This window comes from Heterocephalus glaber, unplaced genomic scaffold (assembly GCF_053883595.1).
Source record: "Heterocephalus glaber isolate CG9 unplaced genomic scaffold, H.glaber_assembly_v1.0 deba00001463, whole genome shotgun sequence".
NCBI classification, from domain to species: Eukaryota; Metazoa; Chordata; class Mammalia; order Rodentia; family Bathyergidae; genus Heterocephalus; species Heterocephalus glaber.
The window spans coordinates 14,082,346-14,659,061 of record NW_028258310.1 but is presented as its reverse complement, the minus strand read 5'-3'; the positions used below and the strand labels follow the sequence as shown (position 1 = coordinate 14,659,061).

The window sequence follows — 576,716 nt, the reverse complement described above, 5'->3', positions numbered from 1 at the left end:
CATGTGTAAATACTGAATAGTTTCTCTAGTGTGAGAAATTGAAAACGTAAATAAGAATTAAAATGATTAAAATGAATAATTGATAATTTGAAATAAGAAAAGATCTAGAGGTGTAGGGGTCGTGGGAGGGGAAGGGGAAAGGAAAGAAGGGGAAGGAAAAATTATGAGAAAAGAAAAAAAATGGAAACAATGTCTCTGTAAATAGGGAAGGGTGGAGGCAGTGAAGGATGCACAGGTAATCAGTAAAAAAAGAACCAAGACACATCATGTATAGTTACAAGTACCCAACAATAAATATAAATGTATTGTATACCTAAAATGTGCCAATAAAATAATTTAAGGGAAAACAAACAAACAAACAACAACAACAACAAAAAAGAGAAGCCTCTACAGAAGAGGCATGTGACAAAGAGACAGTTCTATGTTCCCAATGCCAGTGAGAACCATTCAAGCCTTACTCCTATTTTGATGGTGATACCCAAACTATTATCTTGTGTATTTGAGTAACATTAGTTGATCCAATTAGTTCAAAACAATTGAAGCCTCCTTTCCTTCACCAGAAGGTTTAGCCTGAATTCTTTGGATTGTTTCATCAATTTTCTTTACATAGCCCAAGTGAATCCCATTTGTTCCAAGCAGAAAGAAACAAAAGTCCAAAAACAATATCATCTTAAGGATACTTAGCATGCTGCATTGACTCCTGAGAAAAATTGAAATCATGTCACATTACTGATTTATAAATATATGATTACCTATGTGAACACCTCCTCTTCTACTTCTTTCTCTGTGAAATGCAATGCACTCAACAGCTGAGGCTGGGATGGGGACCTGAAGTCCTGTCTAACCTATACCATCCCTACCATAGGCAGCACTGATTGGACCCAGCATGAGTACATCAGGCTTGTTTCTCCCAGCAGGACAATTTGAACCCAAATGAACTTTTGGTAGCTCAAACTAAGAATATATTTGGAGCTACGGCAAAACATATTCCAGGATGAACCCATGAAAGAGATAACTTCCCCAATGGTTTGATAGAGAGAGAATAAACAGGTGTGCAGAAACAACCAGAAATACAAGTCTATGAAATCCAAAAGAAAGAATTACCAAGAAAGTAACTGTGTTAGCTCCTGATTTTTCTAGTTCCTAGGGCTAGTCACTGAGATTCCTATGACAGATTATCCTTAAAATGCTTAAGCTAGTTGCAATGCTTCTGGTACCTACAACAACAACAACAACAACAAAAAAAAAAAAAAACAAACAAAAAAAAAAAACCTGTTGACACATATGCTGGCCACAGGGGGAAAAATAAAGCAAAGACTGGGTATGGAGGAAATCACTTCGTTCCAATCGCCAGAACAAAGGAAAACAATCACCTAGGAAGGCAACGGTTCACAAGGTGTCACATCCTGGCACTCAGCAATAAGCCCTGTGCTGCTTGATGGGGAACTATGATGACCTGTGCCCAGCCTGGGCTTGGAAGGCGCTGTGCCTGTCACAGCCTTGTGATCACAGCAATTTGACAGCAGCTGCTAATGAATCCCACAGTTGGGGTTGGGATGCTTGTGCCTGCTTCAGCAATGGAGAAAGCCCAGCTGGCTTCTTCACTCAGGTACTGGGGAAAAAAGTGCACAAGAGGAAGCTGCTTCTCCAGGTCAAAAACAATTACTGAAAAATTGTATCCAGGGGCCACTTTCAAAATCATAGTGTGCACAGTAGGCAGGAGACAAGAAACCGTGTGCAAAAACTTTGGGAAATCAGTCCTCTGTAAAGATAAATTTTATCTCTATGGTAATGAAAAATTTTCTCCTTTTCCTTTGTCTCTTTTCTGAATTTTCTTGGCCACATATCGTGGCTGCTTGCTTTCTGTCTTCTGCCAGAAAGTAAACACTCTGAAAGTAGAATCCATGTCAAGTTCATTTCTACACTTGCCAAACTGCATAGCATAATGCTTTGCACAGAAAATATTCCCAATGATAAGTGGATAAGAATATTGGCTCTGTCACTTACCACCTATGTGATCTTAGGAAATTTCTTACCCTCTTCAAGTATCATTTTCTTTAATTAGAAAATAGTAAATATATTCTCTTGCTCTCTTGATTATGCTTACATAAAGATTAAGATACATGTAAAGTGCCTTGCATGACATAGGCACACTATAAGTGGTAGCTATGATTTGTAAGCTTTGGGCACAAGCTGTGACAGAACTAAACTATACCTGCATCTCTCCTATATATTCTGCTATGGCTGCCCTGGCTGACTTCTACCCGAGTCCCAGCATGCGCCAATAGGAATGATGCACTAACAGAAGGAGCTATGCTAGAAAGCAACTACACTAAGCTAACCATGATAAGTACACAGTTAATGTCTGCATCATGCCCAGCTTTCAAATGTGCAGAAATTATACCTGCTCATGCCAAATTAGAAACAGCTTCCAAGTGCCTGATGCTACATTCATTTCCATGTCCCAGAAAGATGCTGACGGAAGGTTTTCAAAAACTTCAAAAAGACTCACAATACTTGCATATTCATTAGACAAATTAGTTCTAGATTATTTTTAAATCCATAACTTGGAAAAAAGAACAACAAAGAATTGAATACAATTATGCAGGAGTGATGTTTAGAATATAAAAATGTAGAATACTATTCATTCTTTCTAAAAGCATTAAATGGGGGGAAAGTGGGGGAGGAAGCAGTAAACCTAAAAATAAAAGGCTACATAGAGAAAAAATAGTCTGTCTTTATGAAATTCAGCCCTTGGGAGATAGATAAAATTTTTCTAACAGTTTAGGTTGGGGGTAGATGTCAACTGTGTTTCCATCTCTGGTGGGAGAACATCATTGGAGAAATAATAACCACTATCATCACAATATTACACTGGCTGAAGTAGGTGATTAACACAGTGTGACCTTTAAAACAAGCATCTACCAGGATCTTGTTCATTGAGGAGCCACAATTTGGTATAGCAGATCAGGATTTATCATTTTTTAGACTACATTATTACAAAATAAGCACTCCCCCTTCACCCAGATGTTAATATGTTGGAGAGTCAGGATAAAGCAGAAAAAGCCACCAAGAAAGCATCAGGTAGCTCACAGTTTCCTGCCTTGAAGTGCAATTGAAATGGAAAAACAAGTCCTAGAACCTCCCATCCAAGAGGGCTTTTCATGACAGGAGCCCCTGAGAACAAATGCTGGCACTGCTATGTGGTGAAATTCAGTGTCAACGTGCTCCACTCTGGAGGCCGCATGTGTGCAATATTAAGGTATAAATTAAAGAGCCAAGTAGTAGTTGCTCTGGCTTGCAAATGCCCATTTCACCATATGCAAAGGGCTGGCTGGCTTTCACCTGGCAGAAAAATCAAGAAGCCTTTCAGTACTGCTTGTTCAATCCTGTCTTCATAATTTTAAGCATACCACTACACTGAGGGCTAGTGAGAAGGGCAAACACAGAAAAACACTATTATAGAATTAAACTTACAATTACAAAGTGTGACTAGTGCTCCAAAGAAAAGAAGAAGAGGTCTATGGAGGGGGGAAAAAGGAACATTATTTACAATGGGGAAAGGGAGCAGTTAAAGAAAACTAGCATTTCAAGGCAGTGTAGCACTGTGGTTAAGAAACCAGGCACTGGTGTAAGAAAGAGTTGGGTTTGAACCCAATTCAGCCCTTGTGTGGCACTGTGAATTTAGGTAAATCATGTCCTTCTCCAAACCTCAGTTTTCTCATTTTCAAAATAAGAATAAGACTAACCAGATAGTCCCTAAAGATCCAATGAAGTCATCATGCTACCTCTAGAATTTTGTAAGAACTTCATAAAATTATTATTACTAGACATGATAGTTCAAACTATATTACAACCGGAACATTAGTTTGCTATGGTTACTGTAACAAGTACCGAAGACCAGGTGCCTTAAGCAATAGAAATTTATTTTCTCTCTGTTATGGAAACTAGAAGTCCCACATCAAGGTATCAACAGGTTTTATTTCTTCTGAGGGCTTTCTCCTGAGCTTGCAGATAGGAACCTTCTCCCCATGTGCTCACATGATCTCTCCTCTCTGCACCTGCATAACTCTTTATGTGGCTGCAGTTCTCTTCTTAGAAGGAGGACACCAGTCACCTTGGATTAGAACTCATTCTAATGGCCTTATTTTAATACAGTCACCTCTTGAAAGACCCTATTCCAAAGTATTAGGGGTGAGAGCTTCAACACATGAACTGGAATTGGAAAGGAGACACAATTCAGTCCATAAACAACCAATGTGGCATGGGAGCTGACCAATGAGAGAAAATGCAGCCTGTGAGAATAGCATAATGAAGTGATTCAAGGTGGTTGTTGTTACTGCTGTGATTATTACTGAGTGCTATTAGCACTGCCTCTACTTATACAGAGTGGTACTCCAGAAGGCAAAGCAATCTTCAGCAAAGGCTGACTTCCACGTCCTCCTTGTGCCTGAACTTGGAAATGATGAGAACCTTTAGAAACTCCTTGTTAGAAGAGGCAGGAGAATAGCTGTAGAGGGAAGAATGGAAGGTGCTAAGTAAGGCCGAGATCAGGTGACTTCATATAGCATCCTGTGCTGAGCCTGTATAACTGCCTGACCCATACCCGGCAACACAAGATTTTAAATTCCCTGAAGGTAGAAACAATGTCCGAGTTACTCATTTTTAAATCCTCCTCTTAGCACAGTGCCTGGCTTATAAGTGAAGTTCAATGAATAATAGTGAATGAATATTTATAATACAAATAAACAACCCAACCATTTGTATCACTTCTCATCAATGAGACACATAATATGTGAAATTTCCCTCACTACTCAGCCCCAACATACCCTATAGCAACAAATGCTTAGTGGGAGAGGGTCTTCCCTCAGCCCCACCTAAAATCAGCCTCCTAATCCCACTTTTGGAATAGCAGCAGACAAAGTGCTCAACTAGAAGTCTGAAAACTGTGAAAAGTTCATTTAGGGCTTCTTTGGAGACTTAAAAGAAAATAACATGTGGGAAATTTTTAAAATGTATGTGTGGTCTAATTTATGAAATGGAAGACAGAACATGGGCTCAGAGCACCAATTACTTGCCCCTTTTGTCTCCCAATTTCTTGGAGAAAATTTAGCGAGCTAACTCATAGCATATCAATATAATAAAGCACCCAACATTTGGGTAAATTATAGATTAGCTGCAGCAATTGTTCAGCTTTTTAAAAGAATTTTCTAAATAAAAAGTGGATTTAAAAAAAATTTAGTGCATTTTGTTCAATGTCCTGCAGTTTTGAAGAGTACATCATAATAGAACTGAAATGGTCTTATGGCATTCTACCCGCATTTGGTCTAATTTTCCTAATGTTTTTTCCAGCTGCTTTATTAAAGTAGGACAAATTGTCACCTTGAGAGATGATGACAGAAAAGTAATAAAATAACTACAGATTTTTTTTAAATTGTCATTCAGATCTGGAGATGCTAAATAACAACCAAGAAAATAGCTAGGTTCACCTGGGTGGAGGTGTTCTCTCTGGTTACTACTACGTCAATACTGCTGCTATTTAACAAGCTGGCTGTGTTAACAGGAATGTTCTAGGGATGGAGCTATGAGGTCTTCTAACCTCCAAGTCTCATAGAAGCTTTTAAAAGAAAAGTGCACCAAAAAAAAAAAAAAAAAAAGAAAGAAAAGTGCACAACAAAAAGGGTCAAAAAAGGTGGACCCAAGTCTTAGCTCTGCCATTTGCTGGCTTTATGGCCTTAAAATGTGCATGCTTAGAAAACAATCAGACAACCCCAAATTGAGAGATATTCTACAAAATAAGTGGCATGGACTCTTCAACAAACATCAATGTCATGAAAGTCAATGAAAGGCCAAGGAGCTCCTCTTGAGTAAAGATTACTAACAGGACATGACACCTAAGTGCAATATGTGACCTAGACTGGACCCTACATCAGAAAAGAATGTAGTAAAGCACATCATTAAGTCAACTGGCAAAATTATTGTTCTTTTATTCATTGTTGTGTTTGTTGCCTTTTCAGATTGTCTCCCACCAGTAAAAACTTCATGAGGGGAAGGACATTTTCTAATTTATTTGCTTTACATCACTGGCATTTATGAGATAGATGTTCAATGATATTTTTGAATACATGAATGGGATCAGCTCTGCCAATCCAATTACTTTCTACAAACTACTAATATTTCCCAATGTGTGTTACATACTTTAAGTCAATTACCTTATTTAGTTTTAAACAAATAAATAAAGCAAAGTGGATGCTATAGGTTCCATTTCTCAGATTAATAAACAGAATTTCACCAAAGTTGCTATTTCCTGATGGAGATAAAGGTGAAGACAAGATTTGAACCAAGTCTGGACTCTCAAGTCTTTGGTTTTTTATGACATGGCACAGCCTCATAAAAGCAGGCATATTCCAAGTCTTCCCTTCAAATGCATGGCCTCTCATTAGCATCCTGAAATCATATGTGCAAGGGCTTGACAAGGCTTCATTTTCTTTTGCCACTTCCCTTCAACACAAGGCCTTCAGCTGCCATGGGTGATGGGAAGGCTTTAAACCTGATGAATCAATAGCTGATCCCTGTCCACCTTCATCACTAGAGTAACACATGGAAGCTTCAGAGACATCCCAGGTCCTTAAAGCACCTTGTTTGTTGCCTCCCACTCTCAAATTAGCAATTTTCATAATATTAGCTTGTCCTTTGGATGAGATATGAAACCCTCAGTAGTCATTTAGGGTCTGACTTGCATCCACAATAATGGTAGATGGAGTTATGTCCTTGCTCCATAAAAGTAAAAAGAAAGCATTGAAATTTTCTAAAGAAGTCCTTGTCAAATATTTATTAAAGTACCTCTTGAGTTCCAGGCACTGCTTTCAAGGAGTTTGCAGTCCAGTGAGTAAAAAAGACAAGCAAATAATGTGTGCCCTCAGAAGGGAAGTGTTACAGGAAAAGGTGAAGAAATCAAGAAAGGCTTCCAGGGAAAATAACAACTCCACTGGCACCTGGAGAATACATGAGAGCTACTCAGGTTAAAGAGGAGATGGTATCAATATTCTTAGAAGAAATAACTCACATTCAGCGGTCTGATGGTGACACAGCATTGCACACTGGAAGAACTTAAGGAAGTTTCATGCATGTAGAACATTAGAGTTAGGGTGATAGCAAGCAAGACATCTGTAAAAATCAGGCAGGGCCTGGAGGTTCAGACTTCAACCTCAGAGTAATGGAAAGTCAATATTAATTTCCATCAGAATCTTCTTGAGCTTAGCTCAAATGATTGCAGGCTGACATAGATAGACTGGCTCTGGGGTTGCCTCAATCACAATCCAGTCATGCTATTAACACCACCAACTATTTTAATGGAAATAATTAAATGTAAAGAATGAGCCTAGAAAAACTAAAAAGACCAGACACTGGAGTATCATAAATACAGTAGTTGGAGGAAATAGCTACCACTTTGAGGGCTGAGGAAACAAACAAGGTATTGATACTACTAAAATTTATAAACTTGGAGGAAGGATGCTGCAGAGAGGAAGCCCCAGCCTCTGAGGAAAGGATGATGTCTGGCAGATGCCAATTCCTCCACAACTCAGAGGATCTGGAAGGGCTGGGATTTGGACTTCCCAGGAGATACTGGCTGGAAAGTGCTAATGTCTCAGAGGGTACAAAGAGGCCAGTTCTGAGAGCCTAGAAAAACTACATACTGGAATCAACAGCTGCTACTAGAAGCAAGCATCACTGCAAAGGTGAAGAAGCATTGCTGGGTTATGTAAATAGGAAGGAACATGACCCTTCTTTCTTCTCTAGCTCCATGTCTTCTGCCTTCCCCTCCTGTATTGGCAGAGTCCAACAGGGAACCACAGAGCAAAGGAGAAATGTGGTTTGACAAGTTCCAACCCCGGTATCAAAGACCTGAGTAACAAAGATGGGCTTGGCTGTCAGACAATAGCTTAGAACAGTCTTCAGACTTTTGTCTCCTTGACCAGAAATTGAGACTTGGATGCAATGGATTTAACCAAGTTCCTTGGAGGGGGAGTGTATGGAGAAAAAGAAGCTCACTCCCTGACAGGCTGACATATGAGGGAGGAATCACATCTGAATCAGGGGCTGCCTGAGGTCACTCAGAGCCATAGTCATTTTATCCTTTAGCCTGTATATCCCCAGTAATCCACCCATCACAAAGCTCCTATCTTTCCCAAACAATGACTTTATGATGAACATGGATATTTTAATGTCATTCACTGTACTTCTGATTGCCGGTGGATCTTCTTCTCTCGGTCTTCGTACTTAGGCTTTAGTTTCAATTCAGTTTAGCAGTGAATCATGTGACCCAGGTCTAAGCCAATCAAAACTCCACATTCCCCAGGCCACCATGATTGGTACAGAATGTTCAAGTGACCCAATCTGAGTTAGGGAGATCAAGAGACACTCTATCCTTCCATCTGACACTTAAACTGAAATTGAAGAATGTGGGAAGTGCTGTGGCTATATAATAATCACAAGAGGTGAGCTTGTTTGAATATAGGCTTCTACATCAAGATGGAGATCACAGAATCCAGAAACAGGTCTTGGTAGCACCATTTAAGCTCCAAGCTGTACCTGAAGCCAAATCTTTTATCAGGAACCCTCAATTGGGTAAATTATTAAATTTTCATTTTTATTTAAGCTACCAAGAGTAAGATTTTCTTTCATTTGCCACAAAAGATACTGACACAGCACCAGTGTCTTGCACCTGTATCTCTACATTTTCCTCCATTTTAAAAATAATCCTTTTCTTTCCCTCTTTTTGGATCATGGTGCCAGCAGGAAAATGACTTCATATAAAAGAAAATAGCACTATTAAACAATGAAAATTAGGCAACCTTACTAGTAAACAAAAAAATACAAATTACAATGAGAATTATTTCATCCTGATTAAATTGCCACATTTTAAAAACCTTAAAAGTTATAATTGTTGCAACTTTAACAAAGTTATGATGAAAAAGTATGTTTATGCATTCTGTGACAGCATAAATTGGTACAAATATTTTGGAAATCTATGTTGCAACATGTGCCTAAAATTATTTATAGCCTTTGATTTAGTAAGTCTACTCAAAGAAAGTGACCTAAAGAAAATATTACATAGACCCCCACTTGTGCCTTTAGTTTATCAGTGTCCTACTTAAAACTAGTTACTAAAACTAGACACTACATTTTACAGATAGAAAAAATATTGTGTTCCTATCCATTTTTGAGACCTGAAATAATATTTCTGTGCATACTAATTAACCTTGAGTTAATTTTTTTAGAACTTACAATAATTTAGTAAATTCTGTATGCATGTAACTGTTATTCAAATTTTGCATTGTGAATCCTTTACACGTTATGGCTTATCTCTCCAAAACCAGAAGCTCCTTCAAGTAAAGTACTGGCTTTCATCTTTATAACTTTCTAGGAACACTTCAGTCAACAGATATTTACTACCTACCTACTATGAAGTGGGAACTGCATAGAAGCTAACACAATCCATGATGGAATTTGTGGTTTTCAATGATATGGAAAAAAAGCTGAAGGGAAATCATCAAGAGTGTGTACTCAGTGTTTCAAGTCAGAACATAAGATTGGGAGTTTGAGAGAAATTGGCTCAAGCTTGCTGAGACTCATTGACATATCTGCACACTGCTACCCACGTTGTCTATTGTGACAGCAGAGACAAACCCTGAAAGAGGCCCTTCATCTTCATTGTTATTTTTTATTCCCAAAATTAGTATTATTAGTTTGGGTTTTTTTTCTTTTCTTTTCTTTTGCTCCTCTTATCTTTAATTTTTTTCCCACTCTTTGCAAATATTTGTTTTTCTCTTGTTTTTTTTCTTTTCTTATCTTCTTTCTTTTCTCTTTCTTTTCTCTCTCTCTTACACTCACTCTCTTGCTCTCCCACATTGTTCATGTTCCCTTTTTGTCCCTGTTTTGGTCCTCAGTCATAGGTCTTCTTTATTTTCCTATTATTCTCTTTTTCCTTCTCACCTGTGTCCTCTGGCCACATGGCTAACCTTCCCCTATCCTTCTTCTCATCTGTCCCTCCCTCCCCAACCCCTTCTAACTCCCCATCCCAAAGGGTAAAGTTGTTATACTGAAGAGTTTATTCACTGTATGTTGGGTTGGTCCTTGATCTTGATTTAATTCACACAGCTAAAGGTGATAGATTAATAACTACCACTAAATGTCATTTTCAAAGATGTACTTGATGCAATGGTGTTGCTGATTGTATCACTTGGGCTAAGGTGTTGTTATTGATCTAGTCAATGAACCTTCCTAGTATAAGGAAAATGCGATAGCCTTAGAGTCATTAGAGACTCAAAACTTAAAGACCAGCTATATCTGGGAGACACCTCTGAGAAGCAATCATTCCATAAGGGTTCTAATTACAAGAAACAAAGATACCTACAATAAGCAATTTGAAACTATCAACCCAGCAGTTAAACCAAGGACAGTACCAAAAACAAAAATGAGAAGACATTTAAGCAAGGCACAAACTCAGACTTCCACCCCACCAAGGGTAAATCCTGGGGGAAATGAGATGGAAAAGTCCCATAACCAACCACCTGGATACCCTGAACTGATAGCACAAGAAGTAACAAAACAGATGAATGAGGCTTTAGAAAAATTCAAAGCAGAAATAATCTCCCAGATATCTATAGAGATGGTGAGCAGAGTGAAAGACATGATTAGAGGATCTAGAACACAAACAGATAAAAAAAAAAAAAAATGAGCTCAGAAACATGCTGGAACCCATGAATACTCAGCATAAGAAAGAAATGGAAACCATGATCTCCCAACATAAGAAAGAAATGGAATCCGTGAAACAGATTCAAACAGATATTTGGGAGATCAAAAACTCCATTGAAAGTATCCACAGCAGATTAAGGGAATGTGAAGATAGAATATCAGATATAGAAGACAGGATCATGGTTAGAGACCATGAAAATAGAGATTTCTTAAAAATAGTAAGGGACCATGAGAAATCAGTCCAACAACTGCTAGATGATGCAAAGAAGAATAACATAAGACTGATAGGAGTCCATGAAAAAACAGGAGAAGGCACAATTGACATAAAAAACTGTTCACAGAAGTAATAGTTAAAAACTTCCCAGACAGAGGTAGAGAATTGGACATACAGAGAAGTGAGGCATATAGAACTCCAACTAGCCATGATCAAAAAAAAATCTACATCTAGACATATAAGAGTCAAGATCCCAGAAACCCAACAGAAAAACAAAATCCTACAAGCAGTTAAGAGAAAATGAAACAAATCACCTACAAAGGAAAGTCCATCAGAATCACAGCAGACTTCTCAACACAAACCCTCAAATCAAGGAGAGCCTGGAGTGAAGTATTTCAAGCCCTAAAAGAAAATAACTTCCAACATAGACTGTTGTATCCTGCAAAATTATCTTTCAAAATCAATGGGGAAATTAGATACTTCCATGACAAAGAACACCTGAGAAATTTCATGAATACCAAACCAGCACTAAAAGCAATTCTAAACAGTAGCCTAGAAAAAAAGCAATGAAGGTCATAACTCCATGAGACCCAACAGAGGGAAGCCACCAGGCAAAGTAAGACACTAAAGGGAAAGGGGGGAAAAATAAGAAATAAAAGAGCCAACAAAAGTAAGACATCATGACAAGGATAAATCAATATCTATCAATTAAAACCTTCAATGTTAATGGCCTCAATTCACCAATCAAGAGAAATAGACTGGGTGAATGGATTAAAAAGGGAAATGCAACAATATGCTGTATACAAGAAACACACCTAACTCAAAAAGAAACTCATAGACTGAAAGTAGAAGGATGGAAAACAGTTCTCCATGCCACAGGAACCCAGAAGAAAGCAGGGGTAGCAATCTTATTTGCAGACAAAGTAGATTTTAAACCAAAGCTAATTAAGAGAGAAAAGATGGTCACTACATCCTTGTGAAGGGAACAATCCAAGAGGAAGAGATGACAATCCTAAATATATATCCACCAAATATGAATGCCCCCAACTATACAAAACAAATATTAATAGACATGAAAAACCAAATAAACACTAATGCAATTGTAGTGGGGGACCTCAATACCCCACTATCACAAACAGACAGATCATCTAGACAAAAAGTTAACAAGGAAATTCTAGAACTGAACCAAGCTATTGAACAAATGGACTTAATAGATGTTTATAGAGTGTTTCAACCAACAAAATCAGAATACACATTATGGGTGCACACGTGTCATTCTCCAAAATAGACCACATGCTAGCTCATAGGACATGTCTAAGTAAATGTACAAGAATAGAAGTTACCCCCTGTATATTACAAGGCCATAGTGAAATAAAAATGGAGATCAATAATGTAAGAAACTGCAAAACCCCAACAAACACATGGAAACTGAATAACACCCTCTTGAACAACCAATGGGTCACAGAAATAATAAAATTAGAAATTAAACTGTTTCTACAACTAAATGAAAATGCCATTACAACATACAGGAATCTATGGGACACAATGAAAGCAGTTCTACATGGGAAATTCATAGCAGTGAAAGCCCATGCTAGGAACACAGAGAAAACTCAGATAAATAACCTAATGCAGAACCTCAAGCTCCTAGAAAAAGAAGAGCATAACGAATCCAAAGCTCATACAAGAGAGGAAATTATGAAGATCAGGGCAGAAATCAATGCAATGGAGACTAAGAGAACAATACAAAAAAATCAATGAATCAAAGAGCTGGTTTTTTGAAAGAATAATTAAATCAATAAACCTTTAGCCAACCTTATCAAAAAGAGTAAAGAAAAGGCAAAAATACATGCAATTAAGAATGAAAAAGGTGAGGTCACAACAGATCCAACAAAAAACCAGAGGATCATCCATATGTACTTCGAGAACCTCTACTCCAATAAAGTGGAAAACACAGAAGAAATGGGCATATTCCTAGATACATATGAATCACCAAAGTTAAATGAAGAAGATATAGAAATTCTAAACACCCCAATTACAATGAGTGAAATTGAAAATGTAATAAAATATTTACCAACAAAGAAAAGCCCAGGTCTGGATGGCTTCACTGCTGAATTTTACAAGACATTTAAAGAAGAATTAATGCCATTACTCTTTAAACTCATCAAGGAAATTGAAAAGGAAGCAATACTGCCAAATTCATTCCTGGAAGCAATTGTTACTTTGATTCCAAAACCTGTGAAAGGCCCAGCCAAAAAATGCAACTACAGACCAATTTCCCTAATGAACATAGATGCGAAATCCTCAACAAGATACTGGCAAATAGAATACAGAGGGTCATCAAGAAGATCATACACCCTGACCAAGTCGGATTTATCCCAGGGATTCAAGGATGGTTCAACATTCATAAATCAATAAATGTAGTACACTATATTAACAGAGTCAAGGACAAAAACCTGATCATCTCAATAGATGCAGAAAAGGCATTTGACAAAATCCAACACCAAAACATGACAAAAACCCTACAGAAAATTTGAATAGAAGGTCTTTATCTCAACCTGATTAAAGCTATCTATGAAAAATCAACAGCCAACATCATACTAAATGGTAAAAAACTGAAAACTTTCACACTAAAATCAGGAACAAGACAATGATATCCACTATCGCCACTGCTGTTCAATATAGTTCTGGAGACATTAGCCACAGCAATTAGAAAAGAGAAAGAAATAAAAGGAATAAAGATAGGAAAGGAAGAAGTTAAACTGTCATGATTTGCTGATGATATGATACTTTATATAGAAGACCCAAAAAACTCTGCCAAAAGACTTGTGGACTTAATTGACAGTTTCAGTAGAGTAGCTGGATACAAGGTCAACACTTACAAATCAATAGCCTTCTTGTACAAAAATAACAGACTCACTGAGAGAGAAATTAGGAAAATAATTCCTATTACAATAGCATCCAAAAAAATGGAATATCTAGGAATCAACCTTACAAAAGGAAGCAAAAGACCTCTATACTGAAAACTACAGCACTCTGAAAAAAGAGATCAAAGAGGATATAAGAAAATGGAAAGACATCCCTTGTTCCCAGGTAGGAAGAACCAATGTAGTGAAAACGGTCATCCTTCCAAAAGTGCTAAATAGATTTAATGCAATGCAGATTGAAATTCCAACAATATATTTCACAGAACTAGAGAAAACAATCCAAAACTTCATTTGGAACCAGAAGAGACCTAGGATAACAAAAGCAATTCTAGGCAACAGAGACATGGCAGGGGTTATCACAATCCCTAATTTGAAACTACACTACAAAAATACTGTGATAAAACAGCATGGTACTGGCAAAGAAACAGACCCGAAGATCAGTGGAATAGATTTGAAGATGTAGAAGCAACTCAGACATACTCAGCCACCTCATCTTTGATGAAGGAGCCAACCACCCTTATTCCAATACTCAAAAGAACAATAGCCTTATACAAATAACAGACTCACCAAGAGAGAAATTCGGGGAATCATTCCTTTTACAATAGCATCCAAAAAAATGAAATATCTAGGAAACAATCCAACAAAGGAAGCAAAAGACCTCTACACTGAAAACTATAGCACTCTGAAAAAAGAGATTGAAGAGGATACAAGAAAATGGAAAGACATCCCTTGCTCCTGGGTAGGAAGAACCAATATAGTGAAAATGGCCATACTTCCAAAACTACTATATAGATTCAAGACATTGCCAATTGAGATTCCAACAATATACTTCACAGAACTAGAGAAAACAACCCAAAAATTCATTTGGAACCATAAGAGAGCTAGAATAGCTAAAGCAATTCTAAGCAACAGAGACATGGCTGGGGGTATCACAATCCCCAACTTGAAACTATACCACAAAGCTACTGTGGTAAAATCAGCATGGTACTGGCAAAGGAACAGACCTAAGGATCAGTGGAATAGATTAGAAGATGCAGAAACAACTCCAGACATACTCAGCCATCTCATCTTTGACAAAGGACCCAACCACCATCATTGGAGGAAAGATAGTCTATTTAATAAATGGTGCTGGAAAAACTGGATTTCAACCTGCCAAAGATTAAAACTAGACCCATACCTATCACCATGCACTAAACTAAGATCAAAGTGGATTAAAGATATAAATATTAAGACAGAAACACTAAACTTGCTGGAAGATAAGTTAGGTAGAACTCTTGAAGACATTGGCATAGGAAAAGACTTCATGAACAAAACCTCAGCCTCACAGGAACTAGCAGAAAGAATCAACAACTGGTATCCCATCTTATTAAAAAGCTTCTGCACTGCAAAAGAAACCACCAACAGAGCTAACAGGCAACCTACAATATGAGAAAAAAATTTTAGCAACTGTACCTCAGACAAAGGACTATTATCTAGAATATATAAAGAATTGAAAGAAATCAGACCCTCCAAATTCAAAGACCCAATTGAAAAATGGGCATCTGAAATGAACAGACATTTCTCAGACAAAGAAGTAAAAGCAGCAAACAAATATATGAAAAAATGTTCAACATCACTCGTCATTCGAGAGATGCAGATGAAAACAACACTGAGATTCCACCTCACCCCACAAAGAATGGCTGCTATCAAGAAATCAACAAATAACAAATGATAGTGGGGTTGTGGAGAGAAAGGAACCTTTCTCCATTTTTGGTGGAAGTACAGAGTGTTGCAATCACTGTGGAAGTCAGTATGGAGATAGCTCAAAAAACTAGGACTACAGGTCCCATTTGACCCAGCTATTGCCCTGCTGGGTATCATCCCCAAAGAATTAAAAGAATCATACCACAGTGATATATGTGCACCCATGTTCATAGCAGCACAGTTTATAATAGCTAAAGCTTGGGCACAGCCCAAGTGCCCATCAACTGGAAACTGGATAAAGAAAATGTGGTTTTTTTATAAAATGGAGTACTACTGAGCCATAAAGAATGAAAACCTAGAGTCATTTATAGCTAAATGGATGCATACTGAGGCCATACTCTTAAGTGAAATAAATAGGACACATGTATAAATACCAAATAGTTTCTCTAGTGTGAGAAACTGATAGTGTAAACAAGGGTTAAAATGATTAAAATGAATAATTGATAATTTGAAATAGGAAAAAAGGTCCAAAGATGAAGGAGTGAAGGGAGGGGAAAGGAAAAGAAGGAAAGGAAAAACTATGAGAAAAGAAAAAAAAATGGAAATGATATCTATGTAAATAGGGAAGGGCAAAGAGGGTGAAGGGTGCACAGGTAATGGGGAAAAAAATAAGAACCAAGATATGTCATGTAGAGGTACAAACACCCAATGATAAATGTAAATGAATTATATACCTAAAATGTACCAATGAACTAACAACCACAAAAAAAAAAAAGAATGGAAGTTTTTAGTTTGGTTGATTTAGGTACCAAAATTGAAAATAAAGAAATTGAAAGAAATCAAGCATTGGGAGTGAGTAAGTTTAGAGCTTTGGGAATTGTAAAGTGACTGTTGTAACTTTGGTTGTAAGTTTGTGACTTAGGAACCATTCAGATTCAATCTGCTTTGCATGAGGTCTGGTGGTTAGGTATTAGGCTGCAGTATAACTTGCTAGCTGCATCTCAGATGGTGTCTTTAGATTGGTTGAGGCTCCAGATGGTGACAGCATAGCAGCTCTTCCTGTGTCTGGCCTCTTTCAGTTGTTGGGATGCCAGTTCAGATGCTGTGGACATTCTCACAAAGAATTAGTAAGACTATAAAATATGACTTTTTAAAATTCAGGTCATGAGTGTAAAATTCTCAAATTTATGTAAAAAGTAGATGTACAACTTGATATTAAAAGAAAGGAAACTGGGGCCAGGGATTTAGGTCAGTGGTTTCAGTGCCTTCCTCAAAAGTGCAAGGTCCCAAGTTTGATCCCTGGTACCAAAAAAAAAAAAGAAAAGAAAGGAAAGGAAACTGTAGCTGCTTTTGATGTTTCTTAATCCCCATTAGAGGGCCAAAACTTTGTACCTGAACAACCCATTGAGCACTCAGTGCTTTTTGATGCCTTAGAAACAGGAAAAGTAATTTTTGTTTGACTCAAGGTAGTAAAGAGAAAGTCCATTCTACAGCTAATTAGATCTGCCTCTCAGGAAAAAGTACTAACTTGTTCTTTTTGTTCCTGGCTTTCACTTTGTGAGATTACTCTATTTTTTAATATAATTTTATTTCTTTCAATAAATCTTAAAATAAAAACTTGTGGAACAAAAAGAAAAAAGAAAAAAGAAACCATGAAAAATGTCTCTCTAGGAACATATGTTCCACAGCTAACACACAAGAAAATCAATCTAACAATAGAATCAGAAGCAGCTTCAGAAATTCTCAATAATCTCTCAGTTTTTCTCAAAGTCCTCAGTCTTAATGTAAAGATGGCCAATAGGTGACATGGTTCCCAGGACAGAGGAACAGGCTTTTAGGCCAAGGTACCACTGCTCCTAGCACACAGGAGGAGGCTTCAAGGTCAACATGCCACCACTCCCAGCACAGAGGAGGTGAGCAGCTTGGGCAACAGCAGCACACACACACCCCTCCCAGCCTCTCCCCAGTCAAAAAGAGAAGACACGTAAACAAGCCTGAAAACCATATTTCCAGATCGCCTACAGCAACTCAAAAAGGAAACAAAATGGAACAATCTGATACTCACCACCTGGACTCCCTAAACTAGCAACAAAAGAGGATCTGGAAAAAATGAAAGCAGAAATAATTTCTCAGATAACAGCAGAGATTGACCCCATAGTGCAAGAAAAGATTAATAAATTTAAAGAGCAGCCAAGGAACATGATGGAATCCCAACATAGGAATCAAATGGAATCCATAAAAGAGATGCAAACAGATTTCCAAGAGATTAAAAACTCCACAGAAAGTCTACACAGCAGAAAGAGCCAATGTGAGGACAGAATTTCAGAAATAGAAGATGAGATTGCAATTAGTGACCAGGAAAAGAAAAATTGCTTTAAAATTGTAAAGGACCATGAGAAATCAATCCAGCAGCTGCTAGACGATGCAAAGAAGAATAACATAAGATTGATGAGAGTCAATGAAGAAACAGGAGAGAGTGCAGATGACATAGAAAAACTGTTCACAGAAGTAATGGCAGAAAACTTCCCAAGCAGGGGAAAAAAACTTGACATACAGGTAAGTGAGGCATATAGGACTCTAAATAGCTTTGATCAAAAAAAATCTACACATAGGCATATAATAATTAAGATTCCAGAAACCCAACAGAAGAACAAAGTTCTACAAACAGTTAGAGAAAACAAACAAATCACATACAAAGGAAAGCCCATCAGAATCACAGCAGGCTTCTCAACACAAACCCTCAAGGCAAGAAGACTTGAAGTGATGTATTCCAAGCCCTAAAGGAAAACAGCCTCCAAGCCAGATTGATGTACCCTGCAAAATTATCTTTCAAAATTGATGGAAAAATAAGAAACTTTCACGACAAAGAGCATCTTAGGAACTTCATGCATACCAAATCAGCACTCCAAAAAATTTTAGATAATATCCTAGGAAAAGACAATGAGGGCCACAACCCCAGGAAGTCCAGCAGAATGAATCCATCAGGCATGACAAGAAATTAAATGCAAAGGGGGAGAATCCAACAAAAAGAAAGTCATGACAATGACAAGTCAATACATATCAGTTATAACAATCAACATCAATGGTCTCAACTCACCAATCAAAAGAAATAGAGTGCCAGAATGGGTCAAGAAGCAAGATCCAAAAATATGCTGCATACAAGAAACACACTTAATTCAAAAAGAAACTCATAGACTGAAAGTTAAACAATAGAAAATAATACTCCATGCAACAGGAACCCGAAAAAAAGCAGGAGTAGCTATCCTCTTTGCAGATCAACTGGATTTCAAAGCAACACTGATTAAGAGAGACAAAGAAGGACACTACATCCTTATAAAAGGAACAATCTAAGAGGAAGAGATGACAATCATAAATATCTATGCACCAAACACTAGTGCAACCAACTATATAAAACAAATACTAACGAACATGAATATTCAAATAAGCACTAATACAATAGTAGTAGGGGACCGCAATACCCCACTGTCTCAAAGAGATAGATCAACTAGACAAAAAACAAGCAGCAAAATACTAGAACTCAATCAAACTCTTGAACAAATGAACTTAACAGATGTTTACATAGTGTTCCACCCCACAAAATCAGAATACACATTTTTTTCAGCTGCACACTGGTCGTTCTCCAAAATAGACCACATACCCACCCATAGAGCATGTTTAAGTAAGTGCAAAGGAATTGAATTTATCCTCTGTATATTACCAGACCATAGTAAATGAAATTGGAGATCAATAGCAAAAGAAACCACAAAAATTTCATAAACACGTGGAAATTGAACAACACACTTCTGAATAACCAATGGATCACAGATTAAATTAAAGAAGGAATCAGACAGTTGCTTCAATTATATGACAATACAATGTATCAGAATCTACAGGACACAATGAAAGCAGTCTTATGAGGGAAATTCATAGCAGTGAATACTCACATTAGGAAAACAGAGCGAGACCAATTAAACAACCTGATGCTGAACCTCAACCTTCTAGAGAAAGAAGAGCAGGACAAAGCCAAAGCTCATACAAGATCTTTTATAAAGATCAGGACAAAAATCAATGCAATGGAGAATAAGAACAATACAAAAAAATCAATGAAGCCAAGAGTTGGTTCTTTGAAAGAATCAACAAAATTGACAAACCCTTAGCCAAGCTTATCAGAAAAAGGAAAGAAAAGGCCCAAATCCATGCAATTAGGAATGAAAAGGATGAAATTACAACGGACCCATCAGAAATCTAGAGGATCATCAATACCTAATTCCAGAACCTATATGCCAATATGATGGAAAACACAGAAGAAATGGACAGGTTCCTAGACACATATGAATCACCAAAGTTGAACGAAGAAGACCTAAAAATTCTAAACAACCCAATATCAATCAATGAAATGGAAAACATAATTAAACTTACCAACTAAGAAAAGCCCAGGTTCTGATGGCTTCACTGCTGAATTCTACAAGACATTTAGAAAGGAACTGCTGCCACTACTGTTTAAACTCTTCAATGAAATTGAAAGGGAAGCAATACTCCTGAATTCATTCCTGGAAGCAAGCATCACCTTGATCCCCAAAGCAGAGAAAGACCCAACTGAAAAGGAGAACTATAGGCCAATCTCACTAATGAATATAGATGCAAAAATCCTTAATAAGATAATGGCGAACAGAATGCAGAAGATCATCAAGAAGATCATACACCCTGATCAAGTGGGTTTCATCCCAGGGATGCAGGTATGGTTCAATATATGTAAATCAATCAATGTAATACACTATATCAATAGAGCCAAGGACCAAAACCATATGATTATCCCCATAAATGCAGAAAAAGCATTTGACAAAATCCAACATGCACTTATGATAAAAACCCTACAAAAAATTGGAACAGACGGTCACTACCTCAATCTGATAAAAGCCATCTATGAGAAACCAACAGCCAATATCATACTAAATGGTCAAAAACTGAAATCCTTCACACTAAAATCAGTAGCAAGACAAGGATGTCCACTATCACCACTCCTGTTCAATATAGTCTTCGAAACATTAGCCACAGCAACTAGACAAGAGAAAGAAATAAATGGAATAAAGATAGGAAACGAAGAAGTCAAATTGTCATTATTTGCAGATGACATGATACTCTATATGTAAGACCCCAAGAACTCCACCAAAAGTCTTCTACACTTAAGAGCGAAATTCCATAAAGAACCTGGATACAAAGTCGACACATAAAAATCAATAGCTTTCCTCTACATGAACAACAGACTTGCTGAGGGAGAAATAGGGCACACAATTCCTTTCACAATAGCATCCAAAAAACTGAAACATCTAGGAATCAACCTAACAAAAGAAATCAAAGACCTCTTCTCTGAAAACTATAGCACTCTGAAAAGAGAGATTAAAGATGATATCAGAAAATGGAAAGACATCCCTTGCTCCTGGGTAGGAATGATCAACATAGTGAAAATGTCCAGTCTTCCAAAACTGCTATATAGATTCAATGCAATCCCAATTGAAATCCCAGCAGCAGACTTCAGGGACCTTGAGAAGACAATCCAAAAATTCATTTGGAACAAGAAGAGACCCAGAATAGCAAAAGCAATTCTAGGTAACAGACACATAGCAAGGGGTATCACAATCGCCAACTTGAAAGTATACTATAAAGCTACTGTGATAATAACAGCATGGTACAGGGAAAGAAACAGACCTGAGGACCAGTGGAACAGAATAGAAGATGCTGAAACAACTCCAGAGACACTCAGCCACCTCATCTTTGAAAAAGGAGCCAACCACCCTCACTGGAGGAAAGATAGCCTCTTTAATAAATGGTGCTGGAAAAATTGGGTTTCAACTTGCCAAAGATTAAAACTAGACCTATATCTCTCACCATGCACTACACTAAAATTGAAATGCATTAAAGATCTAAATATTAAAGCAGAAACACTGAACCGGCTGGAACAGAGGTTAGGTAGAGCTCTTGAAGAAATTGGTGTAGGAAAAGATTTTATGAACAAAACCTCAGTTGCCTGTGAACTAGTACAAACAATCGACAAGTGGGATCTCTTCCTACTGAAAAGCTTTTGCACAGCAAGAGAAACCACCAACAGAGTGAAGAGACAACCCACAATGTTCAAAAAAATTTATACCTGCTCTTCCTCAGACAAATGGCTACTATCTAGAATCTACAAAGAACTTAAAAACATCAGACTTCTCGAATTTAAAGACCCAATCCAAAAATGGGCATCTGAAATGAACAGACATTTCTCACACAAAGAAATAGACATGGCAAATAAACATACGAAAAAATGTTCAACATCACTAGTCACTCGAGAGATGCAAAGGAAAACAATGGTGAGATTCCACCTCACCCCAGAAAGAATGGCTGCTATCATGAAATCAACCAATAACAAACGCTGGCAGGGCTGTGGGGAAAGAGGAACACTGCTCCACTGCTGGTGGGAGTATCAACTGGTGCAACCACTGTGGAAATCAGTATGGAGATACCTCAAAGAACTAGGACTGGAAGTCCCATTTGACCCAGCTATGCCCCTGCTGGGTATCTTCCCCAAAGAATTAAAAGAATCATATCACTGTGATATATGTGCACCCATGTTCATAGAGACACAGTTTGTAATAGCTAAAACTTGGAAACAGCCCAAATGCCCATCAACTGGAGACTGGATAAAGAAAACTATGGGGTTTTTTATAAAATGGAGTACTACTCAGCCATAAAAAATGAAAGATTAGGGACATTTATATCTAAATGGATGAACATTGAGGGCATACTCTTAAGTGAAATAAATAGGACACACATGAGTAAATACTGAATAGTTTCTCTAGTCTGAGAAACTGAAAGTATAAATAAGGACTAAAAGGTATAATAGGTAATGTGAAATAGGAAGAAAAGGGGAAAAGGGGAATGGGAAGTTGGAGAGATAGGGGAAAAGAAAGAAGGGAATGGAATTAATATGAGAAAATGAAAAAATGGAAACAATATCTTTGTAAATAGTGAGGGATGGAGGGGTTGAAGGGAGGGCAGGGGAAGGGGAAAAAATAAGAACCAAGAGAGTATGTAAAGGTGCAAATTTCCATTGATGAATGTCATTATATTGTATACCTAAAATGTACCAATAAAATAAAATTTTTTTTTAAAATGGCCAATAGAAGTCACAACTTCAGTGCCCCTTCATGAGCCCTATGGCCAGAGGAAGGGGTAACTGTGTAGCCACTCAGGCTCTTTTGACTCCAGCAGCATTCCATGACTTAAAGCAGTGATGGTCAACCTTTTAGAGTTTTCAGTGATACAAATAGCCTGCTGTGGTACACATATAGGTTCGCCACCCCAGATTTAAGGTCTCTGAATACCTCATGTTTTTTCATACTTCTGTGCTTTCAAATAATTTCTTCCCACATTAGCCACCTGATGAAGGTATCCTTCCAGACCAATGCATGTGAGCCCTTTTTTGTGATGTTTGCCCTAAATCCCCTTCCTCCCTGATCTATGCTGATTCTGTTACCTGTATTTATTATTATTGGTGACACTATCTCTAATTGCTCACTTACCTGGATAATTTTTCTACGATGACATGAACTCCTTGAGGTTCTCATTAATTTTTGTATTGCAGTGTTTAAAACAGTGCTGAGATCATCTTATGTTCAATAAATGCTCATTGAATTGATTATTGGATAAACGTTAAGCTAGTTGCACTGCAGTGTTTCTGAGAGTTGTGGTTGATGAGGCAAAAAAGGCTTACATGTATTTTGCTCAAATCTTGCATTGTGGATCCTTTAGTGCTATCTTGTCTGGCAAGCTGATGTGTGTGCACGTGAACAGACACATAAGCACATTGAGGCACACACAGGCACACACACACCACCTCGTAAGCCTCAGGTATAACTGTGCTGTGTGTTTCTGAATATCTGCAAAGGGAACACTTTACAGAGTTTCCCCCTAGAACAGCACCATGCATCCTGCAAGAGAGTTGGGCTGACACTTTCTTGAGGTAAAAGTGCTCAATGTTTTCACCCAAAGGGTGACATGTTGTTTAATGATGTTAATTTTCCAACATAAACACTTTATACTACAAAAAAAAAATCTAAGTAAGTGCCTGTCAGGTTAACAATTACAAATGGCAAAGGGAAGATAGATTAATTCCTGCAAGAGTAAACTTGAATTATTCCAAAAGACAAGTATTTAAAAAAAAAACAATTTGACATAGATTAATTAGTTCTGTGTCTCTATAAAACAAGTTCTCTGTTTGGCTTGAAATAAACTCCAATTTGCCTGTAGTGTTAAGTATACATATTTGCTGTACTTGCTTAGTTTTTGCCTGAATTTTATTCTGAATTTTCTATGATCATTTATAGCTTTTCCCACAGCCACAATGTCTCAGTTTAAGAATACATTTTCACTTGCACAGGTTACTAAATGGATTGTTAACAGAAACAGCCATTGGATAAAGAGAAGTGGAAATACAGGTGGGCCTCACAGAATTCATGAACCCAGTGGACAATATTCCAGATGCATAAAACTAGCAAACGATCCCTTATAAATTCCTTAGTTACAGATTTTTGCTGAACTTTACACACCAGTTTAAGAAATTTAACCTGAAGAAGTCATCATATAGGTGAGCAAAGATTAATTCTTCAAGGTGTTTTAGGGCAGAATTATTCATAGCAGGGAAAAAAGAGAAACAATTCTTTAAAAACAGGAGAATTCAAATATCCATGTGTTGAAATGCTACACATCCTTTACAAAAGACATTGAAAAAGAACATGTAACATTTGCGGAAGGGTTCTAATGGGGAGAAAAACAAGTTACAGAAAGATTTGGAGAGAGCAAGAATAGTGATTCTGAGCATGGATTCTGTTGCCTTGGTTCAAATCCCAATTCTGTCACTCACAAGCGATATGACTGTAAGCAAATTAGCTGATCTAACATCTGTTTCCTCACCTGAAAATGGGGATAAATGACAGGACCTAGAACGTAAAGTTGTTGTGAAAATGAAATAAATACAAATAAATATTAAAAAGCCCTTAAATGTATATAAAACCCCTAATAGACATTAGAAGGCAACATAAACATTAGTTCCTACTAAACTTCAAATAGACTTCTGTTTTCAAATACAGCGTATGAATATATTATATATAAGAAAAACTTGGAAGAATATGCCTCAAAATGTTAGCAATGATTTAAGGATAATTTCAAGGGTTTTTCTTTATGTCTGTCTTTTTACTTTCTAGAATAAAGATGCACCACTTTGAAATTTTTTAATATTGATCATTTTCAGTGAAATCCCTATTTATCATATACTTTTGCTCTTAAAATACCATTTTTTAAAGTATAATATAAGATTACAATATTATATAATGTAAAACTGCAGGTTTTACCTGAAGCTAAATAAAATTTCATTGTACCTGAAGAATTTGAAATCTATGGTATAAAGATATAACTATAGTTTTGTTGTTTTAGTTTCTAAAAATTTATTTCCGGGGATCAAATAATCCTATATAGAATTCAGAAATGTCATTCATATAATAAGGACCTAATATCTGAATAGAATACACAGAAACTCCTACCCTTAGCTAGAACAGAGGTTAGGATAGATGGATACCAACAATAAATAATGTATATGTAATTACATAAATTACATAACACACTAGAAGATAATACTTGGGTCTAAAAATTTAAAGCAGAGCCCCAGGGTTAAGTGGAGGAACAAAGGGGAAGGGAGAAGAGTTGGCTACAATTTTTAAGAGTGATCATACTAAGCCTCAGTGATCACTCATTAAATGGGAGAAGTGATACAAAGCTCTTTGAGAAATGCAAAGATAAATATTCATTCCATCACTCCACCTATAGTTATAGGAGCACCAAGAATGCACCAAGGAATGGGCTGGGTGCTATGAATGCAGTGTTCCCAAAAAGTCATAACTCCTGTCTTATTTTGCAAAGAATAAAATCTCATAATCAGAAAATAAAGTGAAAGGCACAAATGATTACAAATTGTGTTATGCTCTGAAGGAAAGAAAGAGATACAGGGAGGGGACCTAGCCCTTTAGAGCCATCAGATATGCCTTCGATGAAGAAGCCACATGTAAGCCAAGACCTGAAAAGTAGGAAGGAATCAGTCATGAGAAGAACCAAAAGAAGAGCTGCCTAAGGAGGGCAAAGAGCATGTGCAAAGGCCATGCGGCAGAAAACAATTTGATGCATTCAAAGTCCCTAAAGGAGACCTACATGATTAGAAACAACTAGACAAGGAAGAAAGAAGTAGAGTTGATACTGGTGAGGTGAAGAGGAGCCAGCTCATTCATAAACTCAGTCTATACATCACCTTGCAATAGAAGAGAATATAGTCTTGATCAATTTCCCAGTGCTGCTTCCAACATGCTCTTGTTTCTTGAGCTGACATGACATCATCCTTCCCAGGAGAATTCTCTTGGTAACTGAGAGTCTCTCATAAAGTTGAAGTCAAGCTGTAGCTGGGCTGTAGTCATCTGAAGGCTTGATTGGGTCTTGGGGATGTGCTTGCAGAATGGCTCATTTACATGGGTGTTGGAGGTTTCTCTTCCTTCCCAGGTGGGACTTTCCATGAGGCTATCTAAATGTCCTCACCACAAGTCAGCTTGTTTCTCCCCATGACCTGGAGAGAACAAGGAGGAAGCTGCTAGGTCTTTTATAACCTAGTCTCTAAAGTAACGCACCATCACTTCCATCAGAGGCAAATGGTCTACAGACTGACTCTGATACAGTTCACTGGGGCCCAAATTAGAGACTAACATATATAAACATACATGAATGTTTTATTTATAGAATGTATATCACTTAGTATAGTTTCTTGCCTATAGTGAACAACAAATAATAGCTATTTTACCATTATTGCTTGTAAGATAACCAGTGACTAGTTCAGCAACCACTTCTGAACCTCTCACTCTGCAAGAGTATTTAATCTTTTTAAAAGAGTACCTGAAGTAGACAGTGCCTAACCCCAAAATGTTACATACAAAATGTTCAGAAACTATGGTAGCTTCTAAGCACTTTTAGCTCAGAAACGTTTCATTTTTTCATTCATTCATTCAGCAATGTGTATCAGACCTATCTTATGTTCTGGATTTATTTCCTTTTCTGTACAATATGAGAATGATTGATGCAAGGGGCCGGGGATGTAGCTCTATAGTGATAGAATGCCTGCCTATCATGTATGTGGCCCCAGGTTCAATCCTCAGCACTGCCAAAAACAGCTTCATAACACTCAAGCAATTTGTAAGAACTCTAAGACTGGCTGGTAATAGAATTAATTAATTTTTAAAATAGAACATGTACAGTTTTGTCTTAGTCACTTCCCTCATCACTGAGACACAATACCCACCACCAGCAACTTAAAGGAGGAGACGTTCATTTTGGCTCACATTTCAGTCCATAGTGGGCTGGCTCCAGGGCAGGACAGAGGGGCACGTAGAGGAGAGTTGCTCACTGCCTGGCTTGGAGAAAGGAGAGAGTGGAAGAAGGAGCCATGGAAGGAGATACACCTCGGGCCACACTCCCAGTGATCCGCCTCTTCTGATCTGACCTCCTAACACCTCCTAACAATAAATCAGCAGTAAACCTCCATAATCGAATCACCTTCCAAAAGCCCCACCTATGATTGCACGAGGCTTTGAGAGGACATCTAGATATAAAGCATAACAAGTATATGCTAAAAAACTATTAATTTGGGCCTCTTTTATCAGTGAAGACTGGGAAAATGCAAGGCATAAAGAATAAGTCAGAGTCAGCAAAATATAGAGATGTGGGGCACTGTTCAAGCAACAAACTGGAAAAGAGGAAAATAACACATATTTAAATAAGTAAATATCTGATATACTGTATACCTGTATATCTGACATACTGTATATTCATGTGTTTCTATAAATCATACACAAATCATAAACATCTGTTGTATATAATATCAAAAATGTATATGTGTCACTGGTGTATATATAATAACATGCACAATATGGATAGATTGAGGCACCACTGTGCACACCTCTCACAATACTATCATGTTTCCCTCATTTGGTCTCACAACAATCCTAGGTCAGCATATTCAAGAGAAAGTACACTCAATGAGGTTAAGAAATTTGCTGAAGGTTTCAGTTTCTAAATGGTGCAGTCAGGATTTGAACCCATATATGTCTAACTCTAAAGTTTATGTGTTTAACCAGGGGCCTGCAAACTACCATGGACCCATCCTTTCCACTGCTTGTTTTTATAAAGTTTTTTGGAACAAGCCAAAAACACTTTGTAGAGTGTTTGTGTTGCTTTTATCCTAGCACAATAGAGTTGAGTATTGCAACAGAAACCAAACAGTCTGAAAAGCCTAAAATATTTGCTACCTGGCCCTTTGCAGAAAGTTTCCCAACTGCTACTCTTTACTATTATCTTATCTGAAAAACTAATTTGAAGATTTGAGAAAAACTCTCATAAATGCTGTCCATTTAGATAAGAAAGGCCCTTTGGAGATGTTTGTGTCTGTTAGTTTCAATCATCAATGAGCTGGAAATATACACTGTGCCTTTAAGGTTTAATGCATTTAATGCCTGAGAAGAATTACAAGAAGACATTTTGTGACATTTGAAGCTGTTTCAATTTCAGCTGCCTGTTATCTGACAGTCCAAAATAAAATCACTAAAAATTTGCAGCCTACTTAGTTCAAAGCTCACATATGAGACCAGTGATTCTCCTGATGGCCCTCAAATCCAAAAAGAATCATTTTAGAGATGCTATGGTTTGCAAAGCAATCAAAAATAGTCTTTTGGTATCACTATTCACTAAAAATCGCATCCAGACATTTTTGCAAGCTTCATCATATACATTTCTTTTACAAATCCACAGAAAGTTTAGATTTCAATTCCAATCCAAAAAGTTTTATTCATTCCTTCAATAAATTTTAACTGACGATCTACTGTACACCGACACTGTATTGCATAGAGAATAGTTAACAGTGACGTATCAATAACCTTATCAAATACCCCTTACCAATGATATTCTCACTTTTAAGTGAGATGAAATAACAGTTACATCCATTTTTCTTGGAGCTTATAGTCTACATAATATAACCATATACATGGCATAATATGGCACAATTATCCTAATCTGTTGAGCTGCTAAAACAAAATGCTATAAGCTAGAAAGATTATAAATAACTTGTTTCTCACAGTTCTGGAGACTGGGAAGTCCAGTGCTAAGGTGCTGGCAGACTTGGTGCCCCATGAGGGCCAATTTCCTGATTCATGGAATAGCACGTTCTCACTGTGTTCTCCCAATGAAAGGCAAGCAGCTCTCTCAGGCCGCCTTCATATAGGCACTATTTCCATTCATGAGGGCCCTGATCTGCCTTCGTGATCTAGTCCCCTTCCAAAGGCCCCCTCCTGCCAATACCATCACATTGGGAGTATGATTTCAACATATAAATTTGAGAGGAGATACTAACATCCAGTTCATAACTGCAAGGTGTATGAAGAGGGTGATCAACACAATAACAAGGCAACTTGCTCCCACTGGACTAACTGTATACTGGGAAAGCTTCATGGAGAAAGTGACATCAGAGAAGAAACCTCAAGGAGGAGCAAGGCAAAGTTATATGAACTATTTGGGGGAAGAATGCCTTTACCACGAAGTCCGAATGCTGTACTGTTGAGGATTTGGGGAAACTGGTAATAGGATACAGTATTTAACACTTGAAAGTTGAATATTAGTATTATAGTTACCATTATACACACACACACACACACACACACACACACACACAAATATATTAAAACGGGGAGTGAGAGAGCTGCAGATTTATCCATTTGCCTACCAAATGGCAAATCTGAGGGTCAAACTCAAGCTTACTCCAATGGCCAAAGCTTCTCACCACTCTATAACATACATCTCTTTCCTCCTCTGGGACATGAATGAACCCGGGAAACCTTTGCATGTGGACGGATTCCCATTTCAGTTCATGTGACATTGAGTTATTCTAAGGAAAAACTGATTTCAGAACCATATGATTTTGCTTTAAGGTTTCTAAATTGAAGGAGAAAAATGTCAAAGCTGTCATTTAAACTAAGCTAGCCCCAGACTCTAGCATTCCAGCAACTCACTCGCCCACAGACACCAGCACAGTTGCTTTACAAATTTCTTTTCTGAAAATAAAATATTGCCATCAATTCTTTGGAATATTGGAGATTCTGGAGATTCTGGAAAGAATCAGACCCTAGTGTTCAATGAAATGTAATTGCCTCTTCACCTGGTTTTCTGGTCCCAGTGAGGGGCCTAACTTCCTAGGGATGTGATACAGGCTCAGGAAGCTGGATGTAAGCACTGCAGAAACCTCTCATGCAGAAAGCCATTCTCCTTTCAAAGCAACCACAGACATGGAGAGATGCAGCCACGTTTCTGTTTGTGGTCATTTAATTCCCACTTGACAAGTGAAGAAAAATGGTCAGAGTGGAGTGGTATGAGCCCTGCAAGTCCAGCAGCACTTCTGATCAACAGCATACCCAACTTTTCCTCTATAGATATTAGCCTGTAATTATTCTAGGGCAAACAGACCTAGACTCAAATCCTAAATCCTCTACATTAACTATGTGACCTTTGGCAACTTAAGCGATGAAACTGAATCTCAATACAACATGCACAAAAAAATACTTACTTTCCTAAATCTATTTCTCCCAACTTTTAATCCCATCATTGAGGGTTTATATTCTGGTGGTTTTCACCAGCAGGACAGTAGTAATTTTTAACACTGAATATATTTGTAGTTCTAACAAATCACCACTGCTTCAAGCTCACCAAGAAACACCATCCAAGTAGCCCCAGAAACTCTCCATAATCCGGCAACAAAAGTGCTAAGAGCCAGCGTAGCTGAGACCTCCAGGACCCTACAGCTGATCTCCTTTCTCATTGTCTGATGCCTAAGAGAGTCAAAATGTCCAAAAGTATCTGTGCTTCTTCCCCAAGACTGGATCCCCAAATTCCCTAAGGCTAGCTCTGCTTCCACTGCTACCAGGCCACCCTGACTTTCACATGTGGGAGCAGACAGTCCACTCCTAATGCTAACGTCAATATCCATTTCACCTGCCAATGTGTCTTAGTCTGACAGAGGTAAAGAGGGTGATACTTTTGACAGCTGAGCAAAGCCTCAAGGCTCACCTAGACCACTAAGGCTGTGACTGCCCACCTCAGGCCAGCACTCCCTAGAATCTCCTCTGTGTGGCCACTTATGCAAACTGCAGTCACCATGAGCCAGATCCTGAGAGAACCAGAGAGTGACAAAGGCAACAAATGGCTAAGATAGGAGACAGCAAGAACCACTGGAGGCTCAAACAAGCACCTGCCACTCCAAAGTGAGAAGGGTTTCTTTTTAGGAGTTCTATAATTACCATTATTTTTCCTATTCTACAGATAAAGAAACTGAAGAACAAAGAAGTATTTAAAATGTAAGTGGAAGAGTCCAGATCCAAATACAGACATCTCAGCAGCAAATGGTGAATGCTTAACCTTCACACTGTCCCACCTCTCATTTGGCCTCAAGTATACTTTCAACTTAATTAAAAATGACATTCCAATAAATGATTTTCATGGCTTAGTTGATAAAAGAGTATTTGACCATGTGAAAATCTGAGGCAACATTATAAAACTCCGGAAAGAATTTTAATGTAATTGCTTAGTTCAGCAGAAGCTGAATGAGGTCTCAGGACCATGAATAATATGACTGATTTAGAAAGAAACTCTCTACTTTTAAGACTGCAGGTCTCCTAATGACTATCAAGTGAAAAGAGGGACTAATGGAAGAGGTTGATGTAATTCCTTATGTCAAGCCACAAGGTGTCACTTTTAGGTGACAGCCATGTCATCAAAAGATCACAGCAACAATTTCTAAAGACCAACAAATGATCTGTAAATGATTATTATTTTAATAAACCTTGTATCACTTGGTAAGCTGATCTTCAAGTTTAGAGAATAAAGAGGAATACATGGTTAATTTTCTTTATTTGTAGCTTGATTTATATATTGATTTATATTCTTATAATGCTTATTAAGGATTTTATAATACCACCCTTGCATATATTCATAAAATGTATGTTTTCATAAGTGTGTGTGAGTGTGAGCCTGTGAATTTATGACAGTCTGTAATAGCACACCAGCACCAGTAATTTGCAATAAAAGAGCCCTCCAAATCTGGCAATCACACAGACCACACCTCATCTCATCTGTGGCAGAGGCAAGAACTATACCTGCAGGATCAAGATGTCAGATAAATATAAAGGAACTCTAGTAGATATATTTTAATGTGGTTTTTCTTTCTTTTTCTTCTTTTTTAGGCTCTTTGGGTAAATCAACAATTCCCTACTTCATGTGACCCTAGCAGAATGTATTGAAATATTTCTGTGACACGAATTAGAAAGAAAAAAAGAAAAAACCCTAACAATTACTTTAAAAATCTCACATAAGAATAAGCCAAGAGGAAAAGCTATCCAAAGTATCCTGTTCTAAAGAGCTAAGAAGCCTTTCCCTGAAGCACATGTCCCCATCCCCCCTCACCAGCCAACTCCCAGTTCACATCTGTTGGCCAGGATTGGGTCATATGCACACTTCTAAGACAAATACATGCATACGCATAAAGACTGTCCTAAATCACAGATTCACCAAGACCTCTGCAACCTTCTAGACCATCCTTAATGAAACTTCATGAGCCATAACTTGGAGAAAATACCACATGGGCTTGGATTCCATATTCAGTGGAAATATTCTCAAAGGTAGACCATAAGGAGAGAAGGGAGTCATTTAACACATTGATATATAATTATTTCCCTTCCTATCAAAGACAACAAATACGGCCAAATAAAGCAATCATTCATCTCTTAACCCTGACAAAAATGTATTCTAGTCATGCAAACTGAAAGTTGGATCCATGTTAGGAGCTACATTCACCATTCTTTTACAGGTCTGTGAGGCACCCCTTTGCCATCAAGTGACAGGTTCGCTAAGCCTCTGGAAGAGGCAGGTCAAATTATCAAGCTAGCATAATCTATTCAGATAGATATTTAGTAATACTAAATATGAGGTAAGAATTGTTGTGCAAATTGTCTAAAATTCAAGGTCAAAAGGCTTAAGCGATTGATTCAGAGCTAGAGTGAGCTTTAAATGAAGTTTGTCAATTCAGCAATTCAAAACTATTACCAAGGACCCTTGGTGTCTTGTCCTCTTTCTGTTTCTAACAAATGGGGTCAGCTTCATCATCAGACTCTATATGGTGGATATGTCCCCACACATCCACAGTGGCCTGAGCTTTATGCTTATGACAATAAAATAGCTACTCCTGATTCAGGTCTCACAATCCTATCCTAAATGATCCAAGGGAAAGAATAATGTCAGTTCCAACAGCACACACCCAGATCTTAGAAGTCTACCATTGTCCTGAAATGGGTCATCTCACTACACCCACAGTAGATGCTACCAAAGAAGAAAACACAAATTGACTTAGGTAAATCATTGCTTAATCCTTGCACTGTGTGTGGGGTCAGTCTCACCCAAAACCGCATGGAAAGGGGCATGATCAGTGTATAGTTGGAGGAAAACACGGAGAAGAAAGAAGTAGGTACTGGAGTGACAAACAAATGTCCACTGCACCTGTCTCCACATCTGAATTCTTCTCTACATAAGAGAATTTTTCCAGCAAGCCTCCAGTTTTGAGGACTATTAAAGAGCTACATTTTATAAAACCACATGGCTAGTGTTATTTATTCAACTTAAGAGAAATAAATCCACAAAATTATGGCATATTTTATTCAACTGCCCGAGAATCAGAGTCATGATTCCTAGTAGGTTTTGTGGCTACAGTTCTCCCTGATGAAACATCATGTCAAAGCAGTTTTTGGATTCATGCTTATTGGGCTGTAACCATTGTTAATCGAGCTTGGAGATTTAGTTGCTGGCATTAGACGCAACATATGAGACAAAACCCTGGTTAAGTGATGAGATGCCAGCACAGATTGGCACAGATTTGCATCAGAATCATTTTCACTCAATTGCCTTCCACTGATGGATCAAAGCACACTGAGCACAACAGTCAGCCAGGAGGAAATTCCAAAATCTACATCTGTCCATCCATCTCCCAACCGTGGCCTGGAAACAAAGTAAAAGACCCAGAAGGAATTCCTACCTTCCAGTGATCTATGAAACAATGAAATAAGAAATGAGTAAAACAAGATCAGCCGCCCAAACATGATGTTACTGTTAAAACATCCCAAGACCACAACACACAATAAGCAGCAGTCTGGTGTACTCAGAACACACTTGCATTTGACAAATTACTACTTGAGCAACTCATTTGATGTCTCCAAGATTCAATTTCCTCCTCTGTAAAATAGGATCAATATAATGGAGCAGATAGTTTTTGAAGTATCTGCCTAATCCACAATTACTACTCTTAACTGCCCTCTAAGGCATAGAGGAGCCACTTTGTACATAGTTCTGTAACAGTCATTTTCCAAAGAGCTATAGTAGATTGGACTAGAAGTAAAAATCTAATCAAAGCTGAGCCAGCCATCTAGGTTTCTTTCCCTGGTAATATTTAGAACGGGGCCCAATAGAGAAAATTAGTCTCTTTCAGAGTGGTGAAACCAATAAAATGGTGACTCAAGATGTTGGCAGCCAGATTGTACAAATGGGAAGAGAAAGGCACCTATGAGAAAAGATTAAAATGCAGGCGTACAATGAGCTAGGAGACCCGGAGACTCTCCACTGCTCTGCAGGCCCCGTTGAAGCCTAGCTGATCCTGGCCCAGTGTTTCCACAGCAAACCCCATACCCTCAGAGTCAACCTTCTTCAATCCACTTTTCTTGTTTAAAATGCTCAAGCTGATTTCCATTACTTGCAAGCAGAGTTTATACAGCATCCACACCTGATGTCTAACTCATTAGATGACTGTGTGATTAAAAGAGGCAGCAATATCTTATAAATGGAAAGCACTATAAAAAGTAATAATAGGTCTGGAGAAATGTACTGTTTTTTAATAAAAGACTAAAATTATTTTGGAGAAAAATGTTTCTTGACATGGGAAGATGTTTATCATTAAGCAGATGATCAGGTTACCAAAACATAAATTGTTTATACCAAGAGTCATCAAATTTTTTAAATAAAGAGCCAGATTTAAAAATATTATAATATTTGTGGGCATAAAACTCTGTCCTATAGTCGTATTGAGGAAGTAGCCATAGGTAATATGAAAACAAATGGACCTGTTTGTATTCCAGTAAGACTTTATTTATGGACACTGACATGTAAATTTCATATAAATTTTTTTATGTCACAAAATATTCTTTTTAAAATTTTTCAACCATTAAAGTATATAAGTACAAAGTCCATTCTTAGCTGTTGGACACACACACAAAAATTGAAAAGTCTTACTACAAAATAAAAGAATAAAATAAAAATAAATAATTTATTTTAAAGTAGGAGACTTCAAGGGTATTTATTCTCTTTTTTGCTCACCTATATTTTCTATTTTTCTAGCATAGGCATATATTGCTTGTGAAATTGTTTTTAGTTAAATTTTAAAATAGAAAGAAAGAAAGTGGGGTGCAAAAAAGAGGCAGGAAAATGGTGGTGATGGGGTCCCCTCCCGAGGCCCCTGGTGCTCTGGCAGTGTACATAGGACTGTAGTGACAAACCTATGGCACACATGCTGCAGCAGCCAAGCAGAGCCCTCTCTGTTGGCATGCAAGCCAAATCACCCCAGCCGCTGAGCATTCAGGTTTAATTGCAGTGTTGTCACTTCGCAATAAATAACTGGGTTTTGGTTTTTGGTGTGGGCACTCAGTCTCTAAAAGGTTCACCATCACTGTCCTAGGAGCTAATTTGGACCTGGCTCTCACTGGAAATGATGTCTATACCACTGAAACATAGCAGGAAATCCTGTCCAAGATGAGCTTCCCATACCAACACAGAAACACTTTCTAAGTATCCTAGCTTCAGCTTTCTAGGCTTTCAATTCTAGAAGTTACAGTACCAGCCCCACACCCCAGAATCACAGTGTTTTCCAGAAGGAAATAAATAAAAATCAATAAGCCTAACTACTTCTTGGATCCAGTTGATCAATGGATTGTGAGTTTTCCTTTAGAGAAGAGAGTTCAAGGGAACATCCTTCCGAACTCTCACTACAATCTGCATGCTTGTGCATATCAGCTGTGCCTGGTCCTCTGCCAGCCTCTGCCATATGAACTCCATCTCTACAATGCAATTCAACATCTATGCCTCAACTCCTGTGTGCCATCCAAGGAGTGCGTCCCCTCTGCTAAAAGCTGGAGGTCATGCTCCGAGTGTTAATGTTGTTAATGGTTAATTTAATAAATCTGAAACCTAAAGCAAAACTAGCAATCATTATAATGGTGCTGTACTTGTGCACCCATTATCTCTTTGCCTATCTCTACTTTTCCTGTGAAACATTAATAATCCCAGTTGAGAAACTGAGGTTTGGGCACCAAAGTGTCTTGCCTAAGGTCACCCAGCAGGCAACTGGCAAAACCCAGATTCATTCACATGAGGAATCCCAAAGTGGCCAAACATTCCTGCCCTTGGACCCTGGGTCCAAGCTAACATTTGGGAGCTCTGTCAGAAATGCATCTCAGGCCCCACTTGCAAAACTGCTCAGCCTCACTTGTATTTTGACACTTCCCGAAGTGATTTGTTTGCCCTTCAGATTCTGAGGAAAGAGAAGAGAACAAGATTCATTAAGTACCTTTGAGCCAGACAGTGTACCACTTCAATGTGATTACTTTCCTTTTTATTACCACAATGATTCTGATCTCATGCCTATCATATTAACATATAGAAGAGAAACCTGAGGCTCAAAGAAGTTAAATAATTTGCCCAAGATCCACAGCAAGTGAGTGGCAGGGCCAAGATTTGATGCCAGTGATGACAGCAACTCTCTGCCTTCCTTGCCTTTGTGTCAGAGGATGAAAGAAGTGGCAGGGTCCTGGAGTGAACTTGGAAAAGGACTTGGCTGACTTTTGAGATTGGCTCTACCTCTAGTTCTGGAAAAGGGTAATTTCTATATTACTATAGTGTCCCTTTATTCATAGTTTTGCTCTCCATGGCTTAAGTTATCCATGTTCAACTGTGGTCTGAAAATACTAAATAAGAAATTCCACAAACAAATAATTTGTAACTTTTAAATTACTTTTATTATGGTATTTTGTTATTATAGTATTTCATTATGGTATAATTATTCTATTTTATTATGTTATTGTTCGTCTCTTACTGTGCTTCATTTATAAATTAAACTTTATCATAGGTGTATGTGTAGAGGGGAGAACAGAGCACTATATAGCACTATCCATAGTTTTCAGGTAAACACTGGGGTTCTAGGAGCAATTCCTCCATGAAGAGGGGAAATTACTCTGTAAACTTTAAGTCATAAAAACCAATTAGGGACAACAAGAAGAGGACATTTAATTCTCTTTATCAGTGCTGAGACTTTCTTTTTAACTTTTGTTAAATTAAGACGTTTATTTTCCTTATGAAGATATCTACAAGGTGCTAAAATGGCATCCTTTGTAACTGACAAGTTCTTCTTCTTTAATAAAAGGAGAATTAGAAATTAGTCTCAGGGTAACTACCAAGTCTACCACCAGCCAAGGAAAGATTAAATGCTCTAAAAGAACACTGAAATCCTGGATATTTCCAAAACAAAGACTAAAAAATTACTCAAATCAACTCAGGAAAAAAATTTACCAAGCATGATGGTGCAGGTCTATAATCCCAGCACTCTGGGAGGCTGAGGCAAAAGAATCACAAATACAAATTCAGCCTTAGCATCTTAGTGACTTAGCAAGACCCTGTCTCAAAATTAAAAAAAATAAAAAAAATAAGGACTGCAGATGTAGCTCAATGTGAAGGCCCTGGTTTCAAACTCTAGTCCTATTCCCCACCCCACCAGCAAAGAAAAATTTGCTGATATGGAGATTTTCAGGATGGTTTACAAAAAGTGTTGTCACTGATTCCATTTATTAGGGATATCGTAGTCTGCAAGAGAGAATGCACACAGAGCCCCTGGGCCAGCAGGATATAGACTCTAAGCAAGACAGGCATTCAGACTGCTGCAAGACCTTCTCCACAATCTCACATAGTTCTGCTTCTCCTTCTGTTTGTTTTGTTTAAAGGTGCATTCTTGTACCTCAGAAGGCTCTTGGCATATAGCAAATACTCAATAGGTAGTTATTGAAGAAATAAATGGCTGAATGGTATTATCCAATGATTATTAAGTGTATCCCATGTTGTGCCAGGAAATTTGAAGTGTTCCATGGAGTTGTCCAAACCATACTTAGAATTATGGGGGTGGGGTACACAGACTTGCACTTCCCCTCCCCACCTACTTCCCACCAACTAAAACATGTTTGTCTTATACGTTGAGCTTTTGAGTAATATTTGGCTTAAAGAAAAAGGTCCATCACAAAAAAGGAAAAAATAATTCTTTGAGAACCATTTGTACAAAGAAAAAAATTAGTAAAGAAAGAAAAAGATAAACTCTTATTATTTGCTGTGTGACCTTGAGCAAGTTGCTTAACTTTTCCAGAATCCCATTTTGTCATTGATAAAAACAGTTTGTTGAGTTAGGTTCTTTCTAAGTTCCCTTCTAGCTCTAATATAATTTTATTTCATCATTGTAATTACCACACAATATTATTTATTTATTTCTTCTTTGTTAACTGATTTGTTCTAAGTTCTTTACAATGAGCATGTATTTTCAATAGAAAGAAAAGATTTATTTTCAAAGACATATAAATTAAATTAGGGGGCACACTCACCAGCGGCCCATGGAGCCACATGAGCAGAGCTGCGAGGGCAGAGTTCCCAGGACTGACTGAGCCCAGCTCTGTCCAGCTGGCTAAGCCTATTTGCAACCAGGAGCTGGTAAGGACATCCTGGGCAAGCCCACCAGCCGACCATGGCACCGCTCCCTCAGCTGCAACAACAGAGCCCCCATCCCACCCCCCACACCCTTCTGCCACCTCTGGCCTCTTGGCTGTGCAGCTACCTGGATCCACACTACAGAGGCACAGGGGGACATAAAGGCCATTGTCCTGAGCTACAGAAGTGAACAGGAGAGAGAGGGCCTCTCTCAGGCTCCCTGATGATAACTGAAGCCCACTGGAAAAGTGAAGAGAATCTCTGCAATAAAGGCACACTAGACCACCGTATTTGGTAAGTTGGAGGGATCATCACTTCCCATCGGAACCTGGAATATCTTCAGGGGAAAGGCAGCTGGAACCTGCAACAGAACCTTGCACAGTTCAACCCTACAGGAGGACAGGGAGCTCAACTTGGGACTTGGAGCCAGAAATCTGCCTGAATCTCATGGTTTTGTGACTGGCTTGCTAAGATTCACTGACTTATAACTGCACACTGCTGCCCACGTTGTCTATTGTGACAGAAGAGACATACCCTGAAGGAGTCCCTTCATTTTTATCTTTTATTTGTTATTTTTTAAATTGCCACTATTTTTTTGCTTTTATTTTTAACTTTTTTCCTTCTTTTTCTGCTCTTTTAAAATCTTTATTTTTCTCTTTTTTTTTCTTTTCTCTTTACTCCTTCTCACATTCCCGCTCCCTTGCTGTCCCACATTGTTTATCTCCCTTTGTGTTGCTGTTCTGGCCCTAATTCATATTTCTTCTTTATTTTTCTTTTCTTCTCATTCCTTCTCTCATCTGTGCTCTCTGGCCTCACTGATAACCTTTCCCTATCCTTCTACCAACCTATCCCTTCATCTGCAACTCCTTCTAACTTCCCATTCAAGGGTAAAGTTCCTATATTGGAGAGTTTATTCACTATAAACATAGGTTGGATTGGTCCTTGATTTTGATTTAATTCACACAGTTAAAGGTGATAGGTTAATAACTACCACAAGTTGTCATTTTCTAAGAAGTACTTGATGCTATTGTGTTGCTAATTGTATCACTTGGGCTAAGGTGTTGTGATTGATCTAATCAGTTGTCCTTCCTGGTATAATGAAAATGAGACAGCCTCAGAGCCATTAGAGACTCAAAACCTAAAGACCAGCTATATCTGGAAGACACCTCTGAGAAGCAATCATTCCATAAGCATTCTAATACATCACCAAAGATACTTACAATAAGCAACTTCAAAGCATCAACCCAGGAACTAAGCCAAAGACAGTACCAAAAACAAAAATGAGAAGACATTTAAGTAAGACAAAAACTCAGACTTCCACCCCACAAAAGGAAATTCTGGGGAAAAGGAGGTGGAAAAATATGATAATCAACCATCTGGACACCCTGAACTGACAGCACAGAAAGTAACAAAACAGATGAATGAGGCTCTACAAAAATTCAAAACAGAAATAATCTCCCAGATAACTACAGAGATGGTGAGCAGAGTGAAAGACATGATTAGAGGCTCTAGAACAGAAACAGATAAAAATAGATGAGTTCAGAAACATTCTGGAAGCCAGGAATGCCCAGCATAAGAAAGAAATGGAAACCATGATTGTCCAACATAAGAAATGGAATCCATGAAACAGATTCAAACAGATATCTAGGAGATTAAAAACTCCACTGAAAGCATGCAGAGCAGATCAAGGGAATGTGAAGATAGAATATCAGATATAGAAGACAGGATTGTGGTGAAGGACCATGAAAACAGAGATTTCTTAAAAATAGTAAGGAACCATGAGAAATCAATCTAGGAGTTGCTAGATGATGCAAAGAAGAACAACATAAGACTGATAGGAGTCCATGAAAAAACAGGAGAAAGTATAATTGACATAAAAAAAAAACTGTTCACAAAAATAATAGTAGAAAACTTCCCAGACAGAGGTAGAGAATTTGACCTACAGATAAGTGAGGCATATAGAACTCCAACTAGCCATGATCAAAAAAAGTCTACATCTAGACATATAATAGTCAAGATCCCAGAAACCCAACAGAAAAACAAAATCCTACAAGCAGTTAAGAGAAAAGAAACAAATCACCTACAAAGGAAAGTCCATCAGAATCACAGCAGACTTCTCAACACAAACCCTCAAATCAAGGAGAGCCTGGACTGAAGTATTTCAAGCCCTAAAAGAAAATAACTTCCAACATAGACTGTTGTATCCTGCAAAATTATCTTTCAAAATAGATGGGGAAATTAGATACTTCCATGATACAGAACACCTGAGAAATTTCATGAACACCAAACACTCCAAATAATTCTAAACAATATCCTAGAAAAAGACAATGAAAGGCACAACTCCATGAAGCCCAACAGAGGGAAGCCACCAGGCAAGGTAAGACACTAAAGGGAAAGGGGAAAAAATAGGAAATAAAAGAGCCAACAACAGTAAAACACTATGATAAGGAGGAGTCAATATCTATCAATTATAACCATCAATGTTAATGGCCTCAATTCATCAATCAAAAGAAATAGACTGACAGAATGGATTAAGAAGCAAAATCCACCAATATGATGTATACAAGAAACACACCTAACTCAAAAGGAAATTCATAGACTGAAAGTAAAAGGAAGGAAAACAGTTCTCCACACCACAGGAACCCAGAAGGAAGCAGGGGTAGCAATCTTATTTGCAGACAAAGTAGATTTCAAACCAAAACTAATTAAGAGAGAAAAGGATGGTCACTACATTTTTGTCAAGGGAGCAATCAAAGAGGAAGAGATGACAATGCTAAACATATATGCACCAAATATGAATGCCCGCAACTACACAAAACAAATATTAATGGGCATGAAAAACCAAATAACCACTAATACAATTGTAGTGGGGGACCTCAATATCCCACTATCACAAATAGACAGATCATCTAGACAAAAAATTAACAATGAAATTCTGGAACTGAACCAAGCTATTGAACAAATGGACTTAATAGATGTTTACAGAGTGTTCCACCCCACAAAATCAGAATACACAATCTTTTTGGCTGCACACTGGTCATTCTCCAAAATAGATCACATGCTAGCTCATAGGACTTATCTAAGAAAATGTAAAAGAATTGAAGTTACCCCCTGTATATTATCAGACCATAGTGAAATAAAATTGGTGGTCAATAACATAAGAAACTGCAAAATTCCCATAAACACATGGAAATTGAGTAACACCCTCCTGAACAACCAATTGGTCACAGAGGAAATTTTTTAAAATAATTAGACAGTTTCTGCAAGTAAGTGATAATTCCAGTACAACTTACAGGAATCTATGGGACACAGTGAAAGAAGTTCTATGTGAGAAATTCATAGAAGTGAATGCCATATTAGGAAAACAGAGAGAACTCAGATAAATAAGCTAATGCAGAAACTCAAGCTCCTAGAAAAAGAAGAGCATAACAAACCCAAGGCTCATACAAGAAAGGAAATTATAATGATCAGAGCAGAAATCAATGCAATGGAGACTAAGAGAATGATACAAAAAATTAATGAATCAAAGAGTTGTTTCTTCAAAAGAATAAATAAAATCAATAAACCTTTAGCCAATCTTAACAAAAAAAAGGAAACAAAAGGCTCAAATCCATGCAATTAAGAACAAAAAAAGTGAAATCACAACAGACTCAGCAGAAATGCAGAGGATCAACAATACCTACTTCAAGAACCTGTACTCTAATAAAATGGAAAACACAGAAGTAATTGACAGATTTCTAGATACATATGAATTGCCAAAGTTAAATGAAGAAGATATATAAATTCTAAACACCTCAATTACAATAAGTGAAACTGAAAATGAAATAAAAAATTTACCAACAAAGAAAAGCCCAGGTCTTGCTGACTTCACTGCTGAATTCTACAAGACATTTAAAGAAAAACTATCTCCATTACTTTTTAAACTCATCAAGGAACTTGAAAGGGAAGCAAGGCTTCCAAATTCATTCCTGGAAGCAAGTATTACTTTGATTCCAAAACCTGTAAAAGGCCCAAACCAAAAAGATAATTACAGAACAATCTCTGTAATGAACATAGATGCAAAAATCCTCAACAAGATACTGGTAAACAGAATGCAGAGGGTCATCAAGAAGATCATACACCCTGACCAAGTCCGATTTATCCCAAGGATGCAAGGATGGTTCAACATTCATAAATCAATAAACATAATACATTATATTAACAGAGTCAAGGACAAAAACCATATGATCATCTCAGTAGATGCAGAAAAGGCATTTGACAAAATCCAACACCCATTCATGATAAAAAACGCTACCAAAAATTGGAATAGAAGGTCTTTATCTCAACCTGATTAAGGCTATCTATGAAAAACCAACAGCCAACATCATACTAAATGGTCAAAAACTGAAAACTTTCACACTAAAATCAGGAACCAGACAAGGATACCCACTATCACTGCTCCTGTTCAATACAGTTCTGGAGACATTAGCCACAGCAATTAGAAAAGAGAAAGAAATAAAAGGAATAAAGATAGGAAAGGAAGAAGTTAAACTGTCATTATTTGCCGATGATATGATACTTTACATAAAGGACCCAAAAAACTCAGTCAAAAGTATTCTAGACCTAATTGACAGCTTCAGAAGAGTAGCTGGATACAAGGTCAACACTAAAAAATGATAGCTTTCTTATACACAAATAACAGACTCATTGAGAGAAATTCAGGAAACAATTCCTTTTACAATAGCATCCAAAAAATGAAATATCTAGGAATCAATCTGACAAAGGAAGCAAAAGACCTCTACACTGAAAACTACAGCACTCTGAAAAAGGAGATCAGGGAGAATATAAGAGAATGGAAAGAAATCCCTTGTTCCTGGGTAGGAAGAACCAATATAGTGAAAATGGTCATACTTCCAAAACTACTATATAGATTTAATACAATGCCGATTGAAATTCCAACAATATACTTCACAGAACTAGAGAAAACAATCCAAAAATTCACTTGGAACCAGAAGAGACCTAGAGTATCAAAAGCAATTCTAAGCAACAGAGACATGGCTGGGGGTATTACAATTCCCAACTTGAAACTATCCTACAAAGCTACTGTGATAAAAACAGCATGGTACTGGCAAAGAAACAGACCTGAGGATCAGTGGAATAGATTAGAAGATGCAGAAACAACTCCAGACATATTCAGCCACCTCATCTTTGACAAAGGAGCCAACCACCCTTATTGGAGGAAAGATAGCCTATTTAATAAATGGTGTTGGAAAAATTGGATTTCAACCTGCCAAAGATTAAAACTAGACCCATACTTATCACCATGCACTAAACTAAGATCAAAGTGGATTAAAGATATAAATATTAAGACAGAAACACTAAATTTGTTGGAAGATAAGTTATGTAAAACTCTTGAAGCCATTGTTATAGGAAAAGACTTTATGAACAAAATCTCAGTAGCACAGGAACTAGCATAAAGAATCAATAACTGGGATCTCATCTTATTAAAAAGCTTCTACACTGCAAGAGAAACCACGAACAGAGCTAAGAGACAAACTACTATGTAGGAAACAATTTTTAGCAGCTGTACTTCAGACAAAGGTGTACTATCTAAAATATATAAAGAACTTTAAAAAATCAGACCCCCCCAAATTCAAAGACCCAATTTAAAAATGGGCATCTGAAATGAACAGACATTTCTCAGACAAAGAAGTAAAAGCAGCAAGTAAATATATGATAAAATGTTCAACATCACCGATCATTCAAGAGATGTAGATGAAAACAACACTGAGATTCCACCTCACCCCAGAAAGAATGGCTGCTATCAAGAAATCAAACAATAACAAATGCTCACGGGCTTGTGGAGAGAACGGAACCCTTCTCCATTGTTGGTGGGAGTGCAGACTGGTGCAAGCACTGTGGAAATCAGTATGGAGATACCTCAAAGAAATAGGGCTGGAGGTCCAATTTGACCCAGCTATTCCCCTGCTGAGTATCTTCCCCAAAGAATTAAAAGAATCATACCACAGTGATATATGTGCACCCATGTTTATAGTGGCACAGTTTGTAATAGCTAAAGCTTGGGCACAACCCAAGTGCCCATCAACTGGAAACTGGATAAAGAAGGTGTGATTTTTTTATAAAATAGAATACTACTCAGCCATAAAGAATGAGAAACTAGAGACATTTATAGCTAATGGATGCATATTGAGGCCATACTCTTAAGTGAAATAAATAGGACACGTGTAAATACCGAATAGTTTCTCTAGTGGGAGAAATTGAAAGTGTAAATAAGGATGAAAATGATTAAAATGAATAATTGATAATTTGAAATAGGAAAAGGTCCAAAAGTATGGGGGTGGTAGGAGGGGAAGGGGAAGGGGAAAGCAAAGAAGGGAAAGAAAAAATTATGAGAAAAGAAAAAAAAATGGAAATGAAATCTATGTAAATAGGGAAGGGTGGAAGGGGTGAAGGGCACACAGGTAATGGGGAAAAAAATAAGAATAAGATACATCGTGTACAGGTACAAGCACCCAATGATAAATGTAAATGTAATGTATACCTAAAATGTACCAATAAAATAATAAAAAATTAATTAATTAATTTAATTTAAAAACAACCAAAATCCTTAAGTATTCCTTGCATTTGCATTTCTTTTAACCAAAGCTAAAAAAGATATTTTCCACATTTTTGTCTTGGAAGAACAAAATTTAAAGTCATGCCGTAGGAAGAGCTGGAGCCTTCAAAAGCAAGTAATGCTTAATCTGTTCTATTTCTGAAGCACAAAATAAAACCAAACAAAAAAGAAAATAAGCTACCGCTTCACCCATGCCAAGTTTCCTCACGCATAAACGATGATCCAGCCAGATCAACAGCATTCTCAGTCGGGTGGGACAAACCCCTGTGTCCTTTTGTGGAAAATTCCCCCCTCAAGCTGGCATCAGGGGCACTGTCTACAGCTGCCTCCATTTGTGGCCAGCATACTACAGAAAGGCTGTGAGATGCCAGAAGCTCTGCAGAAACAAGTGCTTGGATGAGAGTGTTGCTTCTCTCTTCTACACAGTTCCTTGGAGTAAGCATGGCTGGTGTCCTAAAGCTGATTGAAAAATCACCCTGTGCAAAACTAGTAGCCCATAAAAGGAGGTCAAGTTTTCAATCCCAATCTCCATTCTCACATCTTTTTCTGACCCATCAACCAACCCTCACTTCAGTCCCACCTACTGTGCATCTTAATAATGCTCAGTTCCTTTTCTCCATGTCCTACAGTTAATCCTCCTCTCTCCCTTTCTTTGTCATCAATACCCCATTAAGAAGGACACAATCACTTTACATTGTGAACAATCATGTGGCTTCCTGCAAACCTCTCCCAGGTGACTACACTTTATGGAAATGGAGAAATAGCTTTCTATTTATGGGATTTCTGATCTGGGTGAGGTTGTCAGGAGGTACCCACTCCAGGGAGAACTTCTGGCTCTATCTGAAACCACAGAAGAGAGCTAGCTGCCTTGCTCAACAGGGGCAAGCTCATTGCATCGCTTGAGTCAGTGAAATGGAATGAATCCTATGATAGGGATAACACCAAAGTTTCTAGTCCTAGATCTATATTTTTGAGGACAACAAAATACATCTGCTCTTTTGAGGACAGAGAAAATTTAACATTGTTTAATAGTACTAAGATAAAAATGTTAGGACATCAAGAGAGAGGAACCAATCAGCCATCAAAAGATTTCCATACTTCCTATTTCTTTTCAAATGCAGTGCTCAGAAATTATATAGATAGTGCCCACCCTGTGATTAGTCCCAGATTGCAAAGCTGTGGCCACAGTGTGGAGGTTAGAGGAGGTGAGATTAGAGGAGTTATGTGTGATCTTATAATAAAGGCTCTGGAAGATCAGATCCAGTTTCCAAATTTCCCATTCCTGTGGCAGAAAAATTGACTTAATGTTTAAAGTGATATGCAGATTCCTTTTGCCTTATTTGGGAAAGGAAGAGACACAGAGATCTGTACTTGTCATAAGGGCAATAGAAAAAGTCTAATCCAAAGAAACTTCTTCCAAGCAATTAGTAGATACTATTAATTTATCTCCATGAAGGACTTAGAAGTCCACCAAAACTTTTTGTTTGCCTTGGTCAAGATACTATATATATATACATATATATATATATATATGTATATATATATATACATACACACATATATATATATGAAGATAGATGATTGATAGATAGATAGATAGATAGATAGATAGATATTACTGTTACCAGGCCGGCTCTAAGAAGTTTCTAAAGCTGAAATAAGGAACTTACCCATTCTTCTGTAGAACAAGTTTACAGGTTTGCTGACTTCCATCAAGGGCAAAAAATTTTCTATGAAGCAAGGGGAGGGTCTATTAAGCAAAGATTTTAGGACACACTCAAGAATGAAGTGTGGGCATTCATAGAAATGAGACACAGAGATTTTAGGATGCACTCAAAAGTGGAATGTGGAATCTCAGAAAAATGAGGTACATTACAGTTTGGAACTAAGAACATTTATGTATTTTGGCAGTGGAAATCTGTGAAATTTTATAATCTATAGTCTTGTTCTTGGTGTGGTGAGTGGGGCGAGATGGCCCACCATTAGTAAAATAATCTTTATGTGTCTGAGGTGGTGGCCTAATTTATACCTGAAAAGGTAGTCTATTCACAGCTCAAAGAGGAAGAACCTTGTACAAGAAAAAAGGGAATGACCAGTTTGAAAGGGAATTACTCAGGCTGTGTTCAGAGAGAAGAGGAAAAATAAATAAATAAACTGGACTGTGTGCTGAATCTACAGTTTTCATTTTTTTAAATATGACTTTCCTTGTCTCCTTTTTGCCTAAATTTTATTTCTTCTATCCTAACTCATTACCACATGAGGGGTCCTGTGTGGCTTCTTTCCAGCTTCTTGATGTGGCAATTAAAGAATTGGACAAGACATACACAAAAGGCAGTGAAGGTGTACAATTATTGAAGGTGGAAAAGAGGACTTAAGGCAGGAGATTAGGACATGGTCAGCCATCTGGACAAGTGGGTGTGGCCTGTCAATCATAGATACAGGACATTTGCACGGAAGACAATTCCTGTGTCCTGAACTTGAGACCAACCAGAAAAACTATCTTCAATCATTCTGGATGAGATCAAGCAGGCTTCTGATAGGACAGCCTAGCTCTGATGTCAGCCTAGTGGGAGTGGGAGATTTAAAAAACTGCAGCCATGGCCACTGCATGCTCTCTCTTTCAGTGGCCTGCTGTCACCCTGCAGAGGGTACTTCTTTTCCTACCTTTAATCTGCACTCACTCTGCAGAGCATATTTCTTTTCCTACCTTTAATAACTGTAAAACCTCACCATCTCTTTTGTGTATGTTAACCAATTCATTTTTCAGCACAAGAATCTGTAAAGCATCTCTAGAAGACCACAGCACCCTAGAGCCTCAGGAACAGTATGCTCTACAGAGTGAGAGCAGGCTGGTAAAAAGCCTCATTGTGGCCCCAACAATGAGAGCAAGGTAGTTTTTGTATCCAAAACTCCTGAGTTGGCTTCTCCCTCATGCAAACAAGGAATTGGGACATTTGTCCTATCAAAAACTCACTTAGTGTCAAGCCAGGTATAAACTGTCCTATTGAAAAATTCACTTGGCTTCCCTCCAGATGTAAGTGAAGGATCAGAAACAATGGCTTTTGATTGGTTGTGCTTACACATAAATGAACAATTGAAAATACTATGGCCTTTAAAAAAAAAACAGAAAATATCACCTTCTGACTGGTCCTGCAAACAGTGTCAGATTCAAAGGAAGAAGTGAAAGTATTGCTTGCTGATTGATTCTATTTGCAGAAGACATGAAGTCATTTTGGGTCCTGTGTTCTGTGCATGTTCTCTCCTTTAGGAAGCACCTCACTCCACTTGTTAGTCATAAGTTTTTATGACCTTTGACACTTTCTGCCCAGTTGGTTTTCCAGTGTGCCCCACCTCTAATCTCCTACTTCAGACAGATGTGATAAATATAATGATATTTACTAACTTTAATAATATCTCTGTTCCTGGGCTGGGGATTTAGCTCAGTGGCACAGTGCCTGCCTGGCAAGCACAAGGTCCTGAGTTCAATCTCCAGTACCCAAGGGAAAAAAAAAAAACAACTCTGTTCCTATAAAAAGAAAATTGTGCTACATGGTTTTACTAATGGATCCTACTCCTATTTGGGATTTTCCCATGTATTATCTAAAACAAAACTGTCACTAATCTAATAATTTCCTTAGAAAAGAAATAAGCATTTCTGGCCCTCAATATCCCATTTTTCAAAAAGAGAAAATAAAATTAAGTAATATGAAAGGATTATTCTACCTTTCATAATCTAAGATTCTGATTGCATGATTTAAGTACACCTACTGTATAAGTTAGGCTTAGGTATAAATTCATGTAAGAGGATCCCTTTTCCTCAAAACTATAGCTAACAAAACAGGAAATTAATTTCATCTCCCATGAAAGAAGTCAGAGGAAGGATAATCCAGACATTGCACAAATATCCATAGTATCATAGCTGACTCATTTTATCTTGCTGCTCCATTCTCCCAGTGGGTGGCACATTCTCTCAAGGACAATGCGTAGTCCAAAGCAAAATGAGGAAAGGATAAAGAAGGTCTAACAGGGATTTGCCATAATGTCATAAAACACCTATTCTTATATCTCAATCCACAGAACTGAGACACTTTGCTATTTTTATCTGCAAAGGAGGCTGGGAAATAGAGATTTAGCTGGTAACCATATAACCAGCTAAACATCCAGGGTCTTGTTGCTAAGGAAGAACATAATAGAATGGACAATTACTAACTTCTATCACACATACCACATAGCCATATGCCACATTTTCACTTACCTTTGTTTACATACCCTTGAATCTCAGCTCAAACAATTTTAATTTCCTGAACCAAAGCACTCAAGAAGATCTATGTCTACTCTCCCTTGCCTCTGCTTACTTTTAGTAGAAATTTGCCACAGTACTGCTACACAGTTTATCATAGCAAAAAGCCATGGTTAGAATTAAGATCAAAAAATTTTTACTCTCACATAGAAAATAGTTATAGAAGAGTGTTGTTCCTATCCTAAAAACAAGAACAGGCCAGATGGCCTGAAATATCGCCACTTTATTGAACCCATTGAAAATCCAGAGTTCCAAAGAAATCTAAAAATTGAAGTACCAAAAATGTAAGCTCCTGCCAGGAGAGAAGATACCCAGGACTGTTTTAATCCTTGGTTGAATAATAGGGCATGGAAGAAGCTGCCATCAGTGACACTAAGAAACCATCTGAGCCATTTCACATCACAAAAGACCAACTGTAGGCTGTCATGACCACTTGGTGTCCATGAGAACTCCAGTCACAAATCTGCAGCCACGTACCAACTCTTCCCTGCAGGCCTTAGTGGTTGCTTAGAGGGAAATTTGGGGAAGAGTAGAGAGTTGAGAGAGATCTTCCCAGCATACGGATTGTCTGCTGAAGGCTGGAAGCAGAGTAGGAAACTGATACAACCCCACCAGTCCCTCAGGGAGCACTTGGTAGTAGTTGCTTAAGGCTAGAGGAGAAGAGGACTGAGAGAAATCCTCACAGGTATTTAGGACTTCAAAGAAGACCCTATCATAGGCAGAGGCAAAGCAGCAGAGTGAGACACAGAGAGCTAGGGGCAGAACTGACTGTCAAAGAGAACATCCCAAGCAGTCAACTAAACTGCAAAGTAAAATGATCTCTCCTACAGATCAGAAAACTAGTAACCAACCACAAAACAAATAAACTCAAGAATTTTGTTTATTCTGAAAACTCAACCCCCACTGAATGGAAAAATCTTGTTCTGCCCAGAAAAATCTAGATATGGCCCAAAAATCACACAAATTCAGTAGTGAAATGCAGCTAACTGAAACACTAGTGAAGCCCTAACACAATCAGCTAAATGGTGGTGAGCAGGAGGTCTGTTGTATCAGCCACAAGAGGGGACTCTCAGATCTTTGGCAATTTTGTATGTTAATTGCTATAGGCACCCATTATTAAATATTAAATTGTAAAAATTTATATAAATGGATTACATTTTTAAAGTATTATGTTGTTCTTAATGATTTTATCATATTTTATTATAAATATTCATGTACAAACTTGTAATACCTAAAACTTGGAAACAGCCCAAATGCCCATCAACTGGATACTGGACAAATAAAAGGGTTTTTTTTTTTAAATGGAGTACTACTCAGCCATCAAAAATGAGAAATTAGAGACATTTATTGCCAAATGGATGCACATTGAGGTGATACACTTAAGTGAAATAAAGAGGACACACATGTGTAAATACCAAATCATTTCTCTAGTGTGAGAAAGTAAAAGTGTAAATAAGGACTAAAAGGTATAATTGATAATGTGAAATAGGAAAAAAAGGGGCAAAGGGGAGGGGGAAGTGGGAGGGGTAGGGGAAAGGAAAGAAGGGAATGGAATTAATATGAGAAACTGGAAAAATGGAAGCAAAGTCTTTATAAATAGGGAGGGATGGAGGGGTTGAAGGGAGGGCAGGGGAAGGGGGAAAAAATAAGAACCAAGAGAGTATAGAGACCATGAGAAATCAATCCAGCAGCTGCTAGATGATGCAAAGAAGAATAACATAAGACTGATCAGAGTCAGCAAAGGAACAGGAGAGAGTAGAGATGACATAAACTGTTCACAGAAGTAATGGCAGAAAATTTTCCAAGCAGGGGAAAATAACATGACATACAGATAAGTGAGGAATATAGAACTCCAAATAGCCTTGATCAAAAATAATCTACACATAGGTATGTAATTGTTAAGATTGCAGAGGCCAATAGAAGAACAAAGTTCTACAAGCAGTTAGAGAAAAGAAACAAATCGCATGCAAAGGAAAGCCCATCAGAATCACAGCAGGCTTCTCAATGGCAAGAAGAGCTTCGAGTGACATATTCCAAGCCCTAAAGGAAAACATCCTTCAACCCAGATCGATGTACCCTCCAAAACTGTCTTTCAAAATTGATGGAGAAATAAGATACTTTCATGACAAAGAGCACCTTAGGAACTTCATGAATACCAAGCCAGCACTCCAAAAAATTTTAGATAATATCTTAGGAACAGACAATGAGGATCACAACCTGAGGAAGGACAGCAGAATGAATCCATTGGGCATGACAAAAAATTAAATGTGAAGGGGGAGAATCAAACAAAAAGAAAGTCATGATAATGGTAAGTCAATACATATCAGTTATAACCATCAATGTTAATGGTCTCAATTCACCAATCAAAAGAAATAGACTGGCAGAATGGGTCAAGAAGCAAGATCCAACAATATGCTGCATACAAGAAACACACTTAATTCAAAAAGAAACCCGTAGACTGAAAGTTAAATGATGGAAAACAATACTCTATGTGACAGGAACCCAAAAAAAAGCAGGAGTAGCTACCCTCTTTGCAGATCAAGTGGATTTCAAACCAACACTGATTAAGAGAGATAAAGAAGGACACTACATCCTTGTAAAGGGAAAAATCCAAGAGGAACAGATGACAATCATAAATATCTATGTACCAAACACTAGTGTGCCCAACTACATAAAACAAATACTAAAGGACAGCTAAGAGACAACCTACAATATGAGAAGACATTTTTCATGGCTATACCTCAGACAAAGGTCTACTATCTAGAATATATAAAGAACTGAAAAAAATCAGACCCCCCAAATTCAAAGACCCAATTAAAAAATGGGCATCCGAAATGAACAGACATTTCTCAGACAAAGAAGTGAAAGCAGCAAATAAACATATGAAAAAAAGTTCAACATCACTGGTTATTCAAGAGATGCAGATGAAAACAACACTGAGATTTCACCTTACCCCAGAAAGAATGGCTGCTATCAAGAAATCAACTAATAACAAATGCTGGCAGGGGTGTGGAGAGAAAGGAACACTTCTCCATTGTTGATGGGAGTACAGACTGGTGCAACCACTGTGGAAATCTGAATGGAGCTACCTCAAAGAAATAGGACTAGAGATCCCATTTCACCCAGCTATTCCCCTACTAGGTATCTTCCCCAAAGAATTAAAAGAATCATACCACAGCAATATATGTGCACCTATGTCTATAGCGGCACAGTTTGTAATAGCTAAAGTTTGGAAACAGCCCAAGTGCCCATCACCTGGAAATGGGATAAAGAAGATGTGGGTTTTTTATATAAAATGGAGTACTACTCAGCCATAAAGAACAAGAAACTTAGAGTCATTTATAGCTAAATGGATGCATATTGAGGCCATATACTTAAGTGAAATAAATAGGACACACATGTGTAAATACCGCATAGCATCTCTAGTGTGAAAAACTGAAAGTGTAAATAAGGATGAAAATGATTAAAATGAATAATCGATAATTTGAAATAGGAAAAGGTCCAAAGGGGTAGGGGTGGTGGTAGGGGAAGGGGAAAGGGAAGAAAGGGAAGGAAAAATTATGAGAAAGAAAAAAAAAAGGAAACAAAGTCTATGTAAATAGGGAAAAGTGGAGGGGCTGAAGGGTGCATAGGTAATGGGGGAAAAAATAAGAACTAAGATACATCATGTTCAGGTACAAACACCCACTGATAAATGTAAATGTATTGTATACCTAAAATGTACCAATTAATATAGAAATTTAAAAAAAGAAAAGTCACATATGCACTAACACAATAGTAGTGGGGGACCTCAGTACCTCACTGTCACAGATAGATTAACTAGACAAAAAATAAGTAATGAGATACTACAACTCAATCTAACTCTTGAACAAATGAACTTAACAGATGTCTACAGAGTATTCCTTCCCACAAAAACAAAACACACATTCTTTTCAGCTGCACACCAGTTGTTCTCCAAAATAGACCACATACTCATTCATAGAATGTGTTTAAGTACAAAGGAATTGAAGTTATCCCCTGTATATTATCAGACCATAGTGAAATGAAATTGGAGCTCAATAGCAAAAGAAACTGGAAAAATTACATAAACACATGGAAATTGAACAACACACTTCTGAATAGCCAATGGGTCACAGAGGAAATTAAAGGAGAAATCAGAAAGTTCCTACAATTAAACAACAATGACAATACAATGTATCAGAATATAGAGGACACAATAAAAGCAGTCTCACTAGGGAAATTCATAGCGGTGAATACATATATTAGGAAAATAGAACAAGCCAGATTAAAAAACCTGGTGCTGAACCTCAAGCTTCTAGAAAAAGAAGAGCAGGACAAACCCAAAACTCATACAAGGGAGGAAATTATACAGATCAGGACAGAAATCAATTCAATGGAGACTAAGAGAATGATACAAAAAATTAATGAAGCCAAGAGTTGGTTCTTTGAAAGAATAAAATTGACAAATCTTTAGCTGATCTTATCAGAAAATGGAAAGAAAAAGCCCAAATCCATGCAATTAGGAATGAAAAGGGAGACATTACAACAGACCCAGCAGAAATCAAGAGGATCATCAATCCCTACTTCCAGAATCTATATGCCAATAAGATGGAAAACACACAAAAATGGAAAGATTTCTAGATACATATGAATTACCAAAGTTGCACAAAGAAGACCTAAAAATTCTAAACAACCCAATATCAATCAATGAAATTGAAAACATAATTAAAAACTTACCAACCAAGAAAAGCCTGGGTCCTGATGGCTTCACTGCTGAATTTGACAAGTCATTTAGAGAGGAACTACTCCCACTACTATTTAAACTCTTCAATGAAATTGAAAGGGAAGCAATACCCAAAAATTTATTCCTAGAAGCATCACTTTCATCCCCAAAGCAGAGAAAGGCCCAACCAAAAAAAGAACTATAGGTCAATCTTACTAATGAATATAGATGCAAAAATCCTTAATAAGATACTGGAAAATAGAATCCAGAAGATCATCAAGAAGATCATACACCCTGACCAAGTGGGATTCATCCCAGGGATGCAGGGATGGTTTAACATACACAGATCAACCAATGTAATACACTATATCAATAGAGCCAAGGGCAAAAACCATATGATCATCTCGATTGATGTAGAAGAAGCATTTGACAAAATATAACAAGCATTTATGATAAGAACCCCACAAAAAAATGGAATAGGCCATCTCTACCTCAATCTGATAAAAGCTATCTATGAAAAACCAACAGCCAATATCATACTAAATGGTCAAAAACTGGAATCCTTCACACTAAAATCAGGAACAAGACAAAGAAGTCCACTAACACCACTCCTGTTCAATAAATTTTTGGAAACATTAGACACAGCAATTAGACAAGAGAATGAAATAAAAGGAATAAAGATAGGAAATGAAGCAGTCAAATTGTCATTATTTGCAGATGACATGATACTCTATATAGAAGACCCCAAGAACTCCACCAAAAGTCTTCTAGATGTAATAACCAAATTCAATAATGTAGCTGGTTACAAGGTCAACACACTAAATTCAATAGCTTTCCTCTACACGAACAACAGACTCACTGAGAGAGAAATAGGGCAAACAATTCCTTTCACAAATGCATCCAAAAAACTGAAATACATAGGAATCAACCTAACAAAAGAAATCAAAGACCTCTTCTCTGAAAACTATAGCACTCTGAGAAGAGCGATTGAAGATGATATTAAAAAATGGAAAGACAGCTCTTGCTCCTGGGTAGGAAGGATCAACATAGTGAAAATGGCCATACTTCCAAAACTGCTATATAGATTCAATGCAGTCCCAACTGAAATCCCAGCAGCATACTTCACAGACCTTGAGAAAACAATCCAAAAATTCACTTGAAACAAGAAGAGACCCAGAAGAGCAAAAGCAATTCTAGGTAACAGAGACATGGCAGGGGGTATCACAATCCCCAACTTGAAACTATACTACAAAGCTACTGTGATAGAAACAGCATGGTACTGGCAAAGAAATAGACCTGTGGACCAGTGGAACATATTAGAAGATGCCGAAACAATTCTAGACACACCCAGTTATCTCATCTTCGATAAAGGAGCCAAACACCCTCACTGGAGGAAAGATAGCCTCTTTAATAAATGGTGCTGGAAAAATTGGGTTTCAACTTGCCAAAGATTAACACTAGACCTATATCTCTTACCATGCACTAAACTAAAATCAAAATGGATTAAGGATCTAAATATTAAAATAGGAATGCTGAATCTTCTGGAACATAGTTTAGGTAGAAATCTTGAAGATATTGGTGTAGGAAAACATTTTATGAACAAAACCTCAGTTGCCCAGAAACTAGCACAAACTATCAACAAGTGGGCCAGGGATTTAGCTCAGTGATTGCACCACCTGCCTCAAAAGCACAAGGTCCTGAGTTTGATCCCGGGTACCAAAAAAAAAAAAAAGACAAACTACAAACAAGTGAGATCTCTTCTTATTAAAAAGCTTCTGCACAGCAAAAGAAACCACCAACAGAGCTAAGAGACAACCCACAATATGGGAAAAAATCTTCACCTGCTGTTCATCAGACAAAGGTCTGCTATCTCAAATCTATAAAGAACTTTAAAAAATCAGACTTCCCAAATTTAAAGACCTAATCTGAAAATGGGCATCTGAAATGAACAGACATTTCTCAGACAAAGAAGTAGAAAGAGCAAATAAACACATGAAAAAATGTTCAACATCACTGGTCATTCAAGTGATGCAAATGAAAACAATTCTGAGATTCCACCTCACCCCAGAAAGAATGGCTGCTATCAAGAAATCAACCAATTACAAATGCTGGTAGGGCTGTGGTGAAAGAGGAACCCTGCTGTATTGCTGGTGGGAGTGTCAACTGGTCCAACCACTGTGGAAATCAGTATGGAGATACCTCAAAGAACTAGGACTGGAAGTCCCATTTGACCTAGCTATGCCCCTGTTGGGTATCTTCCCCAAAGAATTAAAAGAAGCATACCACAGTGATACATGTGTACCCATGTTCACAGCAGCACAATTTGTAATAGCTAAAACTTGGAACCAGCCCAATTGCCCATCAACTCCAGACTGGATAAAGAAAATGTGGGGTTTTTTATAAAATGGCATACTACTCAGCCATAAAAAATTAGAAATTAGAGACTTTTATAGCTAAATGGATGCACATTGAAGCCATACTCTTAAGTGAAATAAACAGGGCACACGTGTAAATACTGAGTAGTTTTTCTAGTGTGAGAAACTGAAAGTGTAAATAGGGACTAAATGGTATAATAGATAACGTGAAATAGGAAGAAAATGGGCAAAGGGGAAGGGGAAGTGGGAGGGGTAGGGGAAAGGAAAGAAGGGAGTGGAATTAATATGAGAAAATGAAAAACTGGAAATAAAGTCTGTGTTAATAGGGAGGGATGGAGGAGTTGAAGGGAGGGCAGGGGAAGGGGGAAAAATAAGAATCAAGAGAGATTATGTAAAGCTGCAAATTTCCACTGATGAATGTCATTATTTTGTATACTTAAATTGTACCAGTAAAATAAAATTTTTTTAAAAAAGAAATATTATACAATAGTATACTATCATGCTTCTCCAAATTCTGTTTAGTGGTTTCATATCAATAGATTAAAATTGGATACAGTAGAAATCATCAAATACTTTAACATGAGACTTCTCTTTACAGAGATACAAGTGTTAAATACGACCAGTACACCACCAATAGACTAAAGTGACCTGGCCCCCACTTTAGCAGCCTTACCCAAAAAGAAACTATCTTTTTTGAGAATTAATGTCCTTTACTTCGGCTGCTTCTGTTATTCTACCTATGATGTCTAGCACAAAATTGTTAAAAGTACAAGATATGTGAAAAAAGAAAATGTAATCCATAGTTAAGAAAGAAAAGAGTCAATAGAAATGATCCACATGTTGAAAATAAAAGAAAATTTAAGGGTTAAGATAAACAGACTAGAACTACGATTGAATAAAAGTAGGCTATTTCAGCAGAAATTAAATTTTATTTTATACATATTAAAATTTTTAACAGATATGGAATATTAATGAAAATATGAAGGATAATGGAAATATGAAATGAAACATAAAGTATCAGAGACTATTGTATTTGTATTTGATAGGCTTATTAGAAGACTGAAAAAAGGGCCGGGGATTTAGCTCAGTAGTTCCGGCAACTGCTTCGCAAGCACAAGGTCCCAAGTTCGATCCCCAGTACCAAAAAAAAAAGAAGACTGAAAAGAGTAAGAAAAATCAGTGACCTTAAGGATAAATCAATGTAAATTACTTCAATTGAAATAAAGGAAAAGTGAGATGGGCAGCAGAAAATAGCACCATACAACTGTAGGACAATATTAGATAGCTAGTAAATGGAAATGCAGTCCAAGAGATAATAAGCAAAAAGAAAGAAAGGAATGAGTAGTTCTTGAGAATCTCCTAAAATTGATGACAAACCTACAATCACATTCCAGAAATCTTAGATAATCCTAAGTAAGATAAATAACAAAAAACACAACTAGATACATTGTACTTAAACTGCTAAAAGACAACGATTCAGAGAAAATCTTAAAAGCCAGCAAAAGTTTGGAGTGAAGTGTCGTGGTTTGTGTCCAGATGTCTTCCCAAAGCCTCATGTGGTCATAGGTGGGGCTTTTCAAAAGTGGGTATATCTAGGGTGTGTAATGCTAGAATTAAGGATGTGATACTGGGATTGGTTCTTGGTACAATGCTAGGGTTAAGACTGCTCCACCCTGGTTCGAGTGCTACTTCCCCTAAGGGTGAGTAGCCTGGGTATGATATAGGGACAGAAAGAGGGTCACTGCTTGTCACTTGTCACTTTTCACTTGCTGCCTTGCTGTCTTCTGTCTGCCATGAACTATTCTCCTTTATGATGCCCCTTTGTCATAGCACCCTGCCTTGGAGCAAGCCAAGTGTGAATTGAAACCTCTACAAACCATGAGGCAAATAAACCTTTCCTCTTTTAACTTTGGGTCTTGGGAATTTTGACTTAGGAAGGGAAAAAGTAACTAAGATGAGATGGGAACATTATATACAAAAAAACAATTATAAGAATGCTATCTGGCTTCTACTAAGAAACAACAGATACTTTATATAGAAGACCCCAAGAACTGCACCAAAAGTCTTCTAGACTTAATAACCAAACTCAGTAAAGTAGCTGGATACAAGGTCAAAATACAAAAATCAATAGCATTCCTCTATATGAACAAAAGACTCACTGAGAGAGAAATAGGGCAAACAATTCCTTTCACAATAGCATCCAAAAAACTGAAATACATAGGAATCAACCTAACAAAAGAAATCAAAGACCTCTTCTCTGAAAACTATAGCACTCTGAGAAGAGCAATTGAAGATGATATTAAAAAACGGAAAGACATCCCTTGCTCCTGGGTAGGAAAGATCAACATAGTGAAAATGGCCATACTTCCAAAACTGCTATATAGATTCAATGCAGTCCCAACTGAAATCCCAGCAGCATACTTCACAGACCTTGAGAAAACAATCCAAAAATTCACTTGAAACAAGAAGAGACCCAGAAGAGCAAAAGCAATTCTAGGTAACAGAGACATGGCAGGGGGTATTACAACTCCCAAATTGAAACTATACTACAAAGCTACTGTGATAAAAATAGCATGGTCCTGGCAAAGAAACAGACCTGAGGACCAGTGGAATAGATTAGAAGATTCCGAAACAACTCCATACATACTCAGCCACCTCATCTTTGACAAAAGAGCCAAACTCCCTCACTGGAGGAAAGATAGCCTCTTTAATAAATGGTGCTGGAAAAATTGGGTTTCAACTTGCCAAAGATTAACACTAGACCTATATCTCTCACCATTCACTAAACTAAAATCAAAATGGATTAAAGATCTAAATATTAAAACAGAAACATTGAACCATCTGGAACATAGGTTAGGTAGAACTCTTGAAGACATTGTTGTAGGAAAACATTTTATGAGCAAAACCTCAGTTGCCCATGAAGTAGCCCAAATAATCAACAAGTAGGATGTCTTCTTATTAAAAATCTTCTGCACAGGGGCCGGGAATTTAGCTCAGTGGTTCCGCTGCCTGCTTCACAAGTGCAAGGACCCGAGTTCGATCCCGGGTACCAAAAAAAAAAGAAAAAGAAAAAATCTTCTGCACAGCAAGAGAAACCACCAACAGAGCTAAGAGACAACCCAAAATGTGGGAAAAAATTTTCACTTGCTTTTCCTCAGACAAAGTGCTACTATCCAGAATCTGTAAAGAATTTTAAAAAATCAGACTTCCCAAATTTAAAGGTCTAATCCAAAACTAGGCATCTGAAATGAACAGACATTTCTCACACAAAGAAGTAGAAATAGCAAATAAACACATGAAAAAATGTTCAACATTGCTGGTCATTCAAGAGATGCTAATGAAAACAATGCTGAGATTCCACCTCACTCCAGAAAGAATGGCTGCTATCATGAAATCAACCAATAACAAATGCTGGTGGGGCTGTGGGGAAAGAGGAACCCTGCTCCACTGCTGCTGGGAGTGTAGACTGGTGCAACCACTGTGGAAATCAGTATGGAGATACCTCAAAGAACTAGGACTGGAAGTCCCATTTGACCCCGCTATTCCACTGCTGGGGATCTTCCCCAAAGAATTAAAAGAATCATACCACAGTGATATATGTGTGCCCATGTTCATAGCAGCACAGTTTGTAATAGCTAAAACTTGGAAACAGCCCAAATGCCCATCAAATGGAGACTGGATCAAGAGAATGTGGGGTTTTTTATTAAATGGAGTACTACTCAGCCATAAAAAATGAAAGATTAGAGACATTTATAGCTAAATGGATGCACATTGAGGTGATACTCTTAAGTGAAATAAATAGGACATATGTGTAAATACCAAATAGGTATTCAGTTTCTCTAGTGTGAGAAACTGAAAGTGTAAATAAGGACTAAAAGGTATAATAGATAATGTGAAATAGGAAGAAAAGGGGCAGAGAGGAGGGGGAAGTGGGCAGGGTAGGGGAAAGGGAAGAAGGGAATGGAATTAATATGAGAAAATAAAAAATGGAAACAAAGTCTTTGTAAATAGGGAGGGATGTAGGGGTTGAAGGGAGGGCAGGGGAATGGGCAAAAAATAAGAACCAAGAGAGATTATGTAAAGGTACAAATTTCCAATGATGAATGCCATTATAAAATGTACCAATAACATTAAACTTTAAAAAAAACAGAAGCCAGAAGACAATAAAATTTAACCATTACATTGTTCAAAGAGGGGGTAACAGTTATCATCTAGAATTCTATATGCAGTGAAAACTTCCTTCAATTATACTTATTTCCCTCAAAAGCAAACACATTTTCACACAGACCAAAAAAATATTAGAGGAATAAAAAAGCATTTTTTTTTTGTATATCATTTTAGGTGTACAATATAATGGCATTCATCATTGGAGATATGCACCTTTACATACTCTCTTGGTTCTTATTTTTCCCCCTTCCCCTGCTCTCCTAAAAAAGCAGTTTATACCAGACATATATTATAAGAAGTCTTTAGTTTGATGGGAAATGATACTCTTTAGAAAGGAATAAAATATAATAGAATGGCTATCGTAATCTCCTAAAATTTCCCAGTAAATTCTCAAGAACTAGCTAACTAGCTGAGCTGCTATATTTGGTCAATGTTTTAATCCCAACACAAACAAGAGCTAAAAAGGGGTTTCCATGGGATCCCAAGGGGATAAGATTTCACATGTCTCCTTGATTTGGGGTAACCTTTCTGAACTCTCAACTCTTTAGGTCAATGAACCACTTTCCCTGCAGGTATGGTTTGAATATACTTTTACCTCCTTCAGAAACTCATGCCGAACTCTAAACCTCCTTGTGAAGTAGTAAGAGGTTGGAAATAATACAGTCATGATGTTTAGAGGTGATACTTTGGGAATGTAATTGGAATAGATGAGATCATTAGGGTGGAGCTTCCATACTTGAATATTGGTGGCTTTGTAAGAAAAAGGAGAGAACAGGACACACACTTATTCCCTTTCTCCTGACATGTGGTTCCCTGTTCTGCCTCAGACTCTCCCAACAAAGCCATTGTGAGATGTGGACCCTCAGCTTTTGACAAGAATCATGATCCAAAATAACCCTCCTGTTTATAATTTACCTAGTCTGTGGTATTTTGTTTTAGCAACAGATAACCAACTAAGACACTTGTATTGAGAACAAGAACCACCGGAGTTTCAGAAACAAAACAATAGGAACCAGAAACTCCAGGAGATATTCCAAAAGACCTTCCAGGAAACAATTTATTGAATGTTTACTAAATGCTAAGTAATTTCATATGTTTTAACTTATTTTAAATTTCACAGCAAGACAACTGATTCAAACTCAATCTTGTCTGGCTCCAAAATCTGTCTTCATGTTCACAAACCTCCAAAAACCTTCTATTGCTAAATTCAAATTTTATCTTCTTTCATTTTACTATACCTTTCAATAAGCACTTAACATAGTTAATTCACCTTGTTATTCTTGAAACACTTTCTTTACTTCTGTGCTCTCATTTTCTCTTGCTTTTCCTCCTACCTCCTTAGGTTTTCTTTTATGGCTCCTTTCCTGGCTCCTCATCTTCTTCCTGATCGCTCAGCATTAGAATTCAACCCTGGGCCTCTCTCTATTTTATCTGTTCACTCCCTGTAGGTGAGCCCACCCAATCCCATGGCTATGAATATCACAACTGAACTGAAGATTTCAGTATCTCTCCTAGAAATCCACATTATGTAATCAAATCTCCATTTGTTATTTCTATTTGGGTGTCTGATAGGAATCTTTAGTAAGATCAAAACAGAATCTTCTTTTCCCCTGAAATTCTTCAGGCATGTTTAAAATAAACAGCACTATTCCCGTCCTAATTACTCAAGCCCAAAATCTAGAAGTTATCTTTGGTTCCTTTATGTCCTTTATGCCCCATAATCAATTTAGTAACAAATTCAGTTAACTTATCTTCAAAAAAACCCCAACAACAATTTCTCTTCTCTACAACTACCACCCTAATCTGAACCACTGTCACCTCTTGCTTAAACCATTACTATACCATTTAACTGATCTCCCTGATCTCAGTCTCCCTGAAATCCATTTTCTGCAGAATGGCCAGAGATATATTTCAAAACACAAATGCAATAAAGTTACTCTTCTATTTAAAACCATCCAGTGTTTCCCATTTCACTTCAAATAGAATCCAAACTCTCACTCCCAGCTTACAAACCTCCACATGATCTGACACTGCCTGCTTTCTGGCCTAATTCTGCTCCCACTTCCCTCACAGATCTCCAGCCACACTGGCCTTGTTTCTGTGCTTCACACACATGCAACTAGCTTCTGCTCTAGAGCCTTTGGCCATGCTGTTCACTGTCCTAAAATGCTCATCCCTGTGATATTCCCATGGACACTTCTTATCTCAGAAGACAATTGTCACTTCTGCAGAGAAGTTCTTCTTGACCACCAATCTAGAGTAATCATCAAGTCGTGTATAATCACACCAATCATATTTTAATTATCTGTACGGCATTTGTCATTGTTTATTTTCTTATTTACTTATTTCTTTTGGTCCAAGTCTTCCTTTATAATGCAAAACTCAAGATCTTCCTGTCTTGTTCACCACTGTGTATCCAGTGCCTGACACATAGTGGGATCTCCACAAATGTCTATTAAATAGATGAATGGTTGAATAACAAAGGAGACAAACCAAAGGTGTCAACAATGAAGGGTGAGGAAAGCACCTCAAAGCCTTTACCAAGGAGATACCATAGCTAGACACAGGCATGTTAAATCCACAATTGTTTTAGGTAGAGCCTCATTCTGAAAGTACTCAGGAATTTTTTCTTGCCTTCAAAGGCAAGTCAAGATTTCTTCTTCTCTCCCTCTACATTTCTTTCTAATTTTATACTGACGCAATATTAAAGACATTCTGAAAATATAAAAAGGCAATCTATAATACCATCATCATAACAAAACAATTTTCACATATATACATCCTTTGAGTTTTTATTCATAAACAAATACAATTTTCACAAAATTGCCATTTTACTAAGTTGTTTTTTACACTTATTATGTTATAAACACTTTGTATGCTAATGGAGATCTGAATTTTTTGCAATTTTAATAATAATTAATACTTCTTGAGAGTTTGCTATACACCAGTAATTGTTCTAAATGTGCGTATTTTCTTGTTTTTTCTATGCAATAACTTTTTTAAATGAGAAGTATTACTATTTCCATTTTCTTCCATTTTCCCCTTCTAGACAAGGCACTCACACATGCATACTGTATGTCTAAGCAGTAGTGTTCAGAATGAGATTGTTGATAATATTGACTGGCATAATTCATATCCAACAGTAATGGAACGCATGAAACACTGATGCATTTGATCTGTGTAAACTAGTCTACCATTAAAGATAATCTCACAGAAATGTATAAGATGACATGGAAGAAATGGTAAGTAAAGGAAAACAGAATCAGTATAATATATTTATTATGATCCCATTAACACTTAATTTTTTAAACTGTATAGCTAAATAAAAGAATGCCACATTTTTTATTCCATTAATATGAAATGTCTTGACTGCAAATCCATAGTGACAGAAAGTAGATTAGTGGTTGTCATAGCCTGATTGAAGGTGGAAACAGATACAAGGTTTTCTTTTCAAGTGATAAAAGTGTTTGGAAATCAGTGGTAATGATTGGTGGCACAACTTTGTGACTATACTAAAAACCACTGAATTGTTCACTTCAAATGGTTAATTTTATGATATTAGTTATATTTTAATAATAAATTTTAAAGTAACTAGGAAAAAGTCATATAATACATACAGATATATATTTAAATACAAAGAAAGGCAGTAAAATGACTCAGAGAAAACTGTTGATAGTATTTAAACAAAGCTGAAAGAAGTTAACAGAAGAGTTTTATCAGTATAATTCAACATCATTTCAATCATGCTACTGGTACTGTATGTAGAATAATTTACAAATTGAGTATTTTAATTTATTATTTGTTTAATTTAAAATAATAAAGTATTTATTAATAAGAAAATAATGACATCCAGGCATGATGGTGTGCCTCTGTAGTCCCACCTACTCAGGAGGCTGAGAAAGGAGGATCACTTGAGCCCAGGAGTTTGGGACCAGCCTGGGCAACACAACAAGATACACCTATGTCTTACTGAGGTAAGTAAAATACATACTAATGTTTTATTGTGCTAGCTCACCAAGGTATTAACATCAATATTGTCAATGGATATATAAATCAAATAAGAGAATTTCAGGGTTATGTTTTTCCTTCTAATTTCATATGGCCTTCAGAAGATAAATATTTTCTCCTCCAGGATGCAAAGAATGATGTTTTAGACTCATAATAGGCTTTGATATAATACTAAATTTTAAATATTTTCTTGTTTATTTATTTCCTTTGATCCAAATCTCTCATTGTAATGCAAAACTCAAGACCTAAATTACATATATATAGCTTTCAAATAATCATACTGGATAGCAAAGGCAACTGAAGATTCTGAACAGCAAAATGCGGCCCTGACATTGCTTCATTTTCTTATTGTTATTTCACCCAAGAACCCAAAATAAGATGTTCAAAATGAGTGAGGAAGCAAAGATACTATGTTTAGATTATGTATGATAATTTACTTAGGAAAACCAAGAATCTAGAGTAAACTACAATATTAGAAAAAATGTAGTCTAGCAATTGCCAATATATGATTGACCTACAAAACTCAACAGTATTTTTTACACCTGCAACAGACAATTAGAAAATATAATAAAAGATAAGCAAAAAAACTATAAATTATCTAGTAATTAACCTAAGCGATAAAGCTCACCTCTGTAGAGAACAATTTTATTTTATTTTACTTTATTTTATTTTACTTTATTTTATTTTATTTGTACATGTTTTCAGTTCATACAGTTTACAATCATCTTGGGGAGACATTATATGTACATAAAACAGCTAGTTTCTTTTTTTTAACCCCTTCCCTCTCCCCACCCTCCTCCTCCAATTTCCCTATCTTATATTTTATTCTTGTTAATATTATTAATCTTATCTCATGTTATGACATATAATGTTTACATTAATTGAGGTTATTAGGTTCCTGTATACGGCATATCTTTATCTACTTATTTCCCTTTCCCCTCCTCCTCACCCCTTGTGCTTTTTCCCTTGACCACTTCCCTATTACAAAAGATCCATCTCTTCTAGTCCCCTTCTATCCTAATAATAATAATAATACTTTATTATTGTCTTTGTTTGTACTTTGTTTGTCTTTGTTTGTGCCTCATTCAAGTGAGAGATACCATATGGTATTTAAGCTTACATGTCTGGTTTATTTCACTCAACATTACATTTTCCAGGTGCATCAATTTTCCTACAAATATATCAAGTCTGTAATTCTTTATAGCAGAGTAGTAGTCAATTGTATATAGATACCATATTTTCTTTACACATTCATCTGTTGATGGGTATACAGGCTGTTTCCAGGATTTAGCTATTACAAATTGTGCTGCTATAAACATTGGTAACTATATCACTGTAATATGATATCTTAACCAATTTGGGCAAGATACCTAGCAGAGGGATCACTGAGTCATATGGAATTTCTAATTTCAGTTCTTTGAGAAATCTTCATACTGATGTCCATAATGGTTGTACTAGTTTACATTCCCACCAAAAATGAAAGAGATTTCCTTTTTCACCACAGCCTCACAAGTATTTGTTATTGTTGAGCATTTTTTCCATATATTTATTGACCATTTATATTTCATACTCTGTGAAGTGTCTGTTCATTTCTTTTATCCATTTTTTGAGTGGGTCTTTAATTTTAGGTGATTTAATTGGGGGGTCTTAATATATTCTAGATATTAGCCCTCTGTCTGAGGAGTAGCTAGAAAAATATTTTTCCCATTCTGTAAATGACTACTGATTGATTCTTTTTTTCTGTACAGCAGCTTTATAGTCTTATTTAATCTCATTTGTTGATTCTTGATGGTATTTCTTGTGCAATTGTTCTGTTTAGGAAATCCTTTCCTACACTTGTGTCTTCAAGTGTTTTATCTATTTTATCTTTCAGTAGATTTAATGTTTCTGTTTTAATGTTTAGATCTTTGAATCATTTGGATTTTAATTTAGTATATGCTTGTCTTACTCACTTTTCTTGTTACTAAGACAAAATACCTGACACCCAAAGTTAAAGGGGAAAAGATTTATTTTATAATTGGCTGGCTCCAGGGCAAGGTGGCACAGCAGGCAGGCATTGCAGAGGAGAAACAGTTCACTGTGGCCAAAAGGTGTCAAAGCAAGCAAGAGATAAGACAAGCTTCTTTCTGTCCCTTATATTGTATCCAGGCTACTGGGTTTAGGATGGTGCCAAACCAATCAGTGGACTGATTTAGTAATCACCCACCCTTAATCCTATCACCCTTAATTCTAGCATTGCACCACAAATCAATCACACAATCTAGATTAAGCTAACTCTGAAAGAGCCCCATCTATGACTTCATGAGGCTTTGGGAGGACATCTAGAGACAAACAATCCATGGTGAGAAATGAGTCCAGTTTCAATCTTTCAGTTAACACAGTTAACCAATTTTCCCAGCACAACTTGTTGAATAGGCTGTCTTTCCTCCAACATATGCTTTAGGTCTCTTTGTCAAAGATCAAACAGTCAAATGTGTCTGAGGGTGTTTCTGTATCCTCAATTCTGTCCCATTGATCTATGTATCTGTTTTCATTCTAGTACCATCCCATTTTTGTAACTATTGTTTTGTAGTATAATTTGAAGTCAAGTTACCTTGTGAATGGTATTATTTTTATAATTTCCTTCTCATCCCATTCATTATTGGTGTACACAGATGCTAATGATTTTTGTGTGTTGATCCTGTATCCTGCTACATTGCTGAACTTTGTTATTAATTCTAAGAGTTTGTAGTGGAGTTCTTTGGGTCTCTTATATAGAGTATCATGTCATCTGCAATTAATGGTAATTTTAATTCCTCCTTTCCTATATGTATCCCATTTATTTCTTTCTCTTGTCAAATTGCTCTGGCTAATGTTTGAAGTTCTATGTCAAATAGAAGAGGAGATAGTGGAAAGTCTTGTCTTCTTCCTGACTTTAGGAGGAATGCTTTTAGTTTTTCCCCATTTAGTACAATGCTGGCTATTTGTTTATCATATTTTTATCATATTCAGGCATGGTCCTTCTCTATCTGTTTTCTTCAGGGTTTTTACGATGAAGGGGTTTGGGATTTTGTCAAAAGCCTTTTCTGCATCTATTGATTTGGTCATATGGCTTTTTACTTTGGTTCTGTTTATGTTATGTATACACTTATTGACTTATATATGTTGAATCATTCTTGCATTTCTGGGATGAAAGCGACTTGATGATGACGTATGATCTTTTTGATAATGTTCTGCATTGTACTGCTAATATCTTGTTAAGGAGTTCTGCATCTATGTTCATTAAGGAGATTGTCCTATAGTTTTCCTTTTTAGTTGAGTTCTTATCCAGTTTTTTGTGGGGGTTTTTTTCACTTTATTACATTCTTTTGTTGGTACATTTTAGGTATACAACACAATTACATCTCTCATTGGGAATTGTACCTTTACATAATGCATCTTGGTTCTTATTTTTTCCCCATTCCTAGCCCTCCCTTCACCCCCTCCACCCTTCCTGATTTACAAAGACTTTATTTCCATTTTTTCCATTTCTCATCATTTTTCCTTTCCCTTCTTTCCTTTCCCCTGCCCCTCCCACTACCCCTACCCCTTTGGACCTTCTCTTCCTATTTTGCATTATCAATTATTCATTCTAATCATTGGTACTTTTTAGGTATACAATATAATAACATTCATCATTGGAAATTTGCACCTTTACATAGTCTCTCTTGGTTCTTATTTTTCACCCTTGCCCAGCCCTCCCTTCAACCCCTCCAGTCCTCCCTATTTACAAAGATTTTGTTCCTATTTTTCCATTTTCTCATATTAATCCCATTCCCTTCTATCCTTTCCCCTATTCCTCCCACTTCCTTCCCCTTTGCCCCTTTTCTTCCTATTTCACATTACCTATTATATATTTAGTCCTTATTTACACTTCCAGTTTCTCACACCAAAGAAACTATTTGGCATTTATACATGTGTGTCCTATTTATTTCACTTAAGAGTATCACCTCAATGTGCATCCCTTTAGCTATAAATGTCTCTAATTTCTCGTTTTTTATGGCTGAGTAGTGCTCCATTTTATAAAAAAAATACATTTTCTTTATCTAGGCTCCATTTGATGGGCATTTGGGCTGTTTCCAAGTTTTAGCTATTACAAACTGTGCTGCTATGAACATGGGCACACATATATCACTGTGGTATGATTCTTTTAATTCTTTGGGGAAGATCCCCAGCAGTGGAATAGTGGGGTCAAATGGGACTTCCAGTCCTAGTTCTTTGAGGTATCTCCATACTGATTTCCACAGTGGTTGCACCAGTCTTCACTCCCACCATCAGTGGAGCAGGGTTCCTCTTTCCCCACAGCCCCACCAGCATTTGTTATTGGTTGATTTCATGATAGCAGCCATTCTTTCTGGAGTGAAGTGGAATCTCAGCATTGTTTTCATTTGCATCTCTCAAATGACCAGTGATGGTGAACATTTTTTCATGTATTTATTTGCTATTTCTACTTCTTTGTGTGAGAAATGTCTGTTCATTTCAGATGCCCATTTTTGGATTGGGTCTTTAAATTTGGGAGTTCTGATCTTTTTAAGTTCTTTGTAGATTCGAGATAGTAGACCTTTGTCTGAGGAAGAGCAGGTGAAGATTTTTTCCCACATTGTGGGTTGTCTCTTCACACTGCTGGTGGTTTCTCTTGCTGTGCAGAAGCCTTTTAATAAGAAAAGATCCCATTTGTTGATTGTTTGTGCTAGTTCACAGGCAACTGAGGATTTGTTCATAAAATCTTTTCCTACATCGATGTCTTCAAGGGTTCTACCTAACCTCTGTTCCAACTGGTTCAGAGTTTCTATTTTAATATTTAGATCTTTAATCCATTTTGATTTTAGTTTAGTGCATGGTGAGAGATATAGGTCTAGTTTTAATCTTTGGCAAGTTGAAGCCCAACTTTTCCAGCACCATTTATTAAAGAGGTTATCTTTCCTCCAGTGAGGGTCTTATCCAGTTTTGGAACCAGGGTGATACCTGTTTCCATAAATGAGTGTGGAAGCACTCACTCCCTTTCAGTTTCTTTGAAAGAGCTTGAGGAATATTGATGATATAACATCCTTGAAGGTTTTGTAGAATTCAGCAGTGAAACCATCAGGTCCTGGATTCTTTTTAGTTGGTAGATTCTTTATTGTAGTATCAATTTCATTGCTTAAAATTGGGGCATTAAACATATTTATGTCATCTTGGGCTCATTTTGATAGTTTGTATGTGTCTAGGAGTCTGTCCACTTCTTCAAAATTAGATAATTTGTTGGAATACAATTCTTTGAAGTAGTTACTATATTCTGGATTTTCAGAATGTCTGCTGTACTTTCACTTTTTTTCATTTCTAATTGCATCAATGTGAATCTTTCCTTACTTTCTCTTGATAAATCTGAGTAGGGGATTATCTATTTTATTTATTCTTTCAAGGAAATGGCTTTTCAATTCATTCATTTTTTAAAACTTATTTTTAGTCTAAATTTCACTGGTTTGTTGTCATTTCTCAAATATCTTAAGATTTCTCATAAAGTTATCTATTTGAGCTTGCTCTACTTTCCTAATATGAGCATTGACTGTGATGAATTTTCCTCTTAGAACTGCTTTCATAGTGTCCCAGAGGTTTTGACAAGTTGTGTTGTCATTGCCATTAATTTCCAGAAATTTTTCAATTCCTTCTTTGATTTCTTCTGTGACTCACTGGTTGTTTAGGAGTATGTAGTTAATTTTCCAAGAGATTTTGCCTTTTCTGAAATTTCTTCCTTCACTAATTTCTATTTTAATTGCACAGTGGTCTGATAGTGTGAATGAGGTAATTTCTATTCTTTCATATTTACTTAAGTAGGCTTTGTGGACTAGTATGTGATCTATTTTGGAAAAAGTACTCTGTGCTGCTAGAAAGAATACATATTCATAAATAGGAAGAAAAAGGGCAAAGGGGAAGGAAGTGGGAGGGCTAGGGGAAAGGATAGAAGGGAATGGGATTAATATGGGAAAATGGAAATATAGGAACAAAATCTTTGTAAATAGGGAGGAATGGAGGGGTTGAAGGGAGGGCTGGGCAAGGGTGAAAAATAAGAACCAAGAGAGACTATGTAAAGGTGCAAATTTCCAATGATGAAATGTTATTATATTGTATACCTAAAATGTACCAATGATTAGAATGAATAATCGATAATGCAAAATAGGAAGAAAAGGTCCAAAGGGGTAGGGGTAGTGGGAGGGGCAGGGGAAAGGAAAGAAGGGAAAGGAAAAATGATGAGAAATGCAAAAAATGGAAATAAAGTCTTTGTAATTAGGGAAGAGTGAAGGGGTGAAGGGAGGGCTAGGAATGGGGAAAAAATAAGAACCAAGATGCATTATGTAAAGGTACAATTCCCAATGAGAAATGTAATTGTGTTGTATACCTAAAATGTACCAATAAAAGAATTTAACAAAAAAAAAAGAATACATACTCATAGAGGGGTGGAATACTCTGCATATATCCATTAAGTCCATATATTCAAGGGTGTGGTACAGCTCTGAAATTTCTTCATTAGATTTTTGTTTAGTTAATCTGTCTCCTTGTGAAAGAGAAGTGTTAAAATCTTCTGCTATGATTGTGTTAGTTTATTTAATCTTTTAATTCCAGCAGCTTTTGTTTTATGAAGATAGGTGCTTCAGTATTCAGTGCATATATGTTTATCAATGTTATCTCTGCTTGTTGAATTGTTCCCTTAACTAGTATGCAATGACCCTCATTGTCTCTTCAAATCAGTTTTAATTTGAAGTTTACCATGTCTGATATTAGAATTGCTATCCCTGCTTGTTGCCAGAGTCCTGGTATATGAAATGATTTTCCTCCTTAAATTTTTAGTCCATGAATATCTTTTTGGATTAGATGAGTTTCTTGAATGAAACAGATTGTTGGATTGTTTTTTGCTTCAGTCTGCCAATCTGTGTCTTTTAACTGGAGAGTGAAGCCATTAATACTGAGAGATATTACTGAGATATGTTGGTTATTTGCTGTCATTGCCTTCTTTATCTGTCAATGTATCCTTTGGGGTTTTTTCCGGATTTTTTTCTTGCTATTTACCCATTGACCTCACTAGTTTCCTTGGTGTTTTTGTCTGTGTCCAATTCATTGTTTTTGTTAAGAATATTCTTAATATTTTCTCTAGAGCTGATTTAGACCTCACATATCTTCTGAGCTGTTCTTTTTCATGTAAATACCTTATATCTTCATCTTTTGAAGGATAGCTTTCTGGGTAAGTTAATCTGTATTGGAAGTTATTTGCTCTGAGTGCTTGAAATACTTCACTCCAAGCTCTTCTGGCCTTTAGGGTTGTGTTGAGAAGTCTATTGTGATTCTAAATGGATTACTTTTATATGAGACTTTTTGTTTTTCACTGGCTGATTTTTAAATTCTGGGATTTTTATGGATATTTAAAAATTTAATAAGGATATACCTTGGTGAACTTCTACTTTCTTAATAATTGTTTGGTGTTCTATAAGTGCCACTTACTTGTATCTTAAACTCTATTCTTATATTTAGAAAATTTTCTTCCATGATTTCTGTAAGCATGTTAGTGAATCCATCCATGCTGTCTTCTAGTTTTTCTCTAACTTTGATTACCCTTATATTGGTCTTCTTGTCATCTAGCAGCTGCTGGATGGTCTTCTCTTGTTCTCTCATTTTCTTGTTGGCTTCTTTGAGCTCTTTATCATAATTTACTATTTTGTATTCAATATCAGGAACTTTGTCTTCACATTGGTCATTTCTGCAATGTTTGAATTCTACATAGTTTTTTATTTCAGGAATTTCTGTCTGAAATCTTTTTTAGGATTCCTTATTCTTGTTGAATCTGCCATTCAAATTTTGAACTGTTTTGGTTAGCTCATCCAATTTTTTACCTATTCCCTGAAATTCACACCATGGGCATTTTGACCAAAATTGCTGTGAACTTCTGGTTCATTTCCTCTTTGTACTTATCTATTTTCTTCATTCTTTTTTTATGAAGTTTTCATAGATTTCTGGTACCTGGTATTTTTTTCTTCTCTCTATATATGACCCTTTGCTTTGCCTTGAGAGAGGTGGGGTGAGGATTCAGAGATCTTTTATTTCCTTGCATATATTCTTTATATATACTTTTCTTAATTATCTATGGTTCCCTCTTTTTCCCTGCAGGTTGGTGACTAGAGAAATGAGGAGAGTTTGGGGCTTACATAGACTTTTTAATTGGATGTTGCCTCCCTGTGAATAATTTTCAGCTTTTTATGTCCAGTGTTAGTATTTCTTCCTTCTGTTATTTACTTGAAGTGATTTCAACTCTGTTCCTATATTTTTCCAAGAGAATAACTTCTAGTTATAACAGCATCCACATATTCAATCTTACAACACTTCTATATGATAGTTCTTGCAGTTATTCTTCCCCCTTTGTCTATTTTCTATGCATACTCTGACAGTTTACTATTTCTGATTGTTCTGCAATTAGTGGGTGAGGTGGTATGGGGAGAATGTGTGGTGGTTGGATAATGAGTGTTAGCCAATAAGGGGAAGGTTAGAAGGGAGTATAGTGGTAGATGAAAAGTAAAAGTTGATGTGAGGTCTGATTTTATTGGGTGATTTAAATTGAGTTAAAGGGTTAGTATTGAGAGTTTTCAGAGGGTATTTTGTAGGGACAAAGGTGAGATATGTGAGAAAGGGAATTTACTTTGTGATTGAGGAAAACTACATGGTTGTCAGAACTTGCTGATAGGAAAGACAACAAGGTAGGTAAGGTATGGAAGAGCCAAAAGCTTAGGGTGGGGAGGATTGAGGAATAATATTAGAGAAGATAGGGGTGACTGTGAAGGAGCTATGTATGGGGAATTTAAAAACATGAGAGGAAGAGAGAAACTAGATAGGGAGCTGGGACAAGAGAACCTAGATACCTAATAAAACAGAGCCAATTAAAGAACACATCCACAAAAGTAACAACCAAATAAACACAAGAAACCATAAAAGAACATAACATAACCACACATTACTAAATAAATCAAGAAATATACATAAACTTAAACCTATCAGATGTCCAGTGGGAAAACAGATCAAATATTCCAATGAGACTGTATATTAGATTCCCAATAGCTTCTTTGCCAGAGTCTGAGTGCTCACAATCTAATAACTCCTCTCATTCCTCTACTACAATACTGAAACTAACTCAGATTCAGAACTTCTTTCTGCCTACTTGCAGACATTCTTGCAGAGTCTGATCCAGCATGAGTTCTTGGGCTAGGAACTCTTGCTTTTCCTCTCCGTGTGGGTGATGGTGGATTCAATAGACAGGTTCACTGGCATGAAATTGCATACTGAGGCATATGAAATCATATGCAATTAAATCAGCTACAGCAGTAACAGGCTAGTTTGTTACAGTGGTATCTATCAGGGCTAGTTTAAAAATAGCATACCATGAGACCCTGTTTGGGGTCTCCCTTTAGCCTACTGAAAAAACCAATGGTTATAGTGTAAGGATCACAACAACCTAAGTCTTGACCCACAATTAATATACACTAAATGTGATGGCTATGTCTCATCTAATGGTGGAAAACAGTAATTTTATGGAATCAGTTATCTAAAGCCTAGGGCATCAGTGACCAGGTAATGCCAAAGGGAGGAAGAGAAGGGGAAAAAAGTTTTTTTTTTTTGTTTTCACTCTTCATCCCCTTTCTTAAGTCCTCTGCTCTGTGGTATGGGGAGAAGAAAATAGGAGGAAAGAAAAGAATCTAAAGATGTTAAGAGAATGTTATATATTTATAAGGATCTAACAGGGAAAACTGGGTACAAAATTGGTAGTAAGAAATGAGAGTGGGGAAAGATTCTATGATTGATAACACTACTAAAGAAAAATTTAAAGGGAGACAAATGAAAAAAGGGAGATGAATGAATGAAAATAAAAATTGAGAATGACTAAGAAATAGGAGAAAAAAGTCAGGTGAAGAAATGTGAATAAAAGTCAGAGAGATATAAAAGGACAAGGAAGAATTCCCTTACTCTCTATAACCAATTTTGGGAGAAAAAAAGGCAAGAGGAGGAGAAGCACACAGACACAAACATGCTCACATAAGAAAAAAGGGTAAAATAATGGGAAAAAATGTGGAGGAAAATGTACAGGAAGAACACAGCAAAGAAAACATAAATGTTTAAAAGTAAAGTAAAAATTAAAAAATAGAATAGAAAAGTGCTCTGACACATACACCTTTAAACCACTAGAAAAAAATTTTATACTTTATCTACTACTTTATGTCTTATTTGCAACCTGAATTCATAGATATTTCTGAAAGAGCTTTTGCCTAAATTATTGTGCAAATCTATTTCAGAATCCTAAAAGAGATGCCTCTTCTCTTCCTATCTTCCTGCCTGGAGTGGGTAAAATGGGTTTTCATCCTTTCATCCTCTTTCTCAGTCTTATTAAATCCAAATGACAGTCAAGGATTGTGCAGAAATTCTGATGAACTAACAGAAACAAAAAAAGGAGGAGGCTTCTGGGTAAGTGTGCCACAGCTCCGAGCCCAGAGGAGACCTCCAGATGTGCATGCCATGGCTCCAAGGCAGGAGGAGGCTTCCAGGTAGGCATTCAGTAGCTTCCAGCACAGAGGAGGTGAGCCATGCAGGTGCCAGGAACACATACCAACCCTGTCCCCCTCCCCCATGTCAAAATGAGAAGACAGGTAAACAAGCCACAAAACCAGACTTCCAGATTGCCTACAGCAATCCCAAAGGGAAAAGAGATGGAACACTCTGATACTCAACCACCTGGACTCCCTGAACTAGCAATGAAAGAGGATCTGGAAAAAATGAAACCAGAAATAATTTCTCACATAACAGCAAAGATTGTGCCCATAGTGCAAGACATGATTAATAAATCTAGAGAGGACATAGATAAAAAAAAAAATAGAGGAGCTGAGGAACATGATGGAATGCAGCATAGGAAACAAATTAAATCCATAAAACAGATGAAAATAGATTTCCAGGACATGAAAAACTCCACTGAAAGTCTACACAGCAGAATGAGCCAGTGTGAGGACAGAATTTCAGATATAGAAGATAAGATTGCAGTTAGTGACCAGGAAAAGAAAAATTGCTTCAAAATTATAAGGGAACATGAGAAATCAATCCAGCAGCTCCTAGATGATGCAAAAAAGAATACCATAAGACTGATTGGGCTCAATGAAGAAACAGGAGAGAGTGCAGATGACATAAAAAATCTCTTCACAGAAATAATCACAGAAAACTTCCCAAGCAGGGGAAAAGAATTTGACATGCAAATAAGTGAGGTACATAGGACTCCAACTAGCCTTGATCAAAAAAAAATCTAAACATAGGCATATAATTGTTAAGATTCCAGAAACCCAACAGAAGAACAAAATTCTACAAGCAAACAGAGAAAAGAAACAAATCACATACAAAGGAAAGCCCATCAGAACCACAGCAGAATTCTCGGTGCAAACCCTTAAAGCAAGAAGAGCTTGGAATGACGTGTTTCAAGCCCTAAAGGAAAACAACCTCCAACCCAGATTGATGTACCCTGCAAAACTATCTTTCAAAATTGATGGAGAAATAAGGTACTTTCATGACAAAGAGCACCTGAGGAACTTCATGAATACCAAACCAGGACTCCAAAGAATTTTAGACAATACCCTAGGAAAAGACAATGAGGATCACAACCCCAGGAAGCCCAGCAAAATGAATCTGCTGGGCACAACAAGAAATTAAAAGCAAGGGGGGAGGATCAAACAAAAAGAAAATGTCATGACAATGATAACTCAATATATATCAGTTATAACCATCAATGTTAATGATCTCAATTCACCAATAAAAAGAAATAGACTGGCAGAATGGGTCAAGAAGCAAGATCCAACCATATGTTGCATACAAGAAACACATTTAATTCAAAAAGAAACTCATAGACTGAAAGTTAAAGGGTGGAAAACAATATTCCATGCAACGGAAACCCAAAAAAAAAAACAGGAGTAGCTATCCTCTTTGCAGACCAAGTAGATTTCAAACCCACACTGATTAAGGCAGACAAAGAAGGACACTATATTTGTAAAAGGAACAATCCAAGAGGAAGAGATGACAATCATAAACATCTATGCACCAAACACTAGTGCACCCAACTATATAAAACAAATACTAATGGACATGAAAAACCATATAAGCACTAATACAATAGTAGTGGGGACCTCAATACCCCATTGTCACAAATAGATCAACTAGACAAAAAACAAGCAATGAAGTACTAGAACTCAATCAACCTGCTGAAGATATGAACCTAACAGATGTTTACAGAGTGTTTCACCCAACAAATTCAGAATACACGTTCTTTTCACCTGCACATGGGTCATTCTCCAAAAAAGATCACATACTCACTCATAGAACATATTTAGGTAAGTCCAAAGGAATTGAAGTTATCCACTGTATATTGTTAGACCATAGTGCAATGAAATTGGAGATCAACAGCAAAAGAAACTGCAAAAACGCCATAAACACATGGAAATTGAACAACACACTTCTGAATAACCAATGGGTCACAGAGGAAATTAAAGGAGAAATCAGACAGTTCCTCCAAATAAATGACAATGTCAATACAACATATCGGAATCTATGGAACACAATGAAAGCAGTCTTATGAGGGAAATTCATAGCAGTGAATACTCATATTGGGAAAACAGAGCGAGCCCAATTAAACAACCTGATGCTGAACCTCAAGCTTCTAGAAAAAGGAGAGCAAGACAAACCCAAAGCTCATACAAGGAAGGAAATTATAAAGATCAGGGCAGAAAAAATGCAATGGAGACTAAGAGAACAATAAAAAAATCAATGAAGCCAAGAGTTGGCTCTTCAAAAGAATCAACAAAATTGACAAACCCTTAGCCAACCTTATCAGAAAAAGGAAAGAAAAGGCCCAAATCCATGCAATTAGGAATGAAAAGGGTGAAATTACAACTGACCCAGCAGAAATAGAGAGAATCATCAATAACTACTTCCACATCCTATACACTAATAAGATGGAAAACACAGAAGAAATGGACAGATTCCTAGACACGTATGAACTACCAAAGTTGAATGAAAAAGACCTAAAAATTCTAAACAACCCAATATCAATCAATGAAATTGAAAACATAATTAAAACCTTACCAACCAAGAAAAGCCTGGGTCCTAATGGCTTCACCACTGAATTCTATAAGACATTTAGAGAGGAACTACTGCCACTACTGTTTAAACTCTTCAGTGAAACTGAAAGGGAAGTAATACTCCTGAATTCTTTCCTGGAAGCAAACGTCACTTTGAACCCCAAAGCAGAGAAAGACCCAACTGAAAAAGAGAACTATAGGCCAATCTCACTAATGAACATAGATGCAAAAATCCTTACTAAGATACTGACAAATAGAATGCAGAAGATCATCAAGAAGATCATACACCCTGACCAAATGGGATTCATCCCAGGGATGTAGGGATGGTTCAACATACACAGATCAATCAATGTAATACACTATATCAATAGAGCCAAGGACAAAAACCATATGATTATCCCCATAGATGCAGAAAAAGCATTTGACAAAATCCAACATGCATTTATGATAAAAACCCTACAAAAAATTGGAATAGGCCATCTCTACCTCAATCTGATAAAAGCCATCTATGAAAAACCAACAGCCAATATCATACTAAATGGTCAAAAACTGAAATCCTTTACACTAAAATCAGGAACAAGACAAGGATGTCCACTATCACCACTCTTGTTCAATATAGTTCTGGAAACATTAGCCATGGCAATTAGACAAGAGAAAGAAATAAAATGAATGAAGATAGGTAATGAAAACGTCAAATTGTCATTCTTTGCAGATGACATGATACTCTATATAGAAGACCCCAAGAACTCCACCAAAAGTCTTCTAGACTTAATAACCAAATTCAGTCAAGTAGCTGGTTACAAGGTCAACACACAAAAATCAATAGCTTTCCTCTACACAGATGACAGACTCACTGAGAGAGAAATAGGGCAAATAATTCCTTTCACAATAGCATCCAAAAAACTGAAATACCTAGGAATCATCCTAACAAAAGAAATCAAAGACCTCTTCTCTGAAAACTATGGCACTCTGAAAAGAGAGATTGAAGATGATATCAGAAAATGGACAGACATCCCCTGCTCCTGGGTAGGAAGGATTAATATAGTGAAAATGGACATACTTCCAAAACTGCTATATAGATTTAATGCAATTCCAATTGAGATCCCAGGAGCATACTTGATAGACCTTGAGATTACAATCCAAAAATTCATTTGGAGCAAGAAGAGACCCAGAATAGGAAAAGCAATTCTAGGTAACAGAGACATGGCAGGGGGTATCACAATCCCCAACCTGCAACTCTACTACAAAGTTACTGTGATAAAAACAGCATGGTACTGGCAAAGAAACAGGCTTGAGGACCAGTGGAACAGATTAGAAGATGCAGAAACAACACCAGACACACTCAGCCATCTCATCTTCAATAAAGGAGCCAAACACCCTCACTGGAGGAAAGATAGCCTCTTTAATAAATGGTGCTGGGAAAATGGGCTTCAACTGGCCAAAGATTAAAACTAGACCTATATCTCTCACCATGCACTAAACTAAAATCAAAATGGAGTAAAGATCTAAATATTAAAATAGAAACTCTGAACCAGTTGGAACAGAGGTTAGGTAGAACCCTTGAAGACATTGGTGTAGGAAAAGATTTTGTGAACAAATCCTCAGTTGCCCGTGAACTAGCACAAACAATCAACAAATGGGATCTCTACTTATTAAAAAGCTTCTGCACAGCAAGAGAAACCACCAGCAGTGTGAAGAGACAACCCACAATGTGGGAAAAAATCTTCACCTGCTCTTCCTCAGACAAAGGTCTGCTATCTCGAATCTATAAAGAACTTAAAAAGATCAGACCTCCCAAATTTAAAGACCCAATCCAAAAATGGGCATCTGAAATGAACAGACATTTCTCACACAAAGAAGTAGAAATAGCAAATAAATACATGAAAAAATGTTCAACATCACTGGTCATTCGAGAGATGCAAATGAAAACAATGCTGAGATTCCACTTCACTCCAGAAAGAATGGCTGCTATCATGAAATCAACCAATAACAAAAGCTGGTGGGGTTATGGGGAAAGAGGAACCCTGCTCCACTGCTGGTGAGGGTGTAGACTGGTGCAAGCACTGTGGAAATCAGTATGGAGATATCTCAAAGAACTAGGACTGGAAGTCCCATTTGACCCCACTATTCCACTGCTGGGGATCTTCCCCAAAGAATTAAAAGAATCATACCACAGTGATATATGTGAGCCCATGTTCATAGCAGCACAGTTTGTAATAGCTAAAACTTGGAAACAGCCCAAATGCCCATCAAATGGAGCCTAGATAAAGAAAATGCGGTTTTTTTATAAAATGGAGTACTACTCAGCCATAAAAAATGAGAAATTAGAGACATTTATAGCTAAGTGGATGCACATTGAGGCGATACTCTTAAGTGAAATAAATAGGACACACAGGTATAAATACCGAACAGTTTCTCTGGTGTGAGAAACTGGAAGTGTAAATAAGGACTAAATATATAATAGGTCATGTGAAATAGGAAGAAAAGGGGCAAAGGGGAAGGAAGTGGGAGGGCTAGGGGAAAGGATAGAAGGGAATGGGATTAATATGAGAAAAAGGAAAAATAAGAACAAAATCTTTGTAAATAGGGAGGAATGGAGGGGTTGAAGGGAGAGCTAGGCAAGGGTGAAAAATAAGAACCAAGAGAGACTATGTAAAGGTGCAAATTTCCAATGATGAATGTCATTATACTGTACCAATGATTAGAATGAATAATCGATAATGTAAAATAGGAAGAAAAGGTCCAAAGTGGTAGGGGTAGTGGGAGGGGCAGGGGAAAGGAAAGAAGGGAAAGGAAAAATGATGAGAAATGGAAAAAATGGAAATAAAGTCTTTGTAAATAGGGAAGGGTGGAGGGCGTGAAGGGAGGGCTATGAATGGGGAAAAAATAAGAACCAAGATGCATCATGTAAAGGTACAATTCTCAATGAGAAATGTAATTGTGTTGTATACCTACAATGTACCAATAAAAGAATGTAATACAAAAAAATAAAATAAAATACAAAGGTAACAGGTAAAATTATAAGATCAACTGAAGAAACTATCTCATACTTCATGAATAAACAACATAATTAAAAGTAGGATAAAAATATATGTAATATAGGAAAAATAAGATGATAGATTTAATTCCATCAAAGTTAAAGATTCTTGCTTCAGGACAGCCTGAGGATAATGTAGACTGCCTGAATCTGAATCATTCCATTTTTCCAAACTGTATTCACTAACCATGATTTTTATTATGGTCATCATCTCTTTAGTTATCTGGAAAATTATTTCTTATTTATTTTTTCTAGAACCTCATTCATCTCCTTTGTTACTTCTGCTGTTACCATTTTAGACAGTTCAGGTAGGAGGCTTTTGATTTGCTTCACCTCACTGCTCCCTGGGTTTGTCTTGGATGAGCTTGAGGTCTGGGGTTGCATCTTTCTTGTGTGTCTTCTTATTTTCTATTTTTTAAATTTATTTTCTGCATTGGTGATTTTAAATTGCTTATGGCAAGTAGCTTTATTATTAGTATCGATAACTCCTTAGGAAATGACTACTGTTCAAAGATGTCTTCTGGATGTAGCTGGCTTTTGGCTTTTGAATCTGTCACAACATCCTCCTTCTTCAATTTATTAGGGACAAGAGGTTGCTTCCTGTATGCCATAGTACCCAGTTCTTTGGTACTGGACTATGGTATAGCTTATGACACCACCACCCCCACCACCCCACCCCCGACAATCTCAGTATTGGCATACAAGGAAGAACAACTGATCACAACTATGTCACCTTGGTTAAAATAGTATAATCAGTAATAACAATAGCATAAAGGACAGTCTAGAAAATGACAGACTGTGGTAACTATTAATTTGCCACCTTTAACCATAGGAACAAAATTTATAGTTATATATAAAATCTAAAATAAACTAGAAAATTATATATAGTAAATATCCCTCAATGAATTATTTTACCCTCTAGGGAGGAAATTTAAAAGGGGTAGGAGGAAAAAATGAGAAGTAGAAGAAGAGGAAGAAACTAGAAGCAAGGTTGAAGGGCAAAGGTAAATTACCAAAGCTTTTGGAGACTGGTGAAGAAGAAAGGAAGGAAACAAAGAAGGAAGATACAAGAACTATACAAAAAAAACTAAAAACAATGTTCACAGTCATGAAAAAATAAGAATATACAATCAAAAAAGGACAGAAATTTCTGTGTGATTTCAAACCTGTGGTCATCTCCTAGAGTGTACACTTTTGTGGTAGTGTCCAATTCAGGGCATATCTCTGCTATCATCAGTAGACAAAGGAGGCAGACAGAGTCCATATCCACACTGTATGTTCCCAGTAAGCCTCAAGTAGGAGTAGGGTGGAGTGCTGATTCAACTCTGTAGAAGTTCAGGCTAATATTGATCTCTGGTTGTGGGCCTGTGACTCGAGTTGTTCAGCCCAAAACACTATGAGTGTTTCTTACTGGTTTAACCTTGGCTCCTTGACTCTGGACATCTCCCAGGGAGACATTGGGAGACATGAGATGAAGCCAACCCACAGCTTCTCAGAGTCCTAGGTTCAGCTAGCCCCACCACAAGATGGCATCCAGTCAATCACCGTCTCCTGGGAATGTTTAGATTGGAGTTACTCACCAGCTGCTGCAGCCCACAGCATCTCCTGCTCCACTCAACTGGTGTGTTTCTCTGTGGAAGCTGCCAGGGTCCCCCACCATCATCACACCTCTGTAGGCCCAAGCCTCTTCGCTCATGCCATGACCTAGTAGTCAGGGAGAATGCAGTTTTCCAATTAGCCACAGATCAGGGAGAAAGCACAGTTTGCAACCACACTCTTGTTCATTGAGATCTGTCACCTTCATCTCCCTTTGGGCTCCAATTCTCCCTTCAATACTTTCCTGAGTCTTGGGGATCCATCTCCTTCCTTCTCTTCCCCAAGTTCCTGTACTCCAGTGTCTGGTCCCCCAATCAAAATTTCATAATTTTAAAATACAATAATAAAGAAAACACTGCATACATATCAGAATCTATGGAAAACATTTAAGCAGTAATCACAAGAAAATAATTATATATTTAAAACAATAAAAAATTATTGAATTAAATTACAAACTAAAAATGTTTTAAAGAATAATAAAACATAAATAAAAGAGTAATGAATAAAAATGAAAATTATAGTAGAGAAGATAGATACAGGAAATATAATTAATTAGTCAAAAAGCTGATTCTTTAAAGAATATTAGTGAAGTAGACAAATCACTAATTTGTCTAGCAAGAAAAAAGATAATAAGCAAAAATACCTAAAATAACAAATGCTGAAATGGAAAACAACCACTGAAATTGAAGAAAACCTAAAATCACTAGATTGTTCATTTTTATGCAAATATATTTAAAAAACAATATTAAATGAATAATTGTTTAAGAAATACACCTTACCAGGGCCGGGGATTTAGCTTAGTGGTTCTGCCACCTGCCTCACTAGAGAAAGGTCCCGAGTTCAATCCCCAATACCAAAAAAAAAAGAAATACAGCTTACCAAAATTGACTCTAATCAAATTAGAAAGTTAAAATGGACTGATTTTAATAAGAAAAAAATCTATATCTCACATAAAAAGCACCAAGCCCGAAAAGTTTCAGAAGGAAATTGTACCAAACCATCAATAAACAGATAGCTCCAGTGCTACAAAAATTGTTCCAAAGCACAAAAAAGAAGAAAACTTTTTAAATCATTTTATGAACCAAATACATTATTGATACTTAAATCTGATTATTTGGATTTTGGATAATACATAAAGCCGAGATCATTTTAAGTAAAATTAATAATATAGGACCAATGGTAGGAAACAGGCCTCTTGCCACAGCCCAACTTGCCAGCTGTGTGAGTGAACTGAAGCCCAAGCCACTTTCTTGACTGCAGCATGATGAAGGAATCCTCCAGTAAGAATCACCAGCTAAGCCCGAATTCCTCGCCTATAGAAAGTGTGCAAGACAATAAAGGTTTATTGGCAGAGAGGTATAGCTCAGTGGTAGAGATGTTGTGTAGCAAGCATACAGCCAGAGTTTGATCCTCAGCAGTGGAGGAGGGGGCATATAAGTGCTTATTACTGTTCTAAGCCTCTAAGTTTAGGAGTAATCTGACATGCAGCAACAGAAATTTGTATGACAACTTAAACACTACTGAGAGACAGTAGGCATGGAAAGGTAGTCTTTGTTCTTGAGCAATTCAATGTAACATTATAAAAAGAAAACTTCTTCCTACACTGAGGCAATAATAATAAAAATACCAGTAAAATTTTTTATGAAAATATGTTGTGAAAAAGAAAAATTCATACTGAAAACAAATGCATCAATAGCTAGGAAAACACTGAAAACAAAATTATGTAAAGACTGGTCACTCAGGCACATATGCATATTGCTGAAAAAATCAAAGGAGGTCATATATTTTGGAAAAAATAGAAAGTATTTATTTGAAGCTAGCTCTGAGGAGATGGTGGAGCCCATTTGCCTCAGATCACCATCTCACCATGTAGAGGTGAGTAAGGTGGGTCTTTTGTAATGGAAATCTCTACACTTGCTTTATATCTTCTAGCTATCTTCAGCTCATTTGCCCCTGTCTTGTGGAAAGGAAACTGAGCTCTAGCCTCCTGTGGTCAACATCTGTATATTCTGCCATTTCAACTGGGCTGAGGGGAGGAGGGGTTATGGGTTATGTCCTCAGTAGGAGGAATCTTGGAGAAGTTGCTAAATTTTTTTTAAATTAACTTTTAAAGTTCCACTTGGCATTTCCAGTTACAAAGGAACTGGCCCTCCCAGGTATTAGAACATCCTATAAAGCTTCTATTGTTAAAGAAGTGTGGAAATGGATGAGAATTGGCAGAACAATCTGGTACAACAAAATAGTAGGCCTGGACAGAGACCCCAGGACATAGCATTCAAAAACAGTGGCCCTCAAAACAATAGGCAAAGATAAAATGGATAACTGGATAGTCTTAGAAAAAGACACAAATCCGTTTCTCCCATTACACATAGGAATAAACTTAATAAACACAGACATCTACATGTAAAACAATAAAAATATAGAAGTACTAAGACAGGAGATTAGGGCATGGCAAAGCTGGTGGTGAAGTAGTGTGATCTATTAAGTACAAAATCCCAGGACACATGCACAGAACATTTTCCAATCCCCTGCACATGGACTTCTTGTGAGAACTCGAGCAGGTTTTCTATACAATGGCCTAGACTTGATGTCAACCTGAAGAGTTGATGATACAAAATTGACAGTCTACATTAAGTTTTTGCCACTATGTTCTGTCTTCCATGGCAGCCCACCGTTACATTGTCGGGTACACTTTTTTTTTTCCTACTTTTACTTGACCCAAATTTGCTCTACAGAGCCTGTTTCTTTTCCTACCTTTAATAAAACTTTGCTACTGTTTGTGCTTGTCTTGACCAATTCTTTGCTCAGGACAGAAAGAACCTAGAAACCACATCCAGAAGGAGAGTCCAGCACTCTGAAATTGATAACAGTACTAGGAAAAGAATGGTTGAATTTTTCTGTAACTCAGGTATAAAAAATGTTCCTAGCTATACTGAAAATGTTTGCAAAATTTAACTACATAAAAATACAAAAAGAAACATGGTAAAAACACTACAAGCAGTGTAAAATGGCAGGCACAGTAAAAAAATATTTGAAAAATGCATCACGGATAAAAGCCATTATCTTTAATATATCTAAAAACATTTTTAAGTGAAATGTGAAATGATCAAAGCCTTAGTCAAAGAGTAAGTTAAAAGCACAAGCAAACATTTCATTTAAAAAGCATACTATGGTCCTAAATCATATGAAACTATTTCAATTTTAATCATAATAAGAGAAATGTAAATAAAATTACACTGACATATTATTGGCAAAATTTTAAAAAGCCTGGCAATATACTGTTCTGGCAGAGTTATGAGGCATTCTTATTAATTACTGGTGGGAATATAAATGATATTGTAATAGACTATACTACAGTCCAATGGATAAAAAGAAAATAGCACACACACCAAGTTAAGACCTAATTCAAGTCAGCTTGTGAAGCTTAGAAATGTAAAAGAAATCACAGGAATAAAGGGAAAAGGTAAAATTAAAATGGATAGTTAAGACTCTTCTTCCCAAGAAGAAGGTTTTAGGCAGAGGATGTATTCAGAGTTAGTTGACAGTTTCTCCTTAATCTCCAGGCTGGAAAAACTAAAAAATGTAGAGTAATCGATTTTCTTCAAACTTGGTTTCCTTTGAATTCACTCAGTTAAGTAACTGACTTTTAAAACTCTACAAGGCCTCCCTTACTCTGCTTATCTATATAAGACCAAATGCATAGCAGCAATTCTACTTCTGGAATCACCTCATGGTGGAATCCACCAAGAGCTATTTTTCTTCTTATTTCCAATAAACACTCTCCTAACTTCCTTTTGAAGGACCCTAGTTAGCGAGACAGACTCCATATTGCTGCTTGACCCACCTGCCTGCCCTTTAGATGAACTCAGAAGGAGGAAGCTTAAAAACCTCCTCCCCTTAGAAAGTCTCTTTAGAAATAACAATTAATCAACTATTGTTTTACAAATGTTCTAACAGCAGGATGTTCTGCTTCTGTACCTTTTGCTTGCTTTACTAGTTCTATCCCATAGGGGGGGCCTAAAAACTGTTGGCCTCAAAGGTGTATAGAACATGTTTGTCAACCCCCAGTCGAAGCTCGAGTCCAATGCTCGGCTCAGGTCCCGGGCGATAATAAACTCCTGTGTGGATTTAATATCGGTCTCTGGTTGGTTCTCTCTCACTGGGTGTAACACCTCTTTGTCTTCAATTTCAGTCTTCAACTTTGTGAGACAATGAGCTTGTGTTTGTGCAAAATTAACCATTTCAATATGTCTAATATTTGAGGAATTTTATCTCAATTCTAGAAATTTTCCTCTAATGATAAGAAAATATATTTGTGTTTGATTATTCATTGCAACTTTATGAGTGATAGGTCACCCAGACCCAAGATGTCTCCCTTCCCATGCAAGTCAGCCTTCTTCTTCCCATAGTCCATCATGCCCTCCCTCCACCAACCTGCACCAATCTGAACCCTCCAGGTCATGTAGCCCTCACCCAACCCTTTAAAAAAAATGCACTAAGCCTCCATGTGGCTGCTGTTTTCCCTTGGTTCAGAGGCAGCCTGGCAGCTCGCTCCCCTCTGCAATAAAGGCTTGTTTGGTTCCTGTCCTGGTTTAGGCCCTGGATTTTTCTAACATTCTGGTGCCAAAACCTGGGAGGTAGGCAACAGACTAAGCGACAATCCCCCACTTGTCGGGGTCAATTGGGCTTTCCATCACGACCTCCGAACCTTAGCTGCTGAACCAGGACCCCGCCCCCAGGACTTTCTGCCTTTGCTGGTGCTGACTCCACATCCACATTGGTCATGATTCGAGGTGAGTGCTTTGGGGTACCCTTTTCTCTCAGATCATCTTCTCATTTCCCATCCCAAAATCCCAGCACTGGGTTGGACTGATCTCCCGCCCACAAGGTTGTGATCTCTGGGGGACACCACTCTGATTCAATCCTCCTCTCTTCTATGAGGGTTGCCAAGCTAAATGAGTACACTCCTTTTCCTCACCACCCTCTCTGGGAACCTCTTGTCACTCACCTCCCTTTTCAAAATTGCCATGGGAGTCTAACAGTCCAACCACCCCACCCCACCCATTCAATGCCTCTCAGCTGCCTTTTGACTCAACTCAAACCCTTTAGACTGTTGGGACCAGATTTTCAAACCAAAAAGACTTCTTTTTTACTGCAATCAGGTCTGGCCCCAATACAAACTAGACAATGGGTCTCAGTGGCCCAAAAATGGTACTTTTGATTCCAAAGTTTTATGAGATCTATACAACTTCTATCAGTGCAGAAATCCCTTATGTACAGGTGTTTTTCTACCTTCGCTCTCACCCCTCCCTGTGTCAGACATGTTCCACTCCCCAGGTCCTCTTGGCCCAAGCCCCAATACAGTCCCCCTGAGCCCCACCCTGACACTGATACTTTTGATCCTGCTGGCCACTCTCCTCTTGCACCTCCCCCTCCCTACAACCTGCCTTCCTCTTTGGAACCCTCCAGTGCCTCCTCAGTGCCATGCCCCTCTTGTGCCACCTCTTCACCAGCCTGTTCACTGCCCCGACTACCCAGTCCTCCAGGTTTCCCACCTCACACCTGTTCCAGATACCCCATACTTCTGCCTCCAGCCCTGGCAGCCTAGTTGCCCCTTTGAGAGGTGGCTGGAACTGAAGGAATCATTCACATTTATGTTCCTTTCTCTTTCTCTGATCTCTCCCAAATTGAAAAATGGCTAGGTCCTTTCTTTTTTGAACCAGACACCTATATCAAAGAGTCTTGCTATCTCACACAGTCCTATGACATGACATGGTGAGACATTTATACTGCCCTTTCCACCACCTTTTCCCCTGAGGAGCGGCAAAGAGTCTGGCAGGCAGCCCAGGCAGCAGCAGATTTCCATGCCACAGATCCCACCAAGCTAGTAGGTACAAATGTGTTGCTGGACACCTAACCAGACTGGAATTACCAGGACAGAGATCCCAGCAGGGACCTCCACGATCATATGATCACTTGCATTATACAGGGTCTTAAACAGGTCTCCCAAAGACTGTTAACTTTGATAAGATTTGAGAAATTACTCAGGGCCCCCAAGAAAACTCAGCACAGTTTCTTTCTCACCTGGCAGAGTCCCTACAGAAATACACTAAAATTGACCCAACATCACAGGTGGGCATGATCATTATTAACACTCATTTTATCTCCCAGTCAGCCCCTGACATCAGGAAAAAGCTAAAAAGGGTTGAGGAAGAACCCCAGGCCACCCAGACTGAACTTTTAAATGTAGCCTTTAAGGCTTTTAACAACCATGAAGAGCAGGCAAAGCAACAAAAAATGACTAATTAACAGATGCTGGCAGCGGCCCTACAGCCTAAATTGCTACCTCAGAAAAAAACCTGCCAATCACGGAGGCCCTCTAGGGGCATGCTTCAAGTGTGACCAGTTTGGACACTGGGTATAAGACTGTCCCAATCCCAAACTTCCACCTGGCCCATGCCCTGAATGCAAGCTAATAGGTCATTGGAGAGTCAACTGTCCTCTTTGCCAAAAATGTAAGAGGCCATCCGTTTCTCAGACCCAAGCTGCAGATACAGGGATAGCTCTACCAGAGCTCCTTGGCCTTACTGCAGAGGACTGATGGTGCCCAGGATCGTCTTCAGGCCCCATGGTCATCACCACTGGTGAACCCAGGGTAACTGTCAGCATCTCAAGTAAGCCTATTTCATTCTTGCTCAACATGGGGGCTAAATACTCAGCCTTACCTACATATTAGGACCTACCTGTCCATCTCCAGTTACTATTGTTGGGGTCCAAGGAGTACCCTCCAACCCTCTACTTACCCAACCCCTTACATGCTCCCTCTTAGGTAGTACATTTCAATATAGCTTTTTAGTCATTCCAAACTGCCTCATCCCTATTTTAGGTAGAGATATCCTCATTAAATTCAGGGCCTCCTTAATCCTCCACCCCATCATAAATGACCCAGCCAATATTCTGCTGCTCCAGGCTGCTCCCTGGGTCTCCTCCTCTCCCGACCCTGCCTCCTCCTTCTTTCCCAATATGCTTCCCTTGACAACTGTTGATCCCTCCATCCGGGACACTTCCTCTCCCTCCATAGCAGCCCATCACCCCCCATCATTCCAATATCCACAAAGACCTGTCTCATTGTCCAAATGTTCCACAGTACCCCATCACCCTGAAATATCTGCAGAGCCTAAAACCAATTATTACTGATCTTCTAAAAAATGAGCTTCTTTGACCTGCTCACTCTCTGTTTAATATGCCCATTCTTTGGGTCTTAAAACCCAGTGGCTCTTATTGGCTAGTTCAAGACCATAGAGCCATCAATACTGCAGTTCTCCCCATTCACCCAGTGTTTCCCAACCCCTACACTTTGTTGTCCCATATCCACTCCTCCTCACACTACTTTACCATCTTAGACCCTAAAGATGCCTTCTTCATGATCCCCTTACACCCCAATTCCCAAGACCTCTTCGCATTTACATGGACAGACCCCAACATCCATCATTCCCAACAACTCACATGGAAAGTCCTTCCACAAGGCTTTAGAGACAGTCCCCATCTCTTCAGACAGGTTTTGACCTCAGACCTTACAACCCTAAACCTTTCTCCTTCTACCCTTCTCCAATATGTGGATGATCTTCTCCTATGCAGCCCATCCCTCAAATCCTCTCAAAGACAAAGAGTCTCTCTCCTTAATTTCCTGGGACAACGTGGATACTGGGTGTCCATAATAAGGCACAACTCTCCCAACTCTCAGTCCAGTATTTAGGGGTCAAGATATCACATCAAAATAGAGAGATCACGATTGACTGTAAACAAATCATCTGTGACCTCACAGTGCCTTCAATGAAGTCTGAAATCCTGTCCTTCCTGGGGCTCGCAGACTATTTCCGTCTATGGATTGCCAGCTTTAGTCATCTTGCCAAACCTTTATATGAAGCCTTCAAGGGCAACCTGTTGGAGCCCATAGACCAACAGTAATCAAGACACCCTTCGTCAAGCTCCAGGCAGCCACCCTCTCAGCCCCAGCACTCTCACTTCCTGACCTCCAGAAACCATTGTCACCGAGCAGGCAGGTCTCGAGTTGGGAGTGCTCAGTCAGGCAACTAACTCTCATTTCATACCTGTTGCTTATCTTTCCAAACAACTTGACCCCACTATCAGAGAATGGCCAACCTGCCTCCAAGCTCTGGCTTCTGCCTCCCTCTTGACCCAAGAAAGCACTAAACTTACTTTCAGCCAAGCAATGACAGTAAAATCATTCCACTGCCTACAGGACCTGCTCATTCATTGCACCCTCTCCAATCTATCTCCCTCCCACTTACAGCTTTTTCATGCTACATCCATAGAAAACCCTGCCATCACACTGCAGTTTTGCTCCTCTCTAAATCCTGCCTTCCTCCTCTCTGAAACTTCCCAGATCCTCTCTCATTCATCCACTGAGGCCCTTGAAAACTTCCTTCCTTCCTTACCCAATGTGTCTGCTGGGACCATTCTTAATCCAGATCTCACCTGGTTTATAGATGCCAGTTCCATTCCCAACTGCATCCCTGGTCAAAAGGGGGCAGGATATGCCATAGTATCCCTTATCCAGGTCATTGAGGCCAAATCATTGCCAATAAACACTACCTCCCAGCAGGCAGAATTGATCACTCTCACTCGAGCCCTTATTTTGGCACAGGATAAACAAGCTAACATTTATACAGACTCTAAATATGCTTACCACATTCTACCCTCCCACACATCCACCTGGCAAGAGAGAAGCTTTATGACAAGTAAAGGAACTCCTATTTTAAATGGTCACCTTATACACTCACTCCTGTAGGTGGCAACCCTTCCATCATGGGTAGGGGTCATCCACTGCAAGGGACATCAGTCATCCTCCACTCCTATTGCCATTGGAAACAACAAGGCAGACCAGACTGCCCATTAAGTGACACAAGCCTCCTTGCTTCAGGCCCAGATGATAGCTATCCCTCCTTTAAAACCTGAATATATCCTACAAGAAAAATACACCTACCTTGACAAGGGAGCTATAATAAAGGGTGAATGGCTACTCTTTAAGGGGTGCCACATTATCCCCAATGCCCAAGTCATGACCCTCCTAACAAACATTCATAACTCCCTCCACATAAGAACTCAACCTCTTCTACATCTTCTTCACCCCTTCATTTATCACCCCTCCCTTCAACACACATACAAAACATACAAAACACAGTCTTGCCTCATCTGCTCCACCACCACTCCTCAGGGAGGTCTCCAAACACGTACCAAGACCCATCAGTCCCAAGGACAACTCCCAGGAGAGGACTGGCAAATTGACTTCACCCACATGCCTCTGGTAAAAAAGGTCAAGTATTTGCTAACCCTGGTAGACACCTTTACAGGATGGTTCAAGGCCTTCCCGTGTACTTCTGAAGGAGCAGCCACTGTAGCTCAAATTCTCCTTGCAGAGATTATTCCCCATTTTGGCCTCTCCCACTCCCTATAGTCAGGAAATGGGCCAGCCTTTATTTCCCAAATTACTCAACAGGTAGCTGAGACATTCAACATCCAATGGAGACTCCACATTCCTTACCACCCACAATCATCAGGCAAAATAGCGCAAATGGACTGATAAAATTACACCTGACCAAATTATCCCTAGAATTAAATCTGACATGACCCTCTCTCCTACCTTTGGCACTCATGCAACTCCACACAACCCCTCAAAAGCCTTTAAATTTGAGCCCATTTGAATTGATGTATGGGCAGCCCTTCCTACTTCACAATCTACCCAATCCCTCGTCACCCCTAGCAGATTATATCCCAATGCTTAACTGTGCTCATCATCTCCTCCACACCTTAGCTGATCAAAGCCTCCCATCTCCACCCCACCTGGTGCCTTATCTCTTTCTCTCTCTCCAGGAGACCAAGTATATCCCAAAACCCTATCCCCAAAGCCTCTCCAACCACATTGGGAAGGGCCTTATATGGTCACTTTAACTACACCCACTGTGGTAAAATTACAGGAAAATGCCCCCTGGTTTCACCTCTCCAGAATAAAGAGAGCAACTTCACCATTCAAGACGAGGCAGCCCAACCAGATCCAAAATCTTCCCAGGTACTCTTCTCTTTTGACAGACCATACAAAGATCAAATTGTCTTGGATTCCTGAGAAGTCCTAACCTGACTGATGCCTTTGAGCGGACTCATTTCTCATTTCAACTCCTTTATATGAACCCTTCAACCTGACCTCATGTGGTTGGTCCCACAGGAAGACACAGTTGAGTCAATTTGTGAGTGGATAGCTGACTGCTACTTCCAGGGCTCTCTCTTCCTGACTTCCCTTCTGACAAAGCTTCTCTCCACATTTTCCTCCTACTCTGCTGGCTATCATTGCCCCCTCCACCCTAGAGCCCCTCACATTTAAGAACACTCATGGGATATTGCAGCACCCTATCATCAGGGACAACTTCTGATGTTCTCAGTCTTCTTACAACCATACTTCTTGGATTCATCTTTGGCATTGGCTTGACAGCTGTGACCCCAATGGAGTGGACTTCTTGTCAAAAGTGTCTAATTGCCTTTACTTATTACACCCTTATTTCTATCATCTGTATCCTCATCTGGTTTCATTAACATGGTCCAACTCTCCTTTCTTATCCTCGAGGGAGGACTAACCTGTTTCACCTCTCACCCTACTTGTCCGACAGCTTATAACTCCTCAGGCAGTTAAGGTCTGGATAATGAATTGGAGAGGCACCTGTCTTGCAGACAAGGGCCTACCTGGGTTTAGATATCTCACTTCCATGCACTACTCATGCTACCACTCCACTACCATATGCATACACTGAGAGAAAAAATACTAGACAGGCAGGATAATAGATTCAGCCATGACCTCCTCCTGCGGAGCAAGGCAAGGGTCCACCACTTGTTGGAGCTACCTCCCCTTGATCAGAACAAGTGGTGGGGGGGGTACACAGGACTGGGCCTTAAAAGAGGAGGTTAAAAAGGTTCAAGCCTCTTTTGAAAAGCTTTTCAAGCCCACAACCCCACCCCCATATAAAGGGATAGACTTGTCAGTTGTAAACCAGATAACCCAATCTCAAAAGAGACTTTTGTGTTTCTTCAATACTACTCTCTATAACCTCCCTGGTAACTTCTCTGACTATTGGATGTGCTTGTCTATACACCCCTGTCCTTGTACTCCAGTTCCCATTCTCCCGGACTTTTAACATTTCATTCCCAGACACCCACAGTATCTCTGTGGCCCTTGGACCCTTTGCCATTTACTTACTTCCTCCCTCCCAACCCAGAAATTTGACTTGTGCTGGTCTTCCCAATAAATCCACAAGCTTTCTATGCACCTCAGTCATCCCTGCTGACCACCCATCTGCCTCCCCTCTGGCCTATGCTTTGTTTGTAACCAGGAAGCCTTTAGGTGCCTTAACCAGTCAGAGACCTTCTGCTACATCTCGGTCCTTAGCCCCCCTTTAACAGTGTACACTGACCAGCAAATCACAGAAGCAGCCGTATTACAACTTGGCAACCACCACAAAAGGGCAGCTCCCCTTCTTATTCTTTCTTAATGGCAGCTGCGATACTAACTGACATGGCAACAGGTATAGCAGGCATCTCCACCACTCCACACTTCTATCACATACTTTCTATGGAGCTCTCTGAGGACATAGACAAAATAGTGGAATCCTTGGCCACTGTCCAGGACCAAGTCAATTCCCTGGGGTCCTACAGAACAGATATGCCCTGGACATGCTGACTGCAGCACAGGGAGGGGGACATGCCAGTTCATCAGTGAAGAATGCTGTTATTTTGTCAACCAATCAGTTATAGTTAAAACAAAGGTCAAAGAATTAAAGGAATGCATAGAAAACTGCCGGAAACAGTGGGGAACATGGGGGACACCCCAAAACTATTCACTATTCCAACAAATTATGCCCTGGTTGCTTCCTCTCTTAGGCCCACTGGCCTGCGTGTGCCTCCTAGTCCTGGTTGGGCCTTGTCTGTTTCACTGTTTTCAATTTTTCTTACAGGAATGCTTGTGGCCCTTTACCAACCAGACAGTCAGCAAACTCATCTTGGCTGGCTACCAGCCCCTCACTACTGATGCCAGCTCCACCTAATGAGACCACACCTCAGCCATCTAAAGCCCCCACCCAACAATGCTCCTTTGACAGCAGGAAGCAGCTATGGAAGAAGAGACCTTCGCCCCAGTATCCATAAAACAAAAGGCTGGAATGACAGGTCATCCAGCACCAAGATGTCTCCCTTCCCCCTCAAGTCAGCCTTCTTCCCACAATCCATCATGTTTCCACCTAAACCCAGTCCCAAAATGTCTCCCTTCCCACCCAAGTCAGGCTTCTTCTTCCCATAGTCCATCATGTCCTGCCCCTCCACCAACCTGCAACTTCCAGGAACCCCTCAGGTCACCTAGTCCTCACCCAACTCTTTAATAAACCCAACTAAGCCTCCAGGGGGCTGCTGTTTTCCCCTGGTTCAGAGGCAGCCCAGCAGCTCACTCCCCTCTACAATAAAGGCCTGTTTGGTTCCTGTCCTGGTTTCAGCCCTGGATTTTTCTAACGATGAATAAATCCAAAATACTAGAAATTCACTGGGCATGGTGGTGCATGCCTGAAATCCCAGCACTTCAGAGGCTGAAGCAGGAGGATTGACACAAGCCTGAGGATTGCCAGCCTGCACTACATAGTAAGTTCAAGGCCGGCCTGAGCCACATAGTGAGACTCTGTCTCAAAAAACAAAAACAAAACCTGGAAACAACCTAAATATCTATACTTAAGAGATTGGCAGAATAAGTTATGATACTTACAAATAATAGAATGCTATGCATTTGTAATAAAAACTAAGGGAGATTGCTATGAGCTAATGTGAACTGAGTACAATCTACAAATAACAAATGTAATATGCAAATACATATATATTTTCCAAACGTGGATGTTAAAGTAGTTTCTTACAAAAGGAAAAGTGGTCATTTGCTCATTTACCTTAACTAAGTGATCAAAATTTACACCTTCAGCAATGGTGTAAATTGGCATCCTATGCTCCCTAACACAATACCTTGAGGATACAACATTCTCTTTTTATTAGTATTTCTGCAAAAAAAAAAAAATCATAATCATGAAAAAACACAGGACAAACACAAACTTACAAACATTCTACAAAATAAAATGTTAGATGTAAGAAATAAAAGGAAGGAAAGAAAAACTTGCAGCAAGGCTAGATGTGAGAAAGGGGTGTTGGCTCCAAAGTGCCAAAAACAAGACTTTCTTAGAGAGTAAGAATGATATAGGGGAAATACTTTAACTCCAAACCTCCTAGATGTCCAACACACCAAGTTTATGTTCTCTAAAATTTAAGAATGAATTCTAGGAACAACAGAGGTTAAGATTAGAAATTATCTATTGAGAAAAAGATAGCTTTGGCCTACAAGAGTCAGAAGAGGGCCCAGAAAGTGAGTTAATTGCTGACTCTTCTCAAGGGAGTTTTCTAGAGCAAACCCATGAGGTGAGGTGGGTATAAGGTGGAACAAACAATAATACTCAAATAATACAATTACGAGTATAGTTGCTTAGGAAATATTCATCCAATGGAAAATCACAAAGTGAGTATAAGGTGGGACAGAACTATGGTGAACCAATAAGATTAAAACAAGTATAGTCACTTAGGTAATATTTATTTAATGGTGATCAAATGGGGAAGCAAGTCACGGAGCAAGCTTACATGGACCAAACAACGATTTTTCAGAAAGGAATAGACTAGGGAGGTTTTGGTTCCCCCACCCAAAGTGATGCCTATTTAGAATATTAATCACTGCTGTTCATCTCTAGGGGAAGTATGTGGGTATAGTCATTTCTCTTTGTCTGGAAGCTTGGCCTTCAGTGAATGTGCCTCCAGCCATACTCTGACTTCTCAGAGTGCCTAGCCCTGCATGACTGCCTATAATATTTCTAATTAACTTAGCTAACTACAGTAAGGGTTTATAGATATTAAAAGGAGTGAAGAAGTCAAAAGCCTGCTATTCTTGATATCGGGTCTTTGAGTCTGTGGTCACTAGTCCATCTCATGTTTGTCCAAGGTTTCCTATTGAAGAGGTTGAATGCCCCTTGATCTGGGATGTTTTGTACAGTAAACAGATTTAATGGGCTTCATAATTATGGAGCACAGAAGAATGTAGATAAAGGTCACAACCCATGGGAAAATGTCTGCTGGCTTTTCCTTTCATTAGAAGCATAAAAGATAAATAATCATGAAGGAGAGAAAAAGAAAGGAAATGAGATATTTAACCCATACAATCTTGGGTTGGAGGGGGGAAAAAGTATGAAACTCAATATCAAGACTATTGAAAAAATTTAGATATGGATAGTGGATTTGTCACTGGACAGTCTGTGGAAGTCAGTAAAGTAGAGATGGGGAACTTTGACTAACCCCACCCATAGGGCAGATTGTAGGTTCACTGACTTCCATCACAGAAACAGAATTTCATGTCAGTAAGAGACATAAAGGGATTTAGTAGGCAGAATTTTAAAGTACACACTCAAAGAAATAGAGAGCAGGCCTGGGGGAAGGGGATACACCTATGGTCTCCAACTGGGTAAATTTATGGAGGATTATAGAGGTGGAAATATGTACAACTTGTGAATCTACCTGTCCTGGCCCGCGGGTAAGTCAACGGAGACCCTAGAGGGGGAGTGAGAATGACAAAGGACAGGGGACACGAGAGATGGAGACAAGACAGGTTTCTGATCAAGTCTCGTTTATTGCGGAAGCTGCTACAGCATATATACCGTAGGGCTAGAGGGAGGGAGCAAGGGGAGGGTACTGGGGCTACTTCCTTGTTGCCGGGTAGACTTGCAGCAGGCTTAGACATGCCCGTAAAAGGCACTCAAGAGTACTAGCGGGGGAGGGGGGGGACAAGGCCCCCCACATCTACCAAAAGAGGATATTCAACTTACAGATGAAAAGTGACATCTTCTTCAGGGATAAGGTGATGGCCCATTCATTAGTAACAGTTATCACAGGTGAGAGAACTGTAGCACACCCATATGGGAAAGCCTATTTTAGAGGTGAAAAAAGGTGATCTATTTACAGGTGAAAAAAAAGGCCTATTTACAAATAAAAGAGAATGGCCAGGATCCATTGATAGGTAAAAGTAAATGGCCCAAACTTATTGTGTCTGAAGGATCTGAGGAATTTTATTTATTTTTATTTATTTATTTATTTATTTATTTGGTACCAGAGATTGAACTTGGGACCTTGCATTGTGAGGCAGGTGGTGGAAATACTGAGCTAAATCCCCAGCCCCTGAGGAATTTTTTTAACAGGGATTGTATCCTGAACTTGCAGTTTTTTATTAAAAGTGCAATTTTGAAATTATGACTTTCCTTGTCTCCTTTCTACTTATCTTTATTTCTTCTATCCTACCTCAGACTAAACAATAATATTGAATCAATGTTAAATTTTCTGACTTTGTACTTATATTCTGATTATAATATGTTCTGAGGTAACATACTGAAATGACTAGAAGAAATATGCCTGTAACTTATTTGCAAATTATTCTTTAAAATATTTTAAGTGTGCTTGTCTGTTTGTGTGTGTTTGTGAGAGAGAGACACAGAGATAGAGACAGAGAGACAGAGTGTCAAACAGAACAAATTAAAAATGGTGAGTCTAACAATATATGGGAATTCTTATCTACTATTTTTGCAACTTTTCTGTAAGTTTAAAAATAAAAAGATCATTTTTAAAATGTGAATTTCTGTTCAACAAACAATTTGAAAAAAGTTCACTGGTGCTTGAAAACATGGCAGAAAGTACTTAAAATGCCTAAAACTTACAAGTTTTTTCCTGAATGTGAAGGGAATTGCTGGAAAGCAATAAAGAAACAGCAACAATCTTAACAGAAAAAAAGACAAAAGCTACAAACGGACAATTTACAGAGGAGGAAACCCCAAAAGCTTTCAAATATATAATAAGGTGCTCAAAATTGTTGGTAGTTTGAGAATTGCAAATTTAAAAAACAATGAATATCATTGAATGCGTAGTAATGCATAAACAGGATTATGAGTGACTCCCAGAGTTTAAAGAAATGTGAGAATGAAAAAACAGTTATTCATTCCCAATAGTTATATCTGAGAATCCCTACAATAGCTGTTCTGGGAAACAAACTAGCACTGAAATAGTATTATAGACAGCTAAGTTAGGTAGATATGATGAAATGTGAAAATATTATATCTCCCAACCTGTTAGATATCTGATATGCTGAGTTCATGTTCTCTAAAAATTGAAGAATGAATTCTAGGAACAACAAAGGTTAAGAGTAGGAAAATATTTACTGAGCAGATAACTCCTGAGAGGCAGGAAGGAACCCAAATAGTTACCCCAGGACCCCACTTTACAGGGAAGTTTTATACAAAAAACCCACAAGGGTACAACATGAGTTACAGCCATGACTAACCAATAAGGTTAAAGGATAGTTGCTTAGGTAATAGTGATTCAGTGAGGAAACAAGTCGTGTAACAAGTTTGCATGAAAAAAACAAAGACTTTTCTAGGAAATGATGGGTCTGGAGGCCCAGGGTTTGTCTTTTGAAGAAGTATGCAGGCCTGGTCATTTCACCTTTACCTTGAGGCCTTGTCTCTAATAGATGTGTCTCTCACCACAGTTGTGATGTGTTTCACCTTTATCCTAACTCTCTTGAAGGCCTATCCCTAACTGACTACCTACAATACTTCTATCTAACTTAGTTGTCTATACTAGAAATATTATAGGCAGTCAGACAGGGCTAGGCCCTTGAGGGACTAGAGCGCAGAGAACGAAAACACATCACAACTGTGGCTGGAGGTGCATCCATTGAAGTCCAGGCCTCAAGATAAAGACAGAATGACCAGGCCTACAAGCCTCCCCAAGGGATAATCAATATTGTATAATTGGTATTACCTGGTTCAACAAAGCCTAGATAGACGTCAGTCGCCCAGGTGGGTGACCGGGACCTCCTGATTCATCTCTTCCTAAAAGGGTCTTTGTTTTGTCCATGTACAAGTGCTACACGATCTGCTTCCCCACTGGATCAATATTACCTAAGCGGCTATACTTGTAATTTTATTGGTTGGTCATAGTTTTGAACCACGTTGTACCCATTTCATGATTTTGCACTATAAAACTTCCTCTGTGAAGTGGGGTCAGAGGCAACACATTTTCAGATCCCCTCCTGTCTCTCAGAAGCTATCTCCATAAAGTTTTCCTATTCTTAACCTCCATTGTTCTTTAGAATTCATTCTTCTATTTTGAGGAACACAAACTCCTCCTATCTGACAATCTAACAGGTAGGGAGTTATATTTATTTCTTATAATAATAGGATAGAAGATATAAAGACAGATAGAAAGGTGACAAGGAAAATTATAATTTTAAAAATAAAAACTGCAGCTTCAGGACACAAGCCCAGCTTAAATTTACTTTTCTCCCAAGGCATAGTAAACCTGAAAAATTTCCCTTATCTGCACATGGGTTCAGCCACTCCTTTTTTCCTCCTTTCTTTCTTTTTTCCTCAAAATGGGCCTGTTTCTCCTGTGAATAAACCTCTTCTTTTCACTTATAAAATTGGCCTTTCTCTGTGAGTGGGCTACAGCAATATTACCTGTGATGGCTGTCACCTATGAATAGGCCATCACCCATTTCCCACAGAAAGAGCTGTCATCTTTCATCTGTAAATTGAATCCCCTCTCTCTAAAGTTCTACAGATTTCCACCCCAAATCTTCCATAAATATACCCATCCCCAGATGATGATATGTCTTATTTTTCTGAACATCTGAACTCTACTTCTTGGACTTTATACTTTTAAAATTCTGCCTAATAAATCCTTTTATGCCTCCTTCTGACTAGTCCTGAAAATCATTTTTCTGAGATAGGAATGAGCAAACTTGCAACTTATTCTACAGATAGGATGAGTTTAGATTCCTTCTTCCCACTTTGAGAACTTCCTAGGACCCTGTCTGGTTAGAATACCATTAGCCAAATTAAATATATGCTCCATGTTGAAGAAAAAAAAACCTGCACAGTATACTTGATCAAAATGGCAAAGTAGACTTTATTAAGCAATATTAAAATGAGAGAGTGAACTCAATTCTACTGAAAAAAAAGGAAAGAGGAGTTCTAAGTGATCCAGGAGCTAATGTAAAAGAACTATAGAACCCTAGTGGAGAAGTGGAGAGATGTGTTTAAGTCATCTGTGTTTCCTAATAGTAATTTTTTTTTGCTTAAATTCTTTTATTGGTACATTTTAGGTATATAATATGTTTACATTTATCACTGGGTGCTTGTACCTGTACATGATGTACCTTGATTCTTATTTTTTCCCCATTACCTGTGTGCCCTTCACCCCCTCCACCCTTCCCTATTTACATAGACTTTGTTTCATTTTTTTCTTTTCTCATAATTTTCTCTTTCCCTTCTTTCCTTTTCCCTTCCCCTTCCACTTCCCCTACCTCTTTGGACCTTTTCTTCCTATTTCAAACTATCAATTATTCATTTTAACCATTTTAATCCTTATTTACACTTTCAGTTTCTCACACTAGAGAAACTATTCGGTAATTTTTTTAAAAAATTAAGCTCCCAGGGGCCGGGGATTTAGCTCAGTGGTTTTGCCGCCTGCTGGGCAAGCACAAGGACCCAAGTTCCATCCCCAGTACCAAAAAAAAAAAAAGCTCCTGCTCTCCCACCGAAAATGGGAGATAGGACTTCCATCTCTGCTATGATTACATTTCCAAGGGATCGATTCAGGGTCCTTTAAAACAAGACCATTCTGGGTTGTAGATAATTTGTGTCTCAAAGAGAAGAATTTAATGATTAAGGAGTCTGGGATGTAGCTGTGTGGTAGAGGCCTTGTCTAGCATGTGAGAGGCCCTGAGTTCAATCCCCTCACTATAAAAAAAAAACAATTAGAATTAAGAAATTAAAAATTTAAATGGAAAAAATTTACAACTATATGTTAGATATGAAAAGAGTGAGGTCAGAGATCTGTAGTCAAAAAGAAACCTCTCTATAAAGTTTAGTAAAACAGAGGAAGCATTAAGGCTATTTTGGTCAGCACCTAAAGAAATCCAGTCCTGCAGATGAATACAAGCATGGGTGGATAGATAGATGATAGATAGATAGATAGATAGATAGATAGATAGATAGATAGAGACAGATACAGACAGACAGACAAGGGAATGTGTACAATTAATTCCATGGAGGCAGAACCAGGGATTAGGAGACCACTGAGATGTCTATCTCTGGGAGAAAGGATAAGAAAATGGGGATATAAACTACTAGCACAGGTAGCACAATGGGGGCTTGAAAATCACTACCCATCACCCACTGGATTTGAACAATACTGAAGGGCCAATCCTTCCATAGTTCTGAAAAAAGCAAAATATAAAACCACAGAGACTCAGGAAATTTCCAAAGCTCCAGGCCAGAACACATGCTTATTAGATCTCTTGGCTTGACCTTCAGTAACCTTTTATCCCACTCGAACCTTGTTAATGGTTCATACTTATGGGCTGTATCTCATCAGAGTGAAGTCTGGGAAAGTCTTGCACACTAGAGGCCCCTGAAGATGAATCACCATCCTGTCAATCTTAGCCAGACACCCAATGAGAGGTATTCAGGCTAGGTACACAACTTTTCAAATCTGTCAGCCTGATTTATCTGTATGCTGTGCTGAGCTTTTTTACTTTCCTGTTATCCCAGAGCCACCTTTTTTTGTTTGTGTCATATTTTTGTCAGCAGAGATCAGCTTTGAACACATCTTCCCATGATTTTCAATAAATATAGCTTCTTTTTCTTTTACCATTGAATATACACTTGCACTTCTTTGCTTGTCATGCACAAGAACTTGTGATCTATCTCTTGGGTCCATCCCATGATATCACTATGAAGATTAGCAATTTTCTTGCATCAACCCTTTTGACCTGGTTTTAACAGGTATATTTTTTATCAGTAGTATGTTTGCAATACATAATAATTATATCCATCTTGAAGAATTCATTCATACACATGTTGCTGTAATCCTTTTTACTTTCTTTCCTCTCTTCTCATTGCTATCTCCCCTCAACTCAGATCCCTTTCCTATTTAGACAAGGTCTACATACCTGTTTCTTATAACCCATCTTCAATTTTGCTGTTTATTTATATTTTGAATTTCTCATGTAAGAGAAAACACATGATATTTAATCTTCAGTGTCCAATTTATTTTATGTAGCATTATGGTCTCAAGCTGCATCCATTTTCCTACAAATGACTTAATATTATCCTCTATGACTGAGTACTACTCCACTGTGTATATATACCACATTTTCTTTATTCATTTGTTGATGGATATATAGGCCATTTCTAAGATTTAGATAATATTAGTGTGGTGCTATGAACATGAGTATGCTTGTGTAACTATATGATGCCTTTAACTCTTTGCAAAGATATCCAGAAGAGGTATAACTGAATCAAATGGAATTACTATTTTGAGTTTTTTTAGAAATCTCCATACTGATTTCCCAGGTGTTTCTACTAATTTAAATTCCCACAGGAATATAAGAGAGTTCCTTTTTCCCTACAGCCTCACCAGCATTTGCTGTTTTTTGAGTTCTTGGTAGCCATTCTTTATGGAGTAAAATTGAATCTCAGTGGTGTTTTTATTTGTATTTTTCTAAAAGCCAAAGATGCTGAACACTTTTTAATGTATTTAATAAATTTTTATTTCTTTTTCTGAGAAGTATTTATTTAGGCTGACCTCAAACTCACTATGTAACCAAGGCTGGCCTCAAACTTGTGGCAATCCTCCTGCCACCAGCCTCCTGAGTGGTAGGATTGGTGGTCTAATTTTTATTAGTTCTTTATATAGTCTAAATACTAGACTTCTGAGGAGTAGCTGGCAAAAATTTTTTCCCATTCTCTAGGTTGTCTTTGTTGTTTGTTTACTTCATTGTGCAAAAGCTTTTTAATTTGATATAATCTCATTTGTTGATGGTTGTTGTTTCTTATGTAACTGAGGTTTTGTTCAGAAAACTCTTGTCTATACCTATATCTCCAAGAGTTTTACCTTCCAGCAGAGTAAATGTTTCTGTTTTAATATTTAGGTCTGTGATGTGTTTTGATTTAGTACAGATTAAGGGATATGGGTCTAGATTTATTCTTCTTCATGTGGATAATTAGTTTTTCCAGAACTATTTGTTAAAGAAGCAATCTTTCCTCCAGCATATGCTTTGGTCCTTTTGCCAAAGATCACCTAGCTGAAGGTACCTGGGGTTGTTCTTAAATCCTCAATTCTATTCCATTGATCAATGAATCTGTTTTTTATCTGTACTATGCTTTTTTTTTTCATCACCTTAGCTTTGTATTATAACTTTAAATCCAGGATTGTGATGCTGCCTGCTTTGCTCCTGTTGCTCAGAATTGCTTTCACTATTCAGAGTCTCTTGTGATTCCATATAAATTTTAGAATTGGTTTTCCTAGTTCTGTGAGAATGTTTTTGGTATTTTGATTGGGATTTTGTTAAATCTATACATCAATTTTGGTAATATGGCCATTTTGACAATACTGGTTCTGCCTATCAAGGAACAGAGGATGAGTTTCCATTTTCTGATATCCTCTTTGATCTCCTTTTTCAGAGTACTACAGTTTCTGTTGTAGAAGTCTTTCACTTTGTTGGTTAGATTAATTCCTAGATACAGTATTTAATTTTTTGAAGCTACTGTGAATGGAACTGTTTTCCTGATTTCTTATACCATTGGTTCACTGTTGATGTACATAATGTAACTTTTTATGTTTTAATCTTATGATCTGCTACATTGCTGAATTTATTAGTTATGAGTCTTCTAGTGGAGTTCAGGAGGTGTTCTATGTAAAGGATCATATCATCTGTAAATAAGGATAGTTTGATTTCTTCCTTTCCTACATGTATCCCTTTTAATTATTGTATTTCTCTTGCCTGATGACTCTGCCTAAAGTCTCAAGTACTATCTTGAATGAAGTGTTGATAGTGGACACCTGTCTTATTTTGGATTTTAAAGGAAATGTTTTCAATTTTTCTCCACTTAGCATGATGTTAACAGTGGTTTTTATCATGAAGAGATATTGGAGTTTGTCAAGGTTTATTGTGTCTCTTGAAATGATTATGTAATGTTTGTCTTTTTATTTATGTGATGTATTATGTTTATTGACTTATGTATGTTAAACCATCCTTACATCTCTGAGATGACAACTTTGTCATTATCTATGATCATTTTAACATCTTGTTGCATTCTGTTTGACAATATCTTATTCAAGATTTTTCTGTCTAGGTTCATTAAAGAGATTGGACAGTAATTTCCTTTTTTGTTAAGTTCTTGTCTGATTTTAATATCAAGGTAATGTTAGCTTGCATGAATAAGTTGGCAGTAGGCCTTTCCTTTAGATTTCATTGAGAAATTTGAGGAGTATTGTCTTTAGATCTTCCCTGAAGTTCTTGTAGAATTCAGTAATAAATGCTTCAAATCCTGGGCTTTTCTTATTTTTTATTATCATTGTTTATTATTATTATTATTATTATTATTATTATTATTATTATTACAGCCTCAATCTCATTGCCTATTAATGGGCTGTTTGGTAGTTGTATATCTTCTTGGTCCAGTTTTAATAATTCATATGTGTCTAGAAAACTATCCATTTAATCTGGATTCTCCAGTTTATTGGGGTACAGATTTTTAAAGCAGTTCCTTTAAAATCCTCTGAGTTTAGGGTATTTTGTTGTTATTTCACCTTTTTCATTTATAATTGCATTCATATAGGTCTTTTCTTTCCTTTTGGTAAGTTTGGCTAAGGGCTTTATCCTTTTGAAGAATCAGCTCTTTAATTCATTTTTTGTAATGTGTTTTTAGTATTGGTTTCATTAATTTATGTTATGACTTTTATAATCATTCTTGTACTAGTTTTGGACTTAGACTGTTTTTGTTTTTGAAGGGCCTTGAGGTGCATCATTAGGTTATTTAGGTTTGTGATCACTCTGTTTTTCTGATGTGGGCATGCACAGCTACAATCTTCCCTCTTAGGATTGTTTTCATTGTGCCTATAGATTTTCATATGTTTTGCCTCCATTATCATCTGAATCTAGAAACTTTTAAATCTTTCCCTAAATTCTATGTTGATCCATTGTTTATTCAATAATATGCTATTTAATTTCCATGTGTTTGCATAGCTTTTGTGGGGTTTTTGCTCTTTTTAGTTTTATTCCGCCATGATCCGACAATGTGCAGTGAGTTATTTCAGTTCATTTTTTTTTCACTGAGGCATATTTTTGTAAAGTGCCTTGTGTTACTGAGAAAAATGTATATTCTGTTGTTGGATGAAGCACTCTGTAGATATCCATTAGGTCAATTTGTTCAACTGTATGGTTTAACTTTGTTATGTCTTTGGGGGAGGAGGGCTGTTGGAGTTTCTTGGGGTGGGGCAGGTCTCATTGACCTGTCTATTTGTGAAAGTAAGGTATTAAAGCCCCTTTCTATGATTATATTGTCATCTATCTGTTCTTTTATTTCTATGAGTTTTGTTTTCTGAAGGTAGGCACACCAACATCCAGTGTGCATATATTTACAATTGTTATCTGTTCCTGTAAAATTGTTCTCTTTACCAGTGTGTAATGGCCATTTTTGTCTCTTCTGATCAGTGTTGGTTGAAGTCTCCTTTGTTTGAAAATAAAAGAGCTACTCCTGCTTAAGTTTGGGCTCTGAGTGCACGGAGTATATTTTCTATCCTTTAACTTTCAGTTTATGTGTTTCTTTATGGATGAGGTATGTCTCTTGCAAGCAACACATGGTTGAGTTTTTTAGGTGTTTGTTTGTTTGTTTTGAGACAAGGTCTTGCTATGTAGTTCAGGCTGGCTGTGAACTCACTATGTACCCCAGGCTAGCCTCAAACTTTCAGTGATCCTCCTGCTTCAGCTTCCTAAATGCTGGGGTAACAGGCATGCACTACCATGTCTGGCTTGAGTTTTGTTTTTTGACCCAACCTGCCAGTTTGTGTCTTTTGACTGGGGAGGTAATACTATTGAAAATTATTATTGTGAAAAATTTACTGAATCCTGTCATGGCATTGTTTTTCCAGGGCTGTCTCCATTACTTTCTCCTCTTTGTTCAACTTCTCTTCCAATTAGATGTATTCTTTCTTTTTGCCTCTTTGGTGCTGATGGGCTCCCTGTCTCTCTCTAGGATTTCCTTAAGTATCTTCTGCAATGCTGGTTTAGTGGTCATGTATTTTTTTTTAGGACTCCTTTGTCATGGAAAGTCTTTAGTCTGTTGATTTTAAAGGCTAAATTTGTGAAATATGCAAGTGGGGTGGACAATTTTCTTTTTAGACTTGAAAAAACTTTGCTCACCTGGATTTTACAGTTTGTATAAAGAAGTCAGCTATTGTTCTGATAGGCTTGCCTTTATAGATTACTTGCTCTTTTTCTTCAACAGCTTTTAGTATTCTTTCTTTGAGCTTACTTTCTGGAATTTTTATTTTGATGTATCATGTAGAAGTTCTTTGCTGGTCATATCTATTTTGGGTTTTATATGCCTCTTATACTTGAATATTGAATACTTTCCCTAGGTTTGGAAATTTTTGTACTATGATTTCCATAAATATTTTTATTCCTTTTGTCTTCTAATTTTTCCTTTATTCTTATAATTTTTAAGATTTTTTTCAAGTAGTTGTTGGGTTCAGCTTCCATAGTGTCTTACTGTTTTTAGGTTATCACTAAGTACATGATCTACTACATCTACCTTGTCTTGAAATTCTGGTACTCTATCTTCAATTTATACTTGATTTCTTTTCATAATTTCTAATTCTTTACTGAAGTGGTCATACTATGTATTGTCTTGTTTAACTTAATCACTTTGTTGCTTCTTTCAGCTTCCTGAATTTTTTTTCCTTTTTTTTAGACTGGGTCTCATTATGTAGTTCAGGCTGGACTTGAACTCAAAATGATCCTCCTGCTACAGCCTCTTGAGTGCTGGGATTGTAGGTATTCACCACCATGCCCAGTAATCTTGCTGAAACTTTTATTAATTAAACCTATTATCTTTTTATTTAAATCCTCTTTGAACTCATTAAATATCTTATGAATGTGCTTATATGATTCTTTAATCTCTTCAAACATTTTTGACCTTCTGAGTTGTAAGTGCTTTGCCTGAAACTTCCTCTCCTTCAGCTTGCCCAAGAGATCAGCTTTCAAGGAGTTTTGGGTTTCTGGGGGCATACTGTTTCCTTGTATTTCTATGATATTTGTACTGAGGGTTAAAAATCATTTAGGGCAGAAAAACTCTGCCACTAACTCTGGAGATAACTTTTAGATAGTTTTTGTCTTTCTGTGTTATTTCTTTAGGTTTTGTTATATTTTGGTATTTCTATCCCTCTTCAACCTCCTCATCATAATACAGTCAGACAGTGTCAGTATGTTGCAAGAAAAGGACAATTATTCATTCTATCATCTACAGAACTAATGGTACTTAAACTTCTTTTTAAAATTTCACATATTTTATCCTTTGTAACCCAAGAAGACAAGGCATTGGTGCTGATGACGAATAAGCTGGGATGTCCACCTATGTTTATAGCGGCACAGTTTGTAATAGCTAAAGCTCGGAAGCAGCCCAAGTGCCCATCAACTGGAAACTAGATAAAGAAGATGTGGTTTTTTTATACAATGGAGTACTACTCAACCATAAAAAAGAGAAACTAGAGTCATTTATAGCTAAATGGATGAATATTGAGGCCATACTTTTAAGTGAAATAAATAGGACACGCATGTGTAAATACTGAATAGTTTCTCTAGTGTGAGAAACTGAAAGTGTAAATAAGGATTAAAAGGATTAATAACTAATAATTGATACTTTGAAATAGGAAAAGGGCCAAAGGGGTAAGAGTGGTGGGAGGAGATGGGGAAAGGAAAGAATGGAAAGGAAAAATTATGAGAAAAGAAAAAAAAATGGAAATGAAGTCTATGTAAATAGGGAAGGGTGGAGGGCTGAAGGGCGCACAGGTAATGGGGAAAAAATAAGAACCGAGATACATCATGTATGTACAGGTACAAGCACCCAATGATAAATGTAACCATATTGTATACCTAAAATGTACCAAAAAAAGAATTTAAGAAGAAAAAAAAAAGAAAGAAAGAAAGAAAGAAAGAAAATACCGAATAGTTTCTCTAGTGCGAGAAACAACTGAAAGTGTAAATAAGGGTAAAAATGATTAAAAAGAATAATTGATAATTTGAAATAGGAAAAAAGGTCCAAAGAGGTAGAGGTGAAGGGAAGGGAAGGGGAAAGGAAAGAAGGGAAAGGAAAAATTATGAGAAAAGAAAAAAAATGGAAATGATGTCTACGTAAATAGGGAAGGGTGGAGGGGGTGAAGCATGCACAGGTAATGGGGAAAAAATAAGAATCAAGAAACATCATGTACAGGTACAAACACCAATGATAAGTGCAAACATATTATATACCTAAAATGCAGCAATAAAAGAACTTAAGAAAAAAAAAGAGTATGGCCTCAATATGCACCCATTTAGCTATAAATGTCTCTAGTTTCTCATTCTTTATGGCTGAGTGGTACTCCATTTAATAAAAAAAAACACAACTTTATCCAGTTTCCAGTTGATGGGCACTTGGGCTGTTTCCAAGCTTAAGCTATAACGAACTGTGCTGCTATAAACGTGGGGAAAGCTGGGTCAAATGGGATCTCTAGTCCTAGTTCCTTGAGGTATCGCCATATTGATTTCTACAGTGCTTGCAACAGTCTGCAATCCCACAAACAATGGAGAAGGGTTCCATTCTCCCCACAACCCCACCAGCATGTTATTGGTTGATTTCTTGATAGCAGCCATTCTTTCTGGGGTGAGGTGGAATCTCAGTGTTGTTTTCACCTGCATCTCTTGAATGACCAGTGATTTTGAACATTTTTTCATATGTTTATTTGCTGCTTTTACTTCTTTGTTTGAGAAATGTCTGTTCATTTCAGATGCCCATGTTTTAATTGGGTCTTTGAATTTGGAAGGTCTGATTTTTTTCAATTCTTTATATATTCTACATAGTAGTCCTTTGTCTGAGGTACAGTTGCTAAAATTTTTTTCTCATATTGTAGGTTGTCTCAGCTCTGTTAGTGGTTTCTCCTGCAGTGTAGAATCTTTTTAATAAGATGAGATCCCACTTGTTGATTCTTTGTGCTAGTTCCCATGCTACTGAAGTTTTGTTCAAAGTCTTTTTCTATGACAATAACTTCAAAAGTTCTGCCTAACTTATCTTGCAGCAAGATTAGTGTTTCTGTCTTAATATTTAGATCTTTAATCCACTTCAATCTTAGTTTAGTGCATGGTGATAGATATGGAACTAGTTTTAATCTTTGGCAAGTTGAAATCCAAATTTTCCAACACCATTTATTAAATAGGCTATCTTTCCTCCAATTAGGGTGGTTGGCTCCTTTGTCAAAGATGAGGTGGCTGAGTATGTCTGGAGTTGTTTCTGCATCTTCTCATCTATTCTACTGATTTTTGGGTCTGTTTCTTTGCCAGTACCATGCTGTTTTTATCACAGTAGCTTTGTAGTATAGTTTCAAGTTGGGGATTGTGATACCCCCTGTTATGTCTCTGCTACTTAGAATTGCTTTTGCTATTCTAGGTCTCTTCTGGTTCCAAACGAGTTTTTGGATTGTTTTCTCTAGTTCTGTGAAGTATATTGTTGGAATTTCAATTGGCATTGCATTAAGTCTATATAGTAGTTTTGGAAGTATGGCCATTTTCACTATATTAGTTCTTCCAACCCAGGAACAAGGGATGTCTTTCCATTTTCTTATATCCTCTTCGATCTCTTTTTTCAGAGTGCTGTAGTTTTCAGTGTAGAGGTCTTTTGCTTCCTTTGTTGGATTGTTTCCTAGATATTTCATTTTTTTGGATGCTATTGTAAAAGGAATTGTTTCCTGAATTTCTCTCTTGGTGAGTCTGTTATTTGTATAAGGCTATTGTTCTTTTGAGTATTGGTTGACCTTGTTTCCAGCTACTCTACTGAATCTGTCAATTAATCCTAGAAGTCTTTTGGCAGAGATTTTTGGGTCTCCTATGTAAAGTGTCATATTGTCAGCAAATAAAGACAGTTTAACTTCTTCCTTTCCTATCTTTATTCCTTTTATTTCTTTCTCTTTTCTAATTGCTATGGCTAATGTTTCCAGAACTATATTGAACAGGAGTGGTGATAGTGGGCATCCTTGTCTTGTTCCTGATTTTAGTGTGAAAGTTTTCAGTTTTTGACCATTTAGTATGATGTTGGCTGTTGGTTTTTCATAGACAGCCTTAATCAGGTTGAGATAAAGACCTTCTATTCCAATTTTTGGTAGCGTTTTTATCATGAATGGATGTTGGATTTTGTCAAATGCTTTTTCTACATCTATTGAGATGATAGTATGGTTTTTGTCCTTGGCTCTGTTAATATAGTCTATTACTTTTATTGATTTACATATGTTGACCCATCCTTGCATCCCTAGGATAAACTGGACTTGGTCAGGGTGTGTGATCTTCTTGATGACCCTCTGTATTCTGTTTGCCGGTATCTTGTTGAGGATTTTTGCATCTATGTTCATTAGGGAGATTGTTCTGTAGTTATCTTTTTGGTTTGGGTCTTTCCCTGGTTTTGGAATCAAAGTAACATTTGCTTCCAGGAATGAATTTGGAAGCCTTGCTTTCCTTTCAAGTTCCTTGATGAGTTCAAAGAGTAAGGGCAATAGTTCTTCTTTAAATGTCTTGTAGAATTCAGCAGTGAAGCCGTCAGGACCTGTGCTTTTCTTTGTTTGTAAACTTTTTATTATATTTTCAATTTCACTCATTGTAATTGGGGTGTTTAGAATTTCTATATCTTCTTCATTTAAATTTGGCAATTCGTATGTATCTAGGAATCTGTCCATTTCTTCTGTGTTTTCCATTTTATTAGAGTACAGGTTCTTGAAGTAGGCATGGATGATCCTCTGAATTTCTGCTGGGTCTGTTGTGATTTCACCTTTTTCATTCTTAATTGCATGGATTTGAGCCTTTTCTTTCCTTTTTTTGATAAGGTTGGCTAAAGGTTTATCGATTTTATTTATTTCCAAAAACCAACTCTTTGATTCATTAATTTTTTTTTATCATTCTCTTAGTCTCCATTGCATTGATTTCTGCTCTAATCTTTATAATTTCCTAACTTGTATGAGCTTTGGGTTTGTTGTACTCTTTTCTAGGAGCTTGAGTTTCTGCATTAAGTTATTTATCTGAATTCTCTCTGTTTTCCTAATATGGGCATTCACTGCTATGAATTTCCCTCATAGAACTGCTTTCATTGTGTCTCATAGATTCCTGTATGTTGTACTGGCATTATCATTTACTTGTAGAAACTGTCTAATTTCTTCTTTAATTTCCTCTGTGACCCATTGGTTGTTCAGGAGGGTATTATTCAATTTTCATGTGTTTGTAGGAGTTTTGCACTTTCTTACGTTATTGTCCTCCAATTTTATTGCACTATGGTCTGATAATATACAGGGGGTAACTTCAATTATTTTACATTTACTTAGATATGTCCTGTGAGTTAACATGTGGTCTATTCTGAAGAATGACCCATGTGCAGCCAAAAAAGAATTGTGTATTCTGATTTTGTGGGGTGGAACACTCTGTAAACATCTATCAAGTCCTTCTGTTCAACAGCTTGGTTCAGTTCTAGAATTTCATTGTTAATTTTCTGTCTAGATGATCTGTCTATTTGTGATAGAGGGATATTGAGGTCCCCCACTACAATTGTATTAGTGGTTATTTGGTTTTTCATGTCCATTAATATTTGGGTTTTTTATTTGTTATTTGTGTTTTCATGATCCTGTCTGCTATATCTGATATTCTTTTTTCACATTCCCTTAATCTGCTGTGCAAACTTGAATAGAGTTTTTAATCTTCTGGCTATCTGTTTGAATCTGTTTCATGGATTCCATTCCTTTCTTACGCTGAGTGATCATGGTTTCCATTTCTTTCTTATGCTTTCTTTTGTTGGACATTCATGGCTTTCAGAATGTTTCTGAGCTCATCTACTTTTTTATCTGTTTCTATTCTAGAGCCTCTAATCATGTCTTTCACTCTGCTCACCATCTCTGTAATTATTTGGGAAATTATTTCTGCTTTGAATTTTTCTAGAGCCTCATTCATCTGTTTTGTTACTTCCTGTGCTACCAGTTCAGAGTATCCAGGTGGTTGACTATCAGACTTTTCCACCTCATTTCCCCCAGAGTTTGCCTTTTGTGTGGTGGAAGTCTTGAGTTTGTGCCTTGCTTAAATGTCTTCTCATTTTTGTTTTTGGTATTGTCCTTGTTTTAATTCCTGGGTTGATACTTCAATGTTGCTTATTGTAAGTATCTTTGTTGCTTGTAGTTAGAACCCTTATGGAATGATTGCTTCTCAGAGGTGTCTTCCAGATATAGTTGGTCTTTAGGTTTTGAGTCTCTAATGACTCTGAGGCTGTCTCATTTTCATTATATCAGGAAGGACAACTGATAAATCAATCACAACCTCTTAGCCCAAGTGATACAATTAGCAACACAATAGCATCAAGTACATCTTAGAGAATGACAATTTGTGGTAGTTATTAATCTATCATCTTTAACTGTGTGAATTAAATCAAAATTGAGGACCAACCCAACGTATATTTATAGTGAATGAACTTCATCATAGCAACTTTATCCTTCAGGATGGGGAGTTAGGAGTTGGGGAGGGAGGAATAGGTAGGTAGAAGGATAGGGGAAGGTTAGCAGTGAGGCCAGAGGGCACAGGTGAGAGAAGGAAAGACAAGAAAAGAAAAATAAAGAAAAAATAAAACTTAGGGCCAGAACAGCAACACAAAGGGAGATGAAGAACAATGTGCAACAGCTAGGGAGCAAGAAAGAGAGAGAAAGAACAGAGAAAAGAGGGGAAAAAAGAGTAAAATAAAAATTTGAAAAGAGTAAATAAATTTAAAATTAGAGGAAAAAATTACTAATAATTTTGAAAATAACAAGTAAAAGATAAAAATGAAGGGCCTCCTTCAGGGTATGTTTCTGCTGTCACAATAGACAATGTAGGCAGCAGTGTGCAGTTATAAGTCAATGAGTCTCAGCAAGTCAGTCACAAACCCATGATATTCAGGCAGATTTCTGGCTGCAAATCCCAAGTTGAGCTCCCTGTCCTCCTGCGGGGTTGAACTCTGTAAGGCTCTACTGCAGGTTCCAGGTGCCCTTCCCCTGAAAATAGTCCAGGTTCCAATGTGAGGTAATGATCCCTCCAACTTACCAAGTACAGTGGTACTTGTGCCTTTATTGCAGAGATTCTCTTCTCTTTTCCAGTGGCCTTCAGTTTTCATCAAGGTGCCTGAGAGAGGCCCTCTATCTGTTGTTCACTTCTGCAGCTCAGGACAATGGCCTTTATGCCCCACCCCCCAACACCCATCATGCCTCTGTAGGGTGGAACCAGGTAGCAACACAGGCAGGAGGTCAGAGCCCTGGGGGGGGGGGGTGCAGGTGCCTGCCTGGCTAAGCTGCTCACCAGTGGGCTGTTGAGGGGTCATCACCATCTCACTGGTCCCAGGTGGGTGTGGCAAGCTGGACAGAGCAAAGCTCCAGAAGGCCTGGGACCTCTCAGCCCCTGCATCTAAGGTGCTCTGTGTAATTACTTCTGATTTGTTTTTTCTAGAGACTCATTCATCTTCTTTGTTACTTCCACTGCAACCATTTCAAAAAGTTCAGCTGGGTGGTTTTTCATTTCTTCCTCCTCAATATCCCTGGATTTGTCTTTTGCAAGCTTGAGGTCTGGGGTTTCATCTTGCTTCTGTGTTTTCTCATTTTCTATTTTTTTTAATTTGCTTTCTGCATTAATGCTTATAAGTAGCTTATGGTATGTAGCTTGCTTACTAGTATTGAGATAGCTTTAGGAAATGACCTACTTTTCAGAGATATCTTCTAGGCATAGCTGGTTTGTGGCCTTTGAGTCTACCCCAAGATCCTGCCTCTTCACTTTATTAGGGATAAGAGGTTGCTGCCTGTTTGGCCTAGCACCCAGTTCTTTAGTAGTGGACTATGGTATTGTTTATGACCCCCAGACAATTTCGATATTGGCATACAATTGATCACAACAACTGATCACAACAACTATGCCACCTTGGCTAAAGTAGTACAATCAGTAACAATAATAGCATCAAACACAATTTAGAAAAGTGATAACTTTTAATTTCCCACCTTTAACTACAGGTACAAGATTTATAGTTATGTAACAAAATGTGAAACAAATCAGAAAATTATATACAGCAAAAATCACCTCAATAGAGTGATTTTACACTCAGGGAAGGATAAGAAGATAAAGAAATAAAAGAAGGATCTGGTCCCAGCACCTGGAAGGAAGCTACCCTGCTGCCATCCCAAGCTCCTAGGGCAGAGAAGCTGAGCCAGTCCCAGCATCTGGAAGAAAGCTCCCCTGCTGCTATCCCAAGCTCATAGGGCAGAGAATGTGAACCACAGGGGCACCAGAAGCATTCCCCCCCTCCATGAAAATGACAAGACACATAAACAAGTTTCAAAAACAGACTTCTGGATCACCTACAGCAACCCCAAAGGGAAATGAGATGGAACAATCTGATACTCAACCACCTGGACTCTCTGAACTAGCAACAAAAGAGGATCTGGGAAAAATGAAATCAGAAATAATTACTCAGATAACAGCAAAGATTGTGCTCATGGTGCAAGACATGATTAATAAATCTAGAGAAGACACAGATAAAAAAAAATAGAGGATCAGAGGAACATGATGGAATCCCAACATAGGAAACAAATGGAATGCATAAAACAGATGCAAACAGATTTCCAGGAGATTCAAAACTCCATTGAAAGTCTGTGCAACAGAATGAACCAATGTGAGGATAGAATTTCAGATATAGAAGAAAAGATTGCAATTAGTGACCAGGAAAAGAAAAATTGCTTCAAAATTGTAAAGGAACACAAGAAACCAATCCAGCAGCTGCTAGACAATGCAAAGAAGAATAACATAAGACTGATTGGAGTCAATGAAGAAGGAGGAGAGAGTGCAGATGACATAAAAAAACTGTTCACAGAAGTGATGGCAGAAAACTTCCCAAGGAGGGAAAAAGAACTTGACATACAGATAAGTGAGACATATAGGACACCAAATACCCGTGATCAAAAAAAAAATCTACACATAGGCATATAATAGTTAGGATTCCAGAAATCCAACAGAAGAACAAAATTCTACAAGCAGTGAGAGAAAAGAAACAAATCACATACAAAGGAAAGCCCATCAGAATCACAGCAGACTTCTCAATGCAAACCCTCAAGGAAAGAAGAACTTGGAGTGATGTATTTCAAGCCCTATAGGAAAACAGCCTCCAACCCAGATTGATGTACTCTGCAAAACTATCTTTCAAAACTGATGGAGAAATAAGATACTTTCATGATAAAGAGCACCTCAGGAATTTCATGAATATCAAACTGGCACTCAAAAAAATTTTAGACAAAATCCTAGGTAAAGAAAATGAGGATCACAATCCCAGGAAACCCAGCAGAATGAATCCATTGGGTGTGACAAATTAAACACAAAGAGGGAGAATACAACAAATAGAAAAAGTCATGACAAGGCTTCTTAAACTTTTAACTTCATCTCCCTAATGAGTGCATAATTCAATCTTGTTATTGTACTGATTAGTATTTTTCTGATTCTAGAGTTGCACACATTTCCTTGTGCTGTACTGGCTGTTTATCATCTTCTTATGTCTACTTTTTAATTGGGTTGTCTATTAATGAGCTCTAAGGATTCTTTATATATTCTGGTAATAAGTTATATGCATTGTAAATATGGTTTGTTTAAGGACTACTTTTCATTTTAATGATGCCATTTAAAGTTCTAAATTTTGATGGAATCTCATTTATCAATTTTTTTCTTTTATTCATCATGTCTTTTGTATCCTAGGAAGTTCTTGCCTACCCTGAATTCATAAACATTTTCCCTTATAATGTCTTCTTAAAGTTTTATATTTTAGGCTTTCATATTTAGGTTCATAGATCCCTTCAAGTTATTTTCATGTATGGAAATAAAGGGTTGAGTTTAATTTTTTATATACAGATACCAAGTGTTCTAGTGCCGTTTGCTGAAAACACTATCTCTTCCTCGGCTCTTGAATTGAGTTTATATTCTATAAAATGTTAATGTTAAATAATCTTTCAAAACTCAGTGGACCATATATGTGTGGTTCTGTTTCTAGATTCTCTGTTTTATTCCAATGATCTATATGTCTTTCCTTACACCAACACTGCCTTGATTATTGTAGCTTTAGAAGAAGTCTTAAAATTAGGTACTAAACTTCATCCAACACTGTTTTTGGGTTTTTTTGTTTGTTTGTTTTTTTACCTTTTCTAGGTCCTGTGTACTTCTACATAACTTTTAAATTTCAATATCCAATTCTTCATTTATAGCAAGTATACATAGACCTGAATTTTTATATATACCTTGAGTTTTCTAATCCTGCTAAATTCAAATACAAGTTCTAGGGGCTCCTAAAGATTTCTTAGTATTTTCTCTGTAGATGATCATTTCATCTACATATAAAGATTTTGCTTCTACCTTGCCAATCCTATCCCAATTGTGTCATTTTATTGCCAGACTATTTTGGTGGGGCCTAGGTTTCAAAGTTTAATGGACAGAGGAAGAGTAAGCATATCTACCCTTGTTCCCCACTTTAAGGAGAAAGCATTGTATCTTCTCCATTCATATAAGGCGTTCTCACTGGAAGTATGGAGTACATGTCTTTAACCTGTTGAGATGTTTCTGTTCTACTTCTAGGCTCCTGATAGCTTTTACTATGAACAGCTGTAGAATTTAGTCCAATACTTTTTCTCCAACTAGTGACAGGATCATATGGCTTTTTCCTTTCCTCTGTTAAAATGATGACTTTTGGGGGTGGATCTTCCAATGCTGAACCAACACTGCCATCCCTATAACAAAACCACTTTCTACATACTGCCAGATCTGACTTCTAAGAGTTTGTTTTGTTAAACAAATTTCTATCTATGGTCATACTTTTTTCTTCTATTTTCTTTATTCAGTTTTAGGATTAGCACAATGTTGAGCTCCTAAAATGAGGGGAGAAGTGTTCCACCTTTTTTCTGCTTTAATTGTTTGATATAATTTATCAGTTAAAACGTTTATGAGCCTGCTGTTGTCATATAGGTAGGTTTTCAAGCTAGGAATATACTTTCTTTAATAGGTGCTATTCAAATTTTATATTTCTTCCAGAGTTAGTTTCATTAATTTGTCTTCCAAGTACTTCTTAGAAGTTGTCAAATTTATTTCAAAACAGATATTTGAAATATGCTTTCTATATCCTTTTAAATTCTGTAAAATCTGTCATAATGTCTCCTAGATCTTGATATTGTAATTTTAAAAATGTATAATTGATATTGTGTAACAGGAAGTAAAGGTCTAAAGGAGCAGGGGAAGTGGGAGGGGTAGGGAAAAGGAAAAGAAAAAATATGAGAAAAGGAAGAAAATGGAAATAAAATCTTTGCAAATAGGGAAGGGTGGAGGGGGTGAAGGGAAGGCAAGGGAATGGGAAAAAACAAAAGAACCAAGAGACTCATGTAATGGTACAAGATCCCAATGATAAATGTAACTGTATTTTATACCAAAAACGTACCAATAAACTTAATGGGGAAAGAAAAAAAGAAAGAAAAGAAAAGAAAAAGATTACAAGCAAGGCTGAAGGACAAAGGAAGATTACTCAAACTTTAGGAAACTGGTGAAGAAGACAGTAGGGAAAGAAAGGGGAAAAAAACAAGAATAAAACAACAAGAAAACTAAAAACAATGTTCGCACTCATGAAAAAATAAACAATCAAGAAAAAAAAGTGATTTCTCCATGATTTCAAGCCTGTGGTTGTCTTCTCGGGTCTACAGTTGTGTGACAGTGTCCAATTCAGGGTGTGTCTCTGCTGGCACTGGTAGACAAAGGAGGCAGATAGAGCCCAGATCCATCCTGGATGATCCTAGTGAGCCTGAAGTATGATTAGGGTTGCGTGCTGATTGTGGTGCTTTCAACTTCACAGGAGTTTAAGCTGATCCTCCCCACTGGTTGTGAAGTTAGGCCCTGAGTTGTTCAGCCTACAATACTCTAGGTATGTTTGGCCAGCCTCACCTCAGTTCCTTGACTCTGGATGTCTCCCACACTTGTCCCTCTCCCACTCACTGGGAGCCCTGAGATAAAGCCATCTATGGCTGTTCTCAGTCCTGGATTCAGTTGACCCCTCCCTAAAAAGGCATCTGGCCAACCACCCTCTCCAGGGGACATGGCAGATGCTTAGACTAGAGTCACTCACCAGCTCACAGCATGCACTGCTCTGTTCCACCAGTGCATTTTTCTCTGGAGGCTTCTGGAGTCACCTGCTTTGGGAAAACTGCCTCTGTAGATTTGATCTTCTTGCTCTTGCTGCTAGCTGTGAGCTGGAGAAAGTGCAGTTTGCCCCTCCTTTTTCTGCATTTAAGTCTGTCTCTTCCCTTTCTCTGTGTGCTACAATTTTTTCTTCAGATCCTTCTTGGGTCCTAGGGATCCCCCTCATTCCTTCTCTTCTTTTCCTCCCCAAATTGTTATATTCCAGTGTCTAGATTCTGAATCTCAGAGATGTTGATGTGTTGCTATTTAATGCTCTACCTTCTTGGAATTCCTTTTTTTTGAGACAGCATACTGCTATTTAGGTCAGGTTGGCCTTGAACTCACTACATAGCCCAGGATGGCCTCAAACCTGCAACAATCATCCTGCCTTAGCCTCCTGAGTCCTGGGATTACAGGTGTGAATCACTACACCTGGCTCAGCATTAATTAATTCTTATTATGTATTTCACATATACAAATGTATGAAAGGAACCCAAGAAGAGAAATAAAAAGCTTTTAAATGAAAAAAATTAAAAATTTACAGAGACTGAAGCAGAGGCCTCTCTGGGTGGACAGAGCTCTGCTAGATTTCAGCTGAGCTCCTGTGGACATGACTAGTCAGATGTTTTGTCTCTGTCCTTTCATCAGATACTTCATTTGGTTGGCGGGGGGAGGGGGGGCAGTGACAGAGCCAGATTGGTCAAGCACTTGGTCCTCCACTGATTTCTTGGCAGAGGCTTCTCTGTGTCTACAGCCATTTATGTCTGCTACCTCTACATCACTGTGGGTCAGTGCACTGTGCCCCACCTCCTCTGTCTCTGTGCCTTCCCCAACCTCTCTGTCCACACCACTCCTAGAATCTCTATCCAACATGGAATTCAGTGAAGCCTGGAGCTTGGTGGAAAGGGACCTTCTGCACAGAACTCAGCAGTGTTCAGAAGCCAATGGGAAGTTACTTATGTAGGCTCCTAGCTTGTCAGTTTTTAGTGGTCAGTGAGATTGATCCCATATAAGTCCCAAGCTCTCAGACACTTGGAAAGCAGGTGGGAGGGCACAGAGTTTTGCAGCATTTGAAGTAGGGATGAGTATGTGCCCATGCTACCTCTGCTCCATTGTCTCTTTTCCACCCCTACATCAATCACACTAGTCAAAGCCATTGAATGTCCCTGCATGTTTCCAAAGTCCCTATCCAGAACCAAGCCTTTATTTTTTATTGCCCCAAGAACTCATTGGTCCCAACTCAGTCACCACCTTCCGGTGATTTTCTGGCCCTAGCCTTCCTTACTGCCCTTATCTGAGGAGCCTCTTTCCTTTGAATATCTCAGTTACTGGGTCCCATCTTCCACGGGGAAGGGAGGTGGAACAGGTGGGCATTTGGTATTAAATGATCAGCTAGGTGCAAGTTGCAGCTTCCTGGGCTCAAGTCACAGCCACTGGACACTGTTGTTTCAAATTATTTCCTCCCTCATCCCTCAGCTTCTTGATTCAGCAGGTTATAGACAATTTCCCAAAATGGTGTTTTCCAGAGCTGATCTCTGAGCAGTACCAAGACTGAGAAAAGACCTTGCTTTTCCTGTAGATACCATGATACTCGATATTGTCTAGTGGGCTCCTCCTTTAAGTTGCCTTCCCATGCCTGGGTTTTTGTTTCACCTCCTTCTTGGTACCTACAGATCCTGGCACACAAACTCTGAGCATGTCATGAGTGCTGATAGCTCTAATCCACTATCTTTCAATCCCAGACATCTGGTGTAGTTTTTCAGACAGACAACTTTCCACTTCAAGCCCTATCATGTACCTATTAACAGTTTAAGAGTTTCACCCAAATGGTGAGAGATTGCTTGCCCACACACATTATACATTGACTCTTATGGGGTTTGTCTGGAAGTGACTCATATATCTTCCAGTAATATTTCATTGGCCAAAGTAATTATTGTAGCCATGCTTGACCTTAAAGAAAGGAAACAAAGTGTCATTCTAACCTGTACAGAGAGCAGGGAACATTTAATGATTGATCAGCATTAATGACCGGCACAGTCTCAAAATGCCAACCTAAGGAAATATTGACTAGTCACACATGGCATGAAGATCCAAGATAAGAAATCATTCGATTTTGTTAAGGCATGAATTTGAATCCCCATAATAATGAAGATGAGGATAGCTGGAAGGAGTACAAAAGCAAGCTTCTTACCTGTGAGTAGGTCCAGATTACAACTTTGTGGTTCTTATTTTGGGCATCTGTACTGAAGCTTATAACATATACTTACATTTTATAGCAAAAAATAACTGCTGTAAATTTGGGGATTCTCAGAATTCTTGAGGCATATTTAGTTTTAAACATAAGAATCTATTCATTGATTTGTTGCTCATATCGATTGACCCTGGCAAAATATCATATTAACCCACGTTCCATTCATAGGACCTATAGTTACTAAGATGCATAGTGACAGGAATCTGATGAGTTCACTCTACCAGAGAGATAGTCATACATCAAAGTGGTCTAAGTACTGTGGAGCTCCTAACCCCACATTATTAAGAGTGTGACATGGAAAAGACCATTGGACTTGGAGTACAGACACTGTCTAAATAATTTGGTGCATGGCACTGGATCATTCTTAGCCTCAGTGTTTTCACGAGTAAAACGAAGCTAAATAAAACACAGCAGGCCATTTTTGCTTTCTTCATCTCAATTTGCTGCTTCTACCCTTCATTTGTATTGAAATTATGAGAAGTTACCAAACTTAGCAAAAAGTTTGTGTATCTCTATCCTGAAGAATCTGAAACACTAGAGGCAGAAGGGTCTACCTTTCCCTCTTCAACAAAGACCAAAACAGAGGAGTCCATGCCCCTAATTCCAGGAAAAAGACCTCTGAGGAGTACAAGGGAGAGGAGATTAAACAAATTAGGAGCTTCTGAGTGACCTCCTGGAGTAGATTGATGTGGACTGAAAGAGGGCTTAATGAGGAAAGTAAAACTTCTTTACATCACCTTCTGTTTTGTCTGGACACTGTGGTATATAACCAATGACAACTGTATTACTGTATTTACTCCATCATTAGAGGCAGTTGGAAATACATGGGTCTTGAAATTCTGGTGTTACAGTTAAATGTGAAGAACTACGCTTGTGGCCATTTTTTTTTTTTTAATCAGTGTAGAATTCTTCCTGAGGGCAACTGGTCAGGGAGACATTTTGCAGACCTTTATCTTGATAGAATCTTTGCCTACCCTTTTTTGTCCTGAGCCCTTGTCTCATCTTCTTTATCTGGGACTACCTAATACACTTCTGAGGAATTACTTAGCCACACAAGCACAGGAGAATTCTAGTAGAGAAAAGTTTTCCAACTAGAATAATCCTAGTATTAAGAGATTTTACAGATCATTTAGAACACCACTGTCCAATAAAACTTTCCACAATAATGGTCCTATCCTCTATCACCATTGTCCTATACAGTAGCAGCCACTAGTCCCATATGGCCACTAAGCACTAGAAACGTGGATAATGTGACTAGAGAACCTAATTTTAAATTTAATATAATCTTGAGTAATTTAGTTTTAATTTAAATAGTCACATGGGGCTAATGCTCACTGTATTGGATTGTACAGATTTAGGGCAAAGTTTCTTGACTCTAAACCCACAGCCCCTTCAGTGTCCAAGATTATCTTTAGAAGATGCATAAAATTACTTGATGAAGTGCTGAATATGCAAAATGGGACTATTTGTCTTTCCACAATGCATACCTATGAAAAAAAAGTATTAAATAAATTAGGGTGTGTGTCTCTAGGGAGATAAAATAGAAGGATGAAAATGAGGATGGGAGGTGAAAGTGAAAACAAAGTAAGATGAAATAAGTGGATGGTGTTGCACAAACAATGATAGTATACTAAAAACTGGAGTGTAATAATTCAATTCTTTGGACCTCAGGTACGAAAAAGAAAAAAGAAGAATTATTTATATGGGTTTCTTCAAGGTTTGTCTTAAGTTTAGTGGAATTCTCAAAGGAGGCCAAGAGTTTCGAGAATCACTGACCTAAATTTATTCTCTAACTTCAGGACAGAAAGGGTAAGAAAGAGGTGAGGATTGGATTAAATAATAGAAGCTGTGACACAACTAGGATTGGCAGTTGGCTGGTTAACCAAGAAGGTTAAAGCTTTATCTTCAAGTAAGACAAGTTAAAAAAAAAAGTATTCATATTCCTCTGCACTATTTTTCTTCCTTAAATCAAAACCATATTGAATCTTTTAATTTAGTTTGTTTCTCTAAATGGAAGAAGAATATAATGATACTTGTGAAGCAAATAGTATAGAATCCTCCAAGATTTTCAAAATTTTCCCGAACTTTTACTTATATAGCCCACATCTAATTCCAAACAAATTTTTTTCCAATTTTATGTAAGGAGTCCTTCCAAAGTAAAAAACTAGGATCCACAAAAACATCCAGAATAATCCTCCCCAAAGATGTCCATGACCCAATCTTTCAAACCTGCGAATGTGTTATTTTAAATAGCAAAAGGGCCTTTGCAGATATGATTAACTTAAGGTCCTTGACATGAAAAGATGAAGGTGGGTTATCCAATGTACCCACGGTAACCACAAGGGTCCTTATGAAAGAAAAAAGTGGAAATTCAGAGGGCAATTTGAAGGCACGATGCTGGTGGCTCTAAAGAGTTTGAAGAAAAGGGCCAGCCACAAGCAAAGAAACACACTTGGCCTCCAGAAGCTGGGGAAAGCAAGGGACAGAGTCTCCCTTAGAACTTCCAGAAAGAACACAGTCCTGCCATCACCTTGATTTTAGTGCAATGAAGCCTATTTCAGACAATAGACATCCACTAAGATAATAAATCTTAGGTCACTAAGTTTGTAGTGACTTGTTAAAGGAGCAACAGGAAATAAATGCACCAGTTTACATAATTGTTAATTAAATTAAGTGATTATAAATACAATGAGCATTAATTGCTTTGGGAATTAAAACAAGTGACTCTTAGGAAATATATAACTGAAGTTTTTAGAACAAAAGACTCCAGGTGAATAAGTGAAGTGCACTAGCAATGATTATTAAAGATGCCATAAATTGGCATGTTTTGTGGGAAAATGGAGAGTATTCACTAATCCAAACAATCAATCTCTTAATCCAGAAAGAGTATTTTAATGGCTATTTTCTTGAGTTGTCACAATATGTCAGGCATTATGCTGATCATTTTTAGAACTCTGTTCACTGATATCATCATCAATTTTATTTTACCAATGAAAAAAATTAAATTTAGAGTGCTTAGTTATCTCATTGCATAGCTAATAAATGGCAGACACTAGCGAACACCTGAACTGTGATCCAAAAGTTTTTGTATTTCCCAGATGTGAACTACATCTTATTTTATAGATGAAAAATTGAAAATAGTCTAACCCACTGCAGCTCTACCACTGTAGTAGTCAAGATCACAGCAAGAAATAGAATAATCACAGTAGATAATTTAAGAGGTACTTAACAACGGGCTTTTCACAAAGATATATTCCTATATATACTTAAAACACATAAAGTGAGTCAATATGGAGTTTACCTCAGGGAAAGAGGAAAAATGAAATCGCATGACAATGACATGACATAGTGTAATAATTTGTGATAAGGAAATATGTCAAAAGGCACACAGACATTTACCTTTTACATATTTATCATTACATGGCATTGCTATGAAATTATACTTAAACTCTGGTAAAAATAACCATGAAAAGATTCTATTCGGCTATTTACTAGCTGTGTGCTCTTGAACAAGTCACTTCCCCACTGTAAGCCTTTGGTTCCTCATCTTTAAAACATTATCACCATCTTCACAGGGCTGCTTTCAAGGATTAAATGAGCTAATGGATGCAAAATGCTTAATAAACTAAAATATCCTCTACAGACATGAGAAATTACAGTTATTTGTGAAATAAGCGAATGGGTGACCAGCATGACCAACAATACTATGACACTAAGGTGGTCTATCCCTCAGAAATAACTATTTTTACCTCATCAGAGAAACACTAGTTTTTGTTTAAAACCTTGCCGATATTACTGGGTTGTCACTGAAGACCTCGTATTGTAGCCTCTGATACCTGGGAATGCAAATCAAGCATCACCTTAAAATAAAGCATGATGACAAATTAAAGCCCAGGCAGGTTCCTTTGCAATTACAACCTAATACTGCAGTTGGCTCTTGTTCAAATGGTCCCATTCAATCCAACTGTTCAATTTCCTCTTATAATGTATTTAGCTGTTGCTATACAATGGGAGTACACATTTACTATAAAATACGATACCAACAATTACAAGCACTTTGGCCTGTATTTTGAATGCATGTTCTTCACGTTGAACTTGTCCTCTTGTTTTATTTATTCCTCATTATCAGGATAATGAGGAACACAAAGAAGGTAAGTGACTTGTCCAAGAGCACACAGCTCTACCCAGTTCAGTGACTACAAGTCTCATGTGAGTATTTAAACTCAAACGTAAATTACTTGAGATTATATAAAATTAGTGATTATGAGTAGGCTGTCTACACCAGTTCTTTGAGGAAGATGTTTTTGTTTGAATTGATGAACTGGTGAAGCAGAATATATCCTAAGTGAATTGTGAAATGGATTATTTTAATTTTACATCTCCATGCTCCTGAGCAAAATATTTGTTCAATTAACACCATAAGTGAACAGGAGGAGGGGGGCATGCAGAATAGCAACCAAGTGGAAAGGTAACTCCCAAAAGATATGTATATGATCAATAAATCTATGCAAAATTTCATGAGCTCCATGAGAACAGGGACTTGGTTTTGTAATCCATTCTCACCTCTACATTAGAGATCAGCACACAACAGGTGCTCAACAGTTATGGATGAAATGAGTAAACACTCCTATTCAAGCAAGGACAAAATGAAAACCACAATTAGATGTTACTATTCATCTAACAGATAACCACAATTTCAATTTTGTTACTCATGATAAAACCTAATGTTGGTAGGGTGGAGGAGAAAAAAATGTCGGGTGTGATTCTATTTGGGCCATTGTTTGGGTGAGTAGGCGGAGAGGAAAAGAAAAGTGAGAAAAAGAAGAGTGAAACAAAAAGTAAAAAAAGAGAATTTAAATTCATCTGTTTCAATTCATTCATTTTACAAAGGAGGGTGTCACTCATTTAGTCACAATAGGACCGATCTCTGCCCTTAAGGAGCTTAAGTAGAGGGAGTGATGTGGAACAAAGTTACTACAGGAGAGGAGCAGGTTCTGTGGAGGGTGCAACAGAGGACACCACTTCTTGTGCAGGCTCAGGGAGGGCTTCTCTGCAGAAGGAGTGCTATGGCTGAGAACAGAAGGGGCTCAAGGCCTTTGGACTCATGAAGAGTCAGCAGTGGTACAACTGAGACCCCAGAGCTTTATACATAAAACAGACTATTTACCTACTATGAAAAGTGAGGAGATAAAATGAAATAGAGCTGGTTCTTTGAAAAAATTGATACAGTTGACAAATACTTTGCATGAATAACAAAAGGAAGAGTGAAAATATAAAGCATCAGGAATAAAATGAGATATCACTAAAGACCAGACAGACATCAAAAAGTAAGGAAAATATTGTGAACAAAACTTAACATTTAGATGAACTGGATCCATTCACCTTAAATACACACACACACACACACACACACACAAAACTCATTCGATGTGAGACAGAATATTTGAATAGCCCTACAGTTATTAAGGGAGATAAATTTATAATTTAAAATTCCTCAAAACAGAAATTTCTAAGCGTAGATGGTCTCACTGGAGAACTCTACCAAATGTTTAAAGAATTTATACCAACTCTACACAACAACTTCTAGGTATTATTGAGTGTTTACTATGTGGGACTTCTTACCTCATGTAATTCTTTAAACAACCGAGTAAGCCAATCACTATTAGTATCCCCTCTTGTGTAAGGAAAATGAAACCCAGAGAGCTTCAGCAACACTGCTAGTACATTGCCTTGCTAAGCTTTCAATTTGGGTGTTTGGCCCTGACCCTCACTCCCACCTACAATGCTGTACAACTGACAAACATGCAAAGTTTGGTCTATGGCCATTGCGCAACAGATATTTGAATCAAATCAGATGCTAAAATTTTTATCTTTTACAAAATGCACTTTCAAATTTCACTTTGTGAAGGAAATTCAGATCTGACAAGGACATATTATTTCAATAAAGTTGTGGTACTACCTCACTTTCCATCCTTAATAGAGTGTCTGGGGTTTTTTTAAAATAAAAAAGAAAGTTAGTCTTGCGGGCAACTGTCATACTATTTCCATCTAAATGACAAAGTATATCTGAGAAAATAAACCAGAAAAGAAGTCTATTACTGCGAAGGGTAAGGGCTTCACTATAGCAGAGCCAGCTGCACCACTGTAATTACAAGAATCAACACACTGTTTCCTTAATTTTTCCCTGTGTTTGTTATTTTACACCATTAAGACTAATTGCACCCAATTTTAATAAGTACTTCAGATTAAACACTGCAGACTGACAGAAAATAGCAGTATATAGGTACAGTATATCTGAACTGCCTCTATTTAGGAAATTATAATATGTTACAAACACAATATTGACAAATAATATTTTCCTGACCAGAAAAACAAAAAAGTAAACATTACTGAGAACACACACACAATATACGAAAAAATAATTTATCATTTAGTGTTCAATACATGTTCTTCATATTTCATGCTTTCACAAATTTCCTTCTCAACTAAGGGCTTCAACAACTAAGAGCTCTACATTAATACAATATTTAAAATAATATTTGATGTGGCTGATGGCAATGTATACCCAAGTTTACTGGATGTTTACCCCATTTTACTTTATAAGACATTGGTAGGCAAAATTATGTGTCTGGGATGTAAGGCTGATTCTGGGAGGCATAGGATGTCTGGATGCTCCTATGACTGAAGATGTCTTTGCTCAGGGACTCCCCAGTGATTTCAGGGAAAGGCAGCTGAACACTACCATCAAAACATAGCCCTGATGCATTTGAGGATGTACTGATTGCAAATGCTTACATTACGGTGAATCATAGACAACTGCAATTCTTTTGCATGTCCATTAAATTCAGCCTACTACAACACTTAATATGTATTTGGAAGCATTATTTCTTTTAAATCTCTTTTGTTTCATTTTGTTTTCAGTTTTAATGAACAATCTATTCAGCCAAGGCTGATTACAGGCATGTGCCTGTAATCCCAGCTACTTGGTAGGCTGAGGTAGGAGGATCACAAGTTCAAGGTCAGCGTGGGCAACTTAGTGAAGCTCTGTCTCAAAACAAAAAAATAAAAAGGGCTGGGATGTAACTTAGTGAGAGTGCTTGCTAGCATGCATGAAGCCCTGGGTTCAACTCGCCAAAACAGAATCCAGTCCAACTTTACATTCTGCTAAGTTATTTGGTTTTTAAAATATAAAAAACACTTCCACCTCCAAAAGCTTTGAGGAAAAAAAATGAATGCTTCAAGAAGCTTTCCACACAATTCACAGAAATTACCCAAGTTCTCCAAATAATAAGTACCCTGTACTGAAAAACACAGTTTCAGGGGAAAATCAGAGGAAAAATAAGTGTCTCTCTGACTCTTTCCTCTTCCCCAATTTCTCTGTGTAAAATCTTTCCCTTTAATAAAGCCCCCAAAGATATTAGCATTTATTTTTTCCAAGAATAAATGATTCTCACCACAATTTGCAGAACAATTAACACCTAAGGAAACAAGTTACAATGCTAGCTTCTGACTTCACACATACAAAAAGACTGCTTTCCATGCTGGGAAGGCTCCAACTGCAATCTGATGTATATTTGTTTAATCCAATTTAAAACTGTAATTAAAAATTTCAGCTATCTAATGCCTCAAAGGTGACACTAAGTTTTCCAATGACAGCCAATCAGAAACAAAAAAGCAGAAAATCTACATTGAATGTTTTTCCTGCTGTATCCAAGGATATATTTAGAAAAAAAGGAGATCAAAAAGGGAAGGCATGAACACTCTAAACTTCCACACTATAGCCTCAAATTCCCTGAAATGTCATTTGTAAAAGAAAGTATCAGACAATAAGCTTTCCTCACAGTCACTCCTAATCAGTGACAGGTATGGCCTTCACAGGACTTTCCCTGTTCTTTTTTTCTTCTACTTGTCCCCCTATCCTATTTCCATGACAATAACTGTACTCTGAAGTCATTCATTCATATTGCATTCTTTTCTATCTCTCATAGCAAGTGCTTTTGATTTTGGTGGGAAAATAACAATTCAGAAACACATTTTGAGAACCAAAGGAGTCACAGTTTTATTTACAACTTTCTAAATGACCTTAAACTATAAGCATAATGATTCTGTATTTTTCCTTTCTGTAAAGCACCTATCCTGACAACCAGGAGGTTTTTGTTTTTCTTTTTTAACTGACTGAGAAAAGCAATTTTGATTTCCAAATATGAAACTAGTGACCATATCTTTAAGCCAAAAGAAATGACAGAGGGGGCTTCAGTCTACAAAATAAATTCTCAATCTCTAAAGGCATTGGCAATGTGGCAAATTCAAAGTTTGAGCAACTGATGAACTTTTGAATCCAGGGAGACACCAACGTTCAAAATGGGAAAACAAAAAAGTACAACTGAACAGTTAGCATTTTCTCCTTTGTCATTGGATCTAAAAGTTCATGCTGGCACCGAAACAAAAAAGTAATGACTCCATCAGCAACCTAACAGATGGCAGGCACAAAATGGCTCCAACCTTTTCTGAGAATGCTGGAGAATAGCTCCGTGGAGTTTAATTTAACAGGATGGTGGCTGCTATTTTCTCTTGGCCACCTCTTGCACAGCATGACTGGCCATAGCTCAAAGAACTACATCTTAAAGTCTGGCTGTTCAGTTACTCAGGTTAACCTTTGAGACAAGCAAGGGTCTGGAATTCTTATGAGACCCTTTCTCTGCATGGATCCTCTTCCAACATATGCAATTCAAATTTTTGGTTATAACAAAATAGGCTGCCTACGGTGGAGTATTTTCAATATCTCTTTTCTCCTATTAATATTTAAGATGAGACACTGGAGCTGTTTTTTAATGGACAATGAATTATATTTTTCGGAGGGACCAAAGGCAGAACACTAAAAAAGAGAGGTCTCTATCTCAAGTTCCCTCGCCCAGCTAGTTTCAAAAGGGTTACCACTGATAGAAGAACATTACGCTGAAGTTGGTGGGAATCACTGTCATGGCTTAAGACCATCTGGGGAGTTTTATGCAATCTTGACACAAGGGTTGCAATCCAGACCAATAAACCAAAAGAAATCTCTAGGAGTGGGACCCAGGGATCAGCACTTTTTAAAGCACCCCAGATGGTTCCAAACAGCAGTTAAAGTAGGTAATATATGCTGGACTTTAAATTTCTACAAGTTTCTGTAAATTAACTTCTATTCTGTGTCCTCATCACACTGTGTTTGTCATTCTTTGGACTCTCTCTACCTGTCTTAGTCTCTTCAAGGCTTGTGTTAAGGTTCCAGGGTTTTTAGGATTATTCCACGATAAACATGCCATCCTGTGTCCACAGAAATATCAGGGAAGCACTGAACTGATATTGCAGCTGTGGATTCAGGGGTGTCCTCAGACCAGATGTCATGGTCAAGAGTCTGAAGGTAAAAAAGTTTACATCCAAGTGTCCTGTACTCTGCAATCACTGTGCACTATGAAGTTCCTAATTGTCTCAGATAAAACAATCTCATATAGGCCCTGTTTCAGCCTTCTGACTATGAAGGTAGGCCAAATGAGAAGCTATTACCTTCCAGGAGGAATGGCAGTCCCCTCACTAATTCAGACTTTAATTATCCACAACTGTGCATCTGCTGATGAACTTTGGAACCACCGACCTATACATTTTTGGGCCGATCTCTCCATTGTGTATCCTATGCTAACCTTTTTCTTGCATCTTAGTAAGTAATTATCATTTGTTTTACTCAAGGGGTAGGTGTATCTGGTCTTACCACCCATAAGTACCCACCACTGCCACTGGTCAGTACAAAGATGATGCCAGCCTTCTAGTGACCCATTGAATCAAGTCAAAAGGAAAGAAAACCCTTTCTTTTCTCTTGCACACAGCAGATGTTTAATAAATGCTGGTTAAACTAGGGACCTTACCCCTAAATGTAAGTCATCACCACACATCAGCTCTAGACCTCTGATCCATCAGTACATGGCCCATTCAGGTCACCCAATAATGATGGTCTCTACTTATTTCTGGGAGAAACTTAATTAGCTCACCTTATGGAAGGAGGAAATAACATCATGGGGTTTGCGGTAACATTCTCACCTAGACAGCTGGAGCACATCAAGGTCATTACTACAAACAACACAAGCTATACTGAGAAATGAGATGTCCCCCAGAAACTAGGATATACACAAATATTAGTTGTAAAATCTTTATTTCAGAATGACTGTAGGGTGGAATTTCATAGGCATACAACTAATTTATAGCTCTAAATCACACTAACACTGAATTAAAAACACTTTATCTTGTATAAAAATCTGGCCTGAGAAATTTTCATTTGAATTTTAATCTACTTCTGTTTCACATTATAAAAAAGAATATATGTAAAAACACCAACACAATTGGGGGAAACAATAGCTTATACATCAAGAGAAATGATTTCTAGCTGTATGTCACTTATCTTGAGATCACAGATCTGACAGTTGCATTTAAAGATCAGGAAATAAGCCAGAGAAAGGTACGTGAACCACTAAAATAATGTCACAAATGAATGTAGCCTAGTTCATTCATTTTAATGCTAGAAAGGCCTCTCAAAGTCTCATTCAGATGCTGTTTACTGTTACTTGCTATAGAGTGTACTATTACATGATTTCCCAACCCCCTGGAAAATTAGAGGAAATCTCCTACAGGCAGGCCCAGAAATGACAGGTAACAGTGAGGGAAAAAAAAAATCTCTAAACCCCATTTAGGAAATCAAAGAGCAAACACATTTTGGGGGCTATTCAGCATAGGAGATTCAACTAACCTAAGTAGGACCTGAAAGAATTAAAAACACAAATGATGATCCTGAAGAGATTTAATTATCTTCAGTAGATTCTGTTTACAAAAAGCAAGGAAATGTATATTAAATTGAGAACTAATTCCATGTTAATGGTTGAAATAAAAAAGTACGCAAATTAAAATCTTGAATTACCTTTACCATGCACCCTGCAATGTCTGACAAATAGAAAATTATTACATATATACTGCTTCTAAAATACACAAAATAATTCATATAAAAAGAATACAGCACCTTTTTAACCCATATATGATTTAAATCATAACACCTTTTCTGGTGAAAGAATCTCAATCATGTAAGGATAAGTTAAGTCAGCTCCTCTCTGCACAAGAACTTTATATTGTGTCTTCAGCAATCAACTGTGTTGATCATTGAGCCCTAATGACTGTGAAACCTTCTTAAATAACAGGAGACATAGAGACAAAAAATATCTCCGTCAAATCAGTGTCTCTCAAAATGTGGTCTGTGAAACAGAACAACCAAATCTCCTGGAGAACTGGTTTCAAAATGCAGATCCTGTATCCCAAGTGAAACTACATGAGTCAGAATTCCAGGGGAAGGACATAAGGACCTGCATTTTTGTACCCCTCCCTAAGGGTGCCTGGTACACATGGCAGTCTGAGTCACACAGGACACCTTCACTCTGATGTGCAGCTTCAGCAACCCAGTCAGGAGGAGAATGGCCAGGTCTATGACTTAACCCTCCCTACTCTTGTCCCTAGTGTGCCCAGTAACACTCCTCTCGCTTTGACATTTCTTATGCTACACTGCAGATAATAAAGTTAAATATGAGCATCTATAAAATACATATAATTTTTTAAAAATCTAATATGCCCTAATTAATTTTTAAAAGTCTGTAAGATTTCTAAACCACATATGTGAAGCTGGACTCAATAAATGCCTGCAGGGGTAAAAATACTGAGGAAAAGTGTTTGACAAGGGTCCAGAGGATTACTTGGGAATGAGGAAGGAAATGCATTTGAAAGCAGTTGTGGAAGAAAGGCAAAATGCAGCTATGTCCAGAATACAAAAATGCAAATCTATTAAAAGTTGGCTGGGATGTTTAGCCCTGTCCTTAACACCCTAGAAGCCCAGGCTAAAAGTTCAGGCTGGCAAACATGTGTTGACAGTGTAAGGTTTCAAACAATGCCAATTTGCTGCCAACATAAAGAAATTAAGAGATTTCTTTTTTAAAAATGTTTGTCTTTTCATGGAAAATTACAGCCACATAGCCACACAGTGAGGGAGCTGGGCAGCAGCTGCTCACTTTCAGTCAGGCATGTATTCCTGGGGGTCTCCGTAGTGGCCCCAGCCTACTTCACTCATTAAACCAGCTACCAGGTCCCCGCATGCATTTGCACTGGCCACCTGGCCTTCGAGGAATCAAGCCAGAGTGTGGGTCTCTCTGTGCCTCACTCTATTTCTAGAAAAAAAAAAATCCCACTAGAAAGATCCTTTCCTACCTCAGCAGTATTAGGAAGAAATTAAATAAAGTCTGCACATTCCCTGGAATTTGTTGTAGAGTTCTCAACCTCAGCTACCCATTGGAATCAACTGGAGAGCTTAAAAAATACGATGCCTGGGATCCATCCCCAGAGATTCTGATTTCTTAGTCTGGGATGCAACCCCAACGTCAAGATAGCATAAAGTCCCCCCAAATGGACAGCAATGATGAGAACTCTGACCTTTGGAGAGAATGCAAGTTGTTGAGTATGAATGGTTACATTTATTCTATTATCAGTCTTCAAATACAAATTTTTGCCTCTCACCTCCATGACAATTCACATCACTCCTTACTTTTGGGGAAAGGCTATAATTCCAAAAACCTACCAAATGGCATTTACAAACTGGAAAAGAAGGTCAAAATGTATTCTGATTTCTACTATTCATTTTTCCCTCCAACACAACTGAGGAATAAAACACTACGGAAATAAAGGGAAATTATCCCAAGAGACAAAACTCAGGCAGCACAAATAGCTCAAACAAAATAAAAGAAGGCTTGCAGTGGCAGGTTTGTACCAAAAAGTACAATTGCTTTGAAATTCATCAATGCACTAAGTAGAAAAATTTTCAAATATTAAAAAAGAACAATTTCCCCAAGACTTTCCAGTAATGGCTCAATTTTTATCTTAAGAAGATGAATTCCAAATTATTACTTCTCAGGTAGAGTGCATTTATATTTTGGCTTCCCATCATGGGAAATGCAAGCTACTGTCATCTAATTTTCAAACAGTAATACCACTTTACATTATAGTTGAAAGGTGTATTTTCAAAATGGTTTCAAATAAAAATCTATTTACTGAACCTCTACAAGGCACCAGGAATCACACAGTTAATCCCATTATCACATTTTATAAATTTTTTAAAATGAGCTTCAGAAAGATATAAAATTATGTTTATGATCACTAAATAGTAGGTGGCAGCACTTGGATTCAAACTTATGTCTGTCTGTCTAACTCCCAAACCTGTATTCTTCAAACTAAACTATCTTATTTAGTCATCATAACTCACAGCAGAAAGATCCACACCTGAGAGCCTGATTTTCCCAGTTAAAAAGAGAGGTGAATGATATGCCCCATATCACAGAACAAGACAGAAGGAGCCAGGCAAGAGCCTGCTTTCTACTCTACGCTTCCTGTCCTTTCAGAGGACCAAGGACAGTTCATGTGTTACATTATAAAAGCAATAGGAATGGTAGTTATGCATCACTTTTGGATAGAAATAAATATAGTTTAGTTTCAGCACAGGTCTGACATAAGCCTGTCTGTCCCAGGATCCCTAGAAAATCACATATCAGGGTGAGCAACTTTATTTGTTCCAGAATCCTCTCATGAATCCTATGAGCAATGATGCTGATAACACATGAGCACAAGCACCTCTGCAGAACTTTATCCTGCCCCTGGCTGCCCTGACACCATCTCAGATGACCAGGAGGACACCCCGAGGAGGACCGGCATCATCTTATATGGGTTTTTCCTTTATTTGTAAAATCGTAAAGACACTGCACCATAAAAATCCAACTAGAAAGTCTCATTTCCATGAGTCCCACTACTTGAAGCAGGCTCCAAGGGGAATGTGTCATTTTATGTTCTGATAGGAAAGTGTCCTCTTCTTTGAGCTGCTAACACTATATCCTCAAACCTGTACTCCAGGAACTGCGCCAATGCTGTAGCCAAGAAGTGATTCTCGAAGAAGAGAAAAAAAAAAGCAAACACGATACAGCTGCCCTGCAAGAGAAAGCAAACAGGCTTTATCACCTAATAAACACGTCTTGCCAATCAATATTTATTTGCTCTCTTTTCTGAAGCAACTCCTGAGAGTCACTTGAATTCTATCACTATGGATAATTCTTGAAGAAATTGCATTCCTACCTTTTAATAATCTTCGAACAAAGCAAGCACCTTGTTTTATTAAGTCCAACTACCAGAGGAACTGGTTCAGAGAGGAATTTAAGATATAGCTAAAATTGAGGTCTTAATCATTTCAATGTGATAGAAACTCTACTGTGTTATCAAACCTTACCAAGCCCAGTCTCCCAACTGCCCAGCAGCAAGAACAAACAGATGTCAGGGCTATTTGTTTTATTCAAAAATGACAGGAAATCAAAAATCTATCAAATGGATCTGTCAGCAGCAATGCCACAAGCATATTGGTTAGTGAGATTTATGTGCCTCCATTTTGGCTCATGACAAAAATCACCTTCCTAGCTTTCTAATTTTCAAATGCCCACTTGGACATGCAGATTAGAGGAAGTTATCATTAACAATAGGTACCTAGTCATATTCTGTGACTTTATGCAAATTTGAGATGCCCTGGGACATAAAATATTAAATAATCTTTCTTCATGCACATTTGTGTAAATTCCACAAAATGTCTTTTATAAATTGAGAAATGCAAACTCCCAAAGCTGGCATATTGAGTAAATTGTAAATAGCACCCATATTATTGCTGCATCAGAGTGCCACTTTGTGTGCTAACAAAATGCCCATTTCTACTCCATTGTATATATGCATTGGACCTTGAGGAGCAATTTTAGTGACCACTGTTGCTCATACTTTAACTTCACTATTGTTATTTTAATATTTATGCATGCCTTACAGTAGCATCATCCAAATCTTCATGAAGGGATAATGTTAGAACTAATGTAGGGGAAATCAATTGTCAAACTACAAATTTTAAGATAGAGGTAAGGTGAGATTAAATGCTGTATTTTTAAAAATGCCAACTACTCGGGGGGCCAAGGCAGGAGGACCCCAAGTTTGAGACAAGTCTGAGCAACTCAGTGAGACTTTCTCTCAAAAATTAAATTAAATTAAGTTAAATTAAGAGCTGGGGATGCAGCTCAGTGGAAGAGTGCTTGCCTAGCATGTTTAAGGTCCTGGGCTTGATCCCAAGGCGTGCATGCGGGGAGATCACCACAACAATCTTAGGATGCTAACCCAGGAGACAACAAGCTTTTCCTTTAAGGATCAGACAGTAATTATCTTAGGCTTTGAAGGCTGTAAGGTATCTGTCACAAATACTCAACTCAGCTGCTATCTCTTTGAACATTATCAGAAACATAGCTGTATTCCAGTAAAACTTTATCTATAGAAGCACACAGCAGTCTGGATTTAGCTTACAGGCTACAGTTTTCCAACCCCTACTCTCTAACAGTGGAATTCCTCTTCTTTTTATGTAGCATTTCACTATTCATAAAACCAGTAGTCCCTCCATCTACAACAATCTCATCTTTTCCATGGAGCTACTTTTGAGAAACCAAAAAGTTCCATCAAAGCAGAAACATTTCAAGCTTCAAAAACTTTGTAAAAATTGTCAAAAAATAGTGGTGGGGATTATAAACTGGCAATAAAACTGCAATATGAAAGCCTCCGATGTTTCTATGTCATATTTATGATGATATGTTTGTCAAAACTCACGAAACTGTACAGTTAAAATTGGTTGATTTAAATGTATATATCTCAATGAAGTTGATTTTGAGAAGAACTTCAGGCCTCAGCGATAGCTATTAATTTACAGTAATTGTAGATTTATGTGCTTGAGTGTACATTTGCTCCTCTGAGAAAACTAATTATGAATTTTTGAGTTTGAATTATGTAAACAATTCAGGAATTCTGTGGCATTCACTGCATTAAATGCCACTGTCCTATACTAAACTCTTACTAGCATTTAGACCTCAATTACTTCACTTGAGAGAATAAGTTGCTTTTTATAAACAATGAAAAGCCCTGAATTCATGATTTAGCCCTCAACCACAGCAAAAAAAAAAAGTAAAAGGGAAGAAAGACAATCTAGACCCACAGGTAATGTTGTAAATGTGTCTAATTTACTTTCTTTACTGATACTTCAATCCAAACTAACTTAAAACACAAGTTGACATAAGTCCTGTCTCTCCATTTTTCAGTTTGTATTTGCTCTGGTTTAGAGCCTGTCAATATTCAATAACCAAAACGAAAGACAAACAAGAGGCAGAATGCTATAATATGGGAAAAGGTATCCAAAGAAAACCACTCATCCAACCAATCTAAAGTTAACCCAAGACGTACATGACAATTTTAAAACTTCAGCTACTAGCTTTCTCAGGCCGTAGCACTTCATCTGTCTTCACCCAGAGATGTGTGAACTTAAAGTTCACACATTTAAAGTCCTCCTCAAAGTGTGGTCCAGGATCCAGCAAGACTATCACCTGAGAAGTTGCTGAAAACAAAGGAGCCCACCTCAGACTCACTGAATCAGAACTCTGGAAGGGATCCTACCATTCTATGCTTACCAAATCCTCCAGATGATTCTGATGCTTGCAAGTTTCAAAACTTCTAATTTGAAGTTTGGAAACCAATAGGTATATACCTTTCCTATGTAAGTACTGGCCCCTCATTTAACATTGACTTTAGATTCCCCCCTCAAGGAAAGGTGGAATCCATGCACAAGTTCACATGCACAGGAAGCACTGAGCATCACAAATATGCCAGCCTAGAAAAGCAGGGAGACATGGCTAAGTTCTTCTCTACAATTTTAAAGAAATGGGGTAGATGTTGATCAAAAAATACGGTGAGTCTTTAAAAAAATTTTAAGTGTATTACAGTAAATGACATATTGCCACTAATCACCCTCAAAATCCCCCCACCTTGCTTCAAACGCACTTATCCCATCATTCTTGCCACTTTCTGAACCTATTCTGGAAGTCCTTTTTTTGTGAGTGTCTTTATTTGTTCTGTTATATAGCTGCCTGAATGTTCTGAATCAATTCAAATCTTTAATTGTCATTTTGGCTTTGGGGAAGTCAGAAGTTGCACAGAACCATGTCTGGTGAATCAGGTGGATGAGGACACACTTAATGTTTTTGTAAGTCTGACTTTCCATCAGATAGCACACAGCACCAGCATACACTATATTTTGTATCATACTACATGAAGATGTTCACGAAACAGGACTTCCAGAACTTCTTCAGAAAGTGGCAAGAATGGGATAAATGTATTCAAAGCAAAGGGGAATATCTTGAGGGGGCTTAATGGCAATGTGTCTTTTACTGTAATAAATTTTTAAAATTTAAATATTCACTATAAATTTTGTGCCCCATACTTAGATTAAATTCCAACATTTTATGAGCACCTGCATGTACCATGCCTGTACTAAAGGAAATTATCTCATTTAGCTTTTCAAATAATAATTAAATCTACTAATATGAAGTGTACAGAAATTTAATGTTAATCAGAATGTACTTCAACCTGAAAATAAGCAGAAATACTTTTAATTCTCCAACTGGTGTTTATTCATAGGCCTGACCAGCATGCTATGAATGCCAAGGTTCTTGTATATGAGTGTTGCTTTTGCTTTTTTCTTGTTAACTGCTCTTAAAGTTCATTGTTCATTGCAGTAATTTTAAAAGACTAACATAAGGTAATTCTGAATTACTCAAGGCAATATTTGCTATACAAAAGTTTTACCTTCTCTCAAATGTTAAAAACCCAAGTCCTATAAATTCTGTAAGATGTAAATCCATTATACTCATTCATTTTGGTGTTTATTCTTTTTTATTTAACTATAAAGATGATTCTCCTTGATGTAGACAGTAGAACTTAAGAACATGGAGAATGGCTTTACAATTTCCCACTGTTAATTCTACACTACTCGCCCTTAACTAGAGGTGAGGTGTTTTCATCCTGTGTCCATGGCAGACACTGTTAATCCATTCAAAGTGCTCTTACCTAGAGCCTAAAGATCACTCCCAAGATTCAGATCCTTCATAAATTCACTTCAGGTAGCCACCTCTGAGCAGTGGAAGTATATAAACATGTTGAATATACCTTATCCAAAATACTTGAGACCAGAAATGTTTTGGATTTCAGATTTTTTCAGAGTTTAGAATATTTGTAAATTTAAAGAGCAAAATCAAAGATAAATGATAGGAAACAGGGAGGTAGACTTTGTGGTGATTGGAAGGGCATCTAGAGATGGGGGAGACAGGACAGCTGGGAGGGGAAGGGGAAGTAAAAAATGACTAAGATGCGATATGTGTGTGGTCCAATACCCCAAGGTGAATGTAATTATATGCGTTAAAAACATATACTAATGAAAAAAAGGATAAGTATTTGTACATACTTGATGAGATATTCTAGAAATGAAACCAAAGTATAAACATGAAATTCATTTATGTTTCATGTATACTTTATACCCATAGCCTGAATGTAAGCTTATACAATATTTTTTGTGTACCGGTGTTCTAACAGCCACTCATCACATACATCAGGTATGAAATTTTCCACTTGTGGCATCCTGTTAGCATTCAGACAGTTTCAGATTTTGGAGTACTTGTTATTGAGGTTTCCAGATTAGAGATGCTCAACCTGTATGACTAATAAGATATATTTGTTTCACTGGCCAATCAACATGTTCCATTCTTCCTTCCTGCTCCACTTACAGCTTTAATCCTCTCCTTTTATTGTTCTCAGAACAATAAAAGTAAGCCTCTGTTAATCCTGAGCTGCAATCTTTACAAATCTATGCCACTTTGAGAGTCCCAATCATGGTAGATTGTGCTGAACAGTTTCAACAATTTGAATGTGGTTGTAACCCAGCACATATTACAAAACTGCTCTGAAAATCAAAGAACCAAGTAAATAAAGGCACTGAAGAGATAACAAAACACCTGTGAAATAGTATTCTGTGGATATAACTGGGAAATGGTACAGCATGAATAGCCCAGGAAGGCTGATGCATAATACCAGGTGTATAAGCATAAAAACGTAACTCAAGTAAACGATTCCGATTTTGCTTCTGGTACTCACTGATGATTCTTTATTCCACTAAGGGGGCACCACACTGTTCCTTTAGCAGCATCTCCATTATTCTAATTCCCTATGGAGAGAGAAAAGAAAAAGAAAAATGCCGTATTTCACAGACAAGCATTTTACATTTATTACAACCCTTCCCTTCAAGGAATCCAGGTTACGACATGTATTCATTTCAGTAAAGTAGGGTCACAGTTTTCCCTTATACTTTTATGATATTTTACTCAGAACTATCACATATCTTCAGATATGCTCAGACCAACTTGGGAAGACAGGCAGAGCAGAATTTAGGATCTCCACTCTTAATATAAATCAGCCCAACAGAAGTTCAGCAACTTCTTGAAAGTAGCCCAGCTCCTAAGTGGTATTGGAATAGTGGCATTGATAACATTTGCTGACCACTGGCAAATGTGCTGGTCACTGTCAAGATTTCATGTGCATTAACTTGGGTCTGGGTGCTGTGGTGCCCACTGAGATCCTCTCCAGGGGGGAAACACCCCCTCCCCCACCCACCAGGACTGTAGGCTGCAGCAGGCACACAGCCACCCTCACCCCAATACAGTTTCCCAGGTCCCTCCTAGGATGAGTCAGATTTAACAGAACTAAAGCAGGCCCCAGTGCTCTACACTTTTAACAAGAACTTATGGGATCCCCTTCTAATGAAGCTGGGCTGAGTAGGCCAATAGAAGAAAGGTAGAGACTTCCTACTGGGGTTTGTTCTGAGCCAACCAAAGGATGTGGATGGGGAGTAATCAAAGGCATTCCTAGAGAACACAATAAAATATATTTAACATCAAAGTAGCCTGAATGAGGTCTGATTCAAAAAGTTGTTCAGATTCTGCCAGAGCCATCACCCTAAATACTGCTGCTGTTTTGGAAGGAAGAAGCATTAAAGCATCTTGAGAGATGCTGAGCTGCATGGAGCACTGGCTGAACCAATGCTGCAAACTGTAGGGCCTGGCATTGTCACTAGAGCCAAGAGTTCTGGGTCCTAGCCACACTTCTACCAGTCATTCTGCTGAGTACCTTAGCTGATGACTTTCACCATGGGCACATTAGACTACAGATATCAGGGGACTACAAGGCCAGCTGGCTTAGTGTCTTCCATACCTAGCTGCACACCAGAATTAGCAGAGAACCGCACCAAAGTAAAGTTAGACTCCCCAGGCCCACCAGTGACTCAAAAAGAAATCCCAGGGCTGAGGCCTGGAATCAGCATTTACAACATGCTTTCTGTGATTCCAAAACACAACTAGTTCATATACCAGAATTTGTAAATAGCAGCTTTATACCACCTCTGAAATCCCTTGCAACTCTGCCAGACTGGAAATTGATAAAATAAGTTCTCCTTAGTAATTTCTGATGATGTAATATGTAGTATATATCTTAGAGCCACTTTCTTTTTAAAACAAATTTGGAGAAAAGACACAGGGAGATGAATCACGACCTGGATCTTGCTCTTTCTGTTCTCTTCATTCAACAACAAATCCAATTAACAAACATTTATTATGCACCTACTATAGTATGAGCATTGGAGATTAAGTGGTAACCAAAGAAGACAAATCCCTGTCTGACCTTAAAAAGCTTACAGTCTAGTAGATTCCAGGGACATTACATTCTCATTTCAATTTTTTTTCTTTTCTTCTCTTTTGTTTCAATGAACCCCTGGACAATAAATAAATTCCCTCTTTCTATTTTCATGAAGAATAAAAATCACCATAAAAATTCATTTTCAAACTTCTTTTTGTAGGGTAGGTGCATAAATCTAGATATTATCTTTAAAACAAGAAAAGCACACTCCTTACGAGGGAAGTGAGAACTCATGAACTCTCCCATCCATTTAAATTAAGACCACTACCACTTATTGAGCTGAACTCTAATTGACATAAGTGAAGACTCAGGTTTGCCTTGGGAATTGAAAGACGTTATTTATTGAATCAATTATGTTCACAATGTGACAGTTGATTTTTCTCTTCCTCTCACACCACTTTAGTCTTTTTAAGAGGAACAGTCAGAAATAGAGGGTGGAGAATGGGGGCAGAGAGAGAGTGAATTAAAATACCTAACAGGGAGGCCAGCCATTATTTAGTACCTCTCTTTGATAAAGGAGAACCAAATCAAATCCCAATCGATAGAGTTCTTTCAAATAAAGTTCGTTCCAACACTTAAATCTCAACCCCCGGAGAGCAGGCTTAAAGGGGCTAAATTTCCACCACTTATCACACAATGATGCCTGAAATGCAGAACAAACACTAAATGGAAACACCTTTATAGATATAGCTTAAAAGCTTTTTGGACTGACAAACCATAAACCAGCTTGATTTTATTATTTCTTTCCCCTCAGAGAATTTCTTTTCTCTATTACAAGGCTATCTTTCTCTATTTGTCAATGTAGAGGTAAGTAAGCTATCTCAGGCTCATTTCCCTAACACCAGAGCTGTGCTGCCCAAACTATTCCCACAAAGGAATCTCAGAGCCTTTCCGATTGAAAACACTTTACAAATTCCCACTCCGCTGCTCAGGAATAGCTAGAAATTGTGAGAAAAAAACAAAGCCTGTCTTAAGAGGAACAGAAATAAGCTAAAACCAAAGATGGCTACATCCAGGCAGTATATTTATTTTGTTATCAAAATGATGCTTCCATAAGAAGCATTGATTCACCTAGGAGGCTCCAAAGAGTAATATTAGACCTTACAAAAATTACAGAGTTCTAAAGCAGTTCTCAAAAGGCACATCCATGCAGAGCACTTAACAAAAGAAAACTGCTCACTTAATTATCACAATGACAAAAAGATCAGTGTTAAAGACATCCCCTGGAAATAATGCTTCCTTGAGGGTCATGTCTTTGGAACTAACACCATGAACAGTACCAGGCCCATTGTTTGTGTCAGGAACTGCACTGAGAGTGTGGGGCATGGGAATGCACAAAGGACCTGATACGGCTACACAAGGGTTCATCAGTCTCCTGGGAGGATATGGAGGAATGAAAAATCCCTGAGACACAAGACAGTCTCTGAGAAGTGCTACAACCTAAAAAAAGAGAAAAAAAGTACAATGGATAAAAGGAAGTAGAGACTAATCTTGCAGGAAGGGAGGACTTGGAGAAGCCCCTGAAAGAGGAGAGGAGTAGACGCTAAGTCTGATCTTGACTGTGACACACAGAGATGAAGGAGCCCAAGCAGAGGGAGGCTTAAGAAGAGGATCCAAGCCAAGAACTGCACGCCACACACTCTGGGTTAAGCAACTGACTTCCGGAAGGCTGGGAAACCAAACAGCCCAGCCGGAGACAAGACTATTACACTTCCCACCTGTCCACTCTCCCGTGCCTCACCCCAACACACCTCGATTCCCACCTTAGCTCTACTCTTACCTAGTGAGACAAGAGCACATAAAACCTCTCTGTATTTAGCCACAAATAGCACTGTAACTGAGCAATGACTCTCAGAGAGATCTGGAGTCACGTGCAAGCTAGGTGTGGGAGTCAGTGCAAGATCTTAAATTCTGTAAGCCTCAATTTTGAATTTTGAATAGAAGCAGTAGCATGGGCTTGTCCTAATGAATTAGTTAAAATAATGCATAATTTGGTTATCACAGTATCGAGTGTTAAAACACTAGTTTTTGGCAGGGTATGATGGCACACATCTGAATCCCAGCACCCTGGGAGGCAAAAGCAGAAGAATAGCTGTTGGTGTTCTCTCTAAAGGGAGACCTGAGACCCCAGAGAGCACCAACCTTTAAAGAAAGAAAAGGAGACAGCCTGGGAGATGAACAGCATTTTATTTCTCCGACACTGTTCAACAATCACAAAGGAAAGAAGTAAGGCTTTTATACATGTAGGAAAGCAGCTTAGTTATTCTGGCTATTGTCTTTCTGATTTTAACATCTGATGATAAGTGACTTTAAGTGATTCATAAAAGCTATAGGTGAATTTACAAGTCCCCCGTTTCCGTTCACCAATCCGTATATCAAAGAGCACACCGAGGCCCTCTTCTTATCAGATGGTATCAAGGAAGCAGGATGACTTCGGCAGAAATCAAGCCCACCAGCCCACTGCAAACATCACAGATGTGCATAGTGAGTTGTATCTCTCTCACCACCCGTAGAGTCATTGGGTCGAGGTCCTCTGATCCCAGGCAATGGTAAATAAGAAAACTAGGAAAACCTGTTTTTCTCTGGTGAAACTTTTACAACATCACTTAAAGTTTTCTGGCATTCTTTTAACAAACAGACTTGTGGAATTTCCCAGAAATGACTTCTTAATTTTCTCAGTTAACAAACTTCTTGTGATCAGTTCTTACAACTAGAATAACTAAATTCTACAATTTCCCACAAATAGCAAGTTAGAGTCCTGCCTGGGAAAGTTAGCTAGAACTTTTTCTCCAAAAAAAAAAAAAAAGGCTGAGGATGTAGCTCAAGGCAAAGCCCTGCATTCAGTCCTGATGACAAAAGCAAAACAAACCAAAAAAATCCCCACTGGTTTCTGGTAAACAGTCAGTAAACAAATGTTCTTCATGTAAATCTCTTCTGTAATCACCTAATACCACCAGAAAGTAAACATCATGAAGTTGGGAGCCTTCTCTATCTTGTTCAAGATGTATTCAGTAGAAGCACAAGGCCTTGGGACACAAAATGCAAGGAATAAATGTCTACTAAATAAATGACTGACTTCATCAATCAGCCAATCAATCACCAGATTACACACCTACCACTTTTTTTTTCCTGCTGTACTGAAGACTGAAGAAAGGGCCTTTGTATTGAGTGACATATGCAGTCTTTAACTTTTTGTCTGTTTGTTTTTTGAAATAGAGTCCTGAGATTACAGACATATACACACACCTAACCATATATACCACAATTAATGATAAGGTGCTGAGAAACAGGGAACAGAATTTACGTACATTTGAATCTTATTACCTACTGCAGAATCTGACACAGAGTAGCTACTCAATGTTGATGGACTGAAAAACTAGTTACCCAATCACTCCTGAATGCCAGCCAATGAATGTGAATTTCAGAATTACAGTACATTCTGCCTAGTAGTCAGCATGCCTGAAGTGTGGTTGAGAAGGTCAGTGTAACAAAAGCTGCTGTAGGAGATAAAAGAACAAAACAAGGAAAGAACAGAGAATGAAAACAAGAAAGAAAAAAGGAAGGAGAGAATGGTGCAAAAAGAGCTGACAGCAGAGGCAAGAGTTAAAGTATCCTGGGGAACCTAGCTTAGCCAACAGGCATTTAGAAAGTGAGATCCTTCCATGGATGTTGAAATTTGCATTTTAAAACCACAGACTACTTAATAAAAAGATCACTCAGTCTTAATGGTACAGGCCTATAATCTCAGTTACTCCAAAAGCTTAAGCAAGAGGATTGCAAATTTGAACCCAGTTTGGGCAATTTAGCAAGAACCTGTCTCAAAATACAAAACAAAATAAAGGGCTAGGGAGGTAGCTCAGGAGCACAAAAAAAGAAAAAAAAAATGCATCAATTTTACTTCAGAAACCTCATTCACTTTCCTTTTAATTCTAATGTTTCCCCTCACCAACTACAAGCAAACATGGCTGCTTCCTACTCAAGGAACATGTTCAGTTCCTTCTTTCTCGCTCACTGCTCTGAGAAAACATCTCCAGATCATTCCAGTGTCAAATACTGACCAAGGAGCTCCTTGAAGCCCCAGATCTATCAGCACCTCCTCAAAGAGTTACCTCCTTCACCTGGCCACACTCTGGATCACATCATCCAGGCCCCATCCCTGGTAGTAAATCCCATGCTTGTGAAATATTTTGTACTGTCTGTCACTCAGTAGAAGCTCCAGCACCTACATCAGAACCCAGCACAGACTGGGCATCATCTAGAAAGGAAGGAAGAGAGGAAAGGAGGGGGAGAGGGATGAACTTGCATCCAATTTTCTCATCAAAAGAGAAACAAGAAGCCAAAATCTGTAAGAAGAAATATCACAATAAAGCAACTTTTGATCTGATGCTGTCCAACTCTTTTAAATTCAGGGCTTCCTCATCTATAAAATTGAGATAACAGCAAATAATAACTCATTAAAATCTATTGGCATATATTGTGTCCCAAGCACTGTGTTGAGCACTTTATCTGTACTGATCTATTTCACCTTTCCACCTGCCTTAGAGCACTATTACCCTTTTTATTCTTGGATGAGACCAAGGCTCAGAGAAATTAAACATCCTGCCCAAAATCAGCCAGATGTGGTTGCACACGCCTGTAATCCCAGCACTTAGGAGACTTGAGGCAAGAGGAGCACGGTGAATTCAAGGACAGCACAGGACAGGAATTCAAGGAGTACACTGTGAGTCCAAGGCCAGCCTGGACTACATAGAGAAACCCTGTCTCAAGAGAAAAAAAAAATCAATCACACAATAACTAATCAGATGGGAGGTAATCAGATGACAGAGTCCAGAACTCAGACTCCTACCACACAAGCCACAAGCAGGGCCATCACCTGAGAATGAAAATGTGAAAATGCCTTTTAAATGCTAGGTATATAGCAAGATTTGCCTTCCTTCCCTATCAACTATGCTCAAAGATCCTGATTAACAAATCAGATACTTTAGTCCTGCTCCAAAATAAAATGGCATGAATTTGACTATATGAATCAATGGCATCTAATCACATCTTCAAATTATTTTAAATACAATACTTTTCAAGTAGAAATAGCCTGATACAATGTATGACTTCAATATGATTTTCCCATAGTGGCTAATAGACACTTGAGTAATAGTGATTCATTTTTATTTTCATTAATAACCCAGAACCTTTAGATATAACTACAGAACATTAAACTGGTAACAATAATTCCATTATCTTTGCTTCACATTATAAATTTTTCCCTCTCCTTAAGGAGGATATTTAATTCTCATAACTTGTAACAGAAAAGGCTATATCCCAGAATACAAAATCTAAAAACAGGAAAGGATCTTAGGGCATCTAATCCAGACAGGAAACACTCAGCAAATGATTGAAAGTTGTCTATCTGATTTAGAGATGTCCTGTGATCCAGAATGAACAATGACAAAGTCATTTCTATATTGCCAATTTCCCAATAAATCCTGACCTGACAGTTAAATCACTGGTATTTTTGTATTTTATAAAGTTATTTCTCCTACTCTCCATTGTGAATCAGTCTGTTTTCATTTTGGATTTCTAAAAACATAATCTGTACATAGTTTTATTTTCTCTGACTCAGACTTCCGGTAAAATATGGCTTTTTCATAGCACTAATCAAGGTCATACTCAGTGCTACACCTTATCCATGTAATTTCTGGCAAATGATCATCTGTCACTTGCTTAGAAATATCCATTCATGAGACAATTTCTACTCTACATTCTATCTATGTCAGTTCTAATTATAAGACAATTCTCCATTACTCTCAAGCAGAGCTACTCCAATGCCTGGCATCAGGGCCCCCAGTACCAACTCTCAGCTGTGACAAACTAAAACATATCAATTCCCCTTCCTTAGCCACTTTTTTACTATTCATCAAACCTAAGTTCAGTCATAATTTCTCCTTGTGTCTTCCCCATTCTGAGAAATAAAATGATGAGCAGCATGCTTGTACATTTTACCAATGAATTGTTTTTAAAAGAATAAATAAATCTAACTGATGCCCAGATGATATATAAATCCAACAGATGCCCAGATAATTCTCTTTTTATATTTTATTTCTGCCCTTCTCCCGGCTCATGCATTTCTATGAGTCAACAATGTTTCCATGCAGTCAGTTTTCTATGTCTTCAAATCAGGCGTTCCCTTTGAACAAAATACAATTTCCTAAAGCTATATTTTGGTCAAAAACCCACTTCACCAAACTTCAATAATACCGAGGCTAATGAGAATTTATTATGGCATTGTTGCATGCCAGAGCTTTACCTACATTATCTCATTTAATCCACTCAACAGCCCTATGAGGCAAGATACTTTTACTTTCACCATTTTCAGTTAAGGAAACAGTCTCAGAGAGGTGAACACCACTTAAGGTCACAGAGCCAAGCAGGTTTCAAGCATAACATTTAAACCTGGGTTTCTCCAACTCTTTCCACAATGGGTACTTTGCCTGTAAAATGGGTGGAGAGAGAATAAACATTATTTCCTTACAGAATTTCTCTTAAGAATTAAATGAGACAGCATACAAAGCTACTGGCACACAATATTACCTTCCATTCTCTCTGTGGCCAAAAACACAGCAAATGACTTTGTCACGTAACAGCTATGACACAGTGGGGCACACACCACAGGGCACTCTCCTCCCCTCAGCTGGTGGTCTATCCAAAATGTCAGTAGAAGCTCACCTCATTCTTGTTCATATTCCACAAATTGCCTTTCATATCACTTGAGAGTCACTAATGCTTTTAGAAAGCTGAAATATTAGCTTCCCTTGGTTCCAGTGGTCATCAACAAGAGAGACAGAACTGGAATCCAGGGCCATAAAAAGAACGGATTATTGAGCAGCTTCAGGCCTCCACTAGGCTGTGCTAAGCACATCACACACACACCCTCACACCTAATCTGCCCTCATCTAACCTCCGCACCCTGCCTCACACTTGATGGACTAGTCAAGACACATGAGGAAGTGAAACTCCTCTGATGTTCACACCCAGTCTCCAAGGCAGTCACACAAGGAAATGAAACCCAGAAAGGTGAAGAAACTTGACCAGCAGCACCCAGCTACTAAGTAGCAGAATCCAGATTCATTCACACTCAAATTTTTGTGACTTTAAAGCCTTCCATACACTGCCACCTTAAAAGTTGTGTTTACAGTGTTCTCTTTTCAAACTATCAAAAAATAACATGTCAATTTAGGCATGGTCCTCCTGCCATCTTGAAGTTATTTCCACCCACATCTATCTAGGTGGCTTTAATTCTATAAATTTAGTGGAACCAGAATGAGAGCAAACTACATGTAGTTCTTGAAAGTCCCCTAAGATCAAAACACCTCACCACATCTCCAACTAGACCTTCTCTTACATTTCCACCAGGCGAAGCTTGCTCACAACTGGAGAACCAAAGGACAAACAAGTCCAAAGGAAGCATTTCTGCTTGAATATACTCTCCCGATTAGAATTTCCTAGTCTACTCTCTAACACCAACTGGAAAATCTCTTTACTTCCTACTAAAGCCTTTCTGGTGCTACACATGATCATCATTTCTTGGGGATGACACTCATGGTTAGTGAACAATTTGCAGCCAGTGTGCCAGAATTGACAAACAGCAACATAAACACGCTGGCTTGCTTTTAATTCATGCTGTTCACAAAATATGTGAGGTGGCAGAACAGTAAGTCCATGGCAAGTGTAAGGAGTGATGCTTCTTTAAAAATTCCAACCATTTAACATTACAAATTAACCACTATAATTGGATTAAAAGCTACAGAAAAGAAAACTAATAAATGACTAAAAAGAATATTTTCTACACATAGGTAATAGGCTAAAGATAAACAACCTGCTGTTTTTAGGTCAACTATTTTTGCAAAGAAAAAAATGCCTTAAAGTGCTTATAAATCCAATTTTTAAAAACTCACATGCCTCATAATAAACTGGTAAATGGAAGGAAGAGATTAAAGAAGTGGACATAATGGTGACATGGTTGGTATGTAATTCACTCTACTACAACTGCTAACTAATAGGAAGTATTATTGGTTAATCCTTATAATCATATCCTTCATATTTGGTCTCAGGTATATTCTTCCATGGATTAATAACTCCCAGATGAATGATGTTCTCAATCTACCAGCTGTCTTTAATGTTAAACAGCAGAATTAAATTTTTTCCTCAACAAAAAATCTAAAGCTTATTTTTAAAAATACATTCAAACATCCTTGGTGGGACTGCTTTTAACAACCAAGCACTGTAAGCAATTCCAGCTGTTGTTTAGAATCTGATGCAAAATCCTCAAGGCTTAAGGACAGCTCTGATCTATGGCTTGTTTGGAATTTGATCAACCAATTCAAGATCTCTGAGAAATAATTTGTTACATTGGCTGAAGTAAAGGAGTGGGCTTCTGAAAAAGTAAAATGAGAGAGAATTTTAGCCATGTAGCCTGGTCATCAAGTGCTCAGACTAAGGGTCCAAATGCCTGTTTTGAATCTGGATACTACCTCTCCACACCTGTGTGATCTTGGGCAAGTCAATGCACCGATCTGTGTCTTCTCATCTTTAAAATGGGATGTGAGTGGTCATCACAGAGAACCTCTGAACACACTGAATAAGGCAATGCATGCAAAGCACTCAGAATGACATGTAGCATAGAAAGTGCTCAGTGAATATTACCTGCACTTAATAAACACTGTTACCTTCCCTCTGTCCACCTGTTCAACAAAGAGCTCCTTTACTTTTGCCATTAAAATAGATTAGAAAATAAAGAAGTCTTAGCACCTCTTGTAAATATGTTCATTTGGTCCTTAAGTCAATGTATCTTCTGAACACTGACTATGAGATAGGATGAAGTGGTGAGCCTCACAAAGAAGTCATCACTCAGAGAGGGAGACAAAGAATACACTAAAAGAATCGTGACAATAGTCACATAAAGCTAAGAGAACTTCAGGAAATCTTTGCTATGTCCATGGTACAAAACATAAAAGATTCTGTTTATGAAAATGTTTCACATTGTGTTATTTATGATCATGTAAACTGGAAATAAACTTCAATACTCAGTATCAAAGAAAAAGTGAAATAAATTATCATATAACTATGAAATATTAGGCAGTCATTAAAATGATGACTTTGAAGTTTATGTCATTTTGTGAAAAGCATTTGTGATTAAATATTACTTTAAAAAGACATAAAATTATACTAATACTGTAGTAATAATTGTTTAAAATCCACATATAAAGGATAGAAGCAAATTTGACAATTTGGGTTTTAATGAAAAGATGACAGTGATCATTCAGAGTATTTAATATGCACCAACGTATTTTAGGCACCTTACACAATCTCCTTTAGTTCTCATAAGGAACACAGTATTAGTAGTGACAGTTCATCTGGAAAGAGGTTTAGTTCATAATATCCTCTGAAGAAGACACTACAATTTAATTAAACCCAAGTCGGGTTGACTCCAACCACTAACATTTGTCTATAATGTCATAATGAGAAAAAATAAGTTTTTACTTTTAACATCCTTGCATTTTTATTTCTGAATAATGATAATACAACAAATTATCGTTTTCTGTGTGCCAAATCCTGTCCTAAGCATTTTATGTAAATAACTCATTTACTCCTCACAAATACTCTACAAAGTAGGTTCTAATATTCTCATTTTACAGGTGAGAAAAAAGCACAGAAAATTAATTGGTTTGTCCAAGGCCACATAGTTGGTTAGCACAGGTTATTCTACTGGTTTCAAAGGGAGCTGAGACAAAAAAACACAAACAGCTCTACTGAAAATACAATTTGTAAGTATGTGAAGTAGTATTTATTCAAAAAACTTTTAAAAACAAGGTTTTTTTAAAAAATTTGTTTAAACATCAGAAGAATCTTTTGGGAAGAATATAAAAGTTTCTTTACATTTGAATCATTTCAAAAACAGCGTGAGATTAGCAAATAACAGAAAAATCAGTGGGTTCTAACAAATGTTAATATCTTTTAATAATAAAACCTATATACCACTGAAGGCCACTGATCAAGAAAAAATTTAATTATAGGTTTGAAATTCTACTTAATCTGAGAATCTATATGAAAGGAGTTAATTAATTGTGCAAATGCCACCATTTTCCTTCACTAAAGAAATTCAAAGAAAAATAGATACCTAGCCAAGGAATTGGAATCAAATTCCAGACAGCAAATAGGATTCAAAAAACCCCGAAAGTGACAAAGAAAGATCACTCTGGCCAACCTGAGATCACAAACACAATGCTGCTTTTTTCCCTAACAAGAGGCAGACACTGTGGCCTTCCCATTACTTTCCTAGGGCTCTGCTCACACCCCCCCATACACACACACACACACACACACACACACACACAACATCCATCAGCAAAAGATGAAGTTCTACCACACAGTGGGAAGTCAGCATAGGCAAAAGAAGGAAAAATTACCAAAAGGGACATCAAGACACCTTAGAGAGCTGAAGGAGCTTTTAATTAGTATACAGCAAGGCTTAAGCAAACAACTGCAGTTTGACTACTGGATGTACCATTGAGAAATGAAACTACCTTTCCAGTTCAAGTAGCTCTATCCTGAATTTTGTATTAAGCTCTGAGCAGAGACAACTGAATGACATTTTCCTGGTCTTTTTGATCAAACTAAGAGACTTAAATTAGCACAAAGAGTCAGGCTAAATTCCAAGCCCAAGTAATGTTTTTGATCCACAACAGATTTTTATTTCAAATGTACTTGGTTCACACAATGTGCAAACAGCCCTCTTTTTTTAATTTTTATTTTTTGGTATTTCAATGCAGCTTGGCCAGAACTATTTCAGCTTTCAATTCTGTGCCTGCCTTAGGTTTTATACAAGATAGGTGAAGATTTATAGTGGCTACAAATTCCTTTTTTTTTTTTTCCATTGTCTTTGAATTTAACAGTGATAGAACAGGCTTGGAAAACTAATATATTGGCTGCAAATTCCATCTATCATGGTGGGGAGAACACAGTTCTCAAATCTCTGGATACCTGGTTGGTAATGAGAGTAGAAGAGCAATTAGAAAAGCAAGCATGACAAGAACCATTACGAAGAGGACACTTTCTCTACAGTCTAACAAGTGTCTACTTCAAGGTCATGTATACATCCAGTGGTGATGGACACAGGTTGGTTATTTGTCTTGTCTCTTTATCTAAGCTCTTTGAGGGACAGGAATCTGTCCTTCACAGCAGAGAGTCAAAGGAATAGCTGTCAGGAGTGTGCTCTGAGATAGGATCACCTGGATTCAAATTCGTTTTGCCACTACTTGGCTAATGACTTTGTGTGAGTAATTTAACCTTTGTGTGCCTCCATTTCCTTATCTGTAAAATGGAAAAGGGGGAACAGCAGTCTTTCTTTTGGAAGGTTACTGAGAAGACTAAATGTTTAAAACACCATAGAGTGTTTGGCTTACTGTGAACACTCATTAAATTATAGCTGCTGTTATTATTTTATCTGGTCTTCCCCATAGCTTCCAGAACAATGCATTTATAGAAGGCATGGATTAAAACTAAATCAACACATCTATTTCTGGGCAGGCTAAGAGCCAAACAAAGTCTTGGTATTTAGAGATTAGGTAAAAGGAAGAGAGGATAAAAAAAAAATCATTCAATTTCAGAGTTGAAAATGATTTACCTAGTCCAACTTGATTTTATGGAAAATGACAGCAAAGTTTAAAGCAAATAAAACAAGCAACCTTGCCTTTAAAAAGCTCTCAAGTAGCCGGGGATTTGGCTCAGTGGTTTTGCCACCTACTGCGCAAGCACAAGGACCCGAGTTCAATCCCCAGTACCAAAAAAAAAAAAAAAAGCCCTCAAGTCAGGGCCAGAGCCCAGATTCCAGAATCCTGGCTGGGTTGGCATGTTCCTTATCACACAGCATGGTGTGGTGAGGAACTTTTTCCTCACCACACACTTTCTCCCATCACCACACACACAATGACACCAACACATCTAGAGTTCAGGAAATCACTTTCTGTCAATTCAGGCCAGAGCTTAACTTCCCAGCCTTCATCTTGTTTCATAGAAAGCACGTCCCAGAATTTCAGCTGGATGATTTAAGGGATTCCCAAAAGCTTTACCACTGAGCAAAGTCTATTACAACCCGGATGAATTCAAATGAGGCATCGAGGGATTTTGGATTCTTAGGCCTCAGAGTCAAGGTAAAGACATTGATTTAAACTCAGTGGAAGGAACAAAAACTGTTATCACTCACAGAATACTCATTTTCTCCAAGATGTTTTCCTTGCAAAGGCTGTTTCATGAGACTAAAACTCTGGAGGCAACAGTATGAGCAGAGTTGATTGGGGGGAGCAGGGTAAGAAGACAGCAGCTATCATGATTTAACTAATCTAGAAATAAGTTGTTAAATTAGAATTCTTGGTAACATTCTCAGGCCATCTAATGAATAAATATCAACTAAATCAATCTATTTGAGCACTCAAGAGTGGGATTAAAAAGTATTACCGGCAGAGATAAATTTAGAGCTGGGAAATATACCCTCTGGAACTGCAGAGAGAACACATTTCATCAGTTCTTTCAAGTAGTTCAAGTAATATAAAGAATCTTAAAGGAATTCACATGGACAACCAGTCTCTAATATGTAGTCAGCATGTTATTACATCAGTGTCCTTATGTCATACTCATGACTTTTATCTATTCTGTTGAATTTGCTCTTTTCCTCTGTCTTGGAATTGCTGAATTTTGAAATGCCTGCTCCTTTCTAGGGTTGTGACTTCGCAGACATGTGTGTACATGTGACATTCAATTCACAAATAAGGACTGAGCATTGCAGAGCAGCTGGACCAGTATAACACAACATAAAAAGCCCTGGAGGGGAGCTGGGGTCAAAAACTAGATAATGGCAGAATTGGTAACTTTCAATCATCTCCAGAGCAGATAATAAGACAGGAGCTAACAATTTTGCTTCTTCTTCATAATTCTGCAAGATGAGAATAATCAGCCTTACTTTTCAATTGACAAATGGAAGTTCTAAGAGGTTAAGTCATATAACAAGATAAGTGATGATACCCAGGGCCAACAAGTGGTACATGCTGAAATTGGAAAAATTATTTTCAAAAGATATTTGGTAATAAATATCAAAGGTCTTAACTCAGAAAGCAACCAGAAGTGTATTCAATTATCTATATTTAAGGATTTATCTGAATATTACTTATATAATAGTGGAAAAATAGTAACAAAAAAATAGGTATTATGCTAATAGGATATTATTCTGACATCAAGTCGTGTTTTCAAGGAATATCTAATGATACAAAAAAATGTTGAAAGTATGCTCATAAATGAAAAAGTTGGGATAAATAATTCCAACTTCGATCTTTTTAAAAAAGACTATGTATACATATATATACAAACACAGACAATGGCAAGATCTACATCAAAATGCTAAATGAGGATACATCAAGTATTAGGATTATCATTTTTTTATTTTCATAGTACTTTAACCATAAATTCATAATGAATACTTAATACTTTTAAGAAAATGATTAAAAATAATTTTTAAATGAAGCAAAACAAACTTGCCCTTTACTGCTGTATGTCTAAAATTTTGTTGAGGTAAGCATTTGAAAGGCTATTTATTTATAAATATATTTCTTTTTTTTTGGTACCAGGGATCGAACTCGGGTCCTTGCGCTTGCGCAGCAGGTGGCGAAACCACTGAGCTAAATCCCCAGCCCTATAAATATATTTCTTAGAGAACTTCTCTTAATGCTAGTAATTATTGATGTCTTACTGTGTGCCAGATATATTTCACATATATGACCCTACTCACTCCTTTAAGAGCTCTGTGAAATAGAACCCTGATCATTCCATTTTATACAGTGAAAGTGTCTGAGAAGTGAAGTGCAACTTCTGAGAAGTGAGAAAAACACATCAGGGACCAAGAAGCCTTTCTCTAAAGCTTCACATTCAATCTCTGTTAAACATACAGCTAAGACCATGTTTCACAGTGAATAATCTTTTGAAAGGCACAATATAATATGCTTTCATTACAGGAAGAAGTTGTAGAAGAAGGTAGTTACAAATACCAGCTATAACCACATGGCCAGTTACAGAAATGAGAATTGTAATTAAAATTGTTCTCTTCTATTTTTGTTAATATGCTTGTGCATATATACATATCTATTATAAAGTTTACGTTATGAAATACTAAGAGTCAGCATTACCCAAAGGAAAACTTTGCCTTGGTATTTGATAAATAGTTGTTAGGCTTTCTATTATTTGCTTTTGTTTTAGCAAAGGCAATATAATATTAGGATGTGTGTCAGTTCAAGTCATATACCAGGTACAGTCAATTGTCCTATTGTGGGTTTCACACCCAGGTTGTCTGCAAGCATTCTAATCAGCCACCTTTCTCTCCAACAATTTCAGTTATCTTTATCTTTGAAAGACACCAAAGGCTTTGCTAATTAGAGCAATGAATGTTAAAATTGTGAATTTTCACTGGTGAAATTCGTGGCTTATTTATTAATAGATATTACACAATACATAATAGATACCAGAAATGGACTCTCGTTAATGCAATGAATGGGACATAAGAGATGTGTCCATGTTTCCAAAGAGTGTCTCTACCAAAAAAGCCCTTCATCCTTCAACTTTAGGGATGGCACCCATACTTCAGACCTAAATAGTCCATCCAGATTGGCTAATTGTTCAGAAAATGCAGATGCTACCTGTGAATCAGCTGAATCCTGCCTCTAGAATATGGTCTGCTCTGCCTTCAATGAAATGTTCTTGCAATTCACAGTCAGAGCACCCAAAAGGATGGAGGAGTAATTTAACTTATAGAACAGGTCGACAATTTTGTCTACTTATAAATAAAATAATTAATGAATGTGTAGGTGTGCTGCAGAAATTTTTAATAAATAAAAAATGACGTTTCGCGATGTAGCTGACCCTCACCAAGCTCTAATTATCATTAATTCTCCATATGTACCAAGAAGAACTTAACAGCTGTGCATACAACTTGTACAAATTGGCTTAGGTCAGTATGGCAGGCAGCTTCTGACATGGCTCCTAGTGGTACCTACCCCCTAGTATTCATGTCCTTGCATAAACTTTCATTGCGTGGTGGCTGCATCTGTGACTTGTTTTTAACAAACACAATACTAAAAATTAAAGAGATGTCACTTCTGTGATTAGATTCCAAAAACATTGTGACATTTCACCTTACTAACATTCTCTTACCCTCCCACTCACTCACTTCCATGTTGCCTGATGCTCTTATACAGAAGCAATGTGGAAAAAAAAAAACATATAGAAAGCCACATGAATCCTACCAGAAACAAGTGAATCTGGAGTGGAATTTTCCCATCGAGCCTTCAGATGAGTTTGCAGCACCAGCCAAAACCTTGATTATGTTCTTGTGAGACTTTAAAGTAGACCCAAGTAAGCTGAACCCAGACTCCTGAACCACCAAAACAGACAGAAAATAAATGTGTATTGTTAAGCTGCAAAGTTGGACAACTTTTTACACAGCAGTAAGTAACTAGTTCAGTTAGTCTACAAAAAGCATGCAACCAAATCAAAATGTAGCCAGGTTTTTTCAAATACCCCTTCGGATCACCTTTATAATATGTCTCCACATTTTTCTTCAATCTCAAGGAATTATTTTCCACTGGTAAAATGGATTTTTGTAAGGCTAAAATAGCATCATATCCCTTAAAGAACACGCTCAGATTCTTTAGCTCTAGCATGTCTAGGCCAGACTTCCTTCAAAGCAATGTTCAAATTACTTAACTTGTGCACATTGTTTAAGTGACAAATATTTCATACACTGTTATATTCAGTCTCTCTCTCCTTCAGCCTTCTGATCAACACAATAAGAATAATGATGGAACTAATAATGAGGCCTTGCTAGGAAAGTGGCTGAAATAACAAATTACTTTATCACACACTGAAAATGTATTTCACAAACTTAAAAAAAAATGCACGTCTATGCGTTGCATAATGAGAGCTCTGTATTTCTAGCATTTGTATTAGTCTCTAAACTGAGACAAACTAGGCTAAATAAAAAACACTTGTGTGACATGATTGTTATTACCCATATTATCTCCTGAGCCTTCTCAGAAGAGTAAAATGTGAAATTTGTAAGCAAGTATATGACAGTTTACCAAAAAGTTCTTTTGATTTTGGGTTGAAATTTGTTTTCATTTGGGGAGGGTGGTTATTTTGCTTTGATTTGGGGGTCTGAAGGCAAAAGCCCTAAAAGATAATTACACTCATTGTGGTGTAATTCAGATTTTCTCAACAGGAGCAATAGCAAAAGGAAGCAAAAATTTGTTCTTGGGAGCAAAAATATACTTTTATGTAAAAATCAAGACTTAGTTTACAAACAGATAATCAGGTATTAAAACTTCATAGTGAATAGAGCAATTTGAGGGGGGAAATACCTTTAAAAGCTTTTTAGGTGAGTGAGAATGATAAAAGGTTGAGAAACCTTGCCTGCCCCAGGGAGCACAGATGATCTCTCGGTTTCCCTTCTCTTTGGATGCTGAGGTTCTGAGGCCCTGACATGGCTCTAGCCAAGGTTCCTTCCGGCTCTGCTTCACACAGATATTGATATTTCCCCCCAGCTGCAGAAATAAATATGATGTCTTTCATATGCCTTTGACTGCCCTATTTTCCTTCAGATCTCTCTTTTTATTGCCTTGTCCTATATTTTTTTTTATTGCACTTGCTCACCTTAAGTCATGTTAAATAAGTACTTGGCATCCAGAACAATATTTGTCTTTGGTACATTTTCAGCACTCCCAACTCATCTACTGTTGGCCATCACAGGTCAAAACTAGCCACCAGAACATGAGATAAAGGCTACCATATAGTATGAGAGTGGCATGGGGTGGTTGGATTCCACTCAGACTGAGTGAGGAACACACTGTATGACATACTTGCTAGTTCTCACTTGCTGAGAGCTTAGTACATATGTGCTCACTCTTTTCTACAGTGTATCTTATGAAAGATACACACTAATGGTAAAATCCATTGCTGTCATATATGCAGATAGAAAGCAATATCAAAAATAGTGGCCCACTCTCATGACTTCTATTCAATATAGTTAGTACTAGAAGTCTTAATAGAGTAATTGAGCAAGAGAAATAAAAGACATTTACAGTAAAAAAAAATAAGTGAAATTCATTATATACTGATGATATAATTATATATAAAAATCTGTAAAAACTCTACAAAACATGTCAGAACTAATTAACAGATTCAGCAAAGTTTAGAAAACATAAAAAACAAAAATCAGTAGCAGGCAGGCATAGTGGTGCACCTGTAAGCACAGCACTCTAGATGATCACAAGTTTCAGCCTAACCCTTGTCACTTGGTGACTTGGCAAGAGCCTGTCTCAAAAAAAAAAATTTTTTTTAAAGGGCTGGAGATGTAGCTCAGTGCAAAGAGACTGGGTTAAATCCCCAGTTCAGGAAAAAAAAAAATCAGTAGTGCTTCTGTGCACTAATAACTACCTAAAAAGAATTTTTAAAAAGGTCAAATATCCCTGCACTTTAAACTTTGAAACACTGATAAAAGAAACTGAAGACATAAATAAGAGGAAAGATATTCTATGTTAATGGGTTGGAAGAATTAATATTATTGAAAATATCTATGTTATCCAAAGCCATCTACAGATTTAATGCAATCCCCATCAAAATTCCAAGGCCATTTTTCACAGAAATAAAAAAGAAATCCAAAATCTATATGGAACTGAGTTAGTATAAAAGAAATAAAATGTAGAAAGGAGACAAGGAAATTATAACTAAAAAGGTACTTTTAACAAAACTACTTCTTCACCACCATAACATGAGCAGCTTCACCTCTGTGATGCCATCTGGTCTGGATATGGACTGAAATCTTTACAAACTGCTCTTGCTAAGTTGCCCAAGCTGGATATGACCTTGACATCTTTCTGCCTCAGCAATCCAGAGTGGTGGTATCACAGATCTAGAGTGGAATTTTACAGAACATTCTAAAACTTCAACCATTAGACACTGGAAAATAATAAATTGGGGGAAAAAAGGAGGAAGGTGGATCCCCAGGACCCAGGAAAGATCTGAAGGGAAAACCGGAGCCCACAGAGAAAGTGAAGAGACAGACCACAATGAAGAAAAAGGAGGGACAAACTGCACTTTCTCTGGGCTCTCAGCTAGTGATGTGAGAGAGACAGCTCAAATCTAGAGACACAGTGAAGCCAGGTGACTCCAGAGGCCTCTAGGGAGAAACAAACCAGTGGAATATAGAAGTGGATATTGTGCACTACAACAGCTGGTGAGTGACTCCAGTTCAGACAACTGCTGTATCCCCTGCAGAGGGTGCTTGGCTGTAAGTCATTTTAGGGAGGGGACAACTGAACCCGGGACTCAGAGCAGCCATAGATTGGCTTCATCTCAGAGCTCCCAGTGTTCACATCCCACAGTGACTGGGTGAGGGACAACTGAGGGAGACATCCAGGGTCAGGGAGCCTTGGTCAGCCCAGCAAGAAACACCCAGTGTTGTAGGATAAACAACTCAGGCTCAATGCCACAACCAGAGGCCAACACCAGAACATGTGTGGCATTGAAAGCACCAGAATTAGCACTCTGCACTAATCCTACTGCAGGCTTGCTGGGATCATCCAACATGGATATGGGTTCTCAACCTTCTTTGTTTACTAGTGACAGAAGAGTCACTCCCTGCAATGGAAACTACCGCAAAAACTGGAGACATCAGAAAATAACTACAGGCTTGAAATTACAGAGAAATCTCTCTTCTCTCTTCATCTATATGTTTTTTGGTCCATTTGCTTTTTCTTTCTTGATTGTTTTTTCACCTGTGAACATTGTTTTTAGTTTTTTTCTTGAATTTTGCTTTTCTTTTTGTTTTTTCCTTTTTTCTTTCTCTCTTGTCTACTTCACCAGTTTCCCAAAGCTTGGATAATCTTCCTTTGTCTTAGCCTTGTTTCTAATCTCTTTCTCTTTCTCTTCTTTTATTTCTCTATTTTTTCCTCTTATCCCTTGTATTTTCCTCTCCTGAGGGTAAAATTGCTTTACTGAGGGCATATTTATTGTATATAATTTTCTGATTTGTTTCAGATTTTGTTATATAACTGTAAATCTTTTACTTATAGTAACAGGGAGAAAATTAACAATTACCACAGTTTGTCATTTTTTAGACTGTGGTTGATGTTATTGTTATTACTGATTGTACTACTTTAGTCAACATGACATAATTGTGATCAGTTGTTCTTCCTTGTATGCCAATACTGAGACTGTCTCATGGTCCAGGACTATTTTCTTTAGAACTGGGTGCTAGGCCACACAGGTAGCAACCTCTCATCCCTAATAATTGAAGAGACAGGATCTTGGGACAGACTCAAAATGCAAAAGCCAGCTATGCCTAGAAGACATCTCTGAAAAGCACTCATTTCCTAAAGAGGCTGAATACTAGTGACAAAGCTACCTACCATAAGCAATTTATAAGCACCAATGCAGAAATCAAATTCATAAAAAAATAGAAAATAAGAAGAGACAGAAGCAAAATCCAACCCCAGATCTCAAGCTCACCCAAGGCAAACCCAGGGGGCAGTGAGGTGGAAGAAATCAAAAGCCACCCAGCTGAACTTTCTGAAATGGTAGCAGTAGAAGTAAAAAAGTAGAGAAATTTCTTCTAGGGAAAAAAATCTGAAAAAAAATTACACAGATAACTAAAGAGATTATGACCATAATGAAGATCATGGTTAGTAAATCTAGAGTATATACAGATTAAAAAAAAATAGAGGAGGTTAAGGAAGTGATGGACCCCACCAACGCTAAACATAGGAAAGAAAGGGATTCCATGAAACAGATTCAAATAGATATTAATTAAAAATTCTATTGAAAGTATATGCAGCAGAATCATCCAATGTGAATATAGAATATCAGAACTAGAAGACAGGTTTGTGGTTGGTGATCATCACATGAAAGACTTCTTAAAAACAGCAAAGGACAGGGCAGAGGATTTAGCTCAGTGGTTCTGCTGCCTGCCTCGAAAACACAAGGTCCTGAGTTCGATCCCCAGTACCCCCCCGCCAAAAAAGCAAGAGATCAGGAAAAAAATCAATCCAGCAGCTGCTAGATAAATCAAAGAATAATAACATTAAGATTAATGAAAATTAATGAAAAATCAGAAGATAGCACAAAGGACATAAAAAACCTGATGGCAGAAGTAATAGCAGAAAACTTCCTAAGTATGGAAAAAAATTTCACATACAGATAAGTGAAATATATAGAACTCCAATTAACCATGATCAGAAAGAAACTACAACAAGGCATATAATAGTCAAGACTAAAGTTCTAAAGGATATTCTAAGAAAAGACAATGAAGAAAACAAATGAATCCCTATAGAATAAACCCACCAGGCAAGGCTAGCAGTTAAACGGGGGGCGGGTAACCAATAACAGGAAAATAATATGACAGGGATTAGCCAATATATATCAGTTAAAACTATCAATATAAATGGTCTCAATTCACCAATCAAAAGAAACAGATTAGCAGAATGGATCAAGAAACATGATCTAACAATATGCTACATACAAAAAACACATTGAACTCAAAAAAATTCATAGACTGAAACTTAATGAATGGAAAAAATTCTCCATGGCACAGAAAAAAGAAACCAAACAAACAAAGGTAAATATTCTGTTTGCAGACAAAGTGGATTTCAAGCCAAGACTGATTAAGAGAGACAAAGAAGGTCACTACATCCTTGTAAAAGAAAACAATCTGAGGAAGAGGTAACAATCATAAATATATACACCACATACAAGCGCACCCAACTATATAAAACAAACACTAATGGATATGAAAAATCAGATACAATTGCAATGGGGGATCTCAATACCCCACTATCACAAATAGATTGATCACTTAGACAAACATCACAAAGAAATATCAGAGCTGAACAAAACTTTTAAACAAATGAACTTAGTAGATACCTGCAGTGTTCCACCTCACAACAACAGAATACACATTCTGTTCAGCAGCACATAGTACATTCTCCAAAGCAGACCACATACTAGCTCATTGAACATGCTTAACTAAATGTAAAGGATTTGAATTTATCCCATGCATATTATCAGATCATAGTACAATGAAATTGGAAATCAATGGCAAAAGAAACCACAAAAACTATATAAACACATAGAAATTAAGTAACACCCTCTTGAAAAACCAATGGATCACAGGTGAAATAAAAGAAGAATCTAAACAGTTTCTACAATTAAACAAAAAAGCTAATACTACATACAAGAAGTTATTGGATGCAATGAAAACAGTCCTACAAGGAAAATTTATACTGGTGAAGTTCCAAATCAGAAAAACAAAGCAAGCTCAAATAAATAACCTAATTTAAGTTAAGTCTTAAGCTTCCAGAAAAAGAAGAGAAAGTTAAACCCAAAGCACATATGGGGAGGAAATTATAAAGATCAGAGCAGAAATTAATGCAATTAGGGCTAAGAAAAAAATACCAAAAAATCAATGAATCAAAGAGTTGGTTTTTTCAAAGATTAAATAGAATAGACAAACACTTAGCCAAACATCAAAAAAAGGGAAAACAAGACTCAAATCCATGCAATTAGGAATGAAAAGTGAAAAATCACAATGGATCCTGCGGAAATGCAGAAGATCATCAATACCCACTTTGAGAACCTCTATTCTAATAAGATGGAAATGCAGAAGAAATTAACAGAACCTTGATACATACAAATTACCAAATCTGAATCAAGAAGATATAAAGTCTAAATAAATGAATATTAATCAATGAAATTAAAGATGTAATTAAAAAGCTACCAACAAAGAAAAGTTCAGGTCCTGATCGATTCACAGATGAATTTTACAAGATCTTTAGAGATCTAATGCCACTACTCATCAAACTCTTTAATGAAATTGAAAAGGAAGCAATACTCCCAAACTCATTCCTGGAAGCAACCATTAGCCTGATACACAAACCAGAGAAAGATCCAACCAAAAAAGAACTACTAGCTGATCTCCTTAATGAGCACAGATGCAAAAATCCTCAATAAGTTACTGGCATACAAATGCAGCAAATTATCAAGAAGATCATACACCACAACCAAGTAGGATTCATCCCAGGCATGCAGGGATGGTTCAATATACAGAAATCAGTAAATGTAATATACCACATTAACAGAACCAAGGCCTAAAACCACATATCATCTCAACAGATTCAGGAAAAGCATTTGACAAAATCCAACACCCACTCATGATAAAAAAATAAACCCTACAGAAAATTTGAATAGAAGGTCTTTATCTTAATCTGATAAAAGCCATCTGTGACAAACCAACAACCAACATCATACTAAATGGTCAAAAACTCAAAGCTTTCACTCTAAAATCAGAAATACCACAAGATGCCTACTGTTACCACTCCTATTCAATATAGTTCTGGAAACATTAGCCAAAGCAACTGGACAAGAGAAAGAAATAAAAGTAATATTGATAGGAAAGGAAGAAGTTAAATTATCATTATATGCAGATGACATGATACTCATATAGAAGACCCCAAAAACTCCACCAAAGGCTCCTAGAATACCCAAATATGGCAGTGTAGAAGGATACAAAGTCAACATTCAAAAATCAATAGTATTCCTGTAAATGAATAAGATTCACTGAGAGAAAAATTAGAGAAACAGCACTTTTCAAAATAGCATCATTAAAAATGAAACTTACAAATCAATCTAACAAATGACAAATGAAGTGAAAGTCCTACACATTGAAAACTACAGTACAGTGGTATCTCAGTTCACGAACTTAATTTCTTTCCACAATTCTGGTTGCAAACTGAATTGGAGGAGAACCACATCAAATTCAGTGGTGAGGTTCAATGTTAAACTTAAGGGGAAATTTAATTAGTTCTTGTCCAATTTAGTTTGCAACCAGAACTATGGAAAGAATTAAGTTTGTGAACTGAGGTACCACTATACTCTAAAAAAGGAAATCAAAGTGCATATCAGAAAATGGGAAGATATCCCCTGTTTTTGGAGAGGCAGAAGAAATATAGTGAAAATGGGCATACTTCCAAAATTGTTATATAGACTTAATGCAATCTCAATCAAAGTACCAACAGCATACCTCACAGACCTAGAGATTCAATTCTAAAGTTCATATGGAACCAGAAGAGACCTATAATAGCAAAAACATTTCTGGGCAACAAGGGTAATTCAGGAGGCATCACAACCTCTGATTTGAAGTTATTCTACAATGCTACCATCATAAAAACAGCATGTACTGGCAAAAAAAAAAAAAAAAAAAAAGCAGACCCAAAGATCAATGGAACAGGAGATCCAGAAACAACTCCAAGCACATTTAACTACCTTATCTTTGACAAAGGAGATAAACACCTTCAATGGAAGAAAGATAGCCTCTTTAATAAATGGTGCTGGGTAAACTGGCTTTCCACATGCCAAAGATTAAAACTAAGCCCATATATCTCACTATGCACTAAACTAAAATCAAAATGGATCCTAATATTAAAACAGAAACACTTAATCTGCTGGAATATAGAACAGGTAAAATTCTAGAAGATATAAATATAGGCAAAGACTTTATAAACAAAACCCCAATCACACAGGAAATATTACAAAGAATCAACAACAGGGATCACATCAAGTTAAAAAAGAGTGAAGAGAAAACTCACAGAGTGGGAAAAAATTTTTACCAGCTATTTCTCAAACAAAGGATTAACAACTAGAATACATAAAGAGCTCAAAAAAAGTCAGACTTCCCAAGTTTAAAGACCCAGTCCAAAAATGGGCATCTCAAATGAATAGACATTCCTCAGATGATGAAATAGAAACAAAAAATAAATATATGAAAAAATGCTCACCATGACTGGTCAAATGCAAATTAAAATAACACTGAGATTCTATCTCACTCCAGAGAGAATGGCAATCATTAAGAAATCAAACAATAACAAACACTGGAGAGACTGTGGGGTAAAAAGAACCCTTCTCTGTTGGTGATGGGAATGTAGACTGGTACAACCACTATGGAAATCAGTATGGAGATTCCTCAAAAACCTAAAACTAGAAGTTTCATTTCACTCAGCTGTTTCCCTTCTGGGTATCTCTGTGAAGGAGTTAAAAGTACCATACCACAGTGATATATGAGTACCCATGTTTATAGCAGCTAAATCTAGGTAACAGACCATATGCCAATTAAAAGATGAACCAATAAAGAAAATGTAGTATTTATCTATAATGGAGTACTATTCTGCCATAAAGAAGCATAAACTTGAGTTATTTGTAGGAAAATAGATGGACCTCAAGACTATAATCTTAAGCAAAATAAATCAGACTCACAAGTTTAAATATCACATTGCTTCTCTTGTGTGAAGACTCCAAAGGGTAAATAAGGAGCATACTGGAAGATAGATATTGGGAAGTAGGAAGTACAAGTTCAAATGGAAAGGGGAACAAGGCAGGAGGGAGAGAAAAGGGAAGGATGGGAAAGGAATAAAAAGAGAATGGAAGAGGGCTGGGGATTTAGCTCAGTGGTTCCACCATGTGCCTTGCAAGCAGAAGGTCCTGAGTTTGATCCCCAGTACCAAAAAAAAAAAGAAAATGGAAGAAAAAAATGGAAACAAAGCTTTTGTAAATGGGAGGGGAAGAGAATAGGGAAAAAAAGAATTAGGATATATTATGTACAGGTACAAACTCCCTATGATAAATGTGATTGATATGTATGACAAATATGTATGACAAATATGTACTAAAAAAAAAGACTGGAACTTCCCAGATCCAGCCAAACTTACCCAAGGCAACCTATATCTGCATTTGTCTTAGTTAGGTTTCTCATTCTTAAGACAAAATACATGACACAAAAAGTTAAAAGAAGAAAGGTTTATTTTGGCTCACAGTTTGTAGAAGTTTCATACCATAGTCACCTGGCTCCAAGGCAGGATGGCATGCCAGAGGGAAATTGAATAGGAAAAACAGCCCATGGTAAAGCAGGGCAGGCAGAAGGAAGCCAGCAATGAAGTAGAAAGCAGCAAGTGATGACAGCCACTCTCATTCTGTCCCTTATAGTCTACCCAGGCTACCCACCCTTAAGGCAAGTAGCACTTACTCTCAGAGTAGGGGACCCTTAGTCCTAGCATCTCACTATTAATCCCAGCATCACATACCCTAGATCAAGCCACCTACAAAAAGCCCCACCTCTGACCGCATAAGGCTTTGGGAGATATCTAAGTACATATAAGCCAAAATAGCATTCTTTGGTTAAATTTAGACTCCTTCCCTACCAGATTCGTCACACCCAAAATTCCTCAGCAATACTAAAAGTCCATAAACTGGTTTAGTTGAGAAAGTAAGGAGCAGGAGCCTGATAAACAAACAAGTTGAGCAAACACAAGGGATGTTTAAATTATCAATCCCAAAACAAAACAAAAATTCCCATATTTGTAGAGTACGCTAGCCTTTGGAGAGGCACTTTTTCCCAGGCTGTCCACCATTTCAAGAGTATAAATGTTCCTTGTTATAGAAAATAATGTGCCTCATTTCTATGAGGGCCCACACTCCATTCTTTGGTGCATCCTAAAATCTCTGCCTAATAAGCCCTTCTTGTGCCTCTTACTGACACATCCTGAAAATTCTTTTTCCATGATAGGAGTTAGCAAACCTGCTACAAAGGGTTGGGATATGTTCCTTATTTCAGTTTTGGGGACTGCTCAGACACAGCTGGTAACAGAACCACAAAAGACCTCAAATAGCTAAAGTAATCTTAAGCAAAAACAAAAACCAGCTCTCTCCCTGTTGCCCTGTGAATGCCATGAACTGCCTCTCTTGTTACCTTTGCTGCCTTGCACCCAGGTTGTTTCTCCTTTGTGATGCTTGTTTGCCATCCCAGACTCGGAGCCAGCGGAATATGGACTGAAACCTCTATGGACTCTCAGGGGAAGGGGCTTCCAGGCTGCCATTTCACCACTCTCAGCACAGAGGAAGGGGCTTCTGGGCTGCCATTCCACTGCTCCCAGAACAGAGGTAGAGGCTTATGGAAGGCTGTTCCACCACACCCAGCCCAGAGGAAAGGGCTTCCAGGCTGCTGTTCCTCCACTCCCAGCCCAGAGGTAGGGGCTTCTGGGCCTCTGTTCCACCAACCCCAGCACACAGGAGGTGAGCCTCACAGATCTCAACAGCACCCACCTCTCCCCCATCGAAATGAGAAGACACATAAACAAGTCTCAAAACCAGACTTCCAGATCACCTACAGAAACCACAAAGGGAAATGAAATGGAATATACTGATACTCAACCACCTGGACTCCCTGAACTGACAACAAAAGAGGATCTGGAAAAAATGAAATCAGAAATAATTTCTCACATAACAGCAGAGACTGTGCCTATAGTCCAAGACATTATTAATAAATCTAGAGAGGACATAGATAAAAAAATAGACGAGCTGAAGAACACAATGGAATCCCAACATAGGAAACAAATGGAATCCATAAAACAGATACAACCAGATTTCCAGGAGATTAAAAACTCCATTGTAAGTCTACACAGCAGAATGACCAATGTGAGGACAGAATTTCAGATACAGAAGATAAGATTGCAATTAGTGACCAGGAAAAGAAAAATTTCTTTAAAATTGTAAGAAACCATGAGAAATCCATCCAGCACCTGCTACACAATGCAAAGAAGAATAACGTAAGACTAATTGGAGTCAATGAAATAGGAGACAGTGCAGATGACTTAAAAAAAAACTACACAAAGAAGTGATGGCAGAAAATTTCCCAAGCAGGAGAAAAGAACATGACATACAGATAAGTGAGGCAAATAGGACTCCAAATAGCCTTGATCAAAAAAAATCTACACATAAGCATATAATTGTTAAGATTCCAGAAACACAACAGATAAACAAAATTCTACAAGCAGTTAGAGAAAAGAAACAAATCACATGCAAACGAAACCCCATCAGAATCACACCAGACTTCCCAAAGCAAACCCTCAAGGGAAGAATAGATTGGAGTGACATATTTCAAGCCCTAAAGGAAAACAGCCTCCAACCCAGATTGATGTACCCTGCAAAACTATCTTTCAAAATTGATGGTGAAATAAGATACTTTCATGACAAAGAGCACCTTAGGGAATTCATGAATACCAAACCAGCACTCTAAAAAATTTTAGATAATATCCTAGGAACAGACAATGATGATCACAACCCCACGAAGCACAGCAGAATGAATCTAATAGGTGCAACAAGAAATTAAATGCAAAGAGGGAGAATCCAACAAAAAGAAAAAGCCAGAACTATGATAAGTCAATATGTATCAATTATAACCATCAATGTTAATGGTCTTAATTCACCAATCAAAAGAAATAGACTGGCAGAATGGGTCAAAAGGCAAGATGCAACAATATGCTGCATACAAGAAACACACTTAATTAAAAAAGAAACCTGAAGACTGAAAGTTAAAGGCTGGAAAACAATACTCCATGTGACAGGAACCCAAAAAAAAGCAGGAGTAGCTATCCTTTTTGCAGATCAAGTGGATTTCAAACCAACGCTGATTAAGAAAGAGACAAAGAAGGACACTACATCCTTGTAAGAGGAACAATCCAACAGGAAGAGATGACCATTATAAATAAATATGCACCAAACACTAGTGCAACCAAAAATATAAAACAAATACAAATGAACATGAAAAGTCATACATGCACTAATACAATAGTGCTGGGGGACCTCAATACCCCACTGTCACAAACAGAGAGATCAACTAGACAAAGAATAAACAACAAAATACTAGAATTCAATCGAACTCTTGAACAAATGAACTTAACAGATGTTTACATAGTGTTCCACCCACAAAATCAGAATACACATTCTTTTCAGCTGCACATGGGTCATTCTCCAAAAATAGACCACATACTCACTCATAGAACATGTTCAAGTAAATGCAAAGGAATTGAAGTTATCCCTTGTATATTATCAGACCATAGTGCGATAAAATTGGAGATGAATAGCAAAAGAAACTGCAAACTTCATAAACACATGGAAATTGAACAGCACACTTCTGAATAACCAATGGGTCACAGAGGAAATTAAAGAAGAAATCAGACAGTTCCTTCAATTAAATGACAATGACAATACAACATATCAGAATCTATGGGACACAATGAAAGCAGTCTTATGAGGGAAATTCATATCAGTGAATATACATATTAGGAAAACAGACCAAGCCAAATTAAACACCCTGATGCTGAACCTCCAGCTTGTAGAAAAAGAAGAAGAGGATGAACCCTAAGCTCATACAAGGGAGGAAATTATAAAGATCAGAGCAGAAATCAATGCAATGGACACTAAGAGAATGAGACAAAATTCAATGAATCCAAGAGTTGTTTCTTTGAAAGAATAAACAAAATTGACAAACCCTGATCCAACTTTATCAGAAAAAGGAAAGAAAAGGCCCAAATCCATGCAATTAGGAATGAAAAGGGTGAAATTACAACAGGCCCAGTCAAAATCCAGAGGATCATCAATACCTACTTCCAGAACCTATACGCCAATAAGATGGAAAACACAAAGAAATGGACAGATTCCTAGATACATATGAATTATCAAAGTTGAATGAAGAAGACATAAAAGTTCTAAATGACCCAGCATCAACCAATGAAATTGAAAATGTAATTAAAAACTTACCAAATAAGAAAAGCCCAGGTCCTGATAGCTTCACTGCTGAATTCTACAAGACATTTACAGAGGAACTACCGCCACTACTGTTTAAACTCTTCAATGAAATTGAAAGGGAAGCAATACTCCCAAATTCATTCCTGGAAGCAAGCATCACCTTGATCCCCAAGGCAGAGAAAGACCCAACTGAAAAAGAGAACTATAGGCCAATCTCACTAATGAACATAGATGTAAAAATCCTTAATAAGATAATGGCAAACAGAATGCAGAAGATCATCAAGAAGATCATACACCCTGATCAAATGGGATTCATCCCAGGGATGCAGGGATGGCTCAACATACGCAAATCAATAAATAATACACTATATCAATAGAGCCAAGGACAGAAATCATATGATCATCTCAAGAGATGCAGAAAAAGCACTTGACAAAATTCAACAGGCACTGATGATAAAAACCCTACAAAAAATTGGATTAGACCATCTCTACCTCAATCCGATAAAAGCCATCTATGAAAACCAACAGCCAATATCAAACTAAATGGTCAAAAACTGAAATCCTTCACACTAACATCAGGAACAAGACAAGCATGTCCACTATCACCACTCCTCTTCACTATAGTTTTGGAAACAATAGCCACAGCAATTAGACAAGAGAAAGAAATAAAAGGAATAAAGATAGGTAATGAAGAAGTCAAATTGTCATTCTTTGCAGATGACATGATACTCTACCTAGAAGACCCCACGAATGCCACCAAAAGACTTCTAGACTTAATAACCAAATTCAGTCAAGTAGCTGGATACAAGGTCAACACACAAAAACAAATAGCTTTCCTTTATGTGAACAACAGACTCACTGAGAGAGAAATAGGGCAAACAATTCCTTTCACAATAGCATCCAAAAAACTGAAATACCTAATGAACGAAATCAAAGACCTCTTCTCTGAAAACTATAGCACTCTGAGAAGAGAGATTGAAGATGATATCAGAAAATGACATCCCTTGCTCCTGGGTAGGAAGGATCAATATAGTGAAAATGGCCATACTTCCAAAAATGCTATATAGATTCAATGCAATCTCAATTGAAATCCCAGCAGCATACTTCACACACCTTTAGAAAACAATCCAAAAATTCATTTGGAACAAGAAGAGACCCAGAATAGCAAAAGCAATTCTAGGTAACAGAGACATGGCAGGGGGTATCACAATCCCCAACCTGCAACAATACTACAAAGCTACTGTGATTAAACAGCATGGTACTGGCAAAGAAACAGACTTGAGACAAGTGGAACAGATTAGAAGATGCAGAAACAATGCTAGACACACTCAGACATCTCATCTCCATTAAAGAGCCAAACACCTTCACTGGAGGTAAGATAGGTTCTTTAATAAATGGTGCTGGAAAAATTGGGCTTCAACTTGCCAAAGATTAAAACTAGACCTGTATCTCTCACCATGAACTAAACTAAAACCAAAATGGATTAAAGATCTAAATATTAAAGTAGAAACTCTGAACCAGTTGGAACAGAGGTTAGGTAGAACCCTTGAAGACATCGGTGTAGGACAAGATTTTATGAACAAAACCTCAGTTGCCTGTGAACTAGCACAAACAATCAACAAGTGGGATCTCTTCTTATTAAAAGGCTTCTGCACAGCAAGAGAAACCACCAGCAGTGTGAAGAGACAACCCACAATGTGGGAAAAAAATCTTCACCTGCTCTTCCTCAGACAAAGTTCTACTATCTAGAATCTATGAAGAACTTAAAAAGATCAGACCTCCCAAATTTAAAGACCCAATCCGAAAATAGGCATCTGAAATGAACAGACATTTCTCAGACAAAGAAGTAGAAATAGCAAATAAATACATGAAAAAATGTTCAACATCACTGGTCATTCGAAAGATGCAAATGAAAACAACGCTAAGATTCCACCTCACTCCAGTAAGAATGGTTGCTGTCACAAAATCAACCAATAACAAATGCTGGCAGGGCTGTGGGGAAAGAGGCCTCCTTCACTGCTGGTGGGAGTGCAGACTGGTCCAACCACTGTGGAAATCAGTATGAAAATACCTCAAAGAACTAGGACTGGAAGTCCCATTTGACCCCGTTATTCCACTGCTGGGGATCTTCCCCAAAGAATTAAAAGAATCATACCACAGTGGCATATGTGCATGCATGTTCATAGCAGCACAGTTTGTAATAGCTAAAACTTGGAAACAGCCCAAATGCCCTTCAACTGGAAACTGGATAAAGAAAATGTGTTTTTTTTATAAAATGAAGTACTACTCAGCCATAAAAAATGAGAAATTAGAGACATTTATAACTAAATGGATGCACATTGAGGCGATACTCTTAAGTGAAATAAATAGGACACACGTGTAAATATCAAATAGTTTCTCTAGAGTGAGAAACTGAAAGTGTAAATAAGGACTAAAAGGTATAATAGATAATGTGAAATAGGAAGAAAATGGACAATGGGGAAGGGGAAGTGGGAGGGGTAGGGGACAGGAAAGAAGGGAATGGAATTAATATGAGAAAGGGAAAAAAGGAAACAAAGTCTTTGTAAATAGGGAGGGATGGAGGGGTTGAAGGGAGGGCAGGGGAAGGGGGAAAAATAAGAACCAAGAGAGATTATGTAAAGGTACAAATTTCCAATGATGAATGTCATTATATTGTATGCCTAAAATTTACCAATAAAATAATTTTTAAAAAAAAACCAGAGGCATCACAATATGTGATACCCAAGTATATATTATAGACCCATAGCAATCAAAATAGCATGGTATTAGCATAAAAATAAACACATAAACAAATGGCTTGGAAGAGAGACCAGAAACAAATCTATGCATTTAGTCAAGTGATTCTTAGCAAAGATGCCAGGAATATGCAAAGAGAAGAGTCCTTCAATAAATGATGTTGGGACAAGTATATATTGATATATAGAAGGAGAAAGAAAGTACCTATATCTCACACCACACAAAGGAGTTAAATGAAGATGTATTAAAATATTAAACACAAACCCTGACACTGTAAAACTACTAGAAGTTATAGGAGAAGCTTCAAGATTGGTTTCCAGTGATAGTGAACCTTTTAGAGCTTTCAGTGATAACAAATAGCCATGTCCCATAGGATTGGCATCACTGGTTTAAGATATGAACAAAAACAAAAATAGGTAAATGGGATTGTATTTGCATAGCAAGGTCAATACTTTACAGTAAAATCATAACTTGCAGATTGGCAGAAAATATTAGCAAATCAAATCAGATAAAGGATTAATATCTAAAAGATATAAAGAAAACAAACAGTTCATTAAGAAAACAAATTACCCTGTTAAAAATGGTCAAAGGATCTGAATTGGTATTTCTCAAAAGAGGAGAAATAGACAAGAGGTATATTTTTAATTATAAGGAAGATGTAAAGTAAAAACTCAGTGACTTAACACTTCACATTTGTTAGAACAGCTGTTATTAAAAAGATGAATGTTTGGCACATGCTTCTAATTCTAGCTACCTAGCAAGCAGAGGCAGAAAGGTCACAAGTTTGAGGTCAAGATAAAAAAAAACTTTGCAAGGGCTTTTATCATGAATGAGTGTTAGACCTTGTCAAATGCTTTTTCTGAATCTATTGAGAGGATCATATGGTTTTTGTCCTTGGCTCTATTAATATAGTGTGTTACATTTAATGATTTGCATATGTTGAATCATCCCTGCATCCCTAGGATGAATCCTCCTCAGTCATGGTGTATAATCTTCTTGATGGTTTCCTGCAATCTGTTTGCACTGGCAACAGGATTTTTGTGTCCATGTTCATTAGGGAAATTGGCCTGTAGTTCTTTTTGGTTGGATCCTTCTTTGGTTTTGGTATCATGGTAATGCTTGGTTCCAGGGATGAGTTTGAGAATACCGCTTCTCTTTCTATTTCATTAAAGAGTTCAAGAAGTAGCCACATTAGGTCTTCTCTAAATTTCTGGTAGAATTCAGCAGTGAGTCCATCAGGGCCTGGACTTTTCTTTGTTGGTAGGTTTTTAATTACATCTTCAATTTTGTTGGCTGATATTGATTTAATCCTACTCGGTCATGGTGTATAATCTTCTTGATGGTTTCCTTCATTCTGTTTGCACTGGCAACAGGATTTTTGTGTCCATGTTCATTAGGGAGATTGGCCTATAGTTCTTTTTGGTTGGATCCCTCTGTGGTTTGGGTATCATGTTAATGCTTGCTTCCAGAAATGAGTTTGAGAGTACTGCTTCTCTTTCAATTTCATTAAAGAGTTTGAGAAGTAGCTGCATTAAGTCTTCTCTAAATTTCTTGTAGAATTCAGCAGTGAGTCCATGGGCCTGGACTTTTTTTTTGTTGGTAGGTTTTTAATTACATATTCAATTTCGTTGGCTGATATTGATTTAGAATTTTTATACCATCTTGATTCAGTTTTGGTAACTCATATGTATCTAGGAATCTTTCCATTTCTTCTGTGTTTTCCATCTCATTAGAATATAGGTTCTTGAAGTAGGTATTGGATGATCTAGATTTCTGCAGGACCTGTTGTGATTTCACCCTTTTCATTCCTAATTGCATGGATTTGAGTCCTTTTTTTCCTTTTTTTGATAAGGTTGGCTATGGGTTTGTCAATTTTATTTAATCTTTCAAAGAACCAACTCTTTGATTCATTTATTCTTTTTTTTTTTTTGAGTCTCCATTGCATTAATTTCTGCTCTAATTTTTATTATTTCATCAATCATATGAGCTTTGGGCTTGACTTGCTCTTCTTTTTCTAGAAGCTTGAGGTTTAATACTAGGTTATTATTTGAGCCCACTCTGTTTTTCTGATATGGGTATTCACTACTGTAAATTTCCCTCATAGGACTGCTTTCATTGCATCCCATAAGTTCTGGTATGTCATCCTGGCATTATCATTTAATTCTAGAAACTGATTTCTTCTTTAATTTCATCTGAGGCCCATTGGTTGTTCAAGAGGGTATTATTCAATTTCCATGTGTTTATGAAATTCTTGTGTGTTTTTTGCCATTGATTTCCAATTTCATTGTACTATGGTCTGATAATATGCATGGGAAAAATTTCAATTCCTTTTACTTAAGCATGTTCTGTGAGGTAGTGTGTGGCCTATTTTGGAGAACATCCTGTGTGCAGCTCAGAAGGATATGTATTCTGATGTTGTAGGGTAGAACACTCTGTAGACATCTACTAAATTCATCTGTTCAAAAGTGTGGTTCATTTCTAATATTTCATTGTTGATTTTTTGTCTAATTGATCTATTTGTGATAGTGGGGTATGAGGTGTTCCATTACAACTGTATTTGTGCTTATTTGATTTTTCATGCCCATTAATATTTGTTTTATAAAGTTGGGTGTGCTGATATTTGGTGCATATATATTTATGATTGTTTTCTCTTCCTCTTGGCTTGTTCCCTTTACAAAGATGTAGTGACCTTCTTTGTCTCTCAATCAGTCTTGGCTTGAAATTCACTTTGTCTGCAGATAGAATAGCTACCTCTGCTTTTTTCTGGGTTCCTACCACATGAAATATTGTTTTCCATCCTTTGACTTTCAGTTCATGAATTTCTTTTTTAATTAAATGTGTTTCTTGTATGTAGCATATTGTTGGATCTTGCTTCTTGATCCATTCTGGCAGTCTGTTTCTTTTGATTGGTGAATTCAGAACATTAACATTGATGGCCAATATGTACTGATTTGCTGGTGATTTAGCTCAGTGGCTTTGCCTCCTGCTGTGCAAGCGCAAGGACCCAAGTTCAATCCCCGGCACCAAAATATGTACTGACTTATCCCTGTCACATTATTTTCCTGTTGTTGGCTCCCTTCTTTCCTCTTCTGTTTAATTTCTTGCCTTGACTAGTGGATTCATTCTGTTGGGTTTCATGGAGTTGTAATCCTTGTTATCTCTTTTTAGAATATCCTTCAGGACACTTTGGAGTGCTAGTTTGGTGGTCATGAATTTCTTGAGGTGCTCTTTGTCATGAAAGTATCTCATTTCTCCATCAATTTTGAAAGATAGTTTTGCAGAGTATATCAATCTGGGTCAGAAGCAAGCCCCTGTCTCAAAAAAATTTTTTTTAAAGGGCTAAGGATGTAGCTCAGTGGTAAAGTGCTTGTCTAGCATGTGTGAGGCCCTGGTCAAACTCTAGTACTACAAGAAAATTAAAAAACTATCTGGTAAGTATATGGAGAAAAGAGAACTTCTACATACTATTGATGGGAATATAAATTAGTACAGCCATTATGCCATTATAAAAAAAACTATATGGAAGTTCCTCAAAACACTAAAAGCAGAGCTACAAATGTCACCCAGCAATCCCATTCCTAGCTATATAACCAAAGATCTGAAACCAGTATGTCAAAGAGGCACTAGTATTCACTGCAGCACTATTCCTAATAGCTGAAATGCAAAAACAATCTACATGTCCATTAACAGATGAATGATTACTGATAATAAGGCATGTATACACAATGGAATACTACTTGGCCTTAAAACAAAGTGTATTAGCCAGCTTTCTCATTGCTGAGCTACAATACTCAATACCAATAACTTAAAGGAGAAAGGATTTCATTTGCTCATGGTTTCAGTCCATGATAGGCTGGCTCCAAGGCAGAGACATCATTGCAGAATGGCATGGCAGAGCAAAGCTACTTAGTTCATGGTGGCAAGGAATCAGAGCATGGGAACAGCGCCAGAGCAGAAGAGATGAGGGACCAGACATAGACCCATGAACCTGCCAATCATACCTAGATGCATGCTCCACCAATTCCCAGGGCAGATTCCAAAGCTAATCAAATTGTAGGGGTGGGGATTTAGTTCAGTGGCACCACACCTGCCTCACAAACACAAGGTCCTGAGTTCAATCCTTGCTACCAGAAAAATAAAGCTAACCAAATTGTAACTCCACCCTAACTGTCATATAAATTCTGTCATTTGTGACTACATGGAGGAATCTGGAGGACACTATGTGTCTCACTGATTTCTCTCATCACTGAGACACAATACCCAACATCCAAAGCTGTAAGGAGGAAAGGTTTATTGTAGCTCACAATTTGTAGGTTTCAGTCCACAGGCAAGGTGGCATGGCAATGGGGCATGGCAGAGAAGAAACAGCTCATAGCAATGTGGCAGAGGCACAGAGATCAAGGGTGGTGGGAGGGAGATAAATCCTTCCAGGTGACACCTCCAGGGACCCACCTCCCCACACCAGTCTTCATCTCCCAAATCACATGTAGCTATAGATCATCAGTGATGAGTATCACATCCCCATGATCCATTCACCTACCAAAAGCCTGCCTATGACAGCATGAGATTTTGGGAATACATGTAGATATAAACCACAACACTATGATAAGTGGAATAAGCCAGGCACAAAAAGAGAAATACCACATGATTTAGTTTACATATAAAATCTGCAGAAGTCTAACTTGAAGTTGAGAGTGGAATGGTGGAGTGCATATAAATAATGCAAAAGATGCTAGAAAAAGAGTATAAAGTTAGTGTTAGACAAGCAGAGTAAGTTTTGAGATCTATTGCATAGCTGTGGTGACTATACTTAATAATTATTCATTATTGATTACTGAAAATAAATTTCAAATGCTCTCAGCACAAAAAATAATCAGTATGTGATATGATGGAATGTTAATTAGCTTGATTAAATCAATCTACATTGTATACATGTCAAAATATTATATTCTGTCTCATAAAGATACACAATTACAGTTTGTTGATTACAAATAAATTTATTTAAAAACCTATTAAGTGGTTCCTCAAGAAATCAACATACAATTACTACATAATCCAGCAATTTTCCTTCTGGGTATATTCTGGAAAGAATTGAAATCAGGGACTCAAACAAATATTTATACACCCATATTCACAGCAGCATCTACAATAAATAACCAAAGGCAGAGACAATCCAGGCATCCATCAGTGGATGATCAGACAAATAAAACATGGTATATACTTAAAATTAAATATTATTTATCCTTAAAAGATGAGGAAAATCTGACACATGCTATATGACCCCATTTATATGAAGAACCTAAACTAGAAATTCATTGAAACTAAAAGTAGAATGGTGGTTAGCAGGAGCTGGGAGATGAAGGGAATGAGGGGATGTTGTTCAATGGATACCAAGTTTCTATTTGGGAAAATAAAAATGTTCTGCAGATAGCCAGTGTGATGGCTGCACAACCATGTAAACGTAATTACTGCCACTGAACTGTATACTTCAAAATGGCTAAAGTGATCAATTTTATGTTATACATATTTTACCACATTAAAACAACTTTTAATATTATTTCTTAATATAAAGTATTTTCAAAGCAAGAGCTCAACACATCGGTGGTACACGGGAGACAAAAAAAAATAAAAGGGGAAAAAAAGGTTATGTTATAATAGAAAAATAATGCAAATGCCATTACATGCACTCTCAACCTGCCCAGCACTGTGGAATAAGAGGCAGTGAGCTCTGAATAGATGGGGACAACATTCCCTAGTCACTCAACAGCCCTTTCAAGTAGAAGGGCCCTCACTCCTCTGGTTTTTTCCAAGTCCTTCTATGGTAACTGAGTTGCTTCTTCTTGCATTCTGTCATGCTTATTGTGCACACCATATCACCTCCTTCTAGCTGCATCAGGCACACTATACATCCACAGGTGGGCAAGAGATCATGGGTGCAACCACGTGGTGTGGTGATCAAGAGCACAATCTGGAATCAGGCTTTGGTTCAAATTCCACATCCATCCCTATCTAATTCTGTAACTTTGAGAAAGTGCTTTGTTACTTGAGACCTCAGTTTCTCTATGCATAAAACAAGAGTAGCAATTTCTGCCCCAGCTGCGTTGTTTAGAAAAGCAGAGTGGGCAGTGTGTGGTAAGCACAGTGCTTAGCATCTACTAAGCCCTGATAAGCACTAGCTGTTGCTTCAATATCCTCTTCAGCACTGATCATAGTGCAGAGCGCTGCACAGCAAGCAAGGCTCAATAAATTTTCAACATCAGTAGATGTTTATGCTTTCCACCCTGAGCTAAATGTCCAGCATTAAAGTGGCATAGGGCAAGTCTCTATCTCAGACAATTTATCCTCACATGTCTCCAGCACTCTACTAGAGACAATGCCTAGTACACAATTGACACCCAAAAAGTGCCTGTAGAATCTAGTTGTGTAGATGACTTGTGTTCACATGACTCTGATGAAAAAATATATAACTGCAAATAGAAAATATATATGATTATGATTTTTTAAATCAAAACAAAGAGAACTTATTTTTTTCAGTAGTATTATGTATTCAATCCAAAGCCTTCACACTGAGCTATATTCCCAACCACTTTGTTTTGTTTTGTCGAGATAGGGTCTTATGAAGTTGCTCAAGGTGGCCTGGAATTCATGATCCTCCTGCATCAGCCTCCCAAGTAGTTGGGATTACAGTTCTGCACCACTATGCCGAGCCTATATATTTGACCTGTGCTCTTCACTGTATCGAAAGCTTGAAACATCTGTGGGAATGCATTAATATCCCCATTTTGCAGAGGAAAAACCTAGGATGAGGGGGCAAAATGACATATGCCAGGTCACAAAGGCGGTGGAAGAGAGCTCAGCAGGCTATAAGTTCAGGACTATTTCTATTTCAAGGGCACATTCATTGGCTTGATGACCAGGGGGAAATCTCCATCCCCCTCCCCAGCCCCCACAGCACATACTGCACTTCCAAATCCAAGAGGAAAGCACACATGTGAAAAGTCAGCATGTGTCCCAGAAAGGCCACAAAACTGCAAGCCACCTCAGAGTGGTGAGGGAAAGAAAAAAGCAATTGAACAAGCCCCAGAGGCACACAAACACAAGTAACCGCAGCTTGGGATCCATATCTAAGGCCTAGATTTTAATTTACAAACACAGAGATATAAAGTTTGTAAGTGCCTAGTTTTGCTTTTACTGGAAAAAAATAAGATATCAGATCTCACCTTTACCACTACTAAGCAGCCTCAGGGATAAAGTCCAAAAGTGAAAATAAAGTCACCTAAAACACTCTCACTGGGACTTCTCCAGAAGCCATTTATGCAGGCTCAGCTGTGAAGGTTTATGAGGAAATCAGGCTGACACCTGGAAACATCACCACTTGGATAAAAGGCAAAAGATACTTAAGTATGAGTGGCTCCTAAAATTGAAAAGCTAATTAAACTTAGCCTCTTTAAAAAAAAAAAAAAAAAAAGTAAAGTAAAAAAGACAAAAGCCAGCAAGAAAAATTTATTCTTACTTCTGAGCATGATTTAAAAAAAAAAAGTGAGAATAAAGAGGAGCCACTTGGGTTCATCACTTTAAAAACTTACAAGTCATTTGATTTTTTTCTCAGTTAATATTCATCAGAAATCAACTATGGCCGGGGATTTAGCTCGGTGGAGCCATGCCTGCCTGGCAAGCACAAGGTCCTAAGTTCGATCCCTGGTACCAGGAAAAAAAAGAAGAAACCAACTATGGTCCTTACTGTGCATTCTTTTTGTTTGTTTTTTGGTTTTGTTTTTGTTTTTTTTGATGCCGGGGATTGAACTTGGGTCCTTGCGCAGCAGGCGGCAAAACCACTGAGCTAAATCCCCGGCCCAACTGTGAATGTGCTTTTTTTTTTTTTTGGTACTGGGGATCAAACTCTGGACCTTGCACTTCTGAGGCAGGCACCGGAACCACTACTGGGCATTGTTTTTCCTTTGTATTTCTTTCTATGTAGACAGAGCACTGTCCAAATTAGTATTAGTGCTACAGGAATCTGAGTTAAAATTATTAAAACCATCTTTCTCCCATCAAGAAACAAAATCTACATTGAGAATGGGCCAGGGATTTAGCTCAGTGGTTCCGCCGCCTGCCTCACAAGCGCAAGGACCCGAGTTCAATCCCTGGTACCAAAAAAAAATGCATACTTAGGGCCAGGGATTTAGCTCAGTGGTTCTACCGCCTGCCTCAAGGTCCCGAGTTCAATACCCAGCACTCAAAAAAAAACTACTTGAAAATATTCCAAAAACCTTTGGTGACCTTGTTTTTAAGTGGTGGTGATTCTGGGGATCAAGACTCCAAGTATGCTAGGCAAGTGCTCTACTACTGAGCTATATCCCCAGGCCTACAGAGGTGGTGTTTTTTTAGTACTCTGACTGAATTCAGAGCCCTTCCTATGATAGACAAGTGCTCTAGTGCTGAGTTGCATCCCCTGCCCTTGCCAAAAGTCTTTCCCTCAGCCTTTTCTTGAAGAAGTGACCTCAGCCCTGATCCACATGGTCAAGGCCAAGGATGAGCCATATTTGCACAACTTTTCACCCTCCTGTTCAAGCTTGACATATAGAAGGCCAACAAAGGTACCTTCTAGAGAATTCAGAGAGAAAAGGCCTAAGAAGACAATCTTTTTGTTGGCCAGAACGCTGTATAATATGTACATTTGGACAGTGGAGACCCACATTCCACCATGTACCCTGGAGAGCAGAGAAAAATGGATGGGAAAAATTGAAAATGAAACAGACACAAAGATTCAGTTACAGAACAGAGCTGAAGAAGGTATGCCACAGGGGTGTTTGCCAGTTTCTGGCTCCTGGGGCAGACCTTTCTGAAGCCTGCCACCATCACCACCTTTATACCCTTACGTTGAGCTGGCCTCCAGTGGTTTGCTACTTGGAACTAAAGTACCCTAATAAGTACAACCTAAGTAAGAATATAACACAAATTTGTCTAGTACACAGAGCATTTGTGAAGTTCACAGTGCTTAGAATGTAGGCACTTTTGATTCATGAGGGCTACACAAAAGAGTAGCAAGAAGTAAGTCTTACTGTCAAAAGGGGTAGCTTTGAGTCCAGACTACGTTTTATTAGTTCTATAACCTTCAGTAAATCCATTTAGCCCACAAAGCACTGTGCCTAGCATAAAGCAAGTACTGAACAATTTGTAAGAAGGGAAACGAGTAAGCAGTTACTGACATATTGGTTGTACTTATCTCTTCAAGTAATTTTTCATTTAAAAAAAATGGGAATAAAGTGGACCTTTTGCATCTCATGAGATTAAAATACACAACCACAGTATGATTCAAAGTAATTAACAGGTTCAGGCTGGTCAGCAGATCAAATACAGACCCATTTGGGTTAACTGAACAATGTTGGTTTATCTAAAGCAGGGGTTGGCAAACTATAGTCCACAGGCCAAATCCAGTTCACCCTATGTTTTTATATGGCCCACAAGGTAAGAATAGTATTTACAAATGAATATTTGCAAATATTTGATTACAGGGACCACTAATTTTGAACCCTCATTCAGCTAAATGTCATCCCTCCCAAAATGGAAATTCCATTCTTCTGATTAATAGACCTATTGTGAAAAATCATATTCTTATTATTATATTTTAGTAGTTCAGGATTTATAGGATGCAGAAGTCATCAACTCAGACAGGGACAAGAAAATGACATTATTTTTGAGAGTGGAATTTTGCTGAACATAGAGGTTTTTATAAATGTATATAAATGTGATATAGAAGAAAAAAAAAGAAATAATGTTTCAGTGTGTTAAGGTGACATCAGATCTTCTATAAGTCTAGCCACTTCCTTCAAGCCCAGGCTGAAAGAGGCTGCACCAGTCTGGATATGCACCAGGAACCACCTCAAATGGCCAAGTGCACATCATCAACCCCAATGGTGTCTGTGGCACATGGAGCAGTGTCAAGTACTCATTCAGCACTCTTAGCACCCCTAGACTAATGCCTCCTGCTCCAGGTTCATTGTTGAACCTAAACTTGCAAAAATACAAAGAAGAGTCAATTACCCAGAAATCTCTGGTTTCTGTAACAGTTCAGAGCAACCATTAGCTTTATCCACAAAATAAAGTGAGGTAACATATGCGTATGTGCTCTGAAATAAGTATGATTATCATCACAATTAACGATAACAATAAAACTTTTGGAATCCCTGTCTAAAATCAACACAGCCATAACATATGAAGATGCATACAATAATAAATTCTGTCCTAAAGAAGTTTTTAAAAGAACACTATGAAGGCCAGAAAAATAGTATCTACACATTCATGTGTATTACCATATAAAACAGGTAAAAAAAAAAAACTACTTAAAACAGAGCACACAGGACCTTAAAACTCCTGTGTGGTCTCTGAAACACCTTCATGGAAGCCTGAGTTCCCTCAAGCACACAGATTACAAGATACAAGGATGGACACTTTAGATTCCTGGTTTCCATATTTTCCTCATCCATAATATAGACAATAATAGCTATTTCAAGGGTTTGTGAGAATCAAATGAGATAATAAATAAAAAATTCTTACAACAGTCAGTGGCACATAGTGCTCAATAAATACTAGTTATTATTATAATTTTTATTAAATAGTTGCCATTGTATTATATATACTATAAATATTTTTTCTGATTATTTCTCTTCATTAGACTATAAATATTCTCCATAATATCACATTCTTCATTGGCATATTTTTAATTTAATGGGCCTGAATCAGTACTTTAGTTTGACTTTGACTAGGATTTATATAATAATTATTAAGAGTAATTATTTTTGTTATACTTCTTTATTAACAGTATTTTTTCTCATTATATATGTTCATGACTTTTTCTTTCATTATGTTTTATTCAATACCCTTTTGGACTCCCCATGGTTTCTTAAAATTAATATTGGTTCAAAGTGGAAACAAGCTTACCTTCTGGGCTCCCTGTCTTAAGAATGTGCTGGCAAAAGTTTCCAAAATATAGTTGAGAAATCCAGCCCCTGTGATTGAAATCCTGCCTCTTTGAATGAACTCTGTCCTAAAAGAAAATGAACAAAAATGTATCTTTGATGTCACTCTATATTTGGATATGTAAATTTCAGACATTTCAGCAGCATAATTACCACTTATAATCAACACAAAATAATACCCAAAATAATTGAATAACTGCCTGTTGCAATAAGATTTTGTTTCAAGTTGACTTAGTTCAGGTAAATAACAGAAACTCAAATTAAAATTTTTTCACTTCATGCTGCAAAATGCCTATTTAAAAACTGAGTCTGAGACAATTAGCAGTAGGACCTTGGGTAAATTGTACAAATTCCCTATAACTCAGTTTTCTCACAAGTAAAATGAGCACAATCATAGTATCTTCCTTTTACAACTATTGAGATGCGTAACAGGGATGTGAAGGGTGACAAATATAAGCATTTACTAAATGTTACCCACAATTACTAAAGAGAGACAGACAGAGACTACAAAGCCAGAAGTCTAGAAGAACTTCTTTAACCCTCCACTGGAGGGGGCAGGTGACAGAGAATAGATCTGCAGCCATCTCTACTGATTTTAATTATCAGAAGTTCCACCAATATGATCTCATAAAACAGTTGTGGACTAAATGTGAGAGTGACATAAGTAAGATGGCTCAGCAAGACACTCCAAGCCCTCATTCCCCATAGAGACACTGACTTAACAATAATATACAAACCAAACTGGTTTTTTTGAGAACTCCAGAAACCAATAAAGAGGTGGCTGCATGTCAGGTGAGTGTAAAGCCAAGAAGAGTCACATCAAAGTAGACAACAAAGTTCATTCTATTCATCTGTAACAGCCGCTTCCCACGCAGCATAAGTATAATCAGGATAAAGCTACCAACCCTTGGCTTCTGCCTCAGGAGGAAAAGGGAAGAGCTAAACATGCATCCAACACCCTGGCTTTACAAAGCATTGTCTAAGAGCATGACTCTGGGCACTGAAGGGAACAGCAGTACACTTTGGATATCCAGTGGCCACAGAGAACAGAAACAGATGTGGCCACTTGTTATGGCAATTGAAAGTCGATAGTACCACAGACAGACCCAAAGGGAACAAGCAATCATGGGCTCCTGAAAATTGGGGCAGACTGCTTTGGCTGGGATATCACATATACAAACCCAGAAAAAGTATTTCTCTGAAAAGGTTTGAGAGGGCCCCAGACTCTGGCAAGCCTGATTGATGAAGGTCTTCTCTTGTACAAAGCCAATTTATAAAGTCTAGGAGATGTGGCTATTATTTTGATATGACCAAATCACAACAAAATATCACAATGTATATAATGAAGCAAGGAAACATGGCCTAATCAAACAACCAAATAATCTCTAGATTCTAGAGTCTAGAAATTGATCCCAAAGAAACAGAGATCTAAGAATTACCTCACAAATAATTTCATATAATCATCTTAAGGAATGCTCAATGAGCTAAAAGACATTACAGATATGCAATTAAATCAAATCAGGAAAATGATGCATGATCAAAATTAGAATATCAACAAAGGAACTTTTTTTAAAAATAAATGTTCAGGAGTTAGTTGAAGAATACAAGAATTGAAAAACTCTCTAGAGTGTTCTGACAGCAAACTTGATCAAGCACAAGAAAAAATCAGCAAACTAAAAGATAGGTCATTGGAAATCACTGAGTCATGGGGGGAAAAGGAATGAAGAAAAGTGACAAAAACCTAATAGATTTAGGGGATATCAGCAATAGATTAAATGCATACATTAGGGGTCAGAAGGAGAAATGAATGAGAATGGGACCATGAACCTATATGAAGAGATAGTCAAGTGAAATAAATAGGACACACATGTAAATACAAAACAATTTCTCCGGTATGAGAAACTGAAAGTGCAAATAGGATTAAAATGAAGAATTGAAAATGTGAAATAGGAAGAAAAGGTCCAAAGGGATGGGGAAGTAGGAGGGGTAGGGCAAAGGAATGAAGAGAAAGGAAAAAATATGAGAAAAGAAAAAAATGGAAACAAAGGCTTTGCAAATAGGGAGGGATGGAAGGGATGAAGGGAGGGCAGGGGTATGGGGGAAAAAATAAGAACCAAGATATATCATGTAAAGGTACAAGTTCCCAATGATGAATGTAAATGTATTGTATACCTAAAATGTACCAATAAAAGAATTTAAGAGGAAAAAAAAAGAGATAACAGCCAAAATTTCCCAAATTTGAAGAGGAAAATGGACATACAAATTTAAAAGCACAACAAACTTCAATGAGAATATATCCAAAAAGCTCCACATTAAGACACATTACAATTGGGAACACCATACCACTGCCCCCAGTGCCGAGGAGCAGAGCCCCCCAACCCAGCACTGAGGAGGTGGCACCACCATACCACCAGCCCCAGCACAGAGGACCAGAGCCCCCTTACCCAGTGCTGAGGAGGTGAGCCTCAAAGGCGCCAGCAAAAAAACACCCCCCACCCCACCCCACCCCATCGAAATGAGAAGACACTTAAACAAGTCTCAAAACCAGACTTCCAGATCACTAAGGCAACCCCAAAGGGAAACAAGATGGAACAATGTGATATTTAACCACCTGGATTCCATGAACTGACAACAAAAGAGGATCTGGAAAAAATTAATCAGAAATAATTTCTCAAATAACAGCAGAGATTGTGCCCATAGTGTAAGACATGATTAATAAATCTAGAGTGAACACAGATTAAAAAAAAATTGAGGAGTCAAAGAATATGATGGAATCCCAACATAAGAAACAAATGGAATCCATAAAACAAATGCAACCAGATTTCCAGATTAAAAACTCCATTGAAAGTTTACACAGCAGAATGAGCCAATGTGCGGATACAATTTCAGATACAGAAGATAAGATTGTAATGAGTGACCAGGAAAAGAAAAATTACTTTAAAATAGTAAGGGACCACAAGAAATCAATCCAGCAGCTGCTAGACAATACAAAGAAGAATAACGTAAGACTGATCAGAGTCAATGAAGAAACAGGAGAGAGTGCAGATGATGTAAAAAAAACTGTTCACAATAGTGATGGCAGAAAACTTCCCAAGCAGGAGAAAAGAACTTGACATACAGATAAGTGAGGGATATAGGATTCCAACTAGCCTTAATCAAAAAAAAAAAATCTATACATAGGCATATAATTGTTAAGATTCCAGAAACCCAGCAGGAAAACAAATTTCTACAAGCAGTTAGAGAAAAGAAACAAATCACATACAAAGGAAACCCCATCAGAATCACACCAGACTTCCCAAAGCAAACCTTCAAGGCAAGAAGAGCTTGGAGTGACCTATTTCAAGCCCTAAAGGAAAACAGCCTCCAGTCCAGATTGATGTACCCTGCAAAAAAACTATCTTTCAAAATTGATGGAGAAATAAGATACTTTCATGACAAAGGACACCTTAGGAACTTCATGAATACCAAGCCAGCACTCCAAAAAATTTTAGACAATATCCTAAGAAAAGGCAATGAGGATCACAACCCCAGGAATCCTAGCAGAATGAATCCACCACACACAACAAGAAATTAAATGCAAAGGGGGAGAATCCAACAAAAACAAAAAGTCATGACAAGGATAAGTCAATACATATCACTTATAGCCATCAATGTTAATGGTCTCAATTCACCAATCAAAAGAAATAGACTGGCAGAATGGGTCAAGAAACAAAATCCAACAATATGCTGCATACAAGAAACACACTTAATTCAAAGAGAAACTCATAGACTGAGAGTTAAAGGGTGGAAAACAATACTCCATGCCACAAGAACCTGAAAAAAAGCAGAAGTAGCTATCCACTTTGCAGATCAAGTGGATTTCAAACCAACACTGATTAAGAGAGACAAAGAAGGACACTACATCCTTGTAAAGGGAACAATCCAACAGGAAGAGATGACTATTATAAATATATATGCACCAAACACTAGTGCACCCAACAATATAAAATAAATACTAATGGACATGAAAAGTCATATATGCACTAATACAATAGTACTGGGGGACCTCAATACCCCACTGTCACAAACAGAGAGATCAACTAGACAAAAAATAAACAACAAAATACTAGAATTCACTCAAACTCCTGAACAAATGAACTTAACAGATGTTTACAGTGTTCCACCCCACAAAATCAGAATACACATTCTTCTCAGCTGCACACGGGTTCTTCTCCAAAATAGACCACATGCTCACTCATAGAACATATTTAGGTAAGTGCAAAGGAATTGAAGTTATCCCCTGTATATTATCAGACCATAGTGCAATGAAATTGGAGATCAATAGCAAAAGAAACTGCAAAAACTTCATAAACACATGGAAATTGAACAACACACTTCTGAATAACCAATGGGTCACAGAGGAAATTAAAGAAGAAATCAGACAGTTCTTCAATTAAATGACAATGACAATACAATGTATCAGAATCTATGGGACACAATGAAAGAAATCTTATGAGGGAAATTTATAGCAGTGAATACACATATTTGGAAAACAGAGTGAGCCCAATTAAACAATCTGATGCTGAACCTCCAGCTTGTAGAAAAAGAAGACCAGGAGAAACTCAAAGCTCATACAAGGGAGGAAATTATAAAGATCAGAGCAGAAATCAATGCAATGGACATTAACAGAATGATACAAAAAATCAGTGAAGCCAAGAGTTGGTTCTTTGAAAGAATGAACAAAATTGACAAACCCTTAGCCAACTTTATCAGAAAAAGGAAAGAAAAGGCCCAAATCCATGCGATTAGGAATGAAAAGGGTGAAATTGCAACAGACCCGGCAGAAATCCAGAGGATCATCAATACCTACTTCAAGAACCTATACACTAATAAAATGGACAACACAGAAGAAATGGACAGATTCCTAGATAAGTATGAATTACCAAAGTTGAATGAAGAAGACCTAAAAGTTCTAAATGACCCAGTATCATCAATGAAATTGAAAACATAATTAAAAACTTACCAACAAAAAAAAGCCCAGGTCCTGATGGCTTCACTGCTGAATTCTACAAGACATTTAGAGAGGAACTACTGCCACTACTGTTTAAACTCTTCAATGAAATTGAAAGGAAAGCAATACTCCCAAATTCATTCCTGGAAGCAATCATCACCTTGATCCCCAAAGCAGAGAAAGAACCAATCGAAAAACAGAACTATAGGCCAATCTCACTAATGAACATAGATGCAAAAATCCTTAATAAGACACATTACAATGAAATTGTTAAAAGTAACAGATTACTGAAGCAGCAAAAAAAAAAAAGCAGCTCATCATATACAAAGGAGCTTCTATAAAGTTGTCAGTGGATTTTTCAGCAGAAAGTTTGCACACTGGAAGGGGAATGGGTTATTATATTCAAAATGCTAAAAGGAAAAAATTATAAACCAAGAATTCAGCAACAGTACCCTTCAAAAATGAAAAAGAAACTGATTTTCCCAGAGACACAAAAGTATTCATCACCACTACTATTTGGATTACACTTAACTTTGCCTCATTCTGTCATTTTCAACACACTAGCTTCATGGCTACTATCTGCTAAGCACTGTACTGAGTGCTGGAAGCCACAGTGAAGGAGAGGATCTCTGTTCTCAAAGGTAGCATTGTTGGGTGGAAAACAGAAATAGACAAGGAGGTGAATGTTGGCAAAGAGGCAAAGCATTCTGCCAGAAAAAAAAAAAATCACAAAGACTGAGGCAAGAAGGCTTGAAACAAGAGAAATTATTTGAAGAGCCTTACATTATCTATTATCTGAAAATGCCTACTACAGGGTACAGGTCTTGATAAGTCTTTCCCATACTCTTCCTAGGAATGACTGGAGCAAAAGACAGATATGGGAGATTTTAAGAGATGAGGTTGAAAAGATAAGTGGAGACCAGGTTGCAAATGGTTTCAGGCTGAGAAGTAGACTTTATCCTAAAGGTAACAGGACTTCTCTTCTGTGGATACCAAGCAAAAGACACAGATTAATGATAATATGTGCATCAGTGACTAAAAAACTTGTTCATACTTATTTTTAGCCAATTCCCTATCCCCCATTTTCAGCACAGTGCTTACACACAATGAATTCAACGAACATTTGTTAAATGAATTGATTAACTTCTTGGTAATCAAAAATATTAAACAAAGAAAGTATTCTCCCTGCCTTCCTACATCCCTATAGGAATGTATACACATCCCTGTATGCATTTTTGCACATATGGGGATGCATGGTTATGTGAGCACATGCACTGACACACACAAAAAAGATATTCAGGGAAAATACTGGATCCAGCAAGCTGTGATTGGAACTTCTCTCTAATAGCAAAAATTTCTACAATTAGATCATGCATGCAGTAAAAAGAAGCCTTCAGAACTCTCCCATTCCCTCCCTCCCTTTTGTCCCTCCAATTTCTCTCTCCTTCATGAACATACACACACACACACACACACACACACACACACACACACAGAATTATCCCATCCAATCTGACATAAATACCTTCAGTCTAAGCAGCTTCTTAGATTTAAGCCTATTTTAAAATGATTTGCCCATGTAAAACTATACTAGAGTGACACTAATCTTTCCTGTCTTTATTCTGGATTACACAGAGTAGAATTTTACAGTGATTTTAATATTTAAAAATGAAAAGTTGAACAGTCTCTCGCTCTGGGGAGAGATGAACTCTTCAGTCCTCGAGGCAAGTGTAGGTGAGGGATTAATAAAATTCTTACATCACATTCTCACCAAAATTTCTTTCTGCCACTCTCAGAAGAAATGAGCCCTCAGAAAAGCACTCTCAAGATTTGTCCACATATCAGAGGATAAGCTGACAGTGAAACGGGGTCATGCCCTTGCCATCAACAAGATGAGAGTTTATCCTATTATATTTTAAGATTGTCAGACAAGAAAATGTTGCATCCTCCCTCAATAACTCATTGACAAAGCACATCAGACATTTCCTTCTTATTACATAGAGCTAACCTAAATCCCTCACAGTAGGATTAGCCTCTACTTAAGCTCCTATACAAAACACAGTAGGTTACATAACAACATGCAGTCTAATTTCAGCTCTGTAGAAATAAAAAGGAAAGGCAAGATAGAGGGATATGGGGATGAACAGATGAATGGACAGAGCTGAAATGTTAACAAACAGAATCTGTCAGTATTAGAATTATAGGTGCTGTTTACTTATTGTGTTCTTTTTCGTGGTTTACAAATTTCCTATAATATCCATTATTGTAGTAATTATAGACAAATAATATTAAGGCCTTGTGTATCATTTTGTATCACTACAACATTATTTTTCAAAAGGCTCTGTGCTACCAAAGTACAAGAATCATTTTCTGCAAAAGTACATGCTGATTTTGGGCTTGCCTTTCATTTAAAATTTCCTTAAATTACCTCTTAGCTTTCCTTTCCCCACACTATATAACCTCAGCTTGTTATGCCTTTTGCCCTAAGACTGTCTTCCCACCCAGATTTGAAGTGTATGGTGTTCCACTCAAGAGACCTAAGGATAGTTCAGGTTTCCCTACACCTGACTCTCATGTCTATTAAGCCTAACGAGAGGGCTGCATTGCATTTATGATGTTACATACTCAGGGTCATACTTACTCCTGAAGAAACTGTATAGTAGCAGTGTGTTTTATATACTAGATAATATACTATCTTAAGATTGTTATGTTTTTAAAATTATTTCTCTTTTAATACATAAGCTGTGGTAAAGGGAAGTTTTAAAAAGTACCCAAGATCATATAGCTTGACGTGATACAGGTTCATTATCTACCACCTCAAAACCCAAGTCCTCCTGTGATCTTAATGACATATCCATCCACTTGCTCCATGAGATTAGAACTCTTAGCAACATGTTTCATGGTTCTCTCTGTAATCAATCCAAATATCCAATCAGTCACCAGATTGTGTTCACCTCACTTCTAGTGACCCTAAATCCATTCATGCCATTCTCTCCCTGGCTACTAATACTCCCTGGGTTTAACATAGCACTTACTCTCTAGAGAACCATAGCAACTGCCTCCCCCTGGGGGCCTCTGTCCCAGGATAGAGTCTCTGTACTCCACAACACCCCAAATCAGCTTCCTAAGCACAGTCGTTGTGTCAGTGCTGTTTATAAAGGCACAGAAAATAAAGTCCACATGGTCAGATTTCTGTTTATGAGACTCATCCATAGTTACATGTAGCTGTTTTTTGTTCATTCATTGCTGCCATGTGTTCTACTGTTTGAAACACTCCAAATTATGTATCCACTCCACTGAGGATGACATTTAGAATGGACCCTACGTAAAGCTATTATCAACAGTACTGTTATGAAAATATTCATAATGCTTCTAGATACATATATGAAAAGTGACTAGCAATGAAGTATCTTAGCCATAGGATATGGATAATTTCAAATTTAATAGATAATGGCAAATGTTTTTCTAAGTGGCTACATCTATTTTTAGTCCATGGCATCCTCAAACTCAACTGCAGTTACTAGTGCACTGTAGGAAATCAATAATGCATGTAGGAAGGAAAGGCTAAAGGGAGGGAGGATAAGGAAGAGGAAGGAAAGAAGCAAAAGGGGAGATACTTATAACACTACATCCCAATACTTTTGTCAGGGAAATAATTCTACCTGCCAAAGTCAGTAGAGGGCACCCTTCCCCTGGCTAAGGGATAAACCCCTCAGGCTATCAAGGAGGCTCAGCAGCAGCGTCTGAATCTGAGTCACATAAAACACACTGGAAACATCACAGAAAGCACAGCTGAATCTTGGTACATCTTTGTGAACATTAATGGCATTACACAACCAGTCTCCTATTTTGAGTTCATTTGAAATTTCTTCTTTCTGGATTTGGGAAAATATGGACCAGGAATAAATACCAAGAGCACCACAGTCACTAGCTCTGAACCCTCAAAATGGCAGATTCTGAAAAAGCAAGAGCTCTTAATGAGATCCTGTCCCTGAATTACTGACTGACTAGGTATGGAAAATCTTGCCTAATTGTTTGCGTGATGGGAATTTAATTAAAGTGTCTTTGAGAGGAGGAAAAAAGGTTCACTCTTGTGATGACATCTCAGTTCTAATCATGGTGTTTTGAGCCTTCTCCTACAACCACACAGAAAGAGAGGTGCCCCAAAGGAAATGTAAGGTCTTCAGGGCAGACAGTCTCTGTATGGTTCCTAGGTCTCACACTGCTTATGTTTATGCTGCAGCCCACCAGACTATGCCATCTCCCCAGGCTGTCTAGCTAAACCCATTTATATAACTGTGCCTCCTCAGAGAAACAGTGCAGTTTACAAGGCTTTCAATACATGCTTTGTGATTATATTTATAAATACAATATAAACATATATTTTATTATAAAGCATGCTGTATATGGCCATATATATGCAATATATATATATATATATATTGCTGTAGGAGGATAAGGATTAAGGCTGTGGCTCCGGGAATTAAACAACCCACATCCACATCTGTGTTAGTTAGCTTTTCATGGCTGGGACAAAACACCTGCATACATAGTTTTAAGGAGGAAGGATTTATTTGGGGTCATCGTTTCAGAGATTTCAGTTCATAGTTGCCGGCTCCAATGCAGTAACATATCAGAGGATGTGGCAAAGGAAAATGCTTGCCTTATGGCAGCCAGGAAGCAAACAGGGCAAGGAAGAACCAGAGAGAGAGGACAGGACCAGGGACAAGAATACACCTTTCCAGGTTATGCCCCCAGAGACCTACTTCCTCCAACCAGGCCCCCACTCCTAATAGCACATTCAGCTACAAACTCATCAATGGGATGCTTTGGAATATGTGCCTCAGTTTAGTAATCCCTAATTCAAGCCTCAAACAAAGCCCTTGAACCTAAAGAATCTACATCTTTGTCCTAAGCAAATCATCTTGGATGAAGGGTTATACTAATCTACACAGAGATTCATCACACCATTATACATAGGAACAAATAACTGGAAACAATGAAAATGCCAAAAGACTAGCACATTTAATAAAACAAACTGAAATCATTTATATAGTGAATATATCTGAAGACCCATTAAAAGAAAAATGAAATATCAATAACAACAAAGAAAGTCTCAAATGTAGTGTAAAGTCAATGTAAAAGCTAGTATACTGTATACAGTACAATTCCACGTGTGTGTGTTTGGGTGATTTCCCTGAAGAATGAGTAAATAAATCGCAACAACTGCAGTATTCTTCTACAGTGGAATGCTACACGGCAACAGAAAAAGGACAAACTACTGATACACCCAAGATGCTGCTCACAGACACAATGTTGAGCAAATATAGAGCTCCAACACTGGTCATGCCATATGAAGGTTAACAGCAGGTGAAATTAATCTATATGGATGAAGGTAAGAATACTAGTTTCCTTTGGGGTCAATGGCAAGGAAGGGCACAAAACTGAAGAGAGCATGAATATATTTATATGAACATACAATAAATATTGTAAAAAAAGGGAAAAGTTATTTTAAGATATTTAATAAGGAATTCTTGGAGTAATATTCATCCCTACTAGATCTATCTACAGGCAGGACAGCTTTCCTTTGTTCAGGAAGCTGTTAAGTCATCCCAGAGGCTCAAATGTGACAAGCTAGGAATCACCAACTAAATTCCTTTCAATGCCACAATTCTATTGAGGTCAGCTGCAAAGAAAATGCAGGAGTTTCCACTTTCAACCCCTAAAACATTTCAAATATAGCCATAAATGGAAATCTGGAAATGGCTCAACTTGACGGTTTTATTCTCCAACTCTTTACTTAGCTATGAATATTAGCCCTGATGATAACCAGCTCCCAAGTGCCAAAGCTCAGCCTGACAGAGGAGATCCTAAGTGGAGGTAGGCTACCATCAGCTTCCTCTCTACTGCCTCAAGACCTTTAGGTTGCTCTGCATTATATCAATGTCTGCTTGATAAAATAGCATACTTTTTAACGCTTAATTTTTAAATTTATTGTAGATACGAAAGCTAACACAGAAAAAGAAAGAAAAAACTTAACTGGAATATTTGCTCCATAAAACCACATAATTCTGACATGAATCAGACTGACTCAAGAGTCTCCTTTCCTCCTCCCTTACTTCCAATGATCATTGCTCTCACAGTCAAGAGAGCCCTCACCTAAATTTTGCTAAACTTTTCAGCAGGATGTTTCTAATGCAAAGTGTTTACTTTTGCCAGAGAATCAGATTATCAACTGGTCATGCTCTACAAGATTAACGAGAATTTTGGAAAAAAAAAAAAAAAAGGCGCTCTAAAATGGGTGCCAATTGCAGGTTTGCTTATCACTAGGACCGCAGGACACTGACTAGTTATAAGAGGTTTCCAAACCTAGCTACTCAGAAGATTCACCTGGCACCAGCTCTAACTACACAACTAGAATCATCACAATGCATGTGTATTTTTTAACTTTCCCCTTGCACCTTGGAATAATATATATAACTCACAACCATAGGACAAAGGAGGATTAAAAGAAAATCAATAGGCATTCACTAAGATACTTTAAAAGTTCTTACTTATAAATGTCATAGAATGCTCTCTTAGCTAAAAATCATTGTTTCAGCTCAATTATCACCTGCCTTTTCAATAAAGCAACTTACTCCACTTTTCAAATGCAATGCCTTTAAAGAGCCACCCCACTTTGAAAATAACATTTATTCACCATTAGGTCCAACAATTTACATTTATTTAGTGCTTTAGTGTACAACATCCTCATTTATTATCCTATTAAACTTTCACATGACTTTGTGAAAGAGCTCAGGCCAACTTTTCCCAGTGTCAAAGAGCAGGTAGGTGACCAAAGAGAAATCAAAAGAGAGATTCCTATACAACTGGCTCAAGATTCCTTCTACACAGCATTTCCTACCAATCCTATCAGTTTTCCAGTCTGCATTTGTCCTCTTTCCAATTTCATCCCTTTTCTCTGCCCTCCCCTCATTTCTATTCATTGCAAAAGGAGCACTATCTGTATCCCTGTGAGCATTCGTCATTCTCCTGACAAATGGCCACAGAGCATCCTCTATGAGCCACATTCCAGGCCAGATACAGCCAAAAACTGTGACCTCAGGGCACAGCCACCACACCAGTAAATAAAGGATGGGAAATAAGAGAAAATCCTGATTGTGTGAACACAAACACCAAACAGCAAATGTGTGTCTTCTGAAGGACAGTCTTACTGAGCAAATGTAAGGCTGCAGCCCAAATGTCATATTTGCACAGAGATGGCCTTTTTCTCGACTTGTCATAATTAGTCATGCATTCTGTTCATTGTTTGATCACCCACTGGTGTATTGAAATAAGGTCAATATGAGCACAGGGAGTCATGTTTTGGGACCGATACAGTAGTATTTATTCAGGCTATTAGATAACTACACCCTCAAGCCCTTTAGCACCAGGATTGAGACTTAAAAAATAACACCTAAGTAAAGTGAGCAGAGCCAAAGATTTTTAATACTTAAGCAAAGCAAGTTTGGAAGTCAATCAAAGAGGCCAGTGCCAGTCTTAATAACACACAGAAGTCTCCAAACTGTCGTTTGCTCCTAGAAAGAAATACTTCATAGTCCAGAGGAAAGAAAAAGATGAATACAAAAATAAAAATGTCTAATAATTAGCCCTTGCAACATGGAAATTACACTATTTGTGATTTGTCAGGTAATTAGTTGAGACTTGGGATGTTTTAATCCAGAATTTTAAAACTTCAAAAAGTTATGTACCTATTTGTTAGAATGAAAAATATTCATATTAGTAATTTCAACAATAATGAAAATTCATTAAACTATGAATGGCTCTCCATCCAACTGATTTAAGCTGCTTATAAAATTTGATTTGGAATTTTATGTTTATTTCACTGTATTTCAGGAGGAATTTCATTGATGTTTTTATAAAAATTAAATCAACATCTGAAATATATACTCGTTGTTAATGTATACTCTTCTAGGCTGAACATATTTAATCTCAAAAGCAAGTTTGGTAACCATTAGAGGATACATAGAAGCTCTCAGACATGGAAAGGTGAAGCCATGAGCCATTGGCATGCTTTATATCTAGATGTCCCCTAAGAGCCTCATGTGCTCAGAGGCAGGGGTTCTGAAAAGTGACTGGATTATGGGGGCTTACAGCTGACTCACTATTAGGAGGTGGGATCTGATCTGAAGAGATGAGTCACTGGGGAACATGACACATATCACCCTCACTGTCTCCTCCCTTCTGGCTCTGGTTTCAGTCCACCATGAAATGAGCAGCTTCCCTCTGCCCAGGCCCTTCCACCATGCCACTAATCATGCAAGGACTGAAACCTCTAAAACATGAGACAAAATAAACCTCTCTCCCTTAAATTGTAGGGATCAGATATGGTGTCCCAGTGATAAGAAAGTGACCAAGACAGAATTTGGTACCAGAGAAGTGAGGTCATTGCTGTGACAAAACCTAACCATGTAGTTCAGATGTCTTAGGAACTGGCTTGCAGGAGGAGTTTGGAAAGATTTACAGATGCTAACTGGAGAAGCAGCCCTAGAACACTGTAGGTCAGGACTAGTGGCAGATTCTGGTTGGAGCTTAGAAGACAAGAATGCTAATAAACAGGCAGATAGTAAAGACTAGGCTCCAGAACTTTCAGTTGGGAACAAGGACTCCATTGGCAGTTGGACTCCAGGATGTGTATGTTATTCTCTGGCAGACAATTTGTCTACATTTTGCTCATGTCCTAAGACTTTGCAGTAGACTGACATTAAGGGTGGAAGATTAAGTAATCTAGCAGGCCAAATATGATGCTTTGGCACAGGTACTGTTGGGGGCCTTTTAGCCAGGTTTATACTGAAAATTGGGAGCAAAAAGCCCACTATGAAAATTTTCAGTTTCACCAGAAAGGAAATACAGGCAAAGCTACAGTAGAGGAGAGCTTAGTTGCTGAAAATATTACCATTAAAAAGAAGCCAAGTAATTTACAACAGGACAATAAAAAAATGATTTGAGAGTATGTCTGGATCCAACAAATTAAAGACTTTGCTTTGAGGAGAGCCCCAGAGTATCATGCTCCAGAATGTCTGCCTAGGTAATTGGCTTCCCAGGATTTGGTCCAAAATGCTCAGCCATCCAGGCACTAAGAGGCCTCAGCAGCCATGATGCAAGGGGGCCAGTTACTACTCGAGCTGGAAGCAGGCCTTAGGTCATCCACGTGGTCCTGGTTTTACAGGCATGCAGAAGGCAAGAGTTGTGGAGTGAGTCAGGAAGTTTCTAGCCAGATTTCAGAAGGCTTGAGAAGACAGGCAGTATGCTCCTGAGAGGGCAGTGTATGAAGCTATGAGAGTGAAGCCACAAGTACAGTGGAGACTTCAGAATGTTGGAGCAGCCAAATAGGTGGAATATCTAAGGAAAGCTGCAAGAAGTAAGAAAAAATAGCCTAGCAGAGAAGCCATGAGGGCCACAAAACCATCGGCAAAACCATAGAGGTGGGACTGCCCAAGCCATTTGGAGTTCCTATCTTGCCACAGCTTGTTCCAGGTGATGGACATGGAATTAAATGATTTAATGTTTGCCCAGCTAGGCTTCAGTCTTGCTTTGGTTCCATTTCTTTCTTCCCCCCAATTCTTCCCTTTTGGAATGGGAATGTCTACCCTGGGCCATTGTACATCAGCAATGTTTCATTTTCTTTTTTATTTTTACAGAGGCTTACAGGTAAGAGTTTTCTTTGAATCTCAGAGGAGACTTTGGACTTGAACTTTTCAGCAATACTAACATCATAATTAGTCATGCATTTTGCTAATTCTGTTAAGACTTTGGCAACTCTTAGAGATAGACTAAATGCATTTTGCATAAATACATTCACATGATGAAATAGGGAAAAAAGTTTCGAAGAGGAAATGGGAAGGGTTGGAAAAAGGAAAGAAGGAAAAGGAGTAAATATGAGAAAAGGAAAAAATGAAAACAAAGTCTTTGTAAATAGGAAGAGGTGGAGGGGTTAAAGGGAGGACAGAATGGGGAAAAAAATAAGAACCAAGATATATCATGTAAAGGTACAAATTCCCAATGATGAATAGCATCATATCGTATACCTAAAATGTACCAATAAACTTAATGAATTAAAAAAAAAAAGACATTCACATGAGTCTTTTGGGGGCCAGTGGAAGAATGTTATAGTTTATATCTAGATATTTCCCCAAACCCTCATGTGCTCAAAGGTGGGACTTTTATAAAGTGATTGTATTATGAGAACATTATAGCTGACTTGCTATTAGGAATGGGGTCTGGTCTAAACAGATGAGTTACTGGATGGCTTGATCTAGAAGGTCATAAAACCTTCCCTGGTTCCTCCCTTCTCACTCTGCTTCCTATCCGCTATGAAGTGAGCAGCTTTCCTCTGCCCAGGCCATTCCACCATGCCACCAAGCATACCAAGGCTGTTCTTTAAAAAAATTCACTTTCCTTAAGTTGTGTCAAGTATTGTATCCCAGTGACAAGAATGTGACTAAGACAGCTATGGGAAAATAATCTTGTTATTCAAAAGCAGAAAATGCAAAACAAACAAAAAAAGCTCTGCAACAACATGAAAACAGTTAAAACTCTACTAATGGGGATGACATGAAGATACCAGAAATTTTTATTTTCCACAAAAAAACACATATAGAAATGGTGAAAGGGAAAACCCTAAGGAAACGTACAAGATTATTATCTTTTATAATGACACTACCTGTGTAGAGTGTCAATTACTAAAACCAAATCAAATCCACATCAATTACATTCCACATAGTAAAATAAAGATCTGTTAGAAAGAAAAGTAGAATTAATATGAAACGAAACCAAACTAATAATTATATTTTAAAGAACAGATGGAAACACAAAATAGTAAGAAATAAGCCTATCTCCAAATATAAAATTTCAGGGAGCAGAAAGTAAAACTTTCCTCTTTCTTCTAAAACATCTAAAACAATACATTCCATTCATTTTCTAAAGTAAATGTTTGTGTCCTGCTCTACATAATAAATTAAGCACATTCCCTAAAGAGATGACTTTAATTTTTTTTTAATTTCAGATGAAGAATTCATTTTTCTGATTTGGCCAAAGGTCCTAAAGCAAAGCAACAGCCTAGGGTCTGACTCCAGACATTTAGCCTCTTCATCAACACCCCCGGTGTGACATCCCTGGACCAACAACAGCCATAGTTCCTGTAACAACCAAGAGGAGAATGAAAAATGCAGGGGAATTTGTTCCAAGCCAAATGCTTGCACTGACCCCTAAATACTACTCTCTCCATAATTAATCCACCATGGAGCTAAAATAGAACGATCCTGGTTCCATGACTCTTGAATTGAGAAGTTCATATCTCTAGAGATGCTGAACTGCGGAAATGCAAAATCTCAGGCACAGAATGTGCTCCTTTGACACAATGGTAAATAATTATAAACACTGTTTCATATTAAAACAAATGCATGATGAAGATTAGAATCAAAAGTCATGTGAAGTTTTAAAACTGACTGTAAAGTCTATGAGCCACTTTGTTTAATCCTCACAAGAACACTCTGGAATAGGAATAGCATCTCCATTATACAAGTGAAGAAACTGAAGCTTAGAGAAACCAAGTAAATTATACAAGGGCAGATAATTATTTTCAGTGGTGAGACTCTAACCCAAGAGTCTAGTTTCTGGAACACAGAACATGAGACTTCATAAGGCCTAGCACAGTCAGACTGATTATGAATAAAGCAGACCTACAAACTGCTGAATAAATGAGCTAGACCTGGAAAAACAAGGCACTATGAAGCTGCTATGGTGCTTCCTGCTTTCTAGTTCCTGGAAAGCCCTACCACTGGTACAGAGATATTCCTGTAATCATTTGCAGTAATGAGTTTCCGTTACTTCCAAAGCAAAACAAAGACAATGGGCAACATAGTGAAAAGCAAAGAGAGAGGTGAAAGGCAAAGTGTCCCCTTCCACTTGTTATTTTTGTTCAGACTCCGATATCTCTCCCACGAAGAACAGAACTACAGAGAGAGCTCATCTCATTCCCACTCCCAGGGGCAGATTCTGACTGATCAAAGCCAATCAGCTTACAACATCCCTCTGAACACTCTCACCGATCCAGGATAGAGCAGGTGATCTAAGTTGATTCAATTGGTCTCAGGCGAGAGTAGTTTTTTCTCTCTGTTTTCCTCTCATGGCTTTCCCACACTAATCACTAAACATGGCAAAGAAATATGCTGACCCTAATTGTCCTAGCAGCCCTGAGGAATTATATATATATATGATTATATAAATTATATATAATTATATATATGATTATATAAAAACTACAGGAGGAAAATGTCAGATGCAGTTAGCAAAGGAAGAAAGCATATTTGAAATACCCAGTTGTCTGAGAGTATGCCAGGGGTGGAGGCAGGTTGAGGATAATGTAGCTCTCACCACAACTGCCGAGAGGGCTGTAGAAAGCTGAAATCAGATTTCTACAAAGAGACACATAACAAGGCTAGTCAGTTCTATAGAAAACCCTTTTCAAGCCCAGCTCTGTAAAGGAGCCAACGGGCCACACAGGGACAGAGTAACATCTGGTTTCTGGTCACACACCCATACCTGCTAATCAACACAGAGTGAAAGCCTAATTTTAGGCTCAGCACCCATAATAGGTATGTGTTTTTTGTTTTCCTTTGAAAAAAAAGAAACAAGCTGTCTGTATCTCATTCTCAGGCTGCACTAACTGCACTAACATTACTCTCACTTTCCTTCAAAAGGAAGAAAATAAACATAATAATGTCTTTCTTTTTTGGATGCCCCATATTCCAACTCCCAAACTGCCCATTCATTTATAATGTCTGCCTAAATCCAACACAAGATCTAAGGGAAAACACTCTAGATTCTGGATCACAGCTTTCTGCACATCCTCTCCTGTTCAGAAACTTCCCATAGCTGAGTGTTCCTGAAAAGACAAAACCCATTGCCTATACCAAGGATCCAAAGCACCCTACAGTTTGAGACAAACCCATCATCTGTACATTTCCATATTCTTTCCTCACCACTTGTTCAAGCTGGAGTTAGGATAACTGGCTTCACATCACAGCTCAGCAGTTGACTGAATGTATCACCTGGAGCAAGTTACTTAACTTGAACCTTAAATACTGCACTTGCCATACCTAGCTTTGCCCTTGACAAAGGAGGTGTCAGTGAGGATTAGCTTGTTGTGTCAATGATAGAAAAGTGTTTTGGAAAGGATTAGAACATAAGGGACCGAAGAAGAAGAAAAAGAAGGTGTAACTGGTCAAATCTTTTTATAAACGAGTCTGGCTAAAGGTGACAAAATATAAAAAGCACATGACCTCTAAACCAGAAATCCTGTTTTACTCAATCTATCTTAAATTGAAGAAATACATAATGACAGAATTTTTCATTACAACACTTTGGAATAGCAAAAAAGTCAGAAACAACCTAAGTGTCAATTAGGAATAAACCAAGAAAATTATGTGAGCAGATACTGTGAGTTTTTTTCAGAATTGGTTTTATTTTTTTTAAACAAGCATGTCATTTATTTCTAAAATCAGAATGACTTTTAAAACTAATTTTTTAAAAGCATACAAAGTAAAAAGGTTTCTAAAGGATGTTTTCTCTGGATTCTCAGGGCTAATTATCATTTTACTATAATAAAGGTTCAGTTCAGCTTTTAAAACTAGCCAACATCTGCCAAAAAAAAAAAAAATGAAGGCTAAAATGAAGCAGATGAAATGAAAGATATTTTGGGCATAAAATCAGAAAAAGTCTACTTTTTCACTACTTCCACATATAAAGAAAGGAACTCTTTTCTCTGGCCACATCCTTTACACTTAATCTCGACTATCTTGTTGTTTGGGAGCTCTTGTCCTGAGGGAAACTAGGAAAGGAAAACTAATGGGTAGCTCCTCTGCTGCTAAGAAGACCTGATATTCTCATTCTTCCAGTGGGCAGCTGCTGGAACATCCTAGTGTTGTCACTACAGGATCACAGTTATGGGAAGCAGTGATTATCTGAAAAAATATTGGGCCTTAAGAATGAATTTTAGATTGGGGGGGTTAGTTATTTCAGCTTGAGGACTTTACTTTTTGCATCAAAATGATACATATATTTTTAAAAATCAGAAGACAAAAAACACAGTAAATTTTCCTCTGAAATCATAGTTCACAGCAGTACTTACTATTAACATGTATGGCCAGTGTTACTTTTGCATTTTGTTATTGTTTTCCTTTTCATTAGTCTGTGTTTGCTGTACATGAAGCTTATATTCCTCATGGGGAGCAGGTACATGAACCTAGCACAGCTTGTTAATGTTCCTTTAATCCCCTTCCTCTTCTTGCCCATCTCCCTCTCTCTGTCTCTAAATCCCCTTTCCCCCATTTTCATTATTATTGTTATTATTACTCTTAGCTCATGCTTATGACATAGAGTGTTTACATTCATTGTGATTATTGGGTTCCTGTAAATGGCATACCTTAATTCTCCTTACTTCCCTTTCCCCTTCCCTTCATCCTCCATCTCCTGGATCCCTTCCAATTTGCAAGACATCTATCCACTTGTTTCCTTCTATCCATCTTTTATTATGCTCTTTGTTTGTACTTTCCCTTACTCAAATGAGATATATCACATGGTATTTAAGTTCATGTGCTTGATTTATTTCACTCAACATTATATTTTCCAGGTGCATTCATTTTTCTACAAATGTCTCAAATTTATCCTTCTTTATAGCCAAGTAGTATTCTATTATGTACAGATACCACATTTTTGTTATCCATTCATCTGTTGATGGGTATATAGGCTGCTTTCAGTATTTAGCTATTATGAATTGTGCTGCCAAAAACACTGATATATCACTATAATATGATGTTTTTAGCTCTTTGGGGAAGATCTCTAGAAGAGGAATAGCTGGGTCATATGGAATTTCTAATTTTAGTTCTTTGAGAGATCTCCACAGTGATTTCCATAATGGCTGCACTAATTTACATTCCCACCAACAATGTAAGAGGGTTCCTTTTTTACTGCAGCCATCCCACCATTTGTTATTCCTTGACTTCTTGATGACTGGCATTCTTTCTGGTGTAAGATGAAATCTTAACACTGCTTTAATTTGCATTTCTCTAATGACTAGAGATGTTGAACACTCTTTTTTTTTTTTTTTTTGAGACAGGGTCTTATTATGTAAACTAGGCTGGTCTTGAACTCATGGCAATCCTCCTGCCTCAGGCTCCTGAGTGCTGGTATTACATGCATAAACCACAGGTTCAGGCTTTACTTCTGTTTTTAAAATCTGTCTCTAAAAGCAAGGCACAGTGTTGTGTGCCTGTAGCCTGGCACTCATGTAGCTGAGGTGAGAGGTCAGACTTGGGAGTCTGAGATGAGAGAAAGACAGAGAGAGAGAGAGAGAGAGAGAGAGCCCCAATCATGAGATTAGTGCCCCTATAAGAGAAAGAGACTAGAGTTCACTTTCTCCACCATGTAAGGATAGACGAGAAGACAGAAGCCATCTAAAAACTAAGAAGCAGATACTAACCAGTTCCCAGACTGTCAATGCCTACATCTTAGATTTCTTGGCCTCCAGAACTGTCCAAAATTAATGTGTGCTGTTTGAGCCACTCAGTTTATAGTATTAGTTTTAGTATTATAATACAAACTAAGACACTAAGTAATGAGAACCAACCCTTTAATTTTTAAAAATTGAGATATAATTCACATTCCATAAATTTCACCCTTTAAAGTGTAAAATTCAGTGGGATTTAGTACATTCAGTCATACAACTATCTACACTAACTCAAGACATCTTCATCATTCCCCCTTAAAAAAAAAAAAAAAAGAACTCCCCATTCATCAAGAGTCACTGTCCACTCTACCTTTCCCCTAGGCTATGGCAGCCACTAGTCTTCTTTCTCCCTGTATATATTTGTCAATTCTGAATATTTCAGATAAACATGGCCTTTTGTAACCCCCTTCTATCACTTGGGACAAGATTTTTAAGGTTTGTCTATATTGTAACATAATTCCACACACTACTCCTTTCTATGACTGCACAATATTCCATGTAATGGATACACTACATTTACTGACTGGTAGACATTTGACTTGTTTCCATATTCTGGATACTATAAATAAAGCTGCCATAAGGATTTTTATACAAGTTCTTGTATGGACATGTTTTCATGTTTCTTGGGTATATGCCAAGGAGTACAATTGTTAAGCCAAATGGTAACTCTGTGATTAACTTTCTGCACTGACAAACTGTTTTCCACAATGGCTGCATGATTTTATATTTCCACCAGTAACAGGCTTGCAATTTCTCCACATCTACACCATGTGTCTAGTTATACCCATCTTAATAGGTATGAAATGTATTTTGCTGTGGTTTTCATTTACATTTCCTTAAAAATTAATGGTGTTGAACGCTTTTCATGTGAATATTAGCTATTTGTGTATCGTCTTTTGAGAAATGTCTACTCAAATATTTTGTCTATCTTTAAAATTGGGCTGTCTTTTCATCATAAAGTTGTAACAGTTTTCTCAATATTCTGAATTCTAGATCTTTATCAGATGCATAGTTTGCAAACATTTTCTCCTATGCTCTTGATTTTCTTTTCACTTTCAACAGTGTCCTTTGAAGGCCAAGCATGGTGGTACATGCCTGTAATCCCAGCACTCAGGAGGCAGAGGCAGGAGGACTGCTATGAGTTTGAGGCTAGCCTGGGCTATATAGTGAGTTCAGGGCCAGCCTAAACTACAAAGCAATACCCTGTCTAAAAGAAAAAAAAAGTGACCTTTGAAGCACAAAAATTTTTAATAAAATCAATTTTTTTCTTTTATTGCTTAGGCTTCTGGTAGCATATCTAAGAAACCATTGCCTAATCTAAGATCACAAAATTTACACTTAAGTTTTCTTCTAAGTGTTTTACAATTTTAACTCTTTCATTTATATCTTTGATCTATTTTAAGTTAATTTTATATTTGGTGTGAGGTTGAGGTCCAACTTTATTCTTTTACGTGTAGATATCCAGTTGTTTCAGAACTGTATGTTAAAGTGGCTTTCCCCATTGAACTATCTTATAATAAACAACTTTTTAAACTATACCTCAAATGTCCAATAACTGAATTGTAGCAACAATGATAGAACAGTATATATTTATTAAAACTCACAGAGCTTTACAAGGAAGAGTAATTTTTATTGTATGCAAATAATATATCAACAACCTAACATTTAAAAATTCCACCTAGAGAAACACTCACATATAGGATGAAGTGTCATATACAAGGAACATAAGTTTCACAAGAAATGTGTTGTTTGTAATAAAAAGAAACTAGATGTCATGTGAATGTCTATCAAAAAGGAAGTAGACAAATAAAATGTAGTGTAGTCATATGATTGAATCCTATACTACAGTACAAAGGAATAAGCTAGATTCATACATATACATATATATTATCTCCAATGAATAAAGCTCAGAAATTTTTAGGTAAAAAAGAAAAGGGTCCAATAATTTACACAGCATAAAACCATGTAAAAAGAGATAAAAACCATATTACACAGGCTTAATAACTACATATGCCAATACCCAAGGTATCTGTTGAATGATCTGTAAGACTATTCAAACTGATAATATTCATTCATCTGATGTGAAAACACCAGAACTGGGCGGGGTGGTCAGAGAAGAATTGAACTCTGTCATTTTTCCTTCCAAAGGAAAATATATTCATTTTTTTCTATAATTAAAAATTAATAATGTGGAATTTGTGTGAGTTGTAAACAGAGGTCATAAGTGTAGAATCGAAGCTTTTTAATATATGTGTTCATATGTATATCATTGCACCCAAAATACACACACACACAGAGGTGATCTTACCAATTTGGATTTTCCATACTTTCCCTGAAGACAGACTCTTCCTTCATGGATGCATACTGTGTCCATGTAAGGCAGTGACTCCGTATAGCCATGTTTCTTTCCTGAAGATTGAGCCATGATTCTTCTTCTAACTGGATACTAGGAATCTTTAAAATGCTCACCTGTCCAACAGAGGAAGGATGGGTTTCTCGGTTTAGGAAAAATAAGCCACACAGGGACTGCTTCTAAGCTGCTTTCAGTCTTGACAATAAAGAGAACAAGAGTTCCTGCTTTATGGATGATGGCTCATCAATGGCCATGACTCTTGATAATCAAATATACTGTGACCTTATTGAGTGCTGGTGAGGACATGCAAATGGCCCAGGATTTATGTAGGCTATACAATCCCTGGCCTGATTTCCCAAACTGCTAAACGCTAAGCAAATTACCAGCCTCCTTCATGTCTCCTTTAAAGCTGGCTATGGCCTTCTTAAATTGATGAATTCTGATTGGGCCTACTTATAGGCTCCCATGCGGGGAGGTATCAGGTAAAATATTTTCTTTATTTTAAACTCTGTCCAATACCTAGAAATGTATGCTTTCTTAGGTGGAGAAGACATGGAAAATTACAAAGGCAAAAATTGTACAAGTCAGAAGTATTCTTAAATTATTTAAGAATTGAGATACAAGACAAAGTTGAATGTCTTTTTGAATAATAGATTCAAAGTGTGTATGTAGGGCAAAGGCAGGGGATGCACTCTGTGGAAAAAGCCAGTAATAATTTGCTGCTACAGTGCAACACATTTACCATCTGGAGAATAAAAGAAAGTTCATTTTCATTGTCATATTAGCTTTCTTTCCACTAAGAACATGACAGAGTCTTTTAATCCACGGTAAGGAAGTGATGAAAGCTGCCATTTTTCCTACATACAGCACAGCAATTTAATTTGCAAGCTAATCAGCAGGAACCAAGCTGAGTTCTACATCACACACAGAACGTCTTCCGGGTTAAAACAGCCATCTAAGACATTTTTTAAAGTGTGTACTTCCTAACAATTTTTAAAAGATTCTTGTCAAAAGTCCCTCTATGGTTTAAGCAATGCAATTAAAAATTTCCACTCACCTTTCTCCAAAAAATAATCACCAGAATGCTTAAAGGTTTCAAAGAGAAAACAATTTTCTATCATGACAATTGCATTACCAATACTATTTACTTTACAGAAACACACATAGAAAGGCTTACACAGAGTACTAAGAACATTTTAATCTCAGAAATTTCTGACAGTGAATTAGAAATTAAAACTTTTCCTTACTTCAAAATCAGACCAAATATTTATAATCTGCCAACTTCTAATCACTTTAATCTGAGAGTTATTTCTAACCATGGAAAGATTTAAAAACATGGTCATTTCATGCAAAATTCTGAAAGTATCTTTAAAATTATCATAGAACTTCTCTATGTCCATTAAGAACCCTTCACAGAACAGAGAGATGGAGACAAATTATCTCCAGTGACATGTGCCAAAACTGGGTTAGATATGAAAAAGCTTTCTTCCTCTGAAGAGCTATGAAGTGGAAGAAACAGGAAGTCCCAGTGCACCCTTACATCTAAAAATGCTCTCTGTCCATGACTATTAAAAATTAGTCAATGGTACCTCAATGTAATTACATTTTTGAAATGAATTTACCTTCCTTAAAATTTCTGGAATCACATTCTTACAGATTGCGATCCTCTTTCTGTAGATGATTCCTGTTGTTTCATCTAGAAAAAGAAATTTTTACTTAAAAAATTAATTAACAAAATGCATTTCATCTTAATGTCTCAATAAAGCTTTTAAAGTCAATATCAATTTTCTATATGCATGAGTAGAATTTCTGGAGAAAATATTTACTCAAAACTCACTTTCCTTGACCACTTTTTTGGGCCAAATCATAGATTCTCCTTATCTGTGATCAAGGAATTAGGGTAAAACTACAACACACAATGCCATGTTAAAGTCAGGGACTAAAAAAAAAAAAAAAAAATCACACTGTCCCTTACTCTGGACTGCCAGTGTCAATGCTTGAGGGACAATGGCCACTGCACTTTCTTCTCTGATCCAACAGAGAATGCTTTAACAGTGAGAAGGAGAATATGAATCTGCCACCTTCTGTACCACAAAGTTTAAATGTATAATAGCCATATTCTTGCCTCATAGCAGAGAAAACCCCTGTGACCAGAACCTGTTTTGGAGAGAAAATTCCAGAGTAATGCTAGTGATGTAAAAAATAATAATAATAAATGTGAGTTGGGGGGGTGCAGAATAAAAAAGACAGACTTCAAAGTGTTCAAAGTGCTGTCACTTGCCCTGTGAATTTATGGGACTCAGCGACTCTGCTACCCACGTTCTCAAACTCTGGATGTTGGAGTCCTGGCCCTTGTTGCAATCATCCTGACTTCCAGAAGCTGCTCAAAGGGTGCAAAATCTTCTGCTCATTCATATTCTTATCCAATATTTGCAACACACATACTTAAAATGAATTAGCCGCTACTGGAGGCAAAGATGACCTTAACAATGACAGAAATCATAATTAATTCTATACCACTTTAGAATATGCAACCATTTTCACATTTGATCTTCACATCAACACAAAAACACAATTATTTCTCCAGTTGACAGATGAAGAAACTGAGCCTCCAAAAAGTTAAGTCATGAGGGTAGTAACAAAAATCAGGTCTTGATGCCAAGTAGTAAGTTTCTCCCACACTGAGTGCAGGCACAAAATAAAATGTTTTTAAATATATTTATATAGAAAATACCCTCACAAGCAAATGGCAGTTCTATCTTTACCAAGCACAGAGAGGGCCTTGGAGTCAAGTTAACCTACAAGTTTATCTCAAGATTTATAAGAAGCCTAAAGAGTGCATTAGGTCAGGACCTGGGTGTCTCCAAAGGTCTGCACACTGATTATATGTACATGGTCTTAGCTTCCTGCGCCTTGCATTCCTCAAGTTCAAACACTGACAGTAACAACTTTTGCCCCAGGGATGAGAGTGACAACAGTAGAGATTTTCTGAAAAGGGGCGCCTGGTAAATAATTTATGTTTCATGGGCCATAAACTCTCTGTTGAAAATACTCAACTCTGCTGTTACAGAAAAAAAGGAGGCATAGATAATAAACAAATGAGTGTGACTACATTACAATAAAACTTTACTTATAAAACATGCATTATGAGTCATTATTTGTCGAGCCCTCCTCTAGTTGATACCGAACCACATTGTCAAGTTCAGTTATGACTCCGTACTGTAATCACTTTATGGTCACATCTCACATATATGCTATTATTCATACCTGTTTTGACATCTACAAATTGATTTATGAATGTATGATAGAGATATATGAGGTATGATAGAAAAATTCAGCAGAGAATGTTTAAATTAAAAACATATTTATTACTGTAAAAGACATGTTGCCATTAATCACCCTCAAAATACTCCCCCTCGTTTTGAACACACTTAGCCCATCATTCTTGACACTTTCTAAAGTGGTTCTAAAAGTCCTCTTTCATGTCTCTAGTCGCACTGTCATGGCTGCCTCAATGTCCTAAATCAATTCAAAACATTTACCTTTCACGGTCATTTTGAGTTTAAGGAAGGGTTGAAAGTCACTGGGTGCCAGCTCTCGTGAGATGAGGTGGAAGAGAACACATCATACAGTTTTCAAGGATCTGCCTCTCACTTGTATGGCACTTGGCAGCGGCATTCACCATTTTTTTTTTTTTTTTTTTTTTTTGGGTACCAGCGATGAAACTCTGGACCTTGCACTTGCAAGGCAGGTGGTGGAACCACTGAGATAAATCCCCGGCCCTCAGAATATTTTTTATCACACTTCATAAAGATACTCCCAGAACCACTTCAGAAAGAGGCAATGGAATAAGTATGTTCAAAGTGAAGAAGGCATATCTTGAGGGGAGCTAATGGCAATATGTCTTTTACTGTAATAAAAGTTCTAAATTTAAACATTCATTGTATATTTTGATCACACCTCATAACCATTGTGATCTTGACTATTTAACCTCTTTGTACATCAATTTCTTCATTCATTAAGTGGGAATAACCCTACTACCTAAATAAGAGTGCCTGTAACATATTAAATGCCCCCAAAGGTTACAGATTACAATTATATGTAGTTCAACATTATCATCAACTAGTAATTTAGAAAGTAACAAGAGAATTGTTTAAGACATAATAGATCTCATACATACAGACACATGCACATACAAGCATCTTTACAAAAACAAGTATCACTTAGTGATCAAATTGGAGTGAGGGTATATTCAAAGAACTTACCTTTTCTTTCCTCCACAATTTTTACAGAGATGACATTTTTATCCATGGGGTTGGGGTACTAAATAAAAACACATAAAGAAGAATTATCAGTCATCTTTTACTAAAGGGAATTAGTAGCAACAACAGCTATTTGCATGACCCATAAATATTTGCCAGGTAACCTCTATGTGAAGACCAGTTTTAAATCAAGATCTAATTTCATCATTAGGGCCTGAATAAGCGAGATGCCTAAACCTATATGAGAACCTAACCCAGGGTAGAGAGGCAGGAGTGACATGAAGCTAATTAATAAATAATACTATTAATATTGAACCAGCCTAACACAAATCAAGAGTGTTCTTTGAGCCACTGTGCTGTTTTAATTGCATAATCTCATCTAAATTAAACAGCCACTCTGTTGTGAATGAACCATATGATATCATTTTCTCCATTTTTCTTTTCAGAAGTGGAAAATGAATGAAGAATGGACTGCTTAGAGTCACCCAGCTGGCCCTTGCTGGAGCCAAGAAATTAAACCAGGCTGTTTGAAACTGAGCGAATTCCTTCAGTACTGTCCTATATCATGGCCTGGTGGCTGGGTTAGCATCTCAGGAGAATAATCACGGACTTAAACCATGCTAGTGAAACAGTAGATGTTAAAAAATTATTTAATTTGTTGATTAAGTTCTCTTGAAAGGCAACTGGGATGTGGCAAGGTTGATGATGGGTGTCATTTTGTCCTAAGCAATTTACATACATTGTCTCAGTTGAGTCTCAAAAATACTCCATGAAATATGTTATTTTTTCTCATTTCATGTATGAAAAATTAGGCTTTGATAATTTGCTCAAGGGCAGAGGATTTAGCTCAGTGATTCTGCCATCTGCCTCTCAAGTGCAAGGTCCCAAGTTCGATCCCCAGTACCAAAAAAAACCCCTCAGGATAATTTGCTCAAAATAGCTAACAAGTAATGTATTTTCTCTCCAGATACTGTCTGTCTCCAAAGCCTGCCATTCTAACCCATCGTGAAATCACCTCAGAGTTTCTCAAACAAAACCCTTTCCATTAGTTAGATGCAAAAAGAAGGAGCAAAGTTACCCCCTCAAAACCGCAGAAGTGGTGGCTGCTGACTCAAGCCTGATAAGCTTCCTTGGACCTTTTCCTCCAAGGTTTACTGCCTCATCCTAATCAAATCTGAAAAGGAAATGAGTAGGAAGTCCCATGCAGGACATCACAAGGTATGAGCCAGAAGCTAGAGCAAGACAAGCTGAAGGGTGGGAGAAGTGGGTCTTAGAGCCCTCTTGAGGAACTTCGAGGACTTGAGCTCCATGTTGTCTGAATCCTAGGAAATGGAATACAAAACTCTGTGAGTGTGGGTCTCCTCTATCCTACAGCAACCACACCACACGCATCCCTGTGTGACTGTCTCTGAGTGTTTGTGTTTAAGAGTTTGACTGACTTAATGATTTTCAGGGGAAAGAGTCCATCACTAATCACTGTCACAGTCACACATTCTAGTTTGGTTTTTTTTTTCCCTTAGCGGGGTGGGTCTGTTTGTTTGTGCGCAGTACTGAGGATTTAGCCCAGGACTCACACATGCTAGGCAAGCACTCTACCACTGAGTTACACCTCCAGCTCTTTTTTAATTTTTTTATTTTGAGACAGGGTCTCATTAAATTGCCCAGATTATACTTGAACTTGTAATTCTCTTGCCTCAGACTCTCAAGTAATTGGGATTACAGGTGTGTGCCACCACACCTGGCTACTTTCATACATTCTTAAAGATATCTGTGGCCCAAAAAACACATTAGAGTAAAGCTTCTCCTCTATGAAAGCAGGAATATTATCTATTTCAGTAAGTCCACCAACCAGTCCAGGGTCTGCCAGGTGGTAAGCACTCAACAACTGTTTGCTGAATCCGTGAATGATTTGGAATATAGATTTCAATGGGCTGGGGACCAATTTCGATGGCAGCAGCTCAGTCTTCAGCTGCCTCAGTACCTCATCACATTCCATGTTGGCAAATGTCACTCACACCTCCATCCTGGAACTGCAATCTTGATAACTAATGAGAAACATAGTTTCTAAAAATGCTTTGAAAACATTCATTCATTCATGTCAGCTCTAAGAAGAAGTGCTCAAAATTGTAATGACTGTTTTCTTAAAAGTTTAGCCCTTTGAAGATGCAGGTCCACTACACAGCATCAAATTTAGATATCCTGTTTCTAGCTGAGAAGACATTTATTAACCCCAGGCCTGTGAAACAGCAGAGACATCTGAGACTCACACATGTCCCTGAATCATATACATACATGTAAATTATAACGTGCACACTACAGTGAGATTGCTTCCTTTACCACATTCTATTCTGTTCACTATGTACCCATAAATGCATCCTGATTGAATATTACAAATATACTGTAAGTTGTAGGAAGATTACTAAATTATAAAGGAGGTTGGAAATGTAATCACCAGAGAAATATAGTGATAAAAGTCTTCAAATCCTGATTACTTCACTCAGTTGTCAGTGAAATTTCTAAAGATTATACATAATTTATATAACTTTTAATATTTGTTTGTTAAGACAAACGGTATTTAAATTATAGTGGAAATAGTCTCTAGTTATAGTTCATTTAAGTTTTTGAGTACATACAATAGCAGATACTGTTCTAGGCACTGAAAATATATTAATGAGACAAAATCACAGTGTCTCATAGATTTTCATGTTAGTTGGAGAAACAAACAAACAATAAATATGTCGATTTGCTCAAGACAAAATAAACCGGACTAAGACATGATGGGCAGATGGAAAATCAGGGAGGAAAGCACTGAAAAATACTTAAATGTCACCCATCAGACATTGCTTGTAAATAACAAAAGTAAAATGGAAACCACATTAGCCAAACACAAGAGACCATAAATTGTTTACTCTCGTAAATAATTATTTGCAAGATTCAAGACATTTTCCTACACAGCTACTTCTAGAGTTGAATAAACATGAGAGTCAAGTTTCCATACTAGAATGGTACAAGAAATTAGAGGTTTATGTGCAATACCTAAATACCATGAGATGAGTGGCACATATTTTAACTTTTTCTTTCAAAGATGTATTGAACTCAGGCTTTCTCTACCTGCCATAATTGGAAATAATCTGATGCCATCTTGTGGTAATTTGTATATTCATGTTCTAATCCACCAAAACCAAAAAACAAAATTTTTTGAGACAAAGTCTCTCAATGTTGTCCAGGCTGACCTTAAACTCACAATCACAATTACCCAGAAATTCATGAAAATTTATCTGAAGTCAGATTTAAAAGGCTGAAAAGAGACAAGGCTGCTCAGAAAAGATCACCACTAGGAATCCCAACCAGGGAAGACAAGAAACAGGTGGACGTATTCCTGGACAGCTTTTCAAATACATATGACCGTGGAATGGATCACACCCGATCAGGACCAAACTCACAGAAGACCTATTGAGTATCTACTGTGCCCGTGAACAGTGTTGTATTAGATAGAGGCCACCACGAACATGAAGTCATTTAGTCCTTCCCAAAGCAATGAAACATTAACTAGTAATAAGATACGGAGTCTTTCTGTTAAAAACCTAATGGTGTGACACCTCCACACAAGCAGAGTCACACTGCAATTCTCCAGTCTCTCTTCCACAGTCCTGGAAGAAAAGTGGTCTGATGACCTAAATTTCTGCTGAAAGCCTTTGTCTTCCTTGAACCTAGCTCAGCAGATCAAAAACCTCAGGTGCCTAAGAATTATCCCACAAGCTGGGTGTGGTGACGCTCATCTGTAATAACAGAAGGAAAATCTGAGTCCAATCTGGGCAACTTGGCAAGACCTATCTCAAAATAAAATTTTAAAATAGGGCTGGGGAGGGCCGGGGATTTAGCTCAGTGGTTCCACCCCCTGCCTCGCAAGCACAAGGTCCAAGTTTGATCCCCGGTACCAAAAACAAACAAACAAACAAAAATAGGGCTGGGGAAGTAGTTCAATAATTCCTAGGTTCAACCCCCAGTACTGCAAATAATAATTATCCCACAAGACCACACACATACACTGCAGATGCTATACTTGATGGGTTATTTAATGGATTTTTTTTTCAGGACACATTTGACTTATTATCTTGTTTGTTTGGGGGTTTTTGATTGTTTTTTAAAGGAAGGTTTATTTAGCTCACAATTTGTAGAGGTTTCAATCCATAATCAGCTGGCTCCAAGGCAGGGTGGCACAGCAGACAGGCATCACAGAGGAAAAACAGCTCATGATGGGCAGAAGGTACATTTGACTTCATTTTGATCTTAGTTATGATTTTACTTCCTGCACAGAATGAGAAAGCTAACTCCTTCCCTTTTCCCAAAATATAAATCAATTATAAATATCACCACGCATGTGGTATATGTGTAACAGTCTAACAAAGGTGAAATGTAGACTCTCCTAAGGTGATCATATACCCCTGCTTTCATTTATTCTTCCCACTTTAAAAAGTAAGTTGCCAAAAAATACATGGTGCTGGGTGGAAAATGTAGATTGAACACATAATTATGAAAAGTGAGAGGCCAAGAAATTGAGTCCATCTCATTACAGGAATAATATTAAATATATTTATAGGTATAGCTTGATAAAGATTTAGTATTTGTCTTTCTTACTTACTGAAGGACAAAATCATAATTCAGAAAGCCTACTGTTAAGAGTAAGGAGTTTTAAAATATCAATTTTCCAAAAATCTCAGAAGTCAATTCTTGCCTTTTATAACACTCACTCAGAGGGTCAATGGCCTCAAAGGAGTTGTTATACACCAACTTTCAAGTGGGGTTACTGAAGAGAGTACAAGGAAGCAGGTGAACTGACAGATCTCTCTGATTATGCTACAAAGAAAGCTGTCAGGACTAAAGTAAGTCTGTCATAGTAACACATACACATTTGCTTTATAAGCTTTAAGGGAATCTGCTACCAGGCTGCTTCTGAACATGTACATGCAAGGGGATGGGTCTGCTAAGAAAAGTTGGTGTTTAGTTATGCACATAAGTGTGTGTACACGCACACGTAATCACCACAGTCTGCCAAATGCCTTTTATGAGCTCCATGAAATAGTCCATCTCAGAAGAATGACAAAGTTAATTTATACCAAGAGCAAATGAGTCATTGATTAATCAAAACTTCAATGATCAAAGACCAAACATATTTAAGTCAATAGATACATTAAATGGCTTTTAATTGCTCTTTCTTGCCAATATAATGATGAAGCAGAAAGAGCAAAGAATAAGGAGCCAAGCCATGCAGACCAGGATGCCACCATCTGAGAAAACAAGGGGTAAACCCAAGATGATCACCAAAGGTTCTTCTGCCTGACACAAATTATGATTCTAAACAGCACCAGCCAATGTCCATCAGGTCCTCTCTCTTTCAAAAATAACCCAGTAGGGCCAGGGATTTAGCTCAGTGGCTCCGCCACCTGCCTCACAAGCACAAGGTCCCAAGTTCAATCCCCAGTACCAAAAAAATAAAAAAATAAAAAATAACCCAATAGAGGTCTAGGGGTATACTTAGTGATAGAGCCCTTGTCTAGCTAGCATGCACAAGGCCTTGGGTTCCTCAGCAACACGAAAAGAAAAAAAATAGTACCAATAATCAGCAATGCCATAGTGAAGTTTTTTGAAAGAACAGTAAAATGATCACAAGAGGGAGAACAGTCCTCTGATCTCAACTCCCACCCCACAATACTAAAGATTGAACCTAAAGCCTTGTGCATTCTAGGCAAGGGTGCTACCACTAGGCTACATCCCCAGGCTTTTTCTAATTTTATCTTGAGACAGGGTCTCATAAAGTTGCCAGGCTGGCTTTGAATTTGTAGGCTTCTGAATAGAGATTACAGATGTGAGCTACCATATCCAGCTATACACCCAATGCTCTTAAAGATACAACTCAAGTCTACAAGTTAACTGACTACCACTGTTCAAAAGAATCATGGTGCAGAAAGACAGAAAAACTAAGGAACTGGGCCAGGGATTTAGCTCAGTGATTCCACTGCCTGCCTCACAAGCGCAAGGTCCCAAGTTTGATCCCCGGTAACAAAAAATAAATAAATAAATAAAAAGGAACTGTACTAACCTGGAGGAGACTGAGACATGACAGTTTAATGCAACATGAGATCCTGTATCAAATCCTTAGACTACACAAAGGATATTAGAAAATTGGCAACATTGAATGAAGCCTGTAAGTTAGTTAATAGCATTGTATTAATGTTAGTGTTTTTAATATTAGAAACTGGAGATGAAGCTTAATGGTAGAACACAAACCTAACATGTACAAGGCCCTGGGTTTAATCCCTAGGACTAAATAATTAGAAAGTAAAAATTCTACTGTGGTTTGGGGAAGGTAGTGAAAGGAATTATTTGCTTTTACATTTTCTTAAGTCAAAATATTTCTACATGAAAAGGTTTTAAAATAAACCAAAATTTAAAAATATATAGAGAATGTTGAAAAACAGAATAAGCTTTAGAGTCCAAGAAACCTGAGTCTGAAATCCATCTGTGAGAGTCTTGCACAAATTACTTTGATCTAACTTAGTTTCTTCATCTTTAAAATGAAAATATCGACCTCAAAGAGTTGTTACAGAACTTAAGGGAAAGAGTCTTAAGTATAATACCAGCACCATGCAGACACTCAATAAATGGTAATTGGTTGCGATACTAAAAAATGGAGCAAAGCTTGGTATGTAGCTCGGTGGTAGGCCTTGCCTAACATGCATGATGTACTAGTTTTAATCTTCCACTGCAAAAAAATAAAAAATAAAAATAAAAAAGAAGAAATCATGATGTAGACATATAATGAATGTGTAACTATTAGTACTTTGATAGCTAGACATTTTCATAAACTAAGGCACAATATGCACTAGCTAAGTTATTAAGTACACTTTAAAATTATTTAAATGGTATTTTAAAACATAATTTGTCATTCAAATATGCACCTTTATTCATGCTTACTCTCCCCTTCACAACTCTAAGTTAGGAAAGATTTCTATAGGCTACTTCTCTAGGCTTTTTATTTTCAGATGCCTGGAATAAACATGATAAATTATTATATCTTTATTCAATAAACACTTGTAAAGTTCCTACTGTGTGCCAGTATGAAGCAAGGTATATTAATGTAAGTGTACGTATTATCCAATTTAATTACCCCAACTCCAGAAGATAATTACTATTTATTATTCTTATTTTACAGATGAGGAAACTGAGGCACAGCAAAGAGAACTGGCCTACATTCATTGAGCTGGTAGGAATTCAACCTGATGTTAGAGCCCATGCTACTCACATCTGTGCCATTCTTTTTCCTGCCATACCTCTTCTCCTAGGCAGATAAAAAGTGAAGAAGACTGGCACAACACAACAAAAAGATAAATCACCATTATGTTACACTAGACCTGTGCTTTATCAAATCATTTATTTTGGAAAGGCAGATTCACTCTAAATATTTCTGGACCTCTGCAGGGAGAGATGTTGCACACATGTAAGTGTCAGATTTGCAAGGGAGAAAAGATGGCATCAGAAATGGAAGCATTATTAATTACCCAATCAACTTTCTACTCTAGATGGAAATAGCCATTCATAAATCCCCTTTATGAGCTTAAGGGTAAACACTCAAGCCGTTTTAGTCAGCACATCAGGCTCCCGACTAGAATAAATAATATCTGACGTCATGTATTGAAGCAAAGAAATTATTTTAATCTGTTTATTTTATTACAGTATTCAAAGTATGGGCATGTTTGTGAATTATACACTGGCTTTAGTCTGAGTTATACAGGGCTAATGCCAGGAGAGTGAGCTTCATTCATTCACTGAACAAAGGATTGCTTAGTACTTACTATGTTCCAGGATCTCTTTAGGTACTTGGGATACAGTTAAAACAAATACCGAAAATCCCTGCCCATGAAGCTTATGTACTATTCAAATGACTCTTTTGCCTATAGCATACAAGGGAAGTCAACCTGAAGAACGCTAAAAATGCTTTTCATAAGAAAAGCATTAACTTCTCTGGCCTCATTCAGATATAAACAAAAAGACCCAGTCAATACATTGACTTTAAATTCCATGTGGGTGAAATGTAAGAAGTTCTCTTTGAATCCAGCTCATGAAAGCAAGCCCATTAAAAGGCCTATGTAAGCTTCCAGAAAAGTCAGATCTTCCCCACTGCTACCTTCATCTACACAACATTGTGTTCTCTTTGTAAATGTTCTTAAGTAAAAGGAAGGAAACAGCTGTAAGTGATGAGAGCTAGACATTTAAAAGTCATACAAAGAAAGAAACCAAAACACACTGTCAAGTACACTGACACTAATAGTTCATGGAAAGTACAGTTGAGCATCTGATGAATAAACCATTTTGGGTTTCATAGCACTCTTCCATGAAGAGTTCATTGAGAAACACTATATTCCATGAACAAAGAGTATTGTATCGTTTGTTTTCAAGGTGCCACTTATCTTTTGAAAGCATACAGCTAATATTTTGCCTGTGATACCCAAAAGGCAGTGTAAGAAGAGCAAACATTCTTCTGGTTTTAAAAATAGTAATGTATTGTAACTTGGAAGTCAAGTCCTAACATACCAAAAGCCATAGATCAGTAGATTCTATTTAAAATAGAACTTCCTCAGTTCCAAAGCAGCTTCAAACATACCACTGTGCAAAATCAGATCAAATACTTCCCAGAGATCCTCATGTGATTGTCCCTTCTGCCAAGTGCTTTCCTTTGAAAAAAAAAATACATAAAGATCAAAAGAAAAAGAAAAGCATATTTTGCCAAAAAGATAATTCTTACTACCTTAGGCTTATAAAAAATGCCTGCTTATCAAACTTACATTTCTGATCCTTACAACAACCTTAAGAGGTAGAGAGGGGCTAAATGGCATTACCATTTCACAGATGAGAAAATAGAGCTGCTTTCTACAGTTGTGTGTGTAGCTAGCTCACTGTATTAAGGCTCCCAGTCAAGCAGGCCAGTGGGCACAGGGCCACCTAGGAAAAGGAGCATCCTTTTCTAACTTGCATAAACAGCACCATTTACTTTCTGCTTGCCCCATGCACTATAAGTTCATGAAGCAGACCCCTAAATGATGCCTATTCAGATTTGCACAAGGACACAGTACAGTGGTGAAAAGCATTTCTCATAGTCACTCAACCTAATAGTAACTGTGACTGAACAGCACAGTGACTGAAGTCTAAGTCTACTGACTTCTGGTTCTTGATTTCAAATAACACAGTGAAAACTCACAGCAAATAGATTTATTGAAAACATATAGTCACATAGCTCCTCCCAGTGCTCTCTTTGTGAAGGGCTGCTTTATGAATGAATACAAAGAATGAAGTATAGAGTTGTCCATGTTGTTTAACATTGTCCCATTGTTAGACGTGTAGACAAACATTTGCCTCCTATTTCCTCAGCCTTGCCTTCCAAAATTCCTTCAGTTCTTACTGTGAGCCAGGCATCTGGCTAAGGATCTAATAAAAATTATACAAGACCCCACACACCTGTCATCCCAGAACTCAGGCCAAGGAAGGACAATCGTGAGTTCATGGGCAGCTTGGACTACACAGAGAAATGAGAAAGAGAGCACAACAGAGACAGAGATGGAAGGGAAGAAAGAAGGAAGGGGAAAGAAAGAAAGGAAGGGAGAAGGTGAGAGGGTAGAAAGGCAGGAAAGAAGAAAGGAGGGAGGGAGAGAGGGAAGAAGGGAAAGGCAGGGAAGGAAGGAAGGAGGGAGGGAGGGAGGGAGGGAGGATGAAAGGAGGAAGGTGAGGAGGATTATACCAGATCCTAACTGAAGACAGCCATATAAATGACCAGAGCTATTCCATGCAGCACAAAAAAAAAATCAGCCACATGAGCTCAGTCAACCCACAGAATCTTCAGAACCAAAGCTCATCACTGATTTAAGTCCCTTACTTTTGGAGTGATCTGTCATATGTCAATGGACAATTGAAATTCTATGTTCTCACCCTAACACGCATCAAAGCTATATCTTTGTATCAGACATTGCGGATCCACTCAGATGAGCAGACCCTGAGACATCAGATAAATAGAGACTGAGACTGGATAAAGAACCCGGCAGAGTTGATTCTGAAATATTTCATTCCCTCAGTTATCATCTGAGTGCTCATGATATGCAAAGCAGCACAGCCTGGTGGTCAGAGGTATGACCTTGGGCTCAGATGGATGGCAGTCCTGACTCACCACCTGCCAACTTCAGGAACTTGAGGAAGTTGCTTAAAGCTCTATGAACCTCAGTTTCTCCACACTGTGAAGTGAAAAATCAATTCTAAGGACTTCCTGAGGCTGCAGAAAGGGTTAAAGATGATACTGTGTTAGAAAGTATCACACACACAGCTTGCCTGGAAAATCCTATTCATTCTTCAGCCATCATGTCATAAATGGCACTTCTTTACGCAAGCCTTCCTGAAGATCAACCTCTGGAACTTCAGCAGCCTCCCTGCCATCTTCAGGCAGAGCTCCATGTACTTTTCTGCATAAGTACACATCATCAGTGGGACTTGTGTGTTCATTTCTTCAACATTTATTAGTGTCAGTATCATCCACCAGACACCATAAGATTCACAAGAGGAAAGTCTATCTGTTATGCCTGTTTTTCTACAACCTACCACAGAGCCTGATGCACAGAAGTATCTAAAACACTTGACAAATCAAAGAAAAACATTTCCCTGAAACTGACATGTGCTGAGTACTACATAGATGAGAGTGTAGCATTGTACTATGTAGTTCTGCAGAAGAGAGTCCTGCCCAGAAAAAGCTTACTTTAAGAACAGGACAAGACAAGTATAGAAGTGACTGTCTAACCCTGTAGGTGGTCAGTTAGGCCAAGACCAAGTGGGCCTTGAGTTCTGAGAAGGCAGAGATCGCCTAGCCATGATGACAATACAGAACAGCTTTCCAAAGGAGCAATGCTGCCATAGTTCAGATGCTGAATGCCCCCAAAGGCTCGTGTGATAAAGGCATTGTCCCAGGGTAGCACTATGGGGCCTTTAGGAGGTGGGGCCTTATGGGACATCCTTGGGTCATCAAGGGCATGTTCCTGAAGGGGACTGTATGACCCCAGACGTCTCCTCATTCTTCTTTTCTCCCTGGGTCAGATGTAAGTGGTTTGCTCCACTGTGTACTCCCCATACGTGCTGCCTTACCACAGGGTCAAACCAACAGGGCCAACTGACCATGGATCCAAAACTATGAGCCAAAACAAACCCTTTCTCTTTACAAGCTAAAAAGGTGATTGTTGCAGTTTATGTCTAGATGTCCCCCTAACTCTTCATGCAATCAGAGGTGGGACCTTTGGAAGATAACTGAATTATAGGGACATTAGAGCTAACTTGCTGCTAGGAAGCAGGCCCTGATCAGAAAAGGTGAGTCACTATGGGCAAGATGGCAAAGATTATCTCCCTTCCTGGTTCCCACCTTAGCTCCAGTTCCCCTAGACCTAAGAAGAGCAGCTGTCTTCGGCCACACCTCTCTGCCATGCTGCTCTACTAGCAGCCAGTGAACTACAGACTGAAACATGAACCAAAATAAACCTATCCTTCAGTTGCTAGTGTTGGATATTTTGTCCCAGCTACAAAAGAAGTAACTAAAACACTGATATTTCATTATCACAATGGAAAGCTGACTAACACAAGTGGCAATGAACAATCTACAGTCCAGACTGCAGTGTCCAAACAAATACTGGGCATTGGCTATACTTTTTATAATTCATTTTTTTTGTTAAATTCTTTTATTGGTACATTTTAGGTATACAACACAATTACATTTCTCATTGGGAATTGAACCTTTATATAATGCACCTTGGTTCTTATTTTTTCCCCATTCCTACACATTCCTTTACACCCTCCACCCTTCCCTATTTACAAAGACTTTATTTCCATTTTTTCCATTTCTCATCATTTTTCCTTTCCCTTCTTTCCTTTCCCCTGCCCCTCCCACTACCCCTATCCCTTTGGACCTTTTCTTCCTATTCTGCATTATTTATTATTCATTCTAATCATTGATACATTTTAGGTATACAATATAATGACATTCATCATTGGAAATTTGCACCTTTACATAGTCTCTCTTGATTCTTATTTTTCACCCTTCCCCAGCCTTCCCTTCAACCCCTCCATTCTTCCCCATTTAAAAAGATTTTATTCCTATTTTTTCCATTTTCTCATATTAACCCCATTCCCTTCTATCCTTTCCCCTAGCCCTCCCACTTCCTTCCCCTTTGCCTCTTTTCTTCCTATTTCACATTACCTATTATGCATTTTAGTCCTTATTTACCACTTTCAGGTTCTCACACCAGAGAAACTATTCAGTATTTACACATGTGTGTCCTATTTACTTCACTTAAGAGTATTGCCTCAATGTGCATCCACTTAGCTATAAATGTCTCTAATTTCTCATTTTTTAAGGTTGAGTAGTACTCCATTTTATACAAAAACCACATTTTCTTTGTCCAGTCGCCAGTTGATGGGCATTTGGGCTGTTTCTAAGTTTTAGCTACCACAAACTGTGCTGCTATGAATATGGGCACACATATATCACTGTGGTATGATTCTTTTCAATCTTTGGGGAAGATCCCCAGCAGTGGAATAGTGGGGTCAAATGGGATTTCCAGTCCTAGTGCTTTGAGGTATCTCCATACTGATTTCCACAGTGCTTGCACCAGCCTACACTCCCACCACCAGTGAAGAAGGGTTCCTCTTTTCCCACAGCCCCACCAGCATTTGTTATTGGTTGATTTCATGATAGCAGCCATTCTTTCTGGAGTGAGGTGGAAGCTCAGCTTTGTTTTCATTTGCATCTCTCAAATGACCAGGAATGTTGAACATTTTTTTATGTATTTATTTGCTATTTCTACTTCTTTGTCTGAGAAACGTCTGTTCATTTCAAATGCCCATTTTCAGAATGGGTCTTTAAATTTGGGAGGTCTGATCTTTTTAAATTCTTTAAAAATTCAAAATAGTAGACCTTTGTCTGAGAAAAAGCAGGTGAAGTTTTTTTCCCACATTGTGGGTTGTCTCTTCACACTGCTGGTGGTTTCTCTTGATATGCAGAAGCCTTTTAATAAGAAGAGATCCCACTTGTTGATTGTTTGTACTGGTTTACAGGCAACTGAGGATTTGTTCATGAAATCTTTTCCTACACCAATGTCTTCAAGAGTTCTACCTAACCTCTGTTCCAACTGGTTCACAGTTTCTATTCTAATATTTAGATCTTTAATCTATTTCGATTTTGGTTTAGTGCATGGCAAGAGATATAGGTCTAGTTTTAATCTTTGGCAAGTTGAAGCCCAAATTTTCCAGCACCATTTATTAAAGAGGCTATCTTTCCTCCAGTGAGGGTGTTTGGCTCCTTTATTGAAGATGAGATGGCTGAGTGTATCTGGCATTGTTTCTGCATCTTCTAATCTGTTCCATGGGTCCTCAGGTCTGTTTCTATGCCAGTACCATGCTGTTTTTATCACAGTAGCTTTGTAGTATAGTTGCAGGTTGCGGATTGTGATACCCCTGGCCATGTCTCTGTTACCTAGAATTGCTTTTGCTATTCTGGGTCTCTTCTTGTTCCAAATGAATTTTTGGATTGTTTTCTCAAAGTCCATGAAGGATGCTGCTGGGATCTCAATTGGAATTGCATTAAGTCTATATAGCAGTTTTGGAAGTATGGCCATTTTCACTATATTAACACTTACTACCTAGGAGCAGGGGATGTCAATCCATTTTCTGATATCATCTTCAATCTCTCTTTTCAGAGTGTCATAGTTTTCAGAGAAGAGGTCTTTGATTTCTTTTGTTAGGTTGATTCCTAGGTATTTCAGTTTTTTGGATGCTATTGTGAAAGGAATTATTTGCCCTATTTCTCTCTCAGTGAGTCTGTCATTCATGTAGAGTAAAGCTATTGATTTTTGTGTGTTGACCTTGTAACCAGCTACTTGAGTGAATTTGGTTATTAAGTCTAGAAGACTTTTGGAGGAGTTCTTGGAGTCTTCTATAGAGTATCATGTCATCTGCAAATAATGACAATTTGACTTCTTCATTTCCTGTCTTTATTCCTTTTATTTCTTCCTCTTGTCTAATTGCCATGGCTAATGTTTCCAGAACTATATTGAACAAGAGTGGTGATAGTGGACATCCTTGTCTTTTTCCTGAGTTTAGTGTAAAGGATTTCAGTTTTTGACCATTTAGTATGATATTGGCTGCTGGATTTTCATAGATGGCTTCTTTCAGTTTGAGGTAGAGACCATCTATTCCAATTTTTTCTAGGGTGTTTATCATAAATGAAGGTTGGATTTTGTCAAATGCTTTTTCTGCATTTATGGGGATAATCATGTGGTTTTTGTCCTTGGCTCTATTGATATAGTGTCTTACATTGATTGATTTGCATATATTGAACCATCCCTGCATCCCTGGGATGAATCCCACTTGATCAGGGTGTATGATCTTCTTGATGATCTTCTGCATTCTGTTTGCTAGTATCTTATTAAGGATTTTTGCATCTATGTTCATTAGTGAGATTGGCCTATAGTTCTCCTTTTCAGTTAGGTCTTTCTCTGCTTTGGGGATCAAGGTGATGCTTGCTTCCAGCAATGAATTTGGGAGTATTGCTTCCCTTTCAATTTCATTGAAGAGTTTAAACAGTAGTGGCAGCAGTTCCTCTCTAAATGTCTTGTAGAATTCAGCAGTGAAGCTACCAGGGCCCAGGCTTTTCTTAGTTGATAAGTTTTTAATTACATTTTCAATTTTATTGCTTGATATTGGGTTGTTTAGAATTTTTAGGTCTTCTTCGTTCAACTTTGGTAATTCATATGTATCTAGGAATCTGTCCATTTCTTGTGTGTTGTCCATCTTATTGGCGTATAGGTTCTGAAAGTAGGTATTGATGATCCTCTGGATTTCTGCTGGGTCTGTTGTAATTTCACCCTTTTCATGCTTAATTGCATGGATTTGGGCCTATTCTTTCCTTTTTCTGATAAGGTTGGCTAAGGGTTTGTCCATTTTGTTGATTCTTTCGAAGAACCAACTCTTGGCTTCATTGATTTTTTGTATCATTCTCTTAGTCTCCATTGTATTGATTTCTCCTCTGATCTTTATAATTTCCTCCCTTGTATGAGTTCTGGGGTTGTTCTACTCTTCTTTTTCTAGAAGCTTGAGGTGCAACATCAGGTTGTTTAATTGGGCTCCCCCACTGCCATCTCAAGCTCCTAGGGCAGAGAAGGTGAGCCACGTGGCAGCCAGAAGCACCCCCTCCCATGGAAATGAGAAGACACGCAAACAAGTCTCAAAAACAGACTTCAGAATCACCTACAGCAACCCCAAAGGGAAACAAGTGGAACAATCTGATACTCAACAACCTGGACTCCCTGAACCAGCAAGAAAAGAGGATCTGGGAAAAATGAAATCAGAAATAATTACTCAGATAACAGCAAAGATTTTGCTCATGGTGCAAGACATGATTAATAAATCTAGAAAGGACACAGATAAAAAAAATAGAGGATCTGAGGAACATGATGGAATCCCAACATAGGAAACAAATGGAATCCATAAAACAGATACAAACGGATTTCCAAGAGATTAAAAATTCCATCGAAAGTCTGCACAGCAGAATGAACCAATGTGAGGAGAGAATTTCACATAGAGAAGATAAGATTGCAATTAGTGAGGAGGAAAGGAAAAATTGCTTTACCAGGCCCTGATGGCTTCAGTGTTGAATTCTACAAGACATTTAGAGAGGAACTGCTGCCACTACTGTTTAAACTCTTCAATGAATTTGAAAGGGAAGCAATACTCCTGAATTCATTCCTGGAAGCAAGCATCACCTTGATCCCCAAAGCAGAGAAAGACCCAACTGAAAAGGAGAACTACAGACCAATCTCACTAATGAACATAGATGCAAAAATCCTTAATAAGATACTAGCAAACAGAATGCAGAAGATCATCAAGAAGATCATACACCCTGATCAAGTGGGATTCATCCCAGGGATGCAGGGATGGTTCAATATATGCAAATCAATCAATGTAATACACTATATCAATAGAGCCAAGGACAAAAACCATATGATTATCTCCATAGATGCAGAAAAAGCATTTGACAAAATCCAACATGCATTTATGATAAAAAAAAAAAAACCCTACAAAAAATTGGAATAGATGGTCTCTACCTCAAACTGAAAGAAGCCATCTATGAAAATCCAGCAGCCAATATCATACTAAATGGTCAAAAACTGAAATCCTTTACACTAAACTCAGGAAAAAGACAAGGATGCCCACTATCACCACTCTTGTTCAATATAGTTCTGGAAACATTAGCCATGGCAATTAGACAAGAGGAAGAAATAAAAGGAATAAAGATAGGAAATGAAGAAGTCAAATTGTCATTATTTGCAGATGACATGATACTCTATATAGAAGACCCCAAGAACTCCTCCAAAAGTCTTCTAGACTTAATAACCAAATTCACTCAAGTAGCTGGTTACAAGGTCAACACACAAAAATCAATAGCTTTACTCTACACGAATGACAGACTCACTGAGAGAGAAATAGGGCAAATAATTCCTTTCACAATAGCAACCAAAAAACTGAAATACCTAGGAATCATCCTAACAAAAGAAATCAAAGACCTCTTCTCTGAAAACTATGACACTCTGAAAAGAGAGATTGAAGATGATATCAGAAAATGGATTGACATCCCCTGCTCCTCGGTAGGAAGGATTAATATAGCGAAAATGGCCATACTTCCAAAACTGCTATATAGACTTAATGCAATTCCAATTGAGATCCCAGCAGCATCCTTCATGGACCTTGAGAAAACAATCCAAAAATTCATTTGGAACAAGAAGAGACCCAGAATAGCAAAAGCAATTCTAGGTAACAGAGACATGGCAGGGGGTATCACAATCCCCAACCTGCAACTATACTACAAAGCTACTGTGATAAAAACAGCATGGTACCGGCAAAGAAACAGACCTGAGGACCAGTGGAACAGATTAGAAGATGCAGAAACAACACCAGACACACTCAGCCATCTCATCTTCAATAAAGGAGCCAAACACCCTCACTGGAGGAAAGATAGCCTCTTTAATAAATGGTGCTAGAAAATTTGGGCTTCAACTTGCCAAAGATTAAAACTAGACCTATATCTCTCACTATGCACTAACCTAAAATCAAAATGGATTAAAGATCTAAATATTAAAATAGAAACTCTGAACCACTTGGAACAGAGTTTAGGTAGAACCCTTGAAGACATCAGTGTACCAAAAGATTTTATGAACAAAACCTCAGTTGCCCATGAACTAGTACAAACAATCAACAAGTGGGATCTCTTCTTATTAAAAGGCTTCTGCATATCAAGAGAAACCACCAGCAGTGTGAAGAGACAACCCACAATGTGGGAAAAAATCTTCACCTGCTCTTCCTCAGACAAAGGTCTACTATCTCGAATCTATAAAGGACTTAAAAAGATTAGACCTCCCAAATTTAAAGACCCAATCCAAAAATGGGCCTCTGAATTGAACAGACGTTTCTCAGACAAAGAAGTAGAAATAGCAAATAAATACATAAAAAAATGTTCAACATTCCTGGTCATTTGAGAGATGCAAATGAAAACAAAGCTGAGCTTCCACCTCACTCCAGAAAGAATGGCTGCTATCATGAAATCAACCAAGAACAAATACTGGCAGGGCTGTGGGGAAAGAGGAACCCTTCTTCACTGCTGGTGGGAGTGTAGACTGGTGCAAGCACTGTGGAAATCAGTATGGAGATACCTCAAAGAACTAGGACTGAAAGTCCCATTTGACCCCACTATTCCACTGCTGGGGATCTTCCCCAAAGATTGAAAAGAATCATACCACAGTGATATATGTGTGCCCATGTTCATAGCAGCACAGTTTGTGGTAGCTAAAACTTAGAAACAGCCCAAATGCCCATCAACTGGCGACTGGACAAAGAAACTGTGTTTTTTTAATAAAATGGAGTACTACTGAACCATAAAAAATGGGAAATGAGAGACATTTATAGCTAAGTGGATGCACATTGAGGCAATACTCTTAAGTGAAATACATAGGACACACATGTATAAATACTGAATAGTTTCTCTGGTGTGAGAAACCGAAAGTGTAAATAAGGACTAAATTTATAATAGGTAATGTGAAGTAGGAAGAAAAGGGGCAAAGGGGAAGGAAGTGGGAGGGCTAGGGGAAAGGATAGAAGGGAATGGGATTAATATGAGAAAATGGAAAAATAGGAACAAAATCTTTGTGAACAGGGGGGCATGGAGGGGTTGAAGGGAGGTCTGGGCAAGGGTGAAAAATAAGAACCAATAGGGCCAGGGATTTAGCTCAGTGGTTTCACCACCTCCTGTGCAAGTGCAAGGACCTGAGTTCGATCCCCGGTACCAAAAAAAAAAATAAGAAGAACAAAGAGAGATTATGTAAAGGTGTAAATTTCTAATGATGAATGTCATTATATTGTATACCTAAAATGTACCAATGATTAGAATGAATAATCGATAATGCAAAATAGGAAGAAAAGGTGCAAAGGGGTAGGGGTAGTGGGACGGGCAGGGGACAGGAAAGAGAAAGGAAAAATGATGAGAAATGGAAAAAATGGAAATAAAGTCTTTGTAAACAGGGAAGGGTGGAGAGGGTGAAGTAAGGGCTAGGAATGGGGAAAAAATAAGAACCAAGATGCATTATGTAAAGGAACAATTCCCAATGAGAAATGTAATTGTGTTGTATACCTACAATGTACCAATAAAAAAATTTAATAAAGTGCAAAAAAAAAAAAGAAAAATTGCTTTAAAATTGTAAGGGGACATGAGAAATCAATCCAGTAGCTGCTAGATGATGCAAAGAAGAATAACATAAGACTGATTGGAGTCAATGAAGAAAGAGGAGAGAGTGCAGATGACATAAAAAATCTCTTCACAGAAGTGATGGCAGAAGACTTCCCAAGGAGGGGAAAAGAACTTGACATACAGATAAGTGAGACATATAGGACTCCAGCTAACCTTAATCAAAAAAAATCTACACGTAGGCATATAATAGTTAGGATTCCAGAAACCCAACAGAAGAACAAAATTCTACAAGCAGTGAGAGAAAAGAAACAAATCACATACAAAGGAAAGTCCATCAGAATCACAGCAGATTTCTCAATGCAAACCCTCAAGGAAAGAAGAGCTTGGAGTGATGTATTTCAAGCCCTAAAGGTAAACAGCTTCCAACCCAGACTGATGTACCCTGCAAAACTGTCTTTCAAAATTGATGGAGAAATAAGATACTTTCATGATAAAGAGCACCTCAGGAACTTCAGGAATACCAAACCAGCACTCCAAAAAATTTTAGACAATACCCAAGGAAAAGACAGTGAGGATCACAACCCCAGGAAACCTAGCAGAATGAATCCATTGGACGTGACAAATTAAACACAAATGGAGAGAATCCAACAAAAAGAAAAAGTCATGACAAGGCTTTTAAAACTTTTAACTTCATCTCCCTAATGAGTGTATAATTCAATGTTATTATTGTACTGATTAGTATTTTTCTGATTCTAGAGTTGCACACCATTCCCTGTGCTATATTGGCTATTTATCATCTTCTTATGTCTACATTTTAATTGGGTTGTCTATTAATGAGCTCTAAGAATTCTTCATATATATTCTGGTCATAGGTTATGTGTATTGTAAATATGGTCTGTTTAAGGACTCCTTTTCATTTTAATGATGTCATTTAAACTTCTAAATTTTGATGGAATCTCATTTATCAATTTTTTTCTTTTATACATCATGTTTTTTGTATCTTAGGTAGTTCTTGCCTACCCTGAATTCATAAATATTTTCCCTTATAATTTCTCTTAAAGTTTTATACTTTTAGGCTTTCATATTTAGCTTCATAGATCCCTTCAAGTTATTTTCATGTATGGAAATAAAGGGTTGAGGTTAATTTTTTATATATGGGTACCAGGTGTTCTAGTGCCATTTACTGCAAACACTATCATTTCCTCTGCTCTTGAATTGAGTTTATATTCTATAAAATGTTAATGTTAAATAATCTTGCAAAACTCAGTGGACCATATATGTGTGGTTCTATTTCTAGATTCTCTGTTTTATTCCAATGATCTATATGTCTTTCCTTACACCAATACTGCCTTGATTACTGTAGCTTTAGAAGAAGTCTTAAAATTAGGTACTAAACATCTTCCAACACTGTTTTTGTTTTTAATTTTCCTAGGTCCTTTGTACTCCTACATAACTTTTAAATTTCAATATCCAATTCTTCATTTATAGCAAGTAAACATAGACCTGAATTTTTATATATACCTTGTGTTTTGTAATCCTGCTAAATTCAAGTACAAGTTCTATGGGCTCCTAGAGATTTCTTAGTATTTTCTCTGTAGATGATCATTTCATCTACATATAAAGATTTTGCTTCTGCTGTGCCAATCCTATCCTAGTTGTGTCATTTTATTGCCAGACTATTTTGGTGGGGACTAGGTTTCAAAGTTCAATGGTCAGATAAAGAGGAAGCATATCTGCCCTTGTTCCCCACCTTAAGGAGAAAGCATTGTATCTTCTCCGTTTATATAAGGCATTCTCACTGGAAGTATGGAGTACATGTCTTTAATCTGTTGAGAAGTTTCTGTTCTACTTCTAGGCTCCTGATAGCTTTTACCATGAACAGCTGTAGAATTTAGTCCAATACTCTTTCTCCAACTAGTGACAGAATCATATGGCTTTTTCCTTTCCCATTTAAATGATGACTTTTGAGGGTGGATCTTCCAATGCTGAACCAACACTGCCATCCTTATAACAAAACCACTTTCTACATACTGCCAGATCTGACTTGTAAGAGTTTGTTTTGTTTAACAAATTTCTATCTATGTTCATACTTTTTTCTTCTATTTTCTTTACCCAGTTTTAGGTTTAGCACAATGTTGAGTTCCTAAAATGAGGGGAGAAGTGTTCCTTCTTTTTTCTGCTTTAATTGTTTGATATAATTTATCAGTTAAAATGTTTATGAGCCTGCTGTTGTCATATCGGCAGGTTTTCAAGCTAGGAATATACTTTCTTTAATAGGTGCTATTCAAATTTTATATTTCCTCCAGAGTTAACTTTCATTAATTTGTCTTCTAAGTTACTTCTTCAAAGTTGTCAAATTTATTTCAAAAAAGATTTTTATAATATGCTTTCTATATCCTTTTAAATTCTGTAAAATCTGTGGTAATGTCTCCTAGATCTTAATATTGTAATTTTAAAAATGTATAACTGATATTGTGTAACAGGAAGAAAAGGTCTGAAAGACCAGGGGAATTGGGAAGGGTAGGGGAAGGGATTAAAAAGGAAAGGAAAAAATATGAAAAGAGGAAAAAAATGGAAACAAGGTCTTTGCGAATAGGGAAGGGTGGAGGGGGTGAAGGGAGGGCAGGGGAAGGGGAAAAAAATAAGAACCAAGATACTCATGTAAAGGTACAAGATCTCAATGATGAATGTAACTGTATTTTACACTGAAAATGTACCAATAAACTTAATGGGAAAAAAAATTAGGTACTAAACATCTTCCAACACTTTTTTTTTCTTTTCCTTTTTACTTTTCTAGGTCCTTTGCACTCCTACATAACTTTTAAATTTCAATATCCAATTCTTCATTTATAGCAAGTATACATAGACCTGAATTTTTATATATACCTTGTGTTTTCTTATCCTGCTAAATTCAAATACAAGTTCTAGGAGCTCCTAGATTTTTCTTAGTATTTTCTCTGTAGATGATCATTTCATCTACATATAAAGATTTTGCTTCTAACTTGCCAATCCTATCCTAGTTGTGTCATTTTATTGCCAGACTATTTTGGTTTGGCCCTAGGTTTCAAAGTTTAATGGACAGATGAAAAGTAATCATATCTGCCCTTGTTTCCCACCTTAAGGAGAAAGCATTGTATCTTCTCCATTCATATAAGGCGTTCTCACTGGAAGTGTGGAGTACATGTCTTTAATTTGTTGAGAAGGTTCTGTTCTACTTCTGGTCTCCTGATAGCTTTTACCATGAACAGCTGTGGAATTTAGTCCGATACTTTTTCTCCAACTAGTGACAGGATCATATGGCTTTTTCCTTTCCTCTGTCAAAATGTTGACTTTTGAGGGTGGATCTTCCAATGCTGAACCAACACTGCCATCCCTATAACAAAACCACTTTCTACATCCTGCCAGATCTGACTTCTAAGAGTTTGTTTTGTTAAACAAATTTCTATCTATGGTCATACTTTTTTCTTCTATTTTCTTTATCCAGTTTTAGGATTAGCACAATGTTGAGTTCCTAAAATGAGGGGAGAAGTGTTCCACCTTGTTTCTGCTTTAAATGTTTGATATAATTTATCAGTTAAAATGTGTATGAGCCTGTTGTTGTCATATAGGCAAGTTTTCAAGCTAGGAATATACTTTCTTTAATAGGTGCTATTCAAATTTTATATTTCTTCCAGAGTTAGTTTCATTAATTTGTCTTCCAAGGTACTTCTTAGAAGTTGTCAAATTTATTTCAAAACAGAATTTTGACATATGCTTTCTATATCCTTTTATATTCTGTAAAATCTGTGGTAATGTCTCCTAGGTATTGATATTTTAATTTTTAAAATGTATAATTGATATTGTGTAATGGAAGTAAAATTCTAAAGGAGCAGGGGAAGTGGGAGGGGTAGGGGAAAGGAAAGAAGGGAAAAGAAAAAATAGGAGAAAAGGAAAAAATTGGAAACAAAATATTTCCAAATAGGGAAGGGTGGAGGGGGTTAAGGGAGGGCAGGGGAAGGGGAAAAAAATAAGAACCAAGATACTCATGTAATGGCACAAGATCCCAATGATGTATATAAATATATTTATACCTAAAATGTACCAATAAACTTAATGGGGAATAAATAAAATAAAAAATAAAGGCCAAGAGGCACAAAAAAAAAAGAAAAGAAAAGAAAAAGAAAAGAAATAAAAGAGAAAAAGAACCTCCATCTTCCCAGCACCTCCCTTAGTTTGGCTTCTGGGCTGCATATATCCAGTAGCTGCTGCCTCAGGCATGTTACACCTTTTGCAGATCTTAACAATAGGAAAGCTGTGGGGTGTGATGGGCCATGCCTACAATCCCAGTACTTTGCAAGGCTGAGGCAGGCAGGTCCAAAGCAAGTTTCAGCCCAGTGATTTAGCAAAATCCTGACTCAAAATAAAAATAAAAATTATTATTACTGTCAAAAAGGTCTGAGGATGTAGCAAAGGTCCTGGGTTCAATGCCCAGTCTGGGTACTGTCGAGTTTTCAAAGGATCTTCCTTGTTCCTGAGATCACCAACCACAGCCCCAGGAGCAACCCTTGAGCTGAAGAGGGCGGCTGGTATTACGGGCAGGGTTCTCAACTGCAGTAGTACAAACAGTAACATTTTTAAAGTCCTTACTAACCACCAGTCACTGTGATGAGCACTTTACATTAATTATCTCATTTGGATCCTCACAACAACCCTATGAGTTGGCTTTATTACTATCACGTCCCCATTTTACAGACTACAACTCGAAGCCACAAGGAGGGTACTGAACCTGGCCAGTGTCCCGAGGCTGCTCAGGGACAGAGAAAGTGCGGAGGCAGTAGAAAGAGGCGCTGTGTGAACTGGCTGGTGGGTAGACAACTTTTCCTCGCTTTCAGGGGTCACCGATGAACTGCAAAGGCTCACTCGTCAGTCACCTGCAGCCCCAAATGGGGTCTGCCAGCGCCTCTCCCTTCCTGGGGGCGAAGTGTGCGCGCGAATCCCGCGCGGCGCCGCTCCCTCATTCTTGAAGGCGGCCTTCGAGGAAACGCGGTCCCCAGCCCCGCACAGCCCGGGAGTAGCAGCGGGTCCGGATTTCCGCACAGGCAGAGCAGAGGGGTGACAGGAGCAGGCCAGGCCAGAGAGGGGGATACCTTTCGGAGGAAGCTGGAGACCACTTGCTCGAAGGGGTACTGGTACACCTGGCGCACGTCCACCGTGACGCCCATTCCGCGGCGACCGCACCTGCGTGAGCTCCGGGCCTGCTCCAGGGCCGCGGGAGTCCACAGCCCGGCCACTGAGGGGGCGCGGGCTTTTCTGCTCCGTTTTCAAACTTTAGAAACTTTATTGTCCTCTCCAAGAAACAGACAGAAGGCGACGCCCACTGCAGGGCGTAGCCGGAGTTGCCACTGCCCCAGAGCTCCGCCCCGGGAGCGGTTGGTCCCCTCCCCGGCCAAGCCTGTGAGGTTTCCCGGGCCTGAGAGCCAGCCCCGGTCCACCACGCCTTGGAGGCTTGGACCACGCCTTGGAGGCCTTGGACTTCGGGTTGTGCTTTTCCGTCTCAAAGTAAGCCTACTCTGGTGCTGACAGCACTAAATTTTAAAATGTGATAACTACAACCCTGAAACTTTAAGGTGGTAATATGACCTCTTCAGTGTTGCTTAGTCTAGCGTGACAAGCTAGCAACTGCATTGCTCACAGGACCAAGACAGCTGCCTAGGGCTTGGGGGTTGGCCCTTTGTTACAGTGAAAATGCGTCTGCTCCCAGCCCAGGAGTGTCTAGGAATTAAAGAACTTGGCTTTCCAACTCTGTAGGGAAGTTCTTTGCTCACTAAAGATTAAACACCAAGGAGCAAGGAGCAAAAGAATACAAAAAGAATTTTAAGTATTCTTTACTCCAACTAAAGAAGTTACTAAATGAGCAAATTGATCCATTTTTCAATAAATTATTCAACACGTTTCTGAGCACCTACTATTTGTCAAGCACTGTGGTAGGCACTGTGGATTCGGCAGTGACTTTAACAGGATCCCTGCCACCACGTAGAATAAATAATCCAGATGATTTAGTACCCACTAAAGTAAAGAGGACAACGGGCATGGGACATGGTTGGAGCTAGCCTGAACACAGATGATGGTCTCTGAGATGCTGACTGCTACTTTAGCCCTTGCCATGCAGAGTCAGAGAGGTCTGACAAAACCCTAGCCTTGGATAAGTCTCCTCCTAATGGTCATCCAAGCAACAGAAAAAGACTGCAGGAAAATACATACTCATCCTGACAGGCCTCTTCTTAAATTCCTAACCACTAACCTCAAGGGGCCCTTTAATGGTGCCAGACCACTGCTCTACTAAAATACTAAATTTCTCTTATCCACCTATGCTCCCCACACTGTTCTCACCTCAGAACTTCAATACCTCCTTTCTCAGCCTTATTCTCTGGTGATTACTTTGCTTCCTTTTTCACTTAATAACTAGAAAACATTTCTTCATTACCAGTGCAACACCCTGCCTCCCCTTCTGTTCCTCTTAAGGAACTGTCAGCGCTTAGCTAGGGACATCTCTCCACTTGCCTACCCAATCCAGAGGTGAACTGACAAATGCTTAACAAACACCTCTCCTTTGCACACTTCAAAGCAAAGCCTCAATTTCTAAGAGTTTCTAATTATTAGGGTGCAAATACTCCTACCATGTTTCAAGCAGCCAATGTGATGTCACTATGTAGCTGGAAATAGAAGCTCAGGAGCAGATTATATAGTATTTCCACTGTTCACATGCTATGGACAGTAAAAAAACCATAAGAATTCTGGTATGAAAACATGTAGCAAAATAATTACAATAGATTGAGTTTTGAATATTTACTGCCTTCTAAAGTATAATTTATTCATTATACATTTATATAATTTAATACATAGTAATAGCTGTATTTAAGAGCCAGCTCAAGCACATCACTAGAAGTTTCTATCTTTTCTTATTCAAGGACATCTCTAACAATATCCCCCCTCTTTCTTGTATCGTCAGCATTTTTTTTTTCTTTTTGGTACGGGGGACTGAACTTGGGACCTGGCACTGGAACCACTGAGCTAAATCCCTGGCCAATCAGCATTTGCTTCTACTGGACTGTTCCAACCAGCACATAAATACAATGTAATAGGGCTGGGGATTTAGCTCAGTGGTTCCACCACCTGCTTCAAAAGCACAAGGTCCAGAGTTCGATCCCCAGTGTCAAAAAAAAAAACCCAAAAAATGTGATTTCTTTCATATAGGAAAAAAAAATGTCTTCCTCCATCTGCTCCATTTTTGCTCCTCAGAAGTGTGCCCTATAATCTTTTGAACCCATTCCAATCAGTTTTGGTCCCTACCTTTCCACTGAACTACTTAGTCAAGGTCACCAATGACTAAGTTGCTAAATCTAATAGTTAATTTTTAATCTTCACTTTACTAAACCTATAGGCAGCATTTCTCTGAAATACTGAGTGAGGATTGGAGTGAAGGATCAAGTGCCAAACCCCTACATATGTCAAATGTATATATAAACCAACTCCATTATATCACCAACCTTTCCTTACAGGAAAATCAGGCTCCCTGGGAGCCTGCCCAGGCCTACAAAAGAAAGGGATTTGCCTGTAAGAATTTATGGTATTGTTGAGTATCAGAGAATGATCCCTCCTTCAGAGTCATTTTTGGTGTGTTGAGAAATATTAATGAAATTAAAAGTCTATAAAAGCAGGCTCAGTGCCAGGCACCCTGGTGCATGCCTGTAATTCCTGCTACTTGGGAGGTTTAAGTGGGAGGATCTCAAGTTCAAGGTCAGACTGGACAATTTAGAGAAAACTTGTCTCAAAATCACAGTAGCACAATTCGTGATAGCTAAAACTCGGAAGCAACCCAATTGCTTAACAAGGAGACTGGATAAAGAAAATGTGGGGTTTTTTTATAACATGGAATATTACTCAACCATAAAGAACGAGAAACTAGAGACATTTATAGCTAAATGGATGCACATTGAGGCGATACTCTTAAGAGAAATAAATAGGACACACATGTGTAAATACGGAATAGTTTCTGTGGTGTGAGAAACTGAAAGTATAAATAAGGACTAAAAGATATAATGGATAATGTGAAATAGGAAGAAAATGTGCAAAGGAGAGGGGGAAGTGGGAGGGGTAGGGGAAAGGAAAGAAGGGAATGGAATTAATATGAGAAAGGGAAAAAATGGAAACAAATTCTTTGTAGATAGGGAGGGGTGGAAGGGTTAAAGGGAGGGCAGGGGAATGGGGAAAAAATAAGAACCAAAATGGATTTTGTAAAGGTGCAAATTTCCAGTGATGAATGTCATTATATTGTATACCTTAAATGTACCAATAAAGTTAATTTTTAATAATTAAATAAGTAAATAGGGTTGGGGATGTAGCTCAGTGGTAGAGCTCTTGCCTAGCACATGTAAGGCCCTGGGTTCAATCCCCAGTGCTGCTCCCCACCCCCCCAAAAAGTCAAAAAGAGCACAAGCAGACTCAGCATCAACATCAATTGTGGACATAACTCTTTATGCCTGCTTTAGGCATAATCAATATTATGGTCCGGTGCACTACCCCTGCTTTTTTCTACATTCCTGTCACACAAAGTATTGTTTTTCATCCTTTAACTTTCAGTCTATGAATTTCTTTTTGAGTTACATGTATTGCTTGTATGCAAGCACAAGGTCCTGAATTCAATCCCCGATACCAAAAAAAAAAAATAATAATAATAATAATAATTGCTTGTCTTGCCTGGTGGATTCAATTTATTGGGATTTGTGGAACTGTTGTCTTCGTTACTTTTTTTTTTTTGTACCAGGGATCAAACTTGAGACCTTGCGCTTTCAAGGTAGGCACTGGAACCACTGAGCTAAATCCCCAGCCCCTTTGTTATCTTCTTCTAGAATATCTTTCAGAACTTTTCTGGAGTGCTGGTTTGTTTGTCATGAATTTCTTCAGGTGCCAGGCTAACAGCCACAGGAAGATTAGCCAAGCTTCTGGAAACTGGTGAAGCCAGGAGGGAAAGAAAAAAAAAACAAAAATAAGACAGACAAAACAACAAAACTAAAAACAAAGTTCACACTCTTGAAAAAACAAAAAACAATCAAGAAAGAAAAAATCAAATGAATAAAAAAAGAGAGAGATTTCTCTGTGATTTCAAGCCTGTGGTTATCTTCTGGTATCTACAATTTGTGGTAGTGTCCAATTCAGAGCGTGTCTCTGCTGTAACTGATAGACAAAGGAGAGCCCAGATCATGCTGGTTGATCCCAGCAAGCCTGCAGTAAGATTAGGGTGGGGTGACAATACTGCCCCAAGATCCTGCCTCTTCAGTTTATTAGGGACAAGAGGCCTGTTTGGACTTGCACCCAGTTCTTTAGTACTGGACTATGGTATAGTTTATGACCCCCAGACAATCTCCTTATTGGCATACAAGGAAGAAAAATTGATCACAACAACTGTGTCACCTTGGCTAAAGTAGTACAATCCATAATAATAACATCAACCACAGTCTAGAAAATGACAAACTATGGTAACTGTTAATTTGTTCCCTTTAACCATAAGTAAAAGATTTATAGTTATATAACAAAATCTGAAACAAATCAGAAAATTATATACAATAAATATCCCCTCAATAGAGCAATTTTACCCTCAGGGGAGGAAAATAAAAAGAATAAGAGGAAAAACTAGAGAAATAAAAGAAGAGAAAGAGATTAGAAGCAAGACTAAGGTAAAAATGCAGGCAAGGCTTAACAACATGAGGCCTGTAATCTCATGATTTAGAATCACAGCCTGTTTGTAAAATAGTAATCTTACTCACTCTTGTGAGGGAGAGGGTAGAAACTCCGAGACCAATTTGCTTTGTTTTGCAATTGTGTGATTTAACTGGTCAGGGACTTGAATTTTGAAATTTGCTGGTCAGCGTTAGGATCTCATGACCTTACTTGCTCCTTAAAATATCAAATATCTTACCAAAGAGCTTTTGTAAGATCTCAGATATCTTTTGCATCTTCAAAGAGAGGCACAATGATTTGAACATAGTAAACATCCAATACATTTTAGTTGAATGAATGAATGATTCGTACTTATAAATCTGGGATATATAAGCAGACAGAGAATCCGTTCCCTCTCCTCTTTCCATTTTTTTCACCTTTCTGATGATTCAGTTCTTTCTTATGACCATCCTGACCATCTCTCTTAGTGTGTGTGTGTGTGTGTGTGTGTGTGTGTGTGTGTGTGTGTGTGTAGTACTGGGGATTGAATCCAGGATCTCTGAGCTACCTCCTCAGCCCTTTTTGTTTGGTTTTATTTTTGGTTTGAGAAGCAGTATCACTAAGTTGCCCAGACTGGCCTCAATCTTAGAATCCTCTTGCTTCAGCCTCCTGAGTAACTATGATCACAGGTGTGCACCATAGATCCAGCCATTATTGAACTTCTTTATCAAGACTGCGTGGGTCTCCAGACTGGAAAGAACTATGTGTTAGTCATTCTTTTCTATGCAGTACTTAATATAATAGCTGGCACATAGTGCACACTTAATAAGGTTATAAATGCACTTAATGTAGGGAATGGCCTTGGACTGTACCCTTCCTGACCCTACTGTACCTGAGTCTCTCTATCAACAAAAAGACTGAAGGAGCTGAGATTATCACTAAATATCCTTCTTGCAAGCCGAAATTTCAGACATTGGCTAGATCCTCTAGCAGGGCAAGCAACAAGAATATAGTTCCTGGAATCAGGGTACTAAATGGGAATTGACAGAGAGAAAAGCAGAACCTCGGAACAATTTTAATAAGAATGTGTCAGACCCGTGGCATCATTGAACCCAACTTCTCCCACTTAAGGAAGAGATTGATCATAAACTCAAAGGAAGTTCAAGAGTTTCAGTTCAGCAGAGAGGAAATACTTTAGGGCAAGGAACCAGCTGGTCATCAAACCATCCAACATGTCATAGAGACCTAAAAAGGCCTGTCAAATTCCAATTGCCAGGAAAATAAGTACATAAATACCTAACATGATAAGTAAGTATTGGTGCTGAGGAGAAAAAAAATAAAGAGGATGAAGGATAATAATTGGTGATGGGCCAATGGGGAGAGAGAGTGTGTTAAAATTTTAGAAAAGAAAACAAAAAGTGACACTTAAGTAGAAAAGTTGAAAGAAGAGTGAGAACAAGTCATGCCTGTATTGGGACCTGATTATTTTGGTGGGAGGGAATTGCAAGTTCAGACATCCTGAGACACACATGTTCCTGGTGTGTTTGAAAACTGTGAAGAAGCCAGTGTGGCTGGAGCAAAGTACTATGAGATAAAGTTAGAAAATAAAAATGCAGGTCACATAGAATCTTCTAGTTTTTTTTTCTTAATTAATTTTATTGGTACATTTTATTCGTACACTTTAGGTATACAGTTCGTTTACATTTATCATTGGGTGTTTGTACCTGTGCATAATATATCTTTGTTCTTGTTTTTTTCCCCATTTCCTGTGTGGCGTTCACCTCCTCCACCCTTCCCTATTTACATAGATTTCATTTCTATTTTTTTTTCTTTTTTCATAGCTTTTCCTTTTCCTCTTTTCCTTTCCCCTTCCCCTCCCTTCACTCCTTCGTCTTTGGACCTCTTTTCCTATTTCAAATAATCAATTATTCATTTTAATCATTTTAACTCTTGTTTACACTATCAGTTTCTCACACTAGAGAAACTATTCGGTAGTTACACATGTATGTCCTATTTATTTCACTTAAGAGTATGGCCTTGATATGAATCCATTTAGCTATAAATGACTCCAGTTTTTCATTCTTTATGGCTGAGTATTACTCCATCTTATTAAAAAAAAAAAAACCCACATCTTCTTTATCCAGTCTCCAGTTGATGGGCACTTGGGCTGCTTCCAAGCTTTAGCTATTACAAACTGTGCCGCTATGAACATGGGTGCACATATATCACTGTGGTATGATTCTTTAAATTCTTTTGGGAAGATACCCAGCAGGGGAATAGCTGGGTCAAATGGGACCTCTAAACCTAGTTCTTTGAGGTATCTCCATACCACAGAATCTTCTAGTTGACTTTGTGTGAGATGAAAAGCTATTGAGAGTTTTGATCAAGGAGGAAACCTGATCTGACAGGGAAGTTCAAATTTTCCCTCTGAAGGTTTAAATTGAGTCTTCTGACATGAACTGACAATAGAAAAATTAACAGGAGAAAAAAGACACAAATTTTATTATTGTGCCGACACATGGGAGCCATGTTGAAGTTAGGACTCCAATGTCTTCTTGGAGAACACAATTTAACTCCTTAACACTAGACATAAATGGGCAGAGATGAATAATGAAGAAAGACACTGGCACCTCCGGATCCCCAGTTCTAGCCCCCAGATTCCACGCATTACCCTGTTTCTTGCAGCCCCTTTTGGATTCTCTGAGCTTCACCAGAATCTTTCCAGTAAATCTCCTTTGGTGTTTAACTAGCATTTTCTGTTTCTTTGACCTGAGACTCCTACCTAAAATGACATGTAAGAAAAATTAGCTGGTGTAAATTTATATGTCAAAAAAAAGAAAAGAAAAAGTTCTTTATTTCCAGTTGTTTTCCATCTCCAAATCAGTCCAGCTCCTAAAACCTTTGAAAATTGAGCTGTCTTTTTCATTTTTATTTTCAATTCTGTTTTCATCTTATTTAAAAACCCAATAACAAATTTAGTCCAGTTTTTTTGCCTTGGTAAATTGCATCTTTTAAGGCCAATTCACCTCTTACTGTAAGTACAAAAGGGGACGTTTTCTTGGTAAAAGCAGTAGCAATTAATGGCATGTATTTTAAAAGCATCTATTTAAGATGCTTTTGGTCTGGAAAGACCAATTTTAAAAGACTGACCTCACATCAGATTGAAGGCCAGAAATTACTGAAGGGCAGTTGTGATCATTTCACAGATGATAATGACAAAACCGAAAGCACAGAGACTCATTCATGCTAAACCCTTACTCTGCCACTGAGCTACAGCTCAGTCTATTAAAATGATTTTAACAAGTTCTTTCCCTTTCCTTTGTGTGTGTGTCTGTGTGTGTGTGTGTGTGTGTGTGTGTGCGCGCGCGGGCGTCAGTGTTAGGCATGGCACCCAGGACTTTATGTATGCTAGGAAAACACTCTACTGCTGAGCTGTACCCTCAGTCCCTCCACATTTTTCATCAGGGAAGGAAGTAAAGTCCTAGAGGGCAAACTGGTGGGGCAAGGGAAGGAGCACAGGAGGCAACTATGAAGAGACCCAGGGCAGAGGAATAATAAGCAATTATCTTGTGACAATGACTTTGGCTAGTTGTTACACTCTTTTTCCTCAAAGGACTGATTAATAAGATTGACTGAAATGGGAATATTATTAGTCCATGAATTACCACCCAAGAATAATGACAGATATCAAACGATAAGTCTGTTTCCAAATGTAGGTGCTGCCATAAGGCTTCACATATGCTCTGTCTTTGAAACAGTCTGAAGAGATATTTACCTTAGACTGAACTCCATGAAAACAGACTGTGAGTCGTGGGATTTACATGCAGAGATCCATGAGGAGATACATCAATGGGGAAGTAAAGAAATACAGGATTGGACAGAGATATAATCTGCTCCCAAATTTTGTTTTCATCCAAGGCCTCAGCCAATCCTGTGGGAAGCTCTGGAACTGCATGGTCCCCATGAAAGCAAGGGGACTGGGTGGCCAAGTTCCCTGTGATTGATGACAGGTCTCAGTAAGCAGCACAGCTTTGAGGCAGGTAAGGAGCACTGGCCTGGAAGAGGAGATGTGGGTGTAGCACTGCCACTTTACTACCATTCTTATCCACAGTTCACAGGTGAGTAAACTGAAGCATGGAGAGGCTAATTTACTCTTCCAAAAGAAGAATCTGGTCGCCCCAAATTTTTGTCTGCAAAGGTATAATCTAATAAATGCAAGGTGCAAGAAAACTGAAATAATTTGAAGCCAGAACACACAAAATTTCTGATTAAAGGCACTGCTTTTTCTAAGGAAAGGCTAAGTCAGTCAAAAAAATGTTGATGACATATAAAATCATGAGGAACTAAAATTTAAAAAGTAAGTGTTGATACTGAACAAATTACCTCTAGAAATAGCAGATTCTTGTAAAGACTTTGAGTAATCCTTTCCCCATTGAGGGAAAAAATTCCTTTTCCTAAAATGGTAATCTCAAGATAATCCACATGCAACTATTTATTCCCACCTACGTCAGCTCCCCCAAGCAGATTGATCTTAGCAAAAGACCATTTTTAGTTGCCATAGCTGTGATGTCTTAGAATGAAATGGTTTCTGGTTTTACTTTAGCTCTCAACACCTTGAGTGACTATTGTGTGTGATAATTATGCATTGGTTGTGTGAACAAGGCTACCCTGAACCTATCCCTAACTCATGGACCATCTCTTAGTTAGAGGTGAGATAAAACAGATGCTGGATGTGAAAGTTGAAGGGTTAATTCCAAGAATGTAGCAAATTTTTATATGTAATTTGAACCCTAATATTATCTTTATATGAGAGTCTTGCTTTTCCTTACTATAGTTGTTTCCATTGTTGTGCTATATGGAGACCGAGAGACTAGGCCAGCCTATGGTTTCTGCATGAAGTAACATTCTATTAATATTCTCAGAATTACCTTGGGCAACCCATTAAGCAACTTTTAAAAGGTGAGGAGATCATTCTTAGTACCCCTAAGATGCTCATTAGTCCATTAACAGCTGCTTCCCTAACTTCAGATCTGGAATAAAGAAGAACCCTACATGTCAATTTTCTGGGCACAAATACTAAAAGTTGATTCATCTACCACAACGTATGATGTCAATGAGCCAAAAGATGCCCATGACTTTGGAATGAGTGTCACAGCTTGTGATTAATCTAAGGAAACTCCAGAAGAAAAGGCCAATGTGGACTTCCCCTCTAGCAGTCCTAAGACTAGATGGAGTTAACAAAAGAGAGGGCAATTAAACAAGGGGAAAAAATCTGGTAGTGCTAGTTCTTGAGATAAGTATTTCTAGGATTCACAGGAAAGGTTGGGCTCTCACTACATCTTCAAGGGCACATCCCCAATGACCTAAATTATTTCCACTAGAGCTCCACCTTCTAAAGGTTCCACCACCTCCCAATCACAGCATAAGCTAGTAATCAAGACTTTAACACATGGCTTTTGAGAGATATTTAAGATACAAACCATAATAGACACAGTCCCAATAAGAGAAGCCAATAATTGGAAAAAGGCTGGGCTTTCAGTGAACACTGTAGGAACCCTGGACCAGCCAGTTCTAAATATCACACTATTTTTACTGCCCTATATGTTCTCCACAATCAAGCCATAGGATGAAAAAGTATTCCATTGGAATTAGATTGTAAATTTCTCAATGGACTAGATTTAGTATTTCCTTGTATCTCTAGCACACAACAAAAATTTAAGTGCTGACTCCTCTGTGGAATTCAGACAAGATACCATATAAATAAATGTCTGAGTAGGGGAGCTGCTATTTAAATACAGGACATAAGACACTAATACAACCTCTTAATAATAGTAGCTAACATTTACTGGGCATTTAATATGTGTGCAGCGCTGCTTAGTTGATTAGAGTAATTTGCATGTATTAATTTATTGAATCCTCACCACAATATCCAGGTATTGTTGTTACTAGGTTTACAGGTGAAGAAACTGAGGCAAAACAGAGTTATTCAGATGCATATAAAAAAGTCTATTTAAGATGAAAATTCTCAGTAGTCAAACAGCTAATGACCAACAAAAATAAAATCTTAGCCTCATGTTTCAACTAACAAGACTTATCTAAGCTAGTTTATAACAAGAGTGTTTCATCTTTTGGACAGGATAAGAAAATGAAAAATACAGTTTTCCTTAGTTTTTCATAAAACCTTAATGTATTACATTGATTTCTAAATTCTTGGAAATGTGTTTTTTCAATTTGCTGCAATGTAGTTTATTGTAGAAGCTTTTGATAATCTATTTTATTAGTTCAGTCTCTTACCTGTTACTGTCTTACTAAAATGTATCTACTTGTTAACCTAGACATAACAAGCCATGTATCTTTGAGCCAACACCCTTAATATTTGAATCTGTATTAGAGAAACCAGAACCAATAGGGTATATATAGAGATATAAAAGAAGATTCATTATAGGATGGGCTAACATGGTTATGGAGGTGAGAAGTTGATCTGCCATCTACAATCCAGAGAACCAGGAAAGGCAGTGTCATAATTTATTCCTGACCCAAAGTCCTGGAGCCAGGATTCCTGATGACATAGCTCTCCATCCCAGGTCAAATGCCTGAGGACCAGGGAGTGCTCTGGTCTAAGTGCTGAAGTCTGAAGGTGGGAACCTGAGTTCTGACATTCAAAGGCAGGAGTTGATGGATATCCAGCTCCAGGGGAGAAGCAGAATTGATTCTTCTTTGCCTTTTTGTTCTCTTTGGGCCCTCAACAGATTGGATGATATTTTGGTTAGAGATCTTCTTTACTCAGTCCACTGATTCAAATGCTGAGCTTTTCCAGAAACACCTTCAAGTACACTGCCAGAAATAATTTTTAACCATCTATCTGGGTGTACATTAACCCAAACAAATTGATACATAAAATTAACCATCACATGCTCCATGTCTTTATCTTAAAATCAATAAGGAGAGAAAGAGAGGGAGGAAAGGCAGGGGAGAGGGAGATGAGAGAGAGAGAAAGAAATAATTTTAGTAAATATCAAAATATATAGCTGCTTCTTTTAATAAATAAATTTTGATAGCCTGCCTTCTGTAGCAATCTGTTATGGCTTGTGTCTAGATGTCCCCCCAAAGCCTCATGCAGTCAGTCACAGGTGGAGCTTTTCGGAGGTGGCTGGATCTAGGATATGTGATGCTGGGATCAAGGATGTGATGCTGAGATTGATTCAAGGTGTGATGTTAGGATTAAGGCTGCATAGTCCTGGGATGTGAGTGCTACACACCCAAAGGGTGGACAGCCTGGATAGGATATAAGGGACAAGAAGAGAGTTGCTGCTTACCGCTTTTCACTTGCTGCTTCTTTGCTACTTCACTGCTTTTGCTGCCTTCTGCCCACCATGAACCGTTTCTCCTCTGTGATGACCCTCTCTTGTCCCACCCTGCCTTGGGGCCAGCCAACTATGAACTGAATCCTCTACAAACTGTAAGCTGAAATACACCTTTCCTCCTTTAACTTTGGGTGTTGTGTATTTTGTCTCAGCAACAAGAAAAGGAACTCAGAAAGCATCTTTCTAGATTCTGAAGAAACAATGAACAAAACAAATCCAAAGAGCTTACCTTTTACTGAGTGAAACTGATACTAAATAAATTGACACAATGTAAATACAAATTACATATTTCACCTTGGATGAAAAGTAAAGGGAGTGTTGAGAGAGGATAAAAGAAGTATCTAATTTTGTTTGGGTGTGTGCCCAGGGAAGGATTCCTGAGGAAGTGACATCAAACATGACTTGAAAGAAATGAGTATAGATGCCTTGTGTTTTTTCCTTAACTAGACTTTTAACACATTCTTCTATAACCATAGGCCAATTATTTCTGGAAAAGATACTCTACTCACATTCTTAGCCCATGTGTTTTAGAGACAATTCTCTACACAGGGACAAACATGTATTATTAGTAGTATTTCCCCTGATTTTGTGTTTTAATTACAGAAACATCCATTAGCTTAATGTCTGTTGCTCCTGGCTTCTCACTTACTCATTCATGCCCAATTGATGAGTTTTAAGGGGAAACTAGGTATGGTCACTCCATCGTTCCCTGCTAGCCTATTTGGAATCTGACTCCTTCAGGGAGGACTATGTCTGCAGTATTCCTGTTTCTGAAATTAATGGGGCCACACTGTAGGGAAGGCCTGCTGCCGGAAATGTCTGCCAAACTGGGGTCTACTCTTAGGAAGCCCATAAGTGTCCAGTCAGTACCCAAGCCACATTTCCCAGTGCAGCTTTCACTAGTGACAAAGATTAAGATTTTGAGCTCCAAAATATGAAGAAAACAATAACAGAGGTAGTACAAAATTATGAATTTGGAAAATATGGCAAAAATATTGTGAATTATGTGAATGACAAAAGTTTGGGTATTGCTATCCCAAAGAGGGCACTGTGATATCAGGCATGTCTTGGCTTCATCCAGGACTTTCATTATATGAAAAACAAAATAAAACACCAATTGTCAATTTAGAGAAAAGTTTATAAGTTGATGAAACCTTATTTAATATGAGAAGTATGAAATAGCAGCTAATAAGTTAAATTGAAAATATCAGTGTGAAATAATAACCTTTAAAAATATTTTTCAGCTCTCAGTGACCCAGCAGCAACTTTAATAGCACTCTGGTTCAGGGCACAATCTACTGCCCTCCCTTGCTCCTGAATTTTAAAATTTATTTTCTACTGAAAATAAACAGAATCCCTTGGTGCATAGCTAATTTCATGATTCAGGATGTAAAAAATTTAGAACCTTTCTCCATCATCTTTTTGTTGCCATATACAGTGGCAAGAATGTTTTCAAGGATGAAAAGGTCAGTGTGTAAAGGAAAAGGGAGCTAACAAAAACAACCCCTACTATCTGGTGACAAAGCAGAGAAATCAAATGTATACCCAAAGCAAAAAAAAAAAAAAACTACTCTTGTAGTTCCTACCATGAAGCTTCATTCCCATCACACTTCCTTCCCTTTTTATTCACTCCTGTAGTGATAACTCCCCCTTGTCTTTTATAGTTTTATCATTCTGATGTACATTCTAAGAAATTACACAGTTTAGTCTTGCCCACTATTTTATTTAAAAAAATGATATGTCTCAGGCTGGGGATTTAGCTCAGTGGTTCTGCCGCCTGCCTCGCAAGCGAAAGGACCTGAGTTCGATTCCTGTTACCAAAAAAAAAAAAAAAAGATATGTCTCTATAATTTGGGGCATCAAAATCATCATCACAGCTCAGAAGATGAACCTTGTGAAAGTCTTTGAATTCCAAATGACTCAAAATAGAAAAGTTAGTATGAAGTCAGCCCCAAAAGTCACTGTTCTAGAAAATGGTGAGTATAATAAACCATGTGTACTTTTTATTGATTTTAATAATTAGGAATGTTAGATATTCTCCTATTAATTTTTTATTCTTATGAGACATAGTCAGTTACTTTTCACTATCTGTTTAGGAGATAAAAACACCAGAAAAACTAAACCAGATAGTCCCAGGTATCAAGAGCAGACAGGGCTATTCAGTTTGGACACTCACAATACCAGCCAGAAATGGGGTTCAGTGTTTTCCAGAGTAATTAATTACCAAATGACCTACAAAAGAATGCTAACTACCCATTCCCTCAGTTGACTCAGTCCTTCAATTCCAAGGAAATTAAATCTCAGCACTAAGAAGCAAGATGTCAGTTTTTAATGCTAAGAGACTAAATCAATATTTGATTATGACAGAAAAATCAATTATGTAACAATGGCCAAGTGATAATTTGAAAAAAACAAATTAGGGGGTAGACATTAGGTTACAAAATTAAACCCTAGGCACAAGATAAGGTCTGAAATAGTTTCACTGGCATGATGGCTATTATGTAACTATAGAAATGCTTACTATGGAAAGGTGGTTTAGGTTAGAATCACCTTGGCAGAAACGAAGAAGCCAGACCAAGAATTAATCAGTCAATACACCAAGTCCTTCAGTCTAAGCTGTTCTGATAAGATAATCTTTTCTTTGGGTCTGTAAAGAATTTTATGACCCCAAAAGGGGAAAATAAGAATACTGAAACCCTGAGGGTATATCAAAACAAGCATAGAAAGGCAAGCACAGAAATAAGAAGAGCATCAAATCCAAGATATTGACTCTTTAGAGTAGATTTAAATGAAACTATAGTAATAAATTCTGTAATTTTTGTTTTTATATGTTTGTGAGTTGGTGTTTTGAAATGTTGAAAAGGATTAGCCATTCTAAAAATATAATTGCAGCTAGTTTAACTGTTTAGAATGACTTGCTTAATAAATTTGTAGTCGATGTTTAAAGGCCTCAAGAAAAATTGGCTTTCAGTTTTGGGTATCAGATTCATGAGCTTAATAAGATAAGCATTAAGCAAAGAACAACTGATTGGGAATATTCCTCCCTATGCAGAAAGCTATTATTCCAATGCTACAAATCATCCCAAAACTTACTGACTCAAAGTATTTATTATCTCACAGTTTACCATCCCATAGAACAGAGATCTGGGCAGGGCTTGGTCAGTGTATTTGGATTCCAAGCCTCTCACAGGCTTCATTTAAGATGTCAGCTGAGGGTGCAGTCATCTTAAGCCCAACTGGGGAAAGAGTCCCTTCCAGACTCACTCCTGTGGTCACTGGCAGGACCCAGTTCCTGGATGGTTGTGGACTGAGACTTCAGCTCCTCCCCTGGCTGCTGGCTGGAGGCTACCTGCTGCTGCTTGTCCTGTAGATCTCTCCAGGAAGTACCTCATGACAGGCAGCTGGCTTCATCAGCTGAGCAAGCAACAAAAGCCGTGGAAGGAGTTGTAGGCTTTTATTACCTAATCTCAGAGGTGACATCACATCATTTTTGCCGTATTCTACTGTTAGAACTAAATCACTAGGTCCAGTCCACACTGAGGGTGGGGAAGCATTTATACAAGGTGAGGAAATCCAGGAGGTGGGGATCATTAGAAGCCATTTTAGAAGCTATTCACTTGTAAACTTTTCCTAATGTGTCAACTTATAAGACAGTAATACACAGAAAGCCCTGCAGGTGAAACCTAATATATCTCTACAAACAATAAATTACCACGTCTTCATTGAAACCCTACATGTGGTGAGATGCTGGAGATACAGTAATGGATGAGTCTTATAGCTGATGAGGGAACCCAACATTTAAAAAACAAAAAGAGTTAACTACTCTCTTCCTTTCTTTTTTTCGGGGGAGGGGCAGGGATCTAACTCGGGTCCTTTCACTTGCACAGCAGGTGGCGAAACCACTGAGCTAAATCCCCGGTCCTATCTTCCTTTCTTGACAAAAAGGTCCTATCTTCCTTTCTTGACCGTCACTTATTTTGCAAATATTTATTTAAGTCTCTGGTTCCCTGTGAATCTATGATATCTTTGAAGGAAGATGCAATGTCTCTTTCATTTTTGTGGCTGTTTGTGTCTTGTACATAACAGACACATAGGAGGCCTCCAAAAAAGGTAACACTTTGAACCTGAATAAACCAGGCATGGTCAATTATCTATAAGCCATTTATACCTTAGTGTAAAGTGATAGCCCCCATCTTCTGAGAAATAATCATTGATGGGAAAGAGGGAGCCAGATAAAACTGATACTAAGAGGTTTGCACAAAGAGGACGCTCATGATGTTAATAAATAAGGGCTGATTCTAGTTTTGTCAAACCCTGACTTAACTGTCCCCCACCTTCCCCTGACTTTTAAGCAAGGAGGAAGATCTACTGCATTATGGTTCCAGGTCTTTTCTTCTCTGGATTTTACATGTTCTTTAACACAGGGAGTAATTATATGCCACAATTTTGACACTGACATAACTCCATTTCTCTCTCACATAATTGCATGAATGTGAACTTTCTATAATTACTGTGTTTAATTAGAAAATGAGGAAATGCAACTAATGAAGACAGGTGATAAAAACAACTGCAAACATTTCTTTCAGATTTACTTTGAGTATGAAGTTCACTCTGAATAAGCTCTAGTGAACCACAGAGTTTTTTTTTTTAAAGAAATGTCACCAGCACTCATCTAAATGAATATATTACCAGGGCAACTCATATTTGTGAAAGACTTAGAGTAAGAAAACATCATCTTCTCTATGACCTAAGCTTAATTGAAGCTTTGGGCCAGTTTAATTTGGAAAGTAATTTATAGATCACAAAGTTAATGCCAAATGTTATTTTCAAAAATGTTTAAATGTGCAACTCACTCTTCAATGGATATCTTACCTGGAAGCCAAAATAAAAACAGGGTTGGTCTAGAAACAAAAGGTTTAAAGTCTCAGTACTCTTTTTTTCCTCACAACATCTCCTAGACAGACAGGGAGAGGAATACATCGCCATTTCAAACCACAAGTGTCTTCCAAGAAGGGCAGGTCTGGGAAAGGAGGAAGGGCTTAGTGTATAAGGTATAGATAGGCCTGGAGGCTGAGCTACAGGTGGTGGAAAAGGATGAGTCAGCCTGCTGACAGAAAAAGATTAGGAGTACACTAAGACTGGGAGCAGGGAGGAAGGAGGAGTCCTCTGAGTGGTTCTAGTGGGTAGCACAGACCACAAAACAAGCCTTGCTCTCTCATTACTATCATGCAATATTAGCCCCAGATATCTGTTCCATTTTCAGTGCAGTTTGACTTTTCAGTGGCCTATGAAACCCAGTATTTGTCAGATTCATGGAAAGTGCCTACCGTTCAGTCCAGATGGGTCTGGTGTCCAAAGAATACATGGAACTAAGAGGTGATCAGTGAGCTGAATTAATTTCATTGTTGAGATGATTCAAGGAGTTGGCAAGTATGAAATGTTTAAAATGTGGTCCTGCACACAATAAGGCTGATATGTGTTTGTTAAATAAATATATTTTATACACAGTCACCAAACCAAACCCAGCTAAACAAAAGCCAAGCAGAGGAAACAAAAGTCACAAGAATAAGTACCAATGATTAGCAATAGTGTTTTCCTCAAATTGTAAGGCCAAATTCATTTGACTAAAGCCCCAAGACTATAATCTCATTAATGATAAACACTAAGTCTTTTTTCATCTTTGTATTCTGAGGACCTAGTACTAATATTTGGAACATAGTAGAAATCCAGTCAGAAATTATTTGATGAATAAATGAATGGATTAATGTTACATTTTTAAAGACATGCTTCGATTTAAAAATTTTTTGAGCTTTCAAAGGGTATAGTATTATTTTTATTTGTTTGCTTATCTTTTTAAGACAGGGTTTCACTATGTAGTTGAAATTGGTCTTGAACTCACTATGTAGGCCAGTTTGACCTCAAACTAATGGCAATTCTCCTGCCACAGTCTTCTGAGTACTAGGATTATAGGCGTGACATAGTATTATTTAACTACAGCATCATTGTAATGATTTTTTAAACCTTCGTGTTTGTTTCTATCTCTAAAGGGATTCTCATATTCCTAGGAATACCAATTGGCTAACTTTGCCCTAAACTTATCTCAGTTCTCCCCATCCCACTGGCAAATATTTGTAGTTTACAAATTGGATACAGAACATTTTAGCACACACATAGCTCTCCTAGTAGGAAAGAACTCAGGTGTGTACAGTGTGCATATAGGGGGATCATGAATATTATTTCCACATGCAAAGAACTCTATACAAGCCCCATAGTTCTACGTTCAAAATACTAGATATGTATAGTTCAACAGCTTTTTACTACATTGCAATAGCAATGCAAGCACCATTGCAATAGTCTCCTAGTTGCCTTCCATGTCCGCCCTTGGCCTATAGTGTCTTCTCTCAAAACAGCAGCCAGAGTGGCCTGCTAAAAAAAATCAGATCATGATCCTCCTCTGCTCCAAACATTTCTATGAGTTGGCATCCAATCAGGAACACAGAAGCCATTCTAGATATTTCAAACATACAGAATATATTACAGGATTTGGATACAAAGATTAATAACTGCAGGAAGTCATAACCATCCCAGGTTGGAGAAACAAAAGGGAAAATGGTATAACACTGAGCCTGAAGTCAGAGCCACTAAAGTCACACTGTGTTTTAATTATTTCCCTGCTTTTCATGCTGGGTTGTAATTATTTCTTTACATATCTGTCTCCTCTCCTAAAACTGTAAGATTCATGAGATACCAGAGGGCCAGTGCCTCTCTGGGTGACTGTATAGCAAGCACCTACCAGTGTTGTCCTAAAACTGTATTGTGGTTGAACATTCCTGTTAAAAAGAAGCAAACACAGGAGCTCTGCTGAGCTGTTTCAGTCCCTGAGCTCCCTGTAAGGCTGGCCAAGGACACGCTTGCAGTTCCCTCTCAGTTCCTCTGCACTGTCCTGCTTTTCCAAGTTCATTACTGGAGTTGAATACTAATGTGATATTAGAAATGGAATCAAGAGAGAAGCAGAGGCCCCCAGAACCAAACAGTTGAGCCTTTCAGGCTGCCATACCACTGCCCCCAGCCTAGAAGACCAGAGCCCCACCCAGCAGCAAGGAGGTGAGCCAAGTGGGTGCCAGCAGCACACCCCACTCCCAAGAAATGAGAAGACAAGCAAACAAGCCTCAAAATCAGACTTCCAGATCACCTAAAGCAACCCCAAAGGGAAACAAGATGGTACAATCTAATACTTAACCATGTGGACTCCCTGAACTGGCAACCAAAGAGGATCTGGAAAAATTTAATCAGAAATAATTTCTCAAATAACAGCAGTGATTATGCCCACAGTGCAAGACATGAATAATAAATCTAGAGAGGACACAGACTAAAAAAAAATAGAGGATCTGAGGAACATGATGGAATCCCAACATAGGAAACAAATGGAATCCATAAAAGAGATGTAAACAGATTTCCAGGAGATTAAAAACTCCATTGAAAGTTTACACAGCAGAATGAGCTAATGTGAGGCCAGAATTTCAGATATAGAAGATAAGATTGCAATGAGTGACCAGGAAAAGAAAAATTACTTTAAAATGGTAAGGGACCACAAGAAATCAATCCAGCAGCTGCTAGACAATGCAAAGAAGAATAACATAAGACTGATTGGAGTCAATGAAGAAAGAGGAGAGAGTGCAGATGACATAAAAAAACTGTTCACATTAGTAATGGCAGAAAACTTCCCAAGCAGGGGAAAAGAACTTGACATACAGATAAGTGAGGCATATAGGACTCCAACTAGCCTTGATCAAAAAAAATCTACACATAGGCATATAATTGTTAAAATTCCAGAAACCCAACAGAAGAACAAAGTTCTACAAGCAGTGAGAGAAAAGAAACAAATCACATATAAAGGAAAGCCCATCAGAATCACAGCAGACTTCTCAATGCAAGAACAGCTTGGAGTGATGTATTCCAAGCACTAAAGGAAAACAGCTTCCAACCCAGATTGATGTACCCTGCAAAACTATCTTTCAAAATTGATGGAGAAATAAGATTCTTTCATGACAAATAGCACCTTAGGAACTTCATGAATACCAAACTAGCACTCCAAAAACTTTTAGACAATATACTAGGAAAGGGCAATGAGTATCATACCCCCAGGAAGCCCAGCGGAATGGATCCATTGGGCACAACAAGAAATTAAGCACAAAGGGGGAGAATCCAATGAAAACAAAAAGTCATGACAATGATAACTCAATACATATCAGTTATAACCATCAATGTTAATGATCTCAATTCACCAATCAAAAGAAATAAATTGGCAGAATGGGTCAAGAGCAAGATCCAACAATATTCTGCATACAAGAAACACATGTAATTGAAAAACAACCTCACAGACTGAAAGTTAAAAGGTGGAAAACCACATTCTATGTGACAGGAACCAAAAAAAAAAGCAGGAGTAGCTATCCTCTTGGCAGATCAAGTGGATTTCAAACCAACACTGATTAAGAGAGACAAAGAAGGACACTACATCCTTGTAAAAGGAACAATCCAAGAGGAAGAGATAACAATCATCAATATATATGCACCCAACACTAGTGTGCCCAACTATATACAACAAATACTAATGGACATGAAAAAATCATATAAGCACTAATACAATAGTAATGGGAGACCTCAATACCCCACTGTCACAAACAAAGAGATCAACTAGACAAAAAGAAAAGAATAAAATACTAGAACTCAATCAACTCCTGAAAAAATGAATTTAACAGATCTTTACAGAGTGTTCCATTCCAAAAAATCAGAATACACATTCTTTTCAGCTACACACAGGTCATGCTCCAAAATAAACCACATACTCTCTCAAAGAACATGTTTAAGTAAGAGCAAAGGAATTGAAGTTATCCCCAGTATATTATCAGACCATAGTGGAATGAAATTGGAGATCAATAGCAAAAGAAACTGCAAAAGCTTCATAAACACAATGGAAATTGAACAACACACTTCTGAATGACCAATGGGTCACAGAGGAAATTAAAGAAGAAATCAGACAGTTCCTTCAATTAAATGACGATGCCAATACAACATATCAGAATCTATGGGACACAATGAAAGAAGTCTTACAAGGGAAATTCATAGCAGTGAATACTCACATTAGGAAAACAGAGCGAGCTCAATTAAACAACCTGATGCTGAACCTCAAGCTTCTAGAAAAAGAAGAGTAGGACAAACCCAAAGCTCATACAAGGGAGGAAATTATAAAGATCAGAGCAGAAATCAAAGCCATGGAGACTAAGACAACTATACAAAAAATCAATGAATCCAAGAGTTGTTTCTTCGAAAGAATAAACAAAATTGACAAACCCTTAGCCAACCTTATCAGAAAAAGCAAAGAAAAGGCCGAAACCCATGCAATTAATAATGAAAAGGGTGAAATTACAAAAGACCCAGCAGAAATCCAGAGGATCATCAATACCTACTTCCAGAACCTATATGCCAATAAGATGGAAAACACAGAAGAAATGGACAGGTTTCTAGATTCCTAGATAACATATTACCAAAGTTGAACAAAGAAGACCTAAAAATTCTAAACACCCCAAAATCAATCAATGAAATGGAAAACTTAATTAAAAACTTACCAAATAAGAAAAGACTAGGTCCTGATGGCTTCACTGCTGAATTTCACAAGATATTTAGAGAGGAACTACTGCCACTACTGTTTAAACTCTTCAATGAAATTGAAAGGGAAGCAATATTCCCAAATTCACTCCTGGAAGCAAGCATCAGCTTGATCCCCAAAGCAGAGAAAGAACCAAGTGAAAAACAGAACTATAGGCCAAACTCACTAATGAACATAGATGCAAAAATCCTTAATAAGGTACTGGCAAATAGAATGCAGAAGATCATCAAGAAGATCATACACTTGCTCAGGAAAGTGGGATTCATCCCAGGGATGCAGAGATGGTTCAACATACACAAATCAATAAATGTAATACACCATATCAATAGAGCCAAGGACAAAAACTATATGATCATCTCAATAGATACAGAAAAAGGATTTGACAAAATCCAACACACACTTATGATAAAAACCCTACAAAAAATTGGAATAGACGATCTCTACCTCAATCTGATAAAAGCCATCTATGAAAAGCCAACAGCCAATATCATACTAAATGGTCAAAAACTGATATCCGGGCCAGGGATTTAGCTCAGTGGTTCCAGTGCCTGCCTCACAAGTGCAAGGACCCAAGTTCGATCCCTAGTACCAAAAAAAAAAAAAAAAAAAAAAAAAAACTGAAATCCTTCACACTAAAATCAAGAACAAGACAAGGATGTCCACTATCACCAGTCCATTCAACATACTTTTGGAAACATTAGCCACAGAAATTAGACAAGAGAAAGAAATAAAAGGAATAAAGATAAGAAATGAAGAAGTCAAATTGTTATTATTCACAGATGACATGATACTCTATATAGAAGACCCCAAGAACTCCACCAAAAGTCTTCTAGACTTAATAACCAAATTCAGTAAAGTAGCTAGATACAAGGTCAACACACAAAAATCAATAGCTTTTCTGTACACGAACAACAGACTCACTGAGAGAGAAATAGGGCAAACAATTCCTTTCACAGTAGCATCCAAAACACTGAAATACCTAGGAATCAACCTAACAAAAGAAATCAAAGACCTCTTCTCTGAAAACTATAGCACTCTGAAAAGAGAGATTGAAGATGATATCAGAAAATGGACAGACATCCCCTGCTCCTGGGTAGGAAGAATCAACATAGTGAAAATGGCCATACTTCCAAAACTGCTATAAAGATTCAATGCAATCTCAATTGAAATCCCAGCAGCATACTTCACAGACCTTGAGAAAACAATCCAAAACTTCATTTGGAACAAGAAGAAACCTAGAATACCAAAAGCAATTCTAGGCAACAGAGACATGGCAGGGGGTATCACAACCCCCAAATTGAAACTATACTACAAGGCTACTGTGATAAGAACAGCATGATACTGGCAAAGAAACAGACCTGAGGACCAGTGGAACAGATTAGAAGATGCAGAAACAACCCGAAATACACTCAGCCACCTCATCTTTGACAAAGGGGCCAAACACCCTCACTGGAAAGATAGCCTCTTAAATAAATGGTGCTGAAAAAGTTGGGTTTCAACTTGCCAAAGATTAAAACTAGACCTATATCTCTCTCTATGCACTAAACTAAAATGAAAATGGATTAAAGATCTAAATACGAAAACAGAAATGCTGAACCAGCTGGAACTGAGGTTAGGTAGAACTCTTGAAGACATTGGTGTAGGAAAAGATTTTATGAACAAAACCTCAGTTGCCCATGAAGTAGCATAAACAATCAACAAGTGGGATCTCTTCTTATTAAAAAGCTTCTGCACAGCAAGAGAAACAACCAACAGTGTGAAGAGACAACCCACAATGTGGGAAAAAATTTTCACCTGCTCTTCCTCAGACAAAGGTCTACTATCTAGAATCCATAAAGAACTTTAAAAAGTCATACCTTCCAAATTTAAAGACCCAATCCAAAAGTGGGTGTCTGAAATGAACAGACATTTCTCAGACAAAGAAGTAGAAATAGCAAATAAACATGTGAAAAAATGTTCAACATCACTGGTCATTCAAGAGATGCAAATGAAAACAATGCTGAGATTCCACCTCACCCCAGAAAGAGTGGCTGCTATCATGAAATCAACCAATAACAAATGCTGGCAGGGCTGTGGGGAAAGAGGAACCCTGCTCCACTGCTGGTGGTAGTGTAGACTGGTGCAACCACTATGGAAATTAGTATGGAGATACCTCAAAGAAGGTATCTGGAATGGGAAGTCCCATTTGATCCAGCTATTCCCCTGCTGGGTATCTTCTCCAAAGAATTAAAAGTATCATACCACAGTGATATATGTGTACCCATTTTCATAGCAGCACAATTTGTAATAGCTAAAACTTGGAAGCAGCCCAATTGCCCATTAACTGCAGACTGGATAAAGAAAATGTGTTTTTTTATAAAATGGAGTACTACTCAGCCATAAAAAATGAGAAATTAGAGATATTTATAGCTAAATGGATGTACATTGAGGCCATCCATACTCTTTAGTGAAATAAATAGGACACACGTGTAAATACCAAAGTTTCTCTAGTGTGAGAAACTGAATGTGTAAATAAGGACTAAAAGGTACAATAGATAATGTGAAATAGGACGAAAAGGAGCAAAGGGGAATGGAAAGTGGGAGGAATAGGGGAAAGGAAAGAAGGGAATGGAATTAATATGAGAAAATGAAAAACTGGAAACAAAGTCTTTGTAAATAGGGAGGGATGGAGGGGTTGAAGGAAGGGCAGGGGAAGGGGGAAAAATAAGAACCAAGAGAGATTATGTAAAGGTGCCAATTTCCAATGGTGAATGTCCTTATATTGTGTACCTAAAATGTACCAATAAAATTAATTTTTAAAATTCTGCAAATACATAAAGATCTCTTGACATCACTCCTTTCTGTGGAAAGGCAGAAGAGTCCATAGCTACAAGAAACGGAAATGCAGGCAGGAGATCATTATGTGCCAAAGCATAGGAAGCTGGTAAACAAGAGTGAGATGGGGCAGGCAAAATCATTGTGGCTTTGGAAAATATGTTCAGCTTTTTTATTCAAAGAATTTATATCACCCCAAAGCATTCCATTCCTGAATTATTTTAGCAGCTGAGTATTAGAGAATAATAAACAAATCTTTAAAAATTACTAAGTTATGAAATCAAAATCATTATCCCAGAAAAGCAATGTCTCAATAGAAAACAGATTTTACAGTGTTATTCTGGAGGGCTATAGGAGATAACAGATTTGCAGTATTATTCTCAAGGGATATGGGAGTGGGTGTTAGAGACACAAAAGTTCATTAACAAACGTGTTTTTTAAAATTTCCTAACCAACTTTAAGAGAAAGAATCATCCTTACTAAGTGCATCTATGAACAGTAGAAATATAACTGCCAAAAATCAGCATTGGTTAGTTTTTCTCTTAGAGGTTTCCAATAGATACCTATAAAATATCTGCAGTCCTTTATAAAGAGATCGTAACTAGATTCTCATACTTAAAACTGATTTGTTTATTTGGTAATCATTCAGGGGCTGGAAGAAGTCCTATCACACATACATACTTGAGCACCAAATTTATCATAAGTAGCTTTGACTTGGCTTATAACCTCAACTGTTAGAGGCATGCAAAATTGTCTTATCTCATCTTGACCTAAGAAGTGGTACTGCTCACTGCCTGCATGGCTATTAGCCAAGCACAGCACCCAGAAGAGACTTTAGAAGGAAGAGCCTCCTCGGCTTGCCTCTCTCCAGAATGAACATACTGTTTTGCTTGCTGTGGCCTGCCACAGTATTCAGCATTACCTCTCCCTTCCCTCTTCTGCTCAATTAAAAATTCAATTTGACCAATGACAATTTCAGATACATTATAAGCAACAGGAATTCGGTTCATCAGAAATCTGCCTTTTTATTCCTTTCTCATTGTATAATTTTGCAAAATAACTCCCAACCAGAAAATGACTTCAACCTGCTGCCTGAAGTGTACATTTATTTGTTCACTGGCACAAGGAGAAAACTGAGCTATGTCAAACAAGATATATGCACACATTCCTGGAAAGATCATTTTAGAACCAGTCTCAAAGCAGACTAATTCAGAAATCCCCCTGCTACTTAGACCCACGTGGAGATGTCACCAGCCTTGTGAAATGTCATCAAATAATTGAGTTTTGCTAGTGGTGAAAGTGATTCCAGTTGCATTGGCTTCCTTGCTGAGAGAGGGAGGAGGAGGGAGCAGTTTATTAGAAATAACATGAGGAAGGGTGCAATAAAAGTGGACATGCACAAGCCACAGCTATTGATTGCAAATCTGACAAGGCTGCAGGCCATTCTCATTGCAGGCAGGGCACCTCAGGGCCCGGTAGGACTCCTTAAATCTGTTGGCCAACATGGAGAACTTGCTGCCGTGGCACAGAGAGCAGGTGGCACTGCCAGACCCTCGGCAGTGGAAACAGTTGTCTTCAGGAAGCTCCCCATCCTGCAAAAGACAGGTCAGGGTTTAGTCAGAGCAGCAGCTCAAGTCCATTGTTCATGTGTAGATCAATATAGCACTGGGTCAGTGCAAAGTGTAGGACAAAATTAGAGAAAAATGCTTCCCCCAAATGCCAGTGAGGAAATTGGCTGGGACACAAAATAATCACAGTTACTTTATCAGAGAGGATTTCTCTGATAAACATCGGTAAGATAGCATCCTCTACTGGCACATCTAGCATTCTGAAACTTCACATTCTTCATTGCCCTTGTTACCATTTGACATGTTATGTCTGTAAGTTCCATTAGGGCAAAGATTTTATCTTCCTCATTGCCAAATACTATTAGTGAACACTTGTAGCATCCTTGGTAGGTGCCAGGTTGTTCAAAGAGCTTCCAGATATCAATTCATCTAATCCTCAGTTTCCCGGTGAGATGGTATGAGTGCTATCACCCCTGTGTTACACATAGGTAAATGAGGTACTGAGAAGCTAATTGCTAATGCTACACACACAGTATGGAAGATGAGGAGATAGATTATGATCTCAGGAGACTGAGCACCAGCATTCATGCTCCTAATTCATGCTCCTAATGTACATAATGGATGAATGAATGAATGAATGAATTACCCTTCAAAACCTAGCTCTGAAATATGAAATATTTTATTCTCTTTGAGAACTGTGTAAAGCCCAGTGATCAAGAGCTCTGTGCTCTGGAGCCAATGGACTGGGACTGCAGCTGATGTCTGAGGTAGGTTGCACAATTTGGACAATCCCCTTAGCCTCTCCTCATCTGCATCTCTACTTGTGAAATGGAAATGATAATACTTACACTTCTGAGTAGCTGGGATATTAAATTGGAGAAAATATATGTAAATGCAGTGTTCTCTGGCTTATCACATGTTCCTCATAGAATTCAGTTCCATTTTAAGCCTTGCCAATAAGTCTCTAGTCCTTGACTCTCACTCTCTAGAAAATGCCCCTTGCCTATTGTCTTCTTTTTGCTGAAGGCATCTCAATGAAACTGCCAGTTTCACACTCCTTATAAACCATGAGTCTCCCAAGAAATAAGGTTGACACCAGATCAATACCAGGTGAGTGCAGTACCAAGCCCTGTGCATTTCATCTTCTAAACATCTTCTCAAGTCCATCCTTTTCTCTCCATCCTCCACCCACAGTCCTAGGCCAGATGCCCACCTACTCTGACCTTGAATGCAGCCTGTTGTGGGATCTTCTGCCCACGGATACCAGTATCATTAAGTGCTCTACAGTAATGGAAAGTATTCAGGAAACCTCTCAATGAACACTTGTCCTGTACGTAAAACCTTAGGATGAAACTGAGTCTCCTTAGCTGATTTAAGTTTTCATCACTGTCTTCATTAAGCTCTTGTCTTTGGGCTTCTCTGTACTTGGTCTCCAGAGACACTTCCCTACCCCCAGCCCAGCCAACTCCTACTACTTCCCAGATGTTAGCTGAGCAGCTCCGCCTCCAGGAAGCCAGGCCTCTGCACCAGGAGCCCCACCCAGCATGCCCATCTCCTCTCTACTCTATCAAACTCTCCTGCTGGCTAGACAGAGTGCTCCCTGGCTAGGACCTTTTCACCACTGCTTCCTGAACATCTAACACAGTGCCTGCCACAATATTTGTTGTTCACAAGGATGTGCAGAAAACCATCTTTGTTCTTAAACTCTAGGAGCAAGTACTAGGCTTCTAGAAATAAGTAAGTTAAGCTGAAACAACTTGATGGCAAAAACTCCACAGGGCTTGTTTTCCAAAGAAAAGTATTGTTTAGAGGAATAAACTGAACTTCTTAGGAATACTGCAATGCTAATTGAAGAATAATTTGAAACAAGGCTTGTGAGTGGGGCTGGAGTGCCCAGGTCATCTGTTTTAAGAGGTAACAAATACAAATAACTTTAAAAAGTAAAAAAAAAAAAAAAAAAAAAATTCATCTGGTGTCAATTGGATAGCTCCACCCAGCTAACACACCTTTGATTTATAACCTAAGAATGAAAAAAAATGTCTGAAAAGGGAGGCATGAGTTTCAAAAATGGCTCCATCATGTTGCAAAATGCTTAGGAAGGTATTGCGTTTCATTTACACTAGAATTAGGGAATAGAAGTGATCACTCAATTGGCAAGAAATTCATATTATGTCTGTGTACTCATTTGTTAATATTTTATTGATTGTTGCCATATTTAACACATTAACAATGGAGAAATTTCTTTTCTTAAAGTATTCAAAATAAATGTATTTGCCAAAATATTCTTAAAGCAAATTGCCATGATCCATTTTTCTGCCAAATCCAGTATGTTTTATGTTTTGTGTTTGATTCCAGTGAGATATTAATGATATAAATCAATATTGTCCAAGAAAGTACAATAAACACTACTATAAGGCTATACATGTAAGCCAAAAATTCATTTGCAAAGAATGCCAGGTCAGATATTGTGAAGTAACCTGATGAGCCTTATTATAGAGAACAAAAACAAATTTTCAGTCAAATGGCATCTAATGTCACATAGTTCTAGGGTATATTATTAGAGATTTCACTGGAGTTTCCATTCTTGTCCACATTTTCTCAAATCACTTACCCTCAACATGCTCTCATTAATCATTTCATTAATTGAACAAGTATTCAAAGAGACCCCTTCTGTACAAGGCATAAAAAATATAAGCCTCTTTCTTCCCTTCTCGGTGTTTTCTAAAATTTTTCTCAGGAAATATTTAGTGGAAGGATATAGAATATAGCCACACAGCAAAGCTTAGGTTCTAGAACCCAGACAACCCAAACTACCTCTTACTGGCCCCATAACCAAAGAGGGATGTTAGCATTCATCACAGATTCAAAAGCTTATGTAGCCCATCTGGAGACTGTAAAGCTGTAGATATGATCTTGAGTCTGGTAAACAAATGGAGGTGTAAACTTCTAGCAAGTTACTGAACTTCTCTGAGCCTCAGTTTCCCCAGCCACAGACTGAGAAAATTAGTAATACCTGCTTCACAGGGCCCTTGTGAGAATAAAATGGACTATTGCATGAAATGCACTGGTTATGATACCTAGCTATTGTGAACCCTTAATACATGGCAGCTATTGTTTTAGTATATGTGCTGCCGAAGAGAGCACTAGCTATTGTTGTTATTATCATCATCATCATTATTATTATTATTATCTGAAAGGTGAGATCACATAAAGCATAACAAAGGACAGATGATTTATAGCCTCAAATCCACTGAGTTCAAAGCCAGATATTTTTCCCCATGCACATTTTACTGTGGCCCAATTCAATTATTCTTCTCCATTTCTTTGTAGTTGATGTAGAGGTTCAAGCATGTCCTGGCTTTCAGCCTTGCCCTGCTCTTTCATCAGGCTCTTGCTGTGTCTGGATTCTGTAGAACAGAACAAAGAATCTCTCTGTCAGAGGGGCTCCTTGATTTTCTTTGACCCTCTCTTTTGGAATAAAACTTGTCTGGGCATTTATTGCATGAGGGATCAGACAAACAAATAGCAATTTAAAACAGAGTTTAAAGGACAGACAAGTGAAGTATAACCTTTCTTGGAAGCCTTCTCCTGAGCAGCTCTGTCCTAGTTTACAGCACTACAGCTAAAAACACAGATCCCTCCAATTGAATTTAAAAGTAATTGTCCTATCAGGCTTGCTGTTGCTTCTTCATTCAGGTCTGCAGTGTGACTTGCATTTTACCATTTTTGGCCCTCTTCGGAAAATGTGTGCTCCTACAGGTTACAATACGGTAGGAGAAGTGATGCAATTAAAGAATTTTAAGGAAGGAAAATAATGCTTCAGATCACAATGTTCATCTGCCTGCTGTTATACTAGGTTCTTAATAATTCTGCATAGAAGGCAATAGAAAACAATAGCAGAGTACTTCGTACCAGCTGGTACCTTGGTCTCAAATACTAATATTCTTCCCACAAACATTTAACTAATATTTACTGAGCATCTATTATATGCTGAACTCTGTTTTTCTTGGTACTAGAACTACAGTGTTGCATCCAATACAAACATGGCCCCTGCCCTGACAGAGACCAAATTCTAGCAGGGAAGATCAATCATTAACCAAATAACCACACAAATGAAAGATAACAACTGTGAGGAGAGGGGCAGAGTCCCCTGACTGGCCCAGCCCAGAAGATTTTATCCTCATAGAAGCCAAGGAAGACCCTTCTGAGGAGTTTAGGCACCCACTTGACATCTGGTGCAGAAAGCAAAAGAATCTGGCAGAGAACCTAGGAACACTTCCAGGCAGAGGGGATTTGCATAGGAAAAAGCAAAAACAAAAAATACGAGGGACTGAAAGATGCACAGTGTGTCTGGGGCAGAGAACAGGAGGAGAGATGTACAAGAGACAAGGCTGGAGAGGCCAGCAGAGCTTTCTAGAAGAAATTAGGACTTCTGGTTTTATCCTGTGGCAATTAAGCTTACTTGTCAACTTGATTAGCTTGGGAGTGGCCTAGGAGATTAGTAAAGTACACTTCTGGGTGTGTCTAGGTGGGTTATACAGGTGTGACCTTGTCTGCTCCAGTATAGGTCCTTGGTCCCTTCTTCTCTGGCACTGTTCACCTGCTCTGTTTCCTGACCACCATGAACTAAGCAGCTTTGATCTGTTATACCCTTCTGCCATAATATTCCTGACTTGTAGCCAAATGGCCATGGATTACATCTTTTATAAATATAAATAAGCCTCTCCTCCTTTAAGTTGTATGTGTCAGGTGTTTCATTCAGTGACAAAGAAATGTCCAATAAAAAAGAAGACATTAAAAGCTTTGAGGAGTGAGTGGTATAAGAAGGGGTGATGGAAAAGGATAGAAGGGAATGGGATTAATATGAGAAAATGGAAAAATAGCAACAAAATCTTTATAAATAGGGAGGAATGAAGGGGTTGAAGGGAGGGCTGGGCAAGGGTGAAAAATAAGACCCAAAAGAGACTATGTAAAGATGCACATTTCCAATGATGAATGTCATTATATTGTACCAATGATTAGAATGAATAATCGATAATGTTAAATAGGAAGAAAAGGTCCAAAGGGGTAGGAGTAGTGGGAGGAGCAGGGGAAAGGAAAGAAGGGAAAGGAAAAATGATGAGAAATGGAAAAAATGGAAATAAAGTCTTTGTAAATAGGGAAGGGTGGAGGGTGTAAAGGGAGGGCTAGGAATGGGGGAAAAATAAGAACCAAGATGCATTATGTAAAGGTACAATTCCCAATGAGAAATGTAATTTTGTTGTATACCTACAATGTACCAATAAAAGAATTTAAGAAAAAAAAAAGAAGGGGTGATGGAATCAGACTTTCATGTCAAAACCATTTTATTAAGAATAATATCAAGTTGGAAAGAAACATGAACAGATGTGAACAAAACTTAAGTATATCATCTTTGGCTGGAGCCCAGGTGTCTTGTGCTGTGGTATAGGTAGGGTGAGAAGCAAAGACAAGAGAAGAAAGTGGATTCTAGAGAGGTTGTGGAGAGGTAGGTAGATTTACAAAGTAAGAGAAATGAGCTTATAGGGAGTCTTTGGTATTTTGGCCTAATGCCATCAGTCAACGCCCAGCCATAACCTCATAACCTTCCCAGAGTAGGGATATCACTCAAGGTCCAGAAAGCCCCTAGCCAATTTTTCCATACCAACCCACAAATGACGAGACTGAGTCCCATAGTATGCTTCAAATCCCAGTAGATTGAATCTAAGAGAAAGCAAATTCATTTCTCCTACTACCCAAGCTTTTACCCTTAGCCTAAATTCACCAGAATTGCCTCCCCACCCCCAGATCCCACTGTGAATGAACAACTACCAGCCCTCTTTTCCCTTGTCCTTTGTTTGAACCTGACTAAGCAATGGTTTCCAAGGTGGCATGGACTATAGGGAGAAAACTTTATAGCTATTTATATTTATTTTATCTAAAAATAGGCAAGAAAAATAAATAAATAAATAATAAAAAATAAAAATAGGCAAGAAATTTAGCTCTACTAATGTTATTAAAGAAATTTTTATACCAATTTTTAATGAACTAGTTAACACTAACACGTTCACTCAGTCAGTCAGTCACGGGACCTTGGAGTACACATTCAGTGTTGCCGATAGTAGCATCCAGATCATTTGTTCACTTTCAGTATATTGCAGCACACTGCAGTTTACTCGTGCCTAGACACATGCACCTGTGAATAATATTGCTTATTTTTAACTAAATAATCTGCAAAATAGGCATGTGGCTTCAAAAATGTCTTCAAGGAGGTTGTGGAGTGAGGATAACACCAATAATAGAAGCATGAGTGAACCAATAAGGACAAGACAGAACTGATTTTTTTTCCATCTCTAGCTCTAGCTGTTCATAAGCCACATTTTACAGTCAAAGAAAGAAAGTACCCAACCAAAACAATAAAGGTCATGAATACTTGAAATATATACTTAAACAGCTATTGCTAATGATGTACCAGTAAAATATAATAGACATTAAAATTCCTTTACATCTTTAGTATTCAAACACCTTAAGTATCTTACTCAAAAGTTTTTACTTAAGTAGTTCACAACCAAAATAATTTGGAGAACATAGTTGCAGAGCCTTCCCCACTCAGGCAGGCTGGCACCCAGACTCACCTGTGTGTACTGATTATGGGGAAATGTGTCTTCTGGCTCCTCCAAAGGCCTGTCATTCTGGTCTCTGTCTCCATAGCTTTCTTCCTTGCTCATCAGACACTCTTCTTCAGTTTCCCCTTCCTTCTGGAGAATTTTCCTCATGAAGTCCCTCTTCTCCATCGGGGTTCGAATGATTTTCAGGTTATTTGTGTAGATGATTATCTTTCCAAAATCTATAATAGGTGGGGGCTAGAGAATGGAGAATGAGCATGAAACCTTCATCACCAGTCACCACAGACAGGGTTATAGGACCTGTCCACATTCCAGGAAATAGACGAGAAGGGGTTGCTACCAGCCAGTGCTTCTCATCCCATCATCCCATGGTTTATTTATTCTTTCTGAAAGCCATGAAAACCAGCTTTCTGCTTTTCATTCATGCTAACAATCAAATCTCAACTACTCAGTGTAAGATCCTACAGGGAAAGGTCTAGAGCCTCCGCATACCACATTCCACATACCACAGCCTCAGTGCAGGGCTAGGCACAATGAGTGCTCGATAAATGCAAACACTTTATTTTATACAAACATCTCTTCCATTTTTTCTATGCATACATACTATTGGCAGACACCATTCATGGAGTACTATTTTTGTGTCAGACATCGTGCTAAGAATTTTACCAGCATTGCCTCCCTGCCCCCCTGAAATGTCCCTATGAAGTAGATGCTATGATTTCTGCATTGTACAGATGACAAGACTGAGTCTTAGTAGGGTTAAGTACCTCACTGAGGTGATGAAGTTAGTCAGGTACTACACCTGGGATTCAAACCCAATTCATACTAAAGCCCATATTCTTAACACCTATACTGTACTCTTCCCCAAATATAGGATCAATGCACATACTCTGTTGTAATCTATATAATAGAAAAATATTTTATGTCAATAAATACATCCTAAAACATAGTTATTAATAGCTCATGTTTCCTTGTATGGATTTATCTTGTGTTAGCTAGTTTTTTTGCTTGGGAACAAATTTCAGCAATATTGCAATGCAGTACAAAATCCAGGGACTGGGGTGTAGCTCAGTGGTAAGCACTTGCCTCACATACACAAGACACTGGGTTCAATCCTTATCTGTTGCAGCCTGCAGAACTAAATATTTTGGAATTACTTGTTCAAGAATACATATTTCTACCCAGAATGAGGAGAGTATGGAGAGAAACAGCTTTGGATACCAATTCTACTGTCCACCTGTGGTGTGATACGGGAGAGTTGTGTAACCTCTCAGAATACCAGGTTGCTCATCTGCGAATGAGCTGACATGTAGCTGGTAAGCACTGCTACAGAAAAGCTAGTTATTAAAATATAGACGTGTTTCCACACTGGTGGTAAACAGGAACTGTCCTGAGATTCTTAAGTGCCCTCCTGTTACCTAGATTCCCTTCAGGGAGTCTCTAACATTCCAGAACCCAGTGGATAAGAGTCAATGGGCAGGATCTCAATTTCCAGGACCCTGCCCAACCCTCCACTAGCTTCTGTGCTGATTAAGGAATGTCCCTTTATTAAATATTCTTATTCTAATCCCTGAGGCTAATGATATCAACTTCTGGAGGGGTGGGAGGTGCTGAGAAAAACATATAAAACAGGTTTGGGAAAAGCTGGAGATAATGCAAAGGTGTGCATTGTGACAGTTGTTATTATTAAAAACTGTTCTTCAGTACTACATGCACATTCATGCTATACAACTAAATACCTCAGCATGAAATATTTCACCTTATGTATAGAACTGCATAAACCAAATCTATGTAGATCCTACAGTTAAGCAGTCTTGTATTAAAAGCCTTCATGTATCAGTCAAACCTGACTTGAGCAAGACTTCAATATTCAGGTTCCCTTCCTTGAAATAGTCATGAAGTTTTCAGCGACTATTTCTTAAGCCATAAGCTTCCTATCTGGCCCTGTTTTCTCTCCCTCTCCTCAACGGATCATGTAGCAGTTTACTTTTCCTATTATTTTATGCACACTGGATTCCTATTTCACACTCTGGACTATCAGTTTCTAAACACCAGAAGATAGGATGGTGGTACTTTTGGAAGGTTTCATTTCTACTTCCACTAATAGCCAAAGAGATTCAGTTACCTTGAGCTTTCTCATGTCCACAGCAATTTTTCTTTTCTTTTCCTTTCTTTTCTTTTCTTTTTTGAGGGCAAAACTCTCAATTTGCCAAGAGAATCTAAGACCCCATGCTCCAACCCCCTGTCTCTAAGCTGCCAATATCTGAGGCACCCAGGATAATCAATATTTTTTAATGTACTTCAAAGAGAGAGGGTCCCAAATCACCCTGATGGTTTGTTTAAGTTTTACCCATCTTGGCAACCAAATTCTTCCTTATGTGTTACAAAACTCTCTGGGTGTAATTAAAGGCCACAGTATCTGGTTACATCCAATTACCCACGAGGAACATCCATTCTTGCATTATAGAGGACCAGGATGGAGCCAGGAATTTTTCAGTCCCTTCCATTGTGCCCACAGTGGTAAACTGTGATGATTGAGCATTTGTAAATACTCCTGTGTCAGTGGCAACTTGCCTAGGGATTGTTATTCAGTCTGTTAAACTTTCCCATTGCTGTATTTTCAAATGCATAGATCCTTTATTGGGTACTAGAAACTTAATGGGATTTAGAGACAGATCTGGTCTAAATTTTATTCAAATGTTGACACTGTGTAAGATTATGCAAATTGTTAACCACTATAACTTCTGTTTTAGAACTCTTTCTACAAAATATAGACATATAGCAAAGATAAAATTACATAATATGTATAACATGAGTGTTCAGTAAATGTTACCTCCCTTCCTTTCCTCTTCTATTTGTAAACTATAAATTTCAGTCCATTTTAATGCCTTAAAATATTCTGATTACTTAAAACTACTTTCTCTACTTAACACATATGATTTTTAAAAAGAGTCAACATTTCCTTGATAAGAGTCTGCTCAGTATTACAATGGTAGATAATAGTTACTGAGCACATACAAGTTGCCAGACACAATGCTAAGTGGGTATTGTTTATTATCTTTTTTTAGTCACTATAAGTAACTCATAAGAGGTACTTCTATTACCTTCATATCATGGACAAGAATACTGAAGCTCAGCAAAGTTAAAACATTTGTCCAGGTACACACAGTGAGTAGGTAGAGCTGGGTAGAGCAAGGCCAAGTTTGACTGACATCACAGCCCTTGCTTTATTATGATGATGATTATAGTGAAATATATATAACATAAAATGTACCATTTCAATCATTTCTAAGTGTAACGTTCAGTGGCATTAAGTACATTCAAATTATTATGCAGCCATCACCACCATCTGTTATTTCCAGAATGTTTTCTTCTTCTCAAACTGAAACTTTCAATCCAATAAACAATAGTTCTTTCTCCCCCAGCACTGACAACCACCATTCTACTTTATGTCTCTATGCATTTGACTACTCTAGGAACATCATGTAAAAGGAATCATAGAGTGGGTTTTTTTTGTGACTTGCTTGATTTTGCTTGCTTAATATTTTCAAGATTTATCCATGTTGCAGTGTATCAATATTTCCTTTCTTTTTTAATTCATTAAGTTTATTGGCAAATTTTAGGTATACATTATGATCATATTCATAATTGGGAATTTGTACTTGTACATTATATATCTTCATTCTTATTTTTTCCCACTCCCCTTCCCTCTCTTTCACCTGTCTACCCCTTCCTATTTACAAAAGCTTTCCATTATATGTATGTACTATATTAGGATCACCCATTCCTCAGTCATTGCACACTTAGGCAGCTTCCACTTTTAGGCAATTGTGAATTCCCATGAACATTTGTGTACAAATATAGGTGATCATGTTCAGGCACATTCCTTTGAATCACCGCACTTAGCTGCTGCTCATTGTGGTCTTACAGCTGGTATTTACTAGAGATTATTTCACAATAGGATTTGCTATTTAAAAAATAGTGACATTCAAGGTCTCATTTTTTTGTTTCTCATATCACATTACCAAACTCTTTCAGTTTGCAAAACTACAAGAATCCATCAGGACCCCTCACATCCCAGAACCTGGCTAAGATTGTGATTTGATACTTCATCAGGGAACAAAGAAAACAAGAATAATGAGAACAAGCAGGAATCAAATCTTCAAGATGGTCTCTTGAATTCCACATTTTAGACAACTGTGCCATGCTACATAAAGACTCATTTATCTGGTTTTGTAAATCCATGTGACATTATACATTTACATAAAAGCAAAGTTTGGCACATGACTTATGAAGCAACCCAAAATTATCTACCATCGCCTTGTATAAGGTTTAAATGAAGTATGAATTTGTAAGTTCTAAATATACCAGTAAGATATAGGTTGAAAGGAATACTGCAAGTATAATACATAGCTGAGTACATATAGCACAGTAAGTATTCAATAAATGGTAGTTATTATTATCATTATTATTGTGAATGATCTTGTTCTTTAAAGAGGAATGTGTCAGAGAGCAAATAGTGTGATGAATGGAAAGATCTAGATTCTCACTCTGACTCTCTGCCTAAGAATCCTGTAATATTGGGCAGATCTTTTATCAACTTGGCACTCAGTTTTTCTCATTTGCAAAATGAGAATGACTACATTTTGCCTTTCTTCACAAGATTGTGGTGAAGACCCAATAAGATAAATGGAGATAATGTATGACATTTTGCAGTGCATAGTTTATTACAATAACATGAGGAGTTGTTCATTCCAGCTCCCTTTCATATCAAAAAGAAACCTGATATTATCTTTAGTAATTGTGGACATGTCTATAAATATATTTTTACCAATGCCAGTAAGTCCAATACATTTGTCTGCAATAGATATATTACCTATTCCCTCAGGACACTAAATAAAAATGATTAGAGTAATTATCTGAATTTCACACATTAAAGATGAGAACATATCCTGGTGTTCTATTCACTAATAAACTGGATACATTATACAATTATAAATAATCTTTAAAAGGAAAAACGCATTGATGGTCCCACTGGCATAAACAAAGACATGACATCACCTATGAATTTCAGAAATCAGTATTTTCCAGGTTCTTCTAGCCTAAGAGAAAATCACGTATGGACTTTTGATTATCCATGGTACAAGGGAAGATAACTGAAATTCATAGATAAAACACATGCTTCCATTGAACCATTGTTCAAACTTCTTCCCCAGGTAACATCTCCTCTGGTTGATTTGCTTTTCACTATCTCTTCCCAGCATTCCAACCACTAAGTAATGCAAATACAAAAAAATTAATAATCAGGCAAATGTTTTTAAAAGCTGGCAGTAGGAAGGTAATAGAGGAAAAAACAAGACATGGATAAACCACAAGCTGAGTAATTGGCTGGAGTAAAATTGGTCTCCTTCAAACACCCAACTCTTTCAAGAATAAAATGACCTACTGCTGCATAACTTTCTAAAAGAGCACTCTGGCAACCTGAAAACCACTGCACCTCTATTTAATTTACACATGGAAAATATACAGCCAAAGCCCCAATTACAATATATTACTCTGGATGGAATTTGAACACTATTTATGCTCATTGCACTTTCTAATGAGCAGTCGACAAGCATGTTATTTTTGTCCTAGAAATATTATTCTAATAACAGCTTCCCATTTGGTATACCTATAACTCTTGCTGGTAGCTGAGCATAAGCAAGAAACAAATCTGAAGCATTTAGGTATTTCTCTAAACATTTTTAGGAAATCCTACTCTTAAAGCTTATAACCACACACGATACCAACCTTATGGTCATTCGCCTTGTAATCATTGAACAGAGGCTGGCTGCCAGCCAATGTGTAGGCACTACCTTCTCTGAACACACTGATCCTCTGAGCAGTCAGCCTAGGGGCATACAGCGGGGACTTGGGGGATTCCCCAGATCCGTAGACACCATCCATGGGTTCAAGAACCTCCTGGAGAAAACTATGAGGGTATTCCTCCTTTGGTGACTCTAATTCCTGCCCATCCTCAAAGACCTGCTTCAGCACTCGACCACTGTAGGAAGAGGAGATTTTAAATCGTACTTTCCGGGGTTTGCCATCACTCTTCTGATTCACCTTCTTTTCAGGGTCCTCCATTAGGAGGAACTTCACCCTGTGGTTTCCAGGCTTCTGTGTAGCCAGTGAAACTTAGGGCTCTGAGAAAAAGGCATTTTATGCTCTCTCCTCCCACATATGATTAATTAAAGTAGGTGCTGGGATGTGCTCAGTTTACAGCAACTGACACCCATGCATTAAATATTGATAGCCCCTCATGAAAAGGTAGGTAGTCATGGGTTTATGGAGTGGACAATACATAAGACAAAATTGGTTCCCCTCCTAATTTCAAGCTTACAGTAACTTCTCCAATCCTGATTTTCCTTAACCCGAGAATAAGGAAGTTTAGATCAATAAGTGCTGGCTTAATGTGTTAGCAATTTTTACCAACAACAACTATAATCTACTGAGCATATAAATAATTGCCAGAGATTTTTACATGCATTATCTTACTTTGTCCTCACAATAACCCTACAAAGAATGTATTATGTCTGTTTTACAAAGAGAAAAGTGAGGCTTGGAGTTGTTTCTTTATCTTTCTCCCTTTTTACATTTAAGGAAGAAGCAGAATAGAAGCTTTAACTCAAATCTGACTCCAAAAACTATGATCAATCCACAAAGCTGAAAATTTTCAAATTGTGTCTCATAGGGCCCTAGATACGATGGAGTTTCTTGGGTATTGCTGTTTAGAAGGGAGGAGGCCAAATGTCTTAGATTCTGAGTCTTCTACCCCTGCATTAACCAGAACATCTCAACTTTATAAGTAATTTTTATTAAAATTTCATTTGCAAACTCAGCATTAGTCCCCACTGCCTCTCAAACCCAGTAAATGCCAACATTGTGATGGTAAGTGGATGAATATCAGAGATGCATGAGCTGTGGGTCCTGAGAACAGTCCCACAATCCAGTTTAGAAAAATACCTAACATTGATGAAATAATAACTTTATGTTTAGAGAGCAAAGTGTCCAATGCTGAATCTCAGAATGGCTATCTGGTAGGGAGTGGTCTCTGAGGAGAAAGGGATGGAAAAAGAGGGTTGGTAAAGAAAAGGGCACTCACCTTGGGTCTAAAAGGGTAGATTGGATCCGAAGAGCTTGAATGGGAGAGTCTTCACTAATGTGTTTGCTAATGTCCTTGCCACTTGCTTAGTTGCCCAAAATGACCACTCTCCTACAGCCATCCCTATGTGTTCTATCTCCACTGGCTCCTTTCATCTACTCCACCACTCTGGCCCTAGAAAACCTCATCACCCCTGTCTTCAAAGTTGCAATGGCCTCCTAATGACTTCCCTACCCATTCCCAAATACATTCCTTACATTAATGCAAAAGTAAGGTTTCCCAAAAAGTCTAGAGGTATCAAACCCAATTTATAGATCTTTTCCAGGGATCCACTGCATAGTAAGTTCTAACTCTGGCATGTGACAAGATAAAATTCCTCATAACCTACCCTCATCTTTCTTTCCTTCCAGCCTCGTCCTCTGTCACACTCCCAGGTGCTCCCCGGAATTGGCATTCCAGGCACATCCACAAACTGTCTAGTTTCTCAAAACCTCAGGTTTCTGTCATTTATGCAATATTCTGTTTCCTGATCAGTGAATAAAAATTCTACTCCTCCTTCAAGTCACACCTTAAAACTCACTGCTTCTGGGAAGTGTTCCCTCCCACTGCTTTAGGGAGCATGCCAGGGAGCTATGGACCTACAACCTTTAAAGTATTTCTCATTTTCCCTTTGTAGCAGAACCCCCTGGCCAGGCTTGGGGCAGGCTGCAGTATGGAGCAGGCATTTTCCCCCCATAATTGGCTACAGTGTACTCAGAGCCAGACTGAAGCCTACATGACTCACAGGTGCATGTTGAATGGCAGGCAGGCTAGTAAAGCTTCCCCACCAATGGCTGCTGCAGAGATCTAAATCCTGATCTGTGAAGCTGTAGGGCTGCTAAGTGAGATAGCATTGTGGCCAAGGACTGCATGGCTCCAAATCACATTCCATTCCTAGAGCTATTCCTCCCTTAATTGTTTCAGTAGCTTACTAGTTAACCACAACCTACATTTGGTCTGTTCTGCTCCTTTTGCAAGAATGCCTTACCCCCCTTTTACAAGCCCTGCCTGTGTCAGCTGATACCACTGGATGCCACACGTGTCCCCCTACCCTGTTCTTACCCATGCTTGTGTAATAAATAAATACTGACAGTCCTAGTTGCTTGGGGTCCTCACCACATGCTCAGTGCAGCCAACCCAGTTCCCCACTTTCTGTTAAGTCTTGTCTCCTTGTCTTTCTTTTTACCTTGGAAGAGATCAAGACTCTAGACTGGGGTCCTCTATATGGCTTCCCATTTTTGTGTGACACATTAGAGTCAAAAGGTCTCTGTACCATCACTCTATTTCCAGTGTTGAGCAAAGTGCCTTTGTATGTACTGGAACTCATCAAATTATTGTTAAGTGAGTGACTTTAGATGAGAGAGGCTAACTAGTAAATAAAACATTGAGCATATGTTGTGGAGAATAATGAAGAGGTAGGATCAGAAGTTTAAGAAAAATATCTACCTTTCTACAGTACTAAGGAAAGGTGTCACAGTTGGAGTCTTTGATTATAAGGAAAAGGTTGGGACAAAAAAACTAGAAAAACAAATTTTTTTAAAAAGTAATGATGGGGCCGGGAATTTAGCTCAGTGGTTCTGCTGCCTGCCTCACAAGCACAAGGTCCCAAGTTCAATCCCTGGTACCAAAAAAAAAAAGTAATTATTTTCCTAACACTTCTAGGTTCCCTAGAATGCACAGCTGGCCCAGATGTACCATGATGGATTGTAGGTGTCTAAGATCTTGATTCTTCAGTCCTCAGGGCAACCAGGTGGAGCTCAGGACTATATCAGCCTCATTCATTACCCCAGAGTATAGAACAATATCATTGTTTTCTGTATGTGTCATGACATGACAAAGATTGGAAACCCCTAATTAGAAGAATATTTTCTCTATCTGTCCCAGGAAACAAATATTAATGATCAATAGCTTGACTTCATCTAGAAGGACCAGTTAGCTCACTTTCATAACTACCTGTCAACTAAGTCTAGTTCCCTCCAAAATGAACTAACAAGGGCAGCCTTTCAAAACTGTGAACTGCAGCCATACCAAAAGCCAGAGATGTTTTCCAAGTAACATTTATTCAACACTTTTTTATACCCTATCCCATATTCACAGATTTTTAGGGAGCCAAAATGAAGTTTATGGTAAGTTTTGAAATAACCATACTTACTTGATGACTTTTAGATGTTAGTGTTTTCAGATTAGTCACAATTCATATACTTCCAGAAAGAGGATCAATCGATAAACTGGAAACAATTTGGCAGTAATATCAAAAGCCTTAAAAATGTTCATATCCTTGATCCTTACTCAGAAAGAAAATAACTGCCTATATCAGAAAAAATCATGTCAAAATGCTAATAACAACTGCCTCTGGGTGGAGAATGTGGAATGCTTTTTACTTTTCTGGTTTTATTATATTTTACTTGTCAATGATAAGCTCATCTTACTTTAAGAATCAGGAGCAAAATAAATTTTAAAAATTCATTGCTTTTATTTCAATAATTTTATAAGGAAATTTTAAAAGGAGAAAAACAGTTTTCTAGATAAAGATATTCTCCATAATATTATTTATACTAGGAAAAAATTGAAACCAACCTAAATAGCAAATGGCAGGAATTCCACAATCTGAAAGACAGTCGTTATTAAAGGATTAATAAAAATTTTTAAATAATATGAAAAAATGTTTTTGGTACAAATCAAATAGGAAAAATTGTAACAGAATTTTATGTTCTGTGATATAGAAATCACCATATTACAGAGGAAAAAGACTACACTAAAATGTTAGTGGCTTTGTCTGAAAAGGAGATAGGCAGTAAATTTTGTCTTCTTTTTCCATACATTTCTGTATTTTTCACCTTTTCCAAAATGAGTACACACTAATTTTGATATTAGAAATACCTCACATTTAAAGAAACAGATAATGTATGCAATTGGCTGGAGAAAATTAAATCTTGAGCACTCTGCCATTTTTCCCTTTGGTTGAATTCAAATTAGATAGTGTTCAAACCAAAACAATCCTGATAGTGATGGGGCATATTTGCACTTATGTGGAAACAGAATGCAAGTCAGAATAAACCTACCTATGAGGTATTCAAGCCAAAAAAATCTTCAATATTTACCCAATCAAGTCTAATTTTTGACTTACAAGAATAATAAGGTATAGAATAATAATAAAATACCCAAGTGGAAACATCAGATAGACAAAGCCCCTCTGTGGGAAATCTACAGACACTGGTACAAAAAAGTCAATGTATCAGGAAAAGAATATCAGCAATAAGAGGAACACTCCAGATTTAAAGAGAGCTGAATGTAATATATGAACCTTGACTGCTTTCTGGTGAAATTTGACTCTAGAATTTCTATTAGGTGGAACTAGAGAGTTATTAATGTTCTTAGGAAAAATAATGTTATGCAATTACATGAATAGCATCCCTTTTGCAGGAGATACATGTTTAAGTATTTAAGGTAACTGTGTTACGATGCCTGCAATTTAATATGAAAAAATCTGTCCCTTAATACTTGTACATATGTGTATATTTAAATATATGTGTGTGATATAAAAATAGGAAAAATCACAATCCTCAATTATTATTATGCTGTTATTCCAATTTTTGTTCCTTTGAAATGTTTCTAATAAAAAATCAGGGAGAAATGATGCTTTTCTAAAAAGATTCACAGATGCCTAGGTTTGTTTCTGTGCATCTTGATTTAGACCCTAGTGTGTTCTAAATCTTTTTAGGAGTGTCATTTTTATCCTATCCTGTCTGATGTCATTTACTGGGCTTTATTTTCATGTGTATTTTGGGATTTGAGAGATTATATTGGATACATGTCTTGATGAAAGAAATGTGTGATTATTGCAAATTGAGTATGAAAATTATCCTTCAGCAATCTTTCTACATCTATCATTTCTAATCAGAGTAGGACTTATAAATTAAACATATCCTTTTAATCTGCTCATATATTGCTACATTCTGTTGGTATGTGTGTATTTAAACTCCAGTCCCATATTTCCCTTTGAAATATTGTTATAGTAGAAGGTTATTATAGTTATTGGTCATTTGCAGAGAGCTATGAAGGTTCATGGGACTTTATAAAATACACAACAAACAAAATCTAAGTTTATAATCTGCCCCTGCCTCACCACCACCTAAAATAGAAAGCTGGAAGGCAGTGCTTTGAGAGACTGTTAATGTCTAATGATTACTTTTTTAAAAAAATTTCCAAAGTTGTCTGAGTTCCCTTGGGAATGATTTGTCATTATGGACGTAGGTGGCACGGGACAACATCTAATGGTTTGTCCCACTTATCTCCATCCACATGACAGGAAGAATCCAGCCAATGTATAAGGTCAAGGGGCTCTGATTAGAAGGGGAGACATTTTCTCCCATGCCATTTCTCAAAGTATAAGACACAGAGCTAATAGTTATTTTTTAATCCTAATAAAGTAAGTTTGGAAAATGCTGAGCAAAACCCAGTTAAACTGATTTTTTTTTTAATGCAAGACTTCTCAGAATGCTTAATATACTAATATACTTTGTCAATTTCACTAGGGGATAGACCATTTCCAAAACACAATACCCACAAAACTCTATTTTTGGAATTTGATTTCCTGGGCCAGTATTCAAGGAAAATAGGTTGGGAGATATTCTAAAAGGCTCTTCTACTCCCCAGCTACCACTCTTGCCCCTTCACAATGAAGAGCAACCAACCTACTGGGCATTTACTATCAAAGAGATACTCAAGTTCAGAGAGGTTAAGTTACCTGTGCAGGGTCCCATAGCCGCAACATTTCAGTCATTATTCTAACCCACATCTGACCCCAAAGCTCATGCTTCTTATCATTAAATGCCCCATCTCCCTTCATGAAATTGACCACTCGGAAAAAGAGCGGTGATTCCTTAAGAATGAATTTAACTAGTCTCATCATAATCTAAAACCCATAACAGACTTTTATCTACTGTCCAGTTGGGTCTCTAAGGTCTGCCTCAGGGGACAGCCCATTGTACGCTCTAAAATGTAGCCCCCTACATTATCTGCAAATCCCCAGGTTGGAGGGAGAGGCCCTCTTCCTTGTACTTTGAAATGCCTTTCCTCATTGCCTCTGAGAAGAGCTGGCCTGAACCTTTGTATTGCAGGCCAACCCCCAGATCAGAATGCAAGGAGAGGTTCCCAGAGGATCAAGCAGAAGGTGAGTGCAGTGGAGAAATGTCAACCTTGCCAGAAACCACAAGCCAAAATCCCAGCCTTCATCAAAACATAATAGTCATTCCAGATTATTCTGACATCCAAAGGCCTAGTTTCCGGAGCCTCTGGTTTGCCTGCTAAAGGAAAGGGACTGGCCCGGCCACCATTCCACTGCTCCCAGGGCAGAGGAGATGACCCAATCCCAGTGCCCAGGAGGAGGCACCCCGGCCACCATTCCTCCGTTCCCAGGGCAGAGGAGGTGAACCATGTGGGCACCAGCAGCACCCCCCCACCCCCACCCCCACCCCGTCCAAATGAGAAGACATGTAAACAAGTCTCAAAACCAGACTTCCAGATCACCTACAGCAAACCCAAAGGGAAATGAGATGGAACACTCTCATACTCAACTACCTGGACTCCCTGAACTAGCAACAAAAAAGGATCTGGAAAAAATGAATCAGAAATAATTTCTCAAATAACAGCAGTGATTATGCCCACAGTGCAAGACATGATTAATAAATCTAGAGAGGACACAGATAAAAAAAAAAAAAATAGAGGAGCTGAGGAACATGATGGAATCCCAACATAGGAAAAATATGGAATCCATAAAACAGATGTAAACAGATTTCCAGGAGATTAAAAACTCCATTGAAAGTTTACACAGCAGAATGAGCCAATGTGAAGACAGAATTTCAGATATAGAAGATAAGATTGCAATAAGTGACCAGGAAAAGAAAAATTACTTTAAAATTATAAGGGACCACAAGAAATCAATCCAGCAGCTGCTAGACAATGCAAAGAAGAATAACATAAGATTGATTGGAATCAGTGAAGAAACAGGAGAGACAGCAGATGACATAAAAAAAACTGTTCACAGAAGTGATGGCAGAAAACTTCCCAAGGAGGGGAAAAGAACTTGACATGCAGATAAGTGAGGCATACAGGACTCCAGCTAGCCTTGATCAAAAAAAATCTACACATAGGCATATAATAGTTAGGATTCCAGAAACCCAACAGAAGAACAAAATTCTACAAGCAGTGAGAGAAAAGAAACAAATCACATACAAAAGAAAGCCCATCAGAATCACAGCAGACTTCTCAGTGCAAACCCTCAAGGCAAGAAGAGCTTGGAGTGATGTATTTCAAGCCCTATAGGAAAACAGCCTCCAACCCAGACTGATGTACCCTGCAAAACTATCTTTCAAAACTGATGGAGAAATAAGATACTTTCATGATAAAGAGCACCTTAGGAACTTCATGAATACCAAACCAGCACTCCAAAAAATTTTAGACAATATTCTATGAAAAGACAATAAGGATCACAACCCCAGGAAGCCCAACAGAATGAATCCGTTGGGCATGACAAATTAAACACAAAGGGAGAGAATCCAACAAAAAGAAAAAGTCATGACAAGGCTTTTTAAGCTTTTAACTTCATCGCCCTAATGAGTGTATAATTCAATCTTGTTATTGTACTGATTAGTATTTTTCTGATTCTAGTGTTGCACACCTTTCCTTGTGCTGTACTGGCTATCATCTTATGTCTACTTTTTAATTGGGTTGTCTATTAATGAGCTGTAAGCGTTCTTTATATATTCTGGTCATGGGTTATATGCATTGTAAATATCATCTGTTTAAGGACTACTCTTCATTTTAACGATGTCATTTAAAGTTCTAGATTTTGATGGAATCTCATTTATCAATTTTTTTCTTTTATACATCATGTCTTTAGTATCCTAGGTAGTTCTTGCCTACCCTAAATTCATAAACATTTTCCCTTATAATTTCTTCTTAAAGTTTTATAGTTTTGGTGTTTCATATTTAGGTTCACAGATCCTTTCTAGTTATTTTTATGTATGGAAATAAAGGGTTGAGGTTAATTTTTTATATACGGATACCAGGTGTTATAGAGCCATTTGCTGAAAACACTGTCTTTTCCTCTGCTCTTGAATTGAGTTTATATTATACAAAATGTTAATGTTAAATAATCTTTCAAAACTCAGTGGACCATATATTAGTGGTTCTATTTCTAGATTCTCTGTTTTATTCCAATGATCTATATGTCTTTCCTTACACCAACACTGCCTTGATTACTGTAGCTTTAGAGGAAGTCTTAAAATTAGGTACTAAATGTCTTCCAACACTGTTTTTGTTTTCTTTTGCTTTTTACTTTTCTAGGTCCTTTGTACTCCTACATAACTTTTAAATTTCAATATCCAATTCTTCATTTATAGCAAGTATACATAGACCTGAATTTTTATATATACCTTGTAATCCTAATTTCTAATCCTGCTAAATTCAAATACAAGTTCTAGGGACTCCTAAAGGTTTCTTAGTATTTTCTCTGTAGATGATCATTTCATCTACATGTAAAGATTTTCTTCTACCTTGCCAATCCTATCCTAATTGTGTCATTTTATTGCCAGCCTATTTTGCTTTAGGCCTATGTTTTAAAGTTTAATGGACAGATGAAGAGTAGGCATGTCTGCCTTTGTTCCCCACCTTAGGGAGAAAGCATTGTATCTTCTCCATTCATATAAGGTGTTTTTGCTGGAAGTATGGAGTGCATGTCTTTGATCTGTTGAGAAGGTTCTGTTCTACTTCTAGCTTCCTGATAGCTTTTACCATGAACAGCTGTGGAATTTAGTCCGATACTTTTTCTCCAACTAGTGACAGGATCATATGGCTTTTTCCTTTCCTCTGTTAAAATGATGACTTTTGGGGGTGGATCTTCCAATGCTGAACCAACACTGCCATCTCTATAATAAAACCACTTTCTACATCCTGCCAGATCTGGCTTCTAATAGTTTGTTTTGTTAAACAAATTTCTATCTATGTTCATACTTTTTTCTTCTATTATCTTTATCCAGTTTTAGGATTAGCACAATGTTGATTTCCTAAAATGAGGGGAGAAGTGTTCTTTCTTTTTTCTGCTTGAAATGTTTGATATAATTTATCAGTTGAAATGTGTACGAGCCTGTTGTTGTCATATAGGCAGGTTTTCAAGCTAGGAATATACTTTCTTTAATAGGTGCTATTCAAATTTTATATTTCTTCCAGAGTTAGTTTCATTAATTTTTCTTCCAAGTACTTCTTAGAAGTTTTCAAATTTATTTCAAAAAAAGATTTTTGAAATATGCTTTCTATATCCTTTGAAATTCTGTAAAATCTGTGGTAATGTTTCCTAGATCTTGATGTTGTAATTTTTAAAATGTATAACTGATATTGTGTAATACAAAGAAAAGGTGTAAAGGAGCAGTGGAAGTGGGAGGGGTAGGGGAAAGGAAAGAAGGGAAAAGAAAAACTATGAGAAAAGGAAAAAAATGGAAACAAAGTCTTTGCAAATAGGGAAGGGTGGAGGGGGTGAAGGGAGGGCAGGGGAAGGGGAAAAAAATAAGAACCAAGATTCTCATGTAAAGGTACAAGATCCCAGTGATGAATGTAACTGTATTTTATACCTAAAATGTACCAATAAACTTAATGGGAAATGAAAAAAATAGAAAAGGGACTGATTTTCCTCACTCGTCTCTCACATCTAACTTACTATGTATTCCTTCATCGCGGAAGCTGAAAAATTATTCTGAGTTTTCTCTATCCCAGCACTCTCCAAATAGAAACGTATTATAAACCACATATGTTTTTTGAAATTGTTCAGTTGCAACATTTAAAAGCAACAAGAATAGGTAAAATTGATTTTACTGTTTAAGCCAATATGTCCACAATTTTATCATTTCAACATATAATCCAGTGTAAGTATTCATGAGACACTTTACATTCTTTTTTCCTACTAAGCCTTCAAATTACTGTGTGTATTTTATATTTATAGAGCATCTCAATTCGTTCACCAAACTTTCAGTTAGAAATAGTTGTTCCATATTCAGATTTCATAAAATGTATAGTTGACAAAGAAGATTCATATGGTCAAATTGTTGTAAGCATACTTAAAATTTTTCCGATAACTGAATTGAGCATCAACTTTTAAATTTATATGTCAATAACATTAAATGAATATTTTGTATCTTTAATCAAACTAGCTGCATTTCAATGCCAGGAGCCATAAATCACCTGTGCCTTCTCTTTCAGCCAGTTTGTGACCACCTTCATAGTATGCAGGCATTCTTCATGAGGGCAATATTGCCCCCTAGAGGGCATCATTGAAATTTGTGGAAACATTTTTTAGTACAGTATGGTACACAGAGAGAACAAACACCACAGGCATTTAGTGATTGGGAAGGTTAGGGACACTAGACTTCCTGCAATATGTTACACAACAAAACACTGAGGCACACTTCAGACTCTCAAGGATAAAATACTCTTTTTAATGATCTAAGCCTAGACCTTAGTTGTATGTTTAATCCATTTATTTGTTTCTTTTTAGTGGGAGTGGGGAACTTAGCTTTGATATACAAGTGGTACCTCGGTTCACAAACTTAATTTTTTCCAAATTCTGATCACAAACTGAATTGGTTGCAATCCAGATCAAAATTCCCCATAATGTCAGCATTGAACCTAACCATTGAATTTGATTCAGTTTGTGACCATTTTTGGGTTTACAACCAGAATCATGGAAAGTAAATTTGTGAACCAAGGTACCACTTGTACAATACATTTGGGGGGACTGAAAATGCATTCAAATTGAGGGAAGTTTGTACTTCATTTTGTTTAGAGTCTTACTGAGAGTTGTCCACCATTTGGGAAAATTATTTCACTGCTAAAAATACTGCACAGAGGCTTAGAGACAGGTGCAGCATCTGACTGTTTTATAACTTCCAGGAAACCTCACCCATCCATGCATTTGTCATTAAAATATATAATGTTTTACTATTAATTCATTTTCTTTCACCTTTTCATTATATGATAGCAAGGTTACTGCATTATTTTGAAGTTACACTTGTATGTTGTTATTTAATGTGTTAATTTCAATCCAGAACAGTAAAGGATGTTAGAAAATGTGTTACTGAGAGTGGGCACTGTGTCTGATTTGGGTAAACTTGGTTAATCTGAGCTGATAAAGAGGACTGCCACCTGCAGGGAGGAGCGTGAACTGAGGCTGTTTAGCCCAACACACTAGGACTGAACATGGTTGGGTGAGGGGGTTGTGTGCCTGCTATGTCCAAAGCACTATGCTAGGTGAGAGGGCCAGAGAAGTGACCCCAGAATTGCAGCCCTTCTCCCAAGAAGCTCACAGTAGAGTATGGAAAACTATGTGGGTCTGGAAAGGTGTGGGTCAGGCCGGGTGGGCAAGAACAGTCAGCTGGCCAGAGGTCCTCCTGACTCATTTCAAACCTCTCTGCTAAGAACTTGCCCAGGCTAGTTGGTCCAGAAAAATGTAACAAGGATATTGGAATTCCTGGAAGATTTTTTGATTGTTTTCAAAATTTAGGAAATTACATAAAATTTAAATAAAATGGGAAATTACATAAAAACACACAAGTAAAAACATGAATATCCTTTTTTGTAAATGAATTTAAAAACTAGAGCTGGAAGTAAAGAACAAAACAGAAGGCCTCCTTCATCCTTCCTAAAAAATTACTATTACTAGCTGGGCATGGTGGTGCATGCCTGTCATCCCAGCACTCTGGGAAGCTGAGGCAGGAGGATGGCAAGTTTGAGCACAGCCTAGGTGATCTAGCAATACCCTATCTCAAAACTTAAAAAAGACTAGGGTTGTAGCTCAGTGTGAAGACCTTGGGTTCAATCTCTAGTGCTGTTTTTTTAAAAATCCCTATTACTATAAATTTAAAATATATCCTTCCCAATATTTTATGCTTCATCTTGCTCACCAATTAACTTGCAGATTATAAAATCAGAGGACACTTAATATTTTTGAGCACCTAAATGATTTGCGAGCATTATCTCTCTTTTACTCTTATCACAACACTATGAGATAAATGCTAAAGCTATACCTAATATTTAAATAAGATAAATATTTTTAAAAGACCTTGCGGAGGGAGGTGAGCACACTGCCAAGGTCACACAGGCATAGCTGATGGAACTTGGACTTGAACCTGGATATTGTGGCCCTGAAACCCACATCCTCAACCAACTTCACTAGGCAGCTTTTAGCTTTTAAATATAAGTAAACTTCTACATATCCCTATGATATTTTCCCCTAGGCACAAATTAGCATTAACTGAATATTTACAGTTTCGTTCACAGTAAGGATTGTGTCTGACCCCCTAAAAGGTAGTACAGGATAATCCCAAGAGCACGGGCTTTAGATCCTTGTAGCTGTGTGATCTTCGATAAATTGCTTAATCTCTCTAAACCACACAGGATGAATCAAGGTCCTGAGAAAATAAAACAGCATGACTAATTTTCTATGGAGAGTTCTGTGCATTCAAAACCCCCTGAAAGATGTTAGACCCATGTGTTCTATTGGTAGCTAAAGACAGGCAATGAACTCCAGGACTTCTGCTGGAGAAATCTAGATTATTCTCTTTACCCTTCAATGACCCCTTGATTTCCTTGAACATTTAACTGCTTCCCTAGCTCTCTTCCTCAAAACCTATCCTCTGTCCTGTATCACAGTTGCTACTGAAGTCACAAAAAATTTCAGGGCCATGGAAAGAGGATTTCATCCAGAGTCAAAATGAAGAAGCTCTAGTCCCAACTTAATCCATAGGAATGGCTTTGGGCCTGAAACAAGCCTCTAGCCCTCTCTGGACTTCTGTTTCCTCATCTCTAAATCATAGATTTTAAAGCTCTCTAAATTCTCTCATGATGAACATCCTACAACTCTACTCTGTCAGTAGTGGGAAGGAAGAGAATGATGGATACCGTAAAGACAAGGAATCTGACCTCCTACCTATACTTATTGATTTGTCAGAGGCCACAATTGATTGTTTTTCTCCCAGGTAGGCACAGAACTGTTGCTCATGCAGTGAAAGCCATTTTTTGCCTCATAAAGCAAAATGTTCCGGGAAATTTCACAAAAAAATGTTTTTGAATTGTCTAAAGAGCCACAAATTGATACCAAGCAAGACATTACATGAATCCTGAAGTCCCAAACATTGTCTGTCAGCACTTCTTCCCATGAAAATCTCACAGCACTTCAGAGGCACACCCTGGACTGCTTGGTGTAACAACCAGCCAAGGCAGCATGTGGTCTCTGAGTCCAGTCTGACCAATCCCAGACCCAGGCAGCTGATTTCTGTGTGTACATCCCTGCCCAGAGGGGTCCTAGGTACTGAACATGGAGCTCTTGGACAAATACATCACCCACATCAAGAAGCCTCCATCCTACTCAGGTCAGATCCCAAAAGTACACACACACACACACACACACACACTCACTCACACATGCTACTTCTACAACACTTCTGAGAACTATCATTGTTGAGGAATCAAGTAGGAGTTGTGATACCTAGGTTCTAGTCTGATAGTGTAATCTTGGTCTAGACCTTAATTTTACCATCTATAAAATAAAAGACCCGGATTTAAACTTTTAAACCTCTGATAATCTATGATTCCTTGACATGATAAATGCTTTCATGGCACACTGAGGAGGTAGGTAAGCTTTTTGCAATTTGTACCAGGCTCTGGAGCTCCCATTTTTGTTTGCCCCCACACAATTCCCCATACCCTATTTTATGGGCACTCTTCCTTTGCTCTGTGTCATCCTGGCAGGATGCAGAAGAATCCACTGCCTTGGCCACAGTGACTGGTTCAGTGTTGCACAGGATAAATCAGATGTTTGCCTGATATTTCTATAACCACTATAGGTATCAAGTTGTCCTAAAAACCTAATGGATGCAAATGACAAACTTTGTATTCTGTCTCATGATTGCATAGCTAAGGTTTCTCCCATCTAGAGGCTGGGTTGGACTGGAACATCGAGGATGCCTACTCTCTGCTGGCCTTTGATGCTGGTAGCAGCTGGGGATCATCTGGGGCTGGTAATAGGAGGATGGTTCTTCTCCAGGTGGCTTGGGCTTCTTGGGGTATGACTGCATTCTAAGAGGGACCACTCCAAGCAGGAAAGTCCCAATGTGCCAGCAACTTACCAAGCTTCTGCTTGCATCATGCTAACTGGCATCCTATTGGCCAAAACAAGTGACATAACCAAGCTCAGAGTCACTAGGGAGGGAACTACATATTTCTCCTGAAATTGAATAACAAAAAGCACAATTCTTTGGGATCATCAAGTGACCAATACAGTTTTTCTATTTTGTGCTTACACTCATTAAAGTTGCTATCACTTGTCACCAAAATATCCATGACCAATAGAGTCAATATTGGATCTGAATTCAATTCTTGCCCTTACTACTTATTAGCTTTATAGATAAGAAAAGTTACCTGACATCAGATATTCAGTTTCTTCATCCATAAAATAGAGATAATATGCAGTTTGAGATATTACTATAAAAAAATACATTTTTAAAACCCCAAATGTGCTATACAAAGAAAAATATCACCAGTAATGAAAACGGAAAACTTAAATTTTAAGCCAACTGAATTTGGTATTCATTCATTTCATTTACTACATATTGCCTATATATACAACATATTATAACTACCTGGCTGTGTAAGGGGAAGGCATTTCCAAGTCCTCAAAGAGTTTAGAGTCCAACAGGGGAAATAAATATGTGCATATATAACACTAACCTGAAGACCACCAAAAATGATGCCTTGGGAGAGGAATAAATAAATTATTATGACAGAGATGGAGAAAATAAATCATTTTGAATTGCATGAAGGGAAAGAAAGAAATGTGGGTATCTTCAAAAATATGGCACTTAATCTGGACATAAAGAATGTTTTGTATAATAGGAAAGGTGAAACACCTTCAGGAGAGCATTCATGAGGTAGATAAAGACGAGAGGCATTGTAAACACTTAATAAGTGTTATGGCTAATGACTGGATGAATGAATGAACAAATCGTCATCCAAGAATGGCATAAAGTCCTGTATTTCTGAGAAAAAAATCAAAAAGATATAGTTACCTGATACCCTATATATTTTATTTAATGATTTTGTTTATTGTCAGTCTGCACTGGTCTCTACTAGAATGTAAGCTCCATGAGGACAGGAATTCTTGTCTGTTTTTCTACTCTATTTCCAGTCCCTAGAACACTACCTGGCAGTTAGTAGGCACCTAAACATATCTGTTAGATGAATGAATGTTTGTTAAGGAATTAGAAAGCTGGAAGGGTAGATTTGAATTACATTATGATGAATTTTGAATGCTTTTGAATGGATTTTGGCATTTATTTTAATGGGTGGCCATTGAGAATTCTGGATTATAATAGTCACATGATCAAAACTATTTTTCACAAAGATCACTGTGGTAGCAAAATGGGATGAGCCTGGCAATGGCATCTGTATTTCCCTTTACAGAGGCAGTCTTCCTTTTCTCTCAGCCCATGGAGTGTGGGTGGTCCTGCTACTTCAACTCTTTCCCTTTCCTCCAGGGATGGTCAGATGATCCAGCTTGGCCAATGGAAGCATTTCATCTCACTGGATCACAGTGATTGGCCCAAGATCAGACACTTGCCTTGAACCAGACCAGTGAGATGGACTCTTACAATTTAGGCCAAAGTGTTAGAAAATAAGTGCTTCATACACATATTGGTATTGCCAGTCTGAAAATATGTGAGCCTGAAGTTGGTGGTGACAATAAAAATCTGCCTGAGAATGAAGCTGCAGGGGAAAAAAAAAACAGAGACAATAGATAAAGGGAGTCAGTGACTGATGGCCTCATTTCCATTCCTGAATAGAGCCACCCTGAAGTCAGTACTCTGAATTTTCAATAACACTGGAAGCTATCCCATCACATTTCTTTCCTGTCCAATCACATTCCCTACCTGCTCGAATTGGCTTTCATCTGTTTGTAATGGAACGGTTTCTGAGTGTAGTCTGGCAATATGCTAATCCTTTAACAGTCATCATTCATATATATCGCGGTGCCTACTCACTACCAGGTAGTGTTCTAGGCACTGAAAATAGAGTAGAAAAACAGACAAGAATTCCTGCCCTCATGGAGCTTACATTCTAGTGGAGACCAGTGCAGACAGACAATAAACAAAATTAAGTAAAATATCTCTCAGTTAACAATATGTGTTCTGGGAGAATAAAATGAGGCAGAGTGAGAACTGGGAGAACAGGCTAACAGTGGTTTTGCAGTTTTACTGAGTGTGATCAGAGGACACATGACTAAGAATGACTGATACTGCTGAGAGAATCAGCCTTTATGAGGAGAAAAGCTTTCTTTCTAGTCAAAGGGGACTTCTGTCCCCAAGGTAGGACTATGCCTGGCATATGGATGAACAGCTAAGACACAGTGTATGAAGGAAGTTCACATGAGATGAGTGTGGCATTGCAGGAGAACCACTTTAAGAATCAAACTTGCCAGGTGTGGTGGTGCACACCTGTAATCTCAGCACTCAGAAGGCTGAGGCAGGAGGACTACTGTGAGTTAGAGGCCAGCCTGGGCTACATAGTGAGTTCAAGGCCAGCCTCAACTATATGGCAAGACCCTGTCTCAAGAAAAAAAAGGAATATTCACTATGAAAGACAGGAAGCCATTAGACAGTTTTGAGCAGAGATGGGGTATACCCTGACATGTATTGGAAAGGATCACTCTGGCCACCTGTGAAGAAGGGCAGGAGTGAAAGCAGAAGGCCAGACAGGAGACCATGGAAACCAGGAAAGAGAGGAGGTAGCTTGGCTGGTGATGGGAACATCGAAGGTAGTGAGAAGTGAACAGCAACAGGACCTATTTAGAAGGTAAAGCCCAGCATGCATTGCTAATGAATCGGACGTGGAAATCACATGAAGAAAAAAGGAAGTGCTGGGGAATATTGCAACATTATCACTTGGATACCTTAAAGGATAGAGTTGTTATTAGCAGATGTGAGGAATACTGAAAGAGAAGCAAGTTTGGGAATGAAGGTCGGGTGTTTGGTTTTATTATTTTAGATTTAAGATACTTGCTAGGCATCTAAGTGAAGACACAGAATAGGTGGTGGAATAATAGAATCTCAGACCTGAAGAAAGAATCTGCACTGGAGTTGTAAAGCTGCACCAACCTCAGAGAAGGATCAGAGGGAACTTCAGCCTGATCAGTTATATTGAGGAAGATTCTCTTGCTGTGTTTCACCTTTCCTTTGTCACATCCTCTTTCTCCTATTTGCAGCTGTAATTGGCTTGCAAGGTATATTAGTCAGCTTTTTGTTGCTGTAACCAAATACCTGAGGCAAAATAACTTAAAAGAAGAAAGATTTCTTTTGGTTCACAATTTCAGAGGTTTCAGTCCATGGATAGCTGGCTCCATTGCTTGAGGCCAGTGTTGAGGAAGAGCATCATGGTGGAAGGGTGTGGTAAAGGAAAGCTCCTCACCTTATGGAATCTGAGAAGCAGAGAGGGTGGGAAAGAGACAGGAAGGGACATGGACAAAGACATGCCCTTCAGAAGCACTCCCCAAGGACCTACTTTTCAAACCAACTCCACCTTCTAATAGACAATTCAGGTGAACCCATCAATCCACTCATGAGATCAACACTCTCAAGATCCAATCACCATTCTAGACCCCACCCCTGAACTTTGGGGATTAAGCCTTCAGCACAGGGATCTTTAGGGGACATTTCATATTTGCAACGAGTTCAGATGTCCTTTCCTCATGACATGAGTTCTAAAGTTCAGTACCCCTAGCCAACAAGACTTTTTTTTAAAAGTTTTCAACTTTAAAGTTCAGCTCTTGGAATCCAAGAGGACAGGAATAACAGAGTACAAACAAACAAACAAACTCACCAGGAACAAAGATTCTTATACATGAAGTCTCAAAGAAAACTGGAAATTCCAGGGATGAGCATAAGGAGGAGCAAGGAAGGCACAGAGAGTAACACTGGAGCTGACAGGTGGCAGAGGAGGTGTTGATTCAGAATCCTGGTGGGTTTCATCAACTGATTAATACTGAAATGCTCTGCCGATTTTTTGCTTAAAATAGGAACAATGAATATGGAAAGATCTTTTAAATGTTAATAGAAGCAGTATTAAGGAAGAAAATTGGACCTATTGTTTTGCAAACAGCTGAATCTACTGAAGCAAATTTAGTATGTGTTTCTGAGGGCTCCTTTCAAAATATGCTTAATTATAATAAGCAAAACTCCAGGAGGCACACTGTAGGGAAGAGACCTGGGGATATGAAATCAGATGTGGCTTCCAGCTCCAGTTGTGTGGTAAATCACTGACTTCTGAATATCACATTCAAAAAATGTAAATTCTAAAATCACTAGTGTTTGTTGTGCAGTGGAAGAAAGGCAACATACTTAGTAATGATAGAACCAAAAGCATTGAGGGCTGCCGTGTATAGGCACCATATTAGGCACCTGATGGGTACTGAACTAAGGCTTCTACATCTGCATGATATGAAAGCAAGAGCGAACACTTTCTTTTTTTTTATTTTATTTTATTGGTACATTTAAGTTATACAATATAATGACATTCATCTTTGGAAATTTGCACTTTTACATAATCTCTCTTGGTTTTTATTTTCCCCCTTCCCCTGCCCTCCCTTCAACCCCTCCATCCCTCCCTATTTACAAAGGCTTTGTTTCCATTTTTTCCCTTTCTCATATTAATTTCATTCCCTTCTTTCTTTTCCCCTACCCCTCCCACTTCCCCTTCCCTTTTACTCCTTTTCTTCCTATTTCACATTATCTATTATACCTTTTAGTCCTTATTTACACTTTCAGTTTCTCACACCAGAGAAACTATTTGGTATTTACACGTGTGACCTATTTATTTCGCTTGAGTATGCCCTCAATGTGCATCCATTTTGTTATAAATATCTCTAATTTTTCATTTTTTATGGCTGAGTAGTACTCCATTTTATTTTTTAAAAAACAACATTTTCTTTATCCAGTCTGCAGTTGGTGGGCACTTGGGCTGCTTCTAAGTTTTAGCTATTACAAATTGTGCTGCTATGAACAGGGGAGCACATATATCACTATGCTATGATTCTTTTAATTCTTTGGGGAAGATACCCAGCAGGGGAATAGTGGGGTCAAATGGGACTTTCAGTCCTAGTTCTTTGAGGTATCTCCATACTGATTTCCACAGTGCTTGCACCAGTCTACACTCCCAACCAGCAGTGGAGCAGGGATCCTCTTTCCCCACAGCCCTGCCAGCATTTGTTATTGGTTGATTTCATGATAGCAGCCATTCTTTCTGGAGTGAGGTGGAATCTCAGCATTGTTTTCATTTACATCTCTCGAATGGCCAGTGATGTTGAACATTTTTTCATGTATTTATTTGCTATTTCTACTTTGTTTGAAAAATATGTGTTCATTTCAGATGCCCATTTTTGGATTGGGTTTTTAAATTTGGAAGGTTTTATTGTTTTAAGTTCTTCATAGATTCTAGATAGTAGACCTTTGTCTGTGGAACAGCAGGTGAAAATTTTTTCCCACCTTGTGGGTTGTCTCTTCACACTGCTGGTGGTTTCTCTTGCTGTGCAGAAGCTTTTTAGTATGAAGAGATCCCACTTGTTGATTGTTTGTGCTAGTTCACGGGCAACTGAGGTTTTGAAGATTGAACACTTTAAAGAGCACCAGTATTCAAATCCCATATTTGCCACATGTGGTGAATGTCCTAAAGCAAGGTATTCACCCTATTGGGCTCAATATCCTCATTGGCAATAATGTTTCTTAACCTCTTTGTTAAGGAGATTATGAAGATTAACATTGCTACTATATGAAGACTTAGCATAGTGCCAGCACATAATAAATAATAATTATTAGTAGTACTTATTTCTACTACATGTAATTCTTATCACAAGGCTCTGAGGTATGTAGTCATTAATCTTGCCATATTACAGCTATCAAATTGGACTGATTAAATAACTTGTCCAAGGCCACATGGCTAGTAAATTATACAAATCACTAGTAAGTAGTAAGAAAGTAGACAATAATTATTTGTATTTTAGTAACTGGAGGGGACTGAGCAATCTTTTGGCTTCTCCCTAATGTTTAGCAAATTGCAGATTTCCATTTCTCAGCTGAAGTGCTGTTAACTTCTATCTCTGTCCAGCTGTCTTCACCCAAATACCCAGTTATCACTCACATGTCACCATTTCAGAGATGACTTGCCTGATCATCCACCTAACATAATCTCCACCACCCGGATTAGTGTAGCCCTGTTGCACTGATGTTACCCAGTTTTGTTTTCTTTACAGAAATTATTGGTTAACATGCTCACTTGGTTATTGTCAGTCTCCTTCTACAGAATGTAGGCTCATGAAGGGCGAGGGCTTTGGCTTCCTCACTACTCTATCCCCCCTGCCCAGAATAGTCCCAGCACAGAAGTTGATGTCCAATAGATGGATGTTGATTGACTAATAACAATTCCCTTACCACCTGAGAAAGAGCCTTTGCACTGTGTCTGAGCCTTTACACTGTGACCTCAATTTCTTTCTCTTCTGTATCCTTTTCATTTAATATCCTATCTTGGATCTATCACCAAATGACCAAAGAGTTGGGATTAATATTCCTATTCTCTTTCTTCCCTGCAATTCCTCTCTCCCATACATTTGTTTACAAGGTTAACAGGACACTGTGATCAGACTTGATTTTCTCCTCTCCCAGAGGCGAGTGCTAAGTTGTGAAGCTTAACGAGATTCCCATTGCTCTCACTCTTTGTAACTGTCATGCTGTGGCTGAACCAATATTGGGACTCATATTGTATATCAGAGTTCATTTTGTTCCCATACTATTGTACCTGCAAGCAGAGTCTCTGGCAAGTTTGTTTTAATAACAGGATTCCAGAGGGAAAATGCCAACTGAATTCATTACAAAAATAAATCGAAACTACATGAACAGGCTGGAGTGGAAAAAGACTTCTGAGAAATTTTCTTTTCTCAAACTTGGGCCCCAATCATAAATTGGCAAGCAATGAAACATAAAACAGCACTCATTGGAAGATGAGATTCTCTTGGTCAGAGCCACCAGATGCATCTTGGTCTTTTTGAATCTGTGATACCCTCTCCATTAACCAAGAGAAGAAGACCTTGTCGCCAGGAAATTTTCTTTTATTTCTCCTTTCCTATAATATTCTTGCTGTCAACAGAAATAATGTCATGATAATGATACATATGTCCACTCTATACTACTCACTATTGCTAAGTCTGGGATGACTTTTAGCTCGACTTCCTATTCACAATCTAATTGGAAGACAACACAAAAGATCCATAAATCCGTAGGGTTCCAGTTTGACATGACTACAGCCATTTTTGTGTAACTACCTTTTGCCAGCTAGGTGTCCCTGGCACACACATCAAGCCCCATAGGACAAACAGCCATTAAGATAGCCAAGTACGTTGTACCGAATACTGGTGCCCAGAATGTTTCCTCACTGCATGTTAGTAGTTTTAGAGGAAGACCAGGTACATTATGGTTAACTGTGGCTCACCTTTACCTGGCTCAGCATATAAACTCCTTCCTCCTGCTATCTGTCTTGCTACCACCAAGGCATATTTCTGTCCCTAAGTTCCCAGTGAATTACACTTTGTGCAATTCTGAACCTGTCCACCTCTTTCATCGGTCTCTTGGCACTTTCTGCCATTGATGGTCAATTTTCATACACCAAGATCAGGTTTTTCTGAAACAAAACAATCATGAATTGTGACAAGGACTCGGAAGGACTGAAATGCAAGGTAGAAACCTACTTTAGATAAAGCAGACAAGATTTAAGCTAAAATCAAAAGAATGAGAAGGTCAGTTGTGTGAAGTGTGTGTGTATAGGAGCATATGTGTGCACTCATGTGCCTGTGTCCACCAATAGCCACACCCCAATCTGTGGTTAGGGAAGGTACATTTCTGGCCAGAGGCCACTCATATATTACAAGGAAGGGTTTTTTTGAAGAATGGGGATTTTTTGCTTTAATCTAAAAATCTATTTTCTTTTTAAATTGACACATGATAACTGTACATATTTATGTTTGATATATTACACATGTATGTATTATGTAATGATCAAATCAGAGTAATTAGCATTTCATGTCCTTAAAAATTTATCATTTCCTTCTATTGGGAACCTACCAACTCCTCCTTTTTAGTTCCTTATAAAACATTTAACAAATTATTTTCACTCTAGTGTGCTCTAGGACACTAGAACTCATGCCTCCTGTCTGTGTTTTGATACACCTTATCTAACCTTCATCTACTTTCCCTTTCTCATCCTTCCCAGCTTCTAGTAATTACTTTTCTACTCTCTAATATTTTTTGAAAGGTAAGTTAAATTGTCACATTTATTTTTTATGAAAGTATATTTTAAGTTATTTAATTGACAAAAATGTTATATATTCAAGGTGTGCGGTGTGATGATTAGACATGCACATACATTGTGTACTAATTACCACAGTCAAATTAACTGACATAACCATCATCACCCGTAGTTACATTTTTGGAACTAGTTTGATCTAACTTTGAATTACACACTCTTTCTATGGTCCTCTCCAGTTTCTCGCTTAAATCAGAGATGATGGAGGATGGGTGCCTAATTGGAGAAGGAGGTTAAATGTCTTCTTCTAGCATCCTCTGCATAGTGTGGTGATTGCTGAGTGAGCTCCCGGGGGGAGCTGGAGTGAGCCTGCAGCTCAGAAAAGACCTGACTCCGCAACAGCAGGGAGGGAGGGGTGTAGGAGAGTAATGGAAAGGAAAGCAGCACGGCCAAGAAGAGCTGTGCTGGTGGAAAGTGTGGCTGGCCAGAGGCCCAAGAAGATAAGTAGAAGAAGGAAATGTAGAAAGACCAGACCCAAGACCCAGGCAGGATGAACTTGAGTCCTCCTTTGGGCCCACTCTGTGAGCAGCATTTAGATAGTGACTGAATTCCAAAATCCATTTTGAGTCCTATAGCCAGACTGCTTTTTCCCATTTTCTCCTTTATTCATTCAGACAGTAGGTACTGAGTGTATTCTAATGCTTGGCCCTGACAATACAAAGATAAGTAAGATAGTCTGTGATTGGTCTCCTCTGAAGTAAATTCACATGGTCCTCAAAGTTTTACAGTTCGGATATGAAGTGTCACTCAAAGACTCATGTATTTAGGGCACTAACATCATCACTGAATTAATCAATTGATTAGTTTATAGCTGAATGGGCTGTTAGGAGATGGAGCCTAGTTGAAGGAAGTAGGCCGCTGGGGACTTGCCTTTGTGGCTCTTTCCCTCTGCTTCCTGGTTACCATGAGATTAAGCAGCTTACTCTATGATGCCCTTCCAACATTGGACACTTACCATGGACTGAAACCTCTGAAATTGTGAGGCAAAATAAGCATTTCCTCCTTTAACTTGTTTTCTCAGGCATTTGGTCACAAAGACAAAGAGCTAACACATCAAGTCAGCCAGCAAGTGTCAAAGGCAATGGCCCAAATGACACCTATCATGTTGAGTGCCAGTTTTGGACCAGGCAATGTGCCAGTTCAGGGAGTCCAAAGGGAAGTAAGATCATTGCACCTACCAGAGTCTAGGACTCAGTAGAGGAGACAGTCTCTCGGAACAGGAGCTGTGGGAGAGAAAATGCAGGAGGGTATGGATGCTAAAAAGACAGTTCCTAACTGATCAGGTCTAGGAAGTCTTTCTTCAGGAAATATTCCTTCTTTCATTCATTCAACAAATAATTACAGAGCCCATATGAGGGCTAGACACTGCTTCATGTGCTAGGGACCCAATGAGAATGATAAGACTCCCTATCTTCATGGAGCTGACATCCCAGGGAGAGGAGGAGACTAGAAACAAATAACAAGCAAACAAATAATTCAAATAATTTGGTAGATCAATGGCCCCCAACCTTATTGGCACCAGGAACCAGTTTTGTATAAAACAATTTTTCCACAGACTGGGGTGGAAGGCAATGGTTTCCAGATGATTCTAGCACATTACATTTGTTGTTCACTGTCTTAGTTACTTTTTCTTGTTGCTTGAGACAAAATATCTGACACTCAAAGTTAAAAGAGGAAAGGTTTCTTTAGGTCACAGTTTGTAGAAATTTCAGTTCAAAATCAGTTGGCTCAAAAGCAGGGTGACAAGGACAGACAGGCATCACAGAGGAGAAACAGTTCGTGGCAAGAAGGTAGCAAAGCAAGCAAGCAAAGTGACAAGCCTCAAGTGACCATAGCAACTTCTTTCTGCCCCTTTTATATATTCTATCTAGGCTACTTAGCTTAGGGCTGGTGCCAACCCAATCAGTGGACTAATTTAATAATCACACACCCTCAATCCTAGCACCCAGACTTACACCCTTAATCCTAGTATCTCACCATGAATCAATCCCAGCATCATGTCCTTGATCCCAGCAGCACAAATACTAGATCCAGCTCTCTCCAAAAAGCCCCACCTATGACTGCATGAGACTTTGAGGAGACATCTAGACACAAACTATAACATTCTGCCCCTGGGTTATTTTAGAGGTGTGCTATTTTCATTTGGTCTTAGCCCTTTGGCACTCTCGGAGATTTCTCCCATAAAGTTAATCATTGATAAGCCTAACCTAAATCCCTCAAAGGAGTCCAGGTGGTTGGAAATCTAAAACATTAGAGGTTCAGGGTCATGAAGCTACTCTTGACTTTCACTGCACTCTTGGAGGAAGCCTTGTGTCTTAGTTATTTGCTGAGACAAAATACCCAACACCCAAAGTTAAGGAGGAAAAGTTTATTTTGGCTCACAGTTTGTAGAGGTTTCAGTCCATAATCACCTGGCTCCAAGACAGGGTGGCAAGAGAGCATCACAGAGGAGAAACACTTCATGGTGGGCAGAAGAAAGAAGGCAGACTACAACCAATAAACCATGAACACAGAGCTTTCTGTCCCTTATATCTTACCCAGACTCAAACCCTTAATCATAGCATCAAACAAAGAATCAATCCCAGCATCATGTCCTTGATACCAGCAGCACAAATCCTAGATCCAGCCACCTTCAAAACACCCCATCTATGACCACGTGAGGCTTTGGAGGGACATCTAGATATGAGCCATAACATGCACTTTATTTTTATTATTATTGCATTATAATATATAATGAAATAAGTATATATCTCACCATAATGCAGGATCATTGGGACCCCTGAGCTTGTTTTCCTGCAACTAGGTTGTCCCATTTAGGAGTGATAGAAGGTAGTGACACTCAGTGTGTGTCCCTTGGACCCTTGACTTATGAACTCGATTCACTCACGAGGGCTGGTTGTAATTCACATTGGTCAATTGAAGGCTCAGGCTCCTCTACACAGCCTTCAAAGTCTCTCCTGTATACAGGCAGATCTCAGTGTCCTTAGAGAGACATTGTCCCGGGATTTCTCAATTAACCCCACACAGGAAAAGATGTTGTAATGTTCCTTCCAGAACTCTTTAAGGGTTAAATCTGTATCTGAGACTATCTGGAAGCACAAGTGGTCAGCATTTAGGTTGTAACTCAAGACTTTGGCCATAAGTTGAAACTAAAATTCCAGTTGTAACCAAGTTGTTCATATGTCAGGCCAGTCATAACTCGAGGGTTGATTATAAATAGTCTAATCTTGTTTTGGTTGCTGTCACTACAGAAAACCCTGCTTCACAAAGACAGAAGGTTGGAAATGGACCTCTCAGTGCTTTTATGGCAATCTCAGGATATTCTGGCTTGACTTTAATCTAAAACATATGGAGATTTGAAATTGTCTCAAACCTAATTTTAAGGCCATCATCATTTGAATTTTCAAGCAGTTGATCCTCTTCTGACATGGACAAAGTCAATTCACCTGGCTGATTCACAAATGGATTGTGGATCCATTTCCTCCCAGTTTGGGGGCCTTCTGTAGTTGGGAAGTAATGCTCAAATTCTTTTGAAAGGTGGCATAGGTAATTATGCACCAGCCAGGAGAAAGAAGACCATTGGTCAGTCTTTCAAAATCTCTGCTAAGGTTTGGATCATGTCAAAAACCCCAAGTTCAGTTGTCACCCCCATAATTACAGTTTGGCTTTGAATGTATTCCATTCACTTGCTGACTCAAGCACAGATGTCACTCTCCCCTGAAGTGACAGATTGAGTTCACTGAAAAGGTTGAATATGTCACATGAGTAAGCAAGTTTTGGGACCCATTCTGGGTCACTGAAGTGTGTTGCCAGTGGTGACTTTTTATAAAAGAAATCTCTGGAGTGGCTCTCATAACTTAGAAACTCTGGCTAGTGATATACCTTTAGAAATCCAGGCATAGTGATGCACACTTGTAATCCTGTCACTCAGGAAGCTGAGGCAGGAAGATCACCACGGGTGTGAAACCAACTCGGGCTACCTAGTGAGCTCAAGCCCAGTCTACATAGTAGGATCTTGTGTCAAGAGACAAAAAAAAACAAAGAAAAGAAAAATAAATCTGATCTCTGGAGTGGTTCACATGACTCACAAACTCTGACCAGTGATCTACCTATACACACCCATCTTGCTCCCGTGCCTAAGAAGACATGTGTGCTCTGCATCCATCTCCTCACAGAGCTGTGTGAAAAACCATGATGTAAGGGCATGTACAGTAATGTGTTTGATATTTTAATCACTTCCTCCAAAACGTTGCTAAGTTCAGGTGAGTTTTTTTGGCTAGCCAGCATTTCTCTGTGGATGGCAGAGTGCACAGATTCATATCCAGAAGCAACCTCTTTGACCCAAGTACTGAAACCAGAAAGCTTCTCAGGCATAGCAGCTGCTCTGTCTGTGCATATACCAACACAGAATGACCAATTCAGTTTTTCTGGTATGTAATCATTCCACACCTGTGGTTTTGGTTGGTAACAAAAGTGCACATCCTCCTGAAAAACAAATCTCACAAAAACAAGCATTGTTCCCTCATTGTCAACATTGGCAGACTCATCAACCTGGATTGGTATTTCATTAATCCTCTCTAATAATTATGCCTCAATATCCTTTACTATTTCATCAAATTCTGTAATTATGGTACTAGTCAAAAAAGGAACACATGCCACCTTTTAAACTGCAGCCTTTCCTAGAAATTCATGACTCATATTCTTAGCAGCAGCCAGAGTCAACTCTTTGCCAATAGTAACGGGCTTCTTAGCTTTAGCAATGTGATTAGTCACCAAAAATGATGCTGTCAGTGCAAATGTATTTGTTGAAGTAGTAGCCTTCAATAATTGCTGCTGTTCTTCACATTCACTTTTTTCCTAAAGAAAAACTCCAAAGACATGTCTTTTAATGCAGGGTGCTTTGTATCCATGTGATGAAGCAGTTTTGAAGGTTTTGTGTCTTCACTGGATAGTAGGTCACCACATGTTATGCAAAGTAGGCTTGGAGAATCTGAATCACCTGTTATAATAACCTGTAATTTAAGTAAGACGCTTGGTACAATAATACCTCAGTTCATGAACACTTCTGTTTGTGAACAGTCCGGTTTGCAAACAGAAGCATTTAGTAAAATTTTGCTTTCATTTTCAAACTCTGCAACAGGTGATGAACATGACCATGGCCATCTTCCCAGCATGAACATGAACATGGCCATCTTCCCCAGAATCATGGAACGAATTAAGTTTGTGAACCAAGATACCACTGTATTTTCTTTTAAATGTGGTTTTCTTTTTGTTGGCAGCTTTAGAGTCTCCTGCTATCTTATCATTGAGTCTTTTCAAAGAAGCTCTCCAGTGATGTTTGTTTTTTATTCATTTTGGCTAGGGTTAGCTCTTGGGCTTACCAAAACTGTGACTGAGTACACAGTCTTAGAAAGAGGCACAGGTGGAAGTGGTAAATAAAATAATGGGCATGCCATGTATGGATTAAAATAAATGTCAGATTCTAACTTAAAACCTGCCACCAGATGCACCTATACAATTGAAGTACATCAAATCCCTTGCTACTATAAGTACTGATACCAGATGAAGCTTAATTGTCACTTGCCACTCACTAATAGGGTTTTGATATGGATCTGCAAGCAATTTATTTATTAAGGTCTCTGTGCAGTCAAACCTCTCTATTAATCTCAATTTGTTTTTGCAGCCACACCCCACCACTAGTGTCACTACCTCAGCTCTACTTCAGAACATCAGGTATTAGATTTGCATAAGGAGCATGCAACCTAAATCTCTTGCATGTGCAGTTCACAGTTGGGTTCAGGCTACTATTAGAAGCCTGGCCTTAGTGTAGAGACTGTAGGAAGGACAATATGACCAAAGTGACCAATAGTGAGATAGATAGGCAGGAGATGGTAGAGTAACAAACAGGGCCAGTTTATGAGGGCCCAGTATGGATTTGAGATTCTATCCACAATGCAATGGAAGCTATTAGAAGGTTTTAAGGAGACTGATAGAATCCAGGGCCTCATACAGGCTAAGCATGTGCTCTACCACTAAAATACACCCACAGACCAATACTGATATATTCTGATTTACATTTTTAAAATATAACTCTGGCCAAGTGGATTGTTGAGCACATCTGAATAATGGTCAAAATATATGGTGACTATTTAAATGTTTTAAGTTATTACAGTAAAAGACACATCATTGTTAATCCTTCTCAATATACTCCCTCACTTCAAACACATTTATCCCATCACTCCTGCCACTTTCTGAAGCAGTTCTGAAAGTCCTCTTTTGTGAGTGGCCTAATGAGATGTGATCAAATTTCAGTGAATGCTGCTGCTAAGAGTCATCCAACAGAAAAGAAGGCTCATAAAAACATTGTCATGTGTCCTCATCCACCTTATTCACTGGATCCGGCACCATGTAACTTCTGGCTCTTCCCCAGTCAAAATAAACATGAAAAGTAAATGTTTTAAAACATCAAGGTAGCCACAACAGAGCACCTAAAAACACTCACAAAAGAGGACTTCCAGATCCATCTTAGAAAGTGGCAAGAATGATGGGATGAATATGCTCAAAGCAAAGGAGAGTATTTTCAGGAGGATTCATGGAGAAGTGTCTTTTACTATAATACATTTTAAAATTTTAAATATTCACCATATTTTTCAATCAAACCTCATAGATTAGGAGCATTTATATATTATTAGCCTTTTATTTTGGAATAATTTAATAAGTGCACAAAAGTAACAAAAATAGTACAAATATTTCCCATAACTTTCATGCAATTTTCGATATTGTTAATATCTTACCTGGCAACATCCTTCACAATTAAAACATTCTTATGAGATTATCACTGACTCATCAGTAAAACTGATTTTACCAGTTTTTCTACTAATGTCCTTTTTCTATTCTAGGGTCAAATTCAAGACAGCATATTTTATTTAAACCCATCCTATTCCAAATAGTCTTCTATATTTGAGTAAATGCCCAAATCAGCCAGAACCCACTTATGTTTCTTGTAACTAAATCTTGATAGATGGGTTTAGGCACCCATGGACATAGACAAGGAGCAGCCAGAGACTTAGGTGGGGCAGCCATAGACATAGGGATAGCCATGGCCATAGACAGGGCGGCCATGGGCATGGATAGTAAGGTACAGTCTTGAATATAGATGAGTGGCATCCATGGACACATATGGGGCAGATGTATATTTGGATAGATAAAGGGCAGTCATGGACATAGACAGGGTAGGCATGGACATGGATGGGGACAGCATGGGTGTAGAGAAGAGAAGCTGTGTACATAGATAGGGGCAGCCATGGACTCAAGAAGAACATTTCCAGAGGCTGCTTCATTCATCAAGGCAAAAAATGAGGAGCTGTTAAAGAACAGGGCAGGTTTCAACTTAGTCAAAGTAGTCACATCGATTACTATTACCTGATAAATAAAGTTAAGGTTAACACCCCAAGTTCAAGAAGAATACAGTCTTAGTCTTTTGGATCAAATAAATTTAGCTTTCTAAAAAACTTAATACATTATGTTAAATTTTCTCATTTTGTCTACGAAGAGTAAAACCTTACACATACTTCTACTGGTTCAGCACATAGATTCTCATTCAGGAAAAAATGACTTTTAAGGAAACTGTGGATTTATGGAATTATAATAACTAAATCAACAAATATACGCTGAGTACCTTCTATATGTCAAACGCTGTGAGATCCACTTGTGAAAGTTGTGCTTCCTGCCTTTGGAGAGCTTCAAGCCTATGTGACATCAGAAGAGCTCTGGTTTTAGAAGCATTTTGTGGACCAAGTGTCTTAGTTACTTTTCTCTCTTTGCTAAGACAAAATGCCCAATACCTAAAGTTAAAAGGGGAAAGGTTTATTTAACTCAGTTTGTAGAGATGTCAGTCCATAATTGGCTGGCTCCAAGGCAGGGTGGTGTGGTCAAAAATAGCAAAGCAACAAGGGACCTTAACAGTATCTTGCTGCCCCTTTTATCTTATCCAGGCCACTTAGAGTAGTATCACTCACACCCTTAATCATAGTGCCCTGAAACTAGCATTGCACCATGAATCAATTCTATCATCATGCATTCTAGATCCAGCCACCTCTGGAAAAGCCCCAACTATGACCAAGTGAGGCTTTAAGGGGGACATCTAAACGTGAGCCATAGCATCAAGGAAAATCAAATAACTACTGGCAGAGTTACCTCTTTGGAGATTTGTTATAAAGCTGGTGGAGCTGGTGATTAAAGGCAATTTGACATGTCTGTGTGGCTGAAAGATGAGTGCAGTGATGCACAGTAGATCATTATCAAGGATGGAAAAGTTAGCTACTCCTCTTTGTGGAAAAAAAAAACTTCATATCAAAGTTGAATTTTCTAAAATAATTTAATCAGAGGAAATCAAGTTTCCTGGCAATTTACCTAACCAAGCTGTTATTGTTTTAACTTGTCTTTATTGTTTTTCCTGGTCATTTCAGTTGTTCCAACAGATCCTCTGTTAGGAAATCTTGGAACAAATGATAAAGATCTTGATCCTCATTAAGAAGATTAAAAATTAATGACAAAGATTACTGAATGTCTACAATAAGCACAGCAGCTAAAGATGAGCAGCTCCTTGGCTGCACCCTGAGCAGCAGCAGAGTGGTAAAGAACAAAGAGCAACGGCAGTTGACGGATGCTGAGGTCCTGGGTTCCAAGTAAGCTCTGGGCCACCTGTGAGAGACTGTCCAAGGCAAAGTCAAGCCATTGACTAACTGTTGCTTTTTGCTTCCTTTTCCAAATCTGTAGTCAAAGAACAGTGGTTACTTTTAAATAGGAGCTTGAGCACATGCATGAAGCTCAACAGAGGAGCTTGGTAAGAATGAAAAATCCTAGGTCCCTATCCCAGGACTCCTGAATTGATTTTAGGATTGGTATTTTGTGTAGGTCCTTTAAAAGATGCTAACCTTGGGAACTGCTGTTTTCCAGGCTCCATTACTGACTATGGATGGCCAATGAGGGAGAAGGTAGGGAAAATGCAGATTACCTTGGAGGAGGTCCACAGGAGGCGGTCGGTAGAGGCAGGTGCAGGGGACCATTTCTGGTTGGGCCATTCCTGTCCTTACAAATAAGCAATGGCAATTTTTGGTAAATTTGAACAGTCTGTGGATGCTCTGTAAACTCCATTAGCTATTTTTGCTGCTTAGCGTGCCCTTTCCCAAAGCAATTGTCCACCTTAATTCTGCAGGAATCTCTGGGCTGAAAACTTCCACAGGCCAAGATTACTCTGAATCTGCCCAACTTTCACACAGAAGACTCTAAAACAACCTTAAGCAAACTAGTTGAGAAAATAAGCTCTAGCCAGGCATGTTGGCACACACCTGCACTTGAAAGGGTGATGCAGGAGGATTACTGCAAGTTTGAGGGCAGTCTGGGCTGCATAGTGAGTTCAAGGCCAGCCTGAACTAAATAATGAAACCCTGTCTCCAGAAAAAAAATGGCTCTAGAATGTAAATATTAGAGGGCTTGTGTCCTTGGACATCAACTGTGCCTCAGTTTCCTCATCTGTACAGCATGTTTACCAACAGGATCCATCTCATCCGATAGCAAATGAGATATCTAGCTAATGCCCTCAGCATGTGCCTGAAACAGAATTAATGCAACATAAATATTTTTTCAAATGTTCAACTTGTTAAAATTGCTGGGTCCCCCCAGGGGAGAAGTATCCACACACACCACACCCAGCTAACACTAAAGTCTCTGTAGTGAGGTGGGGAAAAAAGAGCTATGAACTTATTGATGGGAAAGCAGATGGTGCTCTGTGGAGAACTCAAAGAGCTGTGCATGGCTGTGTGGGAGGCAAGAGGGTGGAGGAAGGGGAGCTATTCAGGGCCCCCACTTTGCTGGGGTGGGAATCGTGTGACAGGAAAGGAAGAGAAAAGGAGGAAAGTGACAAACTCACCATGGTGTGTCTGTCATCATGGATGAGCAATAGAGATGATAAGAATCCTCAAGACAAGCTGCAGTCATTAGAGCAGGAATAAAAAGGCTCATTATTAGAGGGAAATTAACGCTCTATGAAGCCAGAGCTTTTAGAACAAAGAGAATCAGACTGACATTTTCTCCAAGCTTGGGGAGCATTGTTTTATTGTTGATAGGTGACAGGCTTTAGGGTCCTTTGCTTTCTCTTATTTTGTTTCATTCCCCCATTTTCTCGTGCAAACCCCAGGCAGAACCCTGAGGGGAGTCTAGGAAAAACCCCTCGAAGGAAGGAAGGAAGGAAGGGGAGTGTTTCTTATCACAGAGAGAAGTCTGTGCTTTGAAAGGCTTGATTTGAACTCCTTAGAAAATACTTTGGAGACCTAGCTGTAAAATCTCATCATACCCAACCTTATACTTTCCAAAGGAGGCAGCTCAGGGAGTGGAGGGGGGTATGAATGTAGCTATCAAGCCTAAATTTAAACTAGGCTTAAATTAAGGTGACTTAGTGTAGTACCTTGGCAAAATCCCTTGACCCTTCTGAACCTCAGTTTATGCATCTGTAAAATGGGATTGAGATTATAGCCAACCTTCTAGAGTTATTGTGAGAAATGCATGAATTGTCAAATTGTCATAGAGCAAAGCTCAGGGAAATTGCCCTGTCATCAACATCACCAAAGTTGATGTCACTAATTTCTAAGAGGTTATAGGAACAAGAGAAACCAACTTGAAATCAAGAAGTTGTAAGACTTTGAATCATAGAAGCATTCAGAAAAAATAAACACACAAAAACTAAAACTAGAAATTCCATTTGACCCAGCTATCCCTCTTCTGTGTATCCCCCCTAAAGAGTTAAAGACATCATATTACAGATGCAGCACAACTCATACCTAGATATTGGAATCAGTCTATATACTCACCAATAGATGAATGGATAAAGAAAATGTGGTATTGGGGGCCGGGGATTTAGCTCAGTGGTTCTGCTGCCTGCCCTGCAAGTGCAAGGACCTGAGTTCGATCTCCAGTACCAAAAAAAAAGAAAAGAAAATGTGGTATATATACAAATAGAGAGCTACTTTGCTATAAAGAAGGATAAATTTGAATCATTTGTAGGAAAATGGATACATTTTGAGACTGTAATGTTAAGGGAAATAAACAAAACACAGAACCTTAAATATCATGGTTTCTCTTATATGAGAAATCCAAAGTACAAATACAGAAAAAGTAAAAGACAGATCATAGGAAACAGTGAGATAGACTTTGTGGAGATGGGAAGGGGATCTGGGATGTGGGTAGAGGGGAGGACGGGGAAGGGAAGAGGGAGTAAAAATGGTTTGCATTTTATGTACCACAAGCATACATATATAATAAAAATAAAACTATAATCTGACTTCAACTCAAAAAGATAAAGTACACAAATCACATTTCAATTCTAGCAACCATGGAAGACAGTCAGATTTATTTTTCTTTTTGAAAAAGCAGTTATTTCCAGGGCCAGAAACCCATATCTCCCTTTAAGATAAGGACAATATTGCCATCTAAAGATAGATTCTCTCAGGATTTGCCTGTTGTTCCCACCCCACTTGCAGTGACCAGTCTCCTTCCATCCCCACCACTGATTCCCTGAGACACAAACAGCTCAGGGAGGGAGGCAGTTCTTGCACTTCTATTCTAAGTTTTCTGGTGTTCTACATTCAAATGTTTGAGCTTTCCATGTTCCATCCTCCCAAGAACTGTGGATCACTGCAAAGACACTTTAGAGAGAAAAGATACATGAGAATGAGAGTAAAAGGGTCCAGAATATAGCCAAGGACTGTGACTCAAGAAATAAAAACACATCCTCCCACTGAATTATTCCATAAAGACCCAACTGTATGTCCATGGGGGTCAGGAGCTGTGCTAGGGGCTGGATGGCATAAAAAAGAGAACACAGTCATTGATACAGGAGTTCACAGCCTGAAAGGCAGTAACAAATGCCCACAGTGGCATGGAGAGAGGCCTCCTCAGGACTGGTGCAGTGACACCTTCTGATGAGATTATTAGGCTCATGTCATGGGGACCAGCCTCAGGGATACCAGGTGAACATCCAGAGATGTCCCAAAATATCTCCCCATCACCCACTTTATTTTTTACCACACCTGAACTCTTTTCTTAATCTTCACTATTTCAGACCCATAGTCAAAAGCCAGTATCCCTCATAGTCAGTCATGCCAAAACCTTTGCCTTTAATTCCCTTGATGGAAATTTGTAGTTTCCAAAAATTGTAGGTTTAATGTATGATGGTAGATTTTGTCCCCATCTTACAGATGAGGGACTTAAATGATTGGCCAGTGGCCTCACAGCTAAAAGGTAAAAGAGCTGAGGTATAAACCAACATGTCTTGACTCTCTGTGTAGTGCTCAGTAGTTTAGCCAAGGATCATCACTATTTCTTGGTACCTAAGTCATACTCTTTCTTCTCCAAAGTAAATACTGTGTGACTCTGGGGGGAAAAATGTATTTGGACTACAGTTAATACTCTATACTGGGGACACCCAGTCGCGCAGAATACGCTGAATCAGTCCCCTGCAGACAGGCAGGTCTGAGCACGCCCTGCTGAGGTTGTGAGTCACATGGAACACGCCGAATCAGCCCGCTGCAGACAAGCAGGTCTGCAGACACCCTACCGAGGTCCGAGCAGAACACACTGAATCACCCCAAGCCCCGGCAACAATCCACTGGACACCGCCCCCCCACCCCGCTCCTCTATACAGCCACCTGGTTCCACACTACAAAGACGCAGAGGACACCAGACCACGGTACTGAGTCCCGCTGCTCCTGGCCCAGAGGTAGAGGCTTCTCAGCCGCCGTCCCACTGCTCCTGGTCCAGAGGAAGGGGCTTCCCAGTCACCATCCCTCCTGCTGCTCCCAGCCCAGAGGAAAGGGCTTTTGGGCCACCTTCTGTCCTGCTGCTCCTGGCCCAGAGGAAGGGGCTTCCAGGCCACCATCCCTCCCACTGCTCCCAGCCCACAGGAAAGGGCTTCTGAGCCTCCATCCCACTGCTCCTGGACCAGAGGAATGGGCTTCCCGGCCACCATCCCTCCCTCTGCTCCCAGCCCACAGGAAAGGGCTTTTGGGCCACCATCCCTACCTCTGCTCCTGGCCCCTGTCCCACCTCTCCCAGCTCAGAGGAGGTAATCTGTGCAGGCGCCAACAGCGGCCCCCCTCCCCAGTCTAAATGAGAAAACATGTAAATAAGTCTAAAAACCAGACTTCCAGATCACCTACAGCAACCCCAAAGGGAAATGAAATGGAACACTCTGATACTCAACCACCTGGACTCACTGAACTGGCAGCAAAAGGGGATCTGGGAAAAATGAAATCAGAAATAATTTCTCAGATAACAGGAGAAATTGTGCCCCTAGTGCAAGACATGATTAATAGATCTAGAGAGGAGCTCAGGAACATGATGGAATCCCAACATAGGAAACAAATGGAATCCATAAAACAGATGCAAATAGATTTCCAGGACATGAAAAACTCCACTGAAAGTCTACACAGCAGAATGAACCAATGTGAGGACAGAATTTCAGATATAGAAGATAAGATTGCAATTAGTGACCAGGAAAAGAAAAATTGCTTCAAAATTATAAGGGAACATGAGAAATCAATCCAGCAGCTGCTAGATGATGCAAAGAAGAATAACATAAGACTGATTGGACTCAATGAAGAAACAGGAGAGAGTGCAGATGACATAAAAAATCTCTTCATAGATATAATTGCAGAAAACTTCCCAAGCAGGGGAAAAGAACTTGACATACAGATAAGTGAGGCATATAGGACTCCAAATAGCCTTGATCAAAAAAAATCTACACATAGGCATATAATTGTTAAGATTCCAGAAACTCAACAGAAGAACAATGTTCTACAAGCAGTCAGAGAAAAGAAACAAATCACATACAAAGGAAAGCCCATCAGAATCACAGCAGACTTCTCAACACAAACCATCAAGGCAAGAAGAGCTTGGAGTGACATATTCTAAGCCCTAAAAGAAAACAGCCTCCAACCCAGATTGATGGACCCTGAAAAACTATCTTTCAAAATTGATGGAGAAATAAGATACTTTCATGGCAAAGAGCACCTTAGGAACTTCATGAATACCAAACCAGCACTCCAAAGAATTTTACACAATAGCCTAGGAACAGACATTGAGGATCACAACCCCAGGAAGCAAAGCAGAATGAACCCATCTGGCATGACAAGAAATTAAATGTAAAGGGGGAGAACCCAACAGAAAGAAAAAGTCACGACAATGACAAGTCAATATGTGTCAGTTATAACCATCAACGTTAATGGTCTCAATTCACCAATCAAAAGAAATAGACTGGCAGAATGGGTCAAGAAGCAAAATCCAATACTATGCTGCATACAAGAAACACACTTAATTCAAAAGGAAACTCATAGACTGAAAGTTAAAGGGTGGAAAACAATACTGCATGCTACAGGAACCCGAAAAAAAGCAGGAGTAGCCATCCTCTTGGCAGATCCAGTAGATTTCAAACCAACACTGATTAAGAGAGATGAAGAAGGACACTACATCCTTGTAAAGGGAAGAATCCAAGAGGAAGAGATGACAATCATAAATATCTATGCACCAAACACTACTGCACCCAACTATATAAAACAAATACTAATGGACATGAAAAGTCACATATGCACTAATACAATTGTAGTGGGGGACCTCAACACCCCACTGTCACAGATAGATCAACTAGACAAAACATAAGTAATGAAATACTAGAACTCAATCAAACTCTTGAACAAATGAACTTAACAGATGTTTACAGAGTGTTCCACCCCACAAAATCAGAATACACATTCTTCTCAGCTGCACATGGCTCATTCTCAAAAATAGACCACATACTAACACATAGAACATGTTTAAGTAAGTGCAAAGGAATTGAAGTGATCCCCTGTATATTATCAGACCATAGTGCGATGAAATTGGACATCCATAGCAAAAGAAACTCAAAAAATTTCATAAGCACGTGGAAATTGAACAACACACTTCTGAATAACCAATGGGTCACAGAGGAAATTGAAGAAATCAGACAGTTCCCTCAATTAAATGACAACGACAATACAACATATCAGATTCTATGGGACACAATGAAAGCAGTCTTACGAGGGAAATTCATAGCAGTGAATACGCACATTAGGAAAACAGAACGAGCCCAATTAAATAACCTGATGCTGCCCCTCAAGCTTCTAGAAAAAGAACAGGACAACCCCAGAGCTCATACAAGGGAGGAAATTATAAAGATCAGAGGAGAAATCAATGCAATGGAGACTAAGAGAACGATACAAAAAATCAATGAAGCCAAGAGTTGGTTCTTCAAAAGAATCAACAAAATTGACAAACCCTTAGCCAACCTTGTCAGAAAAAGGAAAGAAAAGGCCCAAATCCATGCAATTAGGAATGAAAAAGGTGAAATTACAAAAGACCCAGCAGAAATCCAGAGAATCATCAATACCTACTTCCAGAACCTATATACCAATAAGATGGACAATACAGAAGAAATGGACAGATTCCTAGATACATATGAATTACCAAAGTTGAACGAAGAAGACCTAAAAATTCTGAACAACCCAATATCAACCAATGAAATTGAAAATGGAATTAAAAACTTATCAACTAAGAAAAGCCCAGGCCCTGATGGCTTCACTGCTGAATTCTACAAGACATTTAGAGAGGAACTGCTGCCACTACTGTTTAAACTCTTCAGTGAAATTGAAAGGGAAGCAATACTCCCAAATTCATTCCTGGAAGCAAGCATCACCTTGATCCCCAAAGCAGAGAAAGACCCAACTGAAAAGGAGAACTATAGACCAATCTCATTAATGAACATAGATGCAAAAATCCTTCATAAGATACTGGCAAACAGAATGCAGAAGATCATCAAGAAGATCATACACCCTGATCAAGTGGGTTTCATCCCAGGGATGCAGGGATGGTTCGATATATGCAAATCAATCAATGTAATACACTGTATCTACAGAGCCAAAGACAAAAACCATATGAATATCTCTATAGACGCAGAAAAAGCATTTGACAAAATCCAACATGCATTTATGATAAAAACCCTACAAAAAATTGGAATAGATGGTCTCTACCTCAAACTGATAGAAGCCATCTATGAAAAACCAACAGCCAATATCATACTAAATGGTCAAAAACTGAAATCCTTCACACTAAAATCAGGAACAAGACAAGGATGTCCACTACCACCACTCTTGTTCAGTATAGTTCTGGAAACATTAGCTACAGCAATTAGACAAGAGAAAGAAATAAAAGGGATAAAGATAGGAAATGAAGGAGTCAAATTGTCATTATTTGCAGATGACATGATACTCTATATAGAAGACCCCAAGAACTCCTCCAAAAGTCTTCTAGACTTAATAACCAAATTCAATAAAGTAGCTGGTAACAAGGTTAACACACAAAAATCAATAGCTTGCCTCTACACCAATGACAGACTCACTGAGAAAGAAATAGCGCAAATAATTCCTTTCACAATAGCATCCAAAAAACTGAAATACCTAGGAATCAACCTAATGAAAGAAATCAAAGACCTCTTCTCTGAAAACTATGACACTCTGAAAAGAGAGATTGAAGATGATATCAGAAAATGGACAGACATCCCCTGCTCCTGGGTAGGAAGGATTAATATAGTGAAAATGGCCATACTTCCAAAACTGCTATATAGATTTAATGCAATTCCAATTGAGATCCCAGCAGCATACTTCATGGACCTTGAGAAAACAATCCAAAACTTCATTTGGAACAAGAAGAGACCCAGAATATCAAAAGCAATTCTAGGTAACAGAGACATGGCAGGGGGTATCACAATCCCCAACCTGCAACTCTACTACAAAGCTACTGTGATAAAAACAGCATGATACTGACAAAGAAACAGGCTTGAGGACCAGTGGCACAGATTAGAAGATGCAGAAACAACGCCAGACACACTCAGCCATCTCATCTTCAATAAAGGAGCCAAACACCCTCACTGGAGGAAATATAGCCTCTTTAATAAATGGTGCTGGAAAATTTGGGCTTCAACTTGCCAAAGATTAAAACTACACCTGTATCTCTCACCATGCACTAAACTAAAATCAAAATGGATTAAAGGTCTAAATATTAAAATAGAAACTCTGAACCAGTTGGAACAGAGGTTAGGTAGAACCCTTGAAGACATCGATGTAGGAAAAGATTTTATGAGCAAAACCTCAGTTGCCCATGAACTAGCACAAACAATCAACAAGTGGGATCTCTTCTTATTAAAAGGCTTCTGCACAGCAAGAGAAACTACCAGCAATGTGAAGAGACAACCCACAATGTGGGAAAAAATCTTTGCCTGCTCTTCCTCAGACAAAGGTCTACTATCTCGAATCTATAAAGAACTTAAAAAGATCAGACCTCCCAAATTTAAAGACCCAATCCAAAAATGGGCATCTGAAATGAACAGACATTTCTCACACAAAGAAGTAGAAATAGCAAATAAACATGAAAAAATGTTCAACATCACTTGTCATTCGAGAAATGCAAATGAAAACAACGCTGAGATTCTACTTCACTCCAGAAAGAATGGCTGCTACCATGAAATCAACCAATAACAAATGCTGGCGGGGCTGTGGGGAAAGAGGAACACTACTCCACTGCTGGTGGGAGTGTAGACTGGTGGAACCACTGTGGAAATCAGTATGGAGATACCTCAAAGAACTAGGACTGGAAGTCCCATTTGACCCCGCTATTCCACTGCTGGGGATCTTCCCCAAAGAATTAAAAGAATCATACCACAGTGATATATGGGTCCCCATGTTCATAGCAGCACAGTTTGTGATAGCTAAAACTTGGAAACAGCCCAAGTGCCCATCAACTGGAGACTGGATAAAGAAAATGTGGTTTTTTAATAAAATGGAGTACTACTCAGCCATAAAAAATGAGAAATTAGAGACATTTATAGCTAAATCAATGCACATTGAGGTGATACTCTGAAGTGAAATAAATAGGACACACATGTATAAATACCGAATAGTTTCTCTGGTGTGAGAAACTGAAAGTGTAAATAAGGACTAAAATGTATAATAGGTCATGTGAAATAGGAAGAAAAGGGGCAAAAGGGAAGGACGTGGGAGAGCTAGAGGAAAGGATAGAAGGGAATAGGATTAATATGAGAAAATGGAAAAATAGGAACAAAATCTTTGTAATTAGAGAGGAATGGAGGAGTTGAAGGGAGGGCTGGACAAGTGTGAAAAATACAAACCAAGAGAGACTATGTAAAGGTGCAAATTTCCAATGATGAATGTCATTATATTGTAAACCTAAAATGTACCAATGATTAGAATGAATGATTGATAATGCAAAATAGGAAGAAAAGACCCAAAGGGGTAGGGGTAGTGGGAGAGGCAGGGGAAAGGAAAGAAGGGAAAGGAAAAATGCTGAGAAATGGAAATAAAGTCTTTGTAAATAGGGAAGGGTGGAGGGGTTGAAGGGAGGGCTAGGAATGGGGAAAAAATAAGAACCAAGATGCATTATGTAAAGGTACAATTCCCAATGAGAAATGTAATTGTGTTGTATACCTACAATGTACCAATAAAAGGATTTAATAAAAAAAATAAAATAAAATAAAAATATACTGCATTCTTCAAAGAGCTCTGGGGAAAGAAAGCTGAAAATTTTCATGTCCTTCAAGACTTGCAGCAGAGGTTACTTCTCCTGTCCTGAGAGTATAGGGAAGGGTCAAGGAGTCAGGGAACAGCTCATAACACCTGCCAGTTCCTGGGTCCTTCCTGTGCACCCACCACCCTGCTGCCAACTTCAGCCACATGTGCCCCAGCTGCTCTGACCTCCCACCCTGCCCCTTAGGGATTCCCCACCCAGAGTGCCAACCTCAGGAACAAGTCTCCTCCTGCTGCCCATCCACGAGTCCATAGGGAATGATCTGGTAATTCTCATGGATGCTGTGCACACCAATACAGTCCTGCTTTCCTGCCTGGGGTACTTTATCCTTGGACCCCAAACCCCGGAGAAGCCATATAGACATGGTTCCTGTCTGCTCACCACATCCCTGGCACATGCCATGTATAAGCCTTTTCCCCAACTCTGCTTTGCATTTGCCATGTTGGAGCTACAAAGTCTCCTGTGTCCCCTGGGTCAACATGTCCTTGCCTCTAGCCCTTGTTTTTCAGGGACCAAGAATCTATACACAGGGTAGGCAGGAGCAGACTGCCCCCCTAGAGTTTCCACTGTCCACATCTACCCATTTCCTCCTCCAGGCCCTATACTCTTCTCCTTCAGTCCAAAGCCATATAAACAAACAGGGAAAATGGAGAGTCTGGACCCCACAAACCAACTGAACATACCTGGATAATTCTGGAAAAGTGATAGCTCAGGGAGAACTTGCAAGAATGGATCTAATAATTAACTCTTTTTTAAAACCCTGCAGTAGCAATAGTTGTCATTTATTGAGTCCTTACATTTCTAATTAACCCTCACAAAAACCTTTGAAATAAGTACTTCTATGGTCCTTGAGTTAGATCAGAAAATAGCAGTCATTGTGAAGGGTGCATTCTTCAAGCTAAAAAGTAAGAAGATGGTCCCCATATCTCTGACCCCAGAACCTTGATTTTTAAGCCTATCACAATCCTGAGTCCCAAACCTGCCCACCTTGGCTGTGTTTGGAGGGTTTGCAAATCCAGGCAGCATCTCTTGCTACTTGGTTGCTCTGAGAAACAGTGACTATGGAGGATTTAAGCAATGGGTTGGGGGGTGGGAGGAAGAGTGGAGGAGAAGCTGTTAATTTTAGATCTGTAATTCAGACTCTTCATTAAGTGGCAGAGGTGTCACTCTGCCCTTATTTATGCCATCTGCATCAAGGCCTATGATTGCCTCAGTGGGAAGATCCATCCTTCACATCCTTATACACCCTGTGATGATAGAGCTTATCACAAGTCCCCAGAGAAGATTCTAACCTTTGGCAGTCTCTGGTCATTTGCCCCAATCTCCCCAATTCATGCCCCAATATCTGGTACAGTCTTATAAGGTAGGAGAATCTTCCAGAAATTTGTTCTTTAATCCAGGCACACCACAAGGGTATCAGGATGATAAAACTACATTATGGTCATTTGGACACCATATTACTGTATGTAGGTCTCCTAGCTGCCCTCAGCAGTAATGACTTATGGATCCTATCCCCCTAGGACACTCAGTGTTTATATTAGTTCTACATAAATTGAAACTCAGGCAATTTTTGACATAAAGTAAAAACCTCAGAATTAGAGCCAGGGGATAATACTACTCCTGTTTCAAATTATAAAAGATTATAGGAGCTCACATCCACCTGGTGTTTACTATGTTCCAGGCACTATTAAAGTATGGTCCTGGACTACTGCATCAGTTTCATCTGGAAGCTGGTTAGAAATGCATATTCTCAGGCCCAATCTGGACTCACTGAGTCAGAAACCCTGGGGATAGGCCCAGAAATCTGTATTCCAAAAAACTCTTCAGGTGATTCTGATGCATTCTAAAGTTGGGAAACCTGCTTCTAAATTTAAGTTTGAAGGAAGTCCAAAGTTACTGGAACTATTGGACATTACTGTTTTCATTTTATAGAAAATAAATCTAAGTCTTAAAAATATGACATGACTTGTCCAAAGTGAGTAGTAACACCAGAACTAGAATGCAGGTCATTCTATCCCCCAAGTTCCTGCTTTCTTATCCTCCTGGTAAAAACTTAAGACAACCAAAAGCCATGAAAACAAGCAGCTATTCCTGAAGAAACTAAAAAGAGGGAGATTCATTTCAGTCAGGAAAAAAATAAACATATATTGAACATCAGTTATGTTCCAGTCACCAAATGCGATGGTTGAATGTTGGTGTTCCCCAGAATTTCTCTCTTTAAATTTCAGTCCCTGAGGTGAAGCTATCAAGAGATGGAGCCTTTTCGAGGTGGTTAAGTTAGGGGGCACAGGCTTCATGAATGGGATTTGTGCACTTATAAAAGAGACCTCAGAGGGGCCCAGGATTTAGCTCAGTGTCACTGTGCCTGCCTCACAAGCGCAAGGTCCAGAATTCAATCCACGGTACAGAGAGAGAGAGAGAGAGAGACAGAGAGGGAGGAGCGGGGGAGAGAGACCTCAGAGAAGCCCTTTGCCACCTTTCTGTCCTGTCAAGACACAGCAAAAGCACACCTACTATGAACCAAAGAACAACCCCTCGCCAAACACTGAATTGGCCAACACCTTTATCTTGGACTTCTCAGGCCTCAAAACTGTGAGGAGTAATTTTCTGTTGCTAAAAAGGCACCTAGTTTTGAAGACTTGCTATAGTAGCCCAAACAGACTGAGACACTAGGCACCAATTCTCATCTCATTTACTCCTTACAATGGGCCATGCCAGCTAAGCATTCTTAAATCAGATCAGGGAGGCTAAGCAAGTTCTCCAAGCTCTCAATAAGTTGCAGAGTAGAATTTGAATCTTGCTTAGTCTTTCTCTAAAATCCTCACAGCCTCCCTGGAGCACATTTATACATTCAGCAAATCCACGTGTTCTCATGGCAAAAAAAGAAAAAATTAAAAAAAAAAACAGGAAACTAAGGATGAATGCATATATAGCAGTAAATGAGATCACCCTGCTTCAGGGCTGAAAATCCACCTCTGAAGCAACTGTGGGACTTTCAGAGTGTCACCAGTCTATTCCACCCTCCTCTTCTTCCCCTCTCAAAGGCCACCAGCCATATCCCCCTCTCTCCTTGTGAGTAAGGAGAAGACAAGTTCTTACCAAATTGAACATGTTGATTCTCTTCCTAGTAGCTGAATATTTACCCACCTTTCTGTGGAAGCAAAGCCTTTAGTTGGTAATAATGCCAGGATTAGCACAAGTTGCCAATTGGAGCTTTAGCAATATTCAGTGAGGATTATCTTAAGGTAATGGATGCCTTTAGCCAGCTCTCCACACAGAACACATACACACCCTCAAAACTAGCTGGGGATTTATCAGCAACCTTCCAAATCAATGATTTAATTGACTTCCAGGCTTTGTGTGCCATGAAATGTCTCTACAGTCAAGCAGCACAGAAAGGTACAAACTTACATACATTTTTATATTAACTACAGTTTGCCAGCTTACTCTTTTGTAGATTTTATTCTTTTTTTTGTATTAAATTCTTTTATTGGTACATTGTAGGTATACAACACAATTACATTTCTCATTGGGAATTGTACCTTTATATAATGCATCTTGGTTCTTATTTTTTCCCCATTCCTAGCCCTCCCTTTATGCCCTCCACCCTTCCCTATTTACAAAGACTTTATTTCCATTTTTTCCATTTCTCATCATTTTTTCCTTTCCCTTCTTTCCTTTCCCCTGTGCCTCCCACCACCCCTACCCCTTTGGACCTTTTCTTCCTATTTTACATTATCGATCATTCATTCTAATAATTGGTACATTTCAGGTATACAATATAATGACATTCATCATTGGAAATTTGCACCTTTACATAGTCTCTCTTGGTTCTTATTTTTCACCCTTGTCCAGTCCTCCCTTCAACCCCTCCATTCCTCCCTATTTACAAAGATTTTGTTCCTATTTTTCCATTTTCTCATATTAATCCTATTCCCTTCTATCCTTTCCCTTAGCCCTCCCACTTCCTTCCTCTTTGCCCCTTTTCTTCCTATTTCACATGACCTATTATACATTTTAGTCCTTATTCACACTTTCAGTTTCTCACACCAGAGAAACTATTCAGTATTTACACATCTGTGTCCTATTTATTTCACTTGAGAGTATCGCCTCAATGTGCATTGATTTAGCTATAAATGTCTCTAATTTCTCATTTTTTATGGCTGAGTAGTACTCCATTTTATTAAAAAACCACATTTGCTTTATCCAGTCTCCAGTTGATGGGCATTTGGGCTGTTTCCAAGTTTTAGCTATTACGAACTGCGCTGCTATGAACATGGGTGCACATATATCACTGTGGTATGATTCTTTTAATTCTTTGGGGAAGATCCCCAGCAGTGGAATAGCGGGGTCAAATGGGATTTCCAGTCCTAGTTCTTTGAGGTATCTCCATACTGATTTCCATAGTGCTTGCACCAGTCTACACTCCCACCAGCAGTGGAGCAGGGTTCCTCTTTCCCCATAGCCCCACCAGCATTTGTTATTGGTTGATTTCATGGTAGCAGCCATTCTCTCTGGAGTGAAGTGGAATCTCAGCGTTGTTTTCATTTGCATCTCTCGAATGACCAGTGACATTGAACATTTATTCATGTATTTATTTGCTATCTCTACTTCTTTGTGTGAGAAATGTCTGTTCATTTCAGATGCCCATTTTTGGATTGGGTCTTTAAATTTGGGAGATCTGATCTTTTTAAGTTCTTTATAGATTCGAGATAGTAGACCTTTGTCTGAGGAAGAGCAGCTGAAGATTTTTTCCCACATTGTGGATTGTCTCTTCACACTGCTGGTGGTTTCTCTTGCTGTGCAGAAGCCTTTTAATAAGAAGAGATCCCATTTGTTGATTGTTTGTGCTAGTTCATGGGCAACTGAGGTTTTGTTCATAAAATCTTTTGGTACACTGATGTCTTCAAGGGTTCTACCTAACCTCTGTTCCAACTGGTTCAGAGTTTCTATTTTAATATTTAGATCTTTAATCCATTTTGATTTTAGTTTAGTGCATGGTGAGAGATACAGGTGTAGTTTTAATCTTTGGCAAGTTGAAGCCCAAATTTTCCAGCACCATTTATTAAAGAGGCTATCTTTCCTCCAATGAGGGTGTTTGGCTCCTTTGTCGAAGAGGAGATGGCTGAGTGTGTCTGGCGTTGTCTCTGCATCTTCTAATCTGTGCCACTGGTCCTCAAGCCTGTTTCTTTGTCAGTATCATGCTGTTTTTATCACAGTAGCTTTGTAGTAGAGTTGCAGGTTGGAGATTGTGATACCCCCTGCCATGTCTCTGTTACCTAGAATTGCTTTTGATATTCTGGGTCTCTTCTTGCTCCAAATGAATTTTTGGATAGTTTTCTCGAGGTCTATGAAGTATGCTGCTGGGATCTCAATTGGAATTGCATTAAGTCTATATAGCAGTTTTGGAAGTATGGCCATTTTCACTATATTAATCCTTCCTACCCAGGAGCAGGGGATGTCTGTCCATTTTCTGATATCGTCTTCAATCTCTCTTTTCAGAGTGCCATAGTTTTCAGAGAAGAGGTCTTTGATTTCTTTTGTTAGGATGATTCCTAGGTATTTCAGTTTTTTGGATGCTATTGTGAAAGGAATTATTTGCACTATTTCTTTCTCAGTGAGTCTGTCATTCGTGTAGAGGAAAGCTATTGATTTTTGTGTGTTGACCTTGTAACCAGATACTTTATTGAATTTGGTTATTAAGTCTAGAAGACTTTTGGTGGAGTTCTTGGGGTCTTCTATATAGAGTATCATGTCATCTGCAAATAATGACAGTGTGACTCCTTCATTTCCTATCTTTACTCCTTTTATTTCTTTCTCCTGTCTAATTGCCATGGCTAATGTTTCCAGAACTATATTGAACAAGAGTGGTGGTAGTGGACATCCTTGTCTTGTTCCTGATTTTAGTGTGAAGGATTTCAGTTTTTGACCATTTAGTATGATATTGGCTGTTGGTTTTTCATAGATGGCTTCTATCAGTTTGAGGTAGAGACAATCTATTCCAATTTTTTGTAGGGTTTTTATCATAAATGCATGTTGGATTTTGTTAAATGCTTTTTCTGCATCTATGGAGATAATCATATGGTTTTTGTCCTTGGTTCTATTGATATAGTGTATTACATTAATTGATTTGCGTATATCGAACCATCCCTGCATCCCTGGGATGAAACCCACTTGATCAGGGTGTATGATCTTCTTGATGATCTTCTGCATTCTGTTTGCCAGTATCTTATGAAGGATTTTTGCATCTATGTTCATTAGTGAGATTGGCCTATAGTTCTCTTTTTCAGTTGGGTCTTTCTCTGCTTTGGGGATCAAGGTGATGCTTGCTTCCAGGAATGAATTTGGGAGTATTGCTTCCCTTTCAATTTCACTGAAGAGTTTAAACAGTAGTGGCAGCAGCTCCTCTCTAAATGTCTTGTAGAATTCAGCAGTGAAGCCATCAGGGCCTGGGCTTTTCTTAGTTGATAAGTTTTTAATTATGTTTTCAATTTCATTGGTTGATATTGGGTTGTTCAGAATTTTTAGGTCTTCTTCATTCAACTTTGGTAATTCATATGTATCTAGGAATCTGTCCATTTCTTCTGTATTGTCCATCTTTTGGCCTATAGGTTCTGGAAGTAGGTATTGATGATCATCTGGATTTCAGCTGGGTCTGTTGTAGTTTCACCCTTTTCATTCCTAATTGCATGGATTTGGGCCTTTTCTTTCCTTTTTCTGACAAGGTTGACTAAAGGTTTATCAATTTTGTTGATTCTTTCAAAGAACCAACTCTTGGCTTCATTGATTTTTTGTATCGTTCTCTTAGTCTCCATTGCATTGATTTCTCCTCTGATCTTTATAATTTCTTCCCTTGTATGAGCTTTGGGGTTGTCTTGCTCTTCTTTTTCTAGAAGCTTGAGGTTCAGCATCAGGTTGTTTAATTGGGCTCGTTCTGTTTTCCTAATATGCATATTTACTGCTATGAATTTCCCTCGTAAGACTGCTTTCATTGTGTCCCATAGAATCTGATATGTTGTATTGTCGTTGTCATTTAATTGAGGGAACTGTCTGATTTCTTCTTTAATTTCCTCTGTGACCCATTGGTTATTCAGAAGTGTGTTGTTCAATTTCCACGTGCTTATGAAATTTTTTGAGTTTCTTTTGCTATGGATGTCCAATTTCATCGCACTACGGTCTGATAATATACAGGGGATCATTTCAATTCCTTTGCACTTACTTAAACATGTTCTATGTGTTAGTATGTGGTCTATTTTTGAGAATGAGCCATGTGCAGCTGAGAAGAATGTGTATTCTGATTTTGTGGGGTGGAACACTCTGTAAACATCTGTTAAGTTCATTTGTTCAAGAGTTCGATTGAGTTCTAGTATTTCATTACTTATTTTTCATCTAGTTGATCTATCTATTTGTGACAGTGGGGTGTTGAGGTCCCCCACTACAATTGTATTAGTGCATATATGGCTTTTCATGTCCATTAGTATTTGTTTTATATAGTTGGGTGCAGTAGTGTTTGGTGCATAGATATTTATGATTGCCATCTCTTCCTCTTGGATTGTTCCCTTTAAAAGCATTTAATGTCCTTCTTCATCTCTCTTAATCAGTGTTGGTTTGAAATCTACTGGATCTGCCAAGAGGATAGCTACTCCTGCTTTTTTTCGGGTTCCTGTAGCATGCAGTATTGTTTTCCACCCTTTAACTTCCAGTCTATGAGTTTCCTTTTGAATTAAATGTGTTCCTTGTATGCAGCATAGTGTTGGATTTTGCTTCTTGACCCATTCTGCCAGTCTATTTCTTTTGATTGGTGAATTGAGACCATTAACATTGATGGTTATAACTGACACATATTGACTTGTCATTGCCGTGACTTTTTCTTTCTGTTGGGTTCTCCCCCTTTACATTTAATTTCTTGTCATGCCAGATGGGTTCATTCTGCTTTGCTTCCTGGGGTTGTGATCCTCAATGTCTGTTCCTAGGCTATTGTGTAAAATTCTTTGGAGTGCTGGTTTGGTATTCATGAAGTTCCTAAGGTGCTCTTTGTCATGAAAGTATCTTATTTCTCCATCAAGTTTGAAAGATAGTTTTTCAGGGTCCATCAATCTGGGTTGGAGGCTGTTTTCTTTTAGGGCTGATAATATGTCACTCCAAGCTCTTCTTGCCTTGATGGTTTGTGCTGAGAAGTCTGCTGTGATTCTGATGGGCTTTCCTTTGTATGTGATTTGTTTCTTTTCTCTGACTGCTTGGAGAACTTTGTTCTTCTGTTGAGTTTCTGGAATCTTAACAATTATATGCCTATGTTTAGATTTTTTTTGATCAAGTCTATTTGGAGTCCTATATGCCTCACTTATCTGTATGTCAAGTTCTTTTCCCCTGCTTGGGAAGTTTTCTGCGATTATTTCTGTGAAGAGATTTTTTATGTCATCTGCACTCTCTCCTATTTCTTCATTGACTCCAATCAGTCTTATGTTATTCTTTTTGGCATCATCTAGGAGCTGCTGGATTGATTTCTCATGTTCCCTTATAATTTTGAAGCAATTTTTCTTTTCCTGGTCACTAACTGCAATCTTATCTTCTGTATCTGAAATTCTGTCCTCACACTGGCTCATTCTGCTGTGTAGACTTTCAGTGGAGTTTGTCATGTCCTGGAAATCTATTTGCATCTGTTTTATGGATTCCATTTGTTTCTTATGTTGGGATTCCATCATGTTCCTGAGCTCCTCTCTAGATTTATTAATCATGTCTTGCACTAAGGGCACAATTTCTCCTGTTATCTGAGAAATTATTTCTGATTTCATTTTTTCCAGATCCCCTTTTGTTGCCAGTTCAGTGGGTCCAGGTGGTTGAGTATCAGAGTGTTCCATCTCATTTCCCTCTGGGGTTGCTGTAGGTGGTCTGGAAGTCTGGTTTGGGGACTTATTTATGTGTTTTCGCATTTCGACTGGGGCGGGGGGCTGTTAGCGCCTGCGCGTATTACCTCCTCTGAGCTGGGTGAGGTGGGCCAGGGGCCGGGAGCAGCGGTAGGGATGGTGACCCAAAAGCCCTTTCCTGTGGGCTGGGAGCAGAGGGAGGGATCGTGGCCGGGAAACCCCTTCCTGTGGGCCAGGAGCAGCGGGACAGAAGGTGGCCCAAAAGCCCTTTCCCCTGGGCTGGGAGCAGCGGGAGGGATGGTGACCGGAAGCCCCTTCCTCTGGACCAGGAGCAGTGGGACAATGGCTCAGAAGCCCCTACCTCTGGGCCGGGAACAGTGGGACTCAGTACCTTGGTCTGGTGGTCTGGTGTCCTCTGCGCCTCGGTAATGTGGAATCAGGTGGCTGCCTGTCTGCAGTTGGGTGATTCGGTGTCTTCCGCGTGACTCAGGACCTCGGCAGGGTGTGCACAGACCTGCCTGTCTGCAGCGGGCTGATTAGGCGTCTTCGCGTAGATTTTATTCTTTAAGTAATTTGCTAATAATTTTCACCTAAAGTCATGATATTTTTACTCCTTGATTCATAGATGTAAAGAGACATAAGGTGAAAATTCTGAATGAAAATATTGTTGACGTGCATATATAAGTAGCCCCTAAATCTAAAGGCAATCTCTGTCACTTCCCAGTTTACAACTCATAATTGGCTCTCATTTGTTTTTAGGAGGGAGCCCAGGCATCCCGGCCAGCTTTGCTAAGCACTTTGTGATCAGGTGGCCAATCACACTGCAGTCCCAAAGTCTGACACACTTGCTGCATGTCTTCTGCCCTGATTAGGCAGTGCACAGCCAGTTCCTGGACGGTCACTCTCCAGGGCCGCGCATTCTCCATGTCTTTGGAAGTGTTGAGATCTCTGCCTGAGACACCCTCTTTGTTTCTTTACCAACATAATGCCTACTCTCCCTCCAAACTCAGCCCCATTGCCTTCTCTTTAGCTTAATCTTCCCTGACCTCTAGTGGCACTCCCATGGCACCATGTGCTGACCCTCACACACTTCTTTTCAGTGGGTTCATGAAAGTGTTTACTTCTGTGTCACTTCCAAAACTAGGAGGTTCATGAAGGCACCTCATCAGGGCCCAGCACAGGGCCAGGCACATAGTAAATACACATAGTGTCTTGGTTGAATGAAGAAGAGAATGAATTAAAGAATGAAGAATGCCTTGGAACCAGGGATTTAGCTCAGTGGTTCCGCTGCCTATCTCACAAGCGCAAGGTCCTGAGTTTGATCCCCAGGAACAAAAAGATTGCCTTGTATTCATTTTTAATGCAGACCCTGGATACACCAAGGAAATGAAAGATGTGATTGTTCTCTCCTAATACTCCTTAAAAAGTTGCTTCTAGGGGCCAGGGATTTACCTCAGTGGCACCGCTCCTGCCTCACAAGCACAAGGTCCTGAGTTCAATCCCCTATACTGCAAAACAAAGTTGCTTACACACACACACACACACACACACACACACACACACACACACACACCCCTGCCCCGGGGACTGCTATGGTCCAACATGGCTATAAAGATGTCAAAGATACAGAAACCTTTGTCGGAAGCACTACCTAGTTGAGCCTACTTTCAATGTTTAGATGAGCCCAGCTGTGGCAGTATCCACCAGACACTTGATATTGGTAAGAAAACCAAAGCTAGGCCAAACTCCCGGAACTAGTTTCAGCCTGGAATTATCTGGAAATTCAGTTTGGTTCAGTGTAAGTATGTTCTATGTATTTGTGGGGGATCTTAAGTATATAGTTTGTCTTATATGAGAAATTCAAAATATATACACATATAAATAAATAGCAAAATAAAAGAAGTAGGGAGAAGTTCAAATAATTCCCCAAATTCTCTATTCCATTATTTCAAAAATATTTCAATATATATGCAAATTCATTTCATTTATACTATTAGTTTCTCTTAGTCATTGGAAAGAAAGTTTCGTGCTATTGTTTGTTTCTCTTTTGTGAGAGAGTCCTTTTTGTCTATGACTTGTACTCTGAGTAACATTTAGGCCTTTCTTTTAAGATTATGGTACACAGTGTATTAACTATTGTTATCTTCTAATTATTTTGTTTTTTACAGAAGTGAGAAAAGTGTTTTTATATTTTTAATAATATCTACATATATTACATTAAAATTTTAAAAATTAAAAAATAGATGCATCGCGGAAAACTCAAACCTAAAGCAATATATCTATCTAATAAGCAGAGGAAGACTATTCCCTGATATTGGCCCATCATATGATTCTCCAAAGATAGCCAATGTTAAGAATACTGTAGAGGCTGATATGATGCAATTAGCCTGCAAGACAGTGCTAACCCACAAATGACTGCATACAGCATATTACTTGAATATTTTTATTAGTTGCCATGAAATAAAAATCAAGTTTCCCCATAACTGATATACCTTCATGGAGCTCCTAGTTTTGGAGGTGAATGCTAAGTAAACAGGTCACAACCCAGCATGAAAAATACTATGGTTCCTGCCTTTTCACAGAAAATCTAAAGGGCAGTGATTAGCTTCAGCTGACTGGTACCAGTTGCTTAACACGAGGCCTTCTCACTAGGTTGTCATAGTTCCTTCCTGGACCACAAATCAAGCCAGTTTGGCCCCTATATGCACTGAAATTTGCAATCACTGATATGTATCCTTATAAAAAAATTCTATAATGTCCTGAGGGTAATGAACACTGCCTACAGCCTTCCCTTTTCTGTTATTTCCATGTCTATTTAGACAGCTGTACCCATAGATAGTATTCCCTTGTATGATTACGTTATGGTGTATGTAACCAATCCTTTCCTGATCTATATTTATGTTAGCTCTATTTATTTTCAACTATAAACAATTTAACAGTGAATAGTTCGCATATTGTCTTTGTGAGCATTTCTCTTGACTGGACTTCTAGATGTAGAATTACTAAAGAAAAGAGAATGCACACTGAAAAACAATTTTTTTGAAGCATAGTCACTTTTAATCTTAATTTTTCAAACTTTTACTGTGTATGCAGGATGTGAGCTGGTTTGGGCCAAAGCTTTTCACAGTCCAGTGCTCAGAAAGACACACCTAACCCTAGCCCTAACCCTAACCCAACCAACAGCCAGCTGAGGCGCAGATTGGGGTGCTCCCATCTCCGTTCACCCCTGAAGTGTGGGTTCTAGTCTCAGATGTGTCACAGTCCAGGGCCAAAGCCCCTCTTCTCTCCACCACGCCCCCCCATGTCCCTGCACAAACCTGCGTCCACACAACAAACATTACACTGTGACTCTCGTGTGGCACAGGGAAAGTACAGATCCTTTTCAGCAGGAACCTCGGATCTTCCAATCAACATCTCATCATCTGCAGGGTCAATGTGGAAAAGAGTGTTCCACAAAAGCAGGTTCTGCTGAAGCAACGTTATATTCTCCTATAGTTTTAGTTAAATCAGAATGTCCATTTAAATAAATCCGGTGTGTGTGTGTGTGTGTGTGTGTGTGTGTGTAAAACTGAATAAAGCAAATACCACTAAAAAGTATCAGTGTGAACAAATATTCCAGGGGCTAGAGATATGGCTCAGGGGGAGAGCACCTGCCTACCATGTACAAGGCCATGGGTTCCATCCATAGCACAACAATGACAAAGAGCCTATTTCCTCAGTTAAGGAAATGCTAGGATTTGTTATGAGGGATATATCTCCATGATCCATAAGAACCAAAACTACAGAGTTTAGTTTCAATATTTCACCTTTCTTAAAAATGTATTTATTTTAATTGACCAAAATTATATGTATTCATGCTGTCCTACCCAATGCTTCGATTGATATTTGTACACCCTGTGGAATGGATACCCCAACGTTTCTTCCACTGATCTCACTGTTAAACCAAAGTCCAGGGACATGTGGAAAGGCAAACACCCACAGTGCAGGCAGCAGGACCCTGTGGAAGGGTGCGAGAAGCCTGCAGTACCTGGAGACAGACATGCTCGTGGCCCAGTCCACAGCACCTGGGGACACAACACACGCCCACATTCATGAGACAAACAGCAGGACCGGGGAGTCCAGAGTCCAGCCTGGTGGTGAACCGCACACCCTTCTTCCCTGCAGGGGAAAGGACCTGCCTCCCTTTCCCCATGACACCGGAGAAATGGGCCTGTAAACACTGAAAATTTTAATAGACAAGCCCAAAAGGCCGAAGGTTTAGAATCTAAACCACGATTAGCTCCAAGTAGGGACAAGGAATGATAGAAGTTGGAGAGTTACATGGAAGAGCCAGACCAAGCAAGGCAAATATATTTTAGAATTCTAGTAGAAAAGTTAATTCACAGTCATAAATTAGGCATCAAAACAAAATGAGATAATTCCAGTTATCTCTATAGGAATTTTCATTTGTTATTGAAAACCAAAAGAATTTTTGTTTAAATGTATTCATGATTCTTTATTTAATTTGTTGGCATTTTTTCATTATTTTCTCTCAGAAAGAACTTCCTTCTATATTCTGCCACTTCCTGTTTCTGGTTTATTTCCCTTTCTGCTGCTTGTAAATTAACATGATGCTACTGTGAGAGGATGATTATGTTCCCAAGGTTTGAACTTTAATGAATTAAATTAAAAATAAAAGTTTAGGATCAAAATTGCAATAAGATAGATTTAGATGGCCTCTTTTAAAAATATCATGAATGCAGCAAATGGATGACATGAAAGTTAAGGGCACAAACTTCCTGGGACTAAATCCTTGGTGCCTTGTGCACTAGCTAAAGCAAAACATAAGCTCTCGGGCCAGGAATTTAGCTCAGTGGTTTCGACACCTGCTGTGCAAGCGCAAGGACCCGAATTCGATCCCCGGTACCAAAAATAAAAAAAGAAAACATAAACTCTCTAAGGATCTGTTTCCTCTTCTGTAAGATGGGGGTAATAATAAGGTTATGTTCTTTTCACAGAATCTGGCACAAAATGATGTTAATTGTTATTATCTATTCTAGCATAATAACCACCCACCCCTCTTAAAGTTCTACAACGTGCTGCCCAAGACCACATCAGCCTCTAGGGAGCTACTTTGTGGGTTACAGTCATCAAATGGCCAAATCAGAATGAGTAACTGCTTCAGGACAAGAAACCAGGAGTTGAGCTCAGTTTTAAAGTGTACTTTAGATGCAACATGGTAGATAATAAGAGGCCTGGCAAAGGGATAATGGCTAAACTTGACTGAGTGCTTACTCTGTGTCACTCTCTTTGAAGGATTTTATAAGCATCTCTTCAGTGTATGTTCACAATAATCCTAGGAGATGAGTGCTATTATTACCATCCCCTTTTTCTCAGATGAGAAAACCAAGTACTGAGTGTGTAAGTGGCTTGCTCTATGTCACATTCCTATTAACAAGATAGCACAGGCCATCTGAGCCAGAGCTTCTGGTCTTAACAAACAAGATCAGAAAATGAGAAAAAGAAAAATGAAGATATTGTAAACTAATATCTTTGGAACACCTTCTATATACGAGGATATTGTTCTAAGTGTTGCCAACACATAGTAGGAAATTCACTCCTTGTAACAAGCCTGAGAGGTACATACTACTGATCACATTTTTATGTATGAGGCTCAGAGCTATTGCACACACAAGGTCATATAGTTGTGAGTGCCAGAGCTGAGTGTCCAAAATGTCTCCAGATTCCAAGTCCTAAGCTTTTGCCTCAGGAATTCAGTTGTGAATTCCAAACACAGATGAGTCATCCTCATCATTCATCAAATATTTATTAAGCACTTACTTGTGTCAGTCACAAATGATCAATACACAAATGGATCTCACACCATAGGACAGAGATGTGTGAAAGAGAAGAAAACTTACAATGGAGGGAATGAAGGAAATATGAAGACATGAAGGAAATAACATATAATATCATAAATTAATATATAACCAGCTTTTGCATAGGCTCTTACAAAGATATCTACTTGATTGGATAAATGTTATTTACATTCATTTGTGGAAAAATAAATCCAATTCTTAAAAAAAGAAAACATTTACTTCTCATGTATTTCATATTGTTCTAGAAGACCTGACTCTGAAGAAAGACACCTAGGAATAATCAAAGCATTTGGGGAATTACTGAGTTTTGCAATTTTTTCACTTGTGTGATCTAAAGTACAAGATTGTGGTTACCCAATAGCCTAGAAAAATTGTCAGTTTTTGCACAGACATGCTCTGTGTTTAATAAGAATTAAGGTTGCATCCTGTTTGTGGTTTGGAATCAAAATATCTACCAATTTCATCAGAAAGGAAGCAGTAAAGAAAGAGAAGGAAGACCAATTAGTAACGAAATGACTAATCACAGCCCTTTTCTTTTGTAAGGCACAGTGTCTGTTATGGATTAACATTTACTTACAGCAGTTTTGGATCTTTGATATTTATTTTTAATGGCTATTTTATTGAGTGTAATACATTGATTATTAGGACTATAGGATTTAACTCTCTCTGCTGTATGTGTTTTAGCAAATCTATAATGATTTAAGGTACTTTTATCTTTTAAAAAAGTCTTACACTAGCAATACATGTTCATTGTAGAAAAATCACAAAAGCACATAAGCAAAATGAAAAAATAAATGCCAACCAATAACTAGCACCCAGAAACAACCATTGCTAATGTTTTGCCCTACCTTCTTCTAGTGCCAATATTATACACCTGTGTGTTATCTTGTTTTGGGGGGGGGGGGTTGAGTTTTTTTGGTACCGGGGATTGAACTCAGGTCCTTGCGCTTGCGCAGCAGGCAGCAAAACCACTAAGCTAAATCCCCGGCCCTACCTGTGTGTTATCTTAAATAAACTGGACCAACTTGCAAGTTCTATGTTAACTTAATCATGAATGTCCTTCATATTATTAAATATACATTTCCCTGTTGTTTTTGATCATTGTGTAGTATTCCCAGATTGTATATATTTCGGCATTTTCCTATTATTGCATATTCAGGCTGTTTTTAACTTTTAGCTACCTAAAAAGTAATACTATGACAAACATACTTGGGTACATATCTATTACATTAGTATAAATTTTTAGAAGTGGTATTTTAGGATTAAGAGACATATTGATATAACATTGGCTATGTACTGAATTTTTTACTTATAAATAATTATAGATGCAGAAGATGTTCTAAGAATGGTACAGAGAAGTCCCTTGATCCTCTTCAACCACCTTTTCCCAATAATAACATCTCAAATAACTAAAATATGTTAATAAAAATAAACAAATAAAAGAGGAAACTGACATGAACATAATACAATCAACTACACTACAGATTTTACTCAGATTTTTACTAGATGAATTATTTTCCAGTGTTAACAGAGTGGTAAAATGCATCCTTAACCACTTTCCTACTTTCTTCGCTCACAAAGCTGCCTTTAAAACTGCCTTCTAATCTTCTGTGGAGGAAAGAAAGCAAAGATACTCCATAGGCTACTCTCTTTTATTGAAAATCAAGAAGAAGAAATGAAAGTAAGACTCTCACTAGATACAAAGATGGTAAGCCACTGTGAATACGGAAAATGGGTAGGCTTCTGTCCTCTTGTTTCTTTACAGTCATCAGAGTTCCTTTATGATACACCAGCATTTCCAAAACCTGGGGAACCTAAAAGAAAATGAATAACTCTGAGTCTCACAGTTAGAAAGTTTTTCTTTTTCCTCCACTCATCAGATCATATGGTGAAGAAAACCTCAGTTTCAAGCTAGTCCTTAATGCTTCTCCAACACTTGCTAATTTTTTTAATTGCTCAGGTCTCAAGTTTAAATCTAAGCAGGCAATAGAATTTAACTGCAATTCAATGGCAATTTATAGCTTTAATTAAATGTGTATTTATTCTCACCCTCAAATTGCAGCAAATGAAAGTGGTTCCCCATTTACAGAAGTATATTTTTAGTTTCCCTTTAAAACAAATTATTTCAATTAAAAAAGTGATTTGATTTTTTTAAAAGTGTATGACTTTTGTATTCAAAAGGCATACATGGGGCTGGGGATTTAGCTCAGTGGTTCCACCTCCTGCCTTGCAAGCGCAAGGACCCAAGTTCGATCCCTGGTACCAAAAAAAAAAAAAAAAAACCAAAAGGCATACAAGGGGGATGCAAAGGACTAAAGGTTAGAGATTCATCGTGTTTGTGCATTTTGTATATGTGCTGCTGAAGCAAGCACTGTTTGTGCATTTTGGTCAATGAAGTACACTGTACTGACTAACCCATGTACTAGAATGTTATTGTTTGAGATTGAGTGGGAACCCTCTGGCTTTTTGTTTTTTATGAGATCTGTTTACAAAAATGAAGAAAGAGGAGTTCTACAGTTATTAAACACTTATTGCATGTATTGTCTCAATTAACTTCTAAGAAAAATCTAATGAGATCCTATTATAAACCTCCTTTTATACTTGAAGGATCCGAGGAAAATAGGAATAGGGTAATTTGCTGAAGTGATCTATCTAGTAACCAGCAAAGCTGCAATTCACATCAGGTCTACTGGATTCCAAAGCCATGCTCTGGACTGCTGATTCAAACTGTTTCTCATGAAACTTACGGACAATAATTCCGCTCTAAAGGATTCATAATGACTCTTTAGTTTGGATCACTTTACTGTGGATCTAGTGATTGCATAGGAATACCCTAAAGGACCTCCTCGCCTCCACAGATCCCCAATTCCAGAGGCAATCTCACAGTTAACTTCATTCCAGGCCCATATCCTTTAAAGAAAGACAGGATGTCTAATTGCCACCCAAACTCGGCCATTCTGCCTTCCTTCACAATTCCACTGTTGGAAAGATGCCCACCTTCCTCCTATTATTCATCTCCTCAAATATTCCCAAAAGTTTCCCAGTATTACAGGGACAAATTCAATACCATGGAAACAGAGAGCATCGCTCTATGTAAATATTTAAAATATATATCCAAATTTATACTAGGTACTGAGAGAAGAGAACAAAGAAGTACAAACCAAGGTGTTAGAGCTTAAGAGTAGCTTCATGACCCTGAGCCTCTAATGCTTTAGATTTCCAAACACCTGAACTTCTTTGAGGGATTTAGGATAGGCTTATCAATGATTGGCTTTATGGCAGAGATCCCCAAGAGTATCAAAGGGCTAAGACCAAATGAAAAGAGCATAATTCTAAAATAGCACACCTCAATTCCAATAAATAGTAGATCTGAGCAACAAAAATTACCTGCACTCTTGTGATTTAATTTTAAATTCAAAAGCACTCTCTTAGTCTAAGAAAAAGGTTAGCTTCTTTGAAGTTAATTTCTTAGGGAAGAGTAGTTAAGGACAGGAGAGCAAAAGAATGAGGAAGAACTGATAAAAGGTTGAATTATTGTGTCTGTCACCCAATGGATGAATGGTGCTCATTTCACAGGACATTCTGAACAGCTTACACAATTTCATGACCAGCCAGCTGAGCATGGTGTCTCATACCTGTTATCCCAGCATTTGGGAGGCTGAGGCAAATTCAAGGCCAGCCTGGGGTTCATAGTGAGTTCAAGGCCAGCCTGAACTACATAATGAAACCCTGTCTCAAAAAAAATTTCATGGCCAGCATGGATCCATACACTGCCCATCAATCAGATCATGATCCATACTTCTGGATAATACAACTGCAAGTGGTGAGGAAGTTCCCAAGCTTTACCCCAGGTGTCAATATCAGAGAAGCTGGAGCAGGAGGCAAGAGATGTATGGCTTGAGGAGGTTTAAGGAAACACACTGCCAGGTGGCATCTACCCGAATGTGTAAAACTTCTTAGATTGAGGTGGGACTGAGAACATTCAAAGTGGTACCACAGACATGTCTGAAATGAAACCATTCTTAACAGTTTGATGTACATCTGCTCAAACACAGGTTTATTCCATCTTCCATTCATAAGCTCATTCTATAGGCACTTACTAAGCATGAACTATAGACCACTCATAAGATATGAGAATAGAACAATAACAAGACACATAAGTGCCATGCTCTCTTATAATCTAGGTGAGAGAGCTGGGTATTAAATAAATCATTAAATGACAAATACTGAGTCACAAGTATGATAACTGTTATGAAGGAGAAGGGTAGGATGACAAGCATTCTACTCATGAAAATCAAGGATGATGTCCCTGAGAACGATATTTAAGCTCAAATCTGCAAAGAGGGAGGTGAAAATAGCAGAATGAGCAAGAGGAAAAGAAGAGAGGAAGGAGGAAGAAAGAAGACCATGAACAAATACCCTACAGCAGAAAACTTAAACTTTCCTAAGAGTGAAAAGGGGAAAGCCAGTGATCTGGAGTGCAGGAAGTAAAGGGAAGATGTGTGTTTGGATAAGCCAGATCATAAAGGGTCAAGAAGGTCAGGAAAAGGATTTGAATTTTATCCTATGGTCAATAGAAACTATTGAAGTGTTTAGAACAGGGGAAGAATAAAATCAGATTTGCTGATTTTTTTAAAAATAGATTGAGATGTAAACAAGGCATAGTGGCACATACCTGTAATCCCAGTACTTTGGGAGGCTGAGGCAAGAGGATTTCAAATTTGAATCCAGCCTGAGCAACTTAACAAGATCCTGTCTCAAAAAATGAAAAAGGCTGGGGATGTAGCTCAGTGCAAAGACCTTGGGTTCAATCCCCAGTACCACAAAATTAAATAAAACTAAATTAATATATAAACACAAGCAGCAGAAACTCATAAATATTGCACAAGGATTTAAAGCTCAGCCTGTAATTGCTGCCTAACTTTCCAAATGTAAACAAGAGTGTTAAGGGGATCAGTGAAGTCGAGGGGCCTGGAGTCTAGCAAAGTATGCAGAGTTCACCTTTCTGTCTGTTTTTATGGACTAGCTGTACTTCTGTGCCAACATAGCATTTAAGTAAGGTGAAATGAAATCCTCTTTGAAACTCTCCCTCTTCGTCTAAAGCTTCAAAAGAAAATGTTTCCCCAAGACTAACCTCATATGTGGGTGGTGTTAGACCACCTACAAGTATGATTTGAGAGGTGCTAAAAGACCCCCTCTTCCACTAGTGCCTTAAATCCCAACATCACAACTCATTGGTTTGATTCCCAATTGCCAAGCATTCTGGAAAAGAGTAATCCAGTGGATCTATCTTGCCTGCTGGGACTGAGCTGGTTTGATTGTGATTTCTCAGGGATAGGAAGGATTGAAGCTTTTTGAAACCACTGCCCATGCATGGACATGAAGGAGCCATAAGACTGGATAGATGATAGGACATGAAAGGAAGAGGAGCCCACACTCCTTTTCTTGACTTCTGGGTTTTGTCTTGGGTTGGTTCTAGAATCGGCCGGTTTGCATGTGATGGACCTGTGTATAAAAGTATGTTAATGTTTACAGTAAAGTGTATACAGTTGTACTTATGGTACATACATGACTTTATAATGTGAGAAGCAAACATGGTAAGGAACACAGGTCGTTGATTTAGACCAACCTGTGTTCATATCATAAGCTTTGTAACCCTGAGATAATTTGTTTAAATTCTTAGCACTTGTCTGTGGCATGCAGCAAGTGCTCTATAAATGTTACTGTCTTTAAGATTAGTGTATTTGAGATTACTGTCTTTGAGATTAGTGCAAGCATGTAGGTGCATAAGTGGGTGTGTTAGGAAGATAATAAATATTTGAAAACAAGCAGGGACAGGCAATAGGGGGTAGATAGGAGCAAAATATATTATACGTACCAACCCTCCCCCCCAAAACAAAACAGGCAGGGCAAGGCAAAGTATGTTATGTGTATGTACAATTCTGCCACAATGAAGCCCATTAATCTACATAACCAATAAAAAAATGAGTATCGGGGGGGGGGGGGGGCAAGCAAGGGAAGAAAGGAGCATGTTGCCAGTCCCTGCAGGAGAAGTTCTAGCCCTGGAGTGGCCCTTTCTAGATGGTAGGGGAACTTCAGAGCACCTCACAGAGGAGACGCAGGTTTACCTTTAAGAGAAAAGCAGAGTAAGGAGACAGTAAAGAGTCTCAGACCACCAGTGACTTCCTTATGGTCACAGAATCGTGGAAATTACCTGAAGGAGATAGGAAGGCAGACTGAGAAGCTCAAAGGGGAGATTAAAAGAGTTAAAAGTGGTTTCTGAGATAATGTGCACAAAACTAGGATTCAGTGCTCAGAAGACAGATAACTTCATCTTCTTCTTCTGAAAGTTTTCCTTTTTGAGCTTCATGCATGTTTAATTTTTCAAAACTAACATGGAAGAACTTTTTTAAAAACATCAGTATTTTCAGGTTCCCTCTGAAGATTTTCCCACAAAGCTCTAAGTGCTGTCCACATACTAAAGAATTATTATCCTTATGTTGGAACAGAAAATGTATTTTTTAAAAAGAATATCCAGTTATAGTTTCAGTTCTGTCTGTAACTCACCAGGCAACTTCAAAGAATCTCTTGATCTCTCTGGGCATAGAACACTCATCTGCAAAGAGAAGTTGATTGGTCAATCTAGGTCATTATCTTTTGACTTCTTGCTATCCTAGGTGAGGTTTAGGCTGGATGTCATGGCACAGGCCAGCACTCAGGAGGCTGAAGCAAGAGGTTGAGGCCAGTCTGGGTTATATAATGAGACCTTGTCTCAAAAAAAAAAAAAAGAAAAAATGAGATCTTGAACCATCTCTTCTCATCTTAAAAGTTATGTCACTCTAATGACACAGTAGTTGAGAGCACAGACCTCCTGCTTTCTGCTAGCTCTGTCTGCTAGGATGAGTTATTTACCCTGTGGGTCTCCCTTTCTTCTGTACAGTGAAGGTAGAGTGCACCCTTGGGCTGCTAAAAGGGTTAAGCAGGTTAATACAGGGGAGGAATTTAAAACAATGCTTGACACAGATAAGGGTTATCCTGATGTTGGGTAATACTATTATTTACTTACTCAACTGGATACCTTTGTAATTGTATATGAGATGTATTCTTGGTAAATACAAAATGGAAGTATGAGGTGTCATTTGGGGATCTGAAATAACTAAAGTGGGTGCTGGACAAGAGGAGAGCTGGGACCATTACTTTTCCTCTTTAAAAAAAAAAAATTTCTGTGCTTTGATTTTTCAAGTGTATGTATATATGCAGTAGTCTTTATTTTCCAAAGAGATTGAGCCCAAAGATCACCACAATTCTCATTTCTAAATTCAGGGACTGACTATAGTCTTAAGGAGCAGCATTTCCTAAGTGGCTGGCTTATCCTTAAAAACGTTTAAAATAAACACAATCACTTTGGCATGTTATAACTGGGCAGGCTTCAACTTTAGATAAGAGAAAAATGGAGAAGACAGAAATATAACCTTTGTAAATCCTTAGACTTAGGGGCTGACTGCATACGTTGCCTCTGACAATCTTTTCCCGGGAACTGACTCGGTGACACACGGGAACATGCAGCAGCAGAGAGCAAACTCTGAAGAGAGCGGCTAGCAGGCAGCAGCGGCAGCGAAGGCGTTAACAGGGCGGGGTAAGGCGATCCCTTAAAGGGATTAGGTAGGACTGCGAGGTTGTTAAAGTTTTGAAGGCAGTGGCTGGCCGAGGCAGCACTCAGGAAAAGGAAGGCAGCTGGAGGAGTGCACTCCTGCCGATCCGACGACCCAGCCGAGCTGAGCTCGGCAGAGGTTACAGGCACAAGGTTAGTGGCCCCGCACCTCCCCAGCTTGCTGGCGCTGACGTCTCTGGAGAGGACTCTTAGGAAGGCGAGGCGCCATCTCCTCCTCGTGTGTCGTGTCTTCTCTGCTTACTGTGGAGTAAGTAGAGACTGGCTCTCCTGCCTGCAGGAGTGCCTGGCTGCATCGGTCACCCAAGCCTTGGCTTTCGTGAGGGCCAGCTGACTTCTTCCCAGAAGACTTTTCTAAATGGAGAATGGGCTTCAGACACTCAAAAAGAAACTTTCTAAAACAAGGATTGATTGTAGACCGCCCACACACACACACACACACACACACACACACACACACACACACACCCTACCTTACGTGTTGCTTCAGCTTGGTTTTTACAGATTGTGACCACAACCCAGAATTCCTATCAGCTTCAGTTGAAACTGAGAGCAACTGTCAAAGCAACTAAACAGGCTGCACGACTTTACCTCGTAGGAGGAAGATTGTCTCTGAGGCTAAGTTAATCAGAGGGAGGGAAAAAGAGAGAGAGAGAGAGATTGACTGACTGACTGACTTCCAAAGCTTCCAAGTACCCTGGCCTGTAATTAAGGCAAAACAATTTTTGAAAACAGATTTCTAGTAGGAGTTTTTCTAGTATATTGCTATAACAAAGTAGTAGAGGAAGACATATTGCAGACCGCATAATTCCACATCTGCATGTGGTTCAGATAAACTTATTTAAACTCAACTGCCTGTTATTCAGATAGTAAGCAAACATATCTAGGGAAGGAAGGAAGAAAGCTAGGTAGTGTCACAGAAATGACGTTCTGAATGGGCTTTGATTTGAGAATTAAGAGTGACTATCTGAGACCTTTTCCCAGGCAGGGGTAAAAAGGACTCCTTCCAGCCCCAGCTGATAGAGAGGAGAGTGTAGCCACTTCGACAGGGCAGTTTTGTCCCCCTGCTCTCGCCATCCAGGCAGAGGCAGTGAGTTGTCTGTGGCTGTGCTGAATGTTCCCTCTGATCCTTGCAGCAGGCTCAAGTGGAGGCTTATACCTGCTAGCACTGAATCAGAATGAGTCATTTGAAACTTGGGTTCTGGAAAAAAGTACTTGCAAACTGCCTTATGAGATACTGCTTCAGTGTAGGTGGGATACACCTCTCAGAGCAGTCACATTTTCCTTCCTTTCTTCTTCAAACAGGCAGGAATTCTGACTCTCTCAAGAGACCAGCTCAGGCCCTGGGCTCAACTGCCCCTACAATGTGGAACCCACTCCTCCAGGTCGGGACTGGAGCTTTAAAATAAAATGGATGATTTGACCTTACTTGATCTTCTGGAGTGCCCTGTATGCTTCGAAAAGCTTGATGTCACAGCCAGAGTCCTCCCTTGCCAGCACACTTTCTGCAAACCATGTCTTCAGAAGATTTTCAAGGCCCACAAGGAGCTAAGGTGCCCTGAATGCAGGACCCTGGTGTTTTGCAGCATCGAGGCGCTGCCAGCCAACCTGCTGCTGGTGCGTCTCCTGGAGAGCATGCGCTCTGGACAGAGGTCCTGGAGAGGGGGCTCCTTCCGTAGGCCAGGCATGCTGACCTCGAAGAACAGCAGGAAGAGCAGGACCAGCCCCAGAAGTCTGCAGGCCAACCCTTTCCGGCTGGTGCCCAATATCAGAATCCACATGGATGGGGTAAGAAAGAGCTTACTTGTTAAAATCATGTTCACTTCGTGTGTGTGCACTGGGAGCTAGAGATAATCTCCTTTTAGTTACATTTAGAGAGCCACCAATGATTCCCCAGAGGTAAGTTTCTGGGAGCAATAATCACTCTAGTGAAATTCAGTGGAATCCTGAGCCTATGTAATATGTCTGAGAGTTTTCCTCAAAACTTCTAAAGCTTCTTAGGTTCTCCTTTCTTCTTGTCCAGAAGTGGTAGAACAAAGAAAGACTTTTAGATTAGGATTTTGGTCTTTGACTTGTGCTGCTCTGAAGCCAAACCAGTGTGCCAGAAACGCCTGGGGTATTAGGTAAAGAAAGAAAATAAATTCAACTGCTGGTTGTTTTTCAGATCTCCAAGAAGTTTCCAAATGTCCAGGATTGTTTGAATTCTACTCCACTCTTTTTATCCCTAGTCATAAAGCATTATTATAGCAGTATTCATTCATAATCTGCTCGAAGCTATCAGGATACTCAACTCCCGAGATCCAGTGGGAGGCAAGCGTCTCTGTGGGTGAACTGATTGATAGCAAAGGCCAGTCCATGAAATAGGACACATTCGTATAGGAGCCCTGCACATGCATCTCACTTTACAAGATAAATAAAATGCACATGGGGGCTGCAATTAGAACACAAACAGACCTGGTAAACTTGTACAGGTGATCACTAGTCATGCCTTTTGTGTTTGGGGATTGTGAAACCTCTGTCTGGCCTTGCAAGCACACCCTGGGGACTTGGTCTGAGCTGGTGGTGAAGTGGATGTGGAACGGATCTCAAGGCCCCATCTCAAGGGAAAGATGTGATCCCTGGGGGTCCAGCAGGACTATATGCGCCATCAGCCCAGGAGACTGGGCACCAAAGTAGACACGGAAAGCTACGGCTTGTACTGTTGGGGAACCTAGAAAAATCAAAGCTGCATTCTTTCAAGTCTTGCCTAGACAGAGCTTCCATACTAGCATAAGGGTCCCACAACTCTGCTCCAAAGACGAGCAGTGGGTGGCTTTGCACAAGACGCCTTCCTCAGACAGGAAGATGCTTGTGAGGAACATCCAGCACAAGTTTCTGAACTTTTCCCTCTAAAAGTTCAGCTTTCCTTGGGTTCACTGCACCTTTAAGACACCCACATGGTAGGGATGTGTGTAAACATTTAAAAATGAGAGTGGGAAGAAGTGAGATGTTGTGTGATTTCTTCACTGCAGATTTTTTTTTATTATTGCTGTTGTGCTTGTGTGTGTGAATGCATTCCAGAAAAGGGCTCGAAACTCCATGTTACAACTCTCCATTAGTTCTGTCCTAGCCATCAATCAGAAATCCACAGGCCTGCCCAGGCAGAGTGGGGGTGGGGAGCAAGCTTTTCTCAAACATGCCTTGTTTATGGAGAAAAGGGCTCTGACTCTGGGTCAGTAAATTCCCCTTGAATTCCTAAGACTCAACAACTCCTCCTAGCAAAATCTGACTTGCCTTTCAGGAGAATATCATTAGTCACCAAGCAAATGTTCCCAGACAGAGGGAGGAGGTGAGCCTTTTATCAGCTTTGCATACTTTTCTTGGGTTTTTATCTTTTTTGCTGTGCCTGTTTTATTAAGAAAAGGTAGCAAGTTTTTCAGCCATAGAGGATTTAAAGGCCCCTCCTGGTATAGAGATTGAGATGAGAGTGGCTCATACATAAGAGAAAGCCATTAAAATACTGGGTATCCTTAGACCTCTTCTACAGGGACTTGTAACATCGCACTAAGGTGCCAGTGATACGTCCATTTTCATCCTCCAAACTGTTCTGAACCAAGGCCTGTCATGAGGCTGAAACATGGAACCAGCCTTCTAAGGGACCCTGCTTTCAGGCAGGGCCTGGCTTAGTAAAGACTTCTGCAGAAGAGTGGAGCTGGCTGCCTCGCCCCACCACCCCTAGTTCCTTCATTTCCTGAGCTATCCTTTCTTGAAGGGCTTACCTCTTCCCTTTGCCTCTCTCAATGGGAATATGAACAAATCCATCTTTGGATACAAATATGGCACCATTCTGCACCCTGTTTCTACTGCTAAAAGTGCAACTATCTTTCCTGTAAATGTGAAAACAGCCTCACCTACGAGAACTGAGAATGCTCTGGATACCACACTCTGTTCCAAGAGTCAGAGGAGTGGATTCAGTGAAATCCTCCTGAGTTACTTGCCCTTTCTGCCTCAGTTTATCCAATGTAGCCAATAGCTAGTAATACTTGCCACTCACCTGCCTTCAGGATAGTGTGGATACTATCTTTTTGACATACTGTGTCACCTTAGAAAACATCTGCCAGGTAAATGCAAACCATTGTCATTATCATTAATTTAAAGTTACTGTATGACTTTGGGCAAGCCACTTAAGGTTGCTGGGTCTCAATGTAAAATTCTGTAAGATGGGAAAATGTATTATAAAAACAGAGAGCCATTGTGAGGCTTAACTAATTAATGTTTGCAAAACACTTTGAGAATCTTAGATGAAAGGCATTTGGAAGATCACTATCATAGTAAACATTATTTTGGCTGTTTATTGTGCCCTACATGCATGAGGCATTCTACAAAACACAGAAGGAGTTATAACCCTTGCAAGAGAGTGTGATAGGATTATTATTAAACTTGAGTCTATGATGAGTTCAGACCAGAATAATACTAAGTATAAAGTACTCCCCTAAAAGGGTATAAATAACCTGTTGTTGCAGGGTACCATTTTGTAAAACACCTGTTTCAGAGGACTCACTGATAGCCTGGCACTCTAAAAGAGTTCATTTAACTTCCTGTCCATGAGCTTTTTGAGCCCAAATTCTGCTCTGCTCACCTAGGCTCATATGAAAAACAAGCTCATCAAGATCTTTTTGTTGGCTCAGAGAGGTCTGATGCATCTTGTGCCAGCCAGGATGCTAGGGTGGAACCAATAGTCACACCTCATGGTGCCAGCCCAAGAAAGAGAAAAATTAGCCTATTGTGCCTACATGTCTAAATTCCTCCCAAGCTGATTGTGTAAAAACAAAACTTGAGAAATGGCTGCAGGTTTTCACAGCATGTAATTTAATTATTTCAAACCAACAAGTAAGATCAACAGACTGGAGGTTCTCTCATACTACAAATCCCACTAGTTCTTATTCCTCCCCATAATGCAGTGAAGCCAAAGGAACTTTGCAAGCCTTCCAAAGGATTCTGAGTTCCTAAATAAGCTGATCTCTTTTCCTCTTCATTCTGTTACACTTTAGTAGTATTTCTGAATTAGGCCAGGCAGTAAAGCAGAGAAGCTAAGAATTTATAGGCTTAGGTTTAAGAAATACCAAAATTCAAAACCTGATCCTGCCCCTCAATAGTTGTGTACTTTGGATGAGTCACTTAAATTTCAGGGCATCCAATTCTTCATCTGTAAATTGAAAATAATAGTAGTACCTGCCTCGGAGGGTTGTTGTGAGAAATAAATGAGATGATTCATGTCAATTAGTTCTTGACTGGCTCGTATTAAGCACTCAATAAATGTTAGCTATGATTGTTATTGAAGTGACTCAACACTTTCTAAATTATACGCCCTCTTTCACCTCCTTGTTAATCAAGTGCCACCCTGAGATGATCCTTGATACCCTGGATTCTCGCTTGTTTTGTTTTCCTCCAAATGACCTATCACCATCATTCAGATATGTGATACTGCCCAGGATGTGCTCCTTTGCACCTGATTTATAGGGCCCTTGGGGAACTAGGAGTTGATTCTAGAAGAAAACTTCCTAACTTCACTTCCTCCAAATAGACAGTTCAAAGAAAAATCATACACAAAGTGAGAATCTGGGCCATTTTCCCAGCATCGTTGATTCTTCACTAACTTTTCCATCATTCCTTTTCTCCTGCCTCTCCCTCTGTTCCCCACCACATGTTGCCAATGTGGGTCTTGTGGGGCTGGACTTTCTTCTTACATTGTTAAGCATCATGCCAATCACATACACTCCTGTCTTACCACATATCAGCAAGAACGCACCTGCCTCCACCAGCACACAGACCAGGTGGCTTTGTCCTAGAAACTTTCTCAGCAGGTGTTGCAAGCAACTGAGGAGAGAAAATGAGGTCAGAAAGCATTTTAGGGAATTGAGGCTAAGTAGAAGCCAGCAGGTGGTCTAGCCCCTTCCTGGGCTCGGATGTATTCTGAGACCGAGCTGTGATATAGATGGTGGTTTTTGCTAAATTTTCAGGGGGATTCAAATCATCCTAGGCCCCTGAAAACAGCAGGCAGGTGCCACCTGGGATAGCACAGACCATATGCGACGGGTGGAAGAAGACAGATAGGTAAAGGCTGAAGTTGAGAAGTCAGGAGACCTAGATGATTCTCCAGTGTCACACACATTTGCAAATGTTTTTAAAAACCATATGGTCCTAAATTGGCAGTGCTGCCAACCTCTCTCAATGCACCACCTTTGTAGTTATAATCACCTCCCTTTTGTTGCTAATTGTAAATGTTTAAGGATTTAGAGTTGAATGGGGCTGTATTTGGACTGGGTTTCAGTCATTTGTTATCTGCAAGGGCTTGGGCAAGTCCCTTAACTTCTCTGATCTTCAGTTCCCGTATTTGTAAAATGGAGATAATAATAGTATGATAGTAACAGTACCGTGAGGTTAAATGAGATAATGCATATGAAGAGCTTAGAGCATGCAGTTCCTGGGAAAGACTTTGCCATCACTTAGATAACCAAGGTAATTCCTGCAGGCAGGCTCCTCCCTGTTTTAGTGAGCCAAATATTCTATTAACTTGCTTCAGTTTTTTTATTGGCTAAAGCTCTTTCCCCATGGGATAACCTGAGCTCTGAGACAGATGGGGGGGGGCCCATGATTTTCTTTACTCAACCTTAGTGATCTACCTTATGCACTGGGGGCATGTCACCTAAAGCATTAAGCAGTGCATGTGTTTATGTTGCTTTCCTTTCCCTCATAGGAAAAGTTGTTTGTCCACATGTCCCTTCACACTGTAGAGAGATTCTGCAGAGAGGGAAAATACTTGGTCAGCCTGTGGCTCATGAGGAGCATCTTCAACTGACTCATTCCAGGTTTCTTGCATGGATTTGGGCCTAGCTGAGACCAGCTCAAATAAAACTCTACTCAGTTTCTTCTCCCTTTCTTCCCCATTCTTTTACTCAAGCCTATTGGGCCAGCTTTTCACAAGGCATAGTCTATAATGTTCTACAAAGCTTCGGGGTCAAATAAACCTGATATTAAAATAAAGCTAAAATATTCTCCTAAGAATGTTGAGGGACTTTGGCTGTGGGACTTTTTTGAAACTTTTAGCATGCTAATAAATTGGTAATCTCTAAATAGAAGATTATGATAAGAAAAATGTCCCAAATTTCAGTGACACTGGCACCCTCTCTCCTCTGTTTTGTCAGCACTTTAGAAAGATCAACTGTCCATGGGACAAAAGTTTGGAAATGTTGTCTTAAACTTATGCTCAGTCACATTGCAAAAGATATTTTTAGACAACTCTGAAACTCACTGTCACCATCCTCTGCAGTATTTATTTAGTTCCTACCAATTTCCAGCTCTAGGCACTGCTATGGTAACACACAGGGTGAAGTAAAAACTTCACCTTCCAGATGCTAACTGTCCAACTCAAACTAGTCCATAAGTCAACTATTTAGCACTTATGGATACAAACATACATGTACACAGGTGTATACGTACACACACATTTACATGTCAGAAATAATGATGCTGATTGTAAGATATTATTCATTATAAGATCTAGTGTCTATTTAGTCATGGTTCTTAAGGGAAAAGCCATGTTACATGCTCACTGTAAGACACATCCAATTTTAGAAATGTTGAGATGTGAAAAAAGAAATATCTTACTAAAGAGTACATATTACCTCATTCCATTTATATAAAATTATAAACTATAGTAATTTGGGAAGTAATGGAAATGTTTTATGTGATAGCATGTAGGTTTGTCAAAATTTATCAAAGTGTACAGTGAAAATTAGAATATTTTGTGGATAAAATTATAACTTGATAGGGTTAATTAAAAAAAACAAGGCTTATTCTCAAGAAATCATGGTATATGAGAATGTTAGGTGATGAGATGATTCCCTTGGAAGGGAATGAATCTTGGTCAGTCGATAAAAAGAAGCTTTCTTAAAAATATAGTTGTTTTAAGGGTTATGAAGAATATACTCAAGACATGAGAAGACAGGGTCTGTTTGGGGGATGATGGTGCTAAGAAAGGCAGGACAGGACAGGGATATACTAAATTAGACTAGAAGGTTGAAGGGAGGGAGAAGGAAACAGATGTAGAAGAGACAGTGACTAGATACTTGCCTTCTTATCAGCGTGACTAGGTACTACCAGGAAGATGTATGTCAACTGCTCTCTGTAATAAAGTTTCTCCAATAGCCATCAGGCCAAATTGGTGATATGCTACTATGTGGCCTGTCAGCAGTATCTACAGCTACTTGGTGGATTCCATGCAGCCAAACAAGATATCTGTACTCCAAGGGAGAGGCTGAGCTTACTGGGTAGCTGAAGAGCAATTTCCATGTCACCAGCAGACAAAGCCATTCTTCTCTCATAAAATGGTCAGGTTACCTGACAACTCTAGTGCATGTGAATGCCAGCCAGAGCACCCAAAGCAAATGGTAGGACACAGGTGAGGAAAAACATGGCTTTTGACCATAAACAGCTTCCTACAATTTGATTGTGTGTCAGCCCCCGGTGTCACACTGCTTCAGACCCCCACCTCATAAGCCAGAGCACTCAACAAACCGTTCCAGGTTCCATCTTGAAGTCTCACACTCAGAGAGTAGAGGAGTTCATCTCAGGTCTCTGTCATTTTTCTGATCTTTTTTCCAGGCACCAAGACAATTTTCAACTTGTCTTGTCTTTCTATACTCTTCTCCAAGTACCTAGCCCACAGCCTAACCCATATTAAGAACCCAAACTATTTTTGGAATGGAAGAATAGAAAACAAAGACATTCATGTCTCTGGTAGACTTCATGGATTCATTAAATAATTCTTCATGATGCAGAAATGATCCCTTCATGAATTAAGCTATTAAAAAATGATGTGGGGAATGAGCACCACACTATATTAGGCTTAAAGCATGTAGTGACTGAAATACTCTTGACATGAATCACCTCATTAAGTATCTTTTTGGGTGATAAACACCACTCTGAAAAACACAGTGGACCAGGTTCAAAATTACTGGGCTCATGAATTGCTAATCCAAAGAAGATAGAAAATGCCATTCTGTATATAGCTAACCTCCTGAGTCATACACCACAAATTCTGCATGTGCTCCTTTGATCTTAAGAAAAACTCTTTATCGTGAGTTAATTGACACTTAGTCACAGGGAGACCAGTGACAAAAAGGAAGAAGCTCTAAAGAAATTGCCCCCGAGTTATGAACTGGATTGTCCTGACTTCCACCATGAAAGCAAGCCAGCATTGCAGGCAGGAACAAGGCCCCTTCATCTCATGCTGCCAAGACCCTAACTTTACCATTTTTTGAACAATTACATTTTTGTGGTGAAATATACATAGTATAAAATCTACCATTTTAGCTTTCTCTAAGTGTACAATTCAGTGGCATTACATAATTCATGTTGTTGTACAACCATCACCATTATCCACCTCCAGAACTTTCTCATCTTCTCACATGAAATTCTATACCCATTTAATGATAACTCCCCAGTCTTCCCTTCCTCCAGCACAAGGTGTGTGCATGTGTATGTGTATTTGTGTGTGTATATTTTAATTTTCTAAGAGTGATAGATGTTTGAGTATCATTTTTAAAATATGCATTCCAGTTTTCTAATGCATCTCATTAGATTTCCAGTGATCTAACTGAACATAGTAAACATGGTAATGTGATTCAGAAGACAGTCTCTACATTCACATGTGTTGGCTGTGTGCTTTTGGATAAGTTACTTAGTGACTCTAGTGCCATTGCTACAGACTGGAAATAGTAATACCTCATAGGATTATTGGGAAGATTTAATAAGATTATGTGTAATGTGCTTAACACGGAGCCTGGCACCAGATAAGTTTCTAGTAACACTAACTAGCTACTTGTGCTCATCCAGGTAGGTTTATCTTTTCAAGTGCTACCACACTTACCACAGACTGCTATTTCCCTATGCCGTACACATCAGGAAACCAGCCCCATGAAGCTAACTGCAATTCTTTCTCAGATCTCACGGTAGCCTTCATTCTTCTGGGCAGTCAGGTCAGCCTGAAATTCCCTGTCAGGCTCCAATGCTTCCCTCCAGCTTCCAGAGCACATGTTAGGCTGCACAGCACTGTGTCCTCAATCAAGTCTCTTCCAAGTGGACCATAAGCACCTTGGATAAGGAAATGTCTTGTCCTCCTCTGTACCCAGCACAGTGCCCGAAAGGCAGCCAGCACTTACTACAGATTTAATTCTAGAGTGCATAATGTTTGGCTTATTGCAGGAAACTGCACTCAGAGTCACCAGCTTTAGGAAAGGAGAGGCCCTAATATCTTCCCTCAAGGCTAGAAGAAGAGAAATGTAGCAGCCATTCTTGTCTGTGGGATTCCTACAAGCCCCTGTCTGGTTGACAAGGGAGCTTCTTGACTTAAGGCCAAGTGTGTTAGATATAACATGCAGGTGCTCACAGGAGATTCAGAGGTAATTGGGAGGTTAAAAGTCAAACCAGAATGGAGCTAGATTACAAAGAGAGCAACAATTCAGTGGCATGCTGAAGCCTTCTGAGCAGGTTGCCCCGGTTTTTGCAGAATTAAGAATTGTACTGGTGTACACTTGAAGGTATTTTAACTGGTTGCCAAGGCAATGTGGCAGAGTCACTGGGCACAGAGCAGGAATAGAATTCTGTAAGGCTATGTTCAGGAGGGTGTTTATCTGTAATTTTAATGAGCTGCCTGGATATAAGAAAGGCAAGATGATGATAAATCTTATTTGGGAATTTTGCTTAATAAACAAAAATGGCAGAGAAATGGAGGGGTGTTTCTTGGAAAAGCAAATGAGGTAATCTTTCAGATTCCAAATATCTCCTTGGGATGGCGAATTCCTATGGAGGATGGAAACCCAAGTATTTTGGCTCTATGCTTAAAGAAATGAGCAAACGGGTGAGAAAAGAGTGGATGGAGAAAGCAGTGTTCTCTTCCACTTGAGAGATTAGGTTGCAGAAGGCTACCTTTTAACAGGAAAAAAAAATCCATCTCTTCCTTTGACTTTCCTTTGTATCAGAAAAGAAAAGAGTTTGCAATTAACACTTTTCTTTTTATTACCTTATTTTTGTTTCCTTGAACGACTAGTATTTCTTCACAACCATCAGTCTTTGTAGTTGAGACATATCTTTGGCTTTCCCAGCTTCCTCCATTCCAGTTACTACCCCAAGACCTGGACAATCAGCACATTAGTCAAATGGAGTGCTTCTTCTGCTTCCCTAGGCAAGAAGGGAGAGACCAGAAAAAAAAGAAGCAAGAAAGAAGGCAGATATAGCTGTTAATCATCACCTAAAAATTACTACTAGCATGTAGCACATACCATGTGCTGTGCACTTTACAAAATGAACATGTTTTCCTTTAATCCTTAAAACAATCCTTGGAGTTCTGTGGAATTTTCCTATCTCACAGATAAGAAAACTGCTAGGAAGTGGAAGAGCCAAGACTTCACCCAGGTATGCCTAAATCCAAGGACTGAGCTCGGATCAGAACAGTCAAAGTGACCCAGACAAGCATGGTGTTTTCTTGGAAGCCCATGGAGCCCCACACTATCTGCCTTTGCTGGCCAGTTCCTGTTGGCACCCACATCACCATTTTAATGTTGTTGATAAGCTTCTGGAGCATGACTTAATCCTCACCAAATCTATCTCCATATTAATGATATGCTGTATCTTAACTAGGTACTGCTCGGTAAGAACTTTAAGGATTTAAGTTACAGAAATGAATCTACATGAATAGAGAGGGAGATGAGAAGTGAAGACATCCAGTAAGAAAAGGGTAGAAAAGAATAAAGGTAGAAAGGGTACATGAGATATGACAAAAAACAAACACCAGAAAGGAAGGAGGGTGGGGAGAGAAGCCCATCAGAAACTAAATGTGCAAGGGAGGATATTTGAAGGTGATATATTATCAGGAGCTATGACAAGCTCTGGTCTAGAACTGGTCTGCTTTTCTTGTAATATAAACAGATCAGAACAAAATATTTTTATTCCATTCCCTACAGAAACCTGCCATCTGGATAAGCAAATTGGTCCATGATACATGGGGAAAAAAGAAGCTGAAATTCTGCCTTAACAGAAAACTATGTGACATGAAATGTACCTGAGTACACCTGAGTGCTTAATAAATATTAGCAATTACTGTGACTATGGGGAGAGTCCCAAATTCTCTGCATCTCAAGAGCTCCACATTCCAAATATGATTTCCCCTCTTCATATTTTACAGGGTATGCAGAAGATACATAAATATGTACATTTGTTTTTTTAAAGAAAAAATGTAAATTTAAAAGTTTTCTGAAAAAATTACTATTTTTGAACATTTACAGTGTTCAAGGGCCTGTGCTAAAAACTTTTCCCACAAAAGCTTATGTAATCCACAGAGAACTCCCTTTTACAGATAAGAAAATTGAAGTTCAGGAAAAGTAGGTAGCTTGCCCATAGCTCCCAATACAGACTGACTCCAAGCCCATGTTCTTGACCATCACATTATGTGAATTCATCTTACAGTGCCATAGCTGCGCCTTCTCTAAGCAAAGAATATGCATAGATGATATCTTTTTCACTTAATTTGACATTAGTTTCTCTCAAGTCATGTTGCTAGTCAAAATCTTGGCACTCCAAAACTACATAGTGCCAGGCAAATTCTCCAAGAGAGTTTTAGTATGCTCCAAGCCACCCAACCACCTCTCCCATGACTCAGTCCTCTCTTTAACTTTCCAGAGAGCTCCACATAAAAGCATTCAGATCTCTGGGACCAGGACACACTGTATTTCCTCCACCTCTTGATAGCAATATCAGAAAACTTTTTTGAAATTGAGCCACACAAAACCCATCTGCCCGCTCTTTGAGGGGTCCTACAGCTTTTTGAGGCAACTCAAGATGGTTGCATCTTTGTTCTGGTTTGGAACTAAAATGTCCCGCAAAAGCCTCCTCTTCAGAGGTAGGGTGATTGGATCATGGAAGGCACTGTGCTCATCAGTGGATTAGTCCATCCATGAGTTCAAAGCCGACTATGCTGTTTGGAGGTGGGGCCTGGTCAGAAGAGGCAGCTCACGAGGAGAGTGACCTGGAAGTGTATATTATTGTCCCCAGCTCCTCCCTCCCCACCCCCGCTTCGTGGCTACCATGTGTTGAACAGCTCTCCTCTGCCATGTGATTCTACCACGCCATTTCTGTCTTGAAGCCAGACAACCATGGACTGAATCCACTGAAACCTTAAGCCAATTTAAACCTCTCCTTTAAATTGAGGGTGTAATTATTTTGTCTCAGTGATGAAAAAGTGACTAATACAGTCTTATTTTAATATCTTATTTTCTCCAGGCTGAGCACTTCACTTATTTCAGCTAATGAGCTGGTTTTAAGAATTCTTAACCCAGGGGGCAAAATAGAAGGATAGTTAAGAGCAAAGGCTCTAAAGTCATAATAGCCAGTTTCAAATCTACTATTTCTTATCATCCATATGCCTTTTTGGTAAGTCAGTTAACCACCCTGAGCCTCAGTCTTCTCATTAAGTAACATTAACCTACCCTGGACTCTGGTTCTGAGGATTAATTGACCACTCAAGAATTTTCCCATAAATGTACTTAACACATGTTAGTGGTTTTGTTATTATTTACATTATTATTGCCACTTTCTCTGTACAAGTGTCTTAGTCACTTCCTCTTCTCTGGGAAAAATACCCACCACCCACCACTTAAAGGAGGAGAGGTTCATTGTGGCTCATGCTTTCAGTCCATGGTCAGCAGACTGAAAGGCAGAAACCTTTTGGTGGAAGCGCCTGGGCAGAGGACTGCTGCTCATCCTATGGTAGCCAGGAAGCAGAAAGGGGAGGTGGGAGGCAGTGGGGAAGATATACATTTCAGGTCACACCCCTAGTGACCTGTCTCTTCCAGCCCCTACCTAAAAGCATAGTCAGTTCTGAACTCTTTAGTCGATTACTCCACTGATGAGTATGGTGCCCCCATGATCCAATCAACTTCTAAAAGCCCCACCTCGGAACTCATGAGCCTTTTGGAGGCCATTCTAGATCTAAAGCATGAGAACAAGTATCTATCATATTCCACTGAGGGCACCTGGTCCAAGGTCCAGGCACTTTCTGTTTGAATCACCACAAGTAAGCATGATGGGGTTTTGTCCCATAAAATGTCTCTGAAGTATCTCCATGCTGGGCTTCAGGTCTCTCCAGGGAGAATCACCACATTCTTAAGTGCATTCTCCTGAAATCTTTTTTCTGTAAAAAGCCCATAGCCATATCAAACCTTGCTAAAATAACAGCTTAAGGGAAAAAATTTGAGGGGGGGGTGCTTTACACTTTCGACAGAACATTTCACATTAGGTGTGTGTGTGTAGGCTATTGGTATAAACTAAACTCTGTGAAAGAAAGAAAATCTACATTTAAACAATAGTAACCACTGGCATTCATTCATTGTACTAATTTTGTGCCTGGTGCTCAGTAGGCACTGAACAGTAAACTAGACACGAGGGTACAACCACCACAAGCACAAGCAAGACAGACATATAGCATCACTCTGCTGGGATAAAAATAGTTTAAGAATTTTATTTCTCATGTGGCATTCCTGCTCCTACTTTAAATCTTATGAAACATTCTAGATATCCTTTACTTAATTTTATCATTTATACTGCCTATTTTGTATCATTTCAATTCAATAATTGGTATTTTAAAAAAAAAAAAAAAGAACAAAGTAATCCATAGTCATATTTGGTTCTCCTCAGAGGCTATCCTTAAGAAGAGGGTTCAGTGTTCCAAAATTATTTGGAATGTGTAAGGACATTATCAGGGTAGTGGGGGTGGCAGATAGGGAAGAAAGAGTGCCCAACAGAGATGTATTATGAAGCCAGTTACCACAGCAGGCATCAGAGCTTAATCCTTTGGGGAAAACTCTGGGAAATTGTAAAATTCAGGTCCCAGAATTATTCTAACCAAGAGATGAGAGAGTTGGTTATCTGTACCCCCATACCTGTCAGTCAATGGCTAAAAACTACCCTCAATGGCAAAGTAGATTCTAGAGAAAGAAGACTTCCAGTAAAATTGCAGATGCTGGCTATTGGAAATAAACTAAATTCCCCAGAAATGGTAAAGGACTCTGATGATAGAAGAACATCAAAGCATCACACATACACACACACACACACACACACAAATTACAAATTTTGCTAAGTATCTGCTGAATAAACTAACTATAAACAAGAGTGTGAAATGGAGAGTAAAAGGAAAGATCTTTGATCCAGTTGTTCAAAAAAAATCTCTCTAAACCTCTTTATGCTGATACCTGAAGAATGAAAGCAAGGCAGCCCTGTAAAGAACAGAGAATTGACTTCCAGCTTGAAGAGAACACCTTGAGCCTGATTTTCAGTTCAATATATCACTTTCACTCCTGTGTAGAAAATGAATTTTGGGGGGACAAGAACAGAAGTAAAAGATGGCCAATTCTGGTCTTCTGGATAGGTGACCTAGACTAAGAAGGTAGCAGTGATGGAGAGAAATTGATGGATTTAAGAGTAAATTGGGAATTAGAAACAGTAGGATTTACTATGAATTGGATTCTTTACATATCAGTACTCTTATTGAAAACTTAATATGTTAAGCAATTCTTTTCAAACCTTGCAACCTATGTGGCAAGTACTATTATCTTTATTCCTCACCTTATAGGTAAGCAGATAGAGGCTCAAAAAGATCAGCTTGCCGAAGGTCACACAGAGAATGGAAAAGACAAAGCTAGGCTTGGCCAAAGCTGGTACTCTGAAGATGCTATATTATTGCACTAAAACTGAGAGACAGCCAGGTGTGGTGGCACACACTCCTAGCTACTGTACTCCTAGCTACTAGGGAGGCTGAGGCAGAAGGATCACAAGTTTGAGGCCAGTGTGAGTGACTTAGCAAAACCTTCTCCTGAAATAGAATAAAAAGGCTAGGGATATAGCCCAGTGGTAGAGTGCCCCCAGGTTCAATCCCCAGTACCGCAGTGGGGCGGGGGAGACAGACAGACAGAGACAGAGAGAAATTAACCTGGTATCACCCTCTGAATATCCATCTGACCCCTCATGTTGGTGGTGTTCATCTGCAGAGTATATAGTCAGGCAGAGGGGAAGATCACAAGCATTAAAACACTGAAAGTCTGTGAATTCAGCTCCCACCAGCTAGCTAACACTAGAACTCTCAGAACCTCAGTTTCCACCTCAAGAAAATCATAACATCCATTTCAAATGGTTGCTCCTAACACAGAATGGACCCACGTAAGGCCGACTCACTAAGGTTACCCCAGAGTCAACTTAGACCACCTCCCTGGCTGCCTCCAGCTAGAGCATAATTCAGGTGAAGCCAGATTCACACCTTTGGGGAGCTGGCTCGGGAGCCTTGGCTCTAAAGACTGGGGGACAAATTTCCTTCCAAGGAGAGGTCATCTAAGCAAGTTCTTCCCATGACTACCTGAGGCCTGATCCAGACTGGGAATTGCATCAAGGGCACTCCTAAACCAAGCTCGTCCCAAACTTTCTTTTAAAATGCCACCTGGTAAGGAATCATAAAACACAGAGCTGAAAGGGGCTGCAAAAAACATCTGGTCCAATGTCTTGTAATACAAATGTGGAGCGTAACACTTAACAAGAAGAATGGACTTTTCCCAAGGTCAGTTTGCAAGGACTAAACTCCAGCTTTCCTGATTCTCAGTCCCAGCACTTTGTATTCACTATGCTGCCTTGCCTCTTGCCCAGGATGTTGTAGTGAGTTTCTCAAGCTAGGGTCAAAGGCCTCCAAACCAGAGGGCAGCCTAAAGAAGCCCATTTGAAATATGAGCACATCTACATCATGTGTGCTGTTTTGCCACAGGGCCTGTTCAGGGCACTTTCAGACCCCTCACTCAACTGCTGTTTCATCTGAAAAGCAAATAAGCATTTACATGGTCTCACAGTTTTTGCCAATTTTCAGCCTCAAAGGGCAGTTTCCCAAGATTCCAAGTAAAACACAGGGACAAGCTACATAGGCAGAATAAAAACTAAGGCAGTAATAAAGGCATCTTTAAACTGTAACACAAATGGTATAAAAAAGATGAGCATAGAATTGTCAACAAGTGCCTCTACACTCCAGGGGTATTGTTATCCAAGAACACCATTTGCTCAATTTGACCAACTCTTTTGGTTCTTGATGTGTTGGGGTTTTTTTAACATTTTGGATCATTTCCAAAGGAGGAATAAAAGATTATTGGACATTTTTGAAGCTCTTGATATTTAACATTAATTTGCTTTCATCTATATTTGTCTGCAAGTGAGAGAAACTACCTCTAGCCGAATTGTAAGTAGGACTTTGTTAGCTCAGAGAATGGGAAATGTAGAGGTAGACCTGGTCTCAGAAGCCTCCAAGGACAGATACTCCTGGCAGATCACTCTCCTCTGCCTTGACACTACCTCTCTGCATCTACAGTCACATCTTTGTACTCAACTGCTTTAAAAGTAGTCAAATTTGTACCAATAAATAAATAAATAAATAAAAGTAGTCAAGTTTGGTACACAACACATTTTAGCTTGTTTGGTACTTGACGCCCAACCTATAACTTGTCTATGTTGATTGCCTTGTGACTCAATACCTTCCCAGCCAAAACTATTTCTTTGGGACTCATTGTTTTTGCTACTTATCACACCTCCTGCAACCAATAACCATGAGTACTGAGACACCACTGTATTGGCCTCATTCTATCCCTTTGCAAATTGGCTTCTCCATGATGTGGACTGAAGAAGGTGAATCCTCCAGTGTGCTTAGCAGGCAATAGAGGCCACTGTAGAGGGGAAAAAAAACTTAACCAGACACAGAATTAATAAAAAGGGTATTAGGCAGTTCACAGAACTTCAAGGAGGGCTGGAAAGCCTGATTGAAGGCCACCATTGCCAAGAACAATTCCCCAAATGGCCAAGTGCTGTCTTCCAGCCTGACCTTCATGGCCCTGAGCACAAGGTCTCTCTTGGCCCTTTAACCTGTTGCTGCAGTTGGAGGTCAACCTGCTGTAGGCTCCACCACCTTTATACAGAGGAAAAGGAGTCTTCCTGGTCCTCTCTTTGAATTGCTAACTCCCAATTTGAAATGCAAGTCAGGTACACCTAATTGACAAAGCCTAGATCCTAGGCTGAAAACACCACTGAAAAAACTGGCACTTTCAACTTCCTAATTTTGAAGCAAATTCTAACACCTACCAAAATGTAGAAGGTGAGTGAGTTTTCAAAGACAGAAAGGGGTTCAGATGCAGGTCATTCAAAAGAATTATAAATAGATGCTATAAGAAACTTGACAGCAGAGAGCTCGGACTTAACAGTTCCAGCTCTGCCACCCCAGAAAAGAGAGTCTTTTTCATGATCACCGAGTTCAAAGCCTGACACTGAGTAAACATCTGCTGTACTGAAATGGTCCAGAGGCTCAACAAATAAGGCCTGATTCTAAGTCCTAAGACTTCTTTGTGATTAATACTGATAAAATTAAGACAGAATTAAAGTCCTATGTCTCTCCAGTTTTTTTATGTCTAATATATTTTTTCCCTGAACTTCTGTTTAATGACAGGTAGATTAACCTGCCTCACTTGTGTTTAACTTCTATGACTGTCTAATTTCTTTTTGTGAGGGGATGAATGGGGATATAATATTTCTGAAAAACGGAAACCTGGCATTTTTAGAATGGAAGTCTACTGAAATAGAAAATGAGATTCTTAGCTAGGAAGAATATTAAAAGGATATAAAATTGCTATTGACACTAAAGATACATTAGCAGGGTCAAAACCGGGATCAAAAAGAACCCAATAGGTAAGACAGCTAGCAAATACAATTCTGAAAAACAGATCAGGAATTTGAAATGCAGTGCCTCAAAGAGTTTTCACAGGTAGTGTGATATTTGATAGCAGCAAGCAGCTGATGGAAATTTTTCAATAGATGCTGAAATTAGTTTTGCTAACACATATTCCTACAGTGAACATCATTCAGACTTGACTCTTGCGAAGTTGCCCATGGAGATAAAATGGAGAGGGCAAATTGATATCATTCTTAAAAACAGTGGGATGATCCAGGAGCCACTGCCTTCCTGCATCCATCCCTCTCTATTTGCCTCAAATCAATTCCAAAGAGATTGTAGTGGGGAAACCCTGAAGGGGTCATCTTTAGTTGTCACTTAGTCACCCTTACTTGGTAACAGAAATAGGATGTAGTAACTTCAGAATTTTTTCTCATTTCTTATACTCCAACTCCTCTGTGACTACTACTGTCTGTTTCTCACCCAGGGAGAGGGAGAGAGCTGAAAAGACAGAAAATTTCAAAGGTGGATAAAGTAACTTTACTCAGGATTCTAGGTGCAGATAAACAATCTCAGGATTCTTTGGAATTCGAGATCTCAAAATACCTAAAATACAGGACATAATCATAATAAGGTGTGGTTAAAAGAATTTTAGTTGCTGTGATCTAAAACATAGAAGTCCCAGCAGCCATTTGGCCACATATGATAATTACAGTAATTTTACCATTTTAACTGCAGTAGTAGATTTGAGGCCATCAATTCAGCAAAGAAGAAAAGTTAGTCAAGTGAGATGTTAATACTGATTAGACCAACTTATCCTCCAAAGAAAATTTGCCTGTGCCTACACAATTTATCTGTTCTGTATGTAAGGACCTTTTCCATTGTAATTTGCAAAATTTCTTCTTTAAGTGGTCGGGGGGTATGCTTAGACAATTGGTAGTTTCTTGGGAATTTAAAGGGTGGACCTTGGTCACAACAGGATCCATGAGTTCACAATCATCTGGATTCTTTTTCTTTCTTTCTCTCTGTCCTGCCTGCTGTTACTTCATTCTCAGGCAGGTCCATTTCAGGAGCCAGATACTGGCAGCCAAAGCCTAAATCAGTATTTAAGCTTTTAATCTCAGAGAAATTGAGAGTATCGTCTATGGAAACTCTACCAATTAGCTTTCCTTGGCTGTTGTGTACATTTCTGAGCAATTGCTGTGCTGGAGTGTAAAGATACTCTGATTGGCTGAGACTAGGCCAAATGGCCACCCCTGAAACTGAAGGGCTGGGCTGGGTCAGTCCAATGGCACCATACGGATTGAGCAGAATTACTAGAGAACAAAGGAGAGAGGGTTCACAAAAGGAAGAGATCCTGTACAAACAGAGGTCTCAGTAAGAATACACTTATGTCCTAAGTACATTTTTAGAATTATTAACATTTTATGCACGGGAGTTAAAAGCAAAAAGGAACCAAAATTCAATGCCTTATTATTTCCCATAACCCTTTGAGTTTAAACCATGATTTTACCAACTCACAATTGGTCTATCAGAATCATGCCCACAGCTTTTAAGGCTCCATTTAAATGCTGCCCCTTTGGAAAATCTTCTCGGTTGATCCCTGTCTGAGAGTCAACCTACCTCCTTCTCTGTTCCTGTAGCAAGATTCCCTAGGCACTTACACTGTCCTCCCTTTCCATCTCATGTACATGCATGGTTTTACCTTATGTCCTCTCCCTCACCACCACCACCAGAGTCAAAGCTCAGAAAACACAGACAATAAAGAGCAAGAGAAGAAGGGAGAGTCAATAACCACCTCGGAGTGTGTATTGCCTCTGTTCTACCTGTTTCTCTCTCTCTCTCTCTCTCTCTCTCTCTCTCTCTCCCCCCCCCCTTATTTCTTGGTTTGTCTTTCTGGACTCAGAGTCCTAAGTAAAAAATAAATACTGGATCTGCAGATATTTAATGACTTTATAGAATTGATTGTAGTATCTGACATAAACTTTCCCCTTGCTCTGATAAGTAAGACTTCCAAAGAATAAAGGGATTAAGATCAGCTGTGTTGTCAGGGGAAGGGGCTTCTGGACCACCATCCATCCCACCATTCCCAGCCCAGAGGAAGAGGCTTCTAAGCCGCTGTCCCACCACTCCCAGCTCAGAGAAGGTGAGATGCGGAGGCACCACCAGCACCCTCCCCTCAGTCAAAATGAGAAGACACATAAACAAGTCTCAAAACCAGACTTCCAGATTACTTACAGCAACCCCAAAGGGAAATGAGATGGAACACTCTGATACTCAACAACCTGGACTCCCTAAACTGGCAACAAAAGAGGATCAGTAAAAAAGTAAAATAAGAAATAATTTCTCAGATAACAGGAGAAATTGTGCCCCTAGTGCAAGACACCATTAATAAATCTAGAGAGAAGCTGAGGAACATGATGAAATCCCAACATAGGAAACAAATGGAATCCATAAAAAAGATGCAAATAGATTTCCAGGAGATGTAAAACTCCATTGAAAATCTATACAGCAGAATGAGCCAATGTGAGGACAGAATTTCAAATATAGAAGATAAGATTGCAATTAGTGACCAGGAAAAGAAAAATTGCTTCAAAATTGTAAGGGACGATGAGAAATCAATCCAGCAGCTGCTACATGATGCAAAGAAGAATAAAATAAGACTGATTGGAGTCAAAGAAGAAACAAGAGAGAGTGCAGATGAAATAAAAAAACTGTTCACAAAAGTAATGGCAGAAAACTTCCCAAAAAGGGGAAAAGAATTTGACATACAGATAAGTGAGACATATAGGACACCAAATAGCCTTGATCAAAAAAAATTTACACATAGGCATATGATTGTTAGGATTCCAGAAACTCAACAGAAGAACAAAGTTCTACAAGGAGTTAGAGAAAAGAAACAAATCACATACAAAAGAAAGCCCATCAGAATCACAGCAGACTTATCAATGCAAACCATCAAGGCAAGAAGAGCTTGGAGTGACATATTTCAAGCCCTAAAGGAAAACAGCCTCCAACCCAGATTGATGGACCCTGAAAAACTGTCTTTCAAAATTGATGGAGAAATAAGATATTTTCATGAAAAAGAGCACCTTAGGAACTTCATGAATACCAAGCCAGCAATCCAAAAAATTTTAGACAATACCCTAGGAACAGACATTGAGGATCACAACCCCAGAAAGCACAGCAGAATGAACCCATCAGGCACGACAAGAAATTAAATGTAAAGGGGGAGAAACCAACAAAAAGAAAAAGTCATGACAATGATAAGTCAATATGTATCAGTTATAATCATCAATGTTAATGGTCTCAATTCACCAATCAAAAGAAATAGACTGGCAGAATGGGGCAAGAAACAAAATCCAACACTATGCTGCATACAAGAAACACCCTTAATTCAAAAGGAAACTCATAGACTGAAAGTTAAAGGGTGGAAAACAATACTCCACGCAACGGGACCCCCAAAAAAAGCAGGAGTAGCTATCCTCTTTGCAGGTCAAGTAGATTTCAAATGAACACTGATTAAGAGAGACAGAGAAGGACACTACATCCTTGTAAAGGGAGCAATCCAACAGGAAGAGATGATAATCATAAATATCTATGCACCAAACACTAGTGCACCCAACTATATAAAACAAATACTAACAGACATGAAAAGTCATATATGCACTAATACGCTTGTAGTAGGGGACCTCAACAACCCACTGTCACAAATAGATAGATCAACTAGACAAAAAATAAGTAATGAAATACTAGAACTCAGTCGAACTCTTGAACAAATGAATTTAACAGATGTTTACAGAGTGTTCCGCCCCACAAAATCAGAACACACATTCTTCTCAGATGCACACGGGTCTTTCTGCAAAGTAGACCACATACTCGCACATAGAACATGGTTAAGTAAGTGCAAAGGAATTGAAGTTATCCCCCATATATTACCAGACTATAGTGCGATGAAATTGGACATCAATAGCAAAAGAAACTGGAAAAATTCCATAAACATGTGGAAATTGAACAATACACTTCTGAATAACCAATGGGTCACAGAGGAAGTTAAAGAAGAAATCAGACAGTTCCTTCAATTAAATGACAATGGCAATACAACATATTGGAATCTATGTGACACAATGAGAGCAATCTTACGAGGGAAATTCATAGCAGTGAATACACACATTAGGAAAACAGAGTGAGCCCAATTAAACAACCTGATGCTGCCCCTCAAGCTTCTAGGAAAAGAAGAGCAGGACAAACCCAAAGCTCATACAAGGGAGGAAATTATAAAGATCAGAGCAGAAATCAATGCAATGGAGACTAAGAGAACAATACAAAAAAAATCAGTGAAGCCAAGAGTTGGTTCTTCGAAAGAATCAACAAAATTGACAAACCCTTAGCCAACCTTATCAGAGAAAGGAAAGAAAAGGCCCAAATCCATGCAATTAGGAATGAAAAGGGTGAAATTATAACAGACCCAGCAGAAATCCAGAGGATCATCAATACCTATTTCCAGAACCTATATGCAAATAAGATGGAAAACATAGAAGAAATGGACAGATTCCTAGATACATATGAATTACCAAAGTTGAATGAAGAAGATCTAAAAATTCTAAACAACTCAATATCAACCAATGAAATTGAAAATGTAATTAAAAACTTACCAATTAAGAAAAGCCCAGGCCCTGATGGCTTCACTGCTGAATTCTACAAGACATTTAGAGAGGAGCTGCTGCCACTACTGTTTAAACTCTTCAGTGAAATTGAAAGGGAAGCAATACTCCTGAATTCATTCCTGGAAGCAAGCATCACCTTGATCCCCAAAGCAGAGAAAGACCCAACTGAAAAGGAGAACTATAGGCCAATCTCACTAATGAACATAGATGCAAAAATCCTTAATAAGATACTGGCAAACAGAATGCAGAAGTTCATCAAGAAGATCACACACTTGCTCAGGTAAGTGGGATTCATCCCAGAGATGCAGGGATGGTTCAACATACACGAATCAATAAATGTAATACACCATATCAATAGAGCCAAGGACAAAAACTATACGATCATCTCAATAGATACAGAAAAAGCGTTTGACAAAATCCAACACACATTTATGATAAAACCCCTACAAAAAATTGGAATAGACAATCTCTACCTCAATCTGATAGAAGCCACCTATGAAAAACCAACAGCCAATATCATACTAAATGGTCAAAAACTGAAATCCTTCACACTAAAATCAAGAACAAGACAAGGATGTCCACTATCACCAGTCCTGTTCAACATACTTTTCAAAATATTAGCCACAGCAATTACACAAGAGAAAGAAATAAAAGGAATAAAGTTAGGAAATGAAGAAGTCAAATTGTTATTATTCACAGATGACATGGTACTCTATATAGAAGACCCCAAGAACTCCACCAAAAGTCTTCTAGACTTAATAACCAAATTCAGTAAAGTAGCTAGATACAAGGTCAACACACAAAAATCAATAGCTTTCCTCTACATGAACAACAGACTCACTGGGAGAGAAATAGGGCAAATAATTCCTTTAACAATAGGATCCAAAAAACTGAAATACCTAGGAATCAATCTAACAAAAGAAATCAAAGACCTCTTCTCTGAAAACTATGGCACTCTGAAAAGAGCGATTGAAGATGATATCAGAAAATGGACAGACATCCCCTGCTCCTGGGTAGGAAGGATCAATATAGTGAAAATGGCCATATTTCCAAAACTGCTATAAAGATTCAATGCAATTCCAATTGAGATCCCAGCAGCATACTTCACGGACCTTTAGAAAACAATCCAAAAATTCATTTGGAACAAGAAGAGACCCAGAATATCAAAAGCAATTCTAGGTAAAAGAGACATGGCAGGGGGTATCACAGTCCCCAACTGGAAACTATACTACAAAGCTACAGTGATAAAAACAGCATGGTACTGGCAAAGAAACAGACCTGAGGATCAGTGGAACAGATTACAAGATGCAGAAACAACTCCAGAGACACTCAGCTATCTCATCTTCGATAAAGGTGCCAAACACCCTCACTGGAGGAAAGATAGCTTCTTTAATAAATGGTGCTGGAAAAATTGGGTTTCAACTTGCCAAAGATTACAATTAGACCTATATCATTCATCATTCACTAAACTAAAATTGAAATGGATTAAAGATCTAAATATTAAAATAGAAACACTGAACCAGCTGGAACAGAGGTTAGGTAGAACTCTTGAAGACATTGGTATAGGAAAAGATTTTATGAACAAAACCTCAGCTGCCCATGAACTAGCACAAACAATCAAGTGGGATCTCTTCTTATTAAAAAGCTCCTGCACAGCAAGAGAAACCACCAGCAGTGTGAAGAGACAACCCACAATGTGGGAAAAAATCTTTACCTGCTGTTCCTCAGACAAAGGCCTACCATAGCAAATCTATAAAGAACTTAAAAAGATCAGACCTCCCCAATTTAAACACCCAATCCAAAAATGGGCATCTGAAATGAACAGACATTAATAGCAAATAAATACATGAAAAAATGTTCAACATCACTGGTCATTCAAGAGATGCAAATGAAAACAACACTGAGATTCCACCTCACTACAGAAAGAATGGCTGCTATAATGAAATCAACCAATAACAAATGCTGGCAGGGCTGTGGGGAAAGAGGAACACTACTCCACTGCTGGTAGGAGTGCAGACTGGTACAACCACTGTGGAAATCATTATGGAGATACCTCAAAGAACTAGGACTGGAAGTCCCATTTGATCCAGCTATTCCCCTACTGGGTATCTTCCCCAAAGAATTAAAAGAATCATACCACAGTGATATATGTGCACCCATGTTCATAGCAGCACAGTTTGTAATAGCTAAAACTTGGAAACAGCCCAAATGCCCATCAACTGGAGACTGAATAAAGAAAATGTGTTTTTTTTAATAAAATGGGGTACTGCTCAGCCATAAAAAATGAGAAATTAGAGACATTTATAGCTAAACGGTTGCACATTGAGGTGATACTCTTAAGTGAAATAAATAGGACACACATGTATAAATATCTAAGTTTCTCTAGTGTGAGAAACTGAAAGTGTAAATAAGGACTAAAAGTTATAATACATGATGTGAAATAGGAAGAAAAGGGGCAAAGCAGAAGGGGAAGTAGGAGGGGTAGGGGAAAGGAAAGAAGGGAATGGAATTAATATGAGAAAATGGAAAAATGGAAACAAAGTCTTTATATATAGGGAGGGATGGAGGGGTTGAAGGGAGGGCAGGGGAAGAGGGAAAAATAAAAGCTAAGAGAAATTATGTAAAGGTGCAATTTTCCAATGATCAGTGTCATTATATTGCATACCTAAAATGTACCAATGATTAGAAAGAATAATTGATAATGTGAAATAGGAAGAAAAAGTCCAAAGGGGTAGGGGAATTGGGAGGAGCAGGGGAAAGGAAAGAAGGGACAGGAAAAATTATGAGAAATGGAAAAAATGGAAACAAAGTCTTTGTAAATAGTGAAGAGTGGAGGGGTTGCAGGGAGGGCTGGAAATTGGGAAAAAATAAGAACCAAGATGCATCATGTAAAGGTACAAGTTCCCAATGAGAAATTTAAATGTATTGTATACCTAAAATGTACCAATAAAAGAATTTTTTTAAAAATTCAGCTGAGTTAGTGCTCAAAAATTTTATACCAGATGGAAGGTGATACATTTAAACTATTGCAAAAGAGAATTTGTTTTAACATAAACTACAATTCTGTCTGGCTTACTAGACAGTCAAGACCCTCCTACCATCATTTGTAACTGGTTTCCAAGTCCTCTGAAGATGGGGCTCTGGATTCAATGTTATCAAGTAAACTTCTCCCCCAGCTCTTTGATTTCTTGGCAGTTCCTATAGTCATTTGGGTTTTTATTGCTGCATCTCCTTATCACCAGAAGTCCATAAACTGCAATTATAATCAAGTTACATTTACAGCAAAAATGACAGGTGTACAGCTTATAGAAGTTTGCTCTGTGCCCACTTCGTGGATCTTTAACTGACCTATCACAGGGCTCCCCTTTGTTCTTATAATGCATGTTCTAAAAAGAAAGACATTTTCTTGCATGTTTTAAGGATATTTAAATGAAGTGGCCAACTCAGTTTTTAGGCTTTTGTCAATTCTGACAAGGCTATTCAAAAAGTAAAAACTAGAAGAATCATATTTCAACCACTAATTGCAATGCTTTCAGTTTTACTCCTAGCAGTGGCACTGTCCTGTTTTGTCAATGGTGTTTTTACCCTCGGGCTGTGTGTGATTCTGTAAATACACATCAAAAGAAGAGTACTGTGAGTTCACTTGATTATCCAGGGCTCTTAACCCCAGAATAAAAGATCAACTGACATGCTTTGTTATAATTTATCCTGTTCTCAACCATCACAGTTTCACTGTCCAGAGTCATTATTAGTTGAGACTAAGGTTATGGCAGTTTTCTGTAAAACTAAGAGAAAAAAAAAGAAAATGGAAGTTCAATCGAATTTATTTCAACAAACATTTTGCCTCTTTCACAGAGCACATTAGACTGGGCATTGTGGGGTTTTCAAATTTGAAAAGAACTAAGATAATTAGTGTTTACATTGACTACTGTAAGCATCATTTATCTTTTCAACAAATATTTACTTCTCAGCCATTGTGTGCCAGACATTAGATCCCATCTCTACTCTCCTGAAGAGTGCAATCTTCTCAGAGAGAGGTTAAGTAGTAAAACATACAAATGGATAGGAATGTTAACGTGGGATGGGAAATAAGAAGAAAAAGGCCTGAAAGCTCTGATCTATTTGAGGAAGGATACTTGGGACAATGTTTAAGGAAGAAGGACTTAAAACAAAGATCAAAAAATAAAATAAAATAAAATAAATTTCCTTTCCCTGTACCTCAAAAAAAAAAAAAAAAAAACAAAGATCAGGGCTCAAAAACAGTACTTCCCTGAGGGATTGAAGAATAAGTAGGGATAGTCAGCTAAAACATTGGGCAAAAGTATCTGAGGCAATTGGAGAAGCAGCTTGTGCGCAACTCTTGAGGAAGGGGAGCTGGGCATAGTGGTACATGTCTATAATCCTAACACTCAGGAAACTGAGGTAAGAGGATCACAGCAAGTTAAAGGCCAGCTGGGCTACATCGTGAGTTCAAAGCCAGCCTGAGCTATATAGTATACGGAGACCTTGTCTCAAAAGCAAAGAAAGAAAGAAAACTCTTGAGCAAGAGACATTGAACTGATAGATCTCATGAGCTTAGGCTTTTAAAGAAGGGAAAAGTAGTCAAAGGAAGGGGTGATGGGACAGGAACCCACAAATTTTAAAAACAATGGGAAGCCGCTGAATATTAAACAGGACCAGTATGGTCCAATTTACAGTGATCTAAAGATCATTCTGGCCACCTTGGTGAGAAACACAGAGTGAGGACAATGTGGAAATAGGGAAACACGGCAAAGAGACACAGAAGTGACATGTTTGAGATTTATTTTGAAGACTCAATTCCCACTATTGTGGAATCCATAATGCCTATAGAATTATGGATTCTATGGATACCTATGGAATTACAGATTATATGGATTGTATGGAATTATGGATTATATTATTATGGATAATAACTATGGAATTATGGAATTAAGTGGAATCCATAATACCTATGTCCTGGAACTATAAAAATAAAGGAAAACACGTATGTAATGAGTTCATAATGACACTTGACACACTGTAAATGTTCAATAAATGTTAACTATAATTGTTTTCATTATTTTCAGGAATCATTTGAATAAAATCTCGCTTTCTCCATATTGAGAATGTTCTAGACAGTGCATCTAGTTCACAAATTAAAGTATACATTCTCTGTCTAACACTGAACCAAATGCTGTGGGGGACACAAGATAAAGAGGAGATAGGGTTCTGGCACTCAGACAAATCCCAATTTCACAGGTGGATAAGATGAGTACTTTTAGAACAAATAGAAGTAATGCTTTAGAAAAAGGGACCCAAGCTGGGTTGGTTTATCCCAGAACTCAGGGAAGCCAAGGCAGAAAGATTGCAAATTCAAGCCCTGGGCAACTTAGTGACTTACCAAGACCATGTCACAAAAAAAAAAGTCTGGGGATGTAGCTTAGTGAGAAAGAAGGCCCTGGGTTAAATCCCCAGTACCACAAAAGGAGGGGATCCAAAGGCCCCTTAGGTAAGAATCCTCTAATTGGAATCAAAGTCCTAGTGTGAGCTGAATGCTATTTAAAACTCATGTTTAGGCAACTGCTTCAAAACAATAGATTTGTGTAAAGAAAAGCCTCCAATTTTTTTGCGGCGGGGGAGGGGGTACCAGTGACTGAACTTGCGCTTGCACAGCAGGCAGCGAAACCACTGAATTAAATCCCCGGCCCCCAACCTCCAATTTTTAAGTAAACTCTAAATAGATATTTGAATATAACTCGTCTAATTTGCACATTAATATATCCTACCTAAATCTGTTTCTGACCATTAGCTGAGCACTAAAAGCAATCTCTTAATTCTGTCAGTGAAACAAAGATGCCTCAAGAAAAATAAATTGGCAAATATGCCAAAAATAAATAATATTTGCTTAGTACCTGTTGTGTCCCAGACCCCATGACATAGGTGTTATCCTCTGTTTCATGGAGGAGGTACTGCAGCTTACTGAGCTCCGGGAATGTCTGAGTGGTTACAGAGATTGGGAGTGGCAGAGAAGGAATTTTGAATCCAGACTTGACCACTATGTGAGACTGTCTACTTTCTCTAGTCAACAATTTTTAGAAACGAAATTTATGAAGTATTTCTCTGGAAAATAGCTTAACTACTTGCAAGGAATCCATGAATGCTTGACACTATGGAAAACTATATGGATATTTGCCATATGTACAATTATGTAGAAGAGTTCATAGCCTTCGTCAAAATCTCAACAGGGCCCAGGACACCAAAATGTTAAAAAATGACCTAATTTAACAAGATTTAAAATGTATATACTTGTAGATATAATAATTTCACTTTGTGAAACTCAGTCAAGTATCTAACATAATTTTGCTCAGATACTCAGATATTGCAGCATCGTTTATAAAAGAAAACATCAGAAACATCCCCAAAACCCATCAGTGGAGATTCAGTTAAATAAACAATGATATATCTGTACAACAAAACATTATAGCTATTTTTTAAAATGAAAGTGGCTCTAAATATTCTAATATATTCACAAAGTACAGCTAAATGAAGAAAGCACGTGGCAGAACATATCTACATATTCAAAATTATATCTATACACGTGTTTGTATAGGTATATAGGTTTTTATATCTAGAAAAATCTAGAACATTATTCTACAATACAAATATAATATGAGCCCATATAAATTTTAAATTTTAGTAGTCACATTAAAAATTTAAGGAAAAGTAAAATTAATTTTAATAATATATTTTATTTAATCTAGTATATCAACATATTAGTTTAATATGTAACCAATATAAAAACTATTAATGAGATATTTTACATTGTTTTTTCATATTAATATTTTTTAAATCTCTTCAAAATCCAGTGTAGATTTTTCATTTACAATACATTATAATTCTGACTGGCCAAAATTTAAGTACTCAACAGCCACGTGGGTGGCTACCATATTGGACAGTGTAGTCTAAAATCATTTGCATCAAATTATGGACCAGGTTGTCTTGCCTAGGAAATGGAATTAAAGAAAAAAGCAAAAGAAAAATTTATATTTTCTTTATACATTCTGTAGCATGTAGCTTTCTCTTTTAAGAGGCCAGGAAGTTGAGGCTTGTAGACATTAAGTATCTTATCTGCTCAAATTCCCACTGCCAATAAGGGCTGGAGCTGGTATTTGATGCAATTTGATCCCAAACCAACATTCTTGGCCACTCTGCTATGTCTGCTTTCCTTCCTAGGGCATTAACTGGGCCCTATCTTATCCTAATGAATTAAAAAGACAGTAAAAGAAAAGGAAACATTCTTTCTGTTCCCAGGTTACTGGAAACTACATGAGTTCAGAACTATAAGAATTTTTTTTTAAAGTGAATGTTATATATTGAATGTATTTCAGAAGAGGGTCTGATAATTCAGGACTTGCAATTTTCACTGACGTGGTTACAGATGCAACTTGATCTTCATATTATTCTCAAACCAATTGAAAGGAGGAGGAGAAGCAATCTCTTTATGAAACAATGAATTATTTTCAAGTCTTGAAGAATATCAGTGAGCACCTTATTCTGAGGTTATGAGTCTTCCACATCTCCAGCCTTGAGGTTTCCTATGCACTGGACTGGTTCTCCTCTGACCAGAGCTCTACTTTCTCCTGACAGATATAAATCCAGCCTAAAGCAACCTGTGAGAATTACCTGAATGGCTGCATGTGAACTTTAGAACTCTCCAAGGAACCATATTTGTTCTATCTACAACCTGAGCCTCTAGGTTTGGAAATCTTTCCTACCCACCAAAAGCTGATCAGCTGGCTTTACATATTTGTGGATAAAGAAAGCAACAAGATGTGTCATTTAACCTTCAGAATGACTACACAAAGTTTGGATTATTATTTCCTTTTGACAGATATGGCAATTGAAGCTTAGAACAGATAGGTTTTGTTTTGGGGGGTTTTTTTGCAGTCTTCCAGTTGCTACATGATTCCAAAGTCTGTGACTATTCCTCAACACTGTGCTGCTTTCTAGGACAAGAAAGGCCAAGAATAAGTATAAAGCATCCAGATCAAAGTATGAATGAATGAAGTTCAGTCATTCTTTTAGTCCACAAGGATTGACCAGAATGCCAGCCATGACCTGCCATGTGCTAAGTGTTGCAGCAAGAGCTAAAGAAGAAAAATATATGATGTTACTTGGCCCTCACAAAGTGTTGATTATCAAAGCTATCACATCTAGAATGGCCAGGCCTAAGGTCAAGTCTAGGGACATAACATGACATAATTAGACATAACATGAGGCTTGGGACAGTCCAGGAGTAATAATAATAATGATAGTGACTAAGTTTTTGATCATTTGCCAGGTTCTAAGGATGGTATATGGACCATCTCATTTAGTCTCACAACAAGCATTTGCAGTTGGTATTATTATCATTGTAGAAAAGACTTGGCCCATTGTAGAGAAAACTGGGCCAAAGAAAAATGAAAAAGCTGGATGTGAGTCCAGATCTTTTTCTCTTCAAAGAATATCCTTTTGGGGATTTATATCCAGACTTTGTTTAAATCTTTATTTTTCTACTCATGATCTGATGACTTTGCCATGTTATTTAACTTAGCATCAATTAATCTTGAAAAGAAAAGAGAAGAAACCTTTGACACTAAATTTTTTTAAAAAGAAAAGGCTATTCTCTTAACCATAGGGAGGAGAAAGGACAGAATATTCCAGAATCTAACCCGGATAGCACAAGCTTCATTACTACTCTTCAGGAAAGATGGGTTTGTTTGCCACCTCCTAAGGAGATGAAAAGGTATTTGAAGGATGTGGCCCCCTTCCATCATCACCACTACCCACCCACAATACTTGACTTGTTTCAGGGTGCTATTCACATGGCAATCGCTGGTGACTACACAGAGACACAAGGGTCCTTTCCCAACCTGAGCTCTCTCAAGGGATGACTGTCACAGGAAGACAGGTGTCTGCCAGACCCTATCACCCCAGAGGCTGGCATCTGCTCCTCTGCAATTGCTCCTATATCTTTTTGTACCCTTCCAAGAGATACAGGGGATGGTTAAATTACATTTATCCCAATGGCCTGGCATCATAAAAAGTCACATGTCCTATCTGGGAGAAGGATTTTGAAGGAAAATGAGGTTGGCAGTGTATAATATCCTGATCCTACTTTGAGCACCATGGGGCAATACTTTCTCCTATTTGTTGCTGTCTGCACAGTGCCAGGCACACAGCTAGGCATGAGGAGCATAAGAGCACTCAAGATATGAACCCTGCCCTGACAGACATGTAAACAAGAAATTAAAATGTAATGTAATGAGGGTTATGCTTGGAGAAGGAAAGGGGTTATACAGTAAAGAGTGTATGTGCTTTGGAGTCAAGAAAGGCTTTTGACAGTATATGACATCTCACCTGGGACTTGAACAATGAGTAAAAGCCAGTTGAATAAATGTCAAAAAGATTTCAGAGTAGAAGAATCACATGTACAAAGGCTCTGAAGCAAGAGAGAATTCAGAAATCAGAAGAAGAAAGAACTAAAGAAGCTAAAGATATTGACAGTGGCCTTTAAGCCATATTAAGGAATTTGGACTTTATCTAGGGGGCACTGGAGAGACTGCTTAAGAGTTTGAGCAGAAAAATAATATGATGATTTGAGAACTGGCATTTTTAATATTAGTTTCCACAGCATCCAAGAAAGACAGTGGATCTGAAACCCGCTAAACTTCTCTCCCAAATATTTCTTTTGCAGCTTCTCCAATTTCTTAAGCTTTGCTGGTGTATGTGGTAATTGTCAAAATGTCCCTAAATAGGTTTATCCTTTTAAGAAGGAAGAGAAATTAAAATCGCTATTGGCTCTCATAGGAGGAAAGAGATGGTGCTTCCATCAGGCCATAAAAATAACTAGTCTTCCTCTACTTGAGCTCATTTAACCACACTTAGGAGTTCTTTATTTTTCATTTTGACATTAAGACAAAATTGTTACCTTCTAAATATTTCAGCAAGAGATATATGGAAGTGGTTCTGCTACATCTTAAGACATGTATATGACAATTATGGAAGCTGTGAAATACTGGGAAGGGAAGAGAAGAATTGGGGGAAAAAAGATGTATCTATTTTCTATGCTATAAAACAGTTTATCACAAATTTAGAGGCTAAGAAAACACACATGTATTATCTCAGTATCTGTGGTCAGGAGTCAAGTACAATTTAGCTAGATCCTCTGCATATAAGGGGTCAGCCAGGACTGGGCTCTCATCTGGAAGTTCAATTGAGAAAGGATTCACATCCAAGGTCATCTGTCATAATCAGAATTCAATTCCTTGTGGCTGTTATGCTAAGAGGTGAGGCTTCTTGCTGGTATAAACTGCAGGCTACCTTCAGCTCCTAAGACAGTGTCCAGGGCTCCTTGCTATATGAACCTCCTAGCATGGCGACTTACATCTTCAAAGCCACCAATGAAGAGGCCTAGCAAAGTGCCTCTGGCAAGATGGAATCCTACATATCATGAAGTAATCTCAGTAGTAATAGCTCATCACCTTTGCTGTTTTGTGGGTTACAAATAAATCACAGTTCCTGCCTACACAAGGGCACAAACAGCTTTGCTTATGACAGAGTCTGTCTGCCACAAATGGACAGGGGAACCTTAGGGAGAAAGCATTGTATCTTCTCCATTCATATAAGGTGTTTTTGCTGGAAGTATGGAGTACATGTCTGTATTCTGGTGAGAAGTTTCTGTTCTACTTCTAGTCTCCTGATAGCTTTTACCATAAACAACTATAGAATTTAGCCTGATACTTTCTCTCAAACTACTGACAGGATCATATGGCTTTCTCCTTTCCTCTGTTAAAATGATGCCTTCTAGGGGTGGATCTTCCAGTGCTCAACCAACACTACCATCCCTATAATGAAACCACTTTCTACATCCTGCCAGATCTGACTTCTAATACTTTGTTTTGTTAAACAAATTTCTATCTATGGTCATACTTTTTTCTTCTATTATCTTTATCCAGTTTTAGTATTAGCACAATGTTGATTTCCTAAAATGAGGGGAGAAGTGTTCTTTCTTTTTTCTGCTTGAAATGTTTGATATAATTTATCAGTTGAAATGTATACGAACCTGTTGTTGTCATATAGGTAGGTTTTCAAGCTAGGAATATACTTTCTTTAATAGGTGCTATTCAAATTTTATATTTCCAAAAAAACAAATTTTATATTTCCTCCAGAGTTAGTTTCATTAATTTCTCTTCCAAGGTATTTCTTAGAAGTTGTCAAATTTATTTCAAAACAGAATTTTGAAATATGCTTTCTATATCCTTTTAAATTCTGTAAAATCTGTGGTAATGTCTCCTAGATCTTGATATTTTAATTTTAAAAATGTATAATTGATATTGTGTAATAAGAAATAAAGGTCTGAAAGATCAGGGGAAGTGGGAGGGGTAGGGGAAAGGAAAGAAGAGAAAAGAAAAAATATGAGAAAAGGAAAAAAATGGAAACAAAGTCTTTGCAAATAGGGAAGGGTGGAGGGGGTGAAGGCAGGGCAGAGGAAGGGGAAAAAAATAAGAACCAAGAGACTCAAGTAATGGTACAAGATCCCAGTGATGTATGTAACTGTATTTTATACCCAAGATGTACCAATAAACTTAATGGGGAGAGGGGGAACAAATGGACAGGGGAAGGAAGGAAAAGTAATGAGCAAGAAGAAAAGAAAAATGGAGAAGGAAAATATATCTATGTATATGTAACATTTATTAACCATGTCTTGTATGTAAGTACTGTGCCAGTGACCTTTACATGCATATTATGGTTTAATCTTCTAAACCCTATGTGGTGACAAAAGAAAAATTAGCATTCAGAGAAGTAAAGCAAGTTCCCCCAAATCAGTGTAAAAAATAAAACCAGGACTGATACTTGTTTCTATTTGACACCATAGACCAAGATTTAACTACTGTGGTATAGTGTAAGAGGAGTGAGGTAGGGCCAGGGTTTTAGCTCAGTGGTTTTAACGCTTGCCTCGCAAGTGCAAGGTCCCAAGTTCGATCCCTGGTACAAAAAAAAAAAAAAAAAAGAGAGAGAGGTAAGGAAAATAGAGAATGGAAAGCAAGAGAGAGCAGAACTCTCAAACCATATGCAAATTTGTTCCTAAAGGAGTTGGCAATCAATAAGATAACCTGCAGGTCTACTATATTTTGGTTTCAGCAAGAACCACCAAATTAAAAAACATAAATTTGAAGTAAAGCCAGTAGGACCACAAATGAGTTGCATGTTTCTAAACCTTTTTCTGGCTCACCTGAGTTTTCTGGGGTGCTTTTTTTTTTTTTTGGTACTGGGAATCGAACTCTGGTCCTTACACTTGTGCAGCAGGCAGCGAAACCACTGAGCCAAATCCCAGGCCCCTCACCTGAGTTTTTCAGAACCTGTAGCCAAACCCTATAGCCAAGCTGAGCTCCAAACCTCAGAGACACCCAGCTCACCCAGGCAGATTCTTTTTTATTATCATTATTAATTTTATTGGTACATTTTAGGTATAAAATATAATGACATTCATCATTGGAAAATTGCACCTTTACATAATCTTTCTTGGTTCTTATTTTTTCCCCATTCTCCTGCCCTCCCTTCAACCCCTCCATCCCTCCCTATTTACAAAGACTTTGTTTCCAGTTTTTCATTTCTCATATTAATTCCATTCCCTTCTTTCCTTTCCCCTACCCCTCCCACTTCCCCTTCCCCTTTGCCCCTTTTCTTCCTATTTCACATTATCTATTATACCTTTTAGTCCTTATTTACACTTTCAGTTTCTCACACTAGAGAAACTACTTGGCATTTACACATGTGTGTCCTATTTATTTCACTTCAGAGTATCGCCTCAATGTGCATCCATTTAGCTATAAATGTCTCTAATTTCTCATTTTTGATGACTGGGTAGTACTCCATTTTATTTTTAAAAACCACATTTTCTTTATCCAGTCTCCAGTTCATGGGCAATTGGGCTGTTTCCAAGTTTTAGCTATTACAAACTGTGCTCAGGCAGATTCTTAAACACATGTTCTGCCAAATTCCTGTGGGAGCACATCTGGGCCCAGGCAGCCAGGTCAGGGCTTGAGTTTGTTTTTCACAGCTCATTTGTGGTGTCCCATTCTATTTCTGGACTCTGTGTCCTTCCAGATGACACTGGAGCTCAATTTCCCAATAGCTGCTTTAATGAGATGGCTCCCAAAGTGCTGCTCACTGTCAGTCCTCAGAAACCACCATTTTCCAACACCTGCTCTAAGCAGGACGGCTGGATGTGGCACACCCCTGGCTCTTCTCGGGACTGGCTGAGTCTTTTTTCTTAAAGAGACAGCTGCAAATACCAATGAAAGCCTCCCCACCCCACCCCTGCCGCAGGCACAAAGAGGAGGAAAGGAAGGTATCTGGAAATCAGATCTCTTTTGCATCAACCCAGGGCGAGCAGTTCAGCTACTCCAGTGCCTACCCCAGCTGCCTGTCCTCTGACTTGACAAAACTCCTGGCTGGCTCCATCCCTACACTTCTAGCCCACCTATGCAGGAGAGAACTAAGCAAAACCATTTTTTTTCTGTTGTTCTCAGCCAACTCTGCTATAGTCTCACCCTCCAATAAACTTATACTGAGTTGCAACTTTATGTAGAAGCACTAGGCCCTCGGCAGAGTGTCAACAGAAACAGAAAACTGTGTTCTCACACTTGGGACAGTTTTCTGGCTCCGTGTTTTCCAATTGTGAGGGTGTCCATAAATCCATGCTCTGTGCCTCAGGTGTCTTACCTGTAAAGTGTAGACAGTAAGAGTTTCTACCCCATGCACTGTTGTGAGGCTTAGACAATGCTACATTAGAACACGATCCCAATTGACCATTCACTGGGAATGGATGGTGGTAGGCTTACTCTTAGGCCATGTTTGGCCTTCTTGCGGGGCAGCTCCAGTCAAGCCTTGATGTCACATCTATTTTCCCTTTGAGGAGAGGAACTCTGACAGCCTGACAGCCTTGTTCACCAACTGGTCTTGCTATCTAGAATAGCATGGGCACATACAGGCAGTTAGTATATTTTGTTTGACTTTTATTTTACAGTTGAAGAAACTGTCAAAGAGGCTGGATGACTTACATAAAGCCACAAAGACTATAGCTGGGTTTTGTATGAAAATCACTATGTCTATAAAGCCCTTATTCTTTCCACAACCACATTCTGTCATTCATAATCATTTATTGAGTTTAACACTAATTATGTGCTCAGGAAAGTGGGTCTATAAAGATTGGTAAGATTTCATTCCTACTTTCAGGAAACTGGGATTTCAATTGTCTTCAAGAATTCATATTCTCTATATCCAATTGTTTGCAAGTATTCGTATTTCTGGAGTCATATCCCCTGACTCTGAATCTAAGCAAGTCCAATGGTATAAGTCCTTGGTAAATTTTAAGCCAGGGATACCTTTCCTATCTCCTAAATTAAGATTATATAAATGACCACTGAAGTCCACTGACCTGGTCTCTTTCCTTCCACTGCATTGGCTGAGTGTGTTCATAGGACATTGTTGCAGAAAAAAGTTAAATCTGTATGAACTTGGGATAGCCAAATTCCAGATTTAGCTTTCCTAAAACCCTTTGTCATGGTGGTCCCAAGGTGAGTCTTTATGTATAACTCCATGCCCTCCTACTCTTTCCCCTAGCTATTTGCAAAACAAACGGTGCTTAAATTAAAAAACTAGACAGGGTAAGATATTCTGAAAGCAGAAATCATTTCAGTAAATGTGTTCTGATTAGAAACATTAATTCAGAGTTTATCTCATTTTCCTTCCTGGTTTTGTTTTCTGTAATAGTCAGAGGCAAGAAGTAGTTAGAAGAGAAGGGTTGATTTTTAAAAAGAAAACTCTAAATTCACTAGCTGAATTCCACAGGACCGTGTGAGCAATCTCATAATAATCCTGGCTCGATAGGAGAGAAGTTGTAACTAGTTCACTTAGGGTAATTATAGGGCAGCTTGCTGCCAGGCTTTAAAGATAGACTTTGAAATGTTTCTTTTTTCACTTGCCTCCTGCTGTGTGTGGGGAGAGGCTCCAACTCCTGGGATGCTGGCCAGAGCTAAAGGGGACCAACTGGAGAGAGACACCAAGATTTGTTTCATGTTTTCCTATACTCAAACTACTGGGAACACAGATATTTTACCATCGCGGTCTCCTGTGGAAAACTCAAGCCCAAAGTAGGATTATGACAAGATACGTTGTACAAACCTTCAGATTTTGTGGTAGGACAGCGGTTCCAAAAGTGTAGTTCCCAAGCCATCAACATCAGCTCGCCTGGAAATGGTTAGAAAAGCAATTCTCTATGACCATACACCATACACTGGAGTTTACGGACAGGATTGTGCAGGATAATTTATGATGGTGAAGGCCTGGAAGTGGCCTAAATGCTCCTCCCTCATGGATTGGTTAAACAAATGATGGTAATTAATAATTATGGAATGCCAAATTCAGCTAGAGAGAATGAGATGGGTGTGGACTGCCATTGGAAAGATGTCTATGATGTACTCTTAGGTAACAAAGAAAAGCAAATTACAAAATATGTGTACAATATGACCCAAAAAACTACATATGTGTACAGACACATGTATGAGTACACAGAGAGAAAGCTTTGGAAAACATACATCTTGTTCATCTAGGGAAGGGAGGAGCTTATAATGACTACCATGACTCTGTGTTGCTGTGTTAACTGTGGCTTTTAGCTTCAGCTTTCATCATCTGTCACCAAGAATAATCAACAGTTGGCTGTCTCATCAAGCATTCCAGCCTGTCCACCCCCCACCCCACCCCACCCCAAAAAATAAAGGTGGCTTCTGGGGCTGAGATGTTCCAACCAGCACAAATTACATCCCTACTTCCAAAGCACCTTATTTCACTCTACCCCCATTTACTTTCCCCTTCTACTAGATTAAGCTGAGACAAAGCCCATACATCACACTCTTTCGTCTGAAAACACTTCATTGGGTACCTTTTAAAAAATAAGGATTCTGGACCAGGGACTTATTTCAGTGATGCTGCCACCTGCCTCGAAAGTGCAAGGTCCCAAGTTCAATCCCCGGTAGCAAAAAATAAATAAATAAATAAAGATTCTATATTTTTAGTATGATCTCAATAACGTTAGCACACCTGAACTTCCTTAACATCAACTATGCAGTCATTGTTCAAATGTCTCCAAAGGCCTTACAGTTTTTTACTACACTTGATCTTAGCCAAAAGGCCAAGAAGCAATGGCCTTATAATTTTTTAATAAGTGGTTTGTTTGAATCAGACTCCACCAAGATCTATAGCTGGATATTGCTGTTGGTTGATATGCCTCCTAAATCTCTTAATCTGTAGATCAGTGGTGACAAACTTATAGCATGTATACCCCAGCTGACTGTTTATCATTGAAAGCTCTAAAAGATTCACCAACACTGCTCTAGGTCTTACACACACACACACACACACACACACACACACACACACAAAAACATAATACACGTATCCCTCCTTTTTTTCATGCACTATATTTATTGGGAAACTAGATCATTTATGTTGTAGTTTCCCACTTTCTGAATTTTTCCCATTGCATTCCTGTGGTGGCATTTAATATGTTTTTCGGTCTCTGAATTTCTCATAATGCATAGATCTATGTGCTGTCTAACATAGTGGCCACTAGCTTCACATGACTATTCATATTTAAATTAATTAAAAGTAAATTAAATTTGAAATTCAGTTCCTCATTACATTAACCATGTGGCAAGTGTTCAATACATGTGGCTACTAGATTGGACAGTACAGAATAGGACATTTCCGTCATAGCAGGAAGTTCTATTGGATAGCAATGCTTCTAGAGGCATCATTGGGCCCCTCTGATGATTGTTATTTTTCTCATGTATGCCAAAGAGCTAAATGAGCACCCTGAAGTTTGTATTACTAAGCAAACTCAGGTAATGTAATGTAAAGTAGCTAGTATGTGCCAGATTCTACTCCTGCCTGTTTTAAATGGCAGTACCTGTGTTTATAGAAGATGACTAGGTGTTTGTAATGAGTGCCTGTAGTAAGTGTGAGATTCTGTGGTGAGAGAAGTTCAGCACCTCCTCAGCACACAGCACCCATGACTCTTCACTGCCTCTACAGAGGGAAATTGAGGGACTCAGTGTTAATCTATAAGGCTCAGTCTTGTGGTTATTAAAGAACATGCTGATTCCAGGATATCTCTAAACACTCGTCCTTTTCTGAAGCTGCTGTAAGTTTCTTCCTGACTGTATTTTTTGGGATATGTATGTAATAAGCACATTTCGTAGCATCCTAAAGTCTTCTCAAGTTTGCTTCTGTGACTTTGCAAAGCCCACAGGAGCCATGTCAATACAAAGTAGATGAATATTTCCAGCCAGTCAGTGAAGAAGTCTGAATAGCTGCAGAATCTAGCAGGAGCCTTCCCCAGTTCCTAAGAGAACCTCAGCCAACTTATGAGGAATTGGACAATGTGAGATTGTGATAACAGAGATATGGAAAAAATGGAGTTATGGAACCATGATTCATGGTTCCATTCATTTGAATAATACTTATTGAGCCAGATACTATGTGGGGCAGTAGGGTCAATGGTGAGCTATATAAACGTTTCTGCCCTCACTAAGTTTACAGTCTGGAAGAAGCAGACAAATAATCAGGACACTTCAGTACTATTTGACAAATACACTGACAAGAATACTAGCCAGTGTCATAAAGGCAAGTAGAAGAGATCCCTTATCCTGACATGGACATTCAAGGATGTAATGTTTACACTCATATCTAAAAGACAAGCAGCAGTTGGTCAGGAAAAGAACAGGGTTGGGTGTAGAAAGAATATTCTGGGAAGAAATTAAGAATTCAGAAAGTGTGAGGCATCGCTAGTACAAAAAGATGCTCAGAGCTGGACATGGTGGGTCATGCCTGTAATCCCAGATCTCTGAGTGGCTGAGGCAGAAGGGTCCCAAGTTTGACCTCAACCTGGGCAATTTTGCAACTTATCAAAACCCTGTGTCACAATTTAAAAGGGCTGGGGATGTAGCTCAGTGTGTAGGCTCATGGTTCAGTGTTCAGAGTAAGAGGACGATGACCAGAGACAAGTGGAGAGATAGATAAGAACAGAATAAATCCCAGCTGCATGAGCTGAAGCCAATTATGCCTTCTCATGCCTCAGGCCTCAGCCCTCTTCGCTTTCGTACCCCACCAAATGGACATAATATCATGCAATGTTGCCATTAAAGCCTAATGGCATAACAGACGCAAATATGTGTTTCAAACTGTGACTTACAATCCCAGTTGCTGGCAGTGGCGCTAGGCTGGAGTAGTCTTTTGTGTTGGGAGTGACTGAGATTGACAGGGAGTTCCGGGGTGGTGTGTTGGAACCAGCTTCTCCCAGTTCTCAAGAAGAAGTAGTGTGTACCTCTTCCTAACTCTATATTCAGTGATGTAGTATTAGTAGACAAGGAAGAAACAATGAAAATGAGCAATTGCTACAAAGCAGAGCCTTCTTTTAAGAGTTGATTTACCAGCACAGCCCAGAGTGAGGGTAAAAGCAATGAGAAGCATAGGGACCATGGGCAGCAGTAATTAGAGAATATCTACCCACGGCCAAAACCAAAAAAGATCTTGGCATGATTTTTAAAAGCATGATTATATCAACTCTTCCTGCCATATGAAAGAGGCCCACCCAAAACCAGCCTCTAGGAGTCCACTTCCTCATGCCAGCCTACTTCCTGGCATGCCAGAAGAGTGGCAGTGACACCCAGATCATGGAAATGAGACTGGAGCCTCCCAGACCGACAGCTGCCGAGACCTGCTTTCTTTGGCTCCTGTGGCTAGCAATAAATTGGGTTTCAATGCTCTGAACAAGCAGAAAAAGATAGCTCCTTGCTCTCTTCTGCTCCCTTTGCTGGAGCTGCCAGCTGGCATTATTTGTCACTCATCATGGTTGCCTGCAGCGGAGATTATACACCTCGTGTAGAAGGTATATTGGAAAAGAAATCTTCAACAAGCAGGCATCTCCAAGGCAGATACACATTGGAAAAACTAAGGTGTTGATAGAACTCAGAGCATGTTTAAAATAATGGAGCCTTTTTTCAGTACTAGAGATTGAGCCTAAGGCCTTGTGCATGTTAGGCACGCACTCGACCGCTAAGCTGTATCTCCAGTCCATAAGGGAGCCTTTTTAAATGATGGCTTAGAAAAATAAAATATTTATCTGTAGCTAGCATGCCTGAAGCTTCAAAGAAACAACTAGCTGGATATGGTATAGTTTTATGTCAAGAGTACTGTTGACAAAATATTGAAATTTGAGCTGGGTTCAATTGACATCATTTAATAATTATTCATTTGTTTAACAAATAAATGAGTGTTTACTAGGTGCTGCTACAATGTAAGTCTCACAAAGGCAGAGTTTATGTCTGCCTTATTTATTGTGGACACTCCGAAAATTTTGGCTGAACGAATGGATGGCATCCCTTTGCCAGTGTAGAGAACATGAAAGTGAGTAAGTCATAGCACCTGCTGTGACAAACCTCCCAATCTGGTGGGTAGACAGAGAAGTAAGCCAGAAATTACAGTGCAGAATGATGCATGCTATGATAGGGGAAGTATAGGGTACAGTGGCTCACAGAACAGGAGACACAACCCAGCCTTGGAAGAGATGGGAAGGAGATTGGAAAGGCCTTTTGAAGCCAAAGAAGGATAGAGGACAATGCCAAAGATACTGGCACCTATCTAGAAAGAACTAATTGTTCTGCAGTATCTTATGTTCCTAAAGAAGACTATTGGCTCTATCTCAGAGTGAAAAAGCATTGCAGATAGCTGCTGGGATACTTCTGTGGCCAATTGTTGGTGATGTTTTGCATGTCTCGGGCACTTTCAGGGATTTCTCTAAATTCAGCTGTTCTACTGAAAGAAATGATCTAATGCCCAGAGTGACATGTGGATCTTTAACACCTTTGTGGTACACAGCTGCTCACTCCTTCCACAGAGTCCAGCTCTCAGACTGGCAGGGCATTTCTTCTTCAAGATCACGCCTGCTCCATTTGTTATAAATGAGAGAAGTGCTTTGTATTTTTGTTTGAAGAAGGCAGACACACTGCAGATCTGCAGAAGCTCCTGGTCATGAAAAATCTTGGCTCCAAAGCAGCTGAACTGAGAGGGAAGAATTCTAACTTCCTGTACTTCTCTTCCCAAAAAGGGTCACGCCAGGTTTTTTCCTCCAGTATCACCAAAACATAGTACAAGTAAGTGATATTTTGCATACACACAAACCTAAATATACAAGTCTTAAAGAATGAAAACTAATTAAGAAGTAAACCATCTGAAATCAAGATGTAACTTTTTAACAACAGAGGACAATCACAGCCATGTTTGCTCTCCTCTTCAAAGTCATTTTCTCCAAAGGTCTGGGGATGTCTCCATTCCTCATCATGCTAATGGCACCTTTCTAAGAACAACATATGCAAAAGGAGGGAAAATAGCATAACAAACTGCCTTGTACCCATAATTCTTGGTAATCATGGTACTCTTCACATTTCAAAAGTTTAACCGTTATCAGTATTGCCAATTTAGTCTCATCTCATTCATTACTTTTATCTGGGAGTATTTTAAAGATGTTTCTGGAATGTTAACCTTCTACCTTAAAAACTCTGCTATCTGTAGAGCTGGAAGGAATAGTAAAAATTCCCTTTGCATTGCAATTGAGGAAACAGGCCCAGTGAAGCTTGGTGCCTCACCCAGGAACACAGTGTATAAACTGTGGATCATACCTAGGGGCCACCTCCAGCCCTGACACCAGATGTCCCCATTATCCAAAACATCCTGCAGTTTGCCTCAGTTATGTTGTCACTAGGCATTCCTCTTTCAGCTCCAGAGCCCTCCACTTTAAGGGGAAAGAGAGACAACTCAAGGGAGAAAATCTGGGTAGCACAATCCGAATATGCTTTTTCCTAAGCCAGTGGAGAGGTAGTCGTGGGAGGGTCATTTCCTCATCCTTTCTCACTCTGCAAAGTGAATTTGGCAAAGTTTTTCAAGCCATATGGAAAAAGACTCATCCACCATATACCACACCTACTGGAAAGCCTCACTCGGGAAAGGTGATAATGGAAGGGGGTAAAATTGCCTCTTGGGCCAAGCAAGATAGCACTTTCCCCTATCCTTCAGGCTCCCACAGACCTCCCACTCTCTCCACAGGTGACCTGTGCCCTCCTGGAGGAAGAGATGGTGATAGAAATGCTTTGGTTCCCCAGAGAGTTCAGTGTTATTCCGCTGAACATCTCTGGGCTTTGGTACTCTTTCCATATCAGAAAGAATCCCAAGCTATATATTGAGAACCTGCTACTGTTTGGAGCTGGGGTGGGGCAATGGGCATGTCTGGCATTATCTTCTGTGGTGTGGAAGTGAGATCACCCCAAAGCAATGGTGGAGAACTGTTTGGAGGGAAAACAGGAAAGTATGCTACTAGGAGCCCTGAAAATGTGCTGTCAATTATGAGCGGCTCTTACTCTGCCCAAATGGTAAACAGCATCCTTTATCTTATTCCTACTGCACAATCCCTGGACCTCGAGAAGTTAGGCAGAGGATCAAGGGAAGAAGACTGGCCTGTCCTAATTGTGTGATTAACATCTGCTCAGAGGAGGAAGGAAGGAATGCCTCAGAATGGCTAACTCAGAAGAGCAAGACATAGGCTCATACTCCTCTCTTCTCCTTTAGGCACAATCTCTCAGAATCCTTATTAATGGAGTATTTATTATTTGCCAGACATCTTCTTAAGTACTCTGCATAATCTGTATTATTAGTCCTGTCAACAAACCCTTGAGGAAGTCCAAGGGTCCCAAGACACCTTCAGACTCAGTGGATCACTAGAAGTGCTCACAGAACTCAGGAAACCTGGCATACTCACAGTTATGTTTTATTCCTGTTAAAGGATACAGATTAAAGTCACCAATGGAAAAAGCCACACAAGGCCAAGACAGACAAGGTACAGAGCTTCCAGGCATCTCCTCCCAGTAGAGTCCTGTGGAGAGTATTTATTTCTTCGAGCAATGATGCATGACAACATGCATGAATACTGGCAACAAGGGAAGTGCAACTCAAATTTAGTGTCCAGGATTTCTACTGGAGGCCAGTCCACCCACATAGCTGCCTTTAGTCCCTAGGCCCTTCAGAGGTCAAGATTCGACTGCGTACACCAGTGATTCCACCATAAAGCACATAGTTGCTTAAACCATCTAGTGTAACCCAAGTTCCCCAGGTAGACAAAAGCTCTGATCAAGCAGAATAGTCTAAAGGCTTACCCAGTTATCTTCCAAGGTAAATGCCAGACCTTTTGTTTTAATGTGCAAGGTTTGGATAAACCAGACTTGCTAAGTTGTACTAAGCACAGGAAAGTATTAGCATTAGACCCAATTTGCAGTAGTCTAATCTAAAGATCAGGGAAGCTTTGATTTGGCAGAAGTTAGAAAAACCAGAATGTAAACCAGTACCTTACTTGATTCCTCCCCTGCTCACTTAAAATTCTCTAAGACCAAAATTATCTTTTTTTCCAGCTTGTGCCAATAAATCTTGCTTTTGCAAAATGATCATCAATCATGTTTATGAGCCTTGTACTTCCTTTCCCTCCAGGAACAGCAATTCCTGGATGTTTCTTCATTCATTCATTCATTTACCAAGCATTTATCAAACACTTATCTGTATCCACATAAGCTCAGAGACAGAGATACAAAGGTGCTTCAGACTCAAACCCTGAATTCTCTAGCAGCAGGGAATTCATAGCCTGGTGAGTGATAATGTGAGCCAAATGTGAGTCAAGAGGGGCCGGGGATTTAGCTCAGTGGTTTCGCCACCTGCCCTGCAAGTGCAAGGACCCAAGTTCGATCCCCGGTACCAAAAAAAAAAAAAAAGATGGCTTTTTCTTGAGTCCATCTCCTGGGATGGACAATCTTATGACTAGCTCAGGGGGTAAGCAGTTTGCTCAGCATGTTGATTTTGGTTCCACCTGATGCCAGGTGTGCACAGAACCAGCCCAAAACTTTCTGAACTGAGGGAAGTGTCCCCAGTACATAGCAAAGGCCTCTTTCCTCCGTACCTGTCAAGTTCCTACACCAAGTCTCCCTTGTGTGGTCACTGTGGTGATTCTGGTCCACTTGGGCTGCTTTGCATACCATGTGGTCAATCCATACCCCTGGTATGTTTTTTTTAATTGGAAGTAATCTCAGGGCTCATCAGCAGCTGGACCTCCTGCTATTTCTGATTTCTCCTATTCGGATATTTCATTGTTATGGGATCTTGCTGTTTCTGGATTTCAAAGATATATTAGTCAGGAATTGTTCAGGTTTTCTGTTTGTTAAAAAACAAAAACATGGTCTCTCTACAACTTTAAACATTTATTTCATATTCACACTGTACACCCACCTTGGGTTAGCACAGTTGCTCCACTATCTTCTCACTTAGAGACCTGATTGAAAAACTCTTGCCCTCTGGAACCTCCCTTATCACCTTTAGGGAGGACAGGAAGAGCCTCATGGAAGTGATTCACATGCTTTCTGCTCACATTTCATTGGACAGTGGACACACGTGGCCATGCCTAAATCCCAGACATCTTCTTTGTCCTCTGGCTCAAATGCCAGGATGTTGGTCTTCTCTCTCTTCTGTGCACTTTCTATGACTATGTCTGCCTTTGTGGTTAAATGATGGGAGGAAAAAATAAATTTAAACACACACACACACACACACACACACACACACAGTGTCAGCTTCGTAACTGAGGGTTGTTTGGATCTAAGGCCTGAGAGGAAAAAGAGAAACAAAAAATAAGACAAGGAATATCCTCCAGTCTCTCTGTACCTTAAGGGAGGAATTATTCAGTTTTGATTATCAAAAAGAAACACAAAGTAGTTTAAATAATAAACAATACATTGAGAATATGTTCTCATTTAGCTGTGTATCTTTCAGGCACAGCCAGACCTGAGGGTTCAGATTTTACTGTTGAGGCTCTAGCTATCTAGTTATTTATTGCTATGGTTTGAAGGTCCCTATCAGAAGTCATATTGAAATTTAATCTCCATTATGTGGCATTAAGAAGTGGGACCTTTAAGAAGAGTTTGGGTCTTGAGGGTTATTCCCTAATGAATGGATTAATAGATGAGTGAATTAATGGTCTATTGCAAAAATGACTTTGTAATAAAAGTGAGCTCTCTGGCTTACTTGCTTTGTCTCACTACGTGATGCCCTCAGTCATGTGATTACCTAGCAACAAGGACCCCACTGGAAGCCAAGCAGATGCCAGCACCATGCTCTTAGACTTCCAGAACCATGAGCTAAATAAATTTATTTTCTTTATAAACTATCCAGTCTGTGGTATTTAGTTACAGTAGTGGAAAATAGGCTAAGGCACCTTTTCATTTCACTGTATCTCTAGCTCTGCTGCCTTTTATAGCTTCTTTCTGCAAACTGTATCCTCTGATTGAAATATGTCACTAATATTATGGCCCAATATTGGGTCTGCAGTATATTGCCCTGGGAGCCCAAAGCTTAAGGCTATGATCCAAAAGTAACAGTCATTCTTTCTCAGTATCTATTGTGTCACATATCAAGGAAGACACTATTTGGCCCTGAATGCATATACCTTGTGAGTTCCTGTCTGGTACCAATCATTATGCTAGGGATATTTGGGTTCCTTAACTGGCAGGCTTGAGGCCATGTAACCTTGTGTGTGGTACAACCAGAGTGAATGACATACCAATCAGAAAATGAAGAGAGAACGGGGGTTCCTCAGAGAAAGAGTTGCTTAGAAAAGCAAGAAAATAATTCCCCACTGATATCTCTGAATACCCCTGTTCCTTGTTTCTGGGTTGTATGCATTATCCCTCTATCAATACCATTGCTCTTACAGCTTCAAGACCCTACTGAGGAGATAAATGAATAGACAAATTACAGGAGCACTAAAGTCCTGAGCTTTTCAAATCTCAGAAAAGGAATGCTTTTTAGGCACAGATAATCCAAGTTCACATTTGAATTATCTGCCTTTCTGAATAACACAAAGCAAAAGACTTTGGTAATGATCTGACTGCGAGAGTTCCACACTCACTTTATCCCCCACCCCCTCACCCCTGCACCTGTACTGACAGAAAACAATTATGAGTGATAAAAGCTTCCACCAGCAATACAATGGATAATAGGTGATGTGGAACTTGGAATCATTTTCCCTGGAGAGAACAGTTGAAGACTGGATAGAATCAACCAGCTGAGTCTCTTCAGGTGGTTAACTTTTATGTGAGGGCTCTGGAGTTCAATAATTCATGTTAACACAGCCAGCAGCAACCAAATTGCATTCACACTCTATTCAGATTTTGATTACAAAACAGCCTGAATGAGTTTTATGATGAAACAATATTCTAGGTGACTTCAACTGGATGGCAGACAGTGAATTTGATTAGAGGCTGCAGGGCTCTGAGGTCAGATAAGCCTAAGCCCATCTTGTGTCTTCCATACACTGGCTGTGTGACTTTGTCTGGTGACATTTATCACCTCAGAACTTCTCTTTCCTAGTCAATAAAATAGGATACTACTCCTTACTTCATAGGATTTTGAAATCATATGAATGAGATAATAGATGAAAAGTTCAGTAGTACAAAAATGTCTGTGGCCTGGCAGAACCCCAGTTATGTTAGTTTCCTTCTTTCTTCATTCACTGTCTCAGGCATCCTCTCTCACCTTCTTCCTCCTCCCTCTCCCTTACTCCATCCCTCTCTGCCCTCCTCTGCTCTTGTTTGCACATGGAAGTCAATGTTATCTTTAAGTATGAGTAGAAAATTGAGATACCAGGAAAGGGATTAATCAAAATAAAGAGAAAGAAGATAAAGAGGGTCTCTGTGTTAAAATAGAATTTATAAGTCATTTCTGCAATACAGTACTTAGCTATGCAGAGAGGAAATGGAGGAAAAATGATGATGAAGATGAAGACAGTCGGACAATTAGTACCATCTCAAGATTTCAAAGTTTAAGAATCTTCAAAGGACTTTAAACACAATACATAGTTTTGACTTAATATATATTCTCAGTGCTCATTAAAATATGTAATCCACGTGCCCTGGAAATATCTTCCAGAAATGAAGAGAAGAAAGCAGGTTAGCAATTACAAAATTTACATCAAAACACCATTACCCAAATTTGAGTTCAAGTGATGGCTCAAACCAGGAGCATCACACTTGGGTGGCAGGGGAGCTTAAGAAAACCAAAGCTACTTAAATCACATTCCATCTCCAGGATTCTGGTACATGTAAACCATAAGCTTCCTTTTGAAGAATACTGGCTTAGTGGTTAAGAGATTGGTCTTAACTTAAGTTCTGAGTTCAAATCTTAAAACCACCATCTTCTAGCTTTACAAATGTGAGGAACTTTCTGACTTTTCTGGTCCTCATTTTTCTAATCTTTGAAATTAGATATAATACACATTTCAGATGTTGTGATAATTCAACAAAGTACATTGTACAAAGTCCATTTATTGTTTCTTAGCACAGTATCTGGCACATAAGAAGAAACAATAAATGTTAGCTACTGATATTATCATTAGGCAAAGCAAAAGTGGCTTGGATAGTTTTTTCTGTATGTTTTCATTCTTCTTTCCTTTCCATTTTATAAATCTAAAAATAATACATTAAGCAAGATGGAAGATTATATAGCTTTCAGACAAAAGTCAGGAGGTAAAGTGGTCCAGGATGAGTATGGCAGCAATGCAAGCTGGGCCTTTCCTTCTAAGAGTGGCTGTGGTCCTCTTTATTCAAGATGGCAGCCAGAGCGCCAGGAACCATGCCTGCATTCCACAGCATAGAACAGAGGAAAGAAGGGAGCATCAGTCTCTCAATAAGGACCTTTCCTAAAGGTTGCTTACATTCCATTAGCCAGAACTTGGCTGCCAGGCAGACTGGAAAATGTGACCATTATTCCAAGCAGTCATATACCCAGAAAAATGCAGCCTGTATTACAATGGAAAATTGGGGAGAAGAAATATGAAAGGGCAACTATTGTTTCCTTATGTACGCGACTTTGAGAGTCCTGCCGGTTTGAGTCATTCCCCAGAAATCCGCTCCTCTTATTCTACTTCTATCTGCTTGTGTCTCAGGTGAAGAATATCTTCCTTAAAAAAAAATTTTAAAAGTTACATAGTTTGCTTATCTTACCCAGTTTGGTTTATTTTCTTCCTAAATTCTTTCCATACCTTTCACTCCTTAGCTCCCAGCTTCATTCATTTTCTTTTTCACCGGTTTTACCCAATTTTCAGAAGCAATACAATTGTTTCATTGAAGAAAAGTTAGAAACACAGTTCAACACCCAGGAATTTTTTTAATGTTCAAAAATCTCACTACTTAGAAATAATCATTCGATGTGCTCCTGTGGTTTTCTAGTACCTGAGCTCTCTTCACTGTACCCACAACTCCATCTCATCAGCACAATTATGGGAGATCTTGTCTCTATTCCTGAGCTGCTTGGAATTCCCTTTTCAAGTGAACTTTGCAGAGTTGGAAGATGCTTAAAGACCTGATTTAATGCTCCCCTAAATCCCATTATAAATACCAGGACTACCACAATGAGAAGAGACTACTATTTCAGGAAAGTGCAAATAAAATATACTATTTCAATTAAACCTAAGTTGTTAGAACTTTTAATTTGCCATGCTGACTTCAGGCAAGACCAGAATAAAGCCATTTTCATGTGGACAAACCAGTTTCAATTAGAAAATAAATGCATTTCAGTAAATTAACTACTTAAACAGGCAACTGCTTGACAGACAATTTTTTTTTAAACTGATGATTGACTTCTGACTAGTTATTTCTTTGTCTTATTCGAGCTTCCTAATGATTTAAACATTCATGGAGTTTACAATTTCTACAGAAGGCTGAAGACAAACTACATTCCACCGTTCTCATGAATGGTAGCACTTTCTATTTTCAGGTGGTTCTTTCTTCTCATTTTTCTTCCTAAAAACACTGAGGAGCAGGTAGAACTGATATCATTAGCTTTCCATTAAAAATAGTGATAATACTTCTAGACTAAATTGACAGATTCAGTACAGTAGCTGGGTACAAGGTCAACACTCAAAAAACAATAGCCTTCTTGTACACAAATAACAGACTCATTGAGAGAGAAATTAGAGAAACAATTCCTTTTACAATAACATCCAAAAAAATGAAATATCTAAGAATCAATCTAACAAAGAAAGCAAAAGACCTCTACACTGAAAACTACAGCACTCTGAAAAAAGAGATCGAAGAGGATACAAGAAAGTGGAAAGACATCCCTTGCTCCTGGGTAGGAAGAACCAATATAGTGAAAATGGCCATACTTCCAAAACTACTATATAGATTCAATGCAATGCCAATTGAAATTCCAACAACATACTTCACAGAACTAGAGAAAGCAATCCAAAAATTCATTTGGAACAAGAAGAGACCCAGAATAGCAAAAGTAATTCTAAGCAACAGAGACATGGCAGGGGGTATCACAATCCCCAACTTGAAACTATACTGCAAAGCTACTGTGATAAAAACAGCATGGTACTGGCAAAAGAACAGACCTGAGGATCAGTGGAATAGATTAGAAGATGCAGAAGCATCTCCAGACATACTCAGCCACCTCATCATTGACAAAAGACCCAACCACCCTAACTGGAGGAAAGATAGCCTATTTAATAAATGGTGTTGGAAAAACTAGATTTCAACCTGCCAAAGATTAAAACTAGACCCATACCTATCACCATGCACCAAACTAAGATCGAGGTGGATTAAAGATATAAATATTAAAACAGAAACACTAAACTTACTGGAAGATAAGTTAGGTAGAACTCTTGAATACATTGCCATAGGAAAAGACTTTATGAACAAAACCTTAGTAGCACAGGAACTAGCACAAAGAATCAACAGCTGGGATCTCATCTTATTAAAAAGCTTCTGCACTGCAAAAGAAACCACCAACAGAGCTAAGGGACAACCTACAATGTGGGAAAAAAATTTTAGCAGCTGTACCTCATACAAAGGACTATCTAGAATATATAAAGAACTGAAAAAAATCAGACCACCCTAAATTCAAAGACCCAATTCAAAAATGGGCATCTGAAAAAAAAAGGGGGCATCTGAAATGAACAGACGTTTCTCAGACAAAGAAGTAAAAGCAGCAAATAAATATATGAAAAACTGTTCAACATCACTGGTCATTCAAGAGATGCAGATGAAAACAACGCTGAGATTCCACCTCACCCCAGAAAGAATGGCTGCTATCAAGAAATCTACCAATAATAAATGCTGGCAGGGATGTGGGGAGAAAGGAACCCTTCTCCATTGCTAGTGGGAGTGTAGACTGGTGCAAGCACTATGGAAATCAGTATGGAGATACCTCAAAGAACTAGGATTAGAGGTCCCATTTGACCCAGCTATTCCCCTGCTGGGTATTTTCCCCAAAGAATTAAAAGAATCATACCACAGGGATATATGTGCACCCATGTTTATAGTGGCACAGTTTGTAATAGCTAAAGCTTGGAAGCAGCCCAAGTGCCCATCAACTGGAAACTGGATAAAGAAGATGTGGTTTTGTTATAAAATGGAATACTATTCAGCCATAAAGAATGAGAAACTAGAGTCATTTATAGCTAAATGGATGCATACTGAGGCCATACTCTTCAGTGAAATAAATAGGACACACGTGTAAATATTGAATTCTCTAGTGTGAGAAATTCTCTAGTGTGAGAAACTGAAAGTGTAAATAAGGGTTAAAATGTTTAAAATGAATAATTGATAATTTGAAATAGGAAAAAAGGTCCAAAGAGGTAGGGGTGGTGGGAGGGGAAGGGGAAAGGAAAGAAGGGAAAGGAAAAATTATGAGAAAAGAAAAAAATGGAAATGATGTCTATGTAAATAGGGAAGAGTGGAGGGGGGTGAAGGGCACACAGGTAATGGGGAAAAAATGAGAATCAAGATACATCATGTACAGGTACAAGCACCCAATGATAAATGTAAACGTATTGTATACCTAAAATGTACCAATAAAAGAACTTAAGAATAAAAAAATGTTGATAATAAGGAAGCCATTTATTGAGTACATATTGTGTGGTAAGCAAGCTGTTAGATGCATTATAGATATTTTTATTGCTCACAACAACCCTAATGAGGTAGGTATTCTATTAATATCTCATTTCATAAATGAATACAGTTTAAAAAAGAGTAACTATAATCACACAAGTGGAAAAAGGTGAGACTAGAATTCAAAATCAGTACAGGCTCAGAGTCACTGACTCAGAAAGAGTCACTCAAGTTCACATAGTTGAAGGTCAAGCCCAAAACTTTGTTCCTGGCTCTAGAATCAGGTAGCCTGAGTTAAGATTCTACATCTGCCATTTTTCAACTGTGTCACCTTATGCAAATTACTAAACCACCCTGGGTCCCAGTCACCCTATCTGATAAGTAGGGATAATGACTGTCTATCTCAAAGAACTACCTAGATTAAATAAGTTCATACACAAATACAATTAGCACATGGCTTGTGCTTTGCAGCTAGTTATTAATGTTATATTTTCAGCCCCTCCAGCCTCTAAGCTAAGTATATATTTTATTCATCTGGGCCACTGCAGGTGCCTCGAGCAAAGGCCTTATGCAACTACCGAGGTCAGAATCCTGGTGACCTGAGGTTTAATAAGGGAGATGTCATCCTGCTCCGGAGACAGCTGGACAAGAACTGGTACCTTGGAGAGATCAATGGAGTCAATGGGATCTTCCCGGCCAGCTCCGTGGAAGTCATCAAGCAGCTGCCCCAGCCACCTCCACTCTGCAGGGCCCTCTACAACTTCGACCTACGAAACAAGGACAAGAATGACAACCAGGATTGCCTGACCTTCCTCAAGGTAAGATTCTGGGTGGCCACAAAAGTCACTGGGGACCACATAGAGACTATGGCAGAACACAGAGTTGATTAATATTTGCTGATTTTTAAAAGATAGATGTATTTTATACATGATGTGTATGTGTAGTGTTTAATATGTGTGTGCACATATGTATGTTATATGTGCAGATAATTCAAACTACATAAAAATGAAATCTGTAGAGCAGTCTAATTAAGTATTTAGGAGAAATCTTTAAGCCTTTTCTATTGCAACTTCAAAAACAAGTATTTTTTGAGCACTAATGCAGGCATTGAGGACAAAGCATGAAGAAGTCACATTTCCTGTCCTCCTGGGAGAGTAGCAAGAGAAACAAATATGTGGACAGAGCATTACAAACATAGTTTGATTTCATGCTAAGCAAAGCAACAGCACTACCTCATAATAATGTACCTGCAAGGCCATTCTTGCTCCCTAAGTTATGGTCACCTAATTCTACTCATCCACAACCTTCTATTTTGTTGAAAACATAGTATTCAAAACACTCAAAACATAGCATAATCATACCTTTATACATAGATAACCTCCTTCAATATATATTTTTCAAGCACATTAATTATCCTGAGGTGTTTTTTTTTTTTGCTTCTCCTTTTCATTGGATGATTCTTCACCATTTGCCAAGTAATGATAGTTCTACTAAATCTAGACTACTTTAACTCTATGGATTTAGTATGTATTATTCCATAGACATTCAAATTCTCTCATAGAAACCAATATTGGAGTTATTTTCACTGTTTACTACTTATGACAAATAGATAAATATAAATATAAGAAGTACCACTGCTATAATAGCTCAAGAAAGGTTTTCTATTTTATAAAATATGTGTGTTCTACTAATAACAGAAATGAGATTTACTTCAGAGTCCCTCAAACCAGAAAAACACACTGCCTTCTATATTTCAAAGTAATGATCTACATTAATTTGTAAACAGTGGCACTTACTCCCCACTCATTCATTCCTTGACCCCATCTATGTGCCAAGTTGGCCACTTGGATAAGATAATAAATTAGTGTCCCTACCTTCATGGAGCCAGCAGTCTAATGGCAGAAACAGATGGACTCATAAATGAAAAATAATGTCAAAAGTGCCAGAAAGAAGATTTGGTCCCTTCTGGCAGGCTATGGAATGCTAAGGCTTCACTAGGAAATCTCACAGTCTTCCTAAATTCAACATGTCCATATTAAACTCAAGATCCTCCCTCCCAAGGCTGCTCTTTTCCTAGTGCTTTCTATCTTCATAAGTTGTACATTTATTCATACATTCATGTCTTCATTTATGCATGCCCATGCTCAAGGAATATTTATTGGATACCTGTTAAGTAAAATCATTGTGTTAGGTGCTGGAAACACCAGAGATAAACAAAATAGCCACAAGTCTTGCACATATAGAGTTTATGGTCTGATAGGAAGGGCAGGCATTAAAAAGATAATAACCTACCAATGTGTGATCACAAATTATGAGGACACAGAAAGCTAAGAAGGCACAGTACAAAAGCAAATTTAGATTTGAATTAATCTAAAATATTTAGGAGTATGGAACATGGGTAGAAAGTCCAGAAGGGCTCCAGTGGACGAATATGCTGATGAACATGTATGAACATGGAAAAATGATCTTGATGTGATATTAAGCAAGTAATCTGTGTCCTGTATGACTTTGTTTGTATGAAGAATAGACAAAATGAATGTACAGTACTAGAAATAAGAATATTGATTACCTTTTGCTGGGGGCTGAGAAAGGGCATGAAGGAGTCTTCTGGGTACTGAGTGAGTTCTGTATCTTAAATTAGATGCGGAGTTTATGGCTTTAGCCAAATGTAAAATTTCTCCCAACTTCATATCTAAGACTTACATACTCTATTGTTTTCATGTATGTATGCTTTCAGAAAATTTTTAAATCAAGATATTTCTATGTACATACATTTTACCTTGATATAAAAGAATCTAGGAAAAATGTGTTAGCCAAGCTGCTTAAAAATGGTTGTGTCTTTATTGTAGTAGAAACTTTTTCTTGTTTTGTTTATCTGTATTTTCAAATGTTTGCACAAATTAAATCTTTTATAATAAGAAAAATTTGAAAAAGCTGTTTATTTTTAATATATTAAAATTGATTAGGTTCTGAAAAGTCTTCAGAATTACCATTAAATTCACTCTTTTTGCCAAGCTAAAAGTGTGTCTCCCTATGGCTTCCATTTTGATTTCTCCATCAGATTAATTTGAATGAAAACCTTAAATTCTTCTGGTGATTGAAAGTTACAAATATTGCCAATTTTTCCTGTGAATTCCATTGATTCTCCAAATTATTCCCACTCCTTTTATAATCTTGGTGAACCAAATACTGCCCTTTATAGAAAAAGTTCATAGCAGAAACTATTCTTAGCAGACAGATTTCCTTAAAAAATTATACAAGAGCTCTATCCTTTACATCATAAGCTGCTTGGACCCCAGATTGATGTCCATTGAAAAAAAACCTTTATCACCTGAAAACTGAGATTAAATGCTGACCATGGGACTTTCACTTTCAGGATGACATCATCACTGTGATCAGCCGAGTGGATGAGAACTGGGCAGAAGGCAAGTTAGGAGATAAAGTGGGCATCTTCCCTATCTTATTTGTAGAGGTACGTGAGTCACAAGTCTACATCTGATCCAAGCTGACTGGGAAATATATACGTGCCTCAGTGAGGCCTCAGAGCAATTCTTACTTGACATGAGTCGTATTTCAGAATTATCTAAAGTCCCTAAAGAAAAGATGCCACACAATAATACCCAATTCTGGCAGAGTATGGGAAAATAGGCCATTTCTATTCTGCTGCTGGAAATGTACATTGGTGAAATCTCTCAAATCCAAACTCAAATAAAATCATATCAAAAACCATAAAATATATACCTTCTTGCAATTCTACAGTTGAGAGTTTATGGTAAGGAAATATTTAGATAAGTATGCAAAGATATATGGACAAATGTGTAAAAATATTCATAATAACCTTGTGTATAATGATGAAAGCTTAAAATAATATAAATACGCAACAGAGATTGAGTTTGAAAATATTATAGTGATAGAAAAATATATTCCAATTAAAATATTGTAAAATGATATTTAATATCAGTATTTGGTAGTATAGAAAAATTTATGATTCATTGTCAAGTTAAAAATAAATTTAATGAGTGCAGAGTTTCACATTCACAAGTTGAAAAGGTTCTAGAGAACTATTTCATAACAAGGTAAATATATTCAACATTACTGACCTATAATGCACATTACCGAACATTACTGACATGGTAAACTTTATATATGTTTTCTACAACAATAAAAATATTAAAATGTGTAAAACTAGCTTTATAAATATATGTGTGCGTATATAAATAGATAACCAACTAGAAGAAGTGTACTAAAATACTAATAGTAATGATCACTAAATGGTGAGATGGCAGAAAATTTTCATACCTTCTGTCAACTTGTATTTTCTAAATCTTCTGAAATGAGTGCATATTTATTTCTTCCACAGTTTGTTTTTTTAAGCTACTTTTTTAAGAAGAAAAGAAAACCTGCTAGGCTATCCACCTATTTCTTCAGTATAATAACATAATCTGTAGTGCTATGAACCTCACCCTAGCTCAGAGCAAATCACCACAAATTTAAAAGAGAGGTTTCATTGTTTAGCTGCATTTAGTAGGTGCTTACCATGCATAAAGCATTAAAAAATGAGAATTGGAGAGCTGTCAAAGAAGTAAAAGTAGTAGTCTCCACCCTGTAAAGGGTAGGTTGAAAATAGAACATAAGCATAAATGAGGAGAGGAGACCAGTTCTTCCATTCTTAAGAGCCAAAGCTGGTTCTGAATGAATCCCATACCAATAGCATTGTCCAGTGTTCAAGGTTTTCTATATGCCCTCTACTCAATGAGTGTTGAAAGAATGAAACAATTGAAGGGAGGAATGGAAAAGAACAACAAAGGTTGTTCTTTTTACTGTTGCCACTAAAAGATATTCTTGTTCCTAATGCTTTCTGCTTCCTGCAGCACCTTCCAAGTATACCCACCCAGTGCCTTCTATGTGTTCAAATTTCACTTATTTAATAAGGCTCAGCTAGAAATCCATACTCTCCATAAAATTTCAGCAATTGGTTGAACACTCAGTTTATTTCCTCTATGAACACCTGACAGGTGTGTTGGTTGTACTTCACAAGCTATCCTAACACAGAACAGGCACTCTTTTAAAAAACTGGGTTTCCAGGGCCAGGGATTTACCTCAATGGTTCCAGCGCTAGGTCCCAAGTTTGATCCTGGGTACCAAAAAAGAAAAAGGTTTCCAAACATGTGTAAGACCCTGGGTTCAATCCCCAGCAACACAAAAAGAAAAATATAACAAGTGAATGAATACAAAGCTATTTGAAGCTGGTTAGAAAAATTTTAGAAAACCAACTATTCAGTGAGACCCTATCTTAAACATATATTCAATAATGCAACTAATTTTTCACTGAGTACCTGCTCTGTCAGGTCCTAAGCTAAGTCATAAGATATAAGGCAGATATGCACCCCTACTCTTAGAAACTACAGACATTCAAGTAATTACAAACGTGATGAACAATTCATAATGTGAGGTAGAGGGAACCATTAGGGAGTTATAATGTGTAATTTCCCTTGGTAGGAGGTCAGCAGATGCCACTTAAACCAAGCTGTGAGGGGTGATTAGGGTTAAATAGGTAAGTACAGAGGGAGAGCATTTTAGGGAATGGAGGTAGTATATGCAAGAGTTATTTGGGATAAGGAAGTTATACTGTATTCAAGGAACCAAAAGAATTCCAGACCTGGAATTTAAAAAAGAAGAGAATAACAAAAATGAAGTCAAGGAAATAACTGGAGACACATCATAAATGACTTTGTAAGCCATCCTTATAGTCAGATGTCTAGGTTATGCTGCCATAATAAATAGCACCAAAGTCTCAGTGGCTTAACAAATGAAATTTTATTTCTCACCCACACTACATGTTTAGTGCAGGATAATAAGAGGTTCTACTCACATAGTCAGGAACCCAGACTCATAAGGCAAGGCCATCTCCTAACTGCACTATATGGAACACATGGACGTCCTAGTTTCTAAGGGACAGAAAGAGTGGATTGTGAATCAGCATTTAAATGCCTCAGCACAAAAGCAACACTTCTTTCTCCCATTCTTAGCCCACTGGCCTGAATGAGCCACACAAACCCTCCGGACTTCAAGTCAGCTAAGCAGTAGAGAGGAAGACATGGAATACTTGGTGAATATTGTTTCAGCCATGTCATAAGAAGTTTAAACTTGGCCCAGAGGTCAGTAGAAACCATTGAAAAACTAAGGCAGTCACGTGATCAGACTTGGGTTTCTTAATGGCTGCTCTGGCTACAGAGGGAAGAGTAATTTGAAAATGAAGGAGAAGAAAACCAGAAAGACCAGTTAGGAGGATTCCACACTCCTAAGGCAGAGAAGGTGAGCCGCATGGGCAACAGAAGCACCGCCCCCTGCCCACTGTGGAAATGAGAAGACATGTAAACAAGCCGCAAAAACAGACTTCTAGATCACCTACAGCAACCCCAAAGGGAAACGAGATGGAACACTCTGATACTCAACAACCTGGACTCTCTGAACTGGCAACAAAAGAGGATCTGGGAAAAATGAAATCAGAAATAATTACTCAGATAACAGCAAAGATTGTGCTCATAGTGCAAGACATGATTAATAAATCTAGAGAGGACACAGATAAAAAAATAGAGGATCTGAGGGACATGATGGAATCCCAACATAGGAAACAAATGGAATCCATAAAACAGATGCAAATGGATTTCAAGGAGATTAAAAACTCCATTGAAAGTCTGCACAGCAGAATGAACCAAAGTGAGGATAGAATTTCAGATATAGAAGATAAGATTGCAATTAGTGAGGAGGAAAAGAAAAATTGCTTTAAAATAGTAAGGGAATATGAGAAATCAATCCAACAGCTGCTAGACGATACAAAGAAGAATAGCATAAGACTGATTGGAGTCAATAAAGAAAGAGGAGAGAGTGCAGGTGACATAAAAAAACTCTTCACAGAAGTGATGGCAGAAGACTTCCCAAGGAGGGAAAAAGAACTTGACATACAGATAAGTGAGGCATACAGGACTCCAGCTAGCCTTAATCAAAAAAAATCTACACATAGGCATATAATAGTTAGGATTCCAGAAACCCAACAGAAGAATAAAATTCTACAAGCAGTGAGAGAAAAGAAACAAATCACATACAAAGGAAAGCCCATCAGAATCACAGTAGACTTCTCAATGCAAACCCACAAGGCAAGAAGAACTTGGAGTGATGTATTTCAAGCCCTAAAGGAAAACAGCCTCCAACCCAGATTGATATACCCTACAAAACTATCTTTCAAAATTGATGGAGAAATAAGATACTTTCATGATAAAGAGCACCTCAGGAACTTCATGAATACCAAACCAGCACTCCAAAAAATTTTAGACAATACCCTAGGAAAAGACAGTGAGGATCACAACCCCAGGAAGCCCAGCAGAATGAATCCATCATGCACAACAAGAAATTAAATGTAAAGGGGGAGAATCCAACAAAAAGGAAAAGTCATGACAAGGCTTTTAAAACTTTTAACTTCATTTCCCTAATGAGTGTATAATTCAATCTTGTTATTGTACTGATTAGTATTTTTCTGATTCTAGTGTTGCACACCTTTCCATGTGCTGTGCTGGCTATTTATCATCTTCTTTTGTCTACTTTTTAATTGGGTTGTCTATTAATGAACTGTAAGAGTTCTTTATATATTCTGGTCATAGGTTATATGCATTGTAAATATGGTCTAAGGACTACTTTTCATTTTAATGATGTCATTTAAAGTTCTAAATTTTGATGGAATCTCATCAATTTTTTTCTTTTATATATCATGTTTTTTGTATCCAAGGTAGTTCTTGCCTACCCTTAATTCGTAAATATTTTCCCTTATAATTTCGTCTTAAAGTTTTATATTTTTAGGCTTTCTTATTTAGGTTCATAGATCCCTTCAAGTTATTTTCATGTATGGAAGAAAAGGGTTGAAGTTACTTTTTTATACACGGATATCAGGTGTTCTAGTGCTGTTTGCTGAAGACACTATCTGTTCCTTGGCTCTTGAATCGAGTTTATATTCTATAAAATGCTAATGTTGAATAATCTTTCAAAACTCAGTGGACCATATATGTGTGGTTCTATTTCTAGATTCTCTGTTTTATTCCAGTGATCTATGTCTTTCCTTACACCATCACTGCCTTGATTACTGTAGCTTTAGAAGAAGTTTTAAAATTAGGTACTAAATGTCTTCCAACACTGTTTTATTTTTGTTTTTTTCTTTTCACTTTTCTAGGTCCTTTGTACTCCTACATAACTTTTAAATTTCAATATCCAGCTCTTCATTTATAGCAAGTATACACAGACCTGCATTTTTATATATACCTTGTGTTTTCTAATCCTGCTAAATTCAAGTACAAAGTTCTAGGGGCTCCTAGAGATTTCTTAGTGTTTTCTCTGTAGATGATCATTTCATCTACATATAAAGATTTTGCTTCTGCCATGCCAATCCTATCCTAGTTGTGTCATTTTATTGCCAGACTATTTTGGTGGGGAGTAGGTTTCAAAGTTTAATGGACAGATAAAGAGTGAGCATATCTGCCCTTGTTCCCCACCTTAAGGAGAAAGCATTGTATCTTCTCCATTCATACAAGGCGTTCTCGTTGGAAGTATGGAGTACATGTCTTTAATTTATTGAGAAGTTTCCGTTCTACTTCTAGGCTCCTGATAGCTTTTACCATGAACAGCTGTAGAATTTAGTCCAATACTTTTTCTCCAACTAGTGACAGTATCATATGGCTTTTTCCTTTCCTCTGTTAAAATGATGACTTTTGGGGGTGGATCTTCCAATGCTGAACCAATGCTGCCATCCCTATAACAAAACCACTTTCTACATACTGCCAGATCTGACTCCTAAGAGTTTGTTTTGTTAAACAAATTTCTATCTATGTTCATATTTTTTTCTTCTATTATCTTTATCCAGTTTTAGGATTAGCACAATGTTGATTTCCTAAAATGAGGGTAGAAGTGTTCCTTCTTTTTTCTGCTTTGTTTGATATAATTTATCAGTAAAAATGTTTATGAGCCTGCTGTTGTCATATAGGTAGGTTTTCAAGCTAGGAATATACTTTCTTTAATAGGTGCTATTCAAATTTTATATTTCCTCCAGTGTTAGTTTCATTAATTTGTCTTCCAAGGTACTTCTTAGAAGTTGTCAAATTTTTTTCAAAACAGAATTTTGAAATATGCTTTCTATATCCTTTTAAATTCTGTAAAATCTGTGGTAATGTCTCCTAGGTCTTGATATTTTAATTTTAAAAATGTATAATTGATATCGTGTAATAGGAAGTAAAGGTCTAAAGGAGCAGGGGTAGTGAGAGGGGTAGGGGAAAGGAAAAAAGGGGAAAAAATATGAGAAAAGGAAAAGAATGGAAACAAAATCTTTGCAAATAGGGAAGGGTGGAGGGGGTGAAGGGAGGGCAGGGGAAGAGGGAAAAAGAACCAAGAGACTCATGTAATGGTACAAGATCCCAATGATGTATGCAAATGTATTTTATACCAAAGATGTACCAATAAACTTAATGGGGAAAAATAAATAAATAAATAAATAAATAAGCTGAAAGCAACAACAACAACAACAACAAAAAGAACAGTTAGGAGGCTGGTGTATGGCTCAGTTCCGGTTCCAAAATGACTGTGGCTTAGATTGGTAGATTGGAAACAAGTGGACAGAGTCAAGGACCTCCTCATATGTAATATCCTTAGGATTGGGGAATTGCCAAAGTGGAGAGAGGGGGAGAAGTCATCAAGGGCAGCCCCACACTCTGATTTGTGTGTCAGAGTTCTAATGGAGTCATTTGCTGGGTCAAGAAACATTTGCTGAGTGGGAACAACAACAATAATTGGGAGACAGTGGTTAATTCTCCAAGGACAGAGATCAGCACAATTAGCTCCTGATCAGACATGCAGGAGATGTGAAATTTTTGCACAGTCCCCTGCATTTTCAGATGATGTTTCATACCTCTATGGGTGAAAGGCACCACTGATTTTATGATCCATTTCTGAAACCCTTTTTCCCAAAACTTCTACATTTAATGATTATTCATTTGGAGACTCTTCCTACCACTTTACCTCTAAAATTAGTGATTACAAGTACCCTCAAAATTATCATCAAACTAGCCATTGCTTCATTTGTTCTCCTAATTGCTAGGAAGGGGATAAGATAATCAAGTGGTTGCTCTAATGTGGGAACCTGCTTTTCAAAAGTTACTTGAAATCTAAATTGAGCTTTTTAAAGCAGTACTTAAATTTTGACTTCAGTAATTTCATTAAAACTAGCACTTGCTGAGAATTCTTTAAATAAGCTTTGAATTACCAGTGCTGTGCAAAGCAATTGGAAGGAACGAAGGCTTCTTATGGGGATTTTTTTTTGGCATAAACAGAATTTTTCCTGTTAGTGTATCATTTGATTTATTGAATTGTACCTGCATAAAAGGTGGCAAAACAAACACTGAGTTTATGCCCGTTCTTGTCAGAACTTCTCCAACGGAGCCTGCCTGGGTTAGATGAACCTTGCTCAGCCCAATGAACCTCAAGGATATTGTTGCAAATGATTGGGTACAAATCTAAGAGACCTGCAGTTATTCCCCAGCTGAGCTATTAATCACACTGGCAGCGGACAGGGCAGATGCAGCGCCTCATGGGGCCCTTTGTCAATGTTCCTGATAGGAAAGCTGATGGTGGTGCCCTCCCAGGGGCAGAACAATTAGATCAAAAGCCGAAAAATTAAGTTATTTCATTAAATCTAGAAATGGCAGAAAAGAAGATTACTCACTCAACTCAAAGAATATACATCGTCCTCTTACTGGATGAGTCCTGAGTATTTAAAGCATTGTTGCTGGTCCCCAAGCTGCCAACAGAGCCCCCCTGAACAATTTCCTTCTTGGTTTCCCTGCTTCCATTCCAGCATTTCTGAATAACAGCCAGAATAAGCTTTTTATTTTGTTTATGTAACATTTGCTTTTTTTTAACATTTGCTTTTTTGGTGTCCAGCTCTATAAGCTTGCATAAATGCATGCAACTGTACACACCACATTCGAGATAGAGAACAGTGCCAGCTCCCCGCTGAAAATCCCACATGATGCTCCTGTGTCGTCGGTTCCTTCCCTGACTTCAACACCTGATGACCACTGATTTACTTTCTGTTCCTTTAAGTTTCTTTTTCAAGAATGTCATATATGTGGATCATACAGAATGTAGCCTTTTTATTTAATTTATTAGTATATATTTGCAATACATAATCATTACATTCATCTTGGGGAATTAGTACACATACGAGTGGTGTCTTGATCATTTTTATTTCCCCCTCTCCCACTTAGCTCTCCTCTTTCTTCTTCCCCCAGATTCCCTTCCCGTTGCCACAGATTCTACCTCCCTGTTTCCTACCATGTCTCTTGTTTTGCTCTTTAAATTATTTATATTTTGGCTTTCTTGTATGAGAGGAAAACTGTGATATTTAACCTTCTCTGATTTATTTCACTTAGTATTAAGCAGAATGTAGTTTTTTTAAGGCTGTCTTCTTTCATTTTGCATAATGCAATTGAGATTCATTGTGTATTTATTTCTGAGTTGTATTTTGTTGTATGAATGTACCAGAGTTACCTTATCTATTTCATAGATGAAAGACATTGGGGTTATTTGACATTGTTGACAACCATGAATAAAGCTTCTCTTTACTCAGAAGGCTGAGGCTCTCATGACTTGGAAGACAGCCTGGCTGACCCATTTCAAAAAGAAGGACAGAGACAGGAAAGAAAGAAAGAAAGAAAGAAAGAAAGAAAGAAAGAAAGAAAGAAAGAAAGAAAGAAAGAAAGAAAGAAAGAAAGAAAGAAAGAAAGAAAGAAAGAAAGAAAGAAAGAAAGGAAGGAAGGAAGGAAGGAAGGAAGGAAGGAAGGAAGGAGGGAAGGAAGGGGGAAGGGAAGGGGAAGGAAGGAAGGAAGGAAAGAGAAGTTGCTACAAACATTTGCACAGCAGTGTTTTGAGTGTGCATAAGTTTTATTTCTCATTTCTCTTGAATAATACCTAGGAGTAGGATTGTTGGGTCAGAGGCTAAGGATGTGTTTAACTATAAGAAACTAGCAGACCGTAACATGAGCTTTAAAAAGCATAAATCAGATCATGTCATTCCTCTACCCAAATCTTGCCAAAGTCTTCCTGTTACACTTAAAATTGTAGCCTGCCAGTCCCTGTGTGATTAGTCTCTGCCTATCTGTGGGACCTCCCCTTTTACTACTTCTCCTCATCTACTCTGTGCCATCCTTCTATTTCTTTCTTCTGTCTTTCCTCAAATAGGCCAAGCTGTTTTTCTCTTTCCCACTAGCTTATAATCCTTCTGCTTGTCATGTTCCTATGCCTATTTTCACATGGCCAACTCATTCTTGTCATTTGTTGTCTCAGTTTAAGTGTCATCTTCTGAGGGTTTTCCTTGACCTCCCAATCTAACATAGCCACTTCCTTCAATCTCTCTATCACACTGGAGCCTTCCTACGACCTGATATTTTCTTGTTTTGTAGTTTACATGCTGATTGTGTCATTTATGTCACTCCTTCTCTCTCTTATCTTTAAAGTGGACATAATAATACCCATTCCCTTACTTGATGAGTTTTTCACAATTTGACAAACTTCTTAAAGCAAAAACTACATCTGCTTTAAAAGTCTCTATGTTGGTTATTTTAATCCTCTCCACATTGTCATTTTAAAATTTCTTAAGTGGGAAAAATCCTTTTTACCTCCACAGTTGAATTTCTAAATTAGAATGAGACATGTGGTTTTAGAGAACAACTGGTGACGGTTATAATGGAAACTTAAGTAATTGTTCTGAAATTTAAGGATTAATTCATATGAACCTTTGTTTTGTCAACGTATTTCAGATTTCCAAAGGAAACGAACCCACGGGGGTGCTCAGGGGTAGGATATTCAACAGATATTTCTAGTGGAAACTTACAAGCATAGAGGAGAAGGTAGATAATAACACAGTGGTACACTGGATATGACGCGTACTAGATGGAAAAACCAGTGTTACATTTCTAAGAATTTTGCTAGTCAACTATTAAACTCACTGGTAGAATGGTAAACTATACAAATTGAGGCTTCCATACTTTTCCTTTTTTGAGAGCTGACTTATCAGCACACCACTAAGAACTATAGGACAAGGAGAAAAGATAAAGAGGCCAAAGTACTGAAAGGAAGCAGTAAAAGACAGCCTTAACACAAGGATTCAGGGTCCTGAATGCATTTACATTCTGGCTCAAACACTTATCAAATATGTTAACTTAAGGAACTTCACTCACTCATTATTCCACAAATACTCTCTAAGCATCCACTCTGTGATACAGGACAGAATAATGAAAGCTCCCTTCCTGGGTGGCTAGCAGACCAACCAGCAAAAGAAAGGCAAGTAAGCAATTACAATGTGAATGGAGAGGCCAGGGATTTAGCTCAGTGGTTCTGCCGCTTGCCTCATAAGCCCAAGGACCCGAGTTTGATCTCCGGTACCAAAAAAAAAATCTGAAGCAATGTGAATGAAAAACACTGGCGGAAAGCACAGGGGCTGCTGGCAGTGGGGCCTCTGGGTGACTGAAGGAAGAGGGGAGAGTCCACTGGTGAACATGGCTGGGAGAACCAGATAAAGGAAGAGTATCCTGGGCTGGGGAAGAGTAAGTATGGAGGTTTATTTTTAACCCCTTCAGATCATAGTAAAAGGGTAATACCTGCAGGAGAATCACTTGATAGAACAAAGTAATTGGGACATGTTGATAAAAAAAAGTGGAAGCTGTTCTTATGTTGACCCAGGAATGGCCACCTGAACAAAGTGCCAAGGAAGTGGTGTCTGACTTGGCTCTAAATTAGCCTGGGTGGGACTTAACTACTCACAGTAGATCAGAAAGATTAATTTCTTATTGGACCTTTTGTCTTTTCAGCCAAACCTCACCGCAAGACACCTCCTAGAGAAGAACAAAGGGCATCAGTCATTCCGCACAAAAAGTCTGTCCCTGGTGTCCTCATCCCCCAGAGGCGAGACAACTAACACGCCTACACTCTGCAGGGGTCCAGGGTCCAGGAGGAAGGGACCCGGGCAGTTCTCCATTACAACAGCCTTGAACACTCTCAACCGGATGGTCCACTCACCCTCTGGGCACCACATGGTGGAGATCAGTACCCCAGTACTCATCAACTCCAGCAACCCCTCTGTGATCACCCAGCCCATGGAGAAGGCCGACTTACCCACCAGCTCTGCTGGACAGGTAGGGATCCTGGGGTAAGGGGGCCTGGGAGATAAGCAAGGGATCCACACCATGTCACAAGCAGTATTTGTGGTTTAGTACTGACTAAGCACCCATAATGAATGAATACTAACTAATGTTGTATGCATTGCATATTAGAACTGTGTCTCATTAGAGTTAGATATTATTATTATCCCCATTTTTGAGAGGGAGAAACTGAGTCATAGAGGAGTTGGTCAACTTGCCCAAACTCTGATAGTTACTTTTCTTTTTTTCCCAAATGTATTTTTATTATAGCATGTTAATTTTTTAAAATACTGTGTTTCGTTATGGCATTTTCATTCATGAATAACATTGTGATCATGTCCATCCTTCCTACTGCCCTCTCTTGTGCCCCTTCCCCTTTATTCCCACCCTCTTGTCTAATAATAGCCCTCCCTTCCAGATACTTTTCTATCCCATGCTAAGTGCCATGACATGACTCCTGCCCCTTCAAGAACTTCTCCAAGGAGATGATGGCACCATTTTCCAGAGATGGCTTGGTCAGCACAGTGTGAGACTCACTATCCCATCCTCTGGAAATATACTAGGCATCAAAAAGAAAGTAAAGGAAACTGTGGCTTATTGAGTGTTTTCAGGACAGACCACAAATTTGACTACATAATTTTTGGGCCCAATGTCAAATGAAATTGCAAGTCCCTTGCTCAAAAATGATTACAAATTTCAAGTGATGGCCCTGGGTGATCACAATAGTCACACACCCAGGAAGCCAGCCCTAGGTGTCTCCATATGGAGCACCTAATAAGGTAATGTATGTAAAGTGCTTAATGCAATGGTGCCTAATACATTCTAAGCTCCCAATAATCATTAGCTCTTTATACTATTTTTGTTATAAACCCTGGTCACTGAGTTGCCTACTGAAGAGAAATATGCCAAGATGCACTGTTGCAATTCAGAAGCTGAAGTACATCTGATAGATGTGGCTATTTAGGTTGAAGGGTACTTTAAAAGATGAAGAAGTAGAGGTATGAGCCAAAGTAATTAAGAAGAACTGCATGTTGGGTGTTCAGCTGAAACACTCTTTGGAACCGTGCAGGTGGCAACTTGAAAGGACAAACCTCAACTTGCACTGATGTATTTTTTCAAGAAGCTGTAATTCTTGTTTTTAAACGTGAATTTCTACCTTGGGATTAAGCAGCTTAATTGGACTCTAATCCCTTTTTAACAAGACAAGAAGGAAGGAGAAAGTCGAGTGCTCCTCAAAGACCTATGTGCTGGTCAGAAAGAAAAACAATCCCCTCGTACAACATTTTATATCTTTTTTTTCCTTTTTTATGCTTGATATTTACATTCCTTGTTGGGAGTTGGTACATGCACATAACACATCCCAATTCCTTTTCTACCCTTTCCCTCCCCCCTCCTTCTCTTGACTCCTTTCTGATTTGAGAAAGCTGTATTTCCCTAGTTCCTAAATATGTCTTTTATTTTTCTATTTGTAATTTGGGTTTCTCCTATAAGAGAAACCATGTGATATTTAAGCTTGTGTGTCTGATTTATTTCACTTAACATTATGGTCTCATGGTACATCCCTTTTCCTACAAATTATTCAAGTTTATCTTTCCTTTGGCAAAGTAGTACTCCATTTTGTGCAAATGGCACATTTTCTTTATCCATTCATCTGTTGATGAACATACAGGCTGCTTCAAACACTTACCTATTATGAATAGTGCTGTTATAAGCATGGGTATGCATGTTTCCCCTTCTAAATATCTTCCCAAAGAGTTATACACTTTACATCTTATACTGTGAATCACTAAGAGGTTGGCTGGTCATGTAATTCTGCCCACCACCTGCACTATGCACACACATACACAAAAGCACACACACACTTTCTCCTCCATCTACACTTTCTTGCATTTAAAAAAACTTCCTACACACATTTCAAACACCTTTTTACAAGTACACACATGCTTTCTGCCTAAAGTTCTTCTTTTAAAACATGCACACATGCAAACATACATACACACATGTGTGCATTCAGTCTAAAACAGGGACCTGATGAGTCACGGTGAATCCAGAGTCACAGAATTTTTGGAAACCGTTCTTTATATAGACACATGAATATCTAAAGCACAGCCCACACTCAGTAGAAGTAAGCAGCTCACTCATCTGTGAATTGGCTTCCAAAAGATGTAGCCAACAACCATCTTCCCTATGCCAGGAATTCTTACTCCTGGTCACTTCACTGCTCTACAGAAAGCTGATCCAGAGTGGGAGAATCATAATGGAATTCAAAACAAGTATTATTCCTTCCCACTTTTCACAAATAATGAGAATTCCAAAGTATGGCATTCACATAGCCTACACTCAATCTCATCCTTTTCTCAGTTCATGTGGTTGTGGATTATATGTACTCTATGTTTGTCACAGTGTTGCCAAAACACATTAAAATGCCCCATGTACAAGCCACAGCTGAAGATGAGTGGAAAGTTGGACACATGACAAGTCTTCCTGCTTCCTTTACCTCCAACATCCTTAAGAGACATGGTTAGGTCCAGCTTATCAAGCGCCCCCTACTCCCCCACCCCAGCACCTCACATGGTGCCTTAACCCTAGTACTTATTATAATAAATCAAGGAATCAAAGCTACTGACTTAAATATCTAGAAATATAGAGGCATATACTTAGGGAAGTATTGGAGGCCAATTTCCTCTGACTGCCTAGAAAGAGGGACAGAGAGGGTTAAAGAAAAAAAGACAATAGAGACTTGTGTAATTTCAAAGTATATCAGGAGGTTAGTGCCTGGAGAGGCCAAAAGACAAGGCCTCTCTGAGCTAGCCACTATTTGTTGGGTACACACAATAATGGGAGGGAGTATCGGGTGACTTAGGGGGTGGTGGTGATCCTATGTAGATACAAATCTCATGTTGATGAGGGCAGAAAGGAGAGCATTCCCAGGACAGTAGGTGGGATGAATTGAGTTGATAAGGAACTCATCCCTGGCCAGGTGAAAACTTTCTCTTTTGTATTATTACTGGATTCTCCAGGAACCAGGATGTCTTCAGCTGATGTTATCATGGCTTTGAGCACCACAGCATCACGGACCATTGAGGCCTCCGCTGTGACCCAAGGCCAAACAGAGTTGTTTCTGCATGCCATAGCTGGCTCTCGGGCAAGGCAACATTGGGCCTTAGAGAGCTATAGTCATTCTTTAATTATGAAAGGATTTTTTTCCCCAAAAATTTATGTAGAAATGCTCCCAACAGGGAAATCTGGAGAAAGAATTTCCTGGAGGAAAATCACAGATCAGTGTAACTCTTTTGATCAATAAACATTCATTGAATGCACAGAATGTGCCAGTAACCATATTATTAGTGATTTTTCTACCAAAACAAGATGGTAATAATAATGTCAAACTTTACTGAGACTGATATAAGATGGATAGAGATGATGGTTAGATAAACAGACAGACTATAGACAGCTGAATGATATCCTCTAATAGCAAAGTCTTCTTTTGCTTCCAGCCTCCTAAACCCTCCCCCATTCTAAAACTATGGTAAAAGTCTTGGTAAAAGAGGTATTGTCCCTGCTTCACAGGAAGTAATTAAGGCCGCAAAACAAAGATGATTTGCCCAAGTTCATGTAATTGGTAGAGTCTAGATTGACCTCAGAACCATCTAACTCTAAAACATAAGCTGTTAGCACTACATTATGCTGTCTTCAAACACCACACCAGGCAACATCATTGTGCCCTGTGGTTTATCCTAGAAGTCCACAACCTCCCTCTTCTTGGTTGTCTCTGTTTTACTCCTTTTTTACTTTGAGCCTTTCTAGCACTTTTTCTCACATGCCTCACAGTAAAGAATTTGCCCTGTGTCTTTTGCTCTTGAAGAAGACTTTTATTTGCTATCACTTTGTTCCTCCATGAACTACTGTGTCCAAGCATTCATCATGTGTGGTGCAGAAGGCACCAAGAATAATCTGTTGCCATCAAGGAATTCACAGTTTAGCAGGGATACAAAAAAATTAATGGCTAACCATAGAGGAATTAGGGCTTCCTGAAGTGGTAGGACGACCCTGGTGGCACCCACACTGACAAGTGTAGAAACTTAGAAATTAATAGCACAAAATCATGGGCCAAGAATAGTATTCCCCTTCCAATGTTCCACAAGCTCTCTTATATCAAGAAAGTCTTAACTTGGTGCTAGTCCATCTTTAACACCTCTTTAGCATTTGTTAATCTCCTTCTCTGTGGAAAAGAGAGAAAGGCACTGAACCCAGTGCCTGAGTTAAAGTCTTTGGGCGGACACCAGATGTAAACCATAACCGAAGTATGAACATTTTTAAATACTTTACTTTAAAGATTCTTTTCCTTATTTAAAAAAAAAACAGTATGTTAATAAAGGTACAAATAGTATGTGAATCTGGCAAAAAAAAAAAAAACTATGAAGATAGGATACAATGCAATTTAGAAAACACTAAATGCAGTTTAGATCCCAGGTAAAATACATGTATGACCAGAGCTTTATGAGGTACTATGGAAGCAGACAGGAGAGCAGTTTGTTAAGTTCTGTCTTATGCTGAAAGAGAAATATTTAAATATTTGATTGTTATTCCCTTTTATGACTATGAACTAAAAGATCAAGGAAAAATTTTTTTGAAAATTTGTAGAACATATTAGGCCTCACCAACTCCACAAAGGGTGGTTGGAATGTAAGAAGACATTTTTCCGAAATCATTCCAGTTAAATAGCCTAGTTTCCCTACTACAGTAGAAACAGGTCTGGAATTGTCTCTCAAGTCCAAAACACCAAAGAGATGTGACTGCTACCTTCTCATAAGGAAAAGCCAGAGGATAGAGTTTCATTTTCCCATTGTCTCCATATCTTCCTACCTTTGGGGAACCTCCTGACACTTCTGGGTAGAAAATCAAGAAATAACTTCCCAGATGAACTGTAACTCTCAACTAAAATCATAAAAACAACTGCATTTGGTGGTAGAGTACTTGCTTGGCACTGGATTCATTCCCCAGGACTACCCCCAAAAAACTCCATTTAAATTCAGGATTAGACCTGAAGAACCTGAGTATGTTTCATAGACAACTTTGGTGAAGAGGGCAAGTAGGTGAATTGGCACCAATGCAGTTGGCCTTTGAAAGAGTCATGGAGATTCTCTCTCAGTCCATGCTGAGGAAAAAATGGCTTACACTGTTTCAACTGCACAAAACATGAGTGAGAAAAGTCCCTCAACAATACAGTGACTCTTGGGGGAATGCGCAACTACAAGACCCTCCCTCTCTTGGTGATTCCAAAATTGACTTGGTTCAGGATATGGAGCCTATTGCCCCTCTCCCATACTCATAGAACAATGAGGTGTTCTTGTTTTCTGTAACAGTAGGCTTCCTAAAAGGTCCTGCTTCTTCAGCATACTGTCTTCCTCCCTTCCTATGGCCCCTCTCTCTACAGTGTTAGTATATCCATTCCCCTCTTTCAGCCTTCCTCTCCATGTGTATCACAGGTCTGGGGTATGGAGCTGCTATACAACTAGAAAGCTCTCCTTCCCTCACCTCATATATCCAAATAGTCAGCAAGCTCATTTTGCCACCTAAATAACTATTGCTTGTCCGTTCTATGCCACTGCCTTAGTTTTGGTCCTTATCTCTTCCCTAGACTATTGCTCCCACCTCTTCACTGCCTCCCCATCCATGCTCAATTACTGCATTTCACTCTACCCAACACTTACACCCTCTCCATTTTTTCAGTCATGGCCTCCGCAATGATCTCTTCAAAACCTAAATCCTTTCAGCCATGTCTCTCCCCCAAACCATCAATGGTTCCCAATAGCCTGAGGAACAGTAATATGTGCTGTTTATTGAGTGTCCACTAAAAGCCAAAAACTGTTGAGAAATGATTTACAAACATTATAACTATTCTTACAGCTGTTTAGTTTAGGCATTGGTATATCATTTTACCAAATGGGAAACCTTTGAGACAGAAAGAGTAGATAACTTGCCCAAAGTTTCAAGGCTAGAAGCAGAGCCAGGGTGTGAGGGCAAATCTATGCTCCCTCCCCATAATTAGTTCTTAGTATGACATTCTATCTAGGCCCTCTACAATCTGGCTACAACCCACCTTCCAGCACCCCTGGCTCCTCACACATATACATACATGAACATACACACACACACACACACACACACACACACAATGTGTATGAACCACACACACGCACGTAAGTTGCAGCGATCTACTCAGCATTCCTAAGCACAGTATATACAAGGCTTCCTCACTGTGTTTTTGTCCTTATGCGCAGTACAGATCTTGCATTTTCTTGGGCAATTAACAAATGTTTCTTGACTAATTAAATACTATTCCCTCTGGAATTTGTTTCTGGTGCATTCACCTATCACAGTCATAATCATATCTTAACCCCTGCATGCATACCATTTCGTCATGGAAGCGCTTGCCTCCTCTTACCTGCAGAATTCATATCTCTCCCCGTGTTCACAGCATATTGTTTATACTTGTATTACAAACAATATATAGCATCTTCTTTGTCCTATAAAATATATATATAATCACCGTGCTTACTAGATTGAAAATTTCTGAAGGGAAGGGATACTGTTTTATTCACTTATGTAGCTGTTGCCTTCCAGAAGCCCTCCTATTTCTGATTGTTAAGAAAAGAAGAAATGGGGGGATGGGTCACTTGAGCCAGCATAAGCAATGCAATTCCTTCCCCACCCTCTTCCATTCTATGCCAGAACAGTAGGGACAAGCCCAAGCACATTCCCTGAGCTCTTTGGAAGGAACTTTCAACACTGTGGAGAATTCTGAGGTGTACAAAACTGACTCCCCTTTTAAGCCCATATTTGGAAAATTCTAAATGAAGTAGTTTCTAGGAGCTTGATCTATTATAAGTCCAGACCCTCTCTAGGTATGTCCTATGTCCCCATCTTCCATAGGGGCTTCCCAAGCCAACTTGATAGTGTTCAGGGATGCCATAGGATATTTCTTATTTAGTATTGAGATAATTTTCCCCTCTTGGACACCCTCTCAATGCAAATCTATGTTTTAGACTCTTTATCAAATCATGTACAGAGAGGGGCCAGGGATTTAGCTCAGTGGTGCTATGCCTGCCTCCCAAGCACCAAGCTCCTGAGTTCGATCCCCAGTACCAAAAAAACAAAAAAAAACCACAAAAAACAAATCATGTACAGAGATAAATTAACCTTATGCTTATATTCTTACATTGCTATCTCCCAATATAAATTACTTTCATTTTGCAATTCTCACTCAATAAATCCATACTCACAAATGATGCTTTTAGAGTCTCAAAAGAAATGTGGTAGAGGGGGTCTTAAAAGGGGAGAGCCTCCACTAAATGAATCCCTGATCACTCTGTTCCATCTCATCATTATCTGCCCCAACGTGCCTTATATGGGAGGGAGCTTCATAGCTATTTGAAACATATTTGTTAAAGTATGAGGGACAGATGACGATGAAGACAGACTGATAAACTATCAGTTAATTGTCTTAGCAGAGGTTGAATGGTAGATGTCTGAAAGCAAAAAAGGACCAGAGGGACTTGCTCCCTCTCTTCTGCCAAAGCCTCCTGAGTAGAGAACAATCTACAACCACCTAGAGATCAAATATCATACAGAAGAAGACACAGCAGCCTTGCATCCAGATGACTTTTGCCCATCCCAACTGCGGGTCTTCAGACAAATCAATAACAGCTCTGAGATTCAGTTTCCCATCAAAAAAAGAAAGTAACCCCTGCCTCACAAGGTTGTTGAAAAAAATCAAAAGATGAAAACAAATGTATGTACAGTATTGGTTACCATTTTTCTTATTGTTGTTACTTTTTAAATTTCTAATATTCAGAATGTTCTTAGTAGTCAGTTGCTACATTATTCTTCAGTCTTTTTCCTATACATTTTTAACTTTGTTTTGTTTTGTTTTGTTTTTTGGTACTGAGAATCAAACTCGGGACCTTGTACTTTCAAAGCAGGAGGTGGAACCACTGAGCTAAATCCCTGGCCCTCAAATTTTTATAATAAAAATTTTCAAATATATATAAAAGATGAAAGAATAGTATAATAGAAATTATCCAACTTGGGCCATCTTACTTCATATACATTCTCATTATTCACCTGCTCCCAGATGGGGCTATTTTATTTTGTTTTGTTTTGTTTTTTGGTACCAGGGATCGTTGCGCTTGGGCGGCAAGCACTGAAACCACTGAGCTAAATCCCCGGCCCTAAGATGGGGCTATTTTAAAGCAAAGTCAAGATGATGTATCATTTCATCCCTATATGTTTTAGTAAATATCTCTTTTAAACCATTTTTAACATAACTATGATACCATTATCATACATTAAAAAGAAACAAAAAATTTTAAAAGTGTTCAAACTTACATACTTGCCTGAGAAATTCTTTTTTATAATTTATTCATTCAATGGAATCCAAATGGGATAAACTCCTTGCACTGGGTTAATATGTTTCTTAAATTTATTTTATTCTACACATTCACCATCCTCCTTATTCTTTTTTTTTTTTTGTATTAAATTCTTTTATTGGTACATTGCAGGTATACAACACAATTACATTTCTCATTGGGAATTGTACCTTTACATAATGCATCTTAGTTCTTATTTTTTCCCCATTCCTAGACCTCCCTTCACCCCCTCCACCCTTCCCTATTTACAAAGACTTTATTTCCACTTTTTCCATTTCTCATCATTTTTTCCTTTCCCTTCTTTCCTTTCCCCTGCCCCTCCCACTACCCCTACCCCTTTGGACCTTTTCTTCCTATTTTGCATTATCGATTATTCATTCTAATCATTGGTACATTTTAGGTATACAATATCATGACATTCATCATTGGTAATTTGCACCTTTACATAGTCTCTCTTGGTTCTTATTTTTCACCCTTGCCCAGCCCTCCCTTCAACCCCTCCAGTCCTCCCTATTTACAAAGATTTTGTTCCTATTTTTCCATTTTCTCATATTAATCCCATTCCCTTCTATCCTTTCTCCTAGCCCTCCCACTTCCTTCCCCTTTGCCCCTTTTCTTCCTATTTCACATTACCTATTATACATTTAGTCCTTATTTACACTTTCAGTTTCTCACACTAGAGAAACTATTTGGTATTTACACATGTGTGTCCTATTTATTTCACTTAAGAGTATGGCCTCAATGTGCATCCACTTAGCTATAAATGTCTCTAATTTCTCATTTTTTATGGCTGAGTAGTACTCCATTTTATAAAAAAAACCCACATTTTCTTTATCCAGTCTCCAGTTGATGGGCATTTGGGCTGTTTCCAAGTTTTAGCTATTACAAACTGTGCTGCTATGAACATGGGTGCACATATATCACTGTGGTATGATTCTTTTAATTCTTTGCAGAAGATCCCCAGCAGTGGAATAGCGGGGTCAAATGGGACTTCCAGTCCTAGTTCTTTGAGGTATCTCCATACTGATTTCCATAGTGCTTGCACCAGTCTACACTCCCACCAGCAGTGGAGCAGGGTTCCTCTTTCCCCACAGCCCCACCAGCATTTGTTATTGGTTGATTTCATGATAGCAGCCATTCTTTCTGGAGTGAAGTGGAATCTCAGCATTGTTTTCATTTGCATCTCTCAAATGACCAATGATGTTGAACATTTTTTCATGTATTTATTTGCTATTTCTACTTCTTTGTCTGAGAAATGTCTGTTCATTTCAGATGCCTATTTTTGGACTGGGTCTTTAAATTTGGGAGGTCTGATCTTTTTAAGTTCCTTATAGATTCAAGATAGTAGACCTTTGTCTGAGGAAGAGCAGGTGAAGATTTTTTCCCACATTGTGGGTTGTCTCTTCACACTGCTGGTGGTTTCTCTTGCTGTGCAGAAGCCTTTTAATAAGAAGAGATCCCATTTGTTGATTGTTTGTGCTAGTTCATGGGCAACTGAGGTTTTGTTCATAAAATCTTTTCCTACACCGATGTCTTCAAGGGTTCTACCTAACCTCTGTTCCAACTGGTTCAGAGTTTCTATTTTAATATTTAGATCTTTAATCCATTTTGATTTTAGTTTAGTGCATGGTGAGAGATATAGGTCTAGTTTTTATCTTTGGCAAGTTGAAGCCCAAATTTTCCAGCACCATTTATTAAAGAGGCTATCTTTCCTCCAGTGAGGGTGTTTGACTCCTTTATTGAAGATGAGATGGCTGAGTGTGTCTGGCGTTGTTTCTGCATCTTCTAATCTGTTCCACTGGTCCTCAAGTCTGTTTCTTTGCCGGTACCTTGCTGTTTTATCACACTAGCTTTGTAGTATAGTTGCAGTCCTCCTTATTCTTTGCAATGAATGTGTTTTTTATTAAATCATTTGTCCTATTAAATTTTCCACATTCTGGATACTGCTGGTTACATCTCTGTGGTGTCATTTAATATATTCCTCTGTCCTTCATACTTTTTAGGCTTGATCAGAATCAGTCCCAACTTTTTGGCAAGAATACTTCATGGAAAGTACTAGGTCCATTTTTGTTTTGTTTAGATGCACAATTCAATGATTTTTAATATATTCAAGAGTTGAGTATCCATCACCATAATCAATATTAAACATGGTCATTACATAAAAAGAAATCCTATACCTCTTAGCCACACTCCCCAAACCCTTCACTTCCCCCCAACCCAGCCCTAAGCAAACATTAATTTCCTTTGTCTCTATAGATCTGCCTATTCTGGACATTTTATTTTATTTTATTTTATTTTATTTTATTTTATTTTATTTATTTTGGTGCCGGGGACGGAACTCGGGTCCCTGCACTTGCGAGGCAGTCGGCAGAACCACTGAGCTAAATCCCTGGCCCTCACGGACATTTTATATAAGAGGAAGCATACAATATTTTGATCTTTTGTAACAAACTTCTTTCAATTACCATGATTCACCCATGTTGTAATGAGTATTAGTTCCTTTTTATGGCCAAATAACATTTTATTATATGGCTATACCAGATTTGGTTTATCTATTCATCAGCTGATGGACATTTTAGTTGTTTTGACTTTTTGGCTATGATTTAAAATACTGTTATGAACATTTGTATACAAGTTTTTGTATAAATATGTTTTCATATGAGTATACACCTACAAATTGCTAGACCAGATAGTTTACTGTTTGAGGAACTGCCAACTATTTTCCAAAGTCCTTATACCATTTGACATTGCCATCAACATTGCAGAGTGTTCCAATTTTCCACATATTTACCAACACTTGATTTATTATGTCTTTATTATAGCCACCCTAATGAGTGTGAAGTGGCATCTCATTGTGGTTTTAATTTGCATTTCACTGATGGCTATCTATGAATTTATTGTAGAAATGTTCTTTGGAGAATTGTTTCTATCCTTTACCCATGTTTTAGTTGGGTTGTCTTATTATTGAGTTGTAAAAGTTCTTTATATATTACAGATAAGGTCTCTTAGAGATATATGACTTGCAAAATTTCTCCATTCTGTAGGTTTTATTTTCATTTTCTTGGTGGTATTCTTTAAAGCACAAAAGTTTTTTTTTTCTTTTTAATTCTTTTATTGGTACATTTTAGGTATACAATACGTTTACATTTATCATTGGGTGCTTGTACCTGTACATGATGTATCTTAGTCTTATTTTTCCCCCATTACCTGTGTGCCCTTCACGCCCTCCACCCTTCCCTATTTACATAGATTTTGTTTCCATTTTTTTTCTCATAGTTTTTCCTTTCCCTTCTTCCCTTTCCCCTTCCCCTCCCACCACCTCTATACCTTTGGACCTTTTCCTATTTCAAATTATCAATTATTCATTTTAATCATTTTCATCCTTATTTACACTTTCAATTTCTCACACTAGAGAAACTATTCAGTATTTACACGTGTGTCCTATTTATTTCACTTAAGAGTATGGCCTCAATATGCATCCATTTAGCTATAAATGTCTCTAGTTTCTCATTTTTTATGGCTGAGTAGTACTCCATTTTATAGCAAAACCACATCTTCTTTATCCAGTTTCCAGTTGATGGGCACTTGGGCTGTTTCCAAGCTTTAGCTATTGGAAACTGTAAAGCACAAAAGTTTTTAACTCTGATGATATCTATTTTGTCTACTCCTTCCTTTGTTGCATTTACTTTTGTTGTAAGATCTAGGAAACTGTAGCTTAATACAAATAAACAAAGCTCTAACCATAGTTTTCTAGTTTTATGGTTTTAGCATTTATATTTAGGCTTATGATCCAGCTGAAGTTAATTTTTTTATGTGGTATAAGGTAAGGGATCCAAATTCATTCTTTTGCTTGCAGATATCCAGTTGTTCCAGCACCATACAGTGAAAAGACTTTTATTTCCCCATTTTGTTATCCTGGCACTCTTGTTAAAAACTAAGTACTTTTTTTTTTTGGTACCAGGGATCAAACTCAGGTCCTTGCACTTGCACAGCAGGTGGTGAAACCACTGAGCTAAATCCCAGGCCCTAAAAATTAAGTACTTTTTTATTGAAGCACATTAGGAGGCACAAAATGCCTGTTTGCTACTATTCTTGCATTAAAATTGATCCAAGTTGAGATACCATCGGTTCCCCCTCAGCCTTTCATCTAATGATTTGAACATTATTTCATTTTGAATGGCAAAATAATGACATTCCAAATCAATCATTCCTCCTGAAATTATTCAAAGCTGCAATGCTTCTGTAGTATTGACTACTGAGAGTTCACTGTTGGTAAGATCCTCCTGCACAGTGACCTCTCTTTAAATTATCTCACTAGAATGCCATATTACAGGCCCTCAGCATATATGGGGTATGTCCAAAGGTCCAAAGGTACATGTTCTCTCTCTCTCTCGCTCTGTCTCTCTCTCTCTTACACACACACACACACACACACACACACACACACACACACACATTTGTTCCTGGCCACTCCCCTAACTCAAAGACAGAACTCATTTGTCACTACCTTCCTGCCTGGCATGTTTGTCATAACTGAACTGCTAACCCTTTTTCCACTGGCCACTGCCAGCTGGACTAAAATTCCCTGCCTGCCTGTGCCAGGCTCCTTGTTTATACCCTTATCACTGCCCTCAGGCTGGCCTCAGAGTCCCAGCCTCTGGCTATGTGCTTACTCCCTTGCCTTTCCTGAGGTCTGGCTTCTGTACTTGATCCAGGACTTGGAGAAAGAGGCCTAGGTTTGTCCAGCCAGGAAAAGAAAGGACTCAAGGACTTATATGGGGATGAGTAACAACTTTATTTTCCCAGATGTAAGTTTACTTTATTAATTTTGGGTTCCTGTGTTCAGAAAAGAAAACAAACATAAATCAAAACACAAGCAACATGGGGAGGTACAATGAGAGGTCTCTGCTATAACATACACTGTTAGGAAATGAATACTAACAATGCTGGAGGTGCCTGTGTAATCTGTTGGTATTAGGGTTGTATTTTGGTTGGTTTTCATTTTATTCTATAAAGAAAGGAAGCCAAGTATAAATAAAAAGGCTTTGAGTCAGGCAAAGCTTCTTGCCATGACTTTGCCACCTAATAACTGAATAGCACTGAACTAAGTACCAAAGCCATTGAGCCTGTGTCCTCATCTGCAAAATGGAGAAGTCCTTCCATGCAGAGTCTTTCCAAGGATTAGCAATATTCACCAAGCTGCAGCCACCGCTCTTAACTTTCCCCTCTTTCCTTTCAGCAGAGCTTTTAAACTATCATCATTTGTGAGACAAAGGCCACCCTAGCTTCAGGGAATGAGACAAATATCTTCTGAAATCAAGATGATCCTTCTGATCTAATTTCTCCAAGATGTATTTTTCACAACTACTAGCAGATATGGGTGTGATCTTGACTCATTTTCTTTGTAAGAAAGCTAACAGAAAGAGGTAGTTTCCTTGCAGACTCAAGGTCTTCCCCCAAATAGATAAACTAATAATTTAAAACAGAACTAAAGTGCCTATAATGTATAATTTAGTGCCCTATCCTTGATCCACACTGTCCCAGGTTGCAGTGAACATTATTTGCACAAGAAACATGTCACCAGCTAAGCCCAGGAGTAACTGACCCTCATGTCAGCATGTGTCCCACCCCCAGCCACACCCCCCCCCCCCCCCCCCCGCTAATAGTGCGGCCCTGGCTAAAGCATTCTGCCTGTCCAGGCCCCAGTTTTTTCATTTGCTAGATGGAATGACAAAAGCAACCCAGCAGAGTATTATATGGCTTAATTAGTTAACAGCACACTGTGAAGATAACATGAGAAGGTCATTGCTGGGTTCCTCCTCTCTTCTGTTCAAGCATTCACATGAGACATCTGGGCTTTTTCTGGCTACTTGGAAGTTTTCTCAGCCCTAGCAGGTGACAGGTTCCCTGAGGCAAAGAGCTTTATAGCAAAGAGCTTTTGAAAACTATGGGCTTTAGGGTCAGCCAGATACAAGAAGGAACTCATTGCTTCTTATGTGTCTTTTTTTTTTTTTTTTTGGTACCGGGGATCAAACTTGGGACCTTGCACTTGTGGGCAGGCATCGGAACCACTGAGCCAAAACCCCGGCCCTCGTTGCTTCTTACTGGACAGAATAATCTCTAGAGGCCTCAGTTTTTTATATCTGTAAAATGAAACCAACGATAGTAATTTTTATAAGATTGTTGTGAAAAATAGGGCAATGCATGTACATGAGATAATGGCCAGAATTTAGCCATGGTAATTGGCTCGATAAATGTTAGCTCAATTATTATTACTCTTGGGCCAAGCCAGGTCCATCCCCCATCCTGTGTCCCCAGGGCTGGCTTGTACATACAGGCCTTGCTGAGAGTGATTCATTACGCACACTTGGAGCCTTGACATGTTGGAGCCTGCCTTCAAGTGGAAAGGCTTCTAAAAGCCCCTTTACTTCTTTGATAAGCAGTGACAATTCCAGAAGTAGGGAATAAGTGTGACTTTTGGCTCCTGAGGGGCCCTAGGGCAATTTTCAGACCTTCTGCTTTAATTCCATGTGAGCCATATGAGGAAAGTTGAGAATGAATGCAATCGAAAAAACATGATAAAGGAGCCTCACGTGTGGGCTGAGGCAGGGACAGCTGTCTGTTGACCATTTTCTATATGCCCCTATCACCTTTTTCTGTGAGCCCTGTCCTCACCTAATGGGTGCCCAGTGCCTACAGTGGGTCCTGGTTGCCAAAGTGCCTCACAGCCTATCAGTGGACCAGTCAATACAGAATTGTAGAGTGCCTGTCAGGTACCAAACACTGAACTTGGCTCTGGTGACCCAGGGAATAAGATAGACATGGTCTCTACACTGGGGAAACCTCCAGACCAGCAGGGAAAATGCAGGAAACAAAGCATTACAATGCTGATTACAGAAGTCTAGTGTGCAAAGTACTGTAGTTCGAGGATTAGAATGAGGGAAGCCTGTGGTGAAGGGGGTCCTAGCCTGGGAGGCCAGAGAAGTCAGCCTGAAGAAGACCTGCAGGTTAGCAGAAATCACCACATGAAGAAAGGAGGCCCACCCAGGTCTTATCCACTTCTCCTTAGCCCCACAGCCCAGCCTCCTTTGTGCTGAAGCCACGCCACGATGTGCCATCCTCCTGGTGCATGGTGACTCTTATAGGACTAGCATTTCCAGCCCTGCCCAAGCTCCCTCAGTGCTCTGGGGAAAAAACCTTTCTGGTTTCTGGTGACTAAATCAGGTTCAGTAATTAACCTCACTTGCTCCCTTGATTCAGCGTTTCTCCAATGAGAGGTTAAACTTTACATCATCATTTTTTCCCAATTAATCCTGGCAGGTGAGCCACTGAGGCTACCCAGCCCTGCCCAGGGAAAAGAGGGAATGACCCAGCCTGCGCCTCAGACATTTACCAGAGACTCTTTAGCTCTGGGAGCCAGGAGCAGGGATCACTGACATCTAGTGGGGCCCGTAGCACACACTCCCTCCCACTGACCTCAGCAAGAAGGAAAAATAAGAGAAGCAAAATATAACAGAAGGGGAAGAGAAGGTGAAACAAGGTGTACAGGACAGCTGGTAGGGGAAAAGAATATCGCTTAAGGCCACATGTGGGGCATGGACAGACCTCAGTGGTACAGCCCCCTCAGCCACGTGGCTCAACTTTGCAAGAGCTCACTTAAAATGAGAACACTGGGCTGGGGATTTAGCTCAGTGGTTTGGCCGCCTGCTGCACAAGCGCAAGGACCCGAGTTTGATCCCTGGTACCAAAAAAAAAAAAAAAATAGGAACACTAATAGCTTCTTCCACTGAGACCTGTTAGGGACTGAATAAGATATTCACATACAGAAGAATTTTCCAACCTTGCCGCTATTAACATTTTAGGCCAGATAATTCCTGTACATTAGAGGTTTAGCAGCCATCACTATCCTCTACCTACTGACACAGGAAATTATACTGGAAATGAAATATGAACTATTGTATCTCCCAACCTGTTAGATGTCTGATACACCGAGCTTGTATTCTCTAAAAATCAAAGAATGAATTCTAGGAACAGAGGTTAAGAGTAGGAAGATATTTATTCATAGGATAGCTCCTGAGAGGCTGGAGGGGTCCCAAATGGGTAGCTGGGGACCCCACTTTACAGGGGAGTTTTATGGAGTAAAACCCATGTGGGTACAGTGTGGGCCACAGCCATGATCAACCAATAAGCTTTTAAGCATAATCACTCACGTGATAGTCGTCCAGTTGGAAAACAAGTCACATAACAAGTATGGATGGAAAAAAAAAAAAAAGAAGTATGGATGGAAAGAACAAAGACTTTTCTAGGAAATGGTGGGTCCAAAGGTCCTGGACACCCACAAGGTGACTGATGTCTATCTAGACTTCATCAGACCCAATGTTTGCCCTTTGAGGAAGTATAGAGGTCTGGTCATCTTGTCTTTATCTTGAGGCTTGGTCTCCTACAGAAGTGTCTCTGGCCACAGTTGTGGTGTGTCTCACCTTTGTCATGACTCTCTGAAGGTCCTAGCTCTCTCTCCTGACTGCCTATAATATTTCTACCTAACTCGGCTGTCTATAATACCACTAATGCCTACAGAACTCACCACTCACTTGTAGCAATAAAAAATATCTCCAGACATTGCCAAATGTCCCCTGGTCTTAAGGTTATCCCCTAGATGAAAATCATTGATTTTCAGGTTGTATCACAGGGTCTGGCATATATTGGGTGCATAATAAGTAGCAGTTAAGTAAAGGGTGTGTGAAGAAGATGCTTTTTCTGAATAACCACAGCAGACTGTTCTCCTCAAACACTTGTTAAGAACATAAGGGCTTTGGAGAAACCTGTTACTTTCCAAGGTTGGACAGGTGGATTTGCCAGAGTCCTGTCACTGAAAATGTGCAGCCAGAGACTAACACACCCCTGTCACTTTGTGACCAACCCAGTGCCATGGTCTTACACACACCCCAGTATCTGTGGATATTGTTATTGTTATTATTCCCACTTTAGACACAGAAACTGAGACCAAAAGAGGCTAAGTAACTAGCTCAAAGTTACGCAGCAAGTACATTTCAGGGTTTGGATCAGAACCCAGGTCCGACTGTCTTCCAAATCTACACTCTTTCCCTACCCAAACAGCAAGTGTAGGCATCTCCACTGTCCACTGTGACAATTTAGGAGAGATCCTCCAGCAGCAGCCAGGCACAGTGGGAAGGAATGATAGGAATGATTAGCAATGTCTGTCACTGCCCCAGGAGTAGGAAATGGGATGTGTACACCATGTATTTAGCTTCCCTCCCCACTCCCACAAATATAATCTGAGATTTAGTGATTCTATATCACTGAGTAATTTGGCATTATTTGCAGGCTACATTGGCATAGGAATACATGAGTTTGTTCAGCAAACAAGCTACTACGTGGTATGTTTTCTGTAGAAATAAGCTGAAAATCAGGCCATTTCACAAGTAGTGGCTTCTATGGAGGACACAAAAGAGGCATGATCCCCAATTGTCTTCATGGAAAAGCTAGATATGGCCCCCTGTAACAACTCTTTTTTTTGGTACCGGGATTGAACTCAGGACCTTGCGCTTGCGAGGCAGGCGGCAGAACCACTGAGCTAAATCCCTGGCTTGTAACAACTCTTTTAATATCTTAGGAAATTTAGTTTTGGCATTAGCTGCATTCTAAGAAAAAGAAAACAAACAAAATTACAAGGAAATGGGCCATTTTTTCTTTTTTTATTAATTTTATTGGTATACTTTAGATATACATAATGATCACATTCATCAAATGGAATTTGTACCTGTACATAATATATTTTGGCTCTTCTTTTTTTCTCCCCAATCCTTTCCTCTCCCTTCAACCTGGGCAATTTTTTTTTTCGTTTAAAAACTGATATAATAATTTTCTTTGTAACTGGAATATAATTTTTAAAGCATAAGCTTTGAGAGATAAAATATCCATCCTTGTCTCTCTCATCTCACCTGGAAACAATCAAGCCCTATAGAAAATTGCACAACTAGGTGCATGACAAACCCACTTACATATTCAAAGAATATTGCAAATGCCAGTTTTTCTGCTTCCAAGACACTTCAGCAAAGGAGCCCTGCTTTCTCACTTTGAGCACTACACAGGGCAGCTCTGTGGATACAGATGGCAGGTCAGAAAGGAGAACAGATCATTCCCACCCTCCGAGCTCAACTCAGGGCTACTGAACTGCACTCTTGTACCTTTCTCCATCGCCTTTTACAGAACCTGAGCTGGCACTGACTAGAAGAGTCGTCCTGCTGCCTCAGTGCTTCTGTTCATAGGCAGAGCATGCCCACACATGCAGGTGACCATCCATTCAGTTCCAATCTACTGAATCCTTGTCATGTGCCAGGGCATGCACTCATGAGACAAAGCCTAAACAGATTGGAGCCAAACATACCCTGGATCACAGAGTGAGTTCACAGGTTTAATCATTCGTCTCCCTAATAAGGTGGGAGAATGCCTGCACTTTATTTTCAAAGTCTTATTCTCTATGCCTGGGTTTCAGTCCTTTCTGGGGCATTACCTCTCTAGCCTAGTACAGCAAGCAGCCTCCAGAGGAAGGACAACCCACCCCAAACTACTTTTACTGTTTTCACCTAGAAATTATCCATTGGCCATTCATTTCTTTGACCTAAAAGAGGATTAGCAAACCAGACCTTTTGAGCTAAATACAACCCACTGCCTAATTTTGTATAATCAGCAAGAAGAATGGTTTTTATTATTGGGGGAAAAAAATCAAAAGAAGAATAATACTCCATGACAGGTGAAAATTATATGAAATTCCATTTTCAGTGTCCAAAAATAAAGCTTTATTGGCACCCAGCCAGGCTCATACTTTAGGTATCATCTATGGCTGCTTTTGATGCTACAATGGCAGTTTGGTGGTTGTGACAGACACTGTATGCAAAGCCTAAAATATTCACTACCTTATCATTTATAGAAAGTTAGTGACTTCTAAGCTAAAACATTGCCATTTTCTTTTTTCCTTCAAAATGCTTTGTGAGTAGGTGGGTCTGGTCACTTTTGTCCCTCCAGGGAGGAAGGAGCACTGGACGAATGGCAGGCACTATCTGAACACCCACATCTGACCTGTGCTTCCATATGAGCATGTATCACTTTCCATCTTGCTTTAGAATTTACCTGCATCCTGACTTATTGCTCTCAACTCCATAATGTAACAGGGTGACTGGTAGTCCCTGACCTTCTCAGGGATAAGCCCAGTTAAGCCTGGCATGGAGAGATGTTTAGTACATGTGACTTGAATACATTTGTGAGTGAAAAATTGTGTGACAGCCAGTGAATGTGTATGTACCTATGTCTATGAGTCAATAAACATAAGGGACTGAATAAATGAAAGCATAAATGATGGAGGGATTTGATAAAAGAAGATGTGAGTGTACCAGTGAAGGAATTCTTGTAAGGATGACAAGTTAAATAAAGAAATACGCATTTAAATGAGTGACGGAGGAAGGGCTCTGTAGGGGGTGGTGAGTGACAAGTGAATTCGGACTATGGGGTCTCCTCTGACATCACATTCCATACAGGGAATAAAGGGTGTCGACATTAAGTTCTGTTGATTTCACTCTTGCCTTGCTTGTTCATGCTCTGATAGCTCTCGGGATTTTGAGCTTAATCAATACCCTCCCTTCCTGAGGGTTTATCCGTGTGTTAGTGCTTTAATGTTTGGGCTTGATCAGGACAAAATCACCAGCACCCCTGGGCTTGAGCCCAAGCATCTGTACCTCCAAGTCTGCAGCCTCCCATACATAGAAAAAATATGACTTTGATTGATGTGTCCCCTTCCACGCACTATAGGAGGAAGAGACCTGCCCCAGAAGTTGAGAGCCCCATGGAGACATACATTCCTGTGCAAGGGAAAGGTAGCATGTTAGTTTTGGATGAATTCATTGCCAAGGTCATTCTAGGAAGACATGGAATCAAAAAATCCTTGTCCAAAACCATTCTCCCTCTGTTGTTCTATCCCTGTTTTTTTATAGAACATATTTCAATTAGTCTGTTTCCCTGTGAGTTTTGCATGTGTTTAATTTTTGCCTGCTTCCCCCACTAGAATATAAGCTCCATGAGGACAGAGCCAGGCACTTGGAAAGCTCAGTAAATTCTTGTTGGAAAAGAGGAAAACATAGTCTGGGAAAGAAACTCAGCAAACCAGCTGCTCAGGACATGGCCTCTCTCCCTGTGGTGGCCTTGGACCTGGCTCTACAGCCAAACCCCACCAGTGACCTCCTCAAAGCTTAGGGAATTAAATTAAATGACCTCTAAGCCCCCTTCCAGTTCTCACATACTAAAGCCAGAGGCTGTGGATTTTTTAAGATTCATATAGTTAATGAACCTGAAACCTGAATTCCCTGGCCACAACTCTTTTATTTATTTATTTAGGCACTGGGGATCGAACTTGGGACCTTGCACTTTCGAGGCAGGCGGCAGCACCACTGAGCTAAATCCCTGGCCCACAAAACTCTTTTCCTAAAGAACTGGTTATTACATAGAGGATGGCCACTTGATCTGGCCTGCAACCAGGGGCAAAATGGCACTAGGTGTGGTGACCTCTCTTTTGGCCACTGGCCATCAGCATTGTGTGTGAAATGACCCACATGGTGTCATTGCTTTCCCTGAGGCTTCCCAAGCCTCTGCTCAGAGCCACAGCCCAGCCCTACATCCTATTTATGCCTTGTGAAAGTCATAAAAGTGTGCCATAAAACCTTTATGAGAAGAATGATTAGGAAATTTCTCAGCCTTCCTTGCAGTTTCCAAGCAAACCTTTTCTGGCTCAGGCCAGCAAATGAGGTACAGAAAGCAGGAGGCTCCTGTCTGAGATCCCCACCCTCACTGACTCCTGCCTTCTGTGCATCTTCCAGCGTTTACATCCAGCACCACTTGATTCAAGCTCCAAAATGTACATGATGCATTGTACCATAGGGAGGGCTGAGAGGGCTGCTCTAAAGTCTAACTGTAAATTTGAATCCCAGCTTAGCTTACTTGCTCTCTCAGTGGCCTGGGGAAAATTACTGTAAGTTTTTACCATGATATTTTCATCTGTAAACTGTGAATGGTGATGATAATAACAGTATTTAGTCCTTTCATTTGTTATGAAGATTATGCGAGAAAATAGGGTGCTTCAGAATGTGTGGCCCCTAGCAAGTAGTCTGTAAACATTAGTTAGCACTTCTGGTGGTTGTATTTTCAGAAATCTGTTTAGTTTTCCCTATTAGTGAGCTTACACACTCCTTAAAAAGGGATTATGCTTTCTTTTGAAACCCTTTTCATCTTCACATTGTCTCATCTAGAACTCAGACCTTCAGAGCACTTGTCACCTGGGGAATGAGCCATTTTCAAATCACTGCTTCTATAGGATATCTGTTTCCCAGAATCTTGGAGCATGAGCCCATGGCCTTCTTTTGGGAAAATGACATGCAGGTTTTTGTGGGGAAATCATTGGCTGGGAAAAGAGGCTAAGTTAGGGACTATCAAAGAAAAATTAAAGAACGAAAACTTGAACTACTTACCAATACACCTCAACTTTCTGGTGTTCCAAACTCTTAACACCAACAAAAGAGACAAGTAGGAGAAAAAATTTCTTCACATCTGTCTCAGATGGCTGAGACACTGATTCTTCCAGAAGCAGATTCACAACATTTCTTGAGTGCTTAGATATTGTTCTCAAAGCTGGGGATACAAACAATAAATTTACATTTGTTCTAAGACTGGGTCAAAATTAAGAATTTCCTCTTTCTTAATGCAAGTCAATGTTTTCATTTCTTGTTAGCACAATGAGTTAAAAATACCAGGACTTGTGGAAACAAAGATGATCTGAATGGATTAACTCTCTGTTCATTTCCCTTGGAATGCAGTGCTGTGGAAGGTGAGATGCATTGATTGTCCAAATAGCCTGGGACTCCAAGCTCATGAGGTTCACTCAGTGATGAAAGACAGCAGAGGGTTGAGGGGACCAGAAGAACCACAGGCTGCCCACTGTCAGGCAAGGATGGAAGGCCTGTTGGGGCAGCTAATCAAAAATGTTTGGATCTAATTGGAGACACTGAGGAACAACTTTCTGACTTCTGCAAAACATACCAGGCCAGAAACATGTTACTCAGAAAGGAGCTCTAAGTGATGCCTTTAGAAATGTCACATGCCCTTTCCATTTGTTGTAAATTTCTGAGCCTGTCTCTAGATAGGATGCCCTCATCTTGATGGACTCTGTGACTATGTTCTGTTAATCCCACGGGAAGGGAAAATTATTATATGACCAATGGAGGTCACAGCTTCAGTATGTTATGTCCCCAGGAGTCTCCCATAAAGAAGGCAGGCTTGCAAAAAGAAGATATTAGGCAGTGTTTCAAGATACCATGGAAGAATCGGACTCTATCATTTCTAAGATTATAAATTCATTTATTGAAGAAACTCAATTACTCAAAGGGAACAGAGAAAACTGCCTTGATAATGTCAGAAGTAGTCATTATCTATTCTCCTCTTTTTAAAAATGTTCATTGTTATTACTGTAATGTCCTTTGAGAAATTTTTAAAAGCATTAAAATACAGGACTGGAAGTTTAGCTCAATGATAGAGCACTTTCCTAGTACACGAGTCATTTGGTCCATTCCAGAGAGAGAGAGAGAGGCAGGGACAGAGACAGACACAGAGATGGGGGGATTAGAAGCACATCTACAGATCTTAGAGCAGGGAAAAAAAGAATTAAAAGACAGAAAATACAAGATTTTTTAAAAAGCAAACTCTGCAAAGATGCCAAGAAAAACTCAATATTGTCAAATGATTATTGGGATCTCTGAATTCCTTCAAAGGGATTTTTTGAATTAACTTTTCTCTCTGATTTCAGTTTCCCTTAGCAGCTGTCTCCCCCAAAGTGAGACCCTTAGGCTTATAATATTTGACAAATCCTTAGAGAAACACCTACTGTAACTCAACTAAAACAGATGAGTGAAATTATGAACAGGAAGCTTAATTAACTTGCTCATGGTTGTATGATAAAAAAGTAACAAAGAAACCTGAATTCAGAGCCCAAGTTCCTAACAATTATGTTTTGTGTCTTGGCTGCCATTGGCAGGCCCATTCAACTATTCCCATGGGTCTATTTTCCTTACTCTCCACTGTGTAAAGCTATTTTCTAAGGCGTTAAGGTCACTTTTTGTATAAAAGAGGTGGGAGGGACACTGTTCATACACTTCCTAATTCTGGGGTGCTCTTGTATGGAAAATGTGAGGCAGGACACTGGCATAGGACAGATAGTATTTTAACACACAATCTACCCGTACGTGAGAGCAGTCTTGACAAAGATGGATCCCCAGGACCTAGCTCAGTGTGCATTATCTGGTAGATGCTTAACAAGCATCTTTTATGAATAAATACCATGAAAGGACCCAAAGCCAACTTAAGAAGACCTCTTCTTCTTTAAATTTTTATGGCCTTTAATGAAGCCCAGTGAGAGAATTTAATTATAATTATTGCCAAATGGTACTTCGTCAAGTGGACTATTATGACTAGCGGACAGGGGTTATAATTAAAGATTTGTATAACCCAGCATTTCAAAAAGCACTGACAGTACCCACCCCATCACAGCTGCCTTGGTACCCACATCTTGCTCCCTTGTGAAGGCAGCAGGCCTTTGGGCTCAGGAAAGCATGAAGTAGACCATAGCAGAGGAAGTGGCAGGACAGGGGACAATGTGCTCAAACAAAAGACACAGCTCAACTCAGGGAAGGCTTTCTTTGGAGTTTGAAGTGTGAGTTGGATTTTCTGCTTTTTCCCAAGAAGCCAATGTAAAGCACAGCTATGGGGAAGTACCAGACCCCATCCTTCACTGGAAGCTTTATGATACACAAGTACAGCCCAATCTGATGTCAAGGAAGAAAAACTCCTAAATATACGTCCCCACACACCAGAGGTCAGCCACCCCATCACTGGATCTTCCTCAAAGGGAATCTGGCCTATTGGACCCTTATATCCTAGAGAGGACTCTTTCCTTCTTAAATCTGGTCCTACTGAGGAAGTCCTGTTGCTTGCCTCTTCTCCTCATACTTCTGTCTTACATCCTTCTTACTCATGATAGGAGCAATGGGAACCACATATTAGGTGCTTTATAGGAGCCAAACAGTGCAAAGCATTTTTCATACATGTTCTTATTGAAAGCACCCAAGAGTCTCATGAGAAGGCTACTATTGTTTCCCCCTTCCACAAATGAGGAAACTGAAATACAGAGGAATTAAGCCTGAGCCTCATAGCCAGTAAGCTCAGTGCCAAAACTCAAACCCGAGTCAGCCCAAAAGTCCATTCTTGTATCCATGGCTGCCCAAAGTCTCAAGGAGCTACAAAAGGCTACCTACTCAGTGACTTCCAGTGGAACCTTCTTGAGTAGTACAGTGGGACTCTGGAGTTTTCTAAGGACTCAAATTGACAGTAGAGGGTGCATGTAACAGGAACTTTCCAAGCCTCTATGCTGACATTTCAAGTAGTACCCTTTCTCTACGGTAGAGGCCACCAAGTAAATGCTCCCTCAGGAATTTATCTTCAACAAATAAGGTTTAGCAAGAACATTTTATGTCTGGTAAACAGCTCCTGGAAACACTTCAGAATACTATTTTAACCATTTAAAAAAATTGCAGCAGTATTTTAAAATCTTCCCAGAAAGAAAATCCCAGACCCAAGTAGATTTACATGTGATTTTTTTACATTGTCAACGAGGAGACATTCAACTTTTATATAACTCTTCCAAAAAATGAAAGAGGATATCCCCCATTTGTTCTATAAGGCTAGACTATTCTTTGTATCAAAAACAAGAAAAGACAACAAAGAAAAAGTATTTCACTTATGAACACAGATGCAAAATTCCTTGTGTATATTAGCAAGCCATTCCCAGATATGTATTAAAATGGAATACATCATGATCAAATTGAGTTCTTCCAAACATTGAAAGGTTGGTTTAAACATTAGAAAATTACTTCATCTAATTTAATCACACTAACAGATTAAAGGCGGAAAACCTTGTGACATTTCCAATGGATTGTGTTTGGTAAAATTCTATATCTATTCATTACATATAAAAAATCATAGCAAACTAGCAATAGAAGGAAATTTACTTCACATGATTAATAGAATCTACCTAAAATCTACAGCAGGGCTGGGGATTTAGCTCAGTGGCACCACACCCGCCTCGCAAGCCCAAGCTCCTGAGTTCAATCCCCGGTGCCAAAATAAATAAATAAATTAAATTAAATTAAATCTACACCAACAATCATATTTAATGTTGAAGTGTCTAAAGCATTCCCTTTAAGATTAAAAAAAAGAACAAAACATCTGTTATGTCCCTTCTCAACACTATCCTAGAACTCCTGGCCAGCACAATAAGGCAAGAAAATGAACTAAAAGAGTAAATTTGTTTTTTGGTACTGGGGATCAAACTTGGGACCTTGTATTTGCAAGGCAGGCGCTGGAACCACTGAGCTAAATCCCTGGCCCCAAGAGTAAATATTTAAAAAGAAGAAACCCAGCTGTCATTATCTGCAGAAGATATTATTGTCTATAAAGAATCCAGAAAAATGTAATGAGAATAAGCATAAGTCTATCAAGATACTGGATACAAATAAATGTAAGTCAGTTACATTTCCATATACCAAGAAGAAGAATAGAAAGGTAATTTTTAAAAGACACAATTTAAAGCAGCCATTAAATTTTTGTATCCTTAGAAATAAATCCAACAAGACATGTAAGACTTTTATTTAAAAATGTACAAAGTTTTATTTAAAACATTTTGAGAAGAATTAAAGAAGACATAAATGGATGCTATTATGCTTTCAGATAGGAACATTCAATATCTTAAAGATGTTGATTCTCCCTCAGAAATCCAGAAATTAAATCTCAAGGAGTTTCATTGCTTCTATGGAACACAAAGGGCAACTCTGAAATTCAAATGGAAGAATAAAAAGCCAAACCAAGATATTTCTAATGAAGAAGGAGACAATTTGGTTGGCAAAAAGAGTGATATTTACCCAATCAGGTAGGCAATTTTATTTTAAAACTATAGTAACTAAGACAGCATGGATTGAGCACAGAGCTTCTATTAAACCAAGAGAACTTACTGGAGAACCTAGCAACAGATGCAGCATGAAGAGTTGATTTATGACAGAATAGGCTTTGGAGATCAGAGAGAAGGATGAACTATGGGTCTGGGCTAATTAGGTATCCATGTGGAAAAAGATGAAATTGGATTCCTCCCTTGTCAAAAATCAATTCCAGGTGGATTAAAGACTTAAATATGAAAGGGAAAACTATAAAACTTTTAGAAGACAATATAGAAGTATATTTTTATGACCTTGGAATAAATAAAAATCTCATTCAAGATTTTTCAAAGGTGTGAGCCATAAAGGAATATATAGTATAAATTTGGCTATATTAAAAATAAGAACTTTAGGGCCAGGGATTTAGCCCAGTGGTTTCACCGCCTGCTGTGCAAGCGCAAAGACCCGAGTTCAATCCCCAGTACCAAAAAAAATAAGAACTTTAGTTCACCAAGACACTACATAATTTTTAAAAAGCTACAAAGAATTCATATCCAAAATACTAGAAGTTTGTAACTTAATATGAAAATGATAAATAACCCAAGGGGAAGAGGAAACAAAGGATGAATAGGCATTTCACATAAAATGAATGGTCTATAAACATTTTTTTAAACTTCAAGATCATCACTACTCAGACAAATGAATTTAAAACCACAATGAGATAGCATTGCATAACTACCCAATGAACAGATAATAAAAAATTGGCATTGCCACATACTGAAAGACTGAAGAATAACTGGAATTGTCATTTGTTCTTGGTGGAAGTATAAATTATTACAGTCACACTGGAAAACAATTTGTTCCTATCTAATGTGGTGATTGATTGTCAGCTTGAGTGGGAACACCCAGCTGAATTGAGTCAGCATGGTTCTGGGTGTGGAGGACTCACTTAAGGAATGAGGTTTATTTAACATTAAGGTGGGAAGGGGACCAAAGGTCGGATGGTTGACTGGATAATGGTGTTCGCATTCATGCTCTTGCTGCTGTTGCTGCTGCTGAGCACAATGTATGGAGTCTCCTGGCCCTTCTGCTTCTCCTGGAGCAGAGTCACCGTGCCCAGCATGTGTCACCGTGCCCAGGTGTGTCACTGAAGCTCATCTTCAGGAGCACCTCCTCTCCCAGCTTCTTCATCCAAGCCACTGAGCTAAATCCCCGGCCCTACATCCTTGATCTTAACATCAAGTTTGTAGCCATCCTTCTCCTTGAAGAAAGCCACAGCATTCCTCTCACCTGCTGTACTTGTCATCAATGGCTGTCTTGTCCTCAATGCAGTACACAGCTGAAGGCAGGGGCTTTTGCGGGGCCTTCTCCCAGGACCACTTTCTGAACTGTGGTCTCTAGCAGACCTTTATTCTGACCCAGGATCAGGGCAGTGGCCAGCTCTCTGTTCGTGAAAGGCTTCTCAACCAGGATAGTGGTGGAGGCACAGAAATCCTGCTGCTGCTTCTCCTCATCCAGGTTGACAGTGCTCCAGTCGATGTTCTCTTCCCCATCCAACTCAGAGCCACAATTAGCTGAGTGCTCCTCATCCCCTTTAAAGTCCATGAGCTCCTTTTGCTCCTCCCAGTTGTCAGCCAGCCCATGGCTCTCCCCCAAGGTACAGCATAACTCCAATATGACATCGACCACTGTTGGGGCTTGTGTCCAGATGTCCCCCTCAAAGCTTCATGCACTCATAGTCAGGCTTTTTCAGAAGTGGCTGGAGGGCTAGGCTCAAGGGCTCTGGGATTAAGGGGTGTGAGTGCTATCTGCCCTAGGTAGCCTGGATAAAATTTAAGGGACAGAAAGAGCTGTGGTCGTCCCTTGCTTGCTCTCACCTGCTTGCTTGCTGTAGACTATTTCTCCTCTTCCATGCCTCTCTGCCATGTCATCCTGCCTTAGAGCCAGCCACCTATGAACTAAAACCTCTACAAACTGTGAGATAAATAAACCTTTCCTCCTTTAACTTTGGGTGTCAGATATTTTGTCTCAGCCATGAGAAAAATAACTAAGAAAAACCCTATGGCCCCCTTCCACTCGGGATCCTCCTCCTCTTCCTCCTCCTCCTCCTTCTCCCAGCCCTGCTGGCAAGACTCCAACTTCTTCACAATCTCCACCAGCTTCTTCCCACCGTCTGGCAGCTGCTGCAACTGCAGCCTCAGCCCCTTCTCCAGCTGCTTCTGCAACTCCAGCTGCGCCTCCTCCTCCCCCAATGCCTCTGGGGGCCCCGTCGGCAGAGCTCCCCCATCCCTCTCAACATTGATGTCCATGTTCTCCACACAGGTGTCATATGATGCCGGGGCAGGGGCACAGGCCCCTCCTCAGTGTCCTCTGGGCAGCCGCCTCTGCCTCTGGTATTCGGAGTTGACCCCAGCTCCCAAGCCTTGAACCAAAATCCCCATCTTGAGTCTGGTCCCTAAGGGGCTGCAGATCATGTGCCCGCATGACCACTTCCTTTTCCTTCTTAGAGTTTCTTCACCTTCTCCTTGGACTTTTTAAAGGTCACTATCTCCTCAGGTGTCAGGTAATCAGAAGCCAGCCAGGGTCCTACCGAGCTCAGGGACTTTGTCTGGCACCGCAGCTTGGTCTGGAGTTCTTCCAGCTCCACATTCCCACAGGTCATCGGCTGTGCCACGCTGCTGCAGACCAAAGGAGTGTGACAGCTCACCCTCCAGTTCTTCATTGAACTTGGCCAGGATAGAGCAAGGTTTTTGCTGCACCAGGTCCTCCACGCTGTCATCCTCTGCATAGGGCAGGTAGTCAGGCTTCTTCTGCAGCTCCAGGTTCTTCTCTGCTCAATCCTTATCCACCAGGTTCAGTCTGACCAGCACATCCTCCTCCTCCTGGAGCACACCTTTGTCCTTGGAATAAGAATGTCTCTTTCTCCCAGAAGGACTCAATGGCATGCTCCACAGTGAGGCCCTGCAGGTCCAGGGCACTGTACAAATGCTGCTACCTCTACCAAAATTCCTCCTCTACCAGAGTGCTGATGCCAAACTCTTGGTCCATTTCCTCCAGCAGCTTGGCCCTCTTCTCTGCCAAGTCTTCCACCTGCAGCTGCTGGCTATTCTCGATCGGGGCTGTGGTGTTATCCAGCCAGGGGTCATCCTTCTCCAGCATCTTTACCTTCCCCAACTTCTGGTTCAACAGATGCTTTTCCTTGGCAGCTGCCAGTTTCTTCCGTAGCTGTCACAAGGCCATGGGGTTGATGACATCGGTGGCCGCAGCTCCTCCTTGGTGCCCGCCTCTTTCATGACAGCACTGACTTCTAAGGGTTTCAGCCCCAACTGTGCCCGGAGTTTATTAGTTTCTTCGATGTTGAGTGACTAGGCATCTCCTGAGCCGCCTCCTAGGGGTCATCGCGCTTTTCTGGCTTCACTAATGGGTCGGAGGGCTGGGTCTGGTCACTTCCCCACCTCCCCACCCCACCCCCCGTGCAGCTTGGGCTTGGGCCGCCGCTACGCACTCCCGCGCTCGATCCCACACTCTCAGCTCCACCTCCATCCTTCAGCAGCGCCACCGCCGCCAGGCTAGTGTTTGTGTTTTTCGGGTTCCGAAGCCACCACGCCTGCTCAGCGGCACTCCAGGTGCCGGCCTCCGCAGTAGATCCCACCGCCCCTTTCTCTCCAAGGTGCTTCTTTAACGACTCCACTGCGGCACGTCTGCCTAGAATCGGCAGCCAGAGCCCCCACGGCGCAAAATGGGACCGCTTCTGGGTCACTGCGTCAGCCGTCAGCCGTGGAGTCCCAACAGAGCAAAATGGGAGCTCTTCCGGGTCACACTGCAGCCAAGACCTAAGCATTTTCCAAGCCTCCTGAGAGGCATCTGTAGTTTCTGTGCCCGGGTGGCCGGTGGTGAAGGCAGCAGGGGACAGAGAAGCAATTCCAGAAGTCTGCACCAGGCTCCAGATCCCTCCCTCTCTCACATAACACAAGAAGACCTGCAAAGGCCCAGAAGCCACATGGCAGTGGTTCTTTTTCTCTGACTGATAAAGACTCCTTTTAAATGAGTCATTTCCTTCAAAAGGGATAAAGAAAGGCTTAGATTTTAGCAGAAATCCTCACTCCACCCCTACCTCACATCAAACCCACTCCCTGATCTCAGGGCACAAACTCTATGCCAGGAAGCAGCAGTTGCTGGAGGACCTTGTGTCTGGCCTAGAAAACCGCGGTGGCACGGGTACCTGAGGTCACAAGTGACCCCAGGGAAAGGAGCCACCCACCAGACCAGTCAGGAAGGCTGGGCCTCCTGTCTTGTATCCCCATGACAGGAACAGACCTGCCTCCTCAGAACTTAGCTTGTCGGTGTCTTCATTTACAAGGTGTGGCCTTCCTTTCCATCTTATTCTCTCTGCCCTTCTTCCAGCTTCTCTCTTCCCTGACTTTATCTTGTTCTCCTTTCCCATCTCCCCAGTCGATCTTTCCTTAGCCTTCTTGGTTGAGATATGATCCACAGGTTCCTCTAAGTTTCTCTCCTCTTCAGAAGATGCCCCCTGCCATGAAGCTCCTTTGCTAGTGTAACCTCTGGGGAGAGGTGAATACCACACCATGCCTTGCCACTGCTCTGCTAGAGCACACCGCTCTTGGGGATCATAAAACCAGCATCAGTAAAGAGTTAAACAAACCAAGTTTAAACTAAAGACAATTTATTTGAAGGAGGAAAAGAGATGATGGCTACTCTGGATGAGTAGGGAGCATTCAAAAGTAAAATACTAGTTGATTCTTTTCCGCAAGTCCCTTCTTTTTTTTTTTTTTTTTTTTTGTTAAATTCTTTTATTGGTACATTTTAGGAATACAACACAATTACATTTCTCACTGGGAATTGTACCTTTACATAATGCATCTTGGTTCTTACTTTTTCCCCATTCCTAGCCCTCCCTTCAACCCCTCCACCCTTCCCTATTTACAAAGACTTTATTTCCATTTTTTCCATTTCTCATCATTTTTCCTTTCCCTTCTTTCCTTTTCCCTGCCCCTCCCACTACCCCTACTCCTTTGGACCTTTTCTTCCATAAATAAGGACTAAAATGTATAATAGGTAATGTGAAATAGGAAGAAAAGGGGCAAAGGGGAAGGAAGTGGGAGGGCTAGGGGAAAGGATAGAAGAGAATGGGATTAATATGAGAAAATGGAAAAATAGGAACAAAATCTTTGTAAACAGGGAGGAATGGAGGGGTTAAAGGGAGGGCTGGGCGAGGGTGCAGGTCCCTTCTATTGAGTTCCTTGTCCCATGTAGTCAGTCTCCTGGAATCTAGTTCCATGGCTGTCTTTTTTCCTCCCCTTGAATTTATTCTGGTCACTGCTTTTCCTGTTTGGGGAAGTCTAGGATTATGGGTGGGGGGCTTAGGGACAAGTAGTTTAGGCTTAAATATTAAGTAAAGGGGCTTATTTTGATCACATTACTTGGGGCCTCCCTGAGGCTAGTTTTTTTTGCCTTTGTCTTTCTGATTTCTTGACCCTAATCTGCAGAGCCACAGGTGGCCTCTAGCTGCCCTTAGTAAGTCTCTCCATTAACTTCTAACAAAGCTCAACAAGGCCATCATCTTATCTTTTCCCTATTTACAGAGGCCCAGTATTCCAAGCAAATCACATCCCCTTCCTGATCAATACCAGAGCCTGAGCTGAGTCAAGCTAAAGCCACATGAATGCTTCTCACCAATCAGATAATGCACAGTATTCACAATAGTTGTTTTAACAGTTTTATTAAGGTATAATTACATACAATAAAGTTCCACCATTTCAAATAAACAATTCAATGACTTTTGGCAAATGTATTCAGCATGTAATCACACCAAAATCAAAACAGAGAGCATTGGTATCTCCTTAGAAAGTTTTCTTGCCTCTTTTGGCTACTGGCAATTCTTAATCTGTTTTCTGTAACCATAGCTCTGTTTTTTCTTATTTTTTAGAATTTCATATGAATGGCATCACATAGTATGTGGACTTTTGGGTCTGATGTCTTTTATTTAGGATGATGATACTGAGTTTCATCCATGTTGCACATGTTGGTGAGGAGTATCCCACTGTGGTTATACCGTAATTTGTTTGATTCACTGTAGATTGGCCTTTGAGTTGTTTCCAGTTTGAGGCTAAAATGAATAGTTGCTGTGAACATTCACATACAAGTCCTTTTGTGGACGTATGTTTTAATTTCTCTTAGGTGATACTTTGAAGATTGCTGAGTAGTGTGGTAACAGTGTATTTAACTTTATAAGTGGTTGATCTGTTTTCCAGCATGGTTGTGCCACTTTGCATTCCCACCAGAAGTGTATAAGAGCTGTAGTTCCATATTTGCATCAGCACTTGGTATGGTTGGCCTTTTTAATTTTAGCCATTTTTGTAGTTATATAGGTATGGTATCTCCTGGTAGTTTTTACATTTGCATATCCCTAATAATTATTGAGGTTGGGCATCTTTTCACAGGCCTCATTTAATTTATTTTATTTTATTTTGTGGTACCTTTTCCCCATTCCTTATTGGGTTTTCTTCTTACGAATGTATTGTAAGACTTTCCCTAATCTTTTTTATCTTCCTCTTTCCTCCCTCCTTATTCTCTCTAGAACTTTATTCTCCTATTCTGTCTGCCCCAGTTTAACTCTCTGCTCTTCCCAGAGTCTTCTTCTATCTCCCCTTTCTCACTCTTTCTTCTTTGCTTCTTTCCTCCTCCTCCACATTTTCTTTTCTTCTCTAGGACACCTCAAATCCTGAGAATCTGACCTCTTTTCCCATTACATATTATAAATTACTCCATCACAAGCCCATAGATTTCCATCCTGGCCACTGTCAGTTCCAAAAAAGGGGAAAAAACCTCTCCCTGATGAAGGTCCAGAAGCAAAAATGTAGAGCCCGTCATAATGGAAAGATGGCTTAGCACATGGCATCTTCCTCCTCCCTAAAGATTAATGGTGTTTGTGGATAGAGGTGCTTTTACTGAAACCTAACATTGGAAAGTCAGGAGTGTTAAGTGAAACTCAGCCTGCTGAATCAGCGGTTCAGCAGCCTTCACAAACATAAGATCACTTGTTTGCATAACAAGCCTCTCCCCTGACACATCTCCCAGGTCCAGGGGCATCTCCTTGCCTGAAGACACTAGTGTGACAATATTTGACTTCAAAGTGCAGAATACACCATATGCAGTGTTAGAGTATCCAGATGAAAGATTGTGGAATGGTTTCTTTTCTGAAAGAGGACTGTTTAGCTATAACTCACTTATTATACAGTTCACCCTTTCAGAGTACACAGTTCAGTGGTATTTTGTATAGTCATAGGTACTGTATGTGTAATTATTATTACCATAGTTTTAGAATATTTTACCACTTCAAAAAGAAACCCAGTAGTCTTAGCTATCACTAAACTCTTTTGCTATCATTGCTATGATCCCCTACCCGCCCAACTCCTGGAAACCTTAAATTTACTTTCCATCTCTACAGATTGGTATATTCTGGATATTTCCTATCAATGGAATCATATAATATGTGGTTTTTTGTATATGGCTTCTTTCATTAAGTATAATGTCTTCAGTGTTCATCTATGTTCTCCTATGTGTTACTACTTCATTTTCTATGGCTAAATAATAGTCCACTGAATGGATATACCATTTTGTTTATCCACATTTGAGTTGTTTCCACCTTTTGGTTATTTATTATGTTTTTCTATAAACATTAGTATACAAGTTTTGGTGTGGTCATATGTTTTTATCCCTCCTGGGCATACAGTAGATATTTCTCCTGGGTATACCTACTAGGACTAGACATACTAAGTCATCTGGTAACTTGAGGGACTGACCAACTGGTTTCCAAAAGGGGCAAAACATTTTACATTTCTACCATCAATATATGAGGGTTTCGACTTTTCTATCTCTTTGCCAACAACACGCATTATCTGACAGGAATGAGGTTTTTTGTTGTTGTTTTGTTTTTGAGACAGGGCATCACTATGTAGTTTAAACTGGCCTTGAACTCACTATGTAGCCCAGGCTGGCCTTGAACTTGTGTCAGTCCTCCTGCCTCAGCCTCTTGAGTACTGGGATTACAAGCATGTGCCACTACACCTGGCAGGAATGGGTTTTTAACCATATAATTAGATCCTCAAAAGTTCATACAAACATACACACACAACCACAAATACATTTATATAATCATTGACACAAATACACACAGAAAACCATATAGTGGTGCTTAACTGCATACTCCTCTAGAGTTCATGTACATAACATATTCATAGAATAGTATAGATACTTGTGTAGATATTTGCTTTATACTCTAGATACGTTTAGTTTGGTGACCTTTCTTCTGCTCTGTATCTTAGTTTCTCATCCAAAATTGCAAATTAATAAGCTACTTTTAATAAGAATTAAATTCACTGTACACTTATAAAGCATTTAAAACTGTCTGTCAAATGCTAAGTTTTTAATCAGTACTAGCCATCATATTTTCTGAAAGCAAGTTTTCACAGAGGGAGGAGCACACTGAAAGAGGCGTAGGGTGGGGCAGGAGGTAGAGCAAGGAGCCAAGCAGCACTGCATTGGCTGTGAATTAGGCAGCTCTCCATCCACCCTGTACCTGAGCAGTCTTCTCTGGTCACACTAGCAACCCATAAACTCATCTATCCCACCCTACTCTACCCAAAGCCACAAAGCTCAGAGAAGATGAAAGGTGGTTGGTGCAAGCTGGCTCTGGATTTTCAGTTGCATCAAGTCTTTCTGTGGCAGGCTTGTCTGCTGCAGAAGGCCTGGCTTTGGCATTCATTGGCTCTGCTTGGCTGTCTTTTCTGTTTGTATAGGTCAGCATTTATCACCCTGCACCTGCCTCTCCAGGACATTCCATGGCCATGGTCAGTCTGCCCAGCTCCCAGCAACACCTGTCAGCTAACATGTGAGTAAAAACCTCAACCCTCCACCCTAGGACCTAGCATAGAAGGGTCATCTTTGCCCTCTTTTGGCTATCAAACATACCCATGCACAAACCAAATCATTCCATCCTGAGAGACAACAATCCCACTTCCCTCACCACTGCCAAAGGAAGTAATGGTGAAAAACAAAAATTAGCAAGTCACAACATCCTAGCTCATTATTTTACGAAAGGAGAAAGAGACTGCTAGATTATATATCACATCACTGGAAGACTGGATATTGAGCAATCTCAATTGTATTTCTTTAGGTTCAAAATGTTGGGTCATAAATGGATGTTGATTTAGTAATCACCATAAAATATAGTGTGTGGGGAAGGAAAAAAAACATGTAGTTGCGAACACACTCCTAAGTTCTTTAATAAAACATTCTAGTGTCTCATAGTCCTTAGAATCTAGAAGGACTTGTTAACATCTAGCCTGAGGGATATTCTGGTGACCCCTGAATTTAACAAGGCATACTGGGTTATTTCTTTAATACCTTCAACCTGGCGGCTACTCAGACTCATTCAGCCTCAGTCTCACTGTTACCTGTTGTCTTCACTCCCAGGACTCATACCTGGATGTCACCTGAGTCTTGTGAAAACTTTAGGGTGCAATGTCCATTCTAACTTGAGGACATTTTCACTGTGTTTATTGTAAGTTCACTCCCCTCCATCCCACTATGAAGCTAATATTTCATTGTGTGCCAAAGAACAAAAATCAACCCTTGCTTCCCACTTCCCAGTGTACACTTCTCTGCCTATATTCAGCTGGCTCCTTAGCCCTTCCTAAAAGTCGAACTTGTCCCTACACACAGTTTTGGGAATAAGTCAGAGACTTCTGTGCTGACCTCTCATTTCCCTGGGCCTTGCAGACTGTGACAGTCTTCTTGAGGGACACACCACAGCAGTGAAAAAGTATGCTAGGTGGACCACTACCTGTAGGTTTGAGAGCAATCTCTACCACTAATTCCTAGCCACCAAGGCTTTCCTCCATAAGAGGACAGTTTTCCCATTGTTAAAGTGCCAGTGTCGGCCTAAATTAGGAATTAGCACCTGTGCGGTGCTGTATGGAAGGGGAGAGAGATGGAGAAAACAAGTACCTGCTCTTCTCCGCTGCTATTTGAACTAGGTTGTTCCACTTTGATCCTCCTTCATGTTGAGGTTTCACATTTTTAAAGGTTTTTCTTGCTAACCACTGGGTTGAGGGGCTCTGGGATGCAGCTCTGATTGTACCACTGATAGGCCCTGTGCCCTCCGCCAGACATGCTCACCTTCTTCCCTTCCGGTTCCCTGTGTCTCCCAGGTTTGTAGCCCTACACTCCTACTCAGCCCATGGACCAAATGAGCTGGACCTGCAGAAGGGAGAAGGCATCAGGGTCCTGGGGAAGTACCAGGACGGCTGGCTCCGGGGCATCTCCTTGGTCACTGGGCGAGTCGGCATCTTCCCCAACAACTATGTCATCCCCATTTTCAGGTGCGTCCCCTTCAGTCTCAGGCTTCAGAAGTTTGGATCATCCTATACCAGGGACCTCCTGAGGGTTGAACTGATGGAGATCAAGAAACAGCTTTGCCCTATTATCTTAACTCTTTTAAAAATATACAACAAAAACAATTATATTTTTATAGCTCTTCATAGTTTACAAACACTTCTGCCTCTTTTAACTCACTAGCCATGCCTAATAATCTTGTATATATTATTTTACAGATGAGGAAAGTGATGTGCAGGATTAGACAGCTTGATTAAGAGTGAGATTTCAAGTTTTCTTCTGCACAAGTCCCAGAATCCCACCTCACATCCTAGGCCCCAACACTCCATCTAGTGGAATAACTGGGAAGTGAATCAGATGACCTTCCCAGAGTACCTGGGCAGAGTTCTCAGGATGCTACACCATTAGGCATAATTTCCATGAGCTTGGACCACTAAATGTTCATCCACACCCCAGAACAAATGCTAGTCACCCTGCAAGCCCTTTTCTCTGTCTGCTTTCCTCATCTTTTTTAATTCTGCCACCACCTGTGAATTTCACTTGCCCACAGTTTATCCTGCCATCTTACACCATGACCACAAATGCACACAGACCTCAAATCTACCCATGACTCATCCTACCTCCACCTCCTTCAACCCAAGCAAAGCCATCATTATGCCCCAAACACTGTCTTTATGATATACCGGAGGGTCACAACACCAGGGAGAATGACAGGCCCATTGTAATCTGTAGGAGTCAGACCAAAAATCATATGTCCACTTTTGGGGACCTTCATTGAGGCTGGACACTGTCTGGAGGAGGGCTGCAAAGATGATGAGGAAACAGCAAACTGTATCACTGAGAAACTGATAAAGAAACTGCCTTGTTTCACCTGTAGAAGACAAGGGACAGAGGGATCTTAAGAGACTGTGTAAATCTGGAGGTAGATTTGTTAGATAAGAGGGCAATGGAGTAGACCAGGGGACACAAATTAGAAGGTTTTAGTTCAATAAAAGGCTGCACTTCAGACCCATGGAATTTTCCAACCAAGCTGGATAGTGAGGTAGAGAACCTCCTCCTAAGAAGAGTGCACATAAAGTCTAGGTCCCCACAGATCCAGGATTATAGAAAAAGATTTCTTCACATGGCAGAAAGTTGAGATAGAAGATGATAGCTATGGAAGGTTCCTGGACTTTTTTAAAGTTGAAAACTATCCAAAGGCAAACTAAGAGTATCTGTAACTGATGTTTTATTTCATTCCTTCAACAAATATTGAATGCTGTAAGGTTGCTATTGAATCCACACCTTCCTCCCAGCTCACGGAAATCAGAACAGTTGCCTATCTTGAGGTCCTGCTAGTGTTTAGGCATGATTTTCCTTATGATCAAAGAGCATTCCCAAGAACAAGTCCTTGTCAAGAAACATGTTCCTGAGGGTTATTGGATGACAAAGAATCAATGCTTTCTCAGCATTTGTTATGTTCTCCTAGATGGTCTTTCTGATATAAGAAAGTTCTCATCCCAACAAATCTTGGACATGAATGATACATGCCCTATTTGTCTATCTGGGTTCAGCTAACCCTTGTTCTTAACCATTCTTTCCACTGTGGGAAGTTTCATTGTCTCCACTTCTCAGGGCTAGAAAGTGCTGTCCTTTGCCAGCTGAGTTTCTACTGCTATTACCAAGTTAGTGAGAACTTAGTGGGTTGGGCTACCTGTCCAAGGCTCCTTTCTGCTCTTAGATTCCATGTGGGGTTTTTGGCTCCCTTGTCTTTGTTTTTGTTTCCACTGCTATCCAGCCCCTTCTGTGTGTAATACAGACTTTTACGAAATAGAGTCAGATATTTGGGGTGGCTCCCAAGCATTGGAATCTTTGCTCTTATTAGTATCATCCCCACATGAACTGAGTCAGCCTGAATTTGGGAATTAACTACAGCCGAGAATTGACCAAAACACCAGAGTTTATATTTAGGATTCAGCAAGTGAGTCTTTGAATGAGTGAGACTCAAAAAGGCTGCTGTGCCATTGTGTACTCCAGCCCTCTAAGTTAAATACCAACACTAACCTGCCTACCTCTTCTTGACAACAACTAAATCTCTGCCATTAAATACCAGAGACAGGGCCAGGGATTTAGTTCAGTGGTTCTGCCGCCTGCCTCGCAAGTGCAAGGTCCTGAGTTCGATCCCCGGTACAAAAAACAAACAAATACCAGAGACATTTGTGGGCTCAGGTTGTACAGAACAGCTGTCAAATTTTTTTCTGTCTGCCATCCAAACCCCTTCTAAATAGCAACAACATCCCTTTGAGTCTGCTCTTCTATGTAGTCCGGGGGCGAGGCAAACCTTCCCTCCCTGTTCAGAGGTCGAATCCTTCTCCCCTTCCTCCTCGACTCATCATGTAGCTAAGGATGAGGCCCAGATAATCTTACATTCCCAACTAGAACTTTGAAATGTACGAGGAAGGAAAGGATGCAGGCAAAGGTGATGATCATTCATGATGAAAGCACCAGCAGGAACATCTGACCCATATGTCTTGCTGGAGATTTCCTTGCTGAACCCTCTGAAGCTCCTGTTTCCAAGTCCTTTTCTCCCCCTCCTGTCCTCCCAACAAATTCCCTTCTGCCCAATTAGCCAGGGTATTTCTTTTTTTTGCAAACTTTACAGACACATAGATGCATACCTGGTGCCCTATGGGTAGAGGAAAGTGATGGATGGATCACTGCTCCTTGGCTTTTAGCACTTTACACAGACTACATAAAGCTGGCCATAGTCTGCTGCCAGTGGTGGGCCCAGCAGAGCTGCTATGTGCAATGCCCCTTTTGATTTTTTGGTTTTTTTGTTTTGTTTTGGTTTGGTTTTTTGGTACTGGGGATTGAATTCTGGTTCTTGTGCTTGCAAAGTAGGCGGCAGAACCACTGAGCTAAATCCCTGGCCCCCCTTTTGAATTTTGGTAATATCCCAGACAGAAAAAGACACAGGGACCTGATCAATAGAGCAAATCAGAAGCAACATCCACTCCTCCCACTTACATCCAGAATGTCTTTGTCTTCTTTGGAAAATAAGGATCATAATGTCTCATAGGGATTAATTAATACATGTTAGCAAAGTACTTTGATGTTGGTAGAAAGTGTTAGGTAAGTGCTAAGCTTTTTGCCAAAAGACATAGAGAGACTCAGTGTTGGATGAGAGACTTGGGATTTAGGAGTTCCTGGAATCTGGCCCAGTGCTGGGCTCAGAAAAATGAAGTCATACCTCAGTCCTTGAATAGCAATTCCAAGAAGGGACTGGTAGAATAAGGCTAGCTTGGACCTAATTAGCGTTATTCTGTCCTTGCTGCTGCTGCTACTGCTGAAAACATTTTTGGAACCTGTCTTTCCTCTTGCCAATCCATTTTGCAGCATACAACTCCTGGGGCCTCTGTTCAAAAGACAGGCAGATCATCTTCACTCTGCGATGGAAGCCAGAGTTGGGATTCCTCTCCACTGCCCAGGCCTCATCTCTGAATGTAGACCAGGGCAAAGCCCCAGGCCTCTTCAGTGACCATACCACCAGAGGGGCCAGAGGCAGGGTGGCAGCTGCAAAGGGAACTCCCTTGCTGCAAGTACAAGTACAAGAGCATTTGGCTACATACTTGTTGGGCAGCATTGGCCACAATTAAGTGGCACCTTCACCATCTTCCTGTGACAGTGGTTCATTATGAAATTATATTATCTTTCTTTTAAAAAGAAGGAGAGGAAAGAAGAAAGAGAAGTGAATGGAAATTGCCCTAAAGGAAAACTTGGAGGCATTGACAAGAAGGAAATCATGAGGGCATCTTGTGCCAGGGTCTTGGTTGAGTTCGTCATTCCCGGGGAATTAGTAGAGGTTACTGAATCGGCAGAGTACCAAGGTGACTGGTAGAAGAGGTGATGTTGGGGTTGGATTGGTGAAAAGGAAAGAAAGGCATGTAAAATGTCCACCACTCCCAGGAAGTTCAGGGAGTTGCAGGTTGGAAACAATGAACAAGGGATTGTTATTTTATAAAACTTTAATGATGTTCTTGAAAATCACAGCCTATGGCTGAATAATTAAGATCTTATGAAGGCATGTGCAGGGGCTATGGGCAGCTTTAGCTCATTTATTTCAGGCAGAATAAAAGGGTTTTCCTGCTACCAGATAATGCTCTCACCAGCCAGGAGGAGGTATAGCTAGCTCAGTGGTAAGGGCAGAGGAGCTGGGTTCAAATCCCCAATCTAACAGTTGCTTGAGTAAGTACAAATCTCTGTTTTTTTAATGTATAAAATAGTGGTGCTAATAGCACTACATCAGAAGGCTGTGGTAAAGAATTCGTGTATTGATGTGGGCAAAGGCCTGGCATACAGTAAGGACTCAGCACATTAGGGCCAGGGATTTAGCTCAGTGGTTCTGTCACCTGCCTCACAAGCGCAAGGACCCGAGTTCAATCCCCGGTACCAGAAAAAAAAAAGGACTCAACACATGTAGCCATCATGGTAGCCATTCAACAAACATTAATCAATAATATATGCGGTACCCAAAAGATATAAAATAGCAATAGAAAATCTGCCTTCAGAGAGTTTAGACTCTAGTGGGACAGCCACTGAATGGACAAGAAATTGCCATTGCAAAATGAGATGAATAAATGCAAGATCTTGTGCTGAAGGGATGTGCTGCAAAGAGGGATCAGAGCTGCAGTGAAAGATGAAATTCAAGCCTTCTAGTCCCACCAGGCCTCCATATGAGCCCCTCTCCCTGCCCTCAGCTCTCCCACACAGTTATCAAGAGGTAGAGAGGTGCAGCCCACCTAGTTGGGCCCATATGGCAGGAAGAGGGTGAGGAGCATCCACATTTTGGTTTATGGTTAGGAGCTGATAGTTTTTGAAATTAGGACCCTTGACTGAACATTTTCCTTTTCTGTTTCTTCCCTTCAAAAAAAAAAATGTTCAACAACCAGAAAGGCCTCTAGTTTCCCAGATTCCCAGAGCCCTGGTCTCTACACCACATGGACATTGTCCACCTCTTCTGTGTCATCTCAAGGCAGCGTTTCAGAAGGTGATCCCCGGCAAAGCCGTCCTTTCAAATCTGTCTTTGTGCCCACGGCCATAATCAACCCTGTGAAGAGCACAGCCGGCTCGGGAGCTTTAGGACAAGGGTCCCTTCGGAAAGGGCGGAACAGCATGAGAAAGAGTAAGTGGTGGCAGAGAGGTACGTGCTTAGAGCTAAGTAAGAGGGGTCCAACCCCAGGGTACATGGGGTGCTTTTGACAAAAGCAGAATCTGGGCTTTAAAATGACCTCTGCAAAGGATGCTTTGTAATTTCCAAACAATTAATTATTGTATTGAAGCCACACTGACTGAAAGTCACCACCCTGGGTCACTTCCTGCATGTGTGATGACCACAAGGATGGAAGCAATCATGTATGCTGACACATAATTAGAACACAGCCAAGACAGGTGCTGGTTCTTACAAGGACAGACTGGCCAAAGCCTCTGCCGGGTCAGTGCTTCTCAAACTATGCTCTAGGGAGGACCCCAGGAGGTGAGTGTGCAGGAGCTGGAGGTAGGAGATGAGAATGAAGGGCCCAGTGCTCAGAACCCCTGACTCCCGTTGTGTATTTTATGTAATGTGTGCATAAGGTGGTTTTTTTAAGGTTATAGTGTAAAAACATGTACAAAAGCAAGTCTCCCTCATCCCCTTAGCCCTCAGTTAGAAATTTTCAATAGGTAGGAAGATAGATAGATAGATAGATAGATAGGTAGATAGATAGATAGATAGATAGACAGACAGACACACCCGTTAATTACGCTCACCACACTGTGCTGCACCTTGTTTTTATTTTTCCCTACACAACATCCACATTGCAATAGATACATACCTGTCATTTTAGGAACTATGTTTTCATCTCTTACCATAGTAAATCTCTACATAAAATTTCATTTTGGAGGATTCTAAAAAGTGTTTGAAAATGTTCTGCAGAAGTTCAAGGTTTTCTTCCTCTGTAACCAGCCAAGTGTAGTAAATATGGTTTACTCTATTCTTCCTTAATTAAACTGGGCCCTGCAGTCTCTCTTGCAATCTTAACAAATGATTAAACATGAAAATGATACACACAACTAATTAGAGGAGAAGAGTAACATACGGGACAATACTCTATGCAGGAAAATGCCCCAAGAAAAAGAAAAGTATCTTCACAGTACCCTATCCCAGTGTTTCTGTCTGACTGCCTGTTTGGCCACCAGTCTCTCTACTCTGGCTGCTTCAACTCACCTAACTGTACCTCCTGCCTTTGCCTCCCATTCCTTCCACCACCTCCTTCCCCTCAACACACACACACACACACATACACAACACACACACATAAGTGCAGTGGTACCTAGGTTCACAAACTTGATTCTTTCCACTATTCTGGTTGCAAACTGAGTTAGATGAGAACTGAATCAAATTCAACGGTTAGGTTCAATGTTGACCTTATTGGGGAAATTTGATACAGTTCTGATCCAGTTTGGTTTGTGGCCAGAATCATAGAGAGAATTGAGTTTGTGAACCAAGGTGCCACTGTATGCACAACAGCCCTGAGCCAGGTACTAACCTATTCAGTCTTCTCATTTGTAAAATGGAAATAAAAACTAATATTTATCTCATCACTGCTACTATATGGATCTAATAAAATAATCTATGAGACTAATGGTATAGTGCCCGGTATAGTGCCCGGTATATATAAGCTCTCAGACACATTAGGGTTTTTTAAATAATATTTTATTAGTAAATAAACTTTATCATTGCTACTACAAATAAATAGGTCCATCTAGAATTCATTTAGGATTGAAGCATTTACACTCAGTCTAGACCACTTCAGAATGCTGAGAATTGCAACCCATTGTCAATGACTCACACTTTCTTTTATAAATTCCCCCTCTACCTCCATATAAATTTTGATTGGCTTAGAGCTTTGACTGTTTGCATTGTATGCACAAGTAATAAGAAAACATTAAATCTCTTGAAAATAAGAAACCAACAAGATAGATACCATGACCCAATTTTTTACACATTCATGGGAGCCTCAGGACATGTCTTCCCAGTGTTGCTTTGACTTCCTGGGTCCTGGAGGCTTTCTCTTTCTCCCTTTTCCTAAGGTGAGACTGGTCAAACTATCAATCTCCCCAAAGCAAAGAGAAATGACAGGAGAATTGACCGTGGGCACCTCACAGAGCTGTCAGTAGAAAAATAAATGTCTAAACTGAAAGGTCAAGCTTGTGTAAATGGTAATGGGCTTTCTTGCTGCAGCTGAGAATGCCCAATGTGTTTAGTGAGTGTCCTGCTTTTCATGTTCCCATCCAGCCTGACAAAGTGTCACAATGCCGAATGTGGCCTTGCCTCAGGCCTTCTATGATAGACATAAATGACTTTGAGTCAAAACGTGTCAGTGGAGTGTCACAAGACACAGATCTCTGGATGAGATATAACCTATAACTCTGTAAATACTGGGAGATGCTTTTGAGAATTGGCCTTCAGTGTTTCTCAGAGCTGTGTCCCCCATTTCCTCCCAGGATGCAGTGAACCTCTGATTCCCAGGTCACCCACAGGACATCTTCCCAAAGGATGGGGCTCTCCTATCTTTAGAGAATTTCCGGAAAGGAATGGTTTCCTTTTACTGAAGGAGGACTATTCCAATTTTGTTTTTAAAAAATAATGAGTTCAGGAAAGGGCAAAACCAGACTCTTGGGCTTTTTATTGTTAATGTACACTACCCATCACCCTAAAATGAGTGATAGCTAAGAAACAGGGCATCTAATACGTTCCAAGCACTATCCAGCTAACATTTTGTGCACATAACAAGCCATAACCCTGACCTGCCCCGTGATGTCCCATTCCTGTCTCTGCCTTACAGATGAGGAAACTGAGGTGCAGGACAGTAACGTGACTTCCTTGTCCTGGACTCCCTGGGACAAAGTCTGATTTGAGATTCTATGTCATAAGACTTTTTTGAGCTCATCTACACATAGCCCTAACTCTGGACAATATTTCCAAGTTTGCCCCTGTCTGATATCCTGCTTGTCTAGCACTCATGCTGTCATTTCCACTCAGCCTTCCTCTCCGCAGGCGCCCCCCAAATAAAGCACTCCCCACCTCATGCCTAAAGCTCTGTCAGAACTGTCTTCAGCAAGTAGCAGGTTAGAATCCTCTTCCCTGCTCCCCTGTTTTCCTCTGTCCTTCCTTCTTGTCCTTCTCAGTTGTCTGTCTCTTGTGTTTCTTAATTTCTGCTGTCTCTCTGTCTCTTGTTTCCTCTGTGGTCTGCATACTATTATGTCTGCTTCTTATTGTGAAGCTATCTCTGTGCCTCTCTTCTTCACTCGGCATCTGAAGGCCCTGGAAGAAGAGAGTAGGGTGTGTCTGTCTGTGTGTGTGTGTGTGTGTGTGTGTGTGTGTGTGTGTGTGTGTGATGGAGTGAGACAGAAAGACAGAGGAGAAAAGCCAAATAGAAGCAATATACCCCTCTCTCTCTCTCTCTGTCACACACACACACACACACACACACACACACACACACCATTCAGTGAGCCAGTTATTTGCTGTCCGCATCAGCAAACAGCACTAAAAAAGAATAAGGTCACCTGTGAAAGACCCTGGGAGAGTGTGAACACAGTCAAATTAGGAAAGCGCTTAACTATTCCAGGGCATCAGGACACACTCACCCACCCCAACCCGCCTCTGTCCTCTGCCCCTGTTGCTGATATCTCTGTCTTATAATCCCCCAGATGGGTCTCTGCAGAGACCCGCCCAGTCCGGGATCCCCACCCTCGTGATGGGCTCCCTCAGACGCAGCCCCACCATGACAGCGCGGCCTCAGCAGTTCCAATTCTACCAGCCACAGGGGGTCTCCTCCTCCTCCTCCTCTGCAGTGGTGGAGATGGGACCCAAGCCTCCTTCCACCGGGGAGCCTGCCCTCACCTTCGTCAACAGAGGGAGCGAAACCAGGATCCACTCCGCAGCCAGTTCCCTCCTCATGGAAAGCAAGGAAGTCCCCACCAAGAGCGAGCCGCCACCCAAACCGCCTGCATCTGCCCCTCCATCAATCCTGGTGAAACCAGAAAACTCAAGGAATGGCATCGAGAAGGTAGGAGTGGGGCACTGAGAGCCTGACTCTTTAGCCCCGACTTTCCACACCGTCGCAGCCCCTGAGGTTTTAGCGTTAGTGGGCAAAGATCCAGAACCCAGAACGCAGCCACAGAAGAACCCTCACACCACGCCACCTCCCCTCCCTAGACATGGTGCTGACTCCCTTATGCCTCTCAAATCCTTTATACATTCTTCTTTTGAGGCCCAGAGGCTTGGAATAAACATGACTTTGGCATCAGACAAATCTTGATTTGAAACTGCAACTTGCTGGCTGGGTAGCTTTGGGCAAAACACTTTACCCTTCTGAACTTTTCTTTGGCTAGTGTGTAAAATGGAGGTAAGAATAATGATAACCATATAGACTGGAGAGATGAAATGATATAAAGTGCTTACATGGGGCTTGACACATAATCATTCATTATGTCACAGAGGCAACTGAGACACAGGAGAATCTACTATCAAGGTCACACACTGAACGATGTCAATTCCAACAGCTAATTTATTGTGACCTCTGTGGCAGAGGTCAGACCTGTTAACTTCTACCCAGACCTTTTTACACTAGGAGACAGGAGCTTTTGAAATACCCCTGAAGCAGGAAGGATCTGGAAAGGAAGAGGTAACATTAAGAAAATTAGATGATGCTCATTGTTATCTTGAAGTTTTGAACATCACTGCCACTGAGGTGTCACCACCACTAACATCGCTCCCATTCTCCCCAAGACAGGAAGATGATGTAATTTCCTCCTATTTGTTAAGCATTTCCTAAATACTAACAACTTGCAGGCACTGTGCCCAGTACTTCACATGTCCCATCTCATTTAATACTGACAACACCCCTCTGAAGTAGGTATTATTTTCATCTTCATTTTAAAATAAGAATATGGAGCCTCAGGAAACTAAAGGCCAGTTCTTGAAACCACACACCTGATGCACAGAAATGTCTGGAATAAAATCCATAAAAACTCAGGTTCCTCAATCACCCTCACTGGAGGAAAGATAGCCTATTTAATAAATGGTGTTGGAAAAATTAGATTTCAACCAGCCAAAGATTAAAACTAGACCCATACCTATCACCATGCACTAAACTAAGATCAAAGTGGATTAAAGATCTAAATATTAAGACAGAAACACTAAACTTGCTGGAAGCTAAGTTAGGTAGAACTCTTGAAGACATTGGCATAGGAAAAGACTTCATGAACAAAATCTCAGCACGGGAACAACACACAAAGCACAAAGAATCAAAAACTGGGATCTCATCTTATTAAAAAGCTTCTGCACTGCAAGAGAAAAGCATCAACAGAGCTAAGAGACAACCTACAATGTGGGAAAAAAAATTTTAGCAGCTGTACCTCAGACAAAGGTCTACTATCTAGAATATATAAAGAACTGAAAAAAATCAGACCCCCCAAATTCAAAGACCCAATTCAAAAATGAGCATCTAAAATGAACAGACATTTCTCAGACAAAAAAGTAAAAGCAGCAAATAAATAAATGAAAAAATGGTCAATATCACTGTTCATTCGAGAGATGCAAATGAAAACAACACTGAGATTTCACCTCACCCCAGAAAGAATGGCTGCTATCAAGAAATCTACCAATAATAAATGCTGGCAGAAGTGTAGGGAGAAAGGAACCCTTCTCCATTGTTGGTGGGAGTGTAGACTGGTGCAACCACTGTGGAAATCGGAGATACCTCAAAGAACTAGGGCTAGAGGTCCCATTTGACCCAGCTATTCCCCTGCTGGGGATCTTCCCCAAAGAATTAAAAGAATCATACCACAGTGATGTATGTGCACCCATGTTTATAGCAGCACAGCTTATAATAGCTAAAGCCTGGAAACAGCCCAAGTGCCCATCAACTGGAAACTGGATAAAGAAGATGTGGGGTTTTTTTTATAAATGGAGTACTACTCAGCCATAAAGAATGAGAAACTAGAGACATTTATAGCTAAATGGATACATATTGAGGCCATCCTCTTAAGTGAAATAAATAGGACACACGTATAAATACCAAATAGTTTCTCTAGTGTGAGAAACTGAAAGTGTAAATAAGGATTAAAATGATTAAAATGAATAATTGATAATTTGAAATAGGAAAAGGTCCAAAGGTGTAGAGGTGGTGGGAGGGGAAAGGGAAAAGAAAGAAGGGAAAGGAGAAATTATGAGAAAAGAAAAAAAATGGAAACAAAATCTATGTAAATAGGGGAGGGTGAAGGGGGTGAAGGGCGCACAGGTAATGGGGAAAAGAATAAGAACCAAGATACATCACGTACAGGTACAAGCACCCAATGATAAATGTAAACGTATTGTATACCTAAAATGTACCAATAAAAGAATTTTTTTAAAAACCCTCAGACTCCTAATGCTAAGCTATACACTTACAGGAAAAGGCATTTTCAAAAAGAGTTGTGATTCATATGAGTGTTGGGAGTTCTCGTTCTGACTCAGAGTATTCAAGTGATTTAAACTTTTCCAGGCACAGCTGCCCAATAAGCTAAGTTATTAGATATAGCCCTCAAACAGGGTTTAGTCAGTCTCCAGGCCCCAGCTAGCTATGGAAAGAGTCAAAAAGTGTGAAGAAATTTTGGGTTATCAGTTGAGGATACAAGGATTGAATTTCATGGAAAAAAAGAAATAATTCCCAGTATCTACAGAATACTTTATTAAACCCTAAGACAGCGATTGGCCAAAGCAAATACCTTTAATTACTAGGCAGTTATATAACAGACTAGGACAGGTGAAAAGAAGGAGAGTGAGGCTGGACTTGGAGCAAACAGGAGCTCACAAGTCTCACATAAAGGGGAACTGTTCCTTGGGTCCAGTCAACTATTGCCAGATGGGGAGTTACCCAGTGTGCAAGATCTGGTTGGTTTTTTTTTCAATGCTAGAAGATTGAACCTAGGAAAGCTCTACCACTGAGCTACATCCCCAGCCCTTTTTCTTTATTTTTTATTTTGAGACAGAGTCTCACTACGGTGCCCAGCCAAGGCTCAACATTGTGTTCCTCCTGCCTCAGTCTCTATAAGGGCTGGGATTACAGATGTGCTTCACCACGCCTAGTCTTTGATTTTTTTAAACACACACATGAAGTCCTGGATTTTTACATGCAGTCTTCTGGTCATTCTGTGTGGAGAAATACATCAAATTCTCAAACATTCTGAAGGCTAAATTCAGCCAGCAGGTGTCTAATGAGCAAACGATCCACTGAGGGCTTACCAGACTATTAAGGAAATCTGTAAATAAAGTCACAAGGAGAGGCCTCAACAAAGAGTTTGGCCTGGAGTTAGACCTTAACCAGGGCAGCAAGGAGACAGGGAAGGTGAGCTTTTATTTGCTAGAAGGGATCATACCCTCTTGCATCAGGCCCTTTTTATAAATAATTGCCTACTCTATGTCTCCCAGATAATGCTGAGTCTTCTTCAGTTCTCGATTTAAATAGCTCTGCCTCTAAGAAGCCTTCCCAGCCTAGGCCCATCGCAGCTGTAGTTAGGTTCTTCTCTGCATTCACAGTGTCTGATACCTCCCCCATCATGCACTTGTTATGATTTTCTGTTTGGCTTTGTTCAGTCTTGGATTCACACCTCCTAACAGAGTGCATTATGCACAGTAAACACTCCTAGTAGACAGAAGTATTTGCTGAATGAATAACACATAGATAAGGCATTCTGAGTGGGGACAAATGTAGAAAAACAACATGAACTCAGTCCCAGGGGAAACAGTACATGTCTCACCCATGTTCCTTTGCTCTTTTCTCTTGCAGCAAGTAAAAACCGTGAGATTCCAGAATTACAGCCCTCCTCCCACCAAACATCACACCTCCCATTCCTCCTCTGGAAAGCCTGAACAATCAGCCACCCTCAAGGGGTCCCAGCCTGAAGCAGCCTCCTTGAGCCCAGAGATGACCATCCTGTTTGCCCACCGAAGCGGCTGCCATTCGGGACAGCAGACAGACCTCCGAAGAAAGTCAGCTTTTGGCAAGGCCACAACCCCAGTGTCCACTGCCTCAGCCATGAAGACCATGTCTCCCAGCAAATGAATCTACAGGTGGCTTTTCCTAGAACACAAAGAGGTGAATTGCATTTAAATACAGTGTGCTCCACTGAGACCATCCTGCCATTCTTTGGGGACTCCTTCTGTTTGTTTTTACCTCTAGGAAAAGGAAAGTGGAAGCAGGAATTCCTGCCCTGGGTGTAGTGGCCTTCTGAACGTAAGGAATCTATTCAGCCAGGCCCACTATTCAGACCAAGGATTAGGAGAGCGTCATGCCCACTTTGTCCTCCAGTATGTAGTGTGGATTCTCATCTTCTATGTTCCATGTAGAATTTCTGTGGTGTCCTAAAAGGGGCTTCAACCAGAAGTATGCCAGAGGTGGAATTGTTGGCATTGCTTCTTTGACCTTATCACCATTTTCTCCTCTTACCCCATTAGAACAGCTTCTGCCATCTTCGGAGGCCTATACAGTGGCCACTAATAGCTCCTCCACAGAATCATAATTCTGGTATAAGACGGATACTTTGAACATTTTAAACTCACTAAAACTTCTGAGTTTGAACCAAACAAAATGAGAAAGATGACTATGAAATATCAAGTTATCATACTTTAAGTTTCTCAATCTGTTTCTGCACATATAAACCTACCCAATAAATAAGCAGGAAGCACAGAGCTGTGAATATGCATGTGTTATGGACAATTAATTCATCCCCACCACCAAAACAGAACATGGTGTACCCAAAAACAGCCTTAAATAGGGGCTCAGTTTGGATATATTTTCTTGTTTACACTGTTACATTTTTGCTTTCCCTGACTTCTCCTTTGGGTTAGGCTAGTTGTCTCCACCATAAGGCACCTATGTCAATGAGAATATGGGAGTCTAAGGCTGGAGGAAGTGCTTCCCAGAGGAAAGCTGTTATCAAAGGGGCTGAACAAAGAAGGTCAGAGAGAAAATGGAAAGTAAGGAGGAAGAAAAAGAGGAAGGGCAAAAAATATAGGGAAGAGAGAAGGAGGAAGAGATGAAAGCACAACAGAAAGATGAACATATCAGGGAAAAAGATAAAAGACTCATGGGTGGGAGGCAACTTTGACATTCCCAACAAATAGAGTAAAAAGGACAGGGTCTGCAATGAAGAAAGGGGCAAAACCCCACAAAGAAAGAGCTGAAGTGAGCAGGACTGGACAGGCAGAGCCTTGTAAACTGGAGTAAGGAGGCAAGGCCATGCTGTAAGACAATCCATTCATTCTCGTTAAACTTTTTATTTCCTTAAAATTTTTTATTGATACATTTTAGGTATACAATACATTTACATTTATCATTGGCTGCTTGTACCTGTACATGATGTATCTTTTTCCCCCCATTAACTTTATTGGCACATTTTAGGTATACAGTTACATTCATCATTGGGATCTTGTACCATTACATGAGTCTCTTGGTTCTTATTTTTTTTCCCCTTCCCTTGCCCTCCCTTCACCCCCTCCACCCTTCCCTATTTGCAAAGACCTTGTTTCCAGTTTTTTCCTCTTCTCATATTTTTTCCTTTCCCTTTTTTCCCTTCCCCTACCCCCCCAATTCCCCTGCTCTTTTAGATCTTTTCTTCCTGTTACACAATATCAGTTATACATTTTTTAAATTACAATATTAAGATCTAGGAGACATTACCACAGATTTTACAGAATTTAAAAGGATATAGAAAGCATATTTCAAAAATCTTTTTTGAAATAAATTTGACAACTTCTAAGAAGTAACTTAGAAGACAAATTAATGAAACTAACTCTGGAGGAAATATAAAATTTGAGTAGCACCTATTAAAGAAAGTATATCCCTAGCTTGAAAACCTACCTATATGACAACAGCAGGCTCATAAACATTTTAACTGATAAATTATATCAAACAAAGCAGAAAAAAGAAGGAACACTTCTACCCTCATTTTAGGAAATCAACATTGTGCTAATCCTAAAACTGGATAAAGATAATAGAAGAAAAAAATATGAACATAGATAGAAATTTGCTTAACAAAACAAACTCTTAGGAGTCAGATCTGGCAGTATGTAGAAAGCGGTTTTGTTATAGGGATGGCAGCATTGGTTCAGCATTGGAAGATCCACCCCCAAAAGTCATCATTTTAACAGAGGAAAGGAAAAAGCCATATGATACTGTCACTAGTTGGAGAAAAAGTATTGGACTAAATTCTACAGCTGTTCATGGTAAAAGCTATCAGGAGCCTAGAAGCAGAACAGAAACTTCTCAACAAATTAAAGACATGTACTCCATACTTCCAGCGAGAACGCCTTGTATGAATGGAGAAGATACAATGCTTTCTCCTTAAGGTGGGGAACAAGGGCAGATATGCTCACTCTTTATCTGTCCATTAAACTTTGAAACCTACTCCCCACCAAAATAGTCTGGCAATAAAATGACACAACTAGGATAGGATTGGCATGGCAGAAGCAAAATCTTTATATGTAGATGAAATGATCATCTACAGAGAAAACACTAAGAAATCTCTAGGAGCCCCTAGAACTTGTACTTGAATTTAGCAGGATTAGAAAACACAAGGTATATATAAAAATGCAGGTCTGTGTATACTTGCTATAAATGAAGAGCTGGATATTGAAATTTAAAAGTTATGTAGGAGTACAAAGGACCTAGAAAAGTGAAAAGAAAAAAACAAAAATAAAACAGTGTTGGAAGACATTTAGTACCTAATTTTAAAACTTCTTCTAAAGCTACAGTAATCAAGGCAGTGATGGTGTAAGGAAAGACATAGATCACTGGAATAAAACAGAGAATCTAGAAATAGAACCACACATATATGGTCCACTGAGTTTTGAAAGATTATTCAACATTAGCATTTTATAGAATATAAACTCGATTCAAGAGCCAAGGAACAGATAGTGTCTTCAGCAAACAGCACTAGAACACCTGGTATCCATGTATAAAAAAGTAACCTCAACCCTTTTTTTCCATACATGAAAATAACTTGAAGGGATCTATGAACCTAAATAAGAAAGCCTAAAAGTATAAAACTTTAAGAAGAAATTATAAGGGAAAATATTTATGAATTAAGGGTAGGCAAGAATACCTTGGATACAAAAAACATGATATATAAAAGAAAAAAATTGATGAGATTCCATCAAAATTTAGAACTTTAAATGACATCATTAAAATGAAAAGTAGTCCTTAAACAGACCATATTTACAATGCATATAACCTATGACCAGAATATATAAAGAATTCTTAGAGCTCATTAATAGACAACCCAATTAAAATGTAGACATAAGAAGATGATAAATAGCCAGTATAGCACAAGGAATGGTGTGCAACTCTAGAATGAGAAAAATACTAATCAGTACAATAATAAGACTGAATTATATACTCATTAGGGAGATGAAGTCAAAAGTTTTAAAAGCCTTGTCATGACTTTTTCTTTTTGTTGGATTCTCTCCCTTTGCGTTTAATTTGTCATGATCAATGGATTCATTCTGCTGGGCTTCCTGGGGTTGTGATCCTCATTGTCTTTTCCTAGGGTATTGTCTAAAATTTTTTGGAGTGCTGGTTTGGTATTCATGAAGTTCCTGAGGTGCTCTTTATCATGAAAGTATCTTATTTCTCCATCAATTTTGAAAGATAGTTTTGCAGGGTACATCAGTCTGGGTTGGAGGCTGTTTTCCGTTAGGGCTTGAAATACATCACTCCAAGTTCTTCTTGCCTTGAAGGTTTGCATTGAGAAGTCTGCTGTGATTCTGATGGGCTTTCTTTTGTATGTGATTTGTTTCTTTTCTCTCACTGCTTGTAGAATTTTATTCTTCTGTTGGGTTTCTGGAATCCTAACTATTATATGCCTATGTGTAGATTTGTTTTGATTAAGGCTAGCTGGAGTCCTGTATGCCTCACTTATCTGTATGTCAAGTTCTTTTCCCCTCCTTGGGAAGTCTTCTGCCATCACTTCTGTGAAGAGTTTTTTTATGTCATCTGCACTCTCTCCTCTTTCTTCATTGACTCCAATCAGTCTTATGTTATTCTTCTTTGCATCGTCTAGCAGCTGCTGGATTGATTTCTCATGTTCCCTTACAATTTTAAAACAATTTTTCTTTTCCTCCTCACTAATTGCAATCTTATCTTCTATATGTGAAATTCTATCCTCACATTGGTTCATTCTGCTGCACAGACTTTCGGTGGAGTTTTTAATCTCTTGGAAATCTGTTTGTATCTGTTTTATGAATTCCATTTGTTTCCTATGTTGGGATTCCATCATGTTCCTCAGATCCTCTATGTTTTTATCTGTGCCCTCTCTAGATTTATTAATCATGTCTTGCACTATGAGCACAATCTTTGCTGTTATCTGAGTAATTATTTCTGATTTCATTTTTCCCAGATCCTCTTTTGTTGCCAGTTCAGAGAGTCCAGGTGGTTGAGTATCAGAGTGTTCCATCTTGTTTCCCTTTGGGGTTGCTGTAGGTGATCTGGAAGTCTGTTTTTGAGGCTTTGTATGTGTCTTCTCATTTCCACGGTGGGGGGGGGGGTTGCTTCTGGCTCCCAGGTGGCTCACCTTCTGTGCCCTAGGAGCTTGGGATGGCAGCAGGGGGGCTTCCTTCTGGGTGCTGGGACTGTCTGAGCTTCACTGCCCATTCTTGTTAAACTTAATTGTTGAGATTTAACATTCACTGCGTGCCCATCAGTGTGGATACTTTGATGCATAAATGTCATTTGGTACTAATACTGGATCCCATAAAAAAAAAAAATGCAGGCCTAATTGGACCTTTCCCATAGATAGATCTTGCAGGTCTTGGAATTACAAATGTATCTTTTAGCTACCTACACACTTGGCATATTAAATTATCTGTAGACTTTTCCAGAATGTAATAGAACAAAGTGTTGTGCCCAGATCGCGAAGTCCCCAAAGACCACCAAGGAGCCGATTCCGATGTAAACACACGAGGGTTGTTTATTCAAGCTCGAGCAGGGGCACTCAACCGTCACCGACACAGCAGATCAGGATTGAGAGCCCCGAATTTCAAATCAGCAGGGTTTTTATTGTGACTACAGCAAGGTTTAAGGATTTTCCATTTAGCAGTTACATGATTGGTTGATATTTAGCAAGCATGGGGTGTACATGGGGGGGCGGTTGAGGGGTGGCTACATGTAGATTTTATGGGAAAAAGGAACAATCAGCACATTGACAGAATGTTCTATAGATAATGGGCCCGGGAGCATCTGTTTTCTGGGCAGACAGAGGATTGAGTTAGAAGCTGTGTCCTTTTTTTATCTGTTGTCCCACAGCAAGGACATTTTATCATTATTTTATGGGCACAAAGGAGACTAGGGGAATAGTTGACTTCAGTGAAGTGGAATTTATGTCAAGGCCACTTTACTGTCTTATTCCAAGATGGAGTCAAATTTTAAAATGGAGTTAGTTAGGTCTCACAAAAGCAAAGCCATAATCCTGCCAAGGATCATGTGTCACATGTGTCATTATGTGTCACATGTGTGAGATTGTTGTGGCTGGTAGAGCAAACATGGTAGCATGTTGGTCTAGCATTTCTGTGAGATGCTGACCTGTGTGCACTCCACAAAATGAACATGCCAACTCCATGCCTCACTGAACTGAATTTACTGATCCAGTGGTGAAATGGCATACAGTCATAAGGACAGGGAAACATGGTATGATTTGTCCAAATACGAGTACCTATATCTCATCTTTTCCCAAAAAGCCTTCTCAATTAGTTTTTTTAGCAGCTTATTTTACACTGAGTGGCAGAGATGTAGCATAAGACAGCTAAATGTTCAGTCTGTGCCTCAGTAGCAATGGATCCAGTCAATTTTTCACTTTTGTGGCTATCAAGCAAGTTCTTTAGGTATAATGCAAATGTGCTTACGAAATGGAAATGAAAATAGAGCATGAAACAAAGTAGTCTCCCCATTATCCACTATTTCTACAAGATAACCGCTTTGAGAAATGGAAAAACTCAAAAACTCCTAGGCCTGTCACTCCCATTCCATCCCGACCCTTCACCCATGCCCATCAAACTCACTCACTCCCAAACTAAATCTCATCTTTATAGAGTTTAAAGAATGTTTGGCAGGGATAAGGGGATGTTGTTTCCAGATAAAAATTTACCTCAGCAGCACCTTTAATTCATTCATCCCACCAACTTGTTTCTAACCATTACTACATGCTGGGCACAGCAACAAGGACCATAGACCCGGACCCTCATGTAATTTCCAAAAAATCTTTACAGAGTAGCTGTAATTGTTCCTATTAGAGAGCAAAGGAAATTGAGGCTTGAAGATTAACTACAGTTGACAGAGCAAGGATGCAGACTCGAGCTATTGGATATCAAAGCCCAACTTGGGACTGTGCTGTGTGAGCAAAAAGACTGACCTTGACTTCAGGCCACTGGCTCCGTACTACTAGGAAGCAGCTTAGTGCACTTTTGATTACAGAGGCACAGATCCCAGCAGGCTCTGCTGCACACAAACTGAGTTCAAATCCTCATTTATCACTTTCTGGCCTTGTGGTGTCAGGCAAACTACTTAGCCTCCCAGAGCCTCCTTTGCTTTAATAGGACCAATAGCAATGCCAACCTCACTGGACTGTCGAGAAGCTTCACTGAGATAATAACCCTACACAATTTTAACAGTGCTGACCCAGAGAGAACACCTAACAAATGCAGGGCTTAGATGTTTTTAAGAAAATAGGTCATTGAAATTCCACTTGGGAAATTCTAAAACAAGGGCATACCCTGGTCTGTGGTGCTAAAAAGAACCCAACACAGCCTAGTTTGGGGAGACCAGGCCACAAACCAGACTGAACCCTGAAGGACAAGCAAGAGTCAGAGAGACAAACTGATGGGAGAAGTGGTGTTCTAGCCAGGGGGAGAGCTTTGACAATTGGGTTTAAATGTAGCAGCCAAGCCAAGCTCCCTTATCCTTACATGAATCCACTCTTCTGTGGAACATTCCAGGGATCTCAGATGGAAGCCTAGTGCCTCAAGTCTGAAGGTGAAAATTCCAGCCTATGAGAGCTCCCCCTCTGCTAAGCCACAAGATACCTGAGGAAAGGTGCCCCTTTGCCTCATAGTCAGATGCCAGCACCATGTTGCTAAGAAAGGTGCTGAATTTGATTTATACTTAAGGCTATTGATTCCCCCTGCTTTAAAACCATGCATATAAAAAATAAATTTAAAAAAAGAAAGGTGCCAAGGGTAGGATTTAACTGGAGGCAGTAAGGGGACAACTGAAAGGTGATGATGGGTCACAACCAGCTGAGGACAGTCTCTAGCAACCATTTTTGAAGAAATGGTCTCATTACACAGCATCAAGATCCTTGATTAGGGCTTGTCACCATCCCTCCTCATGTGAGACCAGCCTCATCCTCTGCCCTTCAGCCATCTATAGACTGGGATTCAGGAGCAGAAGTATTTGAAGCAGTGGCCCACCTATGACTTAATGAGTTGAAGGACTGACTTCACACACAACTCAGTGACTTCTAGTATCTCTTGCAAAGTCAGAGGTCTGTCCACATGAGGCCTGTTTCCCCTGAACAGTCCAGGGAACCTGGATCCAGGTCCAGATGGCCTCGATTAAGCGGACATCCACTCATCAATTTGCCACGACCCCACAACCTGCTCCACTCACTCACTCTCATGACCCGACCCGTGCCTGAACTCGGCATGTTCTCCTTAGAGACTAGGTGTTGGACTCCTTCTCTCAGGTCATCATAAACCCTGCAAAAGCTAGAGCTGAATCCTTAGAGACAGGCTACTCCAGGGAGGATTGGCTCCACCAAGTGTAGTGAGCCTAATCCAGGCCCTAGAGAACCTTATGCAGCAATTTTGAGGTGGGAACTAGGCAGCTGTGTTCTTAACAAGCTTCCCAAGTGATTCTGAAGCTCATGAAATAGGAAGCTCTAATCCATTTTTCTCATTTTATATAGCAGAGCTGACATTCAGCTCTGGCAGTCAACAGGAATATGGCCACACCAGCTGTTAAAATATTAAAGTACTTCTGTACTGATTGGTGAATGGCAGATGCCCTGAGCTCCCTGAAGTCTCTCCCCCTCCCACACCCTGACCCTTCCTCAGATCCTCTCCACTAGTCTACAATCCAGTAGTTAACACACTAAAGCCAGGCAGAATGAAGCCCTCTGGCAATAAAGCCCTTCTTCATTCTGATTGCCTAGTACCTATAGCATATTGGTTAGTAAATGTCTTGACTATTACTCTGTAGTACAGAACAGGGCCCAGAGAGGTCACTCGAGGTCTGAGAACACTGTGAGCAAGCCCACAACTCTTCCCAACACTACCCTACATCTTTGCCGATCACATTTGCCAGGCTGTTGGCCCAAGAAGGGAGCTGACTGGGAAGGGAGTCCCATGCATGTTAGTTTACCTGTTTCATGGACCCCTTTCACAGACAGAAGCAATGCCTGTGTGCTTCTCAGCTCCTCTGGCATACATTTGGGAGGTGTGGAAGTTATTTGTTTCAATGAGAAGAGCAGATGTCCTTCCTCATCCTCTCACCTACCTCTGACCTTGCAGGCCAGCCACACACTTCCGGGTGCCCTCCCTGGGAAGTGAATAGCTGTGGCATGCAGAGCAGCAAGGTCCTTTCCAGTCTCTCAGTCTCTTGCTCAGTTGCTACCACTGAGGCTTCCCTTGTTTACATACCAAGAGAATAGACCTTAGCTCTCCTTTAGGCCAAGAGAAGAGATTGTTAGCACCTGCAGCAACCTCGGACGTGACCATAAAAGACAGTCACTTAGGGAATGTGCTTGGGAGGCAGGACCAAACCACAGAGGCTAACTGCAAAGATCCTTGAGTCAGGTTGGTGTCATTGAGAATAAATCATGCAAGGACATTTTGCTTGAAATAGAGCAATGTTAAATGATCAAGCTGTCTGCCAGCATTATGTCCTCGACTAGAGCAGAATCAAAGTGTTCTGAGGAGATACTCTGTCCACTGATCTACACTTTGACAAATAGAATGCAGCAGAGGTGGGATCCAAGGTTTGCCTTCAAATCAAAGATGAGGGGCAGGGAGGAGCATTACACATGCACCCATCCATTCGCTCAACAGCAGTTATCTATCACTCACTCTGGACCAGGCTATGTGAGACAGAATGAGCACACAGTGTCTAACAGGATAGACAAAAATAGGTAAGACTTTACCATAGAAAGATATGGTCCTCATACAAGATGGTTTGTTTCTTATTCATTTTTTCTGGGTTTTAGACATCATTCTGCTTTTTTGCCTGCTTTATCATTAAACATTTCCTACATATAAAATATACAATAGGATCATAAGACAACCATACACCTGCCACCCAGCTTTTTAAAATACTGTAATTATCAATAGTATTGAATTCCATTGTGTGCCTCTTCCAATCCCATCCTTTTCTTCCCCTATCTTCCCTCACAACCACTATCCTGAATTCCATGTTTATCATTACCTTGTAATCTTCCTACAGGTGGACTATGTGGAATTTTCAGTGCAGCCCATAGTGGTAGTCAGTAAACACAAGTCAAAGCAAACATTGCAGCTTTGAGCTGTTGTATTCAGCCAGAATATTTGAGCCCATCTGGTTTCTGTCCTTGGGATTCTAAGGCTTTGACTCATTGCTAGAAACTGAGATTTTGATGGACAAATATGTCTTGTTTTGAGAGGTTCCAGTTTGGAGGGATTGTACAAGAATTCTTCCAAGTACTGTTTGTTGCTTCTGAATGGGGCAATACAGGTTGAGGCTGTGCTCAAACTGTTGAGCATAGGATTCTGTGTGTGTGTGAGTGTGTGTGTGTGTGACTAGAGATTTATCCCAGGGCCTTAGCACTGAGTTACATCATCAGCCCTTTATTTTTCATTTTTTATTTTGAGACAATCTTGCTAATTGCTAAGTTGCCCAGGCTGGGCTCAAACTTAATGATCCTCCTGCCTCAGTCTCCCAGAGTGCTGGAAATACAGGCATGTTCCATCACGCCTGGTTGAATGTAGGACAGCTCTCCTCTGGGCCTGGCCTGGCACCCCTGGGTGGCGGACTACAGAAACCAAAAGCAGCTCCTCAGAATCTGAAACTGAAAGACATTTATGAGGTATGAAGGGAAAAGCTATTTTGGCCCCAACTTCAGATCAAAAACCTGAGACTCAGAATGTCTCAATCCCTTGCCTAAAGTCACAAAATTAGTTTGAGTTAAAAGCAGAAATCAAAACAAAAATGCACCTATCATAAGCCAAGTGATTTACATGCTACGTGCATTATGCCATTTAATCCTACCTAACCCTTGAGAGAGGCACTGTTGTCATCCCACTTTGGGGATTAGAAATAAGGCTTGGAGGCCAAATGACCTGTCCAAGGCAACACAGACTATGACCCATATCTCTAAGCCCAAACTCTAATCTTCAGTCACTACCTCCCTCTTCAGTGGTGACTCTAAACATACTTCTAGTATAGCTGAGGTTGGAAAAGGCGGACAAAGGTGTATGCTGCAGAGCTCACTGGGATGAGGGGGGAGACAGTGAGGGATTTCACTCAGAAGGTCAAGTCCTCCCAGAGAAAAACAAGGAAAGGGCTTGTGCATAATAAAGTGGGAAGGAGGATAACCAGGAGGATTCTGCACATAGAAACCCAAAAGGTAAAGTCCTGTTGCAAGGACTGCCAGTCACAGCCACACAACTTGAAAAAGAACCAAAGTTTGCAATGTGGTTCTGGATCATTGATGTCAAAACACGATGATATGGCCGGGGATTTAGCTCAGTGATTCCAGTGCCTGCCTCACAAGCAAAAGGTCCCGAGTTCGATCCGCAGTACCAAAAAAAAAAAAACACAGTGATCATTTTACATTCCCCAGATCACTCCCTCTTCATGAGATTATTTCTGGTTTTGCTTGTCCTCACACCAAACGATACAGAGCACAGTCCCAGAAGAAGAGGGGTATGATTCCAAAATAAGTCCCACTTTCATCTCCTCGGTGGGAACAAGAGGACTCAGAGAGCAGATATCTTTCAGTGTTCCGGTGCTGGTGTTTATCCAGAGTTCAAAGACAACATCCACAGATGCAAGCTAATTATGCAAATAGGGTCACTGCTGACAGGCAAGAACTGCAGCACTGTAAGGACTAAAAGGACATCTGCCCGGAACCAGGGAGAAAGGCAAAAGCCATTTGCAGAAGCCATTTTGTGTGCTGTGTGCATTTTATATTAGTACCTTTGGAACCAGCAGCTCTAGCAAAACCAACCAACTTGATGAGCGTCTTTTGTAGTGTCAGGGTTTGACTGCTGTAGGCCATTCGTGTCCTGGAGCCCAGAGCCGTCCTGATGTGCTTCCTATGAAAATGATTCCCTGAGCTTCTGAGAGGACTGTGAACAGTTTCCACACCCAGGAGAGCCAATCGAATAAGCAAAAAGCAACTATGAGTCAAAACATAAGGAGACAGCTAAAACAGGCCTGCAGGCCAAAAGAGGAATTTGAACAAATATTGCCTCCACAGGACTAGACCCAGGTTCCTGCTCCCCCTGCCTTCTCCCCAGTTCCTCAGGAGATGTTTTATGTGTCTGTCAAGGAGAGTGGAGGACCACGCTGCACGTAGAGGACATGTCAGTCACAGCCAGAATGCGCACACCAGCTTCCAAGACAAGGACCAGAACAGTCAGACAGAGGGGTGGCAGTGCTGTGAAGGAAGGCTAATTTAGATATCAAAACACATGCCCAAATATTCTGTTTTTCACATCCTATTTATAAACTGATTTTTTTAAAGCTAAGGTTGTTTTTAGATGTTGGTGAATTTGGGAGCTTAGGCCATTTTCATTATGGGAGTCTCCAACAGAGGACCAGATTTTAAAGCACCAGCCAAAAAAAGGATTTGGGATCCCTGTACCAGCTCTGTTCCCAGCCACTAGAACCTTACAAGATTTGGAGAAGTGATCTAATAGCTAGGATGATGAGTTTTGTCCCAAATGTGTTATTTGCTAGCTATATTTCTTTTGGAAAAATGAAAAAGGAAACTTGGAAAAGTTACAACACCTCCCTTGACTTCAATTTACTCATCTGTAAAATGGGGACCAAGTAGATCTCTTGGTGCAATTAAATGTGATCATGCATGGCAGCTCTGCGGATGGCACTGAGTGCATGGAAGTGTTCAATAAATGGTAACCATTAGCAATAAAAGGATGTGGAGGCACAATTCAAATACAAAAATAACAAGCTAGGCTCTATTGTGCAGAAGGGAGAGAAGGAAACAATGAGAGAGTGTTTCAGTCATTAGAAGATCTTCGTCACAGAGAAAAGGTCCTGAAAAGGGGAAGCACAGAGAAATGTCATCAGGGTGTAGACAGTAAAGTGCCAGGGCTCTCGAGTCATGTGTCCCTAAGTTCAGCTGCTGGCCCCACTGCTTCTTGGCTGTCTGAACTTGGGGCAACCTAACTCACCTTTCTGGGGCTTCTTTACTCACCTAAAGGTGGAAACAACACGAGGCACTCTGTAGGGTGGTTGAGAAGATTGAGTGAGATGCTGGAGTGCAGAAAGGGGCCTGGAAATGGTAGCTGCTGGGGAGTTTGCAGGGATGACAAAGGCTGGAAAGCAGGGTGAGAAGGAGAAATGTTTAACATAAGAACAGAGCATCACTAGCTGCCATTTACCAGACATGTGCTAAACGCCAGGTCCTGAGCTGATCCCTCGGGCTCAGTCAGGTCCGCCATAGGGTGCTTAAGAGCACAGTGGAGTGTGGTGACTTGGATTCAAGTCCAGGCTGCATTTGCTCACTGTGTCACCATGGGCGGGCAAGTCATTTGGGCTATGCAACCTTTAGCTTCCTCCCTTGTAAAGCGCAGGTATAAACTGTGCCTTCCTTGTGTGGTGTCGGGGGAGTAAATAAGATATGGACATAAAGTCATTAGCACGTGCCCAGCATACAGAAAACTCTCTGTGAGGTTGACTATTACTCTTAGTATTTACGTGCATTTTCTTATTTAATGCTCACAACACCCCATGAGCTAAATGTTATTGTCCCCTCCTTATAGATCAAAAAACTGAAGCTCAGAGGATAAATCGTCACAGTTAAGAAGCAGTGAGGCCAGCTCTGAAAGACTAGAAACTTCCTTGCTCTTGTTACCTCTAGAGCTGATAATCAGTACCAGAGTTGAGCTGATAGGACAATTATTTTAAAATGCCATAACTCTCATCAGTCTTTTCTTTTCTGGTTATCCCTACCACCTACCCACCTCCTCTACTCAAGGTCTAATGCTCAGGGCGTCTGCACCCCAGAATGCAGCGGCCAAGCACACTGGTGTTGCCCCTCTGGGGACCAGCATTGACACGATTTACGAAATGTCCATTCTGACGCGTAAGAAGGTCTGACATGGACAAGCTTCCGGCTGACCGGTGATTTCCATAACAACTCCTCCTCCTTGTTGCCAATTAACAGAAATTAAATCTCCCGGGCACACGTTGTAATTTAGAAACTACACGGGGTGATTAGCTAATCCCTGTTGGACATGCCAGTATGGCCTGCAGGATCCAGGCCATCATTCCCCTCGCTCCATCTCATTTAAAATCACAGAAGGTTTTTCGACAGGGTATGGTGGCACTCGCCTGTAATCCTAGCACTTGGGAGGCTAAGACAGAAGGATAGCCATGAGTACAAGGCCAACTTGAACTACATAGCAAGACCCTGTCTCATAAAAAAGTTACAGATGGTTTTCTCCCTGGGTAAAAATCAATGTCATATCATTCATTTATTTATTCATTTTTTTGCTCAAAAAATATTGACTAGGTGCCTACTGTGTGCCAGGGATTTTCCCTACAGTTGGGAGAACAACACAGGTAAGCTTCTTACCATAGTAAGGGCAGTGATTGATGAACAACTGCACAGGATCTCTATATGACAGATGGCATGAAGCACTGAGACAGGAGAGCTGAGGGAGGTGAGCTACATAGTGGAGGCTGGCCTGGGAAGGCTCTTTCAAGGAGGCGACATCTGAAGCTCGACCTGGGACTAAGAAAGAAGCAGACATGCAGCCTGGTGGGAAGAGCAGAAGCAACCTCACTGTTTTCAGGAAACTCCCCATGAGTGCTTCCATTAACAGCCCTTCATTTGTCAGGCATTTTTATCAAGCTATAAGAATTCATTGAAGGAACAATTGGAGCATAGATGAACACCCCCCCACCCCACCCCACCCCACCCCCGCCACAAGAGGGACCTTCATAGAAGGATGCACTCCCCGGAGCTGCTCCTGGAGTCATCACAAGCAGCAGTGCAGGTTCTCTTTTCTCTATCCCATTCCCCACTTCTAAAGCAAGTGGCTTGGCTTGTGGACCAGCTTTCCAGGACTAGGATCCTAGAACGCACCTTCCAGAGGGACAGACACAGCCCTTTAAAGCAACAACTGTGAAGCAAGTAAAAAGCAATCTGTCACTTTTTTAAATTTAAAAAAAAGTCAAAATAGTCATTTGGAATTGTGTGGACAAGGCATGAAATGTCATCTCCCTGGTTATCATCAGGATATACTCTGAATTTCCATGCCCACTCATACATTTAGAAAATGCTTATTATGACTTGTAGTGTCTCTCTCTCCCCGCCCCCCTCTCTCTCTCTGTCCTGCCTCTTTTTCTCTGTCTCTTCTCTCTCTCCCTCCCTCTCTCTCAGCAGTTAGGAGCCCGGGTTATAGAATTGATCCACCTGGCCAGGGATTTAGCTCAGTGGTTCCAACACCTGTCTCAAAAGTGCAAGGACCTGAGTTCGATCCCCAGTACCAAATAAATAAATAAAACGGGAAGCTCAGCCAGTCCCAGCACCCAGAGGGAAGCTCCCCAGCCTCCATCCCAGGCTCCTAGTGCAGTGAAGCTCAGCTGGTCCCAGCACCCGGAAGGAAGCTGGGACAGAGGCGTCAGGGCCCTGAGCAGTGGACCAAGGCAGTGTGTGCAGAGTGTGGCCTCAGAAGACTCGCCTGAGTCGTTGCTCACTTTCTGTGCCAGGTATTGGGAGTGTGGGCTTGCTGTCTCCCCCAAGGCTGAGTGAGCTGCTTCTGGGGTTGTTGGGCAGCCAGTGCCCAGAAAGCTCCCCGTGTGTTTGCACCCAGCTGTGCACAGAGCAAAGGGCTCCGACATTTCACATCACTGTTGTCCCAAGCTTGGCCACAGAGATCCCAGCAGATGCGCTTGGCTTCCGAGGTTGCCGCTTGGTTCCCCGGGCTCGCCTCACCTGCCACACCCCGGCTGGCAGCTGGAGGGCCGCGTGGCCCTGAAGAGTTTCGCTTCACTTCCCTCTATTTTGGTTTTGCCATCAGGGCCTCATTTCCTCTTATTGCTTATAATTCGCTGTGTTATTTCATCAGTGCATGGTGGTTACATTCATGGTAAGGTCAGTACATTGTGGGGAAATCTGTAAACCGTGGATTGCTCTCAAAGTCACTTCTATGGAGCACACAGTCCCTGTCCCCTGGCGTTGCCTGCCCAAGGCCCGGCTCTGTCTGGATGATTCTTTCTTTGTGGCCGGTGCAGTGGGCAGTGGGGCACAGTGTGAGGGCCCAGCAGCATCCGGCCAGGATGGGGTGCGGGTGTGCAGTCAGGGAGGGATTCCAGGACAGTCTGGTGCAGTCAGGAGCCGCAGCTGTTCGTGGACACCAGAAAGATGGTTCCTGCAGCTTTGCAGGGGCTGTGTGCAGCTTGCAGCCTGGTGCAGGATTTGGGGCCCCAGGAGTGATGTCACCCAGGGACAGACTCACCCTGCTCTCTGCCCAGCTCAGCATGCGGAGAGGAGGAAAGCACTCGGGGACTGTGCACACCAGGGCAGTGTGGGAGGGAGGTCAGGTCTCAGCCTGTGGTCACCCGCCCAGAATGACATCACTCACCTGGCACGAGGCAGCGACTCACTGGCCTCTCAGGGAGCAGCAGCCCCTCTGGTGGAGCCCATAGCCCTAGCCAGAGATGCTGAGCTGACCCAAGCGTTAATGGTGGACACCCAGCCATCAGGATCCATTCGTTTTTCAGAGCCGCTCAGTGAAGCCAGGTGAGGTGGTGCAGCTCTGCTACCTAGCACTCTGGGAGGCCCAGGCTGGGTGATGGCAACTTAATGAGAAGACTCTGACAATCACAATCACACATTAAATGGGCTGCTGATGTGGCTCAGTGAGAAGGTCCTGAATTTAATCCCCAGTACTGAAAATAAGTTTTACTGATTTGTAAAGACCTCAATCCATGGGCAGGGCTGGACCATACACCCCCAGGAACCTCCAGCCTCTGCTGTCCAAGATGCTCTGTGGTTTCATATTTTAAGAGTAAAATTTAATAGAGAGGAGAGAATGTTCGTCCATCTCCAAGTAGGCAGGCTGGGGCTGTGCTGTCCTGTCCCTCTGCCTTCTGAGCGGAGACAGACAGCAGCCAGAGCAGACTGTCCCCAGGTGAGCCCAAAGACCTGCAGAGCTGATGTCTGGGAGGTCACCTGGAGCTCAACCAGGATGACATGCTCTGCCCTGCAGACTCTACAGAAGGAGCCCATCGCTGGCCCCATTCCTGTGACTATGACCGGAGTCTCCGCTGCCAGGCTTCCACCCTAAAAAGTAGCATTGATGACACAGACACCGGGGACCCTGGAAGCAGGAGGGCAGAGGCTGCTGAGCCAACCGTGTCACTAGGGCCCTGAATGTGTGGGGTTGAGCTTGACAGGCCAGGTCCCCACTCACATAATGAGATGGTAGGAGAGCTGAGGAGTGGCACACCCCCTCCCAGCAGGGAAGACACAGCCTGAACCCCGAGATGCAGACAGGGAGGGGGCACCTAGGGGAGGCCACGGCCCAGTGGGTTTCCTGCGACGGTGCCCTTCTCCTGTCCTTCATTCAGACTGCACACGTTATCTTACTGTGATAAATACATCCTGTCTGGCAACACAACCTGGATTACCTACTGAAGAAGCCAATGAAAAATGGCCGGGATCTTTCTAAGGTTTCCCCTTCTGCATAGCGCAAGATTCATCAGCCCCTCTCAGGACTGTGTGGCCAAAGGCAAGTCCGACTCCACTGGTGTGAACCCTGCAGGCCAGCTGCCTGTGGGGACGAGAGAGGAGCAGTGGCCAGGGGCGTGGGCAGGAGCCACTAAGCACAGTGCTCTGGGGATGGGCACACACAAGGAGAAGGCACTTCAGGCCACCACGCTGACCCTTTTAAACACTAAAATTTTAAGTTTTATTAAAAGCTAGTTCTATTATTTATATAAATCCAAGAAATAAGGGCAATTGTAAATACCAAAACAAGAGGCAGCATAAGTGAAGGAAACAGTGGGAGGGGCCAGGAGCTGGCCCAAGGCGGAGCTCAGGAGGTGACACCGACCGCTGTGCAACCACCGGGTGCCCCAGCACTGCAGCAGGTGAAGGGGCTGCCACGGACTCTGGCTGTGGTCCCAGTGCTGGGCAGGAAGCTGCAGGTGGAGCTGGCTCGGGCTCCACATGTGGGACTTCAGCTGGGGCTGGAGCTGGTCCTGCAGTTCCAAGAGAAGAAAAAGTCATCAACTGTCCATGTTCCCTCCCAGGGCAACACCTCTCCACTGCCCATCAGACAGCTCTGCGCACAAAGCCTCCCCAGGAAGTCCTCCCAGACCATGACAGCTGAGGTCTCAGTGATCCCAGGTAACCCCAGCACCCACCTGGAAGCTGTCTCTGTGTCTGAAGGCCCAGCCCTCCCCTCATGCCCACAGGCCCACACCCTGTCCTCCTCATGCGTGGGCTGTGCCTCAGTGGGCTCAGCTTGCTCCAGCTGGGCCAGGAGTTCAGCTGGTGGATTCTCCTGGGAGTGCAGCTCCACCAGGAAGTGGAGGACAAAAAAGGAGGACCGGAAAGGCAGGTAGGAGGCAGAGTGAGAGGCCCGGCCTTTCCTCCCATGCTGCCTGTCCAGGGAACATGCGGAGATGGCCAAGTAGGCCTCCTGGCCCAGCTGCGCGTGCTCCAGCCCCACCCTCTCCATGCCCAGTGGGGCAGTGCTGGCCCAGGCAGCCCGAGAGCCTAACAGGAGGCTCCATGCTCTGTGGTGCGACCACCTCTGCCTTGTTCAGGGCAGCCCAACACACCGTCTGCCCACCCGTCCCCACTGTCAGCTGCATGAGGACAGAGTCTGGTGTCTGTGCGTGCTACACTCAAAGGCACAGGGCCACTGCTCTGTAACGATCTGAGACGTGGGGGACAGTGGGCATCTGTCCCGCCCACCTCTCCTCAGGCTTCAGCTCTGCAGTGCTGTGCTGCCCAGTGTCTATGCCGCTCCCAGGCTCCTCTTGCACTGCTGTGGATCCACATCTAGGGAGGCCGGAAAAGTGCCATCTACTGCAGTGCGAGGAATGCTTGCTCAGCTGTCCAGGGTGACTGAGGACCCCAAACAGCACTGAAGCCCCAGAGGGCAGGGGTTGCATCTGCTCTGGCTACTGGTGATCACAGCCAAGCCCTGGGAAAGGTCTGCACACAGTGTGTCTTCACATACATCCATGGAATGGGGACCCCACCTGCTCTTCCCTGATGTCAGTGGGCCTGGGCCCTTGGCATCCCCACAGACTCCTGCTCTGGGAAGACCAGAGGCCTGCCGAGTCACTCTGTGGTCTCCTTTACAGGGAACAGACAGCCTTCCCCTGTGCAGGGCTCAGTGGGGCAAAGCACAGCCGGCCAGGGATGGAAGGGAATCCGGTAGGCCCAGGTCAACACTGCCCTGGAGACCCCAGTTCTGCCCCGCAGTGATGCCAAGAGCCCGATTTTCTCAGGGTCCTGCTGCTCAGAGTTTCGAGCAGGCTGAGGCAGGGCTCATACCTTCCTGAGACTTGGGGCCACAGTAGCCAAGTGCCGCTGGGTGCCAACCACAGAGCTCACCTTCCCACCATCCCCTCCTGCAGGGCGGGAATGCAGGCCCCAGAGGGGTCCAGGAGGGAGTCCATGTGGATGGGGTGGCTGTCCAGGAAGTCCCATTCTGGGGGCTCCCTTGGGGGGGGTGCTGCATGCCTGCCAGTGCCATCCTCACCATGCAGTCCTCTGCTCGGCTCTCCTCCCATTGGGCCCCAATCTGGGATGGAACAGAGGGGAGACATGGAACTGGGGCCCACCCAGGCCATCAGGAGGGCTGGAGGCTGAAGCCCAGACCACTCTGCAAGTCGCCATCATGGCTCGTACCAGAAGGGGCACAAATGGGCCTGGCAGAAAAGCGATGCATGTTAGAAGGTAATTTCAGAAGGGACACACAGAAATGCTACCGATTCATGGCTCATTAACAAGGAGAGGTCATGGCCTGGGGCATGAAGAGCCCACCCACCCTCAGGTCCCGTGGTGGAGAGAGAAACCGAGGCTCAGCCTGGCTCCAGGCCTCCTACAAGGCCAGCCTGTCCCTGGTGTCTGTTAATGGCTCAGAAAAAGTCAGGCCCACTTCCTGGTCCTGAGAGGCTGCCCGGCTGTGCTCACTGCCACGTTTGCAAGTCGAGTAGCCCCTGTAGGTACCACATGGGCCCTGGCCAGGAGTTGCCCTGAGGTGACACAGCAGAATAAAGCCATGACAGGATGGAAGTGACACAGTGTCCTGTGTGCAGCTCTATGGGGACAGTGCCCGGCAGCAGGCAGCAAGCACAAGGCTCTGCCTGACCACAGTTTGTGCTGTTTCTGCCCCGGGTAACCTTGTGCTCCAGAAACACAAACAGCTCTGTCTCAGGCTTCTACCCCAGAGGACAGGAGAAGGCCCTGCGGGCTGCGGATCATCCCTGGGCACTGCCCTTCTCCTCCTCTCAGCCCCGTCCTGGGGGCACAGGCCAGGGCCCTGGGCTCACAGCCTCCCACACCTCCCCCTGCCCAGGAGGAGCCTCCCTCATGACCTCGTCCCCCACCCTCCTCAAAGTGAGGAAGAAGGGCGGGACTTACACCGGGGACTCACAGCGGTGGCCGGGCCTGACTGGACCTGTCCTGGACTCGGTGGCCCCGAGTGTCTGGCGTCCAGGTCCCGGGAGATCTGCCCTGGGCTCCCGCTCATCTCAGGTCCCCAGGTCTCTGGGTCTGGTGAGACCCGCCCTGTGCTGCCCCTGATGGCCAGGCAGCTCCTGGTGAGTGGCCTGAAGCATGGGGACTTAGCCATCCATCCTCTCACTCGTGCCCAAGTGCTTTCCCTGCGCGGGGTCCTATTGCTGCGGCCTCAAGGCCTGGGAAAGCAGCACAGCATGATCGCTGCTGACTCTCTCCAGCCAAGTGACTGTTAGGCAGCCGTCGCTGGACTGTGCTGCCCAGTGACTCCAGGGTTCCGAGTTCTGTTTGGACCTGTCGCCAAGGAAGTGAGGTCGCAATGCTAGGGTCATAAGCCAAACCACCACCTCTGATGAGAAGACCCCGGGGCCCCTTCCTTTTATAGTGGAACACATCTATCTGTGTACTCCTTAGAAACAGCAATGAGAAACCAGAAAAGCTGCCTGTGATATTAGAGTTTGATAAATCAGAAGTTTTAATTCGGCAAATGTGTAGATGCTTAAGATGCAGCAGGCACAGGGAGAAGTGTGCTTTCCCATCCAAAGGGTCCATTCTCTCTCAAGACACAGTGCTCATGTCAGCACTTAGAGATCTGATGGATTTGAGGATGATTTTCTTTCCTGGATTGACTTCAATTGCCTTTCAATTCCAATAGGGACTATGGAGATGATCCCAAAATGTCCAATATGATTTTCTTTAAAGGATACAAAAGTTTCAGCTGATAACCCCTGGGTGGCCAGGAGTGGAGGATTCACAGCAGGTTGTAACTTTCAAGTGCACATGGATAGCTACTTGAGCACAGATACCGAACGCAACACCAAGTGCAGTATGCAGTGCAGAGACAGTGTGAGGGGACAGCAGTCAGTCAGTCTTTGTGAAACCTCCCACCCAGCGGAGGTGCAGAACACTTTCACGCATCACTTGGGAACGTCTCTTGTGGCGCTGCTATCCCCTCCTGTCCTCTCATCCCAAGCTGACCACGTGCTTTTTGTCCCTGGTGGAGTAGAGAGGGTGGAGCTGGAACCATTCAGTAAAAATGTTTCCGGCAGGTCTTCTTCAAGCAGTAACACCAGGCTGGGATCCCTGCGCGCTGCTCCTCCTCAGTGGTGGCACCGTCATGGGGGTGGAGCACAGCTGTCCCGCATCCTCTGCTGATGGCCATTCATTCGGCTCCCAGGGTTGACCACTGAGCAGTTCCCACCAGCATCACTCAGGCAGGTGTCTTTTCAACCATGGATTCTTCTTCCAGGAGACACACTTGCATGTCTGTTTATTTGCTTTATATCACTATTTTTTGCCTACTTTTTTATTTACAACATTTCATTCCCCTTTGATGTTTCTAATGAAATCTAATAATAAATTCGGGTTATTATCTTTAAAATAAATAAATAAATAAATAAAACGGGCCGGGGATTTAGCTCAGTGGTTTTGCTGCCTGCTGCGCAAACACAAGGAGCTGAGTTCAATCCCCAGTACCAAATAAATAAATAAATAAATAAATCAAGCATCTGAGACAGGTTTCTGTGCCAAAAGAAACTTTAGTAATGACTATTAACAGCGAGCACGGTTTAATGATTTGTTTCCATGCACAGTATTTTCCATTCTTTGAGATAATCAAGAAGCATGGTCACAATAAATAACCTTAGAGGGGTCTCTTATTTATGGTAATAGCATGAGCCAACCGTTACAGAATTCCTGCTACATCTCTGACCCTGTTCTGTGTGCTTTACTTATACTGATTCATTTTAAAAATCTTGCCACAACCATACAAAGAAAATGCTATTTCTAGCCCCATGTCACTAGGCAAGGAAATGAGGCCTGGAGAGATTAATATCCATGAGTTGTAAGAGTAAGAATGACGGAGTTTGGAAACCAACTCCAGTCTGTGGCTGCTGTTTGCAGCCTCTTTTAAGGTGGGACGAAGCTGTCCTGCAGGCGTCAGTGTTTCTCCTTCAAATAGACCTGTCTTCTGAGAGCTTGGTAAACGAAGAATTATTACCTGCCTGTTCCTCAGACCACCAGCCTGTGGACACAGCACTAATAAGAGCTGATTCCCAGCACTGCACTGTGCCAGCCTTGGGAAAACTCGCCTCTCTCACTTGCAGGGTTTTCAGGTGCCTATTAAAATGTCCGTCGCTCTTAGAGTAGAAGTTCTTTCTACATCATTTAGCACAACCTGGGACGAGAGATTAATGTGGCAGCCAGCTTTCCCTTGACAGTTACTTCCTTATTACTTCTCTGGCCCAGCACTCGCTCTCAGGAACGCTGCCTCACATAAATGTAGTTAAGAGAGCCAACAAAGCACCACGATTCCCATGGGAATTCCCATTCCGGATGCAGCAATCTCAGACAACCTTGCCTCCAGTCTCAGAGGGACACTTTTCTCCAAGCTGCTGACACCAGGACTGATGTACAGACCCACATGGCCATTTCTGAGACAGGAACAAGTTGGCCCTTCTCTCCAGGCAGATGCCCAGTATCGCCACAGGTACCATCCTTGGAATGAGGAAGAAGCAGGATATGTGGAAGGTGGACCTCCTTCTCCTTTAAGGCTAAAATTTTTGAACAAAAAAAAAAACCTGAAACCCCCTGTCCCTGTTCTCCTGTGCCCATTCCCCTGTCCGCATTCAGTCATGCTCAGTGAAGAGAGCATGTCTCCAAATCCTGTGTGATTTTTTGACCCTGTGAGCCACAGACCACCTCCCAGTAACCATGGACTTTGTATCCAAACCTGCATCTGCTACTGAATGCAAAGCAGCCACCAGCAGCGCAAGGACAGAGGAGTAGGTGCTGCATGGTGCCTGTGCCCCTGAGAGCTCAGAGGAGACCAGTTCTGAGGTGGAAAGGGGCTGGCTGCTTGAAAGCTTGGGTTCCTCTAGTACATTCAGTCTCTGGAGCCACACAGATCATAGCTCTCCTTTTAGAGACAGAAAGTTTGGATGCAACTCCAAGTATTGGTGTGGTAAGATTCCCACAAACTGCTTGCAAGATCTCTGACTGGCCCACACTTTGCCCCAAAGAATGAAGCTGTAATCATTATTCATTTCTCCCAAATTAAAAAACAAACTCGTTTCTTCAGCACACATCAATCCCTGGATAGAAAAGAAATCAAGCTCTAAATGAAAGAAATTAGGCAAGAATGGAAAACTCTTTCTCCCAATATTTCCTTTGTTACTGGGTTTACATGGGAACTCACTTGTGAACAAACTTTGAGGCTGGGGTATTAGAAGGCAAGTCTTAATAAATTTTATCAGGCCAATTTTCCATCATTCTTTCAGCTGTCTTCTTTCCTCCTTCAGCATGGTCATTTTGGACTTCATATGCATTCAGAAAGCCAAAAGCCAAGGACTGGCAGCAAAGCCATGGAGTCCAGCTGATTTCTGTCTCTTTCTCCTCAAACTCACAGCCCCCAGCACAGGGCCACCAGAGGTGTTCGTTTGCACTTCCCTCCTGACCGGCTTCAGTCTAAGGAAGGGAAAAGGAACAGCAGACTGGGCCATGAGGGAGTCACACTGGTTACACACTTGGGGACCATCGGGATGCAGGTTGAGTTTGATAATGAAAATAAAATACTTGAGGCCTCGGGGGAATCCTGGGTGCTCATGAATTTTAACTTCTTATTTCTGAAATAATTTCAGACTTACATGTTTGCTAAAAATGCACAAAATATTCCCATGAACGCTTCTGCTAGGTTTCCCAAATATTAACATTTTACTATGTTCTTATTGATTTTTTTCTGAACCATTTGAGAGTAAGTAAGCTGAAGAAAAAAATAACCATTTATCTCTAAACATTTCAGGGTGCATTTCCTAAAAACAAAGACATGCTCTTATATAACCACATACAACTAGAAAAATCAGATCAACATTGATATAGTTCTACTAACTGGGCACAGATCTTATTTAGTTTTCCTATTTTTTTTCAATTATCCTACTATTTTTCTTTATAGAAAAAAAATTTTTTTGCAAAACTCCTGTCTAGGATCCCTTCCAGGTCCACATATTGCATATAATCATCATATCTCTTTAGTTTCCTTTAATCTGGAATGCTTGCTTAAAATTCATTGTCTTTTATGGTCTTGATATTTTGAAGAATATAGGCCATTTATTTTTGAATGCCTCTAAATTTGGATTTGTCTGCTATTTCTTTATCTGTAAATGTTGATTATTTGGCTTTGGCAGTAACAGATGATATTACCTAGGATCAAACAGGAGACCCTGAGTCCATACTGATATATATATTTGGGGGGTACCAGGGATAGAACTCAGGACCTTGTGCTTGCAAGGCAGGCGGAGGAACCACTGAGCTAAATCCCCGGCCTCATACTGATATAAATAGGTGAGAAAGAAAGGAAAGCTCTTCTTTACTGCAATAGAATGCCAAACAGTAAGTGTAGAGAGATTGATAGAATTTAAAAATCACCATGTGGAAAGGGAAGAAGGGAAAGGAAAAATTATGAGAAAAGAAAAAAAATGGAAACAAAGTCTATGTAAATAGGGAAGGGTGGAGGGGGTGAAGGGTGCACAGGTAATGGGGAAAAAATAAGAACAAAAATACAGCATGTACAGGTACAAGCACCCAATGATAAATGTAAACGTATTGTATACCTAAAATTGTACCAATAAAAGAATTTAACGAAATAAAAAATTTTTTTAAAAATCACCATGTGGCAATCACTATAGTAATAATTAGTCAGAAAAGAATTATCAATAGATGTTAAAACTAGTGGATGAAAACTCGAAGAGCTTCAGAGTATCTCAAATGATACTTATTAATCACAAAGAGGAAAATTACTTTACTGTTGAAAAACTTGGTAGACGCCACCTTAAAAGACCAACCTTAACATACCAGCACTGGGAAATAGAGACCATGTTGGTAAACCTCCTGATATGATAGACTGAGAAGGACACAGCATCCATTATGAGAAAAAAAAAAAAAAACTCCTGCACAAGAGGCTTAAAATTTTTAAAGACCTATAGTTCTCCCCAGGATGCTTCTCACACAATAAAGTCTAAAATCTCTTTTGCCTTCACAGAGCCTGCCTTGGAAATCATCTCAGGAAGAGCCAGAAAGAACTGGGGTGCTGAAGAGAACAATTTGCTTGAATGGAAACTGGTCCATAAAACTTTGTGGAGCATGTCACCTTCCTCGAACATCGGGCATGACACGGGAATACCAGCATCTGGCCTCCAAGACAGAGGGTAATAGGAGAAAGACTCAACCTGTCATCACCTCAGGATTCATGGTGGAGGGGCCAGGATGGAGACAAGCAAGGAAGGCCTGTGCTGTGGCAGGTTACTCTAGACTCCTGTCCCCCCTTTATTCCCTGCTTCAAAACCAAACTTGATCTTGCCAATTTGTCACAGCTCAGCACCAATCTAACAAAGGAAAAGTCCAGCATCAAATGCCTTCCAGCTCTGGGTGTGTCCTGTCTCTAGCTCAAATTTAGAGCAAGCCAGAGAATGATAGGATATTCTTTGCCCAGATGGTTGATCCAATACTTCTTCACTCTGTCCCCTAGCACCCCTACCTCATCCCTGACTCCCCACCAAGCATCCCACATCCCTCTGCCACATCCTCATTCTTTTCCATTCTAGTTCCACTCTGCTTCCTCTTTCTGATCCAGGGGATACCTATTAAAATATAGTGATCAAGGAAATAAAGACCTGGTGCACAAAAAAGTCTCAGACAAGAAAAATCCATGGTGTTATAAGACAGATACCGCAGAGTGCAAGGCTATTTCAAGTAGTAAGATACACAATCAGATATAACTGTGTATCCTCTTTATATTTATAAATAAGTTGCCATGAAAAACAAGCCATTGGAAGACATTCTACAGCTGACTTTTAAAAATTATATATTTTTTCATATATATATTATATACATTAAATACAATTTTTAAACCACCTGTGTTAACCTGAGAGAGACATTGTACAGATAAGTGAAACTCACAAATACACTAAGACTTTTTGGACATATATTTTCATCTCCCCTATCATAAGACATCAATAAGAATTTCATATTCTTAAAGTGTATCTTGCCCTAACTACTAAAGATAATAACAGGAATATATGCTGCCCTAATCTCTGAAGATAATGATAGGAATGCAGCATCGCTGGGATATGTTGATGGTTTAAAGTTCGGGATTTTAATTTCACACTGATGTATCCTGCTTTTTATTCACCTTGCTTATAAACAGGAGCAAGCACCAGCAAAACTATAATCAGAGTAAGGATTGCATTTTGTTTTGTATTTACACGTAATTTTTCTCCTGTGTGAAATTTTTTTTCTGCCGTCACATGCAGGACTTAAACTAGCACCTATTTTGTATGGGGATGAATAACTTCTACTTCTTAACCACATCCTCTTCTCAGTTCACCACAGGAGAAGGTGATAATAAGAAGGCCCAAAACGTTAGCATTATCTGCCAAAGTTGTGGGTGAGAAGGCAAGAGGTACAACTGAACTACAGAAGGGCGAACTGGAAGATAACGACGCTTCTCTCACACATGCTCAGATTGGGCTGCTGATTCAGTCATCCTTTTCTCTGACTGCTGTGCCTAAATGGTCTCTTCCTCTGGGAGGAATTCAGATTGGATACTCTTGCCTCAGCAGTAATCAATATAGGGATGCTGCCCTGGAGTTCTGGAATCTATTTATTCCTACCATGAGGCCCTATCACTACCTATCCACAGGTTTAAGTGATTTTTCTTTCCAAGGTAAATTCCACAATGATGTGTGTAAAAGTTAAGTGTTGGCAGGGTGCCCACATAAAACCTGGGGCGGGGAGGCCACATAATGTTTAGGGCCCAGAAGCCACTGACCACTTTGACTACTAACAGCCCGTCATCAAGGCCAACTTACCTACATTTCCATCTTCACACATTGGCTTCCGCCTCTTGCAATTTGATTAACAGGGAAAAACCACTCCCAATTTTTATACATGCTATTTTTTAAGTCTCTGGGGACTTTCTGTGACTCATAAGGGAGAGTTTCATGGGGATTTAGCTCTTTCTTTGAACCTATTTAGCCAGTAAACCAAACATTTTCTAGAAAACAAAATGAAGAATCTGACTTCTTCCCAGCTAAACCCAGTTTAGGAAAAGCTTCCTGTTTTGTAAAGCATTCATCTTTGGACTTTCAGCTCCAGCACAGTCCCAAATGGTCATGCATCAAACAGCGGTAGAGGGGGTAGGGAAGCTGGCAGGGATGAATTTGAATGCTTTTTTTTTTTTGTATGGGGATCAAACTCAGGTCCTTGCACTTGCAAGGCAGGCAGCGAAACCACTGAGCTAAATCCCCAGCCCCTGAATTTGGATGCTTACAGTGAAGTCAGCTCAGAATTTGCCTACAACAGACTTCTACGCAGGAAGTCTGAGTTTCACCTCCTCAAATTGTTGCTTCTTATTACTATGTCTGGTCAGGGGGCAGTGGTGTTGTTTAGGTGAAAAACAAAGAAAATGATGGGGAAAAAAATCACTCCTCCAAAGAAATATAAGCAGAAAAGCTATAGATTTTGTCTCTGCTTACTCTTTTTAAGGACAGTATTTTTTAATAGACCAAAAGAGTCATAAATTAATGTCTGTGAATGTTTATGAGAAGGGTATAATGCATTAGTCAGTATGGAATATTATATAAATAAACCTTATATACACAAAATATATAAACAAAAATTATTTCACAGGAAAGTGAATAGTTAAGGATTTCCAAGCTTTTAATATCTTTGTTCCAAAAAATAGAGAGTTCCAGGGATGCTTATTTCCCTAGTATATTCCACTGCCAAGCCAAGAACTTCAGCAAGTTGTTTGCTGTTTGCTTCCAGGGTTTGTAATGTACAGCAAACTATATGGGTTACATTAACAGGTCTGCCTCATATGTTGGTTTTGCTTATACATATGGAGTTATCAGAGATTTGTTCCACACTTTGCATCCTGAAAAACCCAAAGGAATTTTCTAATAAGAGGAAAAATATACAGAATATAAGTTCACTATTGGGTAACTCTCAGATCTGTACCACTCAATGCTTTCTGTAAAACTGAGTTAATGTGATATTTGATATCAGAGTTATCGTCTCTCACCTAAATATCTAGTATTAGATAATGTCAGTCCTGGGAGCACATATTTTTGTCACATCCTTTTTTCTTGAGCTTGACATGTCCTAGAGAAAATCGGAAGTCCTGGCCCTGAACTATCTCCCTTCAGAACCACTCTACCATCCATTTTCAAAGAACTATCCACGTATGAATTCCCTGCTGCTCTGTGGTAGACTCGATGCTCTCAGACCACAGTTTGGGGAACTTGCTTGGGTTTGTGGCTCTAATACAGTGCTAAGTCTGCTGCACACTGCCTAGATTGATCAGAAGCAGCAAAGGGGAAAGGCACTTCCAGGCTGGAGGCCTCCCTTCACAACCTTCATATCTGCCAGGAAGGGAGCGTGCTGAGACCTGTGCACCAAGTGCCATCTGCTCTTCTGCAGAGAAGGGTCAGCCATGCAGATTACCCCAGCCTCCTTGGCCAACAATGTGCATTGCTCCCCCCAGCTGCGAGCTTGTGAAAACCCAAAATGTGTTTTAGCATGAAACAATAAAAACAGGTTTATTTTCATTTCACAGAGTTGTCTGCCAGACTTTGTTGTTTGTTTTTGTTGTTTCAGTTTAACTGATTTGGAGAGGACAGTGCTTAATCACAGACTAAATGTCAATGCTGAGCATTTAATTTTTCCCAAAGGGGTTGGGTGCCCTGTAGCTGCTTTGGACATACAGAAGTAGTTTTGGTGGAAATGAGGGCCACAACGAGTCGCACTTCCTCTCTGGGCTGTCAGGGACGAGTCCACCTCTATAGAGGTAAGTCTGGCTGGTACAACTGCATGGTTCTAAGAAGCCTCTTGACCAATCCCTTCTGCTTAGTGCAGAGGTTAGAGCACAGGCCCAAGAGCCTTCCTGCCTGCCTGTGTGACCAGCTGGGTGACTGAAGACAGGTTACTTAACAGTTCTGTCACTCAGACCCCTTTTCTGGAAAATGGAAATACAATAGCACCTTCCTGAGGGATGATAAGAGTTAAATGTCTTAAAACATACAGAGTCCTTGGGGTGGGGATTTAGTTCAGTCATCCTGTACCTGCTTTGCAAGCACAAGGTCCTGAGTTTGATCCCCAGTACAGGGGATGGGGGGACATGGATGACGACGACATACAGAGTCCTTTGAACACTGCCTGGCACTTACAAGTGCTCAGAAAATTAGTGTCTTATCATCCCCACAATGTGTGCCATATCATCTACCAGCTGTTATTTACTTAATATTCTTATTTTAATTGACTCAATTTTCATCTAAAATTTAATTTGAAAAAGATTTTATACCTATATATGTTTTCCAACTGTAAATGGAAAACCAAAATAATGTGCTACAAATACAAGATGGCCATAAAATAATACACTTGATCTTAGCCAAAAGGCTGAGAAACAATAGCCATAAAATAGTAATAGCACATATTTACTGAGTCCTTACTACTTGCCAGGTGCTGTTCTAAATAACTTGATTTATTATAATCCTCATAACCCTATAAGGTCAGTACAATACCATCCCCCTTTATTAGTTGAGAAACTGAGACAGAGGGGCTAAGATTTTTGCCTATAGGGCTGGGGATTTAGCTCAGTGGTTCTGGCGCCTGCCTTGCAACCGCAAGGTCCTGAGTTCAATCCCCGGTACAAAAAAAAAAAAAAGAAATTTGGCTATAGTTGCACAGTTAGTACTGTACATAGGTTTTCTGCTCCAGAACCTAGGCTTTTCAGCTCTGTTCTGGGCTGTTATCCCACTGAAAACCAGAATACCATTCAATTTGCCCAATGTAGCCCATTATTGTCTTCATAGGGCTGCTGTAGTAAATGGCCGCAAACTAGGTAATTAGAAACAACAGCAACTGATTCTGTCAGAATGGAGGCTAGAAATCCAAAATCAAGATGTTAGCAGGGCCACGCTTCGTAAAAACCTCTGGGAGAGGATGTTCCCTTGGCCCATCTGGCTTCCGGCAGCCCCAGGCATCCCTTGGTTTGTGATAGCATAGCTCCAGTCTCTTCCAGTCTTCACCTGGCCATCTTCCCTCCGTGTCTGTAATTCTGTCTCTTCTCCTCTTATAAAGACACCAGTCATACTGGATTAGCACCCTCCCTAACAACCTCATCTAACTTGATTACATTTGCAAGACGCTATTTCCAATTAAATTCACAGTCACAGGTATCTTTTTGTGGGGTTTGCGAGAGGCAGGAGACACAGTTCAACCTAAAACTGTTGCTATGTAAGGCTTTGAGCCTGGGGCAAAAAGGTGGGGCCAGGGATTTAGCTCAGTGGCACTAGCCTACCTTGCAAGTTCAAGGTCCTGAATTCTATCCCAGTCGGGGGAGGGGGCAGGTATTGTAGGTATTAGCACCAACCTGCAACTTTTGCATTTATGCCACCAAGACTGCAGGAGCCAGGACCAAAAAAAGGACAATGGCTTACACGTTTCAGTGATACTAGGTGCTCAGTATGGGAGCTAACTACTGACACACTTTGGGAAAAATAGTTTGGCAGTAGAAAGCCACATGACAATTTCTCCAGCCTCCCAGACATCCCTCATGGGAGGATGGCAGTAGAAAGCTGGGGAAAAAAATGTAACCTTCCAAAACTCCAGGGGGAAAGGGTCGGATGTACAATACTCACCTCTAGAATGTGCTTTATATGGCTGGACTGGAATAGCAAATTCAGACAAACAATAGTCTTCAACAGGGGGAATAATAAAGAACACCAGTAGAGGCAGTAGTGAAGAGATCATTTATTTTCCTACTGTTGCAGAGAAAATTTATGAAGAAAAACATCTTTCTCCAGGAGCGGTATGAGGGAAAGGCATGAGGTGTGAGGAACAGGAGGAGTTATCTTGCTGTCAAACGAAAGCATCCTTAGCTGAAGGGACTACACAGATTTCATAGAGTTGGGAGCTTCTCATCTTGAGCTCCCGGGCCACCTGACAGACGGAAAAAGGCCAACAGCAGTGCACCACCAGCCAGTCCTCACACAAGGTGCCCTAGGGCAAAACCAGAGTATCTGATTTATGGAAATTGCAGCAGGCTCATTTTTTTTGCAAGAAACAGCACACTGTTAGCTCCTGGCCCATCCCACCCACTCCTTCCAAGATCTACCGACACCTTAAGTCAAAACCCAGGACACTGGGTTGCCCCAGTGCCAAGCAGCTGGGCGACTAGCCAATACCTACAATTCAGAGCCCTGCTCTTCAAACTTTTGATTAGGGCCTCCTTCTTAAACCAATAATTTCTCTGTTAATATCTTAGATTTTTTCTTCTTAAGATTTGATACTTATTTCTTTGACATAGGTAGTAAGTGCAAAATTCACACAGTAAAGAGAGATAGGAAATAAAAAGTAAATCCCTCTCTATAGCTGCCCCCAGCCTTTCAGTTACCTGTCTAGGGACAACTGTTTGTTTCTTATATACACTTCCAGATAAATTCTATGTCTATGTATGTATGTATACATATATATATATATATATATATATATGTCACATACAATATATATAATCTTTTTATGCAAATAGATACATATTTCTATGCCTTTTTTTTCCACTCAAAAATATATCAATAGAGATCATTCCCTTGAATACATAAGGAGATTTTTTTTTTTTTTTGAGACAGGGTCTTGCTATATAGTTTAGACTGGCCTTGAACTCACTATGTACTCCAGGCTGGCCTTGAACTCAAGGTAATCCTCCTGTTTCAGCCTCCTGAGTGCTGGGATTATAGGCATGTGCCACCACACCTCACAAGAGATGCCTTTTGTTTTTGTTGTTGTTGTTCTTGTTTTGAAACAGGGTCTATGTAGTTCAGGCTGGCCTTGAACTCACAATGTAGCCCAGGCTGGCCTCAAACAAAGTGATCTTCCTGCCTCAGCCTCCTGAGTACTGAGATTATATGGCCAGCTAAGAGATGCCTTTTTCCTAATATGTTTGACCTGTCTCTCCCCAACTTCTCTTGTACTTCAGTCTCAGCTGAGCTAGAAATTGACTGACTCATTCAAAGACCCCCAGGGTACCCCCAAAGTGAATTCTGTGTGTCACATAGGCTATATTTTAAGTCAGACCTCCCAAGAATATCCTCCAAATTTGGTAAACTTTGTATAATTTGGTATAATGTGTTAAATTTGGTGTAATTCCATCATTTTCCCTTGAAGTAATAAGAAACAGACAGAGGACAATGTGGTTTGATGTCTATAGATGGAAGGGAATCTCATCGCCTTAGGGGTTGAGATTAATCAGTCACCTCCTGCTATTACTGTTCATCAAAGCACATCTCAGGATGCACTGCTTAGCCAATGAGCTGGCCAAGCCCACTGACCAGTAATTTGCATTCTAATTTTCCTTTTGGAAATACCCTTTATAATATAGCATTTTAGTTAACTTACACTTCTTACTAAGGAATAAAATCAGAAATTTCCTTTCTCAAAGGTTTTCACTAATTGTGATATCTTTAAGTTCTCTGTCTATCCAGAAAATAATAGGATTGGAAGCCATTTAGGTTCTCATAGACATCAGCATTCGCATGTACCTCAAATGCACTTACCTGTATTTTATATCTCTCTCTGGTGCCAATTCTCAATGCAAAGGTTGACCCAGGTAACAATGGCCAACAAAGACATTCTCCATAATACCTGGCGATGTCACTCTCAAGACACATGGGACAAAACAGGCCACAAAAACCTGTCAATAACCATATAAAAGAAAGCAAAGGTTGTCAGATGTTCAGGGAGCAATTTCACATCTTAAGTAACATTTACAACTCTACACTGTCTACATTGTCTCCTGGCAACTGGGGACTGAGAATGAATAACCAATTCACAAACTCAGCATATGAAAATTGCCACAACTGAACCACATCAAAATTGTCTCCTTTTGTTAAACATTGGCCAAGCTGAACCTGATACAATTCTGTTAGCACTGACTATGGTAATTGCTTTTTCTCATCAAGAGAAATGTGTTAAATAATTTTTAAATCCTGACTGTTGCTTCTGTTATGTTAATCTAATTTCAATATTTAAAAGACATTATCGAGAATACTCTTGAATAATATTTTTATAAATATAATTGAAAGTTTTTTCCTGGCACACTGATTCTACTTCCTATTCTTAACAGGGTTTTATTCTATCTTTCAGACCAGAAGATTATTCTAATTTTTGTCGGTTTCATGGAGCCACTGACATGTGTCAGTTTTAATCAGCAAATGATTAGAGGCTTGGTCCCTTGAATGTAAACTGGAAACAGTTTGTTATTTATTAGTTCATTCATTTTTAACTACTGAAATGGTTTCCTATACATTCTGCATTAGCCTTCTAACACAGAGGTTCTAAATATGTTTTGGGTTACATACCCTTTTGAAAATATGACAACAGTTATAAACTTGCTTCATCAGGAAAAAGAAATGTACATGCACACAAGCATGCAAAATTATGCATTCAATTTCATGTAGTTCAAGGATCTGTTGAAAACTATTAATGGAACTCCTGATAAACAGCGTGACAATGTGGATGAATGCAAATAATTATGCTATGAGACAGAAAAATACTATGCTAGCTAGGATGGGGGGGGGCACGCCTGTAATCCCAGCACTTGGGAGGCTGAGGCAGGAGGATAACTGTGAGTTCAAGGCCAGCCTGGGCTACATAGTGAGTTCAAGGCCAGCCTGAACTATATAGTGAGACCCTGTCTCAAAAGCAAAACAAAAAAAAAAAACTATCATCTTTAAAGAATTGCTTTCAATAAATATTTTATTAAGGCAAATTTATACATAAGATGATGCACACATCTTAAGCGTCCAGTTGGATGATCTCAACAATCATATTCACCCAAGTAACCAAACATATAAAACACTGCCCTCACCCAGAATTTTTTTTGCTCCTTTCTGGTCAATCCCAACCCTTCCACCTCCCACTCTTGAGAGAATCACAGTTCTAATTTCTATTCAAACAGATAAATTTTTCCTCTTCGTGGACTTCATATAAACGGAATCATGTTTACTTTTATACCTAGTTTCTTTTGTTTGGCATGCTATTTTTGAGATTCATCTCTTGTTATATGCATCTATAGCTTTTTTTTTTTTTTGGTACCAGGGATTGAACTTGGGTCCTCGCACTCAGGAGGCAGGCAGCAGAACCACTGAGTTAAATCCCCGGCCCTATCTATAGCTTTTCTTATTGCTAAGTAGTACACCATTGTGTGACTCTTCCACAAAATATATATCCCTTCTCTACTAATAGACAGTTGTTTATTCCATTTGTTGCTGTTGTGATTAAGACTGTTATGGGCCTGGGGATTTAGCTCAGTGGCTTCGCCACCACCTGCTGTGCAAGCACAAGGACCCAAGTTCGTTCCCCAGTACAAAAAAAAAAACTGCTATGGATATTCATCTCTAAGTCTTTATGTAGATATATGCTTTCATTTTGCTCTCATTCCTAAAAATAGAATTGCTAGGTCATAGGCCAGATATATATTTAACTTTACAAAAAATGACAAATAGTTCTCTGAAATATTTGTAGGACTTCATGCTCCCTCTGGCAATGTGTGAAAGTTCTAGTTGGCCCACATCCTTGTCAACATTTACTATTGTCAGTCTTTTGTATTTGAGCCATTCTAGGGAGTGTGAAGTAGTAGTTACCATAGCTTCAAAAAGGCTCAAGTACCATGACACTAGCACCCCAGAAGAACTTCCTGTCGATGGCCTGTCTCTGCCTTCCCTGCCTCTCCAACAGTGAGCACTGCAAAGTTCCTCTTCCAAGTTCAGTGACAGAGAGGCACAAAGCTAGGAAGGCTGTTATTTTAGGACCTTCCGGGGACCCTCCAGGACTCTGGATGTCTTTAACTTTACATAATGGGTGAAGTATCACACCTCACAAAAGACGAGAGAGCTGCAAGGAGGAGGGAGCAGCCTGTCTGTGAGGAGCCAGACATTTATTTCATCCACTCAGCAACTTCAGGATAATCACGACATCATCTACCACAGACATCATTTGGCCTAAAGCAAACAGTTCATCCTGAAGTAGGTTTGGGATGTTTACTCTGCATTATTAAAAAATTCCAGGGCAATCAGGAGGCCCCATTCAGCACCAGCAACTGGTATGAATAGCTTTTTGGTCAGCAAATGGTCCAGTAAATTCAAAAGTGGTCACACTGTATCCATCCTTGAATTAGAGGAATTTTAAATCAATGGCACATAAAAACCAATCAAATCACACTTTATATGTAGATTATGAAATATTGTAAATCCCTGCAAATTAAACAATAAAAAATTGCGTAATTGTAAATCTGGCAAACTAAGTGCTAATATACTGTGTTTTCACAATCTTCTCAGTTGCACCACTTTGACAAAGAGGAATGCCCCACCATCCTTAGTGTATTACAAAGAAGTTGTTTATGTGCGTTGGTATCTCTGCACCAAATTTTTATGACTCATACGCTATTATTTTTCATCTTTTTATGAAATAACCATGTTATCTAAGTGTTCATTAGGAGATACTACTAGATACTGAAGAAAACACACCCAAAATTCAATTACTTTGAAATAGAAGGCAGCTGCAATTAAAAAAAAAAACAAAACATTTTGAAGTACAAACTTTGATTATATAAGTTAATATTTATACAAACTTCACTATGTAAGCTCTGCTAAAAACATTTTGCACATATTAACTCGTACAATCTTTGCAACAATCCTAACAAGTAGGTGATCTGAATATCCCCATTTTACAAATGAAGAAACCTATCTCCACAAGACTTAAATAATTTGCTCAAGTTCATACAATTATTAGTGAGGCCAGAGGCCAGATTTAAATTCAGGGAGCCTGGCCTCAAAGTCTACTACATACATGTTCTCATATTTTATGTATTTATCTGTTCTGCCAAAATTATTATGGATTTGTGTGCTCCAAGACAGTATTTCTATTATCACTGCATTATATTTATTCCTGTGGGGTAGTCTTAAATCATGCAATTCTTTAAGATCCTTTGTATTGAGTGTTGCTGCTCTGTACTTTGGAGAGTACAATGAGGTATAAAATGCTGTCAAGTCACACTGAAGAAGGGATGTGCAACAGTAGGTTGATGGGATCCTACTAGAGAGGAGAAAATTTTCAACACACCTCTTGTACCAAGGATACTCAAAGAACTCCTATGAATCAATATACAAATGATTTTTTAAAAAAAGAAAACAGGCACAGGACATGATCAGGTAACTCATTGAAAAGGAAATACAAATGGCCAAAAGTAAACATGAAAAGTTACTCAGTGTCATTAGAAATGTATATTAACACTATCAGAAGCCATTTGTTGCTCATAAGAATACTATTTCTAAGTTTATTGATACAGTATATTATGAGCAGCCATAGAAAAATAGGTACTCCTTAACCAGATGGAAGTAGAAACTGGCACAACTACTTTGGAAGATGACTTTGCTGAATCTATTAAAATTTAAAATCCCCTAGGAACCAGTAATTCCACTTATCAGCACCCAACCCTAGAGTAATGCTTTACATATGCACAAAAAGAATCAAGTAAGAGGATAGTCATTGCAACATTGTAATTTGAAATTTAAAACAACTTAAATGTATATTAATAGACTAAAATGGAAATAAACCATGATGGTATAACCACTTCATGGAATCATTAAGAATGTTTAAGAGGGCCAGGGATTTAGCTCAGTGGTTTCACCGCCTGCTGTGCAAGCGCAAGGACCCGAGTTCGATCCCTGGTACCAAAAAAAAAAAAAAAAATGTTTAAGAATAACAATAGATCACTATAGCGCCAACATAGCTAAATCTCTAAGACACATTTTGAGTTTAAAAAAAAATCAAATTGCACAATCATATGTATGGTATAATTCCATTTATGCTTTGTTTAAAGAGTAACAATATTACTGATAGATACATATCTAATTTTAGTATATGTGCTGCCAAAGCAAGCACAATAGATACATATCTAAACGCAGAGAAAAAAGAACTGGAAGGAAACCCTCTCAATTGATTTTTGTTCCCCCTGAACTCGGGATCTTCCATTTGCAAGGCAGATGGCAGCACCACTGAGCTAAATCACCAGCCCTCAATTGACTTTTAAAAGAGAGGTGATATGATTTCCTTTTCAGTAATGTCTCATTTTCTATATGTATTAGTATGCAACCGGTGAAATTTTTCTTTTCAAGAGCTCAGGTTCAAAAGTGATTTATGGCATAAATTTAGTCTCTTCCTTAGGCTTGGGGATGTAGCTCAGTGGCACAGCACCTGCCTGGCAAGTGCAAGGTCTTGAGTTTGATCCCCAGTACAAAAAAAAAAATGAAAAATTTAGCTTCTTCCTTTATGCCTAAAGATCTGGTGGCTTTGTAAGCATCCACAGCCTAAATGATCCAGCCCTATTCTCTTCAAGTATCTTCATCTTTTTAGCCCATAAAGAAGAGAAAGAAGCCACTATGTGGACCCCAGAGAGCAGTAGAGAAAAGGGGGAAAGCTTCAGAAAGGCATATTTCAGATCAATTATTACAAAAGGCAGAACCTTATAACAATAATAGATGCCTTAAAAAAATAATTGCCAATGGAGTGTAAATTAATACAAATTCCAAATGGAAAGCTATTTGACAACATCTCTAAAAATTTAATCTGCTGGGCGTGGTGGCGCAGGCCTGTAGTACCAGCACTCAGGAGGCTGAGGCAGGAGGATTGCTGTGAGTTGAAGGCCAGCCTGGTTTACATAGTAAGTTCAAAGCTAGCCTGAACTACATAGCAAGACCCTGTATCAAAAAATAAAACAAGATTTAACCTGCAGGTTTACCCTTTGGCAATTATTTAACAGATATAATACACACATGCAAAATCACATATGTATTAGAATATTCATATAACATTTGTTTGAATAGCAAAAAAGTCTGGAAACCACATAGAAGTCCACCAACTGGGAGTTTTGGATAAACTATGATACAGTGGAGTCTTTGCACCAGTTTAAAAATTTAGCTCCAGATGTGCTAATATGGTCTAATAAACTAAATATATTGTTAAAACAAAACAAAGAGGCCAGGGATGTAGCTCAGCAGCACAGCACCTGCCTGGGAAACACAAGGTCCTGAGTTTGATCCCTGGTACTAAAAAAACAAAAATAAAAAAGGTACAGAGTATGTTTCAAATTCTACAGTTTTATATGTATATATATTATGTATATGTACATACATATAATCTGGTAAACTAAAAAATATCAATTGTTATTTTCAGGAGTTGTAATTATAGAATACTGTTTTCTCTTACAATCTTTTGTATTTGTCTTTTACAATGATTATATTTATAATTAACATCTATTTTAATTTTTACAATTTTTATATCCTTATAAGCACATGGACAATATCTGGACTCAAGGAAGAATATTTGTTTGTAGGGAAAAGACCTGGGTGAACAGAAAAAAGGATGGAGTACCTGTTTTTCCTACATAAAAAGGGTAATTTTGAATTCTGTATTATGTTCATAATAACCTATTCAAAATGATTTGAAAAAAAGCACGGAGCTGACTCCAAAGGCAATGGGGTTTCCTCCCTTGTAAGCCCAGGAAGCTGAGGCTGTAGCCATTTCCAGGTATGCTGCGGAGGGGATTAGGGTAACAGATGGGTTCTAATCTCCTTCCAATTCTAAGGCTGCTTGATTCTTACAATCAAGTACATGAAAGAAAGCAGCAAATGACAATAAAGGTTACAATTTCTTCATTTAAGTGTTGATTTCAGGAAATATTTTTGTGTCTCCTATGGGCCAGGTGTTCTCCTGGGCTCTGAGCAGGGAGTAAGAGACAACTGTGGCCTCTTTTCAGGGAGTCTGAAGTTTACCTGAGATGCAGCATGGGGACACAAATCCCAATCTGACACCTTTTCTGCCTCCTTCCTCTACGAGAAATCCAAAGAAAATCCTGCCTTGCTTGCTTCCACCTTCACTGGGCATTTCATGGGTCCCAGTACACATCAAAAGATTTTACTGTCTGGTGCTTATATTGCCCTCCACCGGGAAAGTATTTGAGGAGCTGACTCTCATATCCTTCAGCTATGAGTTTAAATGAAGTCCCCTACCCAATATAATTTCCCTTTGCAGCACCGTGTTTATTTCCTTCATGGCATTTATCACAACTGTAATTATTTTTTTTATTGATTTATCTATCTCTTCTAAAAACATCACCTCTGCCTTATTCACTATTATGTCTGGAACATATATCATGTGCCTATACATAGGTTTGAACTCAGTAAACATTGGTTGAATCACAGCACAATGTTGATTATACCATCCATATGAACTTTCTTTGCAGTGACATCACAAATATTTCCAAAGCCAGAGTACTCAGTCTTTTACCACAATGTCATTTAGCAGCTACTTATTTCACCTTGGCATCATCTTCACATTTAAGTTCTCAGATACTCTATCTTCAAAGGACACAGAGACACACATTTCCTAATCCCAGTACAGTGTGAGTTCAGAAAAAAACCACAAAGTTGGGAAGAAGGGGGCAATTTTTAAAAATAATTATGGTAAAATGAAGATGTAAAATGTCAAAAGAAATGGAAATCATTGCTGTTCATAATGTACCCTTTGCTTAATGGTTGAAAAATGTAGCAATAATTCTCAGCATTTGATGGAAAAATGTCCCAGGATGGGAATCTGGCATAGAACAGTCAAAGAAAGAAGATTCCTTTTGTTCACAAGTCTGTCACAACTACTTGCACAATGATTTACTTACAATGAAACTTTGAAGATGAAATAATTTGCAATGAAGTCTTTTTAAACAAGGAGGGGAAGAAGCTCAAGATTCGTAACATACAGACTCCAACTGCATCCTCAGAATTATGGTGCAGATAATGAATGCACAAATTGGTATTACCTTTGAATTTTCTTCTGAGACCATTAAATTAGAGTCACTATGAGAATTTATAAATGGAGACCCACTTAGGAGACAGACATAACATTCAACATCACCTTGAATGCTGTACCCATGCTTCCCCATCACGATTCATGCCCAATTGTAAAGAATATTTTATTTCTCCTTTCTTCTCTCTTGAATAGATTCTAGAATATCTATATATCTCTAGAATAGATTCTCAAATGGATGAGGAAATCCTCAGGAAATTCTGTGACTGATATCACAAACATTGATGGGAGTTAGAAAAGAGCTGAGCAATAAAGCAATGTTCAAGGTAAAAAGGATGGTTGAGGAATGAGCCTTTCTTTGACAAGCTTTTTAGATGCCCTAGGTATTATATGGAAATCACTGTAGCATCCAGTGTAAGCCTGGTGTCTCTACTCTTAGCTCTCAGCATGCTGAAGGATAATTTTAAAATATAGAGTGACAATCATCTTAATAGCTAAAATTCATTAAGTGCATTGTAGTAATATTCATTGGAATTTTCCTGGTGATACCACCCTAATTGTAGATTTAGGAAATTATCCCTTCATTATTGTGAGCAACACTGATAGGCCTCACCAAGTAGTAGGCATATGACCTAAACTAGGCAAACTGAGCTGAAACTACTGCTAAAACTTCAATTCTCAGACAGGATGACACAAGAACAAAAACATTTGATATTGCTTGGATTGTCAGTAAGTTCCTGGTAATAATTCTTTCTGAGCTTGGGTTCCAGCTGATCTTTTGATACTATGAGCTAGCCCATAGCCTTCTAATAAAGTCTAACATTTACGTGTGCATTCCTTTCCTAGGGCTCCCATAGCAAATATTACAAACTGAGCACCTTAAAACAGCAGAAATTATTCTCTCCCTGCAGAATCTGGAAGCTGGAAGTGTAAGATCAAGGTGTTGCCAGAGTTGATTTCTTCTGAGGGGTCTGAGGAAGAATCTGTCTCCTGCCTACCCTAATCCAGGTAGTCACACTGCAAACCCTTATTTCCAAGTATGGTCACACCCAGAGGTTGCAAGTGTACATACATTTTAAGGAAACCCTAATTAATCTGGTATAGCTTGTAACCAAAAATCCCTGACTGAGCCAAACTAGCATTAAGAGTGGGTTCTATGAACAATAGTCAAAAAGCATCTATATAAAAAATGACTAATTGATAATCATCTGTACCAGAAGTTGGCATCTGAGAACTAAGACATCCTATTGAGCAACCTACTGTGTACTAGATGTTGTGCTAAACCCTTGAGCCCTACTAATAACCTTGCCTGCACGTCTCTGATTCTGTTCTACAAGTACATATAAGTATTAACATTCCTGATAAATAAAACTCTCTGCATGTTTCAAAAAAAAAAAGAGTGGGTTCTATGTATTATCTGCTTTAATCTTGACACCAACTCTTGAGGTTGGCACATTTATTACTTTCATTTTAGAACTGGAAAATGAAGACCTAGAGAACTTGCTCAAGGTTACACGGTCAGTAAGAGCACAAGGAAGATTCAGGGTGAGGTCTATTCTCTTATAAACCTGTTCTCTTCACTACATTATATTCTAGGTTTTGCTTTAGTTGGAATTGCATTCATGTACCCTAACCCCAAACCATATGCTATTAAAAGAAAATGGTCCATTTACCAATTTGAGCAAGATCTCCACATCTCTGCCTGACTACTCTACCTTCTCTGTACCAAGTGACAACCAAAGGCCTAAAAACAGAGAAACAGAAAATTCCCGGGACAGCCAGAGAACTGGTGCCATAATGGTCTGGTCAGAAGTCACCTGGGTAGCAGTGCCAGGACGAGGCCTGCAGAGCTCACAGCCACAAGGACGACCCTCAGCTGAATGAGGACTTGCTCAGAGTGCTCCGGCTAATCCATCCTGTGATGCTTTAGGATAAATTCAGATGCTTCTGGAAGCCGCCACATTCCTCAAAAATATTAGACTTGGGGTCTTTTATATTTCTCACAGACTGACTTTCATCTGTTGGATGATTACCCCACCACTACCTCCTCCAAGACAGAGTCTATGACTCAATTTCTCCCTAGGGTTTTAGCACCAGGTCCTAGAGTGGATTCCTGACATGCTGTATCAGAGGTGGAGCAGAATGTCTGAAAGTAAAGATTGAATCCATATGCTTTAACTCAAATCCAGGGGGGACTGTGAAGCTACAGGATGGTGTTATTTGTACTTCTTTAGAGCTGAACCAGTGTCTGAAGATTTCAATCAACACAAGAAGTTTCTTTTTGTGATCAGTCTTATTGTTATGAGAGTATGAGACATTCTTCATAGAAATAGTAAACGAGATAATAAAAAAGCCAGGCATGGTGCCACACAAATGTAATCTCAATACTCTGGGAGGCTGAGGCAGGGGTGTTGAAAGTTCAAGCCCAACCTGGGCAACTTAGTAAGACTCTGTCTCAAAATAAAAAATTAAAATTAAAAAACAGCTAGGGAGGTTAGCTCAGTGAGAAGTCACCAGGTTCAATCCCCAGTGCTAGAAAACAGAGAGAGAGAGAGAGGGAGGGAGAGAGGGAGGGAGAGGGAGAAGGAAGATTATTCATTAGTGTACCATCTGGAGACATCTGCTATAAATATTTTTATCTGTATCCTTCCAGACTTTTTTCTAAATGTTTGCACACCACCCTAAAAATGGTATCTAATGTGCATAGTTTACAATCTGTTTCTTTAACCTAAAAATGTATCCAAAAAATTTTTTTTTTTGGTACCAGGAATCAAACTCGGGTCCCTGTGCTTGCGAGGCAGGCAGCGGAACCACTGAGCTAAATCCCCAGCCCTTCCAAAAGATATTTTCATTTCATTAAATGTTACTCTACTGTGACTTTTCATGGTTATAATAATTCATTGTTGGTGCCCCCTGCTGAATGTTCACATTGTTCCACACTTTTGCCAAAATTTTTCATTTTCCTGCCTAAATCTTTACCATGATTTATTTCCTTAGACTAAACTCCTTAAAATGTAATTATTGGAGTTGAGATGTATCTCAGAAGTTGAGTACTTGCCTAACATGTGCCAGACCCTGGGTTTGATCCCCAGCACCTTAAGAAAAAAAAAGTGTAAAAACCTCAATTATTGGGTCAAAAGCTATGTAACTCTTGAGGGTCTCTCTATATGTATCGCTAAGCCATCTACCAGGGAGGCTTTACACCCCCACCTCCAGAAGATAAGGGAACCCGGCAGCCCATTTTGTGCATCTTTGCTAACAGAGGATTTTGTCATTTACGAAAATCTTTGAAGCTACCACTTATTCTATGAAAGCATCCACACTGCTGAAAAGCAAGATTCTTCCACTGAGGAGTAAATGTGAGTCACTGGAAGATTAGCCCAGTTATTCGGAACCCATTTAATTGCTATCCTTGAGCCTGATGTAGCTTTTACACTTACTGATGTCTTGGGAAAGAAAATAGTAAGGAGAAACTTAAATGAAGAGGGAAACGTACAAATTCTCCTATCTTTGCAGACACTGAAGAGGCCAGTGCTCCAGTCCCCACCAGTCTGAACAATCGCTGTGATTGTGGTCCTGCTACTGGCTCCTCGGACAGGCTGCTTCACCACAGGGCAGGCTGGTGGGTGGGTCCTGGAGAGTCAAAATGATGATTAACTTGGAAACCAAGATGTTCAGAATAACATTTGAGCAAGACAGTGATAAAGAGATAGGAAGCCAATGGTGCCTAGCCTGACTTCACCATCTTCCTCCCTCCTCTTCCTCACACCCTCTTCTATGACTTTCTGCCCCATCTCTATTAGTGGCATTATTGTTCCAAATCCTGTCACTATGATTCAATATCTAGTCTACCTCCACAGTGTTTCCTAGTGCTTAATAAGTTCACCTCTTTGAAACCAAGAAGGTTCATTTGAAATCCCAGCATGGCACTTCCTGGAGACTGACTTTGGTTAATTGGCTTATTCTCTCTGCTTTCTGTTGGTTCAGATGAAAAAACTTGATGGGGTTTTGTATCAATTGAAGGACATATAACTAGTTTACTGTGTCCAGAGTGTGTGTGACAAGGTGAGGTAACCTTTCACCCCCACCTCTGGAACTGGGGATTGAACCCAAGGCCTTCCCCCTGAGCTATATCCCCAGCCCTTTTTAAAATTTCTATTATTTTTTAGAGTGTCTTACTACATCTCTGAATTGTCCACGCTGGGCTCAAACTTGGGACTCTCCTGCCTCAGCTGGGATTACAGGAATATACCACTACGTCAGGCTATAAGGTGACATGAGTGAGGTCCATCCCAAGGATCTTGAACCTTTGTTGAAGACAGTCTGACAAGCAATGGGAAACCTGGACTAGGCTATGGAACTTAACAAATAATATCACTTAAGTGAATAACCCCATTCAGAATATATCTTGATATCAAATTGTAATATGATTTGTCCTGGTAGGGTCAAAAAGTATAACTTTGGGTTGATTTTCTCTGAAAAGTGGATAATCCCATTGTCTGTCATTCAGAATTAAGGAATGAAGACCCAGGGGCTGAAAGTCAGTTTTTCCTGAATTGTAATAGAGGGGATGGCTGGAGTGATTCCCATTGGGAAGGGTAACTACACCATGCCTCATGGAAGATGTGGCTCAAGAGTGGGGTAGAAGGGCCATATTATGAGTCTGAGCTTGGACAGTGGTCATTATCCCAGGTGCTTCTTTTGGGCAGCCTCATTAAGAATTTGCACCTGACCTCTGGTGTGCTATGAAAGAGTAAAGAACCTGCCTCATACTTCAAACAAAATAAAGTTACCAGTAGATGTGGACACCACTGATAGTGACTCCAAGTCCTCCACTAGCTACGTGTTGAGTGTACAGAGATGGCAAAGAAAATAGGAGGCAAACTGGAAGAGAAGATCAGAAAACACAGACTGAAGTGCCAGTGACACACCAAGAGATACCTAACAGAGGGTCAGGGATTTAGCTCAGTGGTTTCACTGCCTGCTGTGCAAGCGCAAGGACCCGAGTTTGATCCCTGGTACCAAAAAAAAAAAAGAGAGATACCTAACAGAAATGGAAATGCTGCACCAGAGCTTGTAAGACAGGCTGGGGTCGGCAGTGATCCACCTAGAATTGGGTAGAAGATCTACAAGACATCTCCAGCCCCTTTATCCATTAGGCATCACAAACAATATTTAGGATCTAATGAGTTTTTCAAAGCCTATATAAGTAAGACTTGCAAAGAGTATTGGCTCATGATATAAAAAGTGCAAAATACAAATCAATGCTTAAACACAAAAATTTAACATTATGTTAATTTCATTGTCAAAGGTAGAACTCTTATTATTTTATTACATTTGAAAGCAATTTGTAAATTTTCCTGCTTTGAAAAAATTCCCAAGTACCCATGATTGCTGAGAAGTAGCAACTGGTAATTAAATGAATTACTCGTGGCCAAATAATCTGGAGAGCAAATTTATAAATATATATATGTATATATGTATGTGTGTATACATATATGTGTGTGTGTGTGTGTGTGTATATATATAGAGAGAGAGAGAGAGATAAATGAATGTAAGCCCATTTTAATGTTTTCCATGTGAGTTAGAGCCTACTTCTGTGGACTGACTTTTGTTCCCTAAAATGTCTATGTTGAAGCTCTAGCCTCCAATGTGGCCATATATATGGCGATAAGGCTCTTAGAAAATAAAATTAATTGAACTCAGAGGGGTGAGACACTAGCTCAATAGGATTGGTAGCATTATGAGGCACAGATCTGTCTCTCCCTCCCTCCCTCTTCCTACTCTTCTTGTTCTTCCCCCCCCCTCTCCTCTCTCTCTTCTCTCCCCCCCGACACACACCCACGCACGCACACACACACACACGCACGCACACACACAGGGGAATGGTCATGTGAGCACTGTAAGCCAAGAAGACAGTGCTAACCAAAACGCAACAACCCAACTGCTGGGACACTGATCTCAGACATCCAGCCTCCAGAACCGTAAGAAAACAAATTTCTCGGTTTTTCCTGTTTATGGCCTTTTGTTACAGCAGCCCAAGTAAAACTAGCCCTGAAGAAACTTCCTTTACACTGGAATTATTTCTCTACTTCTGTGAGCTCCCTGAGGCCAGGAGAACACGTGCTCTTCCTCCCCTTATGCCCAGCATCTAGCACCTTACTTAAAAACCTTGTGGATACATGATAAATACTTGGTAAAATGGATCAACTGGATTCAGTCTCTTCTGTTGTATTTGAGTCTTCCTCTAGTTTCTCTAATCTAAATTATATGACTAGCTGCATCTCATTCTCTAGTAAAGACACAACTCTGGTGTGAATTGATGAAATAAAAGCAGAGGGTAGCCTAAAAGATTTCTGCATCCCTCTAAACAGCCCCAGGCTTTTCCCTCTCAAAGTCACCCCAGAGTTGAGAACTTCCATCACTATGTTAAGAGCTTCTGTCATCTCTCATTTTAGTAGAGGGATTTTTTTTAGGGCTGAGCACCTGGGTTAGATTTTTCCCCTGAAATGAACTATCTACAGCTTTCAGCCTAGAATAGAATTTTTTGCTTCTATCTTAGCATTATGTGCATAATACCTTTTTTTTTTTTTTTTTTTTTGGCACCTGGATCGAACTCGGATGCTTGCGCTTGCGCAGCAGGTGGCGAAACCACTGAGCTAAATCCCTGGACCTCATAATACCTTCTATCACAGCAAGGAAACCTGTCTTCTATCAATTCCAAATCAAATAACCAAGAGGACAGCTTTTCCTTGGTGGAAAAGGTATTTGCCTAATATCAAACTCAAGGAGAAATATATTATTTCTTTCCTTACTACATCTTTGGTGATTTTTCGATTAAAATGTTTGAATTTACATACATTAGCTAAGACATTTTAGTCAAGATTACTGCTCGTATGCCATAATTAAAATAACAACCATATTTACCCTTCATTGAGCATATTCTATGTGACAGGCACTTAGCCCCGTTAAGAACTGAAGGGTGAATCAGGGTCTGCTACAAGTATAAAGTAGCTATTTTAGCTTGCTGAACTGTCTTTTTGTATGTTATCCCGGGAAACCTTATGCCACCATGAAGAACAGGAATGAGTTTGGAAACAGTAGGTGAAGCTGCTGGACACAGTACTATGCTAAATTGGAGAATCTATCCATTTATCTCAAGTTCATTTGGTGGAAACAGCACAAATTTCACTTATGCATGCTAAAGTTCAAATATGCCTCAGCTACGTACTAGTTATTTGACACTGGAAAGTAAAAACTTGTTACATCCTTCAGCTCTGGTCTCTTCCTCCTCCATAAAACTGGATTTAAAACATCCTAGCTCCTTGATTGCCAGTATTAACTAAGACCATGTACTTGACACATAGCATGCCATCCATGGCAGATGTTGTTATTAATCTCAGGATTTGGTATATACCCTAGGGCTTTCTGTAAACTTTCCTGAAAACAAAGAAAAGAGAAAGGAGATCTGGGCCAGTTTTTCAGTTGTCACGTGCTACCTCAACCCCTTAAAACTTAGCCAGGGCAATTAGCCATCCCAATTTCCCAGGGCTAAGGGTTTTATTGAGATGGAGAACTTTGAGTGCTAAAACCAATACAGTCCCATGCAAACCAAGGAAGCTGGTAACTGTAGTCAGCAGAAGTAGTAGGTAGCTTTAACTAGTGGGGGACAGAAGTATGGCTAGGTAAGTGTCAGAAGATGGACACTTACCCCTTTTGCCTCATTCTATTCTATCCTCTTCCTCTCCTAGCAACTAAGTACTTTCTCCACTGCATGTCCCCACATGCCTAGTACTTCATTCAGCTTGGAGGGCTTCATGTCACTCTCTTTTCTCATCTTAACAAACTAGAGTTTATTCTGCCTTCTATTCAGGTGTCCTGGATTATTTCACATTCTTAACGAATGCCAAAACCCTTGAATTCTGATTTCAAAGGGGTGGAAATTATTGGCAGTCACCAGATTAAAGTTCACTTGATCAGGGTGCAACATTGTAAGCTAAGAATGAGGAGTTATCCTTTTACCCAAGCCAGTTCTTTTCACCAGCCAAGCAAGGTCCCCTTCCCCTTCCTGGGGAAAGACTGAAATCACTTTCTTCCCAAGCCCAGTGTCCCTCTCCCTAGGAATCAAGCAGAGATTGGCCTGATATTCCAACTAAAGTGCAAAAGTTGTGGGTGTGGGGTTTGCATATCCTACTTACTACCTCAAATTGGAAATAAAATGTCCATCTTCAGATGAGATCAGTGAAAACAGCAGAGGTGAGTGTGCGTTGAGTAAGGAAACATCCTGAGGACACTTAGAGAAGTAACATCCAAACCAGTTCATAGCAGGAAGTGTCTTCTTGTCACTTGGGGATCCCTTTCCCTTTGGCAATAAGAGGACCGATTCTAGATTTAGGATCAACCTAAAATATCTCTTTAAAAGAATGTTGATTTGATATTCTAGAACCTGAGGTCATAGCAGTATAACTCACAGATATTGTATCACTTTAAAGACGTTTTGCCGGGTGTGGTGGTGCATGCTTGTAATTCCAGCACTCCGGGGGCTGAAGCAGGAGGATTGCCATGAGTTCGAGGTCAACCTGGGCTATATAGTTTATGGCCAGCCTGGACTACATAGTAAGACCGTGTCTCAAAATAAAAGACACTTCAATGGGCTGGGAATTTGGCTCAGTGGTGCCACTGCCTGCCTCGCAAGCACAAGGTCCCAAGTTCGATCCCCCCCCAAAAAAAAGACATTTCAAATGACTATTTTTACCAATCTGAAAGGAAATACTAGAGATGCAGCTTGAGTTGTTTTTTTTGTTTGGTTTGGTTTGGTTTTTTGAGGCAGGGTCTCCCTTTGTAGTTCAGGCTGGCCCTGAACTATATAGCCCAGGCTGGTCTCGAACTTGAAGCAATCTCCCTGCCTCAGCCTCCTGAGTGCTGGGATAACAGGTGTGTGCCACCACACCTGGCTTAAATTTTTTTAAAAAATGTAAAAGACATCTTTACTGGGAAAACTCTTTGGCTTTAAGAGATGCTTTGTCTTTTGTCACTGAAAGTGCTCACTTCGGCAGTACATACACTTTTGTTACTGAGATATAATACTAAACAACCACAACTTAAAGAGGAAAGATTTGGGCTCAGTTTGTAGAGATTTCAGTCCATAATCAGCTGGCTCCAAGGCACACTGGCTTGGCAGAGGGGCATGGCAGAGAAGATGTGCTTATGACATTGCAGTAGAAGGCAGAGAGAGGGTGAAAGAGTGAAGAAGAGATAGATCCTTCCAGGCCACGCTCCCAGTGAGGCATCTCCTCCAATGAGGCTTCACCCAACATCACATTTAGCTGTAAACTCATCAGTGGAGAAATCCATTGATCAGTATCATGTCCCTGTGACCTCAAAAGCCCCTCGCGAAAAAGTCACCTCCCAAAAGCCCCACTTATGGGCACATGAGGCTTTGGACCTCTAGTAAGCATTTATCCAGCAAAGTATAACTGTCACTCAACCTTTCCTTGGAAGTCTCAGAAGCTGATTTCTGCCATCCTATGGCTGAGAAGCAGCAGGGGCCTCACTTAAATCTCTGGACTACTGGTCCAACTGAGCAAGATGAAGTGTATCAAAACATCCAAAAGCAGGGACGGGAAGATCATTCAGTCCAGATACAATACTTAACAATCTTTTTTGTGTATGTGGTACCAGGGATCAAACTTAAGACTTTGTGCTTGCCAGGCAGGTACAGCACCACTGAGTTACATCCCAGCCCTTAACAATCTTATGAATGTGGCCTTCTCAAATTCCAGACTGGTTAGGTTGGCACAAGCCCCTAAGCCTATTTCAAACTTCTAGGAATCCCTCGCTCTTCCATGAACTGCACTGTTAATGCCAGGAAAATCATGCTTCTTTCCTACTCAGTCCAGAAGGACACTAGTGAACAAAGCAGGATTTGGCTGGTAAAAGCCTCCCTACTGTTTTGAAAAGCCACTGAAATATGCCTCTAAGACATGCTTCACAGAGGGATGGACCTTGGACACACTGGGAAATGTCTTTGGAGGACCAAAAATTAGGCAAAATTACACACTAAGGGCTAGAATTTGAAATCATAATTCAATGTTACATTAGAAAGACAGTAAGAGCAAATTGAAAACTATACTATATATTCTTTTCATCAGTCCTATAAAGAATAATACAGGTTTTGGACTTCAAAGCATTTACTTACCTAGGATTGCAGCAAAAGCATGTAACACTTCCAAATCGAGATTTGTAGGACAGTTTCACAATTGCCTTCATTCCCACAGTTCTGGGCAACTGTCACTGTCTTAACTACATGTTTAGTTAAGACATCCTACGTCTACATAGTATCCTACCTTAAGAACAGCTACGCCAAGTGTTCACACTGTCTGGCATATAATAAGAACTCAATAATTCATTGAATAATTGTGTCATACATGAAAATTCAGGTTATAAAAGTAGTGATAACTAGATTTTCTTAAAAAAGGATGTCCAGTACATTTCCCTTGAAGAGTGGACAACCATTGTACATGTAAGCTACAATTCCATATTTTAAATTTTCATTTATATCCAACTTTCCTAATTAAACACCTATTGTATTAAGTGACTCATCCACATACCACACAGCTAATTCACTTTTTTTAAATTTGGTACCGGGGATCGAACTCGGGACCTTGCACTTGCAAGGCAGGTGGCAGCACCACTGAGCTAAATCCCCGGCTCAGCTAATTCATTTTTAACAAATGAGTGAAAAAAAAGTACAGTACAGAAGAATGCCTACTGTTAAAAAAAAGAAATAGCATAAGAAAATTACTTTGCATAGCCCCCATCATAACTACTTATTAGGAAAGTATCTTCAAGAGGCACTAATCTATTAGGTAAAAAGATTGGGAACAGAATATTCTCAAGGTGTCAAAGTATCACGCTACATATTTCTAATTGCAAAAGAAAAAATATATATATATGAACTCTGGAGAGATCCAGAAGTACTCAAAATGTATCATTTCAATGGAATGTTCTGAAGTGTTTTTTTTAAAGAAAAAACAGTAATTTGCAATAGAAGCTGTGGAAATAGTTTTTTTTCTGGTACTAGGAATCAAACTCAGGACTTGGCACTTGCAAAGCAGGTGGCAGCACCACTGAGCCAAATTCCCGGCCATGCATACTAGTCTTTGAAATCCAGAGCATATTTTACACTTAGAGCAAGCACTCCTTAATTCAAATTAGCCAAATTTCAAGTGCTCTCTAGATACATGTGGCTGGTGGCTAAAGCACTGGACAGCACAACTCTGAACTTACCTTCCAGTAAATACATGAGATAGAGGAACATACTGCCACCTACTGTTCCTTATGTCCCTTGGGAGTGAGGGTCATGTCCTACCCTGGTTTTTTGGGGTTTTTTTCTTTTTACCACATAACCAGTTAAGCTCCATGAATAGCAGTGAGTAAATTGAAACTTAATTGATGCTACAAATTTTGGGGCTGAGCATTATGTCCAAAGACAGTAAGTAGAGAGCCAGGCACAGTGGTGCATGCCTATAATCCCAGCATTTGGAAGGATGAGTTAGGAAGATCCAATGTTCATGGGCTACACAGGGAATTCCAGGCCACAATTCATTAATTCTTTGCCTCTACCAAGTGTGCTGCAATCATCTGGGAACACAGAATACAGTGCCTCTACTTCAGTGCTCTGACACTAGTACCTTGAGTAGCCCATTTTCACACTAGACCCATTTCTTCATGTGGCCTCCTTGTTGCTCCTTTAGCAGACTAGCTACATGCCCAAATGCCCCTATCTCATGCCTTTGTACTTGGCCCTTCCCTCCGCGTAAACTTTTGCCTGGGTATCTACTAATATAACTACATATGCATTTACCCTTGGACCTATAAGCCCACTAATAGAAATTTATTCTGAAAATACACCTCCACAAATATGAAGCCACTTATTATAAGGCTATACACTATTCATTCTAAAAAAAAGTTTATAAAATATCAAGTACTTAGAAACAACCTAAATGCCCATCCACAGGAGACTGGTTGAATAAATTATGGTACACCTTTATAACAGTATTATGTAGGGGAGTTGAGAGAGAAGAGGGGCAGAGAGGGAGGGGAGAAAAAGATCTCTATAAACAAGAGTAGAAAAATATCCACCTATGTTGTTAACTTTTAAAAGGTATAAAATAGTTTTAGATATAATTCTATGGATAGCTATATCTTGCTACTGTTTGTATAAGAAGTATATATAAATTACTTGTCCCTTTTTTTTTTTAGAAAAAAATGAGAAATATAACCCAGAAATTAATTGCAGTAGTTAGCTACTAAGTGAGTGGGAAGCAGTACAAGAGAATAAGAATTCTCTGAATGGTTATGGTTTTGCCTTTTGAATCATGTATTTTGCTTATTCAAAAAATAAATAAGAAAAAAAGCAAACCATAAAACTGAATATAAAAAGAAACAATAACTTTAACTGTATATTAAAACCACATACAAAAAATAATTCAAGAAATGCTCAGAGTGGCACATATGAAAAAAATTAATTCAAGAAATACTTGACTATAGTGCTCTATATCCCTCAGTGAGATATGTTTTAAGAATGCAATAAAAAAAAAACTAACAAAACAGTGAACTCTACTTAGATTTGTTAATAGTAATATTGGAATGGTAATTCTGAAATTACTAATAGACCAAATGAGTACATATAGTAAGGTTCTTAGGAACCAGAGTTCTGTGTAAAAAGGGGGAGGACATAAAAAAAAAAAAAGTCATATGGTTCAAGACAGAATTACAACTTAAAAATACATGTATTTCCTAGGTGTATTCACTGGTACATTTCCTAGCTCCATCCACTGGAAAAGCCTAAAAAAGCAATGTATTTGGTAGCAGTAAGTACACAAAAAACACTTGGATCTTGCTTTCTTAATACATTCTCCATTAAAATGAAGGAGAGTTCCTTGAAAAGAAGAGATTCCAGTTCTGGGACAAAGTGAGCCAGCTCTTATGCAAAGAAATGCTCCAAATCTGATGGAGAGATAACTAAAGGACTCAGGAGCCAGTATGAATGGGGCCCCTACTGGTTAATTTAGGAAAATGTGAGCAGTCAAAGAATAATGATGGGGTAATAGATTACAGCATATATAAAAAACAAAAACAAAATACAACAGTCCACAGTGATTTGAAAAGAATGATGAAAGAGGGCCGGGGATTTAGCTCAGTGGTTTTGTCGCCTGCTGTGCAAGTGCAAGGATCTGAATTCGATCCCCGATACCAAAAAAAAAAAAATGATGAAAGAAAACAATCCTCTTATAGAATCCTCTTATAGAATGATACTTAATACATGTAGAAGAAATGCTAATCATTTTTAAGAACTCACCATATTATAACCTCCAACATAATAAGAGACAGAAAGATTACCCACAAATATCACCCCTGGTAAAAGCTTGCTTATAAACAGGCGTCAGAGTTCAGCTGGGCTGCTATAACAAAGTATCCTATACTGGTAACTTATAAATAGTAGAAATGTATTGCATAGTTCTGGAGGCTGCAAAATCCAAGGTCAAGTTCTGGAGAAGGGCCATTCTTCAGAGGATAGCACCTTTTACACATCCTCACATGGTGGACAGGAACAGAGCTCCCGCAAGCCCTTTCACAAACACATTAACCTCATTCAAGAGCAGCAGCCCTGAGAACCCACTCTCACCTTGCAAATACCCCACTTCTTTTTTTTTCCCCCCACTTCTTAATAGAGTCACCATGGGGGCTACATTTCAGCATATGAGGGGAAAGAGGGAGGGAGACAAGCATTCAGACTTTTTAAATCTGAAGACAGCACCTCAATGGAGGAATACAGACATCATTTTAACTAAGTGATCTAACCTAGTACCACCAAAGATGGAACACATCTATAATATATTAATGCTCCTATGATGTAATGGAAGTTACCCATGTAGCACTCTTTCCAAGACCTAAATAATTTTAGCCTGGCATGGTAGCTCACACCTGTAATCCCAGGACCTGGGAGGCTGAGGCAGGAGGATTACAGCAAGTTTGAGGCTTCAACCTAGCCTGAACTACTTAGCAAGACCTGTCTCCAAAAAAAAAAAAGAAAAGAAAAAAGAAAACACAGACGCCCAAAGGAACCAATACAAAGAGCGTAATTATAATGTATAGCAATCTTAGGACAATATATGCACATATATTATTACCATTATTATTCATCAGTAACATTTACTGAGAGCTTATTACTTGCCAGGCACTGTGCTGTATACATGATTTTCCTAGATTATACTTAAACATCGGACAACAAACCTAAAAAGTAGGTTCTATTATTAGCTTTACCTTATAGATGAAATCAAAGCTCTGAGTAATTGCCCAGACCACCCACATAGCAAATCAAAGAACTGGAAACCTAATGTAACTAAAGTCTTCCAACTTCAGAGCATGCAATCATGGCCCACTATGCCATCCATACTCCCTGCCCTGAGCAGATAAATAATGAACTGTACTTAATGATTTCTAAGGATCTTTCAGTTCTAAGACTATGATTTGTTTCAGTAGATCTATGGTAAAGCATTCAACCTGGCTATGTACTCTTGAATTTTAGAGTAAAAAAGGAAGCTGAAAAAAAACCTGTTCACATGACCTCAAAGTTAGAATTCAGATTCTCAGGGTTATCAAAACTGGTCTTTCCCGATTTGAACCCATCAAGAATAGTAATGTTTTTCTCCTCTCCTAGTCAATACCTTACATTTTTTCCTATGAAGACATATGCATAATTATTAAAAGATTTTCCAGAAAGAATAAAAGATTAAGTTTATAATATAGTCAGCAGGATCTTTAAACACAATTAGACTCAAAACAAATTTGATAAATATAGATTCTAAGGGATATGATGCCTATGTTTAATGTAGATAAACTAAAAAATAAACTAAACTACTTATAAACTATTAATATTAGCTTTGAAAAACAATCAGTTAAGTGAATATATTAAAGTTTTAAAGTCTTATAAAATATGGGATCTATTTGTTCTTTATACAAAACATTTAGCAATCATAATTAAGTCAAAATATTCTGACTTGTTCCTTTATGTCATCATAAGAATTCTTTTATTGCCAGGCATGGTAGCACATGTCTATAATCCCAGCACTTGGGAGGCTGAGGCAGGACGATCACTGAAGAGTTGAAGGCCAGCCTAGGATACATAGTGAGTTCACAGCTGATCTGAATTATATGGTGAGACCCTGTCTCAAAAAACAAAACAAAACAAAAATTCCTGGGGCCAGGGATTTAGCTCAATGGCACCACACCTGCCTTGCAAGCACAAAGTCCTGAGTTTGATCTCTGGTACCACACACACACAAAAAAATTTTCTTTTATTTAACAAAAATAGAACTAGTTGCCTATTTTACTATTTTGTTATGTAAGAAATATAGCTAATTCCTTAACATAGAAAGCTGTGAGACACTTCCTAGCCTTCATAAACAATAGAAAGTATATCTCATTAAAAAATATACTGACTTTTGTGTTGAAGACTAGAAGCTTCTAGAAAATAGCAATAATTTGTTCCAAAAACAGTAATAATAATAATAATAATAATAATAATAATAATAATAATAAAAGCATCGCACAAACCATTTCTCTTAAAGGCCCAAAGATGGGGAAAAAAATTTATTAAGTCTAAGAATCAAAGATTACCTGGTATAGTTATGATTACATGCAGAATTTGATGGTTAAAAATAAAATCTATGTAGGTTCTTAAAGTAATAATATCTTAGACCTTGGCAAATTTCCAGTTTCCATGCGTTTTTTTATTTAAGAGCAAATGCTGATTTTTTTTTTTGGTACTGGGGATCGAACTCGGGACCTTGTGCTTGTGAGGCAGGCGCTGGAACCACTGAGCTAAATTCCCGGCCCTCCATGCGTTTAATGAACCAGGTAGATAATTGTATCGCCGATATCTGCCTGTAGCCCATTTTCAGTGAGATGAATTTTCTTGCTCATGAGATCCACGTGGAAAACAGCATGCTCAGAAATGGGAGTCTTCTCAGTGTGTTCTTTTCCCAGGACAGGTATTCGCCGAGGCCCCAACAGTGGATCATCAAATCTCATCAGTTTCACTTTGGAAAGGTCTATAGCAGAAAAGATTATCAATGTAAGCATATAATTATAGTCAGAGACTCAAACCCATGAATGAGTCTGACAGTTCAAATTCAAACACACTGGTTATTATATATAGGCAAAAATTACTTCATCAGATAAATAGGACCCAATCTCAGGTGCAAAGTCAAAATCTTAATAAATCTTCATCCCTGTTCAGCTTTTTATCCAATTCAAAGATTGTCAGAAGCCGGGCATAATGGCACTCATCTGTAATAACAGCACTTGGGACGCTGAGGCAGTAGTATCACCACGAGTTTGAGGCCATCCTGGGCTACATAGTGAGTTCAAGGCCAGTCTGAACTACATAGCAAGACCTTGTCTCAAAAAACCAAAACAAGAAACAAAAAAACATTATCAGAGTTCTGTATGAAACATCTCCTGGAATGATAAATCGAGACAGAGAAAGAATTAATTTTTTTGAGCACTAACCTATTGATCTACTTACTACATAATCTATAAAGTACTTTTTATATGCTTCAAGTAAACATTCTTGAGAATATCAAAAAGTCCAAAACTTACTTCTTTCTTGCATTTCTTGAAATACATTGAACTTACAAGAATGAAGCTTTTCTTGGAGATACATTTGGAGAAATAATTACTACTGTAAGAAATCCTATTACTCATTTCTTATTTTGCTCAAAAGATGAAAGTGTATATATTAACAAGTTGATGAGAGAGAAGAGGAAGGGCAGAGGGATAGGGTATAGCTTTTTAAATTTTGAGCTTTGAACCCCAGTGCTACCCTACTTGATATTTTCCTGATCTGTTTTTGTTTTAGGCAAAAAAAAAAAAAAAGCACTTGTCCCATGAAAAAATTTATGATCCAACAGTCCTGTCAACAACTGAGCCCAGAAGAAATTTTCTTTAGCAATTCTGAGACTTCCCAATATCAAATGGCTTTCTTTTGTATAGTGGAAAAAACACTACACATGGCTACAAATGCTGGTTCTGGGCTTATATCTCACTCTAAGTATAGAATGGCTAGTTATACTTAACCTGATCCAAGAAATAGAAGATATTTTCTGAATTACTTCCATCCCTTTCTAAAACAGATCCCTGGGTGGTCCATGAGCTATACTTCCTCATGCTGCCTTGAGAGTCTGAAGCTTAGCGCAAGAGGGATAAGAGATAAAAGGAGACATTAATGCACCCAGCAGTGATACCGGGAGGACAAGTTATTTAGGCATTCTGTTCTCTTTGGGAAACAAAGACTGAAGGACCACAAGTTTAGAGAACAGATCTTGGGGCTTATAGAGCAATTATCTTCAGCTACCATGAAAGCAAACCCTCCCTGACAGTGTTTGGAGAGTCTGCAGAGACCGTACAATCTATTCCCAGACACTGCACAAGCCCCAAAAATTAAAATAGGAAAGGAGCAGGCACAGTCTTCATGACAGACATGATCTAATTTTAGGGAAGAATACAATTCATTTCAACAGCTACTGCAATTCAATTTGTATCAGTGGTACCAAATACTTTGCTACAGAAGCAGTGATAAGTCCTGCCAGCAGATTTTACATATAAGACTCCACCCAAACCCCAAAAAAAGTCTTCCTAAGCAATTCCAATTCAAACTTATTTCAAATAAACTTAATACTTGATCAGGCTTCTAAGTGACAAAACACATTTGCTTTGATGTTTCACCACGTGGTTCATTACTGCCAATATATTCTTGGAGCTTTCTTAGTGGTTTTACTATCTTTTCTCATCTCAGCCTTCTCTTATCACTGAAAATGTTGAAATTTAAGTCTACAGTACACAAGATTTAAGGCACTTAGAGAAAAGATGAGAGTGATTGAAAGTCCCTAGAGATTGATAATGTGAAATGGAGCCCTTCACCTCCAAGTTACTAGTTCATATGTGGCATGGGTTGTGAGTGATTTAAAGTCATTATCATCAAATAGTTGCTCAGTGGCCTTTGTAGAGTGAAATGATATTTTAGTCTAGTTCCTCCTGGACCTAGATCATAATCACCTTCAATTCAATTGGCACTAATTGGATGACTTGCTAGCTACTGCAGCAGACAAAGAACTATGTTATTGAATTTAACTCCTTTTCCATCTCATATACTCAATATACTCAGCCCCTTAGATATCAAAGCACCCTGAGGGCTTTTGGAAGAGGATCAAGGTTAGGTCTCTTCTGTAGGTTCTTAGAGGAATACCAATTTCAAACTCCACCTAATGTTTATATCAATTTTCTAAAATTTACAGCAGGTACTAACATCAAACTTAAAATACTATATGATAATATTATTCACTAGTATACAAAAAAAAAAAGGAACCGAAGCTTGAGTTCGATCCCTAGTACCAAAAAAAAAAAAGGAACTAGTATAACAAAGGAGATAAGAATTGTGGGGGTGGGGATTTAGCTCAGTGGTTCCAGAGCCTACCTCACAAGCACAAGGTCCCGACTTTGATCCCCGCTATGAAAAATAAAATTTTAAAAATTTAAAAAAAATTTTTTTTTAAAGTTTATCTTTAAAAAAAAAAAAAAAAAAGAATTGTGCCAGGGGCTACATGAGAAAAGACAAGAGCCAGAAAATACATGTCAGTATAATTCTGAAGAACCTACTCAGTGCTCTATCTAAGTATGTTCACATACTTCCTATTACAAAATCTTCTCTGATTGAAAATATGCAATATAAATAAGGTAAGCCACAAAATGACTTCCTATGTATTCATATTTCCCACTTTTCAAGTTCTGCTTCTTGTGGCCTGTAAGTTTCAAGGATGGAGCTAGCATTCTATGGTATCCAGTTTACCTAGGGAACATAATAAATGTCTATAACAACATGAATGAATCTTGAAGACATTTTGCTAAGTGAAACAGACTTAACACAAAAGGATAAATACTGCTGGGTGTGGTGGCACGTGCCTATAGTAACAGCTACTCAGAAGGCTGAGGGAGGACTGCTCGTGTCCAAGAGGTCACAGTCACCCTGGCAAGGGACACCTCATCTCTTAAAACTATTAAGGAAAAACAAATACAAAAATACATCTAATCTAAAGAAAAAAGTCTAAATACTATATGATTGCATCAGTCATACTTACAGAGGCAGAAAGTGAAGGAGTGGCCACCAAGGCCTGGGGGAAGCAGAATGGGGAGTTATGGTTTAACTGGTATAAGGTTTCACTTTGGAAGATGAAAAAGTTCTGGAGATGGACAGTGGTGATAGGTGTACAACAGTGTGAATATGTTCAATACCACTGAGCTGTATACTTAAAAATGACTAAAATGGTAAGTTTTATATTATGAGTATTATACCATAATTAAAAAGTATGCCTAGACACAGGAAAAAACTTTATGAACAAATCCTCAGTAGCACGAGAACTAGCACAAAGAATCAACAACTGGGATCTCATCTTATTAAAAAGCTTCTGCCCTACAAGACAAACCACCAAGAGAGCTAAGAGACAACCTACAATGAGGGAAAAAATTTTTACCAGCTGTTCCTCAGACAAAGGTCTACTATCTAGATTATATAAAGATGGGGCTGGGGATTTAGCTCAGTGGTTCCTCCGCCTGCCTCGCAAGTTCAAGGACCTGAGTTCGATCCCTGGTACCAAAAAAAAAAAAAAATAGATTATATAAAGAACTAAAAAAAAATCAGACCCCCCAAATATAAAGACCCAATTGAAAAATGGGCATCTGAAATGAACAGTCATTTCTCAAAGAAGTAAAAGCAGCAAATAAATATATGAAAAAATGTTCAACATCACTGGGCATTTGACAGATGCAGATGAAAACAACACTGAGATTCCACCTCACCCCAGAAAGAATGGCTGCTATCATGAAGTCAACCAATAACAAATGCTGGCGGGGTTATGGGGAGAAAGGAACCCTTTTTCATTGGTGGTGGGAGTGTAGACTGGTGCAACCACTGTGGAAATCAATATGGAGATACCTCAAACAACCAGGATTAGAAGTCCCATTTGACCCAGCTATTCCTCTGCTGAGTAGCTTCCCAAAAGAATTAAAAGAATCATACCACAGTGACATATGCTCACCCATGTTTACAGCGGCTGAGTTTGTAATAGCTAAAAATTGGTAACAGCCCAAGTGCCCATCAACAGGAGACTGGATAAAGAAGATGTGTTTTTTTTTTATAAAATGGAGTACTACTCAGCCATAAAGAACAAGAAACTAGAGACATTTATAGCTAAGTGGATACACATTGAGGCTATACTCTTAAGTGAAATAAATAGGACACACGTGTAAATACCAAATAGTTTCTCTGGTGTGAAAAACTAAAAGTGTAAATAAGGATCAAAATGTATAACTGATATTGTGAAATAGGAAGAAAAGGTCTAAAGGAGGGGAAATGGGAGGGGTAGGGGAAAGGAAAGAAAGGAAAATAAAAAATATGAGAAAAGGAAAAAAATTAGAAACAAAGTCTTTGTAAACAGGGAAGGGTGGAGGGGGTGAAGGGAGGGCAAGGGAATGGGGAAAAAAATAAGAACCAAGATACATCATGTAAAGATACAAGATCCCAATGATGAACGTAACTGTATTGTATACCTAAAATTTACCAATAAACTTAATGGGGGACAGAAAAAATATGCCTAGAGGACCAAGAGACGAAGGGAGGGTAAAAGGATGTAAAAGGAATTAAGATGTGTTATATACATGTACCAACTCCCCAGAGAGATGTCCACAGAAAGGAAATGAATAACTGCAGAAGAATGCAAAATATATGGTAGAATAGATTCAACTCTTCTATTTTAATAGGCTATTACTACCTTGAATAGAGACCTATAATTTAGGTCACTGTCTGAGATTTATAAATCTTTTATACTGATGGAAAATGGACCAATCTACTTCTGATTGCTATGAAAATAGAACAGAGGGCTAGGATTATAGCCAAGCAGTAGAGCAATCACCTACATGTGCAAGCCCCTGGATTTGATCCTCAGCATCACCAAAACAAAATAAGAAAAGAGAGGCTATGAAAAATAGAGAATGTCAACATTAATTTGTCTTCATAATAAGAGGAAAAATAATACAAAGATACACTAACTCCCTTCACACTCTACTCAGCCTAGGACCTAGCTGAGGGATGAAAAAAAGAACTCATAAATCATTATACCGAATCTAATCACAGAAGATACATATTTGATCAGAAATTGAGATTATTTACATATTTTACCAGGAGGAACACTGCTTAGAAGAAAAAAATTTGAGTTTTGGAGTCAAATAGACCCAAGTTTGAATTCCAGCTCCAAGATTTACTAGCTAAATGAATTCTGCAAGTTACTTAGTTTTTCTGAGCCTCTGTTTCATTATCTGTACAAGGAGAAGAATTATACCTTCTATGTTATAGGCTGTAAAAAGATTAAGTGGCTAATATATGGCAACACTCAGGAACTTTTATTCGGTTTCTCCTTCTTTCCCAGGAATAGACCCAGCTGAACAAGTTTGTTTAGAATATTAAAGATACATGTTCCACAGTTCTGAATCACCTTTGAAAAACAGAAAATACTTGTTACAGTTTTAGAACTAGAAGGAGTCTTGGAAAAATATCTAATCCAGCATCGGGAATTTAGCTCAGTGGTGCCTATGCCTACCTCCAAGCACAAGGTCCCAAATTCGATCCCCAGTACCAAAAAAATCTAATCCAATGCTGTCATATTACTGAAAGAGAAGTCATTTTAGAGCTTAAGTGACATAGCAAAGTCACCAAGCTACCTAGACGAGTCCCAAAAATACCGGTTTCCTGATTCTGGGCCCAATATTCTTTCCACAGTCTTACACAGCTGTTCCTAAGCAAGACAGTTACATTTCTTTCTCCCCTCTGCTTAGAATTCATCAAATCCATAAGCTACTGCCAAATGTAAGTTTTAGGAAACTATTTACCTTTTATTCCTCGCTCCGCTTTCATTAAACGCCTGATTATAGAATCACAGTTATCCCCTTGCCTGATTTCAATTTTGGTTGAGAAGTGACCACTGGATGGCTGGGGATTTACTAGAGAAACTGGCACACCAGGCTAGGAAGATGAAGAGTAAAGCATTGTTATAGAAAATTAAAGCTGACTACTGCCAAGGGATGGAATAATCTCTGCTACATTTTTAATATCCAGTGAAAGCCAGAGCTAATCTGCTATTCTAAAATCATGAGCAAGACATATTCAAATATGAAAGAAATGCCATCAAGCTAATGCTTATAACTAGATGCCTAGATAAAAACGACTGCAACTCCATTTATCAATAATTACAGACAATAACAATAATTAATTTTCTCCTCCATAACTACCACCATTTCTCTATCACAACTCCTCCACTTAACATGAAATTCTCAGATCTAAGCCTACCTTCCACATTATAGAAAGTACTTTTTGCCAAATGCTGCCAATCTGACTGGATTCTTTGAGGCTAAATAGAATCTCTAAAACCTCCAAAACCATTTAATCTTGCTGCATCAGTCCATTTTACACCAAAAACCAAACAGCCTTGAATAACAAAGACTCATCTGAAGTTTGAAAGTTCCTTTTCACTGCTTAAGTTTTACAATTCAATTCCTACTGTATTTTTTAAATAAAAAGTTCTGAAAATCACATTTTTTACAAAAACTTACTTAATATCTGATACCATCGATAAGAGTAAAGTAAGGAGAAGTTGAATCTTGCAACAAACAGAGAATACGATACCTTAAGTCCATCCCATCCCATTTTTAACCATAGCCTGGAACAAAACATTCATTTAATTTCTCTGTATTTCCTTCCATCTTTTGAACGATGGATTTAGTTGTAATGATCTCTAAGGTCTTCTCTAGCTCAAAAATGCACTGATTTAGTAAGATTTCTTCAACTTACTTCCGTTCTAAAAACATTAAGTGGTTTCCCAGGACAACAGTCTTCCCTGACTTTATCTTCTGCTTCAGAGGCAAACTTGACTTCTATGTGTTCTAGCTAAATAGAGGGGAAAAAATGGAAGTCATTAGTGTCGCTTAATAAGATTGAAATTAATCACCACCTCATTTCATCAAGAGCCAAACTAGGCTCTCCACTTAACATGAAATGGTCTGTGCAATCTTATTATTTTCCATATAAACACTGAATGAAATCTGTAATCAGTTATTTAACACTCATCTTAGATGTCTCACAGTATTGTTATTTAGTCACATTTATCATTTTCTATAATGAAATCTATGTCTGCCACATAAGAGAAAAAGTAAATCAGCATAAAAGGCTTCCACTTAGAAAATCAGAAGTTTCAGAGATTTATCATTTGAGAAGGCTTCTATTTAAATAAATGGAAGAAAAGCTCAGAAATGTAGCATACTGCATAGCCCCAAATAAAAGATAACCCTAAATATAAGGTGTATCCCCACTTGTTCAAATGAAACAATCCAAGAAGAGTTTTCTGGCTTATATGAAAATATATGACCATTTAGATACATACATATATATATGTATATATATATTTATTTTAAAGATAACTACTAATATTTAACTTCAGTATTAACTCATTTTCAAAAAATGCTCAGGGGCTGGGGGCAGAGCTCAATGGTACAGCACATGCTTAGCTAACACAAGGTCCCAGGTCAACTCTCAGGATCAAAGAATTACTAATCAAATAAATGCTCACATAGAAATAATTTTCTTCTTTCTCTGTATTTTATGAAACAATTTTATTCAAACTCTAAACTTGCTGTTTTAAATTTTAAGTATCTTTATTTTAATTACCAGAATCATTTCTTTTTTGAGTCCTCTAACAGTTTTCTAGAGCAAATTACTTTTCCTTCTCCCTACATTGTCTGACAGAAAGCATTCTTAGACTCTACACCAAAGTTGTGATTGATGATACATCATGAACCACAGATTATAACTAATTCAATTCTGTGAATCAGAGGTTTGAAAGGGAAGAAGAGGGCAAGAAACTCACAGGTTCTGTAATATGAAAGATTCTGTGGGGCGGGGGATCTAGCTCAGTGGTTTCGTCACCTGCTACGCAAGTGCAAGAACCCGGGTTCAATCCCCAGTACCCAAAAAAAAAAAAAAAAATTGGGGGGATATTTAAATATAACACCTCTCTTGACAATTTAGAGAGAATACCTAGATAGTACAGTTTTTTTATGTATAGAATAACTGATAAATGAAATAAGATGACAGATTATTTTTTTCTTTCTGTAATTTTTATACCCACTTATTCTTTTTCATTTCAAAAATATTTTTGACTGATGCATTTGGCAACAGTACTAAGTATACAAGATGAAGTTTATAAAAAGGCTTATTATAAAAGAACTGGCATATGGCTTACTACAGCTGAACAGTAATTACAATCCCTGGTCTTCTTACCTCAAGGGAATTAGTCAGGTAGACTGTATTTTCCATAAGCACTGCCTGTTCATCAAATTCCAACTGCAAATCCAGAACACGTGGCCCCATCTTTTCCACATTTTCCTAATAGTCAAAATAGTTTTGAAATACAAAATCATATTAAAAATATGTTGAAGAGCCAAGGATTTAGCTCAGTGGCAGCACAACTGCTTCCGCAAGCACAAGGTCCTGAGTTCAATCCCCAGTACCAAAAAAAAAATGTTGAAAAGAGCCAGTACAAAGTGACCCACATCGTAATCCCAGCTATTCTGGAGGCTAAGACAAGATGATCGAAGGTTTAAGGACAGCCTGGGCGGTTCAGCAAGACTGTCCCAGAATAAGAAATAGAAAGGGTTTGGGATATAGCTCTATGGTAGAATGCCCTTGGGTTCAATCCCTAGTACTACAAATAATATGTAGAAAAGAATATATTTCCTCCAAACCAACCATTCTTCTCTCAATTGAAAAAATTTTTAAATTTCAATAGTTAAAAGAAGGGCCTTGGATTCATTTCCCTTATTTAAGGTTGCTTGTTAATGAAATTACTAGCTCAGAATAATTATCATTTAAAGTAAGATTAATGGCAGCACTGAAAAGACTGGAAGGCACAAGGTAAATATGGTTTATCATTCTTTTTTTTTTTCTTTGGTACCGGGGATTGATCTCAGAACCTCGTGCTTGCAAGGCAGGCGCATTGCCACTGAGCTAAATCCCCGGCCCTGGTTTATCATTCTTTATTTAAACTGTCTTCATATACAAACCCAAAGGATTTACTTTGACAAAGAATCAAATGTTAAGAAAATATCCTGTCAGGTAAATTTTTTAAAGTACTTTTAAAATTTTCCAAGATACCAAATGAATAATTTCCAAAGATACCCAGGGTAGCAATGGGAGTCTGAAGATACCCGACACAGCCTGCCCTGGCCAGGGTCCAGATACAGCCCCTCTTTGACACCCGCAAGCTGGCTGTCCTTCAACCTCTTAACCCAGAAACCAGAGGCACTGCAAGGCCTACAGTATGCTTCAAAGGCTTGCTCTGCCACCCCACAGGAATCCTGATGCCTGTCTCTGCCACTTCTCGCTGCAAGCCTGTCCCCCCACCTGTACTCTGGACCTTACCTCTTGCTTACAAAGCAAATCCAGACCAGGTCCAGCCTTGAGGAACCATCCCCAGGCCTAAACCCCTTCCATGTTTATCATTTCTTGGGTACCCTTCCTCATCCAGAGTGCCAAATAGCATTTCCTTGTATCTTATCAGTACTCTTTTATCAGTTAGTGATTTTTTTATATTAAGCTTCTCCTGGTTAAACTGTGAGTTCAGCCAGATATAGTGTGGTACATGTCTGTAATCCCACCACTCTGGGAGGCTGAGGCAGGAGGATCTCAAGGTCAAGCACAGCCTGGGGAACTTAGCAAGACTTTGTCTCAAAATGAAAAATAAAAAGGCCGGGGATGCAGCTCTGTGTGAAGGACCTGGGTTCAATCCCCAGTATCAGGAAAACAAGAAACAGTCATACTACACAGTTACTCAGATGATCTTACAGCATACAAAAAATAATTTCTTATTCTTTATTTTCCTGAACATTAAATATTTGCTACTCAAAATGTAATATTAGCAATACAAGTTCATAAACACAGATCTATAGTCTAGAACACACTGCACTCATATGAAAGTAATTATCTACTGCTTACTTTTGTTTGCCATCTGCTATGGATTAATATCCTTTATCTCAAGAGTGAGTTAGTTATTATAGAAGTGAGCTCCTGATAAAAAGATGGATTCGACTGATTTCTCTCTCTCTGTATCCCAAGTGCTCCCCCACTTGCCTTTCTACCATGTTTCGACAGCAAAAGAGCCCTCATGAGACGCTGGTGCCATGCTTTTGACTTCCCTGCCTCTAGAATCAAAAACCAAATAAACTTCCATCATTTATAAATTACTCAGACTTAGGCTGGGTATGTAGCTCAGAGGCAGACCGCCTGCCTAGGCCCTGGGTTCAATGCCCAGAACCATGAAAAGAAAAAAAATAATAATTACCCAGTCAGTAGTAGTCCATTATAGCAGCAGAAAATGGACTAAGACACCATCTAAATTGTTTCTCAACCCATGAAAAGGACTTAAAAAGCCATTTTCTTATTCTCAGACTAATCATTTTCAAAGTTTAAAAACAAGTAAATTCCCTGGAAAATTACAAAAATTATTAAAAATATATATTACCACTCAACAATCTGACAGGGGTTCTTCAAATTTAAATGAAATCCTAAAGAAGCCAACTCTTGTACAACGAAGAACTATCTAGGGCCAAAATATCAACAGAGCCATTGTTGAGAAACCCTGGCCTAAGCTCTATAAACAACATTTATCCTGTTAAGTAAGCTAAGCCTATCCAAATGTAGAATCTTGGTTCCAGTGATCTTTAATGTAAGCCAAAATACTATGCTTCCTCCCCAAATTGAAGAGAATGTAGAACATGAAAAGCATAATTAAACAAAGCAATTCTAAATCCATTTTTCTACCACAATACATATTTTCACATATTCATCAATTCCATGTGTAAACCCAAAATCTCATTTCTTACAACCACTGACTGAAAGATGTTGTTTTAGCAGATTTCTAGGGGTTGACCATACCCAAGGCTTTTCCCCTTCTCTCTACTGTCCTATCTAACCATTACTTGTGTGATCACAGCTGAACAAAACCCACTGCTTACCTTAACCATAGCAACAAATGGCATCACTTTCTTCATATATTTCTTCAATTCTGGCATATTACCTAGTTCACTAGCAATGACTTTGTTATCAGGCAGTCTTCCACTGTTGGCCTAAAAATAGGCAAGGGGAAAGAAATGTGGAGAAAAATATTTTAAAGATAACCCAGGATTGCAGATGTACCTTTAGGAAGTCAGTCACACACAGAACAGTGACCTATACCAGACTGTGGTACAGCCTCTAGCGTCACAGGGAGTGAAAGGTGAATGAACAATGGAACAACATAAAAGGGAATCCTCCATCTCTCTAAATTTAGAAGATAAGCGCTTTTTAGATTAAAGGAGAAAAATGAGAGCATTGCACTAAATATTTACGTTTTCCTTATAATAAAAGTCTCTGGGACTGTAACATCAGATACATCTGCTAAGAAACTGACAACCATAAAGATCTTATCTTCAGACTTCTATAAGCATTTCATTAATCACTCTGAAAAGGAAAACCATATAACTATTATACAAGATTTATACAGTATCTATTTTTGAATGCTCTTCTTTATAAATTGTCACTGCAGATATGAAAAAGGATCTCTAGTTATCACTAATTAAAAACATCAACATTTTTATTTACTCAAAAATAAAAGCCTATATCATGTCTCACTGATGTGCATACAGTCCTAAATGTGCTGACTGAATTTAAATTCTTCTACAAACATCAATGGGCCCTTCAGTAAAGTAAGAAATAAAGCAACTGGACTTTTCAGAGTTTGGGTGACTTTATTTTCTCCTACTTATAAAAACCAAAGGTTGATAATTAATCTCAATGAAAACAATGTATAATAAGATTTCGAATAATCTCTTTTCAATTTCAACCTTTTCTAAAGTTCATAGGAAAAAAATACTTCCTCCCCTTGTCAATGTGCTCATTTGAAACACGTGAAAAAAAGGAATATGAAAAACATTCCTTTTCCTTATGTCACCAAAAAGGTGCCATCTTCAACACTCTTCTTGATTATACACCAACATTCTTTTAGTTCTTTTGGATGAAAACAAAAATTTACAAAGAAATAGGTAATGCCAAAAGATGATGTTGTTTTGAAACAATATAATATCTAGTCAAAGAATACTCAGCAAAAATACAACTTCTAAAAAGAAATGTGATGGGACACTACATATTATGTTTGATTCTTTTACTACTTCTTTGAAACTAGTGTTTGAATATGTAATCCACTGAGGCACTTTCATTTATCTACCTATGGAAGTAGCTTTTACCATTTATTTATCAAAATTCAAAATCTGAGCTGGATATGGTGGTGCATGCCTGTAATCCCAGTACTCGGGAGGCTGAGGTACAAGGAGGCTAACCTTACACTGTGAGTTCAAGGCCAGCCTGAACTACATAATGAGACCCTGGCTCAAACAAAACAAAACAAAACAAAACTCAACCCAAACCAAACAACAACAAAAAATCTGCAGCCGGGCATAGTGGCACATGCTTATAATCCCAGAACTCAGGAGGCTGAGGCAGGAGGACTGCTGCAAGTTCAAGGCCAGCCTGGGCTAACTAGTGAGCTGAACTATATACCTAGCCAAAAAAAAAAAAAAAAAAAAAAATCTGCAATGATTCTAAAGGCTACCTTGTATTTCAATCACACGTGATCAAAGACAAAGGAGTTCTCCATTAAACAGATTCATAAGAAAGACAAAAATACTTGCATTTCTATTTCCATCAAATTTTAAAAATGTAAAAGCAGCTTTTCTGAATATTTCTTAATTAACTATGCAAAATATTGCAGCAAAATTCTAATAAAGATCTGAAAAAATCAACGCTACAGATTTTTCTTTTATGATGCCACTTGACATTTTAACCATAATCTCTCTTATGTCTCTCTCTCTGTTTGAAGTGCATCTTAACAGGCCGGGGATTTAGCTCAGTGGTTCCACCACCTGCCTTGCAAATGCAAGGACCCAAGTTCCATCCCAGGTACCCAAAAAACAAACAAACAACTAATTGAAGTGCATCTTAATGGTTTGAGTCTACCAATAACAGTAATAATCTGGGTAAAAAAGTCAAAATTAGGGCCGGGTATTTAGCTCAATGGCACCGCGCCCGCCTTGCAAGCGCAATGTCCTGAGTTCAATCCCCAGTACCAAAAAAAAAAAAAAGAATGATACAAAAAAGTCAAAATTATACAATATACACCATTTTGTTTCCACACTTTGAATGGAAAGGAAAAATGGATATTTTCTTTAGGAAAACTTAGAACTAAGTTTAAATACCAAGTTCCCTTCAAAAGAACTGTCATAGTTCATAGCGATTTACCCAACAGATTCAAACATCTTTGAGCATTACCTTTGTATAGATATTGTGATTATATAATTAAACATCATTTTCTTTTAAAGTACACAAGAACCAAGACTCAAATATATTAAGATTATGGCTTCATGAATCCCACTGTTCCAGCCACAGCAAATTCAAAAGGCAGGTTATCCTTTTGCTTCATAATTTTAACTACGTATATGAAAAACTGACATACAACTAGATCCTGCACATTTTTGCATGGAAGTTCCAGAAATGATGAACAGCAGCTCTTCCCTCAGCATTCACTTATGAGCTGCCAAGAATAACAAAGGATGCTCCTTGCCTGGGGAATTAAACAAAGCTCCCTGTCTTCTTTCCCCTAGACACTGCGAACATCCTAAAAACAAAACAACACAAGCAGGACACAACACAGCTGGGGGACAAGTCTACTGAAAGCATCACCTCAAAGTGATTACGCAGAACCGACAGGGTAGTGTGCTGCCAAGGTGGGTAGTTCTTTGCCACATAGATGGTGCAGTGTGAGGGTCTCTGAGGTGGGTGCTTGTCAGTCTTCTACATAATAGAAAGGAAAAAACATTGCCCTTCATTAAAACAGATATGAGACTACTCCCCAATATATACTACCAATGCCTTTAACATTTAAAAATACACAAGCAGAGACAAACATGGTGCCGTACACCTGTAATTCCAGCACACTGGGAGGCTGAGCCAGGAGGATCACAAGTTCAAGCCCAACCTGAGTAACTTAAGAGACTTAGCAAGGCTCTGTCTCCAAATAAAAATAAAAATGGCTGAGTACAATGTACACAGCTCAGTACAAAGGCCCTGGATTCAATACTCAGTACTGCAAAAATTAAATTAAATTCACACAGGACTGTATTAGCAGTGGATATACACTACACATTTGAATGAAAGCAGCCTTAATTTCCATTACTGTTAAATGTTATTTGAAAAAGAATTAAGATGTGTTATGTACATGTACCAACTCCCATGATGAATATGATCATTATATAGTACAAACATGTAGTAATAAAACAGTTATCTGATCATTTTTAAGGAATAATCTTTTTTAAAAAATCTTTTTAAATGACTTCACCTTCCCTTTAGCTGGCATCATATAATTCTTGAGTCGTAATCTAAGGTCATGTGCTACTTCCATGAGATACTGTGAGGAACGAATCAAGATTTCATCCACAGGACCCGCCACAGGCCATGAAGCATTCATAATTGAGTTAGACTTTTAAAAAAACAAAAACAAAGGTTAAGTGAAATTAGTTGTTCAGTACAACTATTTTACAGTTCTTGCTTAGTTTTATACCAAGCCTCCAACTGTAACTGTGTGCTCGAAGTTTAAACCTGACTACACATATCACACTTCCACAGCCCCTGATCTAATGTTCCCTAGAATTCAAGCTGTGAAGTCTGACTCCACATTCTTAATTAGCATCCATTTGTACGAACATATTAATACCCACACACATATGCTCACTTTCAAAGAAAATTATGTAATGTTAATTTGCCAAATTTAATCATTATATAAATTATGCATACTCAGTTTTTAATCCTATTAATACAGCCAATAACCAAAGTATATCTATTCAGTATATAGATCATGAGTACATTTTTGGATCTTTCATGCACAAAAAATAGAAAACCTGGCTAGTAAGGTTGGAAAGGAGTTTTTTTTAATTTAATTTTATTGGTACATTTTAGTTATACAATATAATGACATTCATCATCAGAAATTTGTACCTTTACATAATGTCTCTTGGTTCTTATTTTTCCCCCTTCCCCTGCCCTCCCTTCAACCCCTCCATCACTCCCTATTTACAAAGACTTTGTTTCCATTTTTTCATTTTCTCATATTAATTCCATTCCCTTCTTTCCTTTCCTCTACCCCTCCCATTTCCCCTTCCCCTTTGCCCCTTTTCTTCCTATTTCACATTATCTATTATGCCTTTTAGTCCTTATTTACACTTTCAGTTTCTCACACCAGAGAAACTATTTGGTATTTACACGTGTGTCCTATTTATTTCACTTGAGTATCGCCTCAATGTGCATCCATTTAGCTACAAAAATGTCTCTAGTTTCTCGTTCTTTATGGCTGAGTAGTACTTCATTTTATTAAAAAACCACATTTTCTTTATCCAGTCTCCAGTTGATGGGCATTTGGGCTATTTCCAAGTTTTAGTTATTACAAACTGTGCTGCTATGTGCTGCTATGGGTGCGCATATATCACTGTGGTATGATTCTTTTAATTCTTTGGGGAATATACCCAGCAAGGGAATAGCTGGGTCAAATGGGACTTCCAGTCCTAGTTCTCTGAGGTATCTCCATACTGATTTCCACAGTGGTTGCACCAGTCAACTCTCCCAACAGCAGTGGAGCAGTGTTCCTCTTTCCCCACAGCCCTGCCAGCATTTGCTATTGGTTGATTTCTTGATAGCAGCCATTCTTTCTGGGGTGAGGTGGAATCTCAGCGTTGTTTTCATTTGCATCTCTCCAATGACCAGTGATGTTGAGCATTTTTTCATATGTTTATTTGCTGCTTTTATTTCTTTAAGAAACATCTGTTCATTTCAGATGCCCATTTTTGGACTGGGTCTTTATATTTGGGAGATCTGACTTATTTAAGTTCTTTATAGATTCTAGATAGTAGACCTTGTCTGAGGAACAGCTGGTGAAAATTTTTTCCCACACTGTGGGTTGTCTCTTCACTCTGTTGGTGGTTTCTCTTGCTCTGCAGCCTTTTAGAAAGAAGAGATCCCACTTTTTGATTGTTTGTGCTAGTTCATGGGCAACTCAGATTTTGTTCATAAAATCTTTTCCTACACCAATGTCTTCAAGAGTTCTATCTAACCTCTGTTCCAGCCGGTTCAGCATTTCTGTTTTAATATTTAGATCTTTAATCCATTTCGATTTTAGTTTAGTGCATGGTGAGAGATATAGGTCTGTTTTTACTCTTTGGCAAGTTGAAACCCAATTTTTCCAGCACAATTAAAGAGGCTATCTTTCCTCCAGTGAGGGTGTTTGGCTCTTTGGAAAGGAGTTATTAAACCAGCCAATCTATTTATCTGCAAGCCTGGGAGAAATAATTGAATTTATCTTCACAGTAAGAAGGCTAATATAATATCCCTGAATATGCAGTCTTATACATGCCAAGAATTTTGTATAAAACAAGAATATTTATGTAATATTTATGTGGTTCTTTGTTTATAAGCAGCTTATAACAGCTGTTTATAACATTCTCAATATTTTCCCTTTTTTAGCAGTTGGAAGAACAATTATTATATAGACATTTAAATGTACTTCATTTCCCAAGAGATGAGAATTAGGTGGACAATAATAGACACATGATCACATTTTCATAATACATGCATTGGGCATTAACCAATAAAGGCACATATATGACCTGCCTGTCTTATGTAGATGTTTTAACCTATTGTAATAATTATAATGATAAATTTAGTATTATTCCTAAAATACTATGCTATTTTCAGCTTTTTCTTCTCTTAACAGAGCCAAATACAGTAAATATCAGAAGACTTAATAAAGCCAAAATTTTACACCATTACAACATTTTATTACAATAAAGGTACCTTTCCCAGGAGTGTCCAGATGTGCTCACATAAGTGTGGACAGAATGGAGCCAAGAGAAGGGTCTGAACTTCAATAAACCGGAACACAAGTTCTCTGTGCATCCCTTCTATTGCCAATTCACGGTACTTATCTTTCGCGGCCTATAAAATTTGAAATTATTTACCATTCCTTTCATTTTACTTTAAAATAAAAGAAAAAAATTCAGCATCTTGGTTTCAAAGCATTTTAGGATTTTAGTCTTTTAAAATTCTGTAATAATTATATTTTATCTTTTGAATTTGCAAGTAAATGTATGATCAATCTTTGTCCAAAGGATAGTCCAGCTTTATATTAATGATTTTTGAGAAAAAATATGTAAAAAGGCTTTCTATAACTGAAACAAAAAAGTTCAACAACTTTAACTGTGTACGAAGGGTAAATGCTCTGAACAATAAAAAATTTTTTTTTGGTACCAGGTATTGAACTAGGGACCTTATGCTTGCAAGGTAGGCGGCAGCACCACTGGGCTAAATCCCCAGCCCATATAAAATATTAAATATAAAAAAAAATACTATGAATACAACACATTGATATGCTCAGCACCTATCTTTATTTAACCACCTATCTTTATTTGTCTCTGAAAACAAAGTTACATAAACCCGATACATTTGTGACATTTTACAAAATTAATCAAGTAAAGTTGGATTCTTACTCTAACCACTTGAAAACTTGAGTAAATACTGACACCTTGTGGAAAACATGTAAAAATATTTGCTTTCAAATTAACAGCAATTAATTATAATTTTGCCTTCATTTTATCAATTTAAAAATGTTTTCCTTGGATTAGAGATGTAGCTCATGATAAAGTGCTTACTTAGCATGCACGAAGCGTTAGGCTCAATCCCCAACACCACATGCACACACATCTGGAATCTGAGGCAGATAATTAAGACTTAATCTTATTAATGCTCAAGGATCAAATGAAGAATATTTTATAATTTTTTTTATTTTTTTGTTACCGGGGATCGAACTCAGGACCTTGTACTTGCAATGCAGGCGGCGGAACCACTGAGCTAAACCCCTGGCCCCTAAATGAAGAATTTTTTTATAGTAAATGATACAAAGAAAAAATATCAAAGAAATTACTTAAGAATCACAACTTATTGAAGAACTTAAAAGCTTGGCAAGATTTTCATTCTGCATGTTAGACATACAATTATGTTATAGTAGGAATAAAAAAGGGGGAAAACACATCATATTCACTTTCACATGTTTTATACATACCAAAAGAATAGCATACCTGAAACTCAAAAAACCCTGTTTTCAAAGCTTCTTTAAACATCATTTTTTCATAGTTTTGATCTGTTTTTATAATTCCTGCATTCATTTCACTATTGAATAGGAAAAAAGGTCATTGGGTTTAAAGACAATTTTATATATATGTATATATATATATAAAGCTGTTGCATATACTAATAAGTAAAATGAGAGTATCTGAAACATTTCAAATTGCTCAATACAAAGCAGTCTTTGTGCTCTTTAAAACTATTATAGTCACTCTATTGTGTATCCACCCTGAGTACTGTACCACTATCTTTTAGGGTTCCTATTTATGATAACAGTTAATAATGCATGTTTTAAAATTCCTTGATAGAAGCTTTATTATGAAGCTCAAATACAACATGAAAAGAACTTAACTAAGGTTATAGCCAGCCTTTAATTACTGCATTGTAAATAACTGATACTGGACACTAGAAAAAGATTTGCACTACCACCTCAAGCACTTCTTAATTTGGCCTATTTTGGTACCAATCTTTTTTTTTAATCTTCTACCTCTCCCCTCCACATGCTGAAAGTCAAATATCAAACCCTTTCCATGTCTTATACATGCTCTTTCCTTTTATTTATTTTTCAAGAAACCCAGAATCCATACATCTCAGAATTATCTTTATCCTTATTATTGCATTTACAATGGGTTGAATGTTTGTCTCTCCTGCTAGACAAGAATTTTGTCCATTTTTTTTTGAGACAAGGTCTTATTATGCAGTTCAGGCTGGCCTCAAACTCACAGTGATCCTTCTGACTCAGCCTTTCAAGTACTAAGAGTATAGGCTTTAAGAATTCTGTCTTACCTTTGTAACACCAGTGCTTAGGACAGCTCCTGATATGAAGAGGTTGACAATGTCTTTTGAATTTAAAAAAACTTTTCTCCATTTCTTTTAACCTACTTTTCCTTTAATCATTCTGCCCTACTCTAATACAAGACAGCCCATAAAAATGGTTATAAAAACAGGAACAGGTTTTAGAGACAGAATAACACATCCTTGTAATCCTACCTACTTGGGAGGTGCTAAGGCAGGATGATCACAAGATTAAGGCCACCCTGGACAACACAGGGAGACCAGGTCTCAAAAAAAAAAGACAAAAACAAGTTCATATCCCAAGTTTTCTTTTTTATTTTATTTTTATTTTTTATTTTTTTTTTGGTACCAGGGATCAAACTCAGGACCTTTTGCTTGCAAGGCAGACACGGTACCACTGAGCTAAATCCCCGGCCCTCCAAGTTTTCAATACTAGCTTCCAGGTATTTAGTAAAGTATTTAATTTTCCTAAGGTTCAGTTTCTTTATCCACAGAGCAGAGAAGTAATACCGTTATAAGAGTGCTTGGAGGCTAAAACCAGACAATGGATGCAAAGTATTTAGCATCATGCCTGGTACAAGTAAGTCTTCAATGAATAATAGCCATCATTATCATCTAATTTATTTTAGGGGGAAAAAAAAGACAACTCTACAAAATGTTTGGGACCCATAGATTACCTGGCAAAAACTCTATCATTGAAAGTGCTGGCAGGACCACTTCTTAGGCTGTTCCAGTTGGCAACCATTTCTTTCACCCATTCCACCCAGGTGTACAAACGGAGAATACCTGCATCTGCCATGGCTTCCACAAAGTTGGCATCTTCAACAGTGTCACCAGCATCAGCCAGAGCCAGGCGCATTCCTGAAGGAAGGGAAAAAAGTATCAATGAATTAAAACACAGTTAATGAGTATCAATCGTACACCCACCTGGGTACAGTACAAACCCCAGGTATAAATTAAGAAATAACATTAGGGCGGGGGATTTAGCTCAGTGGTGCCACGCCTGCCTTGTAAGTTCAAGGTCCTAAATTCAATCCCCAGTACTGGAAAAAAAAAAAAGAAATAACAAATGTTTTAAAGTACTGTCCTAGATCAACAACAAAAATAAAATCACCAATAGCAGTAGGGTCTATAACTATGTTGCTGAAATATTTGAACCATCTGTATCAATCTGCATAGTATATGTTTCTTCTGAGTCATGTTGAGATATGAGATAAAGTAATCTTTAATGAGGCACAGGAAGAAAACGATAAATGGGATACACATTTCTTTGTGATTTCCCTATCAACATCTCAGCCTCATTTAGAGGTAGCAAAACATTATAATATTTAATGCATGAGATCACACACTGGTATCCTGTTACACAAATTATATTTAATTTCTCAGTCCTAAAATTAGGTTCTCCCAAGTTTTTTGTAAATTAAACTTTAGTTTCTTGATTCTCATTTCTTAGTACTATCAAAACTTTCCATTTGAAAATATTCTTTTTTTTTTTTTTTTGGTACCGGGAATTGAACTGGGGACCTTGCCCTTGTGAGGCAGGTGGCGGCACCACTGAGCTAAAACCCTGGCCCAAGAAAATATTCTAATAAGACTATTAAATACACTACCAGACATATCACTAGAATGAAACATTGTATTGCTGAAAAAAAAGAAACACATTATGCTCCAATATGGAATAGTCTCAATACGAACTGTTAAGTGAAAACAGCAAAGTACAGAAACAATTTATGCAGTATGCTATCCTCTGCGTCTTAAAGACAGAAGACGAGAACTTGTAACATTGAGCTAGGTGTGCATTAACTGTCTTTCAGAATATACAAGAAAGTAAAAGAACTGGCCAAGGATTTAGCTCAGTGGCACCGGAGCCTACCTCACAAGCACAAGGTCATGAGTTCGATCCCTGGTACCAAAAAAAAAAAAATTTTTAGCTTTTTAAAGTAACTTCATATTTACAGAAAAAAATATAAAAAGCAATACAGAGAACAAATGTATCATTCAGCCTGCTTCATAAATGTTTACAACATATAACTACAGTATCAAAGCCAGGAAGTTAACATTAGTCCAATACTAAACCAAATGAGACCTTTTCCAATGTTTTCCTCTCTCTATTCCAGAATCCAATTCAGAATTCCACATTGGATTTAATTCTTGTGTCCCCTTATCTCTTCAAATCTGTGACAACTTCTCAGTCTTTCCTTGCCTTTCCTGACCCTGACACTTCTAATGAATACTTTTTTTTTCTTTTTTGGTACCGGGGATCAAACTCGGGTCCTTGTGCTTGCACAGCAGGCGGCGAAACCACTGAGCTAAATCCCCGGCCCTCTAATGAATACCTTTTAACAGAACTGCTCTCAACTTTATTTTTGTTCAATATTTCCTCATGATTAATTGAGGTTAAACTTTTGTAAGGGTAACACAAATAACACAAAACAGATGCTGTGTCCCTCTCAGGGTACTCTAGGAAAGTACATGATATTGGTATTACTTACCACCAGTTTACTAATCTTTATCACTTGGTTAATAAGATGGTACGCACCAAGTTTCTCCATTTTGAAACTATTATTTTTCCCTTTTTAACTAATAAGTATCTGGAGAGAAATAATCTTAAGAATATGCAAATACCCTGTTCTTCTGAAATTTTCACTCACTAATTTTAGCAACCATTGATGAATCCTGCCTATAATAATTATGATCATGTTGCTCATCTAATGGTACTTTTATATTTCACTCAGTATTTCCACATTTATTAATGAGACTTCAAAGGAAAATGTCCCTACTACCCTACTGATTTTGGGGGAGGGGGGCAGAGGGACTGCGACAGACTACATAGTTCAGGCTGGCCTTCAACTGTGTAGCCCAGGATGGCCTTGAACTTGCAGCAACCCTGCTTCAGCCTTCTGAGTGCTGGGATTACATGCCCAGCTGATTTTAGAATTTATTTTACTCATTGGATTATAATCCAGTACTATCATTATTTACTATGTTTTCTAAATTGTCCTAGCATGGGTCACTGGAAACTCCTTCCAGTTGGTTCTTGCGTCCTTTCAACATGTCCCCATCTAGGGCTTGGGGATGTAGCTCAGTGGTAAAGCACTTGCTTAGTAAGCACAAGGCCCAGGGTTCAATCCCAACCAATGCAAAAAAACAACAAATCCCCATCCTTTTTAAGCACTTCTTCATTTTCGAGATGTTCCCCATTCATTTTGTATTTTCCCTTCCTCAGCCCTTGAATTAATCACCTCTCCTAAGAGTCCTGGTTCCTTTTCTAGGAGAACAGTATCTAGAAATACCAGATTTTTGTTTTGTTTTTGAGACAGGCTCTTATTATGTAGTACAAGAATAATTACTATGGTTCTAGGAGTCACAGGTACAAAAAGATAGACTCAGAGTAGTTAGTCTTTAATAGCCAATTTCCATTCTGTCCAAGTCCATCTATCCCACAGATAACTAATCTGTCTGGTTTCTAGCTTATCATCCTAGTGTCCTTTTTAAAAATTAGTACTTGCGGGCCAGGGATTTAGCTCAGTGGTTCTGCCGCTTGCCTCACAAGCACAAGCACCGGAGTTCAATCCCCAGTACCAAAAAAAATATTAGTACTTGCATATATTTATATCTGTTATTTTACTAAGTGGCATGATAAATTAGTCTTTTGCACAGTTTACTTTTTTGATTTTGTTTTGCTGTCACTTTAAAAGTATATCTTGGCTTCTCAAGAAGCTAAGGCAAGAGGAGTCCCAAGTTCAAGGTCAGCCTAGGCAACTTAAAGATCCTGTTTCAAAAAAAAAAAAAAAAAAAAAGGCTGGAGATATAGCTCAGTGCAACAAGGGGTCCCTGAGATCAATTCCCAGTACCAAAATATATGTGTGTGTGTGTGTGTGTGTATGTATTATACACATATATAATATGTAACATATAAGACATGTTTTATATGTAATCATATATGCTATATAATCATTTAAATATATATATACTCATATATATAATTATATATACTATATAATTGTTTGAAAACAAAAATGAGAAAGATCTCTATAAAAGATATAGTGATTTCAAGATCTTGTTTTTAACAACTACACAGTACTCCACTATGAAGTTGTACAATAGTTTATTCACTCACCTTCCCATAAAAAGGCACTTGAGTGATTATAATATTTTCCAACAACAAACAATGCTACAGTAAATAATGGATATATTTTTGCACTGTTGGAGGTACGGCTTCAGGGTAAATAACTAGAAGTGGAACTGTTGGGCTAAAAAGAGAGCTGGGCATGGTGGCGCGTACCTGTGATCCAGCACTCTGGGAAGCTAAGGTAGCAGGGTCAAAAGTTTGAGACCAGTCTGGGCAACTCAGTGATACTCTGTCTCAATATAAAAAATAAAAAAGGGCTGGGAATATAGCTCACTGCAAAGGCCCTGGATTCAATCACCAGTACCATAACAGAAAAAAAAGATAAATTTTGTTGAAAATTGCCAAATTTGTCTCCAGGAAGGCTGTATCAAATTTGCATTCTCACTAGCGAAGTATGAGAGCTATGCATGTGGAGAAACTGATGATTCTGTCAACTAGATAGTGAGGAGCTTAGAAAAGGGAGTATTTTCAAAGCACACACTTTTTATGTTTTCTGAATTTCAAATCCTATGAATGTATTACCTACTCAAAAGCAATGCATATTTCTAAAATATATTCCAAGGAGTAAAAATAGTTCATTTCCAATAAAAAGAAACCAAGAACTCCAAATGAGCCAGCCACGAGCAACAAAAAGTATCATGATGGGCCGGGGATTTAGCTCAGTGGTTCCGGCGCCTGCCTTGCAAGTGCAAGGTCCCGAGTTCAATCCCCAGTATCAAAAAAACAGTACCATGATAACGATTAGCTAAATAAGAAAAGAATGGTTCCTTCAGAATACTCAGTACTGTACATTTCTTTTCTTCATGAAATACTACTAAAATGTATCAGTGCTGAGGCCAGGCAAAATATTTTTTTTCTGAAAAGAAATGTTCCCAGGTTCGAATCATCTATGAAAGTATCAAAAACAGAAGAAAGTATCTTGGAAAAGCTTCCTACAACAACCCTAGAATCTTAGTAATTAAAATTATAGTGAGTCTCATTTAAAAGATGACTTTAACCTCAGATGTAATTTATTCCTGAACAGATGTAAATGTTACATTTATCCACAAAGAAAATATGAATATTTAAAAATTTTGTTAAAAGAGAAAAATTAAAACATTAATTACCTTGTCTTGTGTAATCTAAGGAGAATCAGAACCTATATGACAGCAACAAGAAAAATGCATACTGTACTCACCATCGGCTGAAAATTTGTCAACAGCTTGGCCCAAAGTGAGGAAGTTGCCTGTGGATTTTGACATCTAAAACAGAAAGTCAATGATCAGAGATTAAGAACTATATATATAAACAAGCCAAGTCAGCCAAATAAAATTAAGTAAGTTGGCTATCATGAGATTTTAAAAAAGGAATTTGAAACACAAAAATAAAAAGGATGATGTAGTTCAGTGGTGGAGCACTTGCTTAACATCACGAGGCCCTATATTCAATCCCTAGAACTGCTGATAAAATGAAATAAAATAAATTGCACACAAAACATAAAGTAACTTTACATGAATTTTAAAGACACAAAAACCGAAGGTGATCCAATGAAGTGACTTGTCTGGGTGACAAAGCCAAGACAGGGATCTCCAGTCTAACACTGAGGACACAGCGATTTCCATTGGCCTACAAGGCCCCAGGTAACTGGGGTCAGCAAGCGGAACGATTCCACTGTAAACAGAACACTTCCGCTGCTAACAGAAGAAAGAGCTTTAGAGTACTCAGAGACATTCAGAAGAGGAATGGGGTAGCTCATGAGGCTAGAGTTAGGATTTTAACAACCCTCTTGTCATTACAGTAACAACAGATAGTTGTTTAAATTGTGCCCTGGGTCACACATCTAGAAAAGCACTGGCAATCTTTAATGTTTTAGAATTTTTATGTTAGCATAACTTTGGTGATACCAATGAGGTGATTATTACATCAATTTTATATAATTATGGCAATAAAATATCTTGTTCTAACAAAATCAATATAGTACAACAATATTCAGATAGATTTAATATCTTTTTTTTTAACTGGGGATTGAATCCAGGGTCTATGCACTGAGCTACATCCCCAGACCTTTTTATTCTGAGACAGGGTCTTACTAAGCCACCAAACTGCACAAACCTGGCAAAAATTTGTGATCCTCCTGCCTCAGCCTTCCAGAGTGGTGGGATTACAGACATGCACCAACATGCTCAGCATGGGGGGCGGGGGGGTCCACTTTCAAGAGGCAACAAGCCTTACCTTCTCAGAGTTGAGGAGGAGATGTCCATTTGCTCTCACAGCTTTGGGCCATTTGTCACTTCACAAGTAAATGTTTAAAGACAAAATTTAAAGAAAGATTGTGGTTTAAACTTAAAATTTTGAAGAAAATGTTAATAGATTCATAAAAGTTTGCTAAGATAATGTCCACAAATATTAAGTGCAGTCCTGGTTTGTTTTTGTTTTAGTCCTGGGGACAGCATCCAGGGCCTCGCACGTGCTAGACAAGCACCTTACCAAAGAGTTACACCCCCAGCTGCAGTCCTTTTAAAAATCATATAAATTATGACACCAGCATACTGTACAATGATATAATTATTTTAAATATATAAACAGGGATAAAAGTATGACTATAAAGATCTTTTAAATATATTATGTGAAAAAAATGAGACTAGTGTATATAATGTGGTATCACTGCATGAATTTAAAATTATATCTGATGCCTGTATATTCATAAACATTTTTACCAGGAGTAATCCCAAGAAACCAATAGCAGTGATGAACTTTGGGAAGTAGAATATCACACGTGAAAGTTCATTTTTACATTTTCAAACTACATTCATTCATTCATTCATTCATCCCTTCATTCTAGCAATGAGATTGTATGGGTCACCGGAAATGAAAACAAGAGTTCTGGACCAGACTCTGGTTCGCATCTGGCTCTGCCCCTTACTATCTGGGCAGCTTTGGGTGAGTGCTTGACTCTTTTTGATTCAGTGAGATTTTCTGTCTGTAAAATGTGGATATAATAAAAAGACTTTCTCTAAAAGTTATAGAGAGAATAAAACCAGTTCCTAAAAAGTGTCTGACAGAAACACTTCATGTTATTACTTATCTGTAATTTTTTTAAAAAAACTAATAAATGTAAAAAAAGAAAGGGTGCCTTTAAAGGGATAAAGATTCTGTTTACTAGTAAAAGTTACTTCTGAGAGACCCAATTGCTCTAAAAATACATTTTTTAAAAAGATGTTTATTTAAAATAAATAAATAAATAAATAAATAAATAAGATGTTTATTTGCTTATCTAATCATTGCCCATACACCCAATTTCTGAATCTTGTTCAGGTGGATCTTTTTTTTTTAGGTAGTACTGAGGAATCCAGGGGAGGTCATCACTGACCTACATCCTGGCCCTCTTTTTTTCAAGACAGAGTCAACCTAAGTCACCCCGGCTGGCCTCAAGTTTGTAATCCTCCTGCTTCAACTTCCCAGTAACTGAAATTACAGGTATGTGTTGTGCCTGGCTAAAACTACATTTTAAACAATAGAGAAAAAATTATATGTAGTATAAGAACAACATTAGGCTTATTTTATTCTAGTACCTCAAAATCTTCATTTTTTTTTTTGTCTTTTTTTTTGAAACAAGGTCTCACTATTTAGCCCACACTGGCCTCAAACTCAAAGTGATCCTCCTGCCTCAGGCCCCTGAGTGCTGGGCTCACAGGCGTGCACCACCACACCCAGCTTCCTATCATTCTTGAGGGGAAAAAATATATATATATAAATCTAAATACAAGAAATCATATGATATTATTTTGATTTTATAAAATAGAATTTGGAGGAACTAGAGGGAAAAGCAGAGATACGTCTGGGTCAAGAGGGAAAAGAATGGAACCACACAGTATGTGGACCCAGATTCTAGTCAGAACACTGCTACCAGCTAAAAAGCTAGATTCTTGAGGTCCTGAACTATACAGGGCAGGTCCCTTCCAATCCTATCACTGCAGACCTGTCTTATATTCTGGCATCTAAAAGGTCAAATGAATTACCAGCACCCCAACAACGAATCTGAAATATGACTTGTGGTAGCCTGAGGTAGGTTATGAGGATTTCTATACACATAAGAGAAGGCATGCTTTCTACATTAGTATAAATTAATATAAGCAAAGTAACGTCACTGGCAAATCTAGCTAGATCTTCCACAATAATTTCTTAAATATTTGAAGCCACAAGATCTCTGTTGACAATAAATTCAGTCCATATCTATTTAAGCATTCACCTTTGTTCTGTCCACATAGCCACATGATTATAAAGCCAATATGAAAGATGATTTGGAATAAGATCCTTGCCAGAGACTCGAAGATCCACAGGGTACCAGAACTCAAACTCCTGCTTTAACTGATCTAATTTTTCCTTTGCGATTTGAGTCTTAGGAAACGGAGCAGCCTTGAAGAAAATATAATCCCAAACTTCCTTAGTCATCTGTTGTGGTCTGTATTAAAATAAAACAAAAAATATATTTACAATTTGAACCCAGAACCTTTCCACTGAATAGATCCCCAGCCTTTTTTTTTTTTTGGTATGGGGGGATCGAACTTGGGTCCTTGCACCTGCACAGCAGGTGGTGAAACCACTGAGCTAAATGCCCGGCCCCCTCTTTTTTTTTGAGACAGTCTCAGTCGCTAAATCACCCAAGCTAGACTTGATCTTGTGATCCTCCTGCCTCAGTCTCCCAGAGTGCTGGGATTATAGGCATGTAACAACATGCCCACCTAGGAATCTTTTTTTTCTATTTTTAAAAAATTTTATTTCACATAAATTTTATACATGACAAAAGTATTATATGCTTGAGCCTGTCTCCCAAATAGATTTTTTAAGTTAAATCTTTCTTAATGTAGTTATAGTAACAAATAAGAATGGGCTCCCATTAAAATGAAGAATGGAAAATAATAATAGAGGAGGGGCTATATGTTAATTTTTCTTGATTTCATAGTAAAAAACCCAAAACTATTGTGACAAAATTCTCCTAAATGAACTCTTCAGAAAACTAATATAAAAGAAACTGTTCAATACATAAATCAAAAGATGACAATGCTTACTAACAAACTCTGTTCCTTTGTGTTAACTATTTACCAACCTTATCCCCAGTGGGGACTCTGCCTGTCCACGCAAGTCATCCCCCTGTAACAGGTGTGCAACTGTGTAAAAGGCCATGTAAATCGTGGAGTCCGAGAGAGACTCAATCAGCCACTGCTCATCCCAAGGCAAGCGAGTGCCTGGAAAAGAAAAAGAAAATGAACACTAGAGGAACCGCAGACACATCATTCACCCAATTCACATTTTTAACAAGAAAATGGCTTTTACAAAGCTACTTATTTAAGAAAGTTCATTTTGCTTTATGTTGCTTTTGGTGGTACAGGGATTGAACCCAGGACCACTTTACCACTGAACTATATCCTTAGCCCTTTTCAGTTTTTATTTTGAGAAAAGGTCTCACTAAATTGCCCAGGTTGGCCTCAAACCTGTAAACTTTCTGAATCAGCCTCCTCAACAGCAGGGATTACAGACACGTGCCACCATAACCAGCTATGAAGTTTTTAAATTCTTTTTGATTAATAAAAATAAAAGAATAGGCAAAAAATAAACTAGTAAAGCTCTGGAGTCTTTTTATTTAAAAAAATCACCCAAGGGCCAGTCCTGAGTTTGATCCCCGGTATTGCAAAAAAAAAAAAAAAAAAATCACCTGAAAAGCTATGTGAGTTATGGATGACATATTTCTACCATCACATCGATGGTAGGGGACCGTATCCTAGATTATCCTCTACCAAAACCTGTCACTTTCAATTGAGAAAACATTGAGAGGAAAAAACAATTAAAATGCATATGTGCTGTGTAATTGGCAAAACCACCTAAACAGAAATGTTTCAAGTTTGCTTACCTAAGCCGTAAGTTCTGGAGCAAGCATGTTCTTGTAGCCAATCTAAGGAAGCTTCAAAATTTCTCCTGGTCTCCTCACAGAATCTAAAAAGAGCAAAAGAAAAAGTGTCTCCTGTCACCTGTGCAATCTTTCCTATTTCTCGTCTTCTTTCTCCTCTCTCATTTCCTCCCATCTTACGTCTCCACGTTCTTTAAGCACTGGGACGTCTGTTTTTTCCAGTTCTCTTCTCCATAATCCAAGTACCTGGGAGTGGACAAATGCATTTTTTAAAGGTCAGAGATGAGCAAAGTGACTAATGAAATTTTCTTGCTATAAAGAAGACTAACCACTGGTCACACAGAGCCACCACACATTCGTCTGAAGACCTGGACATTACTTGTTTCTCTGGTTCCATGTAAATATATGCATCTCCCTAAATGAAGATAAATAAAAATATATTAAATATTATGCCTAATCAATCTCCACCTTTCACATTGATTTTTAAATTATTTTTAAAAGAATATGACATCTCTAGTAACTAAAACCCATTTTTCATTACGCATTCTCTCTTCTCATAGCTGAATTTACCTGCTTTGCCTTTTATACAATGGTCAAGTTTGAAAAAAACGTGCAACTTCTTCAAGCAGTCACTTTCCCTAGCTGACTATTCCCTTTCAGTAAAAAATGAAAAAGCAGTTTCATATCTTATGATTTGATAGCCTATATGTGACAACTTTCTATTCTTATAAAAATATAAGTAAAATTAAATGTATATAACTACTTTAAAAAATACATAAAGATTAAACATGAAATATCTTGTTACTAAATATTACTAAATCTTTGGGCCGGGGATTTAGCTCAGTGGTTTCGCTGCCTGCTGCACAAGTGCAAGGACCCGAGTTCAATCTCCGGTACAAAAAAAGATTACTAAATCTTGTTACTAAAGATTTATAGTGTATTAAAAAATTCCCCACTAGAAAACTGCCCACAAATTTATTTTTAACAAAATGTAAGCAAATCTTGATGTATTACATGGCCCCAAATATTCTAAGTTAGTATTATTTTTAAATAAAATTCAGCACTATTCATAAAATAATTCATGCTTTATATTTTTAATGCATCTCATACTGAAATTAAATAGCTCAAGTTTTTGGTTTAAAGACAATTGATTAAAAACAGACTTTTTTAGGGCCGGGGATTTAGCTCAGTGGTTCCAGTGCCTGCCAGAAAAAAAAGAAAGTTTTTTTTATACCAGGGATCAAACTTGGGACCTTGAACTTTCGAGGCAGGCAGTGGCACCACTGCACTAAATCCCTGGCCCTAAAAAGACATTTAATGCCTCAAAATTATAAATAAATGACAACAAAGAGAATTATTTTAAATTATCTGAATCTACAAAGACAAGAAGAATGGAAAAAGAAAATAATATCAGATTTTGGAAGCCAAAAAGCAGGATGAGTGATAATTATTTTAGCAGAAAGAAACCTTGCTAAATCCTAAGCCAGCAGGAGAGAATACTGAAAAGCAATCCAGTCTGCATTACAAAACCTCCAAAAGATGCAGGAACTTGTGGCATAAAACGGCTCCGAAAGTAGAAACGAGAGGAGGAAGAAAAGAGGAGGCATTAAAGTCTTTCAGGAAGGAGTTAGAACTCCAGCTCCTAATTCCACACTGTGCACACAGCTGACTGGCCCTCCCTCTGCTAGCAGTACATGAAAAGTATATTCTCTCCGGAGGGAGAATTCCCTGAACTAGGGGACAAAAGTCAAGACTATGGACATGATAGTAAAACACAGGGGATCTGTGAAAGTCAGCACACCACATGTTGGTACTCAGCTGTACCAATCTTGTCTCATTCAGTTCCCAGAATGTTGTTAGTCCAGTGATGGCTAACCTTTTAAGAGTTTTCAATGACAGGAACAACCCACTGGGCACGTGTGCCATAGTTTCATCAGCACTGGTTTAGATCCTTTAAGCAAAAGCCTGGGAGAATATCCTGTAGGGAATTTAAAAACTCTAAATATCAGGGCTTCCCAAAAGCCCAAACAGCCCTTTTCAGATCTCCCCCAGAACAGTCAAGTGAAATGCCCTACCCACAAGCAAAGAGGTTCCTTTTGTACTCAATAGCTTAGATATCAACAATCTTATTCAGAAAAATAAAAAAGATTTCACATTCAAGAAACAAGAACAGCATCCTATAAAAAAAATCATTCAAAAAACAAAAATCAGCTCTTTTTGGTGCTCAGGGCCTTGTGTATTAGCATATGCTCTACCACTGAAATATACTCACAGCCCCAAGACTCAGCTCTTGAACTGGCCCCACGTTGATAAGTGTTGAAACTGAATGACAGGCATACAGGAAATTCATCCTACCACGCTACTTTTTGTACACTGGAAAATTTCTATGTGAAAGAGATTTTTTTAAAAATGAGTTCTCAGAGAGGCCAGAGATTTAGCTCAGTGTCACCAGCGCCTGCCTGGCAAGCACAAGGTCCTGAGTTCGATCCCCAGTCCTGCAAAAAAAATGAGTTGTCAGAAATCTAAAACTCAAGAAGAAAAGCTAAGGGACTCTCACAAAGAAGAGCAAAAGCATACCCAGAGTCCAAGAAGTCCAATATCTGAATAAGAACTCAGAAAGCGAAAATAAAGAACAAGACAGGTATGGTGGTGTATATCTGTAACCCCAGTGCTCAGGAGGCTGAGGCAGGAGGACTGCCACAAGTTCAAGGCCAGCCTGGACTACATAGTGAGCTCAAGAATAGCCTGAACTGTTACAGAGCAAGACCCTGTCTCAAAAAAAAAAAAAGAAAGAATAAATGAATGAATGAATAAAAATAAAGAAGAAGGGGTAAAATAAGGAAAAGTGTTTTAAAATTTTCTCCCAAAATTGAAAAACACAAATTTCCAGAAAAGCCTACCAACAGAATAAGTAAAAATTTACCTGTACCAAGGCATATCATCATAAAATTTCAGAACGTAGGAAAGAAAAAAAAAAAAGATCCTACAATCTTCTAGTGTAAGCAGAAAACTGACTTTCAAAAGATGTAAGTTACTGCCAGGCATGGTGGTGCACACCTGTAATCCCAGCACTTGGGAGGCTGAGGCAGGAGGGCTGCTGCAAGTTTGAGGCCAAACTATCAGGTCTAGGCTACACAGTGAGTTTAAGGCCAGCCTGGACTATATAGCAAGACCCTGTCTCAAAAAACCAAAACAGGGCCAGGGATTTAGCTCAGTGGTTCTGCTGCCTGCCTCACAAGCATAAGGTCCTGAGTTCGAACCCCAGTACCAAAACAAAAACAAACAAACAAACAAAAAAACAAACATCAGTTACTATCAGAATAGTTTTGGATTCTCTGCTTCCACTTCCCAAATACCTGAGAGTACAGGCGTACACCAACACAACCAGCCAGTGCTAGGTTTTTTTTCAGTACTGGGGATTGAACCTAGGGTCTCACTCGTGCTAGGGAAGCACTCTACCTCTCAGCTACATCTCCAGCCCCTTTTTTATTTACATATATTTTGTTTGCTTGTTTTTTGAGACAGAGTCTTGCTCTATAGTGAGCCTGATCCTGAATTCTCTATGTAGCCCAGGCTGGCTGTGAACTCATAGCAATCCTCTTGCCTCACCAGAATGCTGGGTACCGGTGTGCACCACCACACCAAGCTTTCATTTTTATTTTGATATAAGGCCTTACTGGGCTCAAACTTGTGATCCTACTGCCTCCACCTCCCGAGTAGCTGGGATTACAGGCTGAACCACTGGACCCACCAGCACTGGATTTCTTAAGAGCATCAGTGAACCAGAGGACCATGGAGTAACGCACTCAGATTTTTAAGGAAAAATGATTTCCAATACAGAATTTTCTATCCAAGAAATCAAATACAAATTTGAAAGAAAGATTTTTCAATATGGAAAGCCACAAAAATTTACCTTCCAGGTAACTTTTCTCCAGGAAAGTTACCAGAGACAGAGCTTCACCAAAATGAAAGAAAAAACAGGGAAAAGGCCAAACAATCAAGTAAACAAGAAATTTAACTAAGAGAAGGAAAGGGAATTCTCAGTAATGGAGGAGGAGCATCCCACATGCCATCTGCATACCAAGACAGTACCAGCAAACAGGCCTGACTAAAGCAGAAGGCCCTCTCTAAGATGGGGCCATTAACATTCTGTTATGTTTGAAGAGACTGAGAAAAGAAATATACAGTCAGAAAAGAGTTTGGGAACACTGATATGTATATTTTAAGATAATTTTTTTTAAAAGACAATTATTAACTCCAGTGAAAACCAAAATTTGGAGAAGAAAATTCTCACTGTGTACCACAACTGAACTAACCATGTCTCAAAAATATAAACAATGATTATTAATGTAACATAAGTTATAATACAACTATGTTAGGAAGATCGCATATGAGATATAAACATGTCAGAGAAGACCCAAGGTGGGGCGGGAAGACTTAATTTTTATCTTTCCTAGTAGGAAGTCAGTGGTTGATGCCTAAACCTAAAAAAAATCAAATTCCAAAATTACACTATAAGCATTTAAAACATAAGAGAAATGGAAATCAATACTAAAATAAGATAGTTGAAACATTCCCTCCAAGGAAGAGAAATTTAAGACAATGTGAAACAAGGGAGAGGAAACCACTGCTTTCTTATTTTAAATAAGCCTAATAGGCTTATTAAAAATTAAAAATTTAAAGAATTAAGTAGCTAAATAAAAGAAAGCTACAACAAAAATGGAGAGGTAAACAGTAAACCACTGGGCCAGGGATTTAGCTCAGCGGTGCCGCCGCCTGCCTTGCAAGTGCAAGGTCCCGAGTTCAATTCCCGGTACCACAAACAAACAAAACAACAGTAAAGCACCACAGAAAGAAGAATGTAATTACTGCATCAGTGTCTTATCTAACATAGCTACTAACAGCAAGTTATCACTGAAGTTCTCTGTATATGCTTTAGAATGCTACCTTCAACAACCTAACAGGTCGAATGTTCTGCTAAATAGGTCTGCACTCTTCCATAAATATAACTTTAATACAGCTCCAGGTTCTACTATAGAACTCACTGCTAATAACACTGTAAAGTCCGTTAGTTAACAGTCCTCCCAACATAGCCTTCAAAGGATAGCCTATCACCTACAGCATCAATCATCTTTTTCTGGATAGTCTTCTTTACATCTTGGACTTTCTGTCCTTTAAATCCATCCACCAACATTACCTAAAAGGATGAGAAGGAGTAAAAAAACCCAAATAAAACAATTAAAATTTGTTATAGTGTGAAATTTATCACATTTATAGCCATAATTAGTTCGGTATAGCCTAGACAACTAATGGGGAAGGAGGGTATGTAGATTGAATCCAGGGCTTTCACACTGAGCTACCTCTCCAGGCCCCTTTTTTTTTAAACATGGAATCCCACTAGTTCTCTCAGTTGGCTAGGCTGGGCTCAAACTTGCAATTCTCCTGCCTTACCCTCTCAAGAGTGCTGGGTACCACTGAGTCCAGCCTAGACAACCAATATTTATAACACACTTGTCTTTCTTCAGAAATAGCTGGCATAGCTATTGTGAGTGTGATTAGGAAGCACTCACTTCCACTTCTCAGCTTTTACATGGAAAGGATTCTGCTATACTAACTCACCTCATTTCTGATGGTTTTAGAAGAAACTAAACATATGTGCTATTTATCCTTCTCTTTCCAAACCTGGTTGCTACAAGCCTGCTGTAGGTCTATTATTTTTCAACTCTACCTTTTAGTCAATAGGGAAAATTTAATTCTAGGGCAAAGTATGAGCTCACCATTATTGCCATATATCAAAGCCACAATGCCCTTATAGCTTTCTTTAGTAATAAAGTTTAGATTCTGGCCTCTGACTATTGTGTCTCTCTCAATAGTTTTAATTTTACATGGAAGAGGTATGTTCTTTTTTGACCTTCCAGTCCTCTCACCAAATGCTTCACTATCTACTTAACCTATCATTATGAAGTTATACTTAATGATCATGATGGTGTAGTGTTTAAAACAGAAAACCTACAAGCCACGGTGGGATACACAATCAATCTCAGCTACTCTGGAGGCTAAGGTAGGAGGACAGTAAGTTTGAGGCAAGCCTGGAGAACTTAGTGAGACCCTGTCTCAAAAAATAAAAAAGGGCTGGCAAAATAGCTTAGCATGCCTAGCATATGCAAGATCCTGGGCCTGATCACCAGTACTTGAAAAAAGAAAATCCAAATCCTGGAGCTAAACTGCCAAGTTTGAATCCCAGGTCTGCCAGCGGCTATCTGGCTGATCTTGAGTAAATTACTTAATCTCTTTATCCTCCATTTCCTCATTTGTAAAATGGGATAACAGTGCCTACTTCACAGAATTATTTTTAGGAGTTAAGTAAATTAATATGCAAGTGCTATGTAAGTGTTGGCTCTTACTATAACTTAACATGTAAAAGTCATTTAAAAAGACATATAACTAATTCTTGGTTATCTAGAAGATAAGGAAAAGAAAAATAAGAGGTATTTTCATTAGTCTCCTTAAAAATCTTCATTTTGTGAGCCAAAATAAGCTTCTCCTCCTTTTAAAAAGAAAACAGAAAAAAAACCGTCATTTCAAGGGCTGGGACTATAGCTCAGTGCCTCACATGCATGGGGCCCTAGGTTCAATCCCCAGCACTGCAGGAAAAAAAAAAATCTTGGGGCCAGGGATTTAGCTCAGTGGTTCCACCACCTGCCTCCCAAGTGCAAGGTCCTCAGTTCAATCCCCGGTACCAAAAAAAAAAAATCTTCACTTCAAACTTAAGCAGCTAACAACTTGGTTAGATTTTTACTTTCTCTAGCCAAGGAAATTTAAGCCACATCAAAATATGCACAATTCAGAAAAAAAGAGAGGCTCAGAACATGTTTGTTGTGCTTACCTGAGTGTTATTAGACATTAATAAGTAAATTAATAAGAAACTACTTATCTAAAATATAAACTCCTGAATTAAAAACAAAAGAAGAGGGGGCTGGGGATTTAGTTTAGTGGTACTGTACATGCCTCACAAGCACAAGGCCCTGAGTTTGATCCCTGGTACCAAAAAAAAAAAAACACGACACACTTACAATCCCAGCAGTCAGGAGGCAGAGGCAAGAGGATCGCTGTGAGTTCAAGGCCAGCCTGAATTACATAGCGAGACCTTGTCTCAAAAAAATAAAAATAGAAAAGGAGAAGGCATTCTGTATCCAATAAATCTTTGGAGTTTACTGTATAACAATATGAACTAATTTTATCTTCTCAAGAAATTTATCCCTTAGAGATTCATAGAGTAAAAAAAAATGTAATTTCTGAAAATATTCTTAGACAAAAGACACAATAAAAATTAAAATTTAGAAACAGAACATAATACCATAATCTTTCAAATCAATGTAATACTGAAACTGCGCTCAATTTTTCTTTCATTTTTTCAAAATCATTAAGAAAATTCCAAGGACTATCATACATCAAAACAGTAATTCAATCCCCAGTACCACAAAAAAGCAAACAAGAAATTATTACTTACACCTTCATAAAATCCTTTGAGATATAATTTCTCCTTTGCTTCTGCAAGTTTTTCTCGGTCATTCTGGCTCTGAATTTTCAACTCATCGCAAATGGTTACAGCAGAAAGACTTCCGAGACCAGGGATTTCAATGACTGGCACCTGCAAAGAGCAATGTGAAAACTCATTCACACCGAATGGACACAGAAAGAGCCCGATGCTGCACAGTCCTTGTGCTTCTAATGCCCCATGGAGTCATTTCCGACTGCGTGCATCACGGCAGTGCCACACACTAAGTAATCACAGAATGACTAACTTCTACATGGAAATCTGTTCTCCTCTTCTCCACAGGAGCCAAACTTGCACAAATTTCCACACACTTTCCCCAGCTCTCAGCCCTACGCTGGTATGTGTTAACTATATAAAGTTGAAACTAGCAAAGCAGTTGTGAACAATCATTTTTGTGGATGATCTTGCTTTTTTTGTTTTTGAGACCGAGTCTTGCTATAGTTCACTACGTAGCCTAGGATGGCCTTGAACTCACAGCAATCTTCCTTCAGAGGGCTGGGATTACAGGTGTGCACCACCACACCTAGCGGGTTTTGCTTTCTTATATTAAATTTTCTGGATTCTTCATGAAAGTCATTTATTTCTTCTGCAGGCACTAATATGAAAACACAAGAGCTGAGCATAGTAGTACATGCCTGTAATACCAGCACTCTGGGAGACTGAGGCAGGATTGCCTCAAAGCTCAGTCTGGGCAACTTAGTGAGATCTTGACTCAAAATAAAAGATGCACAGGACTGGGAGTGTAGGTTGGTACAAAGGAATGGGGTTCAATCCCCAGTATCACAAAAACAAAACACAAGAAACATAAAAGAGTTGTATGGGATTTTGTTATTATGGCTACAAATAAATATTCATGAGTAACATAACAAAACTATCTTCAGAAGCCAGGACATTGGTTATAATAAGAAAACAAGCTAGTATAAAACTGATGATGCCAAAAAGCTATTTGTTCCAGAAGTGTAAGTGCATGTGCTAAGAAAATACTTAGTTTTCCTCTATTACCTTCAATGCAGATATCAAATTAAAGTAAATAAATCCTTAAGCAAATACCCTCTCTTATTTTCATACTCCACAAATTACTTAATTTTGTTACAAGGAAAACAAGTTAGCTCCTTTTTTCTCTGATAAAGAAATAAATATGAATATCATGACTCAGCCATGTACTCACCGGTTCAAATGGCAAGACCATGTCATCTCTAATTCCATATTTTGCTCGAAGGGCCTACAAAACAATTCACAAGTTAACAATAATGATCAACGCTACTGGAATAATCATTGAGAGCAGCAAACTCCAAACTTTTCTTGAACTATTACTTGTTTTCTCCATACAAAAAAAATTTTTTAGCTTATCAAATACCTGAAGAAGGATCTGTGACCTTTTAAAACTCAACAGCTTAAATTATAGTAAATAGTTTAAATAACAAAACTGTGAAGCCAAATGCAAAAAATGCACACATATCAGTTAAGCTAAGGAACATATTCTCAGTTGCAATGAAAATGTGATCTTAAAAAGCTCATTCAAAATTCTATGAAACACTGTACTCAAAATTTCAGCCACAGCTGGGGATTTAGCTCAGTGGTGCTGCTACCTGCCTTGCAAGCGCAAGGTCCCGAGTTCAATCCCCGGTACAAAAAAAAAGTCCAGCCACAGAAAATTTATAAACATTATAAAACAGGTTGTAGGTAAGTTTAAAGATAAATGTGTATCTTTTTAGCCTAATGTCATAGTGTAGTTCAGCAGCACCTAAACAATGAAATGGTAAAGACAAATAAGAACATCAAACTCAGAAACTTACTTGCTTTTTCTTCAAATCTCTGAGGGCAGCAATATCATCAGGGGCATCAGAAGGAACACTTGTGACCACACCAGTGCCTTTGAAAAGAGAGTGCGGAATTAAATAGTACAACTAGAATGTGACTGCCAAAGTATTTCTAGAAATAACCCTTTACCTTTATCCTCCTTAATGGTGAGCATTGGGAGAACATAGATCACATCATAGCAAGTTAAAGGCGCAGAAAGGGATGCACCCAGAATTTCCTGCATAAGAAAAAAATCAGCATGAAAGGTGAAAAAACTTATTTACAATCATTAAAACTTAAAGCAATATTAATATGTTAAGCTCAAGGGGTGGGGATTTAGCTCAGTGGCTCCGACCCCTGCCTTGCAAATGCAAGGTCCTGAGTTTGATCCCCAGTACCAAAAAAAAAAAAAAAAGAAATACATAGGAATAAGCTCATGAGATCAGTGATCACACAAAATAATGAATGTAGTTAATAAGTATATTATATCCTTGAAAATCACAAGAGATTCTAAAGCTTCTCACAACAAACAAGTAAGTACATGATGTAATACATTTGTTAATTAGCTTGATTTGGCCATTCAACAATGTGTGTACTTCAAAACATCATGCTTCACACCATAAATATGTACAATTTTTGTCAGTTAAAAAAATAAATATGATTGGGGCCGGGGATTTAGCTCCGTGGTTTCACCGCCTGCTGCGCAAGCACAAGGTCCAGAGTCTGATCCCCGGTACTAAAAAAAAAAGCAACATCAATAAGATATAACACTACAACTCATGCATTTAAAATGATAATTATGGGCCAGGGATTTAGCTCAGTGGTTCTGGCGCTTGCCTCAAAAGTGCAAGGTCCAGAGTTCGATCTCCAATACCAAAAAAAAAAAAACACCAAAAAATGATAATTATGGTAGCTGGCTGTGATGGTGCACACTTGTAATAGCAGCACTTAGGAGGCTGAGGTAAGAGAATTACCATGTGTTCAAGGCCAGCCTAGGCTACATAGTGAGAGACTGTCTCACAAAAAACATAAAATGGCAATTATGAATACAAACTGATGTTTAAAAAAAGATACTTCTAGTGTTTCTTGAGAAAATTAAGAAGTTTCAGAAACACTGGGCCTATATTCTCACATGGCAACAAAAAGCCTACAGCTTCTTGCTCTAAGTAATACACTTCCATTCCACAGTCCCCTTCAACCCATTTTATATGTACATATATGATGCCTTTACAGAATTTGCAGTCATGTGAGGGACAGCTATATTAAGCATTTTCCAGGTTGAAATCTATGTTTTTAGTCAATAACATCCATTTTCCTCACTGCAGAATTTGTTTAAATTAACATGAAGAGAAGGTGCATTAAGATCGGGAAACAAACAAACAAAAAAGAATGAGAAAAAAGCTGGGTGTGGTGGTGCACACCTGTAATCCCAGCACTCAGGAGGCTGAGGCAGGAAGACTGCCAAGTGTTCAAGCCCAACCCGGGCTACATAGTGAGTTTGAGGCCAGCCTGAACTATTCAGTGAGACCCTATCTCAAAAGAATAAACATAAAAACAAAAACACAACCAAAAAATTTAGAAGCAAATTGGCTGGAGGGTATAATTCAGTGGTAGAGTTCTGCCTAGCATGTGCAAGGCTCTGGGTTCAATTCCCAGCACCATAAAACACATACAAAAAAATCAGTGCTGTTCCCAAAAACTTTTCAGATAAAGATTCTAACATGAGGAATTAATGAGATGTAATGACACTGCCTTCTAAAAGAAAAAGACGGGAAACAATTCAAACATCCATTCATTTTGATACAGTCAAACAAGAGAATACTATGTAGCTGAGAAAAAAATGAATAAGACAGCTGTTTATATACTAATAACTGAAAGAAAAAGATATAGCACAATGTGCAGGGCAAGGTAGCAAAGACCTATAATCCCAACACTAGGGAGGCTGAGCCAAGAAGCACTGCCATGAGTTCAAGGCCAGCCTGGGCTGCACTGCAAGTTCAAGACCAACCTGAACTAAATAATGAGACTCTATCTCAAAAATAAATAAAATAAAATAAAAAATTAAAAAGATATAGCACAATGCATATAAAGTACATTGCCATTTGTTTTAAAAAAAGAAAGAGAGAGAAAATATAGGAATGTATTGGCTTGTGTAAACATAAAATACTTCCGGAAGGACACATAAGGCACAAACATTACTGACTACTTCTGGAAGGGGGAACAGAGTGGCTAAGGCAGTGATGGCAAACCTGTTAGAGACCAAGTGCCCACACTGCAACCCAAAATCCACTTCTTTATTTGTTGGGGTTTTTTTTTGGTACTGGGAATCGAACTCGGGTCCTTGCACTTGTGAGGCAGGCAGCGGAACCACTGAGCTAAATCCCCAGCCCTAACCCACTTCTTTATCACAAAGTGCCAACACTGCCCCTATGTGCACTGTTACCCGATGCTCAGCTGCTGGGACAATGATGGCATGACTTGGCTCACACGCCCACTGCAGCACAAGTGCCATAGGTTCACCACCACTGAGCTAGAAGTATCTTTCTTTCTTTCTTTGCAGGTGTTAAGGTCCAAACCCAAAGCCTCATAGTGCTCTACTACTGAGCTACACCTGAGCCTCTAAGGAATAGCTTTTGTACTGTTTTGTGTCTTTGGAGTTTTGAGGTTTATGACTATATAACAATCTAATGAAAAAGTTTACAGAATAAATAAGAAATAAAAGCTCAAATGAAGCTATGTATAATGGCACACACTTGTAATCACAGCACTTTGGGAGGCTGAGACAGGAGGATCACAAGTTCAAGCCCAATCTAGGCAAGGTAGCAAAACTTTGTCTCACAAAAAAAATTTTTTTTTTGGTACCAGGGATCAAACTCAGGACCTTGTGCTTTCAAAGCAGGCAGCGGGACCACTGAGCTATATCCCCAGCCCTGTCTCAAAATTTTAAAATTTAAAAGGTCTGGGAATGTAGCTCAGTGCAAAGGCCTAGGTTCAAGCCCCAGATCTGCCCCACCAAAAAAGGTTCAAATTTAAAGAAGATAGTATTCTACTCATATTTTTCTTTGAGAAGGTTAAGATTTGTTACTAAATGGAAGAAAATACACTCAGAAATACTGATAATTTAGTAGATAAGTTAAAAGGATAGAAGCTATGCAACAGTCCAGAGTTAATTAACATCAACCAAGTCTTACTTTTCAGAAAAAAAGCAATTCCAATTCCAAATTTAGTATTACCAGGAAAATAGGTAACAGTATTTAAAAACATAAATATAATATATAATGTAGTTATTAAATCTCTTGAAGACATTGTGTCTATTTTTCAACCCCATATGAAGTTGAAACATAAAAGTCACAAATACTATTTTAGTAATATACAATTAATACTACTTAGCAATAAAAAAAAAGAACTATACCTATACATATGTACAAATCTCACTAGCATGTTTAGCAAAAGCCAGACACTAAATAGTATACATTATACCTACCACTTTATGATGTGAAATTCAGGGACAGTGACCACTCTTTGGTGAAGTGGGGAGGACACAACAGAGCCTTCTGAAGCACCTCTAGGACTATTTTGTTTCTTGATTTGGGTGATACTAACCCACGTGTACACACATATGAAAATTCAGCAGAACACTAATATCTTACTACTGTGACAAAGCTTTTGAAATGCTCTTTTCTCAAGGTTCTTGTTGAAGTTTTCTTCTAACTGTAGGCATGAAAATAAAAATTATGCTACCCAACTTACCTCCCCCATTAATTCCTTAACAACGGGCACCACTCCATTATCTTTGGTGAAGCCTTGGTATGACATATTCCTGGCTGCTCTTTGGGTGCAGATGAAAATATCTCCATTCACTGTCTCAAATCCAATGTACTTCATATCAGGACGAACCCAGCAGTTTGTCTGTCCAAACATAGTCTCAGGTCTGAGAGTAGCAGCTACTAAGAAGATATTTTTACCTTTGAGGCCACTAAAAAGAAAAGGTACAGGGCCAGGGATTTAGCTCAGTGGTTCTGCCACTTGCCTTGCAAGTGCAAGGACCCGAGTTTGATCCCCGGTACCAAAAAAGAAAAAGTACATATTTATGTTAAAAAAAAAAGTTACAGATTTCCTCCTCCCAACTACCTGACAATTCATAAATGATGAAAGGACTCTTTGGCAAACCTACCTCAATTTAGATGGATATGGCTCAAGCACTTTCAATTTCAGTAAAGTATATTCCTGAGGTCCAACACCCTGAACAAATAAACAAAACAAAAATCTAAGGGAAAAAAAAACTTGGATTAAGCCTGCCAAACTATGTGGAAGAAATGATTCAAATATCTAACTTATGCACCAGGCTTGGTGGTGCACACCTGTAATTCCAGTGCTCAGGAAGCTGAGGCAGGAGGATCATCACGAGTTTAAGGCCAGCCTGGACTATATAACACTGTCTCTCAATAAATAAAAAAAACTGCTATGGGGTGCTGACCATATCCACATGAAGTCTACTGTGCAAGGAGGGATTCACAGTCATCAAGTTAGCAGTCAAAATGTTGTTCACCAATATCAGAGAAGACAACTCCAATCCTCACTCCAAGGGCAGGTACCAAAGTGCAGTAATCACAGACGTGTACTCAGCCAGGCATCAGGTGATCCGCATTCTAAACTGACCTTGGTCCCTCACTAACAGCTCAACCCCAGGGAGTCACCATCTGAGTTGTGTCTCCCAAGACGGTTCTAAGGAACACATGAGATAAAGAAATATGGTTGAAAAACTATGAAATATTGTTGAAATTCAGGTTATTGCTACCATTGGCTACACAGGCTGAGTAGTTCTGGTGCAAACTGCTTGGGACCAGAAGTATTCAAGATTTCAGAGTTTTTCAGCTCTGAGAATATTTGCATAGACTTTACTATTTAAGCAACCCTAATCTAAAAATATGACTTCTGAAATGCTCCAAATTCTGAAACGTTTTGAGTACAACGCTTAATCCCAAAATCGAAAGTTCAAAATCCAAAACCTTTTGAATGACATATGAGTGCTCAGAAACTTTCAAGTTGTGGAACATTTCAGGTATTTGGATTAGGAATGCTCGGTCTGTGCTAAAACTTTACTGGCCCTTCTGAAATCTCTAAAATCTTTCCAAATTTTAATCAATTCTCATTCCTATCAAACAAGTTATACAGAATTGAAGGCTGATTTTGAAAACTAGTTGCTAGACTACAAACACATTCAAAGATGGTAGTAAAGGATGATGTATGTACTCACAGCAATTCTACATGGTCTGAATGTTCCCACCAAAACACATGTTAAAATTTAATCCCTCATGTGTGGTAAAAGTGTAAGTTGGAAACTGATATTCTGATACACAGATCAAGTGCTTGCTTCAGCAGCACATACACTGATACACAACTCAAAAGTTTTGAGAGTCAATGTGGGAAAACAGGAGGTTTTTAGACTTAGACTTCGTTAAAATTTTAGGACAAAATTTTCTTGACAACATTGGTGGACCTAATTTTGCACTCTTTACTAATACATATTAGAAAATATACATAATCAATATTAGTGGCCTCTGTTAGAAATGTTTTGGGCCCGGCATTTAGCTCAGTGGCACCATGTCTGCCTCGCAAGCACAAAGTCCTGAATTTGATTCCCAGTACCAAAAAAACCCCACTGTTTTGAAGTTTCATATATGCCTAAGCTTGTAGAAAGATCATGTTAAGTTTCCTGCCTCCCTGATTTTGTTCATTTATAGCTAAAGTACCTTTGTTATTAAAGTATATGCAAATATAGCTGGGCGTGGTGGCGCACACCTGTAATCCCAGCACTCAGGAGGCTGAGGCAGGAGGATCGCCATGAGTTCGACCAGCATAGGCTACATAGCGACCTGTTTCAAAAAAACAAAAAAAAGTATAGGCATATACAGAACAATAAGACAAAAATAAATAAATAAAAAGAAATTTAATCTCTACTTTGAAGTATTAAGAGATGGAACCACATGGGACCTTTAAGAGGTATTTAGGTCATGAAGGCTCTGCCCTCATAAATGGATTAATCCATTCATGGTTCACAGATTAAAGGGTAAACAGGTATCATGAGAAGGGATTTGTTAAAAATACCCTTGCTTCAGTCTCTGGAATGTGCTCCTCATCATGTGATAATGGGCTCCACCACAGGACCCTGCAGAAAACCTCAACCAGCAAGACCTTCACCAAGAGGCAGTTCCTTGATCCTGGATACTCAGCCTTCAAAACTGTATACCTTTATTCTTTATAAGTTACCTGGTCTATAGTAGTCAGTGATAGCAACAGTAACAAGACGAAGCCAGAGCTCATAAACTCAGATGCTGGCATGGTCGCTGATTTACTGTGCCAAGGCTTTAGAAAGAGTCACCCTTGCTTTATTCGAGTATTACAGGGAATAATGTTACCAATGTGCTCCACAATAATGTAGAGTGAACTGATATTACGCACAGCTAGAAGTACTTTGGAAATAAGCAAATAGGTACATGATCAAAGCAAATATAATGGAATCTGAGTATCAAAAGTTAGCCACTGCTGGATTAATCCCAGCTACCTGGGAGGCTGAGACAAGATCAGGAGTTGAAGGCCAGCCTTGGCAACTTAGTGAGACACTGTCTCAAAATTTTAAAAAAATTATTTAAATTTTAAAAGGAGTGGGAAGTGAGGCTGTTTCCCTCACTTCCTGTCTCCTATGGTACCCTATACGGAGACCTGAAGTGATGAAGATCACTTGTATGTTAGTCGTGCTCCTCATTTTCCTGTGTTCATACATGGTTTTGAAGATGCCATGCTCATGGGGTATTCTCATTGAAAGTTCAATCATTTATGAACCAGCAAATTCAGATTGTGGGTTCTTTACCAGTATCATGCTATATTCAAAGATCATTTACATTAACATATTGGAAAAAAGTAAAAGACGTAATGGTCATGGATCCAAAAATTCAGCAGCAAAGAAAAGCTCAACTTCACGTGAAGTGGAAAACTCAAGGACCCAACCAGAAGAGACAATAAGCAATATTGCAGGACCACATCCATTTTATCCCTCCTGATTATGTATGGAAATTTACCTGTAAATTCGGGACAGAGAGGCAGCCATACTAACCCTAGAACTATGGCTCCTGAGGACTGTCCTGCCTGTTGGAGAATGGGCTAATGCCTATGGATATCATTTTTTACCTATTTTAAAATTACCATTTCAAATGAAGAATTTTCTCTGCAGTCTGTATTTATGAATGTTTTGCGGGGGGGGGGGTAGCAGAGAGCTTCAGAGTTTAAACTTGTAATGAAGGAATTTTTTTAAATAAAGGTTTGAAATTTAAAAATAAATAAATAAATGGACTGGGGATGGAGCTGAATAGTGCTTGCCTAGCACATGCAAATTCCTGGGCTCAATCTCCAGTACTGCAAAAGAAAGCCACATATTACCTTTCCTCCAATTTTCTTTTTAGAGCTATCTATTCTCCAAATGGTGCTCCTCAAACATTCATTAATACACCTATGAATCACACTGAGAGCTTATAAAAACGCACATCCCTGGGCCCCACTCCACAACTTCAGATTCTGCAATTTTGAAATGAGGCTCAACAACGTGTTTTCTGTGACAAGCAGACAGACCAGGCCACAGCAGCAAAGTCCTCGACAAAATACAGGAACCTGTAATGATAGTCGGCCTTACTCTGCACAACCACCAGAGTACTGTGACTCTACCTCAGCACTACAAGGAAGTTAGTTTTAGGTTTCTGATATAAAACTGCGGCCATATAAGGATTATTATAATAGCTACTCTGTGTCATAGAAAATCACCTCTCCAGTTTGTCTGTCATGATCCATGCAAGGCTGTCCATCCTTTGGAGAAAAAATAGTGTATCTAAAAAATAAACAATAAGTAGTAAATATTATTGTAATATTCAAGTTATATCCTAACATACTTGCCAGTGTATCCTAACACCTCTATAATTTACACTTTTATGAGTAGTTCTACTGTCAACCTAATTACTATTAAAAGGTTTCTACCTTCATCAATGGTAATACTATTGAAAAATATGAATTCATCTTGGCTTTGTGGTACACAACAAAAGATTATAAAATATAAACTTACTTATGAAATGTAAATAGTTTTTATTTAATCTACATAATCAAGGAAGAATCTTGAGGTATTTCTAGAACAAAACCATAAAACACAATTATTTTTCTTTTTTTTTTTTTGGTTCCCAGGGATCAAACTCAGGACCTTGCGCTTACAAGGCAGGCGCAGCACCACTGGGCTAAAATCCCGGGCCCCAAATAATAATTTTTTTACTTGGCTAGGAATATCAAACAGAATCTTTAATAAGATCATAAAAGCCTATAATTCCATTCTCCCTGGATCTATTTGTCACAAACACAAAGCAGCTCAGCGTAATTAAGAACTAGCAAGAAATAAAGGAAAACGGATATAAGAGAAAGAAAATAAAGAAATTATAAAGAGATAGGATAATGGAAAAAGGTAGGCTATGGGTACTAAACCATAATGAAAGAATTGTATGTTTTTTGCTTGATAATACTGAAGGACAACAAACTCACCGCTTTCCAAATTTAATTTTGTTTCTTTCTCTTAAAGTTAAAAATTGCCACCTGACAAATGAATCATAGTAAGGATTAACATCAGTGGTAATGAAGGAACGACGCCAGTCTACCTATAAAAGGAAAAAGGAAAATTGTGAGAAATATACAAAATTTTTATAAATACAAATGAATTCCTGGCTGGGCGTGGTAGCACAAGCCTGTGATCCCAGAACTCAGGAGGCTGAAGCAAGAGGATTGCTGCAAGTTCTAGGCCAGCCTGGGCTACATAGTGAGTTCAAGGCCAACCTGAACTCTGTCTCATAAAATAAAATTTTTTTTAAAAATCCTATGAATCAATTATTTACTCTTGTACTCTTTATTCCCCAACCTAGAATTATATCATATATTAGAAGAAAAACTTTCCAAGTTTCACTTATTATATAAACATATCAATTATTCTAATAATTTGTGTTGTTTGTTTTTAAACACACATATTTACATACAGGAATTATAATAAAGACAAAGTAGTTAAATAATATCTTTATGTACTCCTAAATATGGTTTCTTCATATTCTTAAATTTTTCTATCTATTGCTATACACTCCATTAAGACAAATATGAAAGTGCTTCACTGCCCACATTGAGGTCTATTTTACAAGCTAGTATAATAATAACAGTATAATTCTTTTTTTTTGGCCCAACAGTAAAATTCTTTGGTCGCATACAGGTAGAATATATTATTCTAGGGGCCAGGGATTTAGCTCAGTGGTTTCGCCGCCTGCACAAGCACGAGGACCCGAGTTCGATCCCCGGTACCAAAAAAAAAAAAAGAATATATTATTCTAAATTTAAGAGTTGGTCCAAATCTTTTTTCACACAAATATAAATGCTTTCTTTACATTTTAGCTATGTAGGTAATGAGCATACCTTCAAACCTATTCTCTTTAGATCCTGAATAGCCAGTGGTGGGAAATAATCAAGCCAATGTTCTGCTTCAGAAAACTGTACTATCTCTTCATCAGGCAGTCCGAGGGACTGCATAATGCCCCACTGATATTTAGAAGATCCAGCTTTAGCAGCAGCTTTACTCTGAAAACAATAGGAAAAAGTAAACTCCATTAAAGAACAATCAACAGCTTAACATTCTAGGACCACAGTAATTTCAAGGAAATAATCCAATTTAGTAACTTTTTGAATTCCAAAGCACTGTTGAATCAGAACATTGTAGCACTATTTGTACATTGATGTACTATCTGTCTACGGAACTATACTGCCAGGATATTTACCAGGACACTGGTACCAATGATAACTAAATAGATGAAATCACAAAAACTAGCAGTTATGAAGATAGATCTCAATACCAAACATTGTTTCCTTTCTTCTAATGCAACACAAACCTTTTTTTAGCTATACATAAGCTACTCCCAAGAGTTTCCTCCCTTTCCAATATTTAACAATATCAAAAACACAATCAAATGTCAAGGGTTGGAGGTAAGAAATGAAGTAAATATATAAAACTATAAAAAGGTACCTCAAAGCAATTCTGAACATAATGGAATTGTTCTGTATGGTCCTGTGATGGTAGAAACATGCCCACCCACTTCTCAAACCCACAGAACTATATACTTACGTAAATTCTACTGTGGTTTTTCCCTAGTTCCAGGGATTGAATGCAGAGCCTTGTAGGCAAGCACTATGACACTGATGTTTTTGTGCTTTTGAGGCCAGGTCTCACTATGCAGTCTAGGCCGGCCTTGAACTCAGTATGTAGCCTAGGCTGCCTCGAATTCATGGTGATCATCCTGCCTCAGCCTCCTGAGAGCTGAGAGTACAGGTGTGTGCTACCACGCACAGCAAACACTATGCCATTGAAGTCCATCTCTAGCCCCCCTCCCTTTTTTTTTAACACGGTCTCACTAAATTTCCCAGGCTAGCCTTAAACTTGTGATTCTGCCTCAGCCTTCCGAGTAGCTGGGTACTACATGCATCGCCACACCTAGCTGTATGTAAAAAAAAAATTTTAATTCAACTAGGATGTGAGGGGAGTCTAGGATGGATGGCAGACCATAACAAATGTATCTAACTATATTACAAATACTTGAAATACCCACACTAGAGGGGGAGGGGAAGAAAGGGGTGGACCTAAGCAATTTTGGGGAAAAGTATGTAGACTAGAACTTAAAGACAAAAAGAATGACTGTACATACAAATACTTTCATTGGTAGAACTGTTTTTCCCAGGGGTATAGGTCAGCAACTCTGAAACCGCATTATTAGTATACTAGGATTAAATAAATAACTGAATGCACTATAGATAACAAGAGGCAGGCACTATAGTAAGAAATCACACAAACAAGCAAAGGGAAAATGTTAAAACAAGCACTATGATGCCAAAATGAAGCCAAAGATATCTGTGTGCACTAATGGACCAAGAAGCAATGACATCTGAGCAGCAGTGAGCATACCTGGCACTCAGACCTGACTTTCTGAATACCAGTCTTCAATAAAAGGAATCCACATTCCTTAGAGAAGTGAATGACTCTAGGGCTGAAGCAGGAGAAATACAAGAAAAGCCAGGAGTACCGTGTGGTAACAGAAAGTAAGAAAGTGTTCTTTTTAAAAAAAGAAAGAAGCCAGGCATGGTGACCCACACACATCTGTAGTCCCAGACTTGAGGAATGCCGAGCAGGAGAATTTTAAGTTCAAGGTCAGCTTAGGCAACTTAATGAGACCCTCCCTCATCCCCAAAAAATATAAAGGCCAGGGGATGTAGCTCAATGGAAGAGTATCTGCCTAGCATATGTGAGACCCTGGATTCAATCCTTAGCACCACAAAGAGAGGAGAGGGGTGGAAAGGGAAGGAGATGGGGAGAGACAGAGTAATATCAAATGGATAAAAGCCAATCTAAAAGAACTCTTAATGGCCAAAGCTAGAACAATTTCAATAGTAACAGCCACTGTGCACTTGTACATGCACACGCATGCAAACACACACTCACACACATACACACAAACTTTGACAGTATTAGATTATAAACTAAAGAGTAAAATAAAACTCCATGAGTTCACACTGATATAAAAAAAATTGAGTAAGTAAATGGGGAAGAGAGGATAATGGTTCCTTTCAGATGAATTCTACATAATAATATAAAAGGAACAAAGAAAATAGAAACTCATCATTCACTTGGGAGGCTGAGGCAGGAGGATCGCTGCTACCCTGGACTACATAGTGAGTTCAGGATCAGCCTGAATACATAGTGAAACTCTATCCCAAAAAAAATAAGAAAACAAAATCATCATTAACAACAAAGTAGTTATTGTTCTAGACAAGATCCACTAGGTATGATAAAATTGGTAAAATTAATGAGCAGATATTTTAAAAGAAACAATATTATTTCTATTGCCTGAATAATCTCTCTCAAAATATACATTAATTACAAAGGAAAAAATAAAATCTTCACAGCAGGAAAACCCGGCAGACACCAACTTAAATGATGAAGGTTAATATTATCAATATCAACTTCACATACTCCCTGATATGATGCATTGAGGACCTATCAACTCTCTGATATTCTTCCCAAAAATCAGTAATATCAACCTAACAAGATAAAGCATCAAGGCCCGGGGATTTTTGATTTTTTATTTTTTTATTAAATTCTTTTATTGGTACATTGAGGGTATACAACACAATTACATTTCTCATTGGGAATTGTACCTTTACATGATGCATCTTGGTTCTTATTTTTTCCCCATTCCTAGCCCTCCCTTCACCCCCTCCACCCTTCCTTATTTACAAAGACTTTATTTCCATTTTTTCCATTTCTCAGCATTTTTCCTTTCCCTTCTTTCCTTTCCCCTGCCCCTCCCACTACCCCTACCCCTGTGGATCTTTTCTTCCTATTTTGCATTATTGATTATTCATTCTAATCATTGGTACATTTTAGGTATACAATATAATGACATTCATCATTGGAAATTTGCACCTTTACATAGTCTCTCTTGGTTCTTATTTTTCACCCTTGCCCAGCCCTCCCTTCAACCCCTCCAGTCCTCCCTATTTACAAAGATTTTGTTCCTATTTTTCCATTTTCTCATATTAATCCCATTCCCTTCTATCGTTTCCCCTAGCCCTCCCACTTCCTTCCCCTTTGCCCCTTTTCTTCCTATTTCACATTACCTATTATACATTTAGTCCTTATTTAAACTTTCAGTTTCTCACACCAGAGAAACTATTCGGTATTTATACATGTGTGTCCTATTTATTTCACTTAAGAGTATGGCCTCAATGTGAATCCATTTAACTATAAATGTCTCTAATTTCTCGTTTTTTATGGCTGAGTAGTACTCCATTTTATAAAAAAAACCGTATTTTCTTTATCTAGTCTCCAGCTGATGGGCATTTGGGCTGTTTCCAAGTTTCAGCTATTACAAACTGTGCTGCTATGAACATGAGCACACATATATCACTGTGGTATGATTCTTTTAATTCTTTGGGGAAGATCCCCAGCAGTGGAATAGTGGGGTCAAATGGGACTTCCAGTCCTAGTTCGAGGTATGTCCATACTGATTTCCACAGTGGTTGCACCAGTCTACACTCCCACCAGCAGTGGAGCAGGGTTCCTCTTTTCCCACAGCCCCACCAGCATTTGTTATTGGTTGATTTCATGATAGCAGCCATTCTTTCTGGAGTGAAGTGGAATCTCAGAGTTGTTTTCATTTGCATCTCCGAATGACCAGTGATGTTGAACATTTTTTCATGTATTTATTTGCTATTTCTACTTCTTTGTCTGAGAAATGTCTGTTCATTTCAGATGCCCATTTTCGGACTGGGTCTTTAAATTTGGGAGGTCTGATCTTTTTAAGTTCTTTATAGATTCGAGATAGTAGAAGGGCTGGGGATTTAGCTCAGTGGCACCATCCCTGTCTCACAAGCACAAGGTCCTGAGTTCGATCCCCGGCACCAAAAAAAGATAAAGCATGAGACAAACCTAAATGAAAGGACAGTCTACGCTGTGGTTTGAAATGTGTGCCCAAAAGCCTGTGTTAGAGAGCGAATCCCCTGTGTAACAGTAGTAAGAGTTGGAGACTATGGGCCAGTGACGGCAAACCTTTTAAAGCCTTCAATGGTAACAAATAGCCCATTGTGGCACACATGCAATAGGTTCACCACCACTGCTACAGGTCTCTGTCCTCATGAGTGGATGAATGTCATTAGGCTCCTTAAAAAGACAAGTTTAACCCCCACTTGTACACATCTGTGTCTCTTTGTTCTTCTGCTACAATGATACAGCAAGAAGGGCCTCAGAAGATGCCTTCCTCAGTCTAGAAGTTCCTAGCCAACAGAACTTAACCAATAAATTCCTGGTGATTAGAAATTACCCTGTCTATGGTATTCTATTACAGCAGCACAAAACAGACTAAGAGTAAAAGTATCAGTCTGAACAGTATACTTAACAAGTATCAAAACTCACACAAAACAAGAGGCAGAGGAGGCTAAAGAGATGACCACAGACATGTGACAAATAAATGCAAAGTGGGATCTTAGATGGGACCTGGGAACAGAAAAGGACAGTGAAAAAAAAATGAAAAAATACATATGAAGTCTGTGGCTGAGTAAATATTTGTGTACTAACATTAATTCCTTAGTTTTAAGGACTACATCAGTTACATGAGCTATAACTAATTAGAAGAACTGGGTGATGACTATAAGGGAATTCTCTGTACTATTTTGCAACTCCTCTGTAAATCTAAAATTATATTAAAATGAAAAAGGGAAAAAATGATAATTTTTGGAGCTGATACTTCTTTCAAATTACCAAATACATTTAATGTACTAGACACTATTGTATGAGAATGCAAACATAAATCAGACAAATACAAGCTGGACACAGTGACACATGCCTATAATCCCAGTTTCTCAGGGGGCTGAAGCAGGAAGATTATAATTTGAGCCCAACTTAGGCAACACTGTGAAACCCCCCCTCAAACTGCAAAATAAAAAGGGACAGACCTCAGCAAAGTGCTTGCCTAACATGCACTAAACTAGGTTCAATACCTAGCAATACAAAAACTAATAAAATAAATAAATCAGACAAATATGAACATAAAACTTCAACCAACATAAATACCAACATTCACCAAACCTTTTTTCCTTTAGCTTTATCCTTAACTACTACATTTTCTGCTTTAACACTGATTTCTTCCTCTTCTTCTTCTTCATCTGGAAAATCAGGGGGGCAACCATACAGTTCAATCTCTCTCTTCAACTTATCAGCACATGCCTATAACAAAATATTAGAGACAGTGAAGTTCAAACTTCAAGGAAATAGTTCGAGTTTTTGTCTCTAAAGCCAATTAAAATTAACTCTTCAAAATTTTCTGCATAATATATAAATATACGTATATATACATAAAAATTCAAATGACATAAATCATTTTTGTCAAAATCCACTAATTCATCAACTGCTCAGCAACTATTTATTCAATACCAAGTACTTAGTGAGGTATATTATATGCTAGGCACTAGAAATACAAAGATATATAAACCCTTATGTGTTATTTTGAATAACATTAATAACAGTGTTTCTCAATTTAAAGAGTATTATTGCCTTTGAAGCCAGGCAAGGTAGCACACACCTGTAATCCAAGCATATGGGAGGCAGAGGCAGGAGGATTGCCACGAGTTCGAGGCCAGCCAGGACTACACAGTGAGTTGAAGGCCAGCCTGAACTACAGTGAGACCACGTTTCAAAGCACCCCCCCAAAAAAGTGCTTTTGTAGTGGGAGTTAAATTCGTATGTTCTATTAGTTATTAACTAAAGGCAGCATGTATTTCACAAAAGAAAAAATAAAAATACAACTAGGAAGTATATCTTGGGATAACGAAAGAAACCTGGCTATAGCCTAGATTAAAACAATATTAGATCCATGTTACCGGGGATTTAGCTCAGTGGTTCCGTCACCTGCCTCGCAGGCACAAGGTCCCAAGTTCAATCCCCGGTACCAAAAAAAAAGAATAGATCCATGTTGAATGTCTTGAAGGGGATACTGTGACTGAAATGATGCAGAAGAATGCCCTTTTCTGCTGAAGTGTTTATGGATGCCATCATGTCTCCAATTTACTTTCAAAAAGTTCATAGAAAAAGAGAAAGGAAAGCATGTGTGCATGTGTTTGTGTTGAGAGAAAAAAACTAAAGGAAATGCAGCAAAGGTTACTACTTGGTAAATACAAGTACAAGGTAAAACTTGGTAACTATAGGTAAAGAACATTCAAGTGTTCACTGCCCTAGACTTTCACCTTTGTGTAGATTTGATATCTATCAAAATAACAAACTGGAGATTAAAAAAAATCTGCTGGTCCTATTTAATTACCACTTGCTATTGCTATTACATTTAGAAGAGAATCCAACTATACTTTTCTCGTCCTTTCTTCATTGAGAATTATTCCTCATGTAAATTAGAAGACATTTGTAAAAATGATCAAAATATGATATAATTGATTATGGCAATATTTTGTATGTCACAAGTGCACAAATCACTCTACATTTTCACTCAAAAATTATTACCCAATTCCAAAAAAAGAGAAAGTACTACCCAATTCCAACACAGACTTAAATATTAAAGTATCTAAAAGAAATCAAAATTCCTTAGAAATCACTTAGACCTTATTTACATACCTTTTATTTACTTCTTTAAATATTTTTAAATTAATCTTCACTATAAGAAATTGAACCCATTTCACAAAGCTTTGGCAGTGTTAGAAAATCCTACTTAAAGCTCTTGACTTGGATATCACTATTTGCTCTGTAATAAAGAGTGCACACCAATCTTGTACATATCATACCTTAATAGGCATCCCAGTGCAGTGTAAGCCAAAAGGAAACAGACAGCATTTTCCTTTCAATCTCTGGTATCCTACTGCAAACTGTAGAAAGAAAATCAAATTTAAATTAAAAAGATAAATGGTAGATGAATACAAAATGCTAACTTTTCATGAAGAACATTAGTTGAGTTTTCTTATCTTCCTTTAAAACACCAGTTTAGGGCCGGGGATTTAGCTCAGTGATTCTGCCACCTGCCTCACAAGCACAAGGACCCAAGTTCAATGCCTAGTACCAAAAAGAGAAACAAAAACTGAAGCCCTAAAACACCAGTTTATCCAGGTATGGTAGCGCACACCTCTGATCCCAGCATTGACAGACTGAGGCAGGAGGACCACAGCAAGTTCAAGGTCAGGCCAGGCTACACAGTGCACTCAAGGCCAACCTGATCTACATAGCAAGACCTTGAAAAAAAAAAACAAAAACAAAAACAAAAAAAACCTCACCAGTTCAGATTTTACACTCATTCCAAAATTTTTGTGCACTATCATTTGTTTTCCTGTTTTTTCCACTAACCTAAGAATTCTGACACATATATGCCCAGAACCCTGTACAAATAAACACAAGACATGTGAAAGTAAGTATAAAAATTAAATTAACTAAATACAAAAAAAAAAAGAAACATGACGCAACTCTAAGTTCCTTTAACAGGAAACAAATTCTACACATGCTGTTTTCTTCAAAGTAGCATTTATTAAAGACCCCCCATCCCATTATTTAAATATAGAAGCTTTACCTCACACTTGGATAGAGAAAACGTGTGTCCCAAATGAAGGCGCCCATTCATATACGGATATGGGAAGGTTACAAAGTACTTGCCCTTGCTGAAAAACAATCATGGAAAAGAAAGTACAGGGAAGAAAATGGTAAGTTTCTTGTACAATGAAAGATGGAGTAGAGGGTATGATTGATATAAATAACTTCTTTAAATTTTAGTTATTTAAGGCATTTAAAAGTAAATTTAGGGCCGGGGATTTAGCTCAGTGGCACCACGTCTGCCTTGCAAGCACAAGGTCCTGAGTTCAATCCCCAGTACCAAAATAAATAAATAAATAAATATTACAATCCAGAAATTAGAAGCTCTCTAAAACTGAAATTTAACTTAGAATCGCACATTCATAGATGACAAGAAATGAAAAAAAGAAATATCCTTATAGCAAATACTAGAGGGTTGAATTAAGCTAAAATAGTTGAGTAAAAATGATATAACAAAAAAAGTTTAATACTTTTAGAAATCTATACTTAATGTTTTACTGATTAAATGACAACTGAATTCACTAGAGACATATTACATGATATATATAGTAGATTCATTTAAAGAGTACCTTTTAAAAACTATTTAAATTTATTATGCCATATTCTTTTTTCTCCTGAAGTATATATAAGATAAAATGAACACTGTAAAGCTGGGTGTGATGGTGCACACCTGTAAGCCCAGTACTCTGGGAGGCTAAGGCAGGAGTATAGCAAGTTCAAGCCCAGACTGAGCAACTTAGCAATTTAGCATGACCCTGTCTCAAAATTTAAAGAAAAGAAAGGAGACAGGAGCTGGAAATGTAGCTCAGTGAGAAGGCCCTGGGCTAAATCCTTAATACTGCAAAATAAAATAAACTGAACAATGTAAATGCATCATCCAAGTCACGAATCCACTAACGCTACCAATGTGTCCCTTCTTATTGTCCTTCCAGATATAACTTGCATCTGAAATTTGCTTTTGTCCTTCTATCCTAATAGTTGCACACATCTGTGTGCCTTTAAGCAACATATCATTTAGAGTTTTGGAATTTATCCCAGTGGTGCTGCCATCTGCCTCCCAAGCACAAGGTTCTGAGTTCGATCCCCAGTACAAAAAAAGAAAAGTACACCATCAGGAAGTTTATTACAGAAATTTTCCTCTTTAAAAAATATATATACCCAGGTGTAGTGGCACACAACTGCAATTCCAGCAGTAGAGAGGCTGAGGCACTAGTTCAAGGCCAGCCTGGGCTACATAGTGAGTTCAAGGCCAGTTTGAACTATATAATGAAACCCTGTCTCAAAAATACCAAAAAAAAAAAAAAAAAAAATTCCAATCCCCCCCAGTAAAAAATATATATAGCTGAGTTCAATCCTCAGCACCACCAAAAATAAAAACAAGAAACAACAACAACAAAGACGATAGACGAGATATATATATATACATATATATATATATATATATATATATATATATATATATATATATATATATAAAAAACACATAGATATAGAAAACATATATTCCAGAGCTGGGTGTGGTAGTATATGCCTATAATTCCAGCACTTGTGAGACTGAGGCAGGAGGATCACAGAGCTTAGGGCCAGCCTGAGCTACATAGTGAGTTCAAGGCCAGCCTGGACTACATAGTGAGACTTTGCCTCAGCAAAAATTCAAAATAAAAGAAAGGAAATATATATTCCATTAGAGTAACAAGAAAAACAGCAAGTCCTAAAAACAACTCCATGCCGCCACCTGCCTTGCAAGAGCAAGGTTGCGAGTTCGACCCCGGTACCAAAAAAAAAAAAGCAAACTCCAGACCCTGTGAATTCCTAGCTATGCAATCTTAACTGGTTGCTTAGACTCTCTGTATCAGTTTTCTCTTCTGTAAAATAGGGAGAAAAATCATTAATCTTAAAGGACTATTAAGATTAAAGACATTTCTTAGCACACCGTAAGTGTTCAATGCTAGCTACTGCCACTGTTATAGTTATCACATTTCATCAACCTGAAAAAATACATTTTTCTACATTTCAACAGTATCTAAATGGAATATGTCTTAAAATTAATGCATGTATTTATTATGCCACTGTTTGAGGGGGACAATTATTACTATTGATGGTTTTTCTTAAAAGCAATACAGTATTTATGAAGATTTTCAAATACAGAAACCTTCAAAGTTTTATTTTCTAACAAACTATAGAAATAAGTCCTGAAGGTATAGTCTTCAAAGTTCTATTTTTTTGTTGACGGAGATATCTATTATCAGTCTCTCTACAAGAATAATTATCTTTTGTCAATCAGTCCAAATAAAACTTTTAAAACATTCTCTGTTGTCTGAATATAAAAGATACTACTTTAAAAAAAAACCCTTGGGAGGGTGATTGCATACCATGAGTTTGAAGGCCAACCTGCATTACACAGCAAGACCCAAAGCCCTTCATGTAGGAAAAACTCTGGGCATCCCATAAGGAAAATGACTCTAATCTGAATGCAGAAGGTGGAAGTCATTTCCTTTGGTCCATTTCAGACACAACAGACTTTCTAACTCACTGTTCCAGAGAGCAGTTTACTCACCTGGGCTGCTTCTCCAGGTCAGATGCATTGATCTCAAACATTTTCTCAGTTTCCCATTTCTGTTGGATTTCTTTCTCAATCTTCTTTAAAAAGTCTACTTTGGCTGTTCCTTTCCTTTCCTATTGGACACAAAAGAGAGAATAATCCACCCTATACTTCAGCAGGCTTGATAGAAGAAAAAAAAAATGAGTTCACACAGAACTGCGATGCTCACTGACAGACTGACAACCCTCTTCATATGTTCCTACCTCCCAATGGGAGACACGAATCACATAGTGATATCAATGTTTCCTCCAGAACCTTTAAGTTTGTTCATAGTGGAAACTCTTGTCTTGCTTTGCATAATATGCTCAAAGTCCACTTTAAAATAAGCTGCTCCTAGTTTTTGAGCTAGGCATAGTGCCACACACTTGTAATCCCAGCACTTGAGAGGCTGTAGTTTGAAGCCAGCATGGGCTACATAGTGAGTTCAAGGCCAGCTTGAACTACACAGAAAGACCTTCTCTCAAAGTAAGAAAAAAAAAATTTTTTAAAGTAGTTTTTGAATATTTAAAGATTTGAAATCACCAGCTTTTCCTTACTGGTATCATAAAAAGATAATATGGGAACCAAGAATGGCGGCACATGCCTGTATCCCCAGCACTCTGGGAAACAGGCACAATATCACAAGTTCAAACCCAGTCTTGGCAATTTAGCAATATCCTATCTCAAAATAAAAACTAAAAAGAAGGCTGGGGATGTAGTTCAGTATGAAGTCTCTGGATTCAACTCCCAATATTGGAAAAAAAAAAAAAATTTGAGAGAGGTAGAAGGGAGGGAAGGGGAATGGAGAAAAAACAAGAACCAAGATATATTATGTAAAAGTTCAAGTTCCCAATAATGAATGGGATCATAATGTATGCCTAAAATGTACCAATAAACTTAATGAATAAAAAAAAATTTGAACTACATGACTGGCTTTGCAGAAGTATTTTAAGCAGAGGAAAGTAGCTCCTACTTCGTCCTTAAAACATCCTATATAAGTCCTAATAGCCGATTTATTGAGGGCCTAATAAAAATGTTCTAATTTCCTTTAAAATCTGAAGAAAAACTAGGGGCCAAAGAAAAAAATTAAATGTAATATATGTATATGAATATAGCTTTAAATATAATTTTTACTATTTTTACAAAGGAGGAGGCCTACAAAGGAAAAAATACCTAGGGCTTCATGTAGACTATTTGTATCTAATACTCCAGGACTGTGGAGCATACATAGTCTCACTGTATCATTACCACACTCCTCTTTAACCAACTTAAATTGACTTCCATTATCTGCAACTAAACGATTCCTAGGACATTTACCAGATGGATTATAAACTCTTGGCAGGGAGGAACTTTTATGTCTTCTATAGTCATCACAGCATCAAGTACAATCACTGACACAGCACATAGATGACAACTACTTTTTTGCTAAAAAATGTCCATATCACACACTTCAACAAACATGAAAGCATAGTCTTCACAAATTAAAGCTACTTGCTTCTTTTCATTGTACTGAGTGCTGTTCTGTACACTGAAAAATGCACAAAAACTCTTCTTTGAGATTTCTGCCTCTCGGGAGTTTGTTCCTCAAAATCTCAAAAGGTCAAAGGTCAGCTGTAAGGAAATTTGACATTGGCCCCAACACCAATTTGTTGTGTTAACTTGGGGAAGTCACTTGATCAATCTGAGCTTTAATTTCTTCATTGATAATAAAAGGTTATTTAACAACTTTAGACACCCATTAGTGATGCCTAAACTCTCACACTACTAACATCTGTGACAAGCAATTGTTTTCAAGAGCTGACCAATCCACTGCAGAATGTCTGCAAGCACCCTCGACTTTTACTCACTAGATACTAGTAGCACAGTCCCACAGTGACAATCGTCTACGGGCATTGCAAATGTCCTTCGGGGGACAAAAACCACTCCCAGCTTAAAAATCACTAAAATAGATAATAAATCTTTTCATATATTCATAGATTTCTGTGGTTCTTAAGACACTTATGAATATTAACTAATTCAGTTTTTTTGTTTTGTTTTTTTGGTACCAGGAATCGAACTCGGGACCTTGTGCTTTCGAGGCAGGCAGCGGAACCACTGAGCTAAATCCCTGGCCCTAATTCAGTTCTAACAACCCTAAGAAGTAGGCAGAACAGCGATTATTATTTCATAGATAACAAATCTGACATTCAGTGTCAAGGCAACAAATTGTAGAGTTGGATAAATACCCTCCTCTCGGGTTCCAATTTCTGCTTTTTCTTACTGTGCCCATATCTGGGCATAGCATACTAGCTATAGAACTGTAGGGGCCGGGGATTTAGCTCAGTGGTTCCGGCGCCTGCCTCGCAAGTGGAAGGTCCTGAGTTGGATCCCTGGTACCAAAAAAAAAAAAAAAAAAAAACTGTAGACAGGTTCTACCCAGGTTTTCTGTCTAACAGTGCTCTCACCTGTCTGGTCTGAGAGAGGAGATTTCTGCACAGTAAAGAGTTGCCTGGCCAGGCACGGTGGCACCTGCCTGTAATCTCAGCACTCAGGGAGGCTCAGGGAGGAGGATCACAAGTTCAAGTCCAACCTACACAATTTAGCAACTTAGTGAGACCCTGTCTCAAAACAAACAACAAAGAAATTTCCAGCTCCTAAAATTCTTCAACGCTTTGAGGCTCTATTGATCTTGACCCCCTTTTCACCAATCCTTAGTCTGCCACCTCACCTCACCCCATGTCTTCACTTCTTCCTGTTACCCATCTACACAATCACTCCTAGTATCACCCACTCTCCCTCCATCATTTTTATGTGGCAAAACTCCGACTCATCTATCCACCTTCTCTGCTACTCTACCTGAACAGCTGAGAGTGACAGGAGGAAAACTCTAAATCAGGTTAACTGGTCTCAGTTTACCTTCATGACCACTAAGCTGAAGTGATGTCAAGCAATACCACTAATGTCTGGTTTTTTGGTTTGGGGGTGTTTGTGTTTGAAACAGGGTCTCATTACGTAGTTCAGGCTGACCTGGAACTCATCTTCCTTTCTTGGCCTCCTGAGTGCTGGGATTACAGGCGTGTGCCACCACACCTGGCCTGGTTTGGTTTTTGAACCAAAGTTTGCTCAGGCTGGTTTCTGAACTCTCCAGTCTCCTATCTCAGCCTCTCAAGCAGGTGTGATTACAAGTGTGAACCACAACACCTGCTTAATACTACTAATTTCCTAGGCAATGTTTCTCAAACTTCAATATGCATACTGTCCAAAAGAGTAACCACTAGCCATACCTAACTACTTAAAGTTATACTAAAAATTCAGTATTTAATCATAGTAGCCACATTTCAAGTGGCTCTGTAGCCATATATGCTCAGTGGCTATCAAGATAGGTGGTGTTAACATAGAACATTCCTATCGCCACACAAGTTTTAGTGTCTGCAGTATCCTAGACAATTGTTTCATAGCTTCTCCTCCCTCCTCAAGCCTGCAACACCTTGCTAGTTTCTATTTCATTGAGAAAACAGAAGTGAGCAGACAGCTTCCACAAGCTCCCGCATTACATCTACACAACCACACATATCTGTACACACGTACTCTGCCTTCTTTCCTGTTAACATTATGTAAGTGTGATCTTTTTAGCCCCTCTCCTGATTCACTGAATCCCCCTTCTATTCAACTCAGGAACAGCATTCCAGCAAACATCTCTTCTTTGCATCAATAATCCTTTTCTATAGGATAATTCCTAAAAGCACTTCATAATTCCTCCTATTAAAAAAAAGGCTTTTGACTCATCTACTACTCAGTTTCTCTTCTCTCCTTCACAGAAAAATTCCTTAGGAATTGTCCATACTTATTAACAATCATTTCCTATTATTTATTTATTTTTGGTGCCAGCAATCGAACTCGGGTCCTTGCACTTGTGAGGCAGGCGGCAGAATCACTGAGCTAAATCCCCAGCCCTCCTATTTATTTATAATGGGGATTGATCCAAGGGGTACTGCATCTCTGAGTTATATTGCCATCCCACTGTATTTATTATGAGACAGAGTTTTGCTAAATTGCCCAGACGGGACTCAAATTTACAATCTTGCCTCAACCTCCCAAGAGCTGGGATTACAGGTATGTGCCACTTTCTCAGTCCTTTCTTCCCATTCTTTTTTAGTTGCTGTTGTTTTCTGGATTTTGTTTGTTTGTTTGTTTTTGAGACAAAGTCTCATTATGTTGTCCAAGCTGGCCTTGAACTCACCAGTAGCCCAGGCTGGCCTCAAACTTGTGATCGTTCTTCCTCAGCCTCCCATGTGTTGGAACTACAGACGTGCCACCACACTCAGCTCCCCCATCTTGAATCCACTCTTCAGTTAGGCTTTTACCCACCATTGCATTCCACTTCACCCAAGTATCCGTCGTCTTCTCCCAGCAATTACTCAAAACCCTTACTGATCTTGTCTTGCTTTCATGTCTGTCTAATCAATCACCTTCTCAACAGAGTAATCAGGGTAATAATTTTTAAGTAGTCGGGGCTTGTCATTTATCTATGCAAAGTACTCCAATGAAAATATAAAGTCCCAGGCGTGGTGGTGCACACCTGTAATGCCAGCACTAGGGAGGCTGAGGCAGGATTGAAGACAGTTCAAGGCCAGCCTGAACTGCACAGCAAGACCCTGTCTCAAAAAAACAAACCAAACAACGTTTTACAGTCACAAAAAAGCCTTATACGACTTACACCCGACCCCTTGGTTCAATGTCCTTTATCCATACAACTCTCCTTGCTTTTCACTCATACTGTTGTTTCTACCGGGAGATCTCTTGAGAGCAAAGCTTTGCCTGACAACGCTTTTTAAAATTGCAACTGTACTCTCAACCCATACTCTCATACACCTCCCACCTTCTGTACTATTGTTTTTCCATAGCGCTATGGACACCTGACATAGTATTTTCTCCATATTTCAGTACATAGCCCCAACACATGTAAACCTTCTGAAAACAGTGATTTCTTTTTCATGGGGAGGCGCTCAAATTTTTGCTGAAAGAAGGAATCAATATTACATACTTCTCTCTCCACCTAAATTTTAAAACTCTGGTTAAATACCACATGTCATTCAAGTTCCCAGATCTTCTGCTAGCAAGAAACGGCACACAATTCTCCAAGGTGCCGATGCCTTAAGCGTGCAGGGGAAAAACCTCTCTTTTAGTAAGAGATTTTTCCCCTGCAAGACTATCCATCCCTCGCACATGGAGAGCCCCTAGGGACTGACCAGTCGGATTCCTGGGCCCGACCCGCCCGGCTTTCTTCCCGCCCAAACTCACCGCCATGACTACACCAAGCCAACTCTGGAAATTCACGACAGTGACCCAGGTGATCCCCTCAAAGGAGTGATTACAATCGCTCCCCTCCCCTTCTGGGGAGCCAGACCTCCCAGGTACCAAAGCACATTTATTGCCGGCTGAGGCAATCGCCCGGTTCACTAGTAACCACAGCCGGGTGCATCCCGTGGACCACCGGGAATTGTAGTTCCCAGACCATGAGAGTCCACGCCCAACAGGACCAATTGACTACAATTCCCAGAAGACAATGAGATATTGGAAGTCAACCGATGGCTAAATCCACTCCCCAAAGACACCGGCAGTGACGTCATGGACAAATTGAACTACAAAAACCCATGATCCAGTTCGGTATCGCAGAATGCCGCGAGCGCTGCCTGGGGAGGGTGGAGTTAGGGACTTCCAGCCTTTCACCGGAGGTGGTTGGGTGTCTGTCAAGATGCCAAGATGCGAAGTTAATTACTATTCAAAGACGAGATCCTAATTATGGCTTGCCACTATGCATAGATATTTATTACAGGAAGTGGCATTCAACAGCGCACCATTTAGAGATTTTATAACCCTTTATTAACAATCTACATTTTGGTTTTTGGGGGGGGGGGTTTTGTTGTTGTCGTTGTTGTTGTTTTTTAACAATCTACATTTTTAGGCGAGAGACCGGAAAGAAACCTACCTGTTTTCAGGGCCAGGAAATGGCCAGGGCCATTTAAACAGGTTAAACTGTCCAATACAATAGTCTCTAGCTACATGTGACAAATTAAGCACGAATTAACATTAACTGAAATTTAGTGTTCATGACCTATTCGTGAGGCTGAGGCAGGAGAGTCCCTGAGGCTAGCCTGGACAATTTAGCAAGAACCTGTCTCAAAATAAAATTTAAAGAGTGGGGGTGGGGTTGTTGCACAGCATTTCCTAGGTTTAATCCTGAAAACGGGAGGGGCGGGGGGGGGCTCATTTCTTAAATCACATCAGCTACATTTAAAGTGTTACACAGTCTCTGTGGCTAATAACTATCATATTGGGTGGTGCAAATATGAAACATTTGATCATCAAAAAAAATTTCTATTAGTGGGTCGTGTTTATCCATGCCTGTAATCCCAGCACTTGAGAGGCTGAGGCAGGAGGATCACTACGTGTCTGAGGCCAGCCTGAACTACACAGCGAGACCTTGTTTCAAAAAACTAAAAGTTCTATTGAAAAACATCGGTACTTTTTTTACTTTCTGGTGGTCTAGATTAGCTACATGGGTAAACATTAAGCATCAACAAAACATTTGGGGTGGACAGAAAAATATCTACCAATTTTTTTTCACGTTTTTTAGTTTCACATTTTCAACAACTAGTTAAAATACAAATTTAAGGGCCGGAGATTTAGTTCAGTGGTGTCACCTACGGCTGCCTTGCAAGCGCAATGACCTGAGTTGGATTCCCGATACCCGCGCCCCCCCAAAAATTTTCTTTTGCTTAAATTCTTTTATTGGTACGTTTTAGGTATACAATACTTTTACATTTATCATTGGGTACTTGTACCTGCACATGATGTATCTTACTTCTTATTTTTTCCCCATTACCTGTGCGCTCTTCCCTATTTACAAAGACTTTGTTTCCATTTTTTCCTTTTCTCATAGTTTTTCCTTTCCCTTCTTTCCCCTTCCCCTCCCACTTCCCCTACCCCTTTGAACCTTTTCTTCCTATTTCAAATTATCAATT

The 576,716-nt window shown here is 38.8% G+C and overlaps 6 protein-coding genes, 1 long non-coding RNA gene and 2 pseudogenes across 30 annotated transcripts; 1 reads left to right on the top strand and 8 right to left on the bottom strand.

Annotated features, from left to right (window-relative positions):
* Window positions 1-131,358: 131,358 nt before the first annotated feature.
* Window positions 131,359-235,641, bottom strand: Prelid2 (PRELI domain containing 2). 3 transcript variants are annotated; one of them, XR_002398142.2, is made up of 8 exons: window positions 235,449-235,641; window positions 211,509-211,566; window positions 208,866-208,939; window positions 207,199-207,359; window positions 184,295-184,400; window positions 157,216-157,343; window positions 140,285-140,354; window positions 131,359-135,226 (listed from the first exon to the last, which is right to left on the bottom strand). XR_002398142.2 is itself a non-coding variant. In XM_004854341.3 (7 exons), exons 1-6 carry the CDS (start codon window positions 235,521-235,523, stop codon window positions 140,295-140,297), a joined length of 534 nt encoding a protein of 177 aa, XP_004854398.1. In that variant the 5' UTR covers window positions 235,524-235,641; the 3' UTR covers window positions 131,359-135,226; window positions 140,285-140,294. The 3 variants fall into 3 exon arrangements, 1 of the variants encoding a protein (XP_004854398.1); XR_015438781.1 differs by lacking the exon at window positions 235,449-235,641 and adding an exon at window positions 220,098-220,119; XM_004854341.3 differs by lacking the exon at window positions 157,216-157,343.
* A 55-nt stretch (window positions 235,642-235,696) lies between these two features.
* On the top strand, window positions 235,697-456,149 carry Sh3rf2 (SH3 domain containing ring finger 2). 10 transcript variants are annotated; one of them, XM_087180439.1, is made up of 11 exons: window positions 235,697-235,860; window positions 243,937-244,058; window positions 339,050-339,532; window positions 391,824-392,093; window positions 394,652-394,747; window positions 405,180-405,503; window positions 440,802-440,893; window positions 442,215-442,385; window positions 447,327-447,559; window positions 451,129-451,487; window positions 455,250-456,149. In XM_087180439.1, the coding sequence occupies exons 3-11, from the start codon at window positions 339,155-339,157 to the stop codon at window positions 455,523-455,525; spliced, it is 2,199 nt and encodes a 732-aa protein (XP_087036565.1). In that variant the 5' UTR covers window positions 235,697-235,860; window positions 243,937-244,058; window positions 339,050-339,154; the 3' UTR covers window positions 455,526-456,149.
* Window positions 260,342-274,266, bottom strand: Grxcr2 (glutaredoxin and cysteine rich domain containing 2). The gene is made up of 3 exons (XM_004854343.2): window positions 273,845-274,266; window positions 268,064-268,291; window positions 260,342-261,455 (listed from the first exon to the last, which is right to left on the bottom strand). Exons 1-3 carry the CDS (start codon window positions 274,178-274,180, stop codon window positions 261,273-261,275), a joined length of 747 nt encoding a protein of 248 aa, XP_004854400.1. The 5' UTR covers window positions 274,181-274,266; the 3' UTR covers window positions 260,342-261,272.
* On the bottom strand, window positions 329,811-339,024 carry LOC106010186 (uncharacterized). Its single transcript, XR_015438786.1, has 3 exons — window positions 338,218-339,024; window positions 336,643-336,691; window positions 329,811-331,889 (listed from the first exon to the last, which is right to left on the bottom strand). It is a non-coding gene; the product is annotated as an uncharacterized LOC106010186 (long non-coding RNA).
* On the bottom strand, window positions 377,190-377,438 carry LOC147826677 (U2 spliceosomal RNA; annotated as a pseudogene).
* Window positions 431,670-436,087, bottom strand: LOC106010163 (U4/U6.U5 tri-snRNP-associated protein 1-like; annotated as a pseudogene).
* A 16,475-nt stretch (window positions 456,150-472,624) lies between the features above and the next one.
* LOC110351099 (uncharacterized) lies at window positions 472,625-475,728 on the bottom strand. 10 transcript variants are annotated; one of them, XR_015438784.1, is made up of 4 exons: window positions 475,345-475,728; window positions 474,610-474,629; window positions 474,313-474,502; window positions 472,625-472,943 (listed from the first exon to the last, which is right to left on the bottom strand). XR_015438784.1 is itself a non-coding variant. In XM_021266156.2 (4 exons), exons 1-4 carry the CDS (start codon window positions 475,553-475,555, stop codon window positions 472,671-472,673), a joined length of 546 nt encoding a protein of 181 aa, XP_021121815.2. In that variant the 5' UTR covers window positions 475,556-475,728; the 3' UTR covers window positions 472,625-472,670. The 10 variants fall into 10 exon arrangements, 3 of the variants coding, with proteins under 3 accessions (XP_021121815.2, XP_021121819.1, XP_021121817.2); XR_002398146.2 differs by having other exon boundaries at window positions 475,358-475,728; XM_021266156.2 differs by having other exon boundaries at window positions 474,461-474,502.
* A 10,512-nt stretch (window positions 475,729-486,240) lies between these two features.
* Plac8l1 (PLAC8 like 1) lies at window positions 486,241-503,774 on the bottom strand. Its single transcript, XM_004854344.3, has 4 exons — window positions 503,550-503,774; window positions 498,845-498,981; window positions 488,046-488,182; window positions 486,241-486,495 (listed from the first exon to the last, which is right to left on the bottom strand). Exons 1-4 carry the CDS (start codon window positions 503,669-503,671, stop codon window positions 486,355-486,357), a joined length of 537 nt encoding a protein of 178 aa, XP_004854401.1. The 5' UTR covers window positions 503,672-503,774; the 3' UTR covers window positions 486,241-486,354.
* A 7,349-nt stretch (window positions 503,775-511,123) lies between these two features.
* Lars1 (leucyl-tRNA synthetase 1) lies at window positions 511,124-575,186 on the bottom strand. 4 transcript variants are annotated; one of them, XM_021266161.2, is made up of 33 exons: window positions 574,993-575,186; window positions 569,689-569,807; window positions 567,112-567,199; window positions 566,339-566,419; window positions 564,639-564,776; window positions 563,967-564,047; window positions 559,424-559,585; window positions 558,515-558,627; window positions 557,756-557,819; window positions 554,115-554,182; window positions 553,691-553,916; window positions 550,091-550,178; window positions 549,937-550,013; window positions 549,309-549,362; window positions 548,093-548,233; window positions 545,702-545,779; window positions 540,912-540,997; window positions 540,763-540,828; window positions 540,586-540,668; window positions 539,785-539,923; window positions 538,927-539,139; window positions 536,910-536,967; window positions 535,876-535,939; window positions 531,244-531,427; window positions 529,726-529,816; window positions 528,446-528,586; window positions 525,942-526,082; window positions 525,287-525,397; window positions 522,529-522,639; window positions 519,797-519,901; window positions 518,312-518,407; window positions 517,354-517,486; window positions 511,124-511,466 (listed from the first exon to the last, which is right to left on the bottom strand). In XM_021266161.2, the coding sequence occupies exons 1-33, from the start codon at window positions 574,996-574,998 to the stop codon at window positions 511,261-511,263; spliced, it is 3,612 nt and encodes a 1,203-aa protein (XP_021121820.1). In that variant the 5' UTR covers window positions 574,999-575,186; the 3' UTR covers window positions 511,124-511,260. The 4 variants fall into 4 exon arrangements, with proteins under 4 accessions (XP_021121820.1, XP_004854402.1, XP_087036756.1 ...); XM_004854345.3 differs by lacking the exon at window positions 563,967-564,047 and having other exon boundaries at window positions 574,993-575,161; XM_021266162.2 differs by lacking the exon at window positions 517,354-517,486 and having other exon boundaries at window positions 511,261-511,466; window positions 574,993-575,161.
* Between the last annotated feature and the right edge of the window lie 1,530 nt (window positions 575,187-576,716).

Coding starts and splice junctions, on each gene's coding strand:
- LOC110351099 (XM_021266156.2), bottom strand. CDS start 475,555: ATGGCTAAGTCCCCATGCTTCAGGCCACTCACCAGGAGCTGCCTGGCC. Junction 474,630..475,344: donor CACCGCTGTGAGTCCCCGGT/GTAAGTCCCGCC, acceptor CTTTTCTGCCAG/GCCCATTTGTGCCCCTTCTG. Junction 472,944..474,460: donor GCCGAGCAGAGGACTGCATG/GTGAGGATGGCA, acceptor TTGGAACTGCAG/GACCAGCTCCAGCCCCAGCT.
- Lars1 (XM_021266161.2), bottom strand. Junction 548,234..549,308: donor TGGTCTTGCCATTTGAACCG/GTGAGTACATGG, acceptor TGCTCTTTGCAG/GTGCCAGTCATTGAAATCCC. Junction 539,140..539,784: donor GAGTCCCCACTGGGGATAAG/GTTGGTAAATAG, acceptor ATTTTAATACAG/ACCACAACAGATGACTAAGG.
- Grxcr2 (XM_004854343.2), bottom strand. CDS start 274,180: ATGGAGGACCCTGAAAAGAAGGTGAATCAGAAGAGTGATGGCAAACCC. Junction 268,292..273,844: donor ACAAGGCGAATGACCATAAG/GTTGGTATCGTG, acceptor TCCATTCTCTAG/CCCCCACCTATTATAGATTT. Junction 261,456..268,063: donor CCCATAATCAGTACACACAG/GTGAGTCTGGGT, acceptor TGTCTTTTGCAG/GATGGGGAGCTTCCTGAAGA.
- Sh3rf2 (XM_021266102.2), top strand. CDS start 339,155: ATGGATGATTTGACCTTACTTGATCTTCTGGAGTGCCCTGTATGCTTC. Junction 339,533..391,823: donor TCAGAATCCACATGGATGGG/GTAAGAAAGAGC, acceptor GGGCCACTGCAG/GTGCCTCGAGCAAAGGCCTT. Junction 440,894..442,214: donor CAACACCTGTCAGCTAACAT/GTGAGTAAAAAC, acceptor TGTGTCTCCCAG/GTTTGTAGCCCTACACTCCT.
- Plac8l1 (XM_004854344.3), bottom strand. CDS start 503,671: ATGAACTGGTTTGGATGTTACTTCTCTAAGTGTCCTCAGGATGTTTCC. Junction 498,982..503,549: donor CATTTTATTTCCAATTTGAG/GTAGTAAGTAGG, acceptor TTGACTCTCCAG/GACCCACCCACCAGCCTGCC. Junction 486,496..488,045: donor GAGAGAGATATAAAATACAG/GTAAGTGCATTT, acceptor GTTTTGCCCTAG/GGCACCTTGTGTGAGGACTG.
- Prelid2 (XM_004854341.3), bottom strand. CDS start 235,523: ATGGGCGTCACGGTGGACGTGCGCCAGGTGTACCAGTACCCCTTCGAG. Junction 211,567..235,448: donor TCTCCAGCTTCCTCCGAAAG/GTATCCCCCTCT, acceptor GTTTTTATTTAG/TACCCCAACCCCATGGATAA. Junction 207,360..208,865: donor TTCCAGAAATTTTAAGGAAG/GTAAATTCATTT, acceptor TCTGTTGGACAG/GTGAGCATTTTAAAGATTCC.